The sequence below is a fragment of the Corvus cornix genome, chromosome 2, assembly GCF_000738735.6.
Source record: "Corvus cornix cornix isolate S_Up_H32 chromosome 2, ASM73873v5, whole genome shotgun sequence".
NCBI classification, from domain to species: domain Eukaryota; kingdom Metazoa; phylum Chordata; class Aves; order Passeriformes; family Corvidae; genus Corvus; species Corvus cornix.
In genome coordinates this window covers 103,922,088-104,457,235 of record NC_046333.1, presented here as the reverse complement: position 1 = coordinate 104,457,235, position 535,148 = coordinate 103,922,088, and the positions used below count along the sequence as shown (strand labels likewise).

At 39.2% G+C, this 535,148-nt stretch overlaps 2 protein-coding genes and 2 long non-coding RNA genes across 16 annotated transcripts; 3 read left to right on the top strand and 1 right to left on the bottom strand.

The window, feature by feature from the left end:
• The first annotated feature begins 34,037 nt into the window (after window positions 1-34,037).
• TGIF1 (TGFB induced factor homeobox 1) lies at window positions 34,038-46,368 on the top strand. Of its 5 annotated transcripts, none has more exons than XM_039549537.1 (3): window positions 34,038-34,261; window positions 42,538-42,764; window positions 44,097-46,368. In XM_039549537.1, exons 2-3 carry the CDS (start codon window positions 42,582-42,584, stop codon window positions 44,661-44,663), a joined length of 750 nt encoding a protein of 249 aa, XP_039405471.1. In that variant the 5' UTR covers window positions 34,038-34,261; window positions 42,538-42,581; the 3' UTR covers window positions 44,664-46,368. The 5 variants fall into 5 exon arrangements, with proteins under 5 accessions (XP_039405471.1, XP_039405470.1, XP_039405473.1 ...); XM_039549536.1 differs by lacking the exon at window positions 34,038-34,261 and adding an exon at window positions 34,717-34,851; XM_039549539.1 differs by lacking the exon at window positions 34,038-34,261 and adding an exon at window positions 35,401-35,892.
• Window positions 46,369-54,226: 7,858 nt separating this feature from the next.
• On the top strand, window positions 54,227-61,558 carry LOC109144206. Of its 3 annotated transcripts, XR_002044808.3 has the most exons (5): window positions 54,227-54,565; window positions 54,712-54,769; window positions 55,996-56,195; window positions 57,616-57,680; window positions 58,453-61,558. It is a non-coding gene; the product is annotated as an uncharacterized LOC109144206 (long non-coding RNA). The 3 variants fall into 3 exon arrangements; XR_002044807.3 differs by having other exon boundaries at window positions 57,616-61,558; XR_005601400.1 differs by having other exon boundaries at window positions 55,996-61,558.
• Window positions 61,270-476,006, bottom strand: DLGAP1 (DLG associated protein 1). Of its 6 annotated transcripts, none has more exons than XM_039548527.1 (15): window positions 475,675-476,006; window positions 391,941-392,082; window positions 366,016-366,110; window positions 319,085-319,194; window positions 198,540-199,565; window positions 184,302-184,516; window positions 155,473-155,650; window positions 153,049-153,289; window positions 126,461-126,601; window positions 91,679-92,052; window positions 88,352-88,443; window positions 79,441-79,859; window positions 70,149-70,240; window positions 68,108-68,260; window positions 61,270-65,284 (listed from the first exon to the last, which is right to left on the bottom strand). In XM_039548527.1, exons 5-15 carry the CDS (start codon window positions 199,491-199,493, stop codon window positions 65,075-65,077), a joined length of 3,069 nt encoding a protein of 1,022 aa, XP_039404461.1. In that variant the 5' UTR covers window positions 199,494-199,565; window positions 319,085-319,194; window positions 366,016-366,110; window positions 391,941-392,082; window positions 475,675-476,006; the 3' UTR covers window positions 61,270-65,074. The 6 variants fall into 6 exon arrangements, with proteins under 6 accessions (XP_039404461.1, XP_039404462.1, XP_039404460.1 ...); XM_039548528.1 differs by having other exon boundaries at window positions 366,016-366,107; XM_039548526.1 differs by lacking the exon at window positions 366,016-366,110.
• Window positions 476,007-493,957: 17,951 nt separating this feature from the next.
• LOC109950965 lies at window positions 493,958-521,977 on the top strand. 2 transcript variants are annotated; one of them, XR_002273345.2, is made up of 4 exons: window positions 493,958-494,227; window positions 494,974-495,038; window positions 504,963-505,056; window positions 516,646-521,977. It is a non-coding gene; the product is annotated as an uncharacterized LOC109950965 (long non-coding RNA). The 2 variants fall into 2 exon arrangements; XR_002273344.2 differs by having other exon boundaries at window positions 493,958-495,038.
• Window positions 521,978-535,148: the final 13,171 nt, after the last annotated feature.

Here is a 535,148-nt window from a genome sequence, read left to right as displayed (position 1 = left end):
CGCTTAGGCAGTGATCCCAGGAGAAAGAATAAAAGAGATCCATTCCACCTTGAGAGGACTCTTCCCTGCTCTTCAAGGTGAAGTTCCCAAAATCTATGACTCACAAGTGGGGCTGGAATGCTTGTTTCCTGTGGTTGCAGAGGCAACAGAGCTTAACCCTGAATAAGTTTTAGCTTATAAACCGTTTCCTCTCCAGGACTGTTTGTGAGAAGTAGTGGCTTGCCAGGGAACTGTCTCACACATCCTGTATCTGGCTTAACACCCGCCACACTAACTCCTGCCAGTGTAGGTAATAACTTGTAAAGGTTCTCACTGTCTTTACTCTGTTAGAACACCGTGCTTTGTAAGCTGCTGTGGCTCAGCACCTGATTATCCTTGAGCAACTCAGCTCTCTCCGTACTGGGGCAGTCGATTCGAGAGCTGTGCTGTCCCTACATGTGAATTACAGCTCCTGTAGAAAGGGCAGTGGTGACTCCTTACCTCCTCTTCAGTATTTCTTGTTGATGAGATTCAGCGGATCCTTACCCAATACCCTTGTTTTAATAGTTACTAATTTTAGCTCGTAACTCCTCTGTCTGGGGAGAGAGCAGCATCTGTCAGTGTGGCAGACACGCCTCACTGTGGATAGTAGCAGTGGTGTCGAGCATTCTTCATTTACATACGAAGTAGCCGGTATTTAATACAGCAACCTCCAAATGCCACATTTGTGCTTGTTCTAAAACCCGCCAAGGTCTGGAGAGAATTCCTGTCACCAGGGTGGTGGTGTCTAAATCCTAAGCACTTGGTCTGACCTTTGTGGACGGTCTCCTAGCGGCAGGCAGGGCTCGTTCTGCTATTCAAATAACCCCAGCTTACTGCTGACTCATCTCTAGTTCCACTCGGCACATCCCAGTGCTTAAATATAAAAATTGTTTCAGTAGCACTCTGTAGCTGTGAAAGGCAAAGCTAACCAGAGTCCCTATGTAATCATCTTGAGATCAGAAGTGTCATGTAACCGGCGTAATTAAAAACATTAAAAAGCGTTCACATGACTTTAATAGGGATGCATACCAGTCCCAGCAGGCTTCTTTCACTGAGTAGGTAAGACTTGCAAATTAAAGATACTTGCAGCTGGAAACTTCCTTTTCAAATAACTGCAGGTCACTGTGACACTGGAAATGGTTGCAAAAAGCTACAGTGAGACCACAGTCATGGCACGCTGCCCCCTCCCACACACATGCACACGATTTCCTGGGAAATTTGCTCAGCTCCATGCCCCACAACCCTAGCAAGCTTCAAAGCTACAGGGCTGGAGTTAGTTAAAAGGAGAGTTGACAAGATTCATGTTAGTAAGATAAGCTCATGAACTTTGTGATTCATTTTTGGAAGAGAATTAAATGGAACAAAATTACTTGCCGCTAGTGCTTGCCTGTTTATTTCTTTCACTAATTCAGGGGATAAGGTATTGTATCTTTATAAGAACCTCAGATATATGTTGTGCAAAACACAAGTTATAACACTATTATTGCTATCCTGTTAGCAAAGAGGGGAACTTGGTCATGAATCTAAATCATCCCACTTTGCCTGCCCTTCATATTTGCTAATTAAAAAAAAAAAATGCAATTTTCAATTGTCAGAAGACAGCATTTTTTTCAGACTTTGAATTTTTGGTAACCTAATTGAACACAACCTTATAACTTAACCAACAATAACTAGTTTTTCTGCTGTAGAAAGTCTAGATATGCAAACTGTTGTTATTGGTGTTTTTTAGCATATCCATCTATTCCATGGCCACTTTGCCCAGGTGGGGCACAGAACAGCAGCAGTGTTACAGCTGTATGAGGGGGTGCTCTACTACATGCAGACCTAGAAGGAAGAAGGAGTCATCAAACTTGTACAAAATGATGAGTAAGGAATACACTGCAAAAATGCAGAACTCTGATTCATTTGCTGGAAGATGACATGGAGCTATCTGAATCCCAAAGAGGAGGATGAGCTGTTGCCATGAAGTGCTAGTTACAACTGCATGATAAGCAGAAAACCTACCTGATAACAGGTGCAGCTGAATTTGGAAGCAAGTTGCAATGTGGATGGGACAGCAATCAGAAGACAGTGATGACACTTGTTAGAAGTATTTGGTTTTACTCTGTTCCTGATGCAAAGAATGCAGCCTGCTGCCCCTGAAATTTTCTGCCCCAAGCTCTGGACACAGATTTTGGGTATCTGAGTAGCCATCTAAACTAATGAAGATTAAAATACCAGAAAAGAAGATAGGGGCCGAGGCACTCAAGTATTTCCTGATGCAGCTGATCAGACATATTACCCTCTAGCTGAGCTTCCAGTAGTCAGACTTCTCCAGAGGCTGGAAACCACTGTCCAGTCAACCGTTTTTGTAGCCCCATGCTTTGGCAGCTGACAGCAGCTTTTCCAGGGTTCTGTTTTCCATTTGATGTTTGACTCCTCTCCTCCCTTCCCCTCCCCTCCCATCCTTTGTGCAAGCACTTAAATGCCTTCCACATGTCAGGGGCCCGCATCTACCCTTTCTATTACAAGCCTTACATATGCTGAAGGGTTAAGACCTTCAAGCAGGAAAGGCATTCCCTTCTCTACTTTGTGTACCACACCTTGGGCCTCACTTTGAGATAAGATTCAAAGCAGCTAACAAGCTGTAAGGCAGGCTTTGCAAATTTTGATGAGCAAAACTTCACCTCCAGGATTAAAGAGTACTTCAGTGGCAGCTTTTAAAATGCTGGCAAGTATCTAAAGGGGATGGCAGTACCTCAGACATTTCAGGCTCTGGGGTGAAAGTGCAGATCAGATTCCTCTGCACATCTCTGGGTGCACAACACCTGACAGAACTGTCCTCTGAGGGCAGTGGGTGAATGGAGAAGAGGAGACTTTTGGCTGATGCTCTTACTAGTGAGGCCTGGAAGATCTTACCTTATGCCAGGTTTTCAGGGCTGGTAATTATGCCTCTTTCACTGTTCGTCTCAAGGATTGCTATGAAAGAGTGAGTATCAAACAAAAGGGTACTGGCTGCCTATTTTCACAACACTTTCCCATCTCAAAGTGCTCTTTACACCTCTGGATTGACTGGATTATTCCTAGCCAGGACAGATTTTGTGTTCACACACACCCTTTGCAGGAATGTTTTTGTTACCTCCCGGTGGTTTGTAAAGTGACTATAAAATCAAGGAAAGCGTTTGGGAGATGCTGTTATTATGAACAGGTTAGGGTGTGTTTATTTTAGTTATTTATTCTCCTTCCAATCCCTCCATGCCTCCCTTAAGCCTATTAACAGGCAATGCTTCTACGAGCAAAGTATACTGAATTCATTGAGGCTCACCTAGAAAGGCCATTTCAGCAACATTATTCAAGTTTCCAATATTTATCTTTACCTACCAATATGTATTTCTGGCTCATTTCTTGACTCTGCTGTTCTTAACCTTGGGGCATGAGAAGGGGTGTTTTGTTTTTTTTTTTTTTTTTTAAGGTATAATCTGCTTCAGTTTTAGCCTCTAATCACTATTTTATTAATGACTTGCCTATACAGCTTGCCCCATTTTATCTCTGTTGCAGTCAAAATTTTCATTTTGTGAATTTCCTTGCATTTCTCAGCTATACCCTGCTGAATGTCAGACACCTGTGACATCTGGGCATGTTCTTACATGGTCCACAAAAGTTCACTCTGAGCTTTTTTTCCCAAAAGCTACAGAGAAAAGCACTGTATAAAATCTGTTTAGAACAGAAGTTCGTTGGGGGTGGGAGGTGAGAAGTTTTATCTCTGGAAATAAAAGCAATGTGGCATGAAGGTATTTGTAATGTGGGTTCCTTTTAACGAATCTTAGCCACTTAGTTGACTGAAGACATTAAATTGGTGTTTCCCTAAAGTAAGTAATTAACTTTCAACACTGAAAATTAAATTGCCTAAGATTATTACACAGCTATCTGAACAATACTTCTAGTGTCTTGTTGCTTTTATTGCTTTTTTGCCCCTGGCATTTTGTGTGTAAGCATCCAGACACCATGAGACATATTGATTAAAAAATTTGGGGCACTTTGCACAGTACAGTCTTGTTTTATACAACCTTATGCTATTATGTTATTACTCTAGCCAAATACTAAGTAAGAGCAGAGTTAAGAGAGAAACTTTGGGCAGTGCCAGTCTGTCCTATCCTGTCCATAGTCAGAAGTAGTTTGGACTCCTGAAACAAGCTACATGTTCACTGGGAGAAAGACAGACAGACTCCTGAGCTGACTAGTAGATATTTTTTATATTAGGCTGAGAATATTTCCTCTTAATACACTGAGAAAAACTGTTTGAAGAGCAACTTCTGTGCCAATGCTCCCAGAGCTCCAGAGATGTGAGCAGTCCTCCGTGTTTGTACAGTGTCAAGCACAATGCGGATTGGAGTGTGAGTGGGACAATAAATGTCTTATGGCATTTTCATTATAAAAGCACTTTTTTAGTAGATGTGACAAAAGCTATGTTTAAAGAGCACTGGGCCCTCTCTAACTCATTGGAACATCAGTTTCACCTCTGGCTTGGCTAGGCTGATTTAGCAGCTTTCTGCTAGCAAGGCTCTGGATAGCAAGTGGCAACCAAAATATTTCAAGGCTGCCTGATCCTCTCTTATCCCACAGCCTAATGACAAAAGGAGACAATTGTACCTTGTTTGCTAACTACATGTTGTGCTTTAATCTTGCATTTTGGCTAATGTTGTCATGAAGTTGTTAATCATCATTTTGTGAGGCTGTCTGCACAGCCCCTCCACAGAGCTCTGGGCTGCATTGCATGGGCACGGTGTCACAAAAGAGCAAACACAAGCACTGGCACCTGTTGATAACTGTTGTTTAGCGGGAAGTTGTTCCTTTTGCCAGCCAGTGAAACATCAGAACTCCAGGCCACTGAATAAATGCTATTATACATCATCTGGGCACCATATGGTCTGCGTGCTCTGAGTGTAGCTGAGCCACAGCCCTCCAAGCAGTCAGGTGAGAGACCTGGCTTCAGCCTCAGTAGCTGTCTGCTTTAGCAGCAGTAAGGCTTCCACACTGGTGTGCTCTGAAGAGAATCAGGAAAAGCCTCTCATAAAGCACCAGAAGGATTCTGGTCCCCTGTACAAGTGCTGGAGTTTCTGCTGACCCTTCCGAGCATACCTTCCAGGGTACAGCTCTGCACCCTGGGGTATCTGCTGCTCAGATGCCCCCTCAGAGAACTCATCTTCTACTCTGGTAACCAAAACTGTGGATCTCATCTCATCTCATCTCATCTCATCTCATCTCATCTCATCTCATCTCATCTCATCTCATCTCATCATCATGTCATGCAGCTTTTATTATATCTTGCAAAAGAACTCCACTCTGCACTGAAGTCTTGCTTTGGCACCAAGCTTGAATGGACAGAACTGGCACACATGCATAGTTGGAGGTAACTGGGTTAAATGTGTCAGCAGGCTGAGCCCTTCCATGGAGGGAAAGAGGAAATGAGGTCTGAACCAGTTCCTAGAGTAGCACAAATTAGTGAGCTACTAAGAGCCCTGAGAGAGGTTCCCAGAGGATCCAGGTAATTGTGGCTGCAGGTGGCTACAACCATGAATCACGTAGGTGAAAGTAGTGCTGAAGCCTCAGCAAGACTGGTTTTATAAGCCCAGGAGCTCAGCCCAACCACTAGTCCACTATTTTATCTACCTTACTGCCAAACACCCTCAGTCCCTGCACTAACAGCTAGCCAGAGTAGAGCATCCTATTGTCTTTTGAAACACTGGGACTGAGACAAACTGTGTTGGCCAAACCCTAGCCTACATCCATACAAGTAAATCCAGTATGTGTACAAGTTTGACAGGGAAATTTGTCTCTGTGTCTGAAATTCACTTTTTAAGAAGTGAAGATCTGTTTGCATCCCAAAGTGTTTGAAAGGTACTTCTGTTTTTGAGAACATGAGATAATTACAGTAAAAAAATGACTTCATCATCTACCAATAATGTCTTGTATGAATATATAGATTTTGCAAAGGAACTTAAAACTTTCCGGTTTCACAGTGAACTTAGCCTTCAAGCTCTTAACAGAGTAAACTGTACTTTCCTTGTCCTAACTGCTTACATGCCTGATTGTCTGCAGTGGTCTTTTAGGTTTTTTTTCTAGAAGACTCACAACATATCTAATGTTCTAGGCTGAGCCAAACAACTTGATTGCTATTTCCAACCTAAAGTCATGTTTGTTCTACAATGTGATGATGTCTTTGAGCCTAACTTGTGTCTAGCTCCTTCAGAGCCTGAGTCCAGTATTAGGCTGAATGTGTTTAGCAAGGGCGGACAGCGTGGAGTTAAGCACAAGCTCAGTGGCATCTCACACAAAATCACAGCTGATGAGATTCATGCCTTTTGCATCTCAGCTCAGTATCTAGAGGTTGCATATGGCAAGTCAAGACCTGACTACAATTTCCTTTTGAGCCTGAGACGGTTCAAGGATCTTATAGCAGAAAGTCTTTTACAATGAGAGCTTTTTCTACTGTTCCTGTTGAAGCTGGACTTTTAAAAGAGGGTCGAATTCATGGGAGAACAAGGAAAGGCAGAAAGAGACAGTATACAGTGCCTGTTCCTGGAGCACTTGGGCTCCTTCATTGTGAGGCTGAGAGACAGAACTAAGGGGTAATGACTCAAAACATTCCCCTATTTGTGGAGATGCCAGAGTGCTTTGTTGAAACGGAGGAGGTGAGCTTTTGTGTGTCTAATGGCTAACCTCTGATCTGATAAGACAGAGGGTGAGTGATGGGCTATGAGTGCCACAGGAGACGATCCTGTGGAGATGATGGTGCCTCTTGTCATGGTAAGTTGTTCTCCCTTGCACAAACCACTAGGTTGTGGGGCTCCCCCTCCTCCTCCTCCCTGGGAACATTCATGTGTGGCCTGGGGTGTTCATCTCTGCTGACGGGCCATAATGGGCCATAATTGACTCAACTGCTTGGTGTGATGCACAGCTGTGTTGTCTTAGAAAGTGTGAAGGACTCCCAAAGGCTCCCATGATCCACATTAATACATCATCCAGTGTGAACCTCCCCACCCTGCCCCGGGGGAGGTACCTGGGCATTCCCACCTGAGCAGGAATATTAACCCAATAGATTTTGTGTTCTGTGGTTGTCCCCACCACCTGATGGATCCAGTCTGCAGCTATCGCTTTGACCAAGACTGTGACCATCACACATCAAAATTGCAATAACTGAGTCTCTTCGTGAGGCCTATGGTGGTGAGATTTCTACTTTTATCCTTTCCTTCTCTTTCTTATATATTTTCTGAAGCGATATTTTCATATTATCATATCACTATAGACAATAGCAACCCAAATGGCTGCATACCTGTTTCCCTTTGCAATCAAATTGTTCTAAAATAAACCCTACATATGTATATTTGCAAGCACCAATGACTCAGCACCATTTCACTCTAATCTGCCTCAAGGGATCTATTACCAAGAACCTTGGCTACCTGTGCTTGCAGGGACGGGTCATAACAGAGGCCCAGCTCAGTTTCACATTTTGTTCAAGCAAAAAATTCCTCATCAGAAGCTAGGCCTGTCTTCTCTCCTAGGAAATGCCCTTACTAAAATGTAAAAGGGGGTCCAGAATTACTTTCTCTTTTCCACTTTCTTTTCTGCTTTGTACACACTGTTATTATTGGCATTTCTTTTTGTCCAATTAAGATATTTCCTTTCCTGGTATGATGGTTGACACCAGTCTCATTTTTGCATGTAAAATTTTATTTTTCTATGGCTAGAAAGATGAAATGGTGAACTGCAGATGCAAACTTCATAATGATTCATTAGTCATTATAGTAGTTCCTAACATAGGTCTGAGTTATTCAGGATTATTGCATTTAGATATATCCTGCTTCAAGGAATACATTTTTCTCATTTGTGGAGGTCTGGTGTACAAATAGATGTTGTGATGGATTCTGCCTGGAGAAGAGAAGGCTCTGGGGAGATATTACAGCACCTTCCAGTACCCAAAGGGGGTCTGCAACACAATTGGACAGGGCCTTTTTACAAGGGCATGTAGTGATAGGACAAGGGGGAACAGCTTGAAACTGAAGGGAGAGTAGGTTTAGATGAGATATTAGGTAGAAATTCTTTACTGTGATGCACTGGAACATGTTGCCCAGAGAAGGCCCATCTCTGAAAGTGTTCAGGCTGGATGGGGCTCTGAGCAACATGTCCTTGCCCATGGCAGGGAGGTTGGAACTGGATGATCTTTAAGGTTTCTTCCAACCCAGACCAGTCTATGGTTTTATAATTGGGGAAGCAAATTTACATCAAAATTTCCCCCACTGGGGTAGGGTCACAAGGCAAATCTGGACCTGCAGTTCCTGGTGAAACTCCAGTAAAGTACAGCTCTTACACATTCTCTGTCTTGACCTGTTCCCTCTTCAAACAGTCCTTAAACGTTCAACAGAAAGATGGGCAAAGCCCTATACAGCAGATACAGCCTAGGCCTGTGATGTGGAAAGTTGTGGATGAGCTCCTCAGACTCCTAGAATGGTCTGCAGTGCCTAAGCACCTGAAGGAATGTTTTAATCCCAATTTAGAGGATTAGCATTTGTCAAGCCTAAATGACTGTAAAAAACTGGGGGAGAGGGGGTGGTAATAGGAGCATACCAAATCTGTGCTACACATTGTGCCTGTTTCTGCTCAGGTTCCTGCCTGACCTCAACCTCAGACACCATTATTGTCATTTTTTTTATCGGTCTAGTGTCTCTCAGAAGAGCTGTTATGCCACAGCCCAAATGTACCAACACACAGCACTCCATACCTTTAAGTAACGCGGCTTTTCCGTGCATGGGTTTTCCCTGCCCTCACCTCCCCAGCCAGACTGTCTCTGGTATAGTTTGAGAGAGGGATACTTTCAACAGACTCCCATTGTATCAGCTCACCATAAGAGAGAATGACAGGACAGTGGCCAAGCACTGCAGGGAAAGGGATTTACAAGTGCCTAAGTGAGTGAAGTCATGCATTGATCCCGTTCCATTTTTTCCAGATGTGGTGCTTAGGGTTTGTAACGTTGCAGTAGGCTGTGTAGGTCCTCTGTCAATGTTTTTACAGCGTACTGTGGGAGAATTCATCTGTCCCACCCCAGATCCTGGCAGAAGTAACATGGGTATGGCAAGTCATGAAAGTGAATTGGCTCTGGCTCCACATTTGTGGTTCCACTGGTGGCAAGGCATTGATCCAGTGGTTCACTCTCCAGTGTATAAGTTATGCAACAAGCCTGCTTGTCTGCAATTCTCCTTCTTTTAAACTGTCTAGAATCAAACATTGAGCCTATTTTGCACTCTACCTTCAGCTGTCTGAACCAGGCAGCCCTTTCCATATCTGCTGCATCCCAATACATCCTGCTCTTAGCTTTGGTGCTATGCAAGTCAGCACATTCCCCTTCCCCTGGCACACTTCTGCACAAGTCTGCCTCTGCTCAGCTTTCTAAGCCAATTTCAGCGGTGTCAGCCTGTGGCTTTCTAGGTTTTTATCTAAGCTCTGTGAATCTACAGACATGCACAAGACAATCTGTTCACTGATCCAGTCCAAACAGTCAGAATATACCCAGCTGAAACACTTTTTGCTGCAAGCTGACATAGAACTGTTGAATTGTTAGTGTTGGAAGAGACCTCTAAGATGCTCAAATCCAATTGCTAACCCAGCCACTGTCATACTCTAAACCCTGTCCCCAAATACCATGCTCACATGTTTTTGAGCACTTCCAGGGATGGTGATTCCACCACTTCTTTGGGCAGCCAAAGGAGTGACTACCTTTTCAGTGAAGAATTTCTTCCTAATATCCAACCTAAACCTCCCCTGGTGCAACTTGAGGCTATGCCCTCTTGTCCTATGTTATTACCTTGGAGAAAAGGTTGACCCCCACCTGGCTACAACCTCCTTTCAGGCAGCTGTAGAGAGTGATGAAGTCACCCCTGAGCCTCCTTTTCATGACTGCAGAGGAGAAAGGTTTAGGACCAAACATCACAGTCTGAGATGACATTTCTGGGCTGCCATGGAAAAGAAGTTATGGTACTAAAAGGGAATCACTATGAACAAACAATAGTGATGTCTGCATAACTAGTACATAAACAGTAACCAGTACACAAGGCAATACCAAGTTCAAGATCACATAAAAAGTGTCAAAAGGCAAGCAGTATTAATGGCCTATTAATTACCCACTGTGAAATATTAATAAAAGTTAAGATTAGTTTCAACTGTATTTGGTGAAAACCCTAAAAAGATGAAACAAAAGTGCTTTCATGATTTGCTTGCTGAAAAGGGAGCTTTTGAGATTCAACAGCAAGCAGTTGGACTGTCAACATGAAAGGAGCGATTGATCAGAGGAAAGTGCAGAGGGGTTCCCACTACAGTTAGCTCAGGAATTCTGTGCAATGGGCAGTAATAGTGATGATGGAGAGCCCAGACCAAATGTTAGAGGAGGGGTTATTAAGTGACAGGAAGGCATAAGGGTCTACTGGGATGAGCCAGGAGGCAAAATAGTAGTGGTAGAAGTTGAGGGGGAGGGGTTAAAGGAAGGAGAGAATTTAATACAGTGATACAAAATTCTTTGCATGTGGCTCAGGGAAAAGGCCAAATGGGGAAGATGAGCTGAGTAGAGTGATGGAAGCTACTGGTATTGGAAAGGGAGTTGGAATTATTAGTGTCTTCAGATAGCTGCGCATGACAGAAATTAGCGGGCTGGCTGGGAGCAGCAGAGAGTAATGTGGCATACATGACAGATGAGGAAAGCTATTATCTTCATATTTTCTATAACTGTTCAGGTTCATAATGGCTGCAGAAGAAAGGTTGGTAAGGGACTGAGCAAGATGGTGCAATCTGGCTGAAATAGGAACAGTGTGTTCAGAAAGGCACTGACCTGCTTCTTTCTGAGTGTGAGATGATGGAAAAACATCCAGAACACAGGAACATCAGGTAGGTGAGCCCAAGAGTGGTTTTGGGAGACAAGCAAGAGAGTCATTCCAAGCAAGGGCAAGAACAGAACTAACTGTATTGGAGTGTAATCAGACTGAGGCAAAAAAACCCACAAAAAATCACAGGTTATTTTAAAATCACGGGTAATTTTTGCTGATTCGCTTCATTGAGAAGTTTACTTAATATTTCATGTGGAAATCAGGAGTTTACATTTCTTCCATTCCTCTGTGGTCAGTTTTAGCAATGTAACCCCCGAACCCTGACAGCCATTTTAAAGAAAAAATACAAAACTTCCTGGAAACCAGAAGTTTTGCTATCCATGTGGCTGGCACAACCCATTCAGACGTGTATACAACTAATATGCACAAAAAATAAAATAACACCTTCAAGTTAAAATTTTGTTGTCTTCTGTGCCCTGCCGCTTTTTCTGCCTAGAAAATAGGTGTAGACATCAAGCCTCCTCTTTTCCCTCTAATGAGCACTGTCCTTGTGTGCTGCCCCTGGGACAGAGGATGAAGGCAAGGAGAGCTAAAGGCAGAGGTGTGTGGGAGAAGAAGGCATGATCAACTGAAGGGTGCCAGCAGATAAGAAGAGGAAGGGAGGAACATCTCATGGAGCTCATAGTTTGGCAGTGCTGCACAGGGCACATGTCCAGAGGAGGGACCAGGTAAGCACACATGGGCTGTGGCCAGGGCAGCTGGGTTGGGAAGCAGCCACAAACTCCTGCAGCTGGTGAGAGAAGGTGACAGACTCCCCTGCCAGGGATGGCACTCCCGTTTCTACTTTTTTCTCACTTTGCCTCTTGAATTTTTTGAAGCGGTATGTCATCCTTACTCAGGCCAGATTCATTCTTACCCTGGAAGTGACTCCAGGGATTTCAGTTCAGATGTTAACTGTTTGAACACAAATGTGTCATGCAGAGCATGGAAAGGTAAAATTGTGACCTAAAAGAGGCAGGATAAATATTTTGAACACCGAAGTTTCCTGTGTATAAGTTTTATTGAGGAAGGCTGTGTGGCAACATCGTGACATGACCAGGGCTTTGGGTGCTGGTTAGGTTAGCACTGTGTTGGTATCCTGCTTGGGCTTTCAGAGGAAGAGAGACCAATACCACCAGTAAGGTCCTACAGCAGCTATTCACAAAATAAAAAACCAAGTCCGGAAGCAGTAGTTCTGATGTGGCACTCAGATCTGGATCAGGAACTGCCTGTCAGCATCTGTGCCCAGAGGACCTAGCACAGTGGGACTTCAACAGAATTCCTCCTCCTTCCTGAATGGCTGAAAATATTGGACCCCATGGGCTCTGCTGGCTCCCTGCTCCCTTCCACATTCCAAATAAGAATAGGAATCATCCTGAGAGAAAATTAGTTATGTAGGCTGCTATTGCTGTCCTTCAGAGAAGGGAAACAAGCTAAAAAGCCACGTAGAAGCTGAAATTAAAACTGAGGAGTTTCTGGCTGGGTGCCCTTTGGAGCTTGTATCACTCATTCTGATTAGAAAGAAAAACATTTAATATACATTGAAATATTTTTGGCAAGAACAAGGAAAAATATGCTATATGATGGATATGGTTTTAATTACACTTTGAAAGTTTGGCTAAGTGGAACAGTAGCAGCAAAATAGTTTGCTGTTTAAGCTATTTCCCTCACAAACTTAAAATGAGCCTTTTCTGCTTAGCTAAATAGTAAGATGACATTTCTCTCCAAGTTCAATTAACTCCCAAAGTTGATCTCTCTTTACTAAGAAAACTTTTGACTTGCACATTAAAACAATGATGGGTAAAAATAATCTTGATCAGTCACTCATGGATCATCTCCTCCTGTTTATTCAGATGTTAGCCCAGTATCTTTTCCTTTCCTCATTACAACCATCACTTTAACACAGGAGCTCTTTAGTGGTGACTGATAAATGTGAACAGAGAAAGAAAAGGTATTTTTCCAAGGAATTACTGCACAGCACTAGCGCTGCAGCAAGCACTTTGTGTTATAACAAGTGCAGCAAAAGCCATATAGCTGAAATTATTTGCATATCTCCATTTAAAATTCCAATTTCACATACTTGAGATGTCCCATTTCTGGTCTGAGTCTAAAGAAGAAATATTTTTCTTCCTTTAGTTTAAAAATTATTTCTATCTCAGACTGGAAGTATTTTGTTTTTGCCAGAGTTCCTGCTGTTCTTTAATCTATGGATGTTGTGCATAACAGGCTGGACAGAACTACAGAATACCATTTATTCTGGTGAAGATCTCTGAACTTTAGAAAAAGGGCTGGCAAAAGGGGGATCCAAATATTGGATCTGGACTGTTCCCATTTGGTCAGGATATGAGCAGTATTCCCTTTTTATTTGCATACTCACCCTGGGGGTTGGGTTTCTTAGTCATTCTTTTATACATGCAGCATGAAAAACATGTTACTTACCAAATCACTCTGACTCACTAGATCCCGTCAGTTCAAGGGCTCATCTATTATACATCTGACCAATCTCTCTGGAGTCCTATTTCATGGCATAGCTAAAAGCTCCTCTTTCATTATAACTCACGACCATGGCAAGAATCCAGTTGCATGATTTGACAGACAGGATCTCCTGACAAAATTAACATGATCTTATAGCTATGAGTACATGTTTGCATCTCCAAAGCAGAGAAAACAATGTACAAGGTAAATATTAATGTTGCTGGATGCATTGTACAGCAAAAGCCAAGGTACTGAACACAGATTTTGGTTTCCCCTTCCACAGACACCTAGTTTAAGAACTGAAAGTACCAAGGTAATCTTTAATGCATTCACTACTCCTGGGCAAAATGTCTTTAATATATTACACTGCCATTCTACTAAACTACCATTCTGAACCTAGGCAAACACTTCTACAACCTTTATTCAGAAATTTTCCATCAAAATCCTGGGCAGCTAATTATTTTTTTAAGGAGATTAGGGTTCTTTAATAAACCCAAAGATTTTTTCACATAGAATTGAAAACAGCCATATCAAACCTGGTACTTGGGAAACACACTTGATTAAACAGGAATCTGTATTTTGTGAGTGCTTCTTTCATGGAATCATAGGACCATGGAATGATTTGAGTGGATTGGGACCTTTGAAGGTAGAATCATAGAACTGTTAAGCTTGGAAAAGACCTTTAAGACCATCAAGTCCAACCATCAACCCAGTACCATCACAATGTTCACCATTAAACAGAGTCCTCAAATGCCAAATCCATGCATTTTTTGAACACTTCAGGGATGGTGACTCCACTACTTCCCTGGCCAGGCTGTTCCAGTGCTTTACAACTCGGTCCATGAAAACATGTTTTTCTAATATCTAATCTAAACCTCTCCAGGTCATCTAGTCCAACATCTTCAACTTTCTGATCTGAGAAAGCCCTGCACCCAGGATATCAGGACACACTAAATCAGAAGTCCTCTTCTGTGGGGATCTTGAGCTTCCCTCCAGCATTGCCTCATGGTTCTGCTGGCATAGTCCTCATGTTGCCTCAGCCACCCTCCCTCCTATGGCCAGATGAGGCACAGTGGTCACAAGCTTCACCTTGCACCCTGAAGGTCAATAGTGGGGAAGACCTGAGTATAGAGCAGGGAACTCAAGGAAACTGAGGTCTTGAATAAGTTGCAATGCCACGGGACTGGACTCATCTCACAAACTACTGATGAGGCTGCTGGTGAAGCTGGGTGTGCTGGGAAAAGGGGACACACATCTCAAATAGGGTACTGCTGAATTTGTTGCTCTGTCTGCTGCAGTAGAACTTCCTACATCACCACTGTATGTGAAGCATCCCACCAGGGAATGTAAGAACTTTCACTAGGCCGAACACCCGGTGTAGGTCTGTAGAGAAGAGCCGTATGCCTGTGAGACCCCTCATGCTTACATGGAGTCAACAGTTCAGGCCCCTGGGGCAAGCAGAGAAAATTCCCCCTATTGAGATGCCACTGTTGCTTTGCCCTTCTCACAGGGGAAAAACCACCAACAGGATCATTCCTTCTGTGGAGGAGAGCCCAGTGTGCCCAGTGAAGGGGAAGCCCTGGCTAGGTAGGTCTCCCCCAGACCTGCTCTCTCCACCATGCAATACAGACCCTCCTTCAGCCAGGCTGCATGTGAGGTGTTCCCAGGAGGCTGCCGTGGCTCTCACTGAGCCACGGACCTCTCCCCAGAGCAGAGCAGGAGGGAACACTGCTTGTAAGGTTTTGCCTTGCATGCAAAAGATTTGCTGTTAGTTTCTGATAGTTTCAGTCCCCTTTCCCCAAACATCTTCCCAAGCAACACCCAACCTCCCTGCCCACCCTCCATAAACCCGTCCCTGCTCAGGGATACTGAGACCCTCCCAAAGACTGTCCTAACTCTACTCTGCCGTTGGCAAGACCAGGAAGAAAACTCTCAAATTCAAATAATGAAATTAGGCCTAAACTTCAACCATACTTATTTTAAAACATTTATAGAAAAAAGACAAGTAGAGAAAGCGTGCAATATTTGTCAGCATAAACTGAAATAAGCACTGAAAAGAGAATTGTGGAAAAATACATTGTACTTGCTGTGGTTTAGGCCACATCCTGATTTAATTCAACACATCTGAAACAATGCCACTAAATCCACTTTGCATTTACCCCAAATAACTGAGCAAATGAAGACCTGGAATGAAGTTGAACTAGATTTTAAATTAATTGTTAGGCTTAGTAGCACAGATGAAAGTATAATCCCAAAAAACTTCTTCCCCTTCCTTCATGTCACACTGCACTTTAAACATGCCAAGACAATGAAACTATTGCAGAGCTGGGCACTTCCTTAGTTACATAAACATAGTTTTCAGAGGCATCAGTTTGTGCTTTGATTCTTCAGGAGTCATTTATTTAGTAGCAGTCTGAATTGTAGCAGCTGGTTTTTCTCTGGACAGCTCTGTGCAGCCCTTGGATTCATCAGGTGATGCTACTCTGGGTAGTAAGTACTGCCTGGTGGTTTTCTCCAAAAGGTTGCTCAGCTTCCCACTGCCTGCCAAGACTTGAATAAAGCAATTGCTTTACTGAGCTTCTGTCCGTGCTGCAAAGCCTCTACATCTTCCTGATTTCCAGAGACTATAAAAAATGCTCCTGGAAGCAAAACCCCCCAACTGTTAAATCCTTCCTTTTGGAGAGGAAGGGGTATGGTGATATCCACCAAGCTTACTGTGATTATATCTATAGTTGAAACGAACTCAGGCTTTTTTCTTGTCACACTTGCAAGAAGCATCTAGGAACAAGACTAAGTGTATCTTTCTTACGAACAAGAACCTAAAAATCTACAAACAGTTATTTAGATCTGTTTATTCCCTGAGAAACTGAGGTACTTTCATGACTGTTTCAAGCACGATTTTACCTTTTTTTTTGGTTTTCATTCTAAAATGACAATACTGGGACATATATAACTAATCTATTCCTGTATCACTAACTCCAACTCAACATACAAACACCGAAAAAAAGACACAACATCAAGTGATACTTGATGACTAAGCACAGTGGATTTCTGCAAAAGCTGCTGTCTAACACTGCATGTAGGTACACTTTCATGATCTGATGTCCTCAAACCTATCCTAGGTATATATATATACCTACCTCCATAGGTATACCACTGACTGAAGCAAACTCCCGAAGCCCCAAAGCAGAAATCTTCAACCAGGCTCTTCCTCCAGCACATTCACCAGGATAAATGGACCCTGCAGGTCAGCTCTGAGCCATCCCTAAGATATACATAGTGCTCACAAAAGCCAAACCAAGATTTTTCTGCCTGTATGTTTAGCACTTAGCTTCTCATATTAGTTTAGTGGTTAGAGTATTTCCAGCTACCATGGAAGATCATGTTTCAGGCCCTTAAAATGGAATTTAACCCAGGAGTCTGTAACTCTGTGTAACACAGTGTTGGGTAAGTCTCTATTAGGTAAACTGTTTAAATAACTTTATATGGTTTTGTATAAATAACTACACAACCGTTAAAGCAAAGAAATGAACCACACTCAGTGACAATGCAGCTGAGTGAGAGAGGAAGTAATTCTCTCTCTCTGACTTGATAAATATTTAGTTAAAAGAGACTGGAAGAGATCTCTTACAGAGCATGCAGGAATCCAGTAACGGGAACATTCCCTTGGGATGTGTGTCACTTCATGACTAAGCAGCATATGCTTGTTCTAGTTAATGACTGGCATTACCTCTCAATGACTCTCCTGATTTAAAGATCACATCTTTTAAATAAAGAAAAAAGTTTCCACAGTGTGGTAGGGCAAGAACTCCAGAAGAGAATGATGACAGAGAGAGAAGGATTACAGCCTTAAGTGTTATGCAGGACTTGAACAGTCCTCATCATACTGGAAATCACAGCTGTTCCTGTTCCCTCCTGATTGCACAGCTGGCTCAATATAGTGACTTGGAAAATCAGCAATCCTTCCAAAAGGGTTTTTTAATGCAAGGGCAAGTCTAGATACCTACTTACTGGTGGAGGGACCCAATGGTCTGAATTGAAACTGAAAAAACATATAGTGTCTGAAGACAAGGAACATGTTTCTTAACAGTCACCAAGACACACTTGTGAAACTGAATCCTTGACAAAGAGGTGGTGAAGGTGAAATCTTCAAAAATGAAACCCCCTAGAATCCTACAGTGTTTGAATTTGAGCAGAGGGACTAGCAAAGATGGTCTGAAAACATAAAAGTTTCTAACAACCACCTTAATTTTCCTTTCTCCTGCCGTGTTGGAGATAAACTCATGAAACAATTAATTCTTCCTCTGGAAAATATTAAAATCAATTTCACCCAAGTTTAGGTCTTCTAAATCATGGTGTTTTCAGTATTATCTCTAGGTCACAGATCAAGGAGAAAATGATGTGCCACACAAAGGCATATTTGACCCAGACCTCTGGATCACTGATTTTTATCAAATGACCTGTGGGTGAGACTTGATCACAGGGCATCCGAAATGGTACTAAGCACAATGTAAACAACTTTCTGTAAACAAACACATGCAGATACAAATAAACATGAGGGGTAGGGGGAATAGAAGTCAGTTTAGAGGTATTTTTAGTTTGGTTGTAAAGGACCAATCCATTCCAGCAACATTACACAAAACCTGTGTCCCACCAGGGTGAGATCTGACATGACTCAGCATTCCCTAGGCTGTTCCTTCCATGTGGGACAGCCAGACAGGAGCTGGTGTACACACTGTTCAGTTTCCCACTTGGCATGAATGAAGAAACAGGACGTAGAGTGCAAGCATATCATCGTGTGTATTCATTCCTTAAAGTAAATTTAGCCCAAGCCTTCCTTGGACAGAGTCAGGGTTAGGGATTACGCCAGGGCTGACTGCCCAGTCAAACAAATACCATTTACAAAGCTAGACTTTGCACTTCAGTGAATGCAGGGATGACCAGAACTAAGAACTCTGGGCCCAAAATACTTTTAAAATTGCATAATCACTCTTTCTAATGGGATAACTAGATCTAACCAAAACTTTCCTCATTTAATCCACTGTTTTGAAAACAAACAATACTGGCACCAAAGAAGAAATATTACAGATCCAGTGTTTAATTCCTTTAGCAGGGCAGTTCCACCTCAGGATCCTGGCTGAATTATGACACTTACCAGAGTGCTGCAGTAACACAGTATGTGGTTGCTTTTAGCTTATCAAAAGGAGACAGAATGATTTAGCTTAAACCTTTTTTCTGGAGGTTCGTTCTAACACATTTTACCTTACACTTCATATAGCCCAACAGCACATATGCAGTGGCAGTTACCCACACCACAGCCAACATGCAGGAACTCTTCGAGCAAAGAAATGCAAATGTGTTGCCTCTACCCAGATCTCTGAACTCCAGTCTCTTACAAAGAACACTTCACAGAAAAGCTAATGTAATTTTTTTCAGTAAAAATATTCCTTTTTTTATCCTCTCCTCCTACCTCTTTTTTTTTTTTCCTGAAATTGTAAAATAAAAGTTCATGAAGGAAGAAGTACTGATCTGTTGCAAATTGGTGCATGATCATTATAGCCTTATCATAATGCTTTAGCACTGAGTTTATACATCTGGGCCTGTGAAGGCATTCAGTTAATTATGGAGAAAGGGAGTGATTCTCAACAAACCTGAACTTTGGCAGCTAATTCACTATCTTAGTAGCAGATATCGAAAGGACTGCTTTATAATTTAGCTCCAGCAGTATCTCAGTACTATCACTGAGAAGTGAAGCTACACAGAACAAGGGAAGACTTCAACGAATGTCAAGGACTTCCCACATGCAAGAACCTAATTCTTCTGCTTCAAAGCGGAAGAATAAAAATTTTAAGCAATAATTTCACTGATATCAAAGCTGACCTCATGATAAAATACCATCGGATTGGGAACAGGTCCAAAGCATTCCTCAGAACTCATTATGCAGGACATATATGTAGCCTCTTAGTAAGGCACTAATGAAGAACATGCAGTACCCAGAACATACCGTACCTAAATATAGGCTCTGTAATGTTGAGTTTTGGATTCAACTTCCTCTTTAGCATCTCCATCTTCCATTCTTAAAGGAGGATCACGACTTGCCCACAGTAACATGGCAAATGAGAACTCACAATGAACAGCGTCACATTCACCATTCAACCACAGCTCACATTCCACAAATGCAGCCAGACTAGAAGTGCCCAACAGTTGCTGTGGAAGGCAACACAACTTTTGGTCTTCTGAAAATCACGACTATTGGCACCATTAAGAGCTGCAGAATCAAAGATTGCTACAAGTCTTCAATGATATCTAAGGCTGAGCCCCCAGGCCTGGGATAACAGCCTTGCACTACAAAGGTATAGTGCAGCAGCTCTGAGATTGACCAAAAATTGTCCTCACCATGGCTGTTCTCTAAGGTGTCTAAACATTTTTTTCTGGGAAGACAGCAGCTCATAATTCAAAATGAATGTTCTAATGCACACATCATTTTGGAGAGTGCAAAATTCTCTGGAAGAATGATGATAGAAATCTGTCAAACATTATGATGTTGATGCAGAAAACAAAAATCTTTACAAAATATATAAAGATAATTTGGTATCTATACCACTTTTTTTACCCCACTGCATATAACCATATGTAAAGACACAGACATACTATAAAGATTAGATTCTCTGGGGGCAAAAAGGAAATTCCAGGACATAAGGTTACATCATTTGCAATCATGAGCAAAGAAGTGCTAATTAAGGAACTGTTCTCACTGAACAGGCAGCTTTCAAGGGTCCTGTTTTCATACCCATAAATCATGTTTTGTTAGAAAACAAACTGACAGGTGACAGTTGCAGCAAAATCCAACAATAGGTTTTTTCCCTAAAATACATTCTTCCAAAGTCTATGCAATGCCAGATGCTGGTCTCCTATTTTTCATTAAAACCAAATCACTCGGTACCTCTAATAATTTTGGTACAGAACATGAAGAGCTAAATTAAAGCTGAACAGAAATGTAAGCTTTCAGGATGTAAAGGACAAGCTGGGGTTATCATGTCAGATGCTTTAAAAGATGAATGTACAACTTGACCTGAACCAAACTTCAAAGTCATTGAAGGCCAAGGGAAGATAAAAAGAAAAATAAAAAGCCTTCAGTAATTACTTAGCACTGATATTTGAATAGTAGAGAAATGGTGTGTACTTAGCTTAGAAGAAGCCTCCATGCCTCTGATTAAATAACCTGAAACTTAAAAAATCCTCAACAATAAGCCCCCAAACTATGAAATATAATATTAATTTATACTCAAATTCATTCTTTTCATGTTACAGGATAAATAGCAGTAACAACTGTGCTTCTTATAACATAGATGTTCTTCAAATAAATACTAGCAAGAGGGAGATCATAGCAAGGGAGGAAATAATAAGAAGGGCAGAAAACGGGGAAAAAAGAAGAAAAAAAATTTTTCACCCTGCTACTAACCTAGAGACCTACTGGGATATATAAACACAGGGTGGGGAGAGGAAGAGAGGCAATTTCTTTTCTAAATCTATGAAATTCACCACAATAATCTGTATGGACTCACATCCATCTCTGCAGAGTTCTACTACTTCAAAATAGCATAATATTTCCTAAAAGGAGAATTACCCAAGCTACTCATGAAAGGCCAGAGAATTCTGAGGCCTCACAAGCCTATTATTCACAGTAACAGCTAGAAGAACTTGGAAAGTACAACTAAAGATTTAAGTAGCACATGGGAATCCTTGCCAAAACTCCCTTCCTATCAGCTTACTGCCTCCCACTCCTTTCTCCTGTTGCAATCTTTACATCTGCACTGGGTTTTCAGATGATCATTCCACAGATGATTAAAAATGACTTTGAGATTAGATACCACCAGCAGCATGATCAAAACATCTGATTTGCTGGTTTTGGCCCAACAAAGGCTCTACCAGCAAGAGCCGCCCTAATCTCCTTACCTGGCTCAAGGGATTAGTTAATTAGTTAACTAACAAATCTGTTGGTGGAATAGTAATGGCAAAGAACTATTTCAAATTGTTCATTAGAAGTGAGATCATGATCTTGGGATGGTTGTGGCTGTAAGGTGGCATTACATCATTCCCCCTCAGTGTTGACACTGGGGCTTTGGGTACACATTAGGCACACAGCACCTGCCTTACAAGAATTCAGATATGTAAGTCATTACTAATTCAGCTCCCCTGATATACCAATCAAGGAAGCCACAGCTCAGCTAAGAATAAGCTTTTTTTTTGTCTAGGGCATCCATATCTGACTCAGAGGAGGACCAGGTAGCACAATCACAAAAAGAAGTTCAAATTTTGTCTCTGCACCAGGTTCTCCATTCCCTAGCACTTGCAGAACCATTCCAGGAAACCATACCTCAGTCATACTAGAGCAGATACGCCAGCAGAGAAGTCACTGACCCACAACAGACAACAGGCCTGAACTCAGAGTCACATGCACACTCACATTGTCTGACCATCTAAACTAAACCCCTATTCTCATTTCCTAGGAGAAGTAAAACCTGCACCCACAAGGTGTCTGAGGCATCCAAATACATTTTGACTTCTGATGTCAATTTTCTTGGAAGTCAACCTGCAAACCACACAGCCCAAAAGCAGGAACCCTCATCACTCCCTGCTCTTGTCTCAAAGATTTCTGCTCACCATCTCCTCCCTCTATTCCTCAGAGGCCAGGTTGTGCTTTATAGCTTTTCAGCCTTTAACCCTGTCTAAGGCCCAAGTGGCAAGCACAGGTGTCACCACTAATCTCTGTCTATCCAACGAAGCACTTTCTTATGAGAACCTACTGACCACTTGTATGTCTGCAGGTAACACATGGGGCACCATTTCATTGCTTTGGCCTGACTTCAGAGCTGCCTTGATGGCTGCCACCCTCCCAGACAGCAATACCCAGAAAACATTAGGCATATACAGCAACCTCACACGAAGTCAGAGTATGCATAACAAAACAGCTCAAAGCAAACTTGTGAGCTTGGTCATATATGTGGCTATACAAATGGCATTATGTTAACTGGAGAGAACCTTTTCCCCAGCATTTGCCCTGCAGTAAGAGCCCTCCTGGTTTTACAGATATGGAAAGACCACTGCTCGTTCCCTGTGCAGAGTCCTTCAGTATCAGATAGGGAAATCAAGTCCCTTGACTTTTAATCTGCATATTCTAATGACAGCTATTCTCATACTTTGGATGTATTTCAAGTGTTCTGTAAATTATTAAGTGCAAGTATTGCAATGACACTGACACTGCAAATACCAGACAACACCTAAAACCAGGTTAAAATCTTAGGTCTGGACATGGGTGGTTATGTTGTGTCTGCATGGCTGGATGTAATTTTTTTCAAGCTGTTATTGCTGCAATCACTGCTATCAACAAAAAAAACCAAAACAGGATCATCAACTCTACAAGCTTTGATAGCCATGAAAGAACATGTTAATAAATTGGGAGTCCTGTGCTGTCCTCTGAGTAAGTATGTGGAAATCATGATATCACTGAACTAAGTAAGGACATCTAAAAGAAATTCTTGTGTTTTGTAAAGAAATATGAGAGGCTGATATTCCTTGCAAATATTCCCTCCTGTAACTTTAAAATCCATCAAAATTATCACCTTGGTACTCCAAAGAGAAGAGGGATTTCCTTCATGCTCAGTGCCAAAGCAAGAGGCAAAACGCCACACAGCCCTGGGAACTCCTGAATTGCCAGCACCAGAGGTTCATTGATAATCTCTGACTTGCATATTATGGTTAATTTTAATGTTTCATAACCATATCCTCTTTGATCTGCACATCTTCCATAGGCAGTTCTGTGCTTTGAGTTTATAGGAACAGCCACTGCTTCAAGTAGTGTAAGAGAGAACTGATTTCCATTACTTACTCAAAAAAAATACTTCCAGCAATATCAGTCATTGAAATAAAAGCCTTGTCATCCTTTACCCATTGTTTAAATTCCACAGGTGATCTACTATAAAAAGAAGAGGAAGACAACTAACTTATCTATTTTTTTGTGCTGGACCCTAGAAATTGAACTCTAATTAGGGGCAGACAAACCAAGCTATTGGTTTAGCATTTTTCACAAAACTAACTTCACCACGACAAATATTTGTTTTGGTGTGGTGGATTTTTATTGTTGCTGTTGGTTGGTTGGTTTAGGTTTAGGATTGATTGTTTTCAGAGAGAAATCAAGGAGACATCAGATTTGGTGTTACTAAGTCACTCATCATCTGTGCAATCACTGTAGTTATGCACGTGGATTTGTAACTGCAAGCATCCCTTCTCTGGTTTTAAAAACACAAATGATTCATCAAACACCATTTAAAAGGCCTAAATAATTCCACAGGGAGTGAAATATTCTTCATGTTTACTTGCTGCTTTGTGTCTCATGTTTTTATTACCCCATTTCAACTAAGATACAAACTCTCACCACTTTTTCTCTTATGCTTGGGGCATTCAAAATTTCCCCCTTATGGGTTTGTCACTGAGAACATAACTGAACTCCTGGCACTGACTTTCCTTCTGCAGAGACATTCTTTTGAATTCTGTAAAATTTATCGGAAACTGTCCTACAACTTCTAAACTTACTGAGGAACCCAGGCAGACCAACAGACAAGGGCAACACAGTTGTGTAAACCTCCTTTTCCCAGGAACCCTGTCTAAAATTCCTGACCTTGTTCTCCTATAGTGTTATGGCTGTAACATTTCAAGGTTCACTCAGTGCCAACAGCTACCCTTCGCTGCCTGCTCCTTAGAGGGGAAGCATTTCTTTGTTCCTAGGAGGAAACTCCACGCTAAAGCAGCACCTGGCAGCACCACCCCTGACCTGACCCTCTGAAGACTTTGCCCTGTTTTCTGACAAAGTCTTACGGGTACAACTTCCCTGAGACAGGCCATGGAGATAGACCACACTAAGCTTTTTGGTTTCATCTCTATTCAACTTCCACGAAGCTCATGGCTGCTGCTGCTGCTGCTGCTGCATTCTCAGCTCTGAACAAGAGCAGCACATTATGTTAAAGAACACCAACAATGAAGCAGCTCTGACTGATCCCATCTGTAGGGGCAGGTTTTCCTTCTCCCTCTGCCCCACTTTTACTGAAATTCCCAAGTTCCAGTGCCATCAGGTGCTGTTTCAAAACAGCACTAGGCACACTCAAGGCCCATCCAAACAAAAAAAAATGTACTGCCGTGATTTACAATGCATCAGGCAGCTACTCAACTCTTGTAACTGGCTCCCCTGAGAGCTCTTTTGAAATGTGCATGAGTCAACAGACTGACAGCAAAGCACAATATGCCATCACCAGGCATTCATGGGCAGCCTCACTGTTTCTTCTGCTGCACATCTCATTCTTCTGTCTCCGGTATATCTCTTTTATATCTCCCTCTGGCTCTGTCAAAGCAAGTTACACTTTATTAATTTGCTGTCAGGTCCTTTCATACTGCAGAAATTAAATTAATGAGAAGTGTAGCATCTTTGAATGCTAGCAGAACTACAGTCCATGGAAGTTTTTCCATAAATCTGAGTTAGGCCAAAGTCTCACTTCAAAATCCGTAAGACCATCTAAACCCCAACTGTGGCCACTTGAGTAATGCTGAGTCCCCCATTTGTTCAGAGTCCCAGGTGATCTTTTGCTTATCTATCTTCACCAACACCTGCTTGCCTTGCTGCTGCCTTAAAGTGCTCCTGACACTGGGCCACCAACAAGTCTTATCTTGTACTGAATTTTATATTTTTGAAGGATAATGGACATTTCTGTCAGGGACACTGTATTTCTGAAGCAGCAGTTAATAAATCGTTTAGCCACTTAACAGAAGGTGCTATTGCTGAAAATAATCATCAGCATGACTTTCTTAGCAGTTGTCATGTGTAACATGATGGTATGTGGACATGAAAGTCTAAAGTTGGTTTGAGAGTGAAAAGTAGTATGGCTGTATTAGTGCAGTGTTCCATCAACACTAAGCCTTACATCTTGCTAGTTAGTGAAGCAGGAATGCCACAATGACAAGATCATACTGTTACCAGTGCTCAGAGTTAATTTAGCATGGCATGTGTCACTTGGACAGGACTTAAATTTTGGCCAGTCTACAGAGAACTTTTACAGAGGCTTATCATTTCCCAGCAGACATTGGCACAACACACACACCAGAGTGATCATTTCTGCTAGGCATTCCATTCATTAAGCCTTCCAAAAATAATACTATTGTTACCAAATTTGCAGAATAGTATCTTCCATCTGGACGTGCATTATTATCATTATTAGTGTAGTAAGACAACAAGGAATATAAATAACTAACAGCATTGTGTGCATATTTACACAGGTGTATGCAAACAGTGCTTAATGTCGTCTGCTTTGTATTTTCTTCAAAGATTTACACCAACAGTGAAGCCTGGGAGAGGTTATTGTATTGCATATATATACATTCAGAAGCACATGCATATTTGTTAGCTCAGAACATATCCATACAAACAGAGCAGTATCAGTGTGAAGTGCTGGGTATCTTAAGGCAGCAAAGAATATGAGATAAATACATTCCATGTTATTATTCTTTTTGTTTGGTAGGATCAATTATCATGTTTTCATACCAAGACACTATATAAATTAACGTTGTTACTATGAAGTACAGCAAGAAACAGTACAGCACTATAAGAAAGTTTTCAACTTAACAGCAGTTTTCTCACAGTACTTAATCTCTAGAGCATAGAACAAGCTTTAAACTTTTGCATTAAAAAAAATACTGAGTAACAAAGTCATTCAGCACTCTTATCTGGAATGCAAAATAGCTGTTAGAGTTTTAATCTTTATTCAATGTAAAGCTATTCCATTTCTAAACACCAAACAATTTGAAAAATCACATTTTGGCAGATGATGCTTACTACCACCAGATTAATCACCAAGCCAAGAGTACTGTCATTTACATAATGTGACAGTGATAATCTTTATCTTTGTCTCTCTCAAATATGTCGTTTGTGTTAAAGAATCAGATAAAAAACTTCAGTTCAAAGCGGGAAACTAAAAAAATGCCCTGCTCATGGCACATGGCTCCTGTTACCCACAGGACAATCACTCACAGGTGAGCACTTCTGTATTTTAGCATGACTTGAGCACATTATGATAACAATGACTAGGTAGATGTAGGTTAACAATTTGACAGTATACAGCTATATAGTGCTCTGTGTCCACTATAATTTACTGTAGGCATACATGATTTATCTAATACTGAACCAGGAAGCAGTTTTTTCTAGTGAAATGAGTGAGAACACACACACTGGTACAATATCAATTACTTTTCAGCCAACAAGTCAAAAATATGTAAGGGGTTTTTTAAACTTTAAACATTTTTGGTTACATGTAAGGCTAAAAGGTTCTGTCTTCGAAGGAGAAGTTAGTCAGTCTTAAACTAGCATGAATTTAAGAACACAAATGCTAGCCAGAACCTTGCTACATGCAGCTTTCCTAGATTTTGTGGCTGTAGGCACATTTGCAAGAGACTGAAATAGATTAGCACCTCGCAAAATTGCAAACAACAGAAAGACTGAAAGGCATTCGAAAGGCTGTTGCCTTTTGTTACACTTTTCAGGATTAACCAGTTAATCAAACAGTTCCACATTTGAGGTTTATCTCTGAACAGCTCAAGTCAGGCAAGTCATAAGACTGTTAGCATTCAGGTGATCCAATTCCAGCTCCTCAGGAGGCAAACAAACCTACTTGGACTGATCACATTTTGTTACACTTCATGAGGGGTACAGAGGTGGAGTAAGTATAACAGATTCTAATATTTGATTGTAGTAGGATGGTAGCTCTTACTACACCTCTTAACTGCAATGGGAAGCAGAAAAACATAGATTTTAGTGTCTTAATAGTTAATATACACAGAGAGCAGAAAGCTCCATGCAGGCTCAGAATGTCAGCACCACCAAAAAACAGCATGCATTCCCATTTCTCTCCTCTGCCCAAACCTCCTTTGTCTGCAAACATTCATGTTTGGGGTTTCAAAATCAAGCACTGACAACTGACATTTTCCTTAGGAGAAAAAGTACTGAGGGTGAAGGAGCAGAAGCCCCCATCCAACTGATGTGATCCACTCCAAAAAACCAACAAAACCTTGATGAAATTACTTTCATTAGACTGTCTCTCAATCTCTTGTTACCTCGTAATGTTCCCTCTTGTGTGGGCCACATGCAGGTTTAGTGATCTTCCTTGGTGCCCTAAATCATAACTGCAGGCAGGCAGTCAGTCCTAAACCATCACAACATGCATTTGCCTGAAGGAGACTAAGGCCTCAGGCTGTGTCTAGGGTTTTATAGAAAGATAGTGGATGCCACACCCAGTACCTGTCACTTGAAAAACCTTGCACAACTTCTTCCGGCAGTGAAAACTTAACTCCTGTCTTTTGTGATCAAACACCCTTTTCACCCAGCTGAAAAGATCAGCTCACTACTATCACTCATAAGACAGGCACAGTAATCCCTAATTCTACAAGCCTCTCAAGCAGGCATTGAAACTTTTCAATGGACAGAAATGCTCAGTAAATTATAACATTAACAGCTTATTTATATGTTCAATTGAAGAAGCTGTCCCATAAGGCTGTAAATTTGACTGGTCAGTCAATCTCACTAACACATCCATAATTCTGCAAGAATATTCTGTTTGCATTTAAAACCACAGAATGGCTTGGGTTGAAAGGGACCTTAGATATCATCTAGTTTCAATCCCCCTGCCATGCACAGGAACATCTTTCATAAAGCCAGATTGCTCAACACCCCATTTAGCCTGGCTTTGAGCGCTTCCAGGGATGAGGCTTCCACAGCTTCTCTGGGCAACCTGTTCCACGTTTCACCACAGGCATACTGAAGTACTTCTTCCTAATATCTAATCGAACTTGCTCTTTTTTCAGTTGAAAGCCATTCTCCCTTGTCCTATCACTACAAGCCTCGTAAAAAGTTAATCTCCAACTCTACAGTTGCACTAATTTTAAACTGTGTAACACTGAAAATTAACAAAACAATAACAGCAGCAAAAACAATCAAGTGGATGCAAAACCTATAGGTGTACAAATCAGACAACTTTGAAAACAAAGCTCCCAGAATATATTCAGAGCAGGTACAGCAGAGACAGCAGTGAAAGCTTTTTAAAATTCAGTATATATATTTTAAATTCAATTTAACAGTGACCTGTCATAAAATCCTACTGTTTTTTAATTAGTCTGAATCCCTTTCAATCTTTGTTGAACAAGAGGTTATGTACCTGAACAGTTTTTTCTGTACTATTATACTTCAAAAATAACACCCACATTTACATTCTGCTAAAAAGGCATGGAAATTCTGCAGTCCCAGAAGGCACTCTTATTTCCTACATAAACCTTTCACCCCAGTGACAGGAAATGGTGACAGTGTGTCTTTAGCAAAAACTTGCTATTTCCCAAAGTATTAAGATGTGATTCCACGACTTCCTTCGGGTTCACAGGTATAACAAATATTCCAAGTTAGATTTTTCTTCTAAACTAGTGATATCATTTATTCTTCTACCAGGCAATTAGTGTATATTTCATTCACTACCATTACATTTTTTATCCTTCTGGAAGTCAAATTTAACCTTGTCTTGTAAGGACAGAAATAACTTCAGAGACAATGTTCCTGAAATACAATTCTTAAAAAACAAAACAAACTTTAAGTGTAGACTCAACCAAGCAAATATTTGGCTAGCCATAATGTTATTTCCTTTAGAGTAGACTACACTAAACAGAATAAAAGTGCCCAGATGCAGCTATTATTCTTTTAAAAGAGTTATTTTGTTCAAAATTAATATTCTACCCCGAAAAAAATACTAGCTAGCAAGTGCAGATAACCTTTAGGCTTTGTTTTTGTTGCTTTATACAGTGATTTTTGTACAGTTAGATATAGTTTGCTGATGCACAGCCCTAAGTGGAGATTGTCCAACTAAATACTAGACTAAGTCAGCTAAGCAAGGTCACTCTTGTTTTGGGTGTCTTGCAGTAAACCTCCTGCCTTGTCTTCCTTCAGTATGCACCACCAGTTTATGGTAAAAGCAAGTTAGGCATCCCACAATTAAAACAAAACAACTTAAAACTACTTTTTTTTTTTTTTGGTCAGCTGTACCTGATTTACCTGCTTGCCTTCTTACAGATAAGCAAAACCTGATTGCATAAATTGCATCCACAGTTTCGAATTTCAGGAAAGAGGGATCTGTTTCCTTGCATGCCCCAAGTTTTTGAGCTAAGCCGAGACTGTCAACATCATGCCATTTGTCATGCTGATCTTGTTATACTCACTTGTGTACTACAAAAGAAAACAGAGCCAGAGCACCCCTCTTAGACAAGAGGACAAAGCAGTTATGAGATGTGCCTGTGGTGGACAGAAATTATAACTTCTGCATCACTGAAAGGAGTACATGAGGTCTGTTCCTGTACTTTTAAGCTAAAACCTGAAAGGGAAGACTCTAACTCCAAGCAAGATTAAACTTACAACTCACTTTTTTGGTTTTTAATCTTTAATTTTACACAGGGATTTGTCTTCAAACTATGAAAACAAAACTTCATTTACATTAATGCAAGTTTCACAAACCACTTCCCAGAGGAAGCTACACGGATTTTAGTCTCAGAGTGGAAGTGATTACACTACTTAGGAAGTTTCTGCACTGTCTTATAATCATAACTAACATCACTGAACATACTTATACTTGTCTCTACACTAATACTACTATTCTATTTCCATATGCTTATGCACTAAATGCAGACATAGGGGAGGGCCCTGTGTAGATGAGGGAGCAAAGGGCTGGCACAGGGAATTGTTGAAGGAGGCCCCAGAGAGAGACAGCACTACAACCTGCCAGAGCAGCCACTGCTCCTCTTTGCCAGTAAATGTCTGAAAACCCCAGTGGCAAGCGCAGATCACTCCAGCAGCTGGTCCTCATCAGGGATCCTAAGTGCTACCCCTTACCTTGAGTGCATCCTAGAGTCCTTGCTGAGAACCAAAAGCTTGCAAACATGATGCTGTACCAGTCAGGAATCATTATGAGTCTATGTAAAGAATTCCTGAGGTTTTTGCTCTTGCTTGATCTTTGATAACCACAAGAATGCACACAGAAAACAAGTAAAAAGTGTGTTCAGGTTGCATAGTCTATTATGCAGAAATTCTGAAATCTTAGAATTGTCTTCATGACTTAGATTTACCCTTTCTGCCCTTGCACAAAGGCAGCAAAGGGAGCTCTAATTGTGAGAGTACAGCCGGTTGATATAATTTATTCAGATTTTAAAAAGATTTTAATGCAAGTTCCGTGCAAGGAGCTACTGGAGAAACTAAGATACTGCTAGGGAAAAAAGGCAAACAAGTGTCATGGATGAATATCTGGTTGGAGTAAGTGAATCCAAACTGTAAGATTAAATTTTATTTTTTTTTATTATGACAAAAGGTTGACAGCAGGGTACTTCTGCATCCTCTACTTAGTCCAGTGTTTTTTAACATAATAACTCTGACTAGTGAGAGAGGGAGAAATAGGGACAGGTAAAGAATAGTGATGGAGTCTGCAGATATAAAAAATGTATTTGGGTAAAGGGAGATCTGTGAGTAAGTTCAGCGTGACTTCTGTTACATGAGTGAACAATGCAATGACAAAAGATTCAGCACTGATATGAAATCATGCAGAAGAGAAACTTCAAACAAGCTATATAACCTCCAAAGCTGGTAGAGCCCCCCACTCAGTACACAGCAGCAGCCAAAGATAAAGCCTAACATGCTGGATTCCATAAAAAATAGGCCAGGGAGTAAGTAATATCAAATACATATATATTCTAATCAGAGGCATAAGCTTGTTTGAAATACTGCAAGCAGCATAAGTCGCCTTTACTGAAAAACCAAATACTGTAGGATTAAATACACTTGGGACAAAACCAAGGCAATGAGCAAAAGTTGGGAGTAATTCTCATAGGAAAAGAGTGACAAATTTTCTGTCAAAAGAGTGTCATGCTGAAAGTATATAAAATAATGAATGGTACCAAAACATGAATTTTTGTAGGATTTTTTTTTTTTTGTTTCAAAGCACAATAGGCTATTAAATGAAATAGGTAAGAAAAAAATGAAAAGAAATGCATTTTTATGTAGTTCACAACTCAGCGTGCTACTCTGCCACCAAATGCCATTACAAAGTTTTAATTCTATGAAGATATTAAACTTTTATACCAGTATAAAGACTATATGGCTAGGTCAGTAATAAAATCTGAAGTTCTATTAAACTGTTCCTCCAGTGCTTGTATGGAACTATTAAAAACTTGGATGGGACATTTTTTGGAAAACATTACCTCACATCTCTCTTCTGTAGCCTCTCCTTTTCCTCTGATACATTGAAACTAGTCAACATCATGGATTAGAAATGGTGAAGAATAGCTGTGACCTACAGCAGTGATTCCTGGTTTTCCATGCACAGATTTATTCACCTGTTGCATTGCTTTATTCTTACTGTCATAGGCATGACACGCTTAACTCTGTGCTACTTAATTCTGTTCTGACTACAATTTAATAAATGTTATCACAAACATTTAGATGACATCTGAGTGTCAATGGATTTATTTTCATAACAACTTCGGGAGCGGGGGGGGTGTGTGTGTGTGTGTAAAATGTTATCTAGTTTATAAATGGGAAACTGGAATAAAAAGACCAAGATAACAAACGTCCACAAGCCTGATTTGCCTAGGTCCTGGTTTCACAGAGTACTTCCTTTAATAGTTTCTAAGTTCAAAGCATTGCCTTGGAGACTTCAGCAGTTAGGCAAACATAGTCCCAGCACCTCAAAGCAAAGCACTGGCAAAGTAAGAAACATACAACGAGTTGTGCAAGGTATCACACGTGGCAGTGTGACAGGACAGAAACATGTGCACACCACCACTGAAAACTGATAAACCTATGGCATTGGACAATCACAGAGTAATTAAAAATCTAGCCCCTCCAGTTTAATTTCTCTCCCTTTTGGAATCCAGTTTTACAAACACTTACAGCATGTCTGTGCAGATGGGTCCAGACAGAGCTGAACTTGCTCCAACTAAACCAAGCTGTTCCAACCTGTTGGCACAGACATATCTTGATGCACATGTACACCACTACCTACCCAAGGAGCTGCACAGATGCCAAAGTTGCTCAGTGTGAAGCAGTTTGAACTGCTTGTGAGATACAATTAACAGTGCTGATGCAGCTCCAGCACATTAAGTAACTCTAAAAACACAGCCTGACGAACACACGAAGGGAAAATAAAAACTGCAGAAAGTTACATACTGTCTTCCATACTTTCTACTTCTGCTTGCAAGCAGCAGCCAGTACTTAGACACATGATCATCTTACAGGCCACCACGTCATTTGTTATAAAATCAAATTGATCTATCCATTAGATTTGAGCTGAGGCAAATCACCTGCCCTCCTTTTAGGTACAGCCTTGTTTCAGGTGTGTTGAAGCTTTACAGGCAGAGAAAGTTGTGGGGGTTTTCTTGCACTGCACCACTTTCTTGCAAACTTTAACCCACTACCACCTGGAACACGTATCAAGAATTTTCAGGTGGTAAAGGCAGCCAAAATTTGTGGACAAACCTGAGATATTGCCCCAGGCAACAACCTCAACGTGAACTGCACTAACCCACTTTCAGTCTTTCCCATCGGTCCCAACTATGGGTATACCCCTCCATATCGCATCCATGGAGTAACTTGTTTCAAAACAATGCCTCTCCACACATTTTCTACCACGGGAGCTAGGAAAGAACACCCACTGGTCCAGTGCCTACTCCTACTAGCTAAAAAGCTGCCACGCAAAGTCGAAATTGATCTTTTCCTAGAAAGGCTGTATCTAAAGCTCTTAAAAAGAAGAAAAAAAAAAAAGGTAACTTGAGCTCAGTGTGAAAATAAATCTTTATTATTTTTCTCCTTATAAAAATGACCTTGCCAAAGAAGAAGAAAAAAACCCAAACAACTCAAACAAACCTCTAAGAAAAAAAAAAAAAAAAGAAAGGAGAAAAATAAGGAGAGGGAAGAGCTAGTTTCACAGATTTGCCGGCGGTCCCAAGGACAATGAGCAGGCGTGAGGCGGCTCTGGCGGCACGGAGAGAGGGAAATCTCTTCGAATCCTTGACGTGTCTTTTGTTCACTTCCCATAATTGCTTTCTTGGCATGACCATTGCCCGGACGCTCGGAACAAGCAGTTCGAAGAGCCAGCCCTCACAGCTGGGAAGCAGAGCTTTTCCACAACAAAAACAAAACAGTAAAAGCCAAAATAAAGCCATACGGCGGCGTGCGCGCACAACCCCCGCCCCTGAGCCACCAGTCCCTCGGGGGCACGGCTCGGGTGAAAACACCGGTCCCGAGCGAGCCTCGTCCTCCCGGGCTGACACCACGCGGGGCAGCAGCACCGAGTTCTCGCACCCCCTGGACTCAGCCGGCGGTGACACGGCGGGAAGGAGGGGAAGGGCGGCGGGAAGGAGGGGAAGGGCGGCGGGAAGGGCGGGCGGAGGGCACGCGGCCGGCGGGCAATGGCCCGGATTGCGCCGCCGCCGGCGGGACCCCGGACCGCACAAGCTCCCGCCTGGCGCGGCGCTGGCCCGCGGCGCCGTCCGCCCGTCAGTCAGTCAGTCAGTCAGTCAGTCAGTGTGCCGCGCCCGGCCCGCCTCGCTGACCGACAGCCGGACACGCCGCCCAGCAGCCGCTCAAGGGTCACCCATCCTGGAGCGAACCTCCGGCCCCGCAGAGCAGCCGACACTGCGTCCTTGTTAAGTGGCGTGACTCACCAGCTGCCCTCCCCCATCACACATCCCCCGTTCGCGATGTAACAGCTGTTTTATCTCCCGCTGTAATTACGCCACATAAAAATAGTTACAAGGTACTCGGGGAGGGCTTTCTGTTAAAACGCTGTTGCTTCTCTTGTGCAGTAAATGCGGATTTGTGCGGATGCCTGCGCCGCCGGGGGGGTGTAGGGTGGTGGGGAGGGAATGATCCCTGCTCTGCCGTAGGAATCCATTATTTCATCAGACGTTTAAGGCGCCTGCTGCTCACCCCCGCGTCTGCCCGGCCGGGAACAGCCCCGCACGTGCCGGTGCGGGAGTGACACAAACACGCTCCCGTGGAATAAATGCACGCCGCACCCGCACGCCTGCTCTGCGGCCAGGCAGCTTCTTTTACTTTCCACGCCGAAACCTTTGCCCGTGACACTTGAGACCGCGGTTGGGTGTTCTGCACTTTTGATTTTTTTTTTTTTTAACCTGGTTTTGTCAGGGAGGCGGGGGGGGGGGGGGGGGGGGCGGAGTGCCGGGACCCGCCGCTAAGGCCGCCTGTGCCGGGGGAGACCTCTCCACCCCGTCACGCTCGCAGGGAAGCTGGAGCGAGCTGCTGGTGGGTCCCGCGTTTCCCATCCCAGAGGAAAAGAAACTTGCTGCTGCAGAGCGTGCTCGCCCGAGAGGGATGAGTCAAACTGTGAGACTTCTCTCTTTTACAGCTGCGATCATGTGCCGCAGCAAAATCTACCGGGCTGGGGAGGGGGGGAACCGAAGGGGAGAAAAACAACCTTTTACGAACTGATGTAAAAATAACCGCAGAAACGGGGCTCGCCTTCCCCGCGGGGGTGGGTGGGGGGTGTGCGTGGCCAGCATTGGCCAGGCGGGGCTCCTTCAGCACGACAGGGGATGGGGGGGAACAGCCCCCGCCGACCGGGTCGCTCGGCTGTCGGGAGGGGGGCGCCGGTCTTTGGAAGGCTCCTTTCCTTCCCCTGCCGTACGTACTCTCCTTTCTTCTCCTCTATTCACGCGAAGGAGTGGGTGGTTCGTCCGGCAGCAACAGGAGGAGGCTAGTCAAGGGCAGCTGTCAAAATCTCCCCCCCACCCCCGCCTCTTCCTTCTCCTCCTTCCAGTTTAATGATCAAACGTCTGCCTGGAAGAAAGGCGAGGGAGCGGGAGGCACGGAGAGCTCCCCCCGCCGCTGCTGTTGTGTGTGCATGAGCGAGCGGGTACGGGCGGACACCCCCCCGTTCCGGCCGGTCCCTCCCCTCCCGTCTGACAGAGCCTCAACACCCGGGAGGGGAGGGAGGAGAGAGGAGGAGGAGGCAGCCGCCGCCGCGAGTGCCAGTGCAGCGCACGGTTACTCTCCCGTACTCACTGCGGGGAGGTGGGGGAGGGCGGGCGCTGTGTACCTTTCTCTCCCGTGCATTTCCTCACTTTAACAGGCCGGGGCCAATCGCCAGCAGAAGGGAACAAAGGGAAGGGGGGAGGGAAGCCCACCCCGGCCGCACCAGAAAGCCCCTGGGGAGGCAGAGCCCTGCGGCTCCCGCTGACAGCAGCGCGGCCGCGGACCGGGCGCCTGGCTCCGCGGCGGTGTTTCTTCTTTCTTCATCGACCTCCTCCTCCTCGCCGAGCTTAAAGGGGGAAAGCAGCGTCCGGCGAAGGGAGAAAAACTTGGGTCGGTGCGTGGGGTGTCCGGCGATCGGCTCGGTCCTCGCGATCAAGATGAAAAGTAAAAAAGGTAGTTGTGATGGGGTGCCGGGACAAAGCGGGGTGCCCCGCGCCCCTACCCGGGGTGGAAGGGGGAAGGGGGGGCTGTCGCTAAGCCAGCCGGAGTCCCTTTGCCTTCTCGGCCGTTTTGTCCCCTGTGTGTCCCCCCTCCCCCCCCCACACCCCCTGGCCTGTATCCCGTGGAAGATTGCAGTGGATGCTCTGCTCCCAGACAAAACATGCGGGGCTGTTGTTTGGAGGCGGCCGTCTCTCTGCGCCGCTGGCTCCCTGTCAAAAACATGTCCAGCCGTTCGCCTCGTGTCCTCCGCCAACTTTTGTTCGCGCCCCCTCTGTCGAGCCTCTTCCCCCTGCCCTCCCGTAAAACACTTTTCAACTCTTTTCCACACCGAACCCCACCGTTCCCGCGAGGGGAACGAGGGTGCGGGTGGTTTTCCCAACTTGGGGCGAGGAAAGCGGGGCCGTCCGGCAACTCTTTGTTCGCGGGGACGGCAGCGTGGGGCTAAGGCGTGGGGGGGCATCGGCGGGAGGGCTTCAAACGCCTTCCACGCCCTCGACCGCCTTGTTTTGCTGAAAGTTGAAGCCTTTTCTTCCTTTTATCCCTTAAAACAGGGGAACGAAACAAGAAGTACAAAAGTTTTGACTCAGGGTTAAAGGGAGGGAGACTTCCCCCCCCCCCCCCCCGTAACCATAAGGCGGTTGAAGTTTTCTTTGTGTTCACTTCCAAACAGCCAAACTTTACGGTTAGAGGAGCGTTACTCATCGCGCTCGTGGTGCTTTAAGTGCCTTTAAATTAGTGCTTGGCCACAAAGACGCGGAGCGTGCTTTCGGATCTAACGCTCCTGCGCTGGCTGGGAAGAAGTTCATAGCAAAGCAGTGTCTGTTCAGTTGCGATTTGCCAGTCGGCGGTGTGGCTGAAGGGTGTTTTGCATTCAAAGACCATTAAATGCTCCGAAGTGGAGGGTTAGAGGGGAGCAGTGCGCATGTTCAGTACTCCAGAGTTGTGCTGTTTTCCCCCTATTATGCATTCCTGCGGCTCTGTAGTAAAGCAGCCTCTCTCATTGTTAATATCCTTGGAGCAATTAATGCATATGTAGTTCGTGAAATCATTGGGCTGTTGCAGACATGGTGTGTGCTAATATGGTTTGTAGCCCTCGTCAGAAGTTTTTTTTGGACATGCCACTCGGCTAAGAGGAGCGCACACAAAGGGAACTGAGCTACAAAGGCGAAGTTTAAAGAGCAGGCAGGGTGGTGTTGAGGAGCGCAGCGTCCTGCGGGAGCGGAGTGGGGCTTGATCCCAGTCACAGCCGGAGCTGCGCGCCGAGCTCAGCCCCTGTGCCCAGAGACAGCAGCAGCGCTAGCTTTTAAATGTTTCAGCCGTCTTAGGTAGGTCGAGAGTCTTCACCCTATTGGGAGCAGTTTGTGGTTTGTTTTCCCCCCCCCCCCCGCCTTTTTTTTTTTTTTTTTAATATAGTTTCGCTGAATTAATTTAGCCCAGTTATTTTTAGGACATTCCTATGCTGCCTATTTGCTCAGCAGTGGTGAGCTGGTTTCCTGTCTGCTGTTGCTTCCATTGTTCAGACTTCTCTCCCCGAGGGCAGCGGCTGGTTGGTGAAATACCAAGCTCCCTGCACTTTCAACTGTTGTTCTTGCCACCCCCGAAATAAATGCGTGTGGAAAACGCTGACGTAGTTTCTAGGTATGCATGTGTAGGGCTTTGTGTGTGAGAGTGTGTGTGTAAGCTCTGCTTTGAGGATTGCAAATCCTGGGCTGAAACAATGGAAACAATGAAAGGTGACAGGCGGGAGGGAGAACTTTTGAGAGGGGCCATGGGCCTGGGGTTTGCGTGGCACAAATTAAAAGGTGAGGAGACAAAGGCGGAAACTTTTAAAAAGATGTTAGGGCTAGGGTGCCTTTGTTTTAGTAAAGGTTGGGCTTGTACTTATTTGTGACCTCCTGGCATTTGAAGCTCTTTCAAGAAGTTTCAAAGAGTGACTTTGTTACAGATTTCTTGCTTGCACTCCTAGAAAAATCGCGTTTAGACGAAAAAAAGTATAGTACAGCCAAGTCGAGTTGCTTTAGAAGTAATAGAGTGCAAGCTGTAAAGTACAGAGGAAAACAAATAGGCTGGTTCCTCAATTATGAAACTCATTCAGAGGAAAGAGGTGTTTTTTTTACTGTGGAAATTCCCTTCTGTATCCTTGTAGTTCTTTGCCACTTATGAATAAGTTTAAACTAATTTATTTTTTGTCGTTGTTGTTTTTAAAATTTGCATTATATTTTAGGTTATTTTTGTATGTGTCTCGAGTTTTAAATTTTTTGTGTGTGATGCTGTGTTTTTGTTGTTGGTTAGTTTTGTTGAGGGTTTTTTTTGTTTGGTTTTTTTTATGCTTTTTTTTTAAGCTAGCAGACTGTGGATTTAAACCTCAAGACTCTTCTATAGATAGTTTCATTTACAAATAATAACGTGATAGCAATCACATGGAACCTATTTGGCTTGTTAATGAGCTGATTTAGAACACAGTCTCGCAAAGGCACAGGCATGTGCTCAAGTTTATACATGTGAAGAATCTTACTGAACTTGGTTACAACAGGATCGGGGCCTTAAATAGGAACTGGTTGTGTTTATCAGTGCTCATAAAAAAAAAAATCTCACTTAAGAAATTCAGAGAACCCTAAGAGGTGGGATGTTTTCTTTAAGGTGATTTTTGTCCATCCCCTCTGTGGAGGGCAGAGATTGTTCCTTGTGGTATACTTTGTCCTCTTTTGAATAACAATTGGCTTCTGCCACTTCCTCTGTGAAGCTCTTCCTCGACACAGTGGGATAGTTGTTTTTTTTTTTTTTGTGCCTTTTTCCCCCCTCATAGCCTAAATTTTTCATTTGCTTAACTATTTGTCTCAGCCTCTCCAAGTATTTGTCTCCCCTTCAAAGTATTTTAGCACGCCTTTTTAAGCGGCAGTAGTTTGTTTTGAAATCAGCTTTAGTCATCATTGTACTTTTACTCACATTGTTTCAAGCTGTCAACTAAAGGTTGGGTGTTGAGCCTAGACTCCACATCCTAGGTGTAATCTTCCCTGAGCTGATTATGGGAGGACGTGTAAAGTCTTTGGGCTGTGATATAATGCAACAGTGCAATCAATCATGTATATGACTTCAGCTGGGAAGCCAGGAGGATAAAGTAATTTATAAAGAAGGGATGCTGATCATGTAGTCCTTAGATCATTAATAGCGTGGACCACTCTTTTAAGTGGCAATGTGGAAGTGAAGGATTGGGATTTTTTGTTGTTTCTCAGACCTCTCTGCAAATGAACTTGTGCTGCTTTAATTTTAGTTCTATAAAAGCAGGATTTTTTTGTTTGGATTAAATGTATTTAGAAGGAGACATAAAATAGCCTGGCCCTAGCCTTCTTTTAATACAAAATAAATTAGTAGGTCAGCTGGGGCTACTCATCGTGTCCACAGGCCTTTATTCTGGGTGTAAATAACAGTAAGCCAATGGTCCAGTCGTGGAGCGTGGCCAGGAGCCTTTTCAGTTGGGCCCTGTTAAAACAGGAAACCAGCAGCGAATAGGCTGATTACTAACAAGACGGAAAAACAAAGCTGGGTTGTAATCAGCAGGAATGCTTTAATGAAAACAGAGCCTTGACAGCAACAGTGTGGCTCCTGCTCTAGTAAAAAATATCAGCTGGGGTAGTGCGAGATTTCTAGCCATGACTTCCTGTTGCTGCTAGCTCTGTGCTGCGCTGGAGAGATCTGCCACGAGTTCAGAGGGCTGATCAGCTATTTAAATGAGCTCATTTAAATGAGCACAAGTCGTACTATACTGGGTTTCCTGCTTAACCAAAACCTGCTTTGTGTCACTAACTTACTGTGTCAATTAATATGACACACTAAGCCAGTGGGTCAAAGGGCTGGCTCTGCTGGTGACTCATTTCTTGCTAGGTAGGTTACGGTTAGTCAGATGGCAACTTTTACTTTAGCAAAAGATCTTGCTTGAAAAGGGAGAAATGTTTTTGTACTGCCGGCTTGCAGACAGTATCTTGTAACTTTTCTTTTTTCTTCAGGTGAAAAAAAAAGCAGCAGTTCTAGGAGAGGTTTTGCTGTCAAGTCAGTTTTCTGAAATGCAGAGAGGTGTCCATGGCGTCTTTTATAGTTGTGTGGTAGATCCTGGAAAGGTTACCTCCGATTGGGTGGTGCGTATCTGGAGTCGTTTTTGTTATGCCATGTAAATACTGCTTGCAAAGCATTAGACATCTAACTTTTTCATAGGAGTAGTTTCTCCTTCCCTCTTGTTTCCAGCCCTTGCTGTTTGCCTCTCACTCTTTTCCAAGGTCTTGCCTTACTGCCCATTATATTTAAAAACAAACAAAAAACCCAACCCAGTGAAGTGCTGCAACAGTTCTGGTTTCTGACAAACGAGAACAGCGCACTTCAAAACATTGTCTGAATAGCATGGGCTAGTTTTAGCTAGTTTTTAAATTCAATTTAAAAGGGCTGAGCTTCTTTGCAGAGCTGTCCTGTTGTCTGTGCAGGATCTTTGTTTTCAGAAGTGCTCCTCATGGCTCCAGGAGCCCATGGTGCAAGGCATGTTCTCAGGCCAGGTTGCAAGCATGACAGCACTTTCCATGAAGCTATGACAAAGTGGTTTCCTTGGAATAATTTTAAAGCAAACTTTTGACATACTTTCTACATGAATTAAGAAACTGTTTAAATCATTTGGAGTTTATCTTGTGTTGGTTATTTAAATATTGTCCTATTGTTCCTGTTCCATGACTGGATAATTTATGTAGCTAATCATCAGATGAAAAATTTGGTGTGTTAGTTTGGTGTTTGTCAGTTACATAAATCAGCAATTGGGAGAATGAAAACAATACCAAGTAAGTTATTGAAGTAACTATGCCAGACAGATTGCAGATTGATCATGCTGTTGGGAATGCTTGTGTATCAAAACTGCATTTCAAATTGGATAACTTAAACTAAGGATGTTCGAGCTATTCATAAACAGGGGAAGGAAAGAATAATTTACCATGTCAGCTTTGGCTGAAGTTTGGAAGTGTGAGGAAAGGTCCTTCTCTGTTTCTCTCCCTACCCTCCTGCCAAGTATTAAGGAAAACTTCCACAGACATACCTTCTATCTTTCTTTGTGTGGTGGTGGAGGCTTTGGTGGTTAGTTGGTTATTTTAAAGGGCTTTACTTCCTTCTGTGCCTTTACTTATGGATATAACATAGTTTTATATAGTTTAGTATTTTCACAGGTACACTTCTTGTCATTTAGGGCTTACTTTGTTTCCTTAAATAGAATTTTTAAATTATGGGTGGTTGCCCACATAAAATTTTACTTTTGACATTGAGTTGGCTTTTACTATCAAGGTTTTTAGTTTTGATGTTAAGAATGAGAAAGTTTCTTCCTTTCCACTCCCTCACCCACCTGATCTAAGTTCAAAAGACAAAAAGATTAGGGGCTTGTTTTCCTTCTAGTATAGTTTATAAACTGCTTCTGAAAGCCAGTGTGAGCGCACTTGAAATGACTATTAATTTGTACAAGCTGAACATGGGTAGTATCTTATTTGGACTTGTATACAGCTTGTAAGATTCCTAAAATTCCTGGTGAGTTTAACCTGGTGAGTACTTAAAGCATCGTTTTCTTTGTGTTTTACAGAACTAGTGACTTGTGTATCCTACCAGAGGAGTAGAATTGTAGTCTTCCTAACTATTGAGTACTTGCTCGTTTGTTTGATTTACCTACCTACATAGCTTCATGTTACTAGTAGTGTGGTATAGATATATAAAGGGATAGTCAGATTTTGAAATCTGTTCCTTCCTTTGTGTTGGAGGGAAAAGGTATGCAGTTAACTTGTACATTTGGAGCCCTTATAATAAGCATAGCACAGAACACGTTTCCATGGATAAAAATATGAGATGAAAACCATGAAGTTGAAAAAATAGGATAAAAACTGGAACATTTAAATGATCACAGTTCTTTGATACACAATGCAATTAAATGAGAGTCCATTTCCTGATAAACCGGTGGACTCTTAGGCACCTGGTTCTTCCCTCTTTCTGCACTTTCTTTTCCTTCGTAAGTGAAGATCTCCTTAGGGGTGGGGACAAACAGTTTTTCCCTTTCTTCTTTCCTTCTTCCATTCATTTTTCTTAATAGATATAATTATTCATTTCAAAATCTACAACCTGTCCCTCCCAGTAGGAAAGAATTCAGCATGTTAAGAAGTAATTAAATAACTTACTGCTTGCGTTAGGTGTTTTAAGTTCTTGCTTATTGACCTTTTTGCCCAGCCACTGGATAGTTACCCTTGAAAAAAAGCGCTGGATGCATACCATAGCAAGCAAACTTGGACAATATTCTCATTAGATAGAAGCTATCTGATAACGTGCAGCAGATAAAAGGTTGCCAGGGGAACAAGAAAACGAAGGTTTGCAGAGAAGAATTCTTTTAGGAACGGATCATTGGTGCTACTTTTTGTTCAGCTGACAGAAAAGCTGCAGCATGACAAGTTAACGCTGCAGGACAAACCTCCTGTTCAAGAGGCTGTAACAGTAAAGACAGTTAATGTGATATAAAATGTCTGTGCCGTACAGTGCTGGAGCCGAGTAGTTTATGGATTTAGGAGGCTGATTGTTCTTGTCTTACAATTGTAGGTGTAGTTGCAATATCAGGCAGTGAAACGGAGGATGATGACACTATGGATGTTCCACTGGATCTTTCCTCATCTGCTGGCTCAGGCAAACGGCGGAGACGTGGCAACCTGCCCAAGGAATCTGTGCAGATTCTTCGGGACTGGCTTTACGAGCACCGATACAATGCTTATCCTTCAGAGCAAGAAAAAGCGCTGTTATCCCGACAAACACACCTTTCCACACTACAGGTATTTTAAAAAGTCGTTCTCCCTTCTAAAGGAGCCGTTCTCTGTTTTGATTCACCTGTGGTCTAGTCATGGATACAAATGTTTACACTGCATGTGAGATTTCCTTTTTTATTGCTCCTCTCTTGGTGATGGCACTTGTAAGGAGAGATAGAGATTGATGATGTGTTACAATGATCTTTGTTTATTGGGAATAACACTATTTTTCTGGGAGAACGGACAGGCACAAATCGGAGTATGCATGCTAATTTTTTGCAGAATCGTGCCCCAAAAGACATAAAGTGTCTGTACAAGGTAATTTATTGTGAGAAGAATGTATTTCTTTTTCAACAGAGATTTTATGGTGATAGATGCACAACTTAACATGTAATTCTTCACTTCTAAAATCAGCAGCTTGAGGCTCATTCCAGTAGAACATGCACATATATAATTATATGTATGATCACTGCCATTAAGATCAGTGGAACAACCTATATGGGATAGAGCTACTCAAGGGTGTTAGTACAGGTATGGTGAAGCTTTTGTGTGATTAGTTTGGATTCTCATCCTGGGATACCACTGGCATCTGTGAGGTCTCTTGGATGCATCATTCTCATCTTCTGTGATCATCTTTGGTGTAATAGCTTTTGACCGTTGCTGCTTCCCGTGTTGTTGGAAGGTGGCTGCATGAGAATTTGGGTAAACCAGGGTTTGGTTTTGGGAGCTGCTAAATAGAGAGCGCTCCTGTTGACTCCTGGGCTTTATTTTTCCATATTAATTCATTACTGCAAATTTCATAATTGGCTATAAAGTAAAATTTTCTTAATGCAATTTCATCAAGAAAACTTCCTTTAGGTAGTAAAAAGAAAAAAGACGTTAAACTATAAACTATCTTGTATCACCCAGGAAACTGGTTGATATTTAAACAAGGACAAACTTAAATGAGGTAATTCATGTTATGTCTGTCGACACAGTCAGTTGAACAAGGAAAATCAGTAACTATTTGTGGGAGGAGTGGCTCTCTTCAGAGAGAAAAGGTTTTCCTGTTGTTAATTAACCTAAGCTAGGGAACAATAGCCAATAGGTTAATGTGTGTGCACAGAGTTAAAAGCTAAACCCCTAGTTTGGACTTCAGATGTCCCGGGGCTTTCTGTAACAGGAGCAGGGAGTTGGTGCTAGAGCACCGGGACAAGGGAAGGGCCTTTGCCAGGCGTGTCAGAACTTGTCAGTAGGTCTCTATTTTGTTGTGCAGTGAAGGAAACTGCTTGGAGGGATTCATTAATCTAGCCATCCGCTCTAGTGACACATAGTTGGGAATGAATGAAGGTATAAATTAAGATGTCATTGTGTTCCCAGGTCTGCAACTGGTTTATCAATGCACGCCGCAGGCTGTTACCTGACATGCTGAGGAAGGATGGCAAAGACCCAAATCAGTTCACTATCTCGCGGCGAGGGACCAAGCTTCCCGAGGGCGGCCTGGTGGAGTCTGCCATCAGCACAAAGAACTACATTCCCTTGCTGGAGGAGACTGCCTTCCTTCCCGCTGCCGCACCGCTTGGCAAGACTGTGTCCTCTTCCAAGCCGGCTTCCCCGGGATCAGTCCTGGCTCGGCCATCGGTGATTTGCCACACGACTGTGACTGCGTTGAAAGACGCCCCTTTCCACTTTTGCCAGCCAGCTGATGTAGGCCAGACCACGGACCTGCAGCAGCCCCCGGCCGGTGGCTTCACAGATAACGCCCTCTCCTGCCATGAGGACGCATCTAAACTGGGACCTGGTGCAAACACACAAAGTGGGCTCTTTAACACTCCTCCTCCAACACCACCAGACCTTAACCAGGATTTTAGTGGATTTCAGCTACTGGTGGATGTTGCACTCAAAAGGGCGGCAGAGATGGAGTTGCAGGCGAAACTTATGGCCTAAATCCCCTTCCTTCTCCTTCCCCGTTTTGTTTTACCAGGCAGGGATCTAACAGCTGTGTGGTTATTGTCACCCACACGATATCAAAAGACTTCACTGCATTATTATTATTTTTTTTTTTTATTAATCTTATTTGCACAAGGGGATTGCTGAAATGAAGCTTCCTGTCACTGAGATGGTCTTCAGTGGAATACGGTCATTCCAAGAATTATAAACTTAAAGCTACTGTAGAAAGAAAGGATTGTGTGTTTTGTTGGGGTTTTTTTTAATGTTTTCTTTGTAGATTTTTCATAATGTGAGATGTTTCCCAAGATCATGTGATTTGTTTTGTTTCTTTCAGACTGTGCAATATCTAGTAATGATATAGAGTCTTCTTATCATTCCTATGTGGAACGGAATATACCAACACGCTGTCTAAATTTTCAATTTTTTTAACAATACAAACTTTGGATGATTATGCTTTTTTCCCATAATATAATAAAATATTTTCTTTAAAAGCGATGCATACAGAGTATTTTGTTGAATGCAAGCTTTGCAAAGAACACCAATTACCCTTGAAATAAATCGAAGTGAGAAATATTTTTGAGCTCATACTGACTTTGGTTGGTTTAGAGAGCTATGCTAGCAGTTGTTGTTAACCAGATGTTTAAAAGAATGCTGAAAAGTGGGCCAGAAGTTACCTGATTGTGTTCTGCTATGGTGAAATTTTTTTGAGTGGCCAAGAGGAGCTATGTAGGCAACTCTGACTAAATTTCAGAGAAAAACCTTGGGCCCCTCTAAGAGTTCCAGCTTTTGGCTCCTTGCAATATTTTAGGGCTGGGAAATGTGATGGCCCATGGGGAAGATCTGAAGATAAAAGGAAGAGGCCACAAGAGGGGCTGGGACAAGTGTTCTTTGCAGATCTCTGTGATGCAGCTCCTAGACATGACTGGTGACAAATTTTGATGGGGGAGGGCAGGGGCTTCTACCCTTACTTGGACTAGCAGTGACAAGGTTTTTCCTCAGTAATTCTAGTAGACTGAAATAAAGTAGGCTGTATTGCATTGAAATCTGAGTTCTGGGAGCCAGATCTTTGTGAGATACTTTAACAGGTGGTTGGCTAAGATTTAGAAGAGATCCCTGTTGTATTGGGGTGTATTTTTGCCAGCAGAATCTAAGTTACCTTTCAGAAAAGGACTTTGCTATCAAAATGACTTATTACTGAAAAATGTGAAGACTTGCAGCTCACATTTCAACTTACTTGAATGTCAGTCGCCCACCCTTATCCTTCCAACAACAGTGAAATAAGAGACCTCCAGGGTAAAAAATTGGTTCCGGCTAATCCTTAAAAACAAACCAGTTGTCTGTTTGGGATGTTGGGGGAGGGCTTTGAGAGCAGGAGAGTTGGTGAATTTAAGGATATCATTATGAGTAGAAAGAAGACTGCAATATTCCGACCACTCTGTGTATGCGTTCTGTTTTCTGTGGCCTTTATTGTTTTCTAGTGTCAGAAATACTCTGTTTGTTCTCTGGAGTACTCTTTTGAATTATTTTGAACTTCTGCCTTTCTTGAATATTCATGTTTAAAATCAAAATGGCAAACAGTAAACACTGGCTTAGTTATGACTGGATCAGCTTTGTTAACACAGTTATCCTAATATACTGTATGAATATTGAATTATTTTTTAAAATACTTTGAAAATAAAGCTGGAAAATAATTTTGAACATAGAGATGGCTGTATACTCTGTCTTTAAGGAATTGCAGGTGAGTACAGAAGAGCTTTGTGTAGTGTCTCTCTGGACACACTGTACTTGATACTTCTGAGCTATTTTTCCTGGGACACCTGTGTATGTATTATTTGGTTAGGCTTTTTTAATGACTAATTGTAAAACAGAAGTGTACTTTTTTGTAACTGTGAGGTTCATGTTGAGGGAAAAGTTGGTTAATAGATATGGTTTTGTGGAGTAGGTGATTTATCTTAAGGGGTGCTACACACCCAAAGTGGAGTGTCATCTTTGATAAAGCTTTGGAAGATGCCTTGTCCTTTCCTGTTCTTGCAGGAAGGAATGTTCTTGCAACACTCCTTACCCCCATGCTTCAAGCACTGATGAAAGAAAAACAGCCTCACAAATATGTTTACATTGTTTGATTTGAATTGCTCGACACTTTCCTCTTTTGTTTCCTTTTTTCTAAGTAGTTTGTTGGTGTTCTGTGGGGTAAAGAAAAAGTAGGGCACTCAGATCATTAAAGGGCATTTTCAGAGATCTTTACTCTTCATTACTTTGCTCTTTAAAATAAAAAATGTCAGCAAGTTTAGAAAGAAAAAACTTTGCTGGTTGAGCTGACCAGTTCTGTAATTTCACTATAGCAGCTGCAGTACTGAAAATGAAAATAGAATGCAGAAGAAAGCTGTTGCTATTCAGATTAACAGTTTTCATTGAAAGTAAAAGCCTGTGGTCTTTCTGCTGTTTTCATTTACCATTATGCCACACAAAGTGGCATTAGTGTAAATGACCACCAAAGTCCTGCCTGTGTGATGAGCACTGCATTTCCATTTTGCTGACTGACTTACCCCAGGAGCTTCACTGGTGACCACTTTTGCTTGAAGCCAATTATATACTTCTTAAATTATTACTTGTGCTAAGGTTACACTAGAAGTTCGGCTGTAGTCGTAAGTCAAACGCCTGTGGCTGAGTAGCACCTGACACCACACCATGTAAAAGCTTTTCCCTACCCTGAGGTGTTTAACTTAGAGGAAGAAAATGACTCATATTTCGTACCCACTAAAATGTCTCAAAAGGGAGTTTCTGCTTTCCTCTAATTTAGCACTGATAGTTTTGGTGCAGGCTACTGAAGTTTACCTAAATCTATTCTGAGCATAAACCTGAAGTAATTTTAGATAAAGTTATCAAAGGTAGGTAGATGTAGGGCAGTGGGTGGAGCTAGGATCCAGAACTGAGTAGGAGTCCTAGTAACAAACCAAAGCCTTCACGTGCTGGTCCCACATCCCTGGTGAAGTAAACAAAAAATTTTGTTTGTGAAACTTGTTTTGCCATGAAAAAAAAAGAAACAATGAGACAGCATGGGTGGTTTTGCTGTTCTTGCAGCAGTGATAAACCTAATTGCGAAGCAGTTTTGTAAAAAGCCAACCTCTGACTGAAAACACACACTACTTTGGCTACTCCAAAGCTGAAGGGAAGGCACTGCCATGTGTTATTGGAGACCGTGTGGCCAGCCAGGGCGTCAGCGAGCTAAGAGGTATGACAAATTCATGCCAGGGAAAACAGCTCACACACAGGCTTCGTCAACCTTGTTTTCATGGCTTTTGTGTCTTGTAAACAAGTTGTGGCAGCTGCATGTGATAAATCTCTGCGCCAAGCAAAAATAATTACAATAGGGAGGGAATCTTGAGCCTGGCGTCGCTGCCTGCGTGCATGGAGGGGGTGGTGTCTCGCTGCCTGTTGTGGAGGGGGGCTTGTGGTAACCCACATGTCTCCCAGCCTGTGCCATGAGGTCAGCGTGCATGGCTGTAAAACCGTTGGAGCTGCAACAGCTGGCCTCGTGCTATGGGGGAGGGAATGGGGCAAGGAGAGCTGGAAGCTGGGCTAACTTGCATGGCTGCACCCTCCCGGGCGATGCTGGTTCTGCTAACCGTGGGATCCTGCTGCCCAGGCAGAGCGGGGGCATGCAGTAACTTCACTGGAAAAGGGGAAGCAGGAGAAAGTAAGCAGCAACCAGGGAGGGACAGTGTGTGTGGTGGGGAATAATCAGTTTTCCCCTTGGAGATGAGGTAAGGCTGCAGCGGGAAGCCCAGCCCACAGAAGGTGCAGCGCAGCTGGGAGTCCAGGTGCACCATGACCCTGTTTAGTGTCACTTTTACACCTATGGTATTCAGGCCACTTGCAGTTAACTGTGTCCTGCCTGTCAAAGTCTCTTTTCATTTGCCGTTTTTCTTGCAGCGCTTATGCAGGTTTTTTTAAGAACCCTTGGAGTACTTTGTACTTCTCTTTAAAAGTGATTTAGTGGTTTTTTTTTCCCTTTCTCTACTTGGCATCTTGCAATTGTCAACTTCCCGCCTGGCTTTTTCCCAGTAGGGATTACTGGCACAAATACAGCTCATGTTCACTTTTCAGGACATTACTTGTTTTAAGTCTCCTGTTCATCAACTGCTGGCGTTGTTACGTCTCTATCCTGTTTCACTGGTTCAGCGGGTTCTTCTCCCATGAGTTCCAGTGTTCAGACTGCAGGAGAAGAGATTAGATTAGCCACTCACTCTAGCAAAATGTCACTTAGAGCTGTTGCTGTTCCAGACATGATAATTGTACCCATGTGTGCTGTATGCGGTTCAGTGTCTATTCCAGTCCCTGTCACGACAATGAGTGCCTGCACTTCTGCACACACAGAAAATCACATAAACCTGTGCTAGCTACGCTACAAAGTAAAAACTCAGGCTGCTTTCTCCATCTACATTTTGCATGCACTCCTACTGACAGCTCAAAGCCATTTTGCTCACCCTTCCCTTTGAAAGTGGCTTTACTTGCCTTTAGACTCCTTTTTCTTTCGGAAGCTGAGGCATGAGGTACGGGACTATAACTGGCAGGAATCTCAAGTCCTGCTACACAGATTTGCAGAGCAGGCAGGCTTTCTCCAACAGGCCGACTTCACAGCTCTTTGTAGCGCTGCAGTGCTGCTTCATTGTGCAACATGAATCACAGTCCCTGAAGCTGACGCAGCCATGAATAAGTTGCATCTGTCTTCCAGCTAATCTGTGTCCCACTGGATAGCAGGGTTTCTGCCAAATTCCATGTGTTTCTACTGACAAACAAGGTGTTGATCTTTCAGCTGTTTACACAATGTGTAATAAACCTGTAAAAACGCACAGAGGTAGCAGTGCTTTGAATTGGTTAACTGGAGGGATGAAGGGGGGGGGTTGGGCACAGGTGGCAGATTGTGAGTTGAATGAGTGCAGCTGACAACCATCTAACCCTCTCTATTCTTGAACAGATTCTCTGGGACCACAGACCAGGGCTGTGGCTGCTTCCTTTAGTTACAGCCTATGCAGTGTCTGCCTTGGGCACCAAGCCCTATCTCTAGTTGTGTAACAACATGACCCTCTCAGAGTGAAGAACCCTTGTCTGGGCATATATAAACCCTGCATGTGGTTTTTGTTATGAGTCTTTCATCACATCATTTAGCTGATGATGAAGATGATTGACCTCACAACGACGAGCGCGGGTCAGTCCCAGAGCTGTGGGTTTTGCGCTAGGTATATCTATGTTTGCATGGCTTCTCGGAGTCTTTCCATCCCTGCAGTGTTGCCACACTGATGGGGAAATAATGCCCTGGAGCTCCTCCATCAGTGACATTTCACAAGTTGGCAGGACTCACCTTCTTTTTGGGAATACTCATTTTTATATGTAGTAGTACAGAAACAATTCTCAACTGTGAGGCCAGTAGTTTTACTAGTATGGTATTCAGTAAGTATACAGAGAATGTTTGATCCTGCCTCTGAAGTCCCTACAGCCTGATAGCTCTGTGGGAAATCATGTGTCACACACTCCATACTTGTTTCTGCTTCCTCCCCAAAACTAAACAGTTAGGGCCTGAGTGGCTTCCATTAGGGATAAATTATTTGGTTTCTTTAACTGGTGCATCCTATCTAGTTTTAGCATAAACCAAGTGTTCTTCCCTATCTCAACTTTTCCTCTGGTGTTCTAGCTCATTTGCAGGAGCAAAATTGTTTTTTTGTTGATTGGCAAATAGATTTTAGTGCTTCGCTGGAGGCTTTTGGCCTTTAGAAGCCTCTCCTCTAGAAGCTGTTGATGGAGAAGACAGTCTTGATCATAATTTGCCATCAGCTTATAGAGTTTATCAAAACACAATTTGTGTGTATGTATTTATATCTATGCCCTATCTACATATACTAGAAAGGATACTATACATGTATTGGTCCTGGTATTTATATTAAAAAAATAAACAATATCACTTGACCAATGTGAGAAGAATGTGATGTCCCCTGGCTTGCTTTTATGAATTTGTCTTGGAAATTGTTCTGGATAGCAGACACATAACTGATGGTAAGAATCACTAGAGTTCTGTAATTTTCCTGAGTCAGCATTCAGCTGTTTTTCCAGAGCCTGTAATTTCACTTCCTTTTCTAGTCTGGAATGTTCTGATTGCTTGACCTTATATCCAATGTTTTATTTTGTTTTCCATTGTACTTCTAGTCTGATTCCTTGTTTGAACTCTCCCTCTATCATTTCTCTCCCTGTTTGAGAGTGCTTACACAATATCATGCATAGTCCATTTAACCAGGTTAGAGATATTTTGACTAGTTTTGTACTGTTTTGAAAGGCATCTGCTCTCCGCTACTTCACTACACTAACCACAACAGCAAATCTTGCTCTGATGCAAACAGATCAACTTCAGTTCATGAGAGAAAGCACATTTTCCCTGTGTAGATAGCTCAGCTTTTTTCTAACTTCTGCTTTCTTTGTTGTGACAGGGGTAAGCCAAAGAGAAAAGCAATTAATAATAAAATCCAATGGGCATTTTCAAAAATGGAGGGATTATTTTTAGTTTTGAGTGGCTGGTGTTGCTAGTTTCAGCGTGCTTTCAGAGTCCTGGCTCTTCTGCCATGAGCCTTCTCCTGGTGAGGTGTGAAGCAGACATTCCTCTGCCAGCCTGAACTAAAAGGTTAGTTTAGGTTATTGTATTAAACCCTGCTTAGGCAGTTGCTTCATTCTTCATGTTAAATTCAGCTGGCTTGTGTTCAGCCAAGGTATTTCCAGTGATGTGCTGCCAGCTTTCTCCAAAGGCCTCCTCAGAAGTCTTTCTTCCTTAGCTGGTGGTACGTGGAAAACACCTCCTGTAAATATCTTGGTTTAGTGTATAGATTTGCATCTGCAAAGCGCATACTCTGTTGTAAAGCAATCAGTCCCTCCGCCTCCCTTCCCCTACCAAACATACCTTGACCCCTGCTACTGTATCCATGACACCTGGGGCAGAGGGGAATGTCCCAGTCACCCTCTGAAGGGAGAGTGACACCCCTTACCATCTCCTTGGACCCTAGGAGAAGGTGATGGGAATGCAGACATTCAGGTCTCCCCATGGGAGAGTTCACACTTGGTCCTGCAGCACCTTACTCCTTCACCTGCATGTGATCACGGAGTGCTGGTGGTCTTGGGGAGGGCAGCATGTGAAGCCCAGCTGGGTATTGTGCCAACACCCAGCAGCACTCTCTGAGTTTCCTCTGATGTGGCAGCGTGAGTTTAAATAAGCAGAAGGCATGGAAGGAGGTATGGGGGGCTGCAGCAATTTCTCTCATATTTACACTGATAAGCAACAGGTATTTCCGCTGTGAAAATTTTAATTTCCTTTGCTTTTGAAATGCAGTGATGCAGAAGCTCAGGTTTCCTTCCACGGGGTCAGAAGAGCAAGGAGGGCTGCATGGACCAGCTGATGCCTGTGTTGCCCAGACTCTCCCCATCTGGCAGAAATGACTCATCTGTGGCATGACCCATCCGCTCCGTGAGGCTTGTTGAACTCAGGGGGAGTTTGACTTCAGATCCACTATTTCCTTGAAGATTTGCCTTTAGTCCTTGCCTTACCCCAGCCCTAATCTGCATTTGCTGTCCAGCCTGGGCTGAAGTGGGCTGCCCCAGATGCCTGCCTTCCCGGCGCCGGTGGTTCCCTTGTTTTAGGGTGCGGGGAGCTGCCATTCAGAGCTGAAACTGCTCCCTCTACCTAGGGCTCATTACATGCCGCTTCCTCTCCTGCTGCCAGGGGCCTGGACAGAGAGCAGGGAAATCACATGCAAGGCGCTTGTAAAACCCTCAGCCCTGTCTGCCACTGAAGGAAGAACTGGCTGAGCCTCCCTCTCTGCAGGATGGACTTCCTGCCCTAGGAAATCCCCTGCTGTAAGGCAGCCCAGGAGATCCACCTTGGGGATCTGAAACTGCAGCCAGTCAGCACAGGCTGGGTACAGAATGAGAGCTATGGGTTTTTAGAAAACCCTAATAAAACATTTTGATTATACATAAGAAAAAACACAAGTGATCCCGCCTGCTCCTCAGCTCTGTGGTTTGCCTAAACTTACTTCCCTGGGATACACTGGAGTTTGATCTTTGAGAAATGATATCTAAAAAGCCCACATGTAAAAACTTAACTGTTCCAGCGTTAGGATCATAATTTGCCTTTGATCCTGTAAATTGTTGAACCACAACCCTAGTCGTTGCCCAAGGACTGCAGGAAATGTGCACAGGGTTATGCAAATCTCTAGGAGAGGGAATGTTTTGCAGGGGTGGGAGGAAGATGGCTCTTGCCGCAACTGTCAGTCTCTGGATTGCAGCTGAATAGTTTGGCAGTCCCCGCGCTGTCCCGTGTCACCCCACTGCCAGTTCCCACGGCTCCTACCCCTCTCTGCTCACTGTCCAGTTGTGCAAGTCTGGAGCGGCGAGCTTTTTTCAGATCTCCCCCTGTGTGCGCTGGTGGCATTAACAGGCAGAGTCTGCAAGCTCGGTCCTTCGTCTGCGTTTTTCTCCAAACCACCACTGCGAGTGCAGTGTTCATGTTTTGCCTCTAAATCCCCAAGACTTTTGACATGGGGATATTTGCATGGGTGGATCAATCTGATGGTAAGACACAAAACAATTTCTTTGGGAACCTTGAGGGGAGCTAAGCCTGCACTAGACCCCAACCAAGGCAGGACAACAGCAACAACACAGCAGGGACATGGCCAGCAGATGGGGAGCTGTCAGGCAGGACTTCAATTTTGTGTAAAATGTGAATTTTCCTCTTTCCCAGATTTGCAGAGGAATACTCAAACCCTTGTAAAGAGGCAGGTTGGGTGTAGTGTGGAAGTGCATCCATCATCAACACCACATTCAAAACAAGAGTGCTTGACGTCCTAACCATGGCTCAGGGTAACAGATCCTGATAAAAAATAAAAGTAGAGGTTCTTTGAGACCTTCTCTGTTCTTTATTTTTTTTGTTTGTTGTTTTTTTCTTTTTTCTTTCTTTTTTTTTTCTTTTGGTGTGTAAGCTAAGTGGTATGACACAGGACTTTGCTACTTTACAAAATTTACTTTTTTACTTTACTCATCAAAAGGGTGGGATGAGCCCATCACTGCCCAGCTGCCCTGGCAGGACTCCCCTGGCAGCCGTGCTGTGGTGTTGTGCTGTGCCGGGGCAGGCTGTGCCGCATCCAGAGCACAGCCCAGCCTTTTCCATAGGCTGTGTATGCTGCACAGGTACAGGGGCTGCGCACGTCAGAATGTGGGGCAGTGCTGCATCAGCTGGGCAGGAGTTTGTTTTGCTGTTTCTGTTTGGTTTTTTCACTTCGGTGATAATTCTTACCCAATGCACGATCTCTGCTCTATGTACTTTACTACTCCTTGTGATAATCAAAATCCGGCCCTGAACTTTTTCACTACAAAGGAAACAAGAACTTTGCCCCGTTGGCTGTTAACAGGGCATTTGGTGATGCCGCAGCCTCTTCTCACGTGCAAAAACCCCAAAAGTCTGTGGAAATCAAGGTTATGCTGATGACAGAACGCTTATTGTTTTTTTACCAGTGTGGGTGGAGATCAGGTGCTTTGACAAGACATGAAATTTTTCGTGTCAGGCACCCGACCGGTCGGTAGAAAAACCCCTTTAAACACCAGGACCGCCAATAACATGCTGTGTACGGCTCAAAGTGCAACCTGTGATGGGCTCAAAGCGCTGAAACATTAACCAGACCTTGGGCCACCATCTGTAGTTGCCGCTCGGTGCCCACACCATCGCTCCCGGGAGCGGGAAATGAGGGCGGCACTATTATTATCCGTGTGGAGAAAGGGCGCAGCGGTGTTTGCACAGCGCGGACGGAAGCGCTGGCGGCGGCCCCGGGGCGCTGGGCGTGCGGCGGTGGGGCAGCAATAACAAGGTACGAGCTTCCCCGTGCGGGCAGCAGGGAGAGGCCGAGCGCTTAAATCGCAGCCTCCGGCTCTGGTTGAGGTGCTCTGATGAGCACTGCCGCGGTGGTGGTGGCGGCGGGAGGCTGTCCTTCCATGTCCACTCTCTTGTTTGCAGGTATAACCTGCCTCTGGCGAAACCCCTGACTCTAAGCCTCCCCCTGACTCCAGATGAGGTAAGGCTTGTGGGAAGAACAAATATCATTCATGAAATTGCAGGCTGCACTAGCAGGGGAAAAGGAGAGTGCTAGAGCTGCTTCTGGGCCCGCACCTCAGATGGTTTGGAGCTGGGTGGTGCTTTGGTGGTGTTTTCTTTTTAACAGTGGTGAGGTGTCCTGGAGATCAGATGAGGAGATATGAGGAGCCAGAAAGCATTTCTGAGCATTCAAGTGTTGTAATCACCTTACTGCTCCCTGAGCTCAGCTGACACAGGAGACAGGTAAACATCTCCCACTGCTCAGGTAGATGACGGTACATAAATCTCCAGAACACCCTGAGGAATAACAAGTCTTTTGCAACTTTGCCTTTGAACTCTGAAGAAGTTATGCTTGCATGATGGATGGCAGCAGCGCCCAGCTGTATTCTGAGGCATAGCACAGCTCCCAACTCCCTTGCAGAGGTTTTATCCTCAGCTGGAGTAAGTGTACAGCAAGCTGTGCGTCAGTGCTGACTCTTGCAGCTGTAGAAACTTGTCATTTCATTTCCAAACACCAGCACCCTCAGCAAGGCACTTGGCCTTGGGCCAAAAGCCATTCCTGTAGTGTCTGCTCCTGCTATATACATGTGTGATGTTAACTTACCTGATTCCTGGTGTGGGTTTCTCCACAACCACTGCCACATATCTGTGTCTTGTCAGTGTGGCAGCATTGGGAGCAGCCTCTTCGATTACCAGGTCTTAGAGTGAGTTTACCTGAGAGCATGTCCCTGTTCAGCGGAGCAAAGTGATGCTTTGCCCTGCTTGTGCTGAATCGTTGTTACCTGGCAAGGGTTTGGGAACTGCGAGATCATATTTTATTGTAGCACGTTACAGCTGCAGAAAAGGTATTGGATTCTGGGTTTATATCAAAAGACTAATTCTTGATTAGGATGATAAAATATTTAGGTCTAGAACTTTTCCTTCACAGCAAAGTAAAGTAAATTGCTCTACTAGTAGTGGCAAAAGAAAGGACATGCTCATTTATGATGCTTTAAATCAGACAAATAATTTCTGAAGACAAATAACAAAACTGTAGCAGGGAGCTCTGGTGCAGGGCTCCTTCTTGGATTGTAAACACTGCAAGACAGAAACCATCAATATTTACACCGTGCTCAGCCCAGCACAGTGCAGCTTCTCTTGTTGGGCCTTTGGAGGCACTAATAGGAATATTAAATCACGCTGAATACCTTCTTGCAATATTTACAGTTTAACGATAACGAAACGTGTGTGCGGAATACTGTGGATTGTGACCATGCACCAGAACCAGAAAACCTGTGATGAGGCCAAGCCTTGTGATATGACCCCCAGCTCTTCCCCCTGCTTATCACACGTGCACTGCAGTGGTTGGGACCCTTTCTGGTGCTCCCAATATTCATCAGAAGCAACTTAGAAGGAACGATGAGAGAGTAAGTGTGTTACTGTGTGAGCTGTCACCAGTTGTGCCAAGAACTGTGGATTGAAAAGTCGGGGGGGAGAAAAGGCATTAAAAATACCACTGCTATGTTGCCCTTTGGGCTCACAGAAATGTGACACAGAGAAGAATTAGCCTTTTGCGGTTTCATGTTTCCCTGACCTTTTAAGAGAGGAAGAAAAAACAGATCCAACTTCTGCTCCCAGTTACAATGTTGGAAGTCCAGAGCAAATACACTGCCTCCTGAGGTGCTAGAGCAGAGTTTCATGTTGTCTATTGAAAAATCAGAGAGACAGAGAGAGAGGTGAGGTGTAAGATAATTTAACAAAAGCTGTGTGAGTTCAAAGATAAGCCTACATCCCAGGCAAGTGTAATTACTGGTGTTTGAGTGTAATTTTGGTGTTTAAGGAGACCCATTCAACCTGCTCTGGTGGGATTTGGCGTCAGTGTGAGGTAAAGCAGAAAACACGTGGCTCCTAGAGCACAATGCCCTTGTACCGTGTGAGTGAGGGATGTGCCACAGGGGAGGCCTCCTGGCCACCAGCACTGCAGCTGACAGCCCCTGGCAGTGGCAAGTCCTGCTGATGCATGTGGCAGGGATGCTGTGACAGCACCTGCAATCACACCACTCGACACTTGGGACGGCCTCGAACCATTAGCGTTAAGCTCACACGTGCTACTCGACATGAAAACAGTTCCAGTTAAAAATCATTTCCGAATTGTTATTTTGGCTTATGCAACTGTCGGCCTTTTTTTTTGTTGTTGTTGTTGACAAACAAAATCTGCTTGGATTATACTTTAATGACAAACTCTGCATGCTTCACCAGGTTTTCTTTGTTTTGGCTTGGTTTCCTGGTTTTATTTCCCACCTTCCACTAAAGAAATTTTTCTCTCAGAGAGAAAATACAGGAGGTGGGCTGCTTCCTACCTGAAATCCCAGCCTTGACTGGCAGATGCTGATAGACATGAATCATCACAATGAATGCAGTACAGCACACAAGCAGCTTTTTTTACAAGCACAGGGTTGTTAAGCAAAGGATGAGAAACACGTGGAGTACACTGCAGTTTGCTAATGTATGGCTGGGTTCCCAGGTCCGTGTACATTCTTGCAGACAGGCTGCAGTTGTCATGATGCTATTGCCAGGAAAGATGTAAACAAAAGGAAACCTCTTGTCAGTTGAAGCATTAGGTTAGTAATACAAAAGAGTACTTAATGGAGTCTTTCAGATCGATACATGCCCTCTGTTTGTCAAAGATGTTCTTTTATGTGTAGTCATACAGCCTCTTCGATGTAAGTCACCAGTTTTTACATTTTTTAAGTAACAGCAATATTTACTATGTGGTGAATCAGAGCGGCGAGCAAGATCATAGGATCCTCTTGCAGAGGATCACGACTTAAAATTCGTGTGTTTTAGGCAAAGCTCTTCTGGATTCACTTGAAGACTGACACATGGACATGTTTCCATTGAAGTTGCTACAGGTTTGTCTTTATGTATGCCTCTACTAAATTTTATAGCTGGCAATTAGTCTGGGATGAAGTCTGGTTTCTTTCCCAACACTGCAAATGCAATTGTGTAACTTCATTAAAATTCAAAGCCTGGTTCTTATGCTGGATTAAAACAGTATATAGCAAGATGTAAAGAAAAGTCACCCTTTAAAACTCTTCTTTCCCACTGTGACTGCTTACCTCATGGAAGCAGCAGCCATATGGATTACTTTTGGGTTGTGTTTAATCCACACCACATTCCCCTAGAGTTGCCACTGTTTCAATAGCAATGCCCTGCCCTGTTCAAGGCCTGCTGTCGCCCAGGGGCTTGTATCTCCCTGCCCTCAGCTGGCACCATGATACTGCCCTGGGGCTGATGCTACCTCTGGGGTTTGTGGAAATGGTGGAATTGTGGTCACGGTGGTACTGATGCACTAGGAAGGGATGTCACATATTTAAAAGCTGTTTACTGAAACATTGCTCCAAGGTGGGAAGGGATTTCCCCCTTCAGCTGTTGCTACAGGTGTGATTGTCCCACAGCATAGCAAAATGCCATCTCAGCTTTAGTGCATCATCTGTGAGCTGCCTGACCCGTATGATTTTTTTTTTCCCCTTTTGTTGTCAATTATTGACTGGAGAGATGAGGAATGACACATGCTTAAGTGCATCAGTTATCTCAATTTCCTTCCCCTTAGGCCTAGCTTAGCCAAGATTTACCAGAACAATCTACAAAATGAAGAAGTTCCAGTATTTTTTTTTTTTTCAGGTGATAGGAGTTTTCTTCTGAAGACTGACAAAAGGGCTGGAGCACAGTGAGTTATTATTACAACCACTTACTAAAAAAAAAAAAGAAAGAACATGCTGTAAGATAACAAGTAATATAGCCCAACTGGTGCAATGCAGTAAATTTTCAGTGCTACAAAAAAAATCAGGGATGATCACAGTCCTGAACACACACTCACAAAGCCATTCCAGATTGCAATTGTGAGCACCCAGAGTCAGTACAACAGGAGAAAGTAAGATATAGCATTTTAGGGACATGACTTTGATAATTCTCTAGTTTGAAGCCAGGGATAAGTGATAGGTTGGATATTCCCACTGGGGAAATAGGCTAGTTACATCGGAATGGGTTATCTTTTGCTATTCAACATCTCAGCACCCTAGTTACCATCTCCAAACTAAGGTGTTTGCCTCAGCACATGGTTGTTTACACAGTGACTTATCTTACCTTGGTGAGATATTTGATACCCATAAAACATCCATCACACTCTGTCCTACTGCTTTTCTTTAACTCAAGGCAAGGCCCATCCCTCTCCCAAAACCTTTGACAGCTTTGAAATATGGCAGTGTCACCGTCCATGTAGCTCAGGGGCCGTGCAGTTGTTGCCTTCTCCAGAGGCTCTGCAACACCTCAGTATTTCCCTCTCTTTGAACAGAGGTGGCAAAATCCATAACTGTTTCCATTCTGCTTGGCTGAAAATGAGGAAAAGCTCGTCACCCTGTCACAGATAGTTAAGTGAAGAATCAATATGATATGAAGGCCTCTGCACCAGGAGTAGCCCATAATAGGTGGAGGCAGTGTCACAACTCAGCTTGTTTTTTAATATAGCTCTTTTTTTTCCAGTTCTTTAGTGTGTGGTTTTTTTTCCCTCTGGGTGGAGCAGAGCTGGGGAGGTGATGACTTACCTGCCACAGCTCAGTAGATCGCAATCTGGAACTGGCAGAGTGTTAACACAATGCCCCAGCAGAGCTTTTCTGTCTCTAATTTCAATGATTATGTTGTTACTGGATCAGTGAAGAGAACCATGAAAAACACAATTACCAGGAAGCCCTGTTCCTTTGCTTGCCCCTTTGTCTCACTGCGAGTGGGGCATGTGAGTCACGGAGCAATAGAGGACCGGCTGTAATCACACGCACTACGAGAAGGGTGCTGTCCACCGATGGGACCCAAGCGTGGGAAAGCCTGGCTGCTGGCTGGAAGGGCCAGTCACGTCATGTTTTGCAGCTGGCATCCAAATGCATCCTGATGAATCAAGTGAGAGCAGCTACCTTCTTCTGCCACAACGGTGGCCAAGCAGCCATGCAGAAGAGGGGCTGTAAAAACCTCCCCATGTGCAAAAGCACGGGGAAGGGATGATGTTGTGTATAAACTTACTGTGACAGCACAGCAATGTTTTATAGGTCACTGGCATAGCAGCAGACTAAAGGGAAAGGGGATGAGTATCTTTCAGCTATGAGCGCTGGTCTCAGGTTTGCTCAGTGCAGGACCATGGTTAAGTGGGGCTGACCCGACCCTGTAACGTGATGCATAATGGGAAAAGAGAAATTCACTTGCTCTCTGCACTCCAAATCATGTATAAACCTATGACCTCAAAAACAAATACCAGTAGCAGCAGAGCAGCCAATATTTTTATCATTAATTGCTATCAAAAATGTCAGCTCAAAGTCATCAGATTTGATAGGCGAGCATGCTCCAAACTGACGGCTGAAGTGAATTATTTGCCTATTGCGTGATGCAAAAACAATGTCTTGCAGGAGAGACAGACATTGGCAAACAAACTGGCAACAAGATATGCTTCTGGGGAAGGCTTCTGATTTGATCTGGAAGGAAACATTGAGTATAAATAGGGATAAAGTTTACCTGCATGAAAGGCGGGGTTGCGCCATGCCTTGGACTTCATAATTCTGCTGGAGAACAGTGAGAAACATACGTGCTGTTTTACTCCCTCCGAGCTATCCTCATTACAAAAAGGTACCAGACACCTCAGAAAGGTTTTTAAGTAATAAAGCATTTTTTCCACCCCATCCCTGCTGCATCCATTTATCAGTCACTAACAAGCACATAAATTCCAGCATGTGAAGAAAAATCCCTTCATCTTGGGATTTTTCCCAAGAATTTTCCGTGCCCATGGATCTATAGCATAAATCTTTCTGGCCTTTCTGTGCTGAGGGTCTAAGCATGGGCAGAGAGTACATGGTGCAGCACTGGCACACTAGGTACTACAAAGTGAATCAGGACCTGTTCAAGTACCGGTATAACCATGAACATCATCATCCAGGACATGTTTCTGTGGGATTTGGTGACTGTCTTTATTTCACACAGTGGGAAAAAACCCCATCTGGATGCAGGATTCCAGTGAAGGGAAAGTTAGCTATGCCTGCCAGGGATCTCTTTTGCCCCTCAAAATTCAGACATCATGGGACATAAGTAGAAAATGAAAGGGAAGCAGAGAGGGGAAAACCAATCAGGCTGGGGTCTTCTTGCCACTTCTTTTGAAGTCCCCAGCGTAACTCCTGGCATCTTCAGTGGGGTTTGGCGGGGCTCCGTGCAGAAGTGCCTTTGAAGATTTTGCTAAGGCTCAAGGCCTTGATCATGGCAACTTTTATGCCTGTGAGCAACTCTGTGCAGATGAACACTTCCAGGGTGCTCAGCAGGATGCTTCGGATGAGACTTTGCAGGGCCGGTCTTAAGCAATGAGAGCTTAAGAGAAACATTCTGCTTGTCGTGCTTTTATCCTTGACCACATCAAATGAAATGCCTTGGCAGTTCTGGAAGAACGAATTTGCATTGAAAACCCACAGCTCTTACAAGCAGTGCATTAATTATTTTATTAATTTGCTCTTTTTACATTATGGGAAACATTCATCTATTTACATTTTCCTGTCCACACACAAACCAGATAGATAATCCTATGGAAACCCAAATCGTTAAGCCATAAAAACACTCTCCTCTGTCTAAAGGCTTTCAAATTTGTGTCTTTTGTTTCAAATCAAAAACATTTTAAAATCACATTTGGGAATGCAGGTAGGCCAGTGATTTACATTCTACTTAAAATATGCATTTGACCATTTTCCTTAAAAAAAAAAAAAAACCAAACTGAACAAAAAACTAAAAACCCCAATAAATTCACAATGATACAGTTTAAATTAAAGTGATAGTGCACATCAAAGCATTAAGGGAACACCAATAAATAAACAAATATATTACAAATAAATTATTTCTATTTACCTTTTCAAATATTAAAAATCTTTAATCCATTTCTTCATCTTTCTTTACAAAAAGATTATGAGAATTTTATGGAAACATCTGCAAAAAATATAATAAATACCTCTTTTTTTTTTTTTTTTGATTTTTGAAGCAGGAGACAAAACCAACCTTTTCTAAAATTTCCCCCAAGAAAAAAAAAACAACAATAGTTTAGTCCCAAAGTGAAACAGAATATAGGCATTTTTAACATACACTGGGCAGTTTAGACTAAAAACAAATAGTTACAGATTATACTAAAACAGATGATGGAGCAGATATATTAGCATTAGTATTGGTAAATGAGTCAAGTGGTTAACTAGTGGCATTCTAGGGGCAGAATTACTTTATTTTCTATCTTCTGGTATTGGCTGTATTTTTAATATTTTGCTAAAAAACTAGGCAAACATTATAATAACCTCTCCAGTGCCAAATGAATTAACAAGCATTCAGCTAAGAATAAAGTCATTTAAAATAGATACAAAAAATATTCTATGATATACAAATACAATAAGTTGTAATGTACAAGACTAGATAGTCTTCACTTTTCTGCTTTTTTAGGGGGGAACTTGCTGGATATAAATTTCTGTAGCCACTTGTCAACCAAAGTCTTAACTCATCTCTCATAAAACGTTCACAAAACTAAGTAAGTCTGAGACACAGTTGTGAATGTGGACTCTCACCTAGGTACTGCTTTGAATACTTCAGTACAAATGAGTTCCAAATAAGTAATACTTCCTATGACTATATATGCTCAAAAGTGGCAGTTGGCACTATTACATACTGCAAACACGGTGATGTTTTGTTGCTGCTAAAAGTTAAATGCAGTGTTTCAAAACTAGCAAATACACTGGTATTCAAACGCTTAGAGGGTCAAACCTTTTGAAGCTCCTGTAACACCAAGCACTCTAGAGTTACACTGGATTTCTGATTACTCTAGTTAAAAGTCTTTTATATATTAAATTATTAGCCCTTTTCTTGTAAACCACAGCAGTAAATATTTGTGCCCTGTTTATAAAGACATAGCTCAGATATCGATGGCTTTGAGAGGTAGCAAATTCTCTAGTGGTTTTAGTATGCTCTCATGAAAACACTTGGTGCCAGAACCTATTACCTCTCCTATTTTCTCGAATAAACTTAAATTAGCACCTGGCTATGATGTCATAGGAAAAGAAGCTGTCTGGCATGGTCTCGATGAAGAGTTTTAGCAAGAGCTTAACTTCTCGATGACGATTTTCAACGCTTTTTAAGTGCAAGCTGCAGAATTACGCCACATGTGCAGTGGGATTTTTCACTGCTTGGACTGTCCATACAGGTTGAGCAGCCATGGGCACAGCCAGCCAGCACTGGCATGCAGCAAGGGCTGCCACCCGTGCCTCTCCATGGTGGGGCTGTCCTGTGCCTGTGCTCACTGGGAGCAGAAAGCAGCCTGCCTTTCCCTCCTGCATCCCCCTGCCCTGGCAGATGGGGTGAAGAGCACGCAGGGAGCAGCAGAGGAGTCTGGAAGACGTCGCTGCAGGACTGCACACGTGCTGGGGACTGCACAGCGCTCCTCTGCCCACACCAGTCCTGTCACCCAAAGCAGCCCTGTCACCCAAAGCAGCTCACGCTAATTCTGCTGGCAGCAGCATGTGCCAGCTAGGCACGCGTGTGCGCACTCACACACGCTCACACGCACGCACACAACTCGCTTTCAGCAACATGCCTGACATAGCTTTCCTAATGTTGGCACAAGAGATTCCAGTAGCAGCGTGGTCGGCATTGTTCCTCATCAGAGGAGCTGGAGGACAAGATCCTACCCCAGCCAGAGGTGGCTGGAGGGGACAGACACACAGGAGTTGACCTCTCAGGCTCCTCTCCAGCCCTATTATCTGCCATTTCCGCCCACTCTTAATGAGCTACTTAGGATGCATATTTTTAGTGATTGCAAAACAATGGCAGAAGCCAGGGTAGGAAGGCTTGTCGTGAAAAATATTAAGTTCATATTGATCCCATAACTTGTGAAAAATAGTCTATTGTTCTTGTTCAAGTGAATACTTTATACTATTAAGAGGAGGCTGAATCAGAAATTTACTCCTAAATATGGACGGTTTGGTGATAAGCAGTCTGAACTGTAGCATACAACCAGCTGTGGATAGAGCAAAGCAAGCCTGGCCTGGAAAAGCATCAGAGGCTCCATGTACAGTAATTCACCTACAGGTGTCCGTGTGTGGCTGCGTGGACGTATGAGATTGGATGGTCCCACCGAGATTAAGACATCAACAAAACCAAGCTTTTTTCTTTTTTTTCTTTTTTTTTTTTTTTAACCAATATAATCCATACAATACAATACAAGAGGAATTGACAATACAGTACAATTTTAAAAATTCTTAATACTTGGACAAGAAAATCCTTCTTTTATATTATCTCTTCAACTGTCATTGCTTCTTATCTCCTTCCTTTTTACTCTTTTATTGCCTTTCAAAATAGATTATTTCCCTGGAAGATCGAATTTACAATCTTCTGCTGATTGAAATGTTTAAGTAGTGATTGATGAAATAAAAATGAGGCAGTTTGTGCAGCTGTGAGTGTGCAGGTATCTTTCCACAGGATCTTTTATATCCCTCGCCATCTCACCTGCGGGATATACTTCCACTTTTTCACCTGCCAGAGCTGTGGGGTTTTTTTTCTTCCCCCCCTCCCGCTCCCACCCCAGCTCCCTGCCCTTGTGTGACTCCTTAATTCAGGTGAAGATGTGATTCGGAGGTTTAGAATAAAGTGCGCCATCTGCTTTAAAAAAAACAGTAATAAAAAGAGGGGAATCCGAGTCATAGCTCCTTTCATCTTTTGTGAGGAAGACGGCAGAGTCCGAAAGGATCACCCTGCATGACTGAAAATACCAAAGTCCCCTACAGTTTGATATTGCTGTACACTGGGTAACAGACTAGCTTTAGGTCAACTAAAGATCATGAGTAAGTTAAATGGAGCATCTACTGTACAGGTGCATGGGTGTGTGGAAGTCTGAGCGCTGCATTTATTTGTTTCAAACAGAAAAGAAAAAAGGATCGTACTCGTTTACATGAGGCGAAGTGGCAGCATCAGTACATGTGACAAAGCATCGTGATGACATGGGCGAACCTTCAGAAAGCAAGGGTGATTAGAGGACATCTCTCGGAGGACCGACAACTACGCCACGGCAGTGGAGTTCACTGGGAGCATTGGGGCAGCTGTGTACAGAGAGAGGGGAGGGGGAGAGGAGGGTAGAGAGAGCGAGAGAGAGAGGAGGAGGTACAAATACTTCGTGGTGACCTTGAGCAGGAGCCTAGAGGGGCAGATTATACATGAGGCTTGTCTTGCCAGAGAGAGTCCTCCTGGTTGGATCCCTTCATAGCCTGGTCTGGGCTTCGGGGATGTATATCTCAATGCTTTCGGCGCTCTCGGTAGCTGAGTTCTGGCGGACCGATGCAGCGCGCTTGGCAGCCATCAGCCGTTTCCGGGCCTCTTGACGCTGCGAGCTTTCCAGAGAGCGTTCTCGTATGAGTGGCACCTGACCTTTCGATGGCTTCTTTGGCACTGGAGGAGGGACCCTTCTCTCCTGATCAAAGCAGAAGGTTAATGGCATTATACAGCTTCTCAGGGAAAGGTGGGAAAAACTAGGATATGTCAGTAGTTAGAACACACATTTTACCTAAGGTTTGTTAGCTCTTATCTGCCTTTCTGTCTTCAGTCAACTGGCTTTTGTGCTCAAGGGTTCATAAACATAGGGCAAGGGCAAAGGGGAGGGGAGGGCGGCCGCCGTGCTACTTCTCCTCGGGGATGGTGCTGCCAGGGCCGAGACCCCCACCGCTACCTGCTTAGTGCCAGGGACTAGGAAAGAGACCAAGCTCTTGCCACTGGCGTAGCCGGGAGGGAACGCTGCTCTCAGCAGAGGAACTCTGGAGAGCCCCAGCTCCTGGGCCACCCTCTTCTATCCGTGCATAGCGCTAGATGCTCCTGCAACACGGAGATGCCATGGCTTTGGCGTTCCCAAATGCAGATGGGAACTAGCTGTCTGCAGCTGGTGCATCAGAATAAGTAGCTTTTAAAAAACACCATATATTTATGTATCTATTTCGTAGCAGTTTAGTGTCTGCTCAAAAATCCCACACTCTGGGTCTCTCCGCCCAAGCTCACACACTCTGGCCTCGTGCTAAATAGGCATGAAGCTACATTCAGCTAGAAATAGAAAATCTGGTAGGAAAAACTTAAAAACAGTTAAGAGAACATGCATCAATCATCATGGTGGCAGCTAGCTCCAGATATGTGACCAACAAGGAGGACTTTTATGTATATCCTGGTGCATGTACACACACATACACACACAAAAAAAGAAAAAAAGCCAACAAAAAAAAACCCTCAGAGAGGGATCTCTCCCGCAAAAGAAAAGTGTATTCAGAACTGAATTTCAGGCGTCCACAAAGACTTTGTCAAGTTAATTAGATTGTCTTTTAAGTTACATCCCCTTCCAACTGTGAACACGGTCTCTGAGCGAAGGGATTTTATCACACTACAAAGGTCCCATTCTGCCCTTTCGTTTTCTCTCATGCTGCTCACAACAGCTTCCATGGCTCAAAATATAAAGGTGCTTAGTTACACTTATTCATACTTTGCTTTTTCTCTCCATCCAAAGATTAATCTATGCTGCTTAAAAAGGGCCCAGTGGCAAAGGCCAAAGGCAAATATCAATTCCGCAGAAAGTTTTTTCTTCCTTTTTTTTTTTTTAATCCTTTTTAAGAAAAGAGATCATCTGTTTCATCTAAAATCATAGACAAATGCTGTTGAAACAAGAACACAGTGTAATTCTTTAAAATCTTTACCTTCCTACTGTAGGTCCCTTTCTTCAGCACTACTTAACTTCCTTTAAACCGTTATAGTCTTCTTTTTGTTGGAAACTCTTTGAAATGTTTTTCAGAAGCAAAGAAAAGGCACATTTTTTTTAAGGAAAGCTCTCATTTCTTACTGCTGCAATTGCAAACACTCAGCCTACCCACTTTACTGTAAAAGCTAATGAAAGACCATATACCAGCATTTCTGTGCATGCATGTTTGGCATTTTAAACTTCCTTTTCTGATAGATACTGGAAAAAAAAAGAAGATAAGAAAATGACTTGCCTTCAGTACCTTGGGCTAGGAAAACACATTCCCATTCATTCCCCTACAAAACACACTAGGTGTGCACAAATGGTGTGAACATGGCACTCCTAAGTCAGGAATGAGTATTTAGTCTTGATTGGAGGAGGAGGAATAGTGCTACCAGCACTGCCTGTACAAGCTTCCTGCTGCAAGATTAACGGGGTTTGATATTATTATGGTTATTTGTCCAAAAGAAAACACCACTTTGGTCATCGGCAGCCAGCTGACCATAAGTTGGGGTAGCCAGGACTCCTGTCTGAGCCGCTGTACCTGTAAGTCATGCTCCCCCTCCTTCTGGTGACCCTACCTGTTGGCTGTATTCATTGCTATCAGACCAGTCACAGCAGAAATTCAGCCACCAAATTACATACCTATAGGAGCGTGACATTAGACCGTTGATTCCTCTAGGAATGGGTCTGTGTTCTAAGGATTTTCTGAGACATTTGTGTATTTTGGCTCACCCAAGTGCTGTTTGTCTTGAGGTGGATAGTGAGGAGAAAAAAAAAAGATGGTGGTGCCAAATGAGAATGTCAAGTGAAATGTGACTCACACTTGGAGATGCGGTAGCTTTTTATGGTGACAGAAGAAGACTACATTTACCAAAAAAAAAAAAAAAAAAAAAGGAAAAAAAAAGACCAAAGCTCCAGATGATTTTTATGTTACCTCGGGTAAACAACACTACCAGCAAAGTGAATGTGTTTGTGAAATCACCCATTTAAAAAAAGCCCCCCCCTAAAAAAAACCCAAACAAATGGACAAAAAAATGTAATTCCTTCATGTAAGATTTTGGAAGGCATATTTTTGATATTGCTGTTTGTAATCTGGCTATCAAAGTCAGCGATGGTTACAGTGCTTCCCTAGTTTTTTCAGTAACACAACCTAGAACTCTTGCTGTATGCAATAATATGAACCGTAAATGTGATTTATTTAATTTTAAGAATCAATATATAAGGCAGTTCCTTCCAACGATTGATCGTCTAATATGATTAAATGTAAAGCTTAACAAAGTACCACATTCCCATTATCCGATTCACAAAGACAGATTTGGTTTAAAAATATGCCTGAAACATATTACAGATAATATCCCAGATGATTATTATGTAAACATTGTTATTACAATGAAATTAATTTGATATGAGCTTCATTTCACATTTTTAACGTCAGCGCTGTAACACAGAGGCCTATTTAATCGGTCCAGTATTTGTGCAGGGTTTTAAATGAAGCATACAAAATCTACAGTGTTCTACCTTCTTGTCATGAGGATCCATCTGTTTCCAATTATTGGCCTTTAACTGATGAAGTTCATCAAATTTCATACTAATATTTTCTATGGACAACTGCAGCATATCCCAAAACCCTGCTAAATCCTGGGAGGTCGGCCGTGGATGTGCATTAGGATTCTGTGCAACAGAAGAAAAAAACATGTTGGCTTTAGTACTTCTTAATGTAAAGCATTTGTGCAAATGGTTATGAATCTCGCTAGCAAAGCAGTTTGAGCAGATCCAAGTGATGGATAAGACCCAGAGAGAGGAGCAAAGCAAAGCATTACTTACTGGTGGGTTTTATTTCGAGGAGTCTGGCTCGGTGTTGAGCTGCTGTGCCCTGCAAACCCCCACTCGCCAAAGGCAGCAGGTACCCCTGGCAGACTAAGGGTAAAGGGCCCCTGTGGCAGGAGCTGCCTAGGGATGCTCCTGGGCACAACTGGTGGCAATCCTATCTGCACTGAAATGAATTGCCAGCCTCCTCTTCACTCTCATGAGGAAGGATTCCCCCCATGCTCATGCTTGTAAAAAAGTGATATCTGTGCAAATTTACATTTCCTGCATGTGCAAATAGTGATATACCAATGTGTGAACACTTTTTCTACACTCTGAGAATGTAAGGTTTACAAAAATACACCGTTTCAAGTAAAATTGTCTCTTATACACCTCAGGCCAAATTCTTCTTTTTTTTGTTTGTTTGTCAAGAATAACCTGTGCAGGGTGAAAAGCTCAGAAGACTACATGCAGAAGCACAGTAAACCCATTTTTACATGTAGATTTTTTGGGAGAATGAAACTGGGACACAGGTGGGGAGCATTGCTTTGTGTGTGCACATCATCAGCCCAAGAGCATTGCTCAGAAGAGCACATCTGGACAGTCAGCATCTTCAGCACAGCTTGGGCCGGAGGCTGGTGACCCAAGAAATCCTGTCCTTCCTTCTGTCCCTTCAGTACACCACGGCTCTGAATGCTTTTTGCATGCAGTGGGCGTACACGAAACTGTCCCTGCTCCACTGGCAAGGTTAGCATGAGGGAAGGCTTTCTACAGGATGTGTCTCTATCAGCTGGTTCCCAGCTGAAACTCTTTAATTAAAATGACATGTTGCATACACTCACTTCAACCGTGCTTTTCATAAATGCTGAGGAGTCTACACCAGTCAGCAAGGTGTCGTGTGTGCCATGGCCTTGTCAGACTACACTGATAAACTGTTATTAATTTTGTTGTTAATAAATAAATAAATTACTAGTAGCACCTTGCATGATGTTTTACGTGGCTCAAGTTTTACTTTGCCTTTAGTTTTCTTCCTCTTCAGAAGCAATAAACCCAAAAGACTCAGTTGCTTGCCTCATAAAATTTCTATTTGCGCTTTTCACAGTCACACTGACAACAGATTTTGATAGGATGATTATACCATGAAAGGTGCAATTATTGAAAACAATAAAGTATATATTTTTAGAATCATAAGGAGACCAGAGATTACACTTCGATTCCTAGTTTTTCAGTACTTGACACTAGCAGGTTGCCCAGTTGTAGGCTGTTACTTGCAAAGATGTGCAGTCAGAAGGCTTTTTCAATTTTTATGTTATGAATTGGAAGTCTTATGAATACAGAGCCAGTTTCTGTTGCATTTGTCCACTGAGGCAGATTTTAGTCTGGGGCTTGTTTCCCAGGAACACATGGGAAAGCCCAACTCAGGAGATTTCTGGTCTACCCTCAAAGACCTTAAGATGCTGTACCCATCTGTGTACCCATGAACTCGAGGGTCAAGGGACAGACCCTTGCTCCTCTGGGGACAGTAGCAGAGCCTCCTGATAGTTCACCCAAAGCTTTTTGCCTTTATTTTAAGAATCTCAAGCTATTGTGAAACTCATGATGACTCTGACAAGTTTGAGTTACTCCCAAATTTATATCAAGGCCTTTACTGGGAAAGCTGCTGTGTTGGTCAGAAAATCAGTTTAGTTTATGTAGGATTATTCACAGGGTTAGTAAAAGGCACACAGTAGTATCTATCAGAAAAATTACATACCAGGTTTTCTTCACAAAGTTCTCTGAACTGGTAAAATTTCTGGGCCATGAGAAGCTGGGCACTGCCCACTGCAGTTCGAATTTTCCCTAGAACTGAGAGAAAAAGAAGAGTAAGTCACAATCTTTCTTAGCTGCAGGCAACTAAAAGCCTATAAAAAGAGAGGAGAAAGCTGTGTTGCAGTCAGCTCTGGCTTTCAAAAGGTATGTTATCTTTCAGTCACAAAAAGAGAAGTGCTGATAAACCTAAGGTCAGATCTCCACTAGGCAAAAATATGTAAAAAAATGCTGCATCTTACTCTCATTCCTCCAGTGAGACCAGTTGTAACCGGTTGTAATGACAGTGTAAATATGGCTAACCAAAAGCTTTTGCATGCTGTATAGAAAGCTCACCAGAGATGTCACCACTCATATCACTATGACCCAGGCTCAGGCTTTGAATGAAAACCCAGCTCCCTGCACAAGGACATGCAGCTCTCAAACCCTGTTTGCTTCTCCACCTCACTTAGCAACTCAGGCCTTATTGTCACGTGTAGCTGGGTGTTGCTCGATCAGAGCCTCAGAAAGGGGATGATTGTTTTAGTGCATGCCAATTAATCTCTTTTGGACCCTCTGAATACTTTCCATGAACACAATCCAAGGCTGCTTCTGCCTTTGAATTCAAATGCCTGGGAGTACTTCAGGCAGCAATCACACCCTGGCCTCTCCTCCTTGCTGGTGACTTGGAGGGAGGTGTTGAAGAGTCCTAGCACAGCTCCTGCTCTGTCTGAGGACTCCTTTGTACAGACAGCTGGGTACTTACTGCCCCTTTGGACTGACCGAATGCTGTGAAGGGCTGCAGTGAACCAGAAGACAGCCCGTAGTAAATGCCTCTGAATAAAGCAGGAGCTCATACTGTTTTGGTTGCATTCAACCTCACTCAGACGCTGGGATTTTACTGCTGCCAGGGGTAGTTGGCAATACACTGCCCAAACCCAAGGCATAGACTGGTGCATTCAGGGACTCCCTGGGGCTTTGCTGATTTCTGGTCCAGGGGGAGACTGTGTGTGTGCACCTGTACATGTGTATGTACACGTGTGTATGTGTGTACCTCTGGGCGTGTGAAAAAAGAAGCAAGAATGCAGAAACACAGCGGAAAGGCAGACATAGCCTCAGCTGGCAGGAAGACAGTGAATCCAGAAAAGAGAGTGTGAATTTAGGAACTGCTGAGTGAAAGAATTGATGCTGTGAGCAAGAAAGCAGCTACCGATTTGTTTGACACTTTCAATGCTCAGGAAAAAAACCAAAACTGCCTTTAAAAAACCGGCGTGGCATCACAGATTTATCTGGCTCCTTCATTGATTTTCCCTCTCAGCTGAAGCAACTTACTATCCCCAATTCTCTGGTTAACAAGTGATTAAAAATTAATTTAATCTAATTTTTAAATATTACCACTTCCTTAATGAAAAACATGAATGGCAGGCACTGTGTCACAGTTGTCACTATCACTTCTACTCAGAGATATTTGTATTGTTCCAGCCCTCAAACAGACACAGCAACTTTTCTGTGACAAATTTACTGCCTGGATGTATGAGAAAGGTGAAGGAGGAACAGGAAAAACAAGCAGATGAAGTGGACTGCTCAAGGTGACTGAATTGCTGGCAGAGCCTGGAAGACATACTACTCCTAAGCTGCCATCTTCTGCACCATCCCTTGAGCGCTTTTTGTATAAGAGCTAAGACAGCGTTAACAGAGCTCCTCTGGGAAAATACTGCTAGTTATTTTGACTTACCACAATGAAAAAAAAACAAACAACCAAAACCATACATACATAAATACATGTAACAAGATTTTTAGCACTTCATCAGTCCAGTGACTGGCTGCAGTGCTGGCTACCAGAATGCCACCATTCAGTGCTTGGTAAGAGAAAGGCCTCTCCAAGGGATTGAGTAGCCACACGCTAAGCAGATTGGCACAAATACTCATGATAAACTGAAACTCGACCCACAGTAACGTGAAATCTGTGTTCTCCTCCATCAAGGCAAATGGCTTTTCCTCAAGCAGCCTTAAAGCTCACTTCTTAAGGCTGTTGAAGGAAAAGTGGGATGTGGAGTTCATTTATACTTCAGACATACAAAGGGGGGGAAAAAAAGGGGGAGGGAAGAGAGAAGCTTTTCACATTTTTTCAGAACCTATAGGAGAGAGCTCTGTGAACACACACAGAGTCCAGACCTTCATTTTGTTCCCAGAACTCAGCTCAGCACTGCCAGGAAATAGCCGTGAGCTGGAAGATTCACTAAGCAGAATATTTTCAGCATATTGCGCAGGGAGTTTTGCACACAACTCTCATTATTGTTAGCAAGGCTTGCGTGTCTAATTCTATGCGCACAGTGCTGAAAATGGACCCCTTGGTGTGTCTAGCCGTTTATGCAACCCAATATGCAAACCACTCAACTGAAAGGACTTTTCAATAGTAGGAGGAGCTACTCCGAGAGCTTTCATGTGGTTCCCATTGTTATGAAAACTCTTCCCACTGAGTATATTTGGGAACAGCTGCCTCATCTGGAGCTCGGCCACTCTGACACTTCCCAAGACTTGAGAAGCGGAGAAAAAACAGTCTCGACTTCTTGGGATAAAAAAACCCAAAAGAGATGAGGTGGGCTTTTCTTGGAAATATGCACAAAATAAATTGGAAATCACATCCCAAGAATGAAGAAATGTAAATACAACTTGTTGGTGATGGATGGGAATGTGCCCCTTTCTTCTGGGGAAGAAGAGCTTAATATTCAGAGATCTCAGCAGAGGGAAAAGGAAGTCCTTGTCCTTGGCTGCCTAGTGACTGGCTATTTGCCTAAAAACCATCATCCCAGCTGACTGCGGGATGCATGCTGATGCTGTTCTCTATTGTTGCCACTTCTGCTGTAGCTGCGGCTGTATCTAGTCAAGTGTCACTGATTCCTCGCCCCTCAAAAGCAAGGGGTCTGTTAATGTGCAACTCGTCAACAACCAACTCTGTCACGGAAGTTAGGGGGGAAAAACGGACAAAAAACAAAGCATGCAAAAACCTGAAAGGAATCTCTCCAGAAGGCACAAAGCCTTATCAATAGCCTAAGTTTTGTTTCCAAACCCACGTTGCTTTTAGAGTTTCAAGGCAAAGTGCTCATTTTGCTTACTCAGTCAAAATCTCTGGTGCCCAACAGAAAGGCCAAGGTGTAGTGAAAAACCAAAGGCAAAAATAGACCAACAGACTTTCTTAGAAGAAAAGCCTGCAAGGTTTGAAGCCTAATACCAAGGAAATAAAGGGAATTGCAAAGATGATTACTCAAAACACATCAGAAAAGAATCAGAAAAATCTTTAACAGCAAGGGACATGGGGTACAGGAGGAAAAACACATAAACATTTAAATTGATGTGTTCAGCTAATAGGATACAAAGAAAACATATAAAACCAAGCAACAAAAAATCCCGGCCCATCGAGATGCAATCATAATGGATTTAAACACCTGTATAATGTTACTCATGTCTACTTTCTGTTCCATACAGGGCTATACAGCACAGTCAGCACTGTTGGATCTGAATGCCTTCCAGTAACGCATTAAGCAACATTATTAACATCCATCATGTGCTTTGCTGTCACCCCTTCCCCAGAGGGAGAAGTGTGTGTACTGCAGTGTTTTGTTTTTATAGTTTGAATTTTTCCTTTTTTTTTTCTCTCCCTTCTTGCTTTGACCTCCCTTCCTTCTAAATCCAGTTCTCTCCTGTAACATTTTTTAAGAGATAGACAATTATGTCTATTCTTGAAGAACTGCTTCAGTATAGCTATTTTGATGTTATTCAGCTACTGTGGGATGCTTCCTCACTATTACTGTTCTTAACTAGGAGTCACAGAATATTATTCTAGGACACATTTCTGTGAATATCCTTGTGTCTCTAATGTCCCAACATGTTCTTCTTTTAAAACATTCTTGAAAATAGACTTGGACTATGTGCTGTTTAAGCAGTAAGTTCTTGCTTCTCTTGTTTCTAAAAATTGCATAGGACCTGTTTTGAAATTGTAGAGCTCTGTGTATCTCCCCCTTCCACGTTTTCATCAGAAAAGAAACAGGAAAACAACAAAATAAAAGAATTGTGAACACAAGCAAAAAAATAGTTGTCATCTGCTCTATCTGGGAAGGTGACTGTGTGTTTAACAAGGATAACAAAATATAAGAAAAGAACAGAACCCACCTGAAGTGATGTGAAAAGTAATCATGTAGAAGCCTGGGGGTTTTGAGAAGGGGCAGCATTATTTGGCCTTAAAACCCCAACTGATGTATTTGCATTTCAACTTTGACAGGCCCCAGGGTCTAACAAGTGACAAAGGAGGCACTTTAGGACTGTGACTATCAAATGCCCTTAATGTGAAAACACCTGGTTGATAGTCAGGGCCCAAGCTAGGGAACAGAATACCAGAGACTTGCTCATTGCCCCAGGAGCAAGTGGCAGGAACAATGGCTGAAATTACAGGGACACAGCCCGACATTTGCGTTGCAGATGTTGGCTGGGCACTATGCATATGAAGCAATCCTGCCACAGAGCTGTCACAATCCATTTCCAAGCCAGGATGGACCAGCATTTTAGCCTATTCCTGTTGACAGACCTACATTTAAATAACACCAAGCATGACAAAAGCCAGGAAATTCAAAGTTAAAGCTACTGCTCAGGTCTTAAGCTCAGCTATTAAGGAGAAAACAGCCAAATGGAACAAACTAGGGAAGGAGCAATCCTTGCTTTGAGTAATATATACTCACAGGAGCGATCTTATTGAAATTAATAGGGCTGTCTGCATGAGCAAATGCTGTTCATTTGGATTAAAGCAGTTTCCATGTGTTGTCTGACTTACTTGGATTTTATTAGCACATTTAATGTTTTTTTCCCTAACTAGATCGTTTCCTTGCTTGTGGATTTCACTTTTTGCCTAGATAGCCTCTGGGCACTGGTAGGGCTTTCCTTAATCGCTTTCCTTTGAGAAACCCTCGTGTATGGAGAAGTCCCTTCTGGGGAGAAAAGAAAACCAGAACAAGAAAAGGATGAGTTGGGCATACGGCCAGAGGCATGTAGCCGGGGGAATTCCAGCAGGACTCGGCCACATAGTCAGGCTGGTGACCATCCCTCTGCACGGCTTCTCCAGCCCACTGCAGGATGAGGCTGGCTCACTCCTCAGAACGGCAAAGATCAGGATTGCCTGGAGAAGCCTCGCAGAGGAATGGCAAATGGTTTTCCTTGCTCATGGCTGAGACTGAACTCTTTTTCTTTTGCCATGCACAGCTATTATGAAAAATGTACCTTTTCCTTAATTTTCTTCTCTCGTGTCTAGCCTTTACTCATGTTTTCTTTTGAAACAATCGAAACAAACCAAAATAGCAGAGAGTGTGTAAGCATTGCATAATTTGCCAGAACTGGATGAATTTGCAAAGACTAGTCCTAAGCAGTAAGGTTCCTGCAGATTTGAGGTCAACCTTTATTTACAGACTAGCCCAGAGGCTTTATTCACAGATTAGCCCATATACACTCAAGAGTTAAAATGACATATCTTGTAAGAGCCTTGGTTTTCTGTTTTTAGTTTTTACTTGATTGGCCTGGCTTGTCTCGCCACTAAACCCACATTACACCTGACTTGTGGTGAATCAGGCCTGCTGTTTGTTTCCGATAGTTATCTTTACACCAAAGCCCCAGTACAACCCCATGTGAAAGAGAAACTTCTGGAGGGGGGGCGCAGGGGGAGGCAAAATGAAGATTTGTGGTTCTTCCAAGAAGGTCAGTGCTCCATGTGAAATACAAACAACAGCAAAAAAAACCCCAAACCTCTAAAGACAGGCCAAGGCCATAGGATTATGTTCCTGTGCCCACCGCTGCTGGGGAAAAAAGTGGTCAGAGATGTGCAGGGAGCCAGGTCTGATGCTGTGGATTTTGTGTGTAAATGGTGACAACAGAGGCCTGAGCCAAAACAACAACTGTAGTGAGGTCATCAACCAACAACTGTAGTGAGGCCCTGCCTATTTGAAATTTTGCAGGGGAGAGGTAGGAGGAGTAAGCAGATGGTTGAGGAAAAAACAGAAAAAGTCAACTGTTGATTTCACTTGAGGCCTGATCCAAAGTGTCAATCAATTCTCACAAGGTGTTTAGCCTCAGATGTGTAACATCTTTTTTTTTTTATGAGAGGCCTAGAGTTTGTAGCCAACCTCCCTGTAACTGCAAAATACACTGAAATCATATCAAGTATGTTAGCTTAAAGTGTGAGTGGTGTTCATCTGCCTGTCACACATGTTGCGGCTTTATCAGAAAATGATTTCAGCTAAAACCAGAATATACTATACAATAAATAATTCATGGCGGAAGGGAAGCCACATTTCTCTCTATATTGGCATTTCATCGTGCAGCCGCTGAACCACAGCTTGTTTTTATACAGAGCAGCAGACTCCATTTCCCAGCTAGAAACATTCAATCCCATCTGGTAGATTCATTCCCAGCTAGATAATACCCAACGTATCTATGTAACATACAAGCTACTGTCAAACAGCAGCGAGCCGTCTCCCCGAGACAGCTGTTCCGCACAAGGGCCGCATTGTCTGAGGGAAGCGCGGATCGTTTTACGTGGAGCGCCGGGGGGATGAGCCCTCTGTCAGCTGCCATGGCATCGAGAAAACCTCGCTCATCACACGTTCTCGTTATTTTGTTATCTGGCCAAACACATGCTGGGGATGTCAGGTTGGAAACAAAGGGTGCATTCCCTGCTCTGGTTATATTTCATTAGGGAAAGCAAAGCAAACACACCTCTTCTCCTCCTTTCCTCTCTCTCTTTAAAGTTTATAGATGTATGAAAAAGACGTTTTTCGGGGCAGGGTTTGTAACAACCAGGCTTTTGTTTCTGGCACTGCTGAGCGGGCAGAGCAGCCCCGGCCATATGCTTTTCCTTGGCACCAGGTAGAGTGGGACGTGCTGAGCTGCAGCAGAAAGCCCTGCGCAGCCTCTGTGGGAGGCATCTGACACGTGCCAGAGCAGCTGACAGCGTCACACTGGAATAAGTACTGCAACAGCGGCTACCAGACCCAGGTGACCCTTTTCCTCCTGCCATTTCCAGTGATCACAAGAAGTGCCAGGATAGATGCCATATGTGCTGTAAGGAGGCATTGGGAATAGCCAACCTAACCATTCCTTTATCTTCCCCATAACTGACTCCTCCACCTGATAGCTCATAGAGCCCTTTAAAACTGCCTCATATCAAAGACACCAAGACATTGAGAGAAAATTCTATGTAGATACACAGTTTCTGCATCTATCAGCCTCGTAAAATTCACTTCATGTTCTTTACCTACTACTTTATTTGTGCACCAACTACCTTGGTGCACAAATAAAATATTAATAGGTTTTTCCAGTATTATCAGTTCATAGAATGACAGAAGAGTTTGGGTTAGAGAGGACCTTTAAAAATCATCTAGTTTCAGCTCCACTGCCATGGGCAAGGATATCTTCCACCAGACCAGGTTGCTCAAAGCTCCATCCAACATGGCCTTGAACCCTTTCCTGGCATGGCACATCCACAACTTCCCTGGGCACCATCGTTCCAGTGCCTCACCACCCTCATCATAGAATATGTTTTCCTTATGACCAGTCCAAGCTGTTATGACAAAGAGAAAGCAATTGGGTTTTGTGGCTTTGACTTATAAAAGTTGTGTGTTTCCTATTTGTTATGTGCTCACACTTCTTTTTCAATCTAAAATCTCATAGTTTATGAGGTTTATGTATTTCTTCGTACTACAGAAACAACATAAACCCTTTTATTTGGATACAGGTTCAAAGAGACTTTTGAATGCATTGATGGTGTGAGGGGAAAAAAAAGATTCAAAAATTCTAGAATTTGAGCAATCTGGACCTGCTTTTAACATCAAAACTCCTATATTTTTTCTTCAGAAGAAACTGTTAGCCTATATATAACATAAATTTTGTAGAAATATAAAACCTTTACATATCTTAAAATTCAGGTTATCTTATACCTGCCATTAAAAATCAATTTCCAGTTGCTTGCAATTGTGTCTAACTGACTACCTAGATCATACCTCTTCATTCACTAAGTTGAATGGAAAGTTCCAGCAGAAACAGCTTACGCATTTCTAAGGATTTTTTTTTCCAGTGCTAATTTCTTTCCTTTCATGAATCAAAACCTTTACATTTCAAAATAATTCAAACACCTCTCTTCTTGAGAGGAAGGGTTAGAAATTTTTAAGAAGCAATTCTGAAGCTGAAGTCCTTGCTTTGGTAGAGACTAATTTGGGGATTGGAAAAATATTACTTGTATATCCAGGAAAATAGGTGTGCCTATATTGTAAAAAACTGAATTCTATATATGCAGCTGCTCCTTAGTGTTTCCCAGAAGCTCCCTTCTAAAATTTGAAACAGCTTCATTAGCAAGGATCATGCTCGCAAGCTCACAGATTTACCTCTGTCTAAAAGCTGACAGCTAGCAATAGTACTGTTCCTTGTAAGAGAAATAAATGGAAAAAACCCTTCAATTTTTACTGGGAGAAAAAATTGTGGACCAGGAAACACATGTTCAGCCCTTCTGCCCTAATTAGAGTGAACGGATAAGATGTGAGCAACTCAACCCTCAACCCTTCTGAGTAATGAAGGTTTATTAGACAGTCCCATTACCTTACAGGTGGGTTAATATTGCTGACAATGGTGACAACTGAGATGTAGTTTGCATGTGTGTGGTCTTTTATCACACAATATGAAGAGCTTGTTTTATTGGGACAATCAGAGACAAATGAGAACTGCAAGGGAGATGTAGGGAAGCTGGAGAGGGCAAGAGAGAGAGAGAGGACAACTTGGAAGCATAACTGAAATCTCTTTCAGTAGGGAGAAACATCTAAATACTCTTATGCCAATCACCATCTGAAAAGGCAACTGAAATATTAATTTAATTAAAAGGAACTACAATCTGTAAAACTATATTCAAAGGTTATGAGAAGTGATTTCAAGTAGAAGAGTTAAGAAACATTAATACTACAAGATCCCTAACCACACTCTCCTAATTATCCGTTGAACTATGCAATCCCAAAAGCTAATACCACTGGAGTTTCAGAAGTGCCGAGCATTTGCATTCCCTGCCAGCTTTAATAAGGATTATTATATACATACACATACAGTCCTTTTGAGAATCATGACTGTATCTTCATTAGCTAGGTAAGAAAGAGCACAATATAGAATTCACTGGAGTGAATTTGACCTATATTAAATCTGTCTTTGCAGTTGCAATATTACTGTGTGTGGTTACTTACTGTCCTCAGGTAAGTTGTTTTCACGTTCTTCTCTCTCCATCTGTTGGCACCAACCCTCCATACGGTCTCTCTCTGCCTGAAGTAGCTTCAGAAACCAGTGGCCGTCTCGTGGGCACACTGACCTTTGAACAGCTTCTAGAGGATCTTCAGTAATAGAGTCAATCCATGGGTCAGGAGGAGGTAAAATTGATGGATCAAAATCTGTCTCAAAGTCATCATCCACTGCACATGCATGGTAATGGTTTCCTGACCCTTGTATGCTAACAGTAGAGGTGCTTGCATCTCGGGAGAACTGTCTTGATATTTGTCCAGAACATGTATTGTCCTCTTGAGGGTCAATTATTTCAAAGTTCTCATGGAAATCCAGGTCTGCTTGCACAGCTGTTGTTACACTATTAGATCGTGTAAACCTGCGGAAGCTTTGGAGAGCACAAACAGAAAATATTTAGAAAATTTTTTCTAGGTAACACGGTATGGAAGGACTTACTAAGATTCTACCACTCTTCCTAAGACTGGCAGTCACAGCTCTCAGTGCTACATTCAGGTATTTTTTTTCTTGAAATGATCAGCATAAGCTTTTTTTCTCATTGCAAGCAAACAAACAAGCATCTCTCTTTTTCCATGCAAGCTCACTGTTTATTGAGACAAGGACCTCTAATTGTTGTGTGGTTTAACAAAGCCAGATGCCAGCCCAAGAAACAGCTAACAATGCCAGTAGCTCAGGATTTTAGTCTACTGATTAATGTAAAGTTAAAGGGGTCCAATTTTCAGAAGTGGTTTATCTTTTGATTTTTAAAATTCACACCCCTTTGAAGTTACACATCCAAACTCACAAGCCACATTTAAAAATCATACATGCGAAATCAATCAGATAGTAACAGCACTGAGTCTACCACATATGTAACATTGCACATCCCATTTATACAAAAAAAGTATTTTTAATTCAGAAAAGTATTTTTATTGCTTCTTCATAATTACTCTTCAAAATTATACATCTTCCATCTCTCACAATTTTAGCGCCCATTACCAGTGTCCAGACATTTTGTTTTTCACATTTAAACTTCAGTTTCAACCTGATCTTCTCTTTTTCACCAAAGCTAGTGTTCTGCCTCTGTCTGTTTTACCCTCACTGTGATGGCTGCTATCCTGTAGGTAGCTTCCTTTCACCTTGCAGAGTTCCCCTGTGTTGGGGCATCTTACGGCCGAGAACAACTCTGAGGGTGAAGGCAAGAGCAGGGGAGAGAGGAGGTTTGGGGGTTTGGGTTGGGGTAGGTTTTCTTTATGTAAACAGGACTTCAAATTCTGCAGTCCAAGGCACCTGAGGTGAAAAGGCTGACAGAGGAGGAGCACAGAGAAGTATAAGGAGTGAAAGACAACTAATGCTGTTGCAGGGGGTGGTAATTAGAACCCATTTGATCAGCAGTGAATTGTGGAGGGCGTAAGTGGAAAACAAGTGAGGCAGACAGCTGTCTTGCCCCATGATGAAAAAGAAGGTAGAACCATAAATTAATTAACATAGATGTTTCTTAAATTAGTAATATTTAAGGTTCAGAATTAACATAGTTTTTAACTGAATAGGGACAGATTCCCATCTCCTTACTAGTCTAGGATGTCTGTGCACTCATGCAGCTAGTAGTTAGTCTCCAATTTGTTCCCAATCTCACATCTACACTTGAAACTAGTGTTAGGACCCATTTCCCTGTGATATTTTGGCTGTTTTGCCCTTGTCAGTTCTGTTTTTAGCTTGAGCTCAAGCAGCAGTGAAAATGCTGAAAAGATGGTGAAGCGGGATGCTGGGCACCATTTCACTTCCTTTCGTTTATATTCCACCTTCCGCTGAAGAGCAATAGCCAGCTAGACAAGTACAACTAACAGCATAATTTCTTCAAGTATATTTAGTCTGCAGTTGGTGAGGGAGCAGATGGAAGGATGCTGGGGGAGAATTTAATGTCCTATATACCTGGTGCATCCACATAGCTCAGGAGGACTGCAGCAGACTTCAAGGAGAATTGTAATAGGTCCTGCTGATAGAGGAAATTAATGGCTGTTGATCTGGGGCTTTGAGAGGACTAGAGCAAAGCAAAACATGAGTTGAGAAAAGCCCTTCAATTAAAAAAAAAAAAATTTCCTCTGCAGAGGGAAGCTCAAATTAACTTCTCAGGCATACCCATCCCAGGAAAACTTTAATAATAGATTGTGTACACAAACATTTTAACATACTGCTTGTTGCTTGCAGTTTTTTTGAAACAGGCTTTGTTAAGTGATACAAAAGTCATGGTTGTGACACTAGTTGTGCATGATATGCACCAGCAAACTGAAAAATAAAGAATGAGCAGAATTCTTCAGCTTGGTAGTATTTATCCTTTGGGAAGCAGAGGAAAGCATTTTGTTACAGATTGATACAGCAGAAAAAGTTAGAAAGGGAGGACAAGAGTAGCTGGGGAGGTGGAATCACTTCCATAGGAGAAAACATTTAGAAAACAGATGGCTTATGAGGACTATGAGAGATCTATAAACTCCTGTCTAGGGGATGTTTCACCATTTCTCAGAGTGCAATAACGATGGGGAGGAAGGCAGCTTAGAAGTCTAAAGATCTACATCTAGTGAAAGGAAGTACTTCTTCACACAATGTGTAATTAAATGGCCACAGAATCTTGGAAAAACCAAAGGTAAAAATAGGTTCAAAGAGAACCTGATCAAATTTGCAGGAAGAGCCATTACACAGATGTTATATCGGCTTAGGAAGTCCCTGAACAGCAGAATACTAAATTGGGAATGTCTACTGGGAGAAGTAGTACTTAGTTCACACCCTTTATCCTTTACACACACTCCTTTACACTTTTCCTAAGTATCTGCTATGGGCCCCTGGCAGAGAAAAGCTCTTATACTACTATTAGTGATTAGAAAGACACTAACATTAGGCTGGCATTACAGTGGAAATCTATTTGTCCAATCCATGTTAGTTTTTTAGAAATTGCTTTAATTTGACCACCTTACAAATCCCTTATCTGCACTGAAGTGCATGCATGCACACACACACACACACACACACAGAACATGTGTGCCCACACAGGCATGCTGTCTGAGGATTTCTTTTTAGTTATTTAGTCAGGGTTCACTGAAAGCCAAGGCATTAGTACACAGTGTACTTTTCCACACCTTCCACAGCACTGGTGAGAAAAGCAAATGCCTTTGTCCAGGCTTGCTCTTCTCCATGTCCCTACCTGCATGTCACAGCCACCTTCTGCTTTCTTCAGTGCCCTAGACTCTGACAGTCTTCTGTTTCAGATGACCACTTGTATTTTCAGTTCACACCCTGGCTTTTCAGTGTACGCCAAAACCCAAATGTGAAAACATCAAAATCTACTTGACAGGAGGACGTATTGCTGGAGGCTCTACATTTCATGTCTTTCAGGAGTGTACTCTTACTGGGTGCAATATGAACTAATGCCACCAAAACCAGACTCTGCTTAACAAATGAAATAGAATGACCTACTTTTTTTGCCTTTGTTTAATCTATATAATAGTATGCTACAGGTTTGCTTGACAGTTTCTTGGCACTGGATTATGTAACTTATCTGTCTTCAAAAGAAAAACAACTTGGCAATAGAATATAGCATCAATTCAAAATTAAAAAAATATTTCCAAGGAAATGCATTTTGAATAAAATGGAAATACAGGAAGGCACTTACTATCTGCCTGCCTCCAACTCATCTATACAAAATGAGTAGATGATAATAGATGGTAATTTTAGTCTCTGACACAGCTTCCTCATTCACTTCCAGGATGTTTTACTCTTACAAAATACCATTTGTGTCCCACATGAGCGTTTTTTGCTTTGCTCTCAGTTAAAACTCCATACTAGAGGAGAGCTGTTGAAGCTAATGCCAAAGTTTTTGATACTTCTACCATATAAAACATTTACAAGGCATTCACATTCTACCTAAAAAAAAAAAGTTCAAAACAGAGGTTTGCTTCTTCTTCTGCTTTCAGGCTTGGCCCTTTTGTACTCAGCTGTGCCCTGCAGGCACAAGGTGTAATTACAGCTTCAGAGAATTGCTGCAGATATCTGGCCTAAGGTGCAGAAAGCCATGAAACCTCAGACTGGATAAACCAGTAAGGAGAACAACAGAACGATGTGTTTTGAACAATAGCACGGTCACTTGTTAGCATTCAGCTCTCAGCTTCTAAGTCTTCTTTTGCTTTCTCTTGCAAAACATGTTTAAAATTCAACTTAGATAACTTAATTCATTTCTAAAAAAACCCTCCAAACCCAAAACCCCAGAAAAGATCTAGATTTCAAGGCAACTGATGCATGGTCAATCTCACAGGCATTTAGGTTAAACTCAGCCTTTCTTTACCCACTGGCTGTCCTCCTTCTTTATGGTGGGCTTCTCTATTAAGGTTGCAGCTGCTGTCAGCAGAACAAAAAAAACTGCAGAAGGAGTTAGCAGATATGGTACTATGTCTTCTAATGGCAGAAACAATATTCCTGCCCCAACCCCATTCCTTACAGCAGCTCATCTTTGTTTGCCACACTGTTTTAAGCTGGTTGGTTTATTTGTTTTGTTGTTTTTTACCAACTCTTGGCCTTTGCATTGCAGAGCAGACATGCTGGCTGGAGCACTCGGCCTCCCTCCAGGGCTCGGTCTGGGGCAGGGAATCTATTGCCAACCAGCAGAGTGTGATCAGAAATTTATGGCCCCTTCTGCCAAGGCTAGGCCTGCAGCAGCCCACCAGCTGTCTGGGAGCCACCAGGGCTGTAAGGGTTTCCTTGGATCATGGGCAGCTGTAGCCATGGAAGGAGATTGGCCCTGCCAGAGCCAGGGCCTGCTTTGCCTTTTGTTGACCAGAGCAGCAGTTCCTCCACCAAACATGCACAGGGTGGGAGGAGGTGTGGGGAATGAGTTCCACCAGGCTGGGACTGGCCAGAGGAACTGGTCTGGGTTGCAAGGGACGTTTAAAGGTCACCTAGTCCAACCTCCCTGAAATGAGCAGGCATGTCTTCAACTACATCAGGTTGTTCCAAGCCACGTCCAGCCTGACTTTGAATGTTTCCAGGGGTGGGGCATCTATGACCTTCAGAATTTCTCACTGGAGTGGCTTCCACCATGGAGAACATACATAGCCAGAAAATGCTGCTGAGAAAAGCCATGCAAGTAGCTCATGGAATCACAGAATATTCTGAGTTGGAAGAGACCCACAAGGATCATCAAGTCCAACTCTTAGCCCTGCACAGAACATCCCCCAAGCATCACATCATGTGCTTCCTGCTTAGCTTACCCAAAATACAGACTTGAAAGTCTTAAAGAGTGCAGAGTTGAGAAGTTTGAGTTAGACTGTAGGATTGGCCTATTGGATAGGGAAGACACTAAAACCTGAGTATTTTTTGTTGGACAGTAAGTAACCAAACCCAAAACCCCACATGAATAAAACAGAAAAATATGGCTTTATATAGTAACAAAATCCAAAGGTGTGAGGGTTTTTTTCCTGGAAGAGACAGCACAGGATTTTTGTTTGATTGTTTGCTTTATGTTACCACATGGTTATTTCAAATTATTCCCCTTTATACTGTATCAAGAGGTGTGCTGTGGTAAGACATACTTTGTGTATCAAGATCTTGTGGTAAGACACACTTTTGTGTGTCAAGATATGGGGGCACTTTTCTCGGTGCCGCAGAAACCAGAAACCGGAGAAGGACCATCTGTCTACTGCAGTCTCCCATGGCAGTGTTCTTACTCCATTGTTTCAGTATTCAAAAATTCTTGTGATGGCAAATCAAGTACAATTACCAGCTGATAGTACACCTAGAACAATGAGCGTGGCAATTTTTGGGGTGACGGCGTAATAGGAGGAGATCTTGTGGCAGACAAGATAAATTGCAAGAGAGGCTAAAACTGATTACAAAGCTGTGGGACTGAAAATCCCTTGTTCACAAAGAATGCATGCTAATTGTTCTGGCAGAATATATTATTTCTTTTTTTTCTGCCTCAGTAGAACTGGTTGACTTCTAACAACTCAGTTATCTTCTGTAAGTGAGGAGGGTGGTCCCTTGAGGTCAAGAAGAAGTTACAGGTAGAGGGAAAGGACAAACAGAAATGGACAGAAATTGAAGTGCCCTGAGATTGCATGGATCAGTTTCATTAAGTACACATTTCAAAACTGCCCTGGAAGGAAAAGGGGAAGAACATCTTGGTTAGGGTTTTGTCAGCATCATGGGGAAGGTCAGGTGAGAGATAAAAGACTAACAGCAGTAAGATCATGAGGTTGAAAGAAATGCATATCAATTTCTCTCCAAGAGAATGACTGGACAGAGGTACTTTATAAATGTTAGAAATCACAGAGCTGCAGGTAGTGAATGGGTATGAAAAAGATTATTGAGAGCAGGCAGCATGAAGAACTGAGGATAAGATGAATACCAGCAATGCATCCAGTTGTTATGTGGTCAGGTAGCAGGAGGCACATTTATCCTTTGAGCAGTTCAAGAGGAGAAGGCAGACTGAGGCATTTGTCTTGGCAGGAGGCCCACGTCACAGAGAGTGAAGAGCCAATGAAAGGTCTGAGTTGAGATGGAAGACTGAAGAGAGAGAGCTGTCCTCTGAAGATGCTCTGTTTTTGAATTACTTAGATCAAGAAATGGAGGCAAAATGTTTTGCTTACTTGGTGCAAACAGAGAAGCAGGAATATTTAAAAGGACATGAGGAGGTAAGACTCCCAAGAGTGAGAATGACAATCGCATGAGGTGAGGGAAAGGGGAAGGAAAGAGCAGGAAGCCAAGAAGAGGACTGAAAGTTGTGGTAGGCTTTTGGTGCATCAGGCAAAGAGCTTTCTTGTTTTGTAACAGAGTACTTAATAGCTTCAACTGTCAAGGAAACATGATCAATTTACTGTATTTATCCTTTCTGCTGTGTCCTTCTTCTCATTTTATATTTATTTAGTATTTCTGAAGTCTGGAATATTTTTAAAAACATTAACTTCTCAAAGATTCAGGTAAAAAGGGCTTTTCTTAGTCTTTGCAGATGTTATGGTGCAGGGGCAGTGAAGAATGTACTGTATTTACAATTCTATTCCTGTAACAGATAATCAATACATTGTGCTCTGCTGTGTTAGGGAAAAAAAAAAAAAAAGAGTGTGAGTGCCCAACTGTGATGATAAGCCCTTTGTGTCTTGAGTGCACTGATTTTCTAAGGACTAGGGGCTGTCCTTTATCAGCCAGTTTACTTCTGAAAGTCCATGATAGATTGCTGCTTGCTCGTCTGCTCCAAACAGCAGCAACCTCAACTTTATCAGCAAGGAAACCCCCAAACACAGCTGTCAGTAAGTAATGCAGAAATATTGCTTGCTCAGGGCAGACTCTCACAGGCAAATCTTACCTTTTTCTCTGGAGCAATAAAAACTGCAGTAGAAAGAGGACTTTGGAAGTAAGATATTTACAAACAGCCATTTCTTCCTTTCTTTGCGGGGAGGGTTGGGCTTTTGGGGTAGTTATTTCCTTTGTGCTCAGGCTGAAGTGAAATGATCCTTCAGCATCTATTCTAATGTGCTCATTTATCTACTGCTGGAAGAGTTGTGGGTAAATGGGGCTAAGGTCTAACACATAAAGAAATGTCTGCCAGCGAGAGATGTTTTAGCAGGTTAATGAGGCACTTGGTAACAGCCTAGCAGGGTCATTGCAAAATCACATTTCTTTTTTCTGAAATCACTTTAGCCTTTCAAAACCACAGGAAAATGCTCTGCTACTTTACAGGCAGATTTGGTTGAATCGAAAATGGTGTAGATAACATGCTATTTTTGAGTATTTTTATCACAAGTAGGAAAAAACTGGTGTGAAAATGGACATCTCCACTGGCTCTTGCAGTCAGCAGGCCAGAGAAGGAGAGAGGGCCTGAATTTTGTCAGCTCAGATTTGCTGCACCCAGGTTTTCTCTGGAGAGATTGCATGGATAACTTCTCCCTCACTAACAAGTCCTACTGCACCAAAGCTTTGCCTGTGACACAGGAGGGTACTGAGAGTTATCAAGAAAGTGGCTCCGGCATCCAAAAGTCACACTGTGCCCAAGCGGCCTGAGAAAAGAGAATAAAGACTTGGGTGGGTACTTGGAGTCACAGCAACACTGGGCAGGCCGGCACTCTCAGAGGCAAGGGGAGAGTCTGGCTTTTCTTCAGCCACTGAATCCAGTTTTGGGAAGGAAGTTAAGATTTGCAGTTGTGGTCAAGCACTCAAAAATTTTATGTGCCTCCCAAGTGCTACGCACAGTTATGCTGCCCTGCAATGTAACTGCAAATTTGTCATCAGAAAAAACCATGAGCCGTAAAGACAGCTGCTCTAGTTTATTTTTTCTTTTAAATTTTTTTTTCTTGAAGTATATTTGTTTTCTAATTCAGGGTATACTGCAGATTGTAGGGAGAACAGAGTTTTACAGGCTTGCTTTGTAATCTCAACAATTTTCTGCAAGGAAGCAATTGTAATGAAGAGATGTCTGGGTGAGATACCTGAGTAAAAGCATTCAGTTCGGCTCTGCCAGTGCTCTGTCACATGTGGCTGAAATTATTCTGCTGAAATACAAGGTAAACTTTTCCTCATCAGTTCTATGCTGCTTCAGCCATCCCGAGACTAATACTCCAGCTGCAACACTGTTTAGGTAGATTTTCTGGGGGAAAAGAGATTACCTGTAATATATTAGCCCTCAAAATATGTGGCACTTCTCTTCCATTTCTCTCACTGGTCCTGAAAAATCTTCTCTGAAAAAAAGAACTACAACATTTGCAAGACTCAGCTTTTCAGCTGGGTGATCTAACAGTTCATCCAGGAAGCAGGTTTATGTGGTCATGTGTGCAGGAACTAGGGCTCTTAAAAATTAGTTGCGGCATAATTATTTACTTAAGAAAAACAGGATTAACTTTTACTCACCACTTCTCCTCCTCTACTTGCACTCCAATGGACTGGAACTTACTGGTTACTTTATTGTCACCTGGTATGGTAGATTCTTCAGCACCATCAACCTTAAAAAACCCAAAACACGACAGGTAATTAGAATGTATTTTAGCAGAGATATCACCCAGCTACTTGCAGTTTCTGTGCTCCTTAACTACTAAGTGTCTGCACATAGAGCTTGTACCATGAGTTCCTTCATCTAGTCAGATAGTTTGTCTGTGGTGTGTCAATTTCTGATGTTATTAGTGAATATTCATTATTCTTGCTAATCTGTAAAGCATTTCTGGAAAGACAATATTCAGCCTGCAACATTTTGGATTGGATTTTATCCAGTATTTTATGGAGGCTGGATGCTCACATTTGTCAGAGCACATCTCAGCAGCTGTAACTTCAGGTACTGTGCTCCACCATTTGTTTGATTTTACCTTCTATCTGTATGTGCATGTATATGTGAATTCATGTCAGAATTATGTGTTTATTTTGTTTAAATGTTAGTGTCTCAAATCAGAGCACTGCAGAGATAAGATTTAAAGAAAGCAGATAAGAGTCTTAGATGCATTTTCTTTACTGCTTCATCACACACACAGGTGGTCCCCAGGAGTGATTATACCACATCTCCATGAGATTTGTACCAGTGGTATAAAGTTAAAATTTAACTTTAAATTTAAGGTGTGTCTTTGAGCAAAATCACAATATTGTGGGTCCAATCAGTGTAGTTTTTAATTCCCAATGCTATATATAACATGGACAGTCATACAAGAAAAACATTTTCCAGCAGACAGAATTTTTGGGCAATAGCAGTGTCATGAAGTGACCCGTAAACTCAAACTGCCCATGGGTGTGCAAAATCTCCAGCTGTAGTTGGTGGCTATTCCACCAGCAACTTCTTGCTGAGAGCCACTTGACCAGCCTATGCAGGAAAAGCGCTCAATGAGGAATGGGAGTTACTGAAGTTGTTCTGTGTGGTGAGGTACTTCCCTGATACTGAGGGTTCTGGGGAAATAAACACGCCTTAAATCCCATAACTGACAGAGTGAAGCAACCTTTTGATGGAAGGGCTTTTCTTTGCTTAACTTTCCTTGTTTGCTCAGCAGATCTACAGCAAAGGCTTGCAGTGTCCTGAGAGTGACTGAGGGGATTGTAGAAGGCACACTAGGTTCATCAGAAGTGCACACTAGGTTTATTTGACAGAGGAGAAAGAAAACGAAGAATATGCCCGTGGCTAATACAGCTTGCCCTGCTCTACAGAGATGGGTCAAACTATCATTAAGGTGTATACTCAGTCTGAGTTCAGACTAAGCCTGAACTAAGCTCCCCTTATTCTGTGGAGAGAGACTGACTCTATACTGCCAGTCAGAGGACTGACAGTGTACCTACCTCCTTTAGGGCAGTTGTTTGTAAGAGAAGCAATTTCTGGCATCGACAGCTATCTTAAGGTATTTCTACTCCCACACTACCCCTTCAGCTGTACTAGCATGACTGCTTGTGCAACGATGCTGCAAAATGGATCAGACAGCAGACTAGTCAAGTAGTTTTCTTTTATCTGTGAAGCCTGTCTGACTCTAAAAATCTCATTGATGTGCACAGCTGTGAGGGTGGCACCATGCACAGGCAGGAATCCTGTAAGGCTGTATCACTGCTGAAGGTTTCACTTCATGGCATCCCAGCTTCAGGCATCTCCATTAGTTTGTGCACAAACCCCGCCTTGGCAGACCCTCATGTACCATCCCCAGCTTTCATGATTATTTCATGTGATTTATATTGGTCATCTGCAAACTTCAAAGTTTAAGAGGGAGATTGTCAAAGGCTTGAAGAGCATTTGGAGCTCTATTTTCCTCAGATCTCAGGAAACTGAGGCCTCTATACCTTTCTAAAGCAGCATTTGTTACTTGCAACACTACCTTAAGAAGAGATAGCAGGGAGATGGTCTCTCAAGAACCAGGATTCACATTACCGTTGTTCATTTTGGCTTCTGCAAACATGGAAATTATTGCCTTGCACCCATTATCTTTGTCTGCTAAGGGATGTCAGTTTCTTTGATTGCTGAAATAAGGGGTTACAATAATAAAATGACACCTTAGGCTTGGCTGGGAATGGGAATAAGTAACAGAGGAGCTTTCCTCTGTCCCTGTCCCACCTGGATCTTGCTCCTGCATTTAATACTGAACATCAGCCCTTCTTTGAGAACATACCCAAAACAAACAGCTGTGAAGCAGTAGAAGTCTACAACAAAGGCAGTGAACTGAACCCACAGGCAATAGTTATTATTGCCATTCCAAGATGAAGTGAGAGAAAAGTCTCAGCTTCTCCAGCAGCTGAGAAGGGATGGCATACTTCAGCACAGAACCTCTCATCTATCTCGTCAGGCTGATACAGAGATTTCAGGGTAAATTCTTAGGCTTTACTAATCAGATAAGCCTGTCCAGGCACACAGTGCTGTGCTTACGACCACCTTCTGCAAGAAAAAAAAATCGTGTCTTCTTGTGAAGGCCGATAAGCTGTGGATTGCTATTCTATTTGTTTGGGATTCATCTCCTGTCAAAAACCTGTGTGGATTCTCAGTTGATTTTAAGTTCAAGTACTTTGTTTCAAAAGCTAATCCTGCAAGCAGATAGTTGGGAGTCCTATGCACAGCATTTTTTTTGGGGGGGGGGGGGTAGGTGGGTGGGAAAGATTAATTAAGACAGCAGATTATATGGGTCTCATTTATTTACTCTTGTCCTTCTGTAAAACGAAATGAACTTTGGCAGGGTTAGTTTTCTTGTTTCATTCCACTAGAGGTAACAAAATGTAATTCTCTTTAACAAGGGCAAATCAGAAGGAACTTATCTTCTGCTCTTGAGGCTGAGATAGAAACAATGCTGCCTCATTCAAGTGGCTACCAGTCATTATGAAATGCATGAATAAGCAGCGACAATTAATTCAGTGCGGCTGGATGAAAATATTTTTTTGGTGATAGTGTAATGTAAATCATTGTTTTACACATTCCCTTTCAATGATTTAATTCATGCCTTTCTGACCCCCACTGTGGTATGATTCATAGATTAGTGCTCATGTGTGTAATTTAACAGAGCTGAATAACGAGCAGCACGGAGACTCAAACAAATCCTTGCATCTGATGTATTTGTGATAAATTAGGAAAACATCATTAGTACCGTGCAGAATGATTATGCTGATGCAAGTTCTACATAGGTACCTGTCAGGACAAGAAGAGAAATACACAAAACATTGTATAATGAGCAGTAAAACAGATGTAGAAATCCAAAGCAATGGCAGGCATATAATCCATATCATGTACTGTACCTGTATTCCAATAGATAAGCATCTGTTTTTCTTGAAGTGATCCTTCTTCCTATCTTCTACTGCAACAGTGGCAATGGTTGTGGTGGTGGTGACAGTGGCAGTATTGTTCCCTACATGTTGGCTTGCAGGGCCATGGATCTGCGCATTGGCAGCTTCAATAGCAGCTGTCAGTGCCTTCATACTGTCCAGGCTTTCTGTGGAGTTGCTAAGTCCAGACTGACTGATGATATCTCCCCTCTGTCCATGCCCATCCATGTATGCATCTTGGGCAGACTCCGTGCTGCTCTGGGCTGTGATGGAAATAAATGGTTTGGTGGTAGTTCTCGGTGGGACTGGAGGTGGTGTCTTCTTGTAGGTGGTAATGCAGGATGACACTGGAAAAAAACATAGGAGAGTTCTTGTTTTATTGATGCTGCAGGGAGAATGGATGCAAATGTGATATCAAAGCATCAGTAAGCATGGACAGAGCAGAGGAGAGGAGGAGGCTGTTGGCCAAAGAGCCCCCAAGAGCTTCAATCTAAGAGCCATAGAAATTCCTTTCCTGTCAGTGTCTTCTATTCCTCCTACCTGAGTGGCAGAATTGCCAGTAGGGCAAATAGGGGGAGAAAATATCTATTTGCTAAGTTCTTCCTTAAGTCTTTTTAGGTTTGTTTTCCTCAGTATATTTTCTACTAACTGTTCTAAGTCCCATGGGAACAAGTCCTTCCACCAAAACATTTGTTCTGCTTATGGCTCCCAAACAAGATTCATGAGGATGATAAGTCTCCAGCCACTTATCCTTGCTAAATTGTACTTCAAGCAGTTTTATTGCAATTGTTTTGTCCCTCTACCCTGTCCTACTATATGCAGAATTTCACACTACATTTTTCTAATGAGAGAGAGATTCCCAAACCATCTGTTATCAAAGTCTGTTAACACTCACCATGCTTGGACTTGTGTATTTCTTTCTATAAAATGTCTCACTTGTTGCACAGACTTCTAACATACTTTGAAATGCTTTCTAAGTTGCTGAGGACATATTTAAAAGAACATTTTGCCATTTCTCACCATAAATAGAGCATAATTTCTCACCATAAATATAACATTAGTTCTGGAAAAAAAATCACTTGATTTTACACACAGGGTGTTAGTGTCAATGAAGTCAATAGCTAAAACCTGTCAGTCAGTGGGAAAGTGTAAGTATAAATGTTTGCAATAACAAAGACTTTAACAAAAGTTCATATTTTGAAGGCCATGCTCCCTTTGTAAGTGCCGCTATATGGAGTTAGAAGCTCAGCTTTAGGTTCCCAGGTTAAAACTATTGTTCTGTATACACAGAATTACATACACAAAGCACTAAATGGAGATAAAAACATCTTCCTTTAAGGGTTAGTTGGCAGCTCTGCATTACTGAAGTCCTGGAATGCTTTCAAGGGAGGAAAGAAAGTCCATTAAAAACAAAAAACAACCATGATATGCTCTATTTTTTAACAAAATAAATGCAGGCATGAACCTGTGCAAAGTTCAGACACAAACTTGTTAACATAAGTTCTTATTAACAGTAATCATATGGCAAGAAATGATTCATAAGATCATTTTAATTGGCAGACGTCTATGCCACCCACATAAAAGGTAACTCTACTACAGCTGTTCTGCTCTCTGTTTGCACTGTATCTGCTTGCTGAGCCAGAAGCCATTATGGTATTAATTTGACTAGCTCACATCCATATGCCTCATATCTCCCCATAGCTGTAGTAATAGCTACGTTGTAAAAGGTGTTTCCAGGGCATGAAATCACACGGGATTTTTTTAAAGGATTCTAGTATAAGTTTCTGATAACGTGTCTGAACCCATGTTAAACACGTTTCTGAATGCTAATGGAAAAAAGAGTGTTTCAGGTAGTGAGGGTTTTGAAACTATGATTCACTTCTGAAGAATCAAACAGAAACCACGGCATCTCTGAGAGAAGAGATGGCTAAAAATGGACTTGTCAAATTTTAACTCTGGGGAAGTGAATAGTTAATAGGGGTTAAAGGTGTTTTATAAAGTGCTCATGACAAGATCTATATCTGGAACTAACAGGGTGACAGTTTTACAAAGGGGATTATGAATGTCGTGCTGTTCTTCATTGGTTTTGATGCTGTCAAAAAGCATTTGTTGTGACGGCACATACAGGTAAAGCAGCTGCTGTTGCTGCAGCACAATCATGGACTCCAGGACTCATGGAGAATTGTGGAGGCTGCTGCTTGGGTCAGGATACCCCAGAAACACCCCAGGTGGTTCATGGTCTGGAGAATGTTCTCCGAGTTGTGGAAATGCAAACTGAAATTCAGCACAGAAGAATTCAAAGCACACACACACGAATATATCCAGGTAACCCTTTGGGAAAAAAAGGTGCCAAACTTGTCTAATAGAGGTTCGTGAGCAACGCTACTTTGGAATTCAGCAAAGTAGAAATTGCACCATTCAAAATATGCTAGGCAAGGTCACTGTGGAACTTCTGGGGACATGCCAGCACCTTCAGTCCATCCCAGCACGGCACATAAGCATCATTTTTCTTACATAGCAGAGAGGGAAATGATAATGAAACACACTTGAAAAGGGGTCTTTGGTAGGAGGGAGAGCATCAGAACCAAAGAGCAAGCCTTAACAAGACAGGTCCCCACATCACTGGGCATCCCCCACTAGAAAGAAAGCCAATAGCAACTGTCTGTTGACAGCTACCATGCTCTCTGGACACAGCAATACAAATACAGAATTGCCTGATTAAGTTGTCTTTCATTCTGTTGGTAAATGTACTCAATGAGGAGTATAATCCACACTGCAGTGAAAGATGTTTGCACTCAGCTAATTAGATCTGAAGTTATTCTTAAGAGGGGGAGAGAATTGACAAGTCATACGGTGAAATTGTAAAGAGAAATAGCAAAACGTTCTTTTAGCAAGTCAAAACAAATCCTCGGTTTCCTGGAGTCACGCAGCACATACTGTACAGCTCCAGAGAAGCAGAGTGTGCAAGTCATAAAAGAACCCCAGGCACTTCATTACTGGAAATGATGTAAGCTCCTGCCGCTCCCCTGCAGAAACACAACAAAACAAAGCCGCGGCCGCCGCCGCTGTCGGAGGCAGCTGCTCTCAATGTCGGGGCTGGCCGAGCCCTCCGAGCCGCTGAGGCACAACAATGAAAGGCATTCGGTGCAGCAGTTCTTCTCCGTGTGCTCTCAAGTACCTGGCAGCTTGTGTCGGGGCAACCTGAAGGATCTGCGGCTGTTTAAGTGGCCACGGTATTTTGAATGCTAAGCTGCTCGAAAAAGGAAACGAGTCCTCCCCCCAAAAATTGTCAACCCCCTGGCGCTCTTCTTGTCCAGCCAGGAGAGCCTGAGCCTTCAGTCGGTGCAGGGAGAGCACATCCATGCCGCGTTTTGCCCCTGCGGGCAGAGGAGGAAACTCATCTCTCCAGCTTTCCTGCAGCACAGACTGCCCGGCAGGAGGACTCAGAGGGAGACGACTACAGGATCACAGGACACGTGAAAAATTTGGAGAAATCCTCACTTCACACACAGGGAACTTTCAAGGGGTTTTGCACATGAAAGCTAGTTTAATTCACATAAGGAAGTGAATTTAAAGGGCTGTGTAATTTCCCTGATAAATATGTTCTTGGACATAGATCAAGGAGTGAAGTTCTGTACGGAAACTGATCAGACTGGAGAGTCAAGTCAAAGTAGTCTCGTGAATCATTAAAATTGTTTAGATACGGAGTTAATCAGAAAGATCTTTTTCTGAATAGTGAAAGTGCCTAAGAACACTCAGTTTGACATAACACAGACTAGTTTCCACAGTATTCTCCAGAGAGCACATGCTGCTGAAGCAGGTACACATTCCTCTCCTAGGGCATATGCAAGGTTTAATCCAGAAACTAGTTAAGTCATGCACAAGAGTCCTCAGACAGCCAAAGCACTTCGAATAAGTCTCACTGTTTCCAGTAAATCAGTCCTCCAATTTATGCTCTCCTTTTCCTTTTGATCTTTACCCTATTTCTGTGGACTGCCTTCAGGTTACAGTTTAATCCCAAATACCTAGTGAAAAAAACCACTTTCTCCAGATTAATTAAAAAAAAAAACAACCAAAAAAACCCCTATGGTTTTTGTCTTCCTAGCCAGTATTTCCAAACAACTAGCTCATGAGACAGGAATTTGGAACAGGGAGTGTCAACCACCCAGTTCAGAAGGAAGTCTAATGATAAAAAAAAAATAATCCCAGATTGCATAATAATAAAGGCTTGAATTTGAATGTTTCATTGTAAGAGTACTTCAGTTGTTTAAACATGCTCACTAGGGGAGATGAGCCCTCGGGAACAAACATCAGCATGCAAACACAAATTTTTAACTGAGTGAATGGGTGCTCAGGAGAACCCCAAGGCAGATTAGTATTTGTGAAGGGATCAAATTCATGTGGTGCTTTGAACAGTTTAAGTGATGAGACACATCAGTAATATCTTTCTAACTTGGCAGTCCCACATAAACTTGGTTAAGAAGATTAAATGAATGTGCAAATTTAAAATTAAGTAACATAATAGCATTTCTTCTGAGAAGAAGCATGAACTCCACAGTTTGAAAGGACCAACAAAGGACACAACTTTCTCAGCACAAGAAAGATGTGGACCTGTTGGAGAGGGCCATGAAGATGATCAGTTGGTTGAAGCACTTCTCCTGTGAAGACAGGCTCAGAGAGCTGGGGTTGTTTAGCCTGGAGAAGGCTCCAGGAAGGTCTCACTGTGGCCTTCCAGTATCTTAAGGGGCCTTATAAGAAGAAGGGAGAAGGACTTTTTGTATGGGCAGATAGTAATGGGACAAAGGGCAGTGGTTTTAAACTGAAAGAGGGCAAGGTTAAATTAGATGCTAAGAAGAAATTTACTCAAAGGGTGGTGAGGCACTGGAGGTTGCCCAGAGAAGCTGTGGATGCACCATCCCTGGAAGTGCTCAAGGACAGGCTGGATGGGGCCCTGAGTTAACTGGTCTAGTGGGTGGTATCCCTGCCCATGGCAGGGGGCTTGGAATGAGATGATCTTTAAGATTGCTTTCAACCCAAACCATTCTAGGAGTCTATGATTCTAACTTGTACACAAGTATTAGGATAAAAAGCAGGAATTCTGCCATGCTGCACAGATGGACCTCAGTCTTCTGATTTACTGTCTGTTATATGGGTGTGTTAGCAGTGGTGCCCTTGCACCTCACACAAGTGCCACACAAAACACGGATTTAGGCAGGTATCAGCAGACCTCAGTTTCAGTACTGCAGCCCCTGAGTTTAGAGGTGCAGTGCTTGATTTGGCTTGTTAGACTCAAATCATACAGTTATTTGCTTATCTTTTTGAGATTTGGGGGGAATGCTTGAAAGTAGGGTTTCAGATCCTGTATTGTTATTTTTACATGCAAAAAATTGGTATGAAAACAGGGTATGCATTATCTTAATAAAAAACTAAGCAGATGGCTTCGGAGAATGTAGAAATTTACTATTACAAAACTGAAGCAAAGATTTTTATAAGAAGTTTTAAACTGCCCGAGGGAATAATACCACAGTGAGTTATGGATGTCATTATCCCAAATGAGAACTACTGAAATCTAGATACCACACCATCAGGAATTCTGCCAAGGCCATGCTTTTTCCAGACCTCCCTCACCGCCAAGCTGATAACTTATTTGAAGAAAGCCTAAGCTTCACTGGCTTAGGAAACAGGCAAAAGATAAAACTAAAATCCCGCAGAAATTTATACAAAGTATTTAAACTATTTTTACGGCACGAAATAGCACCACAGATTTAATATCCCACATACTCGGTGGTTTAAAGCCATTGCTGGTGACCTTTTCATAAATCTGGACATTTTTGTTTGCAAGTAGGGTGCCTCCAGCTTCCCAGCTGGATACAGTGAAGGATCTCCTGAAGGTGAGACTAAATATGGCTCATCCTGCATCTCAGATGAATTGAGTTGGAAAATCTGCATGTGCATACCCAGTGGATGACAGGTGAATATTTCTCCAGCAGATTTTTTTTTCTCCTTTTAATTTCTTCTGCTGGAAGCTGCTGATGCCAGTCAGAAGCTTAATTGCTATCCCAGGGAAGCTGAATTATTGTGCAGAGAACAGGTGAGACAGCCAAAGGTGTCTGCTAAATGCAGTTTATCACTAGGATATTATCACAAATTATGGATGCACAGACAAAATCCAGGACATGTAGGCTTCCTAGGAGACTCACTTCATTCCTTGCACTACACAGCTGCTGTTGAACTTCTCTGTCTACAGAAATGACCAGTACATTAACAGCACAGAACTTAAGCGATTCAACTCCTGTGGCCCAAAAGTCAGGAGTCTATAAACAGCTGAATCTCTGGAAAAAAGATTTCACATTAACTGAAAGTTATTACCCAGAGTGGATCACTGATGGCTTATAATACTTAACTCCCAAAACTTGTGAACTTTGCTGGTGTCAAGCAATTAGCACTTGGCTCTATCTATAGCTATATGCACACAGGTATCATATATACCTGCTCAAGTTCAGTCAGGCTGAGAGAAGTCATAAGAGAAACTGTTTTGGCCTTCCCCTAAACTTTGACTACCAACAAAGCATCTGGAAAAACACCCCTAAGATCTGCAAGGATAAGGATGTGAGCCTGTTCAGGACAGATTCTCTCCTACATGCTTTAGTACAGTCATGGTAGAAGGTCTCTGACAGAATATCAACCTCTACATGCAGTGAAACATGCTGAAGGAAAAGAAAAAAGAAAAGCAGTACAGCAGAATGGTCTTTTTTTAGTTAGCTTGTGAATTATTTACCATCTCTTTTCACATGTACAGCATTTTTTTCTGAGAAAATTGGGGAAACGATGCTTGATCTGTTGCTTAAACTAAGTCTTGCAAACCATTCAAATGCTTTTTGCACTTTATCAAAACTCTATTTCCCCCCATATTGGAGCAGTAATGGAAAACATGAAACATTATAATTTTAGATAAAAATAGGGTACTTAAAAGTATTTTATGTTTCAGAACTTATATGTCATAAAAATCACCATGGTTAGAAATTAATAAGCTTTCTGAATATCAGTACTTTAATTTTGTAAAAGGCATTTATGGAAAACAAAAGAAATGTTGTGATATATGGTAGTTTATCCCTCTTAGATCAAGAATGTGCAACAGTAAATAAATGTAATAATATTCAGCTTAATGAAATCAGACTCTTTTCCCATATATTTTCCAGGAAGCAACTTCACTGGCACTTTGATAGAACACTTTGTTATGTGTTACTGCAGCACTCTTGAATTCCATAATTTGCATCTTTTCCCCTTGGCAATAACGTTGATAAAACAAAATGGGCGGGGTTTTTTTTTTAATGTGGAGTTGTGCTAACCAGATACAGACACATATATGTAAACAGATCTTTAAATAAAAACAGTGCAAGAACCAAACCCCAGATTTTCAGAAACACAGGGGGTTGAACTCTCTGCAAGTACCTAGTCACTGTAGTTAGATGTATTTAAAAAATTTCAAATTTGAGCATGCTCTGGAAAACTCATCACTTATTTTTTTGCCTAACGAATGATGAATGTAAAGACTTTGTCTACAATTGCACATTGCAAGTTCCTGGTGCTAATAATTTGAAAACCTGCCTCTTGTTTACATTTCTAAATTGGATCTGGATTCTTGAAAACCTCACCCAAACTGTGAATATAAAACCTGATTTCCAGACTGTATCAGTAGCTCTTTCAACATGCCAGAAGTGAGTGTGCCATAGCGGAGCCCACACTTCCCACTGTGTTTGGGCACGTCACCGCAGGTGTTACTTCTTGAAATTACCATGTAACAGTAGTAACTACTGGTGTGGACATATTAATATACTCTTGTATGTATGCTCTCCCTTCAGTTACAGAAGGAAGAGTTAATATCTGAGGAGCCAGGAGGCTTGAACCCTATCAAACATGGAGATACATCAAGGCAGATGTGTGGTCAGAACCAAGCCCACATGTAAGCAAACATCTCCTGTTCTTTACTGAAGCAAGTACTGTGTGATGTGCCCTCCTTCACAGTTTGTTAAGAAGACCTGCATTTTGTCCTTCCTGAGCTTCTGCTGCCAATGTCTCATCCTTCCATGGTGGCAGACTGATGATAAAGCAAGTTTAGCAGTCAGTCATTTTAGGAGAAGCTTGTCACAAATTTGATTGAGAAATTGCAAGTTGAAATTGTATAGTTCTTGTCAGAGGAGGTTGGACTAGAGAATAATTAGGCTTCTCCCCTTCTGAATCCCTGAATCCAGCCTGTGAACCTAGAGGAGACTAAAGCAAGCCAGTTATCTCTGAGTAATCTGATCATGTAGTGTTTAAGTCAGGTAGGTATTTGTGTTGCATCACTCTTTTCAACATTACGGCAAGGATTTTCTTTTAAGCTCTTCACTGCAGCTAACTTTCAAAAGGCAACACTTGGCTGGGGTATTGACATTTCAAAGTGTAATTTCTGTATAAGAAAAAGTGTCTATAAAAGTTGTTCCCTCTTCCTTAATCTGGAAATATACCTTCTTTGTTTGCTGCTGATGTTAGCAAGAAAACAAGTTTCTACTGGTTTTTACTCCCAGTGGTTTTCTGAATACTTAATAAACTCTAGGTAGGGTAAGCAGAATTCTGTATTATTGCATACATTGGTATCAAGCTGGTCTCACAGAATTTGATTAGTGATGCATCTAAATTGGCTTAGAAATTAATTAGTTTAAATTGCTGCAAACCCACCCCTGATGTGGACACATTTAGAAGTGAATATAACTGTTAATGTCTTTTTTTAAATTTAAATGAAAATGAAGGAAATAAGAGTGATTCTTTCAAATAATTTATTGCAATTAACTGCATCAGTTCGATGATTTTAAAGTGATTTCCTTTTATGCCATGGTGTGCAAACAAGCTGTACATTGTTATCAGTTACATCCATTCGAATCCAGTGAAAACTGTGTAAGTATCATTTAACCCAGTAAGAATTTGTGAAGTTTAATTTTCTGGGTCATAATCAGTTTTCAGTGTTGCTGTATTTGAGATCAGTTGTGCCTGCATGGTTTGCTTACTTTTATAGCTGGGACTTTTAAAAAGTTACACTAAACCAGAGAACACAATTCCTGATGTGTTATTATTAATGAACTTTTCAAAGCTGATGCACAATGGGGAAGTTCTGCACTATGAAACAGCTGTGTATATATATTTTATATATATATATATATACACATACACACACATGCATACATATATTGGACAGTTATATTCCTCCAGTCATTAGGGGACTGGTACACACAGCAAATACAGAAATGTAGGTACACCAGTTTTGCATGCTATTCAACCCCAAGGTTGTTCAGAAGATTTTAAGCAATCAAGAAAGTCATTGCTCTGACACAGACTATTCAAATGCATTTAATACAGCCTATACGAGGTGGGATTTACTATTTTTGGTACAGAAGCCACCTACTTTCATTAATCAAACTACTTTATGATGCTGCTGAGTATAGGTTGTGATTGCTCACAGCAGAAAGCACTTTGTCACCTGATCCAGCAACTAACTCAAATCTCTTTAAACTCTTAAAAAGAAAGTATATGTTTAAGTTTTTTTTCCTCGGTACCTGGTGCCATCAAGGCGTTACTTCTTTGACTGTCTCAAAAGTCAGCATTTAAGTTTTGAGAATCTTGTTTTATGCTATTTGATATATAAGAGTGTTTTAAATAGTTTGGCTAAGAGTTAAAAGTTATTCAAATGACAGTGATGATGAAGCGCTGCCATATTTTAATCAGATAGATGTTGGGAAGAAACTGTACAAATGCCAAAGACAAGAAAATAAAAGCCAATATCAACTAGAAGAAGAATGTGATTGACAAAAACAATAGGAACAACTTTTTAGCTACTATGAAGTGTCATGAAGCACCACAAGAATTGATTTAAACCATTTTACTGTGAATTTCAGTGTAACACTACGGGGTCAAAAGACCTCTGCAGGTATAACAGCACACTATGTTATTGCCATAGACAAATACTTATGAACATACTATAGAAAACCAGGTTTCAGGAAGAAAAGTATCACGTGCCTATTGAGCAAGAACATCTGTTCAGACAGGGAAGTACTGACTTGTTTTTAAGCAGCCAGTACTGCATTTTTCAGCACACTTATCACTTTTGGGGTGTTCCAATTCAAGCAGGAATGTCTAAAACAAGAAAGTTATGCTCGTGTATTTCCTAAAAAATCCAAATCAAAAGCAAAAGCAAGAGCTACTTGCAGCAGCAAGAAGGGAGGGAAGAAGGAAAATTACAGCTAAGTCTGTGCTCCAGGCTGAACAGTGACTTGTCACCTGAGAGAGAAAATTATGCCCCAGCTCAAAAGTTCTGCCTCTGCTGATAAGGTTATCAGATGACCTGCAAAAAGTCACCTGTCAGGGCAGATCCTCTAGCACTGTGGGGGAAAATCCAATCCCATCTCAAATGAGGAGGAAATGTAGACAAGATGTTTACCCAAGAAATTATACTTATCTTTGGCCTAATTTCAGGTAAAAGAGCAAAACAGAGGCTTGAGAATGTCAGCACTTTTCTTGAATTAACTTGAAAAAATTGAATTGTTTGGTGAACGTGTATGAAAAATATGTTTGAAATATATATTTGGTGTTGAGAGGAATTAAAATCTACACCAAACCCTGGTTTCTATCCTTTCATTTTACATTCAAGTAAACAAGTCATATCCTTGCTCAGTGACAGGTCTGAGGTCAACATGAGTGACCTCGTCTTTTCAGCTATTTGCTTGTTTTTATGACAAGAGTCCTATGTAATAATGCAACAAGTTAGCTGAAAATACTCTTAGTGTGAAAAATTCCTAATAAATTCCTAATGATCAGCCCGAGTGACCTGAGCACAAAAAATACTGACATCTCATTTACAGCCATTATAGTGTACAGATAAGACAAGTTCAATAAATCTGAGCACAAAAATCACTTATTGTTGGGAGTCCTGAATTAGCACCCAGAAGACATTTTGATAAAGAAAGACTGTAGCCCTGGCATGCATGAAAGAGGACAGACCAATCTTGTGTAACTTTTAAGCAAGGTTTGAGTGAAAGACGTTGTAATTTCTTTCCATGTATTTCTCCATCTATTAAAGAAATGCCTGTAATACAGGCCTTGAGGAAATTCAGATTCACAGTTTGTAGGAGGTGTCAGACACAAACTCCCATATCTTCCTTGGAGACACTAACTGCATGCCTGGTAATAGTCTAACAGCCTTTTTTCCTTATTTTTTGTTAATTTCTTTTTTATTAAAAAGAGAAATCAGTCTAGTAGAGGCGGAAAATTTAAAAGTTGCCATCATGATCCTGAAACCCTGAATTTGTGCCATAGCATTCCAGTGGTAAAAATCATGGGTTTATTTTACATAATTTCCAGAGGGACAAGAAGCATTGTCACAGTATAGAACCACAAGAATAAACTTTTCTTTCTCCAAACCACTCATTTTATTTTCCACTTACAGTTTACTTTAGCAAGAGATTTTGGAATTCATGCTCATCATTAGCACCTCCCTTTTCTCTAATCCCTAGACAGCAAAATAATTTTAGCATTTCTCACCTTTACTAAAACGTAAAAAATTGAATAATACATTTTGTAGCGACTTAGCTTAAAGATAAACCCAGACCTTCTGGGCTGGCTAAGTTAAAAAGTGGACCCAGGACACCTACTTGAGACACAAGAAGAGAAAGCAGACAAGCCCAAACAAATTTTGACACTTCAAATTATTTAGACCTTTTGAGTCTTTAGACTACATAAATGCTTTCTGAAGATCACAAGGCAAATAGAAAATCTTTGCAAACTGAATCCTACTAATCTGTACAATTTCACATGCATGTAGCTATTACTCCAGACCTCTCCGTGCAAGGAATGCAGGAAAGATCACATTTATAACCAAAGCTCCAAGTTTGGAGTTTTCTCCCTACAGTTTCCTGCCCCAGCCTGAAGCTTCCTCTTCTTAGTCATTCCTTTAATAAGAGCCTTTAATCACACCCACATATTACCCCAATAGACTTGGTGTTTATTTTGGATTGGAAATCCATTTCTGAGACTTTACTGGGTAAACCCAAATCTCTGACTGAAGATGCTACCACAGGCTTACAGGATGTGAAAGAAAGGGGAAGAAATCAAGTCTGAATCCTCTTGTCCAAATTGGTCAGTTAAAAATAAATAAATAAATAAATAAATGCACTAATTCAAATAGCTGCAAATGTTGGTCAAAACCAAGGATGCTGAGCAGAGCAACTCTCAACCTGGTTCAACTCAGGCTGTTTCATTCATCTCTGCTTTGCTTGAAAACCTTTCCATGACCTCAATTTCTGTTTGCACGGATGTTTGAAGAATGTCTGCCTTAACACCAGCACCTTTATCTGCCTGGTTAACATGTGGTTATTCATTATTTGTTATTCTCACCAAATTACAGAGTCTGAGCAGCATCACTGTCAAATGCCAATCACTGAGCACAAAAAACCAAATAATTAAAATGGACAGATGATGAATAATCCACAGGCCAGGGTCTGCTTTTCCTAAACTGTTAACAAATGAAAACCAAATACGTGTGCAATAACGAGGACTGTTCACAACCAACTTGGGAACTGGAAAAATAATTAAAATTCAAGGTTAAAATCAGTTCCAGTGAGTACATCAGTCAGCTCTTTTTACTAACAATATTAATATCATTTACTTTTTATCACAGGAGATGTAAGAGGATACACAGAGTGTGCATAGCTGTAGGTCACAGCAGCATCATCCATGGCTGCACTGCACCCAGCTGAGAGGATGAGTTGAGGCTAGTTGGATGCTTTCCAGAAGAGCTATTACTCTGGAGTAATTATGCATTTTGGAAGTGGTTTAAACTGAATCACTGTACCCCCATTTTTTATTTGAGATTAAGGGTATCCAGATGAAGAACTATGGTGGAATAACCACAGTGCTTTTGGAGAATTTCCAGAGTTAGAGAGACTTTACTGCAGTGAAATACAGCACATTGAGCCAGCAGTCTTCTCCCACAGCCTTTGTTTTCTTCAGAGTCTGTCAAGGGTCAGGCAGGTCTGACTCCCTTCAGCTTTTAAAGACTAAAAAGGGCAATATTAAGGATACTTTGGCTGAGTGACTTGGGCGATGAAAAAAAATCCAGCAGCAAAGTGTGTGCATGAACTTGTTTCTATCTAAGATTTCTCAGGGCACAGACTCCCCTACCCGTGCAATGATTAGAAAAAGCATGAACAAATATATTTTAATAATTTCAAAGGCAGTTTATTACACATACAATGCCATTCTTTTGTGTCTAAAACTGCTGTTTAATTCACGTACACCAGGAGTGAAATATACTCAAAAAGTAAAGAGCAGCTTTCTTAGCAGCTTTCCTGAATTTAGTGCTTAGGCCTGTGGGTGAGTCATATTTTTCTTGTTATCCCATTCAGTTGAATTTTCTATACATATGTTGAATGTGCTATGTATTAACAGCCAAGTAGGCCACCACAGCAGTTTTCTTTGAGACTGGGAACCTGCTGATCTGACCTGCTTATCAAGAGAAAAATGTCATCTCAACAGGACAAGATTGTTACACATTTCTCCTCCCTATTTTCTTCTTGTGAGCAGTTTTTTTAACCCCCTAGAGCCAAGTAAAAAGTCACCGGTCTAGGATTTTTTTTTCCCTTTTTCTTATTTTCTAGTATTTTTTACATAATTCAAAAAATATAGAAACTCTTTTCTTTATATAAAAGTTTAAAATCTGAAGATGGAAAAGCATGCCCTTAATGCTCTTCATACATGCCTATGTGAAATTACTTTGTGTCTAGTTTTAAGCGCATTAAGTGGAATTTAGACTCATAAAGCAAAACAAATATCTCTATTTATGAACAACCCTATAATGATAAAGGAAAAAGTGCAAAACCTTTCAGGACAGAAATAATTTCAAACCTTGTCATGTTTACAGAACCGAATGGAAGTGATCTCTGTTGGGCACAGAATCACGAAGGTTGGAGAAGATCTTCAAGGCCATCAAGTCCAACCTTCAACAGAATACCACCCATTTAAATCATATCATGAAGTGCCACGTCTGCTTGGTTTTTGAACGCTTCCAGGGATCTCTCTTGTGCAGGTTGACTCCACTACTTCCCTAGGGAGCCTGTTCCATTGCTTAGCATGTTAAGAGTCCTTCAGGATGGAAAACACTATTCACTCTAATTAAAGTTAGCATTACAGTTTGTGTCCTAAGCTGCTCTGAAATGTTCCAGAGCCTTCTCCTCCTCACTTCCACTTTTACAAGTTAAAAGTAAGACCTCCTAGATTATGGTACTAGCCTCACTAAGGAGAGCTGAGCACACAATACTTCCCTCCCCATTATAAATGACATGTTGTCAAAAGAAAAATTGGGTTAAAAAGGCTATATGTCACATTCTTCAGACTGCTGTGCCACTTGGTCAAGAACTGAGCTTCCCATGACTTTCCCTAGCCTGCCATGTGTGAAATGCATCCTACGTGACAATTTTAACATCAGTTGCGTCATTAACACATGTTCCTGACTGCACAATGTTTTTTGCACTTTGCTGGATGAGGCAGAGGCTGGATGAATTGTTACTGTGCACATGCAGTTTTCTAATAAAAACAATACGGCATTATTGTTCTTGGAAGAGTGTTTGGAAAATCTTACCCCCCGTTGTATAACGTGCATCAGGGTGACAGGTGGGCGAGGCTCTGCGTGTGGGGCAAGGAAGAGGAGCCCACAAGTACAATAAATACCTGTGTGCTTGTACTTGCCTGAACACATAAATACAGCCACCTAGGAGCACACATACAAAGCTGTGCTCATCTTCAACTCTGCCTTGGAGTTTTGCTTTTCTTCTCATCTTGCATGATGCAACAAAATTCAAGGTATACTTTTCTCCTGAGCTTTGATTTGTATCTTGGGGTTTTTTTTATGGGATGCTCCTTTTGGGCAGCATTCTCAGCTTCCTCAGCTGGAGGGATTATTTGGTCTATCCACAGCTTTCATGTTAAGCCCCAAAGTGTCTTGTAACACTGACTATGCAGACTCAAATCCCAATACTAAATAAAAACACATAGAACTCGCAGTAATAAAAAGGCTAAGACCTCAAAACTGAAATGCTATGGGAAATGAGCAGAAGAGCTTCAAAGGCCTGGCCAATGTCCTGGTCCTTTCTAGATGAGGGTGAAGCTGCCCAGGTGATCCTTTCCTACAGGTGAACTAGGTAAACACCACAGGTTAAAGAGGTTAGTGTTCCCAGCATGAACTGGTTTGGATTCAAATGCAACTTAGTTCCCTGCCAGTTCTTCACTTCACAGAACAGCATGTGGAGATATACTCAGAAATGTTTTTTCTTGAAACAGTTTTCTTTAGCTTTAAGGTAAGTGTACGTGCATGCACATCTATTTTTATAAAGGTGTTACTGGGATATGGAGAGAATTATAGCTAATAGCACCAGATGTCCTACAGCTTTTTGTCAAAGACAAAAACCCTGCAGCTCAGTTGCTCACTATGGGCTAAAAAAAAATTCTGCTTATGAGCAAAATAATGCACATTATTTCACTGCTCATTCTAACACCAGCCCTATAATTACTGGATTCTCAACTATCTTCCACATTCCCCTTGAGCTATGAATTACAAGTTTTCAGCATATTGGATACTAATACTGTGGCATGATTAGATTACCATTTGCACAGGTTGCCAAAGCAGAAGAATAGCTCATCTAAGTATGAATAGGTTCATCTGCTTGAAGAGAATTTTCTTTACCTTTCAGACTAATCATCTGTGTCTAACACAGGGTAAAAAGAACACAAATTATTTTCAGGCTAGCTTCTCTTAGAAAATAAAATTATCTCCCTGGTTTTTATATCCCAGTGTTTGAAGGCATGCAGACTTGTGGGTTTTGTCTGGCTGCTCAGAGGAAAGCTGTTTGCAGAGTGCAGATACAGACCTGTTTTCTGTTGTAGATGGAATCCATTAGTCACCAAGGAGGCTAGAGCATAATGGAAAGTAGCCATTTTGTGTTCATTTTAGTGCACAGCCTTGGAGGGGAGAAACACACAAATCCATGTAATTTTTGATGTGCTACTGAATAGAATTTAAAGACTATAAATATTTTATCAGTCGGTTATGGGTTAAAAAGGTAATTTGTACAGAGTAGATATTTCCCTTTGGAATTCACGAAAACATAACAGCTTTGAACTTGAAATAAGGACCAGCATTTGAAGATATTTGTTATTTATAGACTATTTGTTAAGTGAGCATTTAACTGTATGTTCAGAAGCACTCAGATCACCAGCATGCCAGGAACTCCTGTTCCAGTGCCCCCAAGCAGCTGTAACCCAGCCTAAGGGGCAGCACCTCTCACAGCTCTCTTGTGCTGCCAGAACGGCAGGTGAAGCAGGCAGGTGAGTGCACTCTACTGTCCATTCAAATAAACAGGTAATAGATCACATGCAACACACTTGTTTTTTGTGGCAGCTGACACACTGCATATGGCAGCTTTGGTAACTCACCAGCTCCACTTGCCCACTGTTGATGGGACCCTGGTTTTGCTAAAATGCATTCACGTCCTTGCCCTGCACCATGGGATAAAGCACACAGACCCACGCATTGCCTTCCCAGCTCTTCACATCTTACAAAGGTTTTTGGTGGATGCAAAATGCCAGAGAAATCAGTGAAAACTCATAGGAACTTCCATCAGTGGGCCTGTGTGGGCCATCCCTTGTGTTTGCAAACGAAATTCCTGCCACACATTTGTGGCCTGCTTGGCACTCTTCTTGCCCGTGTTTTAACTCTCTGGTTTATGATCTTATTATTTTAATATGGTCTCCAGACCATCTGTAAACCACCATTATCTTATGATAGTTCTCTGCAGTGATTACATTAAAACCTTGTTAAAAAGGCAAATCTAAACAACTTTGGAGATGCCCAAGGAGAACACAGATTTCTTCTTGACATGCATCATTATGTAGTTAAAGAACATTCTATGAAACACAAGGATATTTATTATTCAACAGATTACACTCTGTCACAGTTCAAGCTAGTCTGGGAAAAAAAAAGGAAGCATTATTTAATTAATGATGGTTTTCAAATTACATCCAGCTAGACAACAGCTGCCTTTTCAGTTTTTGTTAGCCCATATGTGGCCATGTGAGCACTGCTCAGAGAAATACTACTCCCTGCTCCCTTGCTCACACATTGTTCTCCTGACTTTGTCCTGACTGTTCCTGGACAGTTTTCCATTCCAACAAGCATCTAGGCAAACAGAAACATGCTTCCTGTAGGAAAAGAAGCCCTTTATCTTGGAGTGTCCTCATCTCTCTCTCTGTCTGCAGGACAAACACTCACTGTGTTTTCTACTGCGGCCTCTCTCCAAGCTTTCCGCCCCTTCCCCAGCCCGACCTCACACTGCAGCCTTGTAGATGCTCTTTCTGAGCCTCACTGCCTTCCCCAAACGGGTGTGATTACAGCTGAACTCCTCCTTTCCTACAAACTTTCAAGACACCATATTTTTGCTTTGGAGTTCAATGCATCGTTCGTTCACCGACCTCTTGTGCATGTGCTGTTGTGCTTTCTATAGCAAGACAGTAAATATCACCCTCTTTGTCTAGAAGGATAAAATACTTATGTGCCTACTCAGTGCACAGAGTATGCACAAGATGCCTGAAGTTTTCCAACATGCTGTTTGTGTCCTGTTGCAGTACTGTCTGAAAATCTCAGTTATGACTTGGCTCCTGTGTGCTGAGCAGTTACAATCTGGATAATTTCAGTTCCTTGCTGCAAAAGGAAATCCTAAACAAATACAAAGCACACTCACAATCCACTTAGCAAATATATCCAGAAAACAAAAAGAGGAAAAATCTGGGAGAACCTGTATAAATGGCTATAAATACCTGGAAACCACAGGCACTCTGTCAAGTAACTTATCCCACCCTCCTTACAAGAGCTGTATTTGAAGGGGATGAACTACCCTTTGGCAATGTCTGCCTCCCTCCCTGTACTGAACATCAGGCCCAGATGGCTAATTTTGGATGGCCAATTAGGCAAGAGGAATCCCAATGTTAAACAACTTCAGCATGTTGCTGCACAAAGTTGCCCCTGTTTATATTTAGTCTCTTTTCTCCATTTTTGTTGAGCTCTGAGATGAAAATCTGGAGACAAAGAGATACTATTCTACCCGCAGAGTTTATCTGTCTCCAATGCATTGCTTGTCTATACATAGAAGAGCTCCACTTTGCTGTTTGTATAGTGCTGTGCAATGGAAATCAGCAGTTTGTAGACAGCTCTTTCTAAGATCAGGAGAACAAATGCTTGTTTCCTTTCTCTCTGATTTCCTCTGGGTTAACAATAGATATTGACCTTACAGGATTGCTGTAGTACATTGTGAATTATGTATGAAATGCAATTTCCCTGTCTGCTGTGGACATGTTTGACTGTGCTGTTTGCAGCACTCATCATCACAGGGCTTGCAGTGTTCCCAGAGACACAGCTACGGCACCTGAATTCACCATAAATAAACTGTCAATTTTCAATTAAAATAAAATTCTTTTTCATTCCTTAATATCCAAATTCTTAAAAGCAATCACCTTCTCATAACTCCTATCTCACCTCCTAACACAGTTTAAAACCTTTTCATGGAATCACGGAATTGTTAAGGTTAGAAAACACCTCTGAGATCATCACTTCCGACCATTAACCCAGCACTGCCAACTCCATTACTAAATCGTATACCCAAATGCCACATCCACGTATCTTCTGAACACTTCCAGGGATGGGGATTCCACCACTTCCTTGGGCAGCCTATTCCAATGCCTGACTACTCTTTATGGGGAGAAATTTTTCCTAATGTCTAATATAAACCTCCCCTGGCACAACTTGTGGCCATCTCCTCTTGTCCTGTGCCTTAATGCTTGGGAGATGATCCTCATTATAACCTCCTTTCAGGTGCTTGTAAAGAGCAATAAGGTCTCCCCTGAGCCTCCTTTTTCCCAGGCTAAGCAATCCCAGCTCCCTCAGCTCCTCCTCACAAGAGTTGTGCTCTAAAAGTATGTTCTATTCACCCAAGGGTTCACCATGACCTTATAGTGAAGTGCAGTGTTAGGTAAACAGAATGCCAAAGAATAGAATGGAATAGAATAGAATAGAATATTTTGGTTGGAAAGGTCCTACAACAATCTAGTCCAACTGCCTTTCCACTTCAGGGCTGACAAGAAGTTAAAGCAATTATTGAGGGCATTGCCCAAATGTCTCTTAAACACTGACAGGGATGGGACATCAACCACCTTCCTAGGATGCCTGGTAAAAAAACCAAACCACAGTCAAAGGAGATTCAAAAGCATGGGCAGATGCCTCACTAGCAAGCCTTGAGTCTAGAAATCAACAATGATGATAGCCTGTCTATTCTTTTTTCCAGCAAAACTCACTTCAGTAAAAATCTCCCAGATTACATCAAATGAGTGATCTCAGATAAGAGGTTCCATACAGAGAAAATATAACTTTCATGAGCAGTCTGGCTTGTGCTGGTTTCCTGGGCAGCATGTTTCTCGTGCCCTCCAATTTGATCATTAGAGATCCTCTGTGAGGTTTATGCATGCGGCTGTTCTCAGAGACTAAGGCAAATCAGAAGGAAGCAGCTGATTTCTCAGTGGGAACACATATTTTTAAAAAATCGAATCAGAATATTTCTCCATAGTTGGGTCATTAAGAAGGTGGAATATAAGCACATTTTTATGGCATTAATAATTTTTCCTTCCTTTTGTTACATCCACTTTTAAAGTGTGTAATCAGTGTTTTTTCCTCATCCTACTTTTATTATCATGGTAAGAAAAATGCCAGTGTAACAATGTAAAATAAATGGAACCACTTATTAACAATATACAAAAGCTACAGAAGAGGGTTGAATTACTGAAGCTATTGTGAGGAAATTTCAGCCAGGTGTTTTTTTTCTCTCCTCTGGTGCAAACCTCCTTAACAACGCACAGCGTGTACACCAGGAATGTAGGCTTTGGTCCTGGATGCGTAATGGGGTAGGAGTCCAGCAGGAGCCCCTGGCAACAAGGGAACAGCATCCAGTCCCATGGCTGCTTTTCTGACAGTGAAATTTTTTTGGGGAGCACAATCTACACTCATGCTTGAGCTAGTGACATAAACAGAGGCAGAAAATGTACGCAAGCTACCTTTAACTGATGAGCGCATGAGTAAATCGGACAAGCACTCAAGTACAGCAAGGAGATTTGCGTCAGTATTTCATTCTGCTGATGCAAGGGTTGTCCTGTAAATTGCACCCAAAAGCAAGCAGAGTTGGCTGGGAATGTTTACTTGTGAAAATGAATCATAAAATGGATTATTAAAATGCACCAAATCCTGAGTTCCTTGTAGGCATGTGTGATTTGTACTCGCAGAAACTGCAGGAGCCTTCTTTTTTCCTGCTTTCAAGTAATTAAGAGTGAAACTCTTCAGCCATTTGCATGCAATGGATTTGCTGTTCCCTCACTTACACTGCTGTGTCCTGTTATACATTACACATCCAAGGATTACATATTTTATACACTTTTGATCTTGTGGTGGAAATAAATTTTACAAGCCAGCCAAACTTCTCTTAACCACGTATACATCTGCTGTCTCCCTGAAGCTTGCTGACAGTTAATTGCCTTCACATCTCCTGTAGCTGCACAAGAGGTACTGTTCCCAGTGCCCTTGCAAGGTTACAGCCAGCTCCCACCCCACATGACTAAATCAAAGCATTCCAAAAAACCAAAGGGACAGTCAAGTCTTTGGAATTTCAAAGCAAACATTTTCTGTATGTCTGGTGCTTCAACTCTTGCCAAGTCATTTCTCCTAGTAATCATGTGTTTCATTTAGCACACGAGCCCAACTTCTGACTCCCTTTTCACTGAGGAGAGGGTTTGATTCTGGCCTGACATACACCTGGATAAATCCACCAAGGTCAACAGAACTACACAGGTATAAATTGAAAAGAAATAGATCCAGATTTGTGCCTGTGTACAGATACGTCATGTGGTAAGAAAGCACCATGATTTTTCCAGCACATCCATAGCCACACTGACCAGCCATGAGCAGGTGCTTTTCTGGGAATGGGGGGTCACTGTGGCAGCACACTAGGCAGCTTGTGATGCATAACACACTGCTATCCCTCTGAGGACCACTCAGTGTTGCCCTGTACATAGGGTGATCTGATATGGGACTGTGCCACACTGCAAGGCAGAGTTGCCAGCTTTGTGCCACTTCACAGACTCAGGGCCATGTGGCTGCCATCAGAAGGTCAGATCTGACACTGCAAGGGTTAAATTAGCAGGTCCAGACCCAACACTGGGCTTCACTCACCATAAAACCTAAGGACAGGTATCATTTCCCAGCTTAACTCCTACAAGAAAGAGCAGCTTTCTCTCTCTCTCACACACACATGCTGGTCCCTCACACTCTTTCCCTTCTGTCTTTCCTCTATCCATGCCCACTCCAAGCTTCTTTAAACTGCAATTGGCCATGTCCCCAGCTCTGAGGGAACCCTGTGTCAGGGCAATCCCTGGGAATCTCTCTCCTATCTGAGGAAACAGAGAGTAGCTAAATTGCCAAAGAACTGACTAGAGAGATGGTTCTTTCTTTATAGCAGAATCCCCTTTTACCAGCAACTGTAAGGACTTCACACACATGCTTAACACAATACATATGCTTACACACTCGTGCTTCTGTATTTTATTTCCTGCCAAATAAGATGCTGTATTTCTGAATATTGTGATCCCTCTCTGCGTCTCATTGGAACTTTGGACCTTAGCCTGTGGGCTTGCTACCCTCAACCTCAGAGAGCCCAAATGTGTAGGCACCATTTGAACAAATTTCCCCCCAAATTTCATTTTTTTACTCTCTCTTCATGTACATGTGGCTCTTATTCACATGCAAAAGCTCTGTGCCTAATGACACACAGACAGCCCTACAGTAAATGTAAAGAGGACTGCTTCATTCCTTAAGGTTTCCAGTGTCCTCTCTCTGCCTTGAGTGATGTCCCACAATCTAGTTTGCTTTAAAGAATAGCCCTCAAAATACTTTTCAGGAACTTGGTTAATCTGGTATTACTCATGCTTCTGATATTAAAAGGAAGACCTTGAATGACATTTAGCTAACAGGCAGTGTGTAGCTATGGACATAATTATTTCTGAGGTAAGACCTTGAGCTGAACGTGCATATGGTTTACATTTGTTTTTTAAGAGAAGCCCCTAATGAAGCACATTCCCTATCCCACAAGGCATATTAGTCTGCAAAAATGGTGGAGATGAAGTCTTACCATTAATAATTAAATTTTTGTTGCTACCACAGTGGCGATCATTAGGCAATTACCTTTTGTCTTTGGAGCTATTTGTTCAGATCGGTTTGTAAATAGATCCTTGCTTTCGTGAGGCAGATACATTAAAAATAAAAAAAGAAAAATAGCAAGATACCTCCTGTTCCAGAAGATGCCAAGGACTTCTTCAAATATAATGGGTTCTGCCCCGAGTGCCATAGGCATTTTGTTCATTTTCTTTGATGTATTTATCAACATGCAGAAAGCAATATCCATTACTTTTACTACTTTCAAAATTAGTAAGAGAATTTCTGAGGAAGTATATAAACTCTGAATTGATGCAAGGCTATCACTGTCAAATACATGAAGCTACTGGGATCCCTTCTGTGCTTAACGAGTTGTAGTTGGTGAGTCTTGTTCAGAGTGTGTGTCCTAACAACCACCTGCACAGCTCAGTGTTGTGACCTCATGCACAAGGTACCCAGACAGAGGAGGCACAGCTCAGGCACAGGTGTTTTTGGGATATTCTTCATCCTGTCACCAAAGGAGAAACTATGGACGGACTTAGTGACTGCTGCTGGTCAGGTGTCCTCAACAAAAGCAGTTGTTGACCTGCTGATGCTGCGTCTTCCTTCAATGGAAACATCCCTAGAGAGTCTTGCTTCCCAGGATCCCAGGAGAGCCAGGGCTTGCCAGCTCCCATGCAAATGCTTGGAGCACATACAGTTTAGACCCTACCTTGCCTCAACACCCTCCCTCCATATGCATGCCAAAATGCAGCTATGAGAACTGGAAGTTTGAAGATATGATGTTTGGTTTTTGCTGCAAGTTTTCTGACATCAGTAACATGTTGGAGGTGCTGTTGCTTTTTGCTTTCTTTTTGCTTGCTCCTAAAATCACATTTTTTTTTGTGTAAAAAAAGAAAGAAGAGTCTCTATAGTTTGGATCATAGAAGGCTGTGAGTATGAAACTGTATTAAGAAGAAGCTTGGGCTAAAATTGTAACCAATAATGAACATAGTCACCTCTTTTACTATTCACAAAGCTTGGAAAAAGTTTTTTGGTATTTTTTGTTATGCAGCATCATTCTATAACACCTCTTAGGGAACTAGGTCAGATTTTAGCACTTGTTAAGCAACTCACTTCAACTGTATTTTAGCATATTCGGTGTTGACGGTTTGTGGCTGTGCAATTTTCATCACACCTGACTCTTACTGTTTATTTGTTAATGGAAACTTTTGTAAAGTGCCTGCAAAAACAATCTGAATATCTGAGAAATGAAAAGTTCTCTTTGAACTTCCCATGAAAAATACCTGTGAAGAGTGAAGGATACTATTCAAAGAGACTTTATGTTACTTTTCAGACAAAAATTGCATGGGGGAGTTGGGGTTACAAGTCCTATTGCCAGGTGAGAATTAAAAAAAATGGAATGCTGTAGCACTTATTCCTAAACAGTGGAATTCAACAGCAAAGTTAAATATAAAATAAATCCAACAGGATTACAGAAGGGCACAGTAACCCTGTCCCTGCAGTGACCCATGTAATAGCTCTATGCTGGTGCTTGTGATGACATGTCAGCAATCCCACGTTAAATGTACTTTGAAGGCACATTAGCTTCTCCTCTTTGTGTGTCTGGAGGTTTCCTTCACTCCTTTATGAACACATTTCAGCATCTTTCACCCTCTTCCCCTTACCCCACATTATCCGAGAACAGCATTACGTTGTTCTCTCCTGACCTTCCTCCTCAGCTGACTGCTGCAGTGGGGAAAGTATTTTGAGATACCAGCTAGTTTTTTTCTCTTCTGTTTTTAGCAGGAATTCCTTCACAGCAGCTTGTTTGAAGTAGCTGCTGTGTGCAAGTGCTTTTACAGCCATGTTTGCTTTAATGCTGGCAAACACTAACACAGCTAACACTGTCTTCCTGAGACATGGATGCAGAAGACACAGACAGCCCTAGAGCAGGGATGAGTAAGGGCTCAAGGAGAAGGTCTGTGTGCCAGGTAAATACCACCTGGGGTGAGGAAAATCAGATTTTCTTGGTGAACTGGGGGATGGATAGATACGGTGGGATTTTTAACATCTCATTTGACACTCATGAAGTTACATTTTACAGAGTATTTTATATAGGTCCTTGTCACTTTGTTTCAAGTAGCTCTTCCAGAAAATTAATTGTAAAATTCTAGGTTTGAGAGAGCTTAGAACACCACAGCTGCTTCACAGATGTTGTGGGTAGGCAGAGGGAGCCCATCTGAATGAAAAACCCACAGGTTTCTTATTTTGCGTCCACAATTAAAACCTCCAAGTTTGAAGGCTGGCAAGGGTGAGGGCAATTTTTCCATGAGAAACATAGCAGATGAAGCCTGTTTCCCCCTGGATTATTTCTTTTTCACTTCAGCCCTTCCTCTCTCCATAATCTCCACTTCCCTGTTGTTTTACCTCTTTTGAATTTCTCCAGGTCCCTCACAACCCATGTGAAATGTGGCTAATTAGATAAATAAGAAAAAGGAGTTTTATTAAAATCCACCAGCTCATGCTATGTGCAAATAAAAAAAAAAAAAGGTACATTTCTCTTGCATGTGTAGCTACTTTCTTTGTGCACACACTTTTCATTTACACAAAACCTTTTCAACACCTGCATTTGTTTTTCTTGCTGGAAAATAACACAAAGTTATTCCTTGTGTCTCTTATACTATTCCCTTTCACCATGTGCTAACATATACAATGGGAAAATGGCCACAGCCATGTAGAAAGCAATAATAGAAATTATCCATTATTCCTCAGAATCCCATTTGTATTTCCAATCTTTACATTTTATTAAAAAAATCTCAAAGCCCTGGTCCTGGAATTAAATTAATATTCCCGTAATGAATCAATTGCAGCTGAACTGTTTGAAACTCAAAATGTAAGTAGAGAGAAATTCCTTTTTAACACATCATTTTTGTTAGGTATGCACCACACTTCCAGATTTGGAGTTGATGCTGCATACAAATGACAGTGAATAGTCAGGGGTATTTTAAACCAGGGAAAACTTCATAACTGATGAACACAACTTAAAATGTATCCTTACAGAAGTCATGTATGGTTGATCCCAGATTTTCTGGGGGCCTCTGATGTGCAGAGAGAAATTCCTCCTTTTCTCTTTTTCTTTTTCCTCTTTTCTCTTAATATTTTAAAATCTGAACCTTCCAAACCTCTGCTCTAAACGAGCAAAATCAACGAGAACAATTAATGGGGGAAAAAAATAAAGCTTATATTCCATTTTACTAATTCAAAAGAGAAAAGATCTCATACTGTGGAACTACTTTGATTTTTGTGTTGGGTATCACAGTAACAAAACATGTAAAAGCAAGGTTAAATGAGAAATGAACATGCTCATAGTCCTGAACAATTCACTAAATATTTCAGAAAAGAGAAGCCCTCGCAGTATCAAGCGGGGCCTGTACCACCCTGGTATTACAGCCTCTCTTTTTTTAGGTCTGGAAAGCATAAAAGCAGAGTAATATTTCTTTTGGGAGACTCTGCGTAGCATAGGTTGTGTGGGAGTTTTCTGAAAGTTTGCCCTGATAAATGATTTACCGGGACAGTAGAAAGATCAAGAAAGCACTGAGCTGGCCTCTCAAGACAAATTACTTCCTTCACCCACTCCTTGAAATCCTTTAAAAACTTTCTGTAATGATTAATTTTCCAGAATTCTAAGAACTGTTGAAGTCCAGGGCCTATGACTATCTCACATCTCTCCTGGGATAAAGACACATCATGGTCTTGAACTGAATCCTGCCTGGTGCATCCACATGGTTACTCTGGGCATCCATTTGTTTTACTTGTTACCTGAATTTTCCTACAGAGTCATTGGGGTTTCGATATTTTATAATGCTGCATGTTTTACTACTAAACAAAACACAAAAGAGTGTTTTGCCCTCCTTCTTTATATTTGTTTCATGAAAATTATTTGTTTCAGTCATAGTAGAGACAAAATTGGACTCACAGGGAGGACAGAAGAGGCAAGTGGGAAGATGCCAATAAAGGCAGAAAGAGAGAAAAGGGAGATGGAAAGAAAAGTCTGCACATACTCAAGGGGCTCCACTGCTTTTCTGTGGTACTGGTGCCTCACCAGACCCAAGAGGAGTTTTGCAATACACATAATAAAGAAACGGTGGTAGGAGACACATGTAGAAGAATAATTAAGGACAACAATGAGAAAAAAATTTACAGGAATAATTGTGCCTTGTTAGAGGTATGATAATAAACAATGATATGTATTTCTGGTGATAATGATCCTGCAGTTCACTCTCTCCACTTATTCCAACTCCCCCAACAGTGCCACTACTGTCTAATATGGCATATTTATGCAAAAAATGAGTGAGAAAATGAGATTCCATTATAAAAGCATCAGGTATAATAAGCAAAGCTATGGAAAATAACCTGTTCTGCTTCTGCACCTGTTATTTCCAATGGTTTCCACCACCTACCCATAAACATTAAACATTTGACAAACATTACTAAGTCTCATATTCTCTTGATTTTACTGAAGGAGAAACTGAGGTAAAGAAAAACTTGTCTACCAAGCAGCTGGGCTAGGCACTGGGCCAGCCTGCAGTCACATGCTTTAACTATTTCTGATGCTTCTAAATAGAATATTATTAATTACTGGCAATTCGTAGTAGGCAAACCCATATGAAGTTGTTACTAGCAGTGTGGGAACACAGGGAGAAGACCTCCCCAGAGGAGCTCCCAAACACTCACAGTTTTAATAGCCATTAGAAACTCACATTGGGAACAAAGATCTTTTAAAACATTGCTCCCGTACTAATCTTGATGATGGCAGATGATTAGTCAGCAAACCCAAGCTCGGTGACTGCTTACTGAGCAAGGAAAATCTCGTATCCACACTGCGGCTGTGACTGCAGGCTGGAGTGCCTCGCAGTGCTTACAAAAGCAACTACAAAAATATTTTCGAGACCTTTAGCAGACTCTTGCAGGACAGCTTATCCACCTACCACTACTGGGCTGATCAACTCTCAAAACCAGGGAGGAGAAAAGGTGCTGGTGATGCAGACACCGCCAGCGGGGCACTCAAAGGTCAGGCTTTCATTCCCTATTTAGCAGTAATTTGGTATGTAAAGGCTGCACAGCCTTTGAAGCTCAGTGCTGCTGTTTTTAAAGGCTCCCATCAACCAGCCCATAGTGTAACTGAAGCAGAAACAGCAGTGTAATAGCAGACACAGTATTTATTCTTCTTGCAGAGTCTGCAGTTCTCTGACATGTCTGCTTGACTCTCCTTTCATGGCGGGCAAACCTCCCGTCAGGAACCAGTTAACAGGGACAGAGAGGAGCAGCACTGACAAGCAACAGCTTTGGAGGAAGGCAGTCGTGTATTTAAAAAGGAAAAACCACCACGAAGAAGCCCACAAAAAAGCCACATTATTTATTTTTCTGGGAGGTGAGTGGGAAGAGTTTCAAAGCATGGCTGTTATGCTATTTTGGCACAAAATGCACTTTTCCAAATTCAAATCTTCCATCAGGCTGGCTTAGAAAATAACTTGTGGTTTATAACCATGGCTTGTTCCCTTCAGCTTTGCCTCATCTTCCAGGTTAAAGTTGCAGCTGGTAGCGTATCTGGGAGAAGGGAGGAGCATGTAAGAACTAGAGTATTCCCAGTGCATTTCCACTGGCTGGCCCTGGGATCTGCAGGTAGTAAACACAAGCACTTTCCCTAAAAGGACCTTGCTTGGCAGAATGCCAAGGGAAAAAAAAGGGACTATTGCTGAGGTGGGGAGCAAAAAGAAGTTATTCGCTGGCAGAGGAGAAAGGAAAGAAGGATGCTGAAAGGGTACTGGGCAGCTGCTTTTCCGGCTGCTATGGGAGCCAAGGGAAGAGCCTTTGATCTGCTGAGCAGGCCTGGGCTTTCCGCCAGGACCTACATCCTTTCTCCAGCACTGACAGCAGGCTTCCTTGCTAGCTCCTCTCTGATTGCCGAGTCAAAAAACAAGTGACGTAATTCATACAGGGACCTCACTGAAACGTTTCTATTATCACCAGCTCTGCAGAAAACATATGCTACAGATGCCTCAATCTGAAATTATCTTCTTGTCCAAGGCAGAACAAAAAGGCGAAAAAACCCCATGAGGTCCTCTGGATTACATCTTGCAAAGCCTCATAAAACCCCTTCTGGCATACTGGGGGATTAAGCAAACCTATTGGTTCTACAGGGGAACTACCATGTCTGCATAGCACCTTGGCCAAGTAAGCCCTCCTCCAAATGTTGAAGTGTTATTACCTCTTGTGACTGGGAGATTGAAATAGGAATACTGATTCCAAACCTAATATAGCTTCCAGTCCAATACATCAAATGCCATCAAGATGGCATTTACTAAAGAATGAGCTGTTTCAGAATAATTGCCAGCAAAGTTTAGTTTAGAGTGATGTGGAGACCACCCTGCTTGATTTGTGGTGTTGCCCAAGAAAGGGGGACATGAAGGCAGCAGTGCTCCTGAGCTCTCAGACCAAAACAACCAGAGTATAGAGAATTTCCTCCAGCATGTCTTTAGTCCTTGCTGGCGTAACATGCTATTGCCATCACTGCAGGTAAATTCTGCATGGACATGACCCAGGCTTACATCTTACTCCAGAACCAGCCAGAATGTGAAAGTCTCATCACTTGAAGCACAGAAACATGCTATGGTCTCTGAAGCAGAATTGGATGTTTTTGCATGATTAAACCAAAAGTTCGCTTTACCTTCCTTGCAGCACAACAGCTTTTGCACTGTTGTTTCCCCTTCCTTTTGATGCTCACCATCACTACTGAGAGTACAACCTGGCAAGACACTGGAAGTACTAACTCAGGAGTTTGGATGGTGCAATAAAGTTAATGCAACCAAGCACTTCTATTGTCTCAATAATGCTTCCATCTTGCTATCAGGTACTGGTTGCTCTGTGTTAATGCTACTTGCATGGCAGTGACAGCTTCTCTCAGGCAGGGTCCCCTGCAAGATTAGGTCTTCCCTAAGCCTTCTTTTCTCAAGGCCAAGCAAACCCAGTTATTTCCTCATATGGCAGACTTTCAAATCCTCTGATCATGCTTGTTTCCCTTCTCTGGATGCTTTCCAGCCTGTTCACATGTTTTTAGTCCATGGAAAGTCCCAGAAGACACTGCCTCCCTCCCTTTCCCCTGAGCCGCCTGCCACATGAGCTTTGAGTGAGCTGAAGTTTTCTCTTCTAAAGTCTAAAGCCTTTGGTTTAGTACTAACCTTCAGCAAGCCCAGCCAAATCCCAAACTCCACAATGCTGTGATCACTATAGCCAAGGCTATCACTGACCAAGATATTTCAAAGCAGGTTTTCTTGGTTTGTTAGTCCAGCAGTGCCTCATTCCTGCTTGGCACATCTCTTACATTTATATGAGGAAGTAATCCTCTTAGGCACTCCAGGAACTTGATGGATGACATGTGAGCTGCTCTACTGCTCTTCCAGCAAATGTCTGGACAGCTGAAATCATCCACATGAACCAGGTTCTGTTAATCTTCCAGAGCTTGCTTAAGTGCCCCAAATATGGCTTTGTTGGTCTTATTGTCTTGGTTTGGAGGTCAGTAGAAGCTGCCTACTGAAAGATCCCCCTTGAAGAGAACTTCTCTGATCTTGACCTAAAGGCATTTTGTAGGGCTGCCACAGTTGCCATGGTTGACTTCTACACATCAGAAGTGCCCCATAACAAAGAGCAAGACTCCTCCAGTTCTGCCTTTCCTGTCTTTTTGAAACAGCCTCTAGCCATCCACCACAATCCTCCAGTCATGTTAATTGTCCCACCATTTTTCAGTTATTCCTATGAATAACTCTGCTCTTGATGAAATCCTTAGTCCCTGGTGCCACTTGGGGCACCAGTTTAAATCTATGATGCTGTCTGCTGCTGTTCATGTGGACAGAACCTGCAAAGACTTTGTGCTTTTTTTGCCTCCCCGCTTTCAGACATTGAGAAGGCATTTTAAACACAAACATATTTATGAAGTTGGGTGTATTGAGAAAAGAACAAACAACAGAACACCAGCAATGAGTTTTGAAATCACTAGCTAAATTTTGCCTTCTAGCACACACAATCAATATTTATAGAGGTTTTTTTGAATTTATGTACCTGGAAGCCGTCTTTTTTTTCACTTGTGAGTCTCAATTTTGTGCAATTACTTACTAGTCTGATGTGATATCCTTTGCAATTCCTTAGTAGATTTTAATTTTTTTAACTGAAAAAAAATTTATTCTAATTTATTTGCATCATTGCTTCTTGAACTCACAGAGTAAAAACAAAACATCTAAATAGTTTTGCACATTTCATAAAAACAACAGATTTTCTTCCTTAGCCTTCTGCAATTCAATTTCAGCATTTTTGGCACACTTGTATCAAACCCACATTTTAAAATAAAATGTCCATCAAATAGGAAAGAACAACACTGATCAGGAAAGAAATGATGTTCTCCATCTTCCAACTGCACATCACAAAAGTTGCAGCTTCCTAAAAAGGACAACTTTGAAAAAGTAGTTGACAATTTTTAAGAGAAGTGAACAATGAGATTTTCTGCTATGTAAATACTTGAAGCTTAATTTTTAATTTGTTATCAGTAATAAACACAGGAGTGTTTCTACATGTCAGTAGATGGGTTTACAGGAACTTATCACATAACAGAGATAATGCTGCAGAACAACTGGAAACACACCGCAGCAAAGTGCTCCTCACTCTCTGCCCACAGCTGCACAGAGGGTTAAACTGAACAAGTCAGATGAAGGATTTGTTAGAATTAAAGGTATTAAAAAGCTGCAATTTGGCCCAAAGAGGTGACACAAAAAATCATTTTGTCATGACAGGCTTTGCCTCCCTTTGGCTTTTTGAAGGTGAAGGCACATGATGACTTGTTTTTTCTTATGGTTGGGAAGCAGGTGTCCATAGCCTCCAACTCACCTTCTGTCACTCACCTTCTTGATGCTGTGTCAGCAAGAACCATTTGGACCTTCCTTCTGGAATTCAGGGCCAAATAGCCCAAATTTGAAGATCAGAAGGAAGACCTAATGCCAGTAGTTCTTCATCTAGTAGCTCTTCTTTCTATCCTGTTCCCATGCCTGTGACTCTGGCAAATGACTCATTCACTTAAAGGGCATCACATACTTAGAGAGCTTTCTAAATTGGTACCATCCAGATCTTGCTTAGCAAAGCAGGCTCCTGGGACATAGAGCTGGGACTCAGCCTGCTGGAAAACCAGCTCAGGCTATATGCTGTTGCAATCTGGTGGTAATAGAAACCAGCAGTATATCTCCTAGGCCTCTTCTTCAGCCTGTTGTCAGTTCTATGTGTCTAGTATGTAACTGGCATCAGACAAAGGGAGGAAAGCCTATAGAGTTAGAAATAGAAAACACTCGCTAAACCAGATGCCTTGCAGCTATCATAGTTCCCACTTATTTTTGCACATCTTTAATAATTGCCAATCTGAAATGGCACCAGCTGACAAGCTGCAATATATAACAAATATGTTCATGTTTATATATGTCCCTAGTTTCCTTCCCCAAAAGTACACGTTTGAAAAGCCTCGTGTTGTGCAGCCTCACCCGAACATCTGCAATCATTTATGGACTAAAGCAGCCTGCCATCTCAGCCTAGGTTTTTCAGTGCACACTACAACTGATGTCATTTTGGTATTTTGTATTTTCAAAAGAAACAAACATGTTTCCAGGCAAACCACATCACAGAACATGCCACGGTTATCAGTTCAAAGAGCCTCACTGGTTCAGCAGCTAGGGCTGTGTTTCATCTAGTCTTCCTGAGGTCAGGCAGGGAAATGTTAGCCCAGGAACACACATCTGTGTGTACATACAAACAGCTTCAGTCTTCAGTTGTTCTCTCCTCTGCCCCCTGAAATAATCCTCTGCAAAGCACAAGAGTTGTCAAGCACAGGCTTGGCCAAGGGTAGACTTTCATATGAATCATGCTACGTTCTGGAGTGGGTGTGTTTGGTGTGTCATTTTAGGGATGAAGGAAAACAGACTGATGGAAATGGAGATTGTTACTGCACTGTGCCATCACATTACTAAAAAGAGATCCCTTAAACTTATATACAAAAGTATGTTCTGCTTATATTTTGTCTTTTTCGTAGCCAACACAAGAACTAGGGTAATAAATATACTCCCTAAGGATCCCAAGACAGGATTTGGGGTGGACCACTTAAACCTTTGCTTCTCCAATTTAGCAAAAGAAGCTAAACATAATTTGGGTTCCCAAAGGACCCATCATGGATCCAGGCTCCAGTGAGTAACAGTGATTAGTCTGGACACAGCAGAGGCAAAATAGAACTGCTTCTGGGGCTGCTCCTGACTAACCTGAACATGGTTTGAGTCAGTAACCTTATGCAAATCCTGGGCTGAGGCCTATGAAACTTTTCTGAAGCAAATTCAGCTGCATAAATGAAACTAAGGTGTCCTAGTAAAGGGGATGAGTGGACACTAACACCTCAGCATCAGCAGGCATTGATTAAACACTTTGATGACTTTGATGACAGGCTAACAGTGATAAAGTTCCATCAAGTTCTGAAGGCATCCAGTAAATTTTCCAAAGAATATCCTTTACTGAATTTAGAGGAATAAACTCTTCAGGGGACTCAAAGGAGTGAGGAGTTTTTTTAATATGTAAATCCTTTGGATTTACCTTGCTAAATGGGTTTGAACATAGCTGAGATAGGGAAAATATGCTGTAGCAGAAATGTAGAGGTTGTATTTCAGATGAGGTAGAAGGGCTTCAGTTTCAGAAGACCATAAACATCAAGTGAAGTGTCTTAATACCTTGATATAACAAACTCAGATAGAAATGAAGAAAACATAAAAGATGGCTGTAAGAGTGACTCAGAGTTTTACCCTTGGAAATCAGTCCCTGTGATGCCACTGGGACTACTATCCAGTGCTTCTCTTCCCTCTTTGTGGTCTGACATACAGAGGCATGCACTGATGTGACTAAAATAAATTTTATCATAGATTATATGTCCTCATGAAAGGGCTGCAAAGGGTGGGAGGCATTCAAAAGCACAGGTATCTAACAATGTGTTATTAAAGGAGATCTATATGAGCTTTACAAGCCATATTTTCCCAAGGGCAAGCTGATCTTTTTTTTCCTTGTTCTTACCATTGAAGATTTCTTTTCACAGACGCAGATCCTGAAAGATCCTAGTGAGAAATGACTCTTCATGTTACAAATGCCTCCTCTGCTGTCCCTACAATCTGCCTGGAAGAGCCTTTTGAGCTTTAAGGTAACATCACAATGTTTAGTTTTGAATGTAAGTCATGCTTGGCATTTCAGATTTTAACTGTTTGTAGTGCAAATATGACAGCTCCAATGTCTGCTGTTGCACTTTGGTCTTAAGAGGTATTCACCATGGTTTTATGTTTTGGGTGATGACAACATATTCCTTCAGGTCCATAAAACAGTTTGTTTTGGATATCTGTACTTAATGGAGGACAGTTGCTACAGCCACAAGCTCCTATGCAGCTTCTACCCATTCCCCAGCAAGCCAGTGTTCTGCAGGCCAAACATCAGGATTCATCATAAAAGCTGCTGTAGAAAAAATGTCATTTCCCATCACTTCAGTGCTACAATGCTGTTGCAGAAGAAACACTTGCACTACTCACGAGCTGTGAGCAAGTCACACACAAATGACACATGGACATGTTTAAAAGTCTGTAATGAAAATGTCCCCATTGAATGGGCTGTTCACAAAGGATCACTTCAGCTCCTTTCAGAGCATGTATTAAGGAAAAGGTTTGATGGTAGTTGTCTTCAGTGGTAGCAGGTTTTTTCCCCCTTTCTCTCTCTTTTTTATTATTTTAAAAAAAATTTAATCCATATTCACAGCACGGGTCTGGAAAACAGCTGTATTAGCAGAGTTGGAGGTAGAAAGAAACTGAAACTGGACCAAGGATACTGTATGACAGTATCACTTCTGAAGACAGCATGCTACCACTAAAGTCTAACTTTAGGTGTGCAGAGAGCCTCTGTCTTTACACTGACTATGAGAACAGCCCAGGGAGTTTTATTTTCCTAATCTGAAGTTGGTTTTATAATAACTTTTACTTCTCTTCATATTTCAGGAAGTATCAAATTTATACTTATACTGATTTTTACCTTCAAAATGTGGAGCAATTAATTACTTTGCAAGCAAGGAATCACACCTGACTTCGCTGAGATACTGATATTTAAACAGAGTTGTAAAACCAAACCTACTCGAACATCTGGTCTGCACAGAAATTTCTGAGACTTTCATCTATCTACGTCATGAAATACCTAAATACAGTTCTCCTTCTCTACGCCAGTAGTTGAGGCAAGAGTGTGATCCCAGTTCTCTCAGGGTTCTTTCTTACCTATCGGAAGAAAAAGGTTTACTGCCTGGATAATTCATGTATGGTTCTGTTTTAATTAATCAACAATTAAACACCCACCTCTAATAACGCCCAGATCTTTTAAAAGATCTTGACAATGCAAGTCATCCACCCGGATGTATGAAGCGTCTTCTATGTTCGCCACTGTAACAATGCCAAGATCCTCTTTTTGTGCTGGTGAGCTCTGTAAAGCTGACACACCTAAGAAGAGAATAGGCTCATCTCCATTAGATCTTAAACACCTGCAATAAAACTGTTAGGAAAAATAGTTTTGTTGCAGAATCCTTCACCTTGGCAGCATTGTGAAAGCCAAAGATATACAATTTAACATTGGGCTCAGCTGGGATTTACTTTGATATTCATCAGTGAAAGGGTGATTTTTACAGAATACCCTTTTGAGAATAGAAAAGAACTTTGAAGTCTTCTGCTGAAAAGACAGGTGAGCTGATCTTTGCTTCATATTCCACAGGTGACACTCAGTGTAATGGCTGTGGAAAGTTAAGCACTGTTTCAATAACAGAAACTAAAAGCAGTCAGTGCAGAAGCATTCATTACATGCACGGAAGAAGCAGACAGTGACTCTCCACTTTAGTCCTTTGTCTTGGAAGGTCAGCAGTGAATTGGAGAAGCTTTCCACCTGCCCCAGCATTGTGTGAAGTGTAATGGAATTGGGTCAGTTTTTTCACTGAAATGTTCTTCTAGAAGATACTGGCATAGATTCACTTTGGGGCTGACTGTGTTTTCTTTCAAACAGTTACTGCAAATTGAGCATCTGCAAGAGCCTCTGTATGGAGAGCCCAGGGGATGCACTTTTCCTGGTCGTGGCCAGCTGAAACTTCATGGGCAGAGGGTAGCCAGACTTTTAGCAGGCATAAAATGCAGGCATAGCTGCGGAAAGGGCAGCCTATCTCCAGTAAGTAGATAACCCACTTGCTTCTTTCCTATCTGGGTATCCAGATTTCCTTCCATGGAAGACTAGATCAGCTGGGGAGATGGTTGCAGCCTGGTCATTTTCCACATGCAGGACTCTGAGGAACCAGGACTCTGAGGGTACATGGACTTTACCAGTCAAGACACAGGCACTCTGACCGAGTATGGGCCTGCGTGGATGGACCAGGAGAAAAGACTCCTTTAATAAACAAGTGAAAAAGGTTACTTTTCTATTGCCTGCTATCTCAGTGTAGAGATACACTGAACTGCAAGGCTCTAGTATTGTGGAGAGATGTAAAAAATTTACTGGAGGGTGAGTGGGTGTTACGCAGCAACTGCTTGGTACAAAGAAGCAGTACATTGGAGTCAGCACTGAAAATCGGTGAAGAACACCAACTCTTTCAAATATCATTAGAATTAATGGTTTCACCATTTACATTTTGTAGAGACATGTCACCTGAACATTTTTTTTTGGCTAGAAACCTCACGCTATTTTCAAACACTGTGTCCTGAGGCACTCCTTTCTCCAGTAGAACAATAACTCCCTCTGGTGTTTGCCTGCTATTGTTACTGCCTCAGCCACAGCCTGGGAAACCCTGACAGAGGAAGGAAACCCTGTCAGATGATGTATGAACGCTCTTTCCTTAACCGATGGCATTTTACACTTTGGGCAGAAAGGCCATTGCACCCACAGGGCCGGCCCCAGTGGCGCTCAGGTCGGAAGGGAACATCACTGCATCGGGAAAAGTGGAATGCCGAACTCCGCTGCTGCCGAGGGCTCATGCTGCCAAAGACTCATTTACATGCTCCCTGCATTTATTTAATTACATCAACAGTAGGCTTATTGCAATGTGTCTGGATGCTTTATTCGATGAACGCTGGAACTTACCAATCCAGTCCCGAGAGGGTTGGGATACACATAGGGACATGTCAAATGGCTGGATGATAGTTCAGAGTTAATGAATTGCTGTGCTCAGCTCTTGGGACAGACAATGTGGAACTGTCATTCAGCTGCAAACATATTTACAGGAATGCTGCCACAGCTTTGAGGCTCAAATCTGACCTACAAGTAAGTTACAAGCTCACATCTGCAGGCAGAGGAAGCAAAATGAGATGCAAAAGAATTAAGCTCCTGCCCTTTGGACTAGACGTTATCTATCTATTGACATAATATGCTGACTGTCAATTTTCTTAATTTAAAATTTACTAGAAAATCTAAAATTTTAGTCTTAAATATATATTGCACAATAATTTTAAAGTACACAATACTTTTTTTTCAGATTTCAGCTGTAATCAGATGATGAAAACAAATCTCAAGACAAGATGAAAGACACTAAACATTTGAGTTATGCATTTCGCCAAAGACAAGAGGCTATTTTGATGGGCTGTTTAATAGAAATTTCTTCCTGTGATCATTCAACTGGATGCTCACTCCAAACAGCCCAGAGGCTTTTTATATTTGACCTAAATGTCTGGATTTTTTCTATTTTCTTCAGCATATCACAGAACAGGAATCTGTAAGCTGATTATTGTTGCTTAATTCACTTCTGAATGCAAACATCTTTGCATATTTCAGACACTGCTATATATAGAGCTGAAATCAGAAAAGCTAAAAGAGCTTGAAAGCTCAATCTAAATCCCAACTGTCTGGCTCCCTGGCCAATGCCTTGTATTATACAAAGTGTGTAACCAACCTACACCTTTGATGTAAACCAACTCTCTTTTAATGTGCTGTAATCTCTTATTCCCTTTGTCTCTCAAATAATAATCCTCTTGCACATGGTAATCCTCAAAATCACATATGCTCTTTAAAGCTTTTCTTTTGGAAAGTGTTCACACCCATTTTTCTGGGCACTGGCAACTAAATATTACAGAAAACCTAATTCTTCTGACTTTGATCAAGACAGTCTGAATTTTTCATATTCCACATTTACTGCTTGGCTGGAACTGGGTCAACAAAATGAATAAACAGTTTCTAGTTGTCCAACAGAACAACAGTGTGAGGACTGTTTGTTTGGCCAAGGCAGAGGCACAAGATGTTTGGGAGAGTTAACAGGAAACAAGTAAAATGACATTTTTTATTTGGGTTATAAAACAGAAAATGAAGTTTAGTCGTCTAGAATGATTTAAGAACATGTTCTCCTGGTCTATTAAAACAAGCTAGTAAAAGAAAAATTCTCACCTCCTCAGCAGTAATAATCAAGCCCCCTAGCACTGGCTCCTGGACACTTACAAACATGCTACTGGCTACTCAAAGTTTCATTACTGTAAGGTTATATATTTTTAGATACTGCCACCTTAAATCAGACCTAGAGGTTGAGATTAGAATTACTTAATCAGATCAGCATGTTGATTTAAATGATCTAATAATGACAAAAGTTGATGACTAGAATGGAAGTCGCATCAGGTCAGATGTAAGATCCTAAGTGACATAAACTGCATTAATTGCAGGACATGAGTAAGAGGTCAAAAAGAGAGATCTTTTAAAAGGTCTTAGGAAGACCTTTGTATTTGTTGGCAAATGTGCACATTGCCATCAGGAATTCTTAGCAAGCTAGGGGGAGTGCTGAGGCACAGTTTGCAGTGATAGCACAACCTGCTGATCAGACCACCTTGTATTGTCTGTCCAAGCCCAGCCAGTTTCCCTCACTCACTCCCCAAAAGACCAAGCAGAGAAATTTCTCCTGGTTTGCTTTTTACAGAGAGTAGGGTCTGCTGTTCTGTCAGCAGGGCAGATCCTGGTTCTACTTCTGACGTCTAGGGGCGTTTTACTTTTTTGCCCTTGTTGGGAGGTGCTTCCCCCCATCCTTGGGCAGGTGAAATACCCATCCATAACCCCTCTGTGTTGATCTGTCCTACACAGACATGTTATCTCCCCTCTCCTGAGCCATCAGAGCTGGCAGAGTGAGAGATCAGTCCTGGGCTCTGGGTCAGCTGCTGACTCACAGCAGCTGCCCTGGGGATGATGGATACACAGACCTGAGCTGAACAGCACAGCTCTCTGGCATCTCCGGTTGGTGTTTCACTGTGCTTGTTATCTGATCTTGTCACTACAAGAGGCTTAAAGTTGCTCCTGAAGTCCTGTGGAACTCTCATTCTTGTACAAAATCAAATAATTTTGCACTTTCTTCCTACTGATTATAACCTATACCTCATGAGTCACAAACCAGAACACAAACTTCCCAGTTTTGAGAGTCTGAGGAAAGGGATCTTGATGATCTCTCAACCTAAGCAGCTTTGAACTTCTGATGTTTAGGGATGCTTCACAGACCTGCAGGTCCCTCCTTGCAGTGAACTGTGGTAGCACATGTGTGGTAGCTCAAAGAACATCACCCAGGCTTAACAAGAACAATAAATAGTACCAATAAACACTCCAAGCTGAAGTGGGCTGCATGTGGGAATCAGGCAGTACTATTTCTAAAAGAAAGGCAGGAAATTAGGCTCTCTTATATAATTTCAAATGTTTACAGTAAATCAGCAAAATTAATGGTTGTAGCAGATAGAAACTCTGCTCTGACTGAGAAATTCACTATACTCCAAGCAAACTAGCCAAATATTAATTTCCTTACAGCTGTTTTCGCCATTTATTTCTTTGATTTCCCAAAACGATGTCAGCTGAATTTTCTCATGAGTGCAAACATTTGTGTTGCAAAAAATAAGAAACTCAAGGATTTAATCCATTTTTAGGAAATAAAGTTAACTTATCAACTATAAGTGCTAATCTTCTCATCTCACATGAAATCCAGAAACTTCAGATAGATATAAAACAGGTAACTTGACTCTTTGCACAAAGATTTAGATTCTAAACATTGACAGCAAACACCTGTCAAAAGGAACCAGGTTTAATTTGGTGAACCGAAAAAAAGGGAGGTATAATACCAAGGTTACAAGCAAGATCCCTAGGAAGATGCTGCACAAATTTTTTCATGCAGATGTATCAATGCATATAAAAAAAGTAACCTCATCTCTTCCATTGCTCTCTCTAAGGAGGATCAAAAGTCCAGCCATCAGAGGGAGAAAGCATCCATCCTTGCTTTCTTTAGTCCTCACCTAGGTGATGACAAACAACTCTGGTCTGCCAAATCTTAATTAAGTAATCATTTTCCCAATCTTTGTTAGCAGTGTATTGATTAGACAAGCACAACTATTAAATTTTGAAATATGTTCCTTTGTTCAGTTTCTGAACTTTTAAAATCTGTGCGTTCACTCCTAAGTCACCGCTTTAATGTTGATTGAAAGACATTTTCTTGAGGTAACTATATATATTAAAACAATTTAAAAAGATCTTAATTAAAATGAGGTTAAATGAACAGAAATTAAAATAGAAACAATTTTAAAACTATAGAATAGATGCTATTACTATGAGAAAAAGAAAACTTTAGTATTCAGATGGGAAGCTTAATGTTATCAGCACTCACAAGAGTAGAATCAGAAGGTCTAGAGTAAAACTCAAGCTCCAATTCCCTTTTTATTTCCATTTTTTCATCAGTGATACAGGGCTAATCATCCTTACTGTTCTCATTTGTGGATTGTTGCAAGGATGAAAAATACAATGTCAATGTTGAGTACTATCATAATTAGTTTTACAAGTGGGAATGGAATAATGAAGATACATCATAAAAGTAAAGAAATTGGGTATTTGAAGCCATAAATGCACAACACTGAACACATCCAGAAATAGTAAAAATCTGGTGAGGAAAAGGAATGAATCTTTTTTTCTTCAGTAGCAATGAAGCAAAATTTCAGAAATCACAATATGATTTTTTTTCCCGACGTATTTCCAACAAAGGAGGTCCATTCTGAAAATCTTTATGGAACAATTTTTGAAAGTTAGTACTATCACAAGTGCAACTGTCTTTTGATGCATGCATGTATGGGTAGAGTCTTAAGATTTTCGCTTTGCAGAAGAGTGGTTGTATAGACAAAGAACAGGAATATGTAACTAGTAAAATTTTGTAGTTAAGTGGATTCTAAAACAGCTAGTGATACATGAGAAAAGAAACTACAAAGTTCTTTTTAATTATGTCTCTGTATTAAAAAAGTTAACTCTTCCCACCTGAAGAGTTCATGGAGGACATAAATAGCATAATAGTATAACTAACCACAGAAGAAGAAAAAATGTCCTTAAAATATTAAAATTAATGTCAGCAGAAGCCATCAGCCAGAGTTTAAGATAATACACTACAAGCATAATTGGCTTATTATTTTTCCAGGCAGTCAGTAGAACAAGATGAATGGCATACCTTACAAGTTACAGCAGTTTATCAGTTGCTTATGAACTAGTTTAACCATATTGCCCTATAAGTGTATGTCCATATATCAGGCAAAGATCTCACTCCCTTTTTTGAGTCACAGACATCATCTGTTTACCTCTTTTCTGCAGTGGATTTTTAGGATTCACTCCACTGACAAATATGGGAGTGAAACACTTTGGAAACTTTGTCCCTTTAACTTTTTTACTCCTAATCTCAGCAAAACTTCACAGCAGCAAGCACCTGCTTATTATTCAAAACAATGTTGCTTAGCAGCCTTTGGCAAGTTTCCCTTCAGAAGAGACAGTCAAAATTAATCCTACATTTACATTTATGGCTAAAACACAGAAGTTCCAACTCAACTCCTTTTTCTATTCTAAATCAATACGAAGGCTTAAACTCCCATGTGATTTTTGGTCTAATTTCATTTGTTTAGGTTGCAGGAACAGGCACTGATGTAGTTATTTTTTCAAAAATAAGCTCAAGGTCATCTTAAATTCTGTTCTAAAAAAAACCCCAACTTTAGAAGAAATTAAGTGAATCAGGAATACATCATGGATAACCTGCAGCAGGGTATATGAAACTTGCTATTTGCTGTGGATGTCAGTGCTTTTTATGACCTGAGGACCCCTCTGTACATTATGCAAAAAGAGGATAAGACCAAAATGACAGAATTTTAAAAGTGACTCTAAAACTATTAGATTTTGGATGCTGACATGCTTACCTTCATGGTGCTACGCATTTCTGTTCTGACTAATTAAAATGTGAAAGAATTTTAAAATGAACCAACAGGACATCAAAAGTGTAACACCATGATACCTAAGTTTGCTTGTGTACCAGCCATACTGCTGATAAAAGATGGAAAGAGGCTCAGTGGGCACTTCCACCAGCTCCCTCAGTACCCTTGGGTGATCCCAGCCAGCCTCATAGATTTGTGTGTGTCTCAATGATGCAGCAGGTCACTGACCATTTCCCCTTGGATTATGGGGGCTTCACTCTGCTTCATCCCTGTCTTCCAGTTCAGGGGCTGGGTACCTGGAGAACAACTGATCTTACAGTTAAAGATTGAGACAAAGAAGGCATTAAGTACCTTGGCCTTTTCCTCATCCACAAGGATGTTTTCCTTTCTATTTCAAAGTAGCATTAAAACCTTCAGTTAAGATATGCAGGTCTATCACTATGTCAAATCCCAAGCTTTTAACACCAAACACACGATTAGTGTTGTCAGATCTGTCAAAATTCAACAACTTCAGCAGATATTAAATGCAGTAGCACCGACTCTGTTGTCAGCAGCTGGTTGGCTCTAGCAGTGCTTGCCGCAGGACCGAGCCTCTCTGTGAGGGTTCTAAGCCTTCCTGCCTCCTTTTGCTCCCAGCAGTCCCTTGGGGTGACCTTCTGGGCTTTTCACCTTCTCTAAAAGACCCTGGGAGAGCCTGAGCACAGGGTAAGCTTTCTTGATGATGGAGGGATAGTGAAGGGATTTAACAGGTGGCTGGTGGCTTGACTTTCTGTTTAATTGACCATCCTAATGCTGCCGAGATCAAATTATATTGTTTACAGCATGTTATGAAACACTAGTTTGGACAGGCTATTTTTCATTATTACTGAAATCAAGTAACTGAATGCAAAGGACAGCTGTGCGAGAAACATATTTTGTAGCCAACACCGTATTGTATTACACTATTCTGTCAAAAGGCACTCACTGAATGCCAGGGGGTGTAAGTTTTCACTGCATCAAGACTTCTGAAGCCCCATCTTTTCTGAATAAAGACATATTATGAAAAACACAAAAAAAAAATTGAACTTCAGTTTTCAAAGAATTTCTTGTACAGTTGCTACATGCTCAACTCTTTATGGCTCAAGCTTTAAAATCATAAAACCAAATAGATATATATATGTAAGACTTATGAAAGCTTTTCATGCCAGAAATTGATAATTTCAACTTTGATACATCAGGCCCTTAAAGGATTTGAAAGAAGCAGCTGCACAGAACAATTAGGCAGCTGGAGATCAACCTTCTGCAGCAATATAAAGCTCCAGTCTCTGAGCCTACAGGGATATGCGGTATCAGATTTTAAGTAGTGACGTCTTAACATGCAGAAGAGCTGTCACTGCTGTTTTCAGTTTCAAGAAGGAAATTATTTCTGGGGGTAGAGCCAAATTTAAAGGGGAAACATTTTGGGAGGGTATTAAGGCTGAAGCTGGAAGCTCTTTGAAATGGTAAACATGTTTGAAACAGCAAAGTTTAAGTCTTTCTTTTAATCATTACCTATCACTACTTCTACCTTTCCCAAAATAATTGATTTTTGACCTTGTTTACACTGTGTTCTAGTGAATTTGTGTGCAATAAGGCTTGCAACTCAAAGGAAAAATGGAAGCAGCTTATGGAATCAACTTTATTCCAGCCTTTTTAAGTCTCTGCATTTAAAAAAAAGTACTAGCTTTCTTTATATTTGAGATTTTATTAGGATGATTGGTTAAATCTGTAGGCCATTAAATACCACACAGAGAGCATACAAAAGTGCTCTACATGTACCAGCATTGGATACTGGAAAAACTGGGCAACCTCTCTGAGAACTAGTCAGGTACTATAGGATTCTCAAAGGTGCATAGTTGTATTTGCATCTTCTGCTTATAAACAAACTCCATATGACAGTGGAAATAACTTAGAGTCTCATTATTAACAGAAATTGTTACAAAATCTGAACATGGGAGATCCCAGAGGAAACCACACACAGAGAGGCATAACTTAAACTAAATTGAAGTTGGGGAGAAATCAGAGGACAGATTAGTTATGAAGTCTATATTACATATTTTCCTGTATAATCAATATAGCCATCTATCTGCACATAATACATAAGATTTCCTTGAGGATGCTCTCAATATATGACCTGTACTCAAAATGTAAAAAAAATCACAGCCCATATAAGCCTTAACTTAGCCCAATTGGCTATTTCTTCACAAAATGGCTCCTAATTCAGTAGAGATTGGGGGTAGGAGGTGATCACCTCCTACATGCAAAGGAGAGCTCCCTGTGGCTTCAGTTCTACCTCAGCACTTAACCAACCAAATAAGCATCTCCTGCCAGAGACCTATGAAACAAGTCCAAAGCAGGCAGACATGCTCCTGCCCATGGTAGGGGGTTGAAACCAGCTGATCTTTAAAGGTCCCTTCCAACCCAATTGGTGATTCTGTGTCTTTCCAACACCTGCAGGAAATTGCTCGTTTAACACCACACAGGAGATTTCTGTCAAATGCAGGGAAGAATCCAGCTCCCCAAGGCAGTTTTTGTCTGCCTTCGTGAGCAATTTTCACTCACAGCTTCTTCATCAAAATGTTCTCCAGTCTTATTTATTTCTATCCTGTCCTGTTGAGTCACTTTGAATTTCCCATGTTTTAAAAACCAACTACTTCAAGTTAAAGTCTAGTAAAATTTATCTTTCTAAGTTTTAAAGCTCTTCTGGGCCTTTTTGGGAAACTCACTATATGGAATAGGATGAACATGATCTACCTCAAAGCATAACAGACTTGAGGTTCTTTCCCAGATGGTCCCAGCTGAATCTCCCTGTGATCATAGTGGGTCCTCTTAGAGATCCCAGTTTAACACTCTTCCTCCTGTGGCCTGCCACCTAAGTCTTCTTGCCTTGTCTGTCACTACCATCCTGATTTTTACTCCCAGGCTTACAACAATGCCATTCTGTCTCCTTGTCTATCTCAAGAGTCAACAAGCAGTTTATAGGTATTCTATGGGGAGACTACTTTGTCTTCCTGATATTTGCTCTTGCAGCTCCCAAAGAGAATTTGCTTAAGCAAACACCTTCCCCCGCAGTTGAACATTTTTTTCCAATTTTATTTTTTAAAACAAAGTACATCACCATGGTCTAGTGCTTGAGAGGTTTTTTCCCTTCAGCAAGTGAGAAAGCTTTAGTTTCGGGAAGAAAAATATCTTGTTGAATATGTTATGCATTATCTTTCTTTTTTAAAGATGACTATGAAAGACAGCAAGTGCTTGGGTCTCTTTACTAGGAAGCAATGTTTGCTACAAACAGGACTTTAAGGGAGCCAGGCATCCATACATTAAGTGAAGATCTCTGGAAGAACTCATTAGCTATTTGCTTTAAGTGATTCCCTTTGTTTCAACATGATCGTATATGCTTAAGTAAAGCCAGCTGTTCTCAGGCCTCGCAAAAGTGATCTCTCTCTGTGAATGTGAAAGGCCAGAGAGCTGCAACACTGCTTAGCAGGGCTTATTGCTGATGGTAATGAAGAGCAATCGGGTCAGGGGAGGAAGCAGCCACATCTCATTTTCATCTCTGGTCTGCTGGAAAGCTATGACCCACATTTGCAGTTACCTCCAAGAAAGTTCTCATTTATCCATTTCCAGTTTGAGATGATCCTTTGTCAAAAGCACAAGGAGGTATCCTTCGGGGGAATGTGGATTCATATTGTAACTTTCTGCCTGGGACCAATTTGTGCACTAAATTAGGGGTGGAAGTAATGCAAATTGTTGATGTAAGGAATGTAAACAGGAAAATCCATTTAGAAATCTTTCAAGATTGAATAAAGCTGACAAATTAAAAATTCACAAAACTGAGGCACAACAACAGTTTTCAGGAAAATAAGCATTGTTAATAACAAATTTGCAAACCTCTGCACTTGAACAGGCACATTTCAAGTAGAGCACCTGTTGAAATATCTTAATAGCCCTCCACATCAAAAATATCATTTCACATCCCTGTTTCCTGGATCAGATGTCAGTCTCCTTGGAAGCAGGAGGTGCAGCCAATAACATCCTCTGTTTCATTTTCAACAGTGCTGGCTCGTTGTGGCTTTCCAAGCATTCCACTATTCCTGTTTTTCTAGACGTTGTGAGAACATTTCTCATTTTCACAGATGAGGGGGATGATGCACGATTTCCAGAAAAGTGAAAGACAAAGGGCACCCTGGCTCAGCTCACACTGCGCTGCAGTTCACGCTCAGCTGAGCTTCACTCCTGGGGACTGTCTGTCCTCAGCACTGTCTGCAGCTGTGAAATTCAGAGTCGTGCCTTGGCTGCTGCGAGCTACAGCATGGCAAGGTCACACATGGCAGCCTGTCAGGCACTCAGGAGATGGAGGAACTAGCACTAAGCACACCTGCACGATTTTGTTGTGATTTCACAGATATCCTCAGCTGCTCAGCTTCAAAAGACATGAGATTAACAGGCTTACTTCTGATATACGAAGAGGATAATCTAGGATGTATTTATTTCAGGGCAAAATTCCTTTTGGCTATGGAAACAGTTTTGCCTTCAGTGTGCACTAAGAGTTTTTAACATTTCAGTTAGAGTACATTGAAACAAAAATGGATTAGCTCATAACTTTTCAGATATCAGAACTACACTTAATTCAAACTACTGCTGTTACTACCAACCTAATTCTTGTAAAAGGAATTGTATTTAGTTTAAGCCTAGTTAACAGTTTTGTATCTTGCGCTGGAGCAGATCCTTATGGCCAATTCTGACCCATTAGTAAGAGAAGGGTTCCCTGAAAGCATCAAATCTAATAAATCAACACATGCAAATGCAGTTATTAAAAAACTTGACCCTGTGCCACACAGTTCATGCATCTGAACGAGCCACAGGCCTTACTTTTGCCATAAATGTTACATTTTTAAATTTGTAAGTTGAAAGAACACAATATACTGTAATTGTACTGTATTGTAACAACACGTTCAAGAAGAGATTTTTGTAAAAGAACTATCATGAAGTGGAACTGAGCCAGCCAGATTACTGGCAAAGCTTCCTGCTGAATATGATTAGATAAAGGGAAAATGGAGAAAATTGATCCTCTCAGCAGAATTTGCCATAATTATATGCAGGATGAGGAATTAGTTATTACTCTGCTGTTAAATTCCTCAAGTGGCCAGAAGAAACGTTCTTGCATAATCTGCTTTTTCAATCTAGTCCATGTAAAATGAAGATCCTGTTAAGAAAAATGGAGATGAGGCTGAGCAAGTTCTATAAACCTGGTAATTTTTTCCCCTAAAGGTTAGATAGTGGAAAGGGGTAGTGGGATTGCCTTACCAGCTCTTCTCCAATAGCCTGCTAACTTTTGTTTAACAGAAATTTTCATTTTAAGAAGTAAAATCACTGAATTTCACGCATGCATTCATCCCTGGCAAGTTGTAATGCAGGATAGCCTCAGCTCAAATGCTATTCTTGTAAGGCAACATCTTTGTAATGGTTCATTGCCAGCCTGACCTGAACTCTGCCTCATCACGTTGTTGTGATTCAAATTCTCATGTTTTTACTAACACAACAGGACTTTTCTGATTGCAAACTTCTGTTTATGCAAGGAACACATGGCTTGGAGCTTTCTCATTACCGCCTTATGCAAGTGGAGATGGCAGTAATAAGATGAAATAAGAATTCAAAAAAGATACAGAAGATTCATTAACAAAACAGGAAATAGGGTATATAGCTTAACAAGAAGAGGGGGGGATTGCTCTTGATGTTCCTGAGTGCAGTGAAATAGCAGCTAGGTGGGCACTGCTGGCCCATGGGCCAGCAGCTGAATTTGGTGACAGAGGGACTGTGAGCCCATCTATACAAGTGGAATCCATCTCAGTGCTTCTCCTTTCCAAAAATCAGAAACAGTTACATAATTATTCAAACTAGCAACATGAAACAGAATGAGAGGAAAAGGAAACAAAAGCAAGAAGCCGTGAAAAGGGACAGCTTTTCTGAAAGAGAATTATACAGAGTTAGAAAGAACTAGAAAAAAAGCACTGGTATTGTATGCTTGCAGATTAGCAATGATCTTTCTTTAAATTCAGTCTGTGCTAGTTATCCACATTTCTTTCCTTACAGAAGTTGCAAACATGATGGTTTCACAGTTCATGACCGGGTGGGTGACGTTAGCTGCTGTATTTCTACAAGCCACACATATCCAGTCTGCTGAGAAGGCCTCACTATAATTCTACTTTAAAACACAAAAAGGGAAAAAAGGAAAAAGAAAATCTGATTTACTACTAGGGACCCAGAAAAATCTCTCAGGTTGCCAGAGTTGAAACACTGGCCTCTCGTCTTCACTTCCTGTGTTTAACCCATTCCCTTTCTTCAGACAGGAATGACACTTTTCTGCTGGAGCTGCCCAGTTTGTCCAATAACAAATTGGACTAGGAATTGAAAGAGAGCTCTTCGTGCTAACCAGAAGGGTGCAACTGGGAGAAACCAAAAAATTAAAATACAGGCAAAATTTAGAGGAAATTACTATTACAGCCATGGGTGATTAATATGCATGTGCACAGGGGACTGTTGAAGACTAGTAACATTATTCAGTAATGCTTTTAGGAGATATAAAATGTGGCTATATAAATGATGGGCATCTGGAATACTCTCTGAAGAATCTGTAGTCTGACTTCTGGAGGGGTGTTGCTGGCTGACAAACTAAAAGATATCTACATTTTTCATAGGCAGCAAAATATGAAAGATAAAAATCTATGTGATTAAAATAGCTATGTACACATCATTATTTTTCTCTAAAGCAGTATTAAAGAATGGTTGGAGAGCCATTATCTATAAAAATCAGAATAAATGGCCTAGGAAAAATGGTGACTGATATGATTGTCATGAGGTCATCAGATACTGTTTACTAAACAGCCGTTTTTATTGAGGAAATGAGCCATGCCATTAGCTTCAGTCTGTCCCCATACAAATCTTCATTAACTAACCACTTCTGTGAAGCATGGCAAACAGCTCAGTCTTGATTATTGTGGGAAGTCATCAGGGACTGCACCAGAGAAATCAGTGTAAATACAAGTCCAGGAGAAGACATGCCAGTTGCCTTCGAGTTCAGCAAGTATTAAAGTATTAATTCACTGGAGATAAATAGGAATCTGCAGTGAGAGTATAGATGAATCAAAGTGTATGAAATAAAAAGTCTTTTATAAAAGCACATTTTAAGCAGACAAACTGATAAGAATCAGCAAAGCAGCTAAAGTATAAGTGGAAAGCTGACTGGCAGATGACGTGTGCATCAGCAGCACATAGCAGGCCTTGTTCTATAAAATTATTTAATGACATTACCACTTTTGCAATGTGGACTTATTTTCATTTAATCTAATTTGAGAAATGCAACACTTTCCTTTATTTGATGAAAAGCCATCATTTTGTAACCTACTGCAATTTTAGGAAGATGTGTGCTAATTTGGATTTTGCAAAATCGCTACAAACTGCCCCAGTAGAAAGATACCCACTAGTTCCTGATACTTTATCAAAAAAGCAAACATGCACCACTTTTATTTTACAAGTGAAGTGTTTTTCATAACAATATGAATGAGCTAGATATTGCTGAGAGCTTGAATTAATAATTTCCCTGGGCTTTTTTTCTCTCCCCTAAGAAGCATATTGTCATGCTCCAATAATAATAATAATAATAGACTTTTCAGGAGAATAAAATTAGATGTAAAAGATGATGTCAGATGATGCCGATGCAGCCAGTGCACTTCAGTGTCAGAGGCTGACAGTGCTTCAGGCCCCATATTAGTTAATGTCATGTTGAAAGTGAGAAAAAGGAAGCCTACACCAGGTGGGTATGCCTAATCCTGCACCCATGATTAATGTCACATATTCCCAATTACTACACTTCCATTGTTTGAGAACCACACTGCGGTTTTTTGGAAATTAGTGATGGTGGTTGACAACTTCAATTACATAGGTTTTGGCCTGGGATAAAAAATACTTTGTTCCTTGTGCATCCGCATAGGCATTGGCCAGAATGCCACCCTAAAAGAGTCCCTGACACTCTTCCACGCCTGCTGGAGAGGCAGTGGTCTGAAGATGGAGTGAGGCTTCCTCTCCACATCAGCAATATCTGGCAAAGCTAGTTTTTGCCAGTTCTTCGAAAGACACGCATGTACTAAACTTAATGTGCTGAGGAGGAGAAAACAAATGGGCTGGGAGAGGTGCACATGATTGCATGCAAATAGAAACAACCCCTTTAATGAAGTCATGCTAGTTTGCAATGGGTGGTCTTTTTTTATCATTATTTAGCACATGTATATGAAATATTGTGGCAGCGGTCAATTCCCAACACGGTGTTATGGACAACAGCTGCAAGGCACCCAGTATTCCTCGATCTTATTCTGCTGAGCATGATCTCCTTGCTAGATTTGGAGGAGGAAAGACACAGTTGCCCGTTCAGTCTCTTCCATTTATGGATGTGACAGAAACAATCCTGACATTGGGTAAAAAAATCAGTTTTTGTTGTGCTGCAAATTTGCCTGCTACTACAGGATAGGGGAAGTGTAAATATTTACCTCACTGACACTTCCCATGATCTTATTTTTTTACAGCAAAATGGAAAAAACCCCTAGCATCTGAAAAGATACCCTGGAAATTGTTTTGCAAGCAACGTCTGTATTATCCCCTAGAATCTGATTGCCCAGTTTAAGATTTCAACAGCAAAAGGGACTAGAAAAACTTACATTTGTATCTTCTAAAAAAATCATAAACTGGAATCCAATGGATTCATGCTCCTGCCCCAGACTCCTCTGGTTGTAAAGGTACCAGCAGTGAAATAGAGGAGCCAGATGTTTCTGTGACACCAGGCATTCAGAAATCATGAACTGGTTCTATGATGGTGGCAGCTGAGGACACTCAGCATCTTCTACAACCAGATGTTCTGCGAGCAAATTTTGCAGGAAAAGAAAGACGTGTCTCAGTTTTGTAACTTAACAGGCTGATCTGATCTGCAATATTGTACTTAAAATATAAAGAAATGTATCTGCAAAACAGATGGGGGAAAGCGTTCCCCTTCATTTGATGAAATTCCAACACTGCTGCTGTAGTCCCAAAACTTCCCACGGCTATTCAAGCTTTCTATCCAGTCCCTACTTATCTGTCATGTTCATTATTTTCCATTCATTCATTTTGCCAGGCCTTTGAAGGCAATAAAGGGATTCTGGACAACATTGACTTGATGGCCATCTCATATCCCTCTATATCTCCTGCCTGCAGGGAAACTGGTTTCTCATCACAACTGGAAAATATGTTCTAAAATTAGTGTCAAAAACTGGCTACACTGGGAGCTCAAAGAGCGTCAATAAAATGTGCTAGACAGCGCACCATCTCCACCTAGTCTACACACCAATTCACACACGATGAAAGAATAAAGAGATGACAAAGTATCTTGGAAAAATTCAGGTTAAAAGCTCTATGCATCTGTTTCTCATCATCAACTATTCACACAGGGAAAGGTGTTACTGATTCTACATAATGAATGAGTTTTGAAGTGCAGGCCACATTTCTGTTTTACAAAATTCTTCTGGACCTACATTGCTACTCAAAATCTGGTTTTTTTCCTTTGTCCTTCTCCTTCCCCTTTTATCACTTCTTCTCACCTTTTTTTTACTTAACCATCAAACTCTTCAATGGAAAGGAGGAATGCTGAATTAGAAAAAAAAAGCGTTAAGAATAAGAACTGCTGTAACTGCTACTTATTTACAGATACACATTTTCTCCAGTGGTGCATGTGACCTGTAGGGTGGGCTATTGTATTCTATAAAAAAAAAAAAAAAAAATCCAACCCCCATGTTTTCAGGCTCAGTACCCCTTCACCCTACAGGTATTACTCAACCATCCCACACAAACTCAGAGGACGTACAACCAACCTTTGCACTCAGTGAGAGTCTTCTCAACTGAAGAAGCAGTAAGCATCCTCCATGAGAGAGATACTTATCTTCTCAGTAAGCAGACAGAAATAGAAAAAGGCTCTCAGGACTGCAGCATGTATTTGAAGTCCAGGAAAGGGGATGACTGGCAATATAAATCAGATTATGGGAGGGAGTTCTTACTCATAATGCCCTGTGCAATCTGTGGAAGTACGCGACACCGGAACAGATGTTGATGTGCTGCAGGCTGCAGAGTCTGTGCAGACAAGGAGTGCCTGTTTAAGCATTAACCCTGCAGGTAGCTGATGTGAGGTTAAACACAACTGCCTATTTACACAAAATTACACTGTACACATCTGGGTAAAAGTGATGCAGGAAAAGAAGATTTAGGAAGACTGTATGTTGCTGTAGGTATTGGAAATCTTAACTAATGACTCCTTGTCCTCACTTACCTCCTTTTTTTTTCTGAAAGGACAATAACCATTTTGGTCTTAGCTGTGCATTAATCTAACTTCTAACATGATCTAACTTCCCCATAGCCACATCCCAAATAGGGCAAGACAAGCTTCCTTGGAAGTATGTAACAAGACAATAACTGACTTCACCTAGATCAGAGCATGCAGCCCTGCCAACCCCACTATCAGAGCTTCCAACACAGATGCAATACTCCCTTCACCCCTCCTCCATCTCTCTGGAACCCCTCTTCTTTTGCTTTTACCTTTTTTTAAAAAAAGAGACAAATGGTAAAATGTCACATGAGCATCCAGGGGGCTGTATGAGATAAGACAGTGTAAGGCCATGGCACCAGGTGACAAGTAGTTCTGTCACTTGGGTGCAAATTACCCTTCATGCAAAATGGAAAGCAGCAGATTTTCTCAGGACTTCCTGAGGCAGTCAGATTGAGGCTCATGGAGGAGTTGGGTTTTATTCATAGCTTGGTTATTTTGGTCTAGTAGACCCTGATTTTTTCTGCCACAGATCTACATAATTTCATTTGATTCTTCATGAAGTTCAGAAGAAAGTTAAAAGAAATTGAGAGAAAAAAATTTCAAAACAGAAATAGCCTGCCAGCATTTGTTTTGCTATCCTATTACAATATCCTGACTTCCATCTAAACCTTTCCATCTACATTTTACTTTAGCTAAAGACAGAATTAATTTGAAAATTTTTACAGGAAAGAGAATGGTGATCGAGACACCATCATCTTGACTCTGCAGAGACAAAAATTAGGCATCTTCCTCAACAGAGCAGGCAAGAGATCTGTCACAGTAGAGGGTTCTGTGGTATTATTTATTGGTTTTTGGTTATTTTTTTCCCTCCTCTGATAGCTTAGCGCAAATCCTTGATCAAAGCAACTAGGAATTGTTCTGCTCAGATGGCTTACTGCATTTTAAGTGGAATGCAATTTAACACCCTCCCATCTGACCAAAGCTAAATTCAGTAAGGAAAAACAATTTCCAAAGACCAACACATCCATTTCCCCCTCTAGAGGCCAGACAAAGGTTGTGGCATTAGAACAGATTACCAACATCTGCCTACAGTGTGCTTTTCATAAAAGGAACCATTAGATTCTGATGGCAGCTAGACTGTCTCTCTTTGCAAAATAGCGTTAGGTGTTTTCCAGATCCCAGTATTTGAGTTGCCTTGTGCTCGTTATTGAGCATTGTAAGAAGCAGCGCAGTGAGACTGGTGTAATAGCAAGAAATAAAAAGAGTAAATCACATCTCTGTGTATACTTCAGAGGTTCTGCAATTTATTTTTAATGTGCCGTTTTCTTTGCTGCCACGTTTCCTTTGGGTTTGTCTGTGATATTATTAAAGAAACAAAGCAGTGTTTCGTGCAAAAAGTGGTTAATAATGTACGCACCCCACAGTCTACCATAGCTTCAAAGAGCCAATTACTGTTACACTGTTGCATAAACACATATTTAGGAAGCATGAAAATGTGCAACTATTTACAGGATTCAGTACCTAATACATCATATTTGAGTTCCAAAATGGGAATTACTGACATGATGAAATATAATGGCTCCAAACAAATTGCTCTACTACAAGAAGGGCCCTGCAGAGCTGTACTCATTAAACACACTTATTAAAAATCCTTAGTTTTTTGAAATAAAAAATCACTCAGTCACTCAAAAAAGTTCATCCTCACCAAGTATCTCATCTGTAACTTCTTGGAAAATCCTATGGCTCAAGAGAGCTTTGCAAGTATTATACCTGGGGAAAACCAAAACATTGACGTTTGTCTTACAATGATGTGGAACTTAGTGAAGTTGAATGGCAGCACATGGCTGGAGATTGCACAGTAGCACAAACTAAAAAGAAAAAACTGAGTTATTTTTACACACTGGATGTATTAATTAAGCATAGCCTCTTTAGGAATGAGGCCTAAGTCCTGCTTCCCAAAAGACAACTGTAGTTAAAAGCACATTAGCCTATTTTAGGAAAATGGTAGGAATTATTACTCAAAATGTGATCTCATTATATAAATTGGGGCATGTCTTCAGCTACTGATTCAGCTCATTTCTGTCACTGCCATCATAAAAACACTGCAATGGAAATAAGCTGGAACAAAGAAAGATTCTGGTCTTTGTTGTATTTTTCCATAAAGTCAAAATTTAATTATTTGCTCTACAGCTAAGAAATGATGTATCTCTAATTCTCAGAGTTCTGAGAATTAGAGCAATGACCAGTTCCTGAGAGCAGCATTTTGGGATAAAGGTTATATTGCCCTCTCACCATTTAAAAATGGAAAAGGACTGTGGTTTTATTTTTTTATTTTTTTTAAATTTTATCCTGCTGCACATTCCACCCATTAGTTTGCAATTACAAGCTGGTGCTGCTATGAGAAACCTGCTTCCTTGTGATGTGTTTCTAGGCATATCTCAAAGAAGGTTGGTTCCTACCTTCAAGTCAGGTAACACTGTCCCCAAAACCACAGATGCACAAGTCTGCTGAGTCAGAGGTGCTGAAATCACGTCAGCCTTGCCCTGCACCTGAGTTTGCTCTTTGGACACCAGATCTGAGCCAAACTGCTGGCCCTGTCTGAGGCAGACCTGTCAGCCAGCCCAAAGCTGCTGGAAAAGGGCAAATTTGCCTTGCAGCATTGAGCAGGAGAGACTGTTTCCACAGCTTCTTGGATCGTGGAAAAATCACTGCGGTTTCACGCTTGTTTACGGGGTTAGAAAAATAGTAATTCTCAGCTAATGAGACTTGAGGCATGCAGTGCTCAGTCAGCAGAACAACTTTTAAATCACTGTTTTGCTTGTAATGACTTCCTGTACATTTGTTATGGTACATCAAGTGGCATTTTTTCTCAGCTAGGTGCTGGACGTTCAGGTGCTGTAATACACAGGCATGGCTGCAGGCCCATCAGGGCACTTCCACAAGAACGTGCACACCAGCAGGATGGGGTACACAATCATGGGATCAGGACTCTCTCACTGCTTTAGCACACTGAGGGGGTCTCCATGAAACTGGGGTCCTGAATATCCCTACAAAAATCTCCAGTAGTGGTGCATCAGATAACACAGCCACCTAGTCTGAAACTAAAGCAGAGTTCAAATCCAAACATGCTCTGTACACCTTTAGGGAGAACTGTGTCAGTCTGAACACCTGAAATGATTATCACATTTTGTGTGTGCAATATAATAGAAAGAAACGAATTAATGGGAAAATGAATTTAAGCACATTCCCTACAAATATATACAAAGGGCTTCCATAAGATTTTTCATATCTGTAAAGAAATTAATGCAAGATTAACAAATAATGAAACATTACATTTTAAGTAACTAATCCCTGCATCCTCTTTATTTGTGCTCCACTTCATAAGAAATGCACTTAATAGCTCTTTGCACAGAACAATAGGGATTTCTGTTACAGTTCTCCTTCTCCTCTAAAATCATGCCTTTTCCCATTTCATTTGAGACTATCAGCTCACAGGTCTGATGGCCATCCTATTCCCAGCATCACAAAAGGCCTCCAGGGTCCTGCAAAGCAGCAGGCTGAGCAGCACAAGGCAGTGTATCCTTGCACCAAGAACTGCTGACTGCATGCCAGGCTTTGCCAAAGCACAGCTGGAAGTTTGAGGGAGGTGTAGTCCTGGTGAGGCCGTATCTGAAACGTGTGCCCAGTGTGGTGCTCCCCAGCATGAGAGACATACGGACACTGACAGAGTTGGTGGGGCAGGAGTATGAGGTACCTGTTTTCAACCTTGGAGATGTCCAATTGGACAAATGGAAAAGTTGACCAAACAAGTGCTGTCTGAACAAAAGAGCAGAGTTGTTCCATGTTTCTGGAAGTGTTCACAAAGTAAGACAAGATACTCCTTCAAGACATTTTAAGCCTGCAGTTGTGAATAACTAAGGTCTTTCTCACATTCTTACCTCACTATGAGCCTTAGCCCAAGTGTTTAGAAGCATATCAAGCAAATAAAGAATAAGGATAGTAAGCAAAGATTGAATACCAAAAGGTAATACTGGTTTTTCACTCCCTGTATTTGAAACACATTTGTAACTTTGGAAACCACTGTAAACTCCTCCAAACAATGTTTTCAGAGGTAGAAAAAAATAATTAGGTCATGGCCTACAAAACAATGTTCTTTTCTCACCCTGTCTAAATTTCTCATTAAAAACCTTCAGTGGCTTCATAAAAATGTTTTTTTTTTGGTGTAATGTGGAGCTTAATATTCATCAAGCTGACTACTGGGATAGATGAGATGAAACTTGTATTAGCTACAGTCAGACACCTCTGAAATTGGAAACAATGTTCTCCTCCAAGGTCAGCTCCTCATTAGTAAAGGAAAATATTTGTAAGTGCTGATTTAAGCAATTTGATAGCAGATCCAAAGGCAGAACAGATTTCAGGATTATTCAAGGAAAGAGAAGAAATGAACCATGTAAATTCTTTGTCAAACAGTTTTCTACAATCTTCAGATTTATTTTAAGGTTCAATATCTGCATGAAGGCCTTAATGTAGTTATATTTCTTCAGATCTTCTGTGGAAAGATCTTAATTTTGGTACAGATCCAGAAACCAACCTTAGCTTCAACTGGAAATCACATGTGAAATCCTAATTCTTTGTTTCCTTTTGAGCAGGGCAGTCTCTAAAAGGATAGCTCTGAGGAATCCAAAAGACTTGGACACACCTGGCATACACTCAGTTACGGCTTCCTTATCCACAGGATTTGATTTTATTTTTGAATTCTGCCTGGCACAAGTCAGTTTTTAGACTCGCTTGCATTTTATATGCTTATTTATTTATTCATTTACTTTCATTGGCTGGGCAGCCCCTTAGAGATTTTCCACAAAATACCTGACTGGTCTTGCCCAGACATTCCAAGGAATGGAAGGAAAATGGTTTGCTCAGCTGGAAGACTATAATTAGCATATACTGTGGTAACTCTCTGTCCTTCTCTAACCTGCTGGCTACACAGCACGATTTCCTTGGGATTTTTATTTATTTTGCTTTTAAGCAGAAGTGTAATATTACTGAGAATCACCAGATGGCATTGCTGCAGATAACTCTGATACTTCTCTTCACCTAACTCTACAGAGGATAGGTACTGAATTGCAATCTAGTGCAGAGTTTTTCCTGATGTTACTACTTGAGCTCTGTCAGAGAGATATCATTACATACTTGTATATTATGCTATATTATATATTTGTAGGCAAGTGTGCTCATGCCTGAGCCCTCACAATGTCATAAGGTTTGTTTGCAGCCAAGGATGATGCACGGCTACACAGGCAAAGTTTAGAAAGACAGACACAATAAGTGTGGGAGAAAGGTGTTCTTTGGACTACTTTAACATTTCATTGCTTCTTAATGACTGTATTCTTCGTGTTCATTGAAATGATTTACAGACTTAAAATTGTTAAAAGGCTACTTATTTAGTAACTGTATTTGTTGGCCAAAGAGATTCAGCTACAACAGTTGCATCTGCAAATAACCTGGGATCAAATTATGTAATAACTCACAGCTCATTAAACTCCTCTGAAGAGATCAAATGACCTGGGTGTTAATTTTTAGTGCAGCCTATGGTGTATAACATATGTCAGCACTTCAGAGCTGCTCTCCCTCCCAGCCTGCACAGCCCTGCTCCCAGGGATGGCCCCAGTCAGGATGCAGCTGCCTCCATGTGTACCACTGATGCTGAGAGAGCAAATACGAGGGTGAATGGAGCTTTTCAACTGACTAGCTTTCAAGGCATGATGAAATTGTGACACAGAACTTATTTATAATTCCATATAAAGTGTCAACATTGCATTTTCTCTTCCCCATTTCAAAATCCTTCGTTTAAAAACAAGGATAAAAGGAGTTTGTAGCCAGGTGGGGTGTTGGAAGGAAAGGCTTAAAACTGTAAGATTTGGTGTGGAGGGAATAGTTTTTGCTCAAAGTGACCTTGCAGCTGGGAATGCTAAGAATGTCAGTGTGGGAAAACTCCATTTACTATGCCTAGTGTTGTTCATCCTCTGCTGGTTTTGAGAAGTAGAATTCCTGTGTAGAGACAACACACTCACAGACATGCTTGAGCTTCCTGCTGGAAGTGAGATATCATAAAAGCACAGCTTTGTGATAAATTGCATGTGTGCAAAGCCCTTTGATATCTGGGGGAGGCAGTAGGTCCCCCCATCACTGGGTGCTAGGATGAACTGAGCCTAATAGATCCTGTGCCCCTGTGTGTCTCTTCCCTAGGATGAACTAAGCCTAACACAGCCCATGTCCCAGTATGTCTCTGCTGCCCAGTGATGTTGCTGAGGTAATGAAATAACCCTACTCTTTGCACTTCAGCTGTGGTTTGGTGGTTGCCATCGTTATCTGCATATGTTGACTCACACATGGATATTGACCTCTTCTCCCAGGGCAACCAGAGACAGGATGAGAGGACATAGTCCTAAACTGTGCCAGGGAAGGTTTAGGTTGGACATCAGGAGGAACTTTGGTGGCAGACTTTCGTGAGGTTAAGATTTGCCTCTCCAATCACAGTGTAACATTTCACTCCTTTGGTGACATCAGGTTTGTTCCTCCACCTCCATTTTTACTCTTGGGCTCAGTTTCATTCAGCTGCAGTCACCCCTCAGTGTTCCCACAGCAGCGCTACGGTCAGTGCAGGCTGCAGAGGCCTCCACCTGGGAAGCCACCCTTAGGTGAGCTCTGTGCCATAGTGAGTGCACAAGCACCAGATTTATGGTTAGATTGGGCACATCCTCAAGAACTGAGCTGGAAAGCTGTGGATCATTGCTCTAGAGGAACAATTTTGAATCCAGTAAACAGACTGATGTCTTTTCCACCATCATCAAGCTGGTATTTTCCCAGACTTTCAGCAGTCAAAGAGATTCTCAATATCAGCATATGATCACAGCTTTCTGTATTAGTGAATTAAAAGCCATGTCCTAGAGGGAATTGCTAATGTTGATGAAAGGAATCTTTCTTGGTTGAACAGGCAGAGATGCTTTAGGGGCAGGAGGACTGTTCTCTCATTTGGGGATGTTAAATCCATCTTTGGATCGTAACTGTCCCCATGTCTCCCACAAAAGCATTTGCAACATCACCTCAGTGGAGATAAACCTGAGATACTGTTCTCCTTTCTTCATGTCTGCCTAGTTGTTGTGCCATTTCCCATTTTATTGAAGCAGATATTAATAGAAACCATCAGCAGTGCCTTTCACATTTCTCTTCTGTGAGCCAGGCACAGGCAACACCAAGGTAGTCAATACAGATGCTTTTGAATGGAATTAATTCAATTCTAATCCCAATTAAACATAGTAGTATGTAAGTCAGGTAGTAAAAGAGACAAGTTGTCTGAAATGCTACCAGTGGAAGGGATGGGCCCTTGGAGCTCAAAATTAAAAAATGAAAAGGTAACTCAGTAAATTCCCACAGCAGAAAATAGGTACCTATAGCAGTCTTTAAATGCTTCTATGCACATCCAAAGGGAGCACTGCAAATCATTCCTCTCTGCTTTTAACGGCCTGACTACAGAAGCAATAACCCAAGACATACTCACTGGATTATGTTTTTCAATAACACAGTTTTGTTCATAATTTTTAAAATAAAGCCAGCTACCCAGAGACTAGATCAGGCCTCTGTAGTTTCACTACAAAAAAGGGACCATAAACAAGAGATAGTCTATGGTACAGATTTTCCTCTTTCATGTTTTCCAGGGTTTTTGGCTGACACAAACAGCCAACCTTCTCCATTTATACACCATCATCCCCAGACAGAGGCATAATTTTCCTAAGTGACAGGAACAACCTCTTACATACAGATAATGAAACAAGAGTTGCTCTCTTCTGTATTAATGATCACAGTTGTTTTTATAAAGGAAAAGTGTTATCAAAGCCATTCTCACAGAACAGAAAACCCTCTTTGGGACCAACCCAAGCTGATCTAACAAAGACGAATGCACACTGAAAAATCCCTGAAAACTCACATCCTTCAACTTTTGCCTCAGTATACATTTGACACAAACTAATACCACACAATGATGTAGCACACACCTTATGCAAATCCTGTCTTTGTGATTTGGTGCAAACCCTGTGTGCTCACAAGGGCTATTTCTACAGCAGAAATGTCAGGTGAATACTATTTCTTTAGTGATTTAGATGAGAACTGCTCTGCAGCAGTTGTTAAAAACACTTTGATGTTTGTGATGTAGTGCCAATATATTTCCAACAGTATTTAAACTTGCTACTTTTAGAAAAAAATCTTTAATTTAGCTGAACATTTTTGGTAATAGGATTGAAAGTGTTCTTTGATGACATAAAACAATTGACAAGCGGCTTTAAAAAAGACTTACAAGGAATAAACAACTGCACCTGTGAGATAACACACAAAAGGACAAAAGTTTAAAGAAAGCAGAAATGAAAAAATACAGCAAAAGAGATAGCAGGTACAGTGAAATACATATAATAGTCAGTATTAGTCAAGAATATGATTAGTATATGAACAGTATATGAATAGTAAATGATGCTTGTGTAAAATAGCGGAATGGATGCACAGAAGTCAAAAGAAAGAGGCTCTCTCTCATCCTGCCACAGGGAAGAGCACATACATGTAATGGCTCCTGCCTCTTGCTTTCCTGAATGAGAGAGGCAGATTTGGAATTTGGTTTTACTTGGTTTTTCTTCCCGTTAAGCACTATTTTGGTGACAAAATCTGAAATTCATCATGGTTATTTCCAAAAGAAAAGCAACCTCAAACATTAAAAGGAAGGTTTGAAGTCTCATGTTTACCAAAACCTCTCTCTCTAGCAAGGCTTGAATAGCTGGAACTGCAGAAAGAATGTAACAGCAAAATGCAAACATGCATGTTTTGACCTGAAGACTGCTTCTTCCCTTCTTCATTCTCACATCTTAGATGGGGCCTAGGGAGCTGGAACAGTCTCTTCAAGACAGTAAAAACCACATCCAGTAACTTATAAGATCAGCTCAGCTTTGTGGAAAACCTCAGCAGAGGGACCCTCCTCTGCCTGTCGCAGCCAGCAGAGCTGCTAATCCAGAGCTGCTTTCTTCAGCCTTGCCAAATTGTGATTGCTCTTTTGAGGAGGGCAGTGAGAGAAGACATGACCTTGGACTTCCCTTCTGTGTGCTTTTAGCTCAGAATAAATTAGCTTGGACACAGAAGGAGCCACAACTGCTTCAGCCTTTGTCTGGGTGTGGTTTGAGGCAGATTAGTCTGTCCAGCTCCCTGGTGAAACACAGACTCTCTTACAGGCTTGGTATCTGGCAGAGAAAAGCTTGATCTGATGGAGGTGCACACGGAAGTACCTTCCCTTTCTGCGCCCCTCTGGATTCCCCTCTGTGTTACTCACCAGTACTGCTCTGGATGGTCCTTACTGTGGTGGTTGTACGCGGGGGAGACGAGGAGCGCAGCGATATGCACTCGTCATCCTGGGAGCAGCCCTTCTCAATGGCTCTGACATAGCTGTGGCTCCTCATGCGGAAGCAGCCCGGCATAGGCAGATCCAGCGCTTCCACTGCCTGAGACTCGAGTTCACTGAACACCGACTCGCAGACGGATTCGAACTGACCGTTCACCTCCATCTCACTCACCTGCAGACAGAGACCAGGCAGGGTCAGTGCATCCCGTGCACGGATACTGCACTCCACCTGGTACAAACCCTCTCAAGCTACAGTGGCACAATGGGCAACATCTGTTAGAGGATCCCTTTGAACATGAAGAAAGGTAAATGGGACATCCCATAGCAGCAGTTATGAGGGGGGAAAAAAAACAATGTACAAAAGGGGGAGACATTGGCTTTGGGCAAAGATTCATCGGAGTTTGAGCTGTTGGCTCCAGCTCAAACTGGTGGGAGGCCTGGAGCCCTCATAGCAACATCTGTTTTATGTCACCCTGGGCCCACAGCAGAGGTTGAATGTTTGGTCATTGTGATCACTACGTGTAAAATACAAATCACACTTTTATTGTGGGGTGAGGAAAAAACCAAAAAGGTCACCTTAACCCCAGTACATTATCAATGCAACCCACAGGCAATCACAGTGATAAAAACCTGAGTGGCTGGGAAGCTGGAAGGTAACAAACATTTGGGAAGGGGAGGTTGATAAGAGAACCAACTTTGATGCTGGGGAAAAATGTTTGTAAAACTACATCTCTGGCTGAGAGCAGATGCAAAGGAATCCTTAGACCCTTTGTGCAGCAGACACTAGGTGGTGACAAAGACTCGTTCTCACACTGGTTAAAGAACATTGAAAAACTTCCTGCAGGTCTTAATCTGGAAACCATTTACTTTGGCTTAATTAGTAATGGATGTTCCATGTTTCTAAACTGAGAATTGAGCCCTGAGCTTGGCATTAAAGCACAATAATTATCACTGTAGGAAATCACTTGAGGATTCTGTTAGTTTTCAAGCATGCACAAGGGCAAGTTAGCAGGAAAAGATAAGACTATGTTAGAATGCTAGAAAAAACCCCATTAGAAATTCTCTTCCAGGATTAATGTTACCAAGAAAAATGTTTTGTGGAGTCTGTACATATAACAGAAAACCCTCAGTGAGTAAAACATATATTTTTCAAAGGAAAACTATTTAAAAAAGCATGGCAGAGTAGTAGGTTGTACAACAGAAAGAACAATCTTGCTATGGCAGAGAATATCCAATCCTCAAATAAATATATCTGAATTAATGCATTTTTAAAACAAAAAACCAATTTATTCACGTTGGAAAATGATAACCACTCCTTGGCTGACAGCTCTGTGTGTTAGGTGCGCAGGTAAAGAAGTAACCTGACTTAATGTTCCTGTAGTTGCCTCCAAGACCTGAATTTCTGTGCTGTTTTCTCCTAGATATAGCCAGGCCCTCCTTTTAGAGCATCACCCCATGCCCTATGCAAAGTGCCTCACTACAAAATACATAGGTGAATACTCTTAAGTGTCTAAATATAGAATAGTGCAGAAATTAAAACTACAGCTCCATACTGAACGGCACATGTGTTTGTTATGGCCACAGCTGAAGTCCTGGTGTCACTGATGTCACGCACTTTTTTTGACAGTGCAATGACTTGATATGCCAGTCATAAAGGATCAGTATCTGGCACCACAAATCCTGTCTGCTGCAATTCTGGACTAGTGTAAGGAAGTTCTTTCATCCAAGTGATTTACCCAAATGATCCCCTTAAGCTAACAAGCCAAAAATCATAGCAAGGAGCTAGAGGAAGTAGCAGATTAACTACTGGCCCTCTGCCCTGTGGTGTGCTGGCACTTTTGCACTTCTTTTAGATCTGTTCCCTATGAACTCAACTGTACAAGCATGCTGAATGCAAGCACAGGCTATTTTATAACATTAAAACTCATAAACTGAATCTCTCACAATGGACTTCATTTTTCTTCTTGTTTTGGAGCGTGAAGATCTCTTACAGGATTTTAAGGGCAAAAATACAGACAGAACTTTGTGCTTAATACATATACTGCAACATTTGTACCATTTAGGTGAAAAGTTTGAAGGTAAAGAATGCATAAAATAGCATAAAGAAACTAAAACTTCTAATAAAATTGTGGAATACAAACTATTAACCGCTTAATTTTCCTTTAGCATCTCACTCAGCATATGAATATTTTTTTGAGGCATTCAAAATTTTTGATTTGGCAAGATCCTTAAGAGAATCCTGTTTAAAGACAATGTTGGTGAGTAGCACTTAAAGCAAAATCAAGTTTCTCCTATTGCAAGCAGTGTCCAGCATGACACCTACTCTCCAGGCTGCCCCAGGTGCACATCACCCACCTGGCTGATGGTGCTCATGGCTCTCATGTAGCTCTCGTTGCGGGAGCGGAACTTGGGGGACGTCAGCAACCCTGCAGGGTCCAGGCTGTCCAGGCTCCTGTTGATGGAGACTTCGCTCACTGCCCTCAGGTAACTGTGGCTCCGGATCTGAAGCTTTGGTGAGTGTTCACTGGATATCCTGGGAGTTTTGGGTGGGGGAAAAAGAAAAAGAAAGAAAAAAGATATTCCATCAAATCCAAATGGCCTCGCCAGGAGTGAGAATAACCAGACATTTTTCACCTGGAACAGCATGACTTGAACAAGCCATCACACATTCCTTGCATATTTATAAAATAAAGACCATGTCAGTACTTTTATTTGGATTACCCCACCCTTCTATTTGGTGGAAGGAAGAGAGAAGGAAGGAAAGGATTTTCTTTTCATGTTTTTGTAAACCATGTCTAAGCATAATGGCAAAATCACTTTCATTTTCTTTACTGACAGCAGAATGGAAAAATTTTACACTGTACTGATAATGACAGCATCCAGCATCCAGCAACCCTCCCCACTATGTGGGACTTTTGAAGTGACAATACTGAAATGACTTCACAAGTTGATTTTAAAAGAGCTAGAGGAGTCATTGAGATGAGCAGCAGAGAAAGCCCTGTGGCCTTACAGAGATGAAAGCAGCAACCACCAAAACCAGCTGGGGAGGCGGATAAAGAAAGAGGAGGCCTGATAGTTAGATCAGCTGGATGATCCTAAACTTATCAGCTGAACGTCCACATCTCGAAATCCTGCTCTTGATGTGACTCTGACGTTCTCGTGTATATACTCGTGGAACGGGACCATTTCTCACGGAGCTTTCAAGGGTGTATAGGCCAATAGGGCAGGCAGATTGTACAAACCATGCAAAATGCACTCATAGTATGCCTTAACCTGGTAAATCATTCCAACAACTTAGGCCACCCGGTAAGGTTTGATATGCTTTAAATTTTATTTTAGACCGGGCTTAAGGCATGAGTTAACAAAATGTATGCTAGGGAAGTAGCTTTACACAACGATGTCAAATTAGAAGTTTAAAAGCCACAGTTGTATTTCTAAAGTGATAACTTTGCCTACTTTTTCAATATAATGACAGGTGAGACGTACAATTAATCAAAACAAAACAAACCCCCCCCGCTTTCCCCAGGGAATTTTTACCTCTGCTGTGTTCCTGCCATAAGTGCTAAGAGTCAGATAGAAATAATCCTCCTCCAGCTAGAAACAACCTGTGAGGTGTTTTATCCTCTGAATGTGCTGGCTAAGTGCTGTCTTCACAATCTGAGGCATCCTATAAAGATGTGAGTCACAAAAAGTGTATGAAATACACACGTATGAAATACAATTAACTTGGGGGATATGTCTTTTGAAAGAACTCATCAATGAATAAAGTATCAAAAGGGTGAATCTTTGATATATTTTTGGATTTTTAAATATTCTTTAAGTATCACAAAGCAAACTAATTAAAATAATAACTAAGTTTTCCATTTTAAAATATAAGTCTCACAGAGATGTTTACAGGTATATGAAAGAAAAATCTGTAACCAAATTACAGGCTTAATCTTTGTCTCCTAGTCTTTAGAAATACATGCACAGCTGACCTGAAAGAAGATAATCCATTTTATGTCTCATTCCTGAAGCATTTGCAGATATTTTGTATTCAAGTGTCTAATGATGGTAATTAGTATCAGCAATTTCCCAGTGGCATGCACAATTCTGGTAATTGTCAATGCATTTTGGGAGGATGATTCCATTGTGTAATCGCTCACCTAAGTAGTTCAGAAACTAGGTCTGTTTCTGAATGGTCCAATACTGTAAGAAAATCGAGGCCATCTCTACAATACCATATTCTCTGGCAGCTAATTACCTACCTAATAAAAATACGTAAACTTATGTTAATTACTTGATACTCCTGTCACAAGATGAAGAGAAAGCCTTTGCTTGCCATTTTCACTGTGCATACAGTGCAGTACAGCAGCCATTTCCATACTCTTTGACTCCTTACATCACTGTAGCGGTTTGGTCCAAAATACTCATTACTGTTTACCTTCTGTGAGATAAGAATTAGGAGAAAAGCAAAGCAGACACCAAACTTGAAAGAATATAAAGAAGTTTATTAACAGACCCAAAAGAGGGAAAAAAAAATAATATCATACCACACCTTCAGAACTCTTCTCCTCCCTTCTCCCACTGACAATGTAAAAAGACAACCCTTGAGATGTTCAGTCTGTTTACCCCTTCTGTAATAGCCTTGTTCAGTCCATTTAGGAAGAGGAGTCTCTCTTGCCCATGCTATGAAAACGTTATCACAACGAGACAGCCGCCCGGGCTGGTTCTTTGCTCACATGTGAGTCCCTTCCACCCGACTTGCAGCTTTTCCCACAACTGCTTTCGAGGGTCCACTCTTGAGCTAATGGGGTACCATTTTAAGGTTGAGCCATTCAGAAACAAAAGTTCTCTTCACCTATCTCTGGGAGCATCATCTCTAAGAATAGAGGCCCTGCTCCTTCCCTGGGAGCAAAGGGTCTTCCTCATCTTCATCTCTAGGACTATCTCTGGGAGCATCTCTAGGAACTGAGGTCTTCCCCTTTCCATGTGGAGCATGGAGTCCTCATTGCTTCCATCTCTCCCTGTTCAAACTTCTCATGAAATTACAGCTGCTTCAGCATCTGCCTATCTCAGCACAGGTGCTTTTGCTCACAAGTACAAGTTGAACGCTCCACCCCCCATGCCTTCATGAAATTACAATGGGTACTCTGATACATCATAGCTTTACAGCAGAATTTCAGCTTTAAGCATCTCCTCTTTCTTCTCCCTCAGGTTTTCAGCTCCTCACAGCACTAAAAGGGTTAATCTCACCTGGGCCTTGCAGCTGGAGCTTATCGTTGTTGGTCACATGATCTTTGGTCGGACAGTGGTGCAGCTTCAGCTGAATCTTGGCCGCACTGGAGAGGGGGAGCTGAGCCGCTCCGGCTGCCCACAGCAGGGATGTGGGAGGGGTTCCGCAGGTGGAACAGGGCCCATTGGCTCCAGGATGGCCGTGGCCTGGCCCAGCCTGGCCCAAGCAGGGCCTGGGCTGGGCCTGCTAGCCCCCACACGGGGCCCACAGCCACCTGTCCCAGCACCGGAAACGAGAGACCGCTCTGCCCAGGGTGTGTCTATTCTTAACTGTGGATCACAGAGGTGGTCACAATTTTAAGTGGTTTAAAGAATTGTCCATATTCAAACTGGCGAGCTGATAGGTTCTGTCAGGTCATAGAGGAGCTGTAAGAACCCCTTTGCAAGAACATCACTTCCAAGACTATGCTTTGCTAACCCATGACAATCACTTGATTCCACATGACAAAACCTGAAGGTTTTTAGAAATCAGAGTAAGTGGTGCTCCAAACAACGCAAAAAAAGGGAGAAAAGTGGTGAAAAGACAATTGTTAGTAATGGTTACATTTATTTACTTCATTTTGGTAACTAACACTAACCATGTAACTCTTGAAAAAAAAATTATTGCCTGTTATTGAATTAAAAAAAAAATAGAATGAATAATTCAACAGACATAGTTTTTCTGATGCATGTGAGCTATTTCACCACGCTGCAGATCTGCAAACTGATCAGCATTGCCTGAAATGCATTTCCTAGATTGATTCAAAATGTGTTTTATGATTATGATGTGAACAGTTTGCTGCCAATATGTGATGTGCAAAATTCAAATAAGCTTGATTAGCTGCCAGTTAGTCAAATATGTCACCTGGGGTTTGTGGCTGCCCACTGATTAGCTGAGCTTGCGAGAAGACTGCAGCACATCACAAGATTCAATGCACAGATATTGCCAGGCAGAAATCTGCAAGTGCTGAGGCATGTGCCCTTTAAAGAGTGGAATCAATATAACAAGATGCAAGTATCCATAGCACAAAGATTTTACTGTGGCAGCTAGAGTAAAGATCATACAAGGTACTTATGGAAGTATCATGGAAAACCACCACAAAGAGTATAGAAATTAATTTTCTGTATGCATTAGTGTTGCATATTATTTTCCCAACTCTGCTTGAAACAAAGGAATTCCTCATAAAAGTAAATGTTTCCCTTTTTTTCAGATGTGGGTCGTCAGAACAGCTGCCTTCTTTTTGTTTTTTTCCTCACTATGCAACTGGCCAGCTTGACACAAATCCAGAAACGTATTTTACAGGTGGCTGCTTATCTTAGTCTGTGCACTGCTCCCAGCTCTTGTGCAAACCAGAGGAGGTAATTGGCTGCTGTTGAAGGAGGTGGCTCCTTGCTTACTGATTGCTACAATCTGGGTTTCACTGGATGTAGTGGCGGGGGAAAAAAAGGAAAATAGAAAGGATTTAAACATAGAGAAAGAAACATTGAAGTCTTGCATTTATAATGATTACTGCTGCTTTTATAGCTGTGTAATAAATCGTCACTATGTTCTACAGTAAAGTTTAATGAACAGCTGAAATGCCACTGGAAATTTTGATAATATTCCACTCAGGCATAAATCTGACTATGTATGATGTGCAAGATCTGAATGAATAATTAATTTTCTTGGAGTTACTATTACCAGTAACCTGTAAATGAAAATACCTTTTTCTTCCTTGAGAGTTCAAGTCCACCTCTTATTTATCCTGCATTACCTAAACTTCTGTTTGTGCCATCGTAATTTCCACAACTAAGTACAACATGCCAGAGACTGAGACTTTGGGACAGCTCTTTGGCCAATACAAAATGGTCTTTTGGCTCCACTCACTGCATTGGATGTATTAATGGGCAGAAGTGGGATGTGAATTATTTAGGTTCTTAAACTAGCTCCTTCTGTGCCGCACTCACAAGTGGCAGGTCCTCACACTGGCTGCACCACGCTTTTTCCCCACACTGCTGCCCTTGGCCCAGGCCTCACCCCAGAGGATGGGAGCACAGCCACAACAGCAACACACTGATACCACACAGGGTGGGAGGCGAAGCACTGCTGGATGTGCTTCCCAAAAACCACAGCAAGAGGCACCAGGGAGAGATGAGTGCTCTGTGTTTCTGGTGCTCTGTTGTGGGTTTCCAAAGGGGACTGACAAGAGAAGGAGCCAGCCCTGAGCTGAGGTAGGTGGAAATGGAGTCTGCTGAGTCCCAGGAGATAAGTAAGTATTCCCCTGGGGAGAGGAAAGCAAGTGCCTCTGATCCACATGGTGCCTCAGAGAAGATCAAGATACCCGCCAATGAGGCCAAAATGCTACAGAAATTCCATGAGAAACTCTGAGAGGCAGGACAATGCTCATTTAATCAGAAAACATGGTCTAGTAAAGCATCTGAACCAGAAGATCATGTAGGTTTTTCAAGGAAATCTTTGCATACTGCTCTGAGATTTCTGCTTTGTACATTTTGAACACACTGAGGCCTATTCTCCTGTTTTCATTCAAATAGAGAAATGAAAATATTTAAAATGTGCACATCTAATCACCCTACCACTGTTGCAACATGCATGTTAGGAAATATTTTTAACTTGCTGTTACACATATGTTTGCATTTACATGATATTAACATGATCTACATGATTTAATTCAGATAAAACCACATTCTGGTCCCTCATTTATTTGATTATTTGCAGAATAAGTAGTTGGTTGGTGTAGGCATTTGTGAGAGGAGCTAGACTCAGTTGCTTTGCTCTGGAGGCTACAGGGAAGCCGGAGAGGGACCCTTCATCAGGAATTGTAGTGAAAGGACAAGGAGTAAAAGCAACAAACTGAAAAAAGGAAAAGTTAGGTTAGATATTAGGAAGAAATTCTTTACTGTGAGGGTGGTTAGACACTGGAACAGGTTGCCCAGGGAGGTTGTGGATGCCCCAACCCTGGCAGTGTTCAAAACCAATTTGGACAAGGCCTTGAACAGCCAAGTCTAGTGGGAGGTCCCTCTCCATGGAGGTGGGGGAGGAGGCTGGATGATCTTTAAGGTCCATTCCAACCCCTTAACATTCTATGATTCTGTGATTCTTTATCAAAGGGTTCAAAATGCAGTGTTAGTAATTAACAGGGAAATAACTTTGATTATATTCCTGGAAGAGTTCCTGTGCCTTGAAAATGTCTTTCAAATGACAAAGAGAAGATACACAACAGGGATTTACATGAGCAGGCAATTTTAGTTTCAAATATTTCCTTTTAATTTAGGAATGCACAATGTACTCTGTCATACATGTGCTCTTTATAAAAAGCACTTTCATTTATTACATTTCATTTCTGAATGAAAAAAGGGAAAACCAAGCCTGAATATGTCTGCTTTTTTTTCCCTTTAGGCCAGACACAACATAAAAAAAGGTAGTCCTAAGACTGCATGGTCTTCTCCAAGTTCGGCAGTCAGAATCATAGCACAAAGCACAGTGTTGTGCCAGATAGGTACTGTGCTTTGCCAACAGAAAATGACAAAGCAGAGTAAAGTGAAAATCCAGAAACATGTCCCGAATGCTTCTGTAGGCCAGCAGAGGAGTGTGCTAAAATTTGCCTTCAAACAAAGAGGAAGACCTCAAAAACATACCACATGCAACACAAAACCGAGAAAAAATAAACCTCAAAGCCACCACTACTGTTAAGTATCCCAGCTCTCAATTTTTGCTGAATACAATGGACAGCTCGGTTCCACGGGGATTAATTATCCTCTGCTGAATATCCCACCTCTGGTGTGGCTGGTGGGCACATCCAACTTACATTTCTGTGCTTAATTTTATTTGCATTTTAGTGTTGCTAGAAGGTAGAATAATCCAGTGCAGCCTGACACAAGGTGAGCATTGAAGGACATCAGAGAGGAAGATGTAGGGATCAATTTGCTGATGTGCATCTGTCTGATCCTGGTCATGACACGGGTCAACCAGGCTGGGGTAATTTGTTCATGCTGGCACCTATGTTCTGCTGCTTTTTGGTGCGGTGAACACGGAGCTGTCATGTCACTGAAGGGGACAAAGGCAGCATAGGAACAGTTCTTAGCATTTGCCCTCCCCACCCTGGATATTTCTGGGTTTGAAGATCTCCTTTTGTGTTCTTGTTTATAAACAAGTGAACCTCTGCATGGGGATTTCCTGCCTTGAAGCTAAAAAAAACCCCCAATCAAACCTCTCTTTAAGTCCTGACCCAGCCAAAGGGTCAAGTGTGAGAAAGAAAATTCTAAAACTTGGAGATACCTGTAAAAAGCTTATCTCCTGAAGAGCAGGTCAATGTCATCAGCATAAAAATGGCATTTCTTCCTTTTGCTTCTACTACCAGACCACAAGTTGTCCTTGCTGCATGGACCAACCAACACATGCCACAAAAGTGCACAGACATGCCTGTGACACAGTTTTTCCCATGCTGAGAAGAGGCAGAAATTGCAGTATGGTGTATTTGTCTCTGTCTGATTTTTCAGATTCTCATAGGGATATAGAGGAAAGCACATAAAAAGGAAAAAACCCAGTCCAAAAGTCCCCACAATGTGGTGTCATGCATCTCTAACGTCTATCTCCAGCTGTTGTGCAGTTTTTGAGTGAGCACAGGGTGTCCTGCCAAGGAGCTTCTGTTTGTTTGATTGAGGGCAGCAGGAACTGGATCAATGTTTTATGGTAGAAAATGTTTCTAAAAAGCCCAGTCCCTTTTAAAACCCTCCACGTCTGACTACTGCCAGCTTCAGAATAAACCATGGGACCACTTTATGATTTTGTTACAAACCTGCTTTCCTCTCAAAGGATGCAGAATCTTTGGGTTTTTTTTTTCTCCTTTTGGGATGTGGAGGTATTGAGGTTGTATGAATTTATTTCATGAGCAATCTTTAGTTAATAAAATATTAGCAAACAAAAATGACTGCTGAATAAAAATTCCCGTATAAATTAAAACAAATCTTCCCTGTTATCTCAAAGATCCTCTCAGGTGCTTTGTACAATCAAAAAAACCACAGACTGATGTATTTAAGGAATATTTTCCTTGTCTTTGACATACCATATTTTCTCCTTGCTTTCTAGACATGGTGAAAGAATAGAGCACAGCACAAATGTGGCACATATGCAACTGAGTTGGCAAGAAAAGCAGATGGAAGATGATGCAGACAGACATTATACAATTCTCTTTAATCAGAAATCTGGTCTACATGCTAGTTCTGATTGCCATGTGTGGGTGTGTGTGTGGGAATAGTTGTGAACACTCGTTTCTTCCACCCCAGAGAGTGAAAAGAGATTCTGAAAAGTAGAAACAGTTCAACCCAGATGAACCAGCTCAACCCAGTGATGCCAGGGTAAGCTGCTTCTGTGTAAAACCAGACATTTTTTGTTTACACTAGAAGGCAAATTCATCCTATCTTATCACAAGAAGCAGGGTAAGATATAACATTGTTGAGAACAGCCAGCTTGAGAAGAATAGTTCTCCTCTCTGAGGACCCTCTGAGGAAAGCTGTCCCCCTATTGCCAATCTTACTGGGTACATGTTCAAAGGGGTTTTCGGAGGTCCTTGCTGGAGGCAAAGTCTGAGCCTAGACCAAATGCATGACATGAGTCTCTTGCCTTTTTCAGCACAACCCTCTTTTGAGTTGGTGCTATGATCCCAGGAACCAGTGCTGCTCAGCACAGAGGAATATATTTACTCAAGCTGGAAAAGATCTTGCCTGTATCAGATACATGAGACTAAGAATGTAGACTGCCTGAGGGCCTGAGCAGGTCAGCCATACCCACAGCCTTGCCTGGAGCCCTTTGGACCCTGCTGGGGTGAGAATGAATCCCTGGCTGCTTTCCCTATAAAGCCCTCCACCACTGCTTTGATGAGCTCTTACTTTGCCAGCACAAAAGTCATACCCTCCTTCCTGCAGAAGCCACTCCTGTAGATCTTCTCATCAAGACCAGGCTCATGCACCTGATTCCACATCACTTTCCATTCTTGGTTACTTCAGTGCCACCTCTCCTTGCTACTGAGACTCAAAAGTCATCTGCAGTCTGCTCAGATGAAATTCTAATTTTAGTAATTCAAGCATTCCCCCTTGTCCTATCACTACATGCCCTGGTAAAAAGTCCCTCTCCAGCTGTCTTGTACACACCCTTTAGGTACTGGAAGGCTGCTCTAAGATATTCCCTGTTGCAGTCCTTGTAAAATCACAGTCTCCACAAGCTCGGACCTCACCTGCTTAGCTAAATTTTCAGGTCTTCCCATTCATACATTAAAAGTTTGATTAATTCTGCTAGTGGGAACACCAAAGAATTACAGCTCTCTGCCAAATCACAAGAGTAAAGCAGTTACTTTTCAGGAATGTCACCTGGCTGTGTGCTGAGCTGGCAGCACAACCAGCTCTGCCTGCTTAGCACCACGATTTATGCAGGAGCTCTGGCTTGCTCCTGGGAGTGGGAGGATAGAGCTCCAGCTCACTAAAAGGCATCTTCCGGGCAGACTTTCCATAACTGAAAGGCCCTCTCGTGCTACTTCAAGTTACCATATTGGGCAGTATTTATCTACAAATCATGTTTTCTAAGTAAATACTAAGAAAGTATTTGCTCCAGTGAATGTCACTGCAGTATTTATTTAAAGAGCAATTTTTTTCTGAAAACTTGCAATGCACTTTGAGCTTTCAGTGTCTTCAACTCCACAGGTCCTCCTGGACTTGAAACCAGGCAATGACCACCCACACACTTCATGGCTATGTGCCTGTAAGCCCTGTCATATATCTGCATTTGAGTCACCTCCTTCATGAAGACATTGCCAAACATCCAGATTAGATTTGCATAAACAGCTCCCAGTGAGATTAGGAAAATATCTTAGTTTTGCAAGTCAACAACTTTACTCCAAAACCTACACATACATAAGCAGCCACCTGCATTTTCCAAAAAATGCATTTTATATATGCAGCAATTTTTCACTTCCTATTCAATATTCTGCCACTTCAAAACTTTTGGTTACCTAGTAAAGGGAAATTAAAAAAAAAAAAAAAAGCAAAAGCCTCAGATTGAACACCATCTGTACAGATGTGCAACACAAGCCAAACTACTGGAGAAACTGAAAAGCAAGCACATTTTAAAGCAATGAGGAGGATAGGCTACTAAGTCTGCCATGGAGAAGGGAAAAATCCCAAATCCAACTAAGCTAAGGGGCTGAGTTCACCTTCTTACATCTCTGAGTAACAGCCCTACATCCAAATAAAAATTTGAGGCAGCAAAATCCACCACAAGGCAAAGCACACTATCTAACAAATGCTGTGAGTATCTCACCCACTGTGGGCACACATTATTTCTTGTAACACTTGCAAATTGTTGACCTGGAGCGTAAGATATGCTGGTGGTGACCATGGATTTTCTCTCCTCTTCTCTCTTGATGGAGTCATTTTGAAAGATCACAGACGCCCTCTTACTAAGTGGCTACTTCAGTATTCTCTATTTTAGCCGACTCCTGTTTGAAGAACACCAAGCAGTTTAAAATGCCTGAAGAGAAGCCTGCCTGTTCTTCTTTCATAAGCAAGTACTTCTCACTTACTACATTTTGTTTCTCTGCAGACACCTGGAAGATGGTGACTTGAAATAGGATCCAGCTACTCCTGAGGCACAGGGGTTGGGGGTGGGGGTGTGGTAAGACAGAGCAATGAGCTCCTGGATAACTCTACAGCCATTTTCTCTAAGTGTGTCTGGGTAAGTACAGCTTGGAGCTCAGATATGACTTGCAGGTGTCTCTTTCTGATAAAAAAAGCAAAGATTTTTGGGGAAACTGACTAAGATAAAACCCTGCAATTTCTCCTGTCATACCAAAGAAGCTAGAAATAGTAACTTTTAATCTATGTTTTTATTTAAAGTAATGTCTGGGTTGCAAGTAATGTAAAAAAATGATGTTGTGCAGTAGGGTTTCTGGCAAATTCTGTACTGATAATCTGGGCAGGAGTCTGCTGCTCTGGGGGATTTTCCCTTTTCTCATTGATCTTACAAAGCAAAGCAATACCCCAGGAGCAGGGACAATTTCTCTCCATGTAACTTTACTAGAGCTATTCCTCAGAGGAAAAGGAGAAGCTACCACTTTCCTTTCACATGCTTTTACATCAAAAGAAATTGCTCAAAACAAGCCCAGCTGATTCCAAACCCCCAGTTATCCACATATATTTTAATATTCTCTCTTTCCATTACGAACTTTCCAGTTTTGTCTTGTGATAATTACAAAAGGACCTGCTTACTGTACTGAGATACAACATGAGGTGATAATCTGTTATTTCAGGTGTATATATAGTGGTCTGGGAAAATTGTGTTGCCAATGCTCCTATAAACAGGGCCAAAGCACTAAATATCTCAAGGTGGAAGTCTGCAGTCAATTTCCATTATGAAAATATTCTGACAAATAGAAGTTTGTTGAAAATGTGAAATTATGCTTAACACACATTTTTAGATTTTTTTTGCCTCCTTATAAAAAAATCCCAACATATGCTTTCTGTGTTATAGGCTGTTGTTGGGCCAAACTTGTACAGAATAAATCCTGATAAAGTAGAACTAATTTTATTATTGAGTGTGAGAGAACCAAAGAAATAAATGGCTTAAGAAATTTGCATAATAATGCGAAATCCTGCTTGGGACTGAAAGGGATCTTTTTTTTTTTTCAATTCTTTAAAATAGGTATTTTTCAATAGCCTGAACCAGAAATGCCCTGAAACATTTAGGGTCTGTTAGTAAAGGGATGGACAACCAGTTGTCATGTCATTCATCACACTGTCAGTGTCAAGTACAATGATTCAGATGGAGGCCATGAGAATGTAAAAAATACTTCAAAAGAGTAGATGCCCTTCAGAGCTGTGGGACTTCAGAAGGGTTGTGCAGCTCGTTTAAAGGAAGAAAGCCTTAACAAGGTGCCTTCTTGACCTGTAACAGTAGGCATTCTTATGTATTTCCAAATAGTTATTTGAATTTAATTTCCATACTTGGAATTGAAATACATGGTTTACTGAATTGGTACACTGCTCTTTTCCAATGAAAAAATAAAGCAAAAAAAGTTTAAAAAAAGGTGCAAATGTCTGTTTGCATTGAAGGGGGTAAAGCTAGTACCTTACAGATGACTGATTGATAGTGTGCTCTCTATCCCATGTAAATTACAAAACAAAGAAACACTTGGTGAATGAGTTAAGTGAACAACCCCTCTCCTTTTCAGAACATAATATACATGGTATATTATGGTGCAGGATACATGGTGAAGCTGAAGATGGCCTTCAGTCCTGCTCAGAAGATGAAAATACTTGAATATCTATGCTTTTGATTAAAACACCATAAGAGAAAAAAACCAAAACAAACCCACAACGAAAGAACAACCCCAAAAAACCCCTCTACATTTTCTGGATAAATACCATCTACTGACATTTAAAACTGCAGGCAATTGACGGTGGTTCATGGGTTCAGATTTCACTGTTGACTGAAATTTGCTGTGTGACCTGGAGGAGAAGTCATATAAACCCTCAGTCTCAGAAAACAGGTGTGTTAATACTTCCCTACAGAACCTCTGTGGCTGTAGGTGGCTTTGTGATGCTGAACTAAAGTCAGAAAACATAACTGAGCTTCTTTGATGGAAATGAATAAATTTTTATTGTATTACTGGAGGCTAAGGTCACAGAACAACTGAAATAGTAAACTTCAGCCCCAGAGACTGGTATTGTACATAAAGCAGAATACTTGGTTAATAAAGAGTAAAGAATGTTTGGAGTGATGGCCAAAGGGTGCTTTAGAAGAAGTATATTTTCTGATTAAAACCATTATTGAGTATGGATGGTGATTGGTATGGATATGATATCATCTCAAGTCAATGGTTTTGCTGTGGTAAGACAGAACTGCTTGAAAATATCTCCACCCTAACAAAACTTTAGTAACTAATTGAAAAGTTTAATGCCTAAAATGTCAATTTTAAGCAAACTGTAATGAAACTGTTATTACTTTCTAAAGCCTCACAAATCTTATGAGGAGGGCTGGAGTTTTGCCCTGAACTTGCATATTTTAATTTTGTTGTATGAGAAAGGACCCTCTTCCTCAGAGGAGCTCTTCTTTAAATGGCTGTTGTACATACAGCAGTATTTTTATTGCTCTGTCACCTTGATTAGGAAAACAACAACATTATGATAACATAGTAATCCATTTCTTATTGTCAGGATCATCAGGGCAGAGACTTGTGTGATGATATTTGAACACCAGTATGTCTTTGTGTGCAGGTGGGATGCCACACACTGGTCTACTCAGTGTTCTGGGATTCTGGTTTCTCTTGTGATGTGCTGGGTAAGGGCCAATTTGTCAATCTATTGAATTCTGTCCCTCCAACTAAGTATACATGGGGGTTGAAGCTGAGCAAAATTAGGTTGAGCAACTCTGCAGCAGCTTTACATTTTCGGGAATTATCCAGGAAGGCATGGGTCAGTTCTTAATGATATGAACACACCTGAGCTGCCTGCTGTTGTATGGGCACGCACTGACATATCCAAGAAGATGGAAGAAGCACTAGTCCCCTGCTCACTGTCTAAACACAGCGTTGCACCATGACTAGATACGCTAAGCTGCTTTAAATTCATCACTTTTTCAATTTAGTATACATCAGAGATCAGCTGTGATAAATCACCATGTTGGACCACAGAAAAGCAGAAGAACTGGGTCGACCTTCTTTACCTAACTGCTATGGGGAATCATACAATATAATGTACAGAAGGGAGTGGAAAAGCTGGAGAACACTGTAGAGGTGACCTTGAAAAACTGCAAGTCTGGTCACATAACACAGCCATGGATGTGTACACAGGGGCACCATGGATTACCCAGCAGGCAGGGAGCTGGAGGGTGCTAGCCAGAAAAAAGTTAGTTCACAGTAGCTATACTAAGGGAATAATTCCTCGAGATATTAATAAAGAGCTCCACTTACTGTCACGGGAGCCAGCCAGCCACTAGAGGGAGGAATGATCTAGTGCTGCCAACGACTGCTACTTATTATGCTTCTGCAATTCATTATGTTTTTCTTAAGGCTCATCTCATAAGGCTTGCAAAACCTTTCCAGTTAAAGGAAAAAAAATATCGAGCTTTCACAGTTGGCGAAGAAAGCACACAAACACACAGTTCAAGGGCTCAAGAAACAGAAAACATAAAAAGAGAATCTGCATGTCTCCCTAGAATATATACTGATTTTTATACCCCAGATGAATAGTGGACCTGATTTTCAATTAATTAGGATTCATAGGGCAATTTAATTTCATAGCATTCAGCATATCATTACAAAAATTGTAGGACTGAAAGCTTTTTTATGTGCCTTTTGTGATTCAAAGTATTTTTTCTTGGTGACTAGAAAGGGCAGGTCAGTACTTGGGTTGAAGTGGTACTTTCCTTCTGTACAGAAACCAGCAACTTGCTAAAAATGTAACTTCCATGTTCTTTAGGGATAAAGCTATTTGAAAGTAGAAACCAAAGAAAAGCCCAACACAATAACACACTCTCAGTGGCTGCATTACTAATCTTGCGCCTTTCACTCCAGATTACTATGCTAAACATCCATTTATAGCAGGAAGGAAGCAATTTGGATATGTGAAGCAGGGTTTTGTGTGTAGAGCTATTCACTATTCACTGATAAGAAGATATTCAGTAACAGGAAAATGCTAAGTAAAATTTAAAAAGTTGTTTTTATCTGAAGAAAAGCAAGCAGTTAATGAGATAGGTAATTGCTAGATGTTTAGCTGGTCAAATCTTAGAGTTTTGCTAAAGGTCTGTCAACAGAAAAGTCTGAGTCACTTTTTTTTCCTCAACTTAGACAAATTCTGCAAAGTTAGCAGGTCCAGTTCTATCTTTCCAAACAGGAAAAAGGCAAGCTTAAACTCAGCAGAAAATTTTTTTTCATAAAAATACTGCAGAAAGCTCATGGATAATCTTGTTTTGAGTACACGAAGAGTTTGGGACGTAAGTAGAAAACTGCCCCTCCCCTAGCTCTTGTGGGTTTTACTGTCCCTGGCTCTTATTAGTCAATTAGCCTGTCATCAGTGTAGAACCATTGGTGCTGCTGTCTACCCTGTCCAAAGAAGAGAAATCAGGAGACAATATGTCAGAGACAAATCTTTCCCACAGCCTTACAAATGGCTTTTCATCAGAAAATTCACAGGTTTTCCAGGAACAGTCACAAACGGAGCATACAGTGGGAACCCCCTCCACTTAACCAGACTGTGATTTTCAGTGTGTGGTGTGCTTGCTTCTCTGTGCAGCACACACCATGGCAGCTCAGGCTCCGAAAAGTACTAAAATATCTTTTCCTAGCTCTAAAGGCCTTTCCTATGGAAAAAAAAAATTTAAAAAGGCATTTTAAGATTCCCTTCTGCTGTAGTGTGAAGAGTAACAAATACAAAGAAAATTTATAGAGAAGTGAGTGGGAAGCTGTGCGTTAGCATACGTGGGCAGGTAGTGGAGGGAAGAGGAGATGTATGACCAGCTGAAGGGCAGCATGCCCCCTGTGACAGTATGTGAACCACCTCTAGGACATATGTTAATGGTGGGTGTGGGCTGCATGGTGGTGAGAGATGGGAGGTCTGTCAATTTAGGAAAAGATCAAACCTATGAATTTCAGTAGACACAGCAAAATGCAACATTAATTAGTGTTATTCCTGGGAGTAGCCTGCTCCCCTCTGGGTTTTCACATGGCACAGGGAGAGCAAAGGAGAGAAGGGAAGCACAGCTGAGGAGGAACCACAAGAACTGACCCTTTTATTCCTTGGTGGGGCCTTGACAACCTCTGCAGTTCTTCCTCTGGCAGGGAAGCATGAGGATGATTTAACTTCTTCTCCCCATGCTGTGCCTCGCTGCTCTCGCAGTATGGTGGGGCTCTTCCCAGACGTCTCAGTGAGCACAAGGAAATGGTGCCACAAGCCTCTTTTCAGGAGCACAAAACAGGAGTCAAGAGCAAGGGGACAGTGACTAACACTGACTGTGTTACCATACCTGCAGCCTCTTTAGACGGTTCTGTAATTGCTGCACTAACTGTAATGAATCAATCATCGTGACAACTCGATGCACAGGAGGTGAATGCCATTATCCCTTCTTGCCCAGAGCTGGAGGCACACAGATAGCCGTGGCTGGAAAGGGGCCAGGCAGGGAACAGCAGCAGCGGGATGTCCTTGGCCTGTGCTCCCGAGGGCATGGCCTCCTGCCATGGAGGCACAGCACGCTGGTGCGGGGGCCACACTGTCCCACTGCCTCTGCTCCCCTCTGGCAGAGCAAGGGGCATGACATCTGAGAGTTTTGCAATTTCAGTCCTTCATTTTAATTGCTCAGCTGATCCGCCCCTTCCCTACTGGAACAATTCAAGCCAGGCTCTCCTTCCAGGTGCACCCCTCAGGCTCTTTTTCAACCTGAGAAACACCACGCAGCAAAATCATACCTTAGAGTGATCCTGAACTATAATTAACCTTAGTGTATCATTTTAATGGAAGAGAAAGCAGTTACATTTGTCTGAATTCAAAAGGACTTGGAAGAAGAGTGGCAAGATAATGTTATTTTAACAAGCAGCTTGATTAATTCATGGCAGAAGTTATCATCCCATTGTGTTGGGTAGGAGGCTGACATTTAAAACCTCGTATCAACTTTGTCCAGAGGAGAAAAAAGCCTTGATAGCTCAGATTTTAAATGAGACTTGAGACACTTGAGACTTGTAAACAACCCACTGCAGAATCCAGCACTGAGGACCCAGATCCCAATTGCATAGTATTCCCAAGGACTATCAGAGAAACAGTCAACAACCATTTTTATGTGTCTTATTCCTATTAAGTCTCATGCCTTAGGGAAAAAATCCCCAGTGTTGATTTCATGAATGGTGCATGCCTCCCTATGGAGCACAATGCCATCCCAATGAACGTCTCAGGCCTCTACTGGGGGCAGTGGGTAGCCCAGGGAGAAGGGCAAGGGATTTACATTCATCTCAGATCTAACCTGGATCATATCTAACCTTCCCACACTGGCTTCAGTGCTGCCCATGACAGAGGCACTGAGGGAGTAACTGTGAAATATAGGATAGCACAAAAGAAACTGTATGATTCAACTCATAAGTCAACTTTTACCTGTGTTTGGCTACTAAACATGACTAATTTTACTGTTCATCTCTAGAAATATAAATATTCTATTTATGAAAAGGGTTTAGATTTTTTAAAAAGTATTGATAGCTGTTGTAAAAGAGGCATGCAAATAAACCTCCAGAAAATCTAAAATTGGAGTTTTAAGTTTTACTTTACATGTCAACTTTATTTTATCCTTTTATTTAAAAATATTCCTTAAAAATAAAGAACCTTCCTCTACGTATTATTTACTATTATCTATTTTGTACCTGGTTTAAAGGAATAACATAAAATAAAACACATAATCTGGGAACATATTCAAAAGAAGAAGAATCTCTACAACATCAACATCAAACTACAAGCCTGTTTTTAAAGAGACAGCTATTCAGGTGATTCATTGTTTGTATGAACTTCAAATGGATTATTTTATTATTCTTTGCGCTGTTGCCCTTAAGGGAACTGGTTACATTAAATAACAAACTACCATTATATGGACATACTGATTCCGAGAACAGGGGAAGAAATATAGTCATAACAGGCAATTTCAATAGAAAATGAAGGCTTGTCAATCTTCTGCCAGAGGCAAAGCACTCAGATGGATACCACAGTCATCACAGAGATATAATGAATCTGATTAGCTTCTCTGGAGAAAGAACAGTTAGAGCTGATAGGATAAAGCTTCCTCAGCACTCACGTGTGTTTGCACAGGGATCAGTGTGCAAGGACCACCTGACCGCTGGCCAGTGACAAGGGCACCTCAGCTGCCGGGCTGTGGTTCTGAGCCACTGCAGCAACTTCTGTCTGGAGAAATGGAGCAGGGAGCAAACCCAGTTGCTGAGGAAATCACTCCAAAGATAGCTTGAAGCGTGACTGAGTGCAGCTACCCACCACGTGTATGGTGGCAGCAACGGAGCACCGAAGCTGAAGGAAGGCAGAGCTGTTTTCAACACAAGCTGCACGCCTCCCAGATGAGAAAGGATGCAAAGAGAAGGATCCAGGAGTGCTAACAGCAGACTGGCTCTAGTCAGGATGAGGAACTGTGGGATGAAAGAACTGTGAAAGACTCAAAAGAATGATGTTAGTAACTGCACTAATGGAAAAAAAAAATTAATAATTAAATGACCACTGATGAAATTCTAGTAGGAGGATGTATAAGGATGAGGGTTATAATAAATGAAAGCAGAAGAAGCTGCTACATACTGATTATTTTCAAAGTGTGAAATTCACTTTGAATGAAATTCACTATGAAAAAGGAAATAAAATAAGCAGTGGGGAGGTAGAAATAAAATAAGCAGTGGGGAGGTAGAAATACAGAAATAGTTGAGAGGACATTCATTCACTGAGTGAAGGGGCAGTGACTGTAGTTGTGCTGCTCTTCATGCAAGCCTTGTCTCTTTTAATGGAGAAAGGACACTTAGCTAAGTACTGAGGTTTATAGGAATAGTAAGGAATCACTTATTAAAAAAAAAGAGAGAGAAAAGGGACAATAGAAATAGTGAGGTAGTGCTGACATTAATTCCAGCCACTGTCAGTCTAACATCTTATTTATGAATAAGGCATCATCCTCTCTGTCTCAATTCAAACTTGTTCATCACAGGTAAACAACAATTACTTTGTGCCCTTAGTCAAATGATCTTTATGTAGGGAGCAGGGAAGTGGTGGAGGGCAGGAAGTAATAGACAGAGAGTTACTGCTCAGCTCAGAAATGACATCCTACCCAACAGCAAATGACTGAACAACTGCAGTGGAACAGCCTGACTCACCAGCATTTCAAACAAGTCTGAGCAACGTTTCTCTGCCAAAGCCTTGCTGTCTCACAGCTTACAGCCACATGGCTGACATGAGTCCAACAGATCCTGCGCAAGGCTGAAATCCTTGGCTAGAGGTTTAGAGTGGACCTTATTGACAAGGCAGTGCCAGTGTTTCTGAGATTTCTAATGTTTTTGATTGCAACTTCACGAGGATGGTTTAATGATGTGTTGATTACATCCCACTAGAATAGGGAAGAAAAGACCTATCAAAGTTTTCTACCAAAGTAGAAATTGTCGCCCCTTAAAATTTCATCTTTTATAAATATAAATTTATCACTTCTACAACTCGGTGTCATTGACAGCATTTCACCGAGAGTGTTTCTAAGTTTTCTGCATTATGTATTTATCCTTATTTTTGAGATTTATGCAAAGTTCAGAACCAAACTGTTTCTTTACATGCAATAAAAACGAAGTAGCAGTTTTAAGCTTTATAAAACAAACAGGAGAAGTAATAAATGAAATAAGAACCTTATATTATTTGGCATTATAGTACATCTTCCAATTTTTTTAATGCAGACAGTACTAGATACTGATCGTTGTGAGAGAGTTTTAGTAAATGTCTATATCATAACTATTTTGGTGTGATAAAGTAATAAATACTAACTGAATATTTTTAGGACTAACCCAAGGAGAACTACCTCCCAAAAGTAGTTACTCAAGGTTTGCTTTCAAGCATAGAGTAATGAAGGCTTAGCACAGATTTGCTATAGCAATTGTCATATATAAAACAGGAGAGATTTACATACTAGTCCAGAAATCTCCTGAGATTACCTTCAGCATGATACATCACTGTCACAGTGCAGAGCTGCACAGATACAGCTCAAGCATGTCTGCCAGCCCAACATCACTTGAAGAATGAGAAGGATTTGGGTGCTGTGGATGTGGCTGCTGGCATTTGGGGATGACAAAACCAGTTAGTGCTTTCTGCAGTCACTGGGCTTGCTGGAGGCAAAGCTGCTGGGCAGCTGGGGTGCAGGCTGGTCAGGTAGCACATCCCTTCTGGAGGGGAATGGGAAATTGCTGTGAAGCTCAGCTGCAGATGGAACCACAGAAATCTCTCACAAGAATTCAGCAGCTGCTGCAAAGGTGCTTTCAACAATTTTTTTTTCACGCCAGCAAATTAAACAATGATTGTATGATGGTTCTCTGCCTGTGTGGTGTACAATGGGTAACAAAGCAGGTACAATGTAAAAATGCCTTTAAGGATTTCCCCTCATTTCTCCACTCCTGAAAAGATTTATAACTTCATTAGGAGGAGAGGAGATTTTAAAAAGTCAAGTCTCTTTAGATGAACTTTCATTCACACGTGTCACAGGGAGCAGAGTGGTATTTGATGCTGCACCTATTATAGGGGCCATATACTTTCTTTGCTGCCCCATGCTCCCACTCTTCACCCTGCACCCAAGCCAGCAGAGAATTACTAAATTAAGCTGAAAGTTGCTCTATTTTAGCAGTAATACAATCCTGGAAAATAGAAGAAACAAATAACTGGGTATCACATGACTTAGATAGTATCTTTTATTTGTAAGAGCAGAAAAAGTCTTCATTTTCATCTCTCTTTGTCTCATACTAATATGATGCAAATTAACAGAAGATCCCAAAGCATGTCCGCAGAAACACTGTTTGTCTTGTACTTTCACATCAAAACTAAAGCAATATACATTATTTTAACTTTTTCCATTTTTAATACGAAAGGGCTCCACCATTTCACAGTGAGAAAAGATTGCACTTCTAGCTGATCAGAATAGAAAATCATTATGAATAATTAACTTAATTATTGTTGCCTGTTTGCTTGTCTTGTTATGTAGAATATTAAGGACTCCAGACTGATTTTTTTTTTTGCAAACGCACATCTCATTTTACGCCTGTGAATTTTCTGCATGGCAGATTCAATACATCAGCTCAGCTCCCCTTAGCAAACTAAACCAGATAGTACAAGATCACATACCAAGGGTCAAGCATGGTATGGCTGGCAGCAGTGGGAACATGATTTCAAATCCCTAGCAATGAAATAACATTTAAAGAACATGAAAGAACTGCACAGCACTGCTGTGGGTGGGATATCTAAATTTACTGTTCAACAGCAGGCCTTCAGGAATAATTTGGTCCTGATGAGAGCTTTATTTTTATATTTAAAAAGTAAGCTAAGAAAAGGAATTAAGAACAGTGATAGTGGGTATATTCAATAGCCTGAGAAAGACAGATAGAGAATAAAAAAAGATAGGTCTGGAGGGATCTTCAAGAGGTCATTCGGTCCCTCCTTCCACCCTAAAGCAGGATCAGTGATACCTAAATTTGTCCTGACAGTCTTTTTTTACCCTTTTCTTGAAAATGTCCAGTGGCGTGATGTCTTTTGGCAATTCACTCCCACGCCTAACTATCATTACTGCTAGGAAAATTCTCGTAACATATAGGTTGTGTATGCCCTTGCAGTCTTAGGCAGTATTTTTTTTCTTGTCTCCACTGGACATTATTAACTCCCTTTCTTGAGGCAGCATTTTAAGTATGTGGGAAGAAGTAGGGCTAAAAATAAAGAAGACCAGTTTTGCATGTAAACACACATGTTGGCTCTGTAAAGACTATACACTGAAAGAGATGGCTCAAAAACACATTTTGGTTCAGCAATTATAACTGTGCTTCTTAACACAAGCCCTAGAAATACCCATTTGATACATGAAGTACAGTGATAGGCTTTGCTTTTTAAGTGATAACAGTCTTACCTTCAACATCATTTGCTGTAAAATGCATAAATGTTTCTAGGATTTAATTGAGAGAAGCTAAGATGTTGGAAGTCCTAACTTTCATCTGTAGCTATGTTCCATATGAAGCTAAATCTTGTGTACAAGTGAAGCAGATGACTAGATACAGGACAAGGATTTTCGCGTCTGCAATAAGACAATCATCTAAATGAGGTTGCTGCTGTTCTTTCACAGATTACTGACTTCCAAAATTGTTCTATAGTATTGCCAAAAAATCATATTTTGCCTAGAAAAGTTATAGGCTTTTTCTTTTCTTTGTCAATGTTTATGCCTGGAGAAGAGAAGGCTCTGGGGTGACCTTATTGCAGCCTTTCAGTACCTAAAGGGGGCCTACAAGAGAGCTGGAGAGGGACTTTTTACCAGAGCATGTAGTGATAGGACAAGGGGGAATGGCTTCAAACTGAAAAAAATCAAATTTAGATTAGGAAGAAATTCTTAACTCTGCCTGTGGTGAGACACAGGAAGAGATGGCCCAGAGAAGTTGTGGATGCCACATTCCTGGAAGTGTTTAAGGCCAGGTTGGACAGGGCTTTGAGCAACCTGGTCTAGTGAAAGGTGTCCCTGCCCATGGTGGGTGGGTTGGAACTTAATGATCTTTAAAATCCTGTCTAATCCAAACCATTCTATGGTTCTATGGACATTCTTATGTAAGTTTATTGTTACAGTATGATTGCCTCAAATTTCAGCAAGCAAAGGTAAAAGTACAAGTGGGACAACAACAATAGAATACATCACAGATTACAACAAAATTTTCACTTCTCATCTTAGAGAAACAAGAAATAATATTTATACCAATGTGGTAATACTGACATAACAGAGCATATGTAGCTGGGTGTGGACTAACAGAAAGTTAAGTTTTACAGTGTGATAAGCAATGACTGCTACCAGTGAGACTGTAATACCTAGGGAATCTCAGTTTCATTGCGAGATAAACTGGTGGGGAGCACCACAGAAGTAGAGAGGAGGAGTGTTTATCCTAACCATGTCCTGTGCAACGAAACATAGGGATGTCCTGTCTCCACAGATGATTGTGGGTTCATTTCTGTGCTGTAAAGGCATCCATACTTCTGTGTATGGAGGACACAAAACCTTGAAGGGAACAGCCATGGGGGACAAGATTTCTCTCATGCTTGTCAGTGATACTAAGCCTTAACTGACTGAATGTGCTTTATAAATCCATCACTAGCAACTGTTCATTAAAAGCTCCAAGTTCCTCCAACAAACCAATATCCTCTCCTCCTTAAATATCATATACACAAAACAGATGTCAGCTGCCATAAGGAAACCGTTGGCTGCAGAAGTATGACCACCTACTACCTCAAAATAAATAATTTTTCATTGTCTTGCCTTTCAAATTTTTTTCTGACTTCTAAATTATTCACTGAACTTAATCATACCTGACACACAAGCCTGCAAAGTGAGAAATGTGTCCAACAGCTTCTCCCTAGTTTCAGAGAGAAGAGAAAATGGATTGCAATAATATGAATAAAAAGTAATAGATCATGCATCAGTGAATGTGAGCTGGGAAAGTTACTGCCTAGGCCAGTAATAGTTCCAGAATACTATTCCTTAGGCTGCCTGTCCAAAACTCAAGGAGATGCTTCTCTTTCTCTTTACTGCAAAATTTTAAAAACTCCCTGTTCAAGAAAAGAAACAAAACACACCTCAAGGAACATGGAAAAAATTCCTTTGCTAGCTACAGGTTTGATAAAAATGAAAGAGACTGCAACATGAAACAATTACACCAACTGTACTGAAAACATACTGTAAAACACTAGTAAAAGATTAATCAGATTTATTCCTTTTGTACTAATTAGCAAGTCATTGTTTCCTAATTGGAAGTCACTCAGCAAGAAAGAAAATTAACAAGCTTCCCTGCATGTGTCTAAAAATATTCACCATAATGAAAATGTGGTGTTGCACCACCTCTCCCTTCCCCCTGTCTGTGATCTGGGTCAGATGACTTTAGCAGAATGAGGACACCACCTCAATTAAAAAAAAAAAAGAAAAAAAAAAGAAGAAAAAGAAACAAAAAAAAGAAGTGTGCTTTTGTTTATATGACGCCTTTTTTTTTCTGGATATTTTGGAGTATATAATAGCAATATAGAAACACCTCAAAGTAAATAGGCACTCATTCCCAAGACTGGGATGGTTTTCATACCTAAGGATTTATGATGCACCGTATGGTGAAGAGTAGTCTAAGGACATCAGCTTCAGTTTGCTTGAATGACACAACAGCCTGGGCACTGTTTCAGGCTAAAATTATCCATACAACCCTTATAATTTCCCTCAGGAAATTACAATTTACAAGGACCAGGGGATTTCCTATCTTGAAATATGTCTTATACTAAGTAACAATGGAGTGGTTTGATTTTCCTTCCAAGTCATCCTAGCACAGTTGGTGCTGCAACTCTGTCAAGATTTGGTTAGTAATATAGGTTGACTTCGGCTTGATGGTTTGTCCTCCAGGAAGTGACTTGATGAGTTTTCAGTAAGGTGATGTAAAAGTTTGAGTTCAGTTGAGTATAAATCAGATATACCTCTTTCTTCTTGCTTTTGTCACTGCTACTAAGCTTGCTAACAGATTCTACCACTTAACTGAGCTTGATCATTTATTGTGATTTGCTTTTCAAAACAATTTAATCTGCAGATTCCCATAAACATACAAGTAGAAAGTACTTACGCTGTTTGTATTAACACATAAAATTATAAGTGTGGGTGTAAACAAATAACATGCCCCTGTTTTGAGCTATTATTTATGCAATGTCTCTGATAAACTTTAAAGTTAGGAATTGTTTGGTTTATTCTAAGCATCACTCATCTACGCATAGGAATAGATACAGCTATGATGGAAGTTATATAGAAAAATTCTTTACCATGTGATAAAAAGGAGAAAAGTCTAATGCTTATAGCCTCACATTCGCTCTTTATCATCAGTGGTGAAACTTGGTGTGGATTAAAAAGTGGTTTTGGTGTTTATAATTGAATTTCTCCTAATCACAGTTGACTGGAAAACATCACATGCCTAGTAAAATACTTGAAAAAAAAGATTTACTAAGAAAAACCTCAATTCTGTTCTTCTATCCTTTTTACATAACTTTTACAAATGCATCTACAAAGTATCAAGATCATTAAAATTTTCAATTCAGTAGTGATCACAGAGTACAACTTGTCTCAGAAAAATGTTTATGATGATCAAATATGAGTTCAAAAGCAAAATACTGCAACTGTATTTAACCCAAAATCCATGGCTACAAATAAATTACCATTAAGTTCTGTAATATGTTGCAAAAACCCCCTCCAAACAAAGAAACAAAAAAAACCCCAAATAAAAGGTTCAAGTGGATGAAGTCCCCACAATAGCAGCACTAATGAGTTAAGAAGCATAATCTGAATCTGTATTTTAAGCAGTGAATGTGCCTGCAGTGGAGAAGAGGAAAGGGGGAAAATGAAGTAGAAAACCTCTGGTGACAGGAACCATCTCTCAGACCTCTTGTCCTCAACAGAGTTTTCCAGTCCCTTCCATATTCCTTATCTTTTAGGCTGGGAAAATGCTCCCATCATGTTATTCTTTGTGCTGACCCACCAGCTTCTTTGCCCATAGTCCTTCAAAAGAACAAAAGCGATGGCTGCAGATCCTTCTTTGCCTTATACAGCTACGGATCTTGATAAAGTTTTCTGGAACTTCACATCTTTCAGATTCCAGTCTCTCTAGCAAGCTTGGTTTTAGTTGGCCAATGGATTTAAAAGTTACTGGGAGCTGGAGGTGACAGGTTGGCGTGGGGACAGCAATGTAATTGCATACTTTTTTTCCCAACTAAACCATGCTAAACATAAACAAGGTACATATACATAGTGAAGGAATTTGTCCTGATTCAAGCTCAGCTGTAACAGAATTGTCACTTATCTGTCACCTGCACCTTCTTTAGAAGTTTGCTAACCAGTCTATTTTCAACCTACTTATAAGTAAAAGATTTTCCCGCTTTTCGGGAATGGCAAGAAAACACCACTTTTTTTTTTTTTCCCAGCTGAATCAGTTTATCTAGGCAGTAAAAGCTTAAACACCAAGAGCATACTGCCAGCAAAGACAGAGGAAAAAAAATCTGCTTACTTCCTGATAGGATAATGAGAATGCAGCAGCGGAGGTGTGTATTTCAAAATCACAGCAAGCTGTGCTTTATCCAGAATGGTACCACAGCATTTGACACATGTGCTGTAACCACATGGAAACCATGGCAATGGAGGAAAATTGTAGGAGGAAGATTGTACGGTATAGCAAGGAAAAAATCCTCAGCAGAACCAGGGAAATAAATTTGTATTATGTAAAGGAGATATGACACAGTTGTGCTGTTCAAAGGTTATTCCTTGTATAAAAAGAAACATTGGTAACAATGAAAATACTTCCTTAGAAGCGTAGGCACATGAACGGTGGTAGGTAGGTAGGTGGGAGGAACAGCGTGGGTTGTGAGACCAATATTAGACTTAAAGGAGTCAGAGAGGAAAAGTCCCAAAAGATGAAAATCCCTTCAAAAACAACAGTGAAAGCAAAAGGGAACATGTTTTTAACTTGTTTGCTCTGCCAGAGATGAAAGTGCAGCCAACTAGAGACTGCATACAGCAAACTGAGAAAGGGAGTAGCAGAAAGAAGTGCATCAGGAAGATCCCTGACAATTACTGCTGTAGAAACACTGCTCTCACAGCGTGCTTTGTTCTTCATTGGCAGAAAACCCCCATAATTAAAGGAGCGAAATACCACTCAGCTTTAGGGTGTTAATAATACCCTGAGAGGTCAACTAGAAGGTCCACTAGTGACAGTAAAAGGCTGCCTGCTGCCTAGAGCAGCCTTTGGCTCATTTCCACAAAGCACTTATTCAGGTGCAAATTGAACCCAAGTCAACAGCAAGCCAAGGAAATAACTTGTTACCACACATCACACAATTGCCTGATGACCTATATTCAGTGAGTTAGGGACACTAGTTAAGTCTCTGTCCAACACACCTGCAAAAACTCTACCACAACTCTCACAGTAATCAGGATGAAAAACTAATGTCATTGTGAAGGTCAAGTCACACTATTAAGTAAAGTATGAAGAATTCTGGAAACAGAGACCTAGCTTAACAGAAGACTTCAATTCCCAGACCAAGTACTCAGCTGTTTCTCATAAAACCCCCAGAAATTATCATGTTCAGCAGAAAGGAATGAAAGCACTGCATAATTATGTATTATACAAATTGTCTCTGAAAGTGAAAGGTTTCCCAGGAAGAGATATTTCTTTAAAATATCAGCATAGATTAAAATAAATAATTCTATTTCATCCCAGTTTATGATGAAAAGTCATTGAAAAAGAAAAGTTATTTCATGCTTCCTCCTCTTTTTTGTTTTACTACCATTTACCATTTTCCCTTCCTTCTTCTACCCTATGATTTATGTCCTACTTCTGCACAGCTCCTAAACTTATGTGAATTTTACAGAGTGCAGCTTAAAATTAGGCACATTCCTAAAAGCTTTCCCGAATAGGAAGGGATTAAAAAACATGGGAAATTAAGTATTTATACAAGCACTTTGCTGAATTACAATGACTTGAAAGCTAAAAGCTTCTGCTGCCTGGCACCTCTGGTCTAACATCCTATGTGGGTGAACAGTGACATGCAGGACTTTTGATTTTTCATAAATCTATATTCTTTTGCAAATCCTGTATCTACAGAGAACAGAAATGACCAAGAGCAAATACACTCATTGTGATGCATTGTGCTTCACATACGCTATGGAACTCTGGAAAGCATGCTCCTAAAAACTCAAAAAGAATAAGCTCCATGCCTGAAAGTGTGTCCATGCATGAAGCATGGCTAGATGGAGTTTGTGGTGGTAAATAACATTCATCTTCACCTTGCAGAGGTTGCAATAACTGATCTCACAGGAGGAGTTTTGGCTCAGGAAAGGATGTGGTAAAGTCTTCTGGATGATGAAAGGAATCACTAGATCCCTTGAGCAAAGGCCAGCTACATTATGAAAATCCCTGCAGAAAATGAGATTGCTTTCTCCTTTGGACACTAATGGAAAGACAGAGAAGAAGCAATCCCTGGCTTCCCTTGAGACAAAGTCAGGCAGGCTGCTACGGGGAGCTGCAGTAAGCTTTCTTTTTTCTGCTGGTCTAGTCATCACTGATGTCAAGAGCATGACATTCTTAACAAGGATCAAATGCTTTTCTCTAAAATCTGTTTCTCAGATAAGATCTCTGGGAAAAAATGGGGCAGAGGAGGACAAGGAAGGAGAAGAAATTAATAAGGGAAATGCAGAAGGAGTCTTTTGTCACTGATCATGGATACTAGAAGAGATAGAGATCCTTTTAATTTTTTTTTCTCCCCATTTTAAAGCTACAGCCTTAGGCAAGTTATACTAAAATTGGTTTTTTTTGGTCCAGTGAACTACGATTCACTATTATAGTAAAGAATTGTGTTAAAGACAGACAGAATTGTTGTTGATTTTAAACCCACACTATTTTCTTTTATGGACATAATTTATTTTCTTGCTTTAAGGGACCTTTCCATTTTAGAATCAATTAAAATAAAACACTAATACAAAATTGTCCATTTGTACAATTTTCCTGAGAATTTGGGTGGCTTTTTAAAACATAAATATAGGAAAAACAAATAGTGACATTTGAAAACCATAAAATCATGACTCTTTTAAAATAAAGCTTTCATAAACAATTAAAAAAAATCAATTTTTGGTTTTCCACAAAATACCGTGCAATTCTGAGCAGAAAACATGGGTTTGTCTACTTTCAGATGGTCTTAGTTCTTTTTAATTACATCTCAGGTGCTCTCTGGAGTTGTAAAGACTATCTTAGGGCTAATTTCACATGTTGAGTATATATAAATACACAGTTATGCAAAGCTTTTGCAGGCCAAAGCTGTAATTTAGCAAAGAATTCAAAGAGCAGACCTACTGTACATAACTGGATGCTCACTTAACACTAACAGGTTAAAATACTTTGCAAATTCATAGCGCAGTCCCTTTTCAGAATAACATTCTGAAACATTCCTATATTTACTCTTGTTCAGAAAGAAACCCATGCAAAAATAAGCATGCTTGAGCACATTTGTTCAAATACTTTCCTGAACCAGCAGCTAGCACTAAAGAGAAGAAACCAATAGAAAACATAGAAAATGAAAAGAGAAGAAACAAACGTAGAAGATGCATGTGTTAGTGGAGAGCTGTATGTGGTAGAACATGGACTTACTTGAGGGTGGTAAGCTCTGTAAGGGATGGCTGGGTGGCCTTGAGATAACTCTCTCTCCGTGCAGCAATCTTTGGAGATGGCTTTGGACTTGTGTCCGAGTCTCCACTGTCATCGTCCCCCATGGCTTTGATGTAACTTCCACTACGCATTCGGCGGCAGGGAATCTCGTCATCTTTTCCTCGGGGAGTGTAGCCAGTCCATTCATCTTGAGGAACCTGAGGTGATAAACACAATTCTCTTATTAGTATGCTCCTCCCAGGTGTTATTGGTAAGCCACAACAGAGCCATAACAAAAACTCTGATGGTCAAAGGCCTGTTCTCAATCCCATTTGACCATGGGTTGCTGTTGGAATGGGGGCCCACTTCTCACTCTGCATAGTCACAAGCATCTCTGGAGTTCTTTGCTATTTTCTATTACTTGTCTGGGAAGTTTCTAGCAAACATGCTGACACAGAAGCCTTGGTTAGGTTTAATACTGGGCTGGATAAATCTGGTTTTTTTTAGCTATTTTCATTCAAAGCATTTATAAACCAGATCAGGGTATGTTTGGTTCAGCTCAACATATTGAACATCTTTGGGGAGGCACAAAAACTGAAATACAAATCTCTATATGACAATGTTTTCTGACAGAGTGTACCTAGGAATGCTCACCAGGATGATTTTGGCTCAAGATACATTTCAGATTAGTGGAGCTATGTACTAATCATCACAAAAGTAGGTTTGCAAGTGTGAAATTTTACTACTAACGCTTCTATAGCTTAATTGGTGCAACTGCACACCCGCAGCTTGCAGTGAGCCTCCTGTTGAATTCTGTTAGTCTGAGTGCCTGAGTCATACAACTCTTTATTCCCTTCTTTTTCTTCTTCTTCTTAATGATGTGCATTATTTCTCTTGATCTGAAGTCAGTGCTGTCCCTTCTTTGTATTGGAAATCTGGAATGGTGGGAATGTGCATTCATGAGATTTTGAGACATAACAAAGGACAGTCCAAGAGCGGAGTGCTCTTGCCCACCCACTGTCTCCCTTCCTCTGCTCCTGTGGCTTCTGACCACATAAACCAACATCCTTCTCTTTCCTGTAACTGCAGAAAAAACATGAAGTGGAGCAGGACCTTTGAAGCTATTTTGCAGAAACACCATTTTTATCTAAAGGTGAACCTGCAAAAGAGGTTTTTAGTTAAAATCATTCTGTGGTAGGCTTAAATACAAGTAGTTGTCATTTTTTAGTTTGCTGCTTCTCTGATTCCTCTCAGTGAATCAATTCTATAAACCAGCCACAGCTATAATGCTCAGAAAACCTTACAAGCCACATTAAATAAGGAGGCACGAATCTAGGTTACTAAATTTGTCTTGCAACTTACAAATACTCTCACCTGCTAGAATAATCTTTTCTATGGGAAGTTTGTTCTTCATCAAAATTTACCTTCTGCTGAGGATCTTGTGAATCCCATTGCAGATTTCAGCCAGAGCATTTATGTGCCAGCTTATTTAGACAACCAAAACTAAAACATTGGAATGCTTGCTAATGGCTTAGCTGTTGATTCCCACTACAAACAGAAGTCTAAGTCCAGAGGCTGTAAGGCCTTTTGAATGTTACTGTTAATACAAATAAATTTTTATGGCCTTTTTAATGGCCTTTTATCAATCTATACTGCTATAAACTGCAACTGTTTATTTTTGTATACCACTTTGTATAGCACTGTGGTATACAAAGGAACAAAGATATTTAATGGTCCTAAGCCCATATAGGCTTGTTACTAGTTATAATTAATTAACCATATTAATTTTATTAACTAAACTATTCACAACCTATGTCTTTGCTTTGTTTCCCGACAATGTCAAAACCCAAGACCTTGCCAACCTTCTTCTTTCATTGATTTTTTTTTTCCTGCTCCTGACATGATTATTTAGGGCCTTCCTTAAACTGCCAGGCTCAAACAGTCCTTCTTTCCTCTTGTGTTCTGTTCTCCCCATTCTCTCTTGGTCAAGTCCAGCCTTGAAACTCTCTTGGAGCTTCAGTATTTTCCTCAAAGAACTGAAGAGTTAATCCTGGATATCTACTCTAGGTTTCCCCTTTATCAATATTCTTTCTTAAGACCCAGCCTCCCTTCTCAGGACTTAGTCATTCTCAATTTCTCCATGTTTTATTTAACTAATTCTTTCCTTTGTAAAGAATTTAAGTGCCTTTTTAAAGTAAATTTCCATGTTGTCTTTACATATCCTTAAGTTAATGGCTCTACAATTCTTCCAGCAGCATGCAAAGTTTGTTGTTGTGGGTTTTGGGGTTTTGGGGAGGGGGGGAGGGGGGTTTGTTTTTTGTTTTGTTTATTTTTGAATTTATTTTCCTGGGCTCCAGGAATCTAAGTTCATTAAAGCAGAAATACAGTTCTAACTCCAGTTTTCTTATTGAATGATGACATGCAGAATTGTGCATCTATAGAATATTACTGAATAAATACTCCTAAAACCACCTGAAATTTTCTTTTAGGATAGGGTAAAGCTTTAACTAAGACTAAGAGTACTAAGTACTAACAGAATCTACTGGAAGAACAGGACTAAATGAACAGCTCTAGTATTTTTCCACATTAAAAAAAAAAAGAAAGCAGAGCAATATTTCCATTCTGCGACTTCTAAGTTTATGCCTGGACCAGATCTGGAAAGATGATGCTTTCAAATGAAGGTAACACCCATCAGAGGTTTTGATTTTTGATATAGAACAGTACAGAACATTTTACACTCCTCCCTTAGCCACTTATGACAGATAGAGTATAAAATTTTTTTCAGGTCTTATTCTTGCATTAGTTCTAGGCCTAGAACATCATCAAACAGTGAGTATACAATCTATATTCATACCACCTCTCACATACATTTTGGAACCTACAGCTTCTGCTTGTCACTGTAAAATTTTGACTTCTCAAATCACTCATACAAAAAAGAATTTAAGATAAGTTTAGTAAAATCAAGCTCTGCTGGCATTTTGATGACATGCTCAGACTTCAGTCAGAAGTTTAAAATCTGTAATAGTGTATTTCCAATCAGTTTTTAGGCAGCTATTAGATATCGAAGTCAGAGTATATAGAGAATCTGGTAATTCTTAGAGGATATGCACTTTGATCTGTTTAATATTTTATTCATTATGCTTTAATTGAAGATCTTTGCTTTTTCTCATTAAGATAAATTAGTGAATTAATCCTCAATGCACTAAATAAAGTATGTTAGTATATTGTTAAGGTTGGTGTCTTTAACAGAGAAAAAGTCAGGGGAGATAAAGTTACAATGTTCATACAGTGCCCATAATTCAGGCAAGCTGAACACCTGTAGTTTTATTAAGTCATAGATACACTGTTAAATTTAATGCCATAGTTTATAGGAGCAATACCAGTGAGTGATAAGTGTGGAAAAACTTACTTTGGAATTATTGACTTCTGTTATCAATAACCCCACGTATAAGACCTTTTATCCCAAAGATTCTCAAAATTATTTAGATACAATAGGCCAGGTTTTGAATGCTGGTTGCAATGGATTTTACCCCAAAACTTTCTATGTACACATGCAAACCCTGTGTACCATGCTGAGGTTTGAATGCACTGCTCTAGTCCCTCAGTTTGTACGATGTGATTGGAAGTTTCCAGTTTGAGCTCTGCTCATATCAGTGAAGTGAGCAATCACTGAAAAACAACCACTACCTTTTTAGCAGCTTTTCCACTTTTTCAAAAACACTAGTTTCAGAGAAAGCAAGATGAGCTGTTCACACAGAGACCAGGGCAAAGCAGTCTCAGTGAGTGCCACAAACCCACTGGCTGGTTTGGGTATTGGAAGTCACCTGCATGCACAAAACCAAAGGAAATAATACAAAAGTGACCCAACTTCCATTTCCATATTATGGGTTTAAGGGTAAACCCTGTGTGCATCAAAGAGAAAAGGATGGCTGTGGTTAAAAAGCCATCCAGATTTAGAGAACAGCCTAAAATACCAACCCAGATACGCTTCCAAATTCACAGAACACATTGAGGAAGTCAGAGTGTTTGCACAGACTACTTTACCTGCCTAGATAAAGCTGCAATAAAAGAATGCAATGGATATTCGATTTAAAAGCTATTTTAGTTAAACAGTTTGACCATGGGGATTTTGTGCAGGTGTTTAAGTCAGGTTTGTTTTTCTTTAAATCTTGTTTTTACTTTTTATTGTTTGTTTGTTTACAGTAATGTTTCTGTATATTAGCGAATTTGTAGAAAAAAATTTGGATCCAGCTCACCTTTATCTTATTTCTTCTTTTTTCTTATCTGATATTCACAAGAGCAAGAAACCCTAATTTCAGAATTTGGTGTAGGAGAAAACTGTAAGGCATCGTGTAACTGATAAAGAGCATTTGCAGGGTAAAGAAACAATTTAGAAGTTCTGCCTTGGCTATTAACAATTGTAATACTTTTTATGAAAGGGTCTCTGCCTGTGTATTATTTGAGTAGGACAAACAACCCTTAAAGTTCAGCATTTCCTTTCATTTCAGGCAGATAAAATAATGTCAGCATTTTAATACTGCTGTGCCTATAGTCAAATACCTCAAGCAATACCTACTAAAAGAAGTGACCTGATTTTCAGAGTGCTTTTTTGGTGCCTAAAAAGTATTGGCTGTAACAGCTCATGCAGACAGTGCAGTTTACTGTCGCAACAAAGTGTTTCATATCATGAGAAGAAAGTAAAAGATAAAGCCCTCTCCAAAATAAAACCTGCAAAAATAAAATCAGTTAGATTATTTCATACATTCTGTTTCTACACATATGGTACCACACATCCTGTAGTGTGATTTCTTCTGCTAGTCTGGAAAAAATGCTGGGAGAAGTGTCTATGTGAACCTCCAGCTTTCTTATTTTATTTCAGTCAGGGGGTCTGCACAGATTTTCCCACAGGCTCTTACTTTGTTTGAATGGCCTATATTATGCCTTGCAAGGTCACATACTACACTGCACACAAGTGCAAATGCACAGTATCTGCTGCCTTAGAGGATTAATGGGATTAAGATTGACATACTTGAGATAAAGCTGTTTTATGCTTTTAAGAAAATCATATTATCCAATTACCTTGGCAATACCATTTTTCCAGTATCAGAATATCAAGAGGGAACATCACTTGCATGATTGTTTTTGCTCTCATGAAGAACAGAGAAGAGCTAAACTCAAATCTAACAATGAACATAATTGTTTCTATTAAAATAGAACTATTATTAATCACACTATCAAAGTAATAATGATCTTGGAAACATTTCATTCTCTAAGTGATCTTTAAGCTCATGTACAAATCTTTACAAGCCTAAAAATCAAGAGTGTACTTCATATATACGAAAAGCATAGTAAAACAGAACACCATTATTACTTGAATAGACATAAAAAATATTCAGCAAAGGCCTCTGAGCCATGCAGCTTACTGAAACTTAAAACTTCAGCAAACCCCTGGAAATAAATTGTTACATGCATGAACACTAAGCCTGACAACAGTTTCTTTCTTTTGATTAAATGGCTGATACAACATTCTTTTGTAAACAGAGCAGACTATAAAGATGAAGTACTGCTACTAGCCAACATCTCACCTGGATCCAGCATCATTTAGTGTATAGATTACCTGTCCCAATCTTTAACTAAATTTATATTGCTCTGCAAGTGTTCACACTTTGTCATTAGCCAGGTTGTACTGATTCGTCATTTCCTTTAATGCATTTTTTGATATGAAGGAACTGGATTTTTTAATAGATAGTCTAGGAGCCCAAATAAACTAAATTAACAGGTATACTGGCCCCACAGTTTTCAAACATTTACTTCATAAGCTCACATGTTGTAGTATGTGAAATAATCCCAGACTATAATGACAAAGCTAAAGAAAACATTTTAAACAATTTCTAAATAATTAAATTAGAATATCTAATTTCCTTTTTTTTTTTCTTTTTTTCCCCAAATAGTTATTAACTTACCTCACTGGATGAAATAGCAAAGAGACTGTCTCTATAGCAAATTAAGTTCATTATTGATCTCTAGTTTGCTTTGGTTTATTGCAGCTGAAATCATTAAAGCTTCTCCCTGTGCTTTGCCAAAGCAATGTGGATGACTACAGAAGTAAACAAAAGGACTGGAAGGAGTGGCTAACCATCGCTCACAGCAGCAGACTTGTAACTTTAGCTTTCTATTAGTATGCAAATACCTAATGAAATGAAATCACACAACTGAAGAACAATGCCTAATGACTGCTCAGTGCAGATTTTTCAAACCCATGCAATTTGGTCTTAGCCATTATTATGCCTCTTCTGCACGCTGTAAAGGAAGTTCCAATTGCCATCTTCCACTTACTGATCCTATTCCTAGCACTCATGAATATTGAATTAATCAGACCAATAAGGATGAGTAGCATTTCTTTCTACCAATGTGCATATGTTAGGAATCATTGAAGTATGCAAAAAAAGAGGAAGCCTTAGAAAGCAGAAAGAAACATATATGTTTAATAAGCCTCAAGTGTTCTCAAAAAGGCAGTTAGGAAGGTTGCCTTTATTTAGGACAAATTTAATATGCTCAGTATCTGCAGCAACATTTGCTTTAGCTTGCACTATTTGACCAATCATTGTAGGAACCCAGAGTTCTACTATAAATTAATTTAATTTAGCTAACTAATCTCCGTATTTTTTTACAAGAGGGGAATTAACACCAGAACAAAGACCTCTCCAAGATGTAGCATTACTTCCTCCATGCTGTGCCCACCCCTTCCATCAAACCTGAACAAACAGGGTGAAGAACTGCAATCTTCCTTCACATAAGAGTAGTTTGGAAAGTCTTCTAAACCAGTATGAATTCTGAGAGTCAGCCAACAGACAAAATTCTTCAAGAACCACTCCAGTTTACAATGTTCATTCGCCAAAAGGTGTCTTGAGCACTGGTTTGTCAATCTGATTCACATTCCATTTTATGAAGAGGAATGCGTGTCTTCTAAATGAAACTACCATGTCTTGATTCCAGGTAAATTTTATCCTTCTGCTTTATGTATAAAAATCCAACCAACCGTGAAGAGGGGCATACCAATACAATGATTCCAGCCACTGCCTTTCAAGTTTGCCACCCTTAAACACCTTCTGCAGAAAGGAAGCCAAACAGCAACTGCCACATCCATTAGCTGAGGTAAACATAACTGAAGGTCACAGATCAGGGCTCTTGGCCAGGATCTCAAACTAGAACTGCTTCAATGATACTCATGGATGATATTCTCCAGTGGCAGAGGGCAGACATTCATTCTCATCTTTTGCAGTACCCTTGAAGCATTCAAAGCCATTGGTTATAATGACATATGGTTTCTTGCCCAGTTAAGGATGACAGGATGACTGCTAACATGAATACCAGTCCTTGAAAGGACACTTTCAATGACTAGCAATAGAGAAATATTCTCTCATTTCATCTTTATATCTTCTTTTGTGGTGAGTCACTTCAACACCTGCATACAGTGACTGGTTTGCATCCAAAGCAATACTGTTAGATGAGATGCCATTTTACCTTTCTCTCACTACACACACAGGCATTATCAGGCAGACAGCAGGAAACTGGCTAGTGGGTGGAGAACACGTAGCTGATTCTGTATCCTTGGAAGAAAACAGATGTGGTGGGGAGAGCATTTTGAGCAGCAGCCCTTATGCTGTTTCTTTTGGCTGGCTGTAACTCAGTAATCTCTGGTGCTTTGCTAATGCTGTGTTCTCACAGGCAGCAACTCTAAGTGATGCCCTGAAACTGCCATCTCCTGCTGGCTGTTGGCTTCTGTCACATTTTAGTGGCCAGTGGACAGATTTCACTGAACTTTCACAATGATTTCTTTTGCATTACAGCAGTGCTATACACCTGTGAAGAAGCTTTCATTTGGCTGTAAGGAAACTTTCCTGGTTTCAGAAAATCATAGTGTGTCTTCTCAGTGACTCGAAATGTCACCAAATGGTGACCTATGTTCTACAGTAGTGTCCCATAGGATATGAAATCAAGGTCATACTCTTAACTCTCATCTGCTAAAAACTGAATTGCTACAGACCAGGAAACCTCAAAGATTTCCTAACAAACTGGTGAGCAGGCTGGGTTATGTCAGTAAAGCAAAAATTAGACACAAACTTACTTGCATAAAAGACTCCTGGACACAATTCAGAGACTGTCTTTGGAAGCCCTGGCCCATCAGAACTGTCACAATGCCTTTTCCAACTGCATGACACATTGCTTAGTCTTTGGTGAGATAAATGCATATCTATCAGAAGCCCAAAGAAGACAGTACATTGCACAGTTTCAGGGTAAGAGGATGAAAGGACAAACAATATACAACAGATCGATGTTCTTATTGCTTAATTCAGTAGTGACAGAAGCTCACCTGTCAAGAACCACAAGAGCATTTGTAAGGCAGAATAAAAACTGTGGCCAGCTAGCCCAGCTCAAACCACTCCTCTGGCACTGTAGTATTTCCTCACTCAAGATCTGTACTATGAATTCCATTCTTGAAACAAGCACAAAACCCCAACCCAGTAACTGGATGAAGAGAAATACTCCTTATTTGCACTGACTGAGGAATATGTATCACTGCTTAGTGTTTTCTTCCCCATGTACTTCACATGTTTCCACTATAAAAGTTAAGGTTTCAAACTCAGATGCAGATTGAAATTATCCTCTTTGCTGGACTTGACTTTCTTGAAGATTTTTTGCTTTACTCCTTTTCCCCCCCCCCCCCCCCCCCAGTGAAACCACTGAAAAGAATAAGAGTAGAACACTCCAAACATTTAAGGCTACAGAAAAAAAGTCAGATCCACGACTGAAACAAATCTTATCCATGAACGAACTGAAATAGATACCAAATGCCAGCTGTTATATGCAGCCATAATTTTAATAAGCATTTCTGACAGAACAGTATATATAATGTAGTCTCACCCAGGTATGTTGCTAAATCCTACAAATAGTATGCCAACAGGTTCCAGCTGCCAGAATTGCATTCCTTAATGGATGCACTATTAGAATACATTAGGGATGCTAACAGAATAGACTGACAGTAATTCAAATTAATCTGGAAAAAATAAGGTCAGTGCCAGTATATTCAATACTGAGAAGTTACAGGAGGACAATAAAACTAAAGGACAGAAAATTAAGGAACATGGGCAGATAAAATTGCAGCTGGCATTGCTGTAGAACAGCTCTCTTTGTCCTTAGGAGGCCCCCATTACTCAAGACACCAAAGGTCAGCACAGCTTTCAATTAAGCAAATCAGAACGCACCAGTTGTTAAGGTTAAATGAGTGGCAAAATTATGATCACTAACACGGCTGACAGTATCCAGGTTCCTTTGTTTGTTTTGTTTTTTAGCTAAATTAAAGGACTGCAAAGATGAGGAAGATGACTATCCTGAAACACTCTCCTACACATTTGTATAGCAATCATATCTTGGGTGGGTTTCCAGGAAGGCTAAATAACCAAGATGCCAATTTAATGTATTTATCTCTTAGTAATATACATTTTGTAAATAAGCTGTTTTCTGCTTTATTTATAGTTTCCACAAATTCCCTAGATTTAGCCATTATTCATATTACCCACCTCATGACTGAAAGACCAAAATAAATTAGCTTTCTGGGAATATTTTTTTCAGTATTAATATTAGATATTAGTTCATTTTAAAAGTTGAGAACATTTAAGAATTTCCAAATGTTTTCATGATTATTCCATTACCTGGAAGTTGACCTAGAATACATTAAAACATTTGACAGTATTTTACATTTGTCCAAATTGTTTCACTAGTTTATTAAGAATTATGTTTCACATGAGCTCAGTAAAAAAAACCTTGAAACTTATACCTCATGTACTTTGTAGTTCTGACTGGAAAACTGAAAGAAATAACATGTGCTTCACTAATTTACAATGTATAATGGAATATGAGCTAAGAAAAGGCAAGTCATCAGATACATGAAAAATGGAAGATCTATATTAATGGATGTTAGTACAACTTTCATGTGTATAAAAACAAGGATATACTGGAAGATTAATTTGAATATGGTAGTTGCATTTGAAATGCAAACACCATAAATGAGGAAAACACAAACTGAAAATGCAGATAAACTTGCGTAGACAAACCCAGTATAACAGATCTAACATAAATTGCTGTGTCATAAGGATAAAGGCTTTGTAATGTAACATACCACATCAACAGATCACATTACACTTACTGGTCCTTATTAGCACCTGACCCTAAGGTCTATTTGGTCACCCATGGACACAGGCAACAAAAAGAGGGTGGCTGGGACTGGGATTCAGCAGTATTTCCTAAGAAACTGTGTTTGTCCTGAGACTGGAAAACAAGTCATTCAGATGATGAGCTTCTTAGCACTACACCTGGTATAGCAGCACACATTACAGGCCACCTTCACACAGGAAACTGAGCGCAGTACTAACCAAGAACCCTTTGGCACCAGAAAATTCTTATTATGCCCAGAAACTTGGCTTGTATTTTTATAGTATTTCTCACAGTATCCCACTAAAGAAAAGCTAATGTGGAACTTCAATGGCTGCACTGTTGCACCCACCTTCTGCACCTCAGTTTTCAGAACTAAAATTTCCAACCTTAGCCTCAAGTGTCTGACACAACTGATGAGTCTCATCAGTTGCAATGAAAAGAAAACTTATGAATGACCCACATAAGAAGAAAAGAAAATTAATACAAAAAGCATCATTCTTTGTATTTTTCTCAATCTCTTAACAAATGAACCAAGGACAACAGGAATAGTAATTACAGGGAACATTAAATGGCGAAACTATAATCAGAGCCAAACTCTGCAGTGTATTTGATACACTTTACCTCCAAAAATAATGAATTCATAGAAAACAAGAGTGTCAAAAAATATCTGCCTGTGTATTTAGACCCTATTGTTCGCAGCAAAGGACTGCTGGTTACATTTTGTCTTTGATAGCTTTGCTTAATTTCAATTTTTTCCAGAGGAGAAGCTACCAGAGAAGTAGAGGCTGTCCACCACTTTATAATTTTTTCTTTCAAGGGAGGGAAACCATTTTGAAGAAGCATTTTGATAAAACATGAACAATTCCTTCTCACCTTCCTTCACTGTAGTCCAACTGTAAAGCTGGATTGAACAGTAGCACTTCCCTGAAGAAAAAATCAGCTCAAAAAAGGAACATACTATCCAGCTGCTCACTCTTGAAAGGAGAAATAGAAGATAAAAATGCAATTCCATTGCCAAAATGCAGGTAAGAGGCAAAGATTTGCTTGACAGTCTTTAGACTATTCTAGGATAGTATCTGTTTCTGAGGATGCACAGTGTTGACCCAAGCCTCCCCCAGAACTCCAAGGATGGACACTGTTTCTCAGCACCAGGGCTGGAAGTGGAGCCTGATGGGATAAAGAAAGCCAGTGCAATGCAGGAGGACTCTGCACTTGATCCAAATTCCAAATTATGAGAAATAAGCCCATCTGTAATACGAACTACTGCCAACTCCTTCCACAGAACAGTTAAGTGGAAAATATCACAGCAAGCAAAATAATTGTTTGTTATTTCCAAGTCTTTATGCTGAGGATTCATGCAGATATTTTTGTGATAAAAGCCCTTATAAACAAATGTGAAGTCAATGTCACCTGTGATCTCTGATACACTCAGATCCATTAGGATAAAGAAAATTATCCTGAGTACCCTGAGTTGAAAATAAGTCACTCCTTCATTGAATTCAGATACTGTCACAAGAAGAGATTGCATGAACAAGTAGCTGCTCTTTGAAGGATCAGAGTTTATGTCCTGAGAGTTTAAGTCCTGCAGCATAGACAAAAACTTAAATAACAAGCGAGTTGATAAAAGCATCTATTTCATATTTAGTGAGTTAAAGAAAGCAACAAAGAAGTGTCATAATAATGAAATTAATATCAGAGTTGTTCAGTGTTGTTGTGGACTTGCAGCTTTCATCTCATTTTGTGCCTTTCCAATTGTTCTAACACAGGACACCAGCCTTTTGGTACAATAATGAGAAGGGCACCTGGAAAATAACATACACAGAGTAACTCTACAACCCACTAACAGAGTAGAACTTTTCTGCTGTTAATATATATTTATACTGCAGGATGGAAAAAAGGCCTCAATTAGATTCTGTGCCCCATTGTGTTGGGCATTGTGGAAACTCAAAAGGGAACAAAGTCCAAGCCCCAAAGGGCTTGCAGTGCAAAAAGAAAAGTGATATAGTGAAGAGAAAAGCAATGGGATGCATTCAAAATAGACTGATTTTTTTAATACCTATATGCATTTGTCAACCTTTCAAGCTGCCAAGAGAGAAGAATAATCCTGACCTGCTTCCTCAAATCTACTGTACTCTGTTTGAATATTACTTCCAATGCTAACTGATAACCTGGTTAAGAGTCTCCATTTTTAAAAATAGTTTCAAACCAATTATGTTTCCCTTGATTTTACAATGGCATTCACAATTAGAAAGAATGAAACAAAATTAAGTGAAAACTGAAATAAAACTACCAGTGAGAATGGGAAACACAGTGAGAATGTAGTTACTCTAAGTGAGAATTTAGTTATTCTTGCCCTTGACAATTGTTGGACATATTTTCATACAGACACAGATAATGCCCTCTAATTCCACTTCAGGAGTCTATTCCTGTCAGTTAAACATTATCTAAAGGTCCCTGTGGAGGTGTTCATTTAAAGCTGATGCTGGCACAGTTTTTCACTCTTTTCTAGCCATCTGGTCACATACTGAATTGTCTGCTATTTTATCTAAACCCAAGAGAAGGCTGAAGGAGTAAACAAAAATACCAACAAAAAAATCTCAGGGTTCAAAGTAACCACAGCAATCAAGCCTAAAGTTATGTTTTCTTCTCACTCACAAAATTCACACAAAAAACTCACAAAACCTCAAAAGGTTGCAACCTGAGGCTATTTTGAAACCCCTCTCCCTCCCCACCCCATACGCAGAGCTGTAAACACGCTGAGCATTTGTATTGCCCCCTCTTCCTCCACCCCACTCTCCTAAACAATTAACAGAAAATATACATATCCATTCCTTTATATTTAAGACTTAGAATCCCAGAGGCTGGTATTCAAAATTATTTTGCATGACACTCCATAAAACCTTTTAAGATCAATTTTTAAATGCTGATGCCTCAGTCCTACGCTTTCTCTGCATACTGACTTAAACAACAGAATGTGGAAGCTGACTGTCTCATTAAAGCACCCATATGAGAGAACTTGATACAGTTCTATACAAATAGACAAGAGTCCCACTACATTAAAATGAAACCGAATCATCTTAGCAAACCTCTTTTTTCCTCATGGTCTTCTCTCTTCTCTGCGCAACGTTGTTCCATCTTACACACACACTTAGATGTGCCATAAGTGCTTCCTTTAAAGTGCATAAAAGCTATCCACAGCTCTCCTAAGAACGAAACAGTTTTAATCTTTTCTGATCCATGTTCCTGCCACAAACATTCACCGGCAGTATGATAGCTCCAAGAGGAGACATCTGATTCTTGACATTTAAAGATACAATACTGGTGAAAAATAGTGACGCTGTATTAACTGCAAACAGCTTGTGAGGGAGTAGGTGATGTACTCCTAAAATGTATAATCAGAACAAGCAATAATTTCAACCTTTTGATTTTTTATTTTTGACTCAGAGCCATGAAAAAGAGGAATAGCTTGATAAACAAATCTGGACACGTTACAATAAATGTTTTAAGAGAATTTATATTCCATGGCAAAAAGAAAAGTAGGTTGTTTTCCTGCTGGAGAAAGTATTAAGGTACCCCTGAGTTTCTCAAAAGGGTCTCAAAAGCTTTCATAAAAATGAGCAGTAAATGAAAGCAAAATTGGAATTACAGAAATCAAAGAATTTGTATCCTGGTAACATTCAGTTAATTGACATTGTAGTGCTAAATGAAAGCACTACAACATCAAATTCCCTATACCCCTACTGTGACAGCCTTATAAATTCAAAAGGTACACATAAAGGTCTTATTTTTCCCACCTGAAAAAAAAAAATCCTGTTCTAACATGAACAGTTTCTTTGAAATCCTGAATTCTGGACCAAAAAAAAAAAAAAAAGAGCTGATATATTTTTAATTTTAGCAGCAGCACCCCTTGTTTAGTGATCAGTGACCTCTGGGGAAACTTGAGACATCAGAGCAAACCTCCATCCCCCACAAACACCTGAGACAAGGCAGAGCACAGTTAACAGCAACCAGTTCTCCACACTGTACCTGGAGGTACTGACATGACCGTTCCTGCTGACACGTCTCTGCCTTCACCACTGTCTGGTCCATGTTAACTGATGCTTTCTGGTAAACTTCACGGGCTCTGCTCACGGTTAATGTAGAGGACCAAGAGCTTTTCTTCATTAACTGGGAGTCCAAATTCACAGGCAGGTTTGCACAGGTAGAGCATTTGACATCATTATTGCTTCTGGAGGACTTCACAGTATGTTCGCTAATAGTGTTATAGGCTTCCATAAAGTATTGGGAAGAAGAGCGATCAGGGCATCTTCCCATGGTCATGACCCCACTGGGACCATGATAAATGCAAACATCATTGTCCAAGTTGTCATCTGAACTCCACCATCCCGATGCATTGGATCTGGGCTTACCTTCTGATCGCCTTTCTTTACTCTTGCTGCGCTTCCCATACCTCATCGTCTGTGACTCCTCCGGGCTTGCTTTCCCCCCATTGACACTCCCCTTGGATGGTCCTTCCAGCGAATGGGACTTGGTAAAAAGCTTTTGGACAGAATGAACCAGATGCCGGATCCTGCCCGGGCTGTCGCTGCGGTGCTCCATGGCAGTTCTCTTGTACTGCAGAGTGTGATAGCCATCCCGATTCAGAGGCAGCTGCCGCTCAAATTGGTCCAAAAGGTTGGCAGGAATGCGGTTGGTCTTGTTGGCAGTTCCATGGGGAACCAGAGCACACTCGTCCTTGAGTTCATGGTGGGAGCTATAATGCCTCCGGGGAAATGTGCTGCTGGCAATCTGATCATTGTAGGGCACCATGCACTCGGCCTGAAAAGAGTTCCTTTGAGTGTAGTAAGGGTGGTCTGCGGGGTGGGGGTCCACCGGGTTTAACAAATATGGCTTCCTGTCCTGGTGGTGTGGCAGGCTGTCACATGCAGGGTCACAGGCAACCCCGTGATGGTGACTACGGCTGCCAGATAATCCCTTCATCGTTGACGTAAAACGAGTCCCAAAATCATCTAATACGTATGGCTGTGCGACAGGCAGAACTCAGAGAAAGGCCTAGAAGAATGAAACACAACAGAAGCGGTAAGATATTCAAGCTGAGAGAATAAACAGCGTGTGCATGCTTAGCATCCTTTGTTTCTTATTGTAAAAGTAATTGGAATGAACATTCTCAGACTTTCTATCATTGAATCTTTCCCACATCCAACATGGGATAAGGATACCTAAGTAGTACACAAGAAAAATTGTCTTGTTCTATTAGCTGCAAAACAAATGCAAAAAAAATTTTTCCAATATGAAAAATAAGATAAGTATTGCCACCTCTACTCTAAAACCTCAGTCCTAAAAACATTCATGGACGGGGGCCTCCCAGGATGCCTTAACTGCTCATCTGCATGTTTTCAAGGCCAAATGCATGTGTTTAAAAAGATATTTTCTTTAATGGATCTCTGTCTGGGCTTCTTTGGGTCAAACACAAAGCATGGTGCAATTAATGGGAAACTTTTCCCTAACTTCAATGAATATTTTTATTCAATCTCCATTTGTCTGCCTAGACTGTAAGCATCTCAAGACAATAGCAAAACATTATTTCCGTAATTATTTTCAAATTAAGAATAAAATAACAATAAATTACACTAATTGTCAAAACAAAATCAAACTATTTAACAACCTATATATCTGTGGGGTTTGTATTTACTATTCACTGGCTCCTACTCACTAAAAAAAAATCATCTTATTCTGCTAATGCATGGCTTGATTTATTTCTCAATAGTTTTTCAGTGTAAAAAGCAGTGTTCAAATATCCCTACATACTCCTACCATTAAAAGAACTGGGATAGCCAAACTTTGCACACAAAAATAACAGTGTAACACTTAATTCTTGATTGCAGTTATTTGTCCCTGAAGTGACTCACAATGCTGTAGAATTTGGATTACAGGTTGAAAATGGAAATCTTCATCCCAAGTAACATAATAACCACTCTGTTTGAGGCCAGATGTCCTCGTTTCAGCCCTCGACTCTAGCAAAACTCTGGATGCAACCTATGAGCTAATAATGCATAAATTAGGGGGTTTCAGGTGTGGCAAAGCAGTCTCATGGTGCCATCTCAGCAGCTGAAGGGCAGAGGACTCCTTAGAGGATGCTTTCTTACACTGCACTGAAATAGGACTCACTGGGCTACTTTATTCCCTTCTGGCATGGCTAATCACATCATACTTTGGGAAATGTAGGTCTTGAGATCTTTCTTGGAGTAAGGATAAACATACATAGCAAACAGGTTTCCACTATGCACCTCCTCAGCTAAACTTCATGTTTTAACAGGTTGTAGACATTGTACCTACTGGCAAATTGGTAACAATGAAGTTTTCTAAAATAGCATTAAGTTAATGTCAGTCTGGAAGAGCATGCTCTGCACTTCATCAGAACTTATTTTATATTTTCTTCTGAACCTGCACAGAGCCAAAGAGGAGTTTTTTTCCAGTACGCTTCTAAGCTAATCTGGATGTCCTGCACTTAATTTCCCCTCACTGGATCCCTGCAATGCAGAAAATGTTCCTTTTCAAGAGACCTTGAATTCCAAAAAAACAGTTTTCAAAATACCACAAAAGGCTCTTGAAATATTCCAAATGAATAGCTGACTGATTTACCCAAAGAGAATGGCTAAAGGCACCTTTAAAAGCATGAAAATAATATATTCAGAGAGCTGGACTTGTCAATTATACTGTAGTGATGATCCTTAGCACTTCTAAAGAGAATTTTACATCCCTACCAAGAGTTTTAAAAATATGATCTATTAGTCTGTGTAATCGAGAAACATCCAGAGGGATGGAGTAATAGATTAATTACTTAGGTAATTGAAAATGTGACTTGAACAAAGATACCCCATCAGGAAGAGTACTTCTAAAGCATATAAAGACCAAATAAAAAATACCCCAATCTTTGCCCTCTATGAGTATTTTTCACACATCAAGGCTTATGAAAACAAAACTTCAGCCAGTTAATTTTTACTTAAAACGATTTGCAATCGTGCAACAGTCCTTAGGATGATTGATAAATTCTCTTAAGGCTAAAAATAGACTAGTGTGCCATATAAGATAAAAAAATGTAAGCCTTACCTCAAAGATAGGAGAAAGATATGAAAGAGTACAATTAACTGGGACATGCCCTAAGACAGTGATTTATTTTCATTTTTCCCCTATCTGAATGGCTATGAAATTTTCATATACTGTAGAAAAAAGAGTATATGTAGGCAAAGAACCAAAAGGACCAATGATTTACAGCATAGTGAAGTCATGACGGGCACAGGGGATGCCACAGAATTGTTAAGAAAATGTAGCCTTAATATACTGATACAGCAAATTGGCTGGGCTCAGGAAACACTTGATCTGATTTATGGACTGGGACAGAATATTGTGGAAAACCTTGAAACTAAAAATGGACTTAAAATATGCAGCTATGGTTTGACCAATGAGAGCAGTCATGTTACCAGCTGTGTTTTGGATGGACTGGCAATATGGATGCTAAGGAGGATGTGCAAGAAGTGGTAAAAAGTGAAAAAGCTTATGAAAAGTGACATTTGTCTGTATAGAGAGAAAGCGACAGGCTTTCAAAAAAATTGTGGAGGAAGATGGGCTAAGCACTGCTACATGAGCTTGGATGGCAAGTAGGATGGAAATGTTTCGGAGAAAAAATGCATGTATTTCTACACCTATTTTGAGTCTGAGCTGTCAATGGATCTTTTCTGAGGAAGTACTGGAGAAAAAAGCAGAAGATAGATTGGATCATCTGCTCAAAAGGAATCAAATGAATAGATAAGGAGAATAACAGAGAAAATATGCTTGTGAAAGCAAAAGATCACAGGATTATGAAAAATCAGATTTAAAAGAAGAGGAAAAAAAGAAGAAACAAACAAGCAAAAACCAGAGAGTGATAGAAAAATCAAACCAAAACCAAAAGGGAGAAACCAACCTGAGTAAAAAAAAGGAGTGGTGGTAATTTATTCCCAACTCCTAGACTGCTGGATGCATTGAGAGGGTTTTTTTTCTTGTGCAACAGCACTGAAAACATTAATTTTATCATGAAAATTGTGATTAAAAAACCCCACATAATCATTTACTAGAACATAGCTTAATTTTACCTTAACTGCTTCATTTTACCTTATTACTGCTGCCACAGTATTGACAGTGCAATGAAGTAGGAAAAAACCCAGTCAGGTATCATAGTGCACCTTCCAGGAAGGAAAGAATCAGTATAATATGCTCAACATTGAAGAAAGGAGTGTTGCTTTTGTTAAATATTTAGTGGACAATTCTTCTGCACAAAATCTCTCCAAACACAAAACCTAAATCACTTTCACACTCACACCTCAATCGTGTTTTAATATGTTAATATACATCTAGAAAAATTTCTATCTTACTCTCTGATTTCATTTTCCAAGAATATGCATCATTTTCCATAATTGTGTTGGCTGAACCTATACATCAATGTTTAGTGCAATTAACAGCTGGAGACAGGGCTATCTGATCATGCCATGAGTATCTAGAGGAAGCCAATTAAGGCTTTTATTGTATTGGTATTTTTTGGCCAAAGTAGGAACATTTAATTACTCATGAAATAGGGCAAGACAATTGATGAACACGTTATTAAACAGTGCAAATAGCAGTTCTATAGAGAGCAGACCAAAACTACTTGATGGCATAAGAATAAATGAGACGTTAAATAGATACAGCATTGTAAGGCTGAAGAATGCTTACTACTTTCAACATTCATGTTACAATTGCTTTTGTTTTCTTGAGGATGCCCTGGGTAAGAAGGATACAAATATATTCATCCTTGTCCCTAATGTGGTGTCCCTAATGCATAACAATTTCCTGGAATAACCTAGTGGCTAGAAAAATGCCTATTTAAATCCTATGTAATTAAAATGATAATGAATGCAAAATAAAAACCCTGAATGTAGAAATCACCTTATTTTTTACAAATTTCATTTAACTATATTGTCTACTCACGTGTTCCAAATTTATTCATAAAACATATCTTTGAGAAACATATTCTTTCCCTTAGATATATGTGCAACCTTCTGTCCTATAAGAGATTTACTCATATGCCCCAGAGCCCCTCCAACTTTATGCAACAAGACTGCAGAATGCAGAATATGCTGGAACAGAGGAAAGACTCCTCTTCTTGAGCAACAGCACTCCCCGTCTCCCTGTGCCACTGGGGGGGAGGAGGCAGAAATCAGGAAGGAGGGAGAGGTAGGAGGATGGCGTTTTACTTCTCATTATCCTGTTCTGATTTTGACTGGTAATAAATTCAATTAATTTCCCCAAGTTGAATCTGTTTTGACTGTTACCCATTATGGTAATTGGTTTGTGATCTCTCCCTGTCCTTATCTCAACTCATGAGACTTTTGTTATTCTCTCCCCAGTCCAGTCATGGAGGGGAGTGATAGAATGACTTTGGTCGGCACCTGCCAGGGTCAACACCCCAGAGGCTGATGGACCTGTAGTTACCTCCTTCTTGCCCTTTTTGAAGGCTGGGGTAACATTTACTTTCTTCCAATCCTCAGGTACCTCTCCTGACTGCCATGACCTTTCAAAGGTGATTGAGAATGGTGTAACAATGATGCCCACCAGTTCCCTCAACACTCATGGGTGCATCCCATCAGGACCCATGGACTTCTGGATGTCAGGTTTGACTCTATGTTCTCTAACCCAATCCTCCTCAACCACGGGGAAGTCTTCTTATCTCCAACAGAGAAGTTACCAATAGAGACACCCTAATTAAGCATAATCAGGGCCACAGCACCTTGGGTCTAATATCCTTGTCTGTTCAGAAACCAAGGAGGGAGAGATGTTGATTTTTTTTATTGTTTGGTGAATGTTGTTCCCCTAAGATACGACTCAGTGAGTCAGAAGACTCTTCTGAATCTTCAGGTGTCTGCCATGTCCAGAAATTGAAGTGCTGGGACAGAGGTGGAAGGCAAGTAAACACATCATGTGTTTACAAGTATATGCAGATCTGAGTGAGGAGGGCATTTAATCATGTGCACAAATTGAACCACACCAGATTGGTTCTTAAACCTCAGATTGCAGCAGTCTTTTCAGAGAAATGCTGTGTTATTGTTTGAAGTGAGAGGACATTAATGGTGCTTCTTAGCAGTACTGTTTATATTACTGTGCTCTCATTTTATGCTCTTTGGTAAACAAAGATAGGTTCTGATTTCCATACTGAACTCCAAAGAGTCTCAGAATTTGCTTATTTATTTAAACCCACACTATGGAATGTTCTCAGTGAAATTCCTTTCCCCAGTTCTCAAACTTTTACAAACAAATGGAAAATATGGTTATGCTGAGAATCAGACTTCCACATGCTCTTCATGCAGGACATTGCTTTATCCCAAAGGTCTTGATATTTTGCAGCCATTATGTGTGGCCTTTTTGTTACATTGCATCACATTAATGAAAACCTAGACATCAATAAAAGGATACATATTCTAAAATTCATCTATCAAAATATTTTATTAAAGGTGTTCAGAAGAAAATGAGGTCTCAAATTATCCTCCTAATACATTTTGGCATGTAATATGAACGATTCAGTGCCTTGGGAAAAACTCTCAAGAGAACATCTAATTTTTGCTTCTGTGTCAGCAATCACACCAGGCAAGTGATATTTACAATATAATTTAATCTTGAACAGTGGACAGGGAATCATAAAGAGAAATGTATTGGCCAGTCAACTCATTCCAAGTTCATGGGGAGATCAATAAGTGGGAGTAAGTGGGGGAAAAAACCATAATTAAGCTTTAGCTGATCTGTGAGGAGGCCCTTGTGAATGGTATGCATAGAGAAAAAAAACAAGAAGAGAGGCATCCCACCAATGGTGTAATAAAAATTGGTGGGTTTTTTTTCTGTCTGCATCCAGCAATCTTTAGTTGCATATATTTGTGGTGACAGGTTTCACATTTACATTTGACTACTGTTTCCATCCATGTGCTTTTGGTGAGCAACTGTGGTGGCCAGTACAAGGACAGTATGTGCCTGAAAGTTTTGGGCTTGGCTTTCCTTTCTTCATCTCCGTGGCTAAAAGCAAGTTGATTTGCCACTAGGAGTGTCACGAAATCTGTAGTCACTAAAGTAACCTAACACATAATTAATCTCTGAGTCATATCGAAATACATTACAAAGTCTGAAAGAATTCTAGCAGCAGTATGTCAGCAAAATTTTGACACAAAGAGACTGATTTTTTCAATCCTCTTAGGAGTGTGACCGGCAATATGCAGGATTGCACGCAAAGATCTTGGGCTCTACAAAAAGAAATACTAAACTGTGATTGTCTGCTCTTCCACTCTCCTGATTTGCACACAAAGTAACAGCCAACTCTTAAAAACTTCTGATCTGCTTCAGTGATTGATAATATACAGTGCAATTAGACTGCTCATTGCTTTCCGGAGGTGTAGGACAGAGTCTGACTCGATAAGGTACAGCCCATCAGCTGGAGAGCCTGTTGTGAATTCAGAACTGCCAATGGACATTTTCTTCTCCCAGAAAGAAAACAAAGAGGATATTATGTCTGTATAATGTGCAAGTAAGATAAGATATTAAATTGAATCATTTAATACATGTCATATAGGCAGCATTGAAGCATGTACCTCATTGATGTTGCATTTTAACCTTCTCAGTCTGTGGGATGATGAACTTTATGACCTTAATATTTTTTTTTTAAGCAGAACTTGCAGTGAATTTCCAGAATGCTTTGTCTGGGGGAACAGCAAAAGGGAATGAAAAGGAAGATACACCAAAACTGGGAATGAGGTTAGCATGTACTTACCTGGGTTGCTCTCTTTTAGGTACCTGACTGTTGCATCTAAGTTTGCAACTCTATTTTGCTTGCTTTCTTCACAAAAGATTTCTTAAAATGAAAGGATTACAGTCACTACTTTCTATCAATAGCAGATAACCAATATGATATGGGTGTCTTATATTATCTCTGGATAACAAAAGGAAGCAGGTATGAGGGACAGGCCAAACATTTCTACAGCGCTGGCATCTGATAAAAATAGAGAGGCTATCACAGTGGCATAAAACATGCACCATTAAATGACTAACACAGATACAGAGATATCAGGTATGTATCTAGATTCCTGAAAGCCAGTCAGTCATGAATGTCAAAGGTTTATTCTTCTACTAGGAATGAGGTGATCAGCAGATCATCTACCCTACATTCAATGGATACTTTTCCTGTCAAATTAAAAAAATTCATGGTCTTCAATATGGTCAAATAGTGAAAATGGACATTCTTGCACTAAACAAGCACTTGATCCTCCTTGCAAGGACACCAGCATGACTAAGTCAAGGAGCCACTATAGCAACTAGTGACTGACAGGGATCTAATGGAAGCTGCTAATCAGACCTTGCACCAACATTACACAAACCCAATCTGCATGGGTTTGTGTAATGAGAATTAACTCATTTTCTACCAGTTTTTTAAGTGTTTTGCAATCCTGCAGCATGGCAATGTGACAGGTATTACGTTATTGCCTCAGCTACAGGTTTTCATGCTCTCTAGACCTTTTCTACACATATACTGAAAGAGCAATATTCACTGTAAAGCTGGGGAACTGGCATTACTCCTATGCACTACACTCCACTCAAGACACCTGGGAATCCATATTTTGATTTCTATGATGGCAGTGACAGTGTGATTATGTAATTACATGACTTTGCTGGTCTTGACCAGCAAATCTCAAGATTCAAACTGTCTCTAAGCTTTTTATTTCTTGCTATTTAGAAATCAAGTGTATTACTGCAACCCTATGGTCTATCACCATGTCCTGCAGCCGTAGGGAGGAGGAGAGAAGATCCAGCAGGCAGGAATTGTGCAGCAAGATTGATTTATTTAATTATTTTACAAACTCCTTTATAGACTTTTTTCTTCATAGTCTAATTGGACAAAGGACCAGCCACCCCTTGGGGTGGTTGGCTAAAATCCTAAAACATCCATTGTGAAAATATTTTTCTACTGTTCCACAAACAAGACTTCTCAAGGTTGCAGGTGTTTCATTGTTTACATAACTCCACTACCTCTTCTGTGAGAGAGAAAAGCCTCCCAAGGGCCCAGAAAACAGCAAGAAAATCCTTGCTAGCAGCATTTTTGTATCCACACAAGTGAAACATTATGTTAAGTATTTCTTGCTCCATGAAAAATCATTTAATTCAATTTAATGAAACATGGTTTTACAAGACTCTTTCTACAGCTTCGGTCTTACTAACCCTGACCTCATTTAGCAGAAATAGAGATGATTTCTTTGAAAAAATATTCTTCCAAGTACATTATGATATTTTAATTCCAAGCAAAAGTGGATGCTACAAAAACATAAAAGCACCAGAATCTCTGCGCTTGCAGATGGTCTCCCATCTTGGCTTTCAATTGGTAGCTCTATTTGAATGGTGCCTTCCCCTGAACATCTGTTGTCAGCCCAGAAACTAATGAGAAAGTGTCTTAGTGGAGAAACTCCATGGAAATGCTACAGAAGTCCTGTGAAGACCACGGGTAAGAGCTGTGAACACATTGCTTTTAAGAGAATGACAATACAGGTCTTATTAATCACCACACTAGCCCACTGGTTGCCCCTACTAGCCCACCACAAAGAACATGCAAAGCCTCAGTGAAACTGTCCCACATCATAACTATGAGTAAGAACTTCCTGGAAAATTCCCTTCATAGTCATTTTGGTATTATGGAGCTTTGACTGTATCAACAAATGTCATCACTTTGATCACCCTGCTTGATCATGGTTATGTTCCAGGTTCTTTGTGCCCAAGCCAGGTTTCTCCAGTGAGGCAGTAGGAAAAGAGGAGAGGCATACAGTGCCAAGAACGTTCTGCTCATATACAAGACCAGCGAACTCCTACAGGAGAAAACTGACTCCTGGCAGAAACAGGAAAAAGCCCTCTCTGAAGGTGTGAGATAAAAGAGTTCAGCCAGCAGGGGAGAAAATTCATTGGGTTGGTAGAAAAGAGTCATGCTTATATCAAAACTTAATCTTTCTCATTTCAACCTGTTCTCTCAGCTCAATCTAAAAGTAAAAACCAGCAATTGTGAGCTCAGTTTGGCACTGAAAAAGAAACATCTGATTAAAAGGCAGAGAGTAACAGGATTGTTTATTCCTTAAACATGGCTATAGCACTGAACTTCATGAATTTAAGGTTTAAAAAATCCCACAAACAACTAAAAACTGAACCAAATCCTCATATTTGCTGTGGTATATAAATGCAGTTAAATAACTTTAGCCACGTTATCTTTGATGGCTACAGTAACTGATCAATATTTGTTGTTACACAGTAGATGAAATGGAAATAATTTCTAGTTTTATAGCAATGCTAGAAATAGAGTTAGATTTGCCAGAAATCTTAAGCTTCTTGCTCAAATCAACTTGTCTCATTTCACCTCTAGTGGCATAAAAAAATAATAAGAAACATATAAAACTTCTTTTCAGAGGAAAATATTTACTCCAAATATTTTCTCACATGACTTTAGTTATTAAGAGATTGAAATAGTAACCACTTTTAAAGATGACTATTTTTCACAGAATTCCGTGAAATGTTTTTGAGCTGTGGCAAACTGGGAAATAAATATTTATGAAGAATGTCTGAAAAAAATTACTGGTACTTACAAAAAGCTAGTTATCAAGTATCTCATAGAGTAAAATGTGACAGCAAAAGGAAGAGAAAGTCTGTGGGTAAAATGTTCTTCCCCAGGCATGGCACAAGATAGTGCCTGCATCTCCTCTGGGACACAATTCTGCCCTTGAAGAGAGGATACAGCTTCTCATCTCCTGCTTTGAGCCTTCATTCAGCTCCACCTACACCACTGAACCACCAGCTACATTTAATCTATTAATTTACAACAGCAACAATTTAAAAGTTTTACAAAAAGCCCATAACAGTAACCTTCATTTTTTGATATGATTCTGATTGTAAACAAAAATAATAAAAAAGAATATCTCAGACTTTTCTGCTATTATTTATGCACATGGAATTTGTTTCTACTGTGCTCATGCCTCTTTGTTGTTGTTGGGGTTTGTTTTGGTTGGTTTTTTTTTTTTTTTTGGTGCATTTTCCAATAAATTGAACCAATGGTCTGCACATACCTAGAAAAAAGCAGATTTAAAGATTAAAGAATACTTTCTAGAAGTTAATCTTGAACTTCGTTTGTTTATGTTGAGGTATGCATACAAATGGCACACAATAAGAATTTGATTGTAGGAACTATGTCTATCCAATAAAGAATCAGAAAAGGGTTCTATTAATATACAGGTAAAATCAAAACAAAACTTAATTACTGCATACAAACTAATGAACCCCTGCAATCAGGCTAAAAACTATTCATAGAAAAAATATTTTCTAAACAGTGAACATGGCTTAAACACTTCAGAAAAGGCTTTCAGAATAGTTTTTAAATCAGGAATAGGCAAAAATAACAGAAAAAATTTATTTGATTAAATGAATTATTATGAATAATAATCTAATGTTGGGTGCCCAAAAAAGAAAAATGGGTAAACATCCTTATAAGCTTGAATCACACAGGTCAGCTTTGCAATGTCACAGAATTTAACTGTGACTTTTTTATTTCCACAGTTTGTGACTAATCTTTTATCAGTTTGATGAGTTTGAACAGGATTCACTCTGAGGCTTTGACACCGTGAGGAATGGTGGTGGTACCCTTATATTAGGTGCCACCTAAAATGCTTATGCATGTACTTCACATCCATGTTTGTAAGAAACTCAGATTTGAAGACGATTTCTCTTCACTATGTTCATTCTGTACAGAAGCTCATCACAAATCACTGTGCTGAGAAACACAAAAGGGTAAATGAACATCTTACTGTTGAAGGATGCTTGACTCCATCAGCACATTAGGCATTTATACACTGCATGTTTCACTCTTGGGGGCTCAGAGGGAATACCAAAGCACCAGACTCTTTTATTTATACTAGCCTTGTCTAAACTTCACACATTGCTGACATGAAACACAATAATAAAGAACAGAATTAAAACTTTTCTTTATATATAGAGAGTAAAGAAATCAAAATCAAGGAAAATATAGTCAAGAATATTTTCATTTCACTTGAACTTTTCTGTATTAAGGAGCATTCATTGATACAGAAAAACTCAAGTGGGGAGATTTGAAGAGAAAGCACTAAATGAAAAGGAGAAAGAGGAAGTATGAGCTTAATTCCCTTTTTTTGCATGTTACTATTTCCAGCAACACCCCAATTGATGCAACTTCATAGATCTCAATGGAATTGCTCCTGAGTGAGACTCACATGAATAACAGGAAAGCGTACAGAATGAAATTAATCTCTGCTTTTAATATTTGCTGGTTTAAGGTAATAGTACAGCGTAAGTATTCTCCACAATATCAAGTAGGTAGAATTTTAAAACTACTAATAATGCACTTTAGAAAAGAATGCTCACAGCTCATTGCTTCATCACACAGAACCACCATAAATAAAATACACTTTAGGGAACTCCTGGAATTTATTTTACATATAATTGCAAATGATAGCATGTTCATATACTGGAATACCGCACACTCTAAAGTGAAAAGCCTTATTTCTAGGTTCTACTGCAAAGCATCTTGTCATGAGTATTTAAAAAAATCACTGAAGTAATGCATTTGAAGTTATTTTTAATTAAATGAAGTTCTAATATTCTTTAAAAACTACCTGCGGAGTAATATTCAAGTGTGCAATAGTTCTGTTGCACTGAAAATACTTCAGAAAAATGGTTCTTCAAAAGAGTAACACCATAAGCAGACTACTATATATATCAAACTGGTGATATATGCAGAATGTCTGGTTAATTCCTTGTTGCTTACTTCTCCCAATTTAATTTCATTTCAAGGTGAAGGGTAAGTGGTTTCACAGAAACTTTAATTAGCGTACTAAAAAGACACACTCCCTTAAACTTGAATGAAAAGCACACAGCCTTTTCACTTTATTACATCTTTCAGCTATTCGACTGAAATCTCATCTTTCCCATCAGAACATGAGGTTCATCATATGTTAAATGTCAGCATTATTGTGTAAGTTCAGGAGGAGCCACAGGGGGCTATGCTGTTTGTCCTCATACATAATATGAGGCTTATAAAAACCATCCATAAATGCTACTGTGGAGCTACAATTTATTGCTGACATAGCGTACACCTTGTGGAAAGATAGCAAGTCTGATTTTAAAGCTAAGAAGTAACAGAATCTGCCTCACTTCCAGGAAAATTGTTCTGATAATTAGCCACTGATGCATAGCTGCAGCTGAATGTGTTCAGTATCCACTTCCAGCTAATAGCTCTGGAGATTTTTCAATGAACCTTTTCAGAAGCCCTTACCATAAGCCACGTTCCCTGCTGCTGCTGTGAGATAGAACTATTTCATGCCCTTATATATCTTAACCTAAAATGACTGTGTTTCTCATTCACATCCGAAAGTAGATTTTCTGGCCTTTAGTAACTCCAGAAACTTCCTTCCATCCAGCCTTTGTCTACTTTATACATTTCTTATCAGATACAGTTCTTGTCAGATGTGCAATGAAGTTGTTAGGCTGTATGAGTAAATGCAGATTGGTTCTTGCAAATTCCTCAGTCTACAAAGAATTTGACTGAGACTAGACATGTTAACCTTTGTTTTCACAAATATAATTCAGAATCACTCCCAGTGTTCAAGTAAACTAATTTTATCTTTCTTTCATACTTTCCACCACTACTTTTTTATCAAAGTTAACTCCGTACTGAGGAAACAAAATGACACTAGCCCCATAAAACAGTAGCTGATCTAAAATTTCATGTCTACCCTCTCTCTTGGGAAGTTCACAGTAAAGCCAGACCCGGTGGTGGTTATCTACTCTGACAGTCAGGCTGACCCCTGCCAAAACAGCAATGCATGTAAGCACTGGCAAAGAAACAGGATGCATCACTTAGAAAAACTGCACTACTGCAACTGTAATATTCAGTGCACTTTCAGAGTGTACATTTTAAGGCACTATACAGAAGATCCAAAGAAAGAATATTGTGAGATAACATGGATAGTTGGTTTCAGAAATATATGATTTCGGTAGTACTACTTTCCAGCAGATGAATGAAGAGCATTGGTTTCAGTAATATATCTTTTGAAACTATTTGAGCATGAATCTTATTTTAAATTAAAGTATTTTAGCTTCTTTTAAAAAGCTTCTTTTACCTTGCAGATGGCAACCGCTTAAAGGATATTAGTAAACTAATTATATTATTGTTATTCCAATGATAATATTTATGCATTGATATTCTGAAACTATTTAAAAGACTAGTAGCCTTTAGGGTAGAGTTTAGTTCTGCTTGAGGCTATAAAATCCCTCATTATTATCTAAATTACTGAAGGTAAAACAGCAGCAGAACAGAAGACAATGATGACATAGGTTGAATCTTGTGGTTGGCAGAGTCCAGGGATCTTCAATACTGTACAGTCACAGAGAGTCCGGCCATTTGCATTTTGAATTCCTTTGCTTCCATCCTAGAAAGGCTCTATGGAATAAGGTGTGCTTCAGCAATATTGGGATATATATCTGTTTTATCCTGTCTCTTCCTTACATTTTATTTCAGGTTTAAGAAGAACTGTGGTTAAGATGAGAGGAGAGGAAGGCCCATAATTTTATTTCACCATCTTCCATAAAAAGTTTTTGTAGAACAGTGTGAAACAGAAGAAGGAACAAAACCCATATACTCCACAAACTCACTGAAATCACACCAAATAAGAACACACACTTAGATCCAACAAACCCAGTTAATCTTTACATGAGTGAATGTAGTGGCTTGACCCTGACTGGATGCCAGACACCCACCAAAGCCTCTTTAACACTCCCCTCTGCAATTGGAAGAGAAAATAGAACGAAGAGTTCATAAGTTGAGATAAGGACCAGGAGAGATCACTCAGCAAATACTGTCATGGGCAAAACAGACTCATATTGGGGATATTAATTGAATTTATCACTATCAAAATCAGGGCAGGAAAATGAGAAGCAAAATAAGATCTTAAAAACACCTTCCTTCCACTCCTCTCTCCTTCCCAGCTTTACCTTCTCTTGCCAGTGGTGGGGGGAGACAGGGAGTGGGGGTTATGGTCAGTTCATCACACTGTTCCTGATGCTGCTCAGGGAGAGGAATCTTTCCCCTGCTCCAGTGTGGGATCCCTCTCAAGGGAGAAAGTTCTCCATGATCCTCTCCAACATGAGCCCATCCCACGGGAAACACTTCTCCACAAACTGCTGCCACATGGGTCACTTTTCCACGGGGTGCAGTTCTGCTGTTCCTCAGACACAGACTGTTCCAGCATGGGTACTGGATCACAAATCCTGTTTTAGCATGAGCTCCTGTCTCCACGGCTCTGCAGGCCGCTGCCAGGACCCTGCTCCAGCATGGTCCTCCCAAGGGTTCACAGTCTCCTCTCAGGCATCCACCTATTCCAGCACTGATCTCCTCCATGGGCTGCAGGAGCACAGCTGCCTCACCATGGTCTGCACCATGGGATGCAGGGGAATCTCTGCTCCGGCTCCTCCTTCCCCTCCTTCTCCACTGACCTTGGTGTCTGCAGAGTTGTTCCTCTTACATATTCTCACCCTGATCTTCTCTGGCTGCAATTAAATCCACACAGTAACTTCTTTTTCTTCATCTTAAATGTGTCATCACAGAGGTGTTGCCATGACTTCTGACTGGCCCAGCTTCTCACAGAAGCCACCCCTGTAGCCCCCCTGCTACCAAAACCTGGCCATGCAAACCCAAAACATTCCACCCCTCACCTCTGCATATCATATATTTAAGGATTATCACTAAAATCCACATTCACCACACAACCTGCCCTTACATCAACAAAACCAACCAAACTAAACAAAACAAAAGTCCCCCCACAAAACCCAAATTAACATCATCACAACACAGAAAAAAAAATGGACAATTTACACAAAATTCATCCCTTGTCCATTCACCACAATTACAACAAAAATTGCTCATGATCAATCCCCTTTTTGACATTGTTCAGTACTTGTTTTGCCTATTACTTCTCCCAGTTACTATCTTTATCTCAAAATCCTCATGATCCCATATTTTGGCACCAAAACCACCATAGTGGGTTGACCCTGGCTGGATGCCAGACACACACCCAAGCCTCTCTTTTACTCCCCTTTAAAACAGGACAGGCAAGAGAAAAGATAAGGATGTTATCAACACCTTTCTAGCTACCAATGATAAGCACAGCACTATGAGAGCTGCTATGGGAAAATGAACTCCATTTCAACCAGATCCAAGACAGTGAATATATTGAAAGTTAAAAAGGGATAATCCTACTATTTAAAATTTTTTTTTCATTATTAGGGTAAGTTCTTTATTGGCTGACAATAAAGCTGTGTTTAGAAGAGCCTTGCATACTTTAAAAAAATCATTCCTCTCTTTTCCTGAATGAAAAGAGACTTGCAGGTCAAGTGCATACGTAGAGAAAGTTCAGAACAAAACTCTGGAAGCAGCATGAAGAGGTCTGTGATCTCTTCTACTCTAAGTGAATAGGAAAACACCTGCCAGGCCTGCTAAGTCTGTTAACATTTCTTTAGTTCCATAAGACTGTGATTTAAAAGGAAGTTTATATGGTTTTTATAGAGCAGTTAAGAGTATGATCTCAGACAGTTACAAAGTGCATCTTTGAAGTCTACAGAAGAGATGTTGTACAGCAACAATAATGATCTGTTAAGCATTATTTGCCAGGCCTCCTCAGTAATAAGGTTTATACAATCCCCCATCTGTGCACTCATGCCCATTCTTCCACCCACCACCCTACCTCCTGCCCTGCCTCCCTGCTTCAAATTCAAACTGGCAGAGGTTGAAATACAAGATTTGTACAACCCCTAGAAGTTTTGGAAAGAGAGGCAAATCCCACATGTTTCCTGACAGAGGGAAAAACCATAAAAGAAGCTGAATCTTCTCTAGACATGAAAGAACCTTAGTTTTTGCTCTTTTTTGGCTCTAGTGGCACAAGGTACCACGGACACAATCCACAGACAGGACCTTGTCGACGCACAGTATTGGAAATGGTGGCATCTGAAGATAAAGAGCAAAAGACACAGAGGGCATCACGCATCCTCCAAGCTCTGCCTTCTTTTTCTTTCAGTATCCACTGGCATCCCAAGTACACTCCTTGGGAGCCTAGAAAAGCCAAGGAGCTCAATGAATTGATCCCATCTTAGGTTTCTTGCCATCAGCCTTCAAGGTCTGCCTGATGCAGGAATGGCTGTCAGGCTCAGATGGAGACATCTAATTTATTTCCTTTGGTCCTGCAGTTTGAATCCTCTGAGCTGACTGAGCACCTCCTACTTTACTCTTACAGCACACCTGGGAAACTTCCTCCATGTGCTCAGGTTGATTTGACCTCTGTTAATTCTCACCTTACTGGGAAGTGTGAAAAAAACATTTTTTCCCTTTAGTTATGGAGAGTGTGTGATTATTTGGACTGAGTACGCAGCTGTATTTTCTGCCATTTTCTCATAAAATTTTGAACTCAAATCTGATTGAGGCAACCACAGTACCTGCATAGATGATTACATTCTTACAGGTCTCATAAAAAAATAGAACTCACACCAGGGCTGAACATTTAGAAGTTCACTTCTCATAACTTTTTATTCCTGTGTCTGATTACTCCAGTTGAAGAAAACAGCCTGTCTGCTGTTGCCAAAAAAAGGATATGGGAAAAGACTAAAGATACATATGGAGTACCAAAACCACTATCATGAGTCAATGAAATGTTCAAACAATTGTCATACACAAAGCTATAGAAAGTCACATTTCCCAGTTAAGCTGTTCAAAATGACCTTGACAGGCTTGAGATGTGGGTCCATGAGGATCTAATGAAGTTCAATGAGGTTCAGTGCAAGATCCTGCACAGGTGTCGGAGCAATTCCAAGAACAAATACAGGCTGGGTGAAGAACTGATTGTGAGCAGCCCTGAAGAGAACTTGGAAGTGTTGGTTGATGAGAAGCTCAACATGATTCAGCAACATGCACTTGCAGACCAGGAGGCCAGCCCACATCCTGGGCTGCATCCAAAGCAGCACAGGCAGCAGGGTGAGGGAGATGATTCTCCCCATCTGCTCTGGTGAGACCCCACCTGCAATACTGCAGCCATCTCTGGGGACCCCAACATAAGAAGGACATAGACCTGTTGGAGTGAGTCCAAAGGTGGGCAACATAGATGGTCAGAGGGCTGAAACAGCTCTCCTATGAAGACATGCTGAGAGCTGGGGTTGTTCAGCCTGGAGAAGCCTCACAGCACCTAAAAGATGTTTACCAGGAAGCTGAAGAGGGACTTTTTACAAGGACATGGAGTGATAGAACAAGGGTGAAAATTCGAAGAGGGTGGGTTTAGATTAGACATTAGGAAGACATTCTTTACTGTGAGGGTGGTGAGGCACTGGAACAGGTTGTCCAGAGAGAAGCTGTGGATGTCCCATTCCTGGATGTGTTCGAGGTCAGACTGGATGGGGCTCTGAGCAACCTGGTCTAGTGAAAGGTGTCCCTGCCTGTGGCAGGGGGTTGGAACTAAATGATTTTTAAGGTCCCTCCCAACTGAAATCATTCTATGATTCTATGAATTATGACAGTTGTAAAAAACATTATGTCCATCTCCTTTTCATTAATATTCCTGGGTTTTTTTCATAGACAGAAGTTTGAGAAACTGGAATGTGTTGTAGTAGAAAGCTTTTTGGATTAGAATTCTACTGTAAAGTTCTTTTAATGGATGTTCTAAATCCAAAATTGTACTAATAGAAACACTTCTATTAACATATCTGTTAATCTTCTACTAAAAGAGCATGTTATTATAGCAAGTCTGAATATCCCAGAGTCATGCAGGTAATAAAACAAAAAAATCTTTTGTACTTTTAATTCCAGTTCCCCCATATTCTTGCAAGTAGCTAAACCAATCCCTGACATCTGGAAAAGCAAGCTGTCAAAATTTATCAGTCCTTGTTTCACACATTCTAAACCTTGTGAGAGAAGTTGTGAAGGTTGTAATATTGTATTTCTCTGCTCAGGTTGGAGTGATTCTGCTCTGGTTGATGTCTGTGTTCCTCAGCACAACCTTCAACCTCCTCCTGGAGGTTATGACACCCCCTTTTCAAAGCGACAAGTTTGCTGTAGCCTCTTGCTCTGGTTAGTTTGGTGGGGTTGTACTCAATAGGCAAACTGTGGAAATCTTAGACAAGGTAGTCACAGGCTTCTGCCTACTCCTTCTCACATGGCAAGTAAGACTGTTGTTACTGAACTTTGTGGTTGCCACTCTCCCATGGCCTGAAGTCCCCAGGAATTGTTCATGTTGGTTTTCCTCAGCACTAGCTGTGATTAGAAAACAGGTTGAGAGCAAGAATGCAAAGAAAGAAGTTTTCTTAAAAATGCACTGAATAACAAAGTTATGTTTGTTTTCCTAAGCTGGCAATTTTCATGCCACTGGTCATCAATAGTATGGCTAAAAGCAAGATGTCATGGATGAAATATGCCTGGAATGCAATCACTCTGCAGGAATATTCAGCAATGAACTTAACACAAGGCTCCTGTTTCAAATTTCTTCTAATGACCAACTAGATGCCCTTTGTGAAACTAGAATAATTGGCAAATGGTTTTCTAATTGTCAGTAACTGGATATTTTTTGCTGAACACTTAGTAATAGGACTTCTTTTCAAGCTCTTTGCATTCCTTAATGAACTCCACAGTATTTTTTTTTTTTTTATGACACAAGGGATATTATTCCCTTTTCTTCCAAGCAAACTTCAGCCCACAGATGATTTTCCCTGGATTTAAGATGATTTGCCCTCAGAAGTACACTCTAAGGGACACATAAGCAGCACCGTGTTTCTAAAGAGTAATGTTCTGTTGAAAGAGAAGATGTAAGCAAGTGTGATAAGAAACATGAAGAGGAGTTAGAGGAATATGAAATGCTCCATGGCTAACAGAGCTTGGCTGCTTTAGAGATAAAGATGACAATCATAAGCAAAGAAAATGGCTGGTAGTATTAAACTACTGGCCGAAGAAAACCTTTCCCATTTCACCTCCTGGTCTGTTACAGCTTGTGGTACATATTTCTTAACTTCTTGGACTTTGGGGTCTGTAATGTCATTCTCCTTGAAGCATGAAGAAACAGAATGTACACAGCTTCCCAGAACATCATATGATACTGAAGAGAAGAAGCGAAACAGGAATGTCTCAGTGACGCCCACAGGAACAGTCACCATTGCCAAATTGTCAGCATGCTTCTGCAATGCCAGACCACAGCGAGCATATGGATAGTTTAGGCTTCCTGCCATTAGACTGGATTAGCGAAGCACATGGTTCATGCACATCTAGTCTAGCTTTGTGTCAGTGGAAAAAAATTTCCACTACATATAGCCTACCAGACCTAAGGAACAAGGGCTAGTTCTCAGGCAACTTCCGTGGAAAAAGCCTGCTGCATTTGTCAGGTTCTGTGGTACCACCCTGGAGAAACCCTTCATGTGATCTGTGATTACACCCCTGAGACCATGAACTGAGGTGTGAAACAAGAATACCCTTCCCTTCTGTCGAGCAAACATGACTGACAGCTCTGCAAAATCCCTCCAGCAGATGACACTACCAGGGATTTTCATTCTGTTACAACTCACGCAGGCTGCATGGCAGCAATTTGTGCAAAGCCTGCTCTCCACAGCCTCTCCAGGCAAGAGGGCTTTAGTGAGAGACATACCCAGTGAAAGATACCCCCAGAACTTTTAGTGAAAAAATGTTCTGTATCATTTGAAAGAGAAAACTTCAAGTCTGGTGGAATTGGATATTTCAGGTTTCATTTTCTTTAGAAAAACATTAAACCCAAGCCACAAAAAATACACGATGTGACTAACACACAGTGGATTATCAAACTTTTATCTCTTTAGTAGCAGATTCTGGTACAGTTGGCAGGGCTGTTGTCTCTGTTGCAAAATGACCAAGTCATTTACTCTATTTTCATGTATTTTCCTTATGGAAGATTATTCCATCAAAAATTTAGTGTTGAAACTTGCAGTATACTGACAAAATAAAGTCAGAATATACTATCCTGTATTGCAGTTGACTAAGTAGCTAACTTTCATCAGTCCTGAATCAGCTAAAAATATGTTTATATAAAATATTCTTCCTTTTGAAGCTGACATGGTTATTTATATGCCTGTTCATAACTCATATTACAAATCGGAGATCTAGGAAGGGTTCCAACTAATACATTATGGAGATAACATAATATACCTGTACATTTGTTTCGCTTCAGACAAGAAGCAAAATACAAAATTGGACAACAGTTAAATAGCAAGTTAAATACTGGTTAATATATACATCTATCATTCTGCAAACACACATAATTAATTAAGCTAACTTGAATAATCCTATGCAAATTCATCTATTTGCAAATAAAAATTCATAATACTAAATATTTGTGAACTAGAGGACAACATGTTCATGCCAAACACACAGTTGAATACAGTGCTTAAAACATTTATTTCGTGTTTGCCTTTCATTTTTTGGCATATTAATTGAATTTTCTTTTGTACTGCCAGCATAGAGGAATGATTTGATCAAGAACTCTTTAAATATTAGCAATGAGCCAGAGCAGCCTCAGAGGAAGGAATCTTGTTAGTTGTAATGTAAATGCAAACACATGCAATGTATATATCTGGCATAATACTATTGTGGCCTCACCTGTAGGCCAAAACCATCATTACCCAACATAGTATAACTAGATGTATTTTCAATTAATACAGAGAAAAGTCTTTTTAAAGCCAGTTAATCTTCATGTCAGGTATCAATGTATGTTTTTCTTAATACTTGTAATTGGACTTGATATATATGATTTGATTATATTGTAAAACTGAAAATAACAATTACCTATGTATAATTTCAGTAAAAGAGTATTTCTAATTATTGTACCTCCCTTATAAACTCTCGAGCCAGAGTTAAAAAAAGAAACTACACATCACTATGTAGGCTCGCTCTTCAGCAAAAAAATGCCATGTACATCATCCTGCAAAACTGATCACATTCTTTGCTACAGTTATTATTCATTGCTGTCAACTACTAGTAATTTTATACAATAAAAATCATTCCAAGTAAAATACTTTTAAAATATCTTCTGGAAGCATTCTCTTTATAATCTACAAATATGAAAATACACATTTGTGATTTAACATATTAATTATAGGAATCTAACTCTTCTGGCAGTCCTTCACATCCCTCTTGTTTGTTCCTGCACATAAAACTTAGTCACTGCTTGCACAAGGAAATATTGGGATGAAGATCACTCCAGATTGGGTGCACAAAAATAGGTATGTTTAAATAGGTCATAGCAAGATGCTGTTGGTAGAGACTGAGTAACCACTTTTATAAACTCTGACTTTGTACATACACATATTTTCCTAACAGCTCTTTGCTATGCTGCGTATTGTGTTCTCAAGCATAATTTTATGATTTATAACAAAGGTACTTCCATGCATGCTCCACTGCTGAAACCAGACCATGGAATGAAATGAATTATACTGCCAGCTTCTTTATGGTTCATTTACAGTAATCCTTTGATATACTGGATGAAGTTGTAAGCCTATAAAAGAACATGTCATTGATGCCACTGTGAATTTCATGAGGGTTTAAGGTGTTATGACCATGCATGATAAACTGTAAGACACTGGAAGAATTAGAGCTATTGCAATTTCTAAGAACTACAGAATTTGTACAATGGTTTGGGTTGGAAGGGACCTTAAAAATCATCTTGTCCTAACCCCCTGGACATGCATTTAACTCATTAACAATTACTACTCTAAGAATGTACACATATACTGTATTCACATGAGGCAGGGATAATTGTGGTTTATGAATTACATTATTTTGAAAATATCTGCTTGGCATATTCATGACAATGCAAACACATTCACATGTGTTCTTACTCATCCTCTTCATAAATATTAATTTACCCAACTGATGTGGAAGTACTGTTTTTCTAAGCATTAGATAATCCTTCAGACAGTTTTGAATTCTAAAATGGAAATAGTCTTTTCCCCCTAGACAGCAGTCAGTGATCAGAATAAAGGTAAAACTTGCAACTTCATCCTTCACTCAAGACCACCATAATCTATACATAAACAAAAATGAAATGAAACATGCGCTCAGCATTCTCTTATTGCTGTTAATTATTCAATAAAGTATGTTATTGTATGTTTATGGAAGACTTTCTTTAGTAAGGACTTACTGCTCAACTAACCTCTGGTCTGAATCCAAAATTATCAATAGAATACCAGATCCCTTCGCCGGCTTCAAAGATATCGAAGGGACTCCTAGGTATTGACAAGATAGGACACAGACCAAAAATGGGATTCACAGTTTCTTACACACTGTTCATTGCACTCTGTGCTGCCCATCTGTTCTCCCTCTAACCTTGACATGGCAACTTTCAAACAGCACTGGTGCAATGCAACCATAAGGAACTCCATAAGGCCTTCTGTGAAGCAAATCGTGACAAAGGGGAACATCCCCCTTAGTAGGAGGCTAATGAGAATTGGCAGCTAGTATTTTGGAAGGCTGCTTTAAAACTCCCATTTCTTGCACCTCAAGGAGGAAAATGCCACTTCTTAAAAATTATATGTTGTTGGATTATGGTGACTTGTGCAGTGAAATGTACCATTGCCTGTAATCTACTGTTGTGTTTCAACAGTTGGAATGTGCAATATGAGTGAATCTGCAATATTATAACTCAGAAGTAAAAAAGAAGGAAAAAAGAGAAATGTTTTCTGTCTTTTACCACTTATGGAGACTACATTTAAGGTAGTTTGGGGAAGAAATTAATTGAAAAAATTCTTTGTGTAAAAGGAAAAGAAAAAAAGAACATCCTTCTTATCAAGTGAGACAACAAAATACTTTTACTGTAGTACATTTATATCACTGAAATATTTGTATCAATTTTATGAGATTAGGCTAAAAATGAATCTATTAATCATATTTTAATGCTGTGAAAAACTATGTTTGCATGTAAATTACTGCAACACCCACAATGGCTTGCGTTTTCACCCTACAGAAAAAATGCCAGACTTCATAAGCATATTTATAGTGCCTAAAACCAGGCTGGTGTTTGTAAGAAAAAAAAAAAAATCTTGATACATTATCAGCTGCAACTGAGGAATAAATGGAAAGGAAGGAGAAGTGAACTGTGACAGATGATAACAGAAGGTTGCTGAATTTTTCGGTTACTTGTAGACTGCTTGTGGGAAGAGGTCGCGGCCGTGTGCTCTCAGCTGTGCCACATTTCCACAGTGACATTCATGAACTTGAGGAAATTAGACATGGGTACAACTTGCCCTGGCTTTCACACAGCTCAAGAACTTGGAAATAGTGGCAAGAATGCAGTATGAACTACAGCCGACTTCATTAAGTTTGCCATCATGTCAAACAGGTGGTACCACAGCTCAATGCATCACAATGGTATGTTTTATACATGACCATATAGCACCTCATACTTCTATGAAGACTGCTAAACACCTTAAAAACCTTCCTTATAACCTTAACACACCTCTGTGGGTATGAGCTGACATTTTCTGTTACTGGGAGTTTTCCTTTGAAATATTCTTTTAAAATTTCAGCTGAAAGAATCCTAATATAAATACAACTAGTGAAAATTTGCTTTGCTTATTTTAAAAAAAAAAGTCATCTTAACTTCAGTCTTTCAGTCCCAACTCTTCTACTTGCCCCCACTTGCTCAGGGGGAAGGGGAATGGGCCCTGTGGTCAGTTTGTATCGGTTTCTCTACCTCCTCACACTCTTCCCCTGCTCCACTGTGGGTCCTTCCGCTGTAGGCTGCAGTCGTACAAGAACTGCTCCAGCTGTCTCCTTTCCATAGGGTACAGTCCTTCAGGTACAGACTGCTCCAGGAAACATGATCCTGCATAAGCTTCTCTCCATGGGCTGCAGGTCCCCCCAGCGCATGTCCTCCTCCTGCACTGTGGGGTCCTCCATAGGCAGCAGGAGGATCTCTGCTGCCCCGCGGATGTCCATGGGCTGCAGGGGCACACCTGCCTCACCATGGGCTGCACCATGAGGCTGCAGGGGAATCTCTGCTCTGGTGCCTGGAGCACCTCTTCCCCCTCCTCCCTTGCTGACCTTGGTGTCTGCAGGGCTGTTTCTCTCCCTTTTTTTCTCACTTGTTACTATCAAAATGCTAACTTAAACTTTTGGGGAAGTAGAGACAGAAAATAAATTGTGCTTATGTTTGACCTTCATCTTAGTCAATATGGTCTTGGCTATGGTGTACTCAATAAGTCTTTCTAGAGGGAAATACAGTACTTTCTCTCAATCACTGATAGCCCACAAAAAAAATCTGGCCCTGGCTTCTCTCTAGCTTTGCATCTCTTTATGCAGTTCATTAATTTAGTCCTACATGTTTCCCAGAACACAGCTTTCAATACCACGAATATCCAGATACTCCCATATTTGCCATTTTTTGAGAAACAAGGACTAAATGAAATAATCAGGCAAAGCCCTGTTGTGACCTAATAAATTTTTCATGCTCTGTATTGAGAACCTCCCTCCCCATTTTATCAGGGTCTAACACATCAACATTTTCAGCCAGATTCTCTGATCCATTGCGCAGATTCAATTGAGTGAGTTGAAATTCAGTTGTACTGGCAACAGTACCTGAACTGTGGAGTAATTCAGGCTATGCTGGAAGCAGAAATTTATTGTACCCCACTTCTGTAACGCCCTGTGAAGTGGGAGGGTTTATATGATGCCAGAGTGATTTTTGCTTTTATATCTCCTTCATATATATTCACAGCTCTCTAGACTATTGTTGTATAGTTATATAGTTCCTAGCTAGGTCCAATACTTTTCCCTACCTTTTCCCTGCCCTGACTGGCAGAAAGACAAAACACATTCCAGAGGCTCCAAGTGCCGGGGGTTCCAAGGCCCCTATCCTATCTTGGTTCTTGCTGGGAGCCAAGGTTGAAACCAGCTCTTTGAGACACATTTCCATGAACAAAGTTTAGTCGCTATCTAGAGGGGGGCTACAGAAGAGGTGGAACCTAAAGGGGGGAAATTACTTCATCATTTGTGCTTCTAACTGGGGGTTCTCGTCAATTGTGCTAATTTGCCAAACTTATAAAACTGTATTCACCCCATGTGGGGTGGGCATTTTTCCATCCCTGTCCCTTGGAGGCCTCCAGTAAAGACCACCCTTTATATTACCTCCTATAACATTGTCTTGAAAGTATGTTGTTTTACTTCTAGGCCTTTAAGGCATCAGTATACTACCTGTAGGTTTTCTAGTTATATACCCCAACCCCCTGAAATTATCTCATAGCAGAAGGATTTCAGTCTGCCCCTCCCCTTCTTTGCAATAGGATCATGTTTTATAACAGAGGCACTGATAGCTGCTTGTCCTCTAATACAACAAAGACACTGTCCTGTGACCAAAAGGGCTGTGCCATGCTCTCTTCCTTCACTGGTATACCTAAATAGATTGCAAAGATGATCAATTCACTAAAGAGGGAATTGAACTCCCCTTGCAATTGTTCTTGTTTTAATCCCGGCTTGTTTCTCAGTGTCTCCCACATAATAACACCCCATGCTCTGTTAGAAATGTCATTCTCATTTCGTAGCCACTCCACTGAGACACTGAGTTGAGAGATTGTTCTAATTACTAGTGGTGAAAGTGTCCAAACAGACTTGGATATAGGCAACACATTTACACATTCATTTATTCTGGTTCATTGTAACAATGCTTAGGTGCTCTCAGTTCTGACACTTTGCACACGTTTAATTGACAGAATTTTCTTTCTTTTGTTAACAGTCACAAAATCAATATAAGCATGAATACTTAAAGAATGCTGATTTATAGAAGGTGAGTATATGGGACTATGTGTTGAGTGTTGTATTTTATTTATTGTTTCAGAGACAGCACCTGAAACCTCACCTTATTTTTACCTAAATGCATGAAAGACATCACATGTCTGAGAACTTGGCTCACGCTTTCTTTTCTTTTTTCTTTAAAAGCCAAATGAAACATTTGACAATAATTCATCTCAGTGGTTGCTCTTGGCATTCTCACCATTTCATATAAGGGAGTGGGCTGTAATGGGCTGTAAAACTTTCTTTGAGGCTGCATGGTAATGGGTATATTTAATAGAATTACACTTCTGGAGCTGATTACTTCTAACTTGGCCAGGCACTGATAGTGCTAAATGCATTCTTGTGGTAGACTTGGCCTAGGGTGGGGTGGGGAGGAAAGAAGTGAAAACTGAAGAAGTATCAAAAGCTAAGCTATGATATTACAACAGAGTAATCTCCCTCCTTTCTCAGAAGTTAGAAATACAATTTTTGTTTCTTGTTTCCTAATTATAGCACTATACCACAGCCCCACACAGAGCTGTGTTCCCCACAACTGAATGAGCCTTTATCTTGTATTCAGACTTCTAACATAAATGGTCATAAAAGCTAATGTGAGCTGGCAGAAAAATTCAAGGACAGGCACAGAACCTGAAAATAATTTAATTATTTTTTTCCCCAGATTTACTAGGTTTTAGATGCCCTTTTATGTCCTTTCTCTTGTTGCCAAAGCACTTCTGCAAGGCTTACCAATGGGCAGTGTTGCTTTTTGCATGATTTCCAAGTTAATTCTTTGTTCCCAAAAAGTAATGCCATTATTTCTTTCCTCTGGGGAAAAAAAAATCACAATATGAGGGGTGAGATGATAGGGATAATTAGACTAAATCGTGGCATACAAAACAATGGGAAAAATATCTTTTATGTAGACCACCTGTCTACTTATTTTTGTAGCCTGAATGATGTTTTGTTTTGTTCAGGGAAACAAATTCACTTAATAAAATCCAAAACACAGATGGCAGCTGCTAGGAAAAACCCATACAAGATTTTGTTGCAAAGGGTATAGAAGTGGTCTGAGCTCTGAATTGAAGAATGAAAAATTCTGTCTCTGCCTGTCAATGGTCCTGTTTTCCAAGAGCTCTCTCTCATGCAGTCTGGTATTTAGTTAGAGCAGAAATTTTGATCCAGAATGTTAGAAATAAGTCTTTCTTTCATGTCCCTCTAAGCTATTTCTTACATATTTCTTTTCATGCATCTTCACTATTTTATTGAAAAAATATTTGAAGAATAATGTTTGACTCTACACAGTATTTGTTCAGGTTTGTTTAAAATAGATCAGGAGAAAATTCTTAGATCTCCATTCCTTTTACAGGTTCATATGCATATTTCAATGCAAAATTACCCAAGTTTAAGGGATAATACTGGGGTTTTTTAGACAGTAATGTCCTTTATTAGACTAAGTCTGTATCTCAGATTAAATTCACAGATTCACGTCTACATCAAATGCTGGTATCCTGTTTGGCTGAAGACATACCATGAGCTATCTAGAAATAATAGTAAGAGCAAAAGTTACTCAGGGAATGACTAAAAATTTATAATTGTATGCATTCAAAGTCTCTCCTTGCAAAGTCCAGAGCCAGAAAAACGTACTTGTTATTAATTCAGTCTGGTACTGCCTGGGAGTTTAGGAAGACAAGGGCTCGACTGAGGACATTTCTAGATGGCAGACGGTCAGAAACACATGAGGCATCTCAGGATTATTTCAATCTGGCCTAAGTCCTTCAAAGAGAGTTATCTAAATATGCAGCTTAAGTGGGGGGATAAAACAAGGACTGCGAACAGCCAACGAATGTTATGGTTTAGATATGAAAATAATCTTCTCCTAAAGAGGAATACATTTCAAGGAATGAAAACTTAAGTTATGTTGGAAGCCTACTTGATCATTTTCCCTTAGACAGGGAACTTCTTCCATGGGAATTTTATCTGTCCTTAGCGAGGAGGGCAGATGCTTCCAGCACTGTTATTCCCCCAGAAAACAGAACTCCATCCAGAGGCAGCAAACAGCATAAAGACTAGTGCAGACATCTGCTGTCACACAGTGAAGTTCTTCAGTAATAGAATAACAGTAAAACAGTCTCTGAATAAATTCACTTTTCTGGAGCCAGTCTCTGGAGAAGACCAGTGTCTGGCAAATGGATTCTGGCTAAGCATCAGAAAGGGCAGTGCCAAGACAGATTATGAAAGTGAGTGATCCACTAGAAGATCTAGTTGATCATCACAGAATCAGCTGATTAACACAGGATTGGATGATCATAGAATTCAGGTAATTAATCATAGAATCATAGAATATTTTGGGTTAGAAAGGTTAGAATTACTTTAAAGGTAATTTAATTTGAACCCCCTGCCATGAGCAGGGACACCTTCCACTAGACCAGGCTGCTCAAAGCCCCGTCTGACCTGCTCTTGGAAATGAGAAAATTTTATATTTGCTCACCTATTACATATATAAGTAAAAAAACCCCAAAAACCTCTTAAAAGATCTTTCCCAGGAAAAATTCCACAGAGTTTCTTACCAAATTAGCAAAATGAAAATGTCATACAAGTTGCAGATATGCTAAGCTCTTAGTTAACTGGTTCTGAGGCAATTGGCAATCATTATTCTAAAGGCTGGTCACAACGATAAACCATCACTTGGAATTGAAAAAAAAAAAAAGGCGGAAACCACACAAGGGAGCATGATGGAATATTGCCACTGAAATCATACAAATCAAAATTTTTTTTCTCACAAGTCAGCATAATTGGATTGTAAGGCACTGCTTAACAGGAGTAAATCAGGGTGGTTAGTAAGCAACTTTTAATTTAAAATAAATAGACTTGCATCATACAAAGCTCAATTCTCATCTGATTGAAAGCTTTTACAACTTTGGCAGCAGATCCACTGTGGAAACATGAGAATGTAACCTCAGGGAGCACAGGCTTGCCAAGTATCATTGCCAATGCATGCTCTGATCAGATCTATTACATGCAATGAAGGCCTCACCAGTTTGTTCTCAGAGAAGCAAAACAGGTTCTAGAAGTTAGTAATTCACTGGGATAACTTATCTATAAGGAAATTATAGCAGACACATGACAAAATGCTTTTTTGTCTTACTTTCATTAATTTTGTATCTCAACAAAGCAAGTCCAGATTTTGAAATTAACTTCCAATGAAATCTGGATGAAAGCTCAGCAAGGTATTAAATGATGGGTTTATACCTCCTTCAAAATCATTTACTGAAAAGTAGGAGTGGACTTTGACCAATTACTTGGGCTGTAATTTTTGTTATAGCTAGGGGACCATTATTTTCAAAGCTTCTTTTGAAGAATTCTTTGAGAGCTTCTAGAGCATGTGAATTGCCAGTGTCTACAACATCTGCATTAATATTAGGCACTTTAAATCTTTGAGCCAATCAAAGAATGGAGTTGAAAGTAACTTCCCTGTTTGAGGGAATTCCTCTATAATATATCCTGTTAAAAACCCCCTTTGAGGTGCTGATGCCATGAAGATTTTTGCCTTTTCTTTTATACCCCTGTTATACCTTTTTACAACTTCTGTATTCTCAGTGCTTTATCCCTACATTCTTGGACTTGGTTGTGAAGCTAAGAGACTAAACATTTTAGAAGCTTCATAGCTAGGGATCAGTGTGCCCCAGACCCCGAAGTCCTCTCCAGAACACATTCTGTAAACTAAGATAGAACCATCCAGGGGAAGGTTCCTTGGGGAGGGGGGCTCACTTGAGCCTCTCATTGGGGAATCTTTGATAGATATGCTAATTAGTAAAACCTATAATGTTATACCCAATGTTGGGGAGGAGGGACAGAGATAGACTCGGTGGGGTGCATCTCGATGCATATGACCTGGACGTGTACACCTAAAATAAATAAAATAAATACCAAGGTAAAATCCCTTTTCCCCTTCTAACTGTGTATGACTCTTGATTTTAAGACCAGGAAAAGGCATCAGTGCTACATTCTCTTGTGTTGTTAAGACTGAGCATGACTAAGTCTACTAAATCAGGAGTGGCAGGTGGTGTGTTAGTGCCAGACATCCTCCTGTCTTACCTGCAAGGACCCACAGGTCCAGTTCTCTCCAGCTTCAGAGTTCTGAAATTACAGCTTTCCTTCCTGCTAGCACTCCAAAGATTGAAGAAAATCTGAACACACCACTGCCATCATTAGCAGCATCTGTGTGAGAAAATATTACCTCCTTCGAGGTAATAGCAGCGGGTATCTTTTTGTTTGACAACATCTTTGCTGACTGATTTTTATTGCTGAGCATCTCTAATACCACAGCATGCTGGTGCTTTGTGTTGTACTTCATTTGTTGTCTCGGCAAACAAAAATACAATGCATTTGACTGGGCAAAGCCTGAGGTTCACAATCAGAAAAATGACTGATCTAATTTACTGTATGTCTTTAAGAAGCAGACTGCTTGTGCTGCAGACAAAGTAATGGAATGGGCTGAATGCCATTTCATAAAAGGAAAGTTCAGGTAGAATGGCATTGCACAGAAAAAACTTGTTTTGCCATTACTTTGTGCTTTAACAGATCCTTTTGTCCAATGAATCCACTAGACTCTGCCACAAAGACATTTCTAGATTTCGTATTTTAGTAGCATGGCTATTAATTAAGGCATCAATAAAACAAGTAGAGGCACTTCAGAAAGATGATTTAGCTGCTTAAACTTACTGTAATTTGACTGTTTTAAAAAGAAAATTCTAACACTAGACTCCTGAAATGAAGGAAGCACAATTCTCAAAATACCAAGGGAGAAATATTTCTATTGTAATAGTTTTATGAAGAGTCTTTAAGGGAGTTTTAAGGTAATAAACACCGAGAATTGAAGCATCTTCAGAATTTTCTTACTAGACTGACAATTTTCGCTGACAAGGATTATTCAAGAGCCTATCACCTCTGCCAAAGAACCATAATGGTAACACAGTATTGATAAAACTGTATATAGGGATATATAAAACTGTATATAGTTTATACACGTATGTATGTCTGCATTTACACACCTGTGTCTATGGAGTGTCTCCAACATGATGCCTCACGTACAAGTTGTTATGGGCAAGCAGGCAAGAAATGAACTGGACAGATCACAAGAGGGATGGAAAAGCAGCTTACCCACTTGACTAAAAGGGTGGCAAGCAAGGACTGGAAGTTCAAGTGTCAGCTGGTTACCACTGGATGGCTTGTCAGGGTGGATACTGGGCCCAGTACTATTCAGAGTCTTAGGAATGATCTGCATGACAAGAGTGACTGCACCCTCACCAAGCTTGTGGGCCGTACCGAAATGGAAGGAGGTGAGCCAGAAAGGAGAGCCACCACACAAACACATCAACCAGCTGGCAGGTGGGGACAAGAAGATTTGTACAAGGTTTAACAAATATAAATGTGAACTTCTGCATCCAGAATAACTCACACAGCAGTATGGGCTGGGGCCCGACTGTGTGGTGAACAGCTCAGCGGAAAAAGCCCTGCAGGTCCTGGTGCACATGGACTTGTTTACGTTCAAGCTGAACATGAACCTGCAGGCAAATATGTCCTATGCTGCATCAACAGGAGTACAGCCAGCAGGTGGAGGGATGTGGGAACGTCCTATCTGCCCTGCACTTGTTAGGTCAAAGTTGAAACACTGTTTATCCTGCTCTCCTGTACCAAGTCCAGCTCTCCAGCGTTCATGAGTGGCATGGAAAATTTGAGGGAATTCAGTGGAGAGTCACCAAGATGATGAGAGAGTTGGAGAAGTTGACACAGGAAGAAAGGTTGCTGGAATTGGCTGTGCTCAGTCTAGAGAAGAGAAGGCTCAGGGGGATGTAACCACAGTCTTGCAATACCTAAAAGGTAGTTACAGAGCAGACTGAGTCACTCTCTTCACAAGGACGTCCACTGGTAAGATAAGAGGTGAAGGGCTTCACAAGTGGTGCAGTTGCTTCAGTGTAAATTTCATAAGAAAAGAAATTCTACACTGTGAAAACAATTAAACACTGGAACAGGTTTTCCAGAGAAGTGGTGGAATCTCCTTCACTGGGAACATTCAAGACAGATTGACAGGACTTTGGGAAGCCTAACCCAAGCCTTGCTCTGGGCATGACCCAGCAGGTTGAACCAGATGGTCATCAGAGGTTCCTTCTAACCTTGACCTTTCCGTGATTACGTATGGGAATGAATGACTCAACAGAGGGCTACAAGGATTTCAAATGCACAATGGTTATGATGGATTTTTCACTCTGTATGAAAAATTTACTTGAATTTATTGATGAGCAGCCAAGCCATATCTGAGGTATGCTATATATTCCAAACAAGCGTAGACAAAATCTCTAAATAAAGTCTTAAATGCACAAGTTTGGCATCATATTTATTGTGAAAGGAGAAAAACCTTGAAATGTTAATGGCATTTTCTAACAGTAAAAAATATTTATTGTGCTATTCCTCTATGCACACTTGTATGCTCTGTATCTTGTTGTAAATTTAATACTGAAGGATTGAGACAGAGAAAGAAGTAAGAATACACCATTTACAAAACAGTCTAAAACCATCACTATCTAAAGTGATATCTCAGGTGCTTCTATGCAGTAATGCAAATGCTTCTGAGACTGTATTTATCAACCTTATAGTGACAAAGAATACTGATAAACTACAGGATATTGTCCATTGGAATGAGACTGAATGTTGACCATTTTGGATCTTGAATTATAGCGAATATAGGGAGCAAAATCAAGAAAAGTCATGTCTCTAGGCACTGAGAATATGAAACAGCTCCTACCTGACCATGCTCAGAATCTTGAAAATATGTAAACAGCTGAAGTAAAGTTGCAGCACAAGAAAACACTTTCATTTTCTTTGCATATTATTGCAATGGATATAATGTGTTTTATGAAAGATAGGCCTTTCACTTGAGTAATGTAACATCATGAGTCAAGGTAACTGAGGTACTCAGCACTTCAATTTGTCCTCTTCCAAAATTGTTTTTTCCCACCAGACCTAAAAACGCGTCACTTCAGTCATTGCTTATATTCTTTTCTGGTGGCCAACCACACCTCCTTTCTGTCTGGGTAGCATAAGAAATCCCTGTCCTATAATTTCAATGGTACCAATCTAGATTATCCTCTGAGGATCAACACCTGCTAACAGACTGAAATGATAAATACGATTATGCCACACTCTTACAGATAGACTACAGCATTATTCTTTGCTTTCACTTTTTAAGGACCTATGACATAGAAGGAATTCCTTATGTTTCAAGTCACAGGACAGCACACACATCTTTCCACTACTACAGGGAAGAGAACAGGTAATTTCATCCAAATCCAAAAAGGATTTGCATGTGTACTGTCCTAAAGTACTGCACCGAGGCTTTACTTATGCAAAACAAAATAAAAATCAAGCATTACAAATAAGTCAGTACAAATACACAAATTTAACTTGGAAAGTTTTTAATGAAGTCTTATGTTCCATAAAACTTACTCCTCTGCTGAAATAGTGCTGGCTGCTTCGTATTTGAAAGAAACACGCAAAGAGGCTGCTTGAAGCTACAGATAAATAATAGATGATGCTCTTCCCATTGGAAAAACAGTAAGCGCTGTAGAAATACAGCAAAATGAAGAAAATTTGTGCTAAAAAGTTGCATGGAGCCAGGATTTCACATGAAAAGAAAGTGCTATTGTGTTTAAGTTTGTAAATTATCACTACATTTCTGGGTCAGTGTCCATTCCTGAGTCAGAATAACTTTTGGCACATTTTAAAGGGCTATTCACACTACTTCAAAGAGAATACTGGATAAAGAAAGAGAGCTTTCAAAACGAAGAGCACAAACTAATCCCTTTCTCTAGTGTTACATTAAGCAAATATCTTTGCATATTTGAAAAAGACACGGTAGCTTAATATGAACAGGTTAGACTTTACTCCATTACAGGGGAAAACATTTTATTTCCTGGGTAATTTTTAAATAAAGTCACAAAATGCAGTCCATTCTCCTGAGACCAGGCAAAGATTTCCTTTCCAAGCATGAGAGAAAGAGATCTCTATTGTATTCAGCCTAACTATAAATGAGATACTGAAATTTAGGGATTGCATGAATAAGAGTAATTAAACATATCTTTGCATTCAAGAGTGAAAAGCTAAGAAACACACACATTAGTCAAGCAAGGAATGACTAACAACAGATTCCAGTTACTTAGCACCTCCTGGAGTAAAAGCCAGAAAATTGCTTTGGTTTCCATCACAGCACTGTTGTGAAAAGCCCAAGTCAGCAACTTGCTGAAAACCCCTGTAAGCGGAAGGGGAACATTTTGTAAGAAACTCTCTTTTCTCACAGCAAAGGAGCTCTCTCTGAGACCGGATCTTTTCCAACTCCTCTTCAGACAGCTTCAGATATCTCACAGCTGTTGAGAAGTTTTCTAGGAAAATTTGTCTCATAAAATTAGATTTGAGACATATATAAGGGAGACTTAGGAGAATACACACACTCTCTCTCTCTCTCTCTCCCTCCTTCCCCCCCCCCTCCCCGCCGTATGTTCCATGAGGATGTGTGTGTACCAGAAAACAATAGGAGTAAGAAGCAATCTGTGGAGTCTTATTCTATACATTTATGAATCTTGTTCCTATTTCTATTACAAAGCCTTTGTTGTCTTTTCCAGAAGGTACATAATTCGGTGTATTTGAATAGACTTAACAGTTCAAGCATGTCAGTCCACTTGCACTGTTGCCACAATAAACTATTCCCCATGAAGCAGCACCACTGAATCTGTGAAGCCCTACAAAGTAATTTAGCTGTTGATGGTCTCACCTGGGCCAGTATTTTTGTTCTTAGCATACACTTGCTCATGTCGCTTTTAAAAATTAATTATGATACTCCTCAGAGACTATTTTGGCATCTAGCAGCATTAAGGTAACTGTCAAACCTAATCAAACCTAAACTGTATTTACACCAATTTAAAGAGAATTCTTTCATTGTAATCACTGAAAAAAATCGGGACACAAAATGCACAACCAGCAGTCCCCGTTCTCAACAAACATTCCAGCTGGTCCCTCACATTGCTTCTTTGGGGCTCTGTTCCTCAAAATGTGCATTCTTGATTGTACAGTGACACTGTGAGCTCAGCAGAGAAAAAGGGAGGTGCTGGGCAGTTGGGGTACTCAACACAGACAGTGTGTCTGAGGGAAGTCTAACATCCAGGTATCATATCTCCTAGGTGAGTACTTTAATGAGGCTACTAGCAAAAACTTGTATCATCACCCAAAACATCCTTATTATCTTCTTATATAAACATATATTTTATTTTTTAGGTTAGCCCAGCATATTCCAAGTAGGCTTTCAGTCTACTGAAATTTATGGACACCACTTATTTTCATCCCGATACCACAGCAGTTGTCACATAATAACCTTGTATCTCACTTTTCATCTCACTTTAAGTGAGCTCTAGATATTTGCTCCTGTTTTCACATGCAGCTGAGTGCATGCATCATTGGAAACAGGTAATATTAATCCAGTATATGAATTTATCAAAAACTGGAAAAAAATTGTAAGTGTATTGAAATATATTCATTTAAAGACAAGGTTTCCAACAGTTCAGGTCCCAGATACAGATTTTTCATTTTGTAATTAGTAATAAATATGCAGAAACAAGGCATAGTACACAGGGAACACATAAACCCTAGATTTTATGAATGCTATTTTACATCAGGTACCTACACCATTACTTCTACCAAATTGCAAAATAACATCTTGTGCCCGAATACTGAACTAAGAAGTGCAAACATATTACTAAGAAACCAGCTCTCCCCCCACCCTGCTGCAACAATTTCCATGGCAGCATCAAATTACTAACAGTTTCTAATAAAATCACAAACTTTTTAGGGAAAAAGTACCTTGGCCAATCCCTCAAGTAAGTTCATGCTGACAGACTGCTGCAACACGACTCTGCATTACAAAAACTGTTCCTAACAAAGTATGACAACTTCCTATCCTCATTGAAGAATGAAATAATAATAAAATCTAAGTGCAAGTGAATCAGATAGATTTTAAAGTGCAATCAGGAAAATAATTGGAGTTGGAAAGATTAAAAATTGCTATTTCATTGTGAAATCCCTATCTTGCTATCTTTCAGTGTTCTTCCTACCTGCTCAGTGTTCAGTGGCACTTGAAAAGCCCTAGGTTGCCAAACTGCCTACTCAGAGACCAGATTATGTTGTCCACTAAATTCACAAAAAGTGTAATTTTAGAGTTCAGATGGTGTGAAGTTTGTGGGTTTTTTTTGAGAATTTAGAAGGTTTTACTTTCTTCTAAAGACTGATCTAACCCTCACCCTTATACTGCTAGGATTTACTTGGAATAGCATTGTTTTTAATGTGGAAAAATGCACAGGACAGAGAGACTAGCCCTTTGAAGTATCAGAGCAACTGCGCCAAAATACTGTAATCCCAGAAGTTTTGGTATGCATGCACCTCCTGAGCCAGGTAAGTTACTGCTTCAGCATATTTCAATGCTGAAATACTTTGTGCAGAGAGAAATCTTGCCGTCAATTTCTAGTTTCCTATCAGATGTTAAAGTGTCTTAATCTCTTTAAATTAGAGACATAACTGACCAAGCCATTTGTTTGAAAGGAAACAGCAAATAATTATATATTTACTGTGCAGAGCATACATTAGTACTTTTGGCTCAATGCTTGCAGCTGAATTAGCCCACAAATGAGCTTTCACTGTGCTCTAATAAAATATACAAAAGAAAATACTGTAACCAGGTATAATAAAGAACCTTGAACGATATTATTTTTGTCACAGTGATGTGAACAATAACTTAAGATCTTGGGTCTCCACTGAGACTGCCTGCTGCCAGTGGGATGAGCCTTCTGTTTTTGTTCTGTAAGGAAGGAAACAGCTCCAAATTGAGCTGCTTCACTGTTTAAATTAAAAACAATTGTAAAAGTGGCCTGATTCACTCTGCTTCTTTTGCTATCTCAGCAAGGCCACCTACCCACTGTACAGATTTCTCTACTACCTTCTCTCCTGTTCCTACTACAGATTTGCTCAAGGGAAGACTCTAGTTTTCAAATGACGAATATTAAAGTTTTGCAAGAAAGGGGCTTTTCACTTGAATGTGGAATAAAATACACCCAAGAAAAAAATCATTTCATGGCTGGTATTGATGCCTTTTCGTGGTCTTAAAATCAAGAGTCAAACACAGTTAGAAGGGAAAAAGGGATTTTACCTTGGTATCTATTTTAAGGCTCCATAGATGCACACATCCAGGTCAAATGCACTGAAATGCACACAGCAATTCACCCCCCAAAAGATCTGGTATAACATTATAGGTTTTACTAATTAGCATATCTATCAAAGATTCCCCAATGAGAGGCTCGAGTGAACCTCCTTCCCCAAGGAACCTTCCCCTGGATGGTTCTATCTTAGTTTACAGAATATGTTCTGGAGAGGACCTTGAGGTCTGGGGTACACTATCCTCTACCTCTGAAGCTTCTGAGATGTTCAGTCTCCCAGCTGAAGAAACAAGTCCAAGAATGTAGGCAAAAAGCACTAAGAATACAGAAGTTGTAAAAAAAGTATAACAGGGGTATAAAAGAAAAGGCAAAAAATCCTCATGGCATCAGTATGAACCCTCATTATTTCTCTGTATTGCTACTTTTTGCAACATTGTACTCTTGCAAGATGTGCAGTATTGATAAGAAGGGTGAAAAATGCTAATAGAGAAGCATCCCGAGAAGTCACTTGCTGTTATGAACCTGACAGACGTTAGTTTTCTGTGCTCCCTGAGGCTAAGGAATTATTTATTTATAGAATGTAAAACTTAAGTTGACAAGTATCTTATATTGAGGCTTTGAAAAATCCCATATTCTATTTTATCTCTATATGTACTGCACTAAGAAAATGGCAAACCTGCTTATACTGAAATCTAGGTGGAAATTTCATTAACTTTTCGTTTGAAATTAGCCTTTCCCGATGGTGTATGGAATCAAAACCTGGCCTTTTGGTCAGCTCCACATAAACCTGAGTAGTTGCCAGCTGAACCAGTCATCACAACAGGAGAAATATGATGGCTTGGATCTGCAATGTTCTGCTGATGTAACTCAAGTTATCCTTGAAAACCCACCAGATTAATTGTACTCTTTTGCCTCTTGAAGTCAAAGGATATTTTGCTGTCAGCTTCAATGGGGCCAGACACTCTATAAAGCATTTAGTGTGATAATATATTTCATGATTGAAATGTGCTTTAAAAAACTTTTGCGTGGAGTTGGAAAGACACATCATTAATACTTACAATATTCAAAACACCTTAAGGAATAACAAAATAACACTGCATTGATTCCAAAAGTGGTATTTTCTTTCCTCTCTTGGCAGAAGAGATTTTATAAATAATGTAAGCAAAAATATATGCAAGAAGATAAATGTTTCATAATCGAAATTCATATTTCTTTGCATAACAAGTGACCACTTAGAAAAATGCCACATATGAATTTCAGTGATGCTTCTGAAACTGTCAGTGCATTGGAAAAAAAGAAAAAAATGAATGTATCCTTTACATATTTGCAATTTTTGTTAAGGAGTTGGGAAAAGTCAAGATGCTTGGGCTAAAGTATTCAATCTTTCTCTGCATTGTAAGTGATAGATTTCTATCAAAGATGCATTTTATTAGGAAATAATCTATTTTCTCCCTTGGCACGAACATCTGAGCATATCATCTGGAAATCTGTGAAAAGCCAAAATGTGATATAAAACCTAGATGTTTTCCCCAAGACGGGAGGTTGGTTGATTGGACTCACACATTTAGAAACATAATAACATTATATTTCAGAGAAGAATGACAGTTTTTCCCCCCAAATTATTTTTCAGGACAGATGCAGGGAATAAAGTTAAAGCCCTTTTCAATATCAGGCTGTGCCCAGCCTGTTATGAATAGCAAAACTGGATTTCAGTGTCTGTCCTATGCTTTTATACAAAATACAGGTTGTCTAAGAACGATTGGAGACTGGGTCTCGTTACACTCTTGTAATACTTCCACTGGCATCCTGGGCCATGAACTTCATAGATATATACTTATAAGCTAATTTTACAGCCAGCTGTAGCTTGAAACTACGTATTTGCCCTCTGTGACCTACATGGTAGATACACGTACAAAGGTAAGGCTCAATAACAGTAAGGCTAACACAAAAATGGTTATGTATGAGCTTCAAAAGAGAAAGATGAGCTGGTAGGGAGGAATGAGAAATATAAAAAAAAAAATCACAAAAAATGAAAGAGAGAAACTTAAAAATTCAAAATACCTGTCTTTCTTCCCTGTTTTTAAACACAGTAATAGATAAGAATTCTAAAACTAGGTATCTGCTGTTTGAGCAAGATTAAAAAAAATATCCATTGGAAGAATTTAGGGGGACAAAATATGCTCACACAATCTGAATTTACCAGGTCATCAGAGCTATTATTAATACTCTTTCAAAATTGTGTAAGTATAAAAGAATCACAGAACAGTTGAGCTCAGACAGAACTTTGAAAATTCATCTCGTCCACACCCCCATGCCATGGACAGGGACATCTTCCACTTGACAAGGTTGCCCAAAGCCACATCTGATGCCTGAAGAGGCTGCCTAAAAACAGAGACTAGACAAGAGTAAGGGGATAAAGGTAGGTATTTATTTGAAAGGCCTTCAAAGGTACCCCCTGGGGAGCCAGAGGCTGATCTCAAAATGGACCCCAAGATGGACCACAGGTCACGAGTTCTTCACACTTTTATAAGTTTGGTTCATTTGCATATCAGGGTTAATTCTCCAATTAAAGCTTCAGTTAATGATGTAGTTTCCCCAAGCTTGCCCCCCTTAGAGGCTCTTTGGTTTATACTTTTTGGGCCTAGGACGGTCTGAGTGTCCTTGGAGAGCAGGCCTGGAGAGGCTTTGTTACATCTACCTAGCATGAGAGAGCAGAAGTCAACAGGCTACAAGAAACTTCAGAGTTACACACTAGGCAGCACAGAATTTGAAAAGTGTGAAAGTTAAAACCTAAGGCATCACATCCAACCTGTCCTTGAACATTTCCAGGTTGGATGGAGCATCCACACCTTCTCAGGGCAACCTGTTCTAGTGCCTCACCACCCTCACTGTGAAAAATATCTTCCTTATATCCAATCTAATTTACCCTTTTTCAGTTTGAAGCCATTCCCCCTTGCCCTGCCACTAAAAGCAGGTTTAAAGTGATTATACTGTGCTTGACTAGGATTTGCAGTCAACCTGCTCTTCTGAGTTTAGAGTATGGGGAGTTACCTCACAGGACCTCTTAAACTCTGCTTGCATTATGGATTCATACAAATTGTGTTTTGCTCCAGTTGTGTAAGCTGAATTTTATCCTTAGTAGCTCTTGGGCTATTTCTAGTGTTCACTGCGATGGGAGCTCTGACTAAAAAGAAATTTCTGCTACTTTCACACAGAAAAAAAACCACCTAAACTTTTTCCTAAAAGGAAAACAGAAATGCTCAGGTAATACTAATGTTACTGTGGAAAACCCGAGGATGTTAAAAAAGATTTGCAGCCACCATCCTCTAGACCACTCAGCATCCCAGCTATATGCAAAGTTGACATTCTTCCTCTGGAAATAAGTCCTAACTTTTCTGACATATATTAAATGTTGACATATGGTGACAAAAGTATTGCCAGCAAGAGCAGTACCTGAATAATTCAACAATGGAGTCACGGCCAAAGAAGCTGAAAGAAGTAATATTTAAAGTAGATGTTAAGGCTGTATTCTTGGAGTTTTTCCTACAGTGATGTCACCTGACACTGTGCCACTTGCTGTCTGCCAGCATGAATAAAAATAAACAGGGTACACTACTGCATTTATTTCAGTGATAAATAAGGTTACTTTGCTGATTTCTTAAGTGAGGTTTTGACTTTATCCAATACTTCTAGTGAGACTGATTGGGAAAAATACCTCCCAGAGGTAATGGTTGCTAATTTGATAAGATTAAATTTCTGATGGAGGACACAATTTTTGATTGTGAGCGTGTCTATTAATTCAGATTTGAAAAATGTGAGGTAATTTGAATGTTTGCAGTATGTATCTCTAGCATTTCACAAATGGTCAGTACAGTGATAAAACTAAAAACTAATAGCAAAGTTAAAGTATGATGGTTGAATAAGCGCACAAATTGTTTTCCTATAGATATCTAAATTCTCAAGAAATCAAAGGTTCTTTGCATGATATGTGGAGGTAGATATGTCCTAAGTTAATTTTAAGTTTGTTCTAACTATTGACTATATGAAAAATAATATTTATGACAACATCTCTATTTTGAAAGGCCTGGCTTAAAAACCATTAAATTCGGCAATGAGTGTTCTGACTTATTTTGAAGCACGTTGTATTTCCTGCTTGAATATTCCACTTACAGAAGCTAAAAGACAGCATTTCAAAATTCAGGAAGAAAACCAAGAGGCTCATTTGGCCCCAAAGCAAACTCGAATGGGATTTGTTCTCATTTCTGTCAGTCAATATGCTACACAAGAATAAAGTCATGTTATTTGCTACACAAGCAGATACTGCTTAAGAAGGTGTAAAAGCCATGTGTTTTGTTACACATGCATGGGACCTGGTACCTTCAGAAATCCTTACAACTATTGCCAAATGGACAAAAGGCTCATATATATATATATATATCTATCTATCATCTATATCTATCTCTATATATCACAGTCAGTATGTGATATCTAAAAACTAATCTTCTGTCTGTGAAAGAGAAACCTGGGAACAACATTTATTTTTGGTGAAGGTGTAGGGACTAGTGAACGTCTTGTCCTTTCTCCTCTGTCTTGGAATGAAGCTTCCAAATGACAAACATAACAAGGCACTTATCCTGCACTGAATGGGGTTTAGATTTTTTTTTGTAAAGGACTTTAATTTCTAAGCTAGAGACTTCACAGATATAAAAACTTTGAGGGTCTCCTCTTAAGCCTACAGCTATAGGTTTTTATTAAAACAGACTGCAGTCAAAAAATTCTGGAGATCCTGAATTGCCAATACAAAACAGTCTCGGCTCGTAGTATGTAGTCTTCAATATATTCATTTGTTGTTATTAGAGTTAACTGACAGTTTAGCTACCAAAAGAAGCACCTTTCTGTACACAGTCCTTTCATGACACACAAATACTTACACATCAGCTTATACACTCTCCCACATAAAATACATTTTTCTTTTTGCAAAGCAGTCCTGGTAATGATTGAACATATAGTAACATACATTCCCAGAATGTGACAAACACAAAATCCAAGTGTAGACATGTCCTAAAGTCCCTGTTTAGCTGAAATATTACTGAACTTTTAGGCTGGTAGATCCTGGCCCAGTGTGAATCCAACCTATTCAGCAGAAAGGTCATCAACTCATTCCTCATGCTCACCAGACCCTTGGCTCAAAACCCTTTTAGTCCTCACTGTCCACTGTTTGCTCTCAAACAGAAAGGAATTATTTACTTCATAAGGTCTAGCTGCCATTGAAACAGTTCTGTACGCATGACTAGGAGAGATATTGCCTACTGCTGACAGCCTGCAAAATAATTCGTTTTCTGAGGCTGACACTTCAGTTACTGTAGATGTACAAAGGGAAGAAAAAGATAAATTACTTAAAACTAGATAAAATTGAGGTTTATTTGGCAAGGGATTACAAAACTGTGGCTATTTTTAAAGGAGAAAAATAAGTTTATTCATAGAATCATAGAACCATTTGGGCTGAAAAAGACAGCCCAATGACCACCTACAGCTACGTTTCACAGAACTTACATGCTTTTCCTATCACAAATGTAAAGAAGAATGCTATAGGAAACAATGGGAGCCAATTTTCCATTTGAAGAACATGGAGCAGAATCAAAGATAAAAATAACTCACCATTGAGCTAGAGGGATGAGACACGTGTATCCCTGTACCACTTTAACAACTCCCCAGAAATATGTTTATGGAGATTTACCAAATAAAGCTATCAATCATGTACTTAGGCTAAAGTAATCATGCAGTTTTGCTGGAACTTTGGGCAATAGCTTGAAATTGTATTAAATCATTTATTCTCTAGAATTACTTCATAGGTCCACCAGGGAAAAGCAAACGAAACTCTTCTTATCATGCATTTCCCTCAATTTCTCCAAGCAGACAGTAAGAGGCAATATTGCCATTTGTCCTAAAGCTTTCCTTGGGGGAAGCTTTCCTTGGGGAAGAGACATTTTAGGCTATGCAAAGGTGCTGAAAGGAAACACAGAGTAGCAGCCCAAGCCCTCCTGGTTTCTGGCAATACAGACTTCTCTCTGCAGTGTTTAGCTGGTGGCTCTCCAGAGCCTTTCTCAGCCAAGTGGAACTGCACCTGCTTTCCATTGCAAATAACCACAAGAGCAAAGCCTCCCTGTTGCCAAACTCTTAAACCTGTGTTTTTGTTCTCTAGCTCAGTGTAACACCAAATGGTGTATGTAACAGGACCAATTCCTGTTGGTAATCAGTTCTTTTCAAGTTGATTTTTAGAAAGCTCTCTTGTCCTATGAGAAATCCTGCCACCTATGAGCAGAAACTTCAAATGTCCCTTCACGGACTGCCTTTAGGTTTTGGAGCTCTGCCTGCCAGCAGCCATCTCACTATTTTGAAGTGGCGTGGTCTAGATTGAATGCATATATATTAAGAAAGTCTTTTAATTCATTATATTGGCAATCAAGGCCAAGGATATCTGTGCACTGAAAAACGCTGTGGTTTGTGTATTGCTGTTGATCCTTTATTACTTTCGATGGCAGATCCATAAAAGTTTAGGCCTTCTGCCTGTCTTATACAGCAATGCTGTATTTTACAAACCTAGTGTTTCCTAAATGGCTGCTCAAGTGATTAATATTTAATTAATCTTAGCCTATAACTAAATAAATAAAGCCCTCAGTGTCACTGCGCCTAGAAGAGCTACTGGTCTAATCTAGTGATGGAAGACTGCTCTTTGAAAGCAAGAATATTATGCTTAATCTGACATGGAGGCACTCAGTTGTCAGTGTACTGCTTCTCAATTAAGCAACTTCACTGGAAATTGGTAAATTCACAGAACATTTCTACAAAGAGTGTGAATTATGAAGCTGCAGATTTAAAAAATACATCTAGTATTCAGCTTTTTTTTAAGGCTTTATAAGAAGCACTGAAGCCTGAGAAAGACGTGAGCAAGCTCATAGGCTTCTCCCATGGTCTCTGCATACTCAGTCTGGAGATTGTCCCCTTTTTACCTTGGATCCTCTTCAGATTCTAGGTGCTATTTATTTACCTCAGATAATATTCCAATACTGAATACCAGGACTCTCTTCTTCTCCATCTCATTCTCATAATCTCTGTATGCATAAAACATCAGAGTCAGTGTACTTGTTGAGTAGATGCTTTAATTTTGTCTCTTCAGTATATGAACTATTTAATTCTCATTATTTTTTCCTATTCCAACTTAACTGTATTTGCAGTTTTCTACTCTTGTATGACATGTTTTGCACATGGTCTACTTGAATTCAAATCCACTTTGACAAATGGTAGTGTTTTATTTTAAAGGATTTGTGAGCTTAAATCCACCATCTCAAATATACCTTATGGAGCTTTTTATTTTTCTTGGATGAGAAGTACTATGTTTTCTACTAAAAAAAAATTGCTGGAATGAAGTGTGCTGCAGAGTTGATCATTATATTTGCCACAAAAAGCCAAACACCAGATTAGTTTTTCTCCTTTATAAATCCTTTTTTTGGTGCTAAACAAATTCTTATCTTGATTTGTTTAGATACATACTAATGGAGCAACAGGTGTCAACAGCTGAAAGTGCACTCCTTCCCAAACTCAATCTAGTTTCATTAATAATGCAAGCTTATCTGAGGAAGCTGTTCCCAAGTACTCTACGTGCTGCCAGCTCACTGAATGCATGCCTGGACTGCATAAAGGCAGTAAATTTCAAATAAGAGGGAAGAAACATTGCTTCTTTTCTGGAAGCCTTAGAATTTATCCCTCTAAAAAAAAAAGAACATGCAAGATTTACTAGAAATTGTTAAGCAAAGATTATACCTTTGTGTTCCAATGGAGATGTGGTATTTCATATTAAATCTTAGTGACTTAATGCTTTCTATTAAAAAATACAGAAATGAAGTCAGAAGAAATAACTGGTGAATCACAGAATCACAGAATCATTAAGGTTGAAAAAGACATTCAAGATCATAGAGCCCAACCTTTGACCGAACACCACCATGGCAACTAAACTGCAGCACTAAGTGCCACATCTAGTAGTTTCTTGGACATCTCCAGGGGTGGTGACTCCACCACCTTCCTGGGCAGCCAGTTCCAATGCTTAACCAGCCTTCAGGTAAAAAATTCTTTCTGATGTCCAGTCTGAACTTCCCTTGGTGCCACTTGAAACTATGTTCTCTAATCCTGTCACTCGTTGCCTGGGAGAAGAGGCTGATTCCCTCCTGGCTACAACCTCCTTTCAGGTAGCTGTAGAAAGTGATATGTAGAGAGCCTCTCATTCTTGTGGCATTTAAGTAAAAACTTATAAAATGAAGGCCTTGTTGCCTTCGTAAAATTATGGCTCAGGCCTGTTACTTTGCCTAGAGAAGGACTGTGAGAAAAGTCCATGAGAAGATAAGCAGTTAGTTTTTACTCATGAGAATGTAGTATCAACAGAAGCATGGAAGTTAAACAACAGAAGGAGAAAAACAGCAACATGTCTGCACCTGTTATTTTTCTGAATGCTTGAATGCTTTTGCCATAGGTAGCAAATGGTATATATTGAAGTTAATAATAGCCAATGAGTTTATTGTAGTAGTTTAGCAGCCAGTGAATCTGTAACGAGTTCATACACAATGGGTATAATGATAACATACAAAAGGTGTATAAAAGAGGCTGCTTTGTTTAATAAGCAGCTTTTTGCCCTTTGTCCGAGGCACTGTCCGTGTGTGTCGTGACCGCCCCAAAAGCGACACATTCTGGACAGCGTTGTAGACAAGGCACTCAGCAGATAATTCTGCTATCTGCTAAGGAAATCTCACCTAACTAGATTTCTAATAAAATTTATTTAGTATTTTTCAGTTCAACTGTTGCCTGATTTGTGTCAATCTTCCAAGTCAAGTAACATTCAGGGGAATGAAAAAGCCACTATGTACTACACAAGGTCAGTCTTGCATTTTACGAGAGGTTTCTATGGTGCTAAACTGATAATTTTTAAAATCTTTTTAAGGTTGCTGAAATCTTGCTGTATATAGAACACATTTTTTATTTCAAATATAACATAGATTAACCATTACAACAGCTATAAAGTCTCACTTAGGGAATTGTTCCAAAGCTGTTGAGAGATGAAAAGTGAAATCTTAAAATACTCTCAATTTGGGGAGGTCATTCTGCTTCTGAAGGCTGGTAGTTTAGCTCAAGGTTTTATCTTTACAATAGCATGTGCTTCTCCAATCTTTTGCTGTCTTTTTCCTTTTTATTTAGAAAATTAGGACAGCAATTTTATATGCCAAGGTAATTAAATGTAACTGTGGGTTATGATTGTGAATTTATAAAATAGGCAATAAATCAGGTGATAAAAGAGTAACACACCTCCAATTCTGCTGCATAAATCTAGGTTTCACGTTCTTTTCCATTCCATTCTGGTACACCTCATTTCCAAACTGAACTGAAACATATTTTTCCAGACTAGACACAGAGAATACAATGACAAAGCATGGTAAAGCAATTTCAATTTACAGAGGGCTGGACAGTCTGGTTACAATTCCTTGAGGTTTGCTACTGACTATCAAGTCTAGCTTGAAATGGTTTTGTGGAACAAAACAAACTACAGATGAATCCTGCTGAGTCCATTAATCCATAGTCACAAAACACTGATACACCTCAGGTTCCTCTTTAAAGATGTAATAATTATTTAATATGTGCATATCCTACAATGTTTCTATTCTCATTCTATAAGAATATTTCTAACATTTTAAGTTGCATACTGCTTACATAAAGGAGCCTCTTTTCTCCTTGTCCTAGTGAAAACAAGCAAAAAACCCAACTCTAAAATAGATTTTGTGATAAAAGGTGCCATAAATACGCCATTTTTAAAGTTTCCTCTCATTTATTTGAGAAAGAAGATCAAGTCCTTTAAAAATAATTAAAACCTGAGTATTTTAACCAGCAGCTTTTATAAAACAGTCTCAGAAGAATTTGAAAGCAGGGTGCAGGAGTACAACAAAGGAAGAGAGAACTGTCCACCTGCCTAATTCACCCAGCAATGACTCAGAACTTCATACTCAGAACTTGGTACAATCTCGGAAATTTTAAATTAGCAGCTGGCACTATCCAGTTTTAAAAGAGAAAAAGAGTGGGGGAGAACACAGAAAATTTTCTCTTTCATAGTTTTTTTCTTTGTTCAAAACAGATTTTAAACTGTACCTGAGCTACAGTTGAGTGACCTGAGCACCCAGAAGAGCATGAATTAAAGCAGGCAGAGGAAAGATGAGAGGAGATGTAGAAGAGTGCTCAACAGCAGGAGAGACACGCTGGACAGATGCCAGGCAAAATACAGCAGAGGAAAGAGGGGAGAAACCCCCAACCCATTTCCAAAGCACCAAGGTGATATCTTCGGCTCTGAGAAAACCAGCTCATGGGTAGAAGCATGAACACAAAGGAGTCTTAATGGGAAATGTCAGAATGTCCTAATTCCAAATGCTAAAGTCTGTGAAGTTATAAACTCCCAAAGCAGAGCAAAGGGAACACTGTAGGAATTTTGCTGGAGTAACGCTGTTTTAAAATGGAATCTGTATAATGTTTATGGGGATTGATATTTTCCAATTTGTAGCTGAACTGCGTTATACATAACTGTTTTGGAAAGCAAAAATGGCTTCAGTAAAATTGCAAGCTGCTGTAATCTAAGTGTTAATTAAGCCTATATATATCATAAACTTTGAGGCCTCTTCATGTGATGTCTGATCATTCATTTTACATATTTAGTTCACATGAGCACTGGAAATTAAATATTTTGGATTTTTGCTTTACAGTATTATTAATTTTGAAAGATATTAGTTAAAAGCTGGGGTTGCCAGTTTATCACTGAGTTTTGAGAAAAATGCCATTAAATGAAAACAGCAGTTGGTTTTCACTGCATTTTTCATGGATGTAGAAGCATAAACATCTGCTTTTGTGTCTTTTTTTTCCCCAAGTTTCTCCAGGCTTGAAAAATAGTTATGCACCATAAATATCACTCTATGAGTCATTTACTTAAGTGAACAGCTGCCTGCTAATTAGCCAAATGCTCTCCATTTTAAATCATGCAGTTAAATGAACACGCTGCAACAGGCAAAAGAATGAAGTGCAGGAACTTTACTAAAATGATGAAATGGCAGAAATTTGTTACTTCCATGTCAGCAAACAGAGGTCATTTCCTTATTCTGTATCTACGGACCGAGAGACAAAATGATCATTTGCAGTAGATTGTGGCTCTGAATATAGAAAACGAGGCAGACATTACAGAGCCTTGGTTAATATAAGAAATGATACAGCTCTTAGACCACCAATGTTTTCTGCCAACTTAATAATGCTAGCTTTGCTTTTTCTCATGGAACTGCTGAACAGTGCTAACATCTGCAGAGCCAGATTGATAGGCAATAGTAAGGATGCTGTTCATGTTCATGGAAAACTCTTCTGTTCTACAGTGATATAGAAAGATAATCAAATCTTGACAAAAGATGGAGCAGGCATGTCATCCTGGAAGAAGCCAAAGCAAAGCGAAGCAAAACACCTTTTTGTCTTGACCATTCTCACTCACCATCAAATCTTGATATTTTTTTTCTATTAGCATAATTGTTGGCAATAGAAAATAACTGTATGAACCAGGACTTCCCTTTGAGCCTCATATCCTGCCTTCTTAAACAGAAATTCTTTTAATCTTAAATACAATAAAACTCCAACACAAATCCACAGTTCTCAAATTAAACTCAAGTGGCTGAAACACCATGTGCATATTGAGAACAAAGCACGTGATCCATCTGACCATAACTAATAGTACACAGGTCAACCTTTGAAGGCCACTAAGCTTCAGGCATACTTTTATAAAGTTATATTGGGACAGAATTTAAAGAGTTTTTCATCATCTATTTTAATCTTTCAGCAATCAAGAAAAGTCAGTTGACACAGGAGCTAAGAAAGTCAAAGCCAAAGGATTGAGGAAACCAGTATTTGAAATTCTTACTGAAGTTTTTTATTAAATTCTCAATTCAGATGAAACCTGAGGCAAAAAAAACAAAAATCCAAACTCCAACAACCAACAAAACAAACAAACCAACCAAGGTAAAATACTCAGGTAATTATTTCTTCCTGAGAAACTCTGTTTTTCACAAAAAACTGACATACCTTAGAGACACGGCTACCATGTTATAGGACACATTCTGATTTTCACTAGGAAGAACAATGCACACATTCCTTCTTGTTCTCTGTTCATTAAAACTGAGAGGAAAGCTTAAACAATTAGCCAGGTATGCAATATCATTACAACAGTGACCTCCAGTGAAAGGTAACCATAAAAGGAATCACTGACTGACAGGATAGCCACTGTGAGGGGCTTTAAAAATTAAATAGCTTTACAGTATTTGCCATATTTCTATTTTATTTCACAAATATTCATTAAAGATAGAAGCTATGAGTACTTAATGAACAGTTTCAGAGCTCAGTATTCTACACTTTGCTTAAAAGATCAAAATAATTTCTGAACTGGTGTACATTTAAAATAGAACTGTGAGAGATATGATTATTTGCAGCAGAAAAAGAATTTACTCAGTAACTCTCCAAATCCTTTAAAATGCTACATTCATAATGATAATGAAAAAAGTCCCAGGATCTGGAGGTACTCTGTGTATCAGAATCTGGCCACTTTCTCCAAACGATCTTATGTTACTGTTTCTTTTTCATTTTCTCATCAGTGCATCACAGTTACATCTACCTAGCATGTAGATGGGGGCTAAAAGTGACAAACAATTAAGTATACCTAACTTCTTAATGTTCAACAATTTTACAGTGATCCATCCACTCATCCAGTCCACAGTCCTGTGAAATCTGCCCAGTAAACCTCCTAAAACTAAAGTAAAAAATCCACTCCCCGCACACACAGGCTGGAAATCCATGTCCACAGATCCTGCTGATTTCTATTTCAAATGTAGTCTATGACCTTTTGAATTTTAGGCTTGTAGTTGCTATTCTGTACTTTTCTGAGATGTAAGTGACTTCTTGAGGCTTGAACCTATGAAAAGGAATGACAAGTGGACAAACAACTGCTGCTGTAATCTGTGCTGCTGCTTTAAGGAAGGTGCTTTGCAACATGCTCCTTTCATTCTGCTTTCCTCCGAATTTGCAAAAGAGTGAGTATACCTCAGTAGCTAAAAAGACTTTATCTCAAAACAATGAATAGTCAGAAATTGAAAAGCTTTGCACGAAACCCCAACTGTTTTACAAAGGAGGCAGAGGGCAAAATTTGTTATTAAAAGATGCAGATGCCATCTGTTCATTGGGAAAATAAACTGCATCATTTACCTAGTATGTCCCTCATTCTTGCCAATACTCATGATTCAAACAGAAGTCACATATTTTTTGCAAAAATTATTCACATTGCACATGGAGAATGAACACTTACTTTTTAAGCACACGCGTTGCCTCTTCTTACCAAGAGCCCTCAATAAGGCCCTCTGCAACAAAAAATGATCTAATTCTCATAATCTGTATCTTTCTGAATCAAGCTTTCACCTGACCAGCAATCTCCTTCTTGCTCTAATGACAACACCACCTGCCAAATAGGCAAATTCTTTTAGGAATGTAAGAGCCACAGGTACAGCTGGGGCAGGATTTGAGTATGTAAAAATTAACCATTTGAGGTCTGTCTTCTTGTGATGGGGTTAGACCCAGCTGTGAAGAGAACAGTAACAGAAAACAGCATAAGGAAGCAAGAAAATTTTCAGGAAAGGGAAGAGGACCATACATTTTGGATATTTGCAGAGGGGATTATAAATATTCATGTTTATGAAACCCACCTCAACTATGTGTCAGGAGTCCAGGCACAGCCAAATGCATTTTTAACCTAAACTTTGTTGTCTGTGCACAGAAGAAACATATCAATGTCCAAAGAGACATGCTAAAGCTAAAAAACTGCAGGACATTTTAAAAAATAATGCACGCATCCAAAACTGCAACAGTAACAACAGAAAATTGCAAACTGTAATCAAAAGTTCTCAGCATACACAGTCAATTAATTTAAATCAACTGTTTCTTTTACAGAAGAATAAATAACAAGACAAAAAGTAGAAAATTGACTTGAGATGGATAGCTTCATTATTTCTACAATGTAACAGTATGTCTCTTTCATCTTAAATATCCTAAAAATGCAGAACTTGGTCTGAAATGCTTCTCTCCACAGGGTTTAGGGACAGTTAGGTTTTCCCTCCCTGTTTAGAACACTCAAACTGACTCAAAGTCACTTTGGACTTCTGTGCATTACTTCTGTGTCAGGAAGACATACAGCCTGAAGCAAATGAAAAATCAGTCAAGATGTTTGAAAACACAGGTTCTGCAGCAGTGAAATGAAATTAATCTGTATTCCCAGATTAGGGGCAGGAAAATCAAGCACAACTTGCCTTTCTCATTCTCTCCTTTTCTCACTCTCCAGCATCAAACTTACTGTGTTACTTGTCTGGAGTAAGACAGCCTCAAACTGAAATTAAAAGCCTACAAGATGATTAAAGTGTTCATAGCAGGACCAGCACATGCACTGTGTGCTCAGAGACAGATCAGTGCCAAAGATTTTCCATCTGCCTGAACAAAACCAAAAGCAAGGTTCACAAAATCGCCTCAGTCTTCAGCTTTGTGTCTCTTCAGCGTGGGTATTTTACTGTACTAGATGATGGAAAAGGATGTAATTAACTTAAAAGCCTTTATGTATTGTCTCACTAATGCAGGTGAATTCAACAGTTACCATCCTCAGCTGTTTGCTCTACTTCTCTTCAACGAGTTGCCATTAACATTGCATGGATGGGCAAACCACATATGAAGCATATCCTGAAACCATCACAGTTAACAGCCTCAGGCTGCTCTCAGGCAAACAAAAATTGATTCTGGGCTGTAAAACAAGCAGCAGGAGATGCTTAACAAAAAGCTCAGTAGTTTATACAGTGTGACTGCTCAGGAGAGTTCCTTAATCAAACATCTCAAAAAACCATCGCAGCCCAATCACAAAATGGATCTAAGAAGCTGACACTGGGAAATCATGCAAGTGCTAACCAATCATTTTTCAGCAACGTTGTTGCATATTTACTTTTGCAGGTAATGCAAGTATTTATTTAATTTTTCTGCTTTGCAAATGCAAGAAAATAAAAGATCACAGGTCTGTAAGAGCCTACTGAGAGGGCGCAGCTCCTCCAGGGAGTGTTTATTCCTTTCTAAGACAGTTAGATGAGACATGGAATTGCTTTCCAAACTATGACCATTCCTTGATCACAAAGCAAGTCTAGTGATGTTCTCAGACAAGGCACCTAACTTTTTTAAACATTCAGTTGGCTGTGTCCTACACTGAACACTTCTGTTCTGATTCAGGTTTCTCCTTACCATGTATCTCATCTTTTCTCAGACAGAAAAAAAAAAAGGAAAAGATGAAGGCATTTCAGGCTCTTTATCCTAGATTGCTGCCTGTCTACCGAATATGACATTAGAAAGATTTTCCTAATACTCAGCCTAGATTTTTCCTCCTTTAATGCTATCATATACTCTTAATTACACTCCCACTTTCTTCTGTGCTAAATAGATCCACTGTTACTATTTATGGAGCTTAGAGGAGATATTTCCAAGTCTATGAACAGCAAAAAGAGCTTGCTCTTGCATTTGATAAATGTGCAGATACCATACCAGAACAATAGGAAATAACATGCTTCTGAAGACGTACTTGGCTTTGCCTTGTAGATCAACCATATGACTCATTTAAATCTCAAGTGTTCTCTGCAGGATTGGCAGGATACCATACACAACTGAGGCTAAGGTAAAACTAAAATTTCACAGATAGTCTATTCAGCCTGGAAGCTCCTACTGCTGTGCATGAGTTATTTATTTCCAATGGAAATTCAAATTTGTGGATTGTTATTAGTAACAGCAAAAAGTGTGAGCTGAAAATGATGTAAAAATGCATTTTCTCAGGAAAATTTGTACTCAAATTCTAGCTTTAGCATTTAAAAAAATCACTAGCAAAATAATCTCTAAACCAAAATATTCATGTAGTAAGATATTTATGTTTGGTGAGGACCCTCGCACTTTGTTTGGATAGATTTTTTGTTAAAATTATTTTTCTCACCACATAACTTTTTTTTTTTGAAGAGAGGAATGAGAGGAAGCTGCCATTCAGCCCAAATTTGGTAATTTTTAAATTCTAGGCAGACAAGGTTATTTTCTTCTCACCTCCAAACACTTCACTAGGTGCCAGTATCCTAAGGTCATACAACATCTGAGAAACTAAAAGTCCTTCTAAGAATGTTCAATTTGGAATAAATCTCCAAAAGAGAAGGAACTTTTTTTGCTGCTTCTCTTCCATCATGCTATTTTCTTTTAACACTAAAACTCCTTGGAGTCATTACCATTTTGAAAAGATATGAAGCAAAGTTTATCTATCACAGAGTCAAAAAACAATTTTCTCATGAACTTTACTATGGTAAAGAGTATAAATTAGAACTAAAGGTCAATGAAGAAGACCAAGTAAGATTTGATATTTTATGAAAAAGCCCCAAAGTCTCAGAGTGGTTTGTGGAAATGATAGATACATAACGAAAAACCACATGAAGTCTGAAAGAAAAATGATACTGATTTCTAGAGGAAAAAGAAAACTTTATCAAGTAAAATAATGTTGGGAGCAAGTTACACTCATGAATTCCCTATCACCACTTGGTTTTGAATAAAGCACACTGTTAATTTATGTAAAATCCTGTAATGTTTTATAATGTAAAGAATCAGCCTCTCGGCTGATTAATACTCTGATTTTCTAAATTGTATGATCTTTACAATAGAGGCATTTGTAGTCTCTGTATTTTTACAGTAGTTTGTACAATAGAGGCCTGACTGATTGAGGCATCTGAGTATTTTAAATAAGCTGATAAATGGTTGAGATGTTTTTAAAAACACATACTGAGACTGGTTTTTTTCCTTTCTTTTTTCTGCAGATAGTGCATCTGATTTTTTTGTAGAGGGAAGGAGAAACCAAAAAATGTTTTCAGACACTTAACGTCATATCTTGCAATATTAACTCAAATATCACCTCAGACATTCAAAATATTGGCAGTTATTTCATTAAAATTCATGAGCGTTCTTTAAAGTTGCATGGATTTTTTCATACATTTTGAGAAATGAAAGTGAAAAATCCATAGTCAGTATACAGAAATACATCATATAATTAAATATGGGAAAAGAGGGGGGAAATAAGAGGCATGTTAAAAAAAATGAAATGAGAAAGAGATTTAATTGCACCATAAATGTACAAAGTTATTGTACTCAGCCCTAAAATAAGGAAGAGACCATTCTACCAGAAAACACAGCATATACTGTAAAAAATTAGGTTTTAAATTACATGAGGTAAAAAAAGCCTCAAACATGCGTCATTTGCAAGGGTTTCTTCTCCCTTAATTACAGATATTTGATGTGACATTAAATGATTAAGAGGACCAGACTGTCAGTTTTCATTAGCAGACACTCAAACAAGATGACAACAAGTAGCTTTGAAGAAATTGTTAGAAGAGGGGACATCTTTACAAGAAATCCCTTGCTATTGCAACATGGAAATTCTCTGAATTCTTCTCCAGGTCAGTGCTGAAGATTAACACTTCAGTGAAATGAGAAAAATACCAGGAAAAGGGCAAAGGGGGCCAAATGAGCACAAAGCAGGTACTGACTGTCAATCTGCAATGACTTGAGAGGGAAATCCATGGATCCGCATTCTTAGGTATCTTTTCTTCAGGGGAGGCACATGATCAGGTATTTCCAGAAGTATCTATTTTCACATCTTGATTTTGATACTTAATCTGTGACTGAGCTTGGTATCTAAGGAAATGAGATGGATATTATGAAAAACTAGAATCTAAATTTTTCCCTCTATTTCAGTGTTCTGAGACACAAATACCCAAGGGATTGTATGAGAATCAAAGAGTCAAGAGCTGGTGAAACACCTCAAAAATGTGAAGTGTGATTTAAAAGCTGAAACACTGGCTGGGCTGGGCCCACACAGCCTCACTGAACTGCCTTTCCAACACTGGCTGACATTGATTTAGCAGCACCTGTGCTCAGACAGGGCTTTCAGAGATGGAAAACCACCTAACTACATCATCCCTCTTTCTCCAGAATCATGAAGTCTGCACACTCTGCTGCTGGACATTGCATTTCTTGGTCTTATAGTTTGTTCTTGAAGCCTGTTAGTGACAGATTCTTTGGTATTTCTCTGATTCACCTACTGAAACAGAACAACCACCCCCAAATCAAATCAAATCAAACGTATTTGTCTGCATTAAGATTTTGTAACTACGTGTCAGTCCTATAATTTATGGTGTAATCACTCCTATGGATTTTGCTCACTGTCCTCAAAGTAGTGATTCAAGAAAAGGTTTTGCCTTAAATGCCTTTTTATCTTACTAATTAATTCTGCCAAGGGTAATCTTAAACTTAATCTTTCTCAACTGACGTGTTACACAAAGGAAAGTAATTCTCCTTCATGCATTAAATGGCATACCAAATAATTGCTCTAGTTAAAACTTAACATTTCTTGAAGAAGTTGCAGCATTTTTGTTCACCTGCAGTGCTTGCTCTGGCTGCCTCAGTTTTCGGAATTAAAATTATCATGCTGTCAGCTTTGATCACTGCGGATGTTTTTCAGGATTCGCTCTTCCCTGGAATACAAACTTAGATGAATTGCATTTAGTCATAATAACGCCTTGGCAATTTCTCTACCAGTCGAAATAGACAATTTAGGCAGCATGTAATATTTAAATCCTTTATGCTCCCTTCACTTTTTCCAAAGGATGCCTAAAGCCTCTCTCTTGTATATGAGAGTAGTCATTTCAAACAGTGTTTCCTAATGAGAAGGCTCTATGGTAGCAATCTCTGTATGGAGAGATGCAGCTTTAAGTAAAAATAAAAGCAATTATTTGCTGTAAGCTTTTGTCTGAGTGACTAGCATGTTTAGACATTCATGAAGAAAGCGTTGTTACCGAAATAGCCTAGATTAATTTCCTTAAAATTAATTAGCTACATGCCACAGTTTTTAACATGAATTACACGTTCCAGACTCCCCCAGTCTTAAAAATAAGAGGCAAAAATGCAAAAGAAAAATACCCCAAACCCCAAATCAGGAGCCATTCCTTGATATTCATCTTGCAGTTTCTTAGTTGTCATCCCCTTCACAGTCCAAGCAACACATCTTACCACTTGCTCTTTACCTCATTTAAGTTCTGCAATACATTCTTGCTTATGCTGATACTTCCATAGACAGCAGCAGTCCTCACCAATACAAATGAGATTAACTTTGAAACAGCAGTGCCTCAAAAGAAACTTTTAAAGACTGGGAGGTTTCCCTACCAGGATTTTTCACCCATAAAATCCTCTTGAAGTGCAAGAAAAAAACTTCATCTATTGTTTTGGTGTTTGATGTCATTTTGACAATAAAGTGCCCAAAACTAAACACAAGGAATATGGGTTTCATTATTGCCACAACTGGAAGAGCCCATACCCTGACAGAGTTCTGTGAAGTATGGATTCTGCACACATTCTGTTCCTTTGGCTCTGGCTGGGATGCATTTGTAATGCTGTGTGTAAGTAGCACCGAATGCAGACTATCACAGCAGGCAGGAAGAGTGGCAGGAGAAAGCTGAGAAACAGCATGGCTTCTAATTTGTGTAGTAGCTCCATCTACCCAAGTGGAGTCTCCTTGTAAAGACCCCCTGCTTAGAAAATGTTCTGTGCAGTTTTGGAAAACAATACTCAGTGCCTGTGATGAATACTTGTAAGCCAGGAACTTGTCAGAGTCTACGGAAAGAGTTACTGCAGCTTAATGTTATTGTGCACATCATTATCGCCCACGCAAATCTTTTGATGGATGGATGAATAATTCCCATGTGTGGGAAAGTAACACCAAGTGATGGATTTCACCAGCATAAATATCACCAGTAATTACTTGAAACCGGTAAGGGAAGAAGAAAAAAAGGAAAAGAAAAAGTAAAAAGAAAAAAAAGACAGTACAGTGAACACTTCGATTTGGAAATACATTAATTCTTAGATAAGTAGTTCTAAATGAGAGTTTGATATATCATGAAATAAGAGAGCTTTCAGAATGGGATGAAGTTTGTTTTACCTTTACTATGAGAGCAAAAGGGATGCATAAATGATGAAACAACTTTCAAAGGAGGACAGTGAAGACCATTTTCAGTATAGTTGTCCATCTGTCTTGCTAATGCAGATGATACATACTCCTGTGTAATATGATTTTCATACAGACAGTCCCTCACAAATGATACAATTAAGTTCTTCATACTCAGTATTTGGCTAGCAAACATTTAACATTATTATCAATAAAATCAGTTTTGCTCATAACCAACACAGTAAATGACAACTATAATACAACACAGCCCAATACCTGACAACCACAGGCAGAAAGCACAAAGAGCTTTTATTACAGAAGAGCCACTGATATTCCTGCTAAACAACCAAATTATGCCTATTTTTCTTTAAAAAGAGAGTATTTTCAGAAAGAGAAAGACATACTGTTCTTCTACAAAGACTGCTGTTCTTCTACACTGACTCAAGTCATTCAAAATCTTCTTGGTATGTATCACACTTTGTAAGAAATATCAAATTAACCCATAAAATGTTTTTTAAGTTTTGCCAATACAGTCAAGGTTTCTCTGCATCTTGTAGTACCAAATATGCCTGTAAATAGCTTATTTTTCTACCAAGAATTGCTCTACTTGCAGATACCAGAAAATGACAAAATGACCAGACAGAAAATGAAAACAAAAACCTGAAAATGCTGATGGAGCATCTCTGTGTTACTGAAGCAGAAACGTGATTCGTAAAGACAGAAAGAGAAAAGAGTTGGTAAATCTTGAACAATATTGGGGAAAAGTCTCCTACAGTGGATTCAATGAAGGGCTAAATGATAAAACCATTACAATAGACCAAATTGGCTTGAGGAAGAATTTAAAAGCCTTTATTTGAAAGACAGAATGGCCTTTAGAGATACAAAGTTCTGTATCTGTATATACACATATAAGTGATAGAAAGAAGGAAACAAAACCATTTTTAGCTACTTGATGTAAAATTAAAGAAACAGATGAGCCTGAAGTTCAGCAGCTTCATGTTTTTTAAAGGTCTTATTTTGGTATGAAATCAGGGTATTGGACCAAGAAATCAGGAACTTCAGGAAGCTTAACTCATGGATGCTGTATGGCAAGTACTCTTAAATAATTGTTGGAAGTTCATGAATAAATAAATAAGAGCATCATGTCACTTCTTAGGTTGTACAAATATTGCACTCCTATTCTATTCTGTTCTATTCTATTGTATTCTACTCCTATTCTACTCTACTCTATTCTATTCTATTCTATTTTTAGGATTAAACATTCCCCATTGACTTCATGCTCCCTCCCATACAATCTATGTATCATCTGTGTCCTTTAAAAAAAAAACCCCACACAACAATAAAACACAACAAGAACATTTCTGGGACAGTTCAAGGCTACTTTCAAGTCAGCTATGATATAGATGGAAGACAGGACATAACTACATATATGATTCCTTGGCCTTATACTGAGTACACACATTAGCCAAAAGATTAAATAACATTAGGTATTAAATTATCTTATGAGTCTTGGGAATCCTTTAAGATATGCACTGAAAGGTATGGACTCCCTTTAGAAGACCATAGGGACATATAGGATAATCTGTATATGCAGCTCCTTGTTGCACAGATGGCTGTTAGACCCTGTCTTCTGGGAAAAGAAGGTACCATTTGAAGGTACCATTCCCACAGGCATTAGGTACTTAAATTATCTGCCTTTTAGTTGAAGGCTGCAGTTTTTTTGTTGTTGTTGTTCCCTCAGTTTACGTGGCACTTCCACATTATTTACAGCAATTTTGTGAATACCGAAACTCCAGCCCTGCTTTGCTTCTTTTTCCATAGACACATCTCTTGCATCTATTTGCTGTCCTTAAAACTGTGAAGGCCCTTGAGCTCAAGACAGATGGAAAGGCCTATTTAGTTACCAAATGTTCTTCTGAGAAGACAAATTCAGTTAGTGAAGGGGAATTACATATGGCTAGACTTGGACTGTAACAGGTTACTGACTCCATTGAAAACATTATTTCAAATCATACCATATGGATGCTCATATTTTCCATACAAATCCATTATTTGCATCTTTGGGGGCAAGAAGAAAGAAAGCAATCTTTAATTATATTATATATTATAATTATTACAGCTTCAGTAATCTGAAAGTGGATATATTTAAGAATGAGAAATCAAAGTCTCAGTTTTCCATTTTGGATTAGCAGAACTGTTCTGCTATAATTGTGTTTTTTGAGACTTCATTTCTAATCCAAAATGCAGTCAGGGGCAGAAAATGTGTATCAACACACAAATATGCTCTTTGTATTATATACTTACACAGTATGTGGCAAGAAGCAGAAGCAGTATCTACGGAACGTGGCAAACAATAGACACATGACTTAAGATTCTGATAGCAAATAAGTCCTGTCATTTGTTTTGAGATTTGTATTCTGGGGATTGCTTTATTCAGTTAATTTCCTTTTTGACCATCAGATGTCTGTCTTTCCTTCTTATTAAAGGTTCACTGCATTTGTATTCTCTCCTTTCACTCTTAGATGCAGAAAGAAGCATTTTGTTTCCACTCACCTCTCTGTTTTTGGTCAGCTCCCCAGAGATATATACACTACTTGTGCATTTTTAATAGTCTTATCCCCACTGCTCCAGAATAAAACATGTATGTGCAATATTTCATAGATCACAAATTCTTTCTTGGATTAGTTTTAAACTAAAAGGCAGGTGTGGGCAAAGCTAATCTTTATGTTCTCCCTCTGGATCTGGTCAAAGAAGCTGAAAAACCAGCTACCTCTATGAAACACCTTCACAGTAGAGTTTCAATTGCTATTTATGGGCACCTGAGATTTCCTGCACCATTGTTCAGACCCAGATCCACAGTATTTCAAATGTCAGGCCCTGTCCTGCATAGTTTGAAAAGTTTTGTTGTCTTAGGTCTGAGTGAGCTGATGGAATTGCAATCACTGTATGTATTAGCTGACTCTTATCCATCTTAAAGTTACCTCTGTGTCATTAGAAAGAAAATGTGCTAGTACTAAACTAAAAAGAAGAGAGCAAAAGTAGGTATCTGTACACAGGTTCTTCATTAAGGTAATTAAACTGCCTTAAAACCAATGCAAGTTAGGGCAAAAATCTTTCCTTTGGAGGCAAGATCTAAATCAGTATATAATAAAGTATATAATAAAGATAGAAAAATCAAACACTAGCAGGTTACCACAGATGGTTTCACCTTCGTTTTCCACATTCTGCTCCCAAGCAAAGAGTTACAGGAAAAAAATGAAACAAAATATAAGATTATGCATACTTTTGATAGCAGTACAGAATTGAAATGTCTGTAACCCCACTGACCTTCCTGGAATGGAAATGCCCTGAAGGACAGAGAGGAAGATATTCTGGTACTATCTGCTAGTCCATTCCAGAGAAAACTGATTGATTGCCTTTTACCCTGGGCTGAGGTGCCAGGTTCCTACATGACCCTTCCTATGTTCCTATGTTTATCCTCTGCAAAGCTTGTCTCTCAATTAATTGACATTTTACAAATGGAATAATGACTCTCATCCACCCATTTGTTTCTCTAATGAAAATTAGTTACTGCTTTTATTATTCTACAGTCTTGTTGAGATTTCTGATTCCCTTTCAGGCTTTTTTTTTTTTTTTTTAATTTAGTTTTTCAAAAGCAAATCTGACAGTTAAATTTTACATCATGTATTGATTGAATTGGAAAAGTGTTAAAAATTAATGAAGAGAATGGAATATTACTTCAAGAAGCAGGAAAATTAGAAAAGCAGGCTAAAGAAACAATTTAAGTTGTGAGTCCAGTGGGATTATTAATGATTCAAATTAGCTTGGCAAAGGAATTTGAGACAGACAATCAATGCTTTGATGGTTTTTAATCACAGCAAACAGTATTCATATCTCAAGCTATATGGTTGAAAGGAAGCTTGGAGAAATTAGACCACTGGGCCCATCAAAAGCCCTGGGCAGAAGATCATTTTAAAATCACTTTTAAAGTATAACTTAAACTACATTAATGGATAGAAATCATTTATGCTCTGTACTTTACAAATGGAAAAGCTACACTGGCCCAAGTTGCTGATGTTATCACATTTGAAAATGACAATATATTCTGCTTTAATACTCTCTTCCCTTGCTTCAGAGGTTGATGGGCTGATAAGTTGAATGTCATTGGCAATTCAGCGCAAGAAAATTTCTCTGCAAACAAGTCAAAATTAGTTTCCTTATCTCTTCACTCCTGAATAGAGATTTACAGCAATTGGGTGGGCTTCCAATACATTGCAGTGGTTCTAATAATGAAGTCCTCAGAACAAACCACTGTAGATTTCAAAAAATATTTAAATAAAAGTACTTCAGGGAGCTAATCTAAATGCACTCTCATTCTTTCAGATGTTGTTTTTTTCAAAAGTAATTTGAACCTGAGCATTAGTCTCTCTTGGTCCTTCACTCTCCCAAAAATCCTATTCCACACAATTCAGTGACACTCTCACCTTAGGTTCTCTTGAGCTTCTGGCTGAAAGCCAGATTAAATTTTCCCAGTGAGAATGTAGAATAAGCCACTGGGCACAGTGGCTTACCTAGTGCCCTTCTCTGGTTTATTGCTCTGCCATCAGAAGGACAATCAAGTTCTAGTTTTCATTACAAAGAAAAAAACACAGCAGCTGCTCAGCTTAACTAAACACCAAGACCCACCTATACCATGCAGTGCTCCACATACCTTGGCACATGCTGCATCTTAGGTAGGGCTTTTCCAATGCTGCCAATACTATTAAATGAGTTAACTCAGTGGCTCAGGCCCAAATACAGGTCTTTCAAGCCTACATTCAGTGAACATATGCAGACACAATGTTTAAGTTGCTGCTAACTTAAGGCAAAAGAGAACCAAAATTGGAGCTCTGTCAAAAGTGAGAGCTCTTCAAAGGGGAAAAAAGCAAAAATCATGGCTTCACTCCAGAACACATTATTTATTTGTGTCTCCTATAACAGCATTAATATACATAATCTTATAATTTACCTAATACTTTAATCTAAGAAGAAAGTAATAGAAGATACTTTCTGAGTTAAGCAAAACCTTTGGAGATGGCAAGTGTTTAAGTGGGAATTTTGTATAATGGTACACCACAGGAAAATTAAAATAAGTACAGTGTAGTTACTTCACTAAAACTTTTCTTTCCATTTTGGGGAAGACTTGTTCTTCCCATTAATGCTCTCTGAGTGATTTCATGGTAAAAAGTGAAGCTCTTACTCTTATGTTCTTTATATTCCATTTCCCAGTGCATAGGAAAGACGATGGACTAATGAAGGCACAAAGGAAATACAAAGGCCAAAGAAAAAACATAAAGTTCAGACAAGGGACGGCAGGTAAAGAGAGGCCAAATGAATGGGGCGTTAGGAAAACATATGGACTGTTGAGAGGGGTTTACAGCAATGTACAAATCAAAAGAAAGCTCCCAAAGTCTGTATTTGGGCTATTTTTGTTGCATGCAGACATTTCTTGGTGATGGTACCATCCCTGAATGTTGTTAGCACTGTAAGCCCATATTTGTGTGAGGGTTTTTTTTTTGTTGAATTCCCATACTAGGGGTTGCTCAGTGATTATTTGATGGCAGCTGCTTTTAATGTGTCTTATGCACTGTACAATGATCTTAAGGTTTACGCTATATTTAATTCATTAATTTCAGTGTCACAAAAGCATGGCAGGAATTACCCAGCAAAAGTATTATTTTGCCTTTTTCACATACAGAATATTTACAGGTGTATCAATAAGTATTACTATTTCAACATATTAGTAAGTTTATTATAATCAGATGCCAAACTCCCAACTAAAACTGAAAGGCATTTTAGTTATCACTGAAAAGACAAGGAGAAAATGCTGCAGGCTTTAATAAAAGGATGCACATGTATGTACTCAGTTCCACACAAGCACTGCTAGTAATATATTAAAAATTCCCATATTAACATTTCGTCTCCTTTTACTGACAAAAATGAAAAGTGACGTGACTTCTATTCAGAAACTGAAACAGATAACATAGAGGCAGTTTAGGGTTTATCTACATAAGTAACTCAGGGGTATGGAATAGTAATTTGTAAACACAGACTATATGTTAGCAATATGACCATTCTTAGTGTACAAACAATAGCAGTGTTTTCAAAGATACCTCCCTCGTTTGAAAATTTTATTTATTGGCTAATCATAAATTCTGATGATTTAGAGATAGAATTTACTAAAAGGTGTTTCAGTCTGCTTGATCCTTATCTAAAGTCTGTTGAAATGAAGATGAGTCCTTCTGCAGCCTTTTGAAGGCTGCAAAAGCTCAATGACTGATTATTTCTTTACTCATAAATGAAAATAAATAGCAAGATGTCAAATTATCCTATCATACATGGTTTTGATGGAGGTTTCTGAACATTGAATTTATCAACAGCTGCCTAGCCTGCAATTGCTGAGGGTCAGATAAAAAGGTCTAAACATGTTTTCACTGGAGACATTTAAAAAAAGAAGTGTTAGCACTCTGTTCAGGGATCTGACATGCAAGCCCAAGTTGGATTCAACTTTTTTTCCTGACAATCTGAGCAACAAGTTCAGAATGCATCTCATGTCCTCTGATGTAACTCTCATGGCACAAAACTGCTTTCCAAGTGTTCTGAGCTCCCTAAGGGTGCATATTTTTGACAGCCTTTCTTCAAGTTGTTTTCAGTTTTTCAAGCTGAACATCTGATATTCCATCTAGACTGAGAAATGCACTTAGGTCTGTTCGTTTCTCCTCAAGGTGATTTCTAATATTTCTGTTTAATAAAATTTACATACACTTTATTTTCCTTCCTCAACACTCAGATGTAAATGAAACTGCATCTAACCCTGTATCTAGGTTTTAAGATATCTCCTACATATTGATTGTTGCAACTTACCAGTTTGGTTTCAGTTTCTGGACAGAGCGGTATTTTATTCAATATACTGTAGGTAATAACAGTGGATAACTTAAGTCTTACTCTAAACCAGGAATATTGCACTGAAGGTTCCATTTAGATTCTCTTTTGTCTACCAGTCTCTATGAGTTACTGGAGGTAAAGGTCACTGTTGAGTCTGTCTTGGCTATTTGTATTTAAACAAGAGCATTTCATATCACTGGAAATTGATCCCAAATGTGGGTGTGTTATCATCTCTGAACATAATTTGGCATACACATATCCTAGTCTAGAATATGCTTTGGGATTCACGTCCACTACCTTATACACTGGAGTTGTAATTACATCCTGCTAGTGTCACAGCATACAAGCCCTCCAAACGAGCCTGTAATTGCAATGTTGTGAAACTTCTGCTGCTCAGTAGCACAAACTACCATTGAAGAGTTTGGTGCAGGTAAGTAGACAAAATCAGTGGTAAAGCCAAAGTAAGGAGAAACAAAAGTGTGCTTACCTTTACCCTCTGTGTTGCAGACATCCAGCTGCCCTACATTATTACATGATGATGGCTGAACTGCGCCCATGCAGAAATTATGAGCCAGAGTTACAATGAGGAAGCAATTTCAGCAATTAATTTTGTGACAAATGTATGTCACACACAGTTTTGTCAATGTTTAGCTTCCTTTGCTCAAGGTCTTCAAAACAGAGTTCAGTGTACACCCTAGCCAAGCAACAGCAAGACCATACTTCATTTTAGCAATAGCACTTTGTCAGCAGTGAATATCCTAGGGAAGTTCCTACCACTAGAAAAACACCCAGTGAAGGCACAACACAGAATGGTTAAAAAAAAAAAAAAAATCACCAGTAAAAGACAGTAGCTTTGGGTGGGCAACGCAAAAAACCAGAACAACCATGCTGCTTTAGCCAAGCTTAGACTCGCTTAAGCTCTAGACAACAGCTCCAGGATAGGAATACAGATCAGGCATTGTATGAAAAATTGTCTGCAACTGACCAGAACTTCATTCACAGAATATTCCAGCTGGAAAAGAAACTGTCTGCATACAGGAGACTTTCATGGTGGTCAAGGCCCTGACCTCCTAACCAAATTCACTATTTGTACCTTTCAATCTTGAAGGACTTGCAAGTTGAACTTAAAAAGGGTATTACATTCAGATCATACTTTAATAACATGCCCTAGTGGATGTTTTAATTAAAAGCGGCAGTATGTTTAGAACTGTCTTCTTAATGTTCCTAATCAGAGAACATGTAGATTCGATGAAATTTCAGAAAAGTCAGAAAAGGCAACACTGGACTAATTTTAGATGGCTGACAGTGTTTTGTATCCCAGTGCAAACATCTTAAGAATCTTTCCACAGTGTGCTTTCTTGTGAGTCATACACGTAATTTTCATGGCTTGAAGTCACATACAAATTTCCCAATTTTAATACAATCTCCATTCTGCTATGTTAGGCAGAGCATATTTTCAGCTAGAAGGATACAGTCCAAATTTTTGCAGAAGAATTAAGAAACTGTGGTGGGTTTGACTTTGGCTGACTCAAGCATCCACCCAACCATTCTCTCTCTCTCCTCCCCCCAAGAGGAAAAGGGAGGAAAATAAGATGAAAAAGCTTGAGATAAACGCAAGGAGATCACTCACCAATTACCTCTACAGGCAAAACATACTCAACTTGGGAAATAATTTTAAATTATAGACAGTTACAAATAGAGTAGGATGGTAAGTAACAAAGACAAAAATACAAATACTTCTCCCCTACTCTTGTCAGGATCAGCTTCTTCATTCCTGATGCTTCTACCTGCCTGCCAATGGCACAGGAGAATGGGGAATGGGGTTTGTGGTTAGGTCATAATGCTCCATCTCTGCTGCTCCTTTCTCCCCTCACTATCCCCCTGTCCCAGGGTACAGTCCCTCCACTAAGGTGCAATACTTCATGAACTGCTTCAATGTGGATCCTTTCCCCAGGCCGCAGTTCTACAACAACAGCTCCAACGTGGGTCTTTTCCATGGTGTACACTCCTTTAGGAACAGAGTGCTCTAGTGTGGGTTTCCCATGCGCTGCAACTCCTGTGAGAAAACCTACTCCTGTGTGGGAATCCTCTCCATGGGCTCAGTGCCTTCTAGGAGCCTGTTACAGCATGGGCTCTCCATGGAATGTAGCTTCTTTCAAGCCATTTCCATCTGCTCCAGTGTGGGGGCCTCCACACGCTGCAGGCGGAAAGCTCCTCCACTGTGCTCCCTCATGGGCTGCAGGGGCACAGCTGCCTTACCATGGTCTTCACCATGGGCTTCAGGAAAACCTCTGCCTTGGTGCCTGAAGCACCTCCTCTCCCTCCTGCTTCACTGACCCTGGTGTCTCTCTCTCACATTTTTCTCACTCCTCTCTCACACCTGCTCTGCAGCACTTTTCCCTTTTTCTTAAACATGTTATTTTAGAGGTGCAATCAATGTCCCTGAGGGGCTCAGCTGTGCCCTGTGAGGCGTTGGCTGGAGCCAGCTGGAACCATGTCTGTCCATAATAGAACAGCTCCAGTGCCACCTCACAGAGGCAGCCCCAGCATCACTCCTGGGCAGTGCCTGGACATGGACACATGAACAACCAAAACAGAAACAAAAAGAGTATCTTTTCTCTTATTAAAACAATAGTTTGAGTGTTCAGCTCAAGAACATGATGACTCAACTGGCTGCTTCAGCTACCTCATTAAGAAAGGCATTTCACTTGGACAGAAAAAAATTGGTATAGTCAATAAGTAATTCAGAAAAATGCAATAAAATAAAGAATTTGAGGGAAATCAGGCAGGCTAAAGGTGCACAGTACACAATATCTATGTACACCACTCTATGATAAATGGCATGACAAATGGTTATGATGTCATCCCATTACATGGTACCACAGACTCAGAGTTTCACTTGAATGTCAGAGAAAAAAATGGATCAAGAATTAGGACATGTAGGTAGAAAGCATCAAAAAGTATTAAGAAACCTCTTTATCATAGACCTGAGTATAAAATCAGCTTCATTGCACTTTGTCTTTCAAAGCAAGTGGAAAGCTGCAACTAATACTGTCCTTTCTATCAAAAGGTCATTTCCTTTATTCTCTCTAGTGATATCTGTGCTGAATGACTAAAATCAGCAGGTATTGAAATATCTGGAAGGAATAGAATATTAAAAGTGAATTAGCTGCTGGCAGAAGCTATACATAGTGTAACCGGAACATAATTACAGAAAGTAAAATTAATTTCTAGTAAGAATACAAAAAAGAGAAAGACTGGTGTGTCTTAGGCAAGAGGGGCTCTAAGGCTCCTGATGTTAGACACCTTCTTCAATAGAGTATTGTTTTCACAATATGGAACCTGGTTTTGTTTTTTTATTCTTTATCAAAGTAACACGCATCTGTCACACTGTGGAACAGGTTTTCATTTGTTTATTTTGCTTATGTACTACTAAAATATTATTTTCTTCCTTAATTTCTTGCACTTGCACATCAAAGGCTGTGGTACCTATGATTAGCCTAGTCTGACTATAGATTATGTTGCTATTGGAAGAAAAATGAATACAGAGGGAAATAGCAGCTTTCAGGGAATAGTCTGACTTACTTGTCAGTCCCCTCCAGCTTGGCTCTTAACTGAAACCTCAGGGTATAATGCATGAAATTTAAAATATTTTTCTATGTTCTGTCTATGCTTAACCATAGAACCACAACATAGTTTAGTTCAGAAGTTCACATAGTCCAACCCTCACCCTGCTGTGGGCAGGGGCACCTTCTATGAGACAGGGTTGTTCCAAGCCCCTTTCAACCTGTCCTTGAACAATTCCAGGAATGTGGCATGCACACAGCTTCTCCAGGCAACCTGTTCCAGTGCCTCACCACCTTCACAGTGAAGAATTTCTTGCTAATAGCTAATCTAAACCTCTCCTCTTTCAGTTTAAAGCCATTATGCCTTGTCCTATTGCTGCATGCATGTAGAAAGTCCCTCTCCAGCTCTCTTGCAGGCCTTTGGGTACTGAAAGGCTGCTGTAAGGTCTTCCTGGAGGCTTCTCTTCTCCAGGTTAAACAATCCCAACTCTCTCAGTCTTTTCTCATAGCAGAGGTGTTCCAGCTCTCTGATCATCTTTGTGGCCCTCCTCTGGACTCCCTCCAACAGGTCCACGTCCTTCCTGTGCTGAGGCCTTCAGAGATATAACTTGGTTCTAATTTGAAAAAAAAAAGAAAGAGCAAACCCACCCAAACCAAAAACTCTCTGAGAGAAAGAAAAGGAGTCATGGTAGATTTTAAAAGTACACTTTTATGAGAGCAGCTGACAGAGTGGAAGGAAAGCTCCCTCATGCACAGGTCTTTTTCAGCTCTAAATTGTTAAATGCCTTTTGAGTACCATCCAAGTCAAAACACACTTCCACTTTTCTCAAAAGAAAAATATTAAGCAAACTCCCCAAACTACTCTTGAACAGTACTACTACAAAAGTGCACATGGTCACTAGAAGGACCAAAATCTCTAAGTATGTGAGGTCCAACTAGTCATGATTTTCAACAGTGCAGTTTTCAAACACTTTCATCAACACTGATTTATATAAATATGATAATCGCTTCAGCAGCTCCAAAGAAACAAACCTCAAAAAATACTCATCATATTTTTATCTAAATAGATCTGTGCTCTACAAAATCTGATTTAGGGTAGGATGGGTGAAGGAGTCTGCACAGCTAATTCTGGCTGCACTGGACTTTGCACTCCAGAGACTCTTTGTCACTAATGGTAACAATGAAAATAACATATAGCAGGACTTTAGCATCAGCCAATATCTACAGAAGATAAAAAAGAAAACTCACTTAAAGCTATTTATGTGGATTTTGGCCTAAATATAATTTAGAAGAGAATGAATGGAAGGTCTAAAGAAATTGATTTGTTCAGATATCACTGACAATACACATTTAAAGAAAATACTGAACTGTAAGACGACACTAGCCCAGCTGCAATTTTAAATACCTATTAGAGCAGACAGACCTAGAATCTGTAAATGCATTACTTTATGAAAAAGATGAAGGACAGCAAGGAACATGAATGGTGAAATGCTTACATGGGTTTCTTTGGAGAAGCATTTTCTTCAGACCAGAATGACATTGCACACTATTTTACATTCCTGAAATATTGCATTTGAAAACTCCAATAAGCCTTTTCCAAATTTCATTTTGTGAAGACAGAATGAAGTGCAAAAAGTAAGAATAACACACTGTAATTTATAAACTATTGTACAGTTGTGCACGATCCCATATTTTCAATTTTATTTTAATAATATTCTGTTTGGTATAATAAGAATGTGGAACCCCATTGTGTATCTCAGAAAAAGAGATAAAGAAAAGGAAGACCAATAGCCACTAGAAAAAACCCACACAATCATTTTCCATAGTCAGTAACTACCAGAAGTAATAAGTTTATCAAATTCCTAAGAAGTTCTGTGAAGGCAAGCTATTCCCCACTTAAAAATGGAAGAACAATGCTTGAAAAGCCACAAAATTCATCAGGCTGCATGAGAAAAAGCCCTCAGTCTGGTGGAGAGGCCTAGATCCTTACCCCCTATAGATAATGACATCTGAAGGGTGTATGTTTCTACAAACCAACAGATCTCCAACATCTTCACTGACTCCCAAACATCCCACCTTTCCTAGCCCCACTCATGATGCCAAGAACAATATCAATATCCCATTCATTCACTGCTGCCAAGCTTGTTTCCTTCTGCCAAATGATGTTTGATCTCATTTCATTTGCAACTTTCCAATTCTGCTGTTCTTGTCTAGGAAGATAGAGAAGGCTGCAGATACTTAATTTGAAAAAGCTACTGTCATAGCAAAATCATTCTTTTGACAAGCTTTAGCTGAAAAAAAATCAAATGTAGGATCACCCCACTTGCTTTCAGTTGCATAGCTAGGCTTCTGGAACTAAATTTCCTCCATTCAATTAAATCCATTTTGAAATGTAAAAGTAACATTTACTGCAAAAGGGCTGAAAGCTTTCTTTGTTTGTCTTGTTTTAGCATTTCTCAGTCTTTGGGATAAGAGTAATGAGATTCCTCTGAGTTAGAAATGCAAATCTGCCTGCTCCAGAAAGATGAAACCGTATCTGTGTTTGCTGTAATAGGGGGATATTGATAGTTTATGGTAATCTGGACAGCTCAGGAAACACTTATCATCCAAGAATATTTACACCATACCTCCTAGGATGAAATACTCTAGTGAACACTACATTGCACCATGCCTGCATTAACCTCCATTCCAGCACTCCCACGTACCATCCCACTGCACTGCGGACCAAAGACATTTTCACAGTTTGTCACATTGCCGTCACACCACTGACTTACTTGACACTACAAAAGATGCTAATGGCTATGTCTGGGGAGTTGATGCTTTCACTCCCTAATCATCAAAGGACTAGTTAAGTTTGTCTGTCAGCTCTGTGGAAAGTTGGGGGAGGCAAAACACCTTTCTCTTGGTCATAGAGAATTGGCAGCCACAATGACAGTGTTCAGATTCCAGACCTGCATACCTGCCTGAGAGATGCTGCACCAGGGTCTGCTCAGCTATAATGTCTTCATCCACACCTTCCTCTGCACATCTCAACCCATGTGCAGCCCCAGACAAAAGCTTTGCACTGAGCTGAGAGTCACAAGGCACAAGGCTCCATGTCCTCACTCCTTTGATTTCTGTTGCAGGGACCACAGTGACACTAAAAGCAAAACAGCTAGATTTGTCTCTTTAATGATGCAAATAGGAAGCCTAGACTCTAGAAGGATCTCTTTTTTTTTAAGGACAAAGTCTATCAGAAGGGAAGTGTACAGAAAAAAGATTTGCTTGCACAAACAGGCTTACTTCAGCTGAAGCTGGATGCTCAGTCACTCCTGGAGGCAGAGGGAAAGGCTAACCAAATTATGTGCCTAACCGCTGGAAATTTAATGGGAAGGCTTCCTTCTCACAGGCCCCAGCTGAAAACCTCCAGCAATTTAAAATTAATATGACAGTCTTCTGTGGCAGGGAAATGTACAACTTACATATTTCTGAATATAGTTTATTTAGTAAATGATACTCTTACTAGTGAAGGGACTACAATTATGTATTTTTCATTTTTAAGGTAACTTTTTTCCTCTCCTCCTGTTTCCCTCTGCTCTGCTCCCTCCTGCCCCATTAAGAATGGGGTAAAGGAAAGTAATTTCTGTAATTAAACTGCTAAGTTGCCATGGTAGTTGGAAAAAACCCCAGCCATTCTCTCCCACCAGCTCTGTGAGCTGTCGGCGCACAAGGCATGCGGTGTGCTGGAAGTGCAGGCCCCCTTACAGGGAAGACAGGATCAAACACAAGGCAGGTGCAAGCCCAAACACTCTGCACTTGTACCAGGAAGCCTGACAGGAACACAGGCTCCTTTGGGGAGACATAGCACATTATTATTTCTGAGGACTAACACTCCCAGCAGTTTCTGCCTGCTGTTACATACACTGAGAGCAATGAGAAGGTTCTGTACTGCCCCATTAGGTGGTACAGAAATGGACTGTGCACTCCTTCTAGAGATGGGAATAAGACTGGTTTTAATCCATCTCTCTGTGGGCTGAATTCTGGTTGGGATCAGTCCCTGCTTAACAGTTTTTATCCTCTGTGGAGCACATACCTGATCTGCAGTGCCCATAGGCTGTCCCACACCACAGATCCCTTAATGATGCTCTCATCTGACAGAAAATCTCTTCTCTTTCGCCCAAATAATGGTCCAGACATTCCCAACACCAGATCTCACAAAGAAATCTACAGAGGACAGCACTGTGGCTGTCTTTCCATACCACATGGAGAAGCTCCAACACCAATTAACTAACTGGTCATTCAGGCCTGGACAGGAACTCAACACTGATCTCTATTCAGTAAACTAGCAAACACTAATTTGCAAATAAGAAATTGAAATTCCCAAGTATTCTGCTGAATTTGGATTTTAGTAAAATGTCTTACATAACAAATGTTTTTCAAGGCATATGAGAATGTCTACGTAAGTGAGAAAAAGACCTGTTTTAAAATCCAAAATATTATTTAGTAGTAAAGCCTAATTTAAATGACATTTCATACATTAACAAAGTCTGAGTTTATATTTTATACTAATGAAATACTACCACATGTAATCGAAACAATTTAATGGTTGACTGGGTTAATTAGCATTTTTCAAAGACTGATAATTAATATTTTTTTAACCTCAAGGTCACAGCTCAAAGCCAAGATCTTACTAATTAAAGCAATGACAGTAATTAGGAGGACAAATATAGCATTTTCATCTGAAGATCTTAATGTTTTACTTCAGCATGTATTTCCTCAAAACAGCTACAGGTTAAATGACAATTTTTAAGACTTGTGTTACAAAGAAGTAGGCTGAGACACTGACAGAAAACAACATTTTCTTCAATCATCATAGTAGAATGCAAGAAAAAGATTTTGCACACAACCTGGTAAACTGTCTTGACAACTTTGCAAGGCTGATAAAAATATATGTCCCTTTTTTATCCTCTTCCAAAATGGAAATATCACTGCTGAGCTTGACAAACGGTGTCATACAAATACCTAAAAGTGCTTTCAGTGGAGCTAGTAAGGGTCAAAATAATCAAAATCACTAACACCTCTTATTTAATTAAAACCTCTTTTTACTTGAAATTAATGTATTAAGTACAAAAGTGCTCCTATAGTACTCAAGAACATAAACTCACTTTCCATACAAAAGTAATTGATTGATTGTTTCTAACACCATTAGTATTAATTAGCCTGCACAACTCCTACGTAGGGTGTATTAACATTTACAGTTTAGGGCAGCTTAAGTCCCAAGAGCTTCATCTACAAATATCAGACCAAAGAGCTCCTTTCTCAAATGGTTTATTGTCTTTTCACTCATTTACTACTATTTTTACTACTTTAGCACAGTAGCACAGATCCACAGCTAAGTTCAATCACCCAAGATCCCAAGATCTTTCCACAGGACCCTTCCAGCTGATATAATCAAGACAGATGAATAGCAGGAACAAGAAAATATTAGGACCTTTCATGGAATTGGAGTAAAAACATCAACATATGGGAAGAAATTTGCTGGTGGTTAAGCATGAAATCTGCAGTAAAAATTCAGTTTGGTACCTTTGCAGCCCTCCAAGGTGTACAGTAAGAGGCAGGATTCAGGTACCTAAACAAAAGCAGCTTGTGCCAGTTTGGATACTTTAAGCATTGACAATATCTGAGACATTTTTGTGGGGCTGGCAGGTACAAATGAGGAGTGAGACCTGAGCTGTGCCCTTTTGGAGCAACAGCCTCAAGCCAGGCTGGATAACTTACAGCACTTCAAGTAGTAACAGATGCTCAGTTCCCTACACTTGAATTCAACCTCTGATTCATGCCTGAGAGAAAACAGTCTCTGGTATTTTAAACAGGAAAATTTAAGTAATCTGTACATTTTGGTTTTGTTTGATTTTGAGTTCCACTTGTAAAAAATGGTGGAAAACTGACATGCTGCCAGAATCAGGTCATCATTAGAAAATTCTCCTTTCATACACAAAGCTGTAAACATAAGGCAATGTTAATGACCCAGTTTCATCTTTCCTGATTTTCTTCTATGGACTGGTGACCTGTACAATCACCATCTCAACTCCTTATTAGTATACAAAAAAATTGCATTTAACAATGTAAAATCCAGAAAATTTATACAAAAAAAGCAAACTCTTTATAATTACATGTTTTCAGAGAAAAGATGGTGCACTGTATCACATACTATGTTTCTTTCAAGTTTACTTCTTTTCTATGAAACCAATTAAAAAAAAGTATGAAGGAAAAACATCAAGTAAATGAGGCATAAACTGACAATATCCCTGATTATTCTGCACATGCAGCTCTTCTAAATTCCCTTAAACATATTGTACTTTATACCTCATGGGACATATAGTTCTTACATGAATTTTCTTCAGTTTCTTCAGTACTTTTCAAGGCATCTAGAAAAGTTTGTTTTCTGCTATGGAGTCAAGGAGGCTCCTTTATTCTCTGATCATAAGGAATCTACATAAACACAACAGCAAAAAACATATTATTGGTTAAAATCATAGGACGAAAAAGAAAAAAATTCCATCTTGTTGTAGTTATAAAGCACTATAAAGTGCAGCCAGTGCAATTTCGTATGTATATACTTGCATGGAAGTATATCTGTCCCTGTCAGTTTCAGCACTTTGGATCAGACAAAATATTTGCAATGGAGCTCAAATCCAAATCTGTCTGTTTGACACTGCAAGATATTTGGAGTGGAAATCAAAGACTGCGCTGTTTTCGAAAGCAAGGCTCCCTGTGATGTGTCAAGCACACAGGCCCTGCTTCTCTGGGCAAAGCCCTTAAATCATCCTTCTGTTGACAGGTATGCTCAGGGAGAAAGAAGGGTTGTTTATCTTCATGTCTTTATATATTTTCTACAGCCTATCCACACTAAATGCAACAAAGCATCTTGGAAAACATGCTACTGACGTAATTCTGTGCTGTGGCTGAATAACATTAAACAACATTTATCTAGCCTTTGAAGTGCAACCTTTTATTCTCTGTTCTAAATACTAAAATAAGTAAAAATTGAGGCTTTTATGTTAGCTGTCCCATCCTTATCTCCCTTCTCTCCAGAAAGCACAAAGGAAGCACAATGAAAACTGGACTAGCAAGTGGACGGTAATGTATCATAGAGAACTATGCAGCTGTTGGAAAATTTGGTGGCATAATAAAAAGAGAACATAGAACTTGACACAGCTGTTTATACAAGAAGTTTTACCTACATCTGCATTTTATTTTTTTCTCAAGACTATGGGCCAAATTCTGTAGCTTTTTATGCTCAGTCTATGGCAGCCCAGAACACAGAGTCCTGCTTCTCAATGCAATTAATTGTGTGACACCGTATGTCCATGCCTGAACATTGAAAGTAAATTCACTTTTCCCCATTTTTTTAAGCCCTTATCTGTATTGACATAAGTACGTTGCCATGTCATATTTGAACACAGTGAAGCAGTCCTCATAGAGATGTTGAATATTCCTGGCTAATATCTCTTTAATGCAGTACAAAGCAGATCTGTAACAGCCTAACACAGATTAACACAAATGACTCATTTTTTATTAATATATGCAATAAAAAAAGTGCCTAAACACCTGCTGGCTTCCAGACTGAGCTATTTTTGTCAGATGTTTTAAAAGAAACTGTCAAAGTACTTTCAAACAGAAAGATCAAAGTTCCTGTGATGAATTCAAAGGCATTGACTCTTTACATTCAGTTCTCTGTTGCACAGGGAGCCAAATAATAATGGCTGTACCACAGAGCTGATCATATCCCAGGAGTAGCAGAAGGGTGCCCTGGCTCAGCTGACATCTGCTCTTCCCATCCACACTTACCAAGAAAAACATGAGAGCCCAGCATGGGGAAGTGGCCCAGGGTAGGCAAGGCAGGGACATGCTGTACAAGAGCAGCTCCTTTTTGGCTGCAGGAAAGCTCTGCTCTGCCAAGACAGGCAGCTTCAGGAGACAGAGTCATAAAATAATCTAGGCTAGTAGGGACCTCTGAAAGTCATCTGGTTCAACACTTTGGTCAGAGCAATAGCAGCTTCAAAGTTAAAGCTAACTTTTTAAAGTAAGATCAGGTTTCTCAGGGCCATGTCCAGTCAAGTTCTGAGTATCTCCAAGGATGGAAATGCCAGAGTCTCTCTCAGAGATCTTCTCCAATGCTTGATCCCACCTTACCTGTAAATTATTTTCCTTAATATCAAAATGGAATTTCTTTGTCAATTGGTAAAGTTGAAAACTGCAATATATTCACACTCCTTTCTGAGTAGTACTGAGCAAACCCAGCTCTCAGCCTTCCCACCTTGCAAACCCTAATCATCTTGATGACCCTACTCACTGCAAGGTGCCAATTTCACTCCTCTCATTTTGCAGCTTCCTATCTGCAGTGGTGAAGGGCTCTTGTGAAAGGGAAAGAATTATTTTGTAATGAGCAATGGCCTCAGGGTATTTGAGTTCTACCTTTCTTGTATTTTTCTTGTGTGAGTATGGAAAAGTCACCTCCTTGGGTTTGGTTCTAGAAGGGACTGCTGAGCTCTGTGACTTGAATTTAAACCTACCTAATTTTAGTTATCTAATCTGCAAAATAATACTTGTTTATATTGATTACATGAGAATAGAGTGTAGTTGGACCCTTGAAGCGGCCACTTCAGTTAACAGCCAAAGGTAATGTGAAAGATGGATTAGGACCTAATTTAATACAGAAAGGAGATTGAGCTAAATCTGCCCAATGATGGTATAAAAAATGCCTCATTTGCTGTAATAACATCATCTTTGAACTTCATCCCTTTCTGTGTGTGCTTTCTAAAAAGAGAATGGTCAAGACAGGTTTATTTAAGCATAAGTCAGACCCAAAAATCAAGAGTTGGGGCAAAAAAAAAAATTATGAAGGCTTTAAAGAAGGTCAAGCCAGAATTCTTTTCTCTATCTTCTAATTCTCTACCTCATTTCCAATATAAGTATAGTAATAATCACTTTGCCACTCCCTGCAAATAGGCAGTCAGTTTAATATGCCTCCAGAGGCAGGAGCTCTTAGCAGGGAATCATGGTTTCATTGGGCAGGACCAAGAACCCAGCCAACACTAAAGGGATGCTTCTGCACTGAAGAACTAAAAAAGTACCTTGGACAGTGAACTGGAAAATCACAAATTCACCAAAACTGCATCTCCTAGAGATACCAAATACCTCTTAGATGGCAATGGCACTTCAAACACGGAGCGTTGCAGGATTAAGACTGGACTTGTAAGGGAACAGCTTTTATGCATGACTAGAAATAGCTTGAGACATCTCATGTCCTTAAAGAACTTTGCATCTTTCAAAATGAGATGAACGACAAGCTTATTAACTCAAATGTTAACATTTTTAGTAGCTTTCATCATCAGATGTCCTTATAAGAAATGGGCAAAAGATCCCATAACAGGCTCTGAATATACACATTCAAATGAATACAAAACTGGTTTCAGAAAAATAGGTTTTCTTAACTGAAAATATAAAAATGAACATTATAACACCATCCAAATTCACTTCTTAGTGCAAATGTTTTGCAATATAAAAATTATTTTCCATAATATTTTCCTGTTGCAGGGTTGGCAAAGCAAATGAGTCTTAATGCCAATGCAATAGAAATCTGAAGTCTGTTCCCAGCCCTGCTTAAAGTGACCTTGAAGAAGCTGCCCAATATTTTGTGAAAATGAACCACTGAAAGATACTGTCAAAGTCAGAAATATGAACCATGTGTAATGTGAAGGAAATAGAAATATTAACAGCAATTAGGAGGAGAGCTGGAACTGAAATTTATGGTTTCTGGGCTTCCTATCAAATGTATCTTTGTACATAATAACAGGGATAATAAGAACGACTGTCTGTGTCTCTTCCGCAGTTCTGGTTCAGATAAAATCACATGCTCTGGCTGTGCTGTTTATCTTAATGTTGTATATGAAATAAATGGGAGCAACAGAGAATATTAAATGATGGAAATCTGAAGGTCCAAACCAGAATCAGTGGCACATAGATTATTTCTTCTTCTCCTGAAAGCCATATCCTTTGATTTTTCCCTTTTGCAACTATGAAATAATTTTAAGAAGGGACATTTCAAAATACATTTCTTCAATTTAAAAGCACCTCAGATTATACTTTCACTGAAGATATTTTCCTAATCTTTTTAAATAATCAAAAACACTTAAGGAAAAACATATAACGTTTCCCTCTGTAATACAAGATCCTCCCTTCTCCTAGAAGGTATCCCACCAGAAAAAGGATAAATAGCAGGCTTGCATTGCCTAAGAGAACCATTATTTGTGTTGCAAATATTGAGTATTAATGATAATAGCTGCAAATAAAATAAAACCCACTTGACTCTCAGGAAATGTTCAACATTCATAACGCTCAATTTTTTTTTACTTGCAAAATGAAGACCTGTGACACTATGACATGAGCCACTACAAAGCTACTTTTACTTCTATCTTGAAAGTAAACCTGAAAATACTGGTGTAGACTTGTCATAGTCCTAGAATAATGACGAATAAAAAAGTGTTTAGCCTGTTTCCAGCAGAATATGGAAACTGGACAATTGCCAACTCATTTGCAGTCTCTTCAGACATCAAAATTCTATACTTAATAACAGCATAATACTTTGTTACATGATATGACTTGAAGTCTTATGACACTGAAAGGGTTTAAAAATTTTTATATGGAACTACATTTATTAATAGTGAATTCTGTGTCCGTATCGTGCTGATTCTCTAATCAGCAAAAAAATGTGTTTAAGAGCATGTCCTACAAGGCTTAACAGGGATATTTCGTTAAAAGGAACCACGAGCACTGAGAGTATTAAATTGGACTTTGAGTTGTCATTTTCCGGGGGTAGTTTAAAGAAAGCTAACAAACATCAAAGTGATCAATCATGTCAGCTCTGGAGTGAAATTCTCCTTGCCTCCTTTTTCTGACATCTTTGTGTGTATTAAGAGTATCATCAGACATGACAGCCTATTCTCTCACTTGCAGGCAGTTAAGCCAGAAGCAGCTTGAGGGACTGAGAGAAGTAACTTTGGTATGAAGTAAACAGAAGAAGAAAACTGGATCCAGTGTTTAGAAAATCCCCCAAGAGTGTAATTATTTGTTTGCTTATCCTGGCAGAGAAGCAGAGAGATCATAACACCGGTCAAAGGTCTTCAAAGAGACTGCAGAAATGGAAAAAAAATGAACTTCTCTTTGTAATTATAAGAGACAGCAGCTCTGTTTCTCAGACCCTTCTCCTGATTTTAAGACAGGAGCCCAATCTTTTCAATTTTCCTTTTCATCAATAACTATTTTCATCCTGTAATATAAAAGGTTTCGTGCTGTTGTTTGATGACATATCAAGTCCCCCATTTCTGCCTGCAGAAATATACTATATATGCACCTCTCTGTCTATAAAAATATTGCATCTGCTGTCTACATAGATATGGCCTGGAGTGAAGAAAGTTCTCCCTAAGCAATTTGTAAACTTCAAGCTTTCTTCTTCCTTTTCAGCAGTGAATTACTCCTCTGCCCATGGCCCAATACTGCATTTCAATGTTTTCTGCTGGACAGGTAGAGGATATATTGCTTTGTCTGGATTTCTACTGTGTGCTATTTTTTAATTAGAGAAGGTGATCTTGTAAAAATTCTTAAAGTGAATTTATTAAGAATTTTATTTTAATTTGTAAGTGAAATATATGTAGTCTATCAATTTTATGAAGGACTTCCTTTCCTGAAGAGCTTTACAAAAAGATCTCTATAAAAGGGAAGTAATTAATTTACCTTTTTAAGAGAAACATCACCCTACATTTGATGCTATTGCATTTGTCATCTGCTTTCATTAATCTAGCCATTATCTCCAAGACATCTTTGGATGAACTATAAATAAACTGTACTACAGAATCGCATTCCATTTAGTAGACATACAGAGCTTCTTCAAGGCGTGCCACCTCAGCACACTTAGAAAAAAACCTCCAGTTTGGTTTAACAGCACAGTTACATTTTATAGTATGTGACAATGCATGTGAGAAACTCATTCTGCATTAAAAATAAAGGAAGCTTCTAATCATCAGTTGTGTGAAAACAAGATCCAAGGGAGTCCCAAAACTTAGGTACCAGCAGCTGAATAAAAAGAAACATAAACCAAGGATTTCTGGAGCTTGATGGATGTTTTTGAATATCTGGAGTTGGCATTGCTCACTTTATTCCACATTTAAACTATGATAGGTCCACTGTGACTATCATGTGTTGTATCTAAAGCTTACTTAGCTGCCTGGAAAAATATTGTGTTATGCCCGGGAATTATCAGTTATAACATATATTTCTACTTTGAGTGGGGAAAACTAATTTGGAAGGTGTAATTTGCTGTGGTTTTTTTTGTTTGTAAAAGGATGGATATTTTTTCCTACTCAAATGCACTGAAAAGATCCCTACCTTTATTTATTTGTTTTTTTAATAGAAGTACTTTGCTGTATTATACATTCACAATTATCATTATGCAACAGAAATTATGGAGCAAATATAGCAGGTGAGTTAAGAGGATTGGAGACTTTCTACTAACACCATAACTGGATACCCCTCTGTGATTTGCTTTCAAGCATTCCAAGGAGGCTTGAAAAGGATACATAGAATTCGAAATTGTGCAGGGGAAATTACTTTTGCACTTGTCCTCAGATCCTATTGTCTTCTGAAAGGGCACAGAATTATGCAAACCCCTGTTGTTACCCTTTTTGCTTTCATAAGGGAGATCCAGAATGACACCCACCATGAAACAGTAATGCAGCAAGGAAACCATATGAGGACTCTTAGGGAGTGTTACTTGGTCCCCCAAAAAGATGGACAAAATATCAGATATTTTTGGTCTTCATAAAAATCAGCACATACCTCCATCCCCAACCATAGCATCATGGAAACATCTAGAAGGACTGATAAGATTGAAAGTTAACAATTTTTACAGATAGGGGTAAGATACTTTTGTATCAATAAAGACTTACTTTCTAATATTTCAAGTTGAGGTAAAAGTTTCAATAGAATCCTATTGACACTGAAACGAGTTAGACTAAATGCTACAGTTTCTTAATGCATGGTGTTTGGAGATGCTTAGTTCTACTGCTTTAAATACACACAGACAATAAAACGGAAATATTTCAAGTGTGCACTGAAATTCTATCTAAATTGCAACATAATTACTGTCACTGAAGAAGTCTCATTACTGTTAGTGCTCAGTAGGTCTCATCTCTTTCTCCCTGGGGAGAAAACCAATGGCTCAAGAATGGTGTAACTAGTGTGGTATTTTCCTACAATTAGCATGGAGTTTTCTAATATTAGATGCATTTATTTCCTAACTTTGTGGGAAGAAATTCAACACAAGTGTCTTTTTGAAAACCCTGCTGTGCCAGCATTATTTGTGTTCTAATATTTTCTAACAGAATTTTCCAGGTATAAATAAGATGTCAAATCTGAATTAACACTGGAAACACAACTTGCCCTGCTCTTTGGCTGCAAACTGACAGCTCTGCTGCATATGTCAAATGTGAACTGCCCTCGCAGCTAACTAGACACTCAGGACTGGCATATTGCTGAACTGCAAAACTTATAAAACATCACTGTAAAGAACAAGGAGTCCCAAACAATTCTATAAACTCTATTTTTTCACTTCTTAATTAATTTTTAAAGACATTTTTTACAGTGTTCTTAAAAATTGGATTTCCAGGGCCTCACAAAGTCTTCCTGCTTAGCAAAAACATGGCTATCAAACAGCCCTCTTCCTCAGAGAACTAACTGGTTTTCCCACATCTACTTCTTTTACACTGCCATTTGGATTCTGCTTTGCCCCTTCCTTCCTCATGATCATAGAAAAAACCACAAACAACCTGGGGTAAACTGCAGAAGGGTATTTTATCCACCACCCTACAAAAACTTAGTATCAGAAAAGCAATCCTGCTAGTCTTTATCATACCCTTTATAGAATGGAAAAACAAGTTGCCTTCCTCTTAACCTCCTGGTTAAGTAAAGGATATAGTATTTCCTCTTCATTTTCTTTTTTTACTAAGCTATTATTGTTAATGAAGTCTTTCCTCTCAATAATTTCTCCTGAACTTTATCCTGCGCGTCCTAATCTTCCCCAATGCACAGGGTCTAGAAGCAGAAACACTACTTCAGCTGAAACCCTCCAGTGCCGTCTCTTTCCCTTCTCTTGAAAGTTCTATGTAAAGTCCCTCCAAAACTAGTACAAAAATAGATAATACAAGCAGAAAGACATTTTTAAACCTGTGTGTCTTCATTTACCAAACTTTACTTATCTTCAGATCACCAAAAAAGAGGTTTCTAGTTCAAATGGACTAAAAAAGATCTGAGAAGCTTGAAGACTTGTAGTTTAACGCTTCATGTCAGATAAAAGTAAAGATGAAAACCTCCTATTCCTTTTTATGCAAATGATAAAACCATATTCTCCATGGACCCCAAGAGAAACAGGAAGAAGGAAAGCATTTTGGAAAATCATGCCATCAAATCAATAGGAAAATAGAGGATGATCAAAAACATTAAAGACTGGCAAGAAAATAAGATGAACTCTTTATTCATGTTGATTTTCACTACCACATCTTGCGTATCGACTCATCAGACATGGCTAAACATAGTTTATGCAATTGAACTGAAATACCTTTTAGCTCTTAAGAGCAAGAGACTCATCCATGGTCCTTTTCATTTGACAAGTGAATACTTGATCAGCATCATAGATTTTGGTATATTTCCAGCCCAGTGGCCAGGCTCTAATTTCCTCTGCCATTTTGCCTTATCTCTCTGCTTTTCAAAGTAAGTTTTCTGCCTATATGTACCACTGCAACTCTTTGCTGTTCCACTTTTTCAACAGCATTCTTATTTCATACAGGCAGGTTAAATCCATTACTGATTCTCATCCAGAAAGGATCTATTTTGCTATAGAACTTGGAGAACATTGGTGTTGGCTCCTGAACTAAAGTTGAATGCAAGTAACAGGAGTAGAAAGGGAAGATGGAAACATTCCTGACTCACAGGATGGGGCAATTTCGGTCTGCCCTGTCTTCCACAGCAGTTTTAAGGTTGCTTCAGGACCTGCCAGAGCCTGGTGGCAGTGGGAGCAGCAGTGTATTGGCATATGGTTACAGAACGGGCATGTATAGGAGTCAGCTCTAGGTGAAGTGAAGGGTGCAGGCATTACATCAAATGTGTCTTACCTCAGAAATTAATATAGATGCCAGCTATGTACAGGAAGTAGCCATTTACTTAGCCATTAATTGAAATACTCCTCAAAATAAACAAGAATAACAACCGGTCATTATTGTAATTACTCATTTCTGTGCCAGTCACTTTGCCTTCTCAGAGTACATTAATGTACTTTAGAGATGGCAAGCACAGCTGAACAAACATCATATTGCACCTGAAAGTACTGAAGCACAAAAAATGAATGCGGTATGTATACTGATGGCTCTGGAATAGCAATTCGAAGTCATTACTGAAAGTCAACAAACTAAATACTGTCATATGTCAAAGTCATCCTTTTGAAAGATATGCATAATATATATACAAACTGCTGCTATATGTCTAGATAATAAATGTATTGGCCATATAGGTTCAAGCATCTGGTCTGCGTGCAAATATGTGAATGCCCAACAACTGAGTACATATATATTCCATCCAGAACAGAGGTATATGTATGTTTGAAGAGTTTCAAGGACTGGCAGTTGCACTACTCCATTCACAGTCCATATTTCTTATATGTGTACAGCTTATTAACAAATACAGAGATGGAAGTTTTCTCTGCATATACAGTTCTAGAATTCAGCAACCCCACGGTGTGGGAAAACCCATTTTTTGCACTACACGTTCATTGCACTATTCCAGGAAGAGCTTTTGAGTAACTGAGTGACCAGGTATTTTTACCACAGCCATCAATTGCACTATGGAAAGCTGATCTTGCTTCACCTCTCTACAGCCAAATACCATTTATGAAGAGAATTCCATCCTTAAGATTTCTGTCACAAATTTTTTGGGTTTTGTGTATGCAAGGTTGACATTGCAAACTGAGCATTTCATACCGTTGCAATATTAATGATTTACATCCACTCCCATTACAAGTGTAAGCATATACTTCACTACCTGTAAAGACTACCTATTGATAAATGTTAACTTTAAACCTCAATTACTCTGGTATTTAAACAGAGTGATGCAGGAAAAAATGTACCTGAATTCTGTGATGTAAAATGCGATGATTCTGCAGAATCATTACAGGATAACAAAGAAAAGAAACATTTTTATGATAATGAAAAGGTCATAAGAAATATTTCTCACAGGTCTTTTATCACTTCACTTTTGACAATGTAACTGCCTAAATGAAGTTGCATAACATCAGCAGACCCATGTAAAACAAACATGTCATGTCAACAAATGACAGCCACCCACTAGCAAACACTGTGATAGATCAGAAATAATACAAGAGTAGGATGAATCCCTGTGGCATTTCCAAATTAAACCCACCAAATATTGACTGGGAGCAATTTGGAACAACCACCTGGTCTCAGTATATTAAGATTTTAAAATCTCATCATAACTGAGCTAAATAAGTGCAATGTATGTTTTGCAGGTGTAGCCATATCCCAGAAATACACTTGAAAAGATACATAATAATTCTTAATTGAAGGTCTTGTGGCATTGGAAAAAATGACAGGAAAACTGCAGACACATTTGAAATCACCCTTGCCCTTCTCTTCTGATAAGATTTTTAATATGTTCTCTTTTTCATATAAGAGGATAATTCACTGTCTAGTATATCAAGACAGAATATACATTTTAAAATCAGAGAAAAAGTTGCATGAGTTCAATGTGGCTTCAGTTTCCAAAATTTCTTAGATTCCTCCGATAATGTCTCCTATAACTTAATTAACTGAAACTCTTAAACATACTTGTACTGAAGCCAGTACACGTGATTTGATCCAAATAAAAATGAAGAGGAGGGGAGAAGGAAGAAAATGTTTTCCACTTAAAACTACTAGACACTCTTTGTTGATCCTTAATCACACCACCAAAAAAAAGCTGTCATTTTTTCCAAGAACTGAAGTCCTGATTTGGCCTGTGTTAAAAGCCTTGTTACTCTCTTAGGTCCCAATGGAGAGATGGACCAAGTATCTCCTTACCTCCACAATATGCTGGCTGAGATGTGTGATTTGACAACTTTACATCCTCCTGGAACAAGGTGTACATTTGCCTTTACCCATACCAAGCTCCAGTGGGCAGTCCTGTGGGACTGGGGACAGAAAAGTGCTCTGGGCATCTTTCCACTCTCAAACAGAGAGCAAAGCTATTCTGTTCAGCCCTGTACAGACCATGAAGCACATTTCTAACAAACATGACAGGTATGGGGAGGCAGCCCCCATCAGTAATAATGAATATTTCACACAAGATTTTAGGGCCTAAGGGAACAAATTTCTGACCTCAGGAAATTAGGACAAAACAACTCAGCCAAACTCCCACATGACACTTTCATAATCTGGGAGGAGAGGAATCACAGAATGGGTCAGGTTGGAAGGTACCACAGTGTGTCATCTTTCCAACCTCCCTGCTCAAACAGGGCCATCCCTGACTGCATCGCACAGAATTGCATCCAGACAGTTCTGGAATATCTTCAGTGAGGGAGATTCCACGACCTCTCTGGGCAACCTGTTTCAGCGTGTGGTCACCCACACAGCAAAAAAAATCCTTCCTCATGTTCAGGTGGAATTTTCTGTGAATCAGTTTCTGCCTGTTGCCTCTTGTCCTGTTGCTTGGCACCACCGAGAAGAACCTGGCTCCATCCTCTTGGCACTCCCTGTTCAGATATTTGCATAAATTAAAGAGGTACTCTTCGGTCTTCTCAAGGTTAAATAGGCCCAACTCTCTCATCTTTTCCTCATAAGAAAGCAAGGAAGAGAGACCAGCAAGAAGCTCACTGGCTCTCACTGGCCTGGCCAAATTAGGTGACTATCAGCAATGCTGTATCACAAAAGCACTGTTGCCATGTCATTTCGCTTCACAGAGATAAGCTGTGTTTAAACTGGAAATACATGAAAGTATTCTCAGGAAGGAAGCAGTTGGTTAAGCTGCTGGCTAATATTTGTAATTTTTCTAAAGCTTTTAAATTTAGTTACTTAAAATAAACTCCTACGCATATCCTGCCCAAGCTGCTCTATCAGCGAGGAGTGAGTGTGCCATCAGGTTTTCTCTGCAAGTCATGAAATTGCTCTACTAAATCCTCATGCTGGTGTGGAAAGAAGAGCCTGCTCCCAAGCAGAGATCAGGCTCTCTGCTCTCTCCTTGTCGTCACAAGCCTTTAAGCTGGCACTGGTTTTCCCTTTGGAGGTGAAAGCATTCCTGCGCCATGTGATAGGCTACTTAGCTCACTTAGGGTGCTGCGAGGAGCTGACAGAAGAGCCAAGCTTATCAACTGTTTATGTTTCCTCTTTCCCACTAAATTTTCACACATCAAACTCTGGCTGAAAAGCAGGGAACGTGCAAATCTGCAAAATTTCACAGGAAAGAGATGCAAACCTATAGATTAATGTACAGATAGCCACAAAATGCATTTTTAACTGTAAAATGACTTACAACCCTATGTCAAGTCCTCCCATTAGTGATCCAGTGAACAGTTATTACAGCAGTTTCACTTAATCAAGATTATGTAATTCCATAAATTTGCAGTTTAGACATTTTAAGTGCAGAAGCTGGAGACATTTTATGCGTGGGTGTGCCTTTTGACACTGATGCTTCTACTTCATTTCTGCAAAATAGCATCCTGCAGCCTGTACTATTTTGCACCCATTTCTATCTCACAATGACTGTTTTTAGCCCATCAACCATATTTCAAGATGACCCATTTCATCCTCTGCTTGGATTAGCATCAATTTATGTCTCTTCTTTCTTCTTTTGTTAGGCAGTACACACTGTAAAATGGAGAATTAAGAAGCATCTTTTATGCATTTGGCTATTTATGTTGATTGCAACATGTTCAATCCATCTAACATGCACTGTATTTATCACTACACATTGAATTTCATTGTTTTGGACTAAACTTTGATGTTAAATGCTGTTTGTCCAGATATATGCCATGAATGTACGTCTACAAACCATTAACATAATTTTTAGAGTTTCGTAACAAAGTAACAGAAATTCTGCAAATGTTTAATTATGCCACTTTTATGCAAATTTTCTCATTATGTCATTTTTATGCTTTCATTTTCATTTCTGGTGAGTGATAAGAGTATATTTTTGTCTTTTGTTTGGTCACCAAATGTTTGCTCGTGAAATCATGTAGCACTTCTCAAGTATGTAAGCATTGTATCATAAAATTAGATGTGAGCAACCACCTTTGTGAAAAACATTGTTGCTTATTTTTTATTATATATATATTCTTATATAAAGAAATGACTGCAAGAAGAAACTAAGCTACCACTTGCTGGAAGACCTGTAAACAACATATTGAATGAAGACTCTTGAAAAACAGGATCTGTGCAGCCTTTAATTCCCCAAAGGATTCATTTCTGAGGAAAAACTGCAGCTCAGAATACAATGGAATCAGAGGTTGATCATCTCCATGCTACATATATCTTGTAATCCAAATTGGATGACTGATGCTGATCCTTCCCTCCACCACTGCCCTCCCTGGTTCAGGATATATACACAAGAAGGTTTTTTAATCCCTTCCTATAACACCTTTCATCCTACTCTCCATTCTATCACACCATGCCACAACATTCTCAGCGACCCTTCCTTTTAAAACTACTGCTTTAATGTCTATGCTTTCTGGATTGCCCACCTCAAAAAAGTATCTTGAAAAGTCAGGTTTTTTTCTTTTCTCACTGAAACAAGTGGACAGTAATATCTCAATAGCTCACGCTTGATTTGCAGCAGAATTACTGCCTTACTGGCAGAACTTCCTACAATGGGAGGGGCCAGCTCAGGCCACTTCAGTATTTATAAAGCCCTACTCAAATTAATTTCTTCTAGGCAGAATTAAGGTGGCAAGCACTGTAAACACAAAATCAAAGGTAAGGTGAAAGATCCTTCTAGGCTGACATTTCTAACCAGGACATTTAAAAATACAGTGGAATGGAGTGAAAATCCATTTTTCCAAAGTGAAAAAGCTTATTTGAGAAGACGAATATGAAAAGACTGCTGAAAAAAATTAAGCTAGTAGCTCACAGAAACATGAAAAGGTTACAGGTGGGGAAACCTTTTTACAGGGGCATCATGGTGTATTCTAAAGCCTGCAATTATGCCAGGTACAAAGAAACCTGCAGTGTTACAATAATGCTGAGGGCTCCAAAAATGGCTTAGGAATACTACTAATTAAAGATCATGTTCATCAGATGTCTCCCCCAGCAAAAGTAAGTAGAGGCAAGCTTCTAGGCACCAAGATGATGAAATCTTGACTGTACAATAAGCAAATTTCAGTTTGCTTGAATTGTATTTGCTCTCGATATTTACACAAATGTTTGGATTAATTATCAGCTAATGTAATGAAATTTGGCCATAGCTATGCAATTTTATTTTTTAAACAGTAGATAATCAATCCTAAAAAGCTAGTAGTCCAGAATTCAAACAACAGAAACTAAATTTGTTTCTAAATTGTAAAACTGCTCCAGTTCTTCAAATTAACCCAAAACCAATCTTAACTCACCCTAAATTTTAACAGCTGCCAAAAATGCATCTCCAGAATGTATTTTGCTCACTTTCTAACTCTGCCTAGGTTCAGCAGTTATTCGGAAGGATAAGCTCAGTTATGTACACTGGGTAGGAGTTGTAATAGCAATGTACAGTTTCTCTTCTGATTTCAAATTTAGATGTATAGGACATAGCAGAGATCTTTTTTGTTCATCAGAATATGACACTGGATCAATAAATGGTTGTCATGGATTTCAGCCAGGAGAAGACAATCTGGCACTACTTAATAGGGACTATTTATTCTAAATGATACTACACTTTCTCAGAAAACTTGTTTATATCTTTTGTGTAGTAAAATATATATAATTTATACTTTTATATTATTGTCATTTCCTTCTCTTAAATGAACTTACATATTTCACTTGCCTTACGTATTTCATTTTAGTATTGCCAGTGCTCATGCCTGTTCAATAAAAACCTCTATAATTTTAGTATCACAAATCTCCCAAGAACTAGTTTGGATATTATGCCATTCTGTTACTTCCTTGAAAAAGTTTTGTAGCTTCTAGTCAAAAAAGCATAGCATTTTGCTTATCAGAAACATGACATCAGTTATTACAGCTTATTCAGCTCAGATTCAGAGCTCTGGTTTAATCCCCTAAAATAACCAAGATACTGGACTATCTTATTGAGTTAAATTTAAAACCACTAAGTAATAAGAGTGAATTATATCTTTTTGATATTCTGTATCATTATGCTGGGTAGTAAAAGGCTCTAAAACAACAACTGACTACAGATATTATTATCTAAAATCCTATTTTCTAAAAGTGAAATGGAAGATTGTTTTGATTTGCTACAAAGTTCATTCATGGCATCCAGGTATTTATGAAACCACTGTCTGTAATTTGAGGAAAAGCCAGTGTATTCTGAGAACATGTTCTGACCTATGATTTGTATCAACTACTATTATAAACACATTTATAAATTTCAGGGCAGAAGTCTGCTTACCAGCTTACAATCAAGAAAACCTCTATTAAAAATGTATGGCAAGAAAAGGAAACATAGCTTCCTCCATGAAATCTACTTTGGCTTCAGTCACTTGATATTTGTTTGTTCTCTGTGTGCTGTACAAAATTACTGAAGCACACAGAAATGACACTTTGCCCTTGGGTGCAATGGAATGACAGATTAAATGAGTAAATGGAAGACTCGGAGCTTCCTCCAAAGGGAAAAAATAAGCTACTTAATACTTTCAAAGCCTTTTCAAGTATCAGCTTTTTCTGCAAATCAAGAGAGTAATTATTTAGTGAACTAACTTGAATTTCTTAAAAATGCAGAGAGCATGAGGGGAAAGATTGGGACATGGAACTCGTTTAGTTCTCGCACAGCTATGACCACCTTCATAAACATCTGATTTTAACCTAAGGCTACACAAGCCTTTTGTTTGTGTAAGGAAACACAAGTTGCACCATCACCTAATGCACCAGAATGCTTCTTTCTGTAGCCTCACAGATGGAACCAGTAGCTGTGCTTCACCTCCAACCATTAAATATATAATATATTTTGACCCTTCACCATAACTTTAGGGACTCTTATGAAGCACAGTAAAAGTAGAGTCAAAATTTCTTTTAAATCAGACTGTAGGCTCATACCAATTTACAGTTTCTGTAGGAATTGAAGGTGAATTGCAATAGCTCAATACATACACGGTTTTGCTGCAGTCAAATACCTACCTAACATTCACTAGAAATAGCACAGAGCGGACTCAAACTCTTATCCCTGAATTAAAGAACCTTCTTTGAGCCATTTGAGCATTTCACAAGGGATGCTTTAAAACATTTTACTGTTTCTCAAACTATTTTTTTTTCTGTTTTCTCTTAGGTTACATTTTATAGATATTTGTTACTAAGAACTTTGTCCTCCTTTCAATTTATAAATTACATGCCCTTCATCAAAAAACCCAACAAATTGAAACCTTTATCTCTGAGAATAAAGTGACAAAATTGAACTTAGGATGAATCAGAAATATTAATTTATTGAGCTTATTGATCAAATGAGAAAGTTAAAGAAATAAGTAAGCACCCCTTGGATTGTATTCTCCTGGTCTCATTTTAGGCAGCTGTTTTGAAAAGGAGCAGATGATAATGTCAACAAGACTCATGCAAGAAATCTTTTTTTTTTCTGAAAGAAGATATACATATGTCTTTTGTATCGCACAAGGAAATTAAGATATGGTACATTTTAGTTGACAGAAAATTTGCAGGGAATAGAAAGCACAGGTGTTATAGTACTGTGAGCCAAATATGGAAAAAGCAAAAACTAAAGTCAGAGGAGAATAGCAGAAAGAAATCTTGAGACACTTTTCAAACAACTGGATGTCCCACACTTAAAGAAAAATGCAATTTCACTAGACACATTGACATGAAACAACATTTCTTCCCATACAAAAGCAAGAAGGAACTGTGAGGATATCTGAGGGCTAATTCACATACACTGAAAAATGCTGACGTATTAAGGACAACATACAGCTAAGCACAGACTCTCCTAAAACGGTTTTGACCTCCTCTATGAAGAATTGCTGAGAGAATTGTGGTTGTTCAGCAGTGCCTGTAGTGACAGGATAAAGGGCAACAGTCTTAAACTGAAAAATGGTAGATTTAAATCGGACAAGAGGAAGATATTTTTTATGATGAGGGTGGTGAGACTGTGGAATAAGTTGCACATAGAAATTGTGGATGCCCTGTTCTAGATGTGTCATGATTTGTGGGTGTGCCATGATTTTGGAGCAAGATGCCTCTTTGCATGCTTAGCCCTAGACCTATGTTTTTCCCATGGTAGCTGTTGTTACTCATGACTGAAGACAGGATATGGCACAGGCAGCTAGATGGACTTTAAACTATATTCTTAGCAATGTCAAGCCCCAGTTCTATCAGAATGAGCCATTCAGTGCCACTAAAGACCACCATACCCACCATATTCCTCTCAGATTGCCAGAGCAAAGTCAACTTTCTGTTGCAATAAAACAACTCAATCTGCATGATGAAAGAGACAGAAATTCCTTTAACTACTCTATTATTGAACACCTCATACCATGAAACCATACCTTCAAAATTCACCAGCAACCAAAAGGCAAATGTCAGACAGCAGGAAACCAGGGGAGAAGTGTGGCTGCACAAGTGTCCTCAGAGGTCAAAAAAATAAACCTACGGTGCACAGGACAGGCTGAAAAGGCAGCAATGGCATTTCAGGCAAGGAAATTGCCTGCTGTTTGTTCTCCCTGCATTCAGAAAAATGTGCTTTCTGTATCCTCTTTGCTAATAAACAGAAGATCATTAAAGTGATAGTTGACTCTCATAATCCATTTCACCTCCAAGCAGAAGCTTGGCAAGGGTCCAAGTACTTCCCTGAGTAATTTTGCCATCAGGCAGCAGAACTTTCCAGAACATGATGTATGATTCAGATAGAGTGTTCCATTAGAAGGAAGGCATAAAAAAAGAGCAAACAATCACACAGCAAAGTAAATGAATAAAACCAAATAAATAATCAGCATATTTTTAATTTTCTGGTTTTCCTTCTCATTTTAGACTTGTGGTTTTCAGTGGTGCTCCATGCTTCAAACCTTTATCAGGAGAATACAGTTCTTCCTATAGTAAATAGCCTGCTGAAAAGAAACTATTTTTTATTAGTGTTATTTCCCAGACTTCCTTGGATTTGTCCATGGAGTGAGCATCCAAGGATCTCATGTTTAAAAAGCCTTGGAAAACAGAAAACTGGTTGACTGACTTCCATCAGGCAGCAAATTATCGGGGACTGCAAACCAGCTAAGACCACACAATTTATCTCAATTTATTTTGCTAAGATTTAATTCTGTCACTTTTCAGATTTGTTGTTCAAGTGCTGATAGAAAAGCCCACAGGCAAAGCAGAACACACAATTCTGCCAGTTTTGTTCCATCACAATTATCTAATCAAATCTTTGTTCACTCATTCATCAATATTTTTCATCTTGTAATGAAGGCACTGCTAAAACAGTACACCCAGAAGTTTCCTCATCCTACCTCCTATTAAAAAAACCCAACCACCTACCAAGATTGCTGGTTTGAAATCTGGGTGTGTCAGACGAAAAACTGCAGTACAGTGAAGACAAGATCAAACTGCTCATTTTTTACATAAGATTGATTAAGTACCCTATAAAATGCTTATTTTTAGAAAAGAATTCCTAGCAAGGACTTCAAACATCAAAATATGGATATTTTTTTGTCTGATATGCAAAACATATCCTGCATATAAATACAACTTGGGCACATTAGAATACCCTTAGAAACAATAAACTCATGCACTACCATCCATAACAGAAGTATACAACACTCATGAGAATATATACTGTTACAAGCTTTCTGGAAGGGACTTGCAGATTCAGAACTATTACACAGGTGAAAAATTATGAAAGTTTCTCATCTCCAAGCACCTGACCCTAACTGGGATATTAAACTTTGGATTTCAAAGTGATAAAAAATAAACCCTATGGGAGGATTATGATGCACTGCGTGAAGAGAATAAAAGCTGTATCAGCTACTGCAGGAAAAAAAGAGAAGAATGCAAGAAAGTGGTTTGTCTTTGACAAACTTTGGAGTACATTCTTCTATGAGCTTTCTACCAATGCATAACTGCGTAGATACATTGGTTCAGCATGAAAATGACACTAACACAGGTAATAAAAAATTTGCTCCCATTCACATCAACAGCAACTTGGGGAATAAAGTGCAATTCACCAGAATTATAGGACCAATCTGACTCCTTGAAAAAACCTATTTTATCTGTAAAACCAAAAGCATTTTACTCTGATGTTCCCATAGGACAGAGTATGTAGCACAGATATTAAATCTGTGCATTGTTGTAGCTCTCAATACAGACCGCTGTCTTAAAGATCCTTAAACATATCAATATAAAGTATTTTTTATCTGTTTCTTATATGTGGTAACATACAAAGATAAAAAGGGAAAACAACAGTCCTGATTTAAAAAGTAAAGAAATGAAAAATATGTATCAAAATGGTGATAAGTGGCATATATTCAAGAAACAGTGACTGAACCCTCCAAATAGGCTGAACCCTCCAAAACTGGTAACTTAAATATCATAACAGAGGACGAGAAGACATGAAAGAGTTTAAGAATAGGGGAGGGATGAAATTCAGGACTTCATTAGATCATGTTCTTATGCTATGTGTTTTTCTAAACTAAATGAAATTTTTCCACAGCTTTATGTTTATACATGAACCCAGTTCATTTTCCTAATGAGAACCAGAGGAAATAAAGAGATGAGTTCTTTATTAAAATTTACAGCTACAGACAGGACCTCTGTCACACCACCTGCACTGCTGATTAGTAGGAATGAGCCCTGGCCCAAAGAAAAAAATGCCTCAAGAAATGTTTACACTGCGTATGCGACAGAAAAATCTTGCAAGGATCCTTAAGAGAAAAAGTGCTGCCACTGATTTGGCAGCAGCTTTGAGCAGCCTGGTCCAGCGGAAGATGCCTCTGCCCATAGCAAGTTGGGCGGAACTAGATGATCTTCAAGGACCCTTCCAACCCAAAACATTCTATGATTCCGTGATTCTAATTTAAGAACAGTCTACTTTTATACACTTTAAGGACAAGTAACGGTGCTGTGTCATGGACACAAGTAGCTACTTCTAATGCTAGGAGAGAGTACATGCTTTCCAGAAAGCTTGGGGTCTGAGGAGACTGGGTCTGAGGAAGCTTTCCCTTTGCCTTGCGCACTCCTTGTTGCAGGTGGGGGAGCACAATACTCATTTTCATCAGGATATGACATCAGTGCTCTATAAGAGCACTTACCAGAGCTCTTCTGGGGCATTTCCTTCAGTCACACTCCAAGTGTTCCACTTTGATGTTACTTGCTGAGCAAAGGCAAGCTGTCTCTCCCAGAGCTCCTTCAGACCAACAAGAGCAAAGCAGACAACAGGACACTGTCTTGGGGTGACTTTATGATGTGTATCCCATATCACTGCCGTATGCCCAGAAATTAATTTTGTGCCTTTCTATGTCTTTAAACTGAGACTGAAAGGGGGGAGAGAAAAACTGAGGGAACTCTTCAAAGCAGTTTGTTTTCAAGAACACAGATAAAAAAACCCCTCTGCGTTCTGCTGCGGAGAGAGAGAGGAGCAGGAGGAAGCACTGCTTGCTTTCCAGCCAGCTTTCAGCTTTCTTTTTCTCTGGAGGCAGACAGAGAGTTGAACTTTTGTTTTCCTGGGACTTCTTTTTTTTTCCCTTCTTCTTTTTTGAACTGTTTCAACATCAGAACACATCGGGACTTTTTCCACCAAGGTGGAGGCCCTGGAGGAGGGCCCACCCCGTCCCAGCTCCGAGAAGGGGGGGAGAGGCTACCTACAGAAGGACTCTAAATTTTCCCAGGTTTTCTGTCCACAGCAAGAGGTTTTATTATTTAGCATTATTATCCTTTCTCTGTGTGTTTGTTAAATAAATAGTTTTTATCTCTTTCACTTTCCTTCAACGAAAATTTCTTTTTTTCCCGAACCTGGTGGGGGAGGGCTGGTTGTAACCTGCGTTCTATCAGAGGATATTTTCCTCCAAATTTGTCCAAACCGGCACAGACACTCTAAAGTGCTCCTTCTCCAAAAAGCTGAGCTTCAGCCCCAAGCAATATTAATTTTCATCTGGGTTGGACATACCAGGACAAAAGACATACCACAGGTGCGGATGGAGGCAGGCAGAGGTCAGCCGCCACAAACAAGGTCTGTGTAGATCTGCTAACATAGCACAGATTTTCAGACAGGAAGGGTGATGGGGAGGTGGAATACATCCCTTCAGCCCCAGCAGGGCTTCTCATACTGTAGCTTATGAGTACCAGATGTGAGGCTCAATTCACTTAATATTCAGTACTATTTCTTTTACCACAGAGGGACCTTTTATTATTATTATTATTTAAGAGTAGAAAAGAAATACGTATGTAAAGAGCAGAGGCAGTAACAGTAAAAAATTAGACATCAGAATATTTTTAAATTCTCAGAGAATTTGTAATTTATATTGTTTTTTTGTCTTTAATTCCAAAACAAAAGAAAATTAAATCAAAGTGGTTTTCAGTTCTGCATTTTGAAACCAGAATACTTTACTCAATAATTTCTTTTGCTTCTGTATTATTTTTTTTTCTCTACCATTTCTGACACCTGTACTGGTTAAGCACTTCAAAGCAAGCACAAAACCACTCATAGTATTTAAAAAGTTTTCATGAGTATTTTCCAGTGTTTCTCATTGCAGTTTTAAATTTATGTCATTATTTCCAGGTCAACAGAACAACTGCATGGACAAGGAGAACAGTGGTTACTGTGCTGTGTGACGGCCATGCTTTTTTTCTTGCTACAATGAAACATTTAAATCCTATTATATTAGAGAAAAGGCAATGTGAAGGGAGATTAGATTGAACCTGTAAAAGCCAGATGGCCTTTTTCCTAAATTATAAGATCACAAGGAACATCTAACTCAGGCTGTAGTGGATAGGTATTGCTAGCAGGGGTCACAGCCCTCCACAGATAGGTACTGAACAGCTTTCACTGCTCTTCCCTAAGCCAGCCAGCCTTACAAAAAACAGGTTGCGGTTGAAGGATTTGGCCAAAAACTTTCCTCCTAAGTTTTCAGACTTCATCCTTGATCTACAACAACTTAAGGTGTCTCATAATATCTCTATACAAGTGAGAATGACAACTGAATTGTCTCTCTAGGACTTTTCCAAAATTTTGCATGCAAAGCCATGCACCAGCAGAGGGGAGTCAGTGATTGCTTGCATGTAGGAGTTTTTTTCCACATTTGTAGCAGCAGCTGCCTATAGAAGAGTTCAGGGGAACTAAACTGATCTGACTCCCTGCCTTTCCACATCTTTGCTGGACTTGCAGTGCCTCAACTCCCCAGCCAAAGCTCCACTTCTGAAACTTCAATGAGTAGTCAAAGGATTGCTGCTATTTGAACAAGGGTGAGAGTGCACCTGAAATTGGTGAACGTTAAAATTGAAGGAAATGGTGACAGTGTAATAGCACTAAAAGGGATAGAAAGTGAAGAAATTACTTTGTAAAGCTATTCAATATGAAGTATGTATGATTCTTAGAGCATCACCCCAGTCCTTCCCCATACTATCAAAGGTCTTATCCTGCAGCAGCTGAACAAGATGCTCAAGGAAAGACAAAACACATATTGGCATTACTAACAAGTGAATTCAGTCACTTCTGGACTCAAGAATGGTAAGACACAGAAGAAAAAAGAGTTTATGAATGCCCTTAAAAACTACAGATTTAAGAGCAACCTAGCAACCCTCTAAGTTTTATGTGACAGAAGTTATATGTGTATTTTATGATAGAGGTAAATTTTGAGAAGAAATGCAAAGAAGAGTAAGATTCATGAATGAAATATAACATTCCAAACATTATACAGATACATCATCTAGCAGCAGCTCCTCTTGTAAACTGCAGGAGAAAACCCAGTGTAAAATGATACAAGAAAACCCTTAAATCAGTAAAAATTAACATTTTTTTGAGCATGCATGAAAGGCACAGAAAAGTTAGGTCATGCTTGACTTCAGCTGTGGCAGCAGCAAATAAGATGATCAGCAAAAACTTAAAGAGTCAGAATGAGAAATAAGCCAGAATTGCCATGTGCTGAAGGAAGCAAAAGACCCTGGCAGATGAAAAACCAGAGGTTTGTTGCCTTTAAAAAATATTGTATTAGTAACTGCTGTATTTGGTTCCACAGAGTTTAAAAGGATATTAAATATGTAACACCTCTTTGTATTATATAGTTAAAGAAGTGTTTACGTTAATAAAGATAGAAGGGTTCTGCCCTGAGACATTGCTCCCCCTAAAGTGCTAATGTAGATTCCCACTTCCATATTGGAGAAGTTACTTCTTGGAACACAGTTTCCAAAATCATGGAATCTTAGAATCATTTAGGTTGGAAAAGACTGTCAGGTCCAACCGTTAACCTAGGACTTCCAAGTCCACCATTAACCACATCCCCGAGTGCCATATTTACACATCTTTTAAATACTTCCAGGGATAGAGACTCAACCATTCCCTGAGGAGCCCGTTACAGTGCTTGACAACCCTTCTGGTAAAGAACATTTTCCTAAAATCTAATCCAAACCTTCCTTGGCACAACTTGAGGCCATTTCCTCTTGTCCTATCCCTTGTTTATCTTGGAGAAGAGATCAACCTCCAGCTCACTACATCCTCCTTTCAGGTAGTAGTAGAGAGCAATAAGGTCTCTCCTGACCCTTCCTTCCTCCAGGTTAAACAACCCCCGTTCCCTCAGTCACTCCTCGTAAGACTTATTCTCCAGATCCTTCACAGCTTGGCTGTTCTTTAGACACACTCCAGCACCTCAGTGTCTTTTCTTATGTAGGATGCAAGACATCCCAATAGCTGGGCAACCAGATGACAATTCTCAATGTTGAAATTTAAGGTTCTGACTACATATACAATTTTTTAACAAAAATAATCTATGGATTCATAATGCTGCCATTGTACCAGTGTTTTTTAGATAGAAAATGTGCCAGTACCCCATTTTGAGTTAGGCTTCAACCAATTTACTGCACATTTAATATTTAAACCAAAGTTATTTTTATGTATTTCAGTGAGCATTTTTTTTTCTGGGGCAGACTGCTTGAAATTCACAGGTTTCCAGACCAAACCTGGAAGCTAATGCAGATGACATCTACAAATACAGTAATTTTATGTGACTCTCACATGAGAAAAATGTTTTCATTACAGTAAATTCCAAAAATTACTTCTTTAATTTTCAGCCTTACCCATCTAGTTCTCAGTCACAAACTGGATATTTGCACTGTGGGATTAACATAACCTACTGTCACAAGGGTCCTTTTTAAGAAACAATGTGAAAACGTTAAGATTACTAAGATACACATAATTCTTACAGGTTTAGAGACTCTTTTCCTTCTTTCTGACATACACTTATTTTAATTCCAAGAAATATCAAATACACACCAAATTATTCATGACCTTCACTCACTCTTTGATTTTAAGCCATGTAAGTAGAGAAAAACAAGGGTACTGACATGGGATGACACTCATGACTTAGCAGAACATCAGCACATGGCTTTTTACATTTACAAGGCCTAAGAAAGAGGGATTGCTATGTAAGAACAAATTTTCTTCATTTGCTGACAATGAAAGCACTAAACCTTGGAGACTGACTATTTATTTTAATAAATATTCCTGATAAGGGTTTATGTCAATCAATGTTCAGACCACATTACCTTAGCTGTGATCTTGCCATTCTCATTTTGCGTGAGGATCTGGGGTGTTTTTTTCATTTTTCCAGATCCTAGAATCTCTGATTTTCTTTAGGAAATGGGCTATCCCAATCTGTTTTCAGTTTGCAAAGGTGAGTCTCCAAGTTTCCAGGCAATATATTGAATAACTGCCACCTAAATCGTATTAATATACTTAAATGAACCTTACTTATTCCATCCTTACACACTTAATGACCCCAAACAATTTGCTTTATCCACAAGTTCTTAGAGGACAAGAGATCGCCATCCTGATGTGTAAAAATTCAAGCAAGGCAGACTGGAAAACAATGTGACTGAGCTAGGATCTGGCACTCACAATGAGGAGTAAGAAGGCAATGCACAGCCAGAGGAAGCAGGGGCAGGTGACCTGGGTAGAGTACAGGGATATGGTTCAGAAGTGTAGGAATGGGATCAGGAAAGCTAGGGCACAGTTGGAATGGACTTGGCAAGGGAAGTGAAGAATAACAAGAAGGGAATTTATAATACATAGGTCAAAAAAGAAAAGCCAAGGAGAGTGTGTCTCCTGATAAATGAGCAGGGGGAACTGGTGACTATGGATATGGAGAAGTCTGAGGACTCTACCTTATTTTTCACTGGCATCAGGTTTCCCATATCTCTTAAGTCCCTGAAACTCTAGGTAGGGCTTGGGGGAGCGAAGTCTTTCCCACTCTATCTGAAGAGCAGGTTTGGGAGTACTTGATGAAACTGAGTATCTACAAATCTAAGTGGCCTGATGAGATGCATCCCAGGGTTCTGAAGGAACTGGGTGATGTTGCTGCCAAGCCACTCTCCATCATATTTGAAAAGTAAGGTAGTTAGGCAAAGTCCCCAGTCACTGGAAAAAAGGAAACATTACTCCTGTTTTTAAAAAGGGGAGAAAAGAAGACCTGGGGAAATACAGGCCAGTGAACCTCACCTCTGTGCATGGGAAGATCATGGAGCAGATACTCATGGAAGCAATGCTAAAGCACATGCAAGACAAGGAGGCAATTGAAGTCAGCTGGCATGGCTTCACTAAGGGCAAATTGTGCTTGACCAGCCTGGTGGCCTTCTATGATGGAGTGACTGCAATGGTCAACAAGGGAAGACTGATCGATGTCATCTACCTAGCCTTCTGTAAGGCTTTTGACACAGTGCCACATGACATCCTTATTTCCAAATTGGAGAGACATGGATTTGAAGGGTGGACTATTCAGTGGATAGGGAATTGGTTGGACGGATGCAGCCAGGGAGTTATGGTCAATGGCTCTACATCCAGATGGAGTCCAGTGACAAGTGGTTTCTCTCAGGGCTTTGTCCTGGGACTGATGCTCTTCAATATCTTTGTCAGTGACACAGAGAGTGGGATCGAGTGCACCCTCAGCAAGTTTTCAGCTGGCACCAAGCTGAGTGGTGTGGTTGACACAGTGGAGGGATGGGATGTCATCCAGAGGCACTTGGACAAGCTTGAGAACCTCATGAAGTTCAAAAAGTCCAAGAGAAAGGTCCTGCACATGGTTCAGGACAATCCCAGACATGAGCACAGACTGGGAGAAGAACTCATTAAGAGCAGCCCTGGAGAAAAGGGCTTGGGGGGTTCTTGTGGATGAAAAGTTGGGCATGGGCCAACAGTATGCACTCAACAGCCCAGAAACCCAACTGCATCCTGGGCTGCTTCAAAAGCAGCGTGGCTAGCAGTTGAGGGAGGTGATTCTGCCCCTCTACTCTGATCTTGTGAGACCCCAGCTGAAGTACTGTGTCCAGCCCCGGAGTCCTCAGCATGAGAAAGATGTGTACTTGTTGTAGAGGGTCTAGAGAAGAGTCACAAAGGTGATCAGAGGTCTGGAGCACCTCTCCCATAAAGACAGGCTGAGAGACTTTGGGTTGTTCAGCCTGGAGAAGAGAAGGGTTTGTGGACACATTATTGTGACCTTCCAGTACTTAAAGGAGGCGTAAAAAAGGGGAAGATGGTGATTAAACAAGGGGTACGGTTTTAAACTAAAATGAAGGAAATTTATACTAGATATTAGGAAGAAATTCTTTATTGTGAGGGTAATGGGGCACTAGAAGAGGTTGCCAAAAGTTGTCCAAGTGTTCAAGGTCCGGTTGGATGGGAACCTGAGCAACCTTATCTAGCAGGTGACATCCCTGCCCATGGCAAGGTGGGTTTTGGAGCTAGATGATCCTTAGGGTCCCTTCCAACCTAAATCATTCTATGATTCTCTGATTCTATGATTCTACTGAGAGGTGTCTCTGCCCATGGCAGGGGAGGGTTGGGACTAGATGATCTTTAAGGTCCCTTCCAACCCTTAACATTCTACTCTTTTTTGTTAGTATATCATAACAATATATATGATATGATATGATATGATATGATATGATATGATATGATAGTATATCATGCTTATCAAACTTGACAAACAATGCACTTCTCAAATGAACGCAAGTTGATTGCCTAGTGAGGACAAAAAGTTATAAAACATGTTAATCAGGCAAGATGCTTTCTTTTTTTTAGCTTTCCTACCTCTCCAGAGCTTTCCTAGTTCTCAGTCTATGGCAGTATGGTATCACTCCCCCAGCTCTATTTTCACTGACTGTGTATTTCAGGTTATATTTTTCAATGCATAGTAATCTGAAGTTGCAAAACAACATTATTAATTAATAATTACTCTTTTTAGAAGTTTTTATCTAATACTTTCGTAATTGATTAATCACAACATAGATTCTACTGTGAAGTGGAAACGAATGAGCTGTGCTTTGAAAAAGCTCTCTACATCCATATAAAACAAGACAGTCTTTGCTTGTACAAACTTTCTTGCTTATTAACTTGCACAGCACATGCATAAACATTCTTGCTCTGCATGATTCAATGACTCTGAATTTTAATAGTCCCTTTAGGTAGAACCACTGTAGAGAAAATGATTTAAGAAGCAAAATAAAAGTCAGTGAACAGTGATATAACTCGAGGAATTACAGCTGATATTTCAACTGAAGGATTTTTTTCATAAACATGCAATGTATCAAGACTGTATGCATTCAATCAAGAATTTATTCTTGATACAAAGTCTACAAAACATCTGCCCAAAATTAAAGCAGTACCTTCAAGTATTTGTGCCTTTCCAAAGACACTGACAAAACAACAGTAACAATTTACTTAGAATCTACATTTACAGTTGCTAGAAGGCTTTACTCTGCAAGCAAACATTATCAAACTGTCAAATTAATTCCTTGAAGACCATCAAAGACTATCATTAACTGCATGAAACAGTTAAAAGCAGATTCTTATCTTCTGTGGGAATGGTGCAGCCAAACAATAAAGGCGATACGTTTAATCCCTAACATGACAGAACATTGATATGAAAAGGCTCTGTGTGACTTTTACTCCTCAGTTTATTCCCTGTTGCTATCCAGTAATTATTTTCACTTTTTTTTTTTTTTTTTTTTTAAATTAACACATTCTCTAAGTATGCATTTAACTTGGGACTTGTGAAATGGCTAAATATAGTTGCAGGCATGTTGACTGGTTGCATGTTGCAGAAGTGTGACATTTGGTATCCAAACTGAGATAATATGGAAAATAGAGAGAAGAGAATGATTAGAAAAGATTAGGCACTGCAACCTAAATAGGACACTACACATAACACACCTGTATACATTAAAGGTATACATTAGATAGTATGTATAAATCCTTTTTTCTTGCCTCTCTGCTAGTTAGGAGGTTACAAAACAATCTGTGCTTGAGTTGTTACAAAATACATAGAAACAAAACAAATACCAAGTTAAAAATGAAAAAGTAGGATGCTTTACTTATGCACAAATGGGTTTTTCTGGATTGTTGGTCAAAAATTATAATAATTATTAATTTTGCACAGACTGCAGAGGTGTCCTAGTTTTTAGGCCCAAATTATAAGTTGTTCTATATTCATAACCAATACACAACTGCTTTAGTATGTTTTCACATAGGTTCCACTCTATAATGGAAAGACAAAAAGCACCAATAACAAAAATCCCAGTATAAAATATTAATAATGAAAACCTAGCTCTACAGAATATATTTTCCAAACAGAAGTAATCTTCACATGCCTTGGTTTTTCTAGTATGAAACTCCAGAAAACAAAAGAATCTGCTAAATGGAAGTCAAGTGAACTTCATGCCCCAGCACAGCCTCCTGCCCAGCACCTTCCAGATCCATTCCAAGGCCTATGAAGCACTTCGATCCCACTTCAACAGTAGTTTGAATAATACAGTCTGTCAAGTTATGTAATTTTCAGAACAAATAATATATCACCTATTTGGTAGCAATATTTCCTACTGTAAGTTAAAGTGGTCTGCAAACACAAATATTATGAAAAATGCATGTAATAGTTTTTTAGTCTGAGATTACATAGCAATAATGTAAAAGGTGAAATTTTGTATTACTTTATATTAGTAATTAAAAAAGGGATGATTACTGGAAGAGTGTACTCTGCATTGCAGGTTCTTAGGACTATTAATACCATGTGTTAAGAAATAGTTCATTGCACTTCAGAAAACTACCAGACTTGCACTTCTGTATAGTAAATTGCCTTTTAAGGCGGAGGATTTTTAAAGAAAGATCTGGTAGTCTTTTTACCTCGCTGAAGTCCAGCTATTCCTGTATTATAACTAAATTTTCTCTTGCTAAACAGGTAATGTGGGTTTCCCCTTAAAATCTGTTTTCTGCCATAAAAAGGCAACCCTGAATTCTGTTATGTAACAGGCTGAAGCAATGGCAAAAGCTCTGGTCTTCTGCAAACCCATTTCTCCTGTCCCTATAATCAAGGACAGGCAATTCTCTTGCTGCTAGGTCTGGCTACAGGATAAATTTCATAAGCCAGATAATCCTTTTCTAGGGAAAGAATCATCTCTACTGGGATGAAGTGAAAAGAGAGTAGGAAAAAGTATTTGCTGCCAGACACAAGCAGTTCAAGGAGGCTCTCCTGAGACTGGTAGCACTTAGTCCGTAGTCCTTAGCTCCTGAAAATGAAGGAGGATGGAAAGCAGAAGCATAATAGGTAAATGGGGTCTTTCAGGCCAAGGGGAAAGTACATAAGTAAAATGCCTACCAAACACCTTCCTCTTCTCAAAAGCATAAAATCACACACTGAGGAGGTACCTCAATGAAGAAAAACCGCTTGTTTAAACTACACAGAGGAGAAAGAAGACATATGAAGAATACTTTGTAGATGCTGTCATTTAATGTCACAAACCAGGGTTTGCAGATGTGCACCATATATTACAGTACAAGCCTTCTAGTACTTTGCATGGACTAAAAAAGGTTTTGAGAAATATGACTGTGAAAAAATTAAATATTCTTAATATTTCTATTCTAAAGAACATGAGTAGTGTAAAACATTGATACTGTGGATCTGACTGGCTTTTTTAACTTCTGTTTTGAGAACAACCAAAGGGAATGAAAGACAATTTTCTCCTACTGAGGTAAACTGCTTTCAGGTGGATTCTTGTGAGGTTGTATTTCTTTATTCAGTCAAGAATAAATGGATGAAAATATTGCATAATGTAACTCATATTGGAAAGCCACACACAACCAAAAAATAAGTTCTGTGCTTAACCAAATGTTCTTATTTCTGCTCTACAAAAAAGCAGCCTACTATTGAATAACAGTAATTTAAAAGACTCTCATTCATTAAAAAAAAAAAAAAATTAAAAAATCAATCACTTGATCTCAGCCTGATGCCAGTGATTCCTCTAGCATTGGAGAGAGTGGCACATCTAGAGGTGGGAGTAAGGTAATCTGTCCTCATCATTTAGGGATTTAGTCAAAACTATTTTTTTTGCTGCTATTTCCACAGCCTAGGAGAGATCCCAGGCAACTATCTAGACTAAACCACTAATTTTGGATAGGTTACCTTGGGTGACATGTACTCATCCTTAGCACCCTGACTAATGCCACTTGTGAAAAGGATTTGAGAATGAGAATTGAGAATGAAAACTAAATCATGAAAGTCATTAAAGAGTATCTATAAGGCAGCAAAATAAACTTGTGACTGCTATTAAATAGTCATTTCAGAATTGGTGCAATAGGTAGTGCCATCACATTTGAACAAAAAAAGTAGCTCATTTACAGGAAAAGATAACATATGGATAGAAGAAAAATACTTATAGGAGTGATTATTATGCAGCCATCACTACAGTTTCTTGGTAGCACATAATTTAAATTGTGACAAAATTAACAACATGCTGTAGTAAGCAATAACATTTATCAGTTACATTTCTAGCCCAATTTAATACTCATTCATGCTTAGATAAATAGGTGATCCTTAGCTATCCAAAGAAAAATAATTTCTGAGTTAACACCCTTCCCAGTGAGTAGACATCTCTGCCAGCCTTTACATTACCCCCAAGCAGAAGGTCAGCTAACACACCTGAAAACAAAAATTGCAACATTAGCGTTGACACAATCTATTTGAGGGCTAAGTGATGATGGCAGGTGAGAATTAATGGCGCTCGGCAATAGATTTCCCAGAGAATCCTACTCCCTGTAGAGCAAGCTTTCTTTGGTTTTATCAAATAAATTACTTCCTCAGCCATGAGCCCACAGTACAGCATGAGAGACAAGCATGCCAATGGAAATCAGCAATAGCAGAAACACAGTATTAATTGAGTGCTGTCAAACATCTGGATTTAATGGCAACAGTGCAAGCAATTAAAGGCTGTTAGTAGCCCATAAGTCTTCCCATTTCCCAGAGGTGTTTCAAACACTGCAGACTCCACTCTTAGCTGTTAACAGAGACACTGATCACTCAAGCTTTGTCACCTGCAACAAAACTGCCTTACTGAGACACCTATTGTCCCTCTAAAATTGCCATAAACAGTACATGTCACCTTGAAGATCCGTCCACTTTCAGGACCCTCACATCATTCCTCACACTCCAAAGTGTAACTACTTTGTGTAATTACTTACCACTGAGTTGGAAGACATTACTAAGGTACCTTGGTCAGACTTTTACTACTCTGTAAGGGTGAATTTATCTTTTGTATTTTGCACAGGGCAGGTTTCATACCTGCAACACTGAACAAAAAAGATTATCTGAATCAGATGTTTTATTGTGTTATTGCTGAGTTTTTATAATTAACCAATTGAACAGGTTCTGCACCAAAATAATACGTTATTTTCCTAGCTATAGTAAGATTTTTTTATGATTAAAAAAGGAATATATATCAATATAGCTACAGAGATTTAGGGATCTAAATAATATTTATTCAGTCCTGTATATGGAAGTCTTATCTTTCATAGATTTTGGCGGAGTCAGGAAGATTACAAAAAACTGTAGGGCAAACTTTTGAAGAGATTAAGAGAATTCATCTAAGTTTAATCAGGATTTGCCAGAATAATATTTGATATATAAATAATTAAAGTTTGAAAAATATGTCAGAAATTTGCATTCTGTTTCCGTGTAAGAAGACAACACATCATTCATGCCTCATATATCTTCCCTTGTTTTAGTACTGCTATAGCTATGAATAAGACCATAAGATAATACTAAGCATTTAGAAGGGTAACCAATACTAGTAATATTTCAAAGTCAGAAATTTTTCCTCCTTCTGCACAGAGGTCCCGCTGCTCAGCAGAAGATATTTTGTAAAGTTAGAAAAGAATACCATATCATATCTTGGTAAAAAACAAAGCTTTAAATTTATTCAAGATTTCCTCACAGAAAATAAATAGGTTTTTATTTCTCAAACATATATGAAACAAACAGTCTGACAGACTGTGTAGCAATACAATTTATCAGTAACTGTAATGATACAAATTACTCCACTAAGCCATTTCAGTCATTCTAACCAAGAAGGACTTCTGCTGAAATACCAAAATTGTTATGAAGAACCACAACATAACAATAGTTTGCATATAATTAGTAAATCAAATGGAACTGCATTGGAGACAGAACAGGAAAGCAGTTGTCTACTGATTCAATAAACTGCATTTGTCATTCTCAATTTGTTTTACATTTGGATTTTAATTACTAATCAAATACTTAATCTAAGCTGAAACCAGATAATTGAATTTATGCCAGGTATGCGTTTCCAGAAAGTAATCAGTCTGGAAGGTCACACAGGAAGGGCTAATGCAGCTGCCCAGACGCAGCTCTGGTGAGACCAGGCTGCCATCCCCGTGCCAGCTGCAGGGCTGTGCCCTGCTCTCAGAACCCCTGTGGGAAGTGCCACCAGGTGGAGGAACTCCTCCCTAAGTGGCAGTTTTGGGAGGAACAGAATAGGTTGTTGCCCAGGGCTCTGTGTTGGGGCCAGTCCTGTTTAATATCTTTATCAATGTTCTGTACAAGGTGACCGAGTGCACCCTCAGTCAGTTTGGAGATGACAAGAAGTTAGGTGAGAGTGTTGATCTGCTGAAGGGCAGGAGGGCTCGAAAGAAGGATCTAGACTGGCTGGATCAAGAGGTTGAGGCCAATTGGATGAGGTTCAACAAGATCAAGTGCTGGATCCGGCACCTGGGTCATAACAATGCCACACAATGGGGCAGGGCAGCTGGAAAGCTGCCTGGTGGAAAAGGACCTGGGGGTGCTGGTTGGCAGCAGCTGAACATGAGTCAGTGTGGACCAGGTGGCCAAGAATCCTGGATTGTATCAGAAATAGTGTGGCCAGCAAGACTAGGGAGGGAATCATACTCCTGTTCTCAGCACTTTGAGGCCATGTTTCGAAACCCGTCTTCAGTTCTGGGTGCCTCACTACAAGAAGGACACAGATGCTGGAGTGTGTCTGGAGAAGGGTGACAGAGCTGGCGAAGGGTCTGGAGCACAATGCTTATGAGGAACAGCTGAGGGAGTTGGAGGTGTTTAGCCTGCAGAAAAGGAGGTTGAGGACAGACCTTTTTGCTCTTTTTAAATACCTGAAAGGAGGTTGTAATGAGGTGAAAATCAGTTTCTTCTCCTTACGGACATGCGACATGGTCAGAGGAAATGGCCTCAAGTTGTGCCAGGGGAAGTTTAGATTTGATAACAGGAAGAATTTCTTCACGGGAAAGATTGTCAAGCATTGGTACAGGCTCCCAGGGAAGTGGTTGAGTCCCCAGTCCTGGAGGTTTTTAAAAGATGTGTCGATGCGGCACTCAAGGACGTGGCTTAGAGGTGGACTTGGTAGTGCTGGGTTAATAGTTGGACTCAAGATCTTTTGAAACCTAAACAATGCAACGGGCCTTTGATAACTTCTTTAAATATAAGGAAACCACTGAGAAAGTAAATGCAATCAAAACAAAATACCCATACAGAGCCGTATATATAATGACATGTGCTTAATACAACAAACATTTAATTCAGAATTTAAGAGCTAAAAATTGTTGGTATTATTGATTTTTTTTCTTGTTCCCTGACAGCTAACCAATTACTCAGAGAAGACACACTACATGCACACAATCTTACATAGTATCCTGTGCAGTAAAGATTAGTAATTGAAAATAAAAAACTCACCATGTTGTTGAATGCTACAGTGGTCAGGCAGTTCAGGATGAATAAATTCTTGTAATAGAAGAATATCAGGATGCAGCAATTATTTTCTGTTTTCTCAGATACTCAGGCTATTGACATGTCAACAAGAGGTCAATGCACTATCCAAACAGTCTCAAGGTATTAATTTGTCTAAACCTAAACCAGATGCTCTCTCAAATAAGGTAATTCCTGAAACCATGTATGCCCTGTTACATCTGGTGCATCATGCTTTCCCCACAGCACAGGCTTCTTTGCTTATTGTTGCTCTAAGACACTAATGCTTGTCATGACATGGAAAGAAATCTGACTGGTGTCAGCAAATATCAAAGAGTCAAAGCCAGATCAGAAATCTTGCTGCAGGACAAAGTTCATCCTTGTTACAAATTTCCACTAAGGATGATCCTACATTGGTCCAATGGCATCTGCACGGAAGTGCTGGGTTTAGTATCACATCCTGCTTATTTTCTGTGAATTAAAATACCTGCATCCCCTACAAAGCTGCTTAGATATATCCCTCTTATATGGGATTGCTTCTGATCTTATATATAAGAAGCTCTGTAGTTCAAGTCTCATTTTGACGCAGTGGGGATACGTCTTTCTTGATGTCATACTGCCTTCATGCTGCCTTCAGTCCTGCCTAGCATTATTTTGCTTTTGGACAGAGTCCACATTGTATATGAAAGAAAATATGTTTTGACCTAATCAGTCCATTTTGTACCTCATGGAACAGCTGTGTTCCATGAGGAGATGGAACATATGTCCTCAAGGAGATGAAGCAACACACTTTCTGAGTTACACTTTCAAATTGAATAGATAGATAGAAAAATTACATGTATTTGTTATTTTTACAAAATACTTGGGGAAACTAGTTATACACATAAGCATAAACATGCATATATCATGTAATATGAAGAAATGGGATATAACAATTACATCCTGTTCAAGTATTTCTCAAACTCATTTGGCCAAATCAAGAAGTGAACTTAGTATATCAGAAAGCAGCGTAACTCAATTTTTAGTGTGTTAAAAACCTAATTTTAGTAAGGTCTACCCATCATAAAGCAGTGCACCCTCCAGACCAGAGGGCATTTTCATGCAGTGCTCGGAAGCTAAAATCATAGCAGCCTCATAGGAAAGCATGACACTTCTCTGAGGCACAGGAGCAAATTAGAGTATATAATTTGAATAGCTGCATTATGAAGCTATTGATGTTAACAAGGCCATATATTATTTTTTGGATCACTTATGCTACATTGTTACTTGCTCACTTACAGAAACCAAAAATCCCAATCTGCTAACATTGCACTTTCATTTTCTCACTCATTAACAAAAAAGAATCCAATTCTTGGACACTGGGCACCTTCACCTCAAGTACCTGCCTAGATTCTTGATCTTCAAAATATAATGTATTTTAAAGTTAGCTTAATTTTAATTTTTCTTCCCTCATTGGATATCACAATCAATGCTCTTTCTTTTGAACTTCAGTAAGCTGTGCAAAGAAGACACACAGCAGCTGCTGTCAGTGATTTGTCTAAAGTACATATTACTTTATCCCACTGCTGGACTTGATAGATCACATGGAACATCTACATGATAAAGATGAGAAATGCAGCAATCTCATCTATATAATTTGTATTCTGGTAATATGTATTTCGTAAAGATGACAAATAGGTTTTATATACTGATACAGCCTGAACAGTATTATAACCCTCTTGTCTTATTGATGTCTCGGATAAACAGATTTTCAAAATATCTATGCAAGATCAACCACTATATAAACATTTATCTTTGTATTTTATATTCAACTCAATTCACTTTTATACAAATTATGTCCATTTATATTCTGAGTTCGTAACACTGGGCTGACATAGGACTGTTTTCTTATACAACACAAGGTAAGTTTAAAAGACTGTTAAGAGGGACACACAAGAACTTGTGTGTCCCTCTTATTAACTTCTTATTAACACACATTAAGTGTTAATAAGCATAAGCAGACTACTTATTTTTCTACATTAATTGTTTCCATGTTGTTAAAAAAAAAAATAGAGTAAAGAAAAAGCCCCAAACCCTCAATATTCTAGGTTACTACTCTGTACTTAGTGTTTATCAGATGGAATTTGGATTTCTGGAGTCTCATAAAACTCAGCTGTGTGAGTAAGCAAAACTCAGGATAGAATTCGGCTCTGGTTCAATGAATACAGTGATCTTCCTCACTCATGGGTGAGCTTTACTTTGCTCTCTGCGATCATCCTATTGCAGATAATAGATCTTAAAAGTAATACTAGAACATTGGCTTGCAAGTAATACTTGCACTGATAACAGATCCAGTTTATAGGACAGATGTATTCTAGCCACGCAGACCCTGAGAAGTGAAGCGTAAAAAAGAAAGAAAATGGATCATTTCTACAGTCAGAACTGCAGTGTCCAGTGACAGCAAAATTACTGCTTGTACTGGTGCATGACTGGATGCTTAACACATTGATATAGCCTCTAATTCAACGTAACTCTCACAAAGGTAACATTGAGCCAGCCAGACACACTCATCTAAGATCCAAGTTTTCCTGGTGAGAGACAAAGGTCTGAAGTGAATTCTTTATACAGACAATACTATAGAAAACCAAAAAATTGCTCAGCTAATATATCTACCTAGTCATATTTCAGGACCTCCTCTGGTCAACGTACCCAGATCACAGAGCAGGTCCTGAAATATGACCGACAATTTCTGCTTTGGCAATAAAATCAGTTGCTGAAAGCCCAAGAGACACAGAGCTGTTCCTTAGGTGCCATATTCATGCCATCTCTGCACACAGGCCTGGTCTTTCAATCTTTTCCCTACCAGCAGCAAAATGGAGGTGAAATAATATTCTACTGCAACACGAGTGAATCACAGTCACCTTATTGAACAGGTAGGGTGTAAGTACTTCAACAGCAATGTCAAGTAGCTCCTATTAGATCAAAACACTTTTTTACTGCTCTCACATACAAATAAACAAACACACTGACTCTGTGAATAAAAGGCCACTGGGACAGTGGAGCCTAACCTGCTGTGTAACATTACAGAAAATGTCTGATACTACTTCACAGTGCCTTCCGTCAAGTCCCACTTCTGAATCAGATACAGCACACTGCTTTTAGCTCTGCTGCATTTCTAGAGGAACCCAAAAGATCTTGGAGAATTTAATGAGTACATTTCAAGGATGTTTGAGCATCTAATTCCCTAAATTGCTTCAGCAGTCCTAGACTTAATTCCAAATGAAATCTTTTAAGTTACAAGAATTCACAACAGTGCTTGGTAAATTGTTCCGATGTGTATTTACTTCTGTTTAAAAATATGCACTTTGTTTCCATTTTGAGGTTTAACTTCCACGTACTGGACCTTTTTTGTCATACTTGTGAGTCTCAGAAGTTCAATATTTTGTTGCAATCCACAGATAGAAAAGTTTTCCGACTCCACCCCCTCCCCCAATATTGATCAAGCCAGCCATTATTTTTAGTCTCATTTGAACCAATCTTGTGGTTTCTCCCAAAGTCTCTCCAATTTTCAACAACTTCTTCAAGCATGAGTACCTTAACCCAGTATTTGCTGCAGTGGCCATGTTTGGAAAAGAAAGGTGGCCTTCATGTATTAATAAGCCTGAGTAGTGCCTTAACCTGCCACCTGCAGAATCCTATTACAGCTGGTAATGTACCATGTATCATGCCCAGTTTCAAACCACGACACCCTCAAAAACCTTTTCAGAATTTTGATTTATGGGATCACATCCCTATTTTGGGATATTTATTCCTTTATTCTGGTACTGCCTAATTCTTAACCAAAACATTTTTTTATCTTTATATCAATACAGGACATACAGATTCACCCAAAACATTTAAGCAACTTATCCTCCTCAGTATTTATCAATTCACCAATTTCTGAACTATTATCAGACTTCACTTTGGATAACTTTATATTTTTTTTTCACTCCTTAAAATTGTCCTGATTTCCAGGATTTGCAAGATTTGAATTTTAGTTGTTGAAATAACTTCCTAGGCAGCTTATCAAAATGAGGTGCAAATTATTTCATTGTGCTGATTTTTAACACTGAGATATTTCTCCTAATTTCTAAAAATAACAACAATGTGATGAAATTTCTAGCCTACTTAAACTTCATCAATGTGCTCAGATAAATTCATGCTTTAAGAGCAAGGGCATTTCAGAAAGCTTCAATAATATGCTTATACATTTTGTTCTTGATGAATGATAGCTTTTTAAACCGTTGTTTTCTTTTCCTTTGGTCTTAAGAACACAATCAATACACCCAAACATGACTGTGGTCTCTCTCAAGCATACAAGTCCAGAATACTAGAATTCTGTTCCATGGCCCAGCTGTGACACACTACTATACTGTCCCTTCCCCAAATCATTAGACAGTTTTTTTAAACTGTGTCTGCAGCATGCAGAATGTAGCTGAAAGAACTGGCAAGAAAAGGGAGTAAAACTAAAAGTAAGTAGAAACTATACAATAGAAATAAAACAGATTGTATCAACAGTTTAAAACAATAGTCATATGGCAGAGTTTCATATAAAATAAAGCTTTCAGAAGACCATAATTTTGTATTACCTATGAGCTGGAAGAGGCTACTAATGTACCTTGGCCACACTTCCACTATCCAGTAAGGACAAATTTATCTTTTTATTTTGCACAGTGCCAGTTCCAACCCTGCAACACTGAACTAAGAGGATTATCTGAATCATATTTTTTTATTATGTTTTTGTTGTAGCTGCTGTTATATCTTTATAATCATATAAAAATACAAAGGAAGACCATATAAGGACGGACGTGCTTCCTATAACCTTCGCAGCGTGAGGATAAATGTGCAGTCCCTGATTGCATGAAGCCACCAGGAGATGGTGAGATACTTATCATTGTGCCTGTGTCTACTTACGGTGTGCACTGCAAACCAAAGAAAGGCATCCTTCCCTGCAGCGGCAGCCGAAAACTGTGACTGATAGGTAAAGCTCTGTAAAGGGAAGGCCTGGTAAAATCATGGCTCTGGCCTGTTACTTAGCCTCAGTAGAAATGGACTGTGGGAGAATGACTCAGCTAGAAAAGAGGAAGTGAGGCATGCTGTGTGAATGCCTCGTGCCCGCACCGCGGTGTATGGTGGTTGGTTAAATTGGGTTTGTTGTGCCTTAGAACTATGTAACCTAACAACCGACTAATGGCACGAAAAGGCCGGGTTTTTTGCAAATAAAGTTCCTCCTTTGCACCTGCCTGGGGACTCCTCACTGTTCCCTAACATGACATAAAACCAGTGCCAGTTCCATACACTGGTTTGTTTCTAACACAAGTAAATTATTTCAGGGATATGATTTTATACCAAGGGAGGAAATTTGATTTCCCACCGTGCCCAACTTGTATTTTTTTACTGGAACAGAATGATGGCAATACAAGAAATATTCCATTTCTCAGAGTTAACGGTGTCATTACTTTTTGTCCCACCATAAAAGCTTCTTACAGGCATCCACTTCCAGTAGTGTGCAAGTCCAAAAATAGCCATTCTGTGTGAATTCAAAGGCTCATTGAGCCACGGGCATAAACCACAGTGGCAGTAGATGCCTAAAGAAAAGTATGGAAAAGCATAAGAAGGTTGAATAATTCCAGTATTCCTGAGCTAGGATTGACCTCTTCTGAGAGACCTTAAAAGAATGTTACCTATACTGTCCTTGCCTCAGGGATGCTCTCACATGCAGCTCTATTTTGGCTGTGACTTTCACTTGAGGAAAAGAAAGTCACAAGGACAGGTATTTTAAAATTAAAGCATCATTTAGCATTCCACTGGATTAATAGGAAGAGGTGGAATAAACAAAGAGGAACAAGATGCTTAAGTATTTACTCTCACTTCTTCACCCATCTTCTACAATGTCATATTTATCAAGGCAATGGCACGTTGGCTAGGAATCAGGCAATGATATCTTGAAGTTGCTTTATCTCTCTTTTCCTGAGACTGTTCATCTGAGTTTATCAACCTGCTTACTTTGTTATTTAAACGCTATGAAACAGATAAATTAGTATTTTAAACAAAAAGTTATTTAAAAATAAATAAAAGATTTTGTTTAATACCTTGACATTGTTTATATTAAAGCATAAACAGGGAGTATTTTTTATTATTCTGTGTAAATCCTGCAGGTGTAATGTAGTAATGCTTTAAAGACTGTAAAAATACTACTGTTCTGAAGGTTACAAAATTCCTCTATTTTACGGAAGTTAAGGCCAACTGTAGGAAATAGAGTCTTCTGGCAAGTTGGGTCAATTTCCTCCACCAATAGCCTATCTTCCACCAAAAAGAAAGGTTAGTCTACATGTCCCAGGAAGAAGGACCACCCCTTTGTCTAGAATTCAGTCAATAAATATCTAGATGACACCAACTGCAAAAAGCAGGAGATCAAAGACCTGTTTCTGAAATAAATTTTGATACAGAATTGGTTATAGCTGTGGGAAATTATCTTCTATTTCTCCTAGCTGTGATGAAGTGACTTTTTTTTCAGACAGATGCAGAAAGAAATGTCTGTGTCCTTAGCTATATCAAATATCAACCTTTCTCTTTAATTTTTCTTTTTTCCTCCAACTTATGTATTTAACTCATATAAGCAGATTCATGAAAATTTTTTATTACTTGGAGATAAGCCTCTATAGTTTTTAGTTCTTAATGATTGTTTCCTTACTTACAATAGTAATGAAGGTTTTGATTCAATATTTGACTCTGTATCCCAGCACCCCTCTATCTACAGTTTTTGATTTTTCTTCACATTTATAATAGGTGTTGGAACTTAATGATCTTTAAGGTCCTTTTCAACCAAAGCCATTCTGTGATTCTATGGTTCTATGTCTCCTTTTTCCCTTATGCCTACACAGATAATTTGTCAGACTTATGAAATTGTTGTTGTCACTAAGGTACTCCAAGTTATTAAGTGCCCAGGAGATTTCAGTATCCATCTCATCCCAAAACATTATGAATATTGCCTGGACTCCCAACTTGCTCTGGATGCAAAAATGCTTAAAAGAGTTGTCCCTATCTTTAATTTTGATGCTCGGTTTTCCCATAAGTAGAGAAGGAAGTAGAAATATACAAAATTTTAATTTTGATTTGAAATGTCTTGTTTTATCTAATAGACAGACATATCACTTGTCTATCTCACAGTCAGTTTACTTTCTTTTCTCTCATCTCTGAGCTTTCTATAACTGCTCAGGGAATTGCTATTAAGCTATAATAAGAAGTCCTGCCTGAATTTTTCTTTAAAATACTTTCTTTAAAAGTCACAATCAACTTTTTTTCAATTTGCATTAGAAATCTGTTTTTTTTCTTTATATTTGATTGCAGTGCCTTTGCCTCATCCAAGCTTTTCTGCCTTCTCAGTGTACTTTACCTGAGGCAATTTTCTAATTTTTCTCATTACATCTGTTACTTTCACACCAGGATTATTAGTAAAATACCTTATGCTTCCCCTTGTACTCCATCAAAGATCATCACATTTTTTAACTGGTAATTTTTTCTCTTTGTCTTGTGTCCTTTTCCCCTAAGGAATAATATTTTGCAGATCCTGAGACTTCCGCATACTTAGATCGTACAAAACATCCGTTATCCGTCTCCCAGTAAGACAAGAGGACCTTAAGGTTTAAATTACTTCCATACATTCTCACTGTAGAAGATCAATTATGTTCCTTTTGTTTGGTCTCATTAAAGTTCAGTTTCATCCACATCCCTAACACATTTCGTATAGATTCTCTTTATCTGACTTTTTCAAAGCCTAGTCATCTTCTCCCTGATGATAAACATGTCTTGATTTAATGGCATCTTTAAGTTCTGTCTGCATTTCCCTTGAAGAAAATTCACAACAAATTATATTCACAGAATCACAGAATATTCTGAGTTGGAAGGGACCCACAAGGGCCATCGAGTCCAACTCCTAACTGATATTGTCAATATATTCCTGATGAAAATAAGTGGACCACACCCTGTTCTTTCTAATAAATGTATCACTAATCAAAATATCTTCTTCAATGGCATAATGTTTTCTTTTGTTTTCCTTTGTTAAGCGATTTTTTCTGCCCCTACCTTGCATCCTTTTGCCCTTTGCAAATGTTCCCTTTACAGAAGGACTGCTAGGAAGCTTCACAGGAGGATCTATATCTTAGCCTTTGTCATTTTGTACATTCAGCTTATGCTAAAATGAACGTTGGGGATTTTTTTTTTGTGTGTGTAATTCTAACAGAGTATTTACAATAAGAAAATCAGTTCCTTCTGCATTTTCCAATACAATCCTCTGTATTGAAAAAGTTCCATTATACCTTCTTCTCCCAACACTCAGTGAAAAAAAGTCGCCATTCCAAGTAGTGATGCCTTTGCTTCTTGTGAATATGCAGGGTTTATATATCAGGAGAGTGTGTGTCTGTACAGATCTACAAATACCCTATCCAAAATATTAAATACTGTAGGAACCCAGAGTGCCAAGAATATTTCTCTGCCTGTTTTTAAGGGTTCTTACCCCTCTGAACAACACTGTTTTGGCTTCAAACCTTGGAAAAAATTACCAACAGTCAGACAACAACTAGAAAATACAGTGGTGTGAATTAGGTGATAGACTACTATGTAAGATTGTCACAGGGTGAAAAATTTAGAGGTTTTGGGCTTCTCTTTGTAGTAAACAGATAAGAGTAAAAAATATCAAAATGGAGGATTGTTGTTCTCTAAACCTTCTTCTCCTTCTTCTACTACTCCATGTTCTGCAGTAAAAGTAGTTTGGAATGACTGGATAGAAAATTCCGCAGTTCCTGCCTGTGTTACTGAATAATTGGTAGGAAAGTGAAAATAATGTACTTTTTTAGTAACTATTGGTTAAAATATCTTTAAAAGCTGTGTAAATCTTGATAAAGAGTCACAAGATGCTCCTACTCCTGCTTTTCTGTGCTCTATGCTGTACCTGGGTCACGCTAGTGGCTCTGTTCCTCTGATAAGACTTAATAAACAACTATTTGGAAGCACTGAAACTCAAGGAAAAGTCTTGGTTTATCTTTGAAACTCCTTGCAAGGACTTTCAGCAAAGTTCTCTCCCATCAGGAGGGACTCGATTTATGGCACAGTACAGTGTCAAATACCTTATCCAAATTACTAAATACCCTATCCAAAACTGGATGGATCCACTGCATAGGTGGACTCCATAAAACACCAAAATAATAATCAAATTTAATCATATAACTAAATGAAAAGGTTTCTTCTCATCATTAAGAAAAGGGAAACCTATATGCAGGTGAACTTCAAGTAAAAGTATAAGCAAAAAAATGGGACATGGCATTGCTGGAAAGCATCTGTCATGATGCATCTGAACTGACAACGTATTTTGGCATTTACTAAATTTTGCGGAGGTCATTGCTGAGCTGTAATAATGTTCTTACTGCATTATTCTTATTTCCTCAATGCTTCAAAAAGACCCATGGCCAAATACAGGTGCATAGAAGTGCACAGGTACAAAAGCCAAAGCTGAGAAGAGCTGTAAGAAGCTGAACACTGGGAATGCTGGAGATAACCATTTTACCTAAGCTACCAGGAGCTGAGAGGATAGGGTGGGGTTTTTTTGTGGGTATGAAAATGCACATGAATATAGGTAACTGATAAGCAAATGCATTACTGTGAAAAAAAATTCCTAAATTAAAAATCCAACTTTTACTTGGGAAGAATACACCACTGCAAACCTTATGTCACCCTTTCAATAAAGTTTTAGAATTCTACAGAAGGCCAAACTGAGGAAAAGTTAGCTGATCTAATTATTTCACATTGTCAGAAGATACACACTAGTTCCAAGTCCTATTCTGCAACGAAAATTTACCACTTTTTGTTGTGTGTATGTACCATAGAAATATATACTTGCAATGTATAAATACATATATGTATACTACATATATAACATGCAGAATCATCTATCTATCTATCTATCTATGTATCTATCCATCTGTCTATCTATCTACCTCTTGTAATATAAATCATCATGAGTACGGTTTTATGGCTATGGAAATGTTTCAGCACTCTGCTATTTTCTCCTCTTAAAATAAATTTACTAAAATACAAAGTGATTTTTACTGCTGTATAATTATATAACATTCTCATTTTAAGAAATTATATTTTTAAAGGGAGGTATCCATTTAAATTTTTTGCACCAATGGAAAACAATGAAAAAGAGTCACTTTGGAGTGACACAAAGAGCATTCCTGAGATGCAAAACGTTTCATTCAGTATCTTAAACTCATGCTCCAAACAGGGAAATTTACAAATTGAAGTACAGTATCATACCTAACTAACCTAAAATACCCATAACCAATTATATGATTAAGATATTAATTTAATAATACAATTAAATTGCTTGAAACTGAACTGCAATGAGTCAAATATATCATAGTTTAAGAGTTACTTTTAAAATCATATCAAATGACAAGCAGAATGACCACCATTTTGAAAAGATATAAAAAAATCTCCCTATTTCTAGTGCATGTATGCGTAAGCCTACCATGTGGTAATAAAGAAACAGGATATGGAACGGATTTTAATTTGTCTCAGTATAATTAGCCCTGGGAAATACCAATAGTTCACTATATGTAGTGAACTATTTCACTGCTATTGCATTTGTGTTCCAGAGACTAGAGGTCAGCTTATCTTCAGTATGTCCTATCAGGTCAGCTCTTAGTGTAAAAAGGAACCCCAAAACAAACAGAAAAAAGCAAGTAAAAATATCTGTGGAAACTGTGGAAAAGGAAGTTCTTTCCCCAGCAGATCTTTTCCAGCCCATTTCAATGTTGCTTCCAAGATGCTGCAACCCCTTGCCATGCTTGTCTTCCGTACTTCATTTTTCCCTCTGATCTCCCCCTTTTGTTATATTCCCCTAGGCCAAATCAATTCTTCCTCTTCCATTCCCTACACTCTCTCCACATCTCTGGTACATCCAGCTCTATGGGGCTATACTCAACATTTAAGTTTATATGCTACATTTTTATGTTCATGTCAGACTTGTGAAAATCATTCACGACAACTTTTGAAGACACCCAGCATTAACAGAGTCCTCAGCCAGTATCACTTGGTAAGTACAAAGACGGGTTATATCATATGCTTCATTTTCTAGGCTACCTTCATTTCCATAAAAGCAGTTGAGAGTTTGCAATCATTTGGCTCCCTGCCTTTGCAGGAGGCAAATCTGGAGATAAATGAATAAAAGAAATGCAGAGAGAGATCAAGGAGAATGATCAGAGAATAAGAGGAAAGGACTCACCTCCTTTAGTCAGTTTTCCATTTTAGTTGTTTCAATAATTAAAGAGGGAAGAGACTTTTTGCACACTCTTTAATTCAGATGTCAGTTCCAGTAATTGATGCTTGACTGTCCTGAAACACAATCAAAGTGTAGGAGTTAAAACTACTAGCCTGAAACAAGATAAAATTATTAACATGGCAAGGCTCTATGAATTCATTAAAAATCACAGCAATGGTGAGATGTTTTATGATAGTGTTCCATGGCAAGGTTTTCACATGGTTTCACACTCTCCTTCTGGCAACAAAAAAGAAGAATATTTTGATTGTATAATGCTACATTTGTGGTGCCATCTCCAACTTTCTACTCACCCTGCACAATGCATGAAGAGTTTGTTGGTTCTTTTACCACAAAATACAAAGACTAGTTACATGTGATTGTCTCACTAAATCTCTGCAAGCTCACCTCTCCCCCAGTCTCTCCCTTTCACAACCTTTTCTCACTCTACAAAAACACCATGGAAATCCTGCTGCCTGTGTCTGGAAAAGCAGAGGAGAATGGTGAAAAAACCTGAACCACATAGCTGTATACATGGTGCTTCCCCCATCAGCATTCAGTGGGTAGTGGACAAAATTGGAATGGCAAGTCACTGCACATTAAAATATATGACTTTTAAAAATTACATAAACTGAAAATACTTATTTATAAGCCATTTTCTCTCTCTTGTAAGGCAAATGATATACATGTTTTTCCTCTTATTTCTCCAGTACTACTTACTGAGGCTAACAGAAATAAGTGTCTTTCCTCTGTGTTCTATATTTGTTCTCTATGAGTCATCTCACTATTTCAAGTTTTGTTTCTCATCACCTAAAGGTCTAGCCTATTTTATTCTGTCTTTTTTCATGTGAACAATTTGAAAGTACAAACCAGCATAAGCGTGAATATTTTGTCTTGTAAATGCAGTTAACAAATCAAACTTTTACTGTAAAGCATATTAAAAGAAAAAAGATTTACAGCTAAGGGTGCTTTGATACTAACTTTGGACTACACTGAAGATTTATCACTACAGTAAGTTGTTTGATGTGTTCTTAAGTTATTCCAATCTCTTGATGCTCCTTCAAAGAAATACCTTTGTACACCACAGTTAACTATTGGGGGTTAGTTGTCAGAAAAATCAAGTAAAAATTTTCAGAGCAAAAGTAACCTGAAAATACTACAAACTCATGCTTATAAAACTAGAAGAGACCAACCCAATCAGAGTCTGATGTCCCACTTCCCATAGGCTAGAAAACTTCCATAAATGAATTCCTCTGGAAGCAGGATGCACGGTTTAGTAAAACATCAAGCTTTGGATTGAAATTCTTTCAAGTAACAACAAAGAGGACAGGAGCAGCTTCTGTACACAAGAGGCGATTATTCCTGGGAATTCCTTGACCTCTAAAGCAGTCAAACAGGTGACAACTGCAGCCTCCTCTTTGTTACTGTCTTTATATTCACTGCGAGTCCTGTTTCCAAGATAAACTAAATTCTGACACTGGTTCAGAGTCTCTGACATTACTGTTGGGATAGAAACACATTCCACTAGTACTCCAATGACAGCACTTTGTGTAGAGCTGGCTTTGAGGGCCTGCCACTCCCTTGAGGTACATAGCTATCTTTAGTATATTTATTTTTAATTCTAAAACTAAATTTCCAGTTCTTTCTCTACAGTTGGTCTTTCTTGGTTGGTTGTGCAGGTTTTTTTGTCAGAAGTGGGAGAAAAAATATGCTCAAAGTAGGAAAATGAGATGATAAAACTATCAGATTGCTAGTGGGATCAAGAGAGAGGTACAGAACCAGAAACAGCTTTAAAATTATTTCAGAAATGCATAGATTTCCTGTTGACAGGATCTCTTTTGAGGAAGGCTTTCATTTGCCTACAATATTGACTACACCGTAAGCATTTCAGATTTTCCATAAGAGTATAAAATTGACAGAGTATATTTAATTGTAACTAGTAAACTGGATTGATTTTTTTTTATAACATCTCCTTAGGGAGCTTAAAAACATAAATCTCAGAAGGAATGAATCTTCCAGGTCTTTAGAGCCTTGAGTTGTAAGGACTTCTCTGATGAAACGCCCATGCTTGAGGATTTGCTTGAGAACCTTGCTGAAGCTGGGATCAGATGGGTTTCTCTCAGCTGAGAGAGTTCACTTGGAGAAGAGAAATTTTAACTTGTCAGATGTATTTAGTGATGACAGAGACACTAAAGGCAGGCAATGTAAAGGTATCACCTGCATCACACAAGTGTTAAGCACACTGTAATCCACCACCTAAAGTGTACAAAAGATAAAATTTGGAAGTAACTTTCTGCAAACATGTAAGTATATATGACAGAGTTTTCAGAGATGGCCATGGACTAGAGTGCTTCGGATTCTGTACGAACACATGGTACTATCCATGTCAACAGCCCAAACTAAACCAGCATTGGCTTAATAGTTTTGAAATTTCTTTAATTCTTCTTCTGTTTTGCTTTTGGTCTTTCTTACTTGTGCATGTCTATGCATGCTAACCTTCTTTGACCACTTTCCCTATTTTTTATTTAATCAGAGAGGTACAACCAGAAAACCAGAAAAGGTTCACAAAAAAGCAAGACAATGATGGAAAGTACAGAATGACTTCTGCATGAGGGACAAATGAATAGACAAAGGGACAAAAGAGAAAATTGAATCATGGAAGATTCTGAAAATATAATGACTGGCATGGAGAGGATTAGTAAAGTTATTTCTTTCATTTTTCTTTTTTCCTCATTCTGCCCGATGCAAGAACCTTAGGGCATTAAATCAAGCTGGTTAAGTGTCACATCATTAAAAGAAAGAAAGCTGAACAAATAAACAAAGAGGGGTGGCTCTTTGTGCAATGTGCAGTTGTGCTGTGGAATTCCTGCCACAGGAGGTCATGGACATCAAATCATGCATTCAAGAGAAGTCAGGAATAGTGTGGGAAAATTAAATCCCCCCAATTTAGGTAACCAGAAATGTTTAGGAACATTCAACTCAGAAAGAGCCAAAGTTCAAGACATCAGGAGGCTAAGAGAATATGTTTGCCATGTTCTTATATTTTTACTTTTGATCTCTGATGCATGAAACAGGGCATGGGACAAAAATACTTTTGAGCTCGATGCTAATTTTTATGTGTTTTTAGCTAGATTTTGTCAAAAAGAAACCTGGAAAAAGTGTGGCAAAGAACAGGAGCAAAGAATAACCCAGAACAGGTGCCTAGGGAGGCATCTGCACCCTGAGAGATACTGAACACTCAGTTGAACAAGACACTCAGCAACTTGATAACTGCCTATAATTCCTTACTAGGTAAATTATTCTGTGAAACTGTAAGTCTTAGAAACAGACTCTAATCACATCTGTACCATTCCTGTGCAAAACACAAACTCACAGCGTGACCATTATCATTAAACCAAATTTCAATGTAGAAATGAAGGGCTGTTCTTCAGGTGTTTTATTACATACTAAACCATTTCATTTCTCTTCTATATGATGCTTCTTTACACTCCTGGGATTCTGCTTGTATGCATAATTTTTAATTAACAAGTACATAATGTAAAGGAAATGGATGAAATGTTTACCTGTGCTTTTTTTCACTATTTTTTTCACCACTTCTTGTATTTTTTAAAAGTAATTCACAGTGAAAGTGCATGAGTATCCATTTTTTCTATACACAATATCAAGACACTGACCTGCATTAACAACCCAAATCTGTTCCATTACAAAGGTTTACTTAGAGGGGCTTTTTATGTACTGCATCCTCTCAATGAGGGTGAGCACCTGGGGTGACAAATGGCAGATAACCTCTGATGTTCAGAAGAGGCCTCTTTTAGATAATGATTTAGTGCATTTTAAGCCATTAGCATCAACAATTTTTTATTTTTTAAGCACTGGGCAGGAACCACATATATTTTCTTCCCAAATTATAGCAAAATAATAATAATTACAGAAATTAGGACTGCCTAGTAACTATAGGCAAATGAACTTCTAAAAATTTAATTACAACCACACTAGTGTAGTAATAAGGGGACTACCATAAAGCTTAACAATGAGCAGAAAACTCAGTCTTCTTCCTATAAAGCCAAGGCTGCAATATCACACACATTTATTGCACCTCATTTGTAAAATTAAGAGTCTCCCTCAGACAATTAAAAATCATGCTGAGTGCTCAGCCACAGTAAATTACAAATATAATTAAGTAAATAATAAGAAAGCCCAAGTCCCCACTTAAATGCACTGCCAATTCAGCTAATCCAGGCACAGCAAATATTAATGCAATACTTCAATGTCTACAGCTCAGCTCCTGATCTACAGTAATAATAACATATTAAGATTTTGTTCATACTCAGAACAAACCACTTATTTTCCCCAAGACAACTGGAGCACCAGGTTGCCAATAATAAGCTGCTCATATCTTCCATCATCCTGCTGGGGAAGGCATGCTGAGAAGATGAGAACTTTTAGCCTGATTGTATTTGCCACCAATTACAGAGATACAGTCTTTTGACTGTATTTCACTCTGAACTGAAAAGAAGCTAACCTGAAAGATTAAAATCAATGCCAATTAAAGGGCTCTGCAAAGAGTGATTTTTAATTACGCTGCTTTAGGAAGTCACTAGACAATCACTACGGGCATTCCATTGTTTCTGCATTTAAAACACAAAAAATTTATATCTTGGAAAAACCTTCTGATTTTAGCAGCTGGCACACCAAAGAGAAAAAGTTTAAAATTCTGTATTAGCGATAAGTACTATGCAAGAAATGAAATGTGTCTAAAATTATGCTGACAGCACATGTCACTTGCCAAAAATGTATACTAGCATTGATATGAGCTGCTGTTTACAAGCTCACAGAGAAAGGATTAAATGCAATTTAATTAATTCAAACTTAAATATGTATTTATACCACTCTACAGCAGTGTGTGAATGGCAGACATTTCACTGTCTCACTGCAGTTGTATTATTCTCAGCCCAACCTCATAAATATTAATGGCTTTTGAAACTGAGTTAGAAGTCTGCACAGGAGATAAAGGAAAAATTCCAAGCATAGGCTTTCCCTAAACATCAATTCACAGGAGGAATAAAATATTCTCTATGAAATGTTCCTGCATCAGCACCAGTGGGAAGTTCTGCAGTCTATTCTAGTTGGAGGTAAATGGTTTTAATTTGCTCTTCACTGTAACTGAAAGAATCAGTAATATAAAGCCTTATATTTTCAAACCTGTTTCTTAATAAGGAGAAGCTTCCACAGCACCTCACCTGACTGCCCCACTGAGATTTTTCATGCAATGTGCATGAAAGATTTGGCTCTAAAGCAGGCAGAAAACTAAAAACAGAGGCAAATTAAAAAAAAAAAAATTGTAAGTCCACAATTTTCTGTATCCACCACCCCAAGAATGCATTTTAAACAGAAATAGTTAAAAAACCTAAATTTAATAAAAGTTTTTAATGTGTTTTGTTCCATTGGTCATGCCATTAACGCAGTTGAAACTGGGCTGATAATGCATGCATGCCAATTTGTTAGCACACTAACAGCTCAGAAGGAAGGAAGGAAGGAAGGAAGGAAGGAAGGAAGGAAGGAAGGAAGGAAGGAAGGAAGGAAACATGACAGAAAATTTTATCCCATAATTATTATATATAAAATAATTTCAGTATGAAGCACTGTATAGACAGCCATGAATCCAATTCCACTTACCATTTGATACATATGTACAGAGAGAAATATTTATTCACACCACATATATGATGGCAGTCTCTGCATTGCACCTGCATAGTCAAGTGAAATGTTACAAACAAATCAACTACGATCTTTTTCTCTCACATACTCTTACACATCCTATGAAATTTATGACTAAAATATCTGTACATCATAGAAGTGGTTGTAATACAACATAGGTTTAAAAACTTGTGTACCTGAAGTAACATTTCCAGAAATATGTAATAGTCCTTCCCAAATTACTCTGGTCTCCATATTTCTCACACAGCCTTTATATTGTATCAATTCCCTTTTGGGAACACATATAGCACAAATATATCAGTAGCACTTCAAGAATTACTGTGCTTTTAAACCACTCCGAGTTTTCATCTCTCTCTTCCCCAAAATAGCATAGCAGGCAGTAGAAGACAAACCCCAAGGTTTATTGTTTTTCCTGGTACACAGTGAAAAGTAGACAATTTCAGAGTACATCTTCCAGAACCTACATGTCCATTTTAAACATGTCCAGCTCATGTTTTTATCGCATGAAATCCTACTGCTGCAATCATCAAAATTCCCTTTGCTTTGAAATGCTGAAAAACTGCTTCCAGCCTAAATAGCAATCATGAGGCATTTGAGCAGTTTTTGATACTGAACACTTTAAAAAATGCCATCCAGCTGTTGCAGGAAGAAACTCTCAATTACACAGTTGGTTGAAAATGCGCCGCATAGTAAAGAACTCTACTTGTGCAGCACTATTAGGAATCTGCAAACTGGGGGATACTTTGATAATCTAACCATGCCTTTTCATAAAGGTTACATTTCTAGTAACACAAATCAATCTGTGTAACAGACCATCTGTCAAAATATTTAAGAGGACATTTATTTGTCTTTAATATATCCTGGTGAAAAAATGTCTCTTTCTCTCTTTTCCTTCATGTGGTCCATGTCCTTTCACACTTGCTTTGGAGCCAAAGCTAAACATCACTGTGTATGTATGACAGAGGCTTGCCCTGCAAGTTCCCATGGTTAAAACACCTGGCTAGGTAATGGTTTTCACATACAGTGCACAATTTTTTATGTTCAGTCATCATCCATTCTCTGTACTTAAACCTTCAAACCTCCTGAACAAGGCTTTAGATGTTACATGTGAAAAAAAGCTGTCAACAGAAAATTCATTATCTTTCCATCATGCTATACAGGGTGGTAAAATGAGGCAAGTTTACTCCTGTATGAATTCCCACCAAACTGAAGTGTCTTTGTTAGTCAAGGCACAGTAGGGATTATGTCCTGCACAGATAAGCATTCCTTTTTTTGGTAGAGAAATTGCCTTTTTTTTTTTTTTTTTAAATCAGTGTAAACCATGTATTTTTCTGTCTTGTCCGGCAGAGAAGAAAAGACCTAAGCAAATTCAAACTACCTTGTCAGCAGAGCTGATTCAGAAGTGTACAAAATAACTTTCTATGTCCCAGGCTTAAAATATGGCAAATATCAGTTCCTGATAAACATCTAAGCAAAAAAAGAATTATATTGTACAAAATTTATCTTTATTATCTATGAATTATTATCTTTTTTTCTTAATAATTAACAGACAATACTGCCAGGTTGACCCTACAAATATTTTTCTCTTTATTTTGTGCTAATAAGCAGGGCATATCAAGAAAATTTTCTGGATTCATGGAATCATGAATGTGGTACATTAGCCCCAGGAGTTTGCTGCTGGCCTATTGCTGCTCACACTGGCTGCCAATATTGCTGTTGATTTGAACAGGAACATAGGTTGAAGTAAAGAGCTTTTTAAAAAACCCACACAATATAATCAGGTTTATTACATCTAACTACACAAGCACTGGTTTTCAATTATATTTTACTGTGACAAAATTGAAGAAAAATCACCTAATCAGGAGAATTTTTGTACAGTTTTTTTTTGATTATAGACTTCACAGCATAGCAGTATGCAAGAGAATGTCAAAGAGAGAACACAACTCCTGTAACTGTGTGCTGGTTTTTTGCTTAATTCATTTATTCACTGCTTGATTAGTTAGTTTGTGCAGTACTTAGGAAATGTAAAACAGTAATAAGTGCTAATTAATCATTTATATAACATTCAACTACAGCTGCAAATTGTACAAATAGAACAAAAAATATGAACTGCATAATGGTGAAGCCTACGTTGCTGGTGAACTTCATTAGGGAAAACAGAAAGGGAAAGCAGTGACAGGCAGTGATCAGGGGGCTGCAGAAAGCCTGATCCACAGAGAGCGACAGAAGGAAGAGATGAGGTGAACGAGGGATACTAAAAGCGCGGCCCAACTGCTTGTATTAAGGAGAACATATGGCAAAAAGAGGCAGAACTGCAAGGAAAAAATGACAATTTCATTGAATTACAAATGAGAGGTAATAATTTCAACATCCACTGTGGCAGAATACTTCTAGGTGTTATTGCAAGCCCTGGTGGATGCTGCCTTACACCAATTAATGAATGGAATCATTTGATGCAACCGCATTTAGTGCAGTAAGGCTGGAAATGAAAAGGTGCTCCTGATAATGCTTTCTGATGACCTAATGAACCTGCTCTAACTGGAACAGCAGTTTCTGCTGTCAGAACAACGTAAGAGCTGAGTGATAAAGAGGAGACAGAATTTATCACTTCTTCCAAGTCCAAAATCATGCATAAATGGATGAAGCAAATGGAACAGAGTACCTAGTGATGGAAAAAGAGCAGGAGAAAGCATCTAGTAGTATGAAACATGCAGAAAGGACAGGGAGATTTGCTGCTCTAAGAATAAAACTGTTTTGAGTTCTATGAAAACATCCACAATGGATGAGTAGAAAAAAAACCTGCATGTCATTTATGCCGAAAGTTAAACACCTGACAGTTAACAAGAAAGAAAGAATGTTAAGAGTATTCTGCAGATGAAAAGGAAATCCTTCCAAAATACTTCTGCCATGACTTTCAAAGTTATACAATGAGAAATAATGATAGTTTAAATGTACAACTAGATATTAAAAGGCAAAACTAACTAATGGGACAAAAGATGAAAGATGAAGTTAACATTCATCATCATAAGTAAGAATATTAACACTCTTAGATACTATCATTTCTATGATATCAGAAGTTTTCCATATGAGAAAAAAAGGAAGTTTCAATGCAACTTTATGAAGGTATGCATTTCTGTTTCTTGTTTTTTGATGGATTTATTTTCTTCAGCTTGCCAGTATATGCAAAACAGTCTGCAAAGATGATTTAATAGCACAACATATAAGGGTTTTTTCACATTCTTTAAATATAGAGAATGCTGAGAAATCTGATGGATGTATATACTAAAAGATAAAGAAGCCAAAACCATCCTGCAATACCATTGTTAAACTCATCTAATAATGCCCAAAATGTCCATCAGAGTTTATCTGCAATTTTCAATTAATTTGCGCTGGCACATTTTTAGCCCTTTTTATATTTAATTTTTCTGAGTATTCCTTTTCTTATTTTGGGGAATTAGCATTGTTTAAATTTTTTATTATTTATGAAGTTCTCTTTAAAGTCTAGTTCTAAGGCAAGCAAGGCGAAACCTTTTTAGGTATTCTGTATTTTATATTGTTTACCATAATTAAGGCCAAGTATGCAAGAGTCAGAGTTTTATGATTCTGGAAGGCATTAAGAGCACTGCCTTTCAGTGGAGAATCTTAAAATGAGATGTAAATCAGAGTTCTAAATTAATGGTCATGGAATATAAGAAAAATTAGTTAATAAATTTTCACAAGAACAGGTGCTTTTTAGTGTCTCTGGGCTAGTCAACCTCACAGAAGTCCCACAGAATTCAGAAAATACCCCCAGTAGCTGAATCTTCATGACATGCTACAAAAACTTTTATTTTTTAAGCTTGTAATGACATGCTGGGTGATAAATGGTGCACGGTTCACATTCATAATGGAGACTATGTAACAAAACTGGCAGTATTCTAAGTATATCCATAGCATTTTTGACAGACCACTTGGTAAATTTTGCATAATGGCAAATAACAACCTTAGGATGGAAAATCATCCTCAGAATATCATCAGGTTGTTTCTTCAGATGGCCCTTGCTTTTTTCCATTTTTTAGTTAACCAACTACTGTGACAGACAAATCAATTCTTGATATGAGAAAATTCCTTTCAACAAATTCTCTGAACAAGTAGAGAGTATTTTCTGTTTTAATTTTCCCAACTCTTACAAACATACTCCCTAATCCTCTAGAAAAATTCTTCTCCTATGTGGAACTTTGTTGCTATTGACTTTCCAAGTTCTCTTTTTGTTAACTCTGTGTCTTTAAACTCCTTCTATTTAAAATGCAGTAATATTTATAAAATAACATATTCAGTGATGGATAATTCAGAGATTTTTTTTAACATAAGCGCTTGAGGAAGTGATTAATAAATGCACTGGGAAAATAAGCAATTAATGTCTTTGGCACTGTCTTTATATAATGTTGGCTGAATGTCTGAATGTGTTTGCTTTGTTCCTTTGCGGGCTGAACTGTTGATTGGTAATACTGGCTTCTGGCTGCTACATTACAGAAGACATCAGTATAGAGATGCTTTCATTCTGGGTTACTGAATTCAAAATACAAAATTCAAAATGCAGTATCTAAGTTCTCCAGCACTTGAATTACTATTTATTGTAGCAGCCACTTGTAATACAAACATCAAATGTGTAGATTTGCATGCTTTTGGTAAATACATTTTTTGTTCTGGACTTCCGTGACAAACCATGTCTGTGTAGGTGTTTAGCATCTGACTGCCATGCAGAATCCATCAATAAATGATAACTTTCACTTAAATATGCTGGCACTCAAACCTTCTCATAACAGCACATTACAGGCATGGCTTGAGTGATCAGAATGTCCATCCATAAATCCCAGCTGTACTTTGCAAAGAAATCTTCACATGGGAGGAACCTTCATTCAAACTGACATAGACTTCTCCACTGAAGTTCCTCTTATCAAAAAGTTAAAAACAAAGTGATGAGTCAAGTGTAAAGACTTGAAGAAACAAAAGCTTGTCATGAAAATTCAAATCACTACACTGAATGCTGGATTAATTTAATTAATCATTTTTCAATTAGACTTCTGGCCTCAAGCAATCAAACTACTTCAATTGGTACTTAAAAATGTGTCTGCACTAAAAATGGGTAAGTTTTCCACACAATATTTCCACACAAATTTCGACACAATAGATGATATTTAAAAGAATTTTAACTGGAAGATTATAAAAAACCTTTAAGAAAAAAACCCTTTATTTTTCATGCAACTACAATGACTTTCTAGTCCAAGAAACAAGTATGCCTTGATGGGTTTTTAAACAGCTTCCTAGCATTTTTTTTTCTGAGTGGCCTGAAGAAATAAAATTGTGAGCCAGATTTTGCATTTGCAGCCAGAATGAGTCACAGCTAAAGATTTTTAATGCACTCTTTGTACAAAGCATCTTATCATGACATCACTGTGTACAATTTGTGTTCACTGTAAATTGCCTTTTTAAAGAAATTGTTATTACAGCTGCATAAAACTTGGTAAAATAGAGTTTCACCAAATACCTTCACCATGACTTTCTTTCACCTGATTTTGTTTTCATCACTAGGCTGGTAAAAATTAGCTCTGTAACTTGACTGAACATTTACTGGCCTTCTGAAAATGCAGATTTTCAACTGAAGTTCTGCGGTACCAGATCAATCCAGTCAAACCTCTAAACCAGGAGTAACTGTAACACGTATCTACTGTTCTGCTGATTACAACCTCTGCCAAAACTTTCAAACCAACCACATCAGGACAAAAAACATTGATACCAACATCCTGCTTATTGAACTCAAAAAAGAGTCTTTGTACATGTTGCTCAGAATTACTATTGTGCAGTACATTTACTGAACCCCAGAATCAATAAGCATGGTGTGTCAAGGCTGGCCAAGCCAACAAGAAATTATACAGTAACTTGTGTGATTTACCAGAGCTGATTTCAACAATAACCAAAGTTTCCTTACTTTCCCATTATCCTCAGTTGAGCTTCAATAACACAATTTTTATCTGGGAAGATGTTTTTCCTCAAGAATAATTATCAGAAAGAGTGTTTGTTCTCTAGCAATTTCCAATGTATCCTGCATTGCAATAGACATCAAAACCAGGAAGGTCAAAGAAGATCCAAGTCATAGAACTGCTGCCATGGTAGGAGGACTGATCTTCTACTTCAGTTCCCAAAGATCCACCTAAGGTAATGCATGAGGTTGTAATTACTGACCTATACCCAATCTACCTCATCTATGCAAGTAGTTATCTTTCATACCTCTTATTTTCTCACTATCAAAATTAAAATCCCTTTTTCTATAGTTACATTTTGCCCCTATATTTTCTTCCATTTTGACGGCAAAAAATATACAGCTGACAAGTTTCAACATGTGATGGGCAGGAAACTATTGAAAACAACAGTTTCTTAAGATCCTAAACATTAGAATACAGAAATCCTGGTGAATAAAGGATTTTGTATGTAAAATATTGAACTGGTATTGTATCTGTTTTGAAACCGACTCACTGATGCGTCATTCCATAAAGGGAGGTGAACTGAAGTGCCATAATTGACAATTCTTTGGCAATACTGAAGTAGAAGCTATTAGGACTTTAATCAAATGCTCAGGGATTGATATACAATAACAAGGTGGATGGTGCTTGCAGAGCTGTTCCTAATGCCATAAGTTGTTCAGCAGCAAGTGCAGCCTCTGTGCAACAGTCCAGCCCGAGATGTCTTATGCATTTCTGGGTTGTGTTTCTCTGCGATGTTAAAAAATAAGTATCAGAAGAATTTGTGTTGTGCATGTCTTGGAACTCTTCTATGGTTAATTATTGCATACAGGCATACTGAGAAAGTTAGAACAGTTTTCAAAGTAATCATAAGATGTGAAAGAAATTATAAATATCCCAACTCAAATATCAATATACTTAAAAAAAAATCCTGAAGAACCAAAAAATTAGCAGTTTTTCTTTTTTCAACCACCCAGTTTAAAACTGTTTCTCCAAAATTCCATTTCATATGCGGGGCCCTCGTGGCCTTTATATTCTACAGACGATCTGTACACAACCCATACTTCTCCAAATCCCAGCTATTTTAATCCAGTAGAGGAGTCCTTTTCACTCGATTTTAATTGTCCATTTAGTATTTCAAGTTAGCTGCATGCTTATGCCTAAATTCATAATGTGTCGTAACATAAAGTCTGGGTATAACTACACTGCAGTTTTGCCTGTGCAAGGCTGCATAGATAGGGGTAGTGATGTGACGGTTCACTGCAATAGGACAGTCCTGGTTTTATCAGTATCTTTAGTCTCAGGTAAGCAATCTCTTCAGATACAAGTGAAGTTTGCATTCCATCACCAGCAGAGGGTTCTGCAGTGAAGGAGGATTAATAATTCTTCTTTTTCCTCCAAATTTTGTGTGTTTTCACAATCTGCAAATAAATTGCACGGTTTAGTTTGCCAATGACTCACTTTCTATGAGTACCAGACATGCAAAAGGAGGTCAGAAATCCTAATCGTGCTGATTACAATGCAATTACTGATTCATTTCACCTTTCTTTAACTACCCAGAGGGCTGTACAGAACCAGTTGATGTGTCTATGTGTTCATAAGACACACATTTATTTTTGTCATGTGAGGGGATGTGTTCTGGGTTTGGTGGTGGGGGACTGGATCACAGATTTTTAAGGATTCGTTTAATGACTGCATTTCATTAACAATTCTCCATAGTGGGAATGGGTTTATGTTTGGGGTTTTTTTGAATATACATATATATGTACAATGCCTAGAACAGTAAGTCTTAGATTATTGGTTGGATTTCCCACATACTGCAGTGACCTCTGCATTAAACAGCAGCACCATAATAGTATTAGGAGTCCTTTTTGGTGGTAATGCATTAATGGAACAAAGCCGCGATTCACAGCATAAGTGCATGAGAAAAAAAAAGCCAGCTAAAGCAGGGGGAATGCTACTGAAGCAGGAAATGCTTTAATACCAGATGCAGCTGAGCTCCCTCAACAGAGCTCACTTTGATTGCAAGATGAAGGGATGGATAAGAAATGGAATTCAGTCAGGACTGAATTAGATTGCTAGGAATATTTGTCAGATATTTTGATTTAATTTTGTTTTGCACAACCAAGGGATTGTCCTTGGAGGGTTAAAAAGGTTTTCATATAGATAATGGTATAATGGTGCATTTCTGATTAAGATAAACTTCACCCAAAAAAGTCAAGAAAAATTGTATCATTACAACAAATTAATACTTCAGAGTCTATTTTGCAGGATTTTTTTTTCAGTAAACACAGAACAGTACTTAGGAAGTTTTCAGAAAGAGTATGCCCCTTTGATTTTTAAAGCCCCGTGTAGTGTAATAAATGCCAGCCTGAAGAAAGAAGATGGTATGGAACTTCATAATGTTAACTTTACTTGCAGAATAGATTATGGTTTTCAGGATAGATGTAAAAACAATTTACCAACTCCTAGTCATCTGGGCACAAAGACTAGATGCCAAACTTTCAAAAATCTAGATAAGCACTTGCAAGAATAGAAGGTGTTCAGAGGTAATAAAATATAAAATAAATAAGATGTTCAGAGGCATCAAAATGTGATTAAATGTTTATGTTCCACTGGATTTCAACTGAGATGACTGTTGGAAAGATGCTCTATTGGAATGTCTGAAAAAGATGGTGTTTTACAACCCCTCCTCCCCAGTCTCTTGGTAGTTTAAAAATAAATTAACCAGATTATATGCCTCATTATAGGTTTCCTCTCTGGTAACACAAGCAAATTCTTATTCTCTCACTAGGAAAAGAGATCAAATCTTTCGTAAACTTCTTACTATTGTTGCAGTATCCTGATGGTCTGCATAGGTTTACAAAAATGTCATTCTGGTGACCTAAACTGAACCAACATTAACACCTATCTACCAGCTCATTCCTTGCTGTACTTATTCTGTGAGAAATGGGAAACATTGCCAGGGAAAAATAAGGAAAGCCTTTTTACTCTGTCCTACAGTGCAATATCAGATATTTTAAGTGCTTCATGCTGACTGCCTCTCATGCTGAGGAATACTACAATCAATAGTTCAAATGCCAGATTCCCAAGTTCCATCTCACTTACTCTGTCTTTTCAAATGAAAAGTAACCCTATTTTGTCTTTTAAAAGCACTCACTTATTGACAGAGCAACTCTCTCAAATTGTTATCCAACAGAGGCTAGATGAAAAGGTTTTAAAATTTCTAGAAGCATATTTAGCCAGAAAGAGTCAAAGTGCATACATATATAGAACAGTATTGCCCAAAGCAAGGTTGTTTTGAGTTCCGCATCTGCCCATGCATGACATTTGCTCCCATATATGAATATTTCCTTGTCAAACTCACAAAACCACCCCAATCTGAATCCATTTCATAGAATATTCTCCCCCACTATTTATTTTACCACTTAACACACAGTCTAATATGTCCATATTGGTGCAGAGAACGATGCGTAATGTCCCTGAGACAGAAAGCTTTGTGCTGTTACTACCTCTTTAATTTAGAGACTGCAAGGCTAGCAATAATGGGGGATGAATTTGCCATAGGATGATAAATGTCTTAAAAATAGTCCCTGGAAAAAGGTCTTGGGGAGAGAGGGTGGAAGAAAAAGAAGTATGGAACACTATAGAGGAATTCAATCAAGCAATCACAGAAAACACAATTAGGCTCAGGAGGTAAGATCCTTGCTTACACCATCATTTATCAAGGGAAAATAACCTCAGTTTGGCAGAAGCTAGTGTTTTCAAGAACTGCTTAAGTGCAAAACTTCTTGCAATAAACATGTTACTGGTTTTGTCTAGATTGCTCCAGACTGCAGCACTATGTAGGTATTTTTGAGACAGTCTGAAGTAAGTAGTCTGTGACACTATCACAAGGTGCAGCAAGATGATCTAAACTCTGAAGTCCATGTTGATAAAATTTATTTATGTCAGTACTTGAGCAGGTGACCATAAGTTTTCAGTTGGAAAAATGATTATATTGATCTTGGACCAGTTGGATCAGTTGTAGTGGAAAATGCAAAGCCCTTAAAAATTCCTACTGATAAGTGGCAATGCCCTGCTTAGAAAAACCCAGCAGGATTACAGAAAATATTTTGTTTTAGCTCATGGACAAAAGCATAATTCAGATGTGAGCAGCAGCAGAAGGAATGAGAGAATTTTTTCCCAAGTAGTGCATTTTTTGGGAAGTACTACAAATGTCCCATATAATCCTGCAAAAATACTTCCCTGTATACACTCTACTCATCAACAACATAAGGAGATAACCAAATCTTAATTTCCTCAGAAATCAAACCACTGACCCACATGCTCTGGGGAAGGAAGAAAACTTCCTGAGCATTGTTCACGTGTATTTCCAAGAAGACCTTGCAGAGGAGGGAGATGCCTGGGGCAGGAACTGCTCACTTGGTTGCACACATCTCCAGTCCTTACATGAAAGCTCAGACCACTGAAAAGCAGACCTCTCTCCCTCTTCCCCTCCTTCCCCAGCAAAGAAATGCATTAAAGGAATGTTATGATAAAGTTTACTTTGAAGTCTTTCAAATATCCTCGTTATTTTTAACAGATGAGTCAAACATACTGTTCCAGCAGTAGCAACATGGTAATGAACTTTTCCACCTGCAGCTTCCCCTCAGCTGCTCACAAGTCCCTTCCTGTTAGACTTGACAACTCAACTGCACCTGTAGCCACTCCCTAATCCTACCCTACCAAACGCAGTTTAGCTTGAACTCTATGGGGAATTATAAGAGAGAATTGGGTTGTGAGCTGTAAAAGCTGCCTGCAGAGGCACATGGCAGCACAAAGGAGCACATGGCAGCACAGAGAGGCTTGTCTGCTCTGGGCCCTGGGGGGAGGAGGTGTCACAGGGCAGATCCCTATGAAGTGTGTTGCTGATGTGGCAACATGGGATAGGTCACGCCATGTAAGGAAATGCTGTGCCTTGGAAAGGTGTGTAAAACCAACTCACTCCTTTGAATAAATGATTCAGATTCTCTGCCGGTCTGGGTCCGAGATTCAATCGCCGACAAATGGTGCCCCCTGTGAGGAATTTATTATACGCCTATCTGTGCGTCTGTAGGTGAGTCCAACAGGACTTGAAGTAGTGCTGCAAGAAGCAGGAATGCTGGCCAGCGATAATCCCTACAAGTTGTAGGTGAGCCACGTAGGGGATGGACTATCCCAGGAACAGAATATCCCAGAGACGATAAAACAGATTATGAAGAAACATGGCAGGAAATTTGAGTCTACAGATTTGAACAGACTCTTGTTCTGGGCAAAGAACTGTGATTCAGTTTTAGATAGGACGAGTATTTTTGATCCTCGGACATGGGACACTTCAGAAGCAGCACTGACAGAGCTTTTGTGTCTGTGGAGGGCTGTGTGTAAGGTGCTCATGGCGCATGTGGCACCCAGAGACCAGACAAAGAAAGACGCTTGTGCCACTGCAGCAGCCGTGCTGAGCCCTTCTGTGCCACCAGCAAGCGACCGTAAGTCTGTCAGGGCTATGGGAGGAGAATCAGAAGATGGCCCCTCGTCCCCGACTCTTTTGACCCTGGAGGGAAGCTGGACGGTACCGTAAAGCTCGCGCCGCCCCATGCCATGCAGCATCAGCTGGAGCCGGGTCGCAGTGAGTGGAGTGGCTGGAGCCGGGAGGTCCCGTCCTGGTTCCCTCTCTGTTTGCCTTCTGGAAGAGTGCAGCGGCGGCAGCAGATGAGACAGGGGGGAAAGCGAGCGCGCGACGCTGGGGAGCACACGCCGGCAAGCGCATGGCAGGGCTGCGGGGTGCTGGCGAGCACATGGCAGTGAGCCGCGGACAGGCGAGATTGGCCGCACTGAAAGCTGGCAGGGCCAGTGGCTCCGCTCAGCGCATGGCGGGGGCTGCGGGCGGCTCTCTGCAGCATGTGAGAAGTGAATAGACGGGCCGGTGGACCTCTGCCGGCTGCCAGACCCATGCGGACACCCGGGGCCCACGCAAGCCAGCAGGGCCCGCATTGCTACAGCCAAGGCTCCCGTTCCCTGCGGACTCTCGAGAGCTGATGCTGTGCTAAAAAGAAGGACTAAGTGGACCAATAGCCCCTTCCCCAGAGGTGGGGAGGCTGCAGCATACAGCATTTGCACCAGCTTGTGCGGGAATGGCTGCAAGCTAGGCATGTTGTTCCTGCAGCTAGTCCATAGAACTCTGTTTTCATTATTCAAAATGTTGCCACAATAATTGTAATTTTCCAAAGCCTAGATTTATACCACGCATTGTTCTAATTGTTTTTTGTTAGAAATGCTCCTGTAATAATTATAATTTTTAAGCTATTTTTTTAAGCAGGAATTAGACTTGTTACCTTTTGAAACCTTTTGAAACCACTTAGAAAGTTTATGTTAATATAATTGTAATTTTATATATATTCTGCGAAACAATGAAGTATTTAAGCAATGATATTACCTTGCTTATTTTTACTTGGTGCGCACTTGTTGTTGTATTAGATGTATTATTTTATTGTTCATAGTAAGAAAACTGCATGTTATGTTCCACATTTTCCTGAATTTGGTAAATTAAAAGATGTTCGTGTTACATATTGTTAGAACAGAAAAGGGGGGATGCAGAGATGGGGTGTGTCCCCCGCGAAAGGACTGTAAAAAAGTTTATATATTCTTAATTTTTCAATTGCATTCAGACTATTAATAAAGTTTTTAAGCAATTTTGTAAGTATTTTAACTTTACATTGTTTCTCAAAGTTCGATCTGTTTAATCACTGTAACAGAGCTTATTTGGTTCGGGCAGTAGTCCAAATATGTTCTAATGTTAAAAGTGTTTTGTTTCATAATTCTTAATTGTATAAAACAGAAAAGGGGGAATTATGGGGAATTATAAGAGAGACTTGGGTTGTGAGCTGTAAAAGCTGCCTGCAGAGGCACATGGCAGCACAAAGGAGCACATGGCAGCACAGAGAGGCTTGTCTGCTCTGGGCCCTGGGGGGAGGAGGTGTCACAGGGCAGATCCCTATGAAGTGTGTTGCTGATGTGGCAACATGGGATAGGTCACGCCATGTAAGGAAATGCTGTGCCTTGGAAAGGTGTGTAAAACCAACTCACTCCTTTGAACAAACCAATCAGATTCCCTGCCGCTCTGGGTCCGAGATGCAATCGCCGACAGATCTCTTTTATTATTTCTTCATTGTTGACTTTGTTCTTGTTCTTTTATTTTCAAAGATGCCCTTTTTTGAGAGAACAAGACTGGGGAGCAGCCAAGCTTCACAACTGTTATTTGACTTGATTTCACTAAGCATCATCCAAGCTATGCACTCCTCTGAATGACAAAGAAAAGCTGCTATACCAGAAAAAGGATTTGCTACTTGCAAAATAAAACAAGAAGCAATTACAGATAACATGATCTCTCATCTAAGGTCTTCTTTTAGACACAGAATCTCTGAAATAAAAATAGCTGAATTCATTGTCCCATACAGTCATTTTAAAAGCTCTTTTGAAATACTACTTTTTTTTTTCATTGTATTGAATAGGTGTAACATTTCAAAAAGGCTGAACAAACATACAGTCTGCCACAATAAAAATGAGCAATTTATCATTTATGAAGGGGATAATTCACAGTCTTTTAAAAATTTTTTAACAGTTTGATTCTCTTGCACTTTGGATTGACACCTATGTGTTTAATTCAATTCAAATCATCTTCCCATGACAAAGTAAAAGATCTTTCATGTAATCAAGCCGTTAAAGAAAATTACATATATATTAATGTTTCAAAAGTTATTTTAATATAATTATATTAAAGATGTAATTATGAATCTTAACATTTCAAATTCATACTTGCATGTATTTCTCATGTTGAAATAAAATACCTGAAAAAACGTAATGAAAGGGTAAAGATATAAATATATCATGATTTCATAAATAGAGCTTCTGGAGATATTTCATGATAATCATATTCCCCACACATTATACAATCAGTAAAGTTGGGTTTTTTTCTGACTATATTGAGATGTTTATTTCCTCCTGAATTATATCTCCAGTCAGGAGATGGATGCTAATTTCTAGTAAATTGTCCTCTAGATAAACGCAGTTGGTTTAACATCTTATACAAACCACTGCTGTTTTTGCAGCTTGTGGTCCACATCTGAAGGAGTATGAAAAGCAAAGGAATTTCATAAGAATCCCCCCAAAAGCTGTCAGAAATTCAGTTTTTCCTGCATAATAGTCGAATGAAATAAAAAGCAACCACACAACCAGCAGAGAAAATGCAACTGTTCTTTAACTCATTTTTAAACAAAACAATGAAAATGAATGCTTATTCACACTTGGAAACTTCAATATTTCAGGGAAAGATCAATAATTTAAAATTTAAATGGAAGGAGGTCTTACTTTGATACCATCTGAGTTTGAAGTTATAGGTATTCTGACAAGACTGCAACTTGCTTTGCCAAGTTTCCCACATTTCAACATGGATGTTGAGAACACAGGGCTTAAGACCTCTGCAATAGATTATCACATCTGACACATTTAATCAGTTTTGACACACAGCCTCCTCTCTTTGCCAGTTTTAAAAAGATTGTCCTTGAAGAGGCAAACAACTCTGGGCTTCTGGAGGAACAAAGATTACTGTAAATTCAGGTGAGGGAGCATATCATCCCACAGGCCATTTTTTTTTGGGAGAAAACAGAAAAATTGCCTGTCACAAAGATTGTGTGCTCTGATCTGTCCTATTTTAAAACTTTATAAATACAGCAATTCAAAGGACTGTTGCTTATAGCAACAAATATAAGATAGTACAGATGGAGAGGGGAAAAAACATTACTGCAAACTGATCACTGTGCTCAGCACATTTACACCTCTGAGAGTATGTTAGGGTTTGATAAAGGAAGAAAATGGCAAACATTAATATTGCAGTAATGAGGGGTAGGCTTGTCAGTGTTCACATACCCGAAGTCACCCTTAGGAGGCCTCCTATAATTTAAACACAGGCACTTATCTCTCAAAAGTGTGTCTCAAGCCTATTGACTGATAAGGCATAATTTTTTAAACGGACAGCAAATAAATTCACTATCAGCTAATTACCTCACTATATTTCCTTTTCATTAGAGATAAATATTTCCAAACATTAGGTAGTAAATATTTCTGAGGAAAATAAAGAAGTTCTGACTAAAGATCAGCACTTCAGTAAAACCACAGCAAGCTGAACAGCTATAATTGTTCCAGCTTATGTTTGGCTGGGAGAAAATAATGCAATATATAATAATGTATAATCATTACCTAAGAAAACATAAATTTTCATTAATGGCACAAACATGCTTCCCTTTGATCTACTGTAGTAGATAAGATTTTACCAACTACAAAAATGACCTGACCAAAGTGTACTCACAATTTGTTTGATATCAACAGCAACATCAAAGGCTCACAGTGCCCCAGATCTCCACCTAACTGGTAGCTTAAAAATGTCACCAGTAATCTGTTGGTACATCTTTCCTCTATGCAGTAATTCAGGCACAGTAGTCCTCAATGTTTATTCTTCTGCAACAAAATCCAAAATAGATAGCTACTATTGATTCCCTCTCTCACCAAAACCATTTGTTATGCAAACTGGGTGCCACTTTAATGAGCTGTTAGGCTGCTCCTGTATTGCCTGTCCCCATCAGCCTTGAATGTGCCAAACATGACAACTGAGTTTGCTTAAACATGATCCCTAAGAACTCAGCCAACACAGGAGATGGAGCACACGAAAGAATATAATGTAGTCCTCTCTCTCCTAGCAGCAGCCTGTTTTTTGAATTGCTTCATTTTTTACATAATTACAGAGTAGAAGCCATTGTTGACATGTTTTAACAGTGAAATGGGTGTGATGTGTCATACTGGAAAGCTGGTGACAACACCTAGCTTGTGAAGGGGCATTGACTATTACGCTAAAGTTTGTGAAATGCAAATTTTTTAACATTTTCAGGAAGGCAGATGACTTCTCTGGAAGCATTGCAAACATGAAAAATGACTGCTTTCACTTTGAAATCCTCTGAGACATGAAGGAATAAGGAAGTACAAGAGACATGGCCTTGGTACTGTGCCTGGTATTTGGTGCATGTGACATCAACTTTTATAGGTCCGAGAATTACAGGCCTGTAAGAACAGGAAGTGTTGGATGCAAAGATAAAACACAAAGAGTTGGGAAACAGCCAAGGCAGAGTTTGCAAAAAGAAGTCATGCTTCCCTATGCAGCATGTGTTCTTTGAAGGGGTTTATGACTATGTGGATGAAAATTATCCATTCATCTACTCTGATGAATTTCTACTTCAATTTCCAAAATTACTATGAAGACATTCCTCACAAAAGAAAAAATAGGGCCACTGAACTTTGGTGCATAAGTTAAGAAGTTAGTCTTCACAAGCTCTCTTTGAATCAGTCCACAGAGAAAGGCGGGTGTGTGGTTCAGGTCAAGAGCACAACCTTGGTATCTGTCAAGCCCTCCAGTATCCAGGTCCTCAAATGCAGGATGGTTTGGAAAAGTTCCTCCTTCCAGTTTAGGGCATCCCCTCACCTTCAGTGCTACTGTTCTGAAAGACTGATAGGAATGCTGTACACTGACCCCTTCACAGCACATGGACATGTCACCATAGCCATCAGGTTTGTAAGGAACTAGCCATGATGCTGTAGCTGAGTCCCACTGTCCAAGCTGGACTGGGAAAACCTACTAGACACTGGTGCATGTCTATCTTTTCCTCATAGTATTTACTTGGCATAGACCCCTCAAAGAAGAAATGAAATAAAAAAAAAAAGCTTTCATTTGGAACAGGGACATCTGCTTATTCCAAGTCCTTTTCACAGCATTTTGTTGGCTGCTTGAACTTGTGGTTGGAAAAGAGAATTCCATGTGAATTTTCTGTAGAGGATCTTTACCATTTGTTTGCCTCAGCAGGATTCTATCTTAGTGTGCAGCTCAGCAACTTTAAAATAATTGTTTTCTATCTATTCATTTGAAATTCTGGATGGCAGTCTTATTATCCAAATCATTATTATGACAGGATGCGGATTTTTCAGTATGAATAGAGTATTTTGTTAATGTTTATATCCAATAATTCAGGAGCCAGCTGCTCCATAAATAATATGAAATCATCTTCACCATTTTAAAGACCAAGTAATCCAATATTAATCTTGTGGTTTCATCTCAGAGAATTTTACTCACCTATGAATGGTTACTAGCAGTCTGAGATAAAAAGTATATTTTCTAATAGTTCTCTTCTTGTAGTGTTTCCAGCTTTAAAGGTTTTGTTGTACACCACATCTGTCCATGTTTCTACATTTGATAAATGTAGTCTTGAAAAATCCATTTACCATCCAAAGTTGCTACAGTACGTGTACATTAAAATGTTCTGTTAAACTATTTCATCAATAAATTACTGAAACTGCTCTTTTTGGCTTGAATCACAGAAAATCTTTTTAGGATAAAGGATCACAGAAAATATATTGGTTTATATTTATTTTCCCCTCTCTATATAGGATGATGTCATTCAGTATGCTCAGGACAGAGCTTGTTTCTCTCATTACCCTTCAGTCTATTACAGGCTAGAGCCTAGGTAAAACATCTGAACAAATGACCAAAATTCTCATAATTCTCAAATGTGACAAATATTACAGTGAAGTCACATCATAAAAGAAGCTCAAGAAGAGCACTGCACTTGCTGTGAGATAAAATTTGCCTGTCAAGGAAGACAAAAGAATATTAATAGTTTTTTGGTCTGTGCTTAATGAAATACTTTCCTTGAAGACTACTTGCAAGCTCCTTTATTAGGAACAATAACCTTTTTTCCTGAGCTCAGTGACACAGTTTTAATAAAGAACACCTTATCAAGTGAAGTTTGTTCTATTTTTGTTGCTCTAGACAATAAAACCTACAACTGTAGTGATTCAAACATAACCAATTTCCAGACATAAAATATGACTGCAATTATCAAACAAGTTACTTTCAAATGTGGCAAGAATCACAAGAATAGTTCTTAGTTTGAAGAACATACCACTATAAATTCATGGTGATGCGGCTAGATTTCAAACACAAAATACTTAAGAATTGAGACAAAGGCCATCAAAAATAATCAGGTCACAAAGGCTCCTCAGAGAACCATAGGCCGGCATTGATGCTATTTTTGCTTGCCTAGCTCTTCTTTTACTTCTTGCAGTCAGTTAAGAGAAAATGAGGGGACAATTCATTATGATTATTTGATAAAATATTTGGGAGTGATCATAGGAAAGACTCAACATACTCTGTTACTAAGTCTCAGCTATAAGAGTAGCTTAAAAAATATGTAAAGGATAAAAAACTCCATATTAAACATGTGACTGAAACTGGAAATAAAAGAAGAAAAGGCAAAAATTACGTTAGGGACAAAAAGCACCAAACACAGCACTGAGGCTGGAAATACGAGTGCAAAAGAGGGAAGATGCAAAGACTTGATAAAGATCAACATTCTCACTTTTAGAATAGCTCTGTTTTCTGCTGGGCTTTTCAGTGGGTCTTGAAATATTTATGATCACATTTGCACAGAGTGCCACTCCATCCTCAGTTAACAACCACTGAGTATCTCAGTAGCGACACACTAGTGCAAGGCAAAGGAGTTCACCTGACCTGTCACCATAAAACCTGCCCTAGAACTCCCTGCAAGACCGCTGCCTCCAATACATCAGTTGCACAACAGACATTTCCAACAGCTCTAGAGAATTCACAGAAGTGTGAGAAAGTAATACAGGAGTATTTTTCCCCCCTGTACTATTAATAGTAGTAACATGAGACTGTTTAGTAAAGTCATTTGGCAGCTGTACTACCATACTGAAACCTGTAATATTAGGTACTTTATATATAATTGCTTGCTTTTACCTAGCTTCCTTCTTAATGTCTTTCTTCTCCTAACCAAATTAAATCTTTAAAACTGAGTGACTCAGCTGCTTCACTGAAGAGAACTGTGCCCCTGCCATACATCTTGTCCTGTAAAAATAAACTATGATGGTAAGTGTTTCTATTTAACACAAAGCTTCTTGAAACAGGAGGTTTTTATTGGACTATCTTCCTCTCGTTTAAAAAGAGGCAATGTTTCTTATGATCTCCCCCCTTTCCATCCCCAAAATTCCTGACTTTCAGGTTACACTGAGAATTTCCCTGCAGTTGCTAACAAGGTTGATCACACGCCAGGACCTCATTCTTCGCATGCAGGAATACAGATTAGTTCAGTCTGACTATGCAGGCAAGCACTGGTCAAGACTTTCACTTCATCTCCTGTGATGTGAATAAAGAAACACACTAAATTAGCTGTGTGGAATGATTGAATCACTACAGTCCAATGATCAAATGCCAGCACAGAGCTGCAATAGAAGCTCAGGCCAGTAATGAAACTTTTCTGCTTTACTGAATCAGTTAGTTTGGGCTTCAGGTCATTCTTTTTATGATTGTTCAGAAGCAGGAACTGAGCCCACGTGGAGAAAGAAGAAAAGGCACTACTTCTGTTTGCTGCCTTTTAAATCAAATTAAGTGCTTTTACAACAGGTACTAAGAGTTCACTTTTTCAACATGACCCAAACTCCATCAGAAAATGGGATCATTTGCCTTTAATCTACTGGGATAGCTGCTTGCAAAGTGGCTTTTTAATTTCACGTTGCCACACAACAGAGCAAGCTGCTGCTGAATGTTAGCACAGAGTCTAAGTACTTGAAAGTGCTTCTAGAGAAAGAAATTAGGATGCTAAAATAAGCACCATTTAATTCCAAATGCTAAAGTTTTGCATCAGGATGTCATACTATAGAAATGAACAACAAAATTTCCAAATTAAAGAAAACATGCCTGCTAAAATGCTGATAATCTATCCTAGAATCTCTTAATAAAATATTTGCGAGCGAAGCAACCCACAAGCTTTAATTTCTTTTTAAAATCATGGCCAACTTTGTATTTACAATCACCATGGAGATGTAGCCTAAAGGATCTAACTCCATTTCACTTGGCAGTATCTGGGAGACAAATTGCCTATTTTACCTACTCCAAATTACCATAAATGTGTTTGCAAGTTCTCCAATGCATTATTTCAAGTTGATATGCTCACTCAGTAAATACATTTCTCATTTACGGAATTTCTTCTGAACATTAAATAAGTAAAAGAATGCTTTTCTCATTTAGAAACATCAGCTATTGGGACAAATTATGATGAGCTAAATGTTCATGACGTGGAAAGAAGATTTGAATGCCATCCTTATGAATATATCTACGACTTTTTACAGAAGATGCAGTAACTGAGAAAACTGCACGCTTTACTGTATCAGAATTTTAAATGATTCAGTAAACTTCTTTCACCATTAGAAAGACCAGCATTTCACCAACACTGAGATAACCTTAAATATGTAATGAAAGTCAGTTCAATTTGAAGCAGGGAAGATGATATTATATACTAAAACATGGAAGTGAAGCAACCCACTTCCAGAGTGGAACTCTGGAAGTCTTTAAAAGCAACTGTGTTATTATGTGTGCAAGGGCACACGAATCTGACGAGGAGTAGACTGGTTCAAGGAGGGCAGGCTGAAGGCAAGTTTGTATCACCAAATTGCAGCTTCTGTTGCAAATGGGGATGACAGTTCCTATCTACTTTGCTACTGATTGAGAGCTCCTTAGTGTAGCAATACTCATGAACTCTGCTAAATTTAACTTCTATTTCCATTTGACAACAGGCAGGAAAGCACCCTGTCAGTCAGCTTTTAATATCCATTACTTTTTGCATTGCAAAATGCCATTCGAGATTTTAATTTCTTTTCCAACACTATTTCAGGAAACTCCCAAGATGAAATAACAAGCTGAATAAACAGCTGTGAATTGCATATGAAGGTTGAGTATGGTAACAAAAGAGAATTGGTGCCAACCAAGGCATTGGTCTTGGCCACATGTTTTTTGGGGAGTGACTTAGAGGGGAAGTTAAGAAATGAAGTTCTAGCATGACCAAACCTAAAATTTGCGTCATTTTGGGGTTCTGGTCACATTTAGTATCACCAGGAGTGGTGGCTCCCGTCTGGCCCGATCATGCTCTAAGAGGGTCCTTTCCTATGGAAAGCAAGATGTGGCAAACAGGGCAGGAGAAAAGATGAATTCTTGGTCTTACACAGCAGGATGCTGGGACCCAGTTGGAATGCCTTCCCATATTGGGAAAGGAAGAAGAATTTCTACTAAGAATTATAGGTTCTCAACTTCAAGATATTCAGCCACCTTAAATGTGCAATACTTCAGTACCTTATCCTCAGTATGAATTGCTTTTGCTCATCTTTTCCTTGGGCAATAGACCATTACTGAACAAAAGACTTCGCATGGTGGACAGGAAATACAATCTCAGCTTGCCAGAAACAAGGTTCTCCAAAATCATTATGACTTCCTTATTGAAGCTTAATGCTATATTCCCTGTGTGTCTTTGATATTTTTATTACTTACAGCAGGAAACAGCATAAATCTGGACAGCTTTGTAAAGAAATACTACTCTGACAAGCAGTTTCTGTTCTCATATCTGTTGTAGTGCTAGAGGAACTAGTAAAATATATGATCAAAGTAGCTGCATACTGTACTTTGATTAATGTGGTGTTGTATTTCCCACTAATTCATTTACTAAATGCCTTTCACACTGTTCCCCCCGCTTTCCCCTGCCCCTAGCCCTGGCCCCTCCCTCGGGCTCTCCCTATTGGTTCCTGTACCCCAACTCCGCCCAGGTACCGCCCCTGCGATCTGACAAAACCCCCCTGTGCCCGGACACGAGGTCTCTCTGCCTCTGGGGGTCTCTGGGACACGATATAACTATTAAAAATCCTCTGAAACCCTCATGGAGGGTCCCTTCTCGCCTCCTTCGCCATCACTGTGCTGTAGAGCTGACAGCCACCGGAGCAAGAGTGCGGGGCCGTCCGAAATGGACTACGGGAGGGCGGAATGGCTGCCCTGCCCTAAGCAGCCCCGCTGAGCTCCCAGGGAAAGCTGCAGCTTGCTAAACTAAACCTAGCATTACAACAGATTAACACATGGAAAACATCCACCAGACAAAATTCAAGGCATCCATGAGACATTTCTACAACTCTGTCTTGATTTATAACAATTTGACCTAAAATATTTCAGAGCTGTATGAGACAAAGGGTGAGATTTTTCTGTGTAAAAATTGTTCCACTGTAATTTACACATGCTCAAGGGTGCAGTAATTTTAATTCAGATGTTCTATGTAAACAGAAGAGGTAAGATAAAATGAAGTATCTTTAGAATACAGGACTGCCACCTAAAACATCTTGTTAGTTCAAGATCTCTTTGGGTTTCTCTCCACAGTAAGTTTTTAAGTATAATATCATAAACCGTAACTCCACTTTCTCTCTTAATCACTGTATGTCTCTCATGAAGCTTTAGATAAGTGCAGCATGGCAATGCCCAATATTACTCCTTGCATATCTCTGAAATATTACTGAGCATACTTACTAGTATATCCAAAAAAAGAACATACCTAGAACACTTGCCAATGAGAAAGAAAGAGTAACTTATTTTCAAGGAAGATATTTAACTGTATCCCAGCAAAACCAGCGCAGAATTTTAGGATATTATCCCAAATAAAATTTTTAAAGTTTTATTAAAAAACCAAAACTATGCAAGTTTAATGCCTTTTAAAAGAGGAAATGTATATAGTTGTTGAACTAGAATAATGAAATTGACATAATTTGGGTTAATAGACTATTTTGTGTGAAGGTCTTATTTTATATGACACTGCAAATTGCTTCTCATCTATCTGCTCCAGTTTTGCCCTCTATAAAAGGGATGACAACTATATTTTGAAAAGCAGAAGCATTGAGCCATCATTCTTATAAGGTGCAAAAGCAACACAGCCTTAAGATAAGAGATTCTTTTACAGGATATCCTTAACAACTTTCTTTTGTTCCAACAGGGATGTGTGAATGCTTTTCTAAACTATAACGTTGAGACTTCCATGAGAAGAGACATTACTATGTGCACATTTTGGGTTATTTAAATAACAGATCATATTTATACTTTTAGACCTTATAAGGCCAAAGAAACTAGCAGTTTTTCAACAGAAATCTGTTTATGTAAAATAAAATCTTAACAGCTCAGACTCGTACTTTTGGTGAGTTTGTGGGTTGCACAGTACAAATTGACGTGGCACATACTGAGAAGTAAATGTAGGCACAGGTGAAGAGCTCAGACTGCTCATATGGGTGATGTGAGTTGACTTCATAGTAACAACAATAACATGGAATGATAGAATAGTTTGGGTTGGATGTCTAAAGGTCACCTAGTCCAACCCTTCTGCAGTGAGCAGGGGCATCTTGAACCAGATCTGGTTGCTCAGAGCCCCACCCCACCTTACCTTGAATATTTCCAGAGATGGAACATCTACCACCTCTCTGGGCAACTTGTTCCAGTGTTTCACCCCTGTCACTGTAAAAATCTACTTCCTGGTATCTAGTCTAAATCTACCCTTTTCTAGATTAAAATTATTATCCTTTGTCCTGTTGCTACAGGCCCTACTAAAAAGTAGTAGCCTTCATCTTTCTTGTAGTTTCCCTTTAGGTAGTGAAAGGCTGCTGTAAGGTCTTCCTGAAGCCTTTTCTTCTCCAGGCTGAATAGCCCCAACTCTCCCAGTCTGTCCTCACAGGAGACATGCTCCAGCCCTCTGCCCCTCTCTGTGTCCCTATTCTGGACTTGCTCCAGCAGGTCCACATCCTTCTTATGCTGGGGATCCCAGAACTGGACATAGTACTCCCAGTGGGGTCCCATAAGAGTGAAGGCAGAATCTGCCTTGACCTGCTGGTCACACTTCTGATGAAGCCCAGGACACAATCAGCTTTTTGGGCTCCAAGTGCTCATCGCCAGCTCATGTTCATTACAGTCCCCAGCACCCCTAAGTCCTTCTCAGCAGGGCTGCTTTCCATCTCCTCATCCCCCAGCCTGTATTGAAACTGGGAATTGCACCGATCCAGGTGCAGCACTTTGCACTTGGCCTTGCTGAACCTCATGAGGTTCACCTGGGCCCACTTCCTGATCCTGTCCATCTCCCTTTGGATGACATCCCATCCCCTGCATGTCAACCACCCACTTAGCTTGGTGTCTTCTGACATAGGAATGTCTGATGACATAATAGAGATTACAAATGATACTTGATAGCAACAGGGCAGTTTTTCAATACTTTTGAAGCATACTTATGTCATCACATAAGTTAGCTCTCGCAGCTGTCTTCGCTGCAAAGTTCATTTATTTAGAATTAAAGGCAGAATTTTAGTTCTTCCTTATCCTCCACATTGTCAAGTTTCATGTACCTGAACAAAGCTGCTACCTAATTCTGTTCCTATACCTACTTTTTATTTTGTAATAGTGTCCAGAGCTCTGGGGTGCAGACTGCAGCACTAATATAGCTGTTGTACCTGCTGAAAGAAAGTCTCGGTTTTAGTATCCAAGTGTCAACACCTGCTCTTGAACCCTCACAAAGACATGAACAATCCTGTTTCACAAATAAGAAGGAAAGAGAAATTACTTAACTCTGAATACTATCAGACATTGGAAGAAGGGAATTCCTGGCTCAGCCTATCAAGCAGACTGTCTAATAACTTTTTTTTTTTGCTGAAATTTAGCATTCTTTTCCTCACTTCTCTCCCATATTAACATCCAGAGTAAACTTCCATGAGCTTCCACGCTAGTAATAGCACAGGTTCACAGAATTCACTTAGACTTCTTCTCATTACAGTGACTAGGAATAGATGTTATTTGATACAATTTACTTTTGTGTTGTGTCATTGCAATCACATATTTAATTTTCACTTTTAGAAAGGATTTTTAAACCACCTAAATAGGTAATTTCAGTTGCCTGTCTTCTCTCTTCTTGAGACTATAGGGCTAAATTTACCTAATGTTTCTACTGAAAGAGTCTGCATCAGGACTTGATGCTGCCGTCTGTTAAGTGAAAGACACATTAAAAGATTCATCTGAGATCCTTAAAACTGTGGCAGAATTACTGAAATCCTGTAATGGAATGCGACAATGATAATTTGTAGTATTACTAATTTTTGCAAGTATATTTAGAGATTATGTTCAAATAACATCATTTTCACATGCTTTTATGCAGTGTATTCTTAGAAGTCTTGCATTAGCTTAAACCCATGCCCTAAGCAGATTTCATTGTTCCTGGAAATACATTTTCTGCTTGGTTACACAGCGTGGAAAGTAGGGAAAATGCCACTTCACCTGTGGCCATGAAAATGGGTGGAGTTCTGTAGAGAAAAAAAAAAAAAAAAAAAAAAAGCTGTGATAACACTACAGGGCATTTCAACCCCTTAGAAACGTTTCATTCACTTCAGCAATCCTTTTGATCTATTACATATAAACCACACATAAATCTACTATAAATCCATATAAATCTATTCTGTGTATGGCTTGAAAGAATAAAACCCATTCCTCTGACAGAACCCTGTGCATCTCATTGAGAACAAAGAATTAAGAGCTGGAGAACCGGTAAGCAATTTCACACAAAATATGGTAAAATCCAATCTCTGCGCTTGTACTAATTTTCCATTTCACATAGCAGCGTGCTTGCAACTACCACCAGAGGCAGTCAGTGGAAGCCTTTATTTTAAAGAAAATAATGTGGTAGGATGCAAGAACTTTGCAATACTTTATTTTTCAGATGTTTGAAACGTCTCTTACTCCTTGGCAACATTTAACATCACCACTGTATGTGAAACATTTCCATACAATGATGAATGTTCTTCACTTGATATGGAGAAGAGTGCAGGAAGACAGTGGGGAGGGGAATATGGACACAGACAGAGAGGAGGTAAGATGGAGAACAGGAACATGAAAAAAGCCAAGAGTGGAAGCCAGGGTGGGCTCAAAGATCTGGAGAAGAATAAAGACAAACAGAAGGCAGAAGTAAGTAATAGATATATTGAATAGGAGAGAGATATGAAAATTTGCTCACCGGGCTATAGGAACAAGAGTAGCCTGCAGGTTCAGGAAAATAGTTCTTCCTTTCTATTCGGCACTTGTAAAACTACTCTGTGAGAACTAAGTGAGGCTCTGGGCTTCCCAGAAAGACATTAATATACTGGGTTAAGTCCAACAGAGAGCTACCAAAATGACTAGGGGTCTGGAGTAGATGACACACCAGAAGACTCTGAAGGAACTGGTTTCCTCAGTATCAGGAAGAGAAGGCTGTGGGTGGATGGATATTACAAGAGTATTCGACTAATCAGTGGGAAGGTAGAGGAGACAGAGACAGCACGTCCTCAGTGGTGCTCAACGTAAGGTTGCAAAGCAACAGATACAAGTTGTGACAAAGGATATTCCAATTAAATTCCAGGGAAAAGATGTTAACCATGGACATGAGTGGCCAAATTCTGGATCAGGTTTGCCCAGAAAGGCTGTAGAATCTCCGTTCTTGGAGACCCTTAAAACCTGCCTGTACAAAGGCTTGACCTAACTACTTAAGACTGGAAATTGCCTCTGTCGTTGAAGCTGGCCAACTGTCCTTTCCTACCTATAACATGTTCTGTGATTCTGTGAATCTGAAATGAAGATTACACCCTGAAGACACAAAGTGAGAAGATTTCAGATGACTGGCTAGTCATAAGACCATAGAGGATAAAAATGAAGAAGATTTTGTACAATCTCAAGAGTTCTGCCACCAACTATCTGCAAAGGTTCATGACAAAAGATGTGTCTCATCCCCCCTCTAGTGGCTAGTACACATAGGACCAGTCACTGCTAAAACTACTTTGTAAACTCCAGTGGCAAGTACTTCAGAAGTGAAAGATATTTATCGCTCATGTGGTTATCAATGCATTCTGACATCATGGAATTAGTGGTGTTTGTTTCCAATTTATTTTTTTAAGTTAGCAAAAGACATATGACATATATATTCCTAGTGTTTAAGATCTCTCTCTGTTCCTAACGTCACCTTAAATGTGTTTTCTCCTGATTTTGAACTAATTTTTTCTTCTATTTTCAAACAATATTTGCACGTTCTGTATTTATGCATATATGCAAATATGTAGATATAGAGGATTATGTCTCTGTGAATGTGCACCATTTTCGTGGTTATATATATATTTATGTACCTATTTCCTTACTGGATTAGGTTGATAAAGCATTTCCAATATACATGTATTCAGAAAATCAACTGATATTTGTGCATTGCCAATTATGTCAAAGAAGTCAATGTATTCAGATCACAAAAAAAACCATCATGCCTCCACACCTAAGGGTTAAAGAGATATGTACATTAAGTATTAAAAGAAAAAGAGGTTTAAATGTTTTGGTCAAGAATTTTAAGAAATGTGGTACTATCTACGGCATCTTAAAGAAAATAATAAAATCAACATTAAACTTTGCTTTTAAATGGGCATACTATAAAAATGTTTATTTACAGAGCTCCTGTTCATCATTCACATATGTCAGATATTGAGGGCACATAGAAACATATTGATGTGAATTATTTGAATATGATTCTTACAACAAATACAAGTAAAGAAGACAAAATGAGATGTTTAAAATGTACTTTGTAAAAAAAAAAAGATGTTTAACTACTGAACAAAAAGATACGGATTTCCACATACATGAGAAAGCCAGAGAAAGATTTCCAAATATTTTGATAATAGCAAATGAAATTAAATCATTCACATTCATAGAAAATTAAATTACTGAAGAAAACATGCAAGAAGTGATAAGTTTTATTATAGTCCCAGCTATGGTAAAAGGCAATTAACATTTTCAGACTGCTTAGCCTCCAGTGCATCTGACCAGCAACAATAAGACAGCAGCTTCCTTACAGCACAGCAAATATCAGTTCCTTGCTCATTAATCTAGACATGCCTTTCTGCAGCTCTTTTGGACAGGCTGGGATATGGGCTTTCTAAACACAGCCTTGCATGTTCACAGCTGGGAAGTTTAAATTTAGGTGCCAGTAGGTAAAATAGGTTCTACGTGCAATGTTTTAAGCATCCCAAGAGCTAGAAATTTCAACAGGACAAAGCACCTGCCTAAAGCAAGCGTGTGCCAACCACATGCAAGTGGAGCCATGAACATTCCATTTAGTAGCAGAGAGAGACAACCCTGTTACAACCAAGGGGACAGAAATCACTTGTTTCCACAGCACAGAATTCAAGAGCATCGTTGACCACCTGCCAGCGCTGATAGCCCTACTCTTCTACCTCTAACAGCTACTATTAATAGTTCTCAGTACTGAAAAAAATGTACTAGGTATTTCAGAGAAAACTGTAAAAATTGCAGCCAGTGTTACAACTCTTACTACAGAGAATGGCATTTAACAAAAGGGTGGAAAAAGGCTCCAGGTGGATACAATTTACGAGGGCAGACTTCTGGGGCAATATCTTTATGAAGCTGCTTTTGAAACTGCGTCTGGTCATCATTTGTGTTAAATGTATCTGGCTTACTTCATCTCCAGAAGCAACAACATATGCCACCCTTGGTCAGACAGTGAAGCCCATGTATACATTCTACAATTCAGTCTTGCACGCCTGAAAGAAATGTGGGAATACAGCTTGTATTTGTATATCAAACCTTGGAGGCTGGCATTCAGTCTAAGCTTCACGTAGTAGAAAACAGAGAGAAAATCCTCTAAATTGTGAAAATATCTTAAATGGGAAGAAACATACTATACTCTGTGATTGTCCTTTTCTCACCAATGCCTGTAGAGACACATTAGGCAACTAGCTTAGACTAAATTCTAAGCTCTTAGCTCAAGTTAAATAAAATACCCAATTTTATTTTCATTTTTTCCAATTTAGATACGACCATTGGATTAATCAAGATATAAGTAGTTTAGCATCAGCTATCAAAAGGACAAATAAAAGGCTACGCTAGGAGGTAAGCCTGTTCACAAGCATGCAAAGATGAAAAGCGTATTAATCAATCCTATTTTAACAGCCATAGCAGCATGCCAGAACTCCAGTTACAAAAACTGACAGAAATCTAATAATGCCTGTGCAATGCTGGTGATTGCCATGGAAAGGAACACCTTTTCCATACTCCTACAGACTCCAGAAAAAGAGTTGGAATGGGCAAAGAGAGGTACAAAAAAATCTGGCAAATAATTATTAATTTGATCAGAATAAAAACATGTTCGCTAAACAATGTGGTATCCTGAATACCAGCAAGGACCTCTGAAGATGTAACTCATGAAAATAATTTTTCAGGTCTGCTGAAAAAAAGAAACAGGGCATCCTCAAAGCAAAACCTTTCCTTCCTTAAATAAAAAGTTTATGTAACAGGGCACAAAGTGTACATTCCACAGAGAAGCACTTCCTTTAAGATTTTTTTCTTGCATTTTTCTTCTAAAATTGCACAATTTTCCTAAAGTTTTACAGTTCCAGGATACAAAATGATTCAGATAGCAATTGCCTGAGTCACAGACTGTTAAGTATTTGAGGATATGAAAATGGTTCTTTCCCATGAAGTACGATGGTTAATTTAAATATCATAATTTTAAGTTCTGAATTACTGTTCCATTCTCAATCATTTATTGAAAGCCAACAACTTTTACTATTCCATGAACTGGTCTTGGTCATTTGTATTACACAGCTCAGGATCTGCTTGGATGTACTTGGGGTGATATATTTGTCATACCAGTCCTCTGCAGATGGAACTTTACCAGCTTTCACTGATTCGGCTGATTAGTGCACTGGATACTATTTATTAAGCCTTTCAGCAAAATGAGCTTGCCTGATCAAATGATACAAAATGAAAAACTTGCCTGTGTAGCAAGTCACTACACTACTTTTCTCCAAGGAACTGGTTTAGGAAAAACAAATGCAAAAGCAAATCCACATGTGAATTCATTTCAACAGTTTGGAAGGTTACAAGTAATATGTCTTCCCAGATGACTTGCTACTGAGCTTTGTCATTTTACTGACCCACTGTGGGATTTAAAAAATGCTGTGTAACTATCAGCATAATAATATCCTATAAATAAGTTGAACTAAAATATGACATTATTTGTAGTAGAAATACCTGAAAGGAAAAAGCAAAGGGCACAAAATGGAAAGGATAAATTTCTTTCAAGCATAACTTTAAGAACAGAAATACTGAAAAATATCTTTTTGAACAGTAAAATTTAAGATAATGATATGAAAAACAAAGGGACGGGACTTAATTTCATGCTATTCCCTATCAATAATTCTTTGAATTTCCCTTGTGGAAAAATGATACATACAACTCTAATAAAATGATTCATAGCTCTAAACCGTTTTACTTAGTGAACACAGTGTACATTAGCAGGACTTCTAGAAGAGAATGTTTCTTTCAAAGATTTATTATTGTGAGATTATGGCAAGATGATCTGGATGGCTCAGTGTATGAAATCTTGTCATCCTGGCAGAAGTACTTTGCTAATCCAAGAGGCAGGCGCACATTTAGAAGCAGGCAATAAAGCTCAAATTCTGAAGCTACAGGGACTGAACAAAGTCTGAACAAGCTCATATTGACTTGGCAAATGGCAGTAAAGCAGCAGCAAGTGTGAGCTATTAACCCCACATCAAACAATATATGTTGGCATGAGCAGTGGAAGAGGTCTGCTTATCTGTTTAACTGAAGAAGGCACTGCAATAGCAGTAGCAAAGAAAACGATGTGAGCAGGGAGGTTAAGGAAGGAAGAAAGTAACGCACTCTGACATTTTTAGTATGGCTGTTAGATGTTTGTTTACAAAACCAAAAAACACTCTTCCTATGACCAAGTATCAGTATACCAGAAAATAAGTAAAACAAATGTACTGAGTAAATTTCATGTGTGGTATGAAGCACACAGACTTCAAAATAAAGTTTTTGCAGATCAGATTTTCAAATCACCCCACGAAAATATTTCCTATCTAAGTCCTGAAACAGATGGATTAAAAAATAGTGACATAAGCTACAGCTTAAATAGTATCTGTCAAAATTGCAATGGTAGCGTAATTGACTCTGTGAAGAGTTACATATATTGGTTCAGTTTAGGTTTCATTATTGTAAAAAAAAAAAGGAACGTATCGGAAAACATAGAGGGTTGGCATAACCCATGGGGCAACCCAGATGGCCTAATGGCTTCAGCAGTGAGCCCACCTCCAAGTCACTGACTGACACTGAAAGGAAATCAGTCACCAGCTGGATTTGGACTAGCTAATGCAGTTCACAGACACCAGCTCCTACTCTCCCCAGCTGTTCTCTGCCTCACTTTTTTCCCCAAAAGACTCCATATACAAAGCAGAATTCCATGTCAGACTACCACCTGACTGTAGGCACACTCACGTAGGGTACTGTGAGAAAGGGAGGAGCACAGAGCTGGAGCTCAGCCTGCACAGTGCCCTTCTACCAGAGCTCTTCTGGCAGCAGGGGCACAGCACGAACAGCACAGCTTCCCTCCATCCTGGGAGCCTGCATGGCAAAGCACAGACCCAGTCTGCGCATCTTGGGCTAGCACACAGGAGATCAGAGACAGGGACTAGCTATGACTGCAGAGAAGCTAAATATATTGGAAGCATAGCTCCAGCTGCAGCCCTAAATTCATCTTCCAAGCTTCCAAGATCTTGCAGATAAGGGATGCTGAGGTGAAGGAGTGTGCAAGGACTTGTACAGGTTGTAAGAGAAGTGCTTAGAGGCAGAGGCAGTTCTGGAGCATTTGCAACCTGGTATGAGTACAGTTTGTACATTAGGGATGAGAAACAGGGCAAGCAATACAGAGTTAGAGCAGCAGGAAGGTGGGAGGACATGAATTTAGTCGAAGAAGCAGAAATATGGAATGAGGGAGTGGGGACTTACCGCAGGAATAGCGGAATATCCTATTTTGGAAAGCTATAGGGATCCATCAGGAAGCCGTGGCTATCGAACACTTTGCAGCATGGCTTCAAGACCCAGAAAGTTTAGCAACTCTTACTCTCTACTTTCTACTATAAAATTATTCTTGTCTCTTAATGTCACTTGCTCCTGCATTAAGCTATTCTCCTCCTGCCCCACCCTACTTTGCATCCCACACCTCCTGCCAACCGCACTTAGAACAACTTTCCTATACAACTAGGGAATAGAGGCCCCAGGGGCATACATAGCATATCTTTCTGTAATATCAAATAAAATGCAAAATGAAGTGCACAAATTAAAACTGTCAAAGCGGGCTGGTGAAGAAATTGGACTCCCTAGTTGTCCTTGTCTCCAGGACCCCGTGTGCTCATCAGTATCCTGGCAGGTGGCAGTGGAGCATCACACAATAAACTTTTTGACTTTACTCTGTGCCATGCACATGCATCACATGGGCCCAAAATCTACAGTTCTGTCATACAACTTAATTAATTTCACTGGGATTTAAGTGAATTTTGTTCATTAGTCTGTCATCTGTGCTTCAGGAATTACCCGGATATGCCATGTGGTAGCAGTAGTCCCAAATGCCAATATGTTTAAAAGACTGGTCCTATCTTAATTATTGGTGTTAAAGTCAGTGCAATATCACAGTGGCAGCCTTCCAGTACAGTTAAGAGAAACACAGGCTAAACCCCCAGTGCTCAGACTTACTTTCTGTATTTGAGGAAAGTAATGATTAAAACCCTTTTGAAGATCACCATCAAAGCCTATTTTGCTATTGATTTATACTGAGTGTTAATAATTAAACAGCTGACATATTTCTCAGCTTCCTCTCATTGAGACCCTGTAAAAGGTAATCTATTTATATTCCACTCAAGATCTCTAGTGGTTCTTCACTACCTCAGTATCCAGTAAATACTCACTAAGCTTATTATGGAGCAGGACTAATATTTCACTTGAGTTCTTAGGAAAATGGCTTCTTTAGCTCCCAACAGTAGCTGTTGCTGAATCTGTGAAGTGGGAAGAATCTGCGTAACATGCAAAGAAACTACCCAATCCCTTTATCAGCTCCTTTAAAAAGGGATTGGACCCAATTCATGAAAAAAATGTGTATGTTCAGTGGGTGGTAACTTTGATGCAGTTCTTTTATGTATGTAAGGGTTAGCCAGAGTGTCTGAATAAAAAAGGAAGCCAATCTGCTTCTATTCAGGCATAGCACCATGTGGGCTGAATGTGAAAAATAGAAATGGTGTATTACATGCGATTCTGAGAAGAGACTCATTTTCTTGTTAGTACAAATTATGGGAATAGGAGCCCAGCTGAAATGTGTAACACAATTGTATGTGTCAGCGAGGGCTGCAAATGTGGGTCTCAGAACAAAAGTTGGTTTTCCCATAGCTAAGGATTATGGTGATATTCTTGTTTCTGCCATCCTCACAGAAGAGCTGTAAACACCTGTGAGAGAAATGACTGATTCCTAGTGATGTTCCAGTCCTTCTCACACTCCCTTCTCACAGTGGCCCAATGTGTATACGACTGCCCTTTCAGGATTCTGCAATAATTGTGAAAAACCAAACCACGTTAGATATCAAAGGTATATTTTTCCTTCAGCCTGTATGTCTTTGTTTATCTCCATTCTGGGGCAGAATGCCAGGGGACCAAGTGCACTAGAAAATTCTTGTGCTTCTCCTAGGTCAAATTTACATTTGTAACTCATTACACATCTCATAAAAGGAACAGCTTTTTAAATTGAATATCAAACCATCAGTTTCTGCCAAATTAAAAGTAAATTAAAAAAAAGTGCAGCAATTTAAGTCACACTCAAAGTTCACAGGGGTTACTGCATTTTATTAAAACAAGTCCGATATGAAGCACCTTTGTCATTAAACGTATTGCTGCAAAGCAAAGAGTCCTTTTACAGGGATTTTAGAACAACTTCCTGATCATTTTGTAACTGGATTTCTAGAAAAAAATCAGTGAAAAGGATCTAAACCACTTCAGATTTCTGTACAAGTTATTCTTTTCTGTTTCCATAGAGAAGTGGTAATGAAGACTACCATGAAAAAGTGGTCTTCATAAACTGACCAACCCAGTATCACATAGGAGACTGAACTCTCTTACAGAGTTTCTATCTTTCACATCTCCTCAAGAAGTCTTTGCCTCTATCATTTTTAACAAGGCTTGTGTGACACAGGCATTTGTAAAAAACCTAGGCAGTAAATAATTGTAGTCTAAGTCAGAAAGGGCAAACTATCTGCAGGGAGCAGATCAATAATTTATGGGTCTACAAGTAGACTGCCAGTATCCCAAGCATGATTTAGACTGCCTGTTACATAAATGACCGATGGATTTGAGTATAAAATTCCAATTTGTGGTCTGTCCTGATCACAGAATTGCAATCCAAGTATGCTATTTTCTTTTAAAAAAGTGATTTTTGATCATCTCCATTGAATCAAGAGTGCAATACTTGGAGGTGCATGCCACTTGTGGGGGCCTGTGATGGACTGAAGTACATAAAATCATATTCAGTTCAGTAGCAATCTAAGTGGGATATTCAACACATGTAATTTCATCTAGCCACATTAAGACAAGACATATCATCACTTTTCCATTGGCAGGAAAAGGCACCCAGACATAGCTCAGACTAGATACACAGTTTTCAGACAGTTTAAAATGTCCAAATCAAATGGGAAAATTAATCTTGCTTGCAATTACTAAGAGCACTGCACCCATCCATAGCCAAACACGCTCTGCCACAGGCTTTTCAAGACCAGTCATTTTTCTGAGTATTTGCTTGGGCTCTCCAGCCTGCACTGAAACTCATGATGTTCAAAGCTGTCACATCACCTAACTAGATCAATGCCATCCTGCACCTACCTACATCGACAACCACCTCATGTTTGACAGAAGTGCAGCCGTGCCTTTCAGGGGAGTTGATGGATAGGCAAAACATTGTATTATTGTATTGACTCTTGGGTAAAGCTTCATTTCCAAAGAAATCTGAAGTTGTTAGCCTTGGTTTTATTCCTCCTGTGTCTCCATTAAAATATCTAGGCTCTTTCAGCACTCTAAACTAGTCTGTGATCCAAGAAAAGACTGTGTACTTCTTATACAGCTACAGTGTAAGTGTAGTAAGCTAAACAAAAGCTAAACTACTACTGACTGAGTTAAAGAGTGTCCCTACTGGCTTGAAAATATTTCAGTTTATACATACCATCTTCTTGGGTTTATTACTTTACATTAATTTTGCCTAGGGTTATTGAGCATGCCTTCTGGCCCATAACAGACTGATTTATCATGTCACACAGAGATCTTTATGGTATTAATGACTCTACTCTCAATAGCTGGAATTGTGCTAAAGCAAAAGTATACGGGGCTAAACAACAGCTATAACATGAAATTTGAGACCTGTAAAGCAATACTCAGAATTATACTTCTGTGTCAAATTTCTCCACTCCATTTTTACAGGCTGAAGACTATACTGGTGAAAGCTTTTCTCCAAATCAACTGACATGGGTTATCCTACAAAAACCACAGGATGCTCTGCTTCATTAATATTCTTAACAGCTCCCTTAAAAGAATCCTGTTGACATATGGTATTTTTGGGAAATAGGGTCATGGGGGAGGGAACTTCTCCTCTCCTAAGCCCCATAAATCTCTCTCTCTCCCAAGATTTAGGCAGGCCAAAGGCACTTACGGCTATTTACATAGAAAGCCAAAGCTTACGTATAGTCTCTCAGTTTCTATGGCAGCACAGCTCCTATAAAAACACAGCTTAAAACCACAGCTCTCCGAGCTCACTGGCATCCCTGTGTACTCGCAGACATTCCCTCAGCAGTGAATTTCTCCTAGAAACACGCCAGACTGTATAAATTAGCACTGACCTCTCCACTGGCAGAGTGAACAGCGCACTGCCACAGAACACTCCTGGTGCGAATGGCCAGCGGTTACTGCCTCTGCCTCCTGCTCTCCCTCCCTCCCTCCTCTCTCCAGCATCCTCCCTGGGATCACCGAGGGCTTGCCAGGCAAGCAGTGGGAAGGGAAAACCATGCCAAAAAGCACACTTTCCTTTTATGTCCCACCGCCTTCTCCTCCTCCTCCAAGCAAACTGAAAAATCCACCACCCAGAAAATTAAGATGGAAAAGACTGAAATCACTGCTGCCTTCACCGTTGCTAGGATTATGCAATAGAAACAACTCCTAGATAACGGGATTTGTCAGCATCAGCTGAAAAAAAAGCCTGCTGTGTGATAATATTAAGAAACCAACTATCCCTACAAACAGGAAGCAGCTGACGCTATCTTTTAATTAATTCAATGCCTGAAGCAAAGCCATATTTCAGTGGTACCTAAATAGATAACTGGAGCACTTTTACAGAGTTTACTTAAATTTTACATTGCAATTAAAGTGTCTGCTTTACGCAGACACCTGCTTAATCTTCTTACTACTACCTTTTGCTGTTCCTAGGAAGAATTATAAGATTTGCATTTTACTACTGGAACACCTAATTGCAGCCAATAAAAGAAAATGTATTCTCTAGGGTATCCAAAAGTATCCTGTATGCTTATTAAGAGTTAAATGTATTAATGTATAAAAATACATTACTCCAATGGGAAGGATACTTTTATAGACTGAAAAAAGATAAAAAAAATCTGCTTAGGACAAGAATATTCCTCACAAAAAACAATTTGAAAATTTCTTTATGTAACTAAAGTATCACATCATTATGTGACAGCTTTCCCTTCTGATGCTAAGAGAGCCTTGGATTGGCAGGAGATTTGGAAGTTTTGATTAACAACCTACTGGAGCTCTTGGCAATGCTCCTGGGTGTTTCAGATCACTGCTGCTATAGAAACTCTCCTGGGTGACTGTGCTGCTTTTCTTTTTCTCACATTTCTAAAATGTTGGTCTTCAATTTTTTTTTTTTGTCCTTTTGCAGTTTGTTCCACTTAGTAGCAATTGCTGCACTACTGTTCTACTCTCACTCAGTGAATAGCACAGCTACACAAACAGCTATCATTACAGATAACAGACATCATAAAAGAGTTTGCCATATGCCTTGTCAGCTGGCCAAACTGATGACATGATTCTTCTAGAGCAGTCTGCGTAGTTCATAGGAAGTATACACATTTCAGGAAGCTGGCAATTCATTGCTTTTCTCTGAGTATAATACTAGTTAACAGACTTTAAGGGCTGATTATACATGAGTTTAATATTAGCTTAAATTGCTATATAAAATTTTAAATTCTAACCTATCCAAAGGAGAATGAGGTAATGACTACAAAATCAAACAAAAACAATTAATTTTTTTGTGATATTCCCTCCTTTCAGTTCACTCTTTCAGTTCTATTTCTTTCTTCTCGGGATAATCCAAATTGTTCTAACATGGTGTGTATAAGCTATGTCTTTCTCCAGCACCACTACGGGTGACTAGGAGGAGCAGGACCAGGAGCACAAGCACTTTCAATTTCTACTTAATGGAAAAGAGTACTAAACAGTGAAGTGACACAGGGTGTAGTGTCTGACTGCTGCCCTGAGTATCTGACCAGGCTGCATCACAAAGTCACATCAGCTACACCAAAAGCCTACCCAGGCCATCATCGGTGAAGGGACTGTGTCTTCTGCACACACCAGCCCAGCCGTGCACACATCATTGTCCCAAGATGCTCCATTTTTAGCATGGACATACGTGGACACAAACACTGTGCTGACCAGTCCATGGGCACTGCACAACACAGGCACTCAGGTTCCCCTTGAGAGGAGGCCAGCCACTGCCTGGCTAATCTGTGTCACTTGTTCCTGGTGCCCTGCCTGCCAGAGACTGCTCTCCATGGGAACAGGCTGCAAGGGGGATAAGCTGGTTCAGCAGTGACAATGTATTTCTTGGCATCTTATCTGTGCACAAACAGACAAAGTCTGATCTGATGGGGCACAGCAGGGCCCTACAGCTCCTGCATCAATGCAGCAATGATGAGCTGCCCCTACCAGAGTAGCTCATGCAGCTCACACCCTGCCTTGAGGGCTCCTGGGAAAGGAGGGATACTGTGAGACTTCTACAGGAGGAAAGAACAGTCATTAACTGAGTTCAGGAGAGATGCCAAATGACCTTCCTGAAAGGGGAGGGCCAAACACAGTGCACAACCCAGATACGCAGATGACTAAGATGTCACGGTTCATAAAGAAACCATCCAAGTCAAGTAAGTCACATTGGTACGTGGAAATCCTTGCTTGGGAGGTTTTCTTGTTAGCTGCCCATCTCTGTGAGTTCAAAGCAGGTGAACTGCTGAGTAACTTCAGCTCTCAAGAAGGTCCATGAAAGCAGCCTTCAGAGAGTAAACAACATCTAGCAAATGGGTTTAAAGCTAGCAAGTGATTTAAAGTAAAGCACACAAAATGTACTTTTTTGCATCCTTCTTACAAAGTAATGCCATCAGAGACTGGATTGCTCTGGGTCTCACCTGTTTGGAAGATTGCTAGCTCTTTATCTTGTCCTCCAGAACTTAAAATTACTACATGTGAAACAAGTTGCTAGAACCACAGTACTGAAAAGAGCCTTCTAAATATTGCTATCGTCCGTCATATCCATTTCATAGCTGCTGAAGTTTGCTGAGAGCCTGAAGCAGAAACTGAGATAAAGATAAGTGTAAATCATCTCTACTATTTACAGACAGTATCCAGGCAAAATCTGAACCAGAATAATTCACAAATTGATTTTTTTATCTACTTCACTGATCAAAGCTTACAAAGAAATGGGGCATTGGATCATCAAGACCCATATCCATTGCTAGAGTTATTATGAGAAAGAAAATAAATTGTTATGATTGCAAATCTGACAAGCATACAATCAAAACATCTTAAAATGAGAAATTACAGAGATGTTCTCAAGTAAGTTAAGGTGAAAGAGACAGAAGGATTTTAGCAAAAAGACCCAACAAACTCCAACCCACAAACATGCACATAATTCTAACTAAGAAGAAGCCTCCTGTGCTGCATTATTCTCTTGGAAATCCCATTTATCTCTCTCTTGGCTTTTCACTAGTATGTACAAAACCATCTAAGTTGGCAGCAATCTCTAGAGGTCATCTGGTCCAAGCACCCATCTCAAAGCCAGTCCAGCCAAGTTCTGCATACCTCCAATGATGGAGATCCCTCAGCCTCACAGTACACAGCTCTCATGTGTTGGAACCCTGGGCTTAGAGAATTTAGGTTTCTGGGATATAATAATATATATATGTGTAACAATATGGAGGATTTGGGGTGTGGATTTGTTCTTCTTCTTTTCTCCTTCTTCTTCACAAATCTGGGTATTCTGGTATTGGGTCAAAAAACCTGCAGTGTGGATCATGAATAGTTAGTTACTGGATTATAAGTAAAAATAAATTACTTGGCATTCCATAATTGGGTAAATTGAACCTTAAAAGACCTTGGAAGTTAGAACTCGGGGCCATTTTCCACCTTGTTAACTAAGAGGCACATCCTGTGCAGCTGTGCTATAGATAAGAAAATAATAAACATCTAAGTCCGAAGAACAACCTAGAGTCCTCTGCCTTTTAATCCAAACTCTGAGTAAAAGAACTCGTGAAACAAAAGCAAAGAAGAAAAGAAATGATAAAATAGAGAAAATTAATAACTGGTGCCCACGTGTGAGGACTCAGAGTTTAGAAAAAGAGAACATTAATAACTGGAATTAATACTCATAATTTTACCATGGTCATTTCCCCAAATGCCTACTCTTTAGTCACAATTTCCTGTGTTTCCTTCAGTCTGTGGCTTCTGGTCCTGCAGAACCTCTGAGATTGCACACCTCTGAGAAAGGACTGGCCTTGTCTCCTCTGTGTCTCTCAGGTAAGTGAAGACAACAATAAAACCTCTCATCAGCTGTCTCTTTTTAATGCTGGACAAACCTAGTTCTCTCAGTCTCACCCTGCACAACCTCAAATGTACTCCAGCCCCATGACCATTTTAGTAGCTCTCTGCTGGACTCAACTCAGCACATCAGTGCATTTCTTTTAGTGGAGGACTCCAAACTGGTTGCAGCTCTCCTAATGTGGTCCCACAAGTACCAAACAGAGGGGAGGAAGGACTCGCCGGTTATGCTTGGTAGCATTGCCTGGGACATGACTGCCTGTGTGCTGCAAGGACACTGCAGATTTATCCACAACTCATCATCCACAAATACCTCCAGAAGTGACCAGGCTGCTTGCTAGCCAGCTGGCCTGCCAGTCTGTGCTGCTGGGCAGGGTTATCCCAGCCCAAACACAGGACTTTGCATTTTCTTCAGTAGTGAAACATTTGCAATCTTTCAGTGCAGCATGGGTTACTTCAGCCTTCTCCAGACCACTTAGCTTTAAAGGAATATAATTACATCTTGCCATCAATTCTGTTACACCAGACCAGAGAAAACTAGTAACTTTTCCTGTAATGCAAATTTTAGAAGAAAGGCTTAGAGTCCAAACATGTAATATAAAACAAAGCCATAAAATAAAAAATAATATAAAGAAATAAAATGAATTACTATCAAAATGTTCCTCTGTGTTGCATTTATGGTTCAAACCTTAAAAATGGCAGCCTATGTAATATCTAGAAGCAGTACTTTCCAGGAGGAATATACTGCACTTTTAAAATGTTCAAGAAGAAACATTTAAATTTATTTTCATGAGGAAAAAAAGAGCAACAGATATTGAGACTGGGTTCAGAGCACTTTTAGAGTCTCATATTTTTTACTTTCCTCCCATCACATTTCCAGTCCTCAAATAATATCATATCACAGCTCATTTCTGAATCAGAAAAAAGGTAGAATCCATCTCAGGATTCATAACTTTCCTTCCATTGTGGTTGAGGTTTTCCATTTGCACAAATACAAAGAGGATGCAAAATATCCACATATCACAGCCTAAACATGCCACAATCCCACAACATCCACAACACCCCCCATTAATCTGATGATCAAGGAGAGAGGAATCACAAATAAGAATCAGACTTTCCCAATGCTTGAACCACCCAGACTAAAGCTATTTATGTGAGACCAGGAGTCACCGTAGAAATGGGGAGAGGTAACATTATAGTGAATTACTAGAAACAGTCCAGTATTCAGGAGGCATTTAAGGAACTTTATGAAGCAACTGACCACAAGGTATTTACATCTCCAGAAAACTGGAGATGCTCTCCTTTCTCTCCCATAAATCTCATTAATCATTTCAAATGGTGTGGTGTAGCAGTGGTGCCTCTGCTCCTCCTTTGCACAGTCACCATACACCACTGCATTTCCACGTACTGCTGATAAAATGCTGCCTCCCTGCTCCTCCTTGCAAGGGAATTGTGGCTACACAATAACAATTTACCTCTCCATTTTAGTCTTCCCTTTTCCTTCCTTTTCCTTCCACCCTCCAATCTGGTTATTTTTGGACTGCCAGTTGGGATTATTGCTTTTTCCCTGCTAAAATAAAAACAAACAACAGTTATACTTCAGTTTCTGGGCTTAAGCATGAGATCTGTCTCAAACATTAAAGATTCACATTTTCTTGCCTGAGGTGCAATGCTATCTCCTATGACACTGACTAAAGCAAGCCTTGCAACTAAAGGCAGATTCTGTTTCTGGATTTGCATGCACACTTTTCCAACTTCTCCAGTAGCTACCCATCTGCAATCCTGAGCAGGATTGCATCCTGAGAATTCAGCACTGGCTGACATTTGTGTAGTCTTAGAGACTGAAAAAATTAGTCTTTCTGAGCTGAACTACAGTCATAATTTAAAATACACACAGCTAAATTGGAGTATTTATAACCTAAAACACCCTTTCTCTTTGACACATTGTCTTAATTTCAGACCACTTTTTAGTACATTTTGGTTTTTTCCAAGCACCTTGAGGCTTACTACTTAAAGATGGTCTATTTTGGTTTTTTCCAAGCACCTTGAGGCTTACTACTTAAAGATGGTCTATTTGGAAGGAATGTAGCATCTAAAAAATAATAAACATTGTAGTAGCATCAATTTCCCACCTCTAAATGAAGGTCTTAAGTAGAGAGAACATGATGTTTTTCTGGGAAGCAAAGACAGATTCCCCACATCCCAATGTTACAATGTCAAAATGAAGTCCCAGGTAAAATCAGCCTTTAGGTGTACAATAGCAAACATTTCCCAAATTAAATAAATATATAGCCAAGTGTTAGTCAAATGCTCATTTCCCCCCTTTTTTTTTTTTCTGCATTAGAATACTTTCAACTCTATGAAGAGTTTTCCAGTATATGGAAAAAAGAATTTTATTGTGTAAAATTCAGTGTGGCAAACAGCTGACAGGAGCTGAACAAAGAGACTTAAAATTTTAGTGAAAATAATTGCTTTCCCACTATGGACAAGAGACCAATGTGCATATACCTCCATTTCCCTGATTTTTAATATACTGGGTATGGAGGGTTAAACTGGGTGGAGTTCGGAGTTATCCAAGATGCCAACTGGGTGTGCTGGCTTCCCTTCTGTAAGGTGGAGTCACTGTCCTTCAAGAAGGACAAAAATACTTTTTTGCTTTCAAGATAGTAGGCAAAATGAAGCTAAAACAAAGTAGATTTTCAACACGGCGAGGCTCAAGGGACTCACAGGAAGGAGAACTGCTTAAGAAGAAGGTGGGAAAAAAAAAAAAAGCATGCTGACAACACACTGGAGAGGATTAGAAAATCTAACAAACTTCAAGAAGCACAGCAGTGATACCTCACCCTTCTGGACAGGATTCTGCTAATAAAGCACCTGACAGAAACTTAGAAAATACACCTCTTCCAGGAAAGAGGAGTCAAAAAATTATGCATAGAAATTATCCAGTCACAGTAGGGTCTCTTCACAGGCCAGAGTTGAGAACTTTCAGATGGAATATAAACAACAAAGTGAGTGGCTCAACATAAAGAAGTTTTAGACAGCCAGTTGTTAACCTGAACAATATCTACAGTGTTACTGGAAACACTTTTAAAATTAGCATTAATATCTAATGTGAATGAAGAGCCAGACATGACATATACCATTGGGCTGCATTTTCCTGGAAAAACAGAGCTGTTTTCCTGTATGTACAGAGCTGATAGTAAGCACTCAGTAAGCAGATTGATTAGAAAGGAATTTTCACTCTTTTAATGATTTTAAGCACCAGATTTAGTGCAATCCCCTTCAGGAATACACATAATTCCTTTTCACAGGTGTTTTGCAGAACCTGCCAGGCACTATCCTAACCCCTTAGAAGTAACACAACCTTTGTCAATGTACATAAAGGAATGTTTGCAGATTTTGACATGTTCAATTTATTTATACAATTACTGACCACTTGCCTAGTCACACTTCTTCTCCCTTGATGGTAGCTATGTTACAGTGAAGTTTCCCAGCCATACTGCACTGAAGAATTCATTCTGATCATCTATATAAGTACCTGGCATAGTATTCCAGCTTGTTGTAAATGTCACCTTTCTGTTCTCCAGCTGTGTTTTCAAATGGTTAGTTAAATAAAAAGTCCCACAGCCTTTATCATATTTAAAGTTTATGAAAAATTTAAATTTTTGTTCATACCCTGTCCTGGGTCTGGCCAGGACAGGATTAATTTTTGCAGCAGGAGGGAGCATGGAGGTTATTTTGCAACACCTCACATCATTTTCCAGGGACTGTGGAAGGGATGGCATTGCACTGTGGAGGTAGTGGTCAGGCATTTTGGTGGGTTTCCATGGTGAGCTGTGAGCAATCACATGTGAATTGTTTGTCTTTTTTCTTCTACTAATACTGTTATTAGTATTGTTGCTGTTATTGCTTTTTGTCTTGTTGCTGTTTCCAGTAAACTTTTCTTATCTCAACCCATGGTCTTTATCTTTTGTGCCTCCAATTCTCCTCTCCAGAGAAGAATGGAGGCACAAAATTGTAGGTGAGAGGTGGGAGAAGAAGAGGGAGTTATTAATAAGCACATGATTTGGAGGGTTTCAGTGGGAGCACTAAATTGGGGAATACCATTCCTAAACCATGACATACTAACACAAGAATTTCCATTCCTAGGTTTACAAGACCAGTAGGTATCCACATTTGGATATCCTCACCATATGCAAGGCTCATCAAAAAACCTGATCCCTTTAAACTTAACTACTGTTATCAGAAAATTAAGCTGTTTATAAGTAGAAGTGAACTCAGCTACAAATCCACAGAATCCAGCAGGATATATGCAGTGGTTGCAGTCTCTGGAAGCAGCATGGACTTGTTAGCTCAAGGCACCAAATTGCACAGAGAAGTCGTATCTCACCAGTTCTGTTTCCAGTCATGACACTGCAAGCATCTGCTCAGCCAGAGTTTGTAACTCTACTCCAGAAATTTCATCAGTAAGTCTCTCCTTTTCCTCTTTCTGTCTTAATCAAAAGAGAGAACAGATTTAGCTTCAGATACCAAGGGTTTTTTTGATAGAGAATAGCAATAGCTGAATCTTTGCCAACTAGTTCCTCAAGCAGGCACCTATAACTTGCAAGTGATCTGTCATGAACAAAAAAGTAATGCATATATCCATCACTGCTATGCTGCAATAAGGTGCCCCAAATTTAGGGATCAGAAATAAATCAAAAGCAAGCATGGAGGTTACCAAGACTAATAAACAATTTGAACTCCCCAAAATACCTTCAGAGAGGTTAGTTAAAAAAAAGTCTGAAAAGGTATGATACACCATACTCTTGCTTCTGTAAGCTTACTGTGCCCTCTGTTGATCATTATAATACTCCTTACTTGACAACTACTTGACAACACATTTTCTCAATGATCTTGTCTTGTTCAGGACACACTGTTCCGTCTACTCAATGAGACATAACTGCACAGATAAATAGTAGCAGGAAATAGTACCCTTCCTTTATTTTATGATGAGCTTGGGAAAATTCAGAATGAATGGGGAAAATGAAAGGACTGTTTAATGGTTAAAACCACTAAATACTCCCCCCGCCCAAATTCCTACATTCTTTCTAATTTCATAATTCCTATGTGATAACAAATTGGAGCAAAAAGAATAATTCAAAATTTTTATACGTAGTCAGTAGCCTGAACAAGACTTTTGATTTAATTTGACAAAATGCTCAGAACTGAGGACACCAGGGAACCAATGGCAGCATTGCTTTGACTGCGCACTGCTGAACAACTTGGAACATAATGGAACTAAAAATAATTTACACACACACTCCAGTATTGTTACAGACATACAAATCCAACTGGAATATAATTCCTATGCCTCAGATCCATGGTCTAATATCATGTTCACTTATCCACATTGAAATGGCCACTCGTGATGCTACATGCTTGGGTTTTTTTTCTTTTTTCTAAAAGTACTTTGGAAGCGAAAAAGGGATCTTAACAGCTCTCCAGCGTATTCCTACACCTATTGAGTTTCCCTGAAGAAGTAAAGAGGATGACAATTTTACTTCCTCTTACTCCACCATCAGGCACACAATTTTCTCCTAGGCATGCTAGAAAATAATTAAGATTGAAGCACATCACTTTCTAAAAGTATTTACAGAATTTTGATTGTTACCTAACAGCTTCTGCTAGTTTTTCAAACAGCTCGAAGTCTCAATACCAACCTTTGGTTGAGTTTCTTCCATGTTTAGTTAGAGTGGCCCTCTTTGTTCAGGCCAGTAACAACTTTAAACAAGGTAACAACTATAAATGCAAGAGCCCCTATTCACCTCCCCACCAGAAACTCTGCTGGTGATAGTCCACACACAAACTGTAGCAGCTGATATGCTGTAGAAGACTCCATTATTATTAGAAAAAAAGGCTGCCTGAAAATCTCCATTCCTCTTCTGAAACATCTCTGTGGGGGAAGGGTAGATCAGACCAGTATCATTAACATGCTGACATTCAAATTTCTGTGAAAATGTTTCAGAAAATAGCTGCATATAAAGACATTCCCTATGCTGTTGAAGATATTTTCCTTCGCTGTCATCCAGTGCTAACATTTCCTTTTGGATCTGTTTTACAAAACTACTTTCCACTGATGTCTTACATACGTCTTACCTTTTGCTGGAAGATTTTGCTCTTTGTGAGTTGATGTTTTGCTTTATCTTCCACAGTTGTCTGCTGTGAACTTTATATTTACCCTGTAGGGTGTATTTCCTCTAACTGTTTGGTTTGGTTTTTTTTTTTAATGAACATATCTCTGAGATTGTCTTCTCCCTTATGCTGTCATCTTGCAGATATTTATTTGCAATTACATGATTCTTCAGCTTATGCTGAGTCTAAATTACTTTGTGCTGATGATAAAATGATACTTCTTTTGCCAACATCTGTTCCTGTATCCTATTAGTCTTTATCAGTCATATGTCAATTCATATCTTTTAACAATATCTGTAATACTTAAAGCAAAATCTTCCTTTTTGCACAAAATTCTTTCCATTTCAGAGGTACTGGAGCTTTTTTCCCCTATGAACATGTATTAAAATGTTGTTCTTCCTTTGCTGACCAGATGTTTTTCATATTGTAGTTAGGAAATTCCTTTCTCTAGAGCTTTCTGTTCAGCCTTTCTCGTGACTGCAAAACCACAAACCCTATTATCACGCCAAAGCGAGAAGATCAAACATGATGGAAACACTTTCACTGTCCCAAAAGCCCTGTACACCGGCTACTGTGTGTGTAAGGATAAGAGGTTTATTGATGCAATTTTAGTTTTGGAAAAGACTTACTGTTTCTCAAAATGGTCCCACAAGCAACAGTTTATTGAACTAGGCGTCCCAAAAGGCTGAAGTGACAGTAATATATGCATCAACTACATTTCTAGAGTACACTTATTGTCAATATAGTCAAAAGGACTTTGAAATGAGGGAGGGGAGATCTGAACACATAAAATCTATCATCTGATGTATCATCTAATAAAAAGCAGACAACTAAAATATCCATTTTTGGTATTTTAAATCAAAAGTTGTGTAGGATTTGGAATATATGCCACACTTGGAGGCCAAGCCACAATGCTTCATTCTCCATCTGACTACCAGCTCAATAAATATTATCAAGAAAATTTCAGATTAATTATATTTAGTTCAGCCATGTGCTTCTGAGAACTAATATCTAACCTCTAATTTTTAATGACGCCCCTTCATATTTTATGTTTAAATAGGAATTTGTACACACACAACAGCATTACCCGTTCTGCCTGTGTGGCCACATACAGATTCCAAAAGATCAGAAGCATTTGCACAATATCGTCCTAGAACCAAGAGGTTTGAGGACAAACTGACCTTAATCCATATATTTAAAAAAATAAACCTTTATTTGGAAACTTGAAGAGATTACAAAATCTTGGCTATAGCCCTCATAGTGAAAAGTACTGCACTGCTCCCCATTCCGCAGTCAATACTTTAAAGAAGTGTGTAACAGTGTCTTCTGTAAAACCATCTCTGCATTGAGTAGGCAGCTTGAACAATATGTATTCCAAACTACATTATGTCATTTTAACCTAGAGAGAAATATCAGTGCTTTGGACACAGAAATCAAGTATACTGCTGTCCTAATACTGTGATTAATGCTATGAGCTACACCCTGCCTAGCCTTCCTAATCTCTGGGATTTCTAATTTATAGCAGAGATGGATACGCTATCAGTGGGGAATTATGAGGATTACTAGCTGTTTATCTCTCCTTTGCAGAGACACTTTGCTGCTTATAGAATTACCATAAACCCTCCAGCTACAGTGCCACTTCTATACTTATCCAGAAGTCTAGATACCTATTGGGCACAAAATGTTTTGGTCGTCAATATATTAGAAAATGTTGGAGTTGATGGATGTGTTTTTTTTTTTTTGTAAATGATTTGAACATACTGTCAAGGCCTGTCATGTTACTTCAGTGGTAATTTGTCTGCAGGTTATCTTGCATTCCCTTGAAATCCAGTGCTGTGATCTTGTCTACACTAATTAGAGTTCAGCGTTAATGCTTGGAGGTTGCCCTGAAGCATCACCACAGGTGAAACCATTAAACATGTATGCCAAGCCATCTCTGCACTTGCAGCAAGTTATGTAACCCATTTCAAAAGATTTCATCTTTATGGTCACCAGAAATTTTGCTGACTTACCTTCTATCGGAAACTTAAGGGCTTTCTAAATGCTTCTACACAAAGTCCTTATGCTGTGGAGCACAAGTTTCCTTCTGGGGTGAAACTAATCAAAGAGTGTGAGGGGAAATAGGTGTGCTACTTGTTTTAGTTTCCTGAAGACGAAGAAAGAAAGCGACTCTATAACATTTATTTTTCACTAACTTAAAAATCTGAATCTGTACAGAAAAACTTTGTCCTTTAGAAGGAAATGTATGAATGAGAACCATCAGTAAGATAAATATTAGCCCTTGTACACCACATTTTCTAATAATTACAAGTGTCACCCAATGATCCCTTTTAAATATGGATTGCATTTATAGATAGGATATTTACAGCCAGGCTATCTCTGTAACCACACAGTAATTAAGTGACCATTTGAGCATTAAGATTCAGCTAAATTGTACATATTTCATGCTGTTTAGATTTAAATTTTAGCCTATATGTAGCTTTATATAACCATATTCTTATGAAACACCTCACAATTTCCCATTGTTCTTAAACTTTGTTGTGCTTCTTAACCAGCCTGCTAAACAGGAGACCTTAAGAACACTTAATTTAAAACTTCTGAGACTCTAATTCTATGCATGTGCATTTATAAACATAATAAAAAGATGTACAACAAAAAGCTGGTTCCCTCCTCCAAGTCACAACATATCATCTTTGTCATTGTACAGTCATTTGTGTTTGTCTATGCTCACTTTATATTCCAAGACTGTAACAAAAAAAAACCAGTTTAAACATCATCTTTGGTTAAAATAAGACCTCTTTTATTCTCTACATTATCTTCATTCACTTGTTTCTTACACGTATCTTTTCAAATACTTAATTTTGTAAGACTTAAAAACCCCCTAAAATCAACCAAATGCAAACCACTTCATGCCTGAATTCCTTTCAGAACGTTATAAAATGTCTCAGCACATAAAATACACAGGTGTAGTCATCCAGGCCCTTCCTTCAAGGTATCATGAAATGAAAATAAAATTCCCAAAGGAGAGGACCATTCTCTCCAGGAACTGGCCAATCTGACAGCCCAGTCCCAGCTCACATTTGTACAACCATGTCATGCAAACACTGAAGGTTTTATCTTACCTTTTAATCTCTGGGCAGTGCCTCAGCATGTATAAACCAGCCAAGATTCATTCCTATTTTCCTGTTTATTTAAGTACTTCCTCAGTCATCTTCTGCAGCATAGGACCTCAACTGCCTGCTAGGACCATTTAGGCTTGTCTTATCTCGTTAGTTCCCTTCCATCACAGTGCCTTTGCACACTGAAGATACTTTGATCTTTCATCTTCTCTGAACTCCAAGTATAGTCTCCAAGGGAAAGAAATTATTTTGTCTGAATAAAGCCTTTTCTTTGAAGAGAAGGATATCTACATGGCATTTAACAACAGAGACAGGTGATCATACCTATTACGCAGTCCAGTCTCTCACCTTAAGAAAGCCTGCTAACAAAAGCAGAACCATGAGCGAGCCTATCCTCTGTTTCAAGTTCAGTCAATGTTAAGTCTGTGCCTCAGTGTGCTGTCATATCCTATCAGCAGGATGAAATCACCTTACTTTCTTCTGTCCTGTTTGTTTGCTTTTCTGGCAGGGCATGCTAAAAACATACAACATCGTTTGGATTTGTCAAGGCATTGGCAGTCCAGATAGAAAAAGGCAGAACTGGGAACTTCTCCAACAAGTTCTTGAAGTCTAATAGCACGTTTACATAACATGTAACTCTTGCATAAAAATGGATCAGTGTGCGTTAATGGATGAAACATGGATAAGTCCTGGTATCAATACAACTCACACATTTCTTAAGTGCCCATCATCCTGGTCCCACCATAACTGTTCTTGTCAGTTCTGATGTACATATCGGCCAACTCTTACTCCTTGTATTTCCCTGCTGACTGCTCCACACCAGACTGTATTCCAGGAACACAGCCTGTATTACCAAGGGACAACAGCACTGCTCCACCTCTCAAAAATCAAGCCACAATTACTTTGTGCACCAGAAATTTGCTGCTGACAGCTGCAGCAGAAGTCTCCGACCTCGCTAGCTCTGCTGCACTGGTGAGTACACGGGCAAGCGTGAAGCCATGCACATCCCTTCCAGATCACCTCTCTGCTGTGGATGAATGCTTGCATACAAGGACCTAATGTCTGGATAGTGAGGAGAGAGGTGTCCAGCTGGCTATTTGAGTTTCGATGTCCACATTATTTGTTTGGTTGTTGCTTCCATTAGCTTTGCTGTATAGATTGTTTCAATTAATTGCAGGATCTTCTTCTCTCTTCTTAAATGACAGCATATATTAAATTACAAAGACATTTAAGAAATACGGATTCTAAAACCAAAATATGGATAGTAAATCATATTCCAGTGAAAAACCCTATGGACTATACTTCATTTTAGAGGGAATATTATGTATGGTTAACATCATTGCACTAGGACATAGGGTAAAATTTATCCCAGTACTATTCACCTATTTTATTCACATGTGGAACACTAACATAGATCAAGTAATGCATTTGGGTGTGTCGGTATTCTTATATTTTATGTAGCTTCCTTGCTATCTGTGAAAACGTGGAAACACAAGGATATGTCTGTAAGGGGTAAATTCTAGTTACAGACAAACAAATGATCAGGAAGCCCATTACTTAATTCATTTCTTCACATTATTCAGTATTTAGGACATGAGTGTTAAGCTCTACTGATACACAGTCCAGCTACCAACCTGTACATCAATTAATGATACAATGTACAATGTTTCTTTGGTCTGGTGTTATTTTATGGAATTCTTCAAAGAAAAACCACTGAAGATAGATTAATTCACCTGCACTCCCCATCAGGCAGAACGATACTTGCTTGCATGTACAACACAAATACAGTCTCGGACAGTGTTAAGGAAGCTTGTGCAGTTTAAAGGGATGTAGCACATCTCTAACCTACAGCAGTGGCACTACTTTTACATCAGAAGAGTTTAAAACCTACTGCAAATAAGAAGACGGTTTGTGACTTTTTTGACACGTTAAATAATTTCCCTTAAGAAAGTGTTAAAAATTACTTATTTTTCTATCTTAGAGAATGAAAGAATATTCAAGTAGATTACTCTACATTCATGCTCTTCATCCAAACTGAATTTTTTTGTTTAGCAGTTAAGAGCCACTATGCTGTCTTCACTGTAACCAACTTGTCATTGCAAAGAAATTCCCCGTGTTTTCAAAACCCCATAAAAGTAAAGGTGGTCTTTGAAAAAGAAAAATTAACAGAAAGGTGTGACTAGGTAACAAATTAGGGGCCTTTTCATGGCAGGAATACAAGTGCCTGTGGTTCTCTAATACATTTACAAGCTCCTTTCCATGTCAAAAAATGTCTGCCATTACTAATTTTTTCTCATTATTTGTACAAGATTGGAAATGAGGCACTGTCAGTATGAAAGGAATTCACAGAGACACCTTCCTATTATCCTGCTAGCCTGTATCACAACACTGTCCATTTTATTTATTACTTTGCTGAGCTGGCCTTTCCAAAACAAGCAAGCTGATAGAATTACCCCCAAGCAGTTGCCAAAATGATGATAAATATTATTACAAACTAGTGGGTCTCATAAAACAGAGACATAAAACAGATTTCCTTTGACATGAGCTGCAAAACTCCCTCCTTGGCTCAGGTGCTAGGCACTGCTCAAAGAACATCACCTAGCTCTGAAGGTAAGGTTCATGCACTGATCCTTCCCAGCTGAGGCCACCATGCAGCTATTCTCACCTTCAGACTACCAAGAAATGCTGGCAGGGATAATATCTTTCTAGAAATACCTTGCAGGCTGCTAAAACACACTCAGCACATATTATTCATGACTTACTTCCTTCAAATCCTTTTCCTTCCTTCCCCCAACACTCACAGTCAGGCCTCCTCCCCACGCCTCCTCTCTTAACTCCTTTAGTTAAAAAGTTTGTAGACAAAAAACAGGCAAAGTTAAGTTTTATACTTAAAATGAAAGATCCACCACTGTACTGATGCCATGAAGATTTTTTGCCTTTTCTTTTATGCCCCTGTTATACGTTTTTACAACTTCTGTATTCTCAGTGCTTTTGCCTACATTCTTGGACTTGTTTGTCAAGCTAAGAGACTAAACATTTTAGAAGCTTCGTAGCTAGGGATCAGTGTGCCCCAGACCCCAAGGTCCTCTCCAGAACACATTCTGTAAACTAAGATAGAACCATCCAGGGGAAGGTTCCTTGGGGAGGGGGGCTCACTTGAGCCTCTCATTGGGGAATCTTTGATAGATATGCTAATTAGTAAAACCTGTAATGTTATACCCGATCTTTGGGGGCGTATACTGGGCAGGGTGCATCTCGATGCATATGACTTGGACATGTGCACCTAAGGATCCTTAAAATAAATACCAAGGTAAAATCCCTTTTTCCCTTCTAACCGTGTATGACTCTTGATTTTAAGACCAGGAAAAGGCATCAGTACTGGTATAGAGTATCACAGACTTATGATAGGAAGGAGAGGAGTTACATTTCCTCCTCACAGGTTTTCAGACCTTACAGATGTAAGTCAAACACTGAATCTAAAACTAACAGACAGTTTTATCTAGCAAAGAGTGACACAGTCATCAAGGAAGAAAATATCCTAAAAAATAAGCTATTGCTTACTGGATGATATTCAGGACAGTCAGGTTAAATGAGGCATAAACTGTAATCAAAATCGCAACCACCAAGCTGGACAGACGGGCCAAGAAAATGAAATGGGAGTGCTCTTCTGGGGTGAGAATAATGCACACTGAATACAGCAGCAGTGAGAAGATAAAACCTATCTAATGCAGATTATATAATGCTGTATAGTCAATCATAAAAGAAAGCCTTCTTAAAGTTGGGAGCATTAGTTTTCAGGATGCAGTCAGCTGAAGCAGAAGAGTGAGCCCTTCCAACTCACTGGAGCTGCTCTGTGGACCCTGCAGTGTTACCAGCTCCTGGTGAGATTTTGAAAGGCAGATGAGTGTTGTGGTTTCACCCTGGCTGGCTACTAAGCACCACACAGCCAGTTGCTCACTCCCCTAAACCATACCCCCAGGCAGGGAGGAGAATTGGAAAGAAAATATAAACCTCAGGGGTTAGATAAGAACAATGTAATGAATTAAAATATAGTATTAATAATAACAACAATAACAGGAATAATAATTTACTAATAATGATACCATCATACTAATATACTATTATACTAATACCAACAACAGCAATAATGACAATTGCAATGATAAGAAGAGGGAGAGAGAGTAACTGAACCCAAGAGAAATAGGTGATGCACAATACAATTGTTCACCACCCACTGATTAATGTTAATCACATCCCTGAACCACAATGAGTGGCTTCTGGCTAACTCCCCCCAATTTATATATTGGGCACAACACTCTAAGGCAGATACTGAAAAGTCCTTGACTTGGTGTAAGCTCTACTTAAAAACAGTGTGTTATTTACATTATTCTCATACTAAATCCAAACCCACAGCACTGTACCAGCCACAAAGAATAAAACAAACTCTGTTGCACCAAAACCAGGACATCTAAGTAACAGACTGGCTGGAAATGGAAAAGGCATCTGCAAGAATAAATATAGATAGCTTTTATTTTATTTGAGCTCTCACTATGCTTGGTATCACTCACCAAGTTATTAAATATAGAAAAGGTAAACAAACACAGTCTCCCAAGCTGCTGTGCAGCTCTATCATCATGTTAAATGAAAACTTAAGTGCCACAATGAAGCTGATAGCAGTCAAATTTTGTTTCAGAATTATGTTTATCAATGAAAAAAGTAATCAGTATATTAGAATGATAAAGTATCAGGTTTTTGTGATACTTGTAATCAAGTATGAATGACACGTAGCAAGAACGTCAGCTACTGATGGAGCTCATGCTAATGTCAAACTCAGCACTCAGAAAACATCCACCACATAGTCAGCTTTCTTTTACTAGGGCCAGAGAATTCAGAAGTGGAGTATCTGTCAAAGTTATTTAATTTTCTTTTGTGAAAACCTGCTCAATTTTTAATTTTTTATGTATATAAATTATGCTAAAAAAAGGCATAGTGTATTTTTATTTCCTCTTCCCCTAAGACCTGGTTAAAAGAAATAGGATGAAGTATGAAAATGACACATTGCAAGAGAAGATGCCTGTACCACAGGGTGCTGTGGGATTCTGTGGTAGTCATGTTTCTGCATAACTTGATATATCTATTAGCAGATAAATAGGAACTGTTAATACTCAGGAGATGTTTGCTCAGGAAGTTAGAGTGGCCTAGGTTGTTCTGGTCCATTAATGGAGAAAGCATTGCTCAATTCTTTCTCTTACACAACAGTGTCTCCTGGGGACCACTGAGGCCAGTCTGTGACGCTCTAGCAGTAAAACTGCCTTGAATTAAATTATCCAGTAATTAGGAATTGCTCTGGCCAGGGAAAAAATTCAGTGTAAAGCAGGGGCAATGAAACAGCCCCTGCTCTCCTCCCTCCTGTGCTCCTGGGGATGGAGAAGCACTTTTGGGAACTTGTATATTGTGCCAAAAGACAGTGTACCCACAGGCAGTGTGCAGAGCAGACCTTGTGCTCCTCTAAGGTGTCGCATGGGATTTGGCTGACTTTTGGTAAATCAGTCACAGAATGACTGAACTGCCTCCTATTTGTCATCGTGCTGTCCATGCAAATCTTTAATGGATAAAGACAGGCTGATCTGGGAGATTCCATTTCCATAGAGCCTCATATTCTCTTCCTGTCAGAAAGATGTCCATGAATACGCCTGAAGGTTTCAATAGGATACAGTTTCGCATAAACATTAAGGCAAGTGTTGCGCACCTTTGATAAACATGCACATTTGCTGAGAAAGAAAGATAGGAGGTTTTGGTCCTACAAACTTTCTATTTCTCCAAGTTCCCCTATAGTCTACATGGGAAAATTTTACAATATGTTAAATTGAGACAAAACTTATTTAGAACGTGCCAACTTCACAGGAAGTTTGGCAGGACCGTGTAACTCAAAAAATACTTATGATTTGGGGCTTTAAACTGTTCTTTGACAGACCCAGTTATACCAGAAATATGAAACTACTTCTGGCTAATGCAGACAATTACTTCAACACAATAGTTGTCTTCTCTTTAATGACACATTGCCCAAATTTCACATTTCATATGGTTATTTTCCACCCTGTTGTTCCTGAAAGTACAAAAGAAAATCAGTTGTCACTCAAGCCTACCACTTTTTACTGTAAAGAACAGTCTGAGTATATGATATGCATGTACAGAGACTTGGAAAAAGACCCTATCTTTTTAAAACATGATAAACAAGGACTTCCCATAATAATTCAGTAGGATTGATTTATGCTGTCATGATCAATCTGAGCATTTTATACTTTCTCTTTCTTAGGGCGCTTTTTCTTCTGTGAGATTAATTGTTTAGCATTGCTAATTTCTAGTGAATATCACATTAAAATATGCTGAAAGCTAGGAAAATGTGTAGAAATAATCGGAGATTGACGACAGCAGATGCTCAAATGCAATTCTGTTTTCTAGAACTGTGCAGTTTGACAGAGCAGCAATGGAGCACTTTAATGTATTGAGGAGGAGTTACCAGCATGCACATTGTCAAGAAAGATGTGAGGCATCCCAGCAAATTAATATTAATTCCAAAATACCACGTCAGACTCTTGAGATGGAATTCTGGTGGCATGCAGGAATAAATCTGAAAACGACTCCCAAAAACACAGAGGTAGTACAGGCAGTCTAGATCCTAATTTTACATGTGTTCTCTGTATCATGTTATTTATGCTCACTGCTTTTCTGCTGCATTGCTTGCTCATAAATAAGCTATAGGTAGTGAAGGAGACTGCAGTGGAAACGCTCATTGCACAGTCCTTACTTTCTAGGGGATGCCAGGTTGCTTCTGAAATGATCAATAACTGACTGGGTAAGACCACTGAAATGGGAGCCAACATCAAAACAAATCTGCAAATTTTGGTACACAAAATAAAGAGGCTTCACTTGTGGCTAATCCAGATATGAACTAAGACGCAAAACAGTCAAAAATAGTTTAAAAGGTTTTGTCCTGGAGGAATATGCAACAGATCTCCGGTGATGTTATGTTAAAAATACACAACAAAGCTAACAAAGATGACCAAAAAAAAAAAAAATCCAGCTTCTTTTAGTAGAATACAGAAAACAACAGAAGATTGTAAAGGTAAGAGTAGATGTTTCCTATTTCACAGATTAAACAAACTTCTCACTGGCTACCAGCAAAATCTTTTTGCAAATACTTAATAAAACTACATTTCTTTGTTTACTTCTTTTCATATCCTTAAAAGGATTTACAGCTGCCAGTCTGCAGACAAGTAGACAAGTGTCACGTGATCAGAGAGAACTTAAACTCAGTTTTATCAGCCAATAGCAACTAAAAGGAACAGTTCATGTCCACATTTCAATCCATGAGTCCAGAGTTTCATCATCCTCACCTCTTTAAAGTAATACTGCCTCTCTTTTTTAATTACCTCTACCCACACTTGGAACTGCACAGCTACAGCTAAGACTATAAAAATTTCTACTGCAAATCACCACATCACAAATTACATGGCTGGATGGAAAGATGCAAGTTTCAGTAGGAAAGAAAATGTTTGTTGCTGACATATATTCTTCGAACATAAAGGTGGCTGAAGAAAAATCAATCAATAATTAAAGAACTTCTAGCATTATAGATTATTTTAGTCCAGTTAAGACTTTTTTCCTTTTCCACAATGTCAATATTACAAAAACATCCAAATACATCCTGAAGTAATGAAAAGAACCACAGTGGTTTCTTAAGTATTGTTTTTTTTATGGGTTAACCAGAGCTAATTGAAGTAACTTAGAGTGTATACATTTAACACATTATACTTAAAATTTATTTAAACACGTGCTAGTAGGTGAGTAAATACACTTTTGCTGTAATCAGAGAATAAGCAATACCACTGCATAATCCAGTGAAGTAGAAAATAATTTAGTTTAAATTATTAAAATTAAGAATTTTATTTGTCACATATTTCTTTGGAAATTATACGTGTGCACTGTACATTATACATTTTGTATTTAACTAATGTTTTCATGAGTTACCCACAAATGGCATTCATTACATGCAATTTGCAACTACCTCACAGACACCAATAACAAGACAAATTATGCTTTGCATAGTTCAGGGCATCCACAGTATATTAGTTCATGGCCAAAATACTATCTGCTGATGTGAAAAGACAGTAACAGCCACTTTTGCTGTTCATATTTCCTCTGAAGAGTAAAACATCTAGTCATCAGAAAAAATGAGAAATTATGTCCTATCATCATGCATTACAGAGATAATGGGAGTTATTTATTAGGATTATAATACATATTCATATATGGCATGAAGAACACCTTTATTTCCTCATGTGATTTCCTCATGTGAATTCTGTTGCACTCAGTAACTGTTCTCTTTCCGCCCCCAAACTCCCTTCCCACCTTCCTGCTGCAAAGCCACACTGAGATGCTGTGAACCAGGAGAAGCAAAGAATCCTAAAAATGACCAAATGATCAATGACTGTGCTTGGTACCAGGTGCTCATTTAGAAAAAAAAAATTAAGAGAGAAACTGGCCAAAGTTTATAGCGCCACAGAATAGTAGAAATTTAGTCTTTAGCAGCCAAGATCAGACAAATTCAGCCTTCAGATAAAAGGTCCATGTTTTTAATAGTAGGGACAAATTACAAGTATTATCCATAGTGTCTCCATTCATAATTATGTTAAAAATTCAGGACACAACATTTTAAAGATGATGTGCTCATTTAAACTCAAGACTTCAGCTATTTGCTATGTATACAGGTCAATCCCCCAGTATTAATTAGTTTTTTAATTGTAAACTGTTCAAATACTTTTTAAACTTATTTGAAATTTTAACAATTTTATTAGGTTATATTTAGATATCAGAATTTAGATATCAGAATATACTGCAACTGTAAGTGGACTGGGAATTTTTCACAGCCCTGAGTAATCTTCTTTTCTGAAATGTGTGTAGTGTCTCATAAAACACATGAAACTACTGCATCTAATTAAGTAAATACTAGAGATAGACCTAAAGTCTAAACAGAGGTTTATCAACAAAATTTAGGGGCTTATTGAACCAAGAATAGAACTGCTCAGACTGTTTCAATGACTTGGCCTTTTCTAATCAAAATGTGTTTAATTCGAAAATAATTATTCTTTGAGAGACACATATTGGGAGGAAGTGTGAATCTCAGTTTATTTCAAAGAACAGAGGCCACCCGTCCACAAGAGGTCCTGTGTGATCAGTGGAAACTAAACTACCAAATTCCAGTTTGCCTTACAGCCTTCAAGTTTTTTGTACCCCCATGTTTTTAGTATGGTTAGGCACACTTTTCTCCCAGAAACCTTCAGTGCTTCTCAAGAATTTGAGCTTTACTGTCCAAGTACAGTCAAGGTTCACACTAATTTTGCTGCCAGGGAAGAGTTTATACAAGTAAAGCAGCTCTGATGACACATCTGTTAAAAAAGATAAAGCTTCCAACAGGGGTCAGTCTCAGAAGAGAGGTTGTTGGGAATAAATGAATAAAAAGGGAGAAAAAGTCTACTAAGTACTACTGAACATAATACAGACCTGTTAATCTCCTTTCAATTACTCTTAGCTTATTATATTCACTTTCAGTGCTGAAACATGTAGATATAGTGTAGATACATTATGTTTCACTAATATAGGTGATGAGGCAGCTGGGGTGACTTCATTTAGGAACCACAAAAATGGTGCTGAATGGAAGACCAGTAATTGTGTAAAGTAAACCTGGAATATTTATGAAGTACCTTTAACAGAGACAATCCCACAGTAACATTAGATTTTTATTATTTTAGCTTATTAACTGTACTTTATGTATACACTGTCTAATTCTGCCTTAGATATGACCTAACACTTTTCCTCTGATGTTAGTAACTGTAAGGGTTCATCTTAACTTTATTGCGAATATTCCATAAAATTGAATTCATGCTTGAAACACAGAGCCAGCAGTCTATGGATCTATAAAAATGAAAGTTCCACATAGTGACTTATGTTGGCCTATTAGCTGCAAATGCTAAAATAAGTTCTAAGGTCCAGAACCATGGTGTTCCTGCAATTGCAAACTGCTTCTCTGGAAGAACCACCCAAACAAGCTCACTCTGCGGAATGGAAACCTCAATCAGACCTAAATTCCAACAGTTGTTATCCTGAGGTGCCTTAGAGAAGTCAATTCTATAGCATATTTGCCCTGTAATGAAACAAGTAATAGAAGATAAGGGAATAAAGCATTGTCTATTGGCTGTTACTGTGTTTAATAGGACACATGCTGCAGTCTTCTGGACTGAAGTTCCCTAAGTTCAAAAAACCACATCATAGGAAAAACATCTCTGTAATCTCCTACTCATGTAAACATTGACTATCAACCCCCTTACTTTATATATAGCTGGATTCGTTTCTTTGACTTTTCAGTGGTTAACTATTGCACTAAAGCTGCCTAGAAAAGAGATATCCCATTTGCAATGGATAGAGTTAATAAAACAGATAGTATTCCATCAGCATGATAAAATCACTAAATAATTCAATTCAAGCTTTCTGAAGACCATTAGTATATTGTAACTTTCAATGATACCAACATTATTTGATATCAACCCATTTATTGTGTAATGCCCTAAAATCCCTTGTCCCTCTGGGTCATCCACTCCCATGTACATTCTATTCTTTCTTCTTTTAGTGGTGTAGTCTAAATGTTACTTAAAGATTAAAACTATGAATTACAGTAATTTTAACATTCCAATACTTATATTACTTTTTGTAATTTCATTGTTTTATGCACTGATGGCCGATTCAAAGGAAGATTTAATTCCAGAGGTGATCTATCATGTTGCAAAGGTAATTTTTTCACACACAGTAAGAATAAATCTCATCACTTTACTATCTTTCAAGGCATCACCTCTCCTAATGACAAAATGATTTACCGACTTGGCTGAACTATTTTTCTTCTAAGAATTTAGAACCATCAGAAATATTTAATGACTCGATTTAAAGTGTTGAAATAGAAACACACTGAGAGAATATTAAAATGCTGGTATTCCCCCAAGAATTAACACCTGTCAAATCAATAGGTTTTGAAGTGGAAGACATCATGTCCATTTCAATTGCAAATTTGCAAGTAAACACTGTAAAAGGAATGTGTTTTATTTCTGAAGAAGCATGAAAGCACCATGTTCCTTTCTGACTGCAAGACTTGCCAAGGCTTCACTATGGAACCTCCACATTCTTTTTACTTCAAAAGCCAATAATGTATGAGAGGTAACCCCTCCCCTTTGGAAACTACTGGCCGTAATTTAGAGTGATGCAGAATATAATTCTGATATTGATTTAACAATTACATCAGTAAAATAAGGCTTAGAAGCTTCTGCATAACATTTCTAATGGCTAAATGCCACCCTTTCCCAGATATGTCATACAAAAAAGACATGTAACACTTCTTTAGTCTCAACATTAAGGAGCAAATAATATCCAAATGTTGTATCTAAGACTCTTTGCCTGACAAAACTTGATCCAACTACTAATAAAATTATCATTTACTTACTGGCATCAACTCTTTTAAATAGGAATACACACTTGCAATATGACTCAGGATGATAGCCTTTCTAGGCAGCATAGTTGCAGCTGACAAGTGTTAGCCTACACTTGAAAGAAAAAACCACACAAAAGACAAACCCCCAAAACCTACTACCATTTCTCTTTAAACATACCAATTTCTATTTTAGGTTATTTTCTGTGAAGCTGGGCCATATAGGACTAAAAGGTAATGTGTTTGCAAATATCTGAGAAATGTAGCAGCGCTTCTATTGCAGAACATTTCAAGCAAATATCAAAATGCATTAGAGTGAAAAAAAATCAAACATTAGGTAAAAGATGCAGTAGAGGAACAAATCAAACAGAAATCAAGCTTTTACTTCTATATATATTTATATATATGTATATGCTCACATAAACAAAACCCCCAGCTAGAACTAATGATTGTGTATAACTAAACACTTCAAAAATTAGAAATAGTTAAATGGGTTATTCCTTTTCACTAGACAAGATGAAAATATCAGCAGAATGCAATTTTTTATTAAACTGTTTACGTGTGAAACCTCTTATGCATGCATGCATTCTCCAATGATGTGTATATTTATGCGACTTCATGCTACTGACAACATATTTGATCAGCTCAAGGTTCAATCAGAACAAACTTCACAGCTAGTAGCTTGAAAATAATGGAACAGATAGAAAAAAAAAATCATACTTGAGGGCATGGGAGTTGAATATTAAACCAGTGAGATAAAATACATCTTCTTATAAAGTTTTACTGATCACCAATTTTACTCATCCTTTACTTACTACAAAAGGGAAAAATCCTGAAACAATAGTAATGGCAATCAACTGTTTATGAACTTCAGTGGTACACTTTGCAGAAACTAGCATAAGACAGTGTTAGAACAGTTAAAGGACTGTTGACAGTGTGAAAAAGTGAGAAAAGAATTTTGGGACATGGCCGGTGACTCTAAAAAGCTCATTCTGACATTAACTGATCTGTATTTTCCTGAACATATCACTGAAAATATTTAAGCTCTTGCAGACACCCTTTAACGTTTTGATGCAACCAAGTTTCTCTGGTAGCTGTCTAATGCCTGTCCTGGTTAAACTCCACTAGAATTTTACTTTTCCTCAGTTGTAGGAAAAGAACCGTGGCATTATGAGCACACTCTAAATTGTCTGTGGCTGTTGAAGCTGTTGAGGCAATACAAGCTCCAGCATCCTACCCAGTCTTGTGGCATATGTCAGGCTGTTTTAGGAAGGAGGTCACCAGCTCAGCACTGCATGAGCTCTGGTTATAGACAGGAGCAACCAAAACTCAAACACTCAGAGCTACCTTTCTACTTAGGTATGCAACTGGCTTACACTTAACAACAAAGTAAGATCACTGTTCCTGCATCCCAGAGCCTGCTCAAACACTGCCCTTTGAATTCATACAAAATACATCTAATCTACTGTTGATGTTATTACTGTTCTGTGATAAATATGCTTTATTATTTCATTTATTTTCAAAATATTTTTAATTTGAAACCACAATTTTTATCCAAAACATTACTATAATACAGGGTCTCTATTTATGTATCATTTTGCATGCTTTTGCAACATCCTTTATTTTTGCTTACTAGTCAAGGAATTGAGATTTCCTACATTCCTTTTCATTTTTACCAGATTATAATAGTGGCAAAGGCAAAAAGTAATACAGTATCTTTTTGCATAATGCAGCTCTCATTCTACATGATATAATTCAAAATGTGTCATAATTCAAAAATAAGTAATTATTTTTTGCATAGAGAAAGCTAGCAATATGTGTCAGATTATCTGCAATATGTATCTTGTCATTAAAGGAATCCAGTATGGTTTTATTTAGGGAGTTAATAAAGCCTATTTAAATGGTTTTTTGAACATATAAGGAAGTTTTTGCTCCACTGAGATGAGGAAAGAAGAGAAAAAATGTTCTAGACTGACTTGAAATTTCTTTTTCCTGTGTTTTCCTTATTTTGAGATAATGTTAGATTTCTAGTTGCAAGTAAACTGTGACCTTTTTTTTCCTCCTGTCTGTGTGTTTGTCGTGTTTCATTTACAAGGAGGTTGATTTAATTTTTAGAAAAATAATCTCACCTTTTCACACCAAAAAAGGCATAACTTTAAAACCCAAAAGCAATAAACAAGAGACCACACAAACCATCCTAATTCCTTCTGCTGTTTGTTTTTTTTTTTTTCTGTGCCTTCACAGTTTTTTAATGCTGATTATAACAAAAAAAATTTCACAAAACATTTTAATTCCCATCCCTTTGTTTTACCAACATGGGGTTAATTCAGTTGATTCTGGGGCCACTTGTTCATACCAGAAAAGGAAAATTACTATACTTTCACCTTCAGTTAAGTGAAATAGTTTTTCTATCTTTGTCTAATTGGGCTTGAACAGAAAAGCTACTGGCTTCACTTCTTGAAATAACGTATCTTGAGATCATAGGAAAATTCAGGTAGGAATGGACATCAGGCAGTTTCTAATTCAATCTCCTGCTTCAGAGAACAGCACAGGATCTCTGAGCAACCCGATGTAGCGCCTGGTTGTCCTCAGAGTGAAAATGTTCCTCCTTCTATCCATTCTAAACCTCTTCTTTCAACTCATGGCCATTAACCTGAGCTCCCGCCTCTGCACCTCAGTTTGTCAGCAAGTTTGCACTGGCATCGGTTTCAATCCAAATTTTCACGAGTCTGCTCTTGAAAAGTTCTCTTTGGTATAGTATAGTAATGTCAGATTCCTATAAAGGAGCACAGCAAACAAGACAAAACCTGGATGACTTTCCTCAATCTTGTTAGTTCTCTGCATGATTCTCATGTCAGTGAGGCTGTTTGCAGAAAATCCAATAAAGGCACTATTACATATAATGGAGTTCAGTTTCAGATTAACACACCCAGCATCTGTTGTCTACCTGCAAGAAAGATATTTAAGTTTGCTGTTACCTAGACAGCTAAGGCCCAGTTCAATTGGCCTCAGAGATACCTTGGAACACTCCTTCCTGGCTCCAGCAAGCCCATTAGGAGGCTGCAGGTCTCCTACAGGTCCTGCGGCATATTTATCTATTCCACATGGATGTCTCAAGTACACTGCCACATTTTGAATGATCCTAGAGGCATACAAAGGTGTCAGTCACTTGAACCCGTAGGAGACGGATATTTGAACCATTCTTTTGGCCTGACTACCATGAAAACATTTAGATTATATGAGAATCTAGACACCTAGGAAGCATTTAGACACCGACATATGCTTGCACTAAAGTGTCCTCATTACAAACTTAAACCTAGCCACAGCCTAAGATCACGACAGATGACAGCAGACAATTACAGTTCATTAAATGAAATGTCAGTGCTATGTGGTATGGGTGAGAACCATGAAATGGTATCACCGTATATGGGGAAGCAGCTTCTTCACATTTTGTCTCAGGCCTTCAATCACACACACATTTATGATAAAAAGTTCCACATGAGACAGTTAAAAATATTCTTCTACTCCTTTCTCATTCCTGACCACTTCATCTAAGGAAAGACTATTACTCAAAGAGCAACAACTAATGAAGGCCAAACATGGTCCATGAGGGAGAAGAGATGAGAGGTGGAAGTCAAATCCTACATAAGCTCTAATTCCTTCTTTCTGTGAATCTAATAATGCTGTGTTGCTCAGTAAAATGTCAAAAATAACATACAGAACTACCATGTACCTTTTGAGAAACAGAAAGATAAACGGAGTTCTCAAATATCCAGGGTTTCCATACTTAATGAAAAACAAAACAGCCTTCTAGAATTCTTTCTCTTATCTTGAGAGCAGCAGAGATTTTCATCTGTTGTAGCTTTGAATTACAGTGGTAGCCCCTAACCTTAAAAAAGCTCCAGCTAAACCAAGTAACTTCTATTAATGCTCATCTTCTTTTTTCCAGTAAAATTTCCACGTGGATTTAAAAAGTACACTAATAATACTGAAATCTACCCTACAGATGTGGAAGAAGCATGAACAAGGAATGAACATTCTAGGATTTTACCTAAATAGGATAATGTTGTCAAAAGCAGAAAATGTTCCTGAGACACGGGCTGTACTTTCTGCTGGTTCCTTTTTGTTATTGTTGGTTCTATTTGCTGGGGTTTGTTTTTGGTTTTCTAGCTTTTGATTTGTACTTCTCCTTATGTTTTTCTCAACTTAGTCTGTTTTTCTCAACAGGATAATATTTATATCCCAGACAGGTGCCTAATTCTGCCTTACACAACCTTATGGCTTCTTTTGAGATCAAATGATGCAAAACACAAACACCCAAGCTACACAGAGGTGCAAGCTGAGGTTGAAGGATTGCTTTGATACTGCTATAGGTACAACATTGTGAAAATATTCACATGATGCTTTGGTTAAATTCCTTTAAAAGAATGTTCATGAATCATTCAATTGATTAAAAGTGCAATGATTCATTTAAACATTATCACAAAATGGTTTGAATAAACTACTTTATGAGAGAAGCCAAAATACCTCTGGCTACAAGTATTCTGAAGCCATCTGAACAAATTCCTAGATTATCCTAAATATTTCTCTGTGAAAAATTTTGTTGTGTTCATTTGTCCTATATCTAGGCCAATACAATTACTGAAAGGTAATACTCTATTGTCTTTCTGATAACTGTGGGGTCTTATAAATCTACAAGTTAGCTATTGCTGGCAAAGAAACCTATCATGTTACTATGAAAAACACAGTTTTTCCTAAAGTAAATTTTTACCTAAAGCATAAATTGATATTAATTGTGTAGTGTACACCATGAGCAGTACTGTGGGATCCCTTTATTTGAGGAAGTTTTCATTTCATAAATGAATAAAGAAAATGAAATTTTCTTTTTGATATTTTGCAAAATACTTGTTTATGGCAAACTGTCACTTGTATTCAGATTTAGAAGTAGAAACTACAGTGATGGTTCCTTGGAAATGCTTAAAATAGATAAGATGGATTGACTGATTGCATATTCCTTTGAATTATTGTGAAAGTACCCGATCTATCTAAATCATGCCATGAAAAAAAGTGGAGTTAGAAGTTATGTAACTTCAAGTTGCTATAAATTGCTTCTTGTTGAAAGCTATATAAAACGTTTTCAAATCTGTCATGTTCCACCTCTTCTGCTTAAAAAAATAAATCAAAGTAAAGATGTCCAAGGAAAGTATGAATCAGGCGTATGTTGTTAAGTTGGAGGAAAAGTTATGCCACTATCAAGACTGGATACTCTTTAGCAATTAAATCCAAGAATCTGGTCCATTTTTGTGCCCAGAATGTATTTATTACAGTAACGCACTGTATTTCATTAGGTTAGCTAAACCAGTGCAGCTAAATAAGCAACAAAACCAGATTATACACACTTCTCTTCTCACAGACACACTATTGTCATTTTTTGTTTAATCCAAGTTTGATTCTTGAATACAGATTTTATCTACCTTCTTTCTGCTGCTGACATTCCCATGTGCCCTCCGAACAAGATCTCTGACAAAGCAGCCAGGAAAATGCATTTTCTACTTCTCCTCCCACAGCAGCATGCAAGATGACTGCACAGCAACAGCATCCTAGAGAACATGCTCTACAAGATCTGATCTGACCTCCAAGACTTTGTCAGAAAACAGTCTCACATCGTGGACCAGTCTGACCTACCACAAAGGAGGAGGAATGGAGTATAAAGAGAGCAGGAAGGAGCCCGAAACTGCTTAATTTGTAGCACTGAACTGAAGAAATTAGCACAGCAGACAGCAGAAGGTAATACAGAGCTTCAAGCTTCTGGGTGAGGCAGCACCCAGAAGCTACTTTTGCTAGTCCTGAGAGCAACCACCACAGCCAGTAGGAACTGCAAAACCACTGACAGTGAGATGAATGTCAAGCCCTTCTTTTCTAGCCTGAAATAAATATTGAAATTTAGAAAGGAACTGCCTTTCCCTCATTTGGAATTTTTACTGGCAGTGAAACTTTAAATCTTTTCACAGTATTACTGGGATGAGAGACTGAAACTACTTCAAGAGAGGCTTTGAAAGAGAACAACCAGAAAGGGCCATCATCATTTTCAGAGAATACCCCTCTGCAAATAAAATCTTGCTTACTAGCAGAGCTGCCTCCTTTAGTTAAACACAGCGGCTGGCAAAAAAAATAACAAGGGGTCATGGCAGAATTGCAGTTGATATGCTGAAAGTGTGTATCACTCAGCACTGAGTCCCACACTCAGCACTGAGTCCCACTCCATGATTATATCCTGTTTTGTACTCTAAAAAACAACAGCCTCCTACAGCAACAAACACAATTATAAGACAGATACCATTTATCCCAGGAAAACTCTCTGCTGCTTAAAAAAATACTAAAAAGGAAAAACAACCCCTTGTGGTGAAATTAGGTACAATTAACTCTGATGATGATGTGTTCTTTAAATTGGGAAAGAAAAAAGGATGTTTTTGTTCAGCATGGTTTATTTTTAGACTGGCAAATACACAATGAAAACAGAACTGGAAAAAACCCAGAACTGGAGCTCTGTGGGCACCTTCTGAGGTTAAATTACCTTTCATGCCATTTGCACAGAAGACTGTTCTCAAGCAGCTTGAGCAGATGGTCGGGACACCATTGTCCGTTTACTTGTATCCACAAAGATAAACGATTGCTCTTTGAAATCCTGAACAATATGGCCCTTGTGATGCTTTAGGCTGCCAAGGAAAAAAAAACCAAAACAACCAAATAAATATAAATTTAGCTGAGGAGAACAAAAGAGTTTTGATTGATGAAATTTCATTTTAAATAACAAGCACATATAGAATAATAGAAATTTTTAGATTATAAAAGATACCTAAAATCACCAAGTCCAGATGTTAACCTAAGATTGCTGAGTCCACCACTAAACCATGTCCCCAGGTGCCGCATGTCTTTAAAATACCTCCAGGGATGGTTACCTCACAACTTCCCTGGACAGGCTGTTTCAATATTTGACAACCCTTTCCATGAAGATACTTTTCCTTAAAGCCAATCTAAGCCTTCCTTTGCACTACTTGAGGCCGTTTCCTCTGGTCACATTGCTTGTTACACGGGAGAAGAGATTGACCCCCACTTTTCTACAACCTCCTGTCAGGTAGTCGTAGAGAGAGAAGGTCCTCTCTGAGCCTCCCTTTCTACAGGCTAAATGATCCCAGATCCATCAGCTGCCTCTCATAGGACTTGGTGCTCCAGACCCTTCCCCAGCTCCGTTGCCTTTGTCTGGATATTCCCCAGCACCTCAGTGTCTTTCTTGTAGTGAGGGACCCAAAACTGAACACAGGATTAAAGGTTCAGCCTCATCCAGTGCTGAGTACAGGGGGGCAGCTGCTGCCCTGCTCCTGCTGGCTGCACTATTCCTGATATAGACCAGGGTGCCATTGGCCTTCTTGGCCACCTGGGCACAGCTGGCTCAGGTTCAGCTAATGTCATCCAACACTCCCAGGTCCTTTTCCACTGGGCAGCTTTCCAATGACTCTTCCCAAGTCTGTAGCACTGTCTGGGGTTGTTGTCACCCAAGGTCAGGACCCAGCACTCGGTCTTGCTGAATCTCATGCTACTGGCCTTAGCCCAAAATATCAGTGATCTGGGATTATTTCACTGAATGAACACAATTCGTTCCTGAATACTTAGCAAAGTAGGAGATACAGGTAAAAACAAATCATACACAGTAACTCTGACTGAAATAAGAATCATTGTGTATTTGCCAGTCTCTGCACAACTGCTTCTACTACATAAAACATTTGTTGAAGCACACTGCCATGTAACAACCTGATCTGCCTACTGGGCCAGTGAGATGACCAGAGATACCCAAAATCATGCCAGAGCAGACAACTGCCAGGGCACAGTGATCCACTCAAGTATTGGTAGAGAAGGTAATTTCAGTTGTTTTAAGAACTTCCCAAACTTCTTTGAGAGAAGCACTAGTTAAACATACCTAATGCAAGCATTTTGCCAACAAGCAATTTCCTAAAAAGGCACTTTTATTCTTAGAATAGTTAACTAGTAAGAGAGATGAGTTTAAAGGATTGGAGACAACACGCACAGCTATGAAGAAAACCCTAAAATCTTAGAAACAGTCTTTGGGATTTAGGAGTGAAGTGAGCAGATACTAGTCTTTGGACTTGCAACTGATAGTTGCATAACCTGTCAATCTTAAAAGCTCCCAAAAAGAAAAGTGAGGTTGCTGAATGTGGAAAGAATCACATGGAATCAGTGAAGGGGAGTAGACATGGACTTCAATACACACAGAAAAATAAGACAGAATTGGGTTTAGAAAATAACAGTGAAATTAGATAACTATGACTCACCAGCCACTCAACATCCTGAAGACAGCAGGTATTGCAAAACATTTAATTAACTAAAGTTTAATACAAAGATGTATAGTTGTTTCTGAAACAACTGTTTATTTAAATAATGACACAACAAATAAAATTCATATCCTCTATCTAATACCACACACTCCACAGCAACAGCAAGTAAACAGTGGATATATTTCTCCCTTTTTCATTTCAGTCATCAAATGACTCGTTTTAATCTCTTTTTGCTGTGATGCTGACATATTCAGCGTGCCTTACAATAAATGTACCATTTAGACATTTAAGATTCTTGTCAGATTTTTAGAAATTGTTAACACTCATTGGAATAAGGAAAGAAAGGAAAAGACAGGTTGAGATAATCATCAAATAGTGTCATCCAGCGACACAATAAGTTCTGATAATGAGGATTAAGAAGAAATAATTGGGAAATAATGTAAACATGAACAGGAACTTAATAAAAAATTAGGTTAAAAAGTTAGGAAAACAGAAAAATTCGGTTTTGCATAGGAATAAAAGAGAAAGCACAAATGGGAAGAATTTTCCTCTTTGCCTTTGAAAAGGAAGGAAACCCAAAAGTGTGTTTGTTCTAAACATCAGTGTCTTATGGTAATGTCATTTCCATTAAAAATAGAGAAAAAGCCAAGGCCTTTCTTCCCCCAAGGGAGAACTCTCTCTGCTTTACTTCCATTTTTTTTCACAAAATTAAAGGGAAGGCCTCTGTCCTTCAGCTGTTTGCCTCCCCTTAACATCCCCAGATACATTTGCCTATTTGCCAATAAAATATAATGAAAGTAGTGACTACGCTCATGAACATATAATTGTAGGACCACTTAGGTAGGAAAAGACCTTTAAGACCCTTGAGTCCAGCTGTAAATCTAGCACTGTCCACCACTAAACCATGTCCCCAAGTGTCATGTCCGTTTAATGCAAGCTCCATGTCTGAGAGAATAAGCTATGAGAATAACCATCCATCTCGCAGGAAACCAACAGTACATCTTCCAGTAGCAGAGGACTTCACTAAGAAGTATCTCCATTATTACAAACTGGACACTATTTTTAACTCATAAAACAACTGATAAACTGAAAAAATATTAACAGTATCTTTATATGAAAAGAAGTTATAAGGTAGTCTGGGAGGAACATGATAAAGATGTTCCTAACCTCAAAAATAACACATTTTCACTGAAAAAAAACCCCCAAAGAAGTATATTTTCATGCTTTCCAGAAAAAAAAAAGAAAAAATGACCATTGAACAGTACAAAGGCAGCTGCATTGTGATCAGATATCCTGTTTGAATGGTATCACTTAAAAAGAACCTGACATTTTCTAGGAAATATGGCAAACCAACATTACTTACCAATGTGCTATTTGAAATGCATTTTACATAACTTCTGTACTGACTGAATTAAGGCACCTATAAATGTTTAAGCTCTCTGTTTAACTCTCTCCAGACATGAAATTTCCCAAAAACAAATCAACAGAATGAATTTGATACTACTGTGGATAAGAATTCAGCAAAACAAATGAGATTTATCCTTGTTTTGCTGCCCTTAACATGAGCTAACAAGTGCCATGAAGGGTAGACGGGTAAAAGCAATACACTCAGATAAAATCAAGTGCACACATATATAGATGGATTTTCAAGAAAGCCAGGATAAAAACCAAGGTGCAGAAAGGTTGATAGTTAAAACAACTGGGTTTTTTTTCCTTTTTCAGTAAAGCAGTAACAATTTCCTCCACATAAATTATCTCCTAGATCCTCCTGTAAGCTAGGCCATAATTGATGTACAATAACAAGTTGTCAGCTGCTGCAAAACTGAGACACGGATTCAGGCCATCTTTCCCTTCATACAACTGGGCATATACATCTTCTGATTAGCAAAGATAGTTTCCTTTCTGCAGGTTTATAAGTGCAAGAGACCCCAGTGGGAAAGTCAGGAAGGTGTTCCCATCTCTCCATTGTGCAGTAAGTTTAACTGATCATTATTTATGGACAGGGGATATGCTGCATACGCTCAGAAATAAGACTCAATAAAAACATGGAGATAAAAACCAATTCAGTATTGACATTAGTACAGCATCTGATTCCAGTAGGAATTTCTCAGTCGTTAACTCCTTTCATACTGCATCTCATTTGTGGGTCAATACAAATGTAGAAGAAGAATTCTGTGAAATGTCTGAAATCTCATGTATCTTCCAAGGAGCTGAGGATACAGCACGTATCATTCCATAGTCACAGAATGACAATAACACAAAACTGAAGAGCTGTGTTTAGTCTCAGTACCAGAATTGACCAGCCTGAAACACATTTCTAACAGACTGCTAGTCTAAATGAGGTGTGCTAGAGGTAAAAGAGTTTAGGAGAAAAATGCCAATCAGAAAAGCAGGTAAATGTCAGGTAAATGACAATTTGGTGCTGAAATCAGTAAAACTTGCCCATTAAATCTTGCAGAAAATGGTTTATGAAGTTTCAGCTAAGATGCATCCACAGATTCAACCTCAATTTAACAAATATATGCACTGAGAAGGAAAGAATACTTGAAACTGCATTATTGCAGAAATTTAGTTATTTCTTATTTCCTAAGCCTTTCTTTCATTAAACACAGTGCTACAAGATGTCAATCTCTACTATAACATCAGAGGAAGAATAGATATCCTGGGAGACAGAATGAGCTCCATGATAACATGGACTGATCACAGAACATTCCTTTAAGGCCTAATAAAAACCTCTCCCTGAGCAACCAATGCCATGGTTGTTAATAACATACTGGCTTCTGACTTGTTGAAACTAGTAGACCAAGAATTTAGACTGTTTGACACAGGATTTTATAGAGGTAGATGAAATGAAAGCTTTCAAGTCTAATATACATTACCAAGGACAGAAATATTCCTGAATTTAAATAAAAATGAATACCATGACATATTTGGAGCAATTTTTCATTTTAACAAGCACATCTTTTAGATACTTGGCAGAAAGCATGCCCATTTATGCAAGGTTAGAATTCCATTACCCAAGTTCCATCACCTAAGGAAGCAGAAAGAGGAAACTAATATAATATCCAAGCCCAAACAAATTCTAGTCAAGTACATAAAGACTCTAAAGTGAATAAAATTTTGTGATATTGTCTAAGAAAGTATAAAATGCTTGATTACCTACTATTTCCTACATTGTGCAGACACATATACTTTGTGCAGAATGGGTGCTAAAAGAGCTACCAAATCAAAATAACTATGCTTCACAACACTTTCTACAGGTATAAAGAAATAAAGAAAGTAAAAAGAAATTCCTAAGATACTAGTAAATGGTGACACCACATGCCTTTCAAGAAGTACCAGAAATGCAGGTTGGTGTAACCTGCAATTTTATAAACTGTGATAAATACGAATGAGTTTCAGGATGTCTTTGCTAAATGTACACCTCTGAAAGCTTTAATTGCACTGCCAAGACCTCTAAGCTCCCAAGAATTAGTTTCAGAGTTTCTGTAATTTCTGCTTGACCCTATTCTGCTGTAACTTTCATCAGAATAAAGATCTGTTTTCAGTACACCCTCCATCCTTCCATTCTGTGAAGCAAAGGCTTCATTAAACTTATAGACCCACTGATGACAGTCTCCACTGAACAAGGCCTTACTGACTCAGTTAATATTCTGGACACCTGAAAATCTTCACAGAGATAAACCATGACTAGCTGGACTCCCAACAGCTTCAGCACTGTTAACCTGCAGGTCTCTAAAGCTGAAGCAGTTACACTTTGTCTGCAGGCAGGAGGCAGTATGAAAACAAGATTTAGTTGGGAAAAGGCAAAGGCAACGGCAACTCTCTTCTACTTGGAGCATTTGCAGACCAAGCGATAGTATCCACCTCTTTCACCATCAAAGTGGCGAAACTCTGAAGTGAGATACTCTGAGAGATTGTGGAACCTGCACCTTTGGAGATATTCAAAACTAAATGTGATGAGGCCTTGAGGTACCTGATCCAACTTTTAAGTTGTCCTTGAGGTCCAGATGTCCCTTTAAAACTAAACAACCATTTTGATCTACACAAAACTACTTTTTCTTCAGCTGAACTACAACACCATCCAGATGACTGGATAGGAGTTTCACTTCCTCTACTTCAGGCACTTTCCAAAAAGAAGGGAAGCTGAACCAGGGTGTTCCAAATTATCTAAATTGTTTTGCAATGGCCATAGGAGAACAGCACCTCAGCTTTATGACTCATAAAGACAATAGCTGCTCCAGTGCTATGAAATCCTTAACTCCCAGCTCATGCTGCTGTATTGAGTACAAAGAGGGAGCGCTAGCAGGCAAAAAATCACCAGCATAGTTACCTGCCAAATGTCAGTTTTCCTTTGAGGTCTCCCATCTCACTAATGATGAGGCTGACTTGGCTGTGCATATGAGATACAGCAAAGAAACAGCCTGAAGAGATACCGAAGTGGAAAACAGAGCAAATTAAACTGGTTGTCTTCCTGTTTTACAACCAGCTGCAATTACCTTACTGGGTAGTTGCCATCCGAAGAAAACTGTGAACCACACAAACAGGAATAATTTCATTGGCATGCACAGAGTGAACCTTTCCCCAGGTGTAATTTAAGGAGTCCTTAAAATATGCAATTCTATCCAACACTTTGTGCCCTCAATCACTTCCTACTGTAGTTCTGGTTTCTCTCTACATGAAATCCTGCAGTTAAATCTGCTTTCAGGATGACTGCCCTGATTAATAACTCTATAATGTCTGTACCCTCTGTGGGATAAGACATTTCTTTGTTCAAAAGTGATCCTTTTCCTCTGAACGCTGGCAATTTCAGTGCCAAGGGAATGAATCACCACTGCTTGGTGCTGCCATTTCCACTGCTGGGATGTGTGGTCATGTGAAGTCATTCTGAGGCATAATTTCTTCCCCTCCTCAGTCAGCTGGGCATTAGGACTGTGGAAAGACTACATGAATGCAAGCAATCCACTGTTCATCCAACATGCCCATCAAAAAGACCTGAGCAACTTCACACATACTGGATGAGTGCTGAATACTTCAATTTTTTAAATTTTTGAAAGAATGTTTGCTGGAATGAACCAAGACAACCAAAAAGGCAGAGCACAGTAACAGAGGATGCAGTTCCTGGGAAGAAATGGAAGGGAAAGCACAATTTGGCATATGTGAAGTTCTGCTGCATTTTGCTGAGAAACAAATCTACTTGGCAAAACTGGTCAGTATTTTGATTTCCAGTCCACATACTGGAATTAAAAAGCAAAGATCTCTTGAGTTTTCACACGTCAGTGAGAGAGGTACCCTTTCCAGTGGAGAGCAAATATTCAGTGGCCTGACTTGTGTTTCACAAATGATCATTTAGCTCACTCCAGAAATCCCAGAATGAGACAGTATCTCCAGGTGGCAACCCTACTGATGGGCAATTATGGGTGTCACTGCTTTTTGAAAGGTCATTTTGTCAGGATGTAGAAGAGGATCATTTTAGAAAACATATCTCCACAGAACAGGCTAACATTTACCGGCCTACTTCTACCAGAAAAAAATGTATCTTTCAGTAAGGGATTTAAAGGTAAATAAACAAGTTTATTCAACATATATTACAAGTATCTTATGGAACAAAACATTATTAAATTTATGCTGATTACAGAGGGAAAAAATTGTATAGAAAAATCCACTGAGGAAGAAAGGCTGAAACATGCATTATCTTATCAGCTCAGTGGGGCCTGTATCACCTGAATTTAAATGACTTGGGTAAGATTATGTAGTGAGTCAGATCAGAGCCCAGAATAGAACCAAGAATTGTGGCTCATTATCTCTGTCTTTAACCATTAATTTGCACTTCCACACTGAGAAAAAATGGATGTTACTATTTTATTAAGTCCCCCAATATATTTAAATCATAACAATACTGTGAACAGTATCAGAGGAAAAACACAGACTGAGATATAAGTCTGACATCCAGTCTGAACTGTGGGTCGCTATGAATGTGTGTAGAAAAAGGAGCAATGCTTGTGTAAAACTGATGGACCTACAACCTCTACAATTGAATCCTCAAGCTTTGATTGTGTTGGGTTTTTTTGTAACTGAAATATGTAAATTTCACTTTCAAAACTAAACAAAAAGAATTGTAGGGGTCTTCAAACACAGAAAAAGCACTTTAGATAATATGTTAGATATGTATTTGTTACTGTAAGGGTTTATTCTATCATAAATATTTAAACATTTTAAACTTTCTGGTTTGATCTTTAAAATCTCATGAGTGCATACTACTGCTTCAGATACAGCACTGGTAACTGTCTCCCAACACAAAATGAGTCACTTTGGTCTAAGGATAGTAAATGGATGCCCTGAAAAGCTCTATTTATATAGTGCTTTGCAGTACAATTTAATGAAACTTTCCAATACTTAAATAAAGAATGTATGTTCTGATAATATGTACCTAAAGTTAGCATCTAGTAAGGAAGTGGATTAAGCCTTTATTGCTAACAGAACTCTCTCATTTGAGTAAATACAGATTTTTAAATGAAATATGCATTTTGGGGAACATTCTCTTTTTTTCTCCTTCTTTCTTTCACACATTGTCTTTTTCTTTCACTCATTCTGAGATTTAACACCTTTTCCATCCTGCAAATGTGAAGGATCTATTTTGGAGTCTGTCAGGATAGTAACAAGTTTTCAAGTGCTGCAAAACCAACTTAGTGTGGACTGCATGTGCTCTGTTCTAAAACCAGTATTGACTGATTCCACTCCTCTTCTGGTGCTGCATATTCCCAAACATATTTTTCACATTTCAAATTCAAATGCATACTTGACTGCATTTTAAACTATGAGTAGTCGCTAAGAACAGACAAGTCACTGGAAAAGCCAGTATGAGCAAGTACTTTACAACCTGTTTCAGGTAAGAAGAAACCTACAGCTTCTCTAAGAGAGGCAGAGATCAAGCATTTTGTTACATCTGCATCAGTTCTTCCCCATCTGCACCGTGAGGTGAACTGGGATGAGCTGGCTGCATTTTCCCTTTTCACAGGATTCACCCTGTGCTCTCAGTGGCTCCTCTCAACAGACAGTAGGGTGTAGCCAAAATGCTTTCACTCCCACTCTCTCCAGTTGCTCATAGCAGATAATAGCAGGTAAACAGTCATCGTTGTCTTCCCCACAGCAAGAGTCAGGGGCTGATCACTGCTGAGTTAAGGAAGAGCAATGACAGCCAAGAGGTAGGTGAGATGCTCTTCTATAGTGAGTTTTACAACCTGAAAATGTTGTTCTCAACAGCTTCTCACAGGGCAGACTTCTTCAAAAATTTAATGTCTGAATATCTTTTAAAATGTCACATACAGACAGAGCTATATAAATGTGTGATTTTATGTTTCCTTGTCACTTTCAAAAGCTCCTTAGTAAACAAACCTCTGAGGCCTGTGGACCACACAAAAAGGATCAATTAAAGCTATTTCGACATCTGAAATAAGGAAGAACACAGAAGAAGGAGCAGAGAAGGCAAAAGGGAACAGTGATTATACAGAGCATGCAGGGATTGCATATTGTCAACTTGCAGGCCTGAGGTGGAATTTTCCTGAAAGATGCAGATAGATAGGAATTACAAGTGATATCAGCAAATCATGGCCATCTGACAGAATTTTAAGGTTTCTAAGCTATTGATCTCTTTCCTGATGGTGAGAGAAGGGGGAAACGTGGTGTCATATGCCCTTGCAGAACCTTTCTAACAACTGTGCTTGGTACAAAGAGTGGTTTAATTGCTTCACATATTTCTTGGAAATCATCTTTATTGCTGTGTGTACAGACACCTTAGAGTGAGCTGAAAGATTATTTTGATATTCTCTGTGCCAATAGATACAACAAAACACTGCTTTTTGAAAGCTGATAGAAGCAAGGCAGGCAGTGAACCAGTTAAGCTCTGGCACAGAAAAACAAAATAGCTTGCCTAAGGTAAAATATCAAATCACCAGCAACGTTGGGAGTACATTTGAGATTCTAAGAATCTTCTTTGGAATGATCTTCTGGAATATGCTTTCTCTGTAATACCAGACTTTTTTTTTCTTAGGATATAAAATACTAGTATATACTGATATATGCATGGATGAGGCAATCTGTAAAACTGTAGTCTTCAGAAGACAACAAAATATTTTTTATACTGCTTAAAGATCTACATACCACTGGGAATTCATAGAAGATTGCCAAAGAACCATTATTCTCTTCCATAACTCAAAAATTTGGTGCTGTCTTATGACCAAGCAGAAGGTTTAAAATTAACTAAAGGAACAAAATTTGCAGAGATTTTGCATGTTGATCAAGGAACTCATAAGATATTAAAGAAGTCAAGACTATAAAAAATTTAAAGTTAGATGGAAAAATTCACGGACAGTAAACAACCTACCAGAGGCTGTAGGCAAAGCCACCTGAAAGGCATAATCAGCCAAAAGCCAATTTGAAATGCAGTGTAATTATCACTAACAATACAACACACCAGCTAACAGTGATATCCCTGTAGAAATACCCAGACCTACTTTGCTTTGGATTCCCTTAGCATTTCTTAGATAATTTGTTTCCTTGGTGGGAAGAGTTAAGGGTGTTGAAACAACAGCTTAAATAGGGACACGAGTTTTGAATTTCAAAACTTTGCTAATGGGTTGTTTGGGCCTAGCTAAAAATCTCATGAATCTTGTGGGAGAGTAAGGGACTGCTGGAAAAAGTCCCACAATCTGAGGCATTAGAGCTTGCTGCCTTTCTGGGAAACATAAATAAAACCTGTCAAGCTGTTACTTCACAGCAGTACAATTGCAGAAAGAAGCATTAGTTGCCTTTGACATTTACTGCTGTATCATTGCTACTTACTGAGCATGAATTCCTGAGCCATTTCTTTGTCCTTTAACAGTTATCTGAAAACAGATAGGTAAAGACACTGTGTGACCCTAAAGAAGCAGTACAACCTGCACAAGAAAGCAGAATAAAATTTCCACCTCTTTCTTTCCCAGAGAAAAATAAGGTAGAAATATGTTTCCATGATAAGAAAATGTTTATTTGTTAATAATTTAATAATTTATCAGGTTTGACATGAACAAATATTCTAATTATGGCAGATTTTGATGTATGTTACACATAAATGCCTCCTCTACACAGCTCTCTGTTTTCCTGGGTCCTTTTAAATTCTTCTAAATATGATTTTGATAATGCAATCAGCTGCTTGAATAAACATAACCTAATTGAAGTGGTATTCCGAAGAGCATTACTTCTATTATTATGACTTCCCTGGTGCACAGCTGTAAACAGGCAGCTGAAAGATAGCAAATGACCTAGATAAATCCGTCTCGATAACTGTCACTCCTTAGTCTTGACCTTCTGACACTGTTCCAGCTGTGCAATAGCTTGTCCTAGCATTAAGGGAGTGACAATCCCAGGCTCATTCTATTCTGGGAAAACTACTAGTATTTCTCTACAAAGACACACAGTCTCATAAAACTAGTGGACTAAAATGTATTTCTAATATAAAAGCAGAAGAAACATTGAACCTTTCTACAACTTCTCATCTTGCCCCATAAAAATAAGTAATAAGTAAAGAGTAAAGGTACTAAATTAAATTTTAATCATATTTTGCTCATAGCTAGTTGATTTTGCATTTATTTCATAGAATCATAGAATGTTTGGGTTGGCAGGGATCTTAAAGACCAGAGAATCACAGAATGAGTCCAGTTGGAAGGGACCACAATGGGTCATTTGTTCCATCCTCCCTGCTACATTGCATGGGATTGTGTCCAGACAATTTTTTAATATCTCCAGTGAGGAAGACTCTACAACCTCTCCAGGCAATCTGTTCCAGAGGTCCTCTAGTTCCAAGCTCCCTGCCATGGGAAGGGACAGCATCCACTAGGCCAGGTTGCTCAAAGCTCCATCCAATCTAAACTTGAACACTTCCAGGAATGGGACATCCACAACTTCTCTGGACAACCTTTTCCAGTGACTCACCACCCTCACAGTAAAGAATTTCTTACTAATTATCTAATTTAAAATCTGCCCTCTTTCAGTTTAAAGCCATTCCCCCTTGTCCCGTCACTGCATGGCAGCAGCTTTGTAGCTCAGAAAGTACAGCCCACATCAAACCTGACTCCTAAGTAATCCTATTTTCACTGCCTTTTAGTAAACAGAAGGAAGATAAATATCAGAAAGTAGTTCTGATAATTTATTAGGAGTATACTCTATATTCCATGTAATTTAAGGCATAATGGCAATTCACCAAAATTTTGCTATGCTACAAAAGAAATCCCAAAGTAATCAGAGAATATGTAAAATGGGATGAGAAACTACGACCACTGTAGTGGTCCCACTGTAACTAATAATTCATGGAGAAATGTGTATGTTATAAAATATATGCTATATTATACACGCAGAATAACCATGTTTTTTACCTAAAATATCAGTCTTAGAATGCCAGGTGATGCCTACATTCAAGCATCATCTTGAAAACACAGTTAAGCAGTTTAAGACAAAACCATGCCATTAATGTACATAACTGGAGAGTGAATTTAGGTGTTATGTAGCCCCAAATACTCCTAGATTTTAAAGCAAAACAAATTCCCATTGTTAAGTGGCAGAAAATCTTACCAAAAGTTTTAAAAGCAAATAAACCAGATGTGCAGGAGCAACATCAGCAGTAAAATGTAGCCAAGCCGCTGCTGTTTTTCCACATTCTGCTTGCATTATCTGGCGAGAGTGAGTAATATATTGTGATGAAGAAGAGAAACTGGAAAACTTTTCGTCAACCTCATTAATCATCACAGCAAAAAGCCAGGAATAAGGCTTTCTGCCTAGAGCATTACATTTAAAAATTCTGCTAGAAGAAGTTGTCCTAAGAAGAAGTCCACCATTTTATCCTTTCATCCTCACTTACTCCTTTACATCACGTAAAGAAATCACTGCTTGAGAAGTGTAGTGTGTAACAACAGGCCCACAAGACAGGGGGGCACATTTTCCTGAAATCTCCAACTACTGTAGGACTGTACAACAAATTAAATGAAGCTTAACTATAAAGTCTCACTGTAAGAATTTTAAAAATACCTAACATACTACTATATAATTGAATTTAGATTAAACAAAACCCAAAGAATTTTCTTGAAGTATTCTGTATATGCAACTGGGAAATGTTCAAAAGTCTTCTTTCAGATTGACACCTCGAACATCTTTAAGCGTCCTTCAATGATTACGAGCAATGTGTGCTTCTGAAAGGCTACCGGAACAGAAGTCCTTACTCTGTAAGATAATACCCTTCAGGTAAAGAGTCACATCCTAACTAAAGAGTCCGACTAAAAGGTGAAGCACCTGTAATGACCATATTATTTTAAAAAATGAATTACACTAAACTACTTCTATATCCACTGATATTTGAAGTCCTGTTACAGACAAGAACTGGAATTTAAGGCTGATTTTGAAACCTAAATTCCAGTGTTAACTTTTTTCTGACACCTGTGATTTGAAAAAAGAAAACAAAGAAACCTCAACTTTATTTTTGACTAGGTTTTTTAAACTCTGAAACAGAGTAATTTTGAAACTAAGATACCTAATTTGAATTTGGATGTAGTAAGATGGCACCTTACCTGTGCAGAACACTTGGGCCCTTACTAGATAAGAGTGCCCCACCTGCTGCTCCAAACAGAAGAAAGGTAAAAACCTATGAGAGCTATAGGAAGGATATCTGCAAAACTTACTTCCCAGTGAAAAATGTTGGAATCTCAGACTATCTGAATTGTCTCTAAAAAATCAAGATCCAGAAACAAATGGAAAAAAGAAACTCCACGCCCCAGTGAACCCATGCCTGGGTAAATAGCAACTTCCCACCTAGAGTCCTCTCGATCCTCTTCACACTCAAACTGCATTGGACAGTGTCATGTGGCTCACAAAAAAACCCCAAACCAACTACTTTGGCCACATTTTGTTTCATTATAATTCAGAACAGTGAAAGAGGTGCAACTGTGAGACCAAATTCTAAACTGAAGAACAGAGATCATGCAGAGTTAATAAACTATTGCATTTGGTTTCAAAGCTTACCTAATCTACTCAGGACCTCTCAAACTAAAAGGCATCTACCCATTTGATTGTCACTTTTGTCTCATAAGCAGCATGCTCATATATACATTTAGCAAAGTCAGTAAATACAGTATCAGTTTTTCTCTGCAGGTTTTTTTTCTCTGAATAATTGGTTTTGCCTTTGAAAGAGTGACCTGTATAACTGGGCAATTAAAATGTTCACTTTGGAAAACCAGAGAGCAAAGCAGAAGGAGAGACAAAGGTTGAATTTAATCTTTAAAAATTTGCTATTGATTCACTGGGTCGAGAATTTCACAAAGCTATGTTTGAGCTGATACATTTTTTAAAAACAAAATCTGTATAAGCAATAAGATCTTTCAGTCCTCATTCTTTCCCATTTTGCTGGAAATTAGTGATAACAGAGACTTTTGAGGCTATCACCTATCATTCTGGGGGAAAATTACTTAAATCCGTGTATTTGCTGACTGCTTTCCTAACAGTGCTTTTACTTCCTCACCAAACTAAAGCCAAAACCAATCTAATCCACTTTCCTGCCAATACTGAATTGATTCTTATTGTACTTACACCCTAGCTAGGTTTACGTGACCAAACATCAATGTTTCAGGTCTGTCTTTCAAAGACACTCATACAGAGTACTTCTACCTAAGAGTGTTCACTGAGAAGTGGATTATCACGGCAACTTTCTACGGAATGTCCTGCCCTTGTGCTTCACTTTCACCTGTGCAGAGAGGTCTTGGCTCACAGAAGCTATCAAAGGCAGCGTCATCCAAGAGTGTCTGTATCTTTTCAAAGAGAAGGAAAATGTAGCTAATTTCACATTAATGGGACTTAAAGACAGGTCCTTTAAGTTCACAGAAAAAAGGGATCTAAAAGTTGTCACAAGGAAAGGAAAGGAAAGCAAATCAGACAGTGGAATGAAAGACAGGGGAAAATCTTATTTCTTTCCTGCATAAACTTAAATCATTCCAACAACACATTTTTGTCTGTGGCTTTATGAACCATCAACCTTTATCAACCTTGATCTTAAGACATCCTAATATTTGCATGTTTAATAAATATCTGTTGGAACTACAACAATATATGCTTGAAAGCTGACCTAGAAGAATGCTCCACTGAGTCTAGATAAAATGCTGTGACCATTATTGTTTTAAGGCCTTGACATCCCTGGTAAGTCCTACTGAAATGAGGTAGTCCAGGCTCCTCAGAAAGACAGGTTTTTTTTTAATAATGGATACATGGACCTGCTGTAGCTCCTCTCATTTCTGTATGCAGTGTTACAGCAATAGATGATGTACTGAGCAATGAAGGACCTCTCCCCCAAGGAGCATGAAAATGAATGGGCAAAGCATGTTCAATGAAAAACAATGCAGTTCAAATAGTGACATTTTCTTTTCCCCAAAACAAAGATTAAGTGATCAGTTGGGTTCTTGAGACAAGGGAATCTAGTCAATATCTGCAAAATGCATCATCAACTTTTAAACAGACAACTTACTGCCACTGTGCTAACAATTTGCAACAGAAGTCACTAAGTGACCTCTATAATGAATAAAATAAGCTACAGATGAGTAAGGTGGGAATGTCTCCCTCCCAAAGCAACTTGAGCATCCATACAATTGGAAATGCACGCCCAGTACATTGCCTCAGAGCCAAGATAGTCTCTTTCTTGGGCTGTGAGTATTAAAAGGCATTGAGACAGAATTTGGTAGCATTTCTAGAGGTCTGTGTTTGACAAGACCACAACAGGTATTACTTACACATTGCAAGTTAAAACTTTCATTTTTCTAAATACTCCAGGTAAGATGGAGAACAACTGTACTAAAAACAGCACAAAAGTGATTCTTGGTTGTTAAGATTATACATTCTCAGTGAACAAGAGAATAATGAAGAGTCTGGCTCCCCTGTTAGAGAAGCATTCTTCAGACACAGAAATGGTAACTCACTGGCCTAATACCACACAGAAACTCTAGGGCAGAATGTACCCTTTGTTTAAAAGGTTGCTGCTTGACCACTACAGCGTTTGGGAAATCACAACTCTGTTTCAGTGAATTCATCAAAGAAACAACTGTGGAAAAATCTGACCCTGCATTGACTCTTTAAATCAAAATACTTGAAATGTATCAAAATCAAAACATTCTGAATTTGATGTGATTTCAGAGCAAATATAAACAAACTGCCTTGTGACTACAAACTGGAATATACTGGACCTCAGATATGAAATAAAATATTGGCAGATGCTGATACTTAAAGAGAAGATTCTGACAGAACAGGAGTATTATAGGTTAACTTTTAGCCTACAGACATACAATCTACCTAAATTATGAGTATGTTAACTCTTGTTAATTAAAGAATAAGTGGAAGAGCAAAATACTGTGTAATATCATCCAGCAACATTTCCCAGCTGAATATACCTAAGTAGAAGAAACTTCCTTTTCTGAAGGAAAATCACAGTAGCACAACCTCCAGTGTTGTGATGGAAAGAAAAGAGTCTCTGCTTCCTCCCAAGAGGCTCTTGATAGAAGATTTTACAGAAGAAAAAGATGAGATCACATTCCAAAACCACAGGGTCCAAAGCCTCGCAAACAAGACTCGCAATTGATCATCTTGGTGAGAAAGAACAAGAGGATTGGAAAAAAAGCTGTACCTTAATTTCTACATGAGACTTTTAAGAAGGAGAACAAAAAACTTTCTCCAATTAAGAAAATATCAACGCCTCAAGCTACCGTATCTTTGATCTTATTCTTTGCCAGAGAAAAGAAATTTCGTGTCTTCAAAGCTTCAACCAAGTAGAACCAAGTTATTAAGGAGCAAGAAAACTTAAATAAGAGCCCTTTAGAGAGACCAAGGACAAACTGACAGAATATTTTAACTGATTGCCTACATCAGAGGAATTAAAATAATAATATTTCTTTGTTGGTACAACAGTAGTCATATATATTCACTTGAGAATTGAGAGGCATAAAAATATGCAAAGTTTTTAGGAGCTTCATCCTTCTCATTTCTAATTTACCTTTTAGATTTGAAGAGCCTATTTTTTTCTTAACAATATAATTTACCACCACTTAATGCAGTATTAAAAAAGTATTATAAAAAGTAATTTATTAAATTACATCAATGACTTTTAAGAGAATACTGACTATAAATTTACAGCGTTAGACTGACAGCCACAGAAACTCAGAGGCTGTAGAGATCCTCAAAACAAATTACTTCCCAGCCAGATGCAGTGGGAGCTTTTTCAAACCAACTGTGAAACACATCTCATCCCTTACCCAGCAGCAACCTTACCCCTGAGCCATACCACTCCGAACTGACCTCTCCTAAAATGCTGGCAGTGGGTGGCACAGGAGCCTCCTGGAAGTATGGGGGCAGGTGTCACTCAGAGCCAGCTGCAATGGTCCCCAAACATGCCGCAAGGCAGCCTTCCCAATGATGTCTTTTCCTGGTCTTAAAATCAAGAATCGAACATGGTTAGAAGGGAATAAGGGATTTTACCTCTGTATTTATTTTAAGGATCCTTGGGTGCACCATGTCCAGGTGGAATGTACCCCAATGCACACTGCAATGCCCACCCCCAAAAGATCTCGTATAACATTATAGCTCTTACTAATTAGCATATCTATCAAAGATTCCCCAATGAGAGGCTCAAGTGAGCCCCTCTCCCCAAGGAACCTTCCCCTGGATGGTTCTATCTTAGTTTACAGAATGTGTTCTGGAGAGGACCTTGGGGTCTGGGGCCTTCTGGTCTCTAGCTCTGAAGCTTCTAAGATGTTTAGTCTCTCAGCTTGACAAAGAAGTCTAAGAATGTAGGCAAAAAGCACTAAGAATACAGAAGTTATAGAGAGGTATACAAAAGGGGTATCAAAGAAAAAGCAAAAAATCATCATGGCATCACCAGGAGCAGCTAAGTGACAATAATTTTCAGCCACTACTGGTGACTGAGCACTATGCAGTGGTACTCAGAAGCCCTGAGAAACTGCAAACTGATTTTCAGTCTTTCAAAAGACCTGAAGACCTTTACATAAAAAACAAGAAAAAAACCCAAACAACTCGGGAAAAAAGAGTTGGCTGTTTCCAAGTATGATGAAAAAATAACAGGATGTTTTAACCTTTTTAAGGTACATATAAGTAGCCAATCCATGTGGTAAGTTTACTTTTGCCATCTGCCTGACTATTAAGCTCAGGTCAGGAAATAGCAGTTTCTAGGCTTCAGTTATCAACTGTCTCCTCCAAGCCATTCAAACAGCAAGAGCTGTAGCAAAGGCTAACAGAAAGAAAGATGAACTTGGTTAAAAAAGGATCCAAGGGTACTGTATTTTAAACAATTAAGATGAGGAATTTCCCTAATGTATGCTCATGTGTGAGCCACCAGAGCCAGATTTTGGTACTCATGCTTGTGTTCCTGCTGCCTCAACCATGCCATATTTACATAAAACTCCTTTAGTGTGGTACAGCCTGGAGTCAATGTAAAGTTAATAAATCCAAGGAAATCTCCATGGTAAGCAAGTTCAGAGTCAGATTTTGAAGTTTTTATATGACAATTGTTTGCCTCAATGTGGGGCAGCACATTGTCCTGATCTGGCTCTTCAGATGCCTCTGCCCTCTCTGCTGCTACTAAGGATTTGCAGTATTTTTGTTTCCTGTTTGGAATTCTGCACTGGTATCTTATGGACATGAGTAGCTGGTGACTTGGACTGCTGTTAGTTTTACAACATCATGATGCATATCAGACAATAGTAAGGTCTTTCTTTTGCCTTTTTAAATGATAGTTTACAATTTATTTGAAAAAAAAACTCAGTAAGGCAATGGGCTAAGTAAAAGAGGAAGACAGCAATCACTCGGGGGCGGGGGGAGGGCAGTGTCAGAATATTGAAAATATTGGCCACAGACAACTGAAACAAAAAAAAAAAAAAAAATCATGATTTCTTGCATTGTGAAATCATCAGTTTTGACTTTCATGTTATTAAATCCTTCTTGTAGACAAACTAACACTTATGGACTTGGTCATTCCATAAGCTAATCAGCACCTAATATCTTTTTTATCTGACTTTGAATGATATCTTAACAACTTAATACCAGCTCATACTGAAAGCCTGATTAGCTTGACAAGTGACAACAGAAACGATTTCTAGTGTGTGTGGGACCATTACTATGCTGTTAAAATATAAAAGGAAAATATTACCTCCTACAATTCTTGCTTCTGAATTTGAGAAAAAGCCCATGCAAGATGTTTTATATGGAACACAGTTTCATCTCCCTTCCCTCATCTGCAGTCTGCACCTGGATCAAATGAATGAAGTATTTTTCACTTCCCCAGCACATGGCCTAGATCAACACTCCAATACCATCACAAATCAATGTATTCTGAACCTTAAATATGCAGAAGCAGTGTTTGTCTGATCAGGAAGATGCAATACGCACAGCAATTCATACAACCTCAAACCTAACAAAGCAAAGGCTTGGTACAGCTACATAATATGAAACATAAATTTTGCCTCTAAAGGGGCCTCAATTTGACTGTGAATTTTACAACTCCTATTAGTTCTGAGGAAATAATGCATGTATAGCAGGATATTATTCTGCATTTTGAAGAAGGTCTCCAGGCATACTGAAGAAAGCTGTTACAGAATTTACACTGGTACTATTTTGCTGACCATAAAACCCCCCTGTCCTTTCCTCAGATGCTGGTGACACATGGGTCATGATGGTGCTGGTACTAACAAATCTTAGTGAACGAGACCACTTTGGCTTCTACCTTCAGTACTTTACATCGCGCTGCTGTAATGATGGGAGAAATAGCATCAAGACATTTAGATGTAAGTTTTAAATTTACTTACTTTGCAGAAGTAAATAAGAATGCCTATTCCCTATTTTACAGCTGATGAAAACAATGCATACAGACATTGTGTGACATATCCAGGAATACAATGTATGACTTACTCATGATGCTAGGTCAGGATTCTTTACATTTTGATGCTATGTTTTCTAGACTGTGATGGTGCCTATATCCTTTATATTACACAGATATTGTTAATTAAAGTATAATTTTATTTTTCATCTCTATCTCCTCTATGTGTGTGCTATGTCTCAAGCCATTGTCACACTCATTAAAACACAGAAGTTCTCTATCCCATGTCAGAACTTAGGTGAATTATGAGGGTATATAACAATACAATTAACAGAAGTATTCCCAATGAATGAGGCCTTGAAAAACAAAGTGAAGCCTTGATGGGAATGATTCTGCACTTGAGGCCTACACAACAATCACTAGGGCTTTTCATCATGTTTTTTTAAAGAGAACTGACAAGTCTGATAGAAGGAGAAAGAGAGAGAAACTACAGTTTTGAAGCTTCATTTTTATTCAAGATGTAGCAGCACAAGGACATCCAGAGGCAGCCTAGAAAACACAAGTTACAGTCAAGAATGAAGCCTGATTTGGTAGCTGAATCCATTTATTCTTTCCAAGGTTCTGCATAGCATCTGACACGAGGGCCTCTCTCCTTACTCATGTCTTTCAGAACTTTAGTGATAAAAATAGCAAGTCTCTCCGAGCAAAGGAGAGCCCCAAAAGACAAAACAAACACTAAGTTTGCATCTTATACTAAAGCTTGTGTACTTTCTACCCATGCAGAAAATACCTCTGTGTATTTATTTACCTTGGACAAGATGAAAGGTCACTCATTATGTGCATAATAAGCTAATCTCAACTGTAATTACACTGCAGAAAAAACCCCACTTTCACTTGAAGGTTAACTAGATTCAAAATAACCCAGTTCTCATCAGGGTGTTGCATTTATTTCAATTAGTCAATCAACTTAACAAGGATTTAATTAAAAACAAGTTAGCAAGTCGGAAGAAGTATTTGAAATGTAATTAATAAATATTTTAAATAATCACGACATAGTTAAATCAAATATATTATTTTAAGTGCACTAGCCTATGACTTCTTTGCTGATGCTTGCTATTGGTCAACAACAAAAAGCATCCCACCCTGGGAATGCTGGCATCAGCCCATCCTTGCAAAGGCACATGAACACAGTGTCCAGGAGGTGCAATATTGAACTTTCAAAGAATTAGGTAGAGAGATGAGTACCTGTTTCTCATGAGAGGAAAACCCAAGGTTTACCCACACTGTCTTTGCTTTATTTCAACTGTTGCTGTTGGTACAAAATAGCTTTTCAAGGCAGTTAAACAAAATATAAAGTGCCTTTTCACTGAACCGACATGTTTCCATGTAGTTTCTTTCCTCTGTGAGCACTCTGCAAACCGGAGGAGAGGGGAGCAAAGCACGACCAAACAAAACCAGAAAGCAATCAATATGAAGAGGATAGTGCTCATGACAACCACACAGTCTCCCAAAAAGCACCAGTAATTTACATCAGACCTATTCTTGTTCTGTGCCTTTCCATTGTCTTTTGGACAATTATACATCTCATCCCTGGCTCTGCAGTCTAAAAACAACAGTGCTTTGGCCTCTGCTGCCCACAGCAACCTGACTCAGTCTTTCCCAGGGATCTCTCTCCTATGCAATTCTGTTACATTCTTCTCCCTGTGACAGACATTCCTGGGGAAGAAGAGGAAAATAAAGAAGCAGCACTCCTTACCCTTAATTTCCCAACAACCCATAAACAAGACTTCTGTTCTCCTTAAACCATCCTTAAAAGTACTTTATTCTGTTGTCACCAGTGAAGACCAATATAATATAATACAATACAACAGAAAAAGGCATACTTCAAATAAATGTACATAAAAATTAAGGACATATATACACCCAAATGAAAGTTTTTGTCTACCTCATTGTTTACAACTGACTGAGCACATTTTCTTTCATGTCCCTGACACATTGAGAACAGAAGCGCAAACATTAAGACAAGAATGATCAAAAGTGTCAACTCCATTTGGGCAACCAAATTTGAGAAGCCTATGCCTGATCTTTCAGATTACTTCATGTTTTATTGCACTTTTCACCTTCAGACCACAGTTCCTATTAAACTGGCCCCAGCTACAGATGTAAATGTTCCCAACTTAAGTCAATCAAGCTGCAGTCCTTGATTAAAAAGCCCTCAGAAAATAAGCAACACTGAGTGAGAAATCATGCTTGAGAATCTTTATGTCTACATAATTTTTCCAGCACCACAGACAAATTCTGGGCCATAGGCAAAGCAGAAACCAAATTAGCCATGTTACAGAGTCCTCTTGGACTTTTCTACTTTACTTTGCTATGAGTTGCCACCTCTACATACAGTCCTAAAGTAAATCCAGCTCTGAGCCAGCAAAGGTTCTGTGCAAAGTAGGGAAGAGAGCCTCTCTAAGCACATAATTAAGCAGATGCATCATAATGTGTATGTACAAAGGTCCTGAATTAATCCCATATGACTCAACTACATGCCCAGCATTCCTAATTTGCAAGTGCTTGACCTTACGGGTTTCACAACTCCTTGTGAGAAAGGAAGGGCTATTGACTTGAATAATGAGTCCAAGTCTAGAGAAGGACATTGAACAGGCCATCTGCAGTCCTGTTCTTATCAGCATTTAGTTTTGTAGGGTTTTTTTCCGATACTCTATTGCCTCCCCACCTTATGCACGCATGTCTCTAATCTGTGCAGTTCCACCCATTTTTTTTCACCAGGACCTCTCAACTTAATCAATTTCTTCAGAAAACCCTGGATGGGAAGTGTTCTTCAAGAGCTCCAAAATGTACAGATGACTTGCTTCAAACAAGTGATCTGAAGCAGAGCAAGAGAGCAAGAACAGGGTTCTTTAATGATAATGATCTTACACCATGCAGGTGACAATCTGCAAGAGAACGACACCTCTACAGTATCTCTGTAATATCCCCAAAAAGTTTCTTTTCCCTTTTCATCCAGATTACTTTGAAACCAAGCAGCTGTAAATTGGCAACCACAACTTCTGCTTTGAACCTTCTTATTTCAACTTTACTGAGGGCTCTCCACTGGAAGTATTTTGAAAAATACTAGGCTGATACGCAAGAAATGGCATATATCTGTTAAACCCCCCCACCTCCCCGCATCTATATTTGGGAAATCTCTAGATTGAAAAACAGAAAAAGTTTTGTGACTCTTGATAACAGTTTGCACACAAACCAATTCACTGTACAGTGAATTTTTCAAGGATTTAAGGAGCATACTTCCATAAAAGACCACATTCATATAAATTGCCTCATGATAATGGTGATTCCTGGAAGAAAACATTTTTCTGTTTTTTGTCAGCTGGATATCTTTGGTCTATCTGTAAGTCCACATGCCCAGGAAACTTGGGAGTTTACCAGAGACAAGGAACCACTGCACACGTTCCTGGTCAAAAGTACCAGCAAATAAAGTACTGATGTCTTCACATCCACCTGGTTACTTTGGCTCCTCTATTCCCCCTTCTGCCTCATCCCAGAACAAAACAAAACAAATGGAGGATCCCATACTACTGTGCTATACAGAGTGAACTCTGCTATTCCTGGGAAGAATAACAGAACACTGAACGCCTTCTGTTCCCTCCTCAAACTTAATCATCTGGATAGAGCTGGTATTTCTGTTTGATTTCTTCCATGCCTTGTAGCAGAAAGGAACATATTGCCCTGAATAAGACAGACACTAAGCAATCAAAGATGTTTGGATGCAGTACGGAATGTGATTATTTTCCCTTTTACCGCTTTGGCTCAATTTATTGCTGCCCATTTTATTTCGCTTTATGAAGCAGTACTGGAGAAAAAAAAGCCTCATTCTTTAGCTGAGATAGTATGCACTGCTTTGTGAGCCAGTTTCTGTCTCAGCTCAGATAATGCTCAAAACCACAGTGCAATACAGAACAGTTCAATACAACCATTTGCATAGTGAACAGTGCAGAAATTTTTAATTGAGTTATCTATGAGAGGAACCAGATTTTTGCAGGAATATTATCTGAGTTTAAGTTGGCTGGTTTTGTGTCTTCCTTCAGACTCCATGCAAGTCTCATTCCTTCTCCTATTTTGAAGCAACTAGGAAAAGTGGTGGATAATGAGTAGCAGGAAGGTGAATTGAATCCATTTTAGCTTAGTTGCCATTACTCCCAACTGTCATATATATTTAGAACAAATAATATAAAACAAAGCTTTGTCTCTCATTCAGAGGTAATTAAAGATAATCCTAGTACCATGTTATTGAAAGTCCTTCATATCCACATTCCCAACATCCATGGAAGCTCTCTGAAGTGCACCTTATTAGCTGACCTAGTATTTTGCTTATTCTGCTGAATAAAAATAGTGGAATTTGTTTTAAGGATAGTCTCATGGCTTTCCCCTAAACCTGCAGCTCACCAGTCTAGTGAAAAAAGGCCAGGTAAAATAAAAACCAGGTAAAACTGTTTCAGTATATGCTGTAAAGTAATAAGATTTTCAGTACAGAGTGAAAATCTTTTCATCTTGGGAATCCCTTAAAAATAGAGAGTCCCAGCAAAAGTAAAGAAGGGGAAATTTTCTGCAAAGGGATGACAAAATCATAGAAGGCATATTAAAAACTCTGGCTGACTATTTTGCTCTGATGAGGAACACATACATAGGCCATCTCTGAAAATGTTTTTTCTAATGTGATATGTAACTATTTCAGTGAGGAAGACTGCAAACATAGCCTGCCCTCTTTTTGGCAATATCTTATACAATAACAGATATTGACTGCGCTTCCCAATTATCTTATTTTTCAAAAATTAAACTTAAAACAGAACATTTTCCCATAGACACAGTTCTAGATCTCTAACAAAAGTTCCTGCCACGCAAAATACATTCTTCAACCACTGCTGAAAAGTGCAGTGTCCACAGTTAGGCACAGCAGTACATATGAGACCTGAGTGACATTTGTTTAGTTGTGTGGACCAATTACTTCCCCATGTTTCACAGAAGAGTAACACTACCCTCTTTTGTAACTGCATCACATTGCCAGATATCCATTCATCTTGAGGTCCAAACAGACACTGCTATTCCAGCTGCATAACTACTAATTCCCCATAATTCATGTGTAAATCTCATGTTTCCTGAGAGCAGAATTTCATGCTTACATTAAATTTGGATCAAATTTAATCTTTTTGCCATTGTGACAGACATATCAACTCCTGACCAAGAACCATGCTGTATTTCCCACTGCTGCACCTGGGAAAGGGGCTTCCTTCCTTGTCTTCCACAGATGGCCATGGAACACTGAAGTCTCTGTGCCTGATGGAGTGAAGAAATACTCCCTTTTAACTACCATGCCAAATAAACCACCCTAACTGAGCAAGAGCAGTACCAGTCCCATATCTATATTTAGCAATTGAAGCTGACTAAATGTGAAAGGAAACACTACAGCATTTCAAGGGAGATAGTAAGAACTGCACATTGACTGAGAGTATCAAGTGCTCTAAGAAAAATTCCTTTCCAGGGTTTCCCCAGTAGCAGAAATCCTTACAAAGGGTGGTAGGCACTGCGTGTTTGGACCCCAAGTAGCATTAACAGGAAGACTTTAAAAAAAACTTTCAGTTTCAGGTGAAAATGTGAATAAAAAATATCAGCTAAGTAATTTGAAATAAAACTGCTACTCTACAGGAAGGAAAAATAGATTCATCAATCATATGCTCACTACTTCTCATTTTCACTTAGACTCAAAATGAGAAGGATGCCACAAACAAGTACACCATACCCACCTATTACATCTGATACTGACATCATTTACTGTGTATTAAAAAGAATTCATCTGGCACTTGCATACAATAGTGTCAGCTTTAATTGCTAAGATGCACTGAACAGCTCTGCTAAACATAGCAGCAATTTACATTTTAAAAGCAAATCAAAGACATAAACAGGTGGAAGCACTCCATTGTGCCATATGAGACCCTTGTTCCTACAGCTGCAAACCAGCACGGCTGCACATCCGCTAAAATATCAGCTTGGGACTAAAAGGAAAGACGTACAGTGCTGAATCCTAGAGTCAAAAAAAACCCCAGAGTGCAAGTTTTATTCCAAAATACTGAAACAGCATGCTTGAAAATGAAAGAATCTTACAGGTTAAAAAACGGAGTGAACAAATAAGCCAGTTACTAAATGATATCCTCACAGGCAAAACCAAAGACGTGGTCTAAGGCAAACAACACTAAAACAGGCTTACAGCTACTGGTAACAACATCTAATCACTGAGAAATGCAAGGATTACTTGGGTGAAGTTCACAGGAGACGATGTTCAATATGGTACTATTTATTATTTTTATCAGTGAGCTAGATGATGGAACAAGGAGTATGTTTTATTAAATTCAGAGATCACACTAAGCTGGAAGGGATTACAAGCATTTTGGAGGCCATGAACATAATTCAAAAGGCACTCAAATAAACAGAGAAATACTCTAAAAGCCGCAGCTCTCCTAAAAATGTGTATAACACACTGCAGAAACACAGGAATGCTAACTTGCACAAATTCAGGACAGAAATTAGGCAAAGGTTTGATTGTTGGAGATTCCACAAAACAGGACCTAACTACAATGCATCACAAAATGAATGTATATGAACTGCGGTTCTGCTCTTAAATAAAAAAAATCGGTCATCCCACTGGGATGCATGATCAGTCTTCTGCACAGGAGACATGAAGTAAATTTCTGTTCTCCTCTGGAGATCTTCAGACATGGTAGCAGGCTCTCCCTGGAAACTTCAGTGGGGAGTTTGCTAGGGCTGTGCCGATCTTGGTCAGTAAAGGAAACTGCGTGCAATTGATCAAAAGCTTCAGATGATCAAACTCGATTCACACATGGATTGGGCAATCCTTGCAACTCTTGGCAAGATTCCTGTTAAACATAACTAAATGGTAAATTGGGGAAAATGTATCTAGAAAGCATAAAGAGCTAACCTGTCTACTAATTTAGATTGGATAAGTTACCGTAAAAGAATGCAGTAGCCTTCACGGTTGATGGAAAAATGAGTTTGTACTAAAACAATAATAAGAAGGTGTTGAGCCTTTCCTCTTAAAAAAAAAATAAATAAAAGGAAGGCTCCAGGTGGATCAATATAAGTGTATCCTTTCTAAAAGAACTGAAACCCTATAGGAGTTGCAAAGAAATGTGGCTGGGGACGAGAGAACAGCAAGAGTGGAAAAGAACAGATGGGGAGATAACGGCAGACTGGCTGATGGAGCAAAGCAGCAGACAGAGGGAGAAAGAACAACTGGCGGGGAAGGCAGCTAGCGGGAGCAGTAGGCAATGGTCCTGGCAGGGAATGGCTGGAGGTGAGTGCTGTGAACATCAAGGTCAAAAGCATTGCTCCAGTGAGGAGTACCCATGCAGCAAATGAATGCTGATCCCCAGAGATAGACAAAAGAGCCTCAATACTTGTTTCAGCAGCAAGATAAAACCTGCCCCAAAATGGGCTCTTCTTTTCAAGGGTTCTTCAAACTCATTTATCCCCTAGACTTCGGTGGCTGTCATTCAGCATCAGGGAAAACAGCTATCCTATCTCCTCGGGCATACTGCACTGCAGTCAAGACTTTGGTACACAATAGGGCAGGTTTGTGCATGCATGTTGCACCTCAGATGCCCAGAATGATTAATCCGGGAAGGCAACAACCGTGCAGGGCAGAAGCAGGTGGTCTCTCTCATGCTGGACATGTGCAATGGAGAGGAAGTTTACAGGTGTGCCAGGATAAATCAGGTATGGTTTGGATGGGGATCTTGATAAACAGTTTGAAAAACTGGTAGATTTCTCTCTCCTATGAGAAAGGAACACCTGGCAATCTTCTCCACAGCACTCACAAGCAAGAGCAGCACTGATCTGTGATGTAATTCAAATGTGATTCAAGACTGAATGCATGGAGGTTTGTTATGTTTTGGTGCAGACTCTGACTGGAACTCACTTGGGAAGCTTTGTGATTTGGAGTTTTGTCATGCTGTCCTACTCCCCATTGGCTGAGTTAGGGGAGGTTTAGGTTGGATATCAGGAAAGATTTTTCACCCACAGGGTGGCTGAGCACTGGAACAGGCTGCCCTGGGAAGTGGTCACCGCACCAAGCCTGACAGAGTTTGAGAAGCATTTGGACAACATTCTCAGCACATGGTGTGACTCTTGGGGTGCCCTGTGCAGGGCCAGGAGCTGGACTCGATGATCCTGATGTGTTCCTTCCAGCTCAGGATGTTCTATGATTCTGTAACATATTACTGTCTTTGTGAATGACCAGATTCAGCTCACAGAAACAGACTTTAACCATACAGCTTGAATGGACACTTTCATACTCGTGTCACATCATAGTTTATTGGTGCTTCCTATTGGCTTGTCAAGTGCCATGACTAATATCTGCCTCAAAGTACTTGGTTTCTCTGAGTCGTCTCCAAAGAGAGAATTCTGCATTATAAGTATCATTTTCATTAGCAAGTAGTGGTATTGGGAATTTCTGGTTTTAATTTAAGGAGCAAACAAAGTTAGTGGGTTTTTATTTTTCTTTTAAGGCCTATCTTCCTTCTGTTTGGAGGAAGATGTGGTGAGGCTTACATTGCTCACTTGAAACATAAAGTAAAACCTTATAAAAAAGAAAACCAAGTTCTACAAAAGTTTTTTTCTTCCTCCTGCGATGCTAAGGCTTTGTTTGTTTGGAGGGGAACAAGGACAAAAAGGAGAGGAAATAAGGCAGCATAGGTTTACTCTGTAAAAAAAAGCAACACAATTTTCAAAGAGGTTCAGAAACACTTGATTAGCAGAGAATAAAATTAAGAAAGAAGCTATACTTCCAGATGTCACAGCTAAACCCACCTGGCTGGCAGCTCTAAATCTTCTAATTATTGGCCAGAAAAAATGAGGTTGAGAAAGTTGCTTTTTCTTATTTTCATAAAGGCTTAGAAGTAATTGTCCTTGAAGGATTCTTGAAAGCTGTTTTCAGTTTTTGATGCCATCTGTACACCAATAGCAGGTTTTTTGTTGTTTTAAGAGTATGAAACAACATTGGACTGTCCAGGACTTTATTTTTATGGGATCAAGAACAAATGGGGTGGTAGGTGTAAGACCCCTAAAATAAAGACTGTTTTTAAATAGAATAATATAAGTTACATCACATTTAGATCTGCAAGTAGAGATTTTAATTGTATTATGGGTTAGGTATGACACACAAGCCTATATTTGCAGCAAGGAGAAAGTTCTGCCATCCATTTTCCCACAGAAAACACTCTAATGGACTATGTGCATATTTTACCTGATGATCCCTCCTGCAACATCCAGTTCTGATTATTACTTCTACTTACAATGACATCTACTTTATATAGCCTGTCTGAGTAACTTTGGATAAACAATGAACATGATGTCTACGAAAGAGTATGATGTATATAAATTAAATAAAAACATAGCCCACAATAAACTTATCTATAGAATCACGAATAAAGACAAAAATTACTTTTTTGCAATTTTTCACAAGGAGATCTGCATGCCTTTTTATTTTTTTTTAATTAAATATAATTTTTGATGAATAGTGTCTAAATACCTGGTAAAGCTACTCCTGCAAAAATCCCAGTGTTTTTTCATGGAGAAAAAAAGCCTCCAAACCCAAGGCTCCCAACTTTTTATTTTTTTCAATAATAGTGCATTATTCAGGTTTACTTTTTATAGGTTGGGGGTTGTAACTTGCCCACAGAAAAAAAACAAACCAAAACAAAAAACTCTTAAAAACCCCAGTGTCCCTCCTTCCACAAACTGAGCTTACATGTATGTGGGCAGCTCTCATCACTGGTGCCAGCAGATTTCTCAGAACAGAACCTGTAGAAATTTCTTGAGATAAGTGAAGGAGAGAATCAAAAAATTGTTAGCTACAAGGATACTTGAGGCAAAAGGAGGCCTAGGCTTCTGTTTCTGTAGCTATGTGCAGACACATCTTCTGACTTAAGGATAGGAGATAACCCTATTTCCAAGTGCTTATACAACATGTAAATACATTAAAAATTATTGTAATTTTTATCAATATTTAACACATGTTTATAAAACAGGTTTATAAATAAAAGCCAGTACTTTCCCCCACAAAGTACAATGGGGACTGTTGCTAAAGTCTGTCTGATTTTTTTAAAGTGTCAGGCCTACCTAAACATTTCCTCAGGAATTAATATCTGGAAGGAGACAAAAGCCTTTTGAAATGAGATGAAGTGCAAAATTAATTTCAAATTGGATCACTTTCTGAAGTCAACAATTGCTAATTGTTTTGCTCAGTAAAACAGGCTTGCATATTTGAGTGTGCATGCTTGACTATTATGGCTATTTACATTTCCCCTTGCTTCTTGTTTTATTATTATTCTTCTTACTATACCAGTGCAGAAGCACATGATCATTAAAAAGGAAAGTAATGAAACCAGCTTCTCTAGAAGTTTGCTAACTACATGAAAACTAGACAGTGATGTCTGAAATTTTACCAAGGGTTTTGTTTTTTTTTTTGAAGAAAACATGGATTCAGTAGACTTCGAATGTTCTATAACAACTAATGGATTTTGTGTAGATGCAAAATGAAGTATTTCTGAGTAAGGTCAAACCACTTCCTTTCAAAAGCATCAAAGCAAACACGAAAGACTTTGCTGTTTTGACTTAGTATTACTGCAAGGTTGAGTCAAGAATGTTTGAGCTAAATTCTACCTCTTTATGCAGCTTCACTGAGGATACCAATAGCCAGAATCATTAATGCCAGAACAACAGAAATATACAGAAGATCTAATTTCCACTAATCCTCAAAACCAAAATATGTATCAGCAATTTATTAGTTGTGATTCCTACGACAAATACGTGGCATAAGCTATCAAATTTGTCTCAGTTTTACCAGCATTTTGTTCATTAAGATGGAGTAGACTAGCCTTCACCAGAAACCTACATTTGGCAAGGCCACAGGGTGACAAAAAAAAGGAGCCAGCAGCTGAACCAAATGCAGAAATGCATATCATTGTGTCTTTTTAAAGCCACCAAACTTTATACAGCATTTGATTTTTCTGTTGTCAGGAACAACAGAAAATGTCATCCTAAGTTCAGACAGTGTCACAGCAAGTTTACCCTTGATTCCTCTCTACTATCTATAGCAAGTAAGCTTTAAAAGATAATTTTTAAGCGAATCCACTCCCACTAAAAGAAATGGGGTGGAAAGAAGGATGGAATAGAATACTTGGTTGATTGTCCCATGCTGGAGACCAGTTATTGAACACTCATGAAAATACATGAGCTGTCCGCTATAAATGCTTTTACAAATGCTGGCCATAATGCTAATTTGCAGGAGTAATCTCACATGCTTCAGCTTTAGAATTGAACTCTAACAAAGAAGTGAACTGATAAAGTATGTTTCACATTTGGGGCTTTTAATTACACGAACTTGTCCAGTCTTGTTAATTATATTCCACCCTCTCCCTCAAAAGGCAGGGAATGAGAAAAAAGGAAAAGAAAAAAGGCAGCAGGGACTAAAAGGAGAGACACAGTATTTCAAATTCTTAAGCTGACACATTTTTTCACAATTCGTTTTTGATCAATACAATCTATACATTCTTTCTGAGCTTCATGTAGAGCATATGTAGAGCATAAACCTACTGGGGTCATCAAAAGAAACCTAGAATATCATTTTTCAAATCCATGATAGAGCTGTATGTTTAGCAGTACGTGTTAATTGCTAGACAGATGACAGAAAATTATTTTGCAATAAAACTTTCTAGATAATGCCAACTACACTTATTTTAAACTACTCTTCTACTCCTGCTGATTCTACCTGCCAGAGTACAGAGGAAATACTTGGACTTCAGGTTTTGATGCTCCTTCAAATTAGCCTCCTTCTCCAAGCCTCTGAAAACAGCTATAAAGAAGCTGCAGAAGTGTTGAAGTCGATGCTGCAATTGAAAGTTGTCCCTCAAAACTGTCCCACCACATACAGAAATGACAAACTGCCAACCCATTACTGGTAAGTTCCTACAAGAGCAGAGTTAAAATATGGGAGCATTCAAGTCACTGTCCTCACTCACTGTTCACATTCACTTGCATATTTATCATCACCTTGCAGCCACCAGTCCACAAGAAAAAAACCTCAGTTAAGAAGGAATGAATAATAAAACAAGAACTAAATCTGAAGCAGCTGTGACAGTTTTAACTTCAGTCGTAATGAAGCAGGTGCCAGCAAAAAGGTACTGCTCAAAGTCTAGGCACACCAAATGCCATCATCTTATTCACAGAAATTCTTACTGACAATTCAGCTGCAATCATCATACCTATGCAAACCCACCTATAAAAATCCCAGTTTGATAATTTTAAACTTACTCTCAATGAGTAACACAAATTCGGCATTTATGGCAATAGATTGAAAAATATCTGTCAGGTTTTCTAATGTGGTTGTATTATCCATGCTCCTAATGAACATAAGCGTTGTTCCAATGACAATTATGTTTCACTGTGTATTTTTTCTAGATAATAAATGCAGAATTTATCCATTTAATTGCAGAAGGCCAATGATGTCCACATTAATAAAATCATAGAACGATTTGGGTTGGAAGGGATCTTTAAAGTTAGTCATCCAGTTCCAGCCTCCCTACCATGGGCACTTTACGCTAGACCAGGCTGCTCAAAGCCCTATTCAACCTGGCTTTGAACACTTCCAGGGATGGGGCATCCCCAGGTTCTCTGGCCAAACTGTTCCAGTACCTCATCATCCTCACAGTAAAGGATTTTTCCTAATATCTAAATCTACCCTCTTTCAGTTTGAACCCATTCCTCCTTGTCTATCACTACATACCCTTGTAAAAAGTCCCTCTTCAGCTTTCTTGTAGGCCCCCTTTAGGTAGAGGAAGGTGCTGGAAGGTCTTCCCAGATTCTTCTCTGCCGACGGGGGAGTTTGTGGCTGATTTGCCATGGGCTGTGAGTCTGCTGCAGATTGCACTTGGAACCAGCTACTTTACTCCTTCTTGGCCTCCCAAATGTTATGCAGCCTTCTCATCCCCTCCGGCAGCTCAGCCACCTGCTGCAGGAGGACCCCCCAGCCTGCTATACCTTTCGAAGGGAGGTCTGATGCCTATCCCTTCCCCAGGGGAAAGGTCCAGGCACATTCTGCAGTCTGAGCTCTGCACTGCAGTCTCTCCCTCAGCAGCTCCATCTGGGTGGAGGCATCTGCCACTGCTGGGATAGATGGTGCAGACCCCCCAGCTGGAGCTGCAGCTTTTGCTCCCAGACAAGCGCCCACTGTTGTGCTTTCAGGGACAGGTAGGATGAGTGCCCTTGGCCTGTGCAGATGGACACAACCAGGTTTCTGGTTTATGTGCACTACGAGTCTCTTCACTTGGCCTTGAAGCAACATATTTCCTACAGCATCTAGACATCACCATTAGGCACACACAGGTGATTAAGATGTTTTAAGCACTGAATTATGGAAACAGTAAATGAAGCTACATTAACAAATTGTTAAAGCTTTTATTCAGACATATCTCGGCCACAGGAGCGACAAAATGGAGAAAGAAAGAAAATTACATTGCTCTTTAATGACATTTTAGGACAATCTAATATGATATGGCTTTGGCTGAGGCTTCATTGATCCTGACAATATCACCACTACAGACTTGGATATGCTGTTCACAACTTGCCCATTACCATTTACATGGACATAAACACTCAGTTTGGAATATATTCCTTTTCATTAAAATGAGGCTAGCATCATTTGAGTTAGAGAAATAAACTTCATAATATTTCAAATAACTTTCCTTCCTAGCTCACATTGCATTCAAAGCATAGTATGGGGGTTTTTTTTGGAAGGGACAGAGACCTTTTATGAGGATGGCTATGTGGTGGCAAGTCACAAAACGCCAAAAAATCACACACAAAATGAAAATAGGTCACAGAACTGAATGCCAGGAAAAAAAGAAAGCACCTACATAGTACTATGGCAACATGGATATTTTGACTTTACCACAGAGGATCTACTAAACCAAAGAACAGCAAGCTCATGCTACCCTAGAGTAGGCACAGTTTATACCTGAGATACAAACATTTCACCAGATCAAACCTACAGGATCCTGTTTGCATTTGCACAGGGCTTTCCTCGCACATGTTAAGGGTCAGCACACCTATGTACTGAATTTCTTTACTGCTGGACAGAAGTGTGAATGTATATTAATGCAAATGCGGCTCCAGCTCCCCAAAATAAAACCTGTCTGCTTGAGTGTTGGGCCTACCCTGAATAAATAAACGTTAGTAACAAATGAGCATGTTTAATTCTGTTATAAAATAATTTATATGGGATAGGAGGGTGTGGGAGTGTCTGTGTTATATTTTGCTTTTAATAGTACTTGAGGGAAAGGCTGAGGTATTTAATACCTTCTTTTCCTCAGTCTTATAATTATAAGGCCTTTTGCCTGGATACCAGCCCCTTGAACTGTAAAGACAGGGAGTGGAGCAGAATGAAGCCCCCAAAATCCAAGGGAAAATGGTCAGCAAGCAGCTTAGACACACAAATCAATGGGGCTGGATAGGATCCACCCAAGAATGCTGAGGGAGCTTGTAGAAGTGCTCACCAAGCCACATTCCATTATTTACCAGCAGTCCTGGCTGACTGGGGAGATCCCAGTTGACTGAACGTTGGCCAATGTGACAAGAAAAGCCAAGCCAGAAGGAAGATCCAGGGAACTACAGGCCGGTCAGTCTGGCCTCTCTGCCAGAGACCGTCATGGAGCAGATCATCCTGAGTGCCATGCCACAGCATGTGTACAACAGCCAGGGGAGCAGGCCCTGCCATCACGGGTTTTGAAAGGCAGGTCCTGCTTGGCCAACCCAATCTCCTTCCTTTATAGGGCTACCTGATCGGTGTGTGAAGGAAAGGCTGTGGATGTTGCCTATCTGGACTTCAGTAACATCTTTGCCACTGTCTTCCACAACATTATCCTGGAGAACATGGTTGCTCATAACTTGGATGGTTGCACTATTCTTGGGGTTAAAAAGCGAGCTGATGGCTGGGCCCAGAGAGTGGTGGTGAACAGAGCTACATCCAGCTGACATCCAGTCACAAGTGGTGTTCCCCAAAGCTCTGTACTGGGGCCAGTCCTGGCCTGTTTAATATCTCTACTGATGATCTGGACAAGGGCATTGAGTGCACCCTCAGTCAGTTCACAGACACCACCAGGCTGGGCAGGAGCGTTGATCTGAGGGAGGGTAGAAAAGTCCAGAGGGATCTGGACTGGCTGGATCAGTGGGCTGAGGTCAGCTGGATGAGGTTCAATTTGGCCAAATGCCAGGTCCTGCACTTTGGTCACAACAACCCTGTGCAGCGCTACAGCCTTGGGGCAGAGAGGCTGGAAAGCTGCCTGGTAGAAAAGGACCTGGAGGTGCTGGTCAACAGCAGCTGAACATGACCCAGCTGTGCCCAGGTGGCCAAGAAGGCCAATGGCACCCTGGCTTGTCTCAGCAATAGTGTGGCCAGCAGGACTAGCACAGGGATCATCTCACTGTACTCAACCCTGGTGAGGCTGCACCTCGAAAACCGTGTTCAGTTTTGGGCGCCTCACTACAAGACAGACACTGAGGCACTGGAGAGTGTCCAGAGAAGGGCAACAGAGCTGGGGAAGGGTCTGGAGCACAAGTCCTGTGAGAAACAGCTGGGGGAACTGAGGTTGCTTAGCTTGAAGATGAATAGGCTCAGGGGAGACCTTATTGCTCTCTACAACTCTCTGAAAGGAGGGTGTAGCCAGGTGAGGCTCAGTATCTTCTCTCAAGGAGCAATTGACAGAACAAGAGGAAATGGCCTCCAGTTGCACCACGGGTGGCTTAGATTGGACATTAGTCCATTGATAGTCCTGGATTAATGGTTGGATTCAGTGATCTTAGAAGCCTTTTCCAACCTAAGGCACTCTATGATTCTGTCCTGAGAACAATGGATAATTACGTTTTTCATCCGACTCAGAGAGTTATAGCAGCACAATGACCAGTCGTGCACTTTCCCACTCTGGCATTTGAAAAGTGAAGACATGCTGCATAACATATTGCTTTGACTAAACTAGGTTGTAGATCTCCATCAGGGTATTTCCCATCTCTTATGTCAAAACCCTAACTGCCCAGCTGTGGCAATGGATCCAGAGAATAATTTAAAAAGTAGAAGTAACGTAAAAGACTAAAATAAGTTATCTGTAAGGAAATAATATGTACACACACCTATATATAATGTGTATATATAATATACAGAATATATAAATTTACATGGGTGCAAATTTAATTTTGATCAGTAGCAATAGGAAAGCAACTCAGAGATGATCTTGGTTTTATAATATGAAGGGTTTTATCACATTTGAATGGATGCTATATTATATTTTGTCCAGTTTCTAGCACCTTTTAAAATGGTCTCTGCACAATCACCTAGTGAAATTACTTCTGAAAAATGTACTACCTACCCCATGATGCACCTAAGCCATAGGAGTGCTGATCTGCATTATATTACACGCTGGTCTATCCTATACTACAATCTAAAACTTAGGCAAAGACACACAAATGAGAAATGAAAGCACAAAGAAATCAGGCAACAAGTGGAGAGCTACACAGCAGAGGCTGGGGCAGAATTAAAATGAGATTATGAGACCTGAACTCCTGCATATACTATATTAAGTGTTCTTTCAAACCACACTGAGAAGGCTCACCCCCACCCACTGCTCAAGATATCAAAAAACAATATAGCTGCTCAACATATTTGTGGAGCAAGTCTTTTCACTTCAGGCAGCCAAAGAATCCACTGTTCTCAAAAAGAGAACTCACAAATAAATGACTGTATTTTCTTTTTTTGTTATCTTTTTAAAGAAATAGCATTTTTCTCAAATCATAATCCAAAATTTCAGTCTCGAAGAGGTAAACAGAGTTTAAAAATACAGTAAAAAACATAGTCTTTTTATTAAAGTTCAGCTTTCAAAAAAGATTTTAAAAGATTATTTTTACACAGTTTAAGAGTATAAACCCCTCTACATGATACAAAGGTAGCTTTGATGCTACTGCATTTATAGCAATGTTTTATTCATGTATTTCTTTTGTAGCTCTGTCACTAAGAATTGAATCAGCTACATACAACTTAATTCTTCCCCTGCCAGTTGTGTGATGAGAAAGATGATATTGCTTTCTGATTGCGGTAAAACAAAATGAAATATTTTACCTGTCTGTTCTAATCTGAGTAACAAATGCAGTGAGTATGAGAGATTACATGCATGGCTACTTTTCAATAGAGATGTCACACATATGGAGTACTTATTTTTGTTATACATATTTCTGTATTTTACAAAACTGCATCTACAGCTGTGGATCCAAGTCCCTGAAGTACTCTGCCCTACTATCCTTTATACTTAGTTACAACAGATATTTTGTGATACCAATAGTAAAAGAGAAAGAGCATATTGTGCACCTAAATATTTCCATTCCTAAATGGTGAGGGACTTAAATTGTTTTGTTAATAACAAAAATATCATAAACAAGCCACACTTATGTCCACGACTGCTTTCAGATTTCATCTGAAATTTATCTTAGTGTGGCATAGGAGGGAAAAATTTCTTTTAAATCTATGGAAATGAAAAATCATATGTTAATTTTCTCCTCAGATTAAAGTAATATTGCAGTTGAAAACTTTTTTAGCAAAGCAGATTGCCAGTGGCTGTGGATTATGACAATCCAGTGTCACATGACAAAGTAGAGAATGGTATTGAATACTTCATGATAGTATTTGCAAGGTACTAAAGTATCTTCAAAAAAAACCTCAGGTTTCCTTTGCTCTGGAGAAAAGGAATCAAACTACCAACTAGGAAAATGTCTTCTTGGTTAGAAGACCAACTCCCAGGCTTCGTGTCCTGCAAACACAGATAAGCCATAAGAAGAACCATTACACAGCCCAGCTCCCTCCTACAGCACCTGCATAAAAATGCATAAAAATCCCTTACATCAGTACTTCAAGCCTAAAAGTCATAGAATGTGCAAATTACAGACTACCAAAGAAAAGGAGTCTTCAATCTCATGTATAAATGCTAACTTCCAGAGAGGAAAAATCCCAAAGATTGGAAGATGAATGTTATGAATTATCCTGGACACATGAATTTGGTGTTTAATCTGACAACATCAATGTCTTTGGAATTTTGTCCTCAATTTCGAAGGACCCTGCCATACATTAAAGGAAAACAGTAAGAGTAGTTTTATATCAAAGCTATTGAGTCCAAAACCTGTGGGTTTGGAGGCATACTGAGAATTCACTGTAAACACAGCATGAAGTTAAGATTCCATAGAAACAGAAGAAATTACCATTCTAATTCATGCAGAAGTTGCTCTGGTGCTGTTCTGTAATGCAACAAGATGGATTCTCCTGGTGGCCAAAAGCAATTTTGAAGTTGTTGGTACTGTCTGTGCAAAAAACCCACAAAACTAAAGACAAAAGCATCACAGATGTGGCCAAAAAAGGCAACGGGAAACAAAAAAGTATCAGAGGAACACTTGCAATACAAGCATAAGAAGAAAGCTCAGTACATTTCAATCATATTCTTGGCACTAAGGAGACTTTTTAGAATAAAGAGACTCCCTTTATTATTCTTATTCTTCCTTTATTTAGGAAGATATAATTTTATGAAGATTTGTTCTGCAAACAAATGAAGATGCACTATTATAAGCAATTCTCTCATCACTTTTTCTTCCCAATAGAATAACCTATGAGAATCTGAATACAACTAACCACTTATCTAAAAAGATATTGTGCTATGTACTCCCTTTTGGATATAGACAGACTACAGTCAAATATGCCACTGATCCTAAGTATGATTCTGATGTTACAGAGGTCCAAAGAAAGTATGACCCTTAAACCACTCAGCAGCATCCGCCAATATTTGAAATAGCTGGGTACAGCTCTGCCAAACTGTTCATCAAGAATGCCATTGCTTTGCCATTGTAGGCACTGCAAAACGATGCCTGAAGTTCCCTTGGAAGCACTGCCAAGAGAGAATTATGCATTGCATCTTCTTGACTAGTTGTCCATGGGTTTACTGTGGATTCAACTAATGCCACAGGCTTTTGGCAGCTGGCAGTACACACAGTGTAAAATGTCATTCAGCTTCAGTGTCTCAATCACTGTGCTCCACAGAGCAGAAAATTAAGTTCGACAGATTTAAAGGAGGTTCTTGTCATTTACTGTAATTCATATAAATCAATATATATGGCTTTAAAATCTCATCTGTAACTTCCAAACAATGATGACTGAGTCAGTGTGATTATTTTACACCATTATAGGAAAAAACCCAAACCCAAATTATGAGCTCAGATCAAATGTTCATTTTCATTCCCATGGACAGAAGCACTGCCATCATTTCTATCTCTAAACATTATTTTGTTTTTGAAAGAGCTTAATTTCTGTATCATCTAGCCTTAGTTAACATGAATAGTAGTATTTTCTTTTGTCTTCTAAGTAGCTAAGAATTTTCTGCTGGAACTACCTTTTTAATGGAAAGAGAGGATTTATAGGTGACTTTTAAGTATAAAATATGCCAGGTTTCATGAACTTTCTGAAAAATTTAAGCAACACTTCTGTATTCTGCTGCTTTTAGGATGCCACATTCACCCTATTGGGGACAGATAATTCAGAAGGCAAACCTCTCCAACAGCTCAGGAATGAAAACTGTCCTAAATATGGAGAATCCATGACTTTATGTCATGGAAAGCACTCTACTTCCAGTGTTACTGGGTATGCTGTGGAGCAACCTGGCTAGGAAAGCCTTTTTTGAGTTTCTGGCCCCAAAACACATCACGATTCCTATCTACGTAGCCAAATTATTTCCCTTTGTGTTCCACTGCACAGTCCTTGGCCTCTCAGTGTCCACACTGCATACATCTTAGTTTGCACAGAGACTCCTGCTTGGAGCAATCTAAGTAGCTCCCTTAGTGAGAGAATCTGATCACAGAAGAAAAGATAATATGCTCCAAGATCTGTGCAGTGCACAGGCCAGTTCACATCACCCACCACAAGTTGCTTCTTGGTCCCACACCAAGAGCCTCCCAAGAATGGTGCATCTCAGTCTCCAGCTTTCTTTGCAACTCCAAAAATTTCCATTGGCCAGACACACCAACTGTACACCTCAATTCATTTGCAAACAAAGAAGTCAGGGCTGGATGCAGGGCCTCTAATAATGCCCTTAAACATGATACTGGAAGTGCCACTGAGAAACTACCTTCCATTCAGGCCCCCTTTGTACCTCCACTGTTGAGGCCACCAGTTTAAGAGCTACGAGAGGTTTTGACAGAGTGTGCTACAGTCTCCTTGAAGCCTTTAATATTTACACCAATGGTGTGTTAGTTCTTTTCATATCATCCACCTGTCTTATTTTTATCACAATGACAGGGAAAAGAAGAGATAAAATGCTGATTTATTAAATAATTTCCCTCACAAGATAAACCTCTTTATTCAACAGTTAATGCTTGCACATTAATGGTGGGACATTTTTTAGATTCTCGACAGCTATCTTGACTTAGTAGCTTCTGAAACGGAAAGCTTACTTAATGCCTATTGTTGTTTTATCTTTGTTTATTCTACTCAATCACCAACGCACACTGGACCCACACCTTTGGGGAAGCCTGCTGCCTCCATGCGGGGTAGCCTCAAGATGTGAGGAAAAAGCTTTCCTACCCTGATACAGACCTCAGATTACTTACTGATTCTTTGGGTAAGCAGCAGTGAAAAAGGGGCATGCAAACCCGATGGACAACAAGGATGTTGTGAGATTATGTGGGAAGAAAATTAGAAGTGCCAAAGCCCAACTAGAATGTTATTTGACTATTGCTGTAAAAGACAATAAAAATGTTCCTATAAATACATTAGCAAAAAAAGAAGTGCTAAGGAGAATCTCCATCCTTTTTGAGATGTGGGGAATAAAACACTGACAACTGATGAGGAAAAGGGTGAGATACTTAATGCTTTCTTTGCCTCAGTCTTTAAGAGTAAGGCCAGTTCTTTGGGTTCCCCATTTCCTGTGCTGGAAGTCAGGAATAGGGAGAAGAATGAAGCCCCCACAATCCATACTCCAAGGGAAAATGGTCAGGGACCTGCTACACCATGAGGAGAGACGTTATTGCTCTCCACAACTCCTGAAAAGAGGTTGGAGCCAGGTGGGGGGCTGTCTCTTCTCCCAGGTAACAAGTGATAGGACAAGAGGTAATGGCCTCAGATTGCAGCAGGGGAGGTTTGGATTGGGTATTAGGAAAACCTTACTCACCAAAAGGTGGTCTGGCATTTGAACAGGCTGCTAAGAGAGTCACCATCCCTGGATGTATTTAAAAGTTGGGTAGATGTGGTGCTTAGGGACATGATTGGCAGTATTAGTTTAATAGTTGGACTTGATGATCTTAAAGGTCTTTTCCAATCTAAATGATTCTATGATCCTGTAAACTGACCAATGTCTGTTTATCAACCCAAAGAAATTACATTATGAAACAGAACTCTACACTGGCATCCATAAAGAAGCCAAAAAAATGAACTTTATTTATTTATTTATGTAAGTATGGACTTAAATTATTATTTTAAATGAGAGCTACTAGCTACTGTTCAACAGGTATGGAGTTTCCCAAGGATCTTTTCTGGCATGCAAACAGCAGATGGCAGAAATTGCAAATATTGAGCTATGGGTTGCAGGCTACTACCACTGACAGCTAGCTTCTATTACTCTGTAAGAATCTTCATGGGGAATGGGAGAAGGCGTACTCTAAATGTACTGGTGAGAATTTTCTTTTTCCAGTGGAAATTTGCTACAGTTCAGGAAGAAATGTGAATATTCTTCCTCACTTGTGAAATTTCAGTTTCAACCATGAGTGTTGATTTCAGTCTCAGTCTTGAGTGCTGCCAGCTTCAGGCATACAATGTACTCCTTTTTACATTTGCCAATGTACTCCTGACGCCCCGTGGTGTATTCTGCCTCTCCAATAAAACTAAAATATATGGGACACAGTCATGTCCCACTCAGTTCCTACAGATAGGCTGACTGATTTTTGAACGAAGTATATAACAATTATAAGAAATTTTGGAAGAAAGATTTACAGAAATAGCTACCTAATCTCCATTTTCTCATTTGGTTTTGTACACCTGAGTGCAAACTGTACACACAGTTTGATTAGTCCTGCTGTGTACTTCTCAGGGCACTGTAATTGATTCTGAAGCAAATCAGAGAGCTGCTTCTGAGGTGCATCTAAACTCAGGATCTATGTCCTTAAACATTTTTAACTGGAAAAAAAACCCAACCAAAAACCAAAACCAAGAACAACCCAGCAGCATCACCCAGTGCTTTGACACTCTATAGCAGTTTTCTCACAATAAAGGTAAAACTCAGAAGCTGCTGATTTAGCGGGCAGCCCAAATGAAGTCAAATGTGAGTCAACAAGCAGCTTCCCTTTCCTTCCCCCTCCATGTGAGCTCACTTCAGAGGAACCTTAAAAGAAATCTCACACAGTGATGGAAATGTGTTTCTTTAAACACTGATCTTTAAAATCTCAGATTTCAGAAAAGGAAAAAAGTCTCATGCCTGCATAAAATGACAAGCAAAAGAAGACATTTACTCTTCCTCTTGCCTTGCAAGAGAAGATGCAAACAAAAGACAGAAGTGTCCCCTGCAATAGCTATTTAAATGTCTCAAATAGAACCTGTCACATCATTTTTAGCTGCTTAAGATGGTTGTCAAATTCTCTCTTCCACAGCAAACCATATTAAAAATCCAAACAACTAAGAGTTGCCTGCGGTTTTGGGTTGTACCAGTAGGACTAAGCAACAAAGGAGGGAAGAAAAAGACATGTCTCAGACACACGGATGTCCTGCTCCTGCACACACAGTTCAGACACCACCATCTGTTCCACAGTGTGGTTTACCACACAGTGCAGAACATGTGGTTTGCTCAGAAGAGCAGACACAAGATCAGAGCACCTGAAGTCTCTGCAAATCCATCCTCCCAATCCCCATGTAGGCAAGAAGATAAGCACACTGTTAGTCTCAGCAACTGCATCATGCAGTTAACAGACCCATTTACAATTTGGCTCTGAATTTATTTTCACTGTCCCTTACTAAGTCCTGGTATAAAAACTGGTTCAGCAGCTTTTTCCCCCCCTCTTTTTACAAAGGACAAGATAGAGGTCTCATTTATACATAAAAGATGAATACTTAGTATTTATATTTAAAGCTACTTATGTACCTCAGACCAGGTCAAATTTCTCAGTCCACATAGTGCTTAGACTAGGCTGGAGGAAGAACTGGGTCTCTGCTGAGCTACCAAAGAACCACACATGCAGCCAGGTTTATCATCATCAATTCAATACATCTTTTTTCATCATAATTTTTCTCATCTGCCTATCACATTTACTCCATCACACTTCAGGAGTCAGATGGTTTTCTCCCATCCTCCAGTGTGCCTGAGTTGATATAAGTCTTCACATCCTTTTTTTTTTTTTTTTTAAATCTGCTTTTAGTTGAAAAGCTACCATGTAAGATAAATGAGAAAAAGCTATAGAAGAAAATGAGAATATTACAAAATGCAAATATATCATATAATATTATGCAAAAGAGTTGTTGGGGTTAATAAAATGCAAGATAAGAGCAGCATTACAACTACCAACAACTAAATACAAAACCTAGCTAAATTTACCTGTGGACAGCCATGACCTCATGACCTAGAAGCAGTTAAGTTCTTTACTTTATAAAACAAAGAATTTACATTACAATCTCTTATTATCACCTCCATTTCTCCTACACAAAAAAAAAAAACAACCAAACCACCAGAAAACATCCACAGCCCCTTCCTGAGGAGTTTCTGTCTGGTCTGTACTTTCTGGTCTCTTTGTCAGTCAGCCTGCTCCTTCTGTTCATTATTAACTGATAAATACCTCCCTCAAAAATACATGTCCTCAGTTTTGGGCTGCAGACTGTTTTTTATATCTAAGACTGCAAATGTAATCTAAACATTGTTCCTCAGTCCTGCAAGTGCATGTTTTACACATTTCAGCCGGAAAGATGTGTGTCCATTTGTCTATCTTACAGGTTCAAAACTTGTTGTTGTGGCTTGGTATTTATTACCTTGAAGTCTTTTATATGCAGTAGGTCTAAAGAGATCTTTTTTTTTTTTTTAATCACTCCAATACCTCAGTCTGGGATCCTATAATCATGCTGGGCCTCATCTGCTTTGCATCACTTGGCAATTTAGGTTGTGCAAGCTATATTAAGTGCTCACAGATTTTCATACGAATGGCATGTACAAGATGTTCCAGATTACTCACGCTGAATCCACCAACTGCAATAGACTGTTGAAGTATTTTTTATTTTTTTTAATAGGTATTATACTCACAAATATCCCTTTGTTAAAATGTGAAGATGTTTGGAAATGCCAAAATGAGTTACTGCTCTGAGCACCCTTATGTTCCGAGGCAGTTGAGAGTTCTCAGTGCCTCTGTAAGCTTCATGTTTTCAAGTCCAACAACCAACTACCTAAAAGTTTACTTAACTGTTATGACACACCATCACCTAGTCAGAGTGAGGTGATATACACCTCTGAAAACCCATCCATCCACCTCAGTCATGCATTCATCCTTCTACTTCCTCAAGTTTTTTTCTTATTCAATTCAGTATGTGTTCCCCTGGGCAGGTAGCATCCACAGGTCAGGGCTTCCTTGCTAGAAGCCCTGACTAGGGTACCACTGGTCCTGCCCATTGGTGTCTCAGCCACTTTTATCTTCTCTTCAACCCCAAAATCTTTACAGCAGTCTCTACTGCTTCAGCTCAAAAGTCCTAGTGCCCTGCGGGGCGTTGTCCGAGACTTCACCGTGCTCCTTTAATGTTACAGAACTGGGTAATCTGTGCACATTGAAGAAAATAAAAAACAAGCTGTCATTCAAACAGAAAACAAAAGATATTAATCATTTGGTATTATCACCACACAGCACGTGTGTGCATATGACTAAGACATGAGGGAGGAGAGCCATATGTACCAAACTATTTGCAATGTAGACCTGAAGAGGTTTCCCAAATTAGGTCACGGATGACAAGAGAATCAATGTAACACACATAGACCCAGATGCAGTATTTTCACATTCCTCTTTTTAACTGAGATGAGGTGATATGAGGACCTCCTGGGTACAATTTATGCAAGATAGAGTTTCATAAGACTGAGGTAACACTGATAATGTTGTGAAGGAAAAAAAAAAAAAGAAAGATTTTGTGGAGTTTATTTCAGTTTAGTTCAGGAACTGGAGCTGCTCAATTGCCTTACTGACCAGGTGTCAGCAAAGAATCAGTAAAATCTATTTCCATCTATGTACAGCTGACATGTTGCCAGTTTTTTTCTAGAAATAGACATTACTGAGGCTAGCTCTCTCTTCTTACCTTCCACTTGGAACACTGCAATCTGCTCTGAAGTTAGAAAATATTTGAAAAATTCAGCTAGCATAGAAGTAGGCAATGTTTTAGAGGCAAACCATTTGGAAACAGCCATCTGTGCTTGATAATGGTTGGAAAATTTAGAAAAAAATGCTACTTTTCTTTTTTTAATCAAAAAAATTCTCTCATTTTTTTTTTCACTAGTTCCACTCTTTTTTACCCTTTCTGTGGTAGACTTCCTTTCAGTATTAGCTGTGAAAAAAAGACAGCTTTACTGCCAAATTTTGTGTGATAGCCTACACAACATCAATTCATTTGTGTTGACCATAGACCCTGACATCCCTGTGCTACTTCAAGCCCCATTTTTTTCAGCTACCTCATCTCTTCTAATCCCTTCACTCTATTATCTCCCTTCTATGTGTTTTTCACTCTTTGCTTCCACCACCAAGACCACACAAGCAGCCAAGAAGTCAGTATGTTGGTTTAGGTGGGATACAACTGCCAGCAAGGACACCTTCACCAAAAATCTACTTCAACAAAATAACTTAATCTTTCCTTATTCTGATAGAGCTTGCATTTTCTGACTGTTGGAAAAAGCACAATCCTTTTTGCAGGTTTCTGAAGGATGCAACATTTAGCATTAGTTGGTTGCTACTAATTTTAAATAAAGTCAGGTATGGTGATAGCAATGATCTCTTTATTAAGCAGCAGACCACTTCTTTTGTTCACACATGTACCACATACCTTCCTATACTTTCTTTAAGATAAAAGACATTTCTATGGAGTAGATCACTGATTTCAGTTAAAGACAACTGAGAACTCACCATTTGTAAGATGTTTAAATATTCAGCAGGTCAACAGACCGTATGTGGTTATGAATATATCTGACAAGAAAAAAAGACATATTTACTTTTCCAGTACCTTAGTGTAAGTTTCTCACCAGCATCCATTGTCTCCATAAGCACTTCTTCCCATTACACAGGAAAAACTGAAAAGTTCCATGCATTTACAAATAAAGAAATTAAACTGTTACTTAAGATATATGCTTGATTCCCAAAAGTAAACAAGAATTTGAGGACTAAAAGCACATACATTTTTCATGGTAATTTCCTGTTGCTGGAAGCCTTTCTTTTCCTATTCCTACTAGAAGCTTCCTACTAGAGATGACTTAAGTAGCAAATATAACGTTCAAATAATAAATATCCATTTTGTTCCAAAATATGATAAAATTACTCATAAATTATACCATTTATATTGTTTCTTCCACTCCCTTTCTCTGAAATATTTAAACAAACATTAGAAAATCCTATTTGTAGTACCAAAAGAAGCTCAGAAAGCTGTTAGGTCAAGGTATATATGCTTGTCCACTGACCTAAATTATAAGAGACTAACTTCAAAACCACTGACTGAAAACTAATCTTGAACACTGAGCAAGTGTAACAGATCCTGTAACTATACCTCTAGAAGAAATGCATTAGAGAGGCGCTAGGAAAAAAAAGTCACAAAAAACCCCAAACCAGAACCATTAGGCATCACATTAACTCACACATGAGTTTCTTTTTTGTGGGCCAGTAGCCCACGGCAGGTCCTCTCCAATTCCCTGTGTTGCTGAAGCACAAAACCAGTACCCTCAGAGTTCTCTGGAACACAGTAACACCCCAGTGGGTCAGCTCTCTCACAGAAATGGGTGCTGTGGCTCAGCTTCCAGCTTGGTATTAAACAAATTGCTTCTGCTCTTTACCAGATACAGACACACTTTGACAAATAAAGAGAAAAAAGACTTGGCCCACTTGAATCCAGGGGTCCTTCCCCAAATGCTCAGTTCCTAGCTGCATCCCACTACTTTGTGATGTCAAAAAGCAGTCTGCTGACCACAGGGCACCCCACTGTTTCCAGACACCAGACAACCATCAGACTTCGTGCTTGAACCATGAAACCTGAGAAGATATAGTGTACTTCAGCCACATATTCAAGTCTCGAGACAGTACAAAAATAAATATTTATGCTTCCTGTTCCCAGGTACTGATGAAATGGGGAAGCTGTTTTTCAGGTGCTGGGCCTGGCCTTTTTCAGAAAAACTCCCTCTTGTCCCTTAATTCAGGTGACCCATTAGCATGTACAACTGTATGACCACTGGCCTGCTCAAGAGCAGGGTCATAAAAGCAGGTGTGACCTGTTCCTGAATCTGATCACAATCAATGCAGTCCAGGTGCCTCCAGGTAGTCACCTTTGCTAGCTAAAGAAATCTATCATTTGCTACCTTTGAGCTCTTTCAAATTATTTCTTTGATACAGTCATTTTCTCTACAGCTTATTAAGTCCTTTATCTTGCTAGTTGCCATTCATCTCCGGGATTTTAAATGGCTTTCCTACCTGAGTAAAAAATTGTATTTATTCTACACTGAACATTCCCAGAGTATTTCAAGTATGCACAATATGGCAGGTCTGGATCTTCAGATAAAAATTAGCAAGTCATTCTGCCTTTAGCTTTTACTACAGTCCTTGCTTAAAGCCAAATTGAGGATGGCAACAACTATGCACAGCTAATGCCTTTGGCATGATCCTGCATGAGAGCAGCATGACCTTGAGAGGCTCAATGAAGAAGGAGCAAGGCAGGGTATTTTTCTTGCAGCATGGCCATATATACATAGAAATCATGTACTAATCCTGCTCTGCTGCTGCAAATTAATATAGTACCCATTGCCTCACGTTCCATTGCAGATAAATCTGGTTACCTGCCATGATTTTATTTGCAATATTATTGACGTCTCAAAAATAATTATGGTTTGAATACACACATTTTGCACTAGTTCTGTTACTTTTCAGTCCCATCATGTATCCCTTCATTACATCAACAGTGATTAAAAAAAAAGAAAAGCATGCCTAAAATAATTTGTGGTTCATCTCTCAGATAGACTTGCATGAAACTAGCTGATATCTATGACACAGATCAGGAGTGACGGAGTGACTATTTCTAACTTGTTTTTAAAGAATTCCATCTCTTCTAGAGAGTTGTCCTCTTTCCTTTTGAGCATGGTTCTGTTTGTTCCTGCCTTACAGAACAGAGTGCAACTAAGAAAAATAATAATGTATTTTGGCAGCTACAGCTAACAAAGAAAGCATCTACTTTAAGACTTGAAGACAGCAAACCAAGGTTAAGTTCATCATGTTCTAGCCAAGAAAACCTGCAGAGAGGCATGCTTACAGTGAAAGCAAAGCTGGAAGCTTAGTCCACAAATTTCAGTTACCAAAAAAAAAAAAAAAAAGAAGGGAGGAAAAAGGGAGGAAAAACAGAGTTCAAAAGAGGTTGTGGAATTGAAAGTGATTAGCCTTCAGTGACTTTTTTGAGAGTCCTCACAAAAAATTTATAAAAGTAAATTATTTTCTCCCTCATGTCTTACTTATCTGAATATAAAACATAACAGGAGAGGGGATTGTCTCAAATTGCAAGGAAGTCCCTGCTTTGAGTGACACTGCGACTCAGGAATCATTTCAGATACGGCAACTCAGGTTGCTTCTAAGAACTTGCAAGTGCCCTCCCTAGAAGCAAAACTGAAGTCAGTGGGATGATCCACATGGTCTGGTTTCCATCTGGGCTACAACATATTTTAGCATTTAAATTGAGTCTTTCTACAGTGATGATGCAGAGGGTATAGACCTGGGGCTGAGGCTCTTCGAAGCTCCACTCTCTGCAGCCACGTGCCTTACTGCTTTGTATTTCAAGAACTAATGACAACATGCACACAATTAAGCAGTCAGAAACATCCCTAACAGCTCAGAGGCAATCTCAGCATAGAGGATTTTGCTCTCTATGGACTGTCCTTTGCACCTTTCAAACAAGTAACCAAAATCCTTGAGCCTCAGAGGTGACTCACTTCACTTCTCCGTTTTTTTGCTGCTATTTTAATACCTGCACCTTCCTCTCAAAAAAAAAAAAAAAAAAAAAAAAAAAATTCAAATTATGTGAATTCTTGTAAAAGGTAAGTGATATTTTAAACTGCATGACTGCATTTATAAATTGGGTGTCCACTGCCTAAAGAAGCAGAAAAAAATGTTTAACTTCAACAGCTATCCTAAATATGATTCAAAAGTGAATATGACTATTAAAATTATTATTCTCAGCAATAGCCTTTTAGAGTTACTCAAGTAAGAATTATCTGAAGTCAGCAATATTTTTCCATGTATGAACCCTGAGGATTTCTTAAAATGCTGAGCATTCTTTCTAGATCTTCTGAAATCAACATGTGTTCTGCCTGAACTGAAATACCTTATTTGCCTATGATCTTAGCTACTGTCAAGTAAAATTGTAAAAAGTAGTTACATCTATTTAGCTATTGCTAAACAATAAATAGCAGAAAATATTTTAGAAAAGTTTAAAATCTGTGTCTTTAACACCATACATCTCATGCAACAATAAAAGTGGACTGTATTTAATTTTTACCTGAAAACTCATGCAGAACCACCTTACCAAGCTGAATATATAATGGATAAGACCTGCATAGTCTGGTTTAAACCGCAAACAGCCGAAGTCATTGAATCACTCTCCTGGCCAACCTAATGTGTACAAAACTTCAGTGCACCAACTGCAGTTATTTTAAACACTGCATGTGGGCACAAGCAATAACCACCTGTTAAAGTACTGATGCTCCTACACGACATTTCAAAATACATTTTCTCCAGTACTGCCAGTAGTTATTTTTGGCACATGCTCTTGTTTTGTAAACCCTTTCTCTTCTACTACCTCCACTATTATCTTGGCCTAGCATCTTCCTTCTGCTCTGAAACTACACTTTGAACACAGACAGAACCAAAATCCAGGGTCTTTCTGAGAATCAAAGAGGCATGCTGTGACTGTAACTACAGGCATGCAAATCAAGGGTGTGGAGCTCCTATGGATTTGCCCTATATGGGAGGTAAGAAATTGCAAAAGTCTGAATCAAAGGGACTAGACTGATAGTAAGAACAATTGAGAAAGTATCTAAAGAAAATAAGATACAACCAGCAATTTGCATTTAAAAGAAAAATGGTAATTTGCATTTAAGAGAACAATGATCAACAGTTGGTAAACATCTTTTTGCAATGTAACTATGATCAGTTTCATTCAGGAAAAAGAATGCCACTTGAAACTATTTTTTTTACTAACGAGATTCTTAGGAAAAAAAGAATCAATGTTATAAAATGTACTTAGCAATATTTAAATAGGGAAAAAGATCAGTCCATTTGCCTTCAGGTACCATTTGATCAGATGGCATGTAATAGAGGTGACAAAGCCTTTTGAATTTTCCTCCACGACTTGAATCTCAGCTAATTTTGTTATGCAAATAAGGGCTAACTAGTTACTTTTAAAATTCCGTCTCCTTTGACTACAAAAAACTCTAAATAGATTATTCGTAGCTCTCAAGTTTAAGTCGTTTTGAGTGTATTCTCATTTCGGTGCACAGACAGCTATGCATAAGCCTCTCATTAAGGATAAACCGCCTCTCATTGAAATGAGAATATACCCCTAAGGGTTCCTGAATTAAATTCATGTTCCGTTATTCATCCAAATTATTTTACATTTTCATAGCACATTAAATAGTTTCTCTAACTTCATGGTAAAGGCAGATATAGTACTCATAATCTGCACTATAATATGAAAACATATGAGGCTGTGCAGTCTTAGCACATGTTAAAGGTGGTGTGTTGGAAGATGCATTCAGCAAGACAGTTTTGCTACGTGTCAAAACTTCTGTCAGTGCTCAAGGATTGTTTGCTATTTGTCAGAACTTTCCTGTTATGGTTTAATACAGTGTAGTGGTTCAGTTCAAAATATCCATTCCTTACTTATTTTGCTTCTGTGAGATAGGAATTAGGAGAAAGCAAAGCAGGCACAAAACTTAAAAGAATATAAAGAAGTTTATTAACAGACCTAAAAGAAAGGAAAAAAAAAAATCAGACCACACCTTCAGAACACTTTTCTCCCCCCACCTTTGTCCCTTCCCCCACTGACAATGTAAAAATACAACCCTTGAGATTTTCAGTCAGTTTACCACCTCTATAATAACCTTTTTCAGTTCATTTAGGGAGAGGAGTCTCTCTTGCTCAGGCTATGGAGACATCTCCACAAGAGGTTCTCTCATGGTTTCAAATTCACAGCAAGACAGGTGCCCAGGATGGTTCTTTGCTCACATGTGAGAGTCCCTTCCCTCGTCTTACAGCTTTCCCCACAACTGTTTTCGAGGGTCCAATCTTGAGCTAATGGGGTACCATTTTAAGGTTGAGCTGTTCAGAAACAAAGGTTCTCTTCACCCATCTCTGGGAGCATCTTCATCTCTAGGAATAGAGGCCTTCCTCCTCCCCTGGGAGCAAGGGTCCTCATCACTCATCTCTAGGAATAGAGGTCTTCTCCTTCCCTGGGAGCAAGGGTCCTCATCAAATTACAGCTACTGTCATTTGCTTATTTCAGCACAGGTACTTTTGCTCAGAATTGCAGTCTGAACGCTCCACCCCCCATGCTTTCATGAAATTACAACAGGTACTCTGATGTATCATAGTCCATCACCATAGATTTACAACAGAATTTCAGCTTCTAGGCTTGAAGCATCTCCTCTTTCTCCTCCCTCAGGTTTTCAGCTCTTCCTTCTTTACTTAATGTCAGCAGGCCTCATCTGTTCTGGAGGAAACTTACAGCACTAACGGGTTAATCTCACCGGGGCCCGCAGCTGGAATTTGCTTATCGCTGTTGGTCACATGAGCTTTGCCGGGCAGTGGGGCAGCAGCCCCGATGAGTCCCGACCGCCCCAGGGCTGCCTGCACGGAGCAGGGCTGTGGGGAGGCTGCGCACAGAACAGGGCTGCGCCACGGCTGACCCGGCCCGGCCCCGCTGGGCCGCCTGCAGGCCCCCCCAGTTACCTGTCCGAAAGCCAGAAGACTAGAGAGCTTTCCCAGGGCTTGTTCGTTCTTAAATGTGAATCACAGAGGTGCGTCAAGCTTCTTAAGTAGCTTAAAAAGTTGCCAATATTCAAACTAGCCAATTGATAGGTTCTGTTAGGTCATAGAGGAAGCTGTAAGCACTTCTTTGCAAGAGAACCACTTCCGTGGCTGATGCCCTCTTTACTAAAAACCCAAACTATACTGAACCATGACATACAGCTTAAGGTACATTTTTGCCAGACAGAAGATAGGCAAGAAGTCCTGTATGACAGAATAAATGGAATATCTGATAAAAACCCAGGCTAAAGGGAGACAGAAATAGTTCAGCTCAGTTCAGCACTCATTAATCCAAAGTTTGACTGTGTTTTCCTGCAGGGTCCAGCATATACCTAGAAATATATATGATCTAGATCCTGACCTTCACATCTATTTTTTTTTTGAAGTATCCATGTTACCAATTTGTCAGTTTGTGTTGTATTGCCTTTTTACCTCTGTCCACACAAGGAGGATGCTTGTCTATCAGCCTTCAGCTATGAGCTCTAAACTTTTCATTTTAAAGTTATTCCCAATTTTTCCTTTGCTCACTCTCAACTCAATTAAAAACCAATTAACTGACCAACAAATCAAAACATGCTTGAAATCAAGAACTTACATACTTTTTTTGTCCTTAAACCTTAATAATGAGCAAATAAAAAAACCAATGAAATGCAGGAGACATGAAAAAGAGCAAACATATTTTGTGTTTTGTAAACCCATGTGCTTCTGAGACTAACAAGAAAAGCAAAAATTAATAATTTTAATGTTTGTCTTGGTGCTTATTTTTTTCCCTTCCCCATAGTTCTACAATTCATGTTATTGCTATGGTATCCATTAGGGAGACATTTGCTGAACAACTTTTCAGATGTGACTGAGCAATTTATTTTTTAAAAACTTCTTCAGAATAAAAAAAGTATTTTAAAACAAAGTACTTTATGTATTTTTTACTGCATATTTAATATATCCTGGTGTGAAAAACAAAAAAAGTCTATAAAGCAGTGGCCAAAATTTGACCTTTAACTCAAAACAAATGTTAAAAGAATGAATTTGACCCCATCTGTGGATTAATATACACTCTGGTTTGGTTATGCAGGGGTTGGATCTATGGGTTGCATAGGTCCATACTCACTTGGGATGTGATACTGTGCTGAGCACCTCATGGCAGGTTCCAAAAATTCTCAGTTCTCACAAACATCAGGAGGAAATAAAGTCTCTCAATCCATCAGACAGATCTCCCCAAAACCTGGTACTTTAGACTGCTAACAGAACAGTCTCTTTCCAAAGATGATCTAAACCAGTATTTATCATTTATCATGTATTTTGGTTTAGAAAACCTACATAACTAACACAATTGTACAATTTCACAAAGGAAATTAAATCCTTCAGCTACACTGCTTTTCACTTTAAATGCTAGATGCTCCAGGGTTTACTGAGATATCTTTCATATAGCCAAATCCCTAGCTAAGTGGGAGAAAATGTTACTTAGAGGATAATCAGATAACAATCTGATTTAGAAGTAATTTTCTTCTGTAAAATTAACACTTATTTAAAACGCTAAAAATATTCATAAAGCAGGAAAACAGAATTTCTAGTATACAGAAACAAACTTTATGCCTTAAATTCTAGTAACTTGGTCATTTCAAATTTAATCAAAATTACAAAACAAAAAGTCTATGGGAGCATTCATTGCTCTGCAATTGCCTCTTAAAAGTTTTACACAAATTTTAATAAAATACCAAAAATACAAAAATAAAGTTCTATATGCCAGCAACTCTTTACTGCTTATATTAGTTTACATTTCACACTCATTACAAAATAGAAATATGAAAGTAATATTGAACCTAGTGACTTTCCTTGGCAAATAACTTTTTTTTTTTTCTAGGACATAGTGAAAACAGTTTTTCAAAAAATAGATCATAAAAGGGATCTGGTTATCTACCTTCTGTTAATTTTAATAGGCAAACCAGAAAATCCTCAGTGTTGGCATTTAATGACTAAGATAAAAATTACTGAATTTAGCAGGACACACTCTCTTACTATTGATTTCAGCATATTTTGCATATAGAATGATTGCATCCCTTGTGGAGTTTCAGTAAGCATTCCAGCACATTTTTTAAGGATATGCAGAGAATATTATTTATCAAACATGCTCACTCAGACAGGAATTTGGATCTGGAACACAGTGAGTTAAAAGCCCTTAGATACTCTCCAGAAACACTGAGCAGGCAGGACAAGGAGATGAGAAACACTTGTGCATCACGTCAGCAGTAAGTGTGCACTGGACTAATGCGACTCAGAAAGATGCATCACGCCCCAAAACCTTTCAGAGTTCATATCCTGTCAGGACAGTTATTCTGCTGCACTGGCTCACAGTTGCACAGTTGCAGAAAAATGTTCCTTTCCAACAGAAAATTTGCTGCCTTTGGTTTCAGCTCAGAGATTCCCCCCACTTCTTTTCTAATCTGATTCCCTCCAGACACTATAAAGCAGAAAACTATTTTAAGCAGAAAATTAAAACATACAATGTAAAATATCCCCCAAATTCAAATGAGTTGGCTTCTAATACCAGGCTTATTCTGACTGACTTCTGCTGTTCACCAAGGTGTGAAAAATGAGCAGATAAGAGCACTAAGGCAGCAAGGGAGCTCACAGCCACTAAAGACAGCAGCAGTATCAGAGTGTCAGTGTCTTTGCTTCATCAATGGGAGGCTCTTAAAATGGAAGATTACAGTACTGACTACTGCATTTACAGGTTATTATAAGAAAGTCAAGCAAATCTGCACCTCAGTAACAGTGTTTAAAATTAGAGTGGTAACAAAAACAGATGTGAAAATGAGATGAGAAAAGACAGGCACTACTTTAACCACACAAGAAGTCTACTTTGAAATCCCGGGGAGGGGAGAAATGTTCAGTAGGGCATAAAAACCTTAAGCAAAAGGGGGTCTCCAATGTATTTTTTTATACTCAAGTTTAAGTGAGATCTGTAGCTTTCCTGCCTGTGGATCAACAAAACTGTCTATAAATCACATTTCAAGCTTGCTGAGCACATGCTGTGCAGGCCAGATTCAGCTGGACAAACAGACATTAAAATATAAACCACTGCATACTACTCTGAAATAAGAAAGTTAAGAACTTGGATCATCAAAATAAATTGGCAATATTATGACTCCATAGCAAGATTAATGTAGTCATATAATCTGACATAATTCCCATCTTCAGAATTGCTTTTAAAAGCCCTAGCATTACTGTTAGGTTAGACCTCTCTAACCTCTAAACTTCACAGCACAGGAGTTATTGAATCTTTATATCCTTTGTTAATAGGGTGCGTGCACACTTTACATGTTTATATACAGTTAAAATCATGTAAGTATACATATACAAATCAAAAGGAAATCTGGATATGAGATTTGTGTCAGAGATTGTTTACATCTGTCATACTGGCAAGTTGTCCAAACCCTGTGCCATCAAATGTGTTAAAATGAGTTCTCCGAGGAAAGAAGTCATGTTGGTATGGCTTTGGAAAGAATATCTAAAAATATATGAAGACAGTGAATGTTTCAAGCCCTTGGAGACTCTTAACATTTATCAGAATAGCCTTCATGTTTAACACCACTCCCAGGGTCAGCCAAACATGTTACATGCAACTCAGCTCTCCCTGCTATAGCCAGACATGGACCTCTATACCAGATGGATATGACTTAGATTTCTTACAGTTCCTTGATGCTAAAAAAATTCAATTATAAAGTTATGAGTAGGAGCATGACAGCATAAATAATAGTAAAGCATGTATACATACAAATTAAAAACACTGCTGCCCCCAAAATCATATACCTCTTTGGAATATGTTCTGAATCTCAAAAGCATGTATGTTTTAGTTTGATGCATTTCATCTACCAGCTTTCACAGCATGTTCTTCTTTCCACTGCATCATCAATTTGCTCGAGGCTAATGGCTCCCAAGGGAACTGACATTTTATTTGTATTTTTCAGTAAGTTACTGAAAATGATATTGTCATGAAGGAATTACACAGTTTATGCTCTAAATGCTTGGAAAAAGAAAGAGAAGTAAAATAGGATTTCATCTTGTCTATTTTTTTTGTTTGTTTCATTGCATTCAATTATCTCATCTACTTCTCTTTTAGAAGCCAGCTTCAGTTAGTGGACTGTATTACACTCCATATAGAAGCAGATTACATCTCACACAACTGAGCCATACACATCTATTCATCAAGGAATGCAAGTGACAAGTGCAATGACCAGGGATTTGAAGGACAGCAAAGCAATTTTTCCTGTCAGGATCAATGTAATAGAGGCAAGATGTGTGCAGGCTTTAAGCAAAATACACAGTTTAAATGCATAGAGAAACATATGAGGCACAGAGGATGGAGAGGCAAGAGAAAGCACATTGGGATTGTCAAATGAAGGAAATGCTGGCTTTTCAGAACAGATCTTCATTCTGAAAGATCTCAGCTGCTTCTTCTAGAAGACTGACTTTTCCATTCTTTACCCTTGGGGTGGGAAGCAGCATCTTGATTTAAGTAAGGCAAGCAGTGATGATGACAATGATAAAAATGAAACTGTTCAGAAGTAAGGAGCAAGAAAGCTCACAGTAACAGATTCACATCAGGTGTTTAGTTTCACAGAAGCAGCAACCGAGATTTTCAGGTGACTGATCTTATCTGAAAAGAGAGCTACCAAAATGCCAGCAATCTTAAACCATGTGTCCTTCTTAAACCCTGGCACACAACGCCCTTTTATTAAGAAAAGTGAAAATTGCCTCTTAGCAAAAAAAAAGTCAGCAATGCATTTCTGAGATAAACTGCCTCTGAATTACGTCCTTGGAGGAGTATGGGACTGTATGACCGGCGTTAGGGGCATGGCTGAACTCAGATATATTCTCCCCAAGAAGAAAAGCATTGTTTTTCAAGAGGCATCTCTCTGCATGGCTCAGAAAGTCTATCTGTAACTAGAGGTGCAATGATATAATGCCACATTGCAGCTCCTAAGCAGGAGAGGTTCTATAAAGAAGGAATACAACCTGGAGAGGTTTTAAAATCTTCTTTTTAAAGTAATCTTTTTTGGTTATATTTTCACAAAGGAAAACTCTCTTCACCTGGAATCTGGAAAACTGTCACAGAGATTACAATGGACCACAGAATATATACATGAACTGTTCTAATATGATACAGCTGTTAAAAAGCTCATAGATAGGGATCAACTCTTCCTTCTCTGTATTTTTAGTGTCCTGGATATTAACAAATTTGAAAGAATGTTAAAGAACAATTCACAATAGAAAATCTTCTGTCAAGCAAATCTTCCCATCGTGCCTTTCTCACAGATGCTTTCCTGAGTCAAGAAGCTTGAAGGTATAGTGCAGAAAACATCACTATAAACTTCACCTGTTGTTCTTATATGTTAGCATAGCCAAGTCCAAGACCCAGAATACTGGGACCAAGTGAAATTTATTCCTATGTTGCACTACAACGTTAAATTAAAACTGAATTACAATAAAGCAAATGAAACATAGCAAAGAATGAATGTTCATAATGGAAAAATATTTTGATAGCCAAGCACTGTAGATTGCAAAGGGAATACACTCAAGAGTTTAGAGAGGCAGCTCATTAATGCAGCAGAGAAATATTTGTTAAGGCTTGGTGTAGGTATAGATTCAAAGGCTTTTAGGGGCAAATCTCATGGCATTCATCCAAGCAAAACTCCAAGTGAAGTGAATGAGTGTTTTCCCTAAAGACTGCAACATTTGGCCCTTAGAAATGGAAATTAATCAACAATAAGCAGTTTGGATTAAGTGAATCCAACAGTAAATTAATTTACACGAATAGCAAAAAGAAAAATACCCTTTTGTTAGCTAATTAAACCTAATACACTCCTAAAATTCTACTATATTTCTACATTTACTTATAAATTATACATTTAATGTACGAATATCATAGTTTAGTTAGCTAGAAACCCAGACTAAGCTTATAGTAATAGCTACTGGCACAACCTAGTTAAACTGTTGGTATTTCACTGCAGATCCTGCAGTTCACAGTCTGTAAGTCAGGGGTAAAATGTTGCATAAAACATTTCTAACTTGGTGAGTTTAGAAATTTAATAGAATTCAGGCTTTAAAAACAGATGTTACAGAGACAAACCTTACATAGGGGTTTGAAACATCATACCTATGGACACCGAACTAAATTGGCTTAAATTGATCTCCTGAGTATGCTTTAAAATGAGATGGTTTCTCACATCACAGTCCCCAAAACAGATTCCACTGAAGAAGGAAGACTCCCACTGAGATCAAAGCAGACAAAAATTTAGCACATGTTTAATCCTAAAATTGAGGGTAGGATATATATGAAGCCTGTGTACTTTTATCACCAAAGTATGGTATCTATGGATAACTCATAATATTCAGAAGCTTGGTTTACATAAACAGAGATTTCTCTCACACTGATCTTTCTGTTGTTCTTCCCTCCCTTAGTCCATTCTACCTCCTCTGAAGCATTACCTTCCTCATTTCTCTCCATTACAACAATTCAAGCATGTTAGTATTTCATAAAATACTTCATCACAAACAGCTAGAAGATCAATTTTCTAATTTTAAACAACGATACGTGAGAGTATTCTCAAAAACCACAAAATGGTAATTCAGAAAGTAAAGAAAAACCTAGGAAACCACATGACAGTTCAGAAAAAGTTCTGTTATACATAAAAGGACATAAATTTCACTCTTAAGAAAGCTCTTGAGACTGAGAACTAACTCTGCAAAATCATTCATGTCTACTGTATTATAAGAAGCCTTCCTCAATTAGATTGGAAGAGGCCTCTAGGTTCACAAATATTTCTCCCTTGTTATCACACATAACCACATCATATAAGCTCTTAGATAAACTTAGCAAATTTAATATGACAACCAATCTTGGACTGTTGCTCTAAAACCTCCTGTAATTGAAAGTAATAATTTTTTTTCTGTTTTCCAGCCCATAACTATCCATGTGTGGGTCATCCTGTGTATATACCACCACCATCCTTTGACTCAAACAGTTGTTCCCTCTCTGGTGTTCAGTTCAGTTCAGTTTCCTGCACACATATAGAGAGCCATTTTGTGACCTTCCAGGCTTAAGAAGAAGCTGTACAATCAATATATTCTCATTCTTTTATGTGCCCTTTGCCAAATGTGAACCTTACTCTGCCAATGACTGACCAGATTTACACAGTTATTCAGATAAAATTTAATCAGTAAGGTTTTGCAGTAAAATGTATTTTTTGCCGCTTCCATGTCAAACAAAGCATTCTCACCATGTAAGTAAAACTTCGCTTCACAGACATGAGGACATATCAGGGGTCCTGGAAATTTCATCAGTACAAACAGAGAGGGTTGGAAGGGATCATAGGTCTTCAGAGGAGTGAAGATCATAGAATCATAGAATGGTTTGGGTTAGAAGTGACCTTCAAAGCGATCATGCAGTTCCAACCCTCCTGCTACGGAGGGGCACCTTCTGCTAGACCAGGTTGCTCAAAGCCCCATCCAATCTGACCTTCAACACTTTCAGGGATGGCGAACCCACAGCTTCTCCAGGGAACCTGCCCCAATACCTCACCATTCTCACAGGAAAGAATTTCTTTCTAATATCTAATCTAAACTCACCCCTTTTCAGTTTGAAGCCATTCCCTTGTCCTGCCAGGACATGCCCTTGTAAAAAGTCCCTCTGAATTTTTTTTAGGCCCCCAGTACTTCCAGTAGTGGAACACTGCTCTAAGGTCTCACCAGAGCATTCTGTTCTCCAGGCTGAACAACCTCAACTCTCTCAGCCTGTCCTCCTCCAGCCATCTGATTATCCGGGAAGACAATGATGACCAAGCCTAGAGGAAAGCTGCAGGGTCTGGTGATCTCTGGGAGAAGGACTGTTGGTAGACATGCAGAAATTTCCCTGGCAAGAAGGAAGAACCAAGTACACAAAGTAAAGCCTTGGGGTCAGACAAGAGGTGGCAGAAGGTTCATCTTTACAGGTGTCACTGGAGCTTGGCACATCTCCCTCATGCCTGTCCACTCAGGCATAAATCCTACCTTCCTCCTAGGGTATCCCCCTCCCTTCAGCAGCAGCTACTTGTCAGTCTGACTCATCCCAGCCTCAACCCCCAGTGCCTTCTGGGCTGCTGATCTGAGAGCAGGCAGCTCTGGGACAGATGACTTGGATGCATACGGGGCACACAGCCATGGCATTGGCCAGCCTTCTGAGCAGGCAGAGCAGCCCACTTCGCTTCTGCCAGCAGGCAGGCTTCCCAGGCACACACCGGGCTTGGTCTGCATCTACGGAGATCTCTGTCCTTGCATGTTCTGTGTTACAAGTGGCCTTCACCTACATTCGAACCATTATTATGAGCCTTCACAGTACTTTTGTACTCAGCTAGTTACCCAGATTTCTCTCTCAAACAGAGAGCTCCAAAATAAACAGAAATAATCTGAATAAGTCCTCAAGCACTAGCAGACTTGCACACTGATCTCTTGCACATTGTAAAGCTAAACTTCTTCCCATTTCTGCAGATCTAGTCCTCCTCTGAACTCTAGATATCTCCAAAACATTGATTCATTCCTTAGCATACTCCTACACTTTATGCTAGGGTTGACAATGAAATACTAAATCACTACAAATCTGAAGACCAACTCTGATGAATGCAAATTCCCCCTGTCCAGTACTGCTCCTTTCACCACAAAAGTCTCTCCCTTGCCCAATATTTTGTCCATCTCAGTTCTTTGATGTTCATGTTTCATAAGTTCTCATGTGGCACCGTGCTTTATTTAATCTCATATTGATATCTGCCACGTTTTCATGCATTAAACAGTCTTCACTGGTTTTTTTTTTTTTAAGGGTAGAGCTTGTTTAACAACATCTGCTTCTGCCAAGTCCATATAAAATTCCATGCAACTTTTTACTGACCTCCACATTTCTAATTTTTCTCTCTAGCAGTATTTTTATCTAGGTATTTACAAATGTTAAGTCAAAACAAAGGTCTTGCCACTGCACATAATATTTATGTGAAGGGGAAAATTATCAGCAACTATTCCATGCCTCCCATATCACTCCAATTGGTAGACATTGACATACATCCTGCAGTCACTAAGTGCCTGTTGCGCCTCACCTTTGCTCTCATAGTCAGCTCTATCACCCTTACTGACAGAAGAAATAATGTTAATGCACCTTTCAGTCTACACCTAAATGCCTATAACGAAATTGCTATTTAATCTTCCCTTGGCATATCTCATTCCTTGTTTTTTGCTGTTCCTTTGGCTGAAAAGCTGTTTGTTAAAACATCGCCTATTATATGTAACTAACCCCTGCTTTTAGCAGTTTCCATTTTATCTTTTAATGGATTTCTTTTTTGATTAGCCTAGAAGGAATGGAACAGAGAGGCTCCCTAATTCTAAATAATTTCTGGAGGATGATTTCATCCAGCTAAATAAGGAAACACTTCTTATTGTTTTTTTCCCTTGGCCACTAGTTTCAGATAGCTTCTTCCATGATGAAGGTAATGGTGTTCCCCTCCCTCTCAAAACATCCTCAGTTTCTTTGTTCAGCAACTTCCCTATGTGCTTTTCCCAGTTCTTTTAAATATCCTGTTTTGAAACTTAAGACCTGAAACATAATGCTAACACACTTTCACTCATGTTTCTATTTAAATCAAAATAAATGAGCTTGTGAACACTCAATTGAAAGGGATTTTTGCAACTTTATTTTAAAATAAAATTATTTTTCTAGTAATGACAACTTGCCAACTATAGAGCAAAGAATTTAAGGCTATCCCACTGATAACAGTATATGCTCCCCATTCTCCACCTCCAAATTTCTGTGAGCGAGTTTTATCTTTCTGCACAACACTATAGGAATCTCCATCCACACTGAATTCTGTCTCTGGAGTTTCCATGTACGTCTCTCTTCACAACCAGCATAGTTTCTTTTATCACTTCTCGCCAAAGATTTTGATCTAACAGCTCCTTTTACTTATGCTACTCTTTCTCGCAAGTCCATGGCATGACGAATTAATCATTTTAGGAGCTGCCAGTATGTTTAATGAAGATAATTCATTATTTCCACGGGCAAAAAAAAAATCTGACCTTGCAAAAGACTATAGATGTAATATCTAGCAGGATTTGTGTTATGGTTCAGTCAGTTAAAAGTACTTATTGACATGAACTCTAATAATAAAAGGAAATTAGAAGTGCACTTCAGCATCCCATAAGATGTTTATTCACGTTAAGCAAGGAGGGCACACTTGACTTCCCAGCTTCATTTATGCATGTTACATTGTTTCTCAGAATCTCTTTGGTACCTTCAAACTAAACACCCATCCAAGACCTTGAAGAGGTTTTGTGTAGTGCAGCAGTGTATCCCTAAACTATGAATATTTTTAAGGGCAACAGAATAAAATGCTAATTATTACTATTATGATACAGGTAAAACTGGTATATGGAAACTGCGTGCAAATACATCTCTTATTTAGAATTAGCCAGAGAGACAAAGTGGAGACCATACACCTTATAAATTGTCGTATCATTCCTTCCTCCCCTACAAAAGAAATTCTTGCTAAAGCAACACAGCTTTAAGGCTAATAATTTATCTTTTTCTACTTGTCTATGAACTTGCTATGAAAATATTCACAAAATATAGGGAATATCATATTACAGATCTGTAAAACAAGCAAATGAAAGGAAAAAAAACCCTAACACAAAAGTTCTACCTTCCTCCTCAAAGAGGCCATTAGCTTAAAACATAAGCATTAGGTTTTTTAATATTTTGAAGTTATTCAAACAGAGAAAATAAATAGAAGACGGTGAGAAATAAAAATAAGCAGAAAAGAGGAATCAGGAAATAAAAGTTAGGACATTCTGTTACTGTAGGTTATGCTTCAGACATACTTCCTTTCAAATTTTTTTTCCTTTAAGATACATTTGTAGGTAGAGATGTTAAAACAAAAATTTCACTGGGGCAAGGAAAATTGCAGTTTTCTTGCTTTACTTCCCTTAGCTCACCTATACATTCAATAAACTCATCAGTCATTACTGAAAAAAAACTTGTAGATCTGCATGATTAAATCCTTCAGTGAAGTTACTGTGGTCAGTCACAAACCACTTAAATATACTCAGAGTATAAAAGATAATATGAAATATCACACTTTAAGAAAAAAACTAACCCTGGAATGCTATTATAGCTATTTCACTCTTCGAAACAAATATTTGCTGTCTTAAAACCAAAACAAAACAAGTCTTGTTACACTGCTGCAAAGTAGTATAATAGCTCTCTCTACAACTGCAGCCACGAGATGTTGGTGTTACAACTTGTTAAACCATTTGCTGTCTTTTAATACACACTATTTTCCGCTTGTAACAATAACTAAGAATATTACCAGGAAAGTAAAATGCTACTGTAAGTAGCATAAGAATTGACATGACACTTCACTTTTGTTTTTTTAGGCCTCCTCAGAGGTCAACAACATTGAGATCAGGAACAATGCTAATTAATGAGATCAGACCTGCACATGACTTCATCTTGTTTAGCTTCTCAGAGGACAATAATAGGCTTCCCTGAGCCCACGCTATATCCAGTCTGATCACATATACGCATTTAAGTCCAAGTTTCTGCAGGATTCACTAAGATTTCAGGACTTCATTAACAAATTTCAAGTAAAATTTACCAGCTGTTCATATGAATCCTTCACATAGCTGTAATGTGGTGGTAAGAGATCAAAATAGCTGTCCCCAAATTCAAAATTACCTATGAGAAATTCAGAGTACCCTGGGAGTTCAATCTGCAATTCATTTTATGAAAATTTTTGTTCGTAATACCCATTCAGAGGCAGATGCAGAAAACTAAACTTTTGGCCCAAGCGGTGATGGTGGGGGGAACTTGCACAGTGTCATCTCTGTATTTTACTGATCAACAGGGTTTATTTTTGTTTTAAGTAAATATTGAAGTGGATTGTTCTTCAGACAACTTCTCAGGTCAATACATTTCGATGCATGTGTCTCTTAGTGCACGAAATCATAAGTGGTTATTACCCAAAAGGGAGTGGAGCTTTCTGGTACAGCAGCTCATAAAAACCTTTGGGGAGCAGTTTATGTAGCACAAACCTATATTGAGCCAAATTCTGCTACATTAGGGAGGAAGCCAAACTTTGCCAGCCTTCTAACAGTCTTTACAAGAGCACTGCAGGCTATTGCTTTACGGAGAATTTATGAAAAAATGTGTCCTTGAAGGAGACATCACCTGGTATTCATTAAGCAACACAGCTGTAATAGCATGAAACACAGAGGAAGAACCTTAGGGAAACTTTTCGGGAACCCTAATCAAACAAAAATTCTGTGGGGTTTTGTGTAACAGGAGATTGGCTCTTACTGAAGTGATACGGGGAAGTAAATTTGGTTTTACACCTCAAAGTCCTAGCACGCAAGGACGCCACTGATGACCTAGTTTTATATTAATCAAAGAACTACACAACTTTCCTTGTATCTATTACTTGTAGGACACCTAAGGGAAGAAAATGTTAATCAGATGATTGTCTTGCTGGCCTCCACGGAGAGCCCATGACCACAGTGAAAATTGTCATTTAGATATGTGAAAATATATGTACAATGGATTTTGTTTTGGTCAGCAAGATTTTTAGAAGGACAAAATATATTCTAAATACTAGCCTAAATAATCCAAGAAAGTAAGATTCAGGGACAGTCTGACATGAAAAAAATTAATCACCCATATTGGTTATTAAATAGATTGTTAAGTAAAACACAACTTGGTCTTTTGTCTGACTATATAAATGCAACCTATAACCTAATTCATTGGATTTGGGGATTTTTACTCACTTATAATTTCACAGGGTTGGGATACTAAAGGGCAAAACTGGTTTTCTATAAAAAGTCACCAATATCAATCAGTCTTTGGAGGTGGCACTGAAAATGACATGAACTTTAACCAAAAATAGAGAAAATTTACAGATAATCTGTAAAATATCAAAGAAGGCAGAATCTGGCCTCCATTCTTGCCCCCTCTCATGTATAGAAGGGAGATGAAAATCTTAAGTTCACTCTGAGCACCACCACAGAAACATATGGAGTTGGATGAAAACTCAGTTTAGTTTTAGGATCCAACATAATCCCGAAATATCCAAACAGAAGTCTGCAGATATTGAGACAGCATTTGTCTATCTGTATGCGGGTTTTGTAGCTTTTATTTATATACACATATGCAAATTCGCAGCATAAATTGAAGTTACAGGATTTGCATACTTCACTTTGTCCATGACAAAATTTCAGGTCATCTAATAAGGAGTGAATTTAAAGGGTCTCTAAAATCAGATAACAGGCATGGAGTTACTTATTGCACTTGCATTACGAGTGGCATACTATTGTCCTTATTTTGAAATCATTACTTATCTGTATATCTGTATGCATTCTGAGCCCAGGGCCGCTTTCCCAAATGAGCAGTGTATCTGAGATTAGCTCCCATCCTGACATTTCATCCACTAATTCACAAGATAAATCGAATTTCTCTTGCTAGCTCTGAGGAGAAGGCCTTTCAGGACTATGCCTCAGGAGTGTAAGAAACCTAAATTTTCATACTCAAAGTGAGAGAAAGGAGAGAACTAATGAGCTTCTGGCTACCAAATGCAATGGTCCCAACGCAGCACCCTCTGACCACAGTAGCCCACAATAAGAGAGATGCTACAGCTGGTGGGCTTTCACCCAGGGCAAAGCTTACAACACAGCTCCACGTTACCAAGTCTAAAAAGTCAACAGATACAAACCACATCAACAACACAAAAATGGTTTTCAACAGGTGAGTGCTTTATATAAGAACATACTGTCACATATTTGATAACATACATTTGTAGGAAAAAACCCCACTTTTTTCTTGGTGTGATTCTGCATGCAGTAGATATAAACCCCAAGCCATTATCCTTCTTGAAGCATTCCTGTAAAAAGGTCTACAGGAACAAATGTGAGACATAAGCACTTCAAATGGAAGAAAGTCAGAATCTGTGAATACAAAAATGCTGTTAGCAAGAAATATTCCTGCTTCTTTCTAAGCCCGTGAGAGACTTTTCTGTCTCACAGAAGATAGTAGCAGAGTTCTATAAACTATGAACACCTGCAACCTTGTAGAACTATGTTTATGGTACTGTAGAAAAATATTTTGACAATGGATGTTTTAGGATTTTCGCCAATCACCCCCAAGGGGTGGCTGATCCTTTGTCCAATTAGACTATGAAGAAAAAATCTATAAAAGAGTTTGTAAAATAATTAAATAAATCAATCTTGCTGCACAATTCCTGCCTGCTGGGTCTTTTCTCCTCCCTACGGCTGTGGGATACAGTACTAGGAATCCATTGCATTTCAACAAATCTCTGCAGTTTCCATATATATCATTTTTTTCTCAAGCCTTATCATTACACAGTTACTGTAATAAAACATTTTCCTACATTAGTTCCAAATGTATTTTTTCCATCTTATCATTTGCCTAAAAAGGATCTGAAAATAGGTCATAATTTCCATGCAGTTGCTTAACATGCAGGAATTTTCACCCAATATTTTTGCAAAATTCTTTTGTAACTATATGAAAGACACAGGAGTATTAAATATTCAACGTTTATTTTGATGTAAAATGATCAGAGTTAACTTATTTATGGTCCTTAACAAGATGTGATTATGAAAGAACAATAGTTTCAATGCCACAAAGGAACCACCAAATTATCACAAAGGCACTTGATTTGGGTCTGTTTGAAACCCATGTTAGGATCTGTCAAATTACATTAAATTTATATTAATTGGTGAAGCTTAAAATCCATTTATTCTCCGCAAGAGTGTAGTTTAATCCCCTATAAAATCAGTTGATAACCAAATAATACTGTTAAAATAAGAGATTATTAATGTAGCATTTTTAACATCAAGGAAAAGAAGCAATGCTGACTTCCTTCTGTTGCAATGTGCCACACCCACAGCTAATAAAAACAGACAGCCTTTGAGCTCTGTAGGAAACAAGATGCTGCAGTAAGACACTCAAATAAATGACACATCAAAAAGCTGCAATTAACTGGACAAGAACTGGTTCTTCTTTGGAACAGCTATTTCAATTGTATTAGGTACAGTTAATGGGTTGTCTGCCACAGGAGAAAAAGACCCATATCCTCTCCGGCACCACGGAACACACAAATCCAAGTAAAGCCTAAAGAAAAAGACATAATTTAATCTTTTCTCTGAGGGACAGCAACACTTCCTGAATTGTCAGCTGAGCAGGAGTATTCTTCCTGAAGCTATTGCTTCTATGATGCAGTACTAATGCAGAATAAAGGGATAAGCGTTAAAAATATCCATAAGCACAGTTTCCCACACACCACATACAAGGTTCCAGAGCTTTTCAGCTGAGAACATGGGAAATATTATCTTACAGATAGCACTAGTATTATCTCAAGACACTGAAATACACAGAGTGTTTGGTGTCACCATTACCAGAGTTATTTCAGTTGTGAATATGATTTGAGAGATATGGTGATACTGAAGATGAATAACATTTATATGGTGCTGATGGGAAAGAAAAGTGGGTTTAATATTAGCAATTGAATAAACTGTACTCTCTACCAAGAGGCCTCTAAAATGTGAGCAACATACATAATTTTTGTGCAAAGAATTCCAATGAAAAATAAAAGCTAAAATAATAATAATAAAAAATTTTGTTTGGGTGAAAACAATCTCATTACTCACCCTATACAAAGAAGATGATGTTAGATTACATTTGATTTCATTATACTAAGGAGCATAGATCTGATCAAATCAAGTTAACAAATGCTTCTGTTCAAATACTAACAATGACTAAAGGAGAACTTTAAATTCTTTAAAACCATTTAAAGCAGATTGCAAGTACATATTTATTACAACAAAACCACGGAAAATTAAGTAAATATTAAAAAAGACATCTTAAACAGGAAAAATGAGGAAATATATGAGGAGATGAAGCTACCAGCACAACCTTAAGGTATCACTGTTTTAAGAACACTAGAGTTTTAGCAGGAATTAAAACAAAAGGATTATCATTTGGCATCAGAAAACTAAAAACTGGAGGGTATTATATCAGCTGAAGACGAATGTATTCACCATATTCAAGTCCAGCATACATCACAGCAATTAGAAAGCAGTTGAGTTGTTTCCTTATCCTTTTAGGCACTACTGCAGTTTCTCCAATACAATTCCACAAAGAAACGGCAGTATTTAGTAACATTTATCCTCTCTCTTTTAAAGAGGGAATCCATTCATTGAACATTCTCTTGAATTACAAGTGCTTCCTGCCACAAGGGCAGTTTACTCCTAATAATGTGGAAATACCTGTGCAGTTTTCTGCTGGTATATCACGGAGTATACATTGTATGTGTCTAAAGCAAAATCTCCTCTGTTGTTGGGAATACTTAATGGGATGTAAAACAGAGCACATCAGTTGACTTCTAAGGTCACCTTCACCTTCCTAATAGTGCTTTTCCAAACAGCTATGTCATCTTTTCCCCAAACAATCCTAATTAATTGCTTTTGTGTTAGGATCTCAATTTCTCGGCTCACTGCCATAAGAAGTTTTTTATAAAAAGCGCTGGTAACCCCTATTAACAACAACTCTAAATTGCCCTTCCTGGTCAATTTTCTCCTGCTGCCACGTCTATCAAAGCAGTTTTCAGCTCCACCTCTGGATTCACGTTTCCTGTGAATAGTTAGCACCATCCACTGCTAAATTATAGACTTCGTAGACTGTGCTTGAAAGCAGCTCCCTATGAGCAGCAGAGAGACTCTGCACAGTCCTGAGTCATCCATGATATCCTACCAACAAGTTCCTGGTAAAACAATCTCCCCTATGAACAGGAAATCCACGTTAAATAGCAAGTGACTGCATCCCTTCAGTCCCAGCTACTGCCACAGACAGAGTGATCTTAGTTCTGATTTAATCACTTAACTAATTTTGTTCAAATAAGAAATGTGAAATAATCTGAGTTACAAAGGAACTGAAAATGCCTGAGTTGTTCACAGTTGTTAAATTTTTTTAGAAGGGCAGCTGAGATACATCTGAGCATATGAGTTTAAAAAAAGTTTTGTTGAAGTTAGATTCTTAAAAATATCACTGAAAGCTACTGCTGCCATTTTTAAAAATAGGGCAACAGGGTTATTCTGTCTTGAAAGCAATAAAACTCACAAAAAGGTGGCCTTAGAAATCTGCTGTTTCATCTCACCCAACAGGAGTACATGAGAGATTGAAATAAATCTCCTCTTTGTACCCCAGTCCCACAGAACATGCTCTGCCTGCAACAGTCACCAAACACACCCAAATCTGCAGGTGAGCAAGAGACTGTCATTGCTTATTGCTGTCCAGTGGGGCACAACTGCATGAATGCTAAAAATGAGATTAAAATGTACTGTTTCTAATACCTTCTATCCTCCATCCACGCGTTATGGAAACCATGACAGAGGTAGCATTCACCATCATGCAGAAAAAGGGCAGTGAGAAGCATGGTGCACACAGAATGAACATGAGTCAAGATGAGGAGACAAAATAGTCAGGCTAGGCGAGACAGATGAGACAGGGGCAGGGAGATACGCAGTCACTGAAGTGTATTTCATTCCAGAACTTGGAGTGGAGCCCAGGAAACCAAAGTCTCAAACCCTCCTCTGCTGTCAGCTAGTATTTACAAAAGCTAATTGCAAAGCTCTTCTCACAGATTTGCAGCTGGACACAGAAAGGGCAACAGTCCTCTACAGTAACTCATTCCTTCACTATTCCAAGAGTCAGAATACACTGCACTATACTTCTTAACTTCTTGGGATCTCTACATGATACTATTAAAAAAAAAGTAATTATGTGAAGTTTAATAAATACATTATTTAATATCATAAAAATTTTCAAATATTAAAATTGTTGGAAAAAATTTAATTCAGTGCAGAATGAATGAAACATTCAAATACTGTAATTGTTCCTATATACACTGCTGCAGATACACACATAACTGGAGTACGTCTCTGTTCATTTACAACCCTGGGTAATTAACACATGGCCCATAAAAACATGTATGCCAGCATCAATTAGGTTTCCTTTCTTCAACTGTGAAAGAAAGCTTCATTCTTGTTCTGTGACACATGCTTTCAGCCAAATGTAAAGGTTGCAATACAAAGACAATGGTCTTCTGATCTAGCCTGAATGGGAAACAATGCAAGGAGAAAAAAAACGGAGAGCTCAGTCAGATGTGCATCCAGACAGTCCCTGTCTGCTACTCCAGCACCCTGCTACGCAATGTGTAGCATCTCATCCAATCCTTTTTCCCCCATTCCCTCTTAATATGACTCATATACCAGGATGCCCACAGTCAGCAATGAGTTCCAGAACTGCTTTAGAAGCTGAAGACCATGAGGTTCACCAGGAAAGCACCATAAGCTCTCATCCCTTAGAGCTACATTGAATGCCACGGTCATCCTCAGGGAGATACATGACATTGACTCAGGGATTCTGAATATTAATTGCATGCATCTCTATAGAAACTATTACTGTAGGGAAATGTTTTTGAAACTCCAGAAGTCCCAAGATTTTCCACCACAGTTCTATGAAGTTGCTGTTGTTTCCTGATTTGGATTTATTCACAGTTAGTAATTAGGATTTTCCTCACGCATTACATTTCCTGAATAGTAAAGTTTCTCTCTGCAAGCTCCATCTAGTGAATGTCAAAGCGTAGAACCCTGATGAAATGTTAAACAAAGCAAGAGATAGGCATTGACCCACAAAGCAGACGTGTAGCACCATTTAACAGGCTTACAGGCAAAATGTATTTCTGAAATATTTCAGTGAGCATCTGCATAAAGCTGACTGTTGATGGGAACTAAAGCTGACAAAGGCATAACAACATAAAAATGCATCTGTGATCTTGCTCTGTATGTACTTAAAGTGACAGCCCATCAGGGTATAATTATCATATATTACTAATGGAATATTAATCAAACATTCATTACTCTAATTAGAAAAACTTGTCTTGAAAAGCAGCCTGACTTTTCACCTCTGGAACTGTAATTGACACACAAATGAATTTGACAGTCTTGACGACTACGAATCCTTAGTGGGAGAAATAATGTCTTTATCTTCCAACATTTAGCTTAACTGCCAGTTTCCATCCTCTGTATGTAAAATTCAAGTCAGCTTAGATGATCTCATACACTACTGCAACCTCTGTTAAGCACTACACATATTTATAACATGAGACAGAGATAAAACCTAGGCTATGCGCAGGTTTACCAAGTGGGGATTAAGCTTTTCTTTGAAAGAAACCTGGAATATCTGTCTACAATGTAAAAGGTCAAGCCTGAAGTGAGATTTCAGTTATCCATGCACATTCACACTTTTGAACCTGTATAGACTTTTTTGTCCCTTCAAAAGTGTCATTTTTGTGCACATACAACATCTAAACCCCCACAAATATTAACCCCATAAAAAGGAGACCAAGTAGCAGTATAAAGTCTGTCTTTCAAATGATTGATGTGGAAAAGCAAAGCATTTAGGAGATAACATTCTGAAGTGCCAATATCCCAGCAGGTCTCAAATTTAAAAAAAAAAAGAGATGTGATCTTTGTGCTCATGTATTGACACAATCCAATGCCTGCTTAAGGAAATGACACACATTACTTTCACAGCGTGAGCCACAGACTTCAGTGAGTAGCAGATCAGGCTCCTATGGATTATTCCAGCTATGCTCAATCATTAGACACTTTTAACAACAAAAATTATATGTGTATACATTAGAGGCTTTATCAGGCTATGCTGGATTACGAACAGGCTTCTTTTTCTTTACCTTGCTGAAGACATTGAAATCTGGAACTGTTTTAAGTCTGCTTTTTTATTTCAAAGGGTGTTCTGATTTTGCCCAATCTAAGATCATAGAATATCTCAAGTTGGAAGGGACCAACAAGGATCATCAAGACAAACTCCCTGCAGGACTACGCAAAACTAAACCATATGACTAAGAGCTTTGTCCAGAAGCTCCTTGAACTCTGACAGGCACAAAAGATACCACTCTACCAGAAAAAAGCTTGTAATAATTGACCTTACAGGACCGTTGGAAAGGTTAATATAAATTGAAATTCAGATTGTTGACAAAATACAATGGAGAATTAATTATAATTTAGAACTACAAGCATACTTTAATCTGTTTTGACTTAATCTACGAGGTAAGTATTTAGGGAATATCCAGAATGTTACAACTTGTTTAGGACTGTAATTTTTTTTCAATGTTACTGTTCCAAATTACTGTGCTATTTTCACTTGTATTACCACACATGGTCTGAAAGTAGGAAAGGTCTGTTTATCATATCTGAAACAGGAAATGCATTTGGAACTGATGTTACAAATAAAAGTGTAACTATTTGTGAATCTAAAAGCATAATTTAAAATTGGTTAATCTTTGTCCTTGATTATACATCTCCATTAATTAATTAATTCAAATTACTTGTTCACTTGCAACAAAGTTGGCAAGGAAGACTCTGAAATGATCTGTACCACTTCAGTTTGATGTGATTTTCTGTTATGTGAAACAATTTTCCTATAAACTCATTTCTTCTTGCTAAACTCAGACACACTACTACCAAATAAATAATGGCAATGTTGTTACTGCAACAGGGATGGCAATATTGTATTGGTCACCAAGGAGGAGACAGTGAACACATCTCATGTATTACTGTGTCCTGACCTCCACAAATGATTTGCCAGTTGTGATACACATTAAGACTTTTCATACACACATTCTGCTCTTGCTTTACCCATGGACTGTTCTGAGGCTTCATGTTCTATGAGCTAAACCTTAAGGTCCTAAAATTCAAATTCGTTCTTTAATTGGCTAAGGAAACTATTCTAAGTGACGACCTTGAGGTTTTTGTTGGTTTGTTTTGGGTTTGTTTGTTTGTCTTTTCTTCCCTCCAGTTCCCGTATGTTCCACTATCCAGATGATTAATTTCTACTCCTCTCTTCCTCAAAAAAAACCCCAAAACCCAAACAGTCCAGAGTGAGGCAAATTTTAAAAGTCTCCAAATACTAGATGCCGGGAAAAAAAAAATTACATAACAAAACCAGGTTTTCATTTGGCTTTATGTTACTCACATTTCCCCCTACTTGAATCTAGCATTAAGTCAAATCCATTCCTGCTTTCATCCCACTTACCTCCCTGTAAACACACCAGTCACAAACCTACTTTTCTGCATTTTGCATCTACTGAAATAAACTCTTTTGCAGATATATTTCTGCTTTCTGTTGATGCTCTCCAGTTGGTGCATAAAGAGGAACAAGATCTGGTCTATTTAGATAAAATATACAGTTTCAAGAGTGTTTTTTCCAATGTTTTTTGTTCAGTATAACTTTTGTTTAATTTCACCTTTATTTATTAGCACAGGCAGAATTAGTTAAAAGGAGTTAGATAAAGCATGACTAATTTCATCCTACTTTCAAAAAGCATTTGACCTAGGAATAAATACAAAAATATTAATCCTACTTTTTAAAATATGTCCATGCAAACTCTAAGAAAATGCTTAACAGAATAACCATTAATACTACATTTGCCACACCTAATTTTCCAGCACACACACAAACTTGGCTCTAGAGAGACTCCACTGAATTAATTTACTTACTTTAGGTGGTATATTGTAATGATAATAATGGAATCTATTTAAAAAGGACTACATGATTAGGCTCCATGAAATTGTGGGCAACAATCCATGACTAATCTGCAAATTCAAAGGGGGAAGCAAAATGAATTTTTTTTCATTATTTATCTATTTTAAAAAGATAAGATGTGCAGCACACATACTGATCATTGTATTTAAACATTTTCTTTCTAATACTGTGGCTTAACATTTTCCAACACAAAACACACAGCAGGCAGCTTAGCTTAATAAAAATCATATTACAGATGAAAACTGGAAAGTGACTGAGTATTTGGGTTACACACAGGTTTAGTATCAGCTGTTGGGAGGACCCAGTTTGGCTCCAGCATGATTTGTCACTGAAATTCAATTGGCTCAAGAACTGTTCTTATCCTCTTGATTGCTAAATTAAACATTTTCTGATGATTGTTTAAATAGTATGTCCTGAAAAATTTACTTTTTCCCCCCCCTTCCAAAATACATTTAAATAAAATAAACGTAAAATTTTTAAGAATCTCAGTATTACAAAAAGCATGCATTCAACTTTGAGTAATAAGTTACTACATGAATGTAAAGCAATTTGTTTGCATCCACTAAAATAGAATGAATCATATCCATGACACCAAATCGTAGTAATAAATTACTGAGCTCTGCTAGCAGTGGGAAAAGCATTATCATATTAGATTTTGCAATTCAGATCTATTATAGGCATCTTGTATTTATTTATTCAGCCATATAACACAGTATACTAAATAACATACTGGCTACATACGCTCTGTAGAAGGCACATGTCTGCCTGTATCAATACTACTTCCTTTACCAAGAATAAGAGGTGTTTACTGTTATCAAAAATATGAGTGCAGTGTAACTGTGCCGCTGGTGCCCCCAAAATTCTGGCCAGTCACCGTAACTAAGCAGAAAAGATGTTTAATAATACACCCACTGTGTATCACTGAGTGATTATTCCTGAGAATTAGACTTGTGAGAGTTGGGTCTGCCCTGTGTGCAGCCAAGCGAGCATCACTGTAGGTCTGACCTAGACTTTGTGAGTCTGCTACTGACTTAAGCTACCAGGTCTATAAACTCATGTTCTCCAGGCCACCTGATGACAATAGCTAAAGTGGCCTCTTCAGCCCTGAGATGTGTGAGGAGTGCACTTGCTGCCTTCAACACCTTCCAGAAAAGAATTCACCTTTCCTCCTTGAAGTTCTCATTGCTTCCACCAGAAAGACAACCAAAATCCTTTAAAGTGTCCCATGTGCCTGAACAGCTAAGCTCCGCTTCTCTTCAGCCTTCCCTACAAAACCAAAGAGCAGGAAGAGAGCAACATCAAGAATAAGGTAGTTTAAAGGGAACACACTCACTTTTGTTCTCCCTGTGGCTGACAAAAAACAAAAAAATCAAAAAATAACCCTGACTTAAACCTAAATTCAAAGCATGTGTGAGCCTGAAGAGGTGCTCCACATCTGTCAAGCATATGGATAATATGGGCAGTAGCTGCCATGAGCTGGATATGGAAGGAAAGAGGAGTTCAGAGCAGTTTATGGTTACACTACATGTTGAGGCAAAATTGTCAGACGAAACTGAAATAATTTATGTTCTACAATAACACAAGCCTCTCATCTACTCACAATACCAGAGTCACCATGATGTTTGTATTTTAATACAAAGCAGTAAAAAAACCCAAAACAGACTCAAATGCTCAAAACCAGGACACTGCCTCATTCAGCAACTGTTCAAACCAATGTATAAATCAGCTGCAAGGACTCTGTATGCTAACGAAGCCAGAAAGACTAAACTAGATCTGGCAAACTCATCAATTAATTAATTAATTAAACCACAAATAATTAATGATCCCAGTTCTGTATATAAACAAACAAACAAGAATGACAGTTGAAACAAGGAAAAAAAATCCACGTTCAATTTATTCATCAGTATCTCTTAATTTGCAATAAAATAAAATACTGAGGTTTTCTGCAATAGCCTCAGGTTCAAGCATTTTTTCTTTCATCAGGGACACATTGCACAGAGATCACTGGGAACTGTGCACAGACCACTGGCAGCATTTGTCCTGAATTATGTACGATTTAAAACACGAAAATAAACTTTAGCGTCACACCATTACAGAATAATAATATTGAAGCTTTTAAACAAATAAAATTTACATTTGTAGGCTTTCCTATTTCCTATATATTAGTTTCTCTATTCTTAGAGAGACTGTAAGTCCTTGGGAAAATGAACCAGTTATTTTTGGTCCTACAGCAGATCAAAGCAAACTACAGACAAAGTTAAATAGCAAAAAGCAAGTTAAGAGTTTCTACAAATGTGCAAAGTATGCTAGAAAAATTGATTATTGGAAAATTTTCTTCTCATTGTATGCAAAATTTCTTTTTAGTTCCAAAAGAAACTGAAATGGGCACTGAGATAGATCTTCATCTTTCTCTCACCATGCTTTGTTGTGTGTTGTCATAGAGGGATCAGAAATTTAGAATAAAGAAAGACAATATAATTAATTTCTCCTGGGTCCTGTAGAAATGTTGTGATCCTTGAGTAATCTCTTAGCAAATATTTCTGTGTTCAGAAGGGCTCTACAAGTGTAACACACACAAGTGTTGCTACTGCATTTCAGCATTTTTTCAGATTCAAAAAAACCCCTCCAATATGTGCCTGACCAACTGGTGCTCAACATTTAACATCTCATACAGGGCAGGCAGCGTGCTCCTGCAGTTCATGTTCAAAATGCCCATCAGCACAAAGAGCAAAGGATCAGGTCAAGAACTTTAGTATACTCTCATATTTTGCCTTGATTCTGTCAAAAACGTCCTCTGGAAAGTAATTTGACATAACACATTAATTATTTTGCAGCATGCTGCACTGATTTTTGAAGTACCTCATACACTACCTGCTTTGTAAATGGCCAAAGTACTTGAGAATACTGCAGAACATCCTTGTATTTAGCTTTTGTTCATATATAATTCTGGTGTACAACTGTCCTTGAAAAACACAGCATGAAGATTCCCAGTAGGGACATTTATATCATGCTACAGAGATGTAGAACACCATACAAGTAATTGTGGAAGTCAGCCCCCACACCATCACAGTATGATAAGAAACACCACACAGATTTTCTGCATACAAAAACACTCCAACTACCATTTCTTTCCAAGGTGAAGTGAATGCTCATCAAGTACCATGCCACTGCAATTCTGTAAAGGACATTACATGGATATTGAAACAGCTCTACACACAATGTTGTATTTGAAGTATTTGTCATGGACCAAAAAAAACCCCCAAAAAACAAAACAAAGAGGAAGATGCAACCATAATTTTTACATGAATAAGTTTCTAATATTTCAGAAATTGAAAAAAAAATTTTCTGAGCTAACAGAACAGCCAGCTGGTTTGAATACCATTCAGTAGTCTCTCCTGACTGCAGTATCAGTAGCTTGTTTCTTTTGTTTCTTTGTTGTTTTTGTTGTTCTTGTTTTTGTTAACAAAAGAAACCTTCATTGGTTCTTCTTCCAAGGAAGAGTGAGATCCAAATGTGTGAGAAAAAGGTTTCATCTCCAGTTTATAATTCCACCTAAGTTTATTTTATCATATAAATATCCATATCACAATTTTTAAGAAATCCATCTTTTTCACTAAAAGTTACAGTGCTTCCTGAACAGATATTGCCCCTCTTCTTCTAGAGTATTTAATTTCATACAGTGATATGCATATGATGCTTTTCAAAATACCACTAATCTAGTAATCACTAGCCTTATTTTGCTGCTGTTATTAAAGGACAGATGCCATCTAGATATTTGAGATATTTTCCTAAGAAAATAATTTTAATCATCTTCTCAAATATTATCTTTTAAGGTTGTATCATTCTTCCATGAATGAAATAACAGAATTACCATTCATTTTTTAATTTAAATTTTTTTGACATGACTATGTTTGCAATACTTAATTTATACAAAATAATGATAAATTCTCCTAATTATACCTTTCATTCCTTCCTGTGGTGATTTTTTTCCCTTTTAATTCTACTTTGCTATCCCATTGCCACTAAAAAGCTCCATTGGGCTATTCATCAACATTATTTACAAAATTGTATATAAATTTGGCAGTAAACACTTCTCTTCAAGTAAAGATCTGTTAGAAGGAAAAGCGAGGTGAATCACAGAACCGTGGAATAGTTTGGGTTGGAAGGGACCTTGAAGATCATTAATTCCAATCCCCATCTTGGGAATGGACATCTTCCACTAGATCAGGTTGCTCAGATCCAATCCCATGGTATGTTCTTAGAAAATGGGATCTGATAACAGAATTTAGTGATGTTCTAAAATACAGTCACACACAAAAAAAATAGAAAAAAGAGAAGCAAAACCCTACAACATTTTGGAGGTAAACCAGATACAACAACAGTTGACACCTTTGAAGGACCAAACCACGCTCTGAGCATTTTGCCCAACAAACAGATAGCCAAAAGATACAGACTGATGAGAACAAGGGATCTCTGAAGTCCTTGTGAAACATTTGCACCAATGCAGTTCCACCACTACAGGACCAGAAGCTGCATTCCTCTATGACACATGAAATGAAGGTCTCCCTATGTGAATGGTATGCTGCAAAGAGTCCAAAATTCTTTCAGCTGCAGGATAGAAAGGAGATAGAGATTCTCACAGACTTTGGACATCTGTGAGACACCTTGAATCCATGGAGCACACGACCCTCAATACTTCTGGCTGGACAAAGGCAACTTCACTCTTCCTGTTGACCAGCTAAAAATGAAAAGATACTGTTGAGACCACTACCACAAAGCAGACACATGGATTTCATTTCCACCCTTCTTTAATTTTTTTATTCCTTTTTCTTTTTTTCCCCCCTGATGACAAGACGAAAGAAACACACAGGGCAGTAGTGAGACATTAATTCTCAAAGTTGACTTTCAATGCTGGGTGCACACTGCTAAAACTGAAGTTATTATGACACAGGTAGGTGAGACTGCTAATCATTGTATCTTACAGTTATTGACCTCCAGTCAGAGACATCATCCTGTTCCATCTGCAAAACTAAACAGACACACAGGAAGAAAGTGTGCTCAAGCTCAGAATTAGCAACTGAAGTCACACTTGGGAAGCTGGCTGAAAAAAACCACTCCCTTCATTTGAAAAAGTAACTCAGCTACCATCCTATCATCACGTGCCGTGAAATACCTTCAGAGAGGATGTACACCCAGAACAACTAATAGGCTTTCAAGCACAGTTCTTGGACAAAATTTTTGGGGATCCTCACCCCCTTATCTCCCTTTTCCACAACAGAAAAAAACCTCAAGAAATCCTTGACTGGATCCAGCAGAGTCACCACATCAGGATATTAAGATGCCAAAACCTGTAAGATGTTGCAAGTCAACTCAAGCTACTGCAACCTACATTCAAAATTAACCCACAAGGCTTAAAAAGCACCTTCTAGGTGTAAGACACCATTCATAACTATTGAGATCTTTGGTTACGAGCTGATGCCACATACTTTTGTCACCTGAACCACAGCAACTGAGGTAGAAAGCCTGGATCCAGGCATCTAGAATTATACGTATCCTTCACACAGATAGAAGTTCATTTCTCAAATTCCTAGTTTCCTTACCATGAGAAATCAGAAGATGAAGAACCTCCTCAGTTAAAGGTGATGCTAAATTTTCAAAAAGAGGGAAACAATTGGAATGAGCGACATCCACTGAAATGCCACCAATACAGGGACAGGGCATCAGGCAGCAAGGGTTCAGAAGTTTCTCATATACAAAGGCTAAAGAAAAAGCTTCACAGGCAACTATTTAAAAATGGCTTTCATCTAGCCAGAAGACACCGGAGAGATGCATAAAATCAAGTTTACTTGGAAGGCCAGATTATGAATGCTCTAGCTGCTATCATTATGGTCTCTTGAGCAGATTTTCAAATGGCACAGGCAATTCTTTAAGAAACATAGAGATACAGAAAAGTAGAAATACACGGTGGGATTTCAAAGCACCAAAATGTGTTTCTACAGACAATCTGCCAACTAGACAAGTTAAGAAGGCCAAAGTCAGCATCAGCACCTGTCTTCCAATTAGAGAGCCACAAATGACATATTGCTCAGTGACAAATGATGACTGCTGTCTCATATTAAGATGGTTGCTTTAGCAGATGTTTTCAAATTATCCCAAGATATGTCACAGGGAAAGGCAAAAAAGCTGGAAATATGCCCAGAGAGACCTGGTGCACCAGCAGCCTAAGGGAGCCATTTAAAAAGCCATTTGGTATTCTCTCATGAGATTGTACCTAAAAAACTGAGTACGGAAATGAAAATGGAAATAGAAAATATGTTATATTCCTTGGTGAAAGTTTTAAGCATCTGACTACAGGATCATCTAGAATAAAATGTGTTCACTTCATCTCAGCTTTGACAGAGAGACACAGTCTAGGCAGACAATTTTTCAAAGAAGAGAAAGGGAAAAAAAATCCCAGTGATTCCCCCAGAAAGAGTTGTTCCATATTGCTGCTCTGTGATGACAGGGCAAAAGAAACTCTCTTTACGCTGAATATCTCCAAACAGGAACCCTAGTATCACATCTCACATGCTGGCTGAAAAAAACCGAAATTCAGCCCTGCTCCCAGGTGAGAAGTAGACTGCTTTTACTGCTATGAAATATCTGAAACTCCAAAACCAGCACAGACAAATAAAAAAGGAGATGAACACACTTTCCTCTGAAGACGACTAATGAGTAAGGTTGTCTCAGCTATTACACACAGTTATAGACAAAACAGGTCTTCAAAACAAAAATCTGATGGGGAAAACAAGCTATTTCCCAAAATCCCACAATAAAATCATACAGGTATAGAAACCCTTAAATACAATGCAGGCAGAAGGGAGGATTAGAGCAGGGAGAAACACAGAAGCTGTGCTCATCCAGAGTAGAATCGTTCTCACTCTGGAGGCATGAGGCAACAGTAAAAGCACACCCCAGGAGACAAAATAACCACAAAGGGGAAGGTGCCAATGAATGCTGCTACAAGTTAAGGAATGGGTAGGCGTCTAGTCTTGACCTATGGTGAGGGAGCAAATCCTCTCTCTCTCTCTCTCAATCTCTCAATCTCTCTCTCGTTACCATGGAGATCCACTTTTCAGGTTCCTTTGGATGAGCTTTATGCAAAAGTGCAAAATTTGGCATAAGAGGGGGGAACAAGTATTAATTACGTGCCCGTGACAAAAATAGCTTTCTTAAATCTTGAGAGATAATACAACAGAGACAGTAAAAATTAAGTTTGGTTACAGAGATTAAGGGCTGAATAAACTATCTCACTTTAAAGTGCCTTGAACTCTCATCTACTTAAAACGGCAATGCCAGTCTCAGGGCATTGCATTTGTCAATTACAATTTGGGTGAAAATTTAAGCTACTGTATGGTATGAGATCAGGGTGAAAATGACAATGAAAAAAATCCAGGGACTCTTCCTCCTGTATTATTCTTCCTTGGTATGGGATTACCTTCATTTATTACACTATCTCATGAATTATTTATGAAGTTCTTTTTGTATTTCCAGGTGGAAACATCACTTGCCAGAGCTGCACTGAGATGCACCACCTTTACAGAAAGAACATTGCAAGGCTTAACACAAACAGATTACATTGATATGCCTCCAAGAGTTAATCCCACAAGAGACAGACCAGAATGAGCCTTGAATTAAACTATATAGAGTTCTGGTGAAGTAAAAGAAAACTTTAAATCAGAAGGATATATATACATGTAGATATACATATAATGAAACACTACTGCACCCTTTAAAGTACTTGATAAAGTCTGTAATAAACAGCATATGTTGCTCCCATATGTTTAAATACTAATTTAAATAGTTGCCTAATTTGAATACATAATTTAGTTACCTAATTTATATAGGTATCTGAAATATGAAGTACCAGACAGACAAGTAAACTGTAACAGAAGAAAACAGGGAACTGTGTTGCTTCCATTAACTATTCCTACTTTTCATATAATCATTATCAGCAGCAATTTGATCTCCAAATATATATGCTATTTATCTTTGAATATGCACCCTTTAGACTTTTGGATCTCTTGGATCACTGGAACAGCTCAAACTCACAATGTCTTTTAAGGGAGGGGAAATACCTTAAGCATCTACACTGGACCCACAAGGAGTAGAAATTAGTGTTGCCTTTTTAAAGGTGCATTAACATTGAAATACAATCCAATCCAACAAGCTGAGCATACACCATGCCTGCAAGCACACCTACCTTTCACTTGTAAGGCTATAAGTTAAACAACTACTTGCCTTTTTTTTTAATAACCAACTTCATATGCTGTCCACTACAGTTCTCACGGGTTTTGCTTCTCTTACAAGTCTTTTTTTTTTTTTTTTTTTTTTTTTTTAAGGCTTTCTGTCTTTAACAGCATATTTAGGTACCATTGACAGGTGTAGAAAACAACATGAATGAGATGTGATTTTCCAAAAATCAATCATGTGTGAAACCAAAGCGCTAAAATATTACTCCATCTTTTTTTCTCCGAGATCAAATAAAACTATCAGCCTCTTTCAGAAACAAGCACGGTGTAGCCGTTTCCTTGCCGGCATCCTGAGCCGGGTTTAGTAACAGCAACAAGAAGGGGGAAAAAAACCCCGTAATTACATAACGGACCTCGCTAAATGCCTCGCTTCCCGGCGGAAGGGAGCAGGAACGGGGGGATGGCGGCAGCCCGGGCCACTCCGTTCCAGCACCGCAGGGCGGGGAGTGGCGGTGCCGGTCCCGCAGCCCGGGAAGCGATGGGTGCCGGCACGGCGGAGGGAGGCCTGCCCTTCCCGGGGGGCGCTTTAACCTCCGCCCCGGGGGCTGCCCAGGCGACCAGGGGAGCTCTTCGCCGCTAAACGCCCACACTGGAGCCGCGCTGGAGCCGGGGCCGGCCCGCGGAGGGGGCGCGCCTGCCCGGGGCGCGCTGCCCCGCCCGACCGCCCCCTCCCCGCGGCGGGGGAACTCCGCTGCCCGAGCGGCCCGGGAGGGCAGGCTCCTCAACACCGCCTCCCTCCTGTCCCCTGCCGGCTTGAACCGCTCTCCCAGGAACCCGCGCCCCTGGGGTTGGAAGTCTGATCGGGGTCCGTGCGAGCCCCCGCGGGACGCGGTCCCCTCGGCAGGGCTGCGCCGGACCTCTCGGTTTCACAGGATACCGCACCACGGGGGCTTCGTCGAGGGGCGAGGCAAACATCCACCCCGCTGTCCTTGTCCTGGCGGGACAAACTCGGCCCGAACAAGTGCCGACAACTATAACGGAGCCCGCGCGGGGCTGCGGGGCCCGGCGGGGCAGGACCCGGCGCGGCCGATGCCCCTCGCCGCTCGCCCGCAGGCTCCCCGGGGAGGGGGGCGCTTCCCCGGGCAAGAGAGGATGGCAGTCCACGGCGGCTGGCAGAGCCCCCGCGGATGAGGGGATAGAGCCCCGCAACGCAAGGCCAGCTAGGAATTACTCATTTGAATGATGCAGCAAACGGGGAGGGAGGACACGACGCGGGGACGACGACTAGCCCTCCCGTTGCCACTCTCTCCAGCCCCGATTAATAAATAATGCCCAGGTTCCCTGCCAGAGGAAGCGCTCTCGTCTTCCGCGCAGACAGCAATTAATAGCCAGCCTCCTCCAGCGAAACCCTGGCTAAGCGCTCCCGCACGCTCGCAGCTGCGGTGCCAAGTACGAGCAGCACAATAGCGGGGAACCTCTCTACCTCGCAGCCCACGGAAAGAGGAGAGGGGGCTGGGGAAGCCAAACCTCTCGCGGCAAAACCCGACCCCGAGCCGCGGAGAGTCGGGGACCGGCAGCCGCCGGCGCGGCGGGAGGGCAGGCAAGCCAGGCAGGCTGCCCGGCGAGCCGAGGGCGTACCGCGCAGCACGCCGCTAACACCATCACCCCTCGGTATCGTCAGCAAATAGCACGCCCGCATTTACCTTTTCCTGCCCGCTGTCCGTCAGTCAGGCGTTTGAGGGAGAGAAGGAGAAAGGGAAGGAAGGGAGAAGAAAGAGACAGGGAAATACAGAGAGCGAGAGGCGGCTGCTAATCCCCGTGTAGAAAGACTTCCAGCAGCAGCAGCAGAAGCAGCAGCATGCGTGTGTGCGTGCCCGGAGTGAAAGCACAGCCCTCCTGGCGATGCACCGGCGCTGGCACTCAAGTGCTGTCATGTGCGCGTCTCGGTGTGTGTACCCATGGCAAAAAAGAAAAAAAAGAAAAAAAGGAAAAAAAAAGAAAAAGATAGACGGGGGGAGACTCGTCAGTCACACGCCCGGTTGTGCACTGCTGGGGGGGACGAGGAGGAGGAGCCCAGCGCTCCCCAGCCCAACCACCGGAGGAGCAGCTCTTTTACTACGGCGGCGGCCGGGCTGCTCCTCCGCGCCAGCCCCGCACGCCCCACCGCCCTTCCCGCCCGCTCCCAAGGACATGCCTTCGGGAAAGACCCTCAGGGCCTCCGTTCCAGAGGACTTCGATACACCCTGGGCTAGCCGAGCCCCGCGGGAAGCAGCTGAAAAAAACCCTACCCCCACGTTTCTGCCCCAAAAATGCCTCCCGGAGAGCGCCCCTGGGCAGCGGGGATGCCCCACCTGGGACGGGGATGCGGCGCCCCTCCAGGGGTCCCAGCCGCGCCGGGAGCGCGGGGGAGTGGGAGCCGGGCCGCGGCGGTTCCCCGGGGGTGCTGCTGGAGGCGGAGGCGGGGGTGCGACAGGCGGACTCCCCAAAACACGTGGGTCGCCTGCTGTCCTTAAGTGGGGCGCCCGGCGGCGGCACTGCTGTGGGTCGGGGGGCGCGGGCGCTGCAGGTGCCAAGTGTGGACTGGGCGTCTGTGAGAGCTGAAGGTGTAACTATAAATGTTTGTGGTAGGGGGGGACAGAAAGTGAAAAGGCGGTGAAAGGCTGTACTCGTCCAGGCCACAGTGCGGGCACCCTGATCCTCGCGTGTCCAGTCAGGTACACTCAAATTTCAACCACGGTGTACGACCTACTAAAAGGTGTTTGAACAGTGGTTCAAATCACTTATTTGCTAAGTAGTAAATACTATATCCGTCTTTTGGCTGTATAGTGGCATGTATGCAAATAAATGAGATTTTGGCATACAATTCACGAAAGAGCTAGAACAAAATGCTCATATCATTCTTGTTGTCCTAAATTTACTAGTGAGTCGTACCAGCAAGTTTCAAGATGTGATTTCTTTAAGCCTCAAACCAGGAAAAGTTCGTGAGAAATGTACTTGATATTTTATTTTTTGTACCAAAAAAGTTATACACATGGACTAAAAAGATAATATTAGTAATAGAAAAAAGTTTACTATATGACAAGCATTCAAAAAAATTGGTGGGGATGCCAGGTATGCTGTTTATGCTATTTTTTTTTGTGTTATAGACAAGGTAGACCTAATGTCTCAGGGGTAAAAAAAGCAGGAAAGGAAGAAGTGTTGTTGACATTTTTAATTACAAGTATAGGTTGTATCTACTATGTAAAATAGGAAATTCTGATGTGTTGATAATTCTGCTAATTAGCAAGCAATCAACCAATTGAGTGGGGAAAAAATTGGTCAATCTATTTAAAAATAATTCTTGGGGGGTTTAGTTGTAGGTGTAATAGGTGGTGTAGAGGGGAAATCACTGAAAAGACTATCCATCTTGTTAAGATTTAGCTGCTGACGATAAAATATTTTGACACTTCCCAGAAGTCCTGCAATAAAATGAAAAAGACTAAATTTGTTGTTACTAAAGTGTACAAATCAAGTCAGCATGACATTGTTAAAAAACCAAATTGCACCCTAAAGCCATATAATTTGTTTGTTTATATAAAATAAAGGTACACATACTCTCTTATTTCGTGAACTGAAACACAGATGCTGAATCTGAGCTAACTCAGGTAAATAAGCTAAAGAGTAGAGGCTTCATTATTTTACTTAAGTGTTTTTACGCACAGCACTACCCTATGCAATATTTTAGTTTATCTCTTAACAATTTTTTGACTTGTCATCATAAACTGTATTTTCAAGTCAGTTTCAAATCTGCCATAATCTGCTGTTTAAAATATGATGGTGTGTGAGGACCTAATAGTAGAGTTCATGTGATATTTGCTATGTAATTAAGTGAAGATTTAGCTTGCTTTCCACAGGCCTGTGAAGTTAAAAAGCAGAGTTAGTCATGTTACGTGTGATAGTTTAAGAAAATACTTGTACCAAATATGGTTGATTACATTATTTAGTAGAACTAAGTAGTCATGAAAACAGATAACACATTTTTAGCCTTCATCCAAGCTTCCTGAAAATTAAGTAGACCAAATTTCCTTTGAAGACTGAAGAGTAAGAAGGAAAGAGGAGATATTTGTGCATAAAATTATCTGATCTCAAAGTAAATGCCAGCATGAAGATTTGTGTTCCTTTTTTTACTTGCACTCCCTAATGTGAATATAAACCATTTAACGAATTTTCTGGATTCCCCTTGTTTGCCTGACTTCAGTCTAGCTGAGCCAAGAGAGTAGGAGAGGGAAGTCTTGTTATAAAGTCTCTCCTGACAGTTCTAGAGGAGTCTGCATCCTCCATAAGAAGTTCAAGCTGTTTTACGTAATGATGTAGATGGTCCTTTTGAGCCACTAATTATTTTGATTTTAGGCATAACATTTATCTGTTCTAGTAGTCCCAGTACTCCTGGGTGTCTCAGAAAATGTGCAGTTTGGGGGTGAGATTTCCAAGAGAGGAGCAGAGATTCTTCTCCTGGCTCTGTGAGATATGGCACGCACAAACAAAACTGAGAAAAGGCTGTGACGCAGAGGGTTGCAGGAGGGACAGTAAATGAATGTAGCTGAACAAGAAACAAATGAAGAAAGTAGTGCCTGGAAAAAAATATTCCAAAATAGTTCTTAGATTAGAAAAGTAGGAATCAGAAAAGAATCATTTTAAATGGCCTGGGGAAGTGAGGTAGTTCAGTATGAATGTCTTCAACCATCTGCAGTTTATCAAATGACCCCAAATGCAAAAGTCCTTATAATTATACTATGCTCACACTTTGATCTCTTTCTTCTTTGGAGGAAGTTCTCTTTGCTTTGACTGATGGTGCAAGAAGTAATCATGACTGTCATTACTCCATAATTAAACTATACGCACACTTAAATGAACTCCTTCCATAAGCTGATATTTACCACGTTACACATTTTTCAGTTTGAAAAGACAGTGAGTTTTTGTGTATCGCTGCCCTCTACTGGAGAGAAGGTCAGAACCGCTGCCTCAGGTCTCGGTATGAAGCCGTAGAGCCCCGGCAGCTGCTGGTAGTCCTCGTTTCTTGGTGAGTCACCTTTCTGTGACCGAGGCATAAAGGTGTGAAGATCTGGGAGGCCAGCATCCATAAAAGGATTTCCTTTTCCACAAGAGTTCAAAGAATTGATCATGCAATTTTATGTCTGCAGTTTATTGACACAGACAAAATTATGACTAAGCAATGGTTGAGATTTTTAGGATATGTATTTTCCATTAATTTCTGTGAAAGAGCAATCTAAATTCATCACAGAGATGCTGAAAATTTAGAGCAGTGTTGCTTTGATAAGTATTTTCCTATAGCTTTATTGATAACCTCATCATGTTTCATAGCTAAATACTTTGGTTCACTCTCCATTGCATTACAATATGGTTCCCCTCCATCCCTTCTCCTGTCTGGCTTTTCATGCCTCTATGCTTGCCTTTTGCCATCTATATCAATGCTTCCAGAGTACTACATTTTTGTTATGTTTTGTTTTCATTTTCTTCCAAGACTGGGCATTAGCAGAACAACTGAAACATGAAGAGCACAGCAGTGATATTCTCTCAGTTCCTCAGTGTTTCATTTCCTCCACCTACTCTCACAACCACCCATACACATCCAGGGCACTTTCTGTTGGAATGCCCTGAGTTTTCCAGCTGTCTGGGCACATGCATCACCAAGGCACTCTAAGAACTGTGAAGGATGAGGACTGGTCAGAGCATACAGGAAAGAAAGTTTCACTATCAAACTCAAAATACATCTTCTACACAGTAGATGCTACCAGTTTCTGAGTTCATTTTTAACTTTGCTACATCTGGGTCAAGTTTACAAAGATGAAGATCAGATGTATGCTCTTCTCATTTCCTTCTGGCATCAGTTATTGCTTCAGGGCAAGAATGCATTCTGACTGTGGCTGTGAGGGTAGAATCAGAATCATTTGGGTTGGAAGAAAACTCTGAGATCGTTGAGTTCAACCTTTGACTGGTCACCACCTTGTCAACTAGACAGGGACATTAGGTGTCATGTCCAATTACTTCTTGAACACCTCCAGGGACGGTGACTTCCCTGAGCAGTCCATTCCAATGTTGAACAACCCTTACTGTGAAGAAATTTCTCCTGATATCAGATTTGAATATCCCCTGGCACAGCTTGAGGTTATGTCCTCTCATCCTGTCACTTGTTGCCTGGGAGAAGAGGCCGACCCCAGCTGGCTACACCCTCCTTTCAGGGAGCTGTAGAGAGCATTAAGGTCTCCTGTTTGCCTCCTTGTCCCCAGGCTAAACAACCCCAGGTCCCTCAGCCACTTCTTATAGGAATTGTGCTCCAGACCCTTCACCAGCTTTGTTACCCTTCTCTGGACTCTCTCCAGCATCTCAATGTTTTTAAATTTTGTACAATGTGGGCAAAATAACAGTTTTGGTGGCTTCTACACATAATTTGATTAATGGCAGAGCCATTCAGCCTAAAAATCTGCTTTCTCTTCCTTCTCTGAGTATCCTGAACAGATACCTGTCTAGAAAACTTAATTTTAAATATTTTTACTTTCCTAATGTTTTAAATGTCTTTTGCTGAAAAGATTTTGTGTCCACCACAGCCATTGTAGGTCTATTTATTGTATTTTACTGGGCAGCACTGAGATAGTATTGTCCTAGGTAGATGAATTTTGTGGGTTGCCTCATTTCATGTTACTTAATTACTTACTATAAAAACCACTGCAGTAAATTCCCTCCCCTATCCTAACAGCTAACATGAAGAAATTAATAGAGCATGGAGTAGAGTGGTTGTTCCCAAAGAGTGACTCCTAAATGACAGGTGTCCTCGAAGGGAAAGGTAATCAGGCATCAGCTCACCTTGTACATCCACACTGTCTATCAACTGGTCAGTTAAAGATGGATGATAAGGCAACGTACATATTATTTTATGATTTAGAAGCAAAACAAGTGCTTTGTTGAAGGTACTATTCTTGTGATCATTAGGCTATCAAACATAAATCCACAAAACCTGTGACTTTCAAACTCTATCAGGGAATAAGTTGTCTTGAGAGGCTTCTCAGTGGGATCTCTCTTTTGCAAGACGTAAGACAGAATATTTGAGTATGCCATCCTTCCCCTGCCTAAAAAAGATCTTTGTTTGGTACTAGAAACAAGCAAGCTGCTGTGACTTTCAGATACCAGCATGTATTTCAGTGGTATCAACAGCAATGTTAAGAATAACCAAAAAGAGAGAGGAGGGAAAATTAGTTCAAACCAATAAACCCATGAAATTCCCTCACTAGAATAAAAATATTTTTTTCAGATATTTAAAGCCCTGGGAGAATGGCGAAGTGCAAATTAGTTTCTAAACATCTGCAGCAAGGACATACATTCAATTTCTTAATTAAGGAGGGCTATAATAACTTATGATGTCACGTTTTTTAAGTATGAGCATATAATTCTAAAATGAAGTGCAATACAATAGGAGTATTTTTTCTTCTTTGACAGAAAAGTGGGGAAACAGAGAAAGCTTTGTAAGAACTTTCTGTGAATGAGAAGTCAGTAATCATGTAGAAAATTGTCTTTAACTTAAAATTTTAAATGAGATATTTTTATATAAAAATATTTTACATCTGCATTAATTTCAGGCGACACAAAAAGCACAAAGCAATCAGAGTTATCTGAATACTACCATGACTAGTTTGTAGGAAACCACTGTGCTGTGTGAGATGGGATTATTCCTTTCTTACAAGAGGTGAAAGTGGAAGATACTTCTTTTCTGCTCAGACCAGCTGAACATCAGAGAGCTCACAACAGTCAACTGAAAGCCAAACTGAGACCATGACTTCATTTTCCTAGTGATGCTATCAATTCAAACATTGTTGAAGACAAAAGACTGTTGTAAGCAATGTTTTTCATAAATAAAAAAAATAATTTCATCCCATACAGCACAAAGCATGAAAGGAATAAAAAAACATTACTTCCATTTTGCTGGTAGAAGATTGAGTATTGATACAAGCAGAAACAAGAACTGGACTCCTGTTTATTCTGTTTGTAGATTTTAAGAGTAGGGTTATGATTTGCATCTGCCTTGGTCTGTTTCAGCCACAAAAAGATTTTTAAAACAAAGGCCTTCACACAAAGCACCAGTGTCCTGGAGAGAAGTCCTAAAAACATTCAGCAGGGCTTTCTGATGTGACAACTCAAATCCCTCCCTCTCCTTAAATGGCTGGATGTAAAAGAGTGATAACTAGATTTGTCCAGATTTAATGTTGTGCAATAATCTTGTCATTTGTACAGAAAAGGGAGTGGGGAGATAGCAGTTGTCTGCCTTCTTATTAAGCCTATTCCAGGATGAGAGAAATTGAGCATAAAATGTGCAATAAAGCAGATGGAAAGACATCCAAAGCTTTTGAGATGGAATTTTTCATTCTTTTATGCAGTTTGTGCTTGGATTTTTATTTATTTTATATTGTGGGAAAAGGAGTCAACCATTTGGTTGTTCAAACATTTTTCATGATCCTTTCATGTGAATCCCAACAAATCAAGTAGTAAGCACTGCACAATTGTCAAGAAGTCCTAATATTCAAGATTAAATCCACATTTTTACAACACGCTCAATTATTTTCCACTTTGTGTCTGGAAGATATGCTGATATCTCACAGGGTGTTTTTGAGGAGAGCTTTTAACAGGAACTTCTAACAGACTTAAACTCCAGAAAGACCGATAATTAAGACTTACATCAATAAAGCTGTCAGTCAGGTACAGGAAAGGAACTATTTTAAGGCACAATAAAGAGCTAAAAATGTCAATGAAGATAGCATACAGAGATATTTCAGGCTTGTTTTTCCTCCTGTGGAAATCAACAGGAGTTTTATGGTGAAGCTAGCAGCAGAGTAAAAGAATAAATTATCAGAATATGGGAAATATTATTTCTATTTTCCATCAGGGATCTATAAAGTACCCAAAACTGGAATATGTATAATAGATAAGTCCAATTATAATTAAACATCATCTTTCATGGAAGGTCTGTAGTTAAAAACAAATGAAAGACAACACAGGAATAAGCTGCTTAATGATACTTTTTAAAATGTATGAGAACATATTACAACACATTTTAGTCTCAAGTAGAACAAAGTTTTCAGGTAGTGATACAAATCTACAGTTGTTCACAAAATAGGGTCCTTGTAAGGAAGGCCATGCTAAAAGTTTTGGAGCAACTTAAGAGAGGGCATCTTATGTCTCTTGAAATCCCCAGACATTTGCATGTCATAAACTGAATTTCACTACTCCAGAGAAGTCCTTTCTTGTTAAAGCATGTATGTGTACATATATATATATATATGTGCACATGCAGACGTATTTCCTGTTGTTACAGCAGTTAGGGAAAATCATGCACACTGCTTTCAAAAGTTTGCTATTAGTGGGTATGGAGAAAAATGTGTATTGAAAACGAGTCACTCTATTCTGCACTCTCTGCGGCAGTTTCTGCCAGGTATTTGGAACAGCGGTGTTTGTTCCCTAAAATGCAAGGAGGACAGTTTATTCAAAATGACTGAATGAAATCTCCTCAGAGGGTTTTCTCCTCATCAGAAAGCCAGCAGCTGTTGAATGGCAGTGCCCTGTTCCCCATAAATTGTAGTCTGGCAACACCCTTTCCCATTCCAAGCAGCCATCCAACATCAGTGCATTCAGCGTACTCCTGCTATCGCTTATTTTCAAACAGCTAAAGCACAAAAAATCCCAGACACATATGTGCAGGAAGATGCAAGTTTTATAATTACGGTAAGAAGAAATCTTCCCGTAAGAGGAAATGCACTTCTTCCATTCCAGTGTTCTAGCTATTCAGAAATTTTTGTTTTCTAATAATCAGCAAACTAATCTGCCTTCAGCTGAGCTAGCACTGCCTTGGAAATCTTCAAGTGCCTGTAAAGTGCTGTGCAGCTCAGCATATTTTATAAAGCTGTTCAGAGGCCACAATAAAGTATATCTGATAACATTCTTGTATAAATCATTCCTGCACAACAGAACTCCAACACCAAAAGCTTTGATCTGACCCAGTAACATTTCATTCCTAGAAGCTTATAAATAAAAATAAAATGCCTGATTCACTCCTTTTTTTAGTACTCATTAAATTTTAGTTTAACATTAAAATGGTGTTCAGTAGATAGAGGACAGCAAGCTACCTTGAATAAATCACCATGCATGTACAATGCAGCCTCTCTGAACGCAGCAACTCCTGGCAAAAGCTAAACTAGCAAATTGCACGGTGTCCAGCACCATGGTGTAGGGGAAAAGAGTTTGGCCAATCACAAGCAGATTCCTCGACTTATAAAAAGTGCCATAGCAGAGCTTAGTCAGCACTTTGGTGATGAGTTACAGCTGGGGGAAGACCCTTGGCTATAGAGTTTCTCTGTGCTGCTTCAGTGACACAGTGAGCCTGTGAAGCTCTTGTGAAGGTTTAACTGACTATTGCAGAGGGAATGTGAAGGGAAGAAAAAGTGCTATTTTGAGCTTGATCACAAAGGAATCACATCATGTAGTATCTAATAATAATTAAATGTGCTGCTGTGATCAAGAGGATGAAAAAGCCAGCAGGATGACCAGAGATCAACAAAGGGACTAGACTATTTTAAACACAGGTAAAATACCAAAGGACATTACTACCAGCAGCATTATAAGGTACTGCACTGATTTCTTCTCAATGCTGCCACCATTTATTTATTCAAAGAGGTTTTTTTTAAACTGCCATACTTGAGAACTGAAGCTGGGGTTGAAACCCAGGTGGGGTTTTATCTGCATCACCGAGGGAAAGAAAGTGTCAGGAATGTGCCAATGATGAAGTACTTAATAGTGCTGCTCTTTAAGCCACTTAAAAACCATTTCTATCTGTCACTGATTCATTGTTTCTGCATGGTTAACAAGAATAAAAAGTGGTAATATATGCTTTTGTCTTTCAGAAGAATAATAGCTATATTTTTTAAGAAGGAATTTTTGTGTGAAGAATGCCATGTTTTAATTTCATCATATTTCATTTCCTACCATAAATGCAATGGAAAACAGACTTGAGAAAGAAAGGAAGGAAAGAAAAGTGATATATATCCAATCTGACCAGTTACTACTTCTGTACTGGGTTTCTATTAGTCTCTGGAGCAGATTCCTGAGGAAGAGTCCGATTTGTTCAATTTTAAATACTTTTTATAAGGAAGCACTTGAGATTATACTCTTGTTCTCCCAAAGTAGCTAAATAGACCTATACAAACATAAAGATTTTTTTGGTATTGACTTTCATGTATATTTAAATGGTTACATTTGCAGCTCTAAAATAAATTCTAGAGATTGTAAATACTATTATAAATACCCCTGTGACAGATGAGCAGGGTGTCTGATAGTTTAACTCTGTCCTGATAATTTAATACTTTGTTTTCTCCTTGCAGTCTGGCTATCGTCCAGTATTCTTTAATGGAAAGTGGCAAGACTGTAGGAGCAAAGAGCTGGGCATCTTTAAACTGCTCATAAGCTGTTCTAAATCGCCTGAGTGATTTTGAGCCCAAGACCACCAACCCACATTCTCACTAGCCCAACAGAAGCAAGTGGTGCCAATTTGAAGCAGACAGACTTTCATTCAGGGAAGAAATTAATACAGTTCAAAGTCAAAAGAGGTGGTAAGGTGGCCTCCTATATATATCACCATTTTAAAATTTCCTGTACAAGGTCTGATAACTTGATTTACTTTTCAAAAAGATCAACCTAGCCAGAAATGTGCTCAGAAAAAAAGGATGAATCTTGTTCTTTTCCATGAAAACAAACTCATCTAACCAGCATCGAATGAACCAGCTTTGAATAGTTACATCCCAGTATCAGTCTGGGCTCATAGAGGCGTTAGCCAAAGGCCAATTACAAGCTGATCTAGCTAAAGCCAGTGTATTCTGGACTTAGGACAATCTGGATTTAGGCCAAGAACTAGGATGGAAAGAGCTTTACTGGATGATGAATTATCTCCTGCTGTCAGCAGACAGTAGAAAGACGTACATTCTCCTCCTCCTGGAATTACACGCCATATGATAAGATAACGAGTGCCACTTAAAGGTAGCATGAATTCTGAGAAATATGTTCTCAATTGCTTGTGATGCTGTGCCTGCTTACTTTTTAATGTTTCTGTGAGCATAATATGGACTATATATTGCAAATTTCGTCCATTTGCATCCCATGCAATCAAAACAACTCTCTGCCCATAAAGGGTGTACCCAAATTTAGTAGCTGGCTTTAAAGAAAAGAGATTGTTTAATATTCATATTGCTGGGATGCCTAAAAACTATGCACAGGATGGTCAGTTCTCCAGTGCCAAGTGCTTTGCAAATATAGAATAAAAAATGTCTTTCAGAGAGCTAATAAAGTGAGAGCAAGACTGTGGATGGAAGATCAGGAAAATAGGGGAATAAGTGGTGACAACCAACATGGCTTCACTAAGGGGAAATTGTGATCTACAAATTTCATGACCTTCTGTGATGGGGTTACACACTTGGTTGGTAAGTGAAGAGCAACAGATGTCATCTACCTGGACTTCTGCAAAGCATTTGATACTGTCCCACAAGACATCCTTGTCTCTAAACTGGACAGTGGTGTATTTGACAGATGGATCACTCACTGGATAAGGAAGTGGCTGGATGGTTGCATTCAGAGTGGTGGTCAAGAGCTCTGTGTCCAAGAGGACATCAGTGAAAATTTACATTCCTCGGGGGTCAGTGTTGGGACCAGCGCTGTTAAGCATCTTTGTCAATGATTCTATGATTCTAGAGGAATCCCACAGAAAAGTAGGGAATGCAAGGAAGGAACGTGGTTGAAGGTAACAAAAGCTTAGCTCTGCAACTAGCTGTATACCAAAGAGGGAGGACTGCAGGCTTAAGGCCAACTTACTCATTCAGCTAATAGAAGACTTTTCTTTTCAGACTTATTAATAGTATCATTGAGAATTTGTTAACTGGGTTCAGGGCATCCATTCCAGGTTCTAAATATAGGGGAAAACATCCAGAAATCACTTAAAAAATGCATTTAAAAAATGAATTTTATGGAAAGGTATCAAAGACTTTTGCATCTCAGAATTTTCTCTGTGTTGAAGAAGTGTTTGATCTGGGTAAGGGACTGGGTAAAAGTTCAACCAGCTGATTGCTCTGAAAATGTTGCCTGTGTCTTAAAACGTTGCAGCAAGAGTCACAGATAGCTATGCTTTATAAAACATCTAAACTCAAGAACAAGGCCAGTTAGTTTTAGAAGTTAAGGACATGCTAACAGTGCAATAAACATTAATGAGAATTAATGGTTGTATATGTTCTTACAGTCATAACATTAATCAAGCGTAAAGAGAACAGAAAGTGGTATATATGGCCAAATTTATGCTTGTCTGAAAAGGTTTTCCCACAGGGGCTCACATGCTTTGGGAGGGAGCTCCATCTTCAAATGTTTCAGTTGTATGTGATGTGTGATGGTGAATGTAAAAGCTGTACACAGTGGTATGTCCAAGAGCAGGACTGGTTGGCAGGAGGTAGTGGGACAGGGAGAAAAGCTGTATAGGATTTGAAAAGTAACCTTATTGCCCTAAGCTGAGGAGCTTTCTGCGCACCCTCTGTAAAATTGATACCACACATTTTTCTATGGGATAAGGGAATGTTTTCTTTATACACTGAAGCACATGCAAAGTCTCACTCCTGGCTGGTACAAGCAGAATACAATCTGTCGAGGCCCATTATTTGTCTGAGAGTTGGAAGCTGTGAGTGCCCAGTGCTCAGCACATTCCAGATGTAGGTTCTCAGTGCAGTGACAGCTAGCAAGGTTACTTGTAAGGATGAGGTGGAACATGCACATAAACATCTATAGAATTGGGGTTTTGGCCCCTGTCCTGGAACATAGGCTCTCAATTTAGTACTTGCAGTTCTTAGTATTGCCCTCTGAGAAGCTCTTTGTACCGCTGTTCAAAATGCAGTCCATCAACTTGCCATTCCCTAGCTGGCTTCGCTGTTGCTTTGTTAGCTCCATTTTCTCTTAGACAAGAACACATATCCCTGTATCCAGAGGCAGCGTCAGAGGAAGGGAATGAATGCCTTTTTAAGTGCTAAACCTTAAACTTTTTTCACTGTTGAAACAAGTTCTCTAGACATTATTAATTCTTATGTGGTGAAAAAATAGGTGAAATAAAGTGAAAGTAAAAAGTTAGTATTTTTTAAGTAGTTTTGGACACATACATACTTTATAAAATAAAAAGATGGTCTTCACTGCACATTTAGCCAATGGCTAATCTTCAGGCTCCTAGCTCCTAGCTCTTGGTGCTTAGCTAACTTGATATTAAATTTAATTTGTCTCCCCACCTAAGCAACTCATCCAAAAAGCTTAATATGTACTCTTGAGGCTCCACAATCTCATGTCTATGACTAGGGCTGCAGTACAGAACATCTCACTCCAGAGGTACTCAGCAAGTGACTGGAGCTGCTGCCTCCATGGAGGCAAGGTGCCAGTTTGACCCGACACGAGGATGTTCACTCCAGGGAGCTGTCAGAAGGTGCTGAATTGGCCAGAGAGGAAGAATTGCTGATCTCTTTACTGGCAACAACTGATCCACTGCCGTGTCAAGAACTGCAAGGTTTATTCTTCCATACCCATGTGAACATCAGGGCCAAGAAAAGCCTTAATCTGGTCTTTCCAGGAGTAAGTGGACGCTGAAAGAGGAGAAAATTAGTTTTGGCTTTGAAATCTTGTAAAATATCTCCATTCCTTTAGACTATAATAGTTTTCTAAACCCTCAGTGTTAAAGCACTAAATTCTACAGCACTAAAGCAATATAAAGCTCTAAATTCTATACAGACATGTGAAATCCCTCACCAAAACCCATACCTTCCTCTGAAAAAGAGCACTTTGATATCAAATTCAAAACTCCTGACCTATTTAGCTATTTTCTAAAGAATTTGTGTCCTCAGAAAAGGTAACATTATAACTCATACCAATTCTTCCAGTGGCCTTCAATTTCAGACTCTGTTCTAATCTTTTTCATTTTTATTTCATACAGCTAGTTCTCACCCCAATCTCATTCTCAGTCAAACTGTGGGTCATTCATTCCACTGCTTGTTCTGGAGCAACAGACAGAAAATAATTATACATGATTGAGATGCAGATTATAATGCTCGAATTTGTGTATGTCAAAGCTATTATATTAAAAAAAAGGAAAAAAGTTGCAATTAAAATCAGGAAAGGGTGGTACAGAGAGAAAGAGAAACAATTTAATGAATATGGTTCTCCACAGATTTATTTTTTCATTCTCACAAAGGGCATTACTCCTGACACCAGGGGACTTGAAAAAAAAATTTTTATTTTTAAAACTACCAGGGGCATGGAAAACAAAAGTGTGTCCGATTATAAAATTATCTAACAAATCATCCTGTATGATATTTGTGTAATTCCTTGTTCTACTGAGCAAAGCATGCTAAATCATTCTAATGGTCTTTGCAATGAGTGAAAATAAACAGTCAAGAGTTATTGAATAATTCATTTGAGTGATATTTGACAAACACAGAGGAAGAGCTTATGTTAAAAATGTCTTTGTGTTTATATTGCAAAGATGTAGCCTTATGACTGGCCTGTATTTTGAGAAATTCACATTGCTAATGTCAAAGAAGTGTTTTCCTTGTGATGGTTTTGCCATTCAGCTGATAGCATATACCCTTGCACACTGTGTTTGAAGGCAAAGGTAGTAGATCCATGCAAATAGAAGCAAGAACAATCAGGGATAATTTAGAACAGTCATCAGAGGTTATTTATGTTATTTATTTAAAATAAGTGGGTGATGTGTATTCACCAGTGTAGTGGTTTGGTCCAAAATATTCATTACTATTTACCTTCTGTGAGATAAGAATTAGAAAGCAAAGCAGGCGCAAAACTTAAAAGAATATAAAGAAGTTTATTAAAAGACCTAAAAGAAGGGGGGAAAAAAAATCATACTACACCTTCAGAACACTTCTCCTCCCCCCACCTTTCCCCCTTCTCCCACTGTAAAAAGACAACCCTTGAGATGTTCAGTCTGTTTACCACTTCCATAATAACCTTGTTCAGTTCATTTAGGGAGAGGAGTCTCTCTTGCTCATGCTATGGAGACATCTCCACAAGAGGTTCTCTCATGGCTTCAGTATCACGAGACAGCTGCCCAGGTTGGTTCTCTGCTCACATGTGAGAGTCCCTTCCCCCGACTTGCAGCTTTTCCCACAACTGCTTTCGAGGGTCCAATCTTGAGCTACTGGGGCACCATTTTAAGGTTGAACTGTTCAAAAGCAAAAGTTCTCTTCACCCATCTCTGGGAGCATCTTCATCTCTAAGAATAGAGGCCCTCCCCATTCCCTGGGAGCAACAAGGGTCCTCATCATCTTCATCTCTAAAACTGTCTCTGGGAGCATCTCTAGGAAAAGAGGTCTTCTCCTGACAAGTGGAGCAAGAGTCCTCATCGCTTCCATCTCTCCCTGTTCAAATTTCTCATCAAATTACAGCTACTTCAGCATTTGCTTATTCCAGCACAGGTGCTTTTGCTCACAAGTACAAGTTGAACGCTCCACCCCCCATGCTTTCATGAAATTACAACGGGTACTCTGATATATCATAGTCTATCACCACCATAGCTTTAAAACAGAATTTCAGCTTCTAAGCATCTCTTTCTCCTCTCTCAGGTTTTCAGCTCTTCACAGCACTAAAAGGGTTAATCTCACCCAGGCCTTGCAGCTGGAATGTCGCTTATCGCTGTTGCTCACATGATCTTTGCCGGACAGCGGTGCAGCTTCAGCTGAATCTTTGGCTGCACTGGAGTGGGGGGGGGCTGCACCATCTGCACAGAGCAGGGCTGGGGGCAGGGCGCGGGTGGAACAGAGCAGCACGGCTCCAGGATGGCTGTGGCCCGGCCAGGGCCCGGCCTGAGCAGGTACCGGCCTGGACCCAGCAGGGCCTGGCCCGGAAGCAAGAGAGCCAGCTTCCCGGGGTTTGCCCATTCTTAAATGTGGACCACAGAGGTGGTCAAAATTTTAAGTGGCTTACAAAATTGTCAGTATTCAAACTAGCCAGCTGATAGGTTCTGTTAGGTCATAGAGGAAGCTGTAAGCACCTCTTTGCAAGAAAATCACTTCCGGGACTGTGCTTGCTAACCCATGACAACCAGGTACAGAAAACCGATACATTAAAAGCAACAGTTTGAGTCATTCAGAGGCTATCAGTGTTCTCTGATACTGTAAATAGCCACAGAAAGGCCTGTCATTTCCTTTGTTTGGTTAGTTTTCTGTGTTCTTTGGTTTTTTTTTTTGTTTTGTTTTTTTTTTTTTTTGTTTGTTTGTTTTTTTTTTTTTTTGTTTTTTGTTTTTTGTTTTTTTTGTTTTGGTTGTTCTGTTTGTTGGTTTGATTTTTTTAAAATCAAGCAGAGGAAGTATTTTATGACTTGGCAGAAATATTTTAGCTAATTGTATCTCATAGAGAAGGTTCTACTAGCTTACATTTAAATACAAAGATACCATTGTAAAGCATGAAAAAGAAAAAATCAAATATGCAACCCATAACCAAACAGTAACATAAATTAGAAGCTTGCTGCTCTGCAGGCGAAAACTGAAATGTCCTTCGTGCACTGCATTTCCACTACAATCAAATGCAAAGTTACCATTCTCAGTCTCACTGTTACAATATTCAGCAGTGACTAGATGGGAAAAATGAACTCAGCAATGTAAGAAAATGAAACTTTAACTGCATGCTATTTACTAAAAGCATATTGAAAACAGATGTAAAGATAGCTAGCAATGAGAGAGCACAGGGAACCTGCAGAATCAATCCTTGATGATACAACTGTCCAGTGCACCTCAGTTTTTCCTGTTACTTCAACTACAGATGCACATACTTTAGAAGTTATTAGAGATCATGTGAGGATGTCTTCCAAAGTGTTCATTTCCCAGTAGAGTTGCTAATAGTTAATAAAAAAAAAGAATTAAAACTTACATGGTAATAAAAACTAAACTGGAAAATAAATATGCAGCAAATGAGAACTATTATTCTGAACATTTATTAGCTTGTATGTGTCCTAAATCAGAATTTCTTTATTAACATAGCTCAAGCTGGTAGCAGAACATATTTGAATTTATGTTTAGCTTTACATAGAGTTTTTGGGAATTTGAACAGCAGGAGTAGATTTGAAGGAATGTAAGTGAAAGAGAATTTGTTATCTAATAAATATGGCAACAATGGAAGAGATACTTAGAAAGAACGTCTAATGTAAAAGGAGTGCCCATAGTATATGGGCAGAAAAAGGGCTTCTGGCTCTAAATAAAAAGGTTTATTAGTTATTCAGATGCCTAATTTGCTATAACCGTTGTCTACCAGCTCCTGAAGTGCCACCAGCATTTGAAAGTGGCCTGAGCTGACTCATTTTATGGCCTGAAATGGAGAGATGGAATTTACTGGCATGCTGAAGTTACTTAAATGCCAACATACAGGCACATTCACTCACTTTGCCTGGCCATAATTAAAAATGTTAACTCCACCCATTAAAAAAAAATTTTAAAAAGCAAGATTGACCTCCTTTCACGATGTTCTTAGTTTCCAGGGTGTACAGTTCCTTCACCTGACATACACAACCTTATGGTATACTGTGTACAACTTTTCTGCCTATAAGAGGAGTTGAACTAATGGTGGCTATTTCACCACCAGCAGATAATTTTGCAAGTGCATGTTTCTCCAGTATACTGGCTATGAACTTAAATAGTTTCAATGTGTATATTATTAACCATAGCATAAAATATGAGACCACTTAGGATGCCAATTAAGGACAAAAAGATGTTCAGGGTAAAGTATTCTGAGAAGAAATCAGTTTTTAAACATCATCTGACTCTGAGTACAATGAATCCATCAGCCTTTCTTAGGCTGGGATGGCTTGCTTAGCCATGAAAAATATGTTTTTCAGATGGTCTTTACGTAGTTAGAGAACACTGAAGATCTCTAATCTCAAAAAGATGAGAGCAGACATACTTCATTGCAAGGAATAAAAAATTGGCATTTCCTGGCACACTGTAGTTATTTAAAATAGATTCTGACACAGTGTTAGCATTTGAAATAGTTGTATATTTCTAGAAATGTTGAATATCCAACAACAGCTAATTCCTTAAAATACATCTCCCTTCCTATTCCTATAGCACCACCTGTATCTCATCTGGGTTGAAAATTCCTGAATTTTTATTTTTATTTTTTCCAGATGGTAAGAAAGTTTGAAGGAGATAACTTTCACCATTTACTGATTTCAATATATATTAACATTCAAAACTCTGTAATGGGTACAAAAAAAAAAAAAAATCAGTTAGGAGCCTTTTCAATAATAATAACAATAACAACAATAACAATGATAATAATAAATTTGGCCAAATTTTATTCAGAATCCTGCTAAAACATCATTTCATGATGTAAATGTAATAGGGGTAGATCCACACTGAGCTACCCTTATTCCTGGAGTGGTGTCTCCACTGGGACCATGGACAGAGAGAGCTTTGAAGAAAATTATTCTCCCCAAATGAAAAAAAGCTCTGACCTCTTCTGCATCCATGGAAAAGAAGATATTGCAGGCATAAAAATGAGGACATTTATGGAAGAGGAGACATGCCAGTAACCTCATAGGTGGGATAGCTGTGATATGTCAGCTTTAAAGTCCTTAGGTGGCAGTGGTAAAAGGAATTGCTTTCACCTTCTGGTGTGAACATTTGTATGCTGTCTGCTTTCTAGGTCTTATAGGAGTTAAGTGAATCAAAATACTTGCGGCAAATCCAAGTTAAGCACTGTCTTGGGGTGACTGCATGATACTGCTGCCTATCGTCTGCCCTATGCCAGACATGAATCCTGTGCCTTTCTGTGTCTTTAAGCTGGGTCCGAGAGAAAGGGAGAAAAAAAACCCGAGCAGTTTTGTGCTCCAAGGACACAGATACACACTCCCCTGTGTTCCTGCTGCTGCGGAGCAGAGAAAGCACCTTCCTGCTTTTCCCAGCTCTCGGTTCCTTTTCTCAGGAGGGAGAGTTAAACTCCTTTGCTTCTATGCTAGTTGGCTAACTGAGGCAAGAGAGTTTTTCCCTGGGACTTTGGTTTCTTCTTCTTTTATTCTGGACTGTTCAGCAACACCAGAACATCATCGGGAGACCCTACACTGAGGCCTGTAGGGGCCCACGCCGAGCATCAGCTCCAGAGAGGAGAGAGCCACACCCACAAAGGACTCTGAAATCTACCCAGGTTCTCTCCACAGCGAGAGTTTTATTATTTAGGATTATTATTTTCCCCTGCCTGTGTGCATTGTATTTGTTAAATAATTAAGTTTTTTTCCTTTCACTTTCCTCTGAGGAATTTGTTCCTGAACCTGGTGGGGGAGGGATGGCTGTAATCTGCCTTCTATCAGACTATGTTCATTTTGGATATTCCTCCAAATTTTGTCTCAAACCAAGACAAGCACTTAAGTGCTGTGGAAGCTTTAGAGATAGCCTTACACTGGTTATGTTAGTAGTGAATATAAGGCTTTCAACTGAGTTTCTAGACCTGACACTTAGATACAGGATTACAGCTGCCTCTGACAAGAAACTGTAAAAATAATGGGACAATGATATGTTGGATGATATTCTATATAATATTTCTTTCCTATTTCATTTTTTTTTCTCAGCAATAATGCATTTCTTTACTGATGTTATCCTAACTACTTCGTATGGAATCTGTTAGGGGGGACTTAGCCTGTAATTCTCTCACACAAGTTCAGGTTGCCAGTTCCTTTTTGCTTCAGTAGAAGCAATTGACTGATTGCAAAATATATAATTTCTGTCTAATTTGCACCTTTTTTTGGCCAGCACATAGCTACAAACAGATTTTTAAATTATATTATTTATTCATAAGTATTAACTCATAAACAGTATTTGAAATTCTTCAGTATGCTTACATATATTAAACCAGTAATATTATTAATTGTACTTCTATTCCATGGGATATTGCAGGAGCTGACCTCTGCTATATGAGCCAATTAGGCCAGTTAGAGTGTTCCTCTGCTCTTCTGAAAAAGGTAAAATTAGAAAATATCTTGTTATAACTTTCTGAAAGAGGTGGAAAGCTGAAAAATTTGTTAGAAGTCCTCCCAGTTAATCTCTGTGGACAAGAGATTTCCACACAATTAAATTACACATGCAGATTTTAAAATCTAATATCAGTTCCTCTCTGAAAATTTTTGTTTTCTCTGTTAGTTCTTTGCTAGGAAGAAGCCCATCACAAACGTTGAAGATGAAGCCCCAGGATGTTTCTGAGTTCAATAATAGTTATTGCAATTTTTAGGTATTGAGCCATTTGAAATGGAACCTCTGCTGTGAGCACTTATAGTCTCTTATGTATCAGAGAGACAAATTCTAGATTTTAAATCTTTGTCCTGTACCACAATGTGGTTAACATTTTGGAATTTCCATAGAGGTAATTTTGACTATATGGACACAGAACTGATGCGTTAGCTGTTACTTTCCACAATTAGTCAGGGGAGAAAACTGCTTGACTTGATTATGCATTTTTATAGTATTATGCATAAAAAGGGTTTTTTATCAACAAGTCTTTTTAATTATTTGCAGCTAGCTGAAACAAAAGCAAACAACACAGTAACACACACAAGCTTGAAACTAATCACTACAGAATTTCCATTTTAAAGGTCAACCAATTTTCTTTACTTCATTTGCCATTTTATAAAAGGAGAAGAAATTTAATAAATTAAGAAAAAATAATGGAATTCAAAACTTAAAGTCTGTATGTCTAAAACAGTTTTGGGCACATTGGTTTGTATTTATATAAAGAATACTTCCATTCTAAAATACACTAGTTTAAAGGAGGCAGATTTAGAATTAATCTAAACCAATAAGTTATTCACAAAACAAGAGTACAAGATAGCCTAACTGGGTTTTTCCCTCTTTTATCCTTTATAACTAAGGCAGAGAAATTTTATTTCAAACATATAGACTACTTTGGTAATTTCATTTAACTTTCAGTAACCAGTTTTCTTTGAAACAAAGAAGAATTTCTATCCAAAATTTATGTCTAGTTTTCTATCTAAATAGACAGACGTGAAACACTTCTTGGTAAATTTTTTATCAAAATATCCCACAGAAGTTGAAAAACACTGATGAATCATTCCTCTTAAGAATTAGAATTCAGCTAGAGTGCTATATTTATCAGAAAGGAAATTTAATTTTCTTTTTAAAGAGACATTTTTCAATTCACATTTCACCTTTTTTTCCTAGCACTCCCTCTATTTTATTATTTTGGTTGGGTGATTCAATTCTCTAGCAATGGAGATGACAGTTCTCAGTGTTCTTAAGGCCAGCTCAGAGAATGTAGGTAAGCGCTCCCAAATTTCTGATTCACAGAAGTTCCACTGTTTTGTGTTCATTAACTAATGCTCAGAGCTGAAGTTAAGCACACCTTTCAGAAAAGCTCCTCATGTTGATTTTTGAACTGCTGTTTGTACAGAGCTCATCACAGGCCTTGGTTACAAGACCCAATAAATAACTACTATCCCTTCAAATTGGCACATTAGTTTGATCTCAGTGTTATGGCAAGGAATTCGGTATCATTTATTTAAGTTTACTTTCAGATATTTGGTATTATTACTCTTTGTTTTCTAGACAGAATTATCTTTTATCTGATTTCAAATGCTTCAAGACAGATAAAAGTACTTCTTAATCCTCTGTTTGATAAATTAAAATGATTGAGATCCTTAAATCTCTATCTGTAAGGTATAGTTTCCACCTCTTTAGTGGTGCCTGGGCTCTTCTCCAACCTAGGTTAGTTTCTCGAGATCCTTCTTGAAATATGGACACCCAAACTGCGAAACATATTTCAGTAGTGTTCACATCAGTACCATAACAGTTACATCCTGAAGGACAACATCATATCAAGTTTCTTATTGGAATTACAGTTAGCTATCACCATGATCATAATACCTTATTTAGAGTCATTGCTCCCTAGGGTGGAGTCTCCTGTCATAGATGATTGTCTGCATCTTTGCTTCAGATGTAAAAAACATCTGTCCCCTATTGATGCACCTAGAGGTTTACTCTACCTATGAAGCAAGTTATCTATATTGCCCAAAACTTGAAATAGAGAGGTAACATTGTAAGTGGTTCAGAAAGTTCATTTTTTCCAACTTGTTTTTGAATTGTTAGTTGCCAGCAAACTGCCTGTTGAGAAATACAAATCTTCCTCACCCTTTCCAGTTTCACAGTTCCTCAGTTTGACTGTGAACTGGTAAAATTAGACTTAAATTGAATCAGTGTGTATTGTGTAATTTGCCCTTTGTCTTAAAGTTTCTTGTCCTACTTGATGGCACTGTTCCATACATTGCTTTAAGTTCTATTATATAATTATTAACACCTCTTAAATGATAGACTTTCTATTTTAAAAGGCAACCATAAATACCATGCCAAAAGTAGCAGCAATATACAATCCCTATTTTAAAACATCATATGATTGCAAACACATGATTAGATTACTCACTTTAAAAAAAAAATAAAGCAATTTGTGTATTTAAAACTAAGCATGTACTTAATTACTCACCAGTTTCCCTTTTAAAATATTTCATCGTTCTGATTCTTTCTGCTTCTCTAAAAATACCATAGAAACCTTATTCACACAGAGCTCTGGCCAGCAGCCATGAGATATGCCCAGGTTAGAAAGCCCTACAGAAGTAGTCACATATCCTTTGAATACTCCTTTCTCAAACTGCAGATTCTCTTTCTGGACCAGTTCCTGCTGCCTCAGATGCCAGTTGGTGCTGCTGGCTCTGGTGAAAGCAGCAGCAGGAGCCAGCAGCAACAGGGGCAAGGCTGCCTGCCTGCCTGCCTGAGATCTGTACCTTCACTTAATTTCTCTCGTTACTGTGAGGTAGACACACATTTGTCCTGTATAGCTGAATTGTTAGCATGTGTCTTTCCACAGAGAACTGTTTCTGAATTTTGCAATAGGGAAAATAGTGAAAAGTAGAGGGAGTTAATTTAAAATAGTCTAACGAGTATGTTTTCCAGATAAAAATCTGAGAGGTTTTTCCGATGAGAATCCACGTAAATGGGGTTCAAAGCCATATTTCATCAAGCATCCACCTTCTGTGGAAAGTGTGCTGCCCAGTCCATTTCTTAAACTGACTTAACAAAACTAGCAGCTGCTTTAAGTCAGTATTACCCCTGGAACGGGTCAGGTGAGTTCTAGTGATGAGCAATAGTTTCCATGGGCTTTCTTTGGGAACTGCAGATAATCCCACTACCAGTGGTCCTTGGAACACAGTGAAGTTTCCCTTGCTATTTTCAGTTTTGTATATAATCAGTCTCCATATACTTTGGATCCCTAATACTTAAGGTTAGGAATTTTTCAGGCAGGATTTTGGTTCTGGCCTTTACAATTTTAAGCTAGACTCTGAAAACTTCATAATTCTTACAGTTTCAAACATTTTTGTCCATTCATGTCCGACCAATTTGCATGATCTAAGGAACATTTAAAGGATTTCTTCAAAACATTCCCACTATTTTTCAAAAGGAAACTGAAATACAGGGTCCCATTTGGGATTTTTTCTGAGGGGGAAAAAACCCTGGGACATCAGTACTGATAATCCCATGGATGTGGATAGGAACTGCGCAGGTTCTCCAGCTGCTGTTGGAAAATAGTCTTACGTTTTTTATATCTGACCAGAGACAATTACAAATTCCTTTAGATTACATGAGTAGAGAGAGCATTTTCTTCTCTTTAGTATGCCAATACTGTCAAGTACTACTGAAACATTAAACCCTGCAGCTGAATCAAATTCCATACAAGTGCCTTATCCAAATTGCTATGGCTGTTATCTTAAAGTGCATTGTCTGAATACTGTAAGTGGCAAACTTTGTTTATTGGGCAATAATTCCTTTTCTGGCTTGCACACTTTTCTAATGGAAGAATTTACTATAATAGGAGTTTTTGCTCAAGAGTGAAATTTAAGACATTATCGAATTTTCTGAAGCAAAATATCTACGGAAGAGTTGAGTGCTATCTTTTCATTAGAGATGAAAGATGTACCTAGCAATGTGCATTCTTTCTATTTTCCAGCAAAGGAAATGTACTTACATTCATCTGCAGTTTTCTTCATATTATCCTAGGCACTTCTGATAAATGTTAGGGTCAGGACAAAAATGAGAGTTCACGCATAGAATAGCTTTGAAGTTTGGAATGGCCATCCCTTAATCACTGCAGTAATCCAGTCCTCTCCATATTCCTAGTAATACTTGTCATTTACAAGCCACAACATTCTTTCTTCTTCTTAAATGTGGTATTGGAGAGTTCTGGCTTAGATACCTGAATGACAAAACAAATTAGTGGAGACTCTCAGTGTATGAAGTTTAGTCATGTCATATTTGTTTGGGAAACTAATCTTGGTACCAGTACCTGAGAATTGAAAACCCTTGAGTTACAGGTACCTTCAAAGTAAAGTGGTGTTTTAATTGTTAAAAAACATAGGCCAAGCAAATATGGAAAATGGAAACCTGTCAACACATTTGTCTTGGTAGGTATATTTTAGAAAGGGTAGCATGATATATTAAAAAGCCACAGTACTAAGATTAATCAGATAATTTTAAAAGGGGATAACTTTGTTAGATTTTAAATTGTTGATATAATACAGACATTAAAAACAATTAGACATATTAAATATGTAATATTTTGGTCAGCTCTGTAATACCGTGTAAAATACATTTGGGGGTTGGAACTAGATGACATTTAAGGCTCCTTTCAAGCCAATTTATTCTATGATTCCATGTTTGGGTTTTGTGGGTTTTTGTGTGTTGGTTGATTTTTTTATATTGAGTACAACAAAAATGTCCTCTCCAAATAATCAAAGTCACAGCTCTAAAAAAGAGCAAGAATATCTTCCCTTTACAGTAAGTCCTGTAGTCATCAACATTTCTGGTGACTCATGCAGTATATTTTCTAAACAGGAAAAGAGCTGGGAAGCAAGGATAGAGAAAGAAATGGTACCACTTAAAGCTCTATTGCTTCCATTAATTTTCATGCAGAATTTTTGTTGCTCAATGCACCTCAGGCAAAACATTTCCCTCCAAACATCCAACACCATTTCTCTTTCATCCCAGTTTAGGAAAGCCCTGGCTAGGTGGTGGTAAATATTTGTAAACTGGAAGGTATGTAAGAAATCATGGTGTAACACATCAAATGCCAAAATCCTCAAGCCATGTGGTTCATCTAGATAAGGGCAGCTTGTGACAAAGTTTTGTGAAAAGATGAGAGCACAATACTGCCTGTCACTTAATTCCAAGAACTTCAGAAGCAAATCCCAAGTTGGCAGATGTTGAAAACCCCAGAAGAGAATAGGCAATGATCACTTAAATGAGCAACAAATGAGAGACGATCATGACAGAATGGTGATTTGTGCATTTTTTAATGTAGAATGGAAGGAATTCAAGTCCTGTGAAAGAAAGGTGCAAAAGATAAGGGCATGCAAAGTGAGATTAGAGGTATTTGATTGAACAATTGCCATTGATATCTTGGAATTTAGGGCCATGTGTCAATCGGTGGAAATATGAGTAGTTTTAGAAAAGGATACGTAGATTAAATTATACAGTCTAGGTTGATGGAAAGAGTGCAGGAGGCAACAAGAGAAGAAGCAGAGGTAGAAATGAAGAAGATTCACAGCCAACAGGAGATTGTGCTAAAAGGATTAACAAATAAATTAAAGGCTTGGAAATGAGTGTTTTCTCAGCAATACCTTTTCTAATTAAACTATCCTTGTAAGAGGATGCTTTGCAACAATCAGTGAAGCCCTCTGGGTTAAGACCTCCATCATGAAAGTGTTTTACACTTTCACCCAACAAACGACGTCACTTATTATAGTGGTTTGGTCCAAAATACTCATTACTGTTTATCTTCTGTGAGATAAGAATTAGGAGAAATGCAAAGCAGGCACCAAACTTGAAAGAGTATAAAGAAGTTTATTAACAGACCTAAAAGAAGAAAAAAAAATTATACCACCTTCAGAACTCTCCTCCTCCCCCCCACCTTCCTCCCTTCTCCCACTGACAATGTAAAAAGACAACCCTTAAGATGTTCAGTCTGTTTACCACTTCCATAATAACCTTGTTTAGTCCATTTAGAAAGAGAAGTCTCTTCTTGCTCGTGTTATGAAAACATTATCACAACGAGACAGCTGCCCACTTCCAAATATTGTTCAGTCCATTTAGGAAGAGGTCTCTCTGCTCGCAATGTGAGTCCTTTCCCCCGACTTGCAGCTTTTCCCGCAACTGCTTTCGAGGGTCCACTCTTGAAGTTTTTTGGGGTACAATTTTAAGGTTGAGCCGTTCAGGAACAAAAAACAGAGGCCCTTCTCCTTCCCTGGGAGCAAAGGGTCTTCCTCATCCTCATTGTTAAGACTATCTCTGGGAGCATCTCTAGGAACTGAGGTTTTCTCCTTTCCCATTTGGAGCAAAAGTCCTCATCGCTTCTATCTCTAGGGACTGAGGTTTTCTCCTTTCCTGTTTGGAGCAAAAGTCCTCATCTGGTCCATCTCTCCCTGTCCAAACTTCTCATGAAATTACTTCTGCGTCAGCATCTGCCTATCTCAGCGCAGGTGCTTTTGCTTACGAGTTGAACACTCCACCCCCCATATCTTCATGAAATTACAACAGGATACTCTGATATATCATAGCTTCACAACAGAATTTCAGCTTTAAGCATCTCCTCTCTCTCTTCCCTCAGGTTTTCAGCTCTTCACAGCAATAAAAAGGGTTAATCTCACCTTGGCCTTGCAGCTTTGCAGCTGGAATGTTGAATTTTTCTTATTGCAGTGGAGAGGGGGGAGAGCCGAGCCGCTCCGGCTGCCCACGGCAAGGCAGTGGGGGGGGGTTCCATGGCTGGAACAGGTCCATGGCTCCAGGATGGCCGTGGCCTGGCCCGGCCTGGCCCAAGCAGGGCCTGGCCGGGCCCGCTGGCCCCACACGGGGCCCTGCAGCCACCTGTGCCAGCGCCGGAAAGGAGAGAGAGCTTGGGGGGGAGTTTGTCTATTCTTAAGTGTGTATCACAGAGGTGGTCACAACTTTAAGTGGCTTAAAGAATTGTCCATATCCAAACTGGCCAGCTGATAGGTTCCATCAGGTCCCAGAGGAAGCTGTAAGCACCCCTTAGCAAGGACATCCCTTCCGGGACTATGCTTGCTAACCTATGACACTTATGTACTTTACATGCCCTTCTTTTAAAGTTGATGCCTGACTGGATAACCTAAAACATAAAATTTTTTTTCAGTCAAGATGGGTTTTGTGGCATTTAGCTGAATGCAAGGAGTAGGTGCAGATTGATAGAATAGAAATACAAGCCCATCTGATCAAGTCTCTCTTGTATCCTTGAAAGCCTAAAAACTCAACAACAGGAGGTGAGTGGAGAGTGCAGAGAGAAGTGGTCTTGACCCATATAAAATATTGACCTACTGATTATCAGTAAAGATTATTTTAGTCGAAAATAAAAGAAAAAAAATAAATTTATATTTTGTTAAATGCATGTGGATAAGTGACAATAGCATCTACAAAATGCTGAAGAAATTAAAATCTAAGAGTAACATTTCATAAAGAACCTCCTTATTAGGAAAGGCAAGGGCAAAGAAGACCTTCGGTTCAACATAGGAAAGAAAGGTGTTAACATGGTTAATTAGTTAATTTCAGCAGATTTCATTCTGAGTCATTCTAATTAAGATGGTGAAAGATGAGTCTTTTGAAAAAATTGAATTGCTACTGAGTCAGGGGAGGTTTAGGTTGGATATCAGGAAACAGTTTTTCACCCAGAGGGTATCAGGCACTGGAACAGGTTCCCCAGGGAAGTGGTCACAGCACCAACCCTGACGGAGTTCAAGAAGCCTTTGCACAATTATCTCAGGCACATGGTGTGACTCTTGGGCTGTCCTGTGGAGATTCAGGAGTGGACTCTATGATCCTGATGGGTCCCTTCCAACTCAGCTTATTTTATGATTCTACCTGACAAAAAATTTCTTTTAAAAATATGCATAAAGAAATAGTTTGATTTTAGTTTGCCATGAATGATCACAGTAAAATGACTCTGCTCAACAATGTTAAAAAGTCATACTACAAAGTAAGGCTTAAAGAAGTCTCTAATTTTATAGTGCAAACCTGCACCGAAAATATTAAAGAACTACAGAATGGAAAATTCTGCCAAACCAAATTTGCCAAACCAAAAAAGCTTGATTAACATAATACAGCTAATGTGCACCATGAAGAATTAGAAAATTTCTGATACTAGATTTTGATGGAAGAGTTACTGCAGTATGCCATAAAACCTAGACAAGGGTATGAAATATCATTTTGTAGTTTTCCAGACATAAAAGTACTTTCACTGAGGCTCGTGTTTATTTTGAGGCATTTTTAACCAGCACTTACTTTAGTAAAAATTATTACAAATGCCTTGTTTCTGGACATGGAGAAATACTACTTAATAGAGAGTTACCATTTCTCTGATTTGGCTAAACATTACATTTGGCTTTTTGCCTGTGCTTTTCTTTTAAATTAGTTTTGTTTCATCTTCTTGCCATCTTATTGAGGTTAGAAACTCTGCAGAGTAACCTCACTGCTGTTCTACTTAGTTTTTGAACAAGAGTGATTTAGTTTTATTTCCAGGTGTCTTCAATTCTCCTTTGTGTGTGTCTGCGGCGGGGGAGGGATTTACTTTAGTCTTAGACAGTGAATTAATGTATTTGATCTTTTGAAGAAGTCAACCCTGGGACATATCCTACCTCTCTGTGTTGCATGACCCAAATCCCTCATAATACTTTGTTTTCATCGGAGGATGTTAAACTTTCCATTAAAAGAAACTCGGGTCTTCAACACACCTGATCATGTTAATGTGAGAAACTTAAACAGATGGAAAACAAGTTTAATGCACCTGAAATATAGTTCAATCATCTTTGTTAGGAATTATGAATTAAATGTGGCAAATTTATTCAACTCCTGTAGATAAGGAAAAACACAATTCTTTGTTGGCTTCTGTATCTGGAGAGGCTTTTCTACTAAAGACTACATATATTTGTGTGAGCTATTAAATGGCAGAGAAACTCTTCATATTCAGCTAAGCTTTTTCTAGAGACAGCAGCTTTGTGTTGACGCCCAATAAATTTCACACTTTGCTGTTCCCTGCTTCTACTCTTTAACAGTAATCCTAAAGATGAATGCAAAACGAGTTGAAAGTGAATTGGAGTATGCTAATAGCTCATAACTATTTTTCACCAAAGAGAAGCTTTCTTCCAGAAATCCTTAGGAGTAAAATAGATCCCTAAAAGAAACATTGTTAGAAAAGACTCTCCTTGCCAATTTGCTTAGAGGGAATGATGGATGGAATAATGTATGGAAAAGGGATATTGAACACTAAGTCTTTACAGAAGTCTGTTCAAACCACCAAAGATTGTTGAAGCTTTACCTGTACTTCAGAAGTGTAATTTCTTTTTTAAAAATTAAATAAAAACAAATCAGTGAGTGGGTGAGGGTGTAGCTTTATCACATATGAGTGATGGTAGAAGTGGTAGCTCTTCCCTTTCAAGCAGGATGTGATTGTCATTAAAAACACACTTTGGTGTTATTCATCATGGGGACAATTTCCCTGTGTTTAAAACTTTACAACCAAATTCCAGAAAGGTATGAGAGAAGGTTGTCTTACCTAAAGTGTGAGCTTGACTCATCATGGATGGCAGAAATAAGTGTAATAAAAGCAATTTAGGTGTCTGCTAAGGTGTTAGACTATAAATTTAATTATGATAGGTGCTAATCCACAGGGATAACAAAGACATCTATTTTATTGATTTTTCTTTCAAGTAGCAGGTTGTCAGCTGGTGATTACTGTGGAAACTTTGCAGGGTATTAATCACAAATAAGCTGCTAGTTCGGCTCTTAGACTGCTGCAAGTCTTCTGTGCTATCTCTCCTTAGTTGTACGGGTAGATGGACCCACATTCTGTTCCAACCTCAAAGTAGCCATGGACTCAGAAGAATGAAGAAAGCTCTGAGAGGCCTCTTTGCACAGGTAGGAATTCTCCAAACATGGCAGGCAGTTGTGAGCTACTTGGTGTGGTCTGGAGATGCAGCCTGATGTAGGAATACTGCTTTGTTTCACTCCACAGCTCCAAAGTACCCAGGGATTTACTTGTAGAGAAATTACTTGGGGTCCATAATTACTTGTATTGTTTTCATGAAATAATATCTGTTCTTGAAACAGTACAAATACTTCATTTTCAAAGGCTATGTGATGTTTTTGGTTATGATTTTCTAAGAAATATTTTTCTTAGTATCAAAATTTTGAACACAGATTAAATACATGGCTAAAGTGTATTTCTGTGACCTTGAAAACTCACTTTGAAGCAAATAATTAAAACCACCATTTAAAGTTTCATGTTTGGGAGCTTACATTTTCATTTTTGAATACCTTAATGGGGTCAGCACATGTTACAGAACTGGGCTTCTGGAAGGGCACAGTTGCAAGCACTTTTGGTCTGCTGGGATTCTTGGCGTAGAAATGCTAGTAAATTTACTCTGGTTCACAGAAAGCCAGAAAAGAAGGCTCCAGTCATCCTTGGCTGGAAAGACATTCTGTTTTATCCTTGTGGATGATATTTCAGCCTTAATTATCTTTGCCCCTTCTGGGGGAGGGGAAAAAGGTCATCAATCCTTAGGAAACTATCCGCACCAATTCATCGGAATAAGTGACTGTTCCCACTGTCATCTCAAATGAAAGCTCTTTCTGCCAAGATTTCTCAACCACTATAGTATACACAGTAAAAGTAAAAGAAGAAATAATACCCTACTAAAACATCCTGTTGTCCACACAGTTTCTTTTTTCCCCTGGCAAGCGGATGAAAGAGACCATGAGACACGTGTGACATCTTACTGTGCAACTTAATGCGCTACTGGCCACTGGGATGCTGTGGTGATAAGGGTGGCAAAAGAGCCTATATAGAAGAGATTAGCCAGGGATTTGAGAGAAAGGAAGCCAAGTGGCAATCAAACTGGCTGAAGAAAATAGAGGGAGCACAGAGAGGATTGTACAAGAAGCACCTGCCTGCTCCAAGTATATATTTATCTCCCCTTAACTATTTTCCATGAGTCAGACAGCACTGGTAGCTGCAAATTCAAACACCATCAGAAACCTTGGATATCAGCTTGGCCTGGTGATCCAATAGCAGTAGTTATCTGTCATTGTTCAAGAGCACCTGGTAGCTGCTTTTGTATCACTGAAACATTTTATGCTGTAGTAGAAAAGCAAAATTGTATCTACTACTTGAAATTGCCGGGTGAGATTTTTTTATGACTACCTCTGAGTTCTTTCCCCCTCTCTCACCACCTCCTTAACTTCCTTTTCTCTTTTTCCTTTTCTATTTTTTGACCCCAAAATGATCAGGAATCTTGATTGCACTGTGTAGGACATTGTCTTCAATGATACATAAACACTGAAAAAAAAAAAGAGGAGATTTGTTGCCAGCTGACTGTGCAGAACTTTGTTTTAATATGATAAAGTCACATAAATGCCCTATGGCTTCTATTTCATTACATGAGAAACTTAGTACTGAATGCTGCACCTTAAGAACACTAAATTAGGATTTTCCTGTTTATAGCCTGAAATTTTTCTCTGGGAATTGTCTGTTAGATGAAAGTAAAAAACTAATAATAAAAATAAATAAATGAAAAGCAAGATTTTGTTTCTTAAAAAGAAAGAGTAATTTGTAGTACAACAATATATTAACAGGTGAACCTTGGTCTAAAATCTGATTAGTTTTACATCAGCTTCTAAGTTACGGTTTGTTCATATTTTTCTACAATTTTTCATCCAGTAATCTCTATTTGATTTATAGGAGACTAATTTTAATCCAGATACAAATGGACCCCTTTTTGGCTATTTACACTGAGCATACCTAAAAAACAAATGTACTTTTTACCATCTTATGTTGCAGGCTGCAACATGGGACTGCTTTTGCCAAAAGCAATATGAGAACCAAGACATTCTATGCCTACTGTACCTTTCATTTCAAATAAATATCTAGATACACATAAAAATTTATGCAAGACAAACATTTTTGATTAATGATTTAGCACAGAAGTCTATTCAATCAAAACCTAAAAAAAAAACCAATTGAAATATTCCATGGAGGTGATAGATTTCTGATGTCAGCAGACAATTCCAACCTCTCACTTGTCAGTGAAGGTGCCATAACGAACACTGTAACATCTCTACCTTCTAGAGGTGACATGAGTGGACGAGAAGATGTCAAAGCATAATAAAATCAGTAACTACAGATACGAGGCTGCCAGAATCTCAGCTAACAACTGCCTCCCTAAACAAAAGCCCATAAACTGAAAATACGGATGCCCCATCCCTGGCAGTGTTCAAGACCAGACTGGATGGGGCTCTGAACAGACTGTTTTAATGGAAGTTGTCCCTGTCCATGGCAGGAGGGGTTGGATCTAGGTGATCTTCAAGGTCCCTTCCAATACAACCCATTCTGTGTTTCTATAAAATGCTAACTCAGATGACAAATGTGCTCCTCACCTTAGAAAAACAAAAGGAATACTCAAAGTCTTATTTTTAAAAAAAAAAAGGAAATATAGGGCCTTCATAAAGATGGAAGGGCCTTTGAGAGGTTATTTAGTTCATCCTCAGCCTCTGAGAAAGTATTAAGCACCTTCAATTCCCTTCATTACCTTCTCTCACAAACCTGCTGTGATGAGACTCGGCAGGCTTACTGCACAGTCTCTTTCACTGCTTCGCTTAACAAGTGAAAAGTTTTCCTCACATTTAGCACGGATCTTTCTTGCTGCAGCTTAAAACTACTACATCTGGACTCTACTCATTTCGGACATGAATAATAGATTATTCCCTTTTCTTTTTCATGTTGAAAGCCTGTTGTTACATTCCCATCTGATTCTTCTGTTTACTAAAACAGCTAAAAAAACCAGAACAGCTTTTCTCATAAATAAAGCCTTCTATATCTCTAGTCAAAGGATTTTTGTTTTTCTTAGTGCACTTTAATTGGTCTACATCTTCCTGAGGTGGCTCTTGAAACATCAAATGGGATTAGGTCTCACCAGTAAGAAACGTTACTAAAGAATTTTTCACTGTTCTGCCTAACATATTTCTGTACAATGATCTTCTGTGTACCTGCATGGCACTAAAGGGTTCATTTGGCTTGTGACCCACAGCAATTCCCAGAGGCTTTCCTCAGAGCGACTACCCACCCAGTTGTTTCTTGTGAACCTGAATACTTCTACGTCTTTCACTGAGTTTTTACTTTAATGTCAAATGTTTTTGTTCAAACCATATATTATATATATATAACCAAATAAAACTGTTGGTAAATGTAATGTTTTTCATTTCTTTCCCTACATCACTAGTAAAAACCACTGAACATGAAAGACCTCACCTGTGAAATGTATCTGCTGAATTCAGCTAGATGCTTCCTTACAGTTTGACAGGGAACCTTCTGGAATTTATTCTTCAGATACTGTTATCCAATCAGTCTTTCATTGTAAATCATATTTCTTCACCTTCATAGGATCCTAGAATGGTTTTGTTGGGTCTTAAAGATCATCCAGTTCCAAGCCCCCTGCCATGGGCAGGGACACCTTCCACTAAACCAGATTGCTTGAAGCCTCATCCATCCTGGCCTTGAAAACTTCCAGGCATGGGGGCATCCCCAGGTTCTCTGGGCAACTTCTTCCAGTGTGTCTCCACCCTCACAGTAAAGGATTTCTTCTTAATATCTAATCTAATCCTACCCTCTTTCAGCTTGAAGCCATTCCCCCTTGTCCTGTCAGTACCAGCCCTGGTAAGAAGTTCCTCTCCAGCTCACTTGTAGACTCCCTTTAGGTACTGGAAGGTGCTCTAAGGTCTCCCCAGAGCCTTCTCCTCTCCAGGCTGAACAACCCCAGCTCTCTCAGCCTGTCTTCACAGGAGAGGTGCTCCAGCCCTCTGATCATCTTTGTGGTCTCCCCTGGACTTACTCCAACAGATCCATGTCCTTCTTACGTGGGTGGCCCCAAATCTGGATGCAGCACTCCAGGTGGGGTCTCACAAGAGTGAAGTAGAGGGGGAGAATTACCTCCCTTGACCTGCTGGTCATGCTGCTTTTGAGAATATCATAGGAGACATTGTTAAGAGCCTTACTAGAGCTAAGGTAGAGAACAGAACACAGGGGCAGAAAGGAAAGAAGGAATTCAGATTGGTTTGATCTGACTTGCTAATATGAATCAAGTTGGCTGCTATTAATCTTTTCCTTATCTTGTAGATGTCTACAAATATTTGATACCACTATACATTTGAGTTGTTTTTTCATGGGTTTGAAGTTTAGATGTCTGACCTACAATTTAATAGATTCTCTATTAAAAATAAAATAAAATAAAAGAATAGCAAAGTTTCTTCAGTATATATGTATGTAGTTAATAATCTATATCATGCCTACTTTACACCTTAACAGTTCTGAAAGTGGTCTGGGGTCTTCTAGGATAAAATTCACCAGGCCCAACTCATGTGACAACAACATTCTTGTCATATTAACCTTTGCAACATATTTTTTCTCTACTCTAGACTGAGTTCTTCTCACCATGGTTTTTGTGATAATCATAGCTTGGAAGTGGTTCTTGTCAGGAGAATACACTTTTAAAATCTGGCATAGCACCTTTATGCATCACATTTGTGAGATGGGTTTGTAGTTGTTGCAAGATTTACCTTCAAAATGATCCTCCCTGAGTGTGCAATATAGTCACAGCATAGGCACACAGACCCTCACGTCTGTTTTGTTCCTGATGTAGCTACTGAGAGTGAACACAGGTCAGTCAGGCTGTAGTGCAAGTAAATCAGGCCTGCCAGAAACCCTACCTACCTCCTCTGACTACTAATTAGGTTGAAGGCTCTGCTGCTCCATTTCCTCTGCTAATTATTATGCTTGTTAGTAAAACTAAACTTTTAGTAGGTATGTATGCCAATGCTACCGTAATTCAGCTGATTATATCTATAGCTATATCTATAGCTATATCTACATCTATCTATATCTATCTATATCATCTATATCTATATCTATCTATATCTATCCTGAACCTCAGTCATGTATCCCTTAATAAAATACCAGCAGCAGTGAGGGAAGAATCAATGGAGTTTAGCTGCTATCTGTTTATGGTATTTTGTTGGAAACAGATAGTTATTTCCTGTAATTCCTTGTTTATGCATTACTATGTGATAAATTACTTAGTGGCAGTGTTTTACGCTTTAATCGAAAAGACTGAATTCATGTTGTCCCTTGCATTAATTATCTATCAGACTTGTTCTATATCTCGGTTTAGTTATTTAGTCACTATATTTTAATTTACTGATTGCATAAAAATATAAATTCTCAGGACATAAATTTAATCCTCTTTAATAGGTATGTAGACCAGCAGGATATATAATCATATATGTACTGCCAATGCATATATTATAATTTTAATGTATGACTCAAATGCATAAAACCAAGACATATGAAAACAAGCAAATTAAATATGGTACAATATCTAAGTAACTATAATCCCTCACCAAAAATTAATTAAATAAAAAATTAAGTATACAAGATATTAATACCATTTATTATTTTCCTTTATTATTCTCTAAAAGTTCATTTTGTGAAGAAAATTTTATTTCTTAAAACCATAAAAAAAATTCGTTTGGAAGCCAGTGATAAAGCTTTCAACACTGAAACATTTTGGAAGACCTTTGTAGTCCACTGGCTAAGTCTCAGACACAACCCAACATACAGAAGGAACATAAAATGCAGTGAAATGCCAAAGCCAAGGAGAAGGTGGGCGGGACAGGGATGACAGAACTGGAAACATATTAGAGGTTCAATTTTGTATAATTTTAAACTACTTCTGGAGCATTCAATTAGAATAAAGTTTTCAGAAGCCATTAGTGTACCCCAGCAACAAACAGAGGTCATCCTGAGAAGCCATAGGACGCAAAACCTTCCCTATTTTTTCTTCAGTGTTAGGTGTGACCAGGACTTTTACAGTCAGATCAGGAAAAAGAAAGGGAAAGGAAAAGGAGATATTTGAAATATTAGTGTTCTATGAAACTCTCTACGAAGGTAGCTTAAAGATGGAACAAAATATTTTCTTTCTCCAGTCCTACGCCCTCCAAATTATTCATTTCCCCCCTGAAGAGAACTCAGAACTGAGTGAACTTAGAAAATGCTCATGGAGTTATTAATCTGATTTCTTCATTTTGTATCCATGGCAAAGCAATCTTCCTGATTGCCAAGAGACTTTTTTTGTTCAGTTGAATTGGGAGAGGGGTCAGAGAAGAGGAGAAGAAAAAGATGTTTCAGGAAAAATGAAAACCATGCAAGGAAGAAATAATAATGCAGGTCAAGTTAAAGTTTAGTGTTTGTTGGAAGACGAGAATTTGGTTTTGTCTCAAGGTTACTCAACCTTTTTTCTTAACTCCCACTCTTTATCATTTAGTTACTTCAAAAAGTAAAGGCCATTTCAACAAGAGAAGATGAACTATTCCTTTTAAAAAATGTCAAAAGTATTTTGAGTGTTCAGCTATTAGAACATTTTAACATCTTTGAAAACTCTTTCACTTTTTTTGGCAGAAAGTATTTGCCCACACAGTCTCTTTAGAACTGCATATAATTGTGAATTTACTATTTGCTAAGGAAAAAAAAGCAAAATCCAAAGCTATCTGTTATCGAAAAGCACAAGATTGCCTGGGTAATAATTATTTGTTGCATTTGTGTGGCTTTAGGCTTTTCATCTAGAGATTACTGGAGAACTATTTTTAAACAAAATTCCTTGACATATATAGAAATCTCTCTAGATCCTGAACATTTAAACAGTTCACATCATTCACTCTCTCTAGGGAAAAAGAACCCAACAAACCACCAAGTTTGTGTTCCCATTAAACAATGTGCAAGAAAATACAGTATACTTCAGTTAGAGACATCTTCCCCAAATGTTCAGAGATTAGTCCTTTTTTTTTTGTTTGTTTTAATCCCTTTATTAGGACGCCATCAAAACACTTCAGGGGTCTTTTTATTTTTTTTTAAATATAAAAATAGACACAGAAAACAGTTCATATTAGAACAGTTCAGACGACAGGTCACACATGTGGGAGACAGCCCTGTATTTTGTCAGTATCCTCTCAAATCCTTTTTCTCAGTAACCTGAGAAAAAAAGGCATCAACAGTCATGTCTGCCCCTGGATTCTCACATATCCCAAGGTGAGTACTCGCATTAGTAGACTAAAGCAAATCAGTTTTGGTGACACACAGGATGAGGGTCTGAATTATAGATTATATTACAGAATCGTAGAATCATATAATGGTTTGGGTTGGACGGCATGTTAAAGATCATCTAGATCCAACTCCCCCTCCATGGATAGGGATGCCATCCACTAGAGGAGGTTGCTCAGGGCTCTATCCAACCTGGTCTTGAACATTTGTTAGTAGTACTTAGGCAAAGGAAAATACAGGCTTAGGATATGAAGTAACCCAGTCTGCTAAAACATGAATTCAGTACAAGCCCAGGGGGAAGACTCCCACCTGCTTCAATCTGAAACCTCTTTGTCTCAAGTGAGTGTATGATGTAGCTATGCCAAAATTAAGCTAAATCACAGTTTGCAGTAATTTTCTCAGTAGGTCTTAAAGCAGGTTAATTTTTAATTAAGCCTTAAATTAATTACTTCTCGTCTAAAATTAATTAGTTCTTGCTCCATGTTCTTTTTTCCTTATATGCAAAAGCTGTACTTGCATACACTCTCTGCGGTAGTGTCAGGCTGTTTGGGGCTATCCCAACATGAAATTCCACATCTGGTTATAACACGATGTGTAAACCTTGTCAAATGGGCCAGTGTTACCTTATTCATGTAAAGAAAAGTTAGTCTGCCAGCTTTCTAATGAGATGGGAAATTTATGAGAGAAGAAAAACTGTTCCTTCAAAAAGAGTTCTTTTCCAAACAAGTTCAGTTTGCCTCTTTGCTTACTGTATTCTGCTCTTCTAATAAGGACATAACTTCTTTGCCTGTCATGTCTGGAGATACCTGCTGGGAAGGCTTGTTTACTTTTTAATCCTCTTTGTCAATGCTTGTACTAACACCAAATGTTTGTACAAACAACTCTTCATTGTGCTAATGAGGGACAGGATTTTGTTGGAGCTGATTTTTCCTTTAAACTCTGAGAAAGTTTTACAAAGGCTTTTGTTACAAATGAAGTCCTCAGGAACAAAAGCCTGTACCTGTTGCTGTAGTCCTGGGGAATGTAACATTTCTGTAAAAAGTGCTCCCTCCCTGTCCTAAGGGTCCATTGCGGCTGACCTGTGTCTCGGTTTTTGAGACAAAACTTCAGGAGGAAACACTCTGGAGTGAGTGTTCCTCCCTTTTTCCTCCGTCAAAGAGACAAATGGGTCACGAGGAGTAAAATGGGAAAAGGAAACCAAACTGTTTATTAACACACAAACAAAACAGGGTAGAACAGGATAAAAAAACCCCAAAACCTCAAAATACAACAAACTCCCCAAGAGGGAACAGACACCTGGGCTCGGACCAGCTGGGGCCACCCCGCGGGCTCCCCAGACCGGCAAGGAGGGAAGGGAGGCAGGGAGGCAAGGGGCAGGAAAGGGAAAAAAGAACAAGAAAAAAACCCAACAGAACCTTTTTCCAGCTACCCGGAGAACAAAAGAAACCCAAAAAGCAGCACAGTGCTCCTGGCACACTGACTCCCTAGCCCCGCTGAGCTCCAGAGCCCTGAGCTGTTGGGCTGAGCCTTTAAACTGCCCCGCACTCAGTCCTGTGGGCCCGGCCCTGGGTCCATCTTAAAGAAACAGTGTCCTTGGGCATTGAGTGGACAGTTAAGGAATAAAGCGGCCTTATAACATCACGCCAGGACAACCTGACGTGTGAAAAGAATGACCTCAGTGAGAACCAAACCCCTGAGTTAGACTGTGCCACAACACTCACTTTTTCCAGGACAGGCAGCAGCAAAACACTGTGTGCAGTTAAGATATCCTCACTTCACCTCCCTCAAATGCATCCATTCCTGCAGAGGCAGAGTAGCGATAATCAGTGCTCAAAGCACTGAAGAATAATGATTAGAAATAGGACAGGCCACAGCAGGGGAAAATCTTTTGATTTCACTGCATTCCTATCACAGATTTTTAAAGGCATCTAAACAAGAATGCATCAGCTTTTTCAGTCAGGTTTAATTTTATCCTCTAGCTTTTCCATCTGGAAAAGGGGAAAAGCTGCTGCTGTGGATAGTTCAATTAAAATACATATACATCCAGGATAAAACTGCTCTGAAAAATAGATAACTCAAGACACTAATGAACTAACTACAAGTTCAAATACAAACATGAAGATTATGACAAGCATCAAAGACACTGTTTAAGAAACATTTTAGTTAAAGTTCTGCCACATGTGCCTTGGAAAGGTTTGATTGAAATACCAAACCACCAAGCGTTGTTCATAGATGCCAACTGAGAGAAAGGAAGAAAATGGTCCGGTGATGCACTGACTGGTTCCCAGGATACTGCTTTCAGCACTAGTATTCCCCATTCCTGAAGGATGTGAAGCAGCAGAAAGTGGTCTAGCAGCTGGGAGCACACAAAATGAGTCATCCATAGGCTGGAAATAGACCTTCATATGCAAGGCTTAAAGGCATCTTAAGGCACTTGGGCATGTTAATCTCATTCAGCACATTTCTCTGAAATACCTTTTCTTTTGAAACTTTCAGATACACTAACTGGTGAACTGAGTGGATCTTTGGTTTGATTCACTACTGCAATTCCAGCATTCAGGTTGTCCCTACAGGCGGCACAAGGAGCTGAAAAAAAGATAAACTCACAGCATCCTATGTTTATAAAATTCCTGAAATTCAACAGAGCACTTCACCACTGCAGCAGTAACCATTTCCCTCCATTCCTAGTTGGTCTGATTACACCTGCATGAACTCTTCTTCAGTTCTGGGATCAAAATTTTTTTCACCTGCCCAGGCTGCCAGTCTGCAATCCCTATCACAGTGTCATCAATAGGGTACAATACCCCAGCATGGGCAAACAAGGAGATGATAAGACACAAGGTTTTATTAGGTTAAACACCTACCGTGGGATTCTACGTAAGTAATTATCTGTAATCAAAATGTGATCACTCAGTTCAGGTATACAGGCAGATAGGGAACCCTGCTTTGAGGTCAGACTACCAAGGAAAAAATGTGGGAGTCTGCTGGACACTGTACAAAGTCAAAGGTAAGTAGTTGGCAAAACCCAAAGTGGTCTAAAACTGCTAAGACAATAGTGAATAGTGGGATAAAATACCTAAGTGAAAGCAAGTAAGAGAAACTCCCTTTTGGTGAATAACATTGAAGTACTGTAATGGGAGTCCTGGCTTAGCAGGGGTTTGCACCAAGCCAGAATTAACAAATAGGGCATAAAATCGGCAAACCCAGGGCTAGTGGGGAGAAGAGTAAAGTTAGCTGGGGCTGATTATGTGTGAGAAGGGAAAAAGTGAATATTAGGTAAAACATGCAATCAGTGCTGTTCTGGGTCCCTCTGAGCAGCTCTGCTCGGCTCAGGAAGGTGTGGGTCAGGCAACCTCCCATTCCAGCTGCACCCCGTGTCTGACTGGCTTCTGTAGCCCAGGGGACTGCGGTGCTGTCCTTCCTGTGAATGCAGTGGCACTGTCAAAGGGGGAGCAGAGCCACTGGACCTGCCCTAGCACAGACATGATTCAATGCTGGTGCCACAGGCTTGGCTTCCTCTTCTCCTTCTCTCTGCTAAGGAAAATCAGCAGATTAGCTGCACTTCGATTGAGAGCACTTGCCCATCAATCTGATTCACTTTTCTCTTAACTCTCACCACAGACTCCTAACAGCGCACAGAGGGCAATAACTTAATCCTTGCTGATCGGAACTGAGAATGAAGAGATCACATAGATGCAAAATACATGGAACAACAGGAGCAGGACCAGAGTTAGAGGGCCAAACAGAATATAGCACCTCTGCAATTAGGACACTGCATTCTCACTTCACTGCTGCTGTGTTTTATGACTATAGGCTAGGCACCCTTGCAAACTTCCTAGACTCTTGTGAGATTTTCCGGGAATTTGAACAGAAGTTTAATGATGGTATCTTGGCAGAGCAGACCTTTACGCAGTATATGGTGATGCTAGTGGTAAATTAATCTTTATAGTAAGAGCATTATAATTTTCCATCCTGATTTTAACACAGCATGTCATTCTGGTTATTACAGAAAACCCCCCAAACATTCTCATTGATAATGATTATTATATACTACATGATATTCAACCTCCAGAAAAATAGAGACTTGTAAAAAAAAAAAAAGGTAGTGTTTTATTGATCAAACCTGATTTACTTTCACCATTTTTACCCAGTATTTCTTTGCATCAAAATAAGGAATACTTCTTACTGGATTTTATCAAAAATTGATATAGCATATGTCTGATTTAATAATTGACAGCTGCTTAAGTAGTAACATCTAGGGACCTTTATTTGAATTATCTCACTTGAAATGGAATGATTATTGCTAAAGTTGTAAATTGAATCAATTTAAATTAAAAAAAAATTGTATAAATTTTTTGTAGGCAAAATCTTCAACTTTCTGACAGAGTCAGTCCCACTTAGGATGGAGAGCGATGGAATTCATCTACAAGCAATCCTTCTGGAACAATGACACAGGACTACAAAATCCTCTTTATGAGAAGTGTCATGACCCAGCATGTTCTAAGACTATGCTATTACAGCATCTCTATCAAATCATTTTGGAAAGGTTAAAAAAAAAAAAAAAAAGAAAGAAAAAACAAGACAGAAAATCACACTACCTTCCAAAGCATGAGATGGTATGGATGAATGAACAACAATGACACAAATGACATAAAACTGGATTTAAAGAGTTGAATTTTCAGTTTAGTTCTTGTATCACTCTTTTTTCCAAAAGCAATAATTGTATTGGTTATACAGAGGAAAGGTTTTGACTCCAACATAGTATATGCTTTTTTTGGCTAATAATCCTTAGAGACTTTTCCATCCTTTCACTCTGTAATGAAGTACAGCAAAAGAACAAAAGTATTGTTTCAGCATTTATATAGGTAAATATAATTAGTCACATAGGGGAGAAGGAGAAAAAAATTCCTGAAAGATATTACTGGAGACAAGAAGTATTTGGTGGAAGTAACACCTGTAGCATAAGATTTACTCTCATTCTTGGATGTTTACTTCTAGAGGCAAAATCTTCATCATGATCTGGAAGGATCATTATCCTCATTTGCGTGATGAACACAACTTGATTTAGTTTGCTTTTTTATTTTGACTTAATTTCAGGGTTTTATCATGATTTCAGATGCAGATGTTCAAGAATAAATGTTGATATTTCATTAACTACCTTGAAGTTGTAAATTTACAAATTTAATATGCATCATTGAAGATTAGTACAAATTTACTCCTCTGGACCATAACCCAAACTGATGAACATGGATGGTGTTTCCCATACATAAAAGGTGATTTGGACACAATCATACGCTCCCATTGGATGCCTCAGTGTGGGAAAAAATGAAAGAAATAAAATGCCATCATATTTTCTTACTGCAAGCTTTCTTCCCATTCATTCTAGTAGGGAAAAAGAATTTGGGACCAAGTTGCTATGTTTGTATCTCATCACTGGGTTCCCATTCTCTGAAATCTTTCTTCAGGTAGAGGAGAGGAGAGGAATTGGAGAAAAGGTTTCTCCTCTTAAAGACTTTGCTGAAATAGAAAGTTTCAGATTAAATATTTCAGCTAAACCCACAAGTGTTTTGGGAAAACTTAAAGTATTAGAAAAATAGGAAGATAGTCCTCTCTACTCACCATGTGCCCTTAATTAGTAATGAAATATATCTGTCTCCCTTTCTTCTTTACTTTGGGAAAAAAACCAAAACAGTGAGAGCAATGAGTAAATGAAATACTGCACCCAGACATAATGCCTTTAAAATCATACTGGTCTGATGCAATGTTAAAATCAAGGTGCAAGAATCTAACTATGGTCCCAGAAATAACCTCAGAGTAATGGCACATGTTACCAGCAGCACAGGAGTAAGAGGAAATACTGTAGATCCATGCAATTTTATTTTTCTTTTGCTTTTTTGCAAAGACAATTCCACTCTGATGTTTTACTCTGCTTGAAAATTCCTGCAATGTCAATCAATGGGTACATCCATGTGCAAGGAGTTTAGCTGAATTCTTTGATTCATTCAGTGGAAAATAAGTAAAAACTATTTTTCTACTTTAGTAGCAGGCTAGCACACATCTTTGAGACATGTACATGTCTCTTGCAGGTACAAGGCAGAAGGCAAAGAGACCCATGATATCTGTAGCTCATACTATTGGCACACAGTATTCCTGAAAAAAACTGAAAGATGTTTTTTCTAAATTTGCAGAGATTAATTTCCATCTTTGATTTTTTTGACTACTCAATCAGCATACTAACTGATTTCACTCATTTTTATAAATAGCATTTATCTTCTTATTGCCATTCAAATATAATTTATTCCAGGCAGAGAGATTACAGACCTTGATTTTATCTGAAAAATCTTTGAATCATAGTGAGTAAAATGACTCACTTCCATCATCATTGTTCAGTAAAATGATTCTGGGATATCAAAATTATCTGTTCAGTCTAGTCCACCCTCTTCTATTTATTTTCCTTAAGCTTGACTTCTGATGAGCAATGATTTAAGGCAATTTCCAGTTTTCCCTCATTGTTTTTCAGACCAATCTTTCACTATTATATTTCCCAGCTTCCAGACCAGAAGACCAGCCATTTTCACAGCCACTGTCAAAGGCACAATTTGCTTCACATATCCTTTGCATTCTGATTGGTCCTCAGGAGATCTTGCTCTGACAGACAAGGAAAAAACTTGTCTGGTTGACTTAATAGAATGCAAAAACTAGGAAGCTATGTGGTGCATATGACACAGAATCAAATTTAGGCTTAGTTCTGGACTCTGCAGTAGAAGAAAGACATGAAAATATTGGAGTGACACAAAGGGCTATGAAGGTGAGTAAGAGATGGAAGTATCTGACATATGAGGAGAGACTGAGAGAGATAAGTCTGTTCAGCCTGGAGCAGAGAATGCTTGGGGCAATCTTATCAATTCTTGTCTGGTATTGATACCAGAGTGGGGGGCTACAGAAGATAGACCCAGACTCTTCTCAGTGATAGGACAAGAGTCAATAGGCACAAATTGAAATACAGGAAGTTTTGTTTAAAGATAAGAAATAAAACCCCCCCACATTTTATTGTAAGGATTGTTGAGCACAAGAACAAGTTGTCTAGGCAGGCTGTGGAGTCTCTGTCTCTGGAGATACTCAAAACAAAAGTGGACATGGCCCTGAGCAATCTGCTCTGGGTAACCTTGCTTTGAGCAGGGGGCTTGGACTAGACGGCCTTTGGAGGTCTTTCAGGCTCAACTATTGTCTTATTCTGGCAGGAGCTAACATTACTTGCATCTGATAAACTGTCCCTTGGATGTATCCTGTACAGCATCCTAGGGGAATGCTAAATAGGTCTCTGTTCCCTGAGTCAACATTGCTTTCACTCTAATAAGAAAATGGAGTTATATTTGACGTGCTTCCTGTATCCTTTTTTTAGCATAAAACTGTGTTTATGCTAAAATATCATGCCCAAATAGCCAAGGTAAGGGTCTCTACTCCTCTGCCTGCAAAAGGAGGAAATATTTGTTTCTTTCCCTACTACACTAGCAAGCAAATAAAAGCAAAGAAAATAGAAGAGTTCAGGTAATTGCATGCCTGAGTGTGAAACCTTCAACTCTGAGGTAAATAAAGCCTATTAGTACTAAAACACATCATGGAATTTTGTTTGAAGCAGATCAGTTTAGTGTAATTTTTACCAGTTTCAACAAAACCAGTAATTAATCTTCCAAGTGGAAGAAAAAGAGATTGTACTGATTTCTCATGCATCAAGCTACAAATAATGTTTTCTCTTCTGGGAAGAAGAATAATGGAAGAGGTATCACATGTATAGGAAGAACAGAAGAAGCTTCCCATGCAAGCATGAAGATACTATGCTGAAAACTGACTAAAAAGTGGTCTTTCTACAACCTGAATAATTTTACTATTTTTTCCTCAACCCACTCCAAAAATACCACTGACTCAAAGCCTTACATTTTAGTAACAATGGCAGAAGGAAAAAAAAAGGTGAAGCTTACTAAAATTCTGTCTTCCCATGTAAGGGGGCTGACATTATCTTCTTTGAAACCCTGATGAGCAGAACAGCATCCAACTGAGCAGAAACTGGGGCAAGAGCAGAAGTTTGCACAGATAAAAAACTGTACCACTAGATCGGATCTTGGAGGACAGTTCCATTTTCTCTCATGAGATTTTAGACCTAAAACCTCCTTTTAGCCTTCCTCACCCAAAAGCAGAAGACCAGAAATGTCAGATGCACATTGTCCAAGCTAGGTAATGGTGTTGACAAGGCAAAGGAGCCCTGGAGAAGTAGAAGCAGTTGATTTTCATCTCCACAAAGTGCTTTGACTGTAATTTAGATAAATTCACCCTCTATCCCATTTCCTAGAGATGGAGAAAAAAATCTGACCATGTAGAGGTGAAAGATAGTACAGAAACGTTGAGCAAGGGATCTGCATTTCAAAGTTAACCTCCTGGCTAGTCCCAAAGACACTATGCCCTCTTACATCTTCAAACTGTTCCTTGTGCTTCTGTACCTGGTATCTTCAAAGCAGCTGTTTTCCTTCCAAAGAGGAAGGTATTAATCAGTAAACAAGAGTATTTCTTTTGCCTTCCTAAAATCTATCCTAAAATTACTTCCAGTATCCATGCTGTTACCCTATGATAAATGCAAATTTATTTGTTAGTCTTCCCTTCATAATGAATAAGTTGCATTACGTATAGGAGGCAGAACATGAATAAACAGTAATCCTAGAACATCTGATTTATTACAAATTCATACCCTTCATTAACATAGAATATTTTTTACCCACAGTCTTCTCCTAGGCAACCTACCTGTTTTTCTGATGCAGAAGGTGGGAGAATGGTGTCCCTGTTTTGTGTTAAAATGTACTGTGTTTTATCATCCTGCTGTGGCATGGATGTGGCACACAAAAAATGATCCAGTTTGTCAAAGTGCAGCTGGGGCAGCATATACTTCTTGCCTTTTGCCACAAAATATCCAAAGAAGTCATAATGATGATGCAGAGAATGTGGAGTTTGGTTTACATCAAAGGAATTCATGAAAGTTAATGCATATCAAAAATAAAAAGGCATCTGAGTCACTGCACAAAAGCTATTTTTGAACTTATATAATCAAATATACTTACGTATGATATAGAGGGACTGTGCCAGCTATCGCATGCATATCACTCTACTGTAATTAATCTTTGCAAGCACTTTCAGTCATTTTAGATCTACTCTTACTTCTGCCTCACACAGTTGTGGCGTTATCTCAGTTTTTACCATCTGTCACAGACATCAGAAAAAAATTACTGAAACCAAAGATCATAAAAACAATTTTTAAAGCATTCTGATTTTCATACTTTAAAATTTCTGTAGGCCTGCACATCTAATTAAGACAAAAACCACCATGTTACTGAATGAGAATGGAACAGTATCAGCAAAGCAGCTTTGGCTTTCACGAGGCCTGTGCTTAATATACTTACTTGGGTCTTGCATCTTTCACATCGTGGTTCACATCTTACATTTCAAGTTCCTCTCTGTTTTTAAATAAAAGATCCAATGGAAATAGCAGGGGAGGAAGAAATCTTTTGGCAGATCAGCAGTTGCCAGGGTGTCTTTTTATGCTCTGGCAGTCGTTAGGAGTCTTACCCAAGAGCTAGGCCGTTAATGAGAAGTCTAATGACTTCCATTCCTTTTCTTAAAGCATTCAGCGTGTCACCAGTATTTATGAGGAAGCCTGCTGTAGCTAGAGGGACATTATGTGCTTCACTGTATTTCAAGCTGAGAGATGTTGAAAATGGAGCATTAGTTTATCTGTTTTGGGGGGTTTTTGGGTTGGTTTTTTTTTAAAGTCTCCCTTTCCTTCTGTCCTTTGTAAATAAATGTGCCACATTCCTCACAGCCTGAAGCTAAAGAAATATCTTCAGGCTTGTTGCCAGATCTATTTTCCTCCAAATATCTACCAAATCACCAGAAGCTCTTATTAACTGAGTGAACTGAACCTTCAGACAACAACTGTTCCAGTCCCTCCTGGGGATTTTCTATCTGCATATAGTAAATAATTCAAAGTTCGAAGTTCTGTACTCTTATTCATTTAGTTTGCTTTATTTTTTCAAAGCTATTAATGGACTTAGCAAACAAAATGGTGGTTTCTAATACTGAACAATTCTAGCAATTAAAGAAAAAAATCCACCTGGGTAGATCTGTTTTCAGTTTTCCTCTCACAACATAGTCTCTTTTCAAATTTTCCAAAGGGAAATTTGTTTTCCTTACCTTCCTGAGACCGTGGCTACTTGTTAAGACCCCAGTTTTGCAAACACTTGCTGCCTTACTGAAAACCTCAGAATCACAGAATGGGTCAGGTTGGAAGGGACCACATTGGGTCATCTGCTCCAACCTCCCTGCTCAAGCAGGGCCACCCCAGAGCACATGGCACAGGATTGTGTCCAGATGGTTTTTGAATATGTCCAGTGAGGTTCACTCCCAGCCTCTCTGGACAGTCTGTTCCAGTACTCAGTCACCTGCACAGTACAGAAGTTCTTCCTCATATCCAGGGGGAACTTCCTGTGCATCGGTTTCTTCCCATTGCCTCTTGCTCTGTTGCTTGGTACCACCAAGAAGACCCTGGTTCCATGCATATATATTTATATATTGGTAAGAATTTACCTTTATTCTTTAGTATCTGTTTATCCTCTGGCATCTTATGTTATATGCCAAGTATTTTATTTAATACAAGTGAACCTGTCAGGATATAAATTTAAACCCTCTCTTGGTATTTGCCAAGTTACCTATCTACCTAAAGGATTAAATATATGAAAAAAGAGAATCCTGGAAGTCCAGTGACAGTCAATAAGATCAAAACTCTTTGAAGTGTAGAAATACCATTGGAATACTAATTCAGCTCTTAAAAAGCTTAAATTGTTCCCCTGACACATTTATTTTGCTATAATTTCTCATGGATGCAGAAAGGAGATTCCCTCTTCTCCAACCTTCCACATAGGTTTGAGTGCACTACTGATACCCTTGCTCTCCAATCCATCACCAGTTGCCTTAAAGATTAAATAAGTTATGTTTCTCGGCAAGTTCCATGATCTCTTCTTGTAGTGGTTATGCAAGCATGATAAATACACAAATTCTCTTCCCGTTTTTGAAACTGCAGAAAATTTTTGCCTTGTGTACAGAGAAAGCTCCTTTTAAATCAGATTTTTTTTTTTCTCCAAGGGATGGAAAAGGTATTCTTCTCCCCTGTCATGCCATCTCCATTTCATTGGTGATTTCCTGTTGTGCTCTGTTTTGGCCTCACAGACTAAGTTAACTGTACATCAGTGTTCAGAGATAGGTTTCTGACTTTATAAATAATTTTGGCTATGTATTACCTGATGATTACAGGGAGATTAAGCATTCATATCACTTCTTTTCACCCTTCTTGCCCCTGTAGACCCCCATTCAGATGATCTCGTGTGAGCATGCAGTGACATTTTGAGAAGGAATCAAGAAAAAATGGCAGAACTTTTACTGTACACTCAAGAATTTTATTGGAGGTGCAAAAGTGTTTCAAAGCAGAATTTTTGCTTCTAGTAAAAGCTACCTGAAAAACTACTGAAAGCCCATTAGAATCTCACTTTTTTCAGTGTATCTTTATCACATTTCATTGTGATTAAGTATCATGGGGTGGTAAATGAGTCATAGAACAGCACAGAATGATGTGTTAACATCCTCAGTTCTGTATTCTTTTTCTCTTGCTGTGACTGGAATTGTCCTGCTATTCTGTATCCACTGGTACATTTGTGACATACGCCTTCAGTTATAATGCAGTTATGTGTTCTTTGGATGATAACAAAAAATGGAGTTGGATTTTATACCTTTATTACGTCAATGATCTCCAACTTTTTCGAGCAGTTCTAAAACTATCTTTTCTTAAATGACTCATAAAATTCCCCATGCAATGTGTACTCCCCGTAGCCAGGCTAACAAGACTTAGCTACTGCTCAGGAGTCTTCTAGAGCAATATTTGTCATACCTCCTCCTTGGTGTGCTCAGGCAGTAACAGCACACAAAAGCAGATTGTATCATTAATCTCAGATCTGATAGAAATAACAGAAGGTTAGAAGAACTGATTAAAATAAAAAGAAATATTATCACAGCCAAAGATAAGTGTTGACCTAAACTTCTCTGAAAGCTAATGCACTAGCAGCAATAATTCAACCCACTAATGTCCACTGGCTGAACATGCTATCATCAATCAGGAAGCTCTCCCAGGACTTCAAGATAAAACCAAATGGAAGGAGTTTTTGTGCGGAGCTGTTGTGCTAAGTGAGGAACAATCTCAAATGCCTGTGAGGTGAGGAGTGATACATAACAAATAGAGGCAGATTTACAAAGGATTTAGGGCTAAGCTCTGCTGGACTCGGGCCACCTGAGACACTACATCTTGGGGAAATAATGGATGCCATTAAAAATGGCTATTTATTGCACTGTGCTATTTTGACTTACATGATTCGCAGTATTCCCTTAAGTAATCTCTTAAATACCATGGAAAATACATCAGTAATCAATGGGAATTATAATGCCTAATGTGGGAGGTACATTGTAAAGTTCAGTTTAAAGCACAGGTCAGAGAAATCAGACAAGGGAAAACCTTAATTGCATACCATCAATGAATCTATATGACTCTCTAATTACAATGTAGACTGTTATGAATCCAAGTGTTACTGCATGAAAGAGATTTATTACTCACAAAAAGCTTTTTAATCCCCTGTGACCCAAGGAAGGGACATCACAATGCAAAAGGCTATTTTTCTAGTCAAAAGTGCTGTGAATCTGCGTCTTGTAGCTGGAAGTTGTGAAAAATTGCAGTAATCAGAAAAAACCCCAACAACCTTCATTATAGCTAATATTTCATTTTAAGCCATGTGGGCCATAAAGTGGAATTTTTCTCTGGTGTGATTTTTGTCACAGAACCTCTTTTGTTTTGTATGATTATTTTTAATGCTTAGCTGAAAGGAATGTCAGTTTGTTATCAATATGGATGTGTATATATTTACACAACTCTAATCAATAGATCAGAAAGTGGTTTTCCCAAACCAGCAAAATGAGGCCCATAAGGAAAGCCCAAGGGAGTGAGCACTGAGCACGTGGGGGGAGCAGGCTGCCTTGTCATACTCTGACCTCCAGAGCTTTCCAAAGGAAGACTGATTTTCTTTCATTGGCATAAGCAAGTACACATATTTTAACAAGTACATATACTCACTAAATAGTACAGATACAAATAAGTACTTGAATGGAGGCATGCATGTAAATAAGCAGCAGTCATATCTATTGCCCATAGGTAAGTCCTCATAAATCAAGCCCACTAGGAAAAAACAGACAAAAGCTCCACTAAGTTTTCCATTAGCAAACAGACACTCAGTCCCTTATGAGGATTTTTTTTCCTAACTTGTAGAAAGGCAGCGAGTGAGGAGAAATGTCCTGGCTCAGAGCTAGTTCGTCAGTAAGCAGCAAATGTGTTGGAAAGCCGTTCCAGTCCATCAGTAGGCAGCAAATGTTCGTAAAAGCCACTGCTACCCAAAATGATCTTTTAGAAAATAGAGCCATCAAGAACCCCATTGTATTAGAGAAAAGCAGTGGAAAAGCATTAGAGATGAGATTACATTTCTGCCGGAGCTGAGAAGTAGGTGAGTGAGCAAAGTGGTCCAGGTGAGAGTTTACCACCTTTTCATAATACCTACACTTGTCATATCTGAGACCCTCACAGCACAAGACTCAGGCACATTTCCCATTGGCCCACCTCAGCATTTTCTACATTCATCTGTCTTACCCTTGGGCCTCATGGTGAAATACTGCAGATGTTCTGATACGTGAATCCTCACAGGTGCATAAAACCTTCCTAGTTGCTAAGTATAACATACAAACATTGACCCCAACTTTCTCCCATGGTTTTGCCAACAGGCACAGAGTCTTGTGTACAGCCTTTGTGTTAGGGAAAGCATTTGTGGGGTACATCCAGCTGGTCAGTTCTTGTACAAGAGCTGTTTTTGACACTGTGACATTCATAAAATGGTATTCTCTGTTTTCAAATTTAACACTTTTTACATCAAACAGAATACATCTCTAAGGGAGAAGTATCTGCGTCTTAGAACGTGAGTAGTATCTCCATTTAATTTACTGGAACAATCATTTTCAGATTTAGATTTAGAGAAATGGAGCAAAGACTCATCTTTGCATAATTAAACTAATCAGGGCAAGTTTCACTGGGAGAGAAGATTGTTAATGAAGCATTTTACCTGGTTTGTGAGAAAAGGAAATTCTTAATAGTCCCCTCATCCCCACTTCTTCAGTATTCTTTCCTCTTATTTGATTTCACAGTATTTACATAACAGATATAATGGGATTATTTCCTAACTACCCTATAAAAGTGCTTTACATACTCCTCCACCACAAAAAATACTTTCCAACCATTTAAAGAGATTTAAACAATTATCAAGTAATGTAAAAATTTGCTTGTCTGATGAGCATTCTTAGAGTTACTTGCAGAACTACATATACAACTATAGCTACCATGCCCATAACTCTTCTTTTTTTCCCAGTGCCCCTTGAATAGAAGTTCATTGCTTGCAAAAAGAAAAAAGATCTTACTGTTCACAAACACCAACATATTACACGTGTTCTGAAATGCATCTAAAATCTCATATCACCTTCTGTTTCCTGTGATGTATAATGTTGAAGCTAAAGCCACCTGATTGTTCTCTCATTTCCTGCGATGAAGGGCAACTACATTAAAGTCTCTCAAAGGAAATGACATGAGGGTAATGAACTCCACCTCCAGCACAAATTAACCCTTGGCTTGTGTTGAGGATGACTGGCAGGTTCAGGGCTCTGCAGCCTTGGGCAGCACTGGTCTCCCACAGCAGGGCTTGGCATTGCTCTCCTCTGATCTGGGGCACTGGCTTACAGGCTGCGTGCAGCGTTTGAAGGGCAGGACATAGGCAAAAGCCACAGATCACCAGTCCTGTCAGCTGTTTGGGGTCTTTTATAATAAAATAAAATAAAATAAGAAAGTACATTTAATTCTCGGCTTCAGCTTGTCTGTGCCTTTTCCCAGCCCTGGCTAGAAGTGGAGCACAGGCTCCCCATGCATAAACACCTCTCCAATTGCCTTGGCTAGGATTACCATCCACCCACAAGTTCTTCCTAAAGAGAACAATACGAAGATATCAAATGGAGAGGAATACCTTTAGTGGTAAAAAGGAAAAACAAAAGGAATGCTAATTTCTCATCAAAACTAGCAAGTCCAAACTGAGCAGATGCAGAAAGTCTATATCCACAGAAGCTCCCCCTCATGACTGAATTCTACCAGACATCACCTCTCACAATAAAGTTACAAATAATGACAAAAATTATATTTAAAAGAAACAATGTCAACTCACAGGACGTAACACAATTTCATGTGTTGTTGAATCAGGCAATTATTTCATGAGATATCCAGAACATTACTATGTCGGTGTCTCATAGTAATTACTCCTTCTGATAATTGTTCCTTACTGATTAATCCAAGATAACTTAATATCACTGATGTAATACTTTCCATTGATTTATAACTTCTAGAGTTTTTTATCTAAGAATAAATCAATAAGAGTTGAAAAATGTTTGTATAAATATATGTGATTGTAATGCAGCAAATCACTGGTTTTACCATGCTACCTGCTGATTAAGAAAATTAAGTATAATATGCACTAATGTATATATCCTTAGGTAATGGTATGGAGAGATATTAAATAAATTAAAATTATTAACTCATTTCTATTAAAGCTTATTCATATTGATGATACTTTAGATTTATGATGTTGTACACTTTCCAAAAGACTTAAGATATCCTAACATTTAATATTAGTTATTATTGATTTAAATTAGCATTTATTTGCTTCTTTTCTTAAGCTTCAGGATATCCTCACTCTAAAGTTATCCTCTGAATATAAAAAATATTCCTCTTTTAAAAGGGAAGATTCTTTTATAAAATTTGACCCATATGGTTTGAGATTTGAAGAAAATACAACAGTATTTTGAGTTTTAAGGATGTATTCCTGGCAGTCAGCTTAACACCAAAGTAAGACAGGAAAGCTGTCCACTTAATGATGCAAATACTATTAGAAAGAAGATCAATATCAAACCCAGGGTGCTACTGAAACTGCATTCTTGTTTTCTTCTTACAGTTTTATATTTTGCTCTATGATTTCAAGACAGATCTTTGCTCAGTATATATGTATTGCTGAGCATTTACAGAAAAAGAAAACTGTCAAGTGTTTCCAGCATTATGGAAATTTCTATCCTACAGGTTTCATCCAGCTGTGTTTTCTCTTGGACTAATCATGACAATAAAGAGCACAGGAAAAAATGAGTGCCATTATTCATTGCAGATACTGATTTTTTTTGAGAACTTGTAGTTTTTGATAGTAATTCGTAGCCATTATTATGTGTGTTTTTCTGCAGCAATAGTGTCTGCAGCCATGACCTGAAAAACACAACTAATTCCTGAGTAACTTCAGATATACAGATGAGTAGAAAATCTCTCCTGAAGATATTTAATGTGTTGAAATGTGAAACTGTTTCAGTAATAAAATAATCTTTTGAATACTTTTTGCGTGGAGAAGAACTAAAAGTATAGCATGAGAGAAGATTTCAAGGTAACTGAACCCAAAGGTTTGACAGTGCTCTTTGCATCTTTGACAAGGCTCAGAACAGCAGAACACACTGGTAGTGATGGAAGCTCACAATTTTCCCCCCTTGCCCTTTCATCTTTTCAAAATTGTTCATGTCTATAATGCAGTAAAAGGAAAAGAAAAAAAAAAGGCAACATTTTTCTTCTTGTAAGACACAGGTTGATTGCTGTCTCTTTTTGAGAAGTAGTATTTGCAGAAATGAGGTCACTGTCTGAAATCACTCCCCCATCTGCTCTGTTTAGCCTGTGAGTCATATGGAGTAAGAAAAAAGATTATCTGAGCCAGAGTTAACGTGGAACTGAAAACAATAGAATAGCACAGCAACAAAAGAGATTACTACCCCACAGTTTGCTCTGTTCCTCTCTATTTGCTTACTAGCTTGGATGCATTAATTAAGAAAATCAATTGAAAACAAGGCTGTGAGAAAAAAATAGAGTGCCTAATTGTGATTAAAGCAAACAAAGAAGTGATCACAGGAGAACCATGGCAGTCAGGATGTAAAGTGAGTATTTTCAACAAGAAGTGCTATGAATTTGATCAAGATGAGATAATACCATTATGTCTTGTAAGTGCAACAGACTGGTATGCCTTCTGGTCCCTAGAAATAAATCCCAAGGAAGTCTCAGGCTCTATGTACATGGTGAGTGGGGGTACAGACACAAAAGAAAAACAGTAACATAACAAGTTAGAGGAGGTATCAGCATACTAGTGACACCTTGCACTCAAATCTTTTTCTGCTGCAAAGTTCGAGAAAAAGGAAGTTTATTTCTGCGGTTTTCTTCCCTATTAACATTCTATACAGATTTGACAAAGTTCTCAGAGAATAGATGTCTTCCAAAATAGACAGTAATGAGATTCATTGAAGTCAACATTTATTTTCCTTTCAAATTTCTGGGTTCATCTACAGAAGTAGGTCAAAATATTCCACAACTAGTTCATGACCTAAAAATGCCACTTCAGATGTTTTCAAACTATCTGCAAAATTGGGTTTAAAAAATACATAATAATGTATGAATGAAATGAAAACTGAATAGTAAAGTAGAAGTAGACCAAGGCTTAGATGCATCTTTTGACCAAAGAGCTACAGATTTTGTTTATTTTCTTGAAAATTAAAGTATTTAATGTTGCACGTTTGTTGTACAACATAGACAGAGTTAACATGAAAAAAGCCCAACCTGAGATGTGCTTTTCTGCATGATTCTGTGGGTGGGTTGCATAGTGTTTATGTCTGTCTTAGGGAAGAGAGGAGAAACAGCTGCTCACACACTTTCTGCAGTGAAGAACTGGGAGCTGGCATCACCTTCACCTCTCCTCGAGCAGGTCCCCCTGCACCCCCTAGGGCTGAAATCAGGCCAAGCTCAGCACAAGAGCTCTTCCACAAGAGGAAGCTGCTGCCCTGCTGCTGCTGCTACCTGTGCTCAGAGCCCCAGCCCAAACCCCAGCCCACAGCTCTGACAATCAAATCTCGCTGGAGAAGGGTTGGGTCAAAATCTGGCACTTCCCCATTTGCAGGAGTGCCTGAATGTTGACCCTCTGCCTCCATAAAACTCAAGTTTCAATGTGTGTTTTTCTGCCCACACTTACAATATCTTCATCTTGGCAGCAGAACCCGAAGGCAAGTGTTTGCATAGGCTTAATCAGCTGCCTTTTGCTTTCAGTCTCAAATTTATTGAAATATTTCTTTGGTGCACTTTTTCAGGAATGCTACTGAAAGTGGGGAAGCCATCAATGGCACAGGAGAAGATATTGCTATAAACCCCACAAAATTCCAAAGTTCATCAAGGAGCAGCTTAAGCAGGAGGATTGTTCATTCAGTTCTTTGAAAGGGAAAGAAAGGGAGAAACTAATGCAATGATTGAACAAGATGAAATATGCAACGTTCATCAAAAAATAAAAATTTTGATGAAAAATAGAATTAATTTTAATGGTAAACTATTCAGTATACTGAATATAACAAAGGTTGGGTTTTGTAACTTGATTAATATCTTTGTAACTTGATTAATATCATTGAACCCAAGGACAGAAAATGAATAATTTTGTACATTTAACAAATTATTATTTATTAAAGCATTTAATAAATGTTTAAAGAACAGTTGGCAACGCCCATTATTAGTAAACAAATCTATAATCTCACTACTAGTAAAATAAGAGTAAACATCAAGCCCTTATTGATGCTCAAAACCATAAAAATAAAAATGCCAATTCAGATAAAATTTTGACATTTGTTTTTGATGGTTTTTTAATTCAAACAAATGTTTCAAAGCCAGCTCTTACCGAGAGCTGCATACTCCAATCCCTTGCTCTTCTGACAAGAAATTAAACATGCAACAACCAATATGGAAACTAATAGCTAAACTCATGGATTCTAAGTCCTAATGATGCAAATTCAGCTTATATTTCTAGGATGTGAATTTGCATTTTGAGCTGGTATGAATCTTGTTCTTATCTAAATAAAAATTTCTCCCAAGTACTAAAAAGAAGTTAAAAAGGATTTTTATTACTCCCTTAAACCCTAAACCAGCAAATTCTTCTCTTTTTGCTCAACTTTGCTAGATGGGAATATTTCATTATTACCAGTTGAATAGCTAAAATGCAGACAATTTTTAAGCGGAAAGAGCCAATGCATTTGCAGTAAAATTCATTCAGTGACTACATTGAACTGCTGAATATTAAAATCTGTAAAATCTTTCACTTTGCCTTAACTGCAATGACAATGTCCCTGCAGGTAAAATGAGGTCAGTTCACTTCTTTCTTTCTCACTTCACCCCAGGCCTGTTCTCATAATGCATATCAAAACACCCTAAACTAATAAGGCTGATTGAACAAGCACATTCTCCTAACACTTCAAAAGCAGAGCCATAACCGCTGACGCAGCCGGCTGGAGTGTTAGCCCCGAGGGGTTTACACCTATGGCTACAAAGTGCTGGAGAAAACATGGAACTAGAAACTTCTCCCAGCCAGGACAGTCTTTGTATGTTTCTGATCCTATAGCTCTGTTTGCAGTCCCAAATGCTAATAACACCCCCTCTGCAAAATTCTGCTGGCTCATCCCCACCCCCATAAATGCTCCAACCCTTACTGCATTAGTGACCCTGAGTTTGAGAACTGCTGCCTAGGTATTTCCCTCCCCTATGCTATATTTGTATCCAGTCAATGAATCCGAAATCCCACGCTAATTACCATCTAAGCTGTTATAAAGAATCTACACGTGTTACTGCATGAAAGAGGATTACTGTCCTTTAAACTTAGTAAGGCTTGGTAATCCCGTGTACCGCAGGACTGGACACCATAAGCGATGCAGGTTTAGGGACAGCGCTTTGGGCAGAGTTCCCTTAGCAGAGTGCTTCAGCTGCCACCACTGCTCTGCTTCTCCTGCAATGTCCAAGAGGTCTGCTCATGGTTGCACTGCCACTTGGTGAGAAGCAGGTGAAAAAAACAATGCAAATATATGCTGAGTGTATCATTATTCTTTTATGTGTTTTACCAATTCTTTTAACAATTCTGTGGTGTCCTTTCAAGATGGTGATGGCAGATTTCCTTGATGGTACTTATGGCCCTTCAAAATTCCTCTGAAATACATCTTAGAGTTAATGGTTTCTGTTTACAACAACTGTGGGGGAAAAAAGTAAGCAGAGCTCCTACCCTAAGAGGTCAGATAGTCATCTTAAGCCTGTGCTTATCTCCCAATCTGAGTATTTCAGACATCTGAAATTCCTGCTGATGAACAAGTTAGTAGTTGATGACAGCATGAGAAATACAGCAAGTACTCCATTGCATTAAAATGTGTTTTCAGATTTGATCAAATAATTTTACAGCAAGCAAATAAGAAGGCTCTGATTTTATTTGCAGACATAGTGGAAAAAGGATCACTTTTATTTATAACTTATAGACTATAAAAATTTTACACAGCTCCATTAAGAAGCACTGAAAATCATTTGCTCCTAAAGACTTATGTAATATCTTCCAAAGCTCATGCCTTTTCCAGAGAAGAGAGGGGACTATACAGTAGAGAAGACATTATCTCAAGAGACTCCAGGAAGCTGACTTTTGAGAAAGGCAGTGCTTAAAAATCAAGGAAATGTCTATTACACAGCTAAGAAGCATTGGAGGACAGCTAAGAGACTAAAAAATATACCAAAAAAGTCTATTTTTAAGGAATTTTCCAGGGGTTCAGTTTAAAAAGACACAGAGTGGAAGGCTTACAGAAAAAAAATCAGTGAAGACAAATTGCTGAGTTACAAATTTTAGAAGACTGACTCCCCAGAACTCCTGGATTTTTCAAGCTTTCAATGACAAAGAAGATTTAAAAATGGCTGATTTAGACACCACCACTAAATCACATTGTCAAGAAAATATTTTCATTATCAATAGTACAAATAATCATGTCTACCACAGGGCATGGTCCATTACTCATAAGTTGGTTTAATCAGCTACAGTAGTTTTGTGAATATTTTGCTGAAAATAGACCCTTTCCAGATTAGGAGTTTCTTGTCAATTTAGAAAAAAAAATAAATCTCCTAAACAGATCTTTTGCTATATCCATTTTCATCCGTGACACGATTATCCCAAGATGTGGAAATATACCATGTCACCAAGGAAGGATTTGCTTATGTAGTTAAAAAATCAATGTAAAGTACAAATATAAAAAAAGGCCCCAAAATCCCAAACAACATTTTTACATTGCATCTTAATTAAAAAAAAAAAAAAGGAAAACCCAAGCTAAGCATTTTACACGTGTCTGCCCCTAGACTGAGAACTCTTCTGCAGATGTCACTTGTCTACAAAGGTCCAAATTCTGCAGAGTATTTCTTCATTGAAGCCAACTAGACTCTTTGTCCTGGTACCTTCTGGCCTTGAAATCCATGGTTAAACTCCTCCCCAACAATTTTTAAACTCAAAATTAAGATTATTTCCCTTGTGTCCTCATTCAGTCATTCTCAAGCCACTGAAACCTAGGAAACAGTGTCACATAAACATGTCCTCTATAAAATTTTTAATTCTCATGTCTCAATCCGTGAAGTCAGTAGATCAGTAAACTTCACCAATGTGAAACTGCAATAAACTGCAGCAATGTGTAGGCAACACTGAAGTGAAACACCACCGACCTCCCCAGAAGTACCCCATTGTGTCCCAGCAGAGCAGTAACCAAGGTTTGTTTGGTTTTTTCCCCAGAGGTCAGTTAATCTAAAATTTTTTTGGTGCATGCTTCAAAGTTCTTCTATTAGGAGAGAGAGTATAAACTTTCCACAGCTTCTATTATTTCCCTGCCCTTTTGCGTAACTTCACATTTCTTTATAATAAGTTAACTGAGTCATATAAGGTGTGATGATACCTGTCTATAAAGGCACAGACTGTATGCTTTTGCTTCTTGATTGAATCCAACTAAACTCTTTGTCCCAGAAACTCAAGGTTCTAAGTTTCACAGATAAACTCCTCATTTCCCCAGGAAGTAACTCAAAATAAATATTGCCCACTGACGCTTTCCTTTATAGTGGTTATAGAAATCCAGTTAGAGAAAGCCACTTCAAATAAGAAAAGGTTGTAAATTTTTATATAATACTTTCAACACTCCAGTTGACAGATTTTGTGCATGCCAATATCTTCAATTTTCTTCTGATGGTGTCTTGTTATTTTTTTCTGACCAGTTAGAATTAAACTTCCTGAATGTTCCCAAATACACTTCCCCTACATCAATATACTTAGCTTTCTCAGCCTCTCACTTTGGCAGTGCTCTTCTGAAATTCCTGTGATCTCATGTCAGCTAACATCAATAATTTCATCATGAAAACAACAAGCTTTTCTGTCTTTGTATATAAATCAAATCATGCTAGTGTTTCCAACCTTCCTAATGTAAATGCTACATTATAAGACTGAGAACTCCATGTCTGAAAGAGGTCATAATTTGCCTCCTTGAAGAGTGTTTGCAAAACAAAAGGAAATCCTGTGGATTTCTCTTGCTTCATGCTCCTGCAGGGCAAATGCATTATCATCCTTTTCTCCAAAGACAAAATTTGAAGTCTTGTAAAGATCAATGTTTTGAAACGTTATTCTACCTGAAATCTCTCTCACCATTCCTGACAGAGAACCCACAGGGAAAAGTTTACTTTGAGTTGACCTTTTAAAAACTATTTAACACGGTATTTTTGTGATTAACATTATTAAATTACCTGTGTGCAATATGGTAT

Bases quoted from the DNA above. Each gene is read 5' to 3' on its own strand.
- TGIF1 (XM_039549535.1), top strand. From the start codon at position 37,658: ATGGAAACAATGAAAGGTGACAGGCGGGAGGGAGAACTTTTGAGAGGG. The intron at 37,743-42,537 runs GTGAGGAGACAA...TTACAATTGTAG, and splicing joins TGCGTGGCACAAATTAAAAG to GTGTAGTTGCAATATCAGGC. The intron at 42,765-44,096 runs GTATTTTAAAAA...TTGTGTTCCCAG, and splicing joins CACACCTTTCCACACTACAG to GTCTGCAACTGGTTTATCAA.
- DLGAP1 (XM_039548527.1), bottom strand. From the start codon at position 199,493: ATGAAGGGATTATCTGGCAGCCGTAGTCACCATCACGGGGTTGCCTGT. The intron at 153,290-155,472 runs GTGGGTGATGTG...CTCTGTCTGCAG, and splicing joins CCATGAGCACCATCAGCCAG to GTGAGTGAGATGGAGGTGAA. The intron at 88,444-91,678 runs GTACAGTACATG...GGGTTTTTTAAG, and splicing joins GCTTATCTATTGGAATACAG to GTTGATGGTGCTGAAGAATC.